The sequence below is a fragment of the Sus scrofa genome, chromosome 16, assembly GCF_000003025.6.
Source record: "Sus scrofa isolate TJ Tabasco breed Duroc chromosome 16, Sscrofa11.1, whole genome shotgun sequence".
Taxonomy (NCBI): Eukaryota; Metazoa; Chordata; class Mammalia; order Artiodactyla; family Suidae; genus Sus; species Sus scrofa.
In genome coordinates, this window is record NC_010458.4 from 37,383,489 (window position 1) to 37,893,814 (window position 510,326).

The following is a 510,326-nucleotide window of genomic DNA, read 5'->3' on the forward strand; positions in this document are numbered from 1 at the left end:
CCATGGCATATGGAAGTTCCCAGGCTAGAGGTCAAATCAGAGCCACAGCTGCCAACCTACACCACAGCCACAGCAACACGGGATCCTTAACCCACTGAGCAAAGCCAGGGATCACATCTGTGTCCTCATGGTTACTAATCAGATGCATTACCACTAAGCTGCAGTGGAAACTCCCAGACTTTCCAAATCTTAAAGGGGTCTTTCACATTAACTTGGTAAATTTCCTGTAACTGATTCCTTGCCCCTAGGTACAAAGGGCCATTGGCCTCTTGCTTTCTGAAATCTCCATTTCTATTCTAGAAGCCAGAGATTAAAATGAGCTGTTCTCTACCATATTCAGACATGATGATCTTTATAAGACATGACAATTTATATTTACACAACCCTTCATGCTGTGCATTGCCGGGAGCAGAATATGGCAGCACCCCACAACATGCCTCTTCGGCATAAAGATGGTTTGAGAAACTGCGCAGGCAGGAGGAGCTCTGAAACAGAGGAGAGAGGATCCTTTTGTAAGGGAAATCTATATTTGTCATGGAAATTTACATTAGAAAGGGGGTGTGTACCAGGAAGAGAGCTATTACCAGAGATAACTTTTTACCAGAGAGATTTAGCCATATGTCAGGGCAAATTTTGTTTATCAAATATTTTCTTCTCTCTCCTTCCCTGTGAATTGCCATCTCTCCCCAACTTCCCCCAATCCCCCTTTTGTTTTTACCTGAAGATAGTAAGGGGTGGATTGGGAAATTTCAGGGAGTTACTCATTTTTCCTGGATCTCTCTCATGAATCCATGAGGTATACATGATAATAAACTTCAGTTTGTTTTTCTCTTGTGAATCTGTCTTTTATTACAGGGCATCTCAGCCAAGAATTCAGAAGGGTAGAGGGAAAATTCTTTTTCCTCCTCCACAACAGTTAATAACTGCTGGGAAAAAACCTATAAACAAAATTTATAATGATTAACACTAGCTGCTGCTTTTGTGAAGTGGTAGATGCTGTTGCTGGGAAACTAACTGGAAAGGAACTGGAGAGAAACCAAAGCTTTTACATTTGCAGATTTAGCATATGTAGAGGGAAGATTTGTTTCCAGGGTTTGATTCTTTTTAGCTTTATTTAATTTAGTTGATTGCGAGATAAGATATCTGCAAACTCATTTTTAATCATCACAGCAACATTTAGTGATACTTTGTGATGATTTATATTTGAAACTGATAATCTGAGGAATTACTTAGAAATATAGCCTCAGGAAAAACACGTATGTTACACACACACACACACACACACACACACACACAATTTAAAATGTACAGCATTTGCCAGAAAGCAGGTTCTTCCGAAGTAAAATATGAGCTTCAAACACCAGCTATTTTGTATGAAAGGGCCTCATTACTAAAACTGTGATGCACTTATAAATCAGAAGGAGCCCTGAGGTAGACAAATAATTTATGTAAAAATTATGCTTTTGCCTACATAAGTGATTGCTCTAATTCACTGCTTCTTTAGTCTTGATAACCCAATTTTTTTATTATTTCATGAACGTCACCATGAATTTATCAGGTGATTAGCTAAAAATCACAGATGTCATGGATTAACTTAGATTTAACTTTTAGCTGTGCATGATTTCAAGAGCTTTTCTCCCAGCCCAATATATATCCTGTTTCCGATCTTCTTATCTGGAATACATTGACTATCTAGATTAACGTCACCTGGAAAATATGCACTTAAAAATGATTAAAATTGTAATTTGTGTTATATATATTTTAGTACACTAGTAAGTGTCATTTAAAAAAAAATCACTTGGAGAGCATTAAAACAAATACTAAAAGATGAGCAAAACCCCAGTCCCACCCCCAGCTCTGGGGGTTTAATTGTTCCTGTATGTAAGGCACCAGCATTTATTAAACCCTGTACAGATGATTCTGATTTGCCTCCAGGGTTACTAAGCTCGGATGCAGATGATGCCTTTCTCTGCCAGCCCCTTTCCCTGGGAGTTTATCCTGTATTGATGTCATATCAGTGCCCCAAATGCTGTTTTTTATCACATCACCCCCTTGTTCCAATTCTTCACCTGCTCCCCATTACTGGGCCATTTCCTACTGTTTAAATTGTAACTTCTTTAAATGGGAAAGACTTTACTGTGCATAGCAATCAACACTCAGTATTAATTTCAATACTGGGGAATTATTTTAAACCTTAAAAGTCTGGTGGAGAACATGATATATGAGTCTGGATTTGTAGGATCAGAACCAGGTAACTAGTTTGTAAAATATGTGGTTGCCCATTGGGATGAAAAAATTTCTTGCTTGGTGGATCATGTCTAGAAAACTGAAACTCTAGCAACAGGGCCTAATTTTTTTTTTTTTTTTTTTTTTTTTTTTGTGGTTAAAGGAGTGGATCATTTTCACATGCAAATATCTGTAAGAAGGAGGTCTAATGCGTGATTGCCTTTCCTTTCTAACTGGACCACTAACTCACAGGAAGATTAAATGCGGAATTGGTAGAGGCAACCTGAGCCTCCAGAACCTCCAAAAAAGGAGCCCAGTATGGGAAAGAGTGAGAATGCCAAAATCAACTCTCTTAACTTCACCACTTCCCTGTAACAGTTCTGCTGTTGGATGTGTATGTGTGCGTGCACTTGTGAAATATGAATAATAAAGTGGGGGAACATCACTTAAATCACAACATGTTTCTAAGGTTAGGCAGTGTCATTAAAATAGCAGCAAGCCTTTACTTCAATTTTTAAAAAATGAACAGCGAGGGACAACTTGCTCATTTAAATATTAAAAAGTAATGTTACAAAACCCAAACCATCATAAGATTAGCATTTAGTATACAAAAAAATGAATAGAGCAAACACTGGTAAACAGACACATCTATGTATATATGTATACATAGTTACGATAGAAATGGCATAAATTCATAAAGCCATTAAAACAATAAATAATGTACATTAAATAAAGTCATTTTGAAATGTATTTAATGGTATCGAAAGAAAGTATATGAGGCTCTTGTTTTATACATAGATAAGGTAGATTGATAATTCTGGAAAAAAACTCAATTAAAAACGAGTTTATCTCCAGGTGGTAGTACTTTGGGTAATTTTTATTTTCTCCTTAATCTAAATTTTTAAAAGTATAAGTTCTATTCATATAACTTGTATAAAAATGCTTTATCATTTAAAAAAGGCTAAAACTCAAGTTCCCGTTGTGGCCCAGTGGGTTAAGAACCCCACATTGTGTCCATGAGGATGAAAGTACCATCCCTGGCCTTGCTCAGTGAGTTAAGGATCCGGCATTGCTACAAGCCGCAGTGTAAGTGGCTGATGTGGTATAGTGGTATAGGCTGACAGCTGCAGTCTGATTTGACCCCTAGCCCAGGAACTTCCATATGCTATGGGTGCAGTCCTAAAAAGAAAAAAATAATAATAATAAATAAAATTTTAAAAGGCTAAAACTGAAAAGATTTTCTTTTTATATCAGAAGCTTATAACTCAGTGATAATTTATTCTGATACCATTTTATAATTACTCCGGGGTTTGCAGGAGCTTAGACTGCTTATAAAAATAGAAGCCTAAGGAACATAGAGCCATATCTGAAAAAAAAAAATCGGTCCCTAAAATCTCAGTGGAAGATCATATAAGTGAAGTAAAATACTAAGTTTATGGAATAATATGAACAAAGGAATTATCTTTCAGTAGAGCAGATGCAGTAGGTGAAAGTTGCAAACCTTTTACTGAGGCATGGGAATTATAAACCAGGTTGAAAGAACTCATTTTATCAATATTTCAAGCCTAAAGAAGTAAGAATAAAGGGAAAATAAAATTATTTTTCACCTATAGTTCTCTCTTTGCCCTTTTCTGGGGATAAGCCAGCAAAGAATGAAAATGTGCTCAGAATAACATCGAGGGTGGTGGTGAGAAAGCCACAGGAGTGACATGACCCGGGATCCCACACAAGGACTGAGGCAGCAATATTTCTCAGCAAGCCTGTGCTTCTATTGCTGAGGGAACTGTGTAAATCAGATAAATGCCAAATTTGTAATTCACCTAGACACAGCTTTTACACCAGCTAGGTCAATCCAATCATCTCGGAGCAGGGGCAATGGGAAGAGTGCACAAGGACGTACTAGGCAGCTCTGCACTGGTAAAGGAGGTAAGAGATACAGAAATGCCACTCCAGCCCCTCATAGGGTGCCTTTATAACTTACAGCTGAACAGAGCTTCAAATGCCTTTTCTTAGTCCAAGATCGTAGGTCCATTTTCCTCTTACAGCAAAAGTAAACTTTTCGTTAAATTTTTTACATAGTACATCTTTATTCAAAGCCCCTTTGAAGTCTTGAAATGGCTGCAGATAATAACAGCCCACAGTTATTAAGAGCCTATGTTATACCAGTCACAGTTCTCCATCATTTGTAATTTCTAACTTATTTAATGCTCATGACCTAAGACAGGTACACCTCCATTTCACATATTAAGAAGCACAGGCACAGAGAGATTAGGTAACTTGCTGAAGGTCACACAGCTAGTAAATGGCAGAGGATGGATACAAACAAAACCCTCTCCCTTTAAAAAAATCTTTTTATTGTAGCATAGTTGATGTACGATGTTACATTAAGTTATAGGTGTACAATATAGCTATTCAGTTTTTAAAGTCTATATTCCATTTATAGTTATTATAAAATAATGGCTATATCCCCCTTATTATGTAACATATCCTTATAGCTTGTTTATACAGAATAGTTTATACCTCTTAATTCCCTGCCCCTATGTTGTCCCACCACCCAACTTCCCTCTACCCAATGGTAATGACTAGTTTGTTCTCTGTATTTGTGAGTCTGCTTTTCTGTTTTATTTACTAGTTTTTCCTATTTTTTAGCTTCCAGATATAAGTGGTATCATGTAGTAATTTGTTTTTGTCTGACTTATTTCATATAGCATAATTCCCTCCAAATCCATCTATGTTGCTGCAAATGGCAAAATTTCATTCTTTTTTATGGCTGAGTAGTGTTCTTTTGTATATATACATACCACACCTTCTTTATCCATTTATATGTTGATGGACGCTTATGTTGCTTCCATATCTTGGCAAGTGTAAATAATGCTGCTATGAATATTGGGGTTCACATATCTTCTCAAGTTAGTCTTTTTGTTTTTTTCCAATATATACCCAAGAGTGAATTGCTGCATCATATAGCAGTTCCAGTTTTAGTTTTTTGAGAAACCTTTACACTATTTTCCACAATGTCTGCACCAATTTACATTCCCACCAACAGTGTTTGAGAGTTCCCTTTTCTCTACAGCCTCACCAATATTTTTGTGGGAAAGCCTTATCTTTTAACTGCCACACTGTGTTTTGAGAGAAACTATTGGCTTATTTTGAGTTTATTGCTCCTTACAAAGCTCGAACCATAAAATTGGATCAAATAAGTATCTTTGAGCCTGACCAATTAAAACAGTACTTCACCTCCTTGAGGGTGGAGATAGAGATGAACAGGAAGAGAAAACAAGAAAGAATTGAGGAAGAGTGTAGAAAGAGAAATCTTGAGTAATTAAAAGCAGGGCCCACAATGGGTTAAAAAAAAAAAAAAAAAAAACTGTTACACATCCATACTATAGAATCCTACTCAGCAAGAAAAGGAACAAATACTGACACTGACATATAGCAACATGGGTGAATCTCAAGACCATTATGCCAAGTGATGGAACCAGACCCAAAGAGTCTGGAATCTTTAATTTATATGACATTCTGTATGATTCCACTTATATCGCATTTTGGAAAAGGCAATAATTTGGGCATGAAAAGCAGATCACACTGGTTTCCAGGATTTGAGGTGGAGAAGTGTTGACCATAAAAGTGTATGGGCAAGTTTTTTGAGTAATGAGCTACTGTATGCATTTATCAGAGCTCTTACAAGTGTACACTAAAAAGGGTGAATTTTAATGTATCTAAATTACACCTTAATTAAAAAATGTATAGGATTGACAACACCCAGAACAACATAAAATTTTGTCTTTAAAAAATATATCTCAGCAGGGTAGTTTTGTTCTTTTTGACAAATCTGACTAAGCAGCTGCTGTGCACATACAGATGGTAGGGCTGAGGGCACCAAACAATGTATAGTCCTGACTGCAGGAAGCTCAAAGCTTGTTATATTTCATCATGTGAATCAATTCTCTGAAGAAATCTGAAGGGGCCATAAATATAGCACAAAGCATGCAATTATTTTTCCTTTCAAAGTTACCAAAAACCCCAATAGATTTTAATGTTTGAAATATAGATTACATAATAATGCTGATTTATTTAGTACAAAGTAGAATAGTTCAGATGTACCCCAGGGATATCCTTATTGAACAAAATCCTTCATGCATCCATTCATTTCACAAATGTTTACTTTTACCTTATACTGGAGTGTTGAGATGAGGGGGTTAGTTTTGTTTTTCAACCTACCTAGGTTGTTAGTCCACAGTTGTTGAAACACTAAGCTAGGTGCTGCTGTGAAGGTATTTTGTAGATGTAATTAAAGTCCATAATTATTTGACTTTAAGTCAGGGAGATAATCTTAGATAATCCGGGTGAACTGGGCCTGATTCAATCAGTTGAAAGACTTTATGAGCAGAGCTGAAGCCTCCCTGAAGAAGCAGTTCTGCCTGTGAACCACAGTTTCAGCTCATCACTAAGAATTCCAGCCTGTCCTTCCTGATGGTAAGCCCTACAGATTTCAGACGAGTCTAGCTGGCTCCCACAATCATATAGCCCAATTCCTTGGAAAACAAAAAACCAAAAATCTCTTGATATATCTCTTCTACTTGGGTCTGTGATTCTGGATGAATCCCAACATGTTCAAGGAGAGAAGGACATAAAAAAAAATGGACACATATCTAGTCCTTACCAATTGTATGATTCAGTGGAGATAATATGTAAGTAATCTGATGATGATTATAATATAATTTTTTAGTGGTAGAAGTATAGGGAATATACCTCTGATATACTGGATGATACCTCGCCTAGATTCAGAGTGGATTGGGTAAGGAATGTTTCATAGATTATGGAAGTTTAAGAGTTAAAAAATTGACTATGAATTAAAGTGCGTGTGTGTGTGTGTGTGTGTGTGTGTGTGTGTGTGTTTTATAGGGAGTATAGTGATAAAGACTTCCAAGAAGAAGACCTAGCCTGTGTTGAAGCCTAGAGGCAAGAGGGAGCATTGGCACAATGGAAGAATGAGAGAGACTCAATAAAGCTGATGGGTAGAGTATGGAGATGAGAGAGAAGCCTGCGAGAACAAGCAGAAGCTAGATCATGTAGACCTTGTGAGTCATGTTAAGTCGCTGGGCACAGGGAAGCCATTAGAAAATTTTAAGCATAAAGAACTCAAGATCAATTTTAGATTTCAGAAAGATTATTCAGAACAGGATGTGGACAATAGATTGGGAGAAAATGGAGGCTGGGGACTAGAATCAAAAATTCAAACACCTGGTGAAGGTGACCAAATTGGGAAGGAAGCTGAGGAAATGGAGATAAGGGTTTAATTGGCAAGATGTTTAAATAGTGGGAAGGATAATACTTGGTTATTGACTGGATTTGCAGCATGAGAAAGATTGAAAAGGCAATATCAAGCCAAGATTTCTGACCCAAGCAACAAGGTGGATGGTGGAACCATTTGCAAAGACTGGGCACACAGAGGAAGGTACAAGTGCAGGGCCAGGAAGGACTTTTTTGGACCTGCTATGGCTGAGGTACCCATGGACATACAGGTGGAAAGAGTACGCAACTGGTGGTACCAGTCTAAGGGGCAAGGACACATATGGGCTAAAAATAGGATATAGGGTCATCCTTAAATCAATGAAAATTGAAGCTGTGGTGTGGATGAGCTTGTCTAGGAAGATAGCAAATACAAGGCAGGAGAGAGACCAAGTGATAACCTAGAGTAACACTAACATATCTAATGGGGGAAGAGAAGAAGAGCCTTCAACATAGCAGACACAAGTTTTTGTTGTTATTTTCTTAATTTATTTTTTATTGAAGTATAGTTGACTTACTATGTTGTGTTAATTTCTGCTGTACATCAAAGTAACTCACTTATTCATGTGTATAAACATTTTAAAAATGTTCTTTTCCATTATATTTTATCCCAGGATACTGACTATAGTTCCCTGTGTTATACAGTAGGACCTTGCTGTTTATCTGAAATAGTTTACATCTACTAACTCCAAACTCCCAGTCCCTCCTTCCCCTCCTCCCCACTCCCCTCCTTGGTAACCACAAGTTCTCTATGTCTATGACTCTGTTTCTCTTTCATAGATAAGTTCAATTGTGCCATATTTAGATTCCACATATGAGTAATATCATATGGTATTTGTATCTCTCTTTCTGACTTCACTTAGTATGAGAAGCTCTAGTTGTACCCATATTGCTACAAATGGCAATATTTCATTATTTATTATGGCTGAGTAGTATTCCATTGTATATATATGTACCACATCATCTTATTCCTTTTGGACATTTGGGTTTTTTCCATGTCTTGGCTATTGTGAATAGTGCTGCAATGAACATAAGGGTGAATATATCTTTTTGAATTACAGTTTTGTCTGGATACATGCCCAGGAGTGGGATTGCTGGATCATACGGTAGTTCTATACTGAGTTTTCTGAGGAACCTCCATACTGTTTTCCATAGTAGCTGCACCAATTTATATTCCCACCAACAGTGTAGGAAGTTTCTCTTTTCTCCATACCCTCTTCAGTATTCGTTATTTCAGACATTAAATTTTAAATCATATTAAAAACATGATGTATCACAACCTTCCATGGGATTTTTTTTTTTAAGCACAGTTCTTACGTAGTTTTGAAAAACACTTGGTATCCAAAGATATCATAGTGTTTTTCAGTTGTAGATGTGCTTCTTTTCTATACCAATGTGCTCTGGCTAGCACATGTTTTGTAGTTTGAAAAAGAATTTTCACAGGTATACATCCTGTCATTTGATCCTGAAAAAAAAAATGTCCTTCAAATCTCATACTCATTACTCATTTTACAGGCAAGGACATTCAGTAACACGAGGCGTAATGCAATAACATGTCCAAGCTTACTCAAGTCCGTCCTAGTGCCTCTGACCATCAATTCCATCAGCATAGCTCTTTACAGTGTATATAACATTCAAAAACAGCCCTGTAGCTGTGGCGGACCTTATTTTACAGATAGAAAAATAAAGGTTCACAGAAGTCAAGAGGCTAATCAATGTTTCTTACTCTGAAAATGGAGTAGCTGAACTTGTACTCAGCTATTTTGATAATGTAAAACCAGCTTTCAATGCCGGTTGACTCAGTAAGTAGCGAGCGACTTTGCGAAAATCTTTAATGTCCATAACTTCAGTGAAGTTTTTCTTTTTTTTCTTTTTTTTTTTTTTTTTGTCTTTTTGCTATTTCTTTGGGCCGCTCCCGCGGCATATGGAGGTTCCAAGGCTAGGGGTCCAATCAGAGCTGTAGCCACTGACCTACGCCAGAGCCACAGCAACACGGGATCCAAGCCGCGTCTGCAACCTACACCACAGCTCACGGCAATGCCGGATCGTTAGCCCACTGAGCAAGGGCAGGGACCGAACCCGCAACCTCATGGTTCCTAGTCGGATTCGTTAACCACTGCGCCACGACGGGAACTCCTTTCTTTCTTTATATTGGTTTGTTTGAGTATGAAATTGGGCTTCTGATTATCCACAGCAAGTATCATGATTTTTCTAGAAACTCACTACATTTTTGCTAGAAGGTATATAGTTCTTTCTGAAAACAAAGTAATAAATAAATGGAAACCCTAGAGGTTACTTTTCTGTTTTCGTTTCAGACTCTATTGGTGCCATAAATTAAAGTGAAAATATGGGGCTTTTTTTTGGTAATCTATAAATACTATATTTTGTCATCAGGATTATAACCATTAGTTACAAGGGAATTAATGATAAACAGCAATATAAGTCAGAGGCCAATACAACAAAATGCAACAGAAATTGCAAAAAGACACTTGCAATTTCTTCTACATAAATTTACAAACTATTACAGGAAGAATCCATCTATAAATGTTTCCTTCGTCTACCCTCAACCATAAAAATATATAACACAATTAAAAACAGCATATCTTCCACCTAAATGATTGTCTTGATAATCAGTGATTTAGTTAATATTAATATAATTTGTAAATGGCAGATACCCCTGTGAAAAGGGGGGTATTCATCTTATTATTTTATTAATGATAGCCATCAGAGTTCTATTTCAGTTGGGTAGGGTCATCCTGCCCCAAAGCAAATCACCCTGCTTAAAAGTCCTTTTATGAAAACTATTTTCTTTTTTCAGCCACATGAATTTAAACATTCCAGAAGAATCTAGCATCAAGAAAACTATATGCAGATTTAGGATTAGATATAGAAGGCTGTTGTTAGGGAAAGAGCCTCTGAGCCTTGGTGAATGCTCTTGGTTATGCCAGTGACTCCTTTTAAAAGGTACATTTATTTATTCAGGGTTCTAACTGCTTGGTTCCCATAGCAACTCAAGAGCTGGAGTGATGACCCAGCGAATGACCTTGTACTTCCTAGGATAGCTGTTGGGCCCAGGGTAAATCATTTCTCCTTTTGCAAAACTACCTTCCACTCTAGGGTCTTCCATTTGCTTGACATGTACTCTAGGTAATTCATTTTACTTTGTGGTTTTGTTTCCTCATCTATAAAGTGAGAATCGTAATAATAATGCTTATATCAGTTGATAAAAGATATAAGAAATTGTTACTTTATTAATTTACTCTTTCTTCAAAAATTTTATGATAACATACCTTTCATTTTTGAAAGGACTTGCTGTTACAGAATTATAAAAGGGAAAGTATTTTCTTTTGATGTAAGAAACATAATGTAAAAAAACCCACAATATAAAAAACAATGTAAAAATATATGTGCATAATTTCCCCCTATAAAATTCATATCCAATATTACATTTCTATTATCATTATCTGCTTCATTGATAATTTTCTTAACTCAAGCTTTGTGCTATGGAAGTTAGGATGAAGATTCTTGGACAGGAAAATTCTGCAAGACTTGTTTTCTGAATATGCAGCTAAAAGAATAGTTGGCAATTTGTGTCCTAGTTTGGGAGTACCTTTTTTTAAAATGAAGGAACTCAAATTTTGTAGTTACATAAACAAAAGTCAAAGCTACTTCTCTGATGTTATAGGAATTACTCAAAATTTTCAAAAATTATTCTGCAGACCATGTCTTTTTGTAGAAGGTGGAGCTACTTGTTCACTTCTGGGAGGAACTTGGGTAGAGTGGATAAGCCTGCTGCTCCAGGGCCATACCACCTGAACTGGAATACTTACATTTTTGCTTAAAAAAAAGTTTATAAACTTCCCACGCCTCAATTGATTCTATCTTCTGTAAACAAGGATCATCCCAATATCTAGTTTGTGGGATTTATATGAAGAGAAAATTATAAAATATCATGTTTAAAAAGCTTAGTAAACTCTCTTAAAAAGCCAGCTATTAAATGTACCAGCAGAGAAGAATGGCTTAGGGTTGCCTTTGTCTGATTTGTGCCGGTGATCCATCGGAATGGCAACAAATAGGCCAGTAACTGAAGCCACAATTATTAACAAGCATATAGTACATAAAGGTCTTGGGGGACAAAATTTTCTTGTGTATTCATATCACTGTTGTTCCAGAAAAATCACTTGAGCTGCATTAGTTAAACTTATAATCTAATCATTTTGTGGATTCCAAGCTGATGAAAGAGCTGATGAGCTGCCCCTCTCCTGGCTTCAAGTGTAGATTGGAGAGTACATCCAACACAACAGTATCCACCTCATTTCCCAAATAAGAAAATCAATTCCTCACAATTTTGTATAATTTTTATTCTTGTTCTATCACCCACCAATCCTTTTTCTCTATAGGTGGAAACAAGGAACCCACTGAAGAAATCATGCGGTGAATTGATCTGAAATTCCATTCAGTGGGGTTTAATTCGTATAGAGCCAAAGTGCTTCGGTGTGAATGCCATGCTCCGATCTGGTGTCTCCTCTGAGGGATGAAAGTAATTTCTCTTCAAGTAGCTTCTGAGAGTTAGAAACAACAAACCAACAATCACAAAATCACTTTCTACAAACCCATCTGTAATGAAATATCTAGAGGGAAAGCTCCCTAGTTAGAAGTTCTTATAGCTTGGTTTTATCTAACTGGGAACATGGAGAGAAGCAATTACTGTGGTTGTTAAAAGCAACATAATGGAAGAGCCTATGAATTCTCAGTCTCGACTGGCTACTCTTCACAGGGTGCGAGCTTTTCTACTGAGACATAATGTTCCATTAGTCAAGAGATGAAAAAGCAAGATCAGAAATTACGTTTTTCAGCACTAACATAACCTTAGCTAGGGTTTATAGGCATAGCATAGAGAATAAAAGAAGCTTATGATGATTTGTTTCTCATTTCTGAGTAGGGTGGGATGAACTCACCTCAGTTTTCTGGGATTTGGGGGGATTTAACCCTGAAAATCCAGTATCCCAACAAGGCCCTCAGTCCTAGGCAAACTGAAATGGTTGGTTGCCCTATATCCCAAACCAAGTTAGTCCTACACCTAGCCACATCTACAGTGTAGTTTTCAGGGTTCCAAAAACACCTTTACCAAAAAATTATCTTCATCAGCTTGAAATGCAGCATTTAAGAAAAGATAAGTAGAATCATATTCATAAAATAGTTAAAAATCCTACCTATGGCTTATTGGTAACACACGGTCCTTTATACATTGTATGGCAACAGGAGGATAGTCCTAATCCTCCTGCCTCTTACTGCGGGGAAAGAGACCATAACATAAGCCATCTCAGTGCACCTCAAGATGTGCTATGATGGCCAAAGCTCTGAGCACTGTAGGAGCACCAGACAAGTATATCTGGAAGAATTAAGAAAATCTTCCCAGATCATTTTAGCTGAAACTATTTTTAAATTAAAATAATTTTTAATAGAATGTTTAAAGGTTACTTTCCATTTACAATTATTATAAAATATTGACTATATTCCCCATATTGTATAATATATCCTTGAGCCTAGTTTATACACAATGGTTTGAGCCTTCTACTCCCCAACCTCTATACTGACCCCCCACCCCCCCAGCACTAGGGACTATGAGTTTGTTCTCTGTATCTGTGAGTCAGCTTCATTTTTGTTTTATTCCTTAGTCTGGTGAATTTTTTTTTTTTGTCTTTTTGTCTTTTTGCTATTTCTTTGGGCCGCTCCCTCGGCATATGGAGGTTCCCAGGCTAGGGGTCGAATCAGTGCTGTAGCCACCAGCCTACACCAGAGCCACAGCAACGCGGGATCCGAGCCGCGTCTGCAACCTACACCACAGCTCACGGCAACGCCGGATCGTTAACCCACTGAGCAAGGGCAGGGACCGAACCCGCAACCTCATGGTTCCTAGTCGGATTCGCTAACCACTGCGCCACGACGGGAACTCCTAGTCTGGTGAATTTTTTAGACCCACACATATGTGATATCATACAGTGTTTGTTTTTCCCTGTCTGACTTATTTCACATAACATAATGCCCTCCAAGTCCATCTATGTTGCTGCAAATGGCAAAATTTTATATTTTTTTTGGCTGAACAGTATTCCATTATACCACATCTTTTTCATTCACCTGTTGATGGATGCTTAGGTTGCTTCCATATCTTGGAAAGTATAAATAATGCTGTTGTGAATGTTGGGGTGCATTTGTCTTTTTGAGTTAGTGGGATTTTGTGTGGTTTTTTTTTTTTTTAAGTATAGTTGCTTTACAATGTTGTGCCAATTTCTGCTATAGAGAAAAGTAACACATTGCTTTTCTTATATTATCTTCTGCCATGTTCTATCCCAGCAGATTGGATATAGTTCCCATTGCTTATCCATTCTGATTTTTTTTTTCAGATATATACCCAGGAGTAGAATTGATTGATCATATGGTAGTTCTATTTTTAGAAGAGTGGCTGCATCAGTTTACATTCCCACTAACAGTGTATGAGGGTTCCTTTTTCTCCACATCCTCAACAACATCTGTTATTTGTGTTCTTTTTGATGATAGTCATTCTGAGAGATGTGAGGTGGTATCTTATCGTGATTTTCATTAGCATTTCCCTGATGATTAGGGGTGCTGAACATCTTTTCATGTGTCTATTGGCCGTTTATATTTACCCTTTGGAAAAAATGTCTATACAGTTCTTCTCCCATTTTTCAATTGGGTTGTTTGGTTTTTTATGTTGATTTGTATGAGCTGTTTGTATATGTTAGATATTAATCCCTTATTGATCATATCATTTGCAAGTATTTTTTCTCATTCAGTAGGTTGTCCTTTCATTTTGCCAGTGGTTTCCTTTCCTGTACAAAGCTTTTAACTTTAATTAGGGCACATTTATTTATTTTTTTATTTTATTTCCTTTACTTTAGGAGACATTTAGATCTTTAATTCATTTTGAACCTGTTTTTGTATGTAGTGTTAGAGAATTTTCTAGTTTCATCCTTTTCCATGTAGCTCTCCAGTTTTCCCAGCACCACTTAATGAAGAGATTGTCTTTTTTCCATTGTATGATCTTGCCTCCTTTGTCATAGATAGATTCATTGACCATAAATGCATAAGTGCATGAGTTTATATCTAGGCTCTCTATTCTTTTCCACTGATCTATGTGTCTGTTTTTGTGCCATAAGCCAAGATCTTAAGCAAATTTTCAATTTAGCACTAGAAGTCACTATACAGAGCCTTATGCTAAGAAGTGAATCTAGATAAGCAGGTTTTCCTGACAATTATGCAACTTAAAACATCTGACATTTCTGGGGAAAGGAGATGCTCTAGGATGGGAGAAGGTGAACAGGGAGAAGAAAGATCTGCAAAAGCACCAGAAGGGGAAGAGTGGGTTCCTCCAGAGCAAACTTCTTCCTTTTATCAAGTTTGCCTTCATTTCCTATAGAAGAATCTAGCCCTGGACCATTTCCCCTCCCAAGTACCCAAAGTCCCCCCTAAGGTATTCAAATGTTTTCCCCATTTGTATCTATTTAAACTCGTTCATCTTTTCAGGTTCTTCTGAACATCTCCACTTTCAACAGTCTTCCTTGTTCTTCATCCTCCCTGGTCCTCCCTGATCTTCATCCTCCGCAGCCTCCTAACCCTTTACTACGTGTGCCACACATTTATGAGCTTCATTCTATTTGATTTCAATATTTTACATATTATGCATCAATACCTCAGAGTTTGTTGAGCACCTACTATGTGCCAGACACTCAGGTACTGATTGAAAGTAGTGAACAAGTTAAACAAGACACTTGGTCTCCTGGCAGATATAGTGCTTTTTGTAAAAAAGTAAGATAATAAGCACTGAAAGGTACAGACTGTGTCAAATATGTCAGTTATATCCACTACAGGGTCAAAAACAACTATGGTGCCTATTGGGCGATTTCTAAATATTTGTTGACTTGGATAATTAAAAAATTCATGGAGTTCCCATTGCGGCCCAGCAGAAACGAATCCAAGTAGGAACCATGAGGTTGAAGGTTTGATCCCTGGCCTTGTTCAGTGGGTCAAGGATTTGGCATTGCCCTGAGCTGTGGTGTAGGTTGCAGACATGGCTCAGATCCTGTGTTGCTGTGGCTATGGTGTAGGCTGTTAGCTACAGCTCCAATTCGACCCCTAGCCTGGGAACCTACATGTGCCATGGGTGTGGCCCTAAAAAGCACACACACACACAAAATCCATTAGTGAAATTGTTCATTTTAGGAAACAACAATCAAAGCTGATGAAAGAGAGATGGTATATAGAGATTACTCAAGGGTCCAGTTAAAATGTTACCATGTAAGTACACACCTGACTGTGTGGTCCTAGAGATGTTAAGGCTCTGACAGTTAAATGAAGAAAATGGAGTTGTAATTTTAGGAAAACTCCCTATGATGAAATTACTAGTTGTTTTTCTTTTAACAAAGCTCAATAAGATAGCACATAAATGAATGCAAAGAAAAAAAGAAAAATCTGAGTTTAAATTTTGTTTTGCCTCTGTGACCTACAAAAGTTCTTATTTCCTTTGACTCTTATTCTGCTCATCTTTATTTATTTATTTATTTATTTTGTCTTTTTGCCATTTCTTGGGCCGCTCCCGCGGCATATGGAAGTTCCCAGGCTAGGGGTCTAATCGGAGCTGTAGCTGCCAGCCTACGCCAGAGCCACAGCAACACGGGATCTGAGCCGCATCTGCGACCTACACCACAGCTCACGGCAATTCCGGGTCCTTAACCCACTGAGCAAGGGCAGAGATTGAACCCTCAACCTCATGTTCCTAGTGGGATTCGTTAACCACTGCACCACGACGGGAACTCCTGCTCATCTTTAAAATGACACAATGTGAGTTCTCATTGTGGCTCAGCCATAACAAACCCGACTAGTATCCATGAGGATGCAGGTTCTATCTCTGCCCCACCCAGTGCCTTAAGGATCTGGCATTGCCATGAACTGTGGTATAGGTCACAGATGCAGCTCGGATCTGGTGTTGCTGTGGCTGTGGTGTAGGCTAGCAGCTGTAGCTCCAGTTCAACCCCTCGCCTGGGAACTTCTATATGCCACACCTGTGGCCCTCAAAAAAAAAAAAAAAAAACCCACAAAAACAAAAACAAAAAACAAACCAAAAAAACCCAAAAGCAAAAAAAAAAAAAAAAAAAAACCCAATAAAATAAAATGGGACAATGTGCTGATACCTCCTATTTGCCCTCTGTCTCTACCCTACCTTTCTTCTGTGTCTTAGGAGGCTGAATACAGGAACTGTATCAACAGACTCCATGGCTCAGGATTCTGATTAGGTTCAGTCAATGGGGAGCTGGCCAGAGACAGAGGATGGGAGGTTGGTTTTTTTCTTCCACTGCAGTAGTTTTTTTCCACCTTCCTCAGCAGTTTTTCCTCTCTTCAAATGCTCCATTCCTGGAACTTGGCCATCTGGCTGTAACTTCTCCCTGGTTCTCTGTTGCTTCTAGTCCCAGAGTACGCTCCTCTCCCTTGTTGGTTTCCATTAACACTGCCCACGGCTCTGTAAATACCTCCTTTATTAAATCTACCAATTACCCAGTTTGACTGTTGCCATCTTTTCCTGTTTTGCAGACAAAAATCATATTTGCCTCTTGCTAATGTAAATATTTAAGCTGAACTATGTGAAGTGTCTAGCATAGTCCCTAATTCTTCCTAAATATGACTCTCTCACTCTCCTTCTCATTCCTATAGAACACTATGGCCTTCTTAAAGACAAGGTATTAATCTATGCTAGTATGGAATCTGTGCTTAATCTGATTTTTAACAGTTTAATAAGATTTTCCTTGAAGAGGTCTTTGTTACTATAAAGAAAAACTTGGAATTCCCTTGTGGTGCAGTAGGTTAAGGATGCAGCATTGTCACTGAAGTGGTTTGAGTCATTGATGTGGCACAGTTTCGATCCCTGGCCTAGGAACTTTCATATATTGTGGGAGCAGTCAAAAAAAAAAAAAAAAAAAAGAAAGAAAGAGAGAGAGACAGAGAAGAAAAATTCTTATTTATATCAGTATCATTAGGAAATAAAATGCGTCTTTCAATGAGTCATGGCAATCTAAAGAAAAGTGTACTTCAATTGTAATTGTTTCAACCAGAGTCAAATGTGTGCTTTATAATGAGATAATATTCCTCCTTTCAGGAACACATCATACTCAGACTGTAAAAGAGCTCAAGGATAGAAGAAAATGATTTATTTCTCATAGACAACATCTTTGTGGACAAAATATTGCTTAAAAAATTTGTGTTAGAAATGATTGATAATATTTCTAGCTCAAGTTTCCTATAGATTTTGTGGCAGGAATAGTAACTGATGTGACAGAATGTGACAGAGTACCTGTTGGGAAATGACCAAGTCTCCCTTTTCTCCACAGGATGGTCATGGACAAATGAAAAGTGTTCTTTCCTTTTGGTAGGGGTGACGAGGCTTGTGAGTTCTTTTATCCAGCAATCCTTACCTACCTTACATCCTGCAAATAGTTACTACTCAGAAGAAGTAATCAGCTGTTGCATGTGTGCTGGAAGGAATTTTCTGAACACATCTTTGTTATGAAAGGCTTAGGTCCATGTAAATAATTAAATTGAATTACTCAAAGAGAAAATTAATCAGCAGAAGTACGCTGATTGAGGATTGAAGAAGGTGCTCTATGGGGTTGATTGATCCCCTGCCAGGATGGTGGTAGGGTTCTGGTGTCAAGAGTAGCAGGATCAGGCACTCATGAGAATGCAGAACCTTTAAGGGGTGTCGCCGTAATGCAATGCTGGGCTGTGTGTGGGAGGTTGTCACAGTGGCCACATTCCCTAAACCTTTCGATATCTGAGTCCTTTTGAAATATACATATATAGCTCCTCTCATCAGGAAGTTAAGTTTTTGATGGCCATTCTTGCTGGTATAAGGTGGTATCTCATAGTAGTTTTGATTTGCCTTTCTCTAATAATTAGTGATGTTGAGCATCTTTTCATGTGTTTTTTGGCCAACTTTATGTCTTCTTTGGAGAAATATCTATTTATATCTTCTGCCCATTTTTTACTGGGTGGTTGTTGTTATTTTTTGATACTGAGCTACAAAAGGTAGAGGTTTTGTCTATCCCATCACCCAAGGAGTGTTCTGTCATGCTTAGACACAGAGAGACTCCAGAGTGGGATTGATCTCCAGGTCAGGACCAGGGTCCAGACAGTCTGGAGGGAACATGAGAATGGCCTGGGGTGATGAGTGGACCAAGAGTGAGTGGGTGTGCTGCACAAAGCTGCGGCTCTGGCTGGGCATGCTCTTACCGCCTCCGGGGTTAGTGAACCACAGGTTCTGTTGGCCCTGGCACCCAAGGCTGGGGCTGGTGAAGGCATGTCACGAGGAGATGCCCCCAAGCCCGAGGGGCTCAGAAGGCCCATCCTGCCAGGCGGAAAGGCCCGGGGAAAAATTGGGAACTGTCGCTTGGTCCACCGGGCCACCCCCGTCCCCACAGAGCCAGCTATGGGGAGTGAGTTGGTGCTGAATGCCCAGCCTTTTTGCTGCTGGTAGTTCTGCATCTCTAGTGCAACTTTGTGTGGGAAGGTCCAGAGGAGCTTTAGCACTTGCTGTTTCCAGGACAGCAGCCGTTTCTTGTGTCTCCGTGAAAGCCTCATGAGTCAGGCACTTTTCCATGAACTGGAGGTAACTGGTGATGTTCTTGTCTGGTTGGGACACCAGCAGCTGGGTGCACACTTTGCCCATCAGCCGTGTAAACTGGCTGGGGATGTCTCCGTCAGTGATGGGAGCTGGGGCTAATTCACTGCAATCAGTGGAAACTGGAGCTGGTGGAGGAGGAAAGCTCTCTGCAGTTGGAAGGTCCTTGGCCTCACTGCCCTTGTCTGTGCTGGGGTGAACCAGGGGAGACTCAGCACCTGGCAGCGGTGATTCCCCCCAGCACCCATCCTTGGCAGGAGGGCACCAGCACCCACAGTGGCCTGGAGGACACTGTAGGCCTTGATTGGGGTGATGATGATCTCCTGCAGCTCCTGTGGAGCATTCCACAGACTTCCACCTTCCAGCACATCCTTTTCCAGGGATTTGAGGATGCTCTGCCTCTCATGCAGTTTCTGGATGCTCAGGGCTATCTTGTGGTGGGCAGCTTTGGTGACATTCTGAGATTCCAAGTGCTGCTCAGTCAGTGTCATCATCTCCTCATAGCTCATCTGTGAGAAGAGGGCCATGTACTTGTGCAAGCGGAAGCTCTTGAGCCACAAGGGCACGTCTTTCATGCCACTGCCATCCTCCTGGAAAGTGTTCCAGCTGGAGCCCTGCTCCTCCATCTGCTCACTGTCAGAGGAGGCCATGCTGCTTTGGGGTGAGAGGGGTGCATGGTCCACCGTGGTAAAAGTAGCCTGGGCCACAAGCTCCTCTGGACTCTGCCACTCACCAGGGGCCTGGGGGCTCGTGGGGATGAGCGACATGGAGTGCTTCAGTGGGCTTGGGTGGATTTGGCAGGGGAGACCTGCATTTGCGTTACTCTCAATACTGTTGATGGCTGGTGGCACTGAGCTGGGTGGGTGGAAGGGCACGTGTCCATTTTCCTGGGGTGGTTTGTTCTGCCAGCCTGGTCCTGCCTCCCCAGAGCCCTGGCATGAGTGGTAGCTGGGCTTAGGCTGGGTGTGGAAGCCGCTAGCTAGCTGCTCTTCCAAGTGGCTTAGCCAGAGCCAGATCATTGCAGTCCTCCAGTGTGGTGACCGGGTGGATAGGGCATAGGAGAGCAGCTGGCGGCTCTCTTTGATGAAGACATTGCTCTCAATCAAGTAGGCCAGCACCTTCTGCAGCAGCCTCATATACTCTGACTTGGCCTCTGTATTGCCCGACTGGAGCAGGGGCAGATGGGATGGCAGGAGGGACAACACCTTTTCTTTGGATTCCTGCTGCCACTGGCTGATGATGGCAGCACTGTTGGCCTCCAACTCCAGCAGGTGAATGTCATCACAGTCTGCCAGTGAGTGCTCCAGCCAGAGCTGCAGAAAGTGGGCCTGGGTGCAGGTGACTCGCTTCACAAGTGACAGCAGTGCCACTGTCTGTTCACACTCATTCCAGCCCTTGAACCAGCCAACAAGGATGCCCACCTGGTCTCAGAACATCATGGTGCCAGGCCTTGGGCCAGGGTGGGGGGATGGCAGTAGTGAGGGCCAGCACCTGTCACATGGTCTCTGCTCTGGGCTCTGGTTACCTCTCCCCTGAGGGCCAGGGCTTGAGGATGTTCCCTGGCGTGGTGGCAATGGGTGATGGGGGGAGGAGGACACCTGCTCACACTGGGGGAGGTCTTGGTCCAACCACACCTCTGCAGGCTCCACCTTGGCCTCTGCCGCCACCACCACCACTGTCCAGGCCTTCTCAGACTGCCACCACTGCCATCTCCCCCTCTCCGGCCCACGAGCTCACCTCCCTCCTCCCACACTGACCACCACCACCACCACCACCTTGTGTGTGGTTTTAGAGAATGTTCTAATTTCATTCTTTTGCATGTAGCTGTGCTGTTTTCCCAGCACCATTTATTGAAGAGACTATCTCCTTTGTATATTCTTGCCTCCTTTGTCATAGATTAATTGACCATAGGTGCTTAGGTTTATTTCTGGGTTTTCTATTCTTTTCCATTGATCTATATTTCTGTTTTTGTGCCAGTACTCTATTGTCTTGATGACTGTAGCTTTGTAGCATAGTCTTAAGTCAGAGAGCCTAATTCTTCCAGCTCCATTTTTCTGTCTCAGAATTAAAGGCTGGAGAATGTATGGAGAAAAAGGAAGGCTTTTACACTGTTGGTGAGAATGCACATTGTTGCAACCACTATGGAGGCTCCTCAGAAGGCTAAATATAGAACTACCATATGATCCAGCAATCCATTTCCTGGGTATCTATCCAGAGAAAACCATAATTCAAAAAATACACACATCCCAATTGTCACTGCAGACTATTTACAATAGCCAAAACATGGAAGTAACCTAAATATCCATCATCAGGGAAATGGATAAAGAAGATATGGTACATATATAAAATGGAATAATACTCAGCCATAAAAAAGAATTAAATAATGCCATTTGCAACAACATGGGTGGACCTAGAAACTATCATACTAAATGAAGTTAGTCAGACAGTGAAAGACAAACATCATATGATATCACCTATATGTGAAATATTTTTAAAAAGGATACAAATGAACATTTTTGCATAACAGAAAAAGACTCACAGGCTTTGAAAAACTTATTGTTACCAAAGGGGACAGGTGGGAGGTGATGAACTGGAGGTTTGGGATTGGCATATGCACACTGAGGTATATGGAATAATTAGCCAATGGGGAACTGCTATGTAGCAAAGAGAATTCTACCCAGTATTCTATGATAATCTATGTGGGAAAATATTCTGAGAGAATGGATACATGTATATATATGACTAAGTCACTTTGTTGTACAGCAGAAGTTATCACAACCTTATAAATTAACCATGCTTCGACAAAACTTTTAAAAAGTGGAGTTTAGAGGAGAGGAGATCAAGATGGTGGAGGAGTAAGATGTCATGCTCACCTTTTCCCACAAATACATCTAAAAAAGTGCAGTTTATTTCTTTATCCCTTCAGTCAGAGCTGAATTGTGGGATCTTCTGCAGTGGAAGGGATGCTATGCCAGTTCCAAATGTAGACCTCAGGAGGCCTTGTGTGTTTCTGCTCTTGCTCTTAGAACTTGGAAAAGCTGCCATGTGTACAGAAATAAGATAGCCTACTATGTCAGAGACACATGGCCTGGTCCCTCTCCAATCCCCATACAATAGCTAAACAACCCCAAGAGACCACTTTGCTGACTTGTAGCTCCCCGCAATAATGTGAAGTCAAATGAGACAAAGAGAATTACTCAGCAAAAGTTCAATCCCAATTGTCAACCCACAGAAACATGAGCTAAGAACATTTAAATCACATTCAAATTTTGAGGTTTTTTATTACATAGCAAAGTTAACTGATACACTATGCATCTATAACCTTGAGATTTTGTTCAGGATCTCTGTGATCTAGCTTGACATGGGGAGAATAGTGCTACCTGCTTACAAATGAGCCATATTGACCTGTAAAAAAGAAGCATCATTGACCATTGAAGATGTCCAACATCTGCCATTTTTCCATCCTGCCTATCCTTCAGGATTCTTTTGTAATCCAAGGAGAAAGGCAGGAGAAAGCCTTGCCCCCAATTTCATCAGATCAATTGATTCTGAACTTTATAAATGTTCTAATATGTGGGGACATGAATCAAACTTAATTTTAATGAGAAAAATAATAAAACTTGGTACTGTAACTTATATCAAATTTTTAAAAGTAAAATTTAAAATATTTAACAAGCCTTTATTTGAAAAGGCAAGTATTATACTTCAACTCTCCTTAGTTCTTATATACTGTTTCTCGACCAGCATAGGAGAAATAACCATCAGATATTATATCTTTCTGGAAGAGGTTTTTGAGTTCTGATTTAATGTGTGGTAATTTCATGATTTTTTGAGCAAATGTTTGGTCAAGTTATGAGATAGTTAATAAGTGTTCAAGCCCAAAGTAGTGATTGTTGAAATGTTATATATTTACAAAGAAGTTGTGGTCTTAACATCACATGAATTGAGTATTAGTACTGGCTTTGCTATTAATTAATATGATGCTGGTGAGTCATTACTCATATTTGAGGCTTTATCTGCAAACTCAGAAAAAAAAATAATTCTTAAGTTCCTTTGAAGGCCTGCTAGTCTTTGTCTCTCCTACATTTACAGTTGGGTGACTTATACAGAGGCATAATTATGACTTATCAAGAGGCAAAATTATGACCTTATCCAGAGACATAATTTACTCTCCATAGAATATCCTTGAACTGATTGCTGCTTACCCTAAATATTTTTCCTGTAAAACAGTTACTAATGACAAGAGTAGCAGGCCCCTAATTAAGCCTTGCTTTGTGTTGTCTCTGCCACTGATATCTTGCTATCTGTTATCCGTTTATCTGGTCTCTTGAACTAGTTTGGAACCTTGTTGAGGGTGGTGTCTTATCCTTTTTTTCACTCCATTTTAAATTATAATATGGAAACCTAAAAATAACTCAATGAAAATTATCGATTCACATAAACTTGATTGTTAATAAATTGTGACATGCTTTCAAAATGGCCTTTTTTTCTAATATTTGTTAGATCCCTTCAAAAGCATTGGCTGACCTATGGGGTTTTAGGCAGGCATTTCATTTGTTTAGGATATAACTTCTAATGCATAATGTGGGAGGACTGAGCTAGGTTATCTGCGAGATCCCGTCTTCATGTACTAATCTGTCATATTTTAAATGCTATGAAAGTTCAGGACATAGATGTTTGTCATGAGCCTCATTCTTCTCAGCTAGATAGACTTGGCTCTTAGATGTAAGCCTAGCTTTGAGCTATGGATGGTTAACTCTAGGCACCCAGCTATTGAAGGCTGGCAGGTAACTCTAGGCACCCAGCTTCAGGCTGAATGTCACAGATACTTTGGCTGGGTGCCGACAGAATGCTCTCCTATCTCATCCCTACCCTACCACCCTCATCCCCGAAACACAAACACATATACTCCACATGGTTGCAAGTCTTCTAGGAGGTGCTGCTTAGGACCACCCTCTGTTCTGAGACTCTATATGTTAGATTGACTATTTTTTTTAACCAATCAGAAGCTTAGAAGTAGAAAACTTGATATCTAAATTCCACAAAGTTGAGTCTTTTTTTTTTAGGGCAGCACCCACAGCATATGGAGGTTCCCAGGCTAGGGGTCTAATCGGAACTACAGCTGCCAGCCTATGCCACAGCCACAGCAATGCCAGATCTGAGCCACATATGCAACATACACCACAGCTCGTGGTAATGTCGGATCCTTAGCCCACTGAATGAGGCCAGGGATCAAACCCACAACATCATGGTTTCCAGTCAGATTCCTTTCTGCAGTGCCATGACAGGAACTGAAACCAAGTTGAGTCTTGATTATAAAATTATTTTCAAAAATTTTAAAAGCTTTACAAAGTAATTATTTTTAAAAGATGATATCTATCTCTTTAGAAGTAAGCCGCAGCTTTGTAAAGATGTAGGTCACAAAACCGTCACCCAAGTTTATCAATCTGAAACCTGTAGCTCAATAAGTACTTTGCATGAAATGTGGGAACTGTTGTTTAGAATTCCTGTTTTTCTCCTAATTTGCGTGATTATAATCTGTCTTCTATATATATATATAAATAAAAGATTAAAAAAAACCTGCCTTCTATTTGTTGGAAATATACCACATACACTTCACCACAAGATCTGAAATTGATACTAACTCCTTAATAATACTTCTAGTTCATTAAGTGAATCAGTATCTGAAAATCTTGACATTATTCAAATTAAAAAAAATGTATGAAAATATATAAGTAACCCAGTGATTCCATGAGAGGACTATATGTAGTATCCTTATTCCCAAGCAACGCCACCAACAACAAAGTCCAGTAAAACTTCTTTGAAAGATATTTTATTTTGAAGCAATATTACCTTTTGTGAGAAAAACTATGGGCAAGAGTCTGGGCTTTGGAATCAGATACCTCTGAGCTTTAAATCCTTGCCCAATATCCTGCTAGATAGGTGTCCATGAGTAAAATACTTAAACTTTCTATTATTTTTCTTTTTTGTAAAATAAGATTAATAATACTATTTGGAAATATTATTGAGGATTAGAGAGAATGATAAGGGCAAATGCCTAACACAGAGGAGATACTGAAGAAAAGGGATCTATCATTAGATATTATTCTGTTATAGAAAAAAGCATCATTTTCTTTTCATTCAGTTGGGGCGAATTTACTTATTTTTACAAAGCACCTTGTATTGATTATGTATGGCTTGGAGACATCATGAGCAAGAATGAGTTAAAGTGATTTTTCCTTTTAATTAAAAAGAAATCAATATCATGGGGATATTTAATTTCTTCCAAAGGGCACATGAGATAATCAATAACATTTCTTATTACAGATGCCGCATAAATTTGAAATCAAAACCAGCCCTCTATCACAGAAAGACAGATTAAGGTAACAGGGCTCAGTCCAGAAAAGCTTCCTGCTTGTTTGGAAATGGTCCCAGAAATACCTAGGATTAAACATTCAGCCTACCCTTACACTGCAGATTTGAGCAACACTTTCAGGAGGGAGGAAGTGGATCCCCAGGGTCATACTTATCTCTTACAACAGGCCTCAGTTGTTTTATTTTTCAGCATAAATCCTAAGTGTAAGATGGTAACAATGGTGGAAACAAAATATCTATTGCTAATTTTTTAACCCACAATCATCATTGCTAATTAATAATTAATTATCCTTGTTCTTGGCAATGTTTTAATTAAATAAATTATCCCCATTTTACTCTACTTGACAGAATTTTACTGTCTAATAGAGCTGATACAGTCAAGGACTGAGAGCAACAAAGTGAATAATAGATAAACTAGATAAATACCAAAAAAAAAAAAAAACCCAAAGTGAATGCTAGTAAATATCAGATAAATATGGGATAGCTAAAAGCCAATCAATAATGAATAATGATGTTGGACAGTGAAAAGAAAACAGAACCCCAAAACAAATATTTAAGAGTTCTTATCTCATTTATTCCTCTAACGATCTATGTGATGCTAGGTAAGTCATCCTCTGTGGACCTCAGGACCTTTGAGCCTGCTCTACTAATATGGGGAAGTTCTCATGTTACACACTTGGTGACATTCGCTGGTGGCCCCTTCGCCTTCTATTGAGTCTATTTTGCCTTTTAATATATTTTTGATATCCATTAACCCCAGATTTCTATGTAAGTGTAAAAGGCTTCCCTCTTTCCCTATTTCCTCAATAAGAGCAAGATTATTCTAACTTTAGGGTAATTTCTTGATTTCAAGGCTTTGGTTGATCTTAAATTATAGAGATCCCTGGGAATGGGTACATTTTAAAATTATTAGGTATTTACATTTTAGTAAAATTGCAAAGGGAAAAAAGCAGCAAGCTTTATCTTATAGTCTCCCTTATTCCCTGTAGTAAAAACAACCAGATGTTACCCTTGTGCTTCGTTTTCCTTCCCTTTGTAACAGAAGTCCTAGTTTTCAGCTGGACACCCAATTCACACAAATAGAGACTACATTTCCCAGTCTCCCGTGCAAGTAGTTATGCCGATAAGATTAAGTCCTAGGTACTGTAATGTAAGAGCACTAGTGTACTTAAAGAGATGCTGGGGTGCCCTTCTTCATTATTTCTTCCTTCTTGCTGCCTAAAATGTGTATGTAAGAGCTGGAGCTCCAGCAGTCATCTGGTGTCCTTGGAAATGAAACTCACAAACGTGGCCAGATTTAAAGCAAATGTAAAGTGCTCTTCTGACTTTAGGGAGATAATCAGCCCCAGTCCACTTTTGTTCATTTAGTTGATTCCTGGCTTTTTTTTTTTTTTTTTTTTATTCCCTCAACTCACCTAAATATCCAGCTAAGGTAGGAGAAACAGGACAGAATTAAGTTCCTCTAAACCTTTCACAACTCTAGTTTTTTTTTTTTTTTTTTTCATAACTCAGTTTTCATGGGTTCTTCCACAAATAAGAGGCGTACTAGACCACTGAGGAGATAAATCCCTGTAGTAAAATTTTAAGAAAGGATAAACATCTCAAGTAATTGTAAGTATGGTGTTAAATATTTGTAGTATTTCAACATGTCCTATGGTATCAGACTCTGAATTCTGAGCATTTCGGAAGATAATGATGATAGTACAAAACAGGAAATTCTTCTGAAGAAAGACAAACTCTAAGTAGCTGTGCAAATTTTTATTAAATGCCAATAATTATATACATTTAAAAATCAGTATTTTTTTTTGGTACTTCTTGCGGAAAAAAAAATTATATAAAGAAGTGCACCTTTACATAGATCTAAAAAAGTTGCAGCACTCTTACTTCTAATAAGCTATCATGAAACATATTGATACCGGATTCCTTTTTACCTTTTGTTTTTAGCTAATTTAGATGAAATTTTTCTAACCGTCACATAACCTCAACTATGAGGGGAGCATTTAAAAAATGTTTTCTGAGTAGTTTTAAAAACTGTATTATATTGCATTGATTGCAAGATTAGAAGACATCTCAGATTTCTAAAAACAAAAACACAATCTAAAATTAACAGGACATTTTGAATATGGTAAGATCGCAATTCTTTTTTGTTGCAATATTGAGTCAATCTGAAATTTTTTAGGTTTGTATCTTTGATAAATTCTTATGTATAAAATATTTTCAGGCAGCGTTTCTCCAATTATGGCAAAGGACTACTTGTATCAGAATTGCTCGAGCATATGTTTAAAATGCTAATTCCCAGACACCTGCTCATGTCAAGCGAATGAGGGTCTCTTTGCATGCCTTGAGAATATGAATTTTAACACCCTCAAGAGGTTTTCAAGCACATTTAAGTTTAAGAATCACTGTGCTACTGCTTTGTCTAGTGCAATGAAGTTTGAAGCTGATTTAACTTATTACTTCCATGTCTCTGTCAGTATCGAGTTCATCCCTTTTCCAATCTTCCTCCAATAATCATTTTGACCACATGTGAAAACCCGGATAATTACTAGATGATAATGTTAACTCTTAAGAGGGGAAGGGAGTTTTTAGATCAGTACAGAGAATATGGATAGCCACACATATTTTTCAACTGAAGGAAAAAGATAAGGGTAATAAAAGTACAGTTCTGAGATTTCAAAACCGTTTTTGAACTAGTCTGGGAGGAGTAGGATTGGAATGTAAGGAATGACTGTTAAAGATGGGACAGAATTATTTAATAGAGGTCTCCGATCTTATTCTGTGACGGTGCTTCTGGGCTCTGGTGATGAATGTGTTCATTTTATGTGACCTGCTTTGGGTAAATAGCCCAGTGCCCTATCAGCTCTCCAGCCCTCAGCCAGCAACGGCTGTGTGTGCGCACTAATGACGGTGGTAGGTGCTTGGGGGAGGGCTTCGGGAGGGGCTGCCCAGAGCAACCGTGCCCCTGGCACTTCCTAAGAGACCACAGCTCATTCTCTGCAGCTGCTACTTGAAGACTCCACGCTTTCCCTCCAGAGGAAAGAAACCATCTATCTAAATCAGCTGCGCTCCCCTCGTGCCTCGTTTCTCCCTCCGCCAGCCTCCACCCCCACCCTTTCTATTGTATTGTGCGTTTAGCTCGGCTTCCTGCGTTAGACCTTCACTTCGTTTGAGCAGGAGGGAATACCTAGAATTTAGAAACATCGAGTTACAATGGAGCTGTATGGAAAGGTAAGCAGAAGGAGATCCTCAGCATGCTTTGCGCGAAATCTAGCTTTGAAGGACTTTGGTGTGTGTGTGTGTGTCTGTGTGTGTGCGCGCGCACGCTCGCGCGTGGGCGCCTTCTCAATGCCATTGTGCGAGTAAACCACTTTATGTGTGGCCATTCATCATCGTTTTTCCCCGCGTTTGTTGAATGAGATTGTAAAACCGCCCTTACTCTGCCTATGGAAATGCATAAACTTTCCCGATTCCGGAAGGGAAGGTGTTGGGCGAGGAGTCCCAGCACACAGCGCAGGTTTCGTTTGTGTTGGGAATTAGCACAAGGTAGTGCGTTTCCTAACCACAAAAATCAGTCTAGCTTCGGAAGGCGATAGACAGCAAAGAAAAAAATCTCCAGCTGAGATGAACTGGCGTCACTTTCGCCTGGACCTTACGAGGAAATAATCTGGGAGGAAGAAAGCTGCAACAACCAGGAGCGATTCCAAAAGAGGAGAAGGGAGGTTCCGCGGCGGAGTGCGACTGGAGGAGCAGCCAGTTTAAAAGTTGGCTTGCTGGGAAATGTAGTTAACGGCTCTCTGGTTTTCGGGAAAGCTCAGCTGGACTAGACTACAACTCCCAGAAGCTCCAGGGGCTCCCGGGCAGTACGCGTGTGCGGCGCCAGGAAGGGACAGCTCCGGTGCTGATGTTGGAGCCGGTGAGCGAACCCCAAGAGTGCACTGTGGAGCGTGAAGCGAGAGGTCTGTGAACGCTTGACCGGGCTCCTGGGCCATCAGTGTCTTAACCAGAGAGAAAGGACACTTTGAGAACAATGAGACACGAAGCTCCCATGCAGGTGGGTCTATACAAAAAGTGTGGCCTCGGGAATATTTGAGAGAGATGCTTTCTCCTTCCCTCCAAGCACAAACTGCACCCTACCTAAGGGAAGGTCTAGGTAGCCACGCGCGGGGATGCAGCTCTTATTTGGTCCTATGGACAGAGCTAGGTTCCTCTGCGCGGCTATGGTTGAGGCTATTTTGACGAGAGATAGTATACATTATCTTCCCAGTCTTCGCAAGGAGAATGAGGGTGTCTAAAATTTAAACCCGAGCAAACAAAAGTCGGAGGAACGTGCATCTCGTATTGGCATTGATTGTCCCTGCTAGCTAGCCTGGTTTGTGATCGCGGCACTAACACAGACTTAAGGTCAGGTTCCCAATTGTGAGCTCTCTACTGGAGTTAGGGTAGAACGATTTCCTTATCTCTGAGATCAGGTTAAGAAAGGAGTAGCCAATGTTAAGCATCCTCAAAGTCACCTTTCTTCTATTAGAGTTCTAGTAGTATCATCGGAAAATAGCAAACACGTTGGGACTTCAAACATCTCTGAGGTATGCAAGCCCTTTATTGCTGTCCATACAGTTGGTTTACTCCTGCGTTTCAGCGATTCTCCTCTGAGCTTTTCTGGTGATGTGCCCATTTGTTGTACGTTCCGATTCTCTATTTCAGTCACACTCTTACTTTTGCTTCCTTTGATTCTGGTGCACAGGTGCCTCTGCCTAAGCATCTTGCTTAAGTTTTGTTTCTAAGTAGGATGAGTGATGCTTTCTCGTTTTTATGTACAACCAGTTAACGCTCGACATCAGCTTGGGTTCATTACCAAGCAGAGCGATCCTATTGCGCTACAGAAAGGCACTTTATGAATGGGATTGAGAGGGGAATGGAACACACCATTTGGAAAGTGTTCTCTCTTTTGAGAATCCACCTCTGCTGCCAAATCCAAGGATATAAGTGTCTGACTTTAATTCGTGCTTAGACATTTTCCAACTCTTTTCCTAAAGGGCTTCAATTTACTTTTCATTTATGGTCTGGGTTATGTATCTTAAGATATATATGTGTGTGTGTGTACATACATATATACACATGACTGGACTGTTCAATTAAAAAATCTGTAGGATTTGTTTGCTGAAGGATTATATGATGGAAGTCCTCAAGTTACCTTATGAGTTATTGAAAATTTGATTTGTTCCAGAGAACAGTGGCCCCATTGTGTATCTATCTTCTAATACCTCTGTTTGTGACTTAGTTTTTCATTCTAGACCTGATGTGGAAAGAATCTGGACAATAAAGGTACAGGCTGTTGCAATCAAGATAGATTGGTTTATGATAATTCTCCTTACCTGAGGTACTGCCAGGAGCCAACTGGCTAAATTAATCATATTTGATTATAATTAAACATTGACAATAGACTTTACAAATAGATTGTTAGTATTTAACTTCCACCCATACATGTATATAAGTATTTATGTCAAAATAAATGACTAATGAATTAATCATACTGCATCTTAATTTTTATTTTCTTACAGTAATTGCTTAGAGAGTTTAGAAAGATCATTAAAAACAGTAATTGCTTAGAGAGTTTAGAAAGATCATTACAGAATTGTATGAAATTAGTGCCTTAAGAAATGTTTTAAATTATTTCTTACCAACTTTATTTCATACCAACTTTGTAGTAGGTACTGTAATTCCACATTTTAGTCAGAAGTTTAATGAATAATTAACATAAAAACAGGTAACAAAATTAATTTGCTTCTGGTTGCAATTATTTTCATATGATGTATTTTATTCACTAGACTCAACTTTTCAAATTAAAAAATTTAAATGCCCAAATGCTATCATGAATAACATGTATATTTTTTAAAAAATCAAAGACTTTTCTGTAGTATATTCAGTTAAAGCACATTTATTGATTCAGTTTACCAAGTAAATTGTTCTTGTGGTAGCCATCTCTTTATTACTATTTGCTTTTCAAACATGTAATAATTGGAAGAACAAAAACTATAACATGCTTCATATATATGTGTATATATACACACACATATATATGTATATATATTTTAAATGGCAAGTAATGTGTCAGCACCTGTACTTCTGAATCATAATTACATTCCAGGTGACTCTGATATATGAGAATGCAACCAGATAAATAGTTGATTTTTTTTTCCATTTAAAGACTGAACCACGTCATCATTTTAAGTATATAATCCTAAGCTTTTACTTAGGTTTCTAGAAAATGAGTCTCAAGCAAAACCACACTCCGTAGCTTCATTGTCCTAAGATATTCTTTTCCCTATTTGAAAATATTTAGTTGATTTGTTTGGTGAAACAAAATGAGCTCTTTAATTGTTGATTTCTTAATTTATTATATTTTCTTAAATCATAGAATCCTTTGAAATTAGTTAATATCTTTTAAAAAGCATTTAATGTGCCTATGTAAATAGCTTGTTGTTTTGTTCAAGGTAGTTATCTTTGACATATACAAATTTTCTGAGGAATATTTCCCTCCGAGTTGAAGCAAAATGAGGGGAAACTGTTGTTTTATAGTGACTATTGAAATAATAAACAGTAATAGCCTCTGCTGTCTGTATTTCCTTTGCAACTAAATAATCAGGGATAGCATTTTGTAAGTGTTCAAAAGGATGAGTTAGAATTTAAAGCAGGAAATGGTCATTTTGTGTTTTCTCATTTAGTGCATCCATAAATCTTGAGGCCAAATGAAAGGGAGGATAGTAGTGCTCCTAACTTGAGGGCAAGACTCTCATGAAAAAAATTGTCATTTCATTCATGAACCAGATAACAAATTCCAGTTTATATGGTGCTTTGTCTGTGCCAAGCACTGTGCCTTGAATTCAGATCTCAGTATTGTGTGTGTGTGTAAAATATAAAACAGTCTTAGAGGTCATCATTACCTTAACTGTAGGCAGATAACAGGAGCTTATTAAGATTAATCAGTTTTCCAAACACAGTAAATTCACAATTCTCCTAGATATCTAGAAGGTCCATGCTCTTTCTTCTATTATTTTGGGTTCCTCAAGAAGACATGAGAGAATGTGTAAAGAATAAGGGCAGTATTGATACAGTGTGATTTATTCATTTGGCTCATAGGAAACAAAAATTGTCTCTTCTGCTTGTAAAGTTATATAAACTAAACCAAATATTTGAGAAGAGCCGATATTTTAAAAATGCCCTGCTTTCTGTCTGCTGGATTGACTTTCTTGCTGCTTGCAGGACTAAAGTGGAATTCATTGTCTCTGTTTAAATGCTTCATCTTCAATTTTGTCATCCACGCTTTCTGGGTCATCTCATAAATGCTGAGCCCTCTAACTATTTAGGAAATGTGAAAGAAAAATAACTACCCAAAGCATGGAGTTGAGTGCCCAAAAACAAAAAAGAAAAAGATTAAAAATGAGGAGGATTGAAGGAAGAATATACGTGTAGGTTGAAAATGAAGTAAATGTTAAATATATCAAGGACAAAAATAGCTTACAAAGGATCAAAGTCTAAATATTTACTGTTTCATTTGGCTATGGAAGGTAATTGCATTTTTGCATTTTATTGTTGTTGAATTTCTAACTACATCCAGCCTCAATGATGATCTTTTTTTTTTATAAGAAATGGAAGTTCAGTCTTCATACATAACGGAAATAGAAAAAAACCCTAGCTGACGCTGGAAAAATGAGAATTTCTTTCATACTCCACTTGTGCAAATTCCTGAAGTATCCACCTTTCTCCTGTAGAGGAGAATGGAGGATAGAGAAATTATACAAAAAATAAATTTCTATGGTGTAAGAATGATTTTCCATTTTTACTTTTTCAGTCCAAGAAGTTGTGGATTTATTACATGTCATAACCACAATTTTCCCCTGCCATTCTAAACTTGTATTGGAACTGCAGATTTCTTTCCTGACCATTATATTCCAAGAAGGAAATATATTTTTATGCTAAGGGTTGAGTTTTCCTGGGACTATTCTTACACCAAGGACACTCACCTTACTAAGTATAAATAGTTGTGCCACCTGAAAAAAGGTTGTAAAGGTTGTTGTCCACCATTTTCCACACTTTTAATTCATTAGGTCCATAGATTCCAAAGGAACTCTCTTAATAGATCATAATTTATTACTATGTGTACTATGAGCTGTGAAGTTTGTCTTTTAGATTTATTTGGAATTATATAAACTTTTGGCATTTTCATTTGTTTATAGGTTTTTCAGATATTTCTATACATTGAAATGCACAAATCTTAAGTGAACAATTTGATGAAATTTGATAAGTTGACACCTGTGTAATATATACCGCCATAAAGATATAGGACATTTCCAAATAACCCTCAAAATTCCTTCATTCATGTTCTTTTTCCAGTTAATCTACCAAAACGTTAAATTTTTGCTTTTTTTCTTTATAGGTTAGTCATATTTATTCTAGAACTCCATATCGTTCTGTAAAACATACAAAATGAGCGTATTATGGAACATATAGTGCATACTCTGGAGTCTGGCTTATTTTGTTCAGTGTAATATGCATGGGATTCATTCATGTTGTTGTATATATCAATAATTCATTTTGTTTTGTAGATATATATTATACTGGTAAACCTGCCATGCTTTTAAAATCCTTTCCTCTGTTGATGGATTTTGAGATAATTTCATTTGGGGCTAATATAATGTTTAAGAGTATAAACATTATCATATTGGTCTTTTTATAATAATATGCTTTCATTTCTCTTGGTTAATACCTAGAAGTAAAATTGCTGAGGTAAAGGGTAAGTGTATGTTTAACTCTATAAGAAACAGTCAAATCTTTAAGCCTAAATGGTAGAGATTTTACATTCTCATCCACAGTGCAGGAATATTCTAGTGGCTTCACATCTTCAACTATGTATGGTATCAGTGGCCTTTTCTGGCCACTTTAATTAGTGTTTATGGTATCACATTGTGATTTGAATGTGCATTTTTCCAATTACGGTTATTTTTATGTGTTTATTAGCCATTCGTATATCTTGTTTTGTGTACTGTTTGCTTAGCCTTTTGTCCATTATCAGGATTGTCTCTTTATTGTTTAGTTGCAGAAGATCTTTCTTTTGAAACTAGTTCTTTAAATATATTAAAATATTTTTTGCCAGTCTGTACCTTGAATACTCATATCTTACTAGTATCTTTTAATAAGAATTTTTATTTTGATGTAATACAGGTTTATATCTGAACTCTATGTTTCCTTTGATCAGTTTGTCTTAACTGTATCCTAAGACCTTACTACATTTTATTTGTTATTTCTAGTAGTTTTTTTTAAGATTACTGAAGAATTTCTACATGAATAATTAGATCATTTGCAAATAGAGGCAATTCTTCCTTCCCAGTGCCAGTGACCTCCTCCCCCCACCCGCCCCCCATCCCCATATCTTATTCCACAAGGTAGGACAGCTAGTACAATGTTGAGTAGAAGTCAGGAGCAGACATTCTTATCTTTTTCCCAATCTTAGGGGGAAGGGCACCTTTCACCATTCAATATGAAGGTAGTTGTAATTGTTTTGTTGTTATTGTTTGTAGAGATAGCCTTATCATACAGAAGAAATTTTTTTTTTAATTTATTTTCCACTATACAGAATGGGGACCAAATTACACATACATGTATACATATTTTTCATCCCATTGTTGTGTTGTGATGTAAGTATCTAGACATAGTTCTCAATTTTACACAGCAGGATCTCATTGTAAATCCATTAACCCCAAGCTCCCGATCCCTCCCACTCCCTCCCTCTCTCCCTGGGCAGCCACAAGTCTATTCTCCAAGTCTATGATTTTCTTTTCTGTGGAAACGTTCATGTGTGCTGTATATTAGATTCCAGTTATAAGTGGTATCATATGGTATTTGTCTTTTTCTTTCTGATTTCACTCAGAATGAGTCTCTAGTTCCATTCATGTTGCTGCAAATGGCATTATGTCATTCTTTTTTATGGCTGAGTAGTATTCCACACCTTCCTAATCCAATAGTCTGTCAGTGGACATTTGGGTTGTTTCCATGTCTTGGCTATTGTGAATAGTGCTGCAATGAATATGCTGGTGCATATGTCTTTTTGCCATTTCTTGGGCCACTCCTGCAGCGTATGGGAGGTTCCCAGGCTAGGGGTCTAATTGGAGCTGTAGCTGCCAGCCTACGCCAGAGCCACAGTAACACGGGATCCGAGCCGCGTCTGCGACCTCACGGCAATGCCGGATCGTCAACCCACTGAGTGAGGGCAGGGATCGAACCCGCAACCTCATGGTTCCCAGTCAGATTCGTTAACCACTGCACCACGATGGGAACTCCCTGGTGCATGTGTCTTTTTCAAGGAAAGTTTTATCTGGATATATGCCCAAGCGTGGGATTTCTTGGTCATATGGTAGTTCTATGTATAGATTTCTAAGTTACCTCCATACTGGTCTTCATAGTGGTCGTACCAGCTTATATTCCCACCAACAGGGTGGGAGGGTTCCCTTTTCTCCACACCTCTTCCAGCATTTGTTATTTGTGGACTTATTAATGATGGCCATTCTGACTGGTGTGAGGTGGTATCTCATGGTAGTTTTGATTGGCATTTCTCTAATAATCAGGGATGTTGAGCATTTTTTTCATGTGCTTGTTGGCCATCTGTATACAGAAGAAATTTCTTTTGATTCCTAGTTTGCCAAGAGTACTTGTTTTTAATATAAAGGAGTGCTGAATTTTGTCAAATACTTTTTCTGCATTGGGGATGATCACATAGTTTATCTCCTTTATTCTGTTGGATTATACTGATTGATTTTTTAGTTAATCTGACGTTCATTAGATAAACCCCAGTTAGTCATGATATATTGTCTGGATTCAGTTTGATTATATTTTGTTGAAGATTTTTGCATTTAAGTTCATGATGGATATTGGTATGTGATTTTTCTTTTATAGTGTTTATGAAGTTATAACATTGGAGTTATGCAAACCTTATAAAACATGTGAAAAGTGTTCTTTTCCCCTTAGTTTTCTGAATGATTTTGGTGTGCAAATGGATATATTTTACTCCTTAAAGTGTTTGAGTTTATCAGTGAAGCTATTGGAGTCTAGAGTTTTCTTTGTGGAAATCTTTTTTGAATAACTTGATCTTTTTTGATATACAAATATTTCTATCGTCCAACTATCTGTCCTATCTTTCTTTTTATCTATCCATCTATCCATCTTCCATATTCTGCCTTGTGGTAGGCAGATTAGCTTCCCTGCTACTCTCCTCCAGAGGTGTCTATGGTCTAATGCCTGGAACTCATAAATAAATTGCATTACATAACAAAGGGGCCTTTGCAGATATAATCAATGTTATGGCCTTTAAAATAAGATTAACCTATGTCCTCAGGTGGGTCCAATCTAATCATATGAGCCATTAAAAGCAGAGATGTGGCAGAAGGGGAAATCAGAGATTTGAATTGTGAGGATTGTTGGTTTAAGGATGAAGACTATATGTCAAGATAGGGACCTCTTTCCTATAACCACAAGCAACTGAATTCTGCCAACAATCTAAAAGAGCCTGGAAGTGGTATCTTCCCCAGAACCTCCAGGTAGGAACCCTGCCCAGGTGACACACTGATTTTGGCCTTTAGCACTATGAGCAGATCACCGAGTTGAGTTACACTCTGTCCAGACTTCTGACTCAGTAAATAAAAATTGGGTATTGTTTTAAACATACATTATGGCAGCAGTAGAAAAATAATTATGCTTATATAAAATTTTCTGTTTCATCTTGGGTCAGTTTTGGTAAATTGTTTTTCACCTAATTTTTCAAATGTATTGACATAAAATTATTCAAAATATTTTTTATTTTAAAAACTATTTAAATAAAAATATAGTTTACTCATACTGTTTAAACAAATCAAGTAAGTTAAACAGTAAAATTAAAGTTTCAGTGTCCCCCTGCAATTCTGAACCCAACATCCCAGATATAACTGTTGTTAAAGTTTCCTTTTGTAGTTTATTTTTTTTAAGGATTTTTATTTTTTCCATTATACAAAATATTTTTATTCTTTTAATGTTTCTAAGACCTGTAATGCTATCCCTTTTTGATAATATGAATCCTCTCTCTCTTTCTCTTTCCCTCTTTCTCACCAATCTTACTACATATTTGTCAATATTATTAATGTCTTCAAATAACCAAATTTCCTGTTGTTTATTTTGTGTTTTATTAACCTGAGCTTTAAAAAAACCCTGTGTTCCTTAAACTTTAGAGGAACCTCTTTGTTTAGCAAGCTTCTTAGAGTAGAAATTTAGATCACTGAATTTAAAGATTTCTGTTTTAAAAATAAACATAGCGTTTACAATGATAAACTTCTAAGTATTAATTTAGTTGACTCCCAGAAATTTCTATTTGCTTCTTCCCTTGCTATGTTTTCCTTAATGAGTGGGTTTAGAGGTGTGCTGTTTAATTTCCAAATACATGTGCATTTTTCAGATATTTTATTGTTATTGGTGTCTAATTAAATTATCTTGCTACCAGAGAACATATTCTTTTATATTTCATTCTTTTGAAATTTTTTATTTTTTTATTTTTGTATTTTTTAATTTTTATTTATTTATTTATTTTTGGCCCTTTCTAGGGCCGCTCCTGCAGCACATTGAGGTTCCCAGGCTAGGGGTCGAATCGGAGCTGTAGCCGCCGGCCTACACCACAGCCACACCAACGCGGGATGCAAGCTGAGTCTGCAACCCACAACACAGCTCACGGCAACGACGGATCCTTAACCCACTGAGCAAGGCCAGGGATCAAACCCGCAACCTCATGGTTCCTAGTCAGGTTCATTAACCACTGAGCCATGACGGGAACTCCTTGAAATTTTTTAGGCTTGTTTTTAGGCCAGTGTGTTGTCTAACTTCATGAGCATTCCAAGTGTACTGTGAATGCTGCCTGTAGGAATTCTGAGCTCCGGTGGCCTATAAATATCAATTAGATCATGGTGTTGTATGGTGTTGCCAAGATCATGAATAGCCTTATTCACTTCTGATAGTTATTCTATCATTTACTGAGAAAAAGATTATAAAATCTCCAACTATGATCATCAGTCTTTCTTTTAGTTCTTTCAGTTTTTTACTTTATATATTTTGAACTTCTACTGTTTGGTACACTTAGAGTTGTAATTGTTGTGGCTTGCTGAAAAATTTTCCATTTTATTATTATGAAATGTTCCCTTTTATTTCTGTCAATGCTTCTTAAAGTCTACTTAGTCTATATTAATACAGATACACTTGCTTTCTTAATAGTGTTCTCATACTTATATGTGTGTCTGTATTTATGTATATATTCATGTTTTTAATTTCAGCTTATATGTGTCTTTATATTTCTGGTATGAGTCTTGTGGTCAGAATATAGTTGGGCCTTGCATTTTATCTGGTCTGGAAAATCTCTACCTTTTAACTGGAATTTTTATCCATTTTCATATGTGGCACTTATCAGTATGGTCGGCTTTCAAGCTAGCTTTTTGCTATTTGTTTTGTAGTCATCTTGGATATTTTGTTCCTGTTGCTTTTTTCCTCCCTTATTGTGCTTAAATACTTTTATTTATTTATTTATTTTTATTTTTATTTTTTATCTTTTCTAGGGCCACACCTGTGGCATATGGAGATTCCCCAGGCTAGGGGTCTAATTGGAGTTGTAGCTGCTGGCCTATGTCAGAGCCACAGCAACGCGGGATCCGAGCTGCATCTGTGACTTACACCACAGCTCATGGCAACGCCAGATCCTTAACCCACTGCGTGAAGCCAGGGATTGAACCTGCAACCTCATGGTTCCTAGTCAAATATGTTAACCACTGAGCCACGATGGGAACTCCCATTGTACTTAAATACTTTAAAGTATTTCATTTTAATGATTTTGTTAGCTTTTAACTATACATTTTTGCATTTTAATTGTTTATTCTAAAGATTAAAACACACCTCTTCAACTTGTTATTATATAAGTAATACTATATTACTTTTCAATAATGTAATTTCATTTACCTTAACCTTTGTGAATTGGTGTCACATATATTATATCTGCATTATAATCCCCCAAAACAGATTTATAATTTTAGCTTTAAACAATTATATGTCTGTTTTAATAAAATAAAAGAAAAACATATATATGTGTATGTATATGGTTTTTAATCTATATATCTATTATATAAACTGTATAGTTTATATCTGGTATCATTTTCCTTCAGCCTGAAAAACTTCGTTTGGCATTTTGTGTAGTACAGATCTGCTGGCAACAAATTCAGTCTGTTTATCTGATATATATATATTTTTTTACTTTGCCTTCATTTTTGAATGATGGTTTCGTTGCATATAAAATGTTTTGATTTTTTTCTTTTAGTGCTTTACGTTGTTTCAGTGTCTACTGACCTCCATTATAATGTGAAGTCATCTATTCATTGTCGTACCCTACATGTTCTATGTCATTTTTTGTGTTTTCAAGATTTTCTATTTAACTTTGCATTTGAATATTTAGACTATAATGTGCCCAGAGTTAGTTTTCAATGTATTTAGTCAGTTTAGCAGTTTGAATTAACTTCTGAGATATGTACATTTGTGCTTTTCACCAAATTTGAAAAATATTTAGCTGGTATGTCTTCAAATATTTTTCCATCCCATTATTCCTTTCTTTTTTTCTTCTGAGACTCCAATTACATGTATGTTAGACTTCAGACATTGTTCCATAAATCACGGAGGCTCTGCCAGTTTTTCTTTCTTTTTTAAAATTTCTCTTTGTCAGTTGTACAGTTTCTGTTGCCTTATCTTCACGTTCATTGACCTTTTCTTCTATTTGCAGCTGTTTGTTAAACCCATTGAGGAATTGTTCATTTCAGTTATCGCACTTTTCCTTTTAGGTTCAGTGCTAGCTTCTTTTACACTAGAAGCATGTTATGTTGCCAAGTGGCAATAGATAACATTCTCTTGGGATGATATATTTGAATACTGGAAGAGTCTATAATAGGATTCATTTGCAGTATTGTGCAGAACTAGGAAAGAGCAGTTAGCTTCTTGGAGAAGGGCAATGGAGAAATGAAAATGATGTTAGTGCTTTGATTATAGATTTCTGGGGAAAATATTTATGTTCACATTTTAATATATCATCTCATATTTATATGATCATTGTCTTTGTGATTCTGCATTTTTTGTGTTTTTCAAATAAATTGGGGGCTTCATGACACCTTCAAAAATGTGAACAAGGTGCAAAATTGTAAAAATAAAACCATTTAAACAATTGGTTTCCTTTGCCAACTAATGTAGTCCTTAACAGCTTTAACCCTGCAGAAACAAATGGCTTTTCCATCACCAACATGTTCAGATTGGTTTGAGGTGTTATATCAGTTTTGTTGGGGTCATGAAATATTCTTCTGCTTGCTAAACATTGAAACCATAAGAGTGAAAGTTCTAGGTCCATTCGCTTAGTGACTGGTATAAAGACAGGGTCAACTGTTCCCTGATGAACTCTTCAGTAAACTGATTAGATTGGGTCTAGCATTAGAAAGGTTGCTCTAAGGAGCCTAAAAGAGTCTCATTTTGTGCCTACTTGGCCACCTAACTGAGAAAACCTGGAACCATAATCACTTTGCTCCTACACTTTCAGCTCTTCATGGTCTGGGAACCTAAATCCTAATGTAACTTTAAGAGGTGAGGCACTAAGCCTCCTCATTACTAGTCTACCAACTTTTAGTTTAATGTCTTGTTAGTTATCCTGAGTGGCTCAGATGCATGTCTAAGTCTCATCAACTAGAGACTCTTGCTAGCCAACACAGAGGAATAATTCCTGCTGAAATAGTCGTAGCTTGAGGAGCCTTAAAGAGCTTGAGGAAGGAACGTGTTAAGTATTGATTAGCAAGATATGACTCCTCCTGTGATACTTAGCTGTGGTGTTCACAAAAGACAATTTTTCTTTTGAATGTTTGATTCACTGAACACCTGTCTGAGTAGTAGAACTAATGTAAAGGGATTATGGAAACACAAAACACCTGTGCATGTGAACGTTCTTTTGTTAGTGCGCTTGGGCGGGTTTGCTTTTTGTAGTAAATAATAGTAGCAGTAGCTTTTGAATGAAAAGCAAGGATGATTACAACTGGAAAACTGGCTCTGTAAGTCTTTCCAGTTGCACAAGCTGGAAACACAAAATGTAGACTGCTAACCCACCAAGTTCCTCAAGAATGGTCCATATAGTCCCTTTGTGGCACAAATATGTGCATTGAAGGACATTTGCCCCATACATGACCTCTACCTAGATGAATGGAATAAGGAAAGAAATACCAAGATTTCAAAGGAATCTATAGCAAATCTCTGGAGGCATTTTTCAAGGGCTTAAATATTTAAAACTAATATGAAATACTCTAAAAATGTTTAATAATGAAATTTGGGGGAAAACACACATTAATATTAAATTTATGTCCCTACCCCCTTTGGGATTTTTAGAGTATTTTACTAGATGTTTTTAAGAGAGTTTTTTCCTCAAACTACATGGTACTGGGTATGTCTACTGTTTAATTTTTCTTTTCTTCTCAGGAAGAAATATTCTCCATTTTGTGGTTTCAGTTTAAGCAGTGGCCTTCTGAAGCTGTCAGGTGCTTTCTTATGAGGTGGAGGAAAGTAAAATCTATTGTGTGTTGTTGTTAAAAATAACTGATGAGGAAAGTCAAGTTCCAAAGAGCTGAGCAGAGCAGAGTTTCATGTGCTCTGAGAACAGGATTGCTACCTCTTAGTGCGTCATGCTTCCTTGGTGAGTCTGACAGGGAGCTCACAATGAGTTGTATCGCTGGCCCTAAGAAGGTTCTGGCTCTTACCCGGGCAGAAGTAAATAACACATTTCTCAAAGCTCAGCTTATTTGGGCAGGCTGAGCATTCCAGGGTAAGACCCTCTCTACAAAGTTAATATTATACTTGAGATCAGCTGTCACTCTTGGCAGAAGGGGTGACAGCAGTTGGAAAACACTAGGATCCCATTTCCAAATCCCCACAGTTCTGGTCCTTAATGTCAGGTTACTCAGTCTCCTCTTCCATACACCCCAAGGCTTGACAGCAGTCACCTGCCCTGGCTTCCATGTGGACATTTGTTAGTCCTATAAATTCCAAACCTGACTGATCAATAGAATCACACGGGGAGCTTTAAAAATGTAGATACCTGGTCCCACTTTGAATAGTCTAATTTTGCAAAATTCAGGTAGAATTTACCAGGTTTGGAAATCTTGGATTTAGCAGAGATTTAGTTTTGTGTTCCCGAACAAAAATATATCCAACTCCAGAGAGCAGGCATTTAAGAACACAAAGTCTGGTATTTCTTGCTACTAAGAAATGATGAAGGTTTATTTATATTTTATCCATGTCCATGAGAAAAGTTTAAAAGGATTCTTTACATTTTGCTGCTAAGGGAGAGGCCCTTTCATTTTTGTAAATTGACATTTGCATATAGGAAGTGTGAATGTTAATGCTGTTTGATGACTTTTTTATATTTTAAACTTAATTTTGTTTTAGTTTAAATTGTTTTGTTCTGCAGGATCAGGGAGGGATGTGGAGCTTGGATTTTCAACCAGCCTTCCTGTTTGCATTCTCTAGACACACCTAGCTTGACCAGCCGTCTCAGCTTTCTGGTTTTAATGCCAGAAGCTCTGCTGTGTACCACAAAGTCCCTCAGTCCTCAGAAAACCAGAAAACTTGGTCACTGTAGCCATACCCCATGATCAAGACACTTGGTGTCTCCAAACCTGAGACACTTTCAGGCTCTGCAGAGCCTGGCTCTTGTGGCCTTCTCTAGCAGGCCTAGTTCCCCTTTGTCCAGTCACAGGCTTCCAAACCCTAAACGTCTTTTGACCTTTCTTTTCTACTTCTCTTTGTCTACTTTTGAAATCATACTTTTGTGAATAACCTTTGCCGTTATTTTAGAAAGGTTTTGGCTAATGATGGAAATTGCCATCATGTATGCAAGATAACATTTATTTATTTATTGTGGACTTAAAAAAGATTTTATTTCTATTGAGATAGAATTGACATGCAACACTGTGTAAGTTTAAGATGTACAACATTTTGATACATTTACATATTAGAATACAATCACCACTTGTGTTAGTTAACACCTATGTCATATCACATAATTGTCAACTATTTTATTTTTATTTTAAAAAATTTATTTTATATTGGAGTAGAGTTGATTTAAAATGTTGCGTTATGTTAGTTTCAGATTTACAGCAAAGTGATTCAGCTCTACATAAACATATATCCATTCTTCATAAGGTTCTTTCCCTATATCAGTTATCACAGAATATCGAGTAGTGTTCCCTGTGCTATGTAGTTTGTCCTTGTTGATCATCTATTTCATTTATGGTAGTGTGTATATGTTATTCCCAAACTCCTACTTTATCCCCCCCCCACCTTTCCCCTTTGGTAAGTTTGTTTTTGAAGTCTATGAATCAGTTTTTGTTTTTTAAATAAGTTAATTTGTATTCTATGAACATATAAGTGACATCATATATGTCTTTTAGATTCCACTTATAAGCGACATCATATAATATGTGTCTTTCTCTTATTACTTTACTTATGATAATTTCTAAGGCTATCCGTGTTGCTGCAAATGGCATTTTTTCATTCTTTTTATGACTAATATTCCATTGTATATGTATACCGCATCTTTTTTTTTTTTTTTTTTTTTTTTTTTGTCTTTTCTAGAGCCGCACCCATGGCATATGGAAGTTCCTAGGCTGTAGCCGCCAGCCTACTCCACAGCCACAGCAATGCAGGATCTGAGCTGCATCTGCAACCTACACCACAGCTCATGGCAACGCCGGATCCTTAACTCACTGAGCAAGGCCAGGGATCGAACCTGCAACCTCATGATTCCTAGTCGGATTCATTAACCACTGAGCCACAACGGGAACTCCCCTGTATCACATCTTCTTTATCCATTCCTCTGTCTGTGGACATTTAGGTTGCTTCCATGTCTTGGCTATTGTTAAACAGTGCTGCGGTGAATATTGGGGTGAATTTATCTTTTCAAATTATGGTATTCTCTGGATATATGCTCAGGAGTGGGATTGCTGGATCATATGGTAGTTCTGTTTTTAGTTATTAGGGAACTTCCATACTGTTCTCATAGCAGTTGTACCAATTTACTTTCCCACCAACAGTGCAGAAAGGTTCCTTTTTCTCCATAACCTCTCCAGCATTTATTGTTTGTAGACTTTTTGATGATGGCCATTCTTACCAGTTTGAAATGATACCTCATTGTAATTTTGAGTATTTGTCTAATAATTAGTGATTTTGAGCATGTGTCATGTGCCTTTTTGCCATCTGTATGTCTTCTTTGGAGAAATACCTATTTAGGTCTTCTGCCTATTTTTGATTAGATTGTTTATTTTGTTGATATTGAGCTGCATAAGCTGTTTGTATATTTTGGAGAGTAATCCCTTGTTGGTTTCATCATATGCAAATATTTTCTCCTGTTCTGTAGGTTTTCTCTTCATTTTGTTTGTGATTTTCTTTGCTGTGCACAAGTTTTTAAGTTTAATTAGGTCCTATTTGTTTATTTTTATTTTTATTTTCATTACTGTGGGAGGTGGATCTGAAAAAATACAGCTGAGAGTTATGTCTTAGACTATTCTGCCTATGTTTTCCTCTAAGAGTTGTATAGTATCCAGTCTTATATTTAGGGCTTTAATCCATTTTGATTATATTTTTGTATATGGTGTTAGAGAGTGTTCTAATTTGATTCTTTTACATATAACTGCCCATTTTCTGAACACCACTTATTGAAGAGACTGTCTTTTTTTCTGTTGTGTATTCTCACCTCTCTTGTTTTAGATTGACCGTATATATGTGAGTTTGTTTCTGGGCTTTCTATCCTGTTGCATTGATCTATTAGTCTGTCCTTCTGCCATTACCACAGTGTTTAGATGACTATAGCTTTGTAGTATAGTATGAAGTCAGGGAGCCTGATTCCTCCAGCTCTGTTTTTCTTTCTCAATATTACTTTGGCTATTCATGGTATTTTGTGTTTCCATGCAAATGTTAAGATTTTTTTTGTTCTAGATCTGTACAAGATGCCATTGGTAATTTTGTAAAGATTTCACTGATTCTGTGGATTGCCTTGGGAAATATAGTCATTTCAACAATGCTGATTCTTCCAATCCAAGAACATTGTATAACTTTTCATTTGTTTCTTTGCCCATATTAAGGAAGTTTCAGCAGTTATCTCCTCAGTATTTTCTTAGGCCCTTTTGCTCTCTTGTCTTCTTCTGGGACCCCTGTAATGTGACTGTTCATATATTTAATGTTGTCCCAAAGGTCTCTTAAACTGTCATCATTTCTTTTCATCCTTTTTTCTTTATTTTGTTCTGTAGCAGTAATTGCTGCTATTCTATCTTCCAGTTCACTTATCAGTTATTCTGCCTCATTTATTTTGCTATTGATTACATCTTATGTATTTTTCATTTCAGTTACTGTATTCTTCAACTCTGTTTTTTCTTTAAATCTGCTAGCCCTTTGATAAGCATTTCTTGTAGCTACTCAGTCCATGCCTCCATTCTTTTTCTGTTATCTTGGATCATCTTTACTATCATTACTCTGAATTATTTTTTTGGATAGTCTGCCTATCTCCATTTCACTTAATCATTCTTCTGGGGTTTCACCTTATTCATTTGAATGGAACGTATTCCTCTTCCATCTCATTTTGTCTGACTTTCTGTGTTTGAGATCTTCATTCTCCAAGCTGCAGGACTGTAGTTTTTCTTGCTTCTGATGTCTGCCCCCTGGTGGGTGAGACTGGTCTAGAAGCTTGTCCAGGCTTCCCGCTGGGAGAGATTGTTGCCTGTCTCTGGTGGGCGGAGCTGGGTCTTGTCCTTCTAGTGGGCAGAACCATGTGAAGGTGTGTGTTTAGAGGTGGCTGTGGGCTCAGGAAGACTTTAGGCAACTTGTTTGCTTATGGCTGGGCTGTGTTTCCTCCGTTTGTTGTTTGACCTGAGGGATCCCAGCACTGGAGCCAAAGGCTGTTGGGTGGTCTTGGTGTCAAAATGAGAGCCTCCAGGGGAGCTCGTGCCAATGGGTACTTACCAGTACTTCCACCACCAGTGTCCTTGTCCCCATGTGAACCACAGCTGTCTTCTGCCTTCCCAGGAGACCCTCCAAGATTATCAGATAAGTCTGGCTTAGGTTTCTATGAAACCACTGCTTTTACCCTGGGACCTGGTGCATATGGGACCTTGTGTTCATGCTCCAAGATGGAGTTTCTGTTTCCCCCAGTCCTGTGGAGTTTCAGCAATCAAGCCCAGCTCACCTTCAGAGCCAAATGCCCTGGGAGCTTCTCTTCTCAATGCCAGACCCCCAGGCTGGTGAGCCTGATGTGGGGCACAGAATACTCCTGTGGGAGAACCTCTGCAATATAATTATTTTCCAGTTGTGGGTTGCCCACCCAATGGGTATGGGATTTGTCTGTATTGCACATGTACTCCTTCTACCATCTCATTGTGGCCTCTTGTCTTTGGATGTAGAATATATTTTCTGGAAAGTTCTGTTCTTTTTTGTTGATTTTAACAGTTAGTTGTGATTTTGGTGTTTTCATGAGCTCAAGTCCTTCTACTCCACTATCATATTTCTAGCATTGGCCCTATTTTTCATCATTTCTTTTATATGATGGGAACTATTAATATCTGGTCTCTTAGAGACTCTGAAGTTTATAATACAGTATTGTTATCTATAAGGATATTTTGACTTTGATGATTTACCAAATTTCGTATCCAAAATTAGGTTAAACTTTACCTAAAACCAACTCCAAGGTCTGTAAGAGGACGGTTTCCCCATAATTATTGTGAATTGGTCCCTGGAACTCTCTTATTTTTTAAAACTATGTATTACTTGGATTTTATCCCTTTATTAGCCTTCTCTAATTTCTACAAAAGTTCACCCAAACCCAAGGAGTTCATGAATTTAGTAATTCACAAAAAGTAATTTAGTAATTCACTGCCTGGATGGCAGGCAGTGTCATAGGACAAGTCACATCACAGGGTATATTGCCATTGGCCATATTCCCCTCCTCACAGCCTCTTCAGACGACCGAACACTTCTATTTTCACACAGGTATTCAAAGTTTTAGCTTCTATCCTGAGAGGTATTTCGATAAATGCTCCTTTTTTTTTCATGCTATGATTTTTGATATGAGAGAGTAAATGTAAGGTGTTTATTTTGGTAATTATGAAACTCTAGTGGAAATGTTGGATATCAAAACATCTTGCCCCCTAAATGTAGGAAATGAAAGGGAGCATATCCTACATAATCACCACTTGCATTTCTGAAAGTAGCATCTGTGGGAGTTGGGGAAGAAAGTGGATGGCTTATGTATCATTTCAGTTTAGCAGGGGGAGTAACAAAGGTAATGATGGACACTTTATTCAAGGAATTTACACATACCAACAATTTTACTTTGATGATCTCACTATTACTCTTATTTTCTAGATGAGGAGATGGAAGCTTACAATTGTTAAAACAAAACAAAAACCTTGCCCACGTTTGCACAAGTAGCAGACCTAGATTCTCCTCAGGCATCATGACCACAGACCCTGTGCTTTACTTATATGCCCATCACACCAAGAATGTGGAATGCTCTTTTGCACAGATATGCCTATTGCGTGTAATTTCAGAGCTGATAGAAAAGAAGTAGAATGGTGTTTCTCTACCTCTCATCGCACTGTAATTATAAAGCCTGTGTTACCAGCGGCTAGGTGCTCACTACTACCCCAGGACTGCAGTAATGACCCTCTGGCTTTAGCATCCATGAGGATGTGCAGGGAGCTGCTGGTCAGAGCTCTGTTTCATTGCTGCTGTCAGGTTTACATCACTGGTGTCTGGAGAGCTCTCTCAGCCATGTGGTTCCCTTCCCAGAAGACCTGGCTCATACTCTTCTCTCTGTGGTCTGGGCAACCCCTTTACCTACAGCTGCACAGCCCCTCAGGCTCTCTTCCTGCTGGGAACCCTCTGTAACCACACTAGGGGTCCGGAGTGAACTATAGTGTAGTCAGAGCACACTGCTCTTTGATATTAATATTAAGGTAAACCATTTTTACATGGTTTGATAAAATTTCCTTTTTCTTGATACTGTAGTAACAAGCATCTATCGATTTCAAAGGAGATGCAAAAATTAATAATAATGAATTTTGAAATATGTTTAGCTCATGCCTCTCTTTAATGAAGGAATGGGCTTTTTTTTTTTTCCCCCAGAAGCAAAGAGAAGGAGCTTTACATCTTCCAAAATTCTCTGAGTGAGGGCTGAGACTTATAAGGGAAGAGTGAACTACCTAAGCTTGCATGTCTCTAATTCTTAAATAACCCACTTGTTCCATGTTACAAGGGCACAGTCAGTACACAGACTGAGAGAAGTCAAGATAACCTATTGAAAAACAAGGACCCCTCTACTTTAGCTCTCCTCAGATACCCTCAATCTCATGTTTAAAATGGGGATAATGGGAGTTCCCGTCGTGGCGCAGTGGTTAACGAATCCGACTAGTAACCATGACGTTGCGGGTTCGGTCCCTGCCCTTGCTCAGTGGGTTAACGATCCAGCGTTGCCCTGAGCTGTGGTGTAGGTTGCAGACACGGCTCGGATCCCGCGTTGCTGTGGCTCTGGCATAGGCCAGTGGCTACAGCTCCGATTCGACCCCTAGCCTGGGAACCTCCATATGCCGCGGGAGCGGCCCAAAGAAATAGCAAAAAGACAAATAAAATAAAATGGGGATAATGATGTCGTTTCCTGTGCGATATGGAGGGAGCTTGGAAGTGGTCACCCCCAACCTCACACAAGATAAAGCTGAACAAAGTGAAAATTAACAGCTTTTCTTAGATTCATCAGAGATTCGAAGTCACGGGGAAGACAGCTGCCCCCCTCAACCCAAATTAGAGCGACAAACAGGTGGATACAGAAAAATCACAATTTAATGGAATAGAAAACTTCATGGGAATCAGTACTTGGTTAGGAAAATCTAAATGAAATTGGTGACGAAAACATGACTGTAATTGGTTTATTGTTGGAGGCTCAGTGTGGACAAGTCGAAGAGATAAAAACTCCAGGGGGCCTCATTTTTGTGAATTTTACCTTCAGGAGCCCTGTGAGGTTCTCCGAGTGAAGGTTGGAGAAAAAGCCTCTTATGCTTCTGCTGGGGGGAGGGGAAGGTGGCCATTCTGAAATACACTCAGAGCCTTCTGTTCCTTAAGCCGGGGTTGCTAATAGTTAGATACAGATATCTGGGGACAGTGAAAGGATGAGGAGTGATAATATCTGTAAAAGCACACAGTACAGTGTCTGGAAGAGCTGTTGTTGCAGTTACTTTACCATTTTCCTGTGCATCAGCTGAGCAGTATCCACATGCACTAAGGCAGCGATGCATGAAACAGAGGACCAGAGGCAGATGGCAAGGAATTCTGTGAGACTGACTCGAGGAAACATCAAGCGGCTTTCATTTTGGAAACATTACTGTAATTTGGCATTCCATCAGTCATATTCTCCAGTAAGTCCCATGACATAGTAATCCATTCCCTGCTAACATTAAAAAAACCAAAAACAAAAAACAAAAGACAAAGACAATTTCTAAATGCTGCCCTACTTTCCCAAGCCCTTTACTTTAGAGACCAAGGTTAGAGTTTAAGTCTTCTAGTGCCTTGGCACCTTCCAGTTCCCTAGGCAGCATCCTTTCAGCTCGATAGTTATGTGTCCGCAGTGACACAAGTAGTGTGTATTGCTTCTCAACTGGCTCTTGCAAGAGCAAACAGTAGCAGACACAGGGATAAATTGCTGGTGGAGATGGTAAAGAGCGTCCTGATTCCACTCTACTCTGAGAGATAAACAGGGAGGCAGGTAAACCGGGCACTGATGAGACTAGCAGGAGAAACCACTGGGGGCCAGAGGACAGTGTTTGAAATCCATTTAATGTTTTCCTTCTAGGTTTTACAATTTAGTTTTTACACTGGAGTTCTCAGAACTAAATCTTCTTACTATTTTTTTTTCTTCCCCATCCCCCACCCAGGTAACCATGATTGAGATTTGAAAGCACAAAAACATGACTGTAATTGGTTTATTGTTGGAGGCTCAGTGTGGACAAGTCTAAGAGATAAAAACTCTAGGGGGCCTTGTTTTAACGTAGAAGATGTGTAAGATTTTTTTGGACATGTCCTGTGTACTAAAGCATATAAGATCGTCCAGATAGGAGGAGAGAAAGCTTATGGAGCTGTGATTGGTTCCTTCAGACACCTGGGAGAGGAATCAACTTTGTTGATTCAAAATGCAGAATCTACACACTTGGGCAGAAGCCACAGGGAAATCGAAGGAAGAAGTTCTATGACAGTTGCAGTTGTTCAGCAATGAAGTAGATTGCTTCACAGCCTAGGGAACTTTCTGTCACTGAGTTTGATGGGCTGGGCTAGAATACAAATGTGACATGCGTTGTGGTGAATTGGAAGTTGGACCACCTTGAAGATTCTTTCCAACTCTGATTCTTTTTTTTTTTTTAAATTAGTTCAAGATTAATGCAATTTAAAGAGTTGTCTTTTACATATTTTTTATCAAGTCTGATTTGCTCTCCAGGAGGTTCCTGCATGCCCACTCATGTTTTCATATCTTCCCCTGAAAACTTTGGAAATGTTCACGTGACTTAGTATTTAGATGTGTTAGTAAATTTACATAATGATGGTCTATATTCCTTGTGACATTCATATGCTGTCAAATTGCTTCACTTCTGTTCTCACCAAGATGAGGGAAGTGTAATTCTTCATCCCCTGAGCCAGGATTTGTTTCATTATTCTGAGTTTAATGAAACACAAGTATATTCTGAATGCACATCTTTAGGCCTCTCTGTGAATATTATTGGGGGTGTAAATCATGAAATAATTTAGAAATACCACACATCTTCAAGAATAGCAAGTGAGCACCCTCTTTTAATCAGTTCTTTGTAGGATCTGGATACACACATCCACCTGACTGGTCCTCCGTCATCCCTTTTACACTTTGGGCTCCCACCACCTTCTTTGCTGCTGGTGCAGCCAGTATAATATGTTAAAATTTAGCATCTTCTATCTATTTCTCATGGTGGAGAAAACCACTTTTCTCTATCTAAATCTCTGCAATTATGTTTTAAAAGACATACAATGATAATGTCTATATTTGTGCAGGTTTAACAATCGGTCTAATTTTGGAACAGGACTTGGAAGTGGTCGCAGCTGTCTTCATCACATTTTATTTCAAGGTAGAGCTTAGAAATCCAGAGGACTCAGTTGGAATCCCACCTCAAGTGAATGGTAGGCTCTCAGGCTGAGAAAAGGAGTAGTTGTTGGAAACTTTTAGAGTCTTATTTTCTGACTGTGGCTTAACTGAATATTCTTAATCCAGAACCTAGTATCTGGGCTGGTTCATATAAAATACAGTAAAAAGATCTTCACAAAGGCCATTTACCAGCCTGGCAGAACTTGGCATCTTCATGGGAGTGGGGTGGTGTTTATTGGTGAGAGACTTGTCTGAAGGAATAGGAGTGCCAAACAAAGCAGTTACTTGGCTTTCTGGGGCATCAGAATTCATGAGAGCAACACGTCATTGTTCAAACTGAGGGTCAGGAATTATAATCCTCTTTTTGTCCTTGGTGGGCTACTTGTGTGGAGGGTCATATACATTAGCTTGTAGACTCCTGGGTTGGAAAGAAAAATGATGATAGCTGCTTGTTTTACTGGCCCAGTTTTTTTCTGTTGGCGAAAAATCATTACAAGTTGTATTTTCTGAAGACCACAATGTGGTTACATAGACTTAAAAAGAGAAATACCTAAGCCTATATTTAATAAGAAAGTATGAAATACAATGGTAATTTTTATTGCCCTTAACTTTTATAATACATACAGTTTTTCTTTTTGCCTTTATTCTTGTTTGTATAATTGAGTTCCCCTACTGGCAATTAGGTATTTATAGAAAAGGCATATGTTATTGTACCATCTCCCTTTTTTCTTTGCCCCCTGACTTCAGCAACCAGTGTTGTCTTAGATGAGAATGAGCACTATATACTTTTTTCTAGCATTCTGGTATCTTCTGGGGCTTTTTTTCTTTGCCATACCCCCAAGAGAAAGATATAATTATTAATCAGTTTTTATGGGCAGTGGAAAAAAGCAGTCCTGGCTAGCCCTGTGCAATAGAACTCTTTGCATTTATGACAGTGCTGGGACATGCACCATCCAGTGTCATTGCCACTGGCCCCATGTGGTTCTTGTGCACTTGAAATGTGGCTAGTGTGACTGAGGAACTAAATTTTTAGTTTTATTTTGTTTAAATTTATACAGGCATATGTGGCTACTGGCTACTAAATTGGACAGCAGGCAATTGCCACAGAATTCATAGCATTCAATAAGATGATGGGGTAAATGCACTAATCAGTGGGATTCACCATTCCAATGCCTCTTTTCTATATGGAACCAAATGGTACTTAGAGTGATGCAGTGTCATTTTTGATAGATGTTAAAATGATTATCAAAAAAGATGAGAAAAATCCACCTAGAGCATGTATAATTAATAATAGAGACTATTACTTATGCCAGTTGCTTTATCTGCTATACAGATACATCATCCATTATTTTCACAGGTGTCCCAAGTTAGATAATATTTTTTTTCATGTCATGGAAGAGAGGAAACTAAGGTACACCAATTTAAAATAACAGTCTCAAGGTTATACAGCCAGTAAGTGGTGCAGCCAAAGTTTGAACCCTGGTAGGGCTCTTCATTACTGTGTCTCACAATGAATATTTCCTCCATCATCTTTAGAGCATGTGTACATAGTTCTCCAGTCTCGGGTGTAGGGAATGGGGCAGGTGGTGCTAAGAACAGGAGCCTTGGTACCACACTGCCTAATTTGCATCCTGCCTCTACTGCTTATCAATTGTGTAAATTACTTAGCAAATTACTTAGTATTTCTGATCCTCAGCTTAATCCTTTTAATATGGAAATAATAAAGGTACCTACCTCTTAGGGTTGTGGTGAGGGTTAAGTAAGTTAACAGTTCCTGGCACACTGTTTGAATTATACGTATTTGCCATTATCATGATTTTTAATTTGAAAGAGATTTTCATGTATGTTAGGATGTTGATTTTATTTGATATTAATAGATGAAATAGCGATAGGCTTTGGGTGTGCTTCCCCCTCAAAAAAAGTGAGACTCTAATAATTCAGATAATTTAGGAAGAAACATCCTGCTGTTCAGCCACTTTCGTGTTTCCATCACTAGAATTACAAAGTTTCTGTGTCCTCTGGTCCTGCCAGCTCCTCACATTTTTGCTTTTCATGTTATGCCTCCTTTGGTGTCTTTGATTTGTTCTGAATGCTGAGCAGTGACAAATACCAACACAGCTGGAAAGAGCCATAAGATTTGCTTTTCTGTCTTCCAGTGGGGAATTATTGCCATGGATACCAGCATCACAGGGAGACTCGAGCACTCTCTCAGCTTGCCTCCTGAGTCGTCTGACAGCTGTTTCTGGCAAGGCCAATAATGAGCATGCTGCTAGCTTCATATCAAATGAGAGGCTGAGCCACATCTCTTTTTTTTTTTTTTAAACCACAGATGGCCTCTGCCCAAGACACCAGGTATGGCCAGAAAGACTCCTCTGATCAGAACTTTGACTACATGTTCAAACTGCTCATCATTGGCAACAGCAGTGTGGGGAAAACATCTTTTCTGTTCCGTTACGCGGATGACTCCTTCACCTCTGCCTTCGTCAGCACCGTTGGGATCGATTTCAAAGTCAAAACTGTTTTCAAAAATGAAAAGAGAATCAAGCTTCAGATTTGGGTAAGTGGCTTTGAACTGACAGAATTCTTCAGTCTAGGGCATTGAACACGTAAATGTGTGAGGGAAACACTTTCTGCCTTGTTCTGTCCCCATGGGGTCCATAAACCTCCATTTCCAAGTTCTTTGCCACAGAGCATTCTGTTTCAAAGGCAAGGTAGTGACACCTCTATAAAATATGGGGACTGAATTAGACCCTGTTGTCATGTGCTGCTCCTCAAGAGTCTTCAGAAGAAAGAAGATTCAAGTATCTGTTTGTTGTGGTGAGGAACATGCAACCAAAAGTCTGGCTCTGGAGCAGGTCTCTGAATCTCTCCCTACTGCTTTTTAAATCTACAAAATAGGCAGAGTGAATCTAGCCTTTTCAGGTCACAAGAAGCAGCCTGCGCTGGGCATTTTAAAGAAGGTAAATAACCAAATATAGAGAAAGCTTAGGTTTAGTCCCTTCATGAAGCCCCAGATAAAATTTGCAAAGAGTGTGTTTAATCTTCACAGACTTTGTGTTTTCAGTTCTAGGAGTTATGTTTACCCAAACACGTCTAACAGAACAAAACAAATTAAGTAAAATATTTATTTTAAACAGTTTTCCCCTAAGCTTAAGCTTCTCCAGTAAGTTTTGAGACCATGTGTGTAGCAGTCTGCCTTCCCTCAACCACTGCAGAAAATCAGAGATTCCTTAACTAGATAGTTGGGTAAATTTAGGAGAATAGCAAGTGAGAAACAGAAGAAAAAAATGTATGCGGGTAGCAGATTCAAGGTAACATAAGAGATGAAGTAACCAAAAAAAACCTGGTTTTACCAAGAGAGAATTATGCAAACATTTTTATGTACATCACATAATATATAGGTACAAAGGTAGAACATTCTTACAATTAACCTTGGCCCTCTTTTCCTGTTCTGCTGTACCTCTGCCGCTCAAACTGATTTGAGCTCCCAAGAGGTGAGGGTTCTACTTTCTTCTGAGACAATTTCAAGATCTACTCCTTTGGTACTGGTGCCAGGGTCTATCTGTAGAACTGACGATAAGTCTGCCTCCTCAAATATGGGAAGTTTAAAGAAAGACAAATTGCAGGGTAAAGCATTTAAACTTTTTTTTTTTTTTAATAAGAGTCCTCTATTAAGATATTTGTACAAGGAGTTCCCGTCATGGCGCAGTGGTTAACGAATCCGACTAGGAACCATGAGGTTGCGGGTTCGATCCCTGCCCTTGCTCAGTGGGTTAATGATCCAGTGTTGCCATGAGCTGTGGTGTAGGTTGCAGATGCGGCTCGGATCCTGCGTTTCTGTGGCTCTGGTGTAGGCTGGCAGCTACAGCTCCGATTCGACCCCTAGCCTGGGAACCTCCATATGCCGCGGGAGCGGCCCGAGAAATGGCAAAAAGACAAAAAAAAAAAAAAAAAAAAAAAAAGATATTCGTACAAATATATTGGATGTCCTTTAAATACTTAAAGCCCTTAGGAGTAATACTTAAAGATATGCAGATACATGTTCTACTAGGCAGCTTACAATAGATTGTTACTATTTTACTTATTTTAATTCTGGAGTCTTCCAAGTTTTATCAGAACTCAGGCAATAACATAGAAAAGTAGGCCTGGCCCCCTTTGCTATTTTTCTGGTCTCTAAAGCCATTTGTGTTGTGAAGGGTTTCCTCTTTTGATAATTTAGAAATACACAGCCCTGTTTGTGGAGACAGAGAAAGCTATGTTGATTGCTTCACTTTCTCTTCCTTTTTAGTTTTAAGCAACCAGTTGTCATATGGAGATAACTTTCACGTTCAGCCTTAAGAAAGGTCCCTTAACTCTCAAGGGGCTTTGATAAATTAAAAATTTAATTAAGTTGGCAGTCTCATATTGCTCAAATCTATGACCATGTTCGTTCTGCTGTTATCACAGAAGTGCCATTGCTCTGGCTGACAGCTTCTGGTTTCCCTCTCTGCTCTATACCTTAGGGTTATTTAAAGATGGCTGTTGTGATCATTTAGGTAAAACAACAACATGGTGTATAAATTCAGTCCTGTAATCTCTAGCAATTTCTCAATGTAGGTTTTGGCCAGAAGTGTTGTTTAGGGGTACACAATCATCTGTCCTTAATGTAAAAGTGATATACTTCAAATAATATACTTTCTTTGAGACTTATATTCTCATACTTACAAAAATATTTTTTTTAAACCCTTGATGCTTCTACCCAGCCAGAGCTGCTTCCTTTCCCCTTCTTGGACACTTAAGTTTAGTTTTCTGTCCAGGTCTTACTTCGGCAGGAAAGATGCTCTTCTCTCAGCCACACAAAGCCCACCTTAGATCTATGAGCTGCTTCTACTCTGACACCACCCATGCTTCCTCAGGTCCCATAACTTCACTTGGAGGCCTCTGGCATAGAGATCTGTTCAGATTTGTCGCTCATCTTCCATAGCCCACCATTTTCCCAAACTGCCAACTCATGAAACCGCAGTCCAGTCTGGGACCTCATTCCAGGGATGCTTTCTCTCACTCTTTGGACACCCACACTCCATTCAGGGGTCAGCCCCTCGGGAGCCCTTCCCCTAGTGTTCTCCTTGGTCACAGCAGTAGTCTGAGGGCCACTGCTTCCTTTGCAATCAAACAGTCTTATTTCTTCCTCTTAGGAACATTGAGGACTCTTAACTCACCTGTGATTCCTGAGGTGTTAAATGGATTGTATCCTACCATATACCAACTGGTCTACTAGGTTTGAATCTTTCAAAAGAAGTATTTTACAAAGATTTTGTGCTCATTGAATTTATAGTCTTGTGGAAAAACGAAATGAATACTCCTGGGGTAACTACATAGACTTCTGTAAGCAAACACCAAGTTGTGTAAATATGATGCATAGCTAGCATTTACTGAACATATACCTGTGCCAGGCATTATCTATGCTCTACCTCTAATCCCTATAACAACCTAACTTTGTACTTAATATTATTCCTATTTTATCCAAGAAACCTGAAGATGGGGCAACTTAAATAGCTTGTCCAAGATCATACATGATGAGAGGCTGGTTCCAGGCCCGGTCTATTAGATTTTAATGCTTTGGCTTGTTCCTCTTGTTCTTCTTCTCCATTCTGCCCTAATTAAGAAGTCTTCTTGAATGCAGTGGTGTTTTGTGAAGATGGTAATCTTAGATAATGTATCCTGGGCTGTTGAAGAAGATGTTTTTGAAAGTTTGACCATCTCAGTGAATTGCATCATGCAGAGGAAGAGATGATAAGGAGTGACTGGGTGGTAAGCCTACATCTAGGCATTCCTACAATAATTCTAGGGATTCCTTCTTTGTGCTATAATGGAACACTAGAAAATATTTAGTTGAATATAGCTCTTGTTTTTGATGACGTAAACAAATTATTTATTTGGGACTCTATCCTGCACTGATGGTTTGCCATCTTGTATTTTTAACAACCAAGCAATGAACTTTTTTTTTTCCCAGCATATAGTATTTTAGGCACCTATGTGAATGTGTAAGTCATTCATTAAGGTGACACAATTATCTTAGCCTATAGTATGATCTGTTTCTACATACAGCATTTCTGACACCAAATTTGTGGGTTTTCTAGTCCAAGTAGTTCTTCATTTCTATGTAGACACCAACAGGTGTCCTGTAATTAAATACAGTGCTTATACTAACACTTCCTAGGGTTAACACAGGTCCCCCAGGTAAAGGTGTCAGCTCCACAAACCCACCCCTCTCTCTCAGCACCCCCCACACACCCAGTCCCACTTCAGACACTAGACATCTGGGCCACCTGTGCTTCTAACCTTGATGTATTCACCTTGATATATTTGTCAACTGGAAATTCTCCAAATCTCATCCTTCAGGATTTTATGGAGCTCCCATTATGCAGGCATGATTAATTAAATCCTTGTGCATTGATGATTAACTCAGCCTTCAGCCAGTCTCCCCTCCCAGAGGTCAGGGGGATGGGGCTGAATGTTCCAACCTTTTGATCTTGGTTTGTTCTGTGACAATCAGCCTCCATTCTGAAGCTGTCTAGGGGCGCACCAAGAGTTACCTCATTAATGTAAACTCTGGTATCACTGAAAGAGGATTTCGCCTCTGTCACTCAGGAAATTCTAAGAAGCTCTGCTCAAGGATGGAGGGAAAGACCAAATATGTATTTCTTGTTCTATCACAATATCACATTCTATTATATATTTCAAAGGAAGAGAAGCAAAATTGTTAAGTAGTAATGAAAATCATCATGGATTCTGATCTCTCTATTTTAAACTGCACATTAATAGAACTGTTTCAAGGTCAGAAAATGATGATATAGAGAGATTAAGTAAATTGACCTCACTTTACAGTTAGTGCCAAAGCAGAGTCTAGAATCCAAGGCTCCCGCTAGCTACACCAGTCTGATGTCTACTACTCAAGTTCACACTCAAGGTAAGTGCTGTGCTATGATGGTTGTGATAAATATCACACCTGGTTTCCAGTGTTTTCATCAGGCATATGGACATCAAATTTGAAGACAGGTTTCCAGTAGTATTTCTAAAATGTCAGGAAGAAAGAATGTGTGTGTGGGGGAGGGGGAGACTCCCCTGCTTTCCTGCTTGATGAGTTGCTTTTTTGCATGAACTGTACTGGATTACTGGATATTTAACGGTCCACATTCCAAGAAAGCACTTTAACAGCTACTAGAAGCATCAATATTTCTTTCTGGAGATGTTAACACCTTCTCTCTATGGAAGTTCATTATTGCCCTGGAATAAATTTGTTTAGAGAAATATAATCGTTCATTTAGTTAAAAATCATATATTTCTTTTGTATTGTCAATGACACATTGATCCATTGATTTGAGAAAGAATTGGGAGGTTTTATCTGAGCCAAAATTGAGGGTTATAACCCAGGAAAAGCACCTCAGAAAGCTCTGAGAACTGTTCTACTGGTTAGAAATCAAGGTGCATTATATAAGCTTTTTGAGGCAGAGGGCTGTACATCAAATGTCCTATTATTGACAGTTTATGTAATCCAGGACTAAGTCATGCTGATAGGCCCTGTGACCCTTAGAAGATCAAGAAGGAATGTTGTATTTTAAGGAGTTGTCTTGTTGATGCTGGGAGAATAGTTCTCTTTATGGTTAAGCAGGTATTTCTGCCACTGGGGGAGGTTTGGTGGATGCATAATAGAGATGTACTGTGCATGGTGGGGAGGGTGAGAGGGGAGGCCAAAAGGCATAGAAGAATTTTTATGGTAAAATTTTTTGTTGTCTTGCCATAAAATATGAATTTTATGTCACAGTACATTTCTAAATCCCTCTATCCTTCACTGTATTAAAACTTCTTACTGCAATTTTATTTCGTGATCATTTTTATGATTCTCAAGTCAAAACTTTTCAAAATTTTAAAGATTTCAAGTATTAGAGCTGGTTCTTTTGTATGTCTTATTTAATGCTATTAAGAATATATTGGAGAAAAATTTGGTGTAGTTTTTCACTTTAATTACAGAAAAGTATTTCACCACTGGGGTCTATAATATTTTGCATCTAATTTAAAAAGTAGTTGGCCTTGGGAAAGGCTATGTAGAGTGGATTTCTTCTCAGTGAGAAGATTCAAAAAATAATACAGCATCCATGACTAAGAATATTTCTGTTTATTTTCAGTGTCTAGATTACTACCCTAAGAACTTTGGGTTTATAGAAATCAGCAACGTAAAGAGTGCTGGTTATTACTGAAAATAGACTGTGTGGGAGCCAGGTTTGACTGTGTGGTACCCTTGAATAAATGGCAACTTTCTTTGCTTAAAGAAAGCTTATGGATCTCTCTTTTTCTGTTGAGTCTACATCCTTCAAGTCCAAAAAGTAAGGTTGACTTAACTAATGAAAGACTTAGCTTGAAAAAATTCCAGCTTAATTAGAGAATATAGATTTAAAACAGGCAGGGGGACAAGCAGACAGAGGGGATTACTGTTTCCTTAAGAATTAGAATTAGCATTTTAGCATTTTTACATTCTCTTTTCCCTACCTCCATCCTTCACCACCCCTTGTAGTGTCTCTCCTTCCTTCTTTCCAACCCCCCTCTTCCTTCTTCATTTCTGAGTTCCAGCTTGGCTGAGTTAATAGGAAACACATCCTCATTGTGTTCAGAGGTCGGGGCTGTCATGCACAGACGCACATGTCGTGTACTGGACAAGGGCACCAGCCAGAAGTTAAGTGGGGCCACTCTCCAGCCAGAGTGCCACTTGCTGAGCTGCACTTGGCTCCAGGAAGGGGGATACCTTTTCCTTTTCACAAAGGTGCCGTCTATGAGTCAAGCATGTGCTGCTGGTCCACTCACAAACAAAGGAGGTTCTGATTCCTATACAAAAACCATATATGCAGGCAGTAGCTATTGCACCTTCTAATGCAGGAGATGAATGAGTAAACTAAGAGGATACAAGCTCTGCTTCCCCAGCCAAGTCCTGGAGGGAGACAGTATTTTTAAATAGAGGTTTTATTGTTATTTAAGTGTGATGAGGAGACAACTGCCATTGAAATAACTGTTTGTTATGCTTACAGGTTCCAAGAGCAGGACACGTGGGCTGGGAATAAGGGTGCCCTGGGAATGAGGAGACTCACCTGGGTGGGTCAGGAAACAGAAGGAGGGGAGAGGGACCAGAGCCTCTATTGTGGTTTCTGAGTAAGGAATGGGCCAGGCAAGGTAAGCAGGTTTAGGATTGGCTAGTTTGAATAACTTCAGCAGGTCTTGAGGCACAGAGGCTTCCCTAAGTTCAGGTGCCAGGCCCTGAGGTGGCTAGAGCAGAGGGATAGTGGCCCAAGAAGAGGGGTGGCTGTGAGCTCTGTATTGGTTGGTTTGCATTTGAAAAGAGAGTGCCAGTGAGTTATTTACTGTCTCTAAGAATTGACTAACTCTAAAGTACCTCTATACTGTTCTCCGTAGTGGTTGTGCCAGCTTACATTCCCACCAACATTGCAGGAGGGTTCCCTTTTCTCCACAACCCCTCCAGCACTTGTTATTTGTGCACTTATTAATGATGGCCATTCTGACTGGTGTGAGGTGGTATCTCATGGTAGTTTGATTGGCATTTCTCTAATAATCAGGGATGTTGAACATTTTTTTCATGTGGTTGCTGGCCATCTGTATATCTTCCTTGGAGAACGGTGTAGAACTGTGTGGAGGTACCTTAAAAATCTATTCATAGAACCACCATATGACCCAGCAGTCCCACTCTTGGGCATATATCTAGACAAAACTTTCCTTAAAAAAGACACATGCACCTTCATGTTCACTGCAGTACTATGCACAATAGCCAAGACATGGAAACAACCCAAATGTCCATCAACAGACTATTGGATTAGTAAGATGTGGTATATATACACAATGGAATACTACTCAGCCATAAAAAAGAATGACATAATGCCATTTGCAGCAACATGGATGGAACTAGAGACTCTCATTCTGAGTGAAGTAAGTCAGAAAGAGAAAGACAAATGCCATATGATATCACTTATAACTGGAATCTAATATCCAGCACAAATGAACATCTCCTCAGAAAAGAAAATCATAGACTTGGAGAATAGATTTGTGGTTGCTCAGGGGAAGAAGGAGGGAGTGGGAGGGATCAGGAGCTGGGGTTAGCGGATGCAAACTATTGCTCTTGGAATGAATTTACAGTGAGATCCTGCTGTGTATCATTGAGAGCTATGTCTAGATACTTACATCACAACACAACAATGGGAGGAAAAAGTATGTATACATGTATGTGTAACTTTGTCATGCTGTACAGCGGAAAAAAATTAAAAATTAAAAAAGAAAAGAATTGACTAACTCTGATGAAGCAGTCCCTCCAAGGATCTGCAAGGCCCCAGTTGTCAAACTGTCTGAATACAGAAAGTAAAAGGTCTGATTAATACCGAAGGCAGGTTCTTAGAGCCCCAGGGGCGGCTTCTGTCATTGACTCCACTCTGACAAATGCTTGTGATTTCAACCACTCTCATCCCAAGCTCAGTGCATTTCTGGGTCTCACTATTTGGAGACCAGAACATTGAGTCAGGAAAAGATCTTTCAGATTTTCTGACCCAGGTCCACATTTTATGATACAACTGATGAGAATAGCATCAGTTATTGAACCCAGTATTGACCCTCAAGTTAGCACTTTATATTTATATGCATTTTAGCATTTATTTTTTGACACAATATGAAAGAAGGTTGTATTATTATTCCCATTTTATAGATGAGGAGACTGAATCAGAAAGATGAAAGGGTTTCCCTAAGGTCATAGCTAATATATGTCAGAAGCAGGATTCCAACAAGGGCATTGACTCCAAAGCACATGCACTTGACCATGCATATAAATGAGGTCTAGGGAGGCCAAGTGATCTGTGGGAGACCATAATGGGATCTGATCTGTAATCTACGTATCTTAATCCCTTACAGGTACCTTTTCCATGCTAAGTCATTGCTCGATATCTTTCCATATCCCCTTCTCACCTGTTTCAAGAAATTACTTATAGTTACAGAAAGGAATCAGTTGTTTTGCTTACAACTCACTATCTGACAGCATGAGCAGGTTGTAAAGTATATGTTTTGTGTTTAAAACACGTACACCTGCACAGTAGGAGGAATTGGGGCATATTCCACTCACTACCTGCATGTTTCTGGAATGTCTTTTTCCTCCACTGGGGAGCTTGCATAGAAAGAAGAGTGTGTGGAAGGAAGCATCTGAGTCAGTGGAATGAATACTTGCTGAGAAATAGCTCTGTCTGTAATCTTTGCATTCAGTGCTCACTTAGCCTAGTCACCCTGCCCACTGACTTCAGGATGGTGTTCAAACCTTCAAGCCTGTGGCTAAGAAACCAACATGTTCTGCCCAGGCAGGTTCCTGAAACAGCCATGGAAGCTGGTGACAGCTGCCAAGACCATTCCCGGTGCTGTCATTTGCATGCTCTTTTCCTTCCACTGCATTTCTTTTAACTTAGCATCTGCTTTTCCTGGGGGATTGAGAAAGGCAAGATTTAGTTTCAGTCCCGAGGAAGCTGATACTCTGCGTGAAATGTCAAGATGCATGAAAACTTTCTCTCTGTTAGGCAGCCCGAAGCAGCATCCCCACTGTGTTTAAACCATTCTTCTCAGCATTGACGAAATACAAAGGATGGTTCAGACCTTGTTCCTGGCCTAAGAGAGCTTACCAGGAAAATAAACATGGAAGAAAGGATCATCCCATGGATTAATAAGTGTGTGCCAGCAAGAGGTAGAGTGGCCCCAGCAGTGCAGGCAGGGACTTGGGTCTGACCATCAGGGTTCAAAAACTGACCTGGATCTCCCTAGCTACTTGGCCTCAAGCCCTGGCTTCCCTGAGCTTTGATTTACCTATTTATGAAACAAAAGAAAACAACACCTACCCTTTAGCTGCTAAGTATTTGCTATAATAAGTACTTATACCCAATTCAATACTAGGTACAAAACTTAGAATAAATGTAAGTTTTCTTCTTTTCTAAATAGTATACCAACCTTCAGACCTTTCTACCCAATCAGTAATCTAATCAAGCCACATATTTGTTGGGTGCCTCCTATGTGCCTGGCACTGTCCTAGGTACTGGGAATACAATAGTGAAGGGTGCACAAGGTTGGCCATTGGGAGCCAACCATCTGGATGCGGGCCAGCTGAGGAAGGGAGAATACACCTGTGGTGATAAATTCCCAAGAGGCAAGAGCACAGGACACACAAGAAGGAGGCCTAACTCAGTCTTGAGGACTCTGGGAAAGCCTTCTGAGATCATCTGTGTCTAAACCAAGAACTGAAAAATGAGAAGGAATTATTCATTCATTCATTCACTCACTTAATCAGCATTTATTGAGTTTTTACCATGTGCCAGACACAGTGAAGGAATTTGTGATTCAAAGTGAATGACCCAAAAACATAGAATTGTGATAGTGCTATGGAGAAATAATCAGAACAGTCTGATAAATGCAAAACAGTATCAGAAGAGAGAAAGAATATTTTTGTGTAGTGATCAAGGCAGGTTTATGTGAGATAACTGAGCTGAAACACAGAGGACAGTTAGCCAGCTATTGAGGAATGGGATGAACTTTCTCTCTCTCAAAAAAGTGAAAGTTTTTTAAAAATGAGTTTTTGTTTTCTGATTTTTTTCCCCCACCATAGCTTTATATAGAGCATTATTGTCAACTGTTTGTTTTTCAAATCCTGACCCTCCTCCCATTTGGCCTCCATTTGAGCAAGCGTGGATCTAGATTATTAAAGCCTGAAGCTTTCACAGTTTGGCAACTGCCTTTATGGAATGAGATATTAAAATACCTTACTTTTGCAAAAGTAGCCTGAAGCAGCTGAATACATTTCTGGACCCCCCTTGAAGGAACCTAAAGTTTATTCCTCAATCAGCTTCATGGCAATTCACCTCTGCATTTGCAGAAAATTTACCTGCCTGTCTGAAGAGCCTGAAGGACACGTGGCTATGAAGAGGCAGTTACAAATGAGTTCAGAAGAGAAATGCAGAGTGTGAGTGTGCAGGCAAAGGCGTGTTGAGACTGTGGGAGAGATAGGAGCAGGCACTGGGGCAGGAGACTGGATTCCTGGGGCAAATGTCTTAATCTCTGTAGGCATCAGTTATCTGATCTTGAAAAGGAAGGGGATGGTCTCAACAAAACAAAAATAAAACTGACATTGAGTGATTGCTAATGTGCCAGTTGTTAACGAAAATTATTAAGTCTTCTAATCCTCATCAAAAACCTATGAGGTAGATACACTTCTTATCTTCAGTTCGCAGATAAGGAAACTGAGGCACAGCACTTGTGAATAACTTGCCCAGGGTCACATAGCTAACGCATAGGTAGCCGATCTGAGTGGGAGCCCTTTAGTCTTGGAGCCTTTTCTCTTAACTTCCTTTCTCTAGAAGTGCTACTTTGAGGAATTGCCACCCAAAGACCAGCCACTATGCACATTTTGTGTTCAATACTCACTGCAACCTTGAAATGATGTAATACCATTATTTATATAGCCTCTTTAAAGGTATCAGGAAACCAAGACTCAGGTTAAATAACTTCCTCCTAGCCACAGAACTCTTTCTACGGCTTTTAGAGTAACTTTGAACTTTCTCTCTGCTTAAAACAAATAATTCAGGAAGTAACCAACAATCAATGGAGGAAATTTTTTTCCAGAAATATAGCATGACAGTATATTCCATCCAAATTATAGCTTTCACGATTCTCCCGTCATCCTAGTTCCTACAGGGACTTCTAACAGTGGGAATACCACCGTTGGTAGCAGAGCGTGGCAATTCTGCATACGTGCGGTTCCAGATCATTGAATGTTTACATTGCCCAAATCTTAAACAAATGACATGTTTTAATGCAAATCTTTCTAACGTGTGTGGCAAATTTGCTTACCTTAGGAAGACACAATACTAAGAACATGAAAGTGAGCTTGTCTTGAACTTAATTTTCAGGATTACCTGTGTCAGTCCCTTGGGGATGACCGCTCCACTCTGTAGTCACCAGAAGGTATTTTCTGTAGTCCTATATCTATTTATAGATTTCTTTTCTTTCTTTAACATCACCCTGTCCCCCTTCATGTTTCTAGCTGCTTTCCTCTCTCATTCTAAGTTTTTACTTGTGTTATATTGTTTTGTGCAGTAAGTTCTCTGTGCTTAGCTAAAGTGCCAGCAAAGTGGCTCAGAGTGAGAATAAGATAATCTTTGTATTAAAATATACAAGCTTTGACGTAAAGGTGCTAGAAAGTCTAATTTGCCCTCACAGAAACTTCCTTTTCCTAGTGTACTGTTCTCTTTGCTAAGTTATCAACTAAAGTATTAAATCTGCCTGAACACATTGGTGTTAGTTTGATCTTAGGCCTATTCTAGACTAACTTGGATTTAAATTCCCCGATGACAGCAGTATTACATAGTGAGTTTTGTGGTTAAAAATGGAATCTAAAGCAAGGATGTTTGGGTTTAAATCTTGGTTCTAGGACTTATAGGTATGTAACCTTGGGCAAATTTATTAATGTCTGTGGCTTAGTTTTTCCATCTGTAAATGGAGGATACTAATAATACTTTGCTTCTAATTTCTTTGCAAGATTAAATAAAAATATGTTTAGAAAGTTCCTAGCATAGTGCCTGACACATAGTACATGCTCAGTAAATAAGTCATTTTTCTTTCTCAGTCTTGTTCATTTTACCAACATTGACCTTATCTACCTAACTTCGTGGTTTCTGGAACTGCTTATATACTTTTTGGGTCATAAATCACCAGTTCTAGTGTAGGCAGATATTTATATGAAGAACTTCATTTTGATGTCCTGACTTGGTAATGAAATATACGGACATATTGACAAGATGAAACATCTTCTAGACACCTGGGTTCCACAGCTACTGATCAACGTTAATCTGCCCGGGTGCAGTCAGTGGTGTTGTTGAGGTGTTTCTTGGTGTTTTGGAGCCATCTGTACGTTTAGATAAAGCCATGAACTGCACAGGGAAAGCAAGCCTATAAGCCTGTTTATTAAGTGCTCATAAAATTTATGTCCTGCCCTGTAACAAAACAGTTATAAATCATTAGATCCATGGAGAACTGCTGTTAAAATCCTGGGATATAATTTCCTCAGGATATTGCTAAGGGATGGTGGCAGCATCTGATCTAAGACATGGCCTGTGTCTGTGTCGCCAAGTCATTCACTGTTATTTCTCTATTGATTTGTTTAAAGTGACACTGAACTGACCAGTTTTTCTGGCATTATATAAACACAGCTTAAATCTGGGTACAAATGAGACATTTAATTATTTGTGTTCATTTTTCAAGTCAGACTTAAGGAAAAAGCACAGCATTTCTCAAGCTAGATAGTACTTATTTTCAGTGTCATGAATTTTCTTTTCCCCCTCCTGCTTTTGCTCTCAAAACACCAGTTTTGCTAAAGCAAGGCTATTTGGGTTTAAATCTTATACATTGCTACTGTGACAGTTCAACCCACAGGATAAAAGAAATAGCAATTAGTATCAGTTGACAGAAATCACTTTACCCAACCCAGTGAGGGATATGAAGAAATGAAAAGCAAGGTTTCCACCTCCAAGATGTTTACAACCTCTGAAAACAACTTAATCCTAGAATAAAAGCATCATGTACAAAATCATGGGGTATGACGTAAAAGTACAAGGGAGAGAGAAAATTAATAATTGAAGTGAGGTCCTGCTTTATAGCACAGGGAACTATATCCATTCACTTGTGATCGACCATGATGGAAGATAATACGAGAAAAAGAATGTATGTATATATTTTTTCTCATATCTACTCATGTATCTATCTACAGAGATGTCTATATCTATGACTATAGGTGGCTATATATAATCTCTACATATAGATGTATATTATACATCTATATATATATCTATATCTCCCTGTATATCTATGACTGGGGCACTTTGCTGTACAGCAGAAATTGACAGATCATTTAAAGTCAACTATCTTTTTAAAAAATTAAAAGAAAAACTAATTGAAGTGGATGAAAGTATCAACAGGGGTTGGGGGAGAAATACACTGGGGGATTTAGGGAAGTCGAATAATTTTTCAGAGGTATGTGCAGGGTTTGGGGAAGCAGTAAGGGATGCCGCAGACCTCACAGCTATTGCCAGCCCTTCTTGGGCTGAAGGGAGTGGGGACCAGGAGAGAACTGTAGCCATAGCTCTGGGAGAGGGCCTGTGTTTTTCTGAAAGACCAGGGCTTCTGCCAGTCAGTGGTCTGACAGGAAAGGGGCCAAGGGAAGAAATGCCCAGATGTCCATTCCTCCTTCCCCCTGACCTTTTGCCTGTGCCCCTCACTGGCTAAGTCTACCTCTCCTGGATCATTATAACAGGAGCTCTGTTTAAGCAATTCTCAGAAGCTAGCCTCCTGGAGCACAGAGCCAGATGGAATTAGATAAAGAGAGGATCTGGAAAGGCAAAGGCATGTATCCAGCACAATGAAGAAGGTCGTGCTGGATTATATGTAAAACCTTTCAATGATCAAATAAGCCATTCAGGCCAAATATGCATTTTAGAGAATTTGAATCATAGGTATTATATGGCATGCTCTTCATATATTCATGCGCCTGATAATTTGAATAATATGGTACATTTCATAGCTATTGTTTATTTTGCTTTGGCTGACCACATGGTCCTCCCTGTTTCACTGGGCATTAGTTGGATAATTCTATCAAACACTCAAGATATTGCTAATGAGTTGGCACTTTGAACACAAATATGGCCATTAATGTCTGCTTAATAAGGCAATAAGTTAATTTTCACCAAAATCTGGGTGAATGGCTACAAAGAAGATAAAACTACCATTGAAGGCAGGTGTTTAATCTAATCCTCTCTGGGGTACTCCAGTGCCTCTGGAAAGGGAAAACAAATAGTCTGAAAACTTTGGCAACAAAAGCCACTAAGGTGAGTGGTTTGGTCACAGAGAACCCAGGAAAGCCTGCGTGCTGCACAAGTATGGGAATTCAGTCAGCTTTCTGCTCCACAAGGCTGAGCACATGCTGTGCGGCAAGAGCTAGATTCCCAAACGCTGACCCCTGACCTGCCCTGGGCTCCCATAGGTGTGCCATGAAAGAAAAGCAAGGCGACGCATTTTCTCAGGACTAATTGTTTTAAAAAGCATTTCACATTAAAATAATATTGTTTATTTTAATCGATCCCTTCCTGGTATTTTGGTAATCTGGTAGATGGTAGATTTTTTTTTTCACTTTTCTTGGGAAAAATATAGCAGTTCTCTGTCAGTTACTCATTTGTATTTATATATTATGTTGGCCTAAATAAAGAGGTGAACTGAGGCAAAATCAACATTGTTCAGCAGGTGAGTTTATTTGGGAGTAGCAGAGGAATTGAACTTCAGAACGTGTAAACTCACATTGCAAGTCAAAGCCTCCTTGGAGGGTCTGGGGAAGGCTGTATTTGTAGGCAGGGAGCATCACAAGGGGAGGGTTCAGTTAGAGTCTGTTGAAATAAAAAACCAATGAAGACTAGCTTTGAAAATTCCTTGAGCAGACAAAGTCAGTCCAATCATATAGCCAAAGCTCCAATCAGCCTATTTTGTGAGACTAGACCTCCCTGGGTCATTTCTTGTTCATGCCTCTGGAAACCATAAGCAAAATTTCCCAGGGGTTGATATTAGGTAACCTTTGACCAGTTCTTTATCATTTAAGAAAATTACAGTATTACCATTTTTCTGTGAACCAGGCATTTACCATAAATCTGTCTCTCAGTCCTTAAGTTTTGTTTTCCAGAGGACACATGCGTAAAACTTTTTGTATTATGCCTTTCAGTTCCATTGTAGGTTGAAATTTTTCATAATTAATAATATTATCTAGATCTCAGAAGCCCAAATGTCTGGGAGTCAGTGATGCTGGGGTTTGTGTGGTATAACCTTGCTGATCTAGCAGTGTGGAGAGAACAGCCAGATAACCAGGCAGTCGCCCGGATTTAGTTAAACAAACCCCAGCATGGTTTTGTCTTAAAAGACCAAATGTTTATGAGTAATTGTTCCATGCTGTACGAAGTGCTGGACTCTGGAGGTTGGGGGAAGCCAAGGGTTTTTAAGCTCCCTGTCTTCCGGGCGACTTACAGAATAATGGCACAGAAACAAATGAGAAAAGCAGAGGCTATTTATGCTGATACAGCAGGGGAGACAGTCGCCATCACTTGTATTTGGCAGAGACTGAAAGGCAGGCAGAGGCACAGGAACAGTTTCTAGTGTAGAAAAGGGAAGACTTCAGGTAAGATCCTGAGTGACTGAAGGCTGTTGGCAGGGGAAGTTGTAGATGAGGTCATTAGAAGCTGGGCATCCTTTCTGAGTGGTTAGGGGTGCATAGCTTACTTTCTCTGGTTGGTCTTAAGTTGACAGTGGGGGACAAAAATTTGAAGAAGCTGTCAGTTATTAGTGCAGTCCTGACCCTTTGGGACCAGTTGTTTAGAGAAATTATTATTTAGCTTCCTGGATTGTCCCTAGAGATAGCAATTTGGCTTCCTGCAAATCTGACTTACAGCAAGCTGACGGCCTGGGTTTTTTATTGGAGAAAAGGGTGATTTCCTGAGCAGGTTGCTGCAGGCTGTGGGTGAGAGCTTTATTTTTATATATGGTCTGTCCATTGTCCATTTGTATATTCAGTCTTACATGTAAGTCCAACAAGAGGCCAGCTTAAATTTTTCTTTTTGGTTGTACCTGCAGTATATGGAAATTCCTAGGCCAGGGATCAAACCCATGCCACAGCAGTGACCCACTGCACTGGCATTGTAAGATCCTTAACTTGCTCTACCACATGAAAACTCCTTTTTAATTTTTTCTTTTTTTTGTAGGCCAGCTTTAATAAGAGCAGCAAGAGAGATAGCATGAGGAGAAATAATGAGTTTTGGTGTCTGATGGTTTGATTTTGGACAAATTATGTAACTCTGTTAAGTCTTAGTTTATTTTCTATAAACTAAGGATAAGAAAATTTGCCGTATAAGGTTGTTTTGAAGAATAACATAACATGTGTAATGTGCCTCATCTGGTGTTCTCATAACTGGGGGGCCTATTTATACCCTTAAAAATTACCGAGGGCCCCAAAGAGCTTGTGAGTTACATCTATTGATATTTACTGTATTAGAAATTAAAACTGAAAAAAATACTAATATATTTAAAATAATAATAAATACATTGCATATAAATAAATTGCATACTTTTAATGAGAACAACTACATTTTTAAAACAAAAAAGTAGTGAGAAGAATGATACTACTTTATGTTTTTGCAAATCTCTTTAATGTCTGGCTTTATAGGGGACAGCTGGGTTCTCATATCTGCTTTCTCATTTAATCTATTGCTGTATAATGTCATGTAACCTGTAACCCTAGATAGTCCTGATACACACTTGGGAGAGAATGAGAATGAAAAAGGAAAATAATAACTTAGTATTATTTTAAAGTAATTTTGGGAGTTCATTGTGTCTCAACAGTAACAAAACCAACTAGTATCCATGAGGATACAGGTTTGATCTTTGGCCTTTCTCAGTGGGTTAAGGATCCAGCATGGCTGCAAGCTGTGGTATAGGTCACAGATGTGGTTTGGATCCCATATTGCTATGGCTGTGGCTTAGGCTGGCAACTTCAGCTCCTATTCGACACATATCTGAAAGGGCACATCTTTATAGAGAGATACTGCTTTCTATTCCCATATGCTGGCAGGCAAAAAGAGATCTTCTGACAGCAGATGGCTTTCTTGGAAGCTAGGTTTGAGGCTCGTAGCAAAGAGTGCAAGACTTTGCAAATAGAGGCTGAACCAGAGGAAAGTTATTGTCTTTCAGTAGTACCTAAATAAAAGAATCAGTAAATGAAAGTGCAAACGCGTGCCTTTTATACCTAGGTATTATGGCAATAGCAAACATGCAGGACTGGAAAGTAGGTCCTGCTCAAATCAGGCTCCCTAGAGGATCAATTTCCTTGTTTTCTGGGGTGGGAGGCAGTGACAAGTATGGCAGATCCTCTCCCAGTCCTTATGTAGTTTACAAACTGGGTGACTGAGTAGAGAGGCCGTTTGATTTCCTGGCAGAATTCTCAGAGGGAACATTTCTGGTGAAAGCAACTTTCTCTTGGATTCTGGAATCCTAATCTTTTGAAATTCATTAGAGGCCAAATGTTAATTCAGACTAAGTTATGCATGATTGATAGACTAACATCTCAAATATCCTAAGGGAAGTAGCTTGTTAAAGAAATGAAGGAGCTTGCAGCAATGGGTGTCATGGTGGGGCTGCCTTCCCCGGATTCTTCAGCTCATTCCACCTGAGTAAAAGGCTGACCTCGACTCTTAAGGACATCGTTGACCCTCTAGGATAATTAAAGGGAATGATATGCTGATATAAATAACTTCATTTTATTTTAATCAATCTGTCCTCTTCTTTTAAGAAAAAGTACAGACATTTTTTCACTTTAAATATTGCAAAGCAGTTAACCTCTGGGTCAAGACAAGGTTAGATATCATCTCTACTGTTTAATTCTTCACAAATTTTATAATAATTTGGAAATGCGATAGTGAGAATTGAAGGTGTTTTTCTACTTTGCACTGTGGCTTGCTTCTACAAATGCTGTAACAAAGTTTGTAGGTCAGGATTTGAGAGTAAAATTCTACATTGAGTTCGTAGTAACATAGCTACCAAAGACTAAAAGCAGAGAGGGAAGGACAGAGGTGACTGGTGAAAAGCAAGATCATAGGAGATCTTTTTGTCCAGCCTGGTTGACGATGCCTCAGGCAACATAAACAACATTAAGGCTATCCTAAACTTGGGAGGATCTCAGGTTTGCATTTGGGCTAATCTCAGAATATGAGAGAAAAACATGTATGAACATAAGCACAAAAGGCCTTATGAAGCAGGAGCCTTGCATTTATCAGCACGGTTGCTTCCAAGAGGAGCCATGGCCCCTGCAAATGGCAGCTCTTATTGAAAGAGCCGAGGGGCTCTTAAAACTGGGGGATGAGAAGGAAAATGGAGAGGAGAGGAGAGGCTCAGGACATCTCACCCACATGGGGACCTGCCAGGACCCTACTCCTTTAATTTATGTATTTGTGTGGTGAAGATTCAGTTGTGCCAGGAAAAAACATTTGATAGACACTCTTTCCACATAGAGAGGGGGGAGCAAATCAAGATGAGAGCAAAAGACTTGCCATATCTGATTAAAAGTCATATTATTAACTACTGTTTACATGAACGATGTGTCATTGAGTTTTTTACTTTCTTCCACTAAATTATGAGCTGCTATGTGAAGCTCATAATGGTCATAGACCATGCATTATTCAACTCAGGAGTCTTGGCGCCCATGCTGGCTGGCCCACGGGAGACAACAGGGTATGCTGAGTACATGAATGATGTTTACATAGCAGAGAACTGATCATGCTCATTTACTCTATAGAAATTTGGTTGCACTCCTAAATTTTAATCCATCTAATTCTAATCCTCATAATCATCACCATTCTTCCTTTCCATTTTTTCTGTCATCCAAGTTGAAGGGTATTTATTTTCACCTTTTAAAAGCTGGAGGAAATACTATACAGAGATAGCAGATCACCTGAAAGAGCCTCTGCTTCTCAGGAGGCAGGGAAGCCACTTGGTTAGGGACACAGGCCCTGAGGGCAAACTGCCTGAGTTCAAATCTTGAATCGTGGCTTCCTTACCTCTCTTGGCCTTTTATTTCATCTGTAAAATGGGCACAAATAGAATATCTACCTCATAATATGCTTATGAATAATAATAAATGTGTACATCACTTAACATAGCACCTTGCAGGTAGTAAGACTCAATAAAAACTTAGTTCTCTTTACTATTTGTGGCTTAGACTCAGTAAAAAGCTCAACATCCAATCTCAGAAAGTTGTGTTTAGTCATTTTGAGATTTTTCTCCTGTTGATATAAGATACCCAAGTCAGAATGCCCTACCAATCACCACTGAGGAACACTGGACATTCTGTAAGGTGCTAGGGGACCCGCAAATACATGAACCCCAGACCGCACAAAACCTGGATTCATCCATGTTTAGACTTCTTCTCCAGGGCAGTGGTAAGAAATTTGAACTTGGTGACAAATATTGGAGATTGCAGATCCTTACTGCAGAAGGAAAAGTCATTTAAGATCAAGACTTACAATAAAATTACAATATCATGGATAGAGATAGGAAAGGACAGCATTTATGCAAAAGAGCAACACTTTTTAGTAAAAGTGCATTGTTGAATTGAATTCAAGTTGAGTTAGGTACCCACAGGAAGGGGATGTTTGATGTAAGAAGAGTGGAAGAGGTGACAAGGAAGTTTCTTGTCTCTGTGTTCAGTTTGAATTGAATGGATGAGATATCTGGAGACACAATGTTCAAATACTGATGTGTGTGTACCAGTGATCCAGTCCTCTCTAGTTTCCTGAGGACAAAGGAGGAAGAGTGGTACTAAAATGGCCGAGTGACAAGTTTATGGTCAAGTATGTAAGGAAGAATATCTTGTTTTGTCAAACATGAGATCTGTTACATGGGCCTTTGCAGTCCATCCTTAACAGAAGCTTTCCAAACGAATACATCTTCATCTGGGTGCAGTAGTTTAAAGAAAGCTGAGTAATGAATTTATGGCATATAAAGCTGTTCCTGTCTCTAGGAGAAGATTTTTTAAGTCGTGTCAGTTGGCATGAGGAGTAGATCTCTGCCATTACAGGAATGGTTTCACAGACTTGGATGGGTTTTATCCAGACACAGAATTGTCGTCCTAGGAATTAAAATCAGACTGTTTGCCTCTGGACCTGAAAACCTCGCATGTCCTGGCTGGTACAAGCACCTGTCAGACCAGGATTTGCGCATCCTCAGATCCTCTCTGACTTCCTCCCCCATGCCCTGAGGCTGCACTCAAGAGCATACTGTATCTCTTGACTGATTTTCCCCTAGCTTTTGCTTCCTTTCCGACATAGAATGGAAAATGAAATAACCCTTCTGTTACGATTCAGAAGGCACTCGGTGGTTACAGCACAGCTAAAGGGAACTCAGGAGCATGCAGTTCACTAGCTGGTGGATTTCATGGGATTTCATAAAGTGAATAGCAGGAAATAGCAGGAAGGGACCTGTGTTACATGTATGTCATCATGTTATTTAAATCTGATTATCTAATTTATAGTTGCATTTGGGGAATGGGTTAAAAGAAGACATTGGAAGTTTCTGAATAGATAAAAAGAAAATGTCAGAAAAAGAAGTTAGAGAGAGGACCACAGAGAATATAGCATTATGTTAATTATCTATCACACTTATTGCTCCCATAGCTTTCAAACCTGCAGGCTTGGGACAGCCAAAGTAATTATCTATCATTTTGGCTCCACCCATACTTTGAGACCAATACTTCATGGATGAAAGCAATACATAAAATCCAAGCATACTAATTCACCTGCTCAGTTCCAAATAGATCGTTTCCTTCATCTTCCTGGGATTTTGATTTCCTAGAAACTGGAAATTTCTGCACTCCTTTATCCTCCACTCCAGTTCTCTTGTAGGTGGGTTCTTGCCTACATCTCTTTTCCTAATATCACAATCCTTTTAGAACCTGCACTTCTGCCCCTGAGGTGTCTGTATATAGTTGGGATTCTGGGCAAGCAGACTTTGGGTCCCATCTTTGGACATTTGTCCTTGTGTGCGTTTGTCTTGATTAGCCATCACTTTGCTTTCATACTCTTGATCCTTTCTTTCCTCTTGCCTCATCTTATTCATCTGCCTATACTCAGGCTCTCGAGTTTTACGATTTGACTCCTCATCTCCCATCTGTTATTTGGACTCCACACTCAGCAAATGCTTCCTCCAGCCTATAGCCTGTTAGGATTGTTTTGTCAGCTGTCTCTAGTGAGGCAAGATCAAACAAAGAGGGGAAAAGATATGCCAGACCAGGATGACAAATGCTACATCCATAAATGGTGACTCAAAATCCTTGGAGTTATCTCCTTGCAATTCCCAGGGAGCACTGCTGCCATAAGAAGGCAGTGACAGGAGTTCCCATCATGGCACAGCAGAAATGAATCCAACTCAGAACCATGAGGTTGCGGGTTTGATCCCTGGCCTCGCTCAGTGGGTTAAGGATCCAGTGTTGCCGGGAGCTGTGGTGTAGGTCGCAGACGTGGGTGGGTCTGGCGTAGCTGTGGCTGTGGTGTAGGCCAGCAGATGTAGCTCCGATTGGACCCCTAGCCTGGAAACCTGCATATGCCACTGGAGCAGCCTTAAAAAGGATAAAAGACAAAAAAAAAAAAAAAAAAAAAAGAAGAAGGCAGTGACAGATCACCCCAAAAAAGGGCATGTGAGAATTTCAACCTTCTTATTTTTGTCAAAATGTTGCAAGTGCTGTTTTATGTATTTAAAAAAATTTTTTATTCAGTTTTTTTGCTTTTAAGGGCCACACCCATTGCATGTGGAAGTTCCCAGGCTAGAGGTCAAATCAAAGCTGTAGCTGCTCACCTACACCACAGCCACAGCAATGCCAGATCTGAGCTGCATCTGTGACCTACACCACAGCTCATGGCAATGCCAGATCCTTAACCCACTGAGCAAGGCCAGGGATGAAACCTGCATCCTCAAGGATACTAGTCAGATTCGTTACTACTGAGCCACAATGGGTGCTCCAATACATGCTGTTTTAAATTTTATGCCTTTGTAGAGCTTTCGTATATTGAATATACCACCTTAAAGTGTTGGAAAATATGACAAAGGGCCTATGGAAATCAGAAATATGATTAGGAAAGAAACTTTTGGTGATACATCAGGTTACTTTTCTTGTCAAATTTACAGTTATTAGAGAGCGCCCATAGAAGGACCTTGGGCATGTGGAGAAGGCATTATCACTTAATTTCTTTTATGCAAATAATAATTTTTCCATTTTTCCATTCTAGTTGGAGTGGATTTTAAATTTTTTCTTCAGTGCCCCACCTTGATGTTTTCTTATACACAGAGGTGTCATATTTGGCAAACCAAAACATTTAATAATCTTTTAATAGTCTTTCCAATTTTTATGACTCAAGAAGGAAAACCAAACCAAACCAATGCTGAACCTCCAAGCTACATTCTGTAATTCTGTACCTGCTTTTCTGTCTCCTCATTTGTACTCCTCTCTTCTTCTTCTTCTTCTCTCTCTCCTGTTGTCATTCTCCCTAAATAACTAGGTAATTCATTATCCTTGTATATCCTGATGCTAGATATGCAAAATCTGGGGTCCCTCTCCTTGATGCCTCCAAATTCTTTTTAGAATTTTCTTGTAAAAAGACTTAACAGAAGAAAAATACATGTAGAGTTAGAGTAGCTTTCAATTTTGAATATACTATTAATATATTCCTTTAGAAGATAAATTTCTAATAGAAAAGGAGGGAAGACAGGAAAAAGTAGTTGGAGCCACCCTCTCAAGGCTTAGTCATAAATAATTTTAATGCTGAAGTAGATTTTTGAAAAATAATTAGTTTTTATTAGTATTTTAAAAGTACAAATGGGCACTGTAGAAAATATGCAAATATAGAAAACTAGGAGGAAATCTCAGGAAATGTTACTACCCAAAGATTGCTATTAATAGTTTGGTGTATAACTTTCCATTTTTTTCTCTATGTCTGTTCCACATTTAAAAAACAAAATCATGCTATATTGCCAACTGTGTTTTCACTTCTATGTTATGAACCTTTGCTAAAATACTTAAATATACTCTGAAAGCTTAATTTTAAGTGGCAGCATAGGGAAAAATTTAACTTCTCCTTTATCCCTAGTTTTCTTTTTTTTTCCCCTTGATTTTTCTTTTTGCCATTGTAAATAATGATAATTTGCATTGATAGCCCTTTACCAAATGTACCTCTTTATGTGGGTGGATAAATCCTAGGAAATAGAATTGTTTGGTTTTAGGTGTATGTCACCAAGTTGATGTAACAGAGATGCCCCAGTTCCACACTCTCAGCAACTGGGCACGAGATGCCCATTTAACGGAACCTGCAGTAGAGAGCATGATCATTCTTTTGACTGCCAATTTTACATTTATTGTATTTTCACTTTCGTAGCTTGAAGTGCCTTTTTTCAAATGTTTATTTGCCACTTGCATTTTTTTCTAACATAAGTTACTAACTTTTCAGTTATATATCTTTGTTGTTACCGATTTGTGACACTTTTTTTTTTCCTGAAAATAAGCTTGTTTTTCTTATTATACGTTTTTTCCCCTCTAATTGTTTGCCTTGAATTTTGTTTATGGCATATTTTGGGCCAACTTTTTTTCCTTTTATTTTTATGGGGCCATGTTTATCACTCATTTCCTTTAAAATGAGTGTTTTAAAATACAAGCCATACTAATGTCAAAACCATTATGAAATAGTAAATATGTCCTTCTTTTGAAATTATCCATTTTACAACCCAAGCAGATGTGTAAGGCTTTAAGTATAATGGAAACTTCAGCAAAGACTAAAGACCTACAGGACAACAGTATTAGAATCCACTTGAAGTTCAGAATGGAAAATAGCAGGTAACAGATAACGCATGTTACCTGCGGCATCAGATGTGTGTATACCTTTAAAAGAAGGAGTAGGAAACACTATTAGGTTTCCTTGCAGTTGACATCATCATTCTCAAATGATTTTTCCTTATTCAGAAGATGTAACCATCAGATGTTCCTAGGCCCCCACGCATCTCCTTGGCCTGCTTGTGCTTTTCAGGTGTAGGGGGCAGATCTGTGCATGCTCGGTGGTCCACCTCAAATGTATCATGCTTGCCTTTAGCTTTCTCTCCTGGGGTCCCTCTTACGGCACTACTTTCTAGGTCCATGCTTACAAGCACAACCAGGAAGTGCAGGGCTATAAATCACCTTCCAGCCTCAATAACCCTTAGTTAATAGAGACCAGAGCCAGGGGATGAATCCCTCCAGCCTGTTGTCTTTTAGATGGACAATTCTGGTAAACGTTCTCTATGCTTTTCAGAAGATTATAGCAGTATGGAAAGCCCCATACTCATCCCAATGACCCCGATAAATATATCTTTACATCATTTTTTTCTCCTTTCCTGTATCGTTCTCCCTAGTACTTCACTTTTGTTTCCCAAGATCACTTCCCAAATAAACCACCTGCTCCAAGTTCTCTCAGGCTCTGCTTTTGGAGGATTCAGCAGTGTCTTTTTAAACACATATATATTAATTTCATTTGGGTGGAATAAAATCCCATTTTCTCAAAGATCTACTTTGTAATTGTAAAGGTGTTTCCTCTTCCTCCCCCTTCAGTGTTTGAACATCAAGGATTCCTGACCTTTCCAATCTCTGTGTCCCCAGATTCTGGCAATTAATCAATGAATTTGAAAGGTAATAGAGAAGTTCAAGGCATAAATGGAATCTGCTATCTGCATAGGTACAGTGTAAAAAATCCCTTCATGCTGTGAATTCTTTTTGCAAAGATACATTCGGTTCCTATAGTCTTTGAACAGTGGAGCTGATTTCTCCTAACCCCCTTTCTGGCTAACAATGAATCCAGAGGAGGGCAAAGAGAGAAGCTTGTTCCGATTCCTTTGTTGGAGTCAAGCTCTTTCCTGACTCTTAGAAAGAAATCAGCTTCCAGCTCCTGTCTGCCCAGGAGCTGTTTTGCACCAGCCTACATCTCTGCCAGGAAGGTGAATATCGGTAGTCAGTGTGCAGACCTCAGAACTTCCAAAGTAGGATAACCATCACCTCCCTCCACTCCAACGCTACGCATTTAAAATAACCTCTAGGGAGAGTGAGGAAGGAAGGATTCAGGCTGACTATGAAATTGCCCAACCGCATTATTTCTGTTTGGATAAACATTTATCCCACAAATGCCAGGAAGGTTGACAATCACCATTGCGGAAAGAGCGCCATTAAAATTTATGAGCCAACCTACAGTGAGGAAGTAATTATAAATAATAATTACTATGATGCTTAGTGCTTTATTATTTAAAGCTGCCCTGTTTCAGGTGGTATATAAGATGCAGCTGAAATATATGACTCTAAAAATACTCTCATTAGCATGATATAAGAATTCCTGAAATGGAAGAACAATAAAATATCAGATGTATTTCAGGAATGGTGTTGTCAGAGACAGTGCCCTCTTCTATCGGATGCTAGCTGTACTTACCATTAGCAAATGAGAACAGTAGTTATTTTGCTGTGAACTAGGAATCAGGTGTAACGTTGTAATTTTTACTAACTTTCTAATCGGTAACAGGGCAGCGTCCCAAAAATAAAAATAATTTTAATTGAGTTACATTGTTCATATTTTTGCACTGAGATTTTAGGAACCAGGAAATAAATCTTTTTGTTAGATCTTTCCTAGGATTGTGGTTTATCCTATCAGACCAAGCATCCCGGAGTCATGTGAGTAAATTGCTTTTGTTGCTTTTGATCTCCCCTGAAGTCTAGCTGTTAATACCTGTAATCAACTTCATATAAGAGAATCAAGTGTGCTTTGTCAGATTTTTATCAGAGCAAGGTTAATTGTGTGAGCAGGACATGAGTTGACCCTTGAGTGAATAGAGCCAGGGGTGGGTGAGGGTTCAGGGATGGGCCGCTGGAGCAGCTGTGCTTGGTGGGCAGTGGTACAACGGGATGGAGAGCTGGAGGGCTGCTTCTACGCTGTCCTATCTATCAAACTTTCCCATGTCCTCACTTTTATCTGAGAAAATATAAGAATGAGCCCTGCCAATTATAGTGCAAGTATGCCTCAGAAAAAAATGTCACTAAGGGGAAGCGGAACCTATCTGGATATAACAAGAGATGATGGGATTGTGTACTGATTAACTTTCACCTCAGTGTCAGCATCTAGTATTCTCAGAACCCCAGGCAGATGAAAAGCACTGATATCCTCATCGTACTGTATTCCAGCAATTTCTGAACAAGCCCCACACATTTATTTTACATGCAGTCTTGATCTTAAAAATGTGCAAACTTTGAGATGTTAATTTTTGCATCACCATTTGGAATTTAGGATGCATGTTCCTATTTTAAAATGTTTCAGAAGTGGTTAGTTTCCTGATCGAGCTATAAAGAGTGTATTATTCCTAAGGTGGCAAAAAAAAAAAATCATAATAAAGCATTCCTGAGAAGTGTGTCGAAGAAAGAACCTTGGGCTTGACTGGATTCAAAACGTTTAGAAGCCTATTTGGTTTTCGAGGAAGTGATACTGCCATAGGCATGAGGACCCTGGCAAAAATAGGCTTGTAACTTTTTTTTTTTAAACAGCCTTTGATACTTCTAGAATGTGGGTTTCCCCAGGAGGGCATCCTGCCCAGTGCCAACATCAGATGAGACTGTAGAGGTGTAAGGACAAAGGCTCCCTGGGTGTGGAGCCAGGGCCCTGCAGGGAACAGTGAGGATGGATCTGCCTCCAGAGACTTGGCAGAAGACACACCTGCTTACTAAAAGTACTGGCTTCAAATCAGTATATATTTTCTTTTTTTTTTCTTCCCTCCCTCCCTCTCTCTCTCTTTGTCCATCTTTCTTTATTTCTCGCTCTCTCTTTCTCTTTTATCTGTTTAGGGCCATACCCGCTGTACATGGAGGTTCCCAGGCCAGGGGGTGAATCAAAGCTGTAGCTGCTGGCCTACACCACGGCCATAGCAATGCAGGAACCTAGCCGCGTCTGCAGCATACGCCACAGTTCACAGCAACACTGGATCCTTAACTCACTGAGAGAGGCCAGGGATCAAACCTGCATCCTCATGGATGTTAGTCAGATTCGTTTCCACTGAGCCATGACAGGAACTCCCAAATCAGTATATACTTTCAACCTACATTCTTTTGACAGGAATTAGCTAAATGGCCAAATGTAACTCTGAGAGGTAGGAAACAGAGACTAGCTGTGTACTGGATACAAAGCAGATTTTAGCGGATGGTTCATGAATGGCCATTCCGTGCTTCACCCTCTCCACTCCTTTCCCTCCCCAGTTGACTGCCCTTGCTTCCTTCTCCCCCTCCCCCTGCTTCATGAAAGCACCCACTGTTCCGTCTTCCTGGGTTGCAGTAACTCTTGACGTCCATTCAGTTTGGCTTCCATCCCTGCAGGCCAGTACAGATGTTTACACTTAAGCCGGAAATTATATCCTAAGTCTCAAGTAGAACAACCTCTTCCCAGGACTCATCGATACTCACCACCATTTCCTTGGATCTTCCTTGGGGTCCATGCTATCAGCATCTCCCAGTTCTCTGTTCAGCTCTCTGACCATTAATTCTAGTTCTCTTTATTAGTTCCTCTCTGCTAATCCCATAAATATTGGCACTTCCTGGATGTTTTCATTGTTTTTTTTTTTTCTTTGTCACCTCTACTCAGACTTCCTAGATGAACCATTTGACCTGGTTATTTCTCTAAAATACAAATATCTGCTCTTGACTGCTAAACCATGCATAAGACCCACTAGACAGTCTCATTCCTCAGGCACTCAAGGTTAATAATCTAAAGCAGAGCTAAGTTTCTTTAAAAACTGTTATATTCCTGCTCCTTGGGGTCCTCAGATGTCATAATGGTGACTAATGTTTAGGGAATATTTTCTACCTATTGTGCCAGCCCTATGTGAAGCATCTGACATGCATTATACCATGAAATCTTCACCACCCACTGTAAGGTCAATATCACTTTCCTATAAGGGACAACTGAAGCTCAGAGAGGTTACGTAATTCCCTTGTAGTCACCCAGCTAGATTGGGGCAGAGCTAAGATTTGAATCCAGTTCATTGAATTCACACTCTTATCGATAATGCTACTGTCTGACTCAATTTCTTATAAAATGATTAACAAGATCTTTTTTTTGTCCTGTTTTTCTAAAAATACTACTTCATAAGGGTCAATAATTTGTGGAAAAGAAAAACAGTATATTGTTTTTTCAATTTAAACACACTTTGATAGAGATGAAAATTGAGGCTCATTGTCTGAATTTCCTAATCTGCATCCAGTTAACTCTATGATTTTGGTAACATTGTGGCCAACTTAACCTGGATTCCAGTTTCTATAAATAATTAAATGGAAGACCAATTCTTGAAGATAGATAGAGAAAAAATTATTCTTTACTTGGGTTATAAAAAGAGCCACAAGTGTCACCAATGGCAGAATAGTTCACCATGCCTAAAAATAATCTGGCTAACTATTATTGATCCACTGTATCACTTATTCTAAATTCACTGAAAAGAATGGTTCTATAAGAACTGATATTGAGCATCTTAAGGGACAATTGTCTTTTAGCTGTTATGACTTTAATTGTATGCTAATGTACTTGACTACCTGTCCTATACTTGAGAAATCTAAGGTTACCCCATGACAGGTATCAGATTTTCAGTGCTATGTAATTGGTAATGAGCTCTTCAGACAGATTTTTGGCAAATGTGCCACATTTTCATTTTGGAAATTTAAGCAAATTGCCCTCTGTTGAAAACATACATTAAAATGTCCGATTTGTCATCTAAGTTGATACATGATTGAAAGTAATCATTTTCTACCTTTCAAGCCATCATATGTGACCTTCTTAATTCCCTATTGTAAATTGCCTGTTTCTGAAATCATGCCTTTGTGTTGCCACATCCAATTAATTGCAACACCACTCCTGAAAAGGTTTCCTGCCTTGATCTCCATAAAATAGTTCATTAGCTTTGCAGGGATTTTACTTCAAGAGTATATTTAGTTCGCACTCCCTGGGATATTGCACACAGAAGAGTGAGTTCCCTAGGGGGGCAAGCAGCGGCTTAGAAGAACAATCAAGAAATAAATATCTGGCTTTAAAAATGGTCTGAGTTGTAAAAAACAGAGCAATACAAGGATGCTAGTAAATCAACAGCACTGCTTTTCTAATGGGCTTTTCTCTTACATGAATTATGGCAGGCAAGGCAGACATCAGATTTCTCTAACAGGAAAGATATACTGAGAGGCTCAGGGAGCAGTATCTGTTACTGTTGTTGTTACGCTCAAAGTTTTATTGAGGTCTGGTATTGTACCCTGGTAGGTTGGTGACCAGACTCAATAACTTCATTAAATGGGCAAGTAGGGAGAGTGATGTGATGTGATAAGTGCCGTTAATAGAAATCATAATTGTGAGAGAAGCAGCTAAGGTAGAGGGAAAATCAGTGGGCCAGGTGTCCAGACAGAGGGGATGTCCAGCCTTGGACCTGCCATATGCAACCTTGGGTGAAGTAGTTCAGTTCTCTGTGCCTCTTCGATTGAACTAGTACCTAAAACTAAGATTTCTCAGGTCCATTTTGCTTCTAATATACTATGATTTAGTAATGGCTTGAGCTGAACAGTTCACCAGGTTTAGAATCAACATTAGGTTGACAGCCAAGGCATCCCATCCAGCAAATGCCATGGCTTAATGATAACAGAAACAGCTCATGGAAGCATGTGTTAGGCTCTCGCAGGCACAGTGTGCTCACAGTAACCCTGTGAGTAGGTGTGATTATTGTCCCCATTTTGTAAAGGGGAACTGAGGGGGTGCCGAGGAGTTATGGGCACAAGGACATACAGTTCACAGCTGATAAATGGCAGAGCCAGGAGGTGAACAGAGGAAGCCTGTGTTCTTAATTACCACACTTTTGCAAACTGACGATTATACAACATAAATAACACAGCAATAATTCTCTTTCCTGTCTGGGTTTGGCAGAAAATGAGAGGGAAAAAAAAAAAGACAAAATAGTTAACAGATGGAGGTAATTTTAAAAATCACCTTTATTAATTATAAGGCAGATACTGGAGATAAGGGTTAGGTTTGAAAGCCCCAGATGTAGACAGACTCATCCCCAGTCACAGAAGGTCATGGTCCACCTGGGCCTCTCTCTGAGGAACAGAGCAGAGAGTGAAGAAGGTTTTTCATTTGTTTGCTTTTGTTTTCCCTAAACCCACTATTCTGGTAAGTCACTCTGAGCAGACGTGAGTGGAGGTAGGGAGGGAGGCTTCAGTGTTCCACTCACTGATCTGCTGAAGGACCCGCTGAAAGGCATCATGAGGGAGGCAGAAGAAATGCTTCCATCCCAGGCATTTCTCCAGATTCCTCATGTATAATTTAGTTCCTCATTTTCCTGCTATTTCTGGTGTTAAAATTGTTTAAAATCTTTGACCAGTATGAAAAGAAATTGTGCTAATCAGCACTAACCGAGCCTTCTATTCTCTGTCTTGTCACATTTGAAATGGGATGCAGGAAGATTGGGAGAGCTAAACAGGAGCTCACAGGGATGGAAGCCTGTTCCTTAAGCATGTCATCCTCTGAGCACAAATGAAGGGCTGATGTGGCTCTTTGCTGGTTAATAACCAAGCTGAGTATTTCGAGAATCAAGTAATAGTAACAAGAAAGTGATTTATGATCAAAAGCAGTTGTCCTTTGGGGAACATTATTTCCAAGATGGTGTCAAAGGCAGTGGAGATATTAGGAAAGGAAAAGGGACCTGATTCAAAGGAAGCTTCTTGCACGTGGCTACAAGACTGTCAGTAGACGTATTAGAATCACTTGGGTGCAAGTGAGATCGAGCAGGTCTCTCTCTGCAAAGTTTATTAGGTTGCAGCACATCAGCAAGTGCTACAGACTGATTGTAATGGCCCAGAATACAAATTGAGAGATCACTGGATTCTAATTTTCTCTTGTCACTCTCCTAAATGAATGTGCAGAGCATATATTTCCATGACCAATCATGTGTCTCGCTTCTAATGGGAAAAATATGCTTCAGATTTACACAGATGTGTGAAATAGAGCTAGCTGGAAAAATGGAAGAAACATAGCACCCATCACCCTTTGAGTGGGATAATGGGGGGAGATGGAGGGGTCCTTAAAAGGTAACAAAAAATTAAGGGCACAGAGTCTTCCATTCACCTCCACCCCCCATCTATCTAGTCTGCAAGCGTGTCATGAGCACACACTATCTGCCAGATGCTGTGTACAAAGAGGAAGACATAGGTCTGTTTTCTTCAAGTGGATAGGAGTAAAACTATACAACAGGGTCCTTGGTATGATTCATATCATAAACTAAAAGTAATCAAGCCGTGGGTATCATGAGAGTGGAGAAAATGAAGATCTCAGTTTATGAGAGGAGTGCAGGAATGTTTCCTGGAATAAGAAGTGGTAACTTCTCTGACCCCTAAAATCAAGGAGAGAGAGCTGGGGAGGTAAAGGGTCATGGAGAAGGACCCTCCAGGCAGAGGGAACAGAGTGAGGCCCAGGTGGGCCTGGGGCTCCAAGTAGCAGATAACTATGGACACTGCTACTGCAGGGCCTGCAGTGGGGAGCTGAGTCTTCTCTACTCCAGGAGAGGAGAGTGATTCCAGAAAGGGACTTCATGTGCCTTTACTTTGCCTGTGGTGATTTGGGTCAGGAACTGATCTCTGGAGCCTAAGGAATGTTCTACCAGCACAGAATCTCATGAGAGCACTTTTAGTATAGGTTTTATAAGGAAAGTGAGCCTAATGATTTTTCCCTTGGTTACTTTTGGGCTGGTTTTTTTTTTGTTGTTGTTTGTTTGTTTTTTTTATAAAGTTATGGGTAGCCTCTGTAGCACCACCCACACCCATTTCCAAGGTGGGATTGGGACTCCCTCTGTTCTCCTTGCACTTTCTCTCACTGCACTTGGCGTGTCATGCTGTCACTCTCTCCATTTCTTGAAAGGCAGTAGACAGTGTATTTATTCAATACTTTTGCATCTTTAACCCCTGTCAGCTTTCCATAAAGATTCTTTCAAAATATGAATCTCTGAATATATGAGTTGGCTCTTCTGATGAGGTGGGTTTTTTGATTTATTTGTTTGTTTGTCTCTTTAGGCTGCACCCACAGCATATGGAAGTTCCCAGGCCAGGGGTTGAATTGGAGCCATAGCTGCCAGCCTACACCAGTCACAGCAATGCCAGATCAGAGTCTTGTCTGTGACCCACACCACAGTTCACAGCAATGCCAGATCAGCTCCTTAACCCACTGAGTGGGGCCAGGGATCAAACCCCCATCCTCATGGATAATAATTGGGCTCGTTACCACTGAGCCACAATGAGAACTCCTTTTCTGATGAGTTTTAAGGAAACCTGTCACACATGAGGTCTGCTAGGAAAAACCCTATCAGTGGGGCAAGCATCACACCAGAAACCCATCCAACGAAGCAGAGATGACATTCTTTTGTGGGTGACTGGAGGGCTTCCAGTCCTGCTCTGTGCAGATAGGGAGAGGAAAGAGCTAACCTTTTACTTGGGGTGGACCCCAAGCTTGTGCAGCTGGTTGGGGAGCTCTGTAAATGGAGAGCAGAGTATACAGAAGAAACAGAAGACAGCAAAATCAGTTTGGCCTGCTTCTCAGTTTTGCCTCCAGGCTTCAGAGGGTTTCCCTTCACCACTGCTGGGGGCACAGAAAGCTGGCCCCATGCATCACTAGCCTGGTTTTAGTCTGTTTATTAAATGGTGAGTGCAGTGATCACTCATGGCTGACATATCCAATTAGGAGCCACACAAATAACTTTCCTCGAGCTGCCCCTTGGCACCTTCTGTATCATTTCTAAGTTGCACCAAGTCAGCTATGGGGAACAGTGGTCACACTGCATTGTTCATCTCATACCTCATTGCAGGTATCTAGTGGCCTCTAGATCCACCCAGAAATATCCAGATAGAAAGGAGGAGCATGCTGTTCCTTTTTTTTTTTTTTTTTTTTTTGTCTTTTTTAGAGCCACACCCGAGGCATTTGGAGGTTCCCTAGGCTAGGGGTCTAATCAGAGCTATTGCTGGCCTAGACCACAGCCACAGCAACGCCAGATCTGAGCCACGTCTGTGACCTATACCACAGCTCACGGCAACACCGGATCCTTAACCCACTGAGCAAGGCCAGGAATTGAACCTGCATCCTCTTGGATACTAGTCAGGTTCAACACCCCTTAGCCATAACGAGAACTCCAAGCATGCTGTTCTCGATGCAGTGCTTCTCTTCAGAAGCTGGATCTCAAGTCAAATCCATATCCTCTATTTTGAAGAGCTAGTGGGGACGGTACTAAAGCCAATTAAAACACCAATTAAATTATCATTTTAGCCAATAAAATATTTCAGCTATTTTCCAATGAACAGAATAATAGCTTCCTCATTCCAGAACTTTGAGTTACTGCTTTAGCTGACAGTTTGTACCTCATAAGAGTATCTGAAAACAAATGGTATTGTACTGAGTCCAGGAATAAGAAATAAATAAGATTTTTCTAATGACACACTGAAGTTAAAGAATCCCAACCCTCAGGTTTAATGATGCACACAGCCCCATGTGTACCTGAGCTGACTAGTTAAGTCTAGAGACTGAGGGTTGCCACAAAGTATCTCACTTTGATACTAAGTGCAGTACAGCATTGCCCCATGTTCCCTTTTCAGAAATTCTGTGAGGTTAAATGAGTGTCATCTAAGTTTTGAGGATGTAAAACAAAAGAGAATCAGAGATAATCAGCGCCATGGTGAGGGAAAGTACTACTTCTCTTGGATCATGAAAGTCTGAGTTTTCATCTAACTTTTATATAAAATGGTTCTTGGATGTGAGCTGATCACACCTTCTAAGGGCCACACATTTCTCCCCCTGGAAAATGAGAAGCCAACACTGAAAAGTCACCAGAGTCTTTCAGAGAAATGAGGGCTGGTGGCTCATGGAGAATTCCACATCATAAAATTAGTTAGCAGAAGACCCCGGGTTGGTCTCCTTAATTGCCTCCTAATTTACTGTTGCTGAGCACATTGCCTTTTTAGTAACCATTCATTCATTCATTCATTCATTCATTCAAAAAGCACTCATTGGGTGAGCTCTCCAGGACCTGCTGTGGGTACCGAGATGAGCTAGCAGTTCCCTGTAGAGAGATCAATTTACTGCGTGCTAGTGTGGGTTATAGGTTTATGAAATGGGATTATCAGTGTCAAACAGAAACCCCTCATAATTTTCTGTAACAGAAGGAGAAATCATGCTCCAAAATGTAAGAAAAACAGAAAACCAACAAGCCATAAAACCTCTCCCATTTCTTGGAAAGATGTTACCACAAGATCCAAAAACATATCTGTTAAAATCGTTACTTAGAAGTCTTAATAGAATGTTCTACAGCCTCTCAGGGAAGATAAGTATACTCAGAAATTTTGCTCAGATTTATCAGTGTGAAATGGATGCATTCAAATGCTAAAGTATTTTTATGCTGTCTTTTGTTCCAAGTTGGCTCATTGCTGTAAATATTCTAAAACATAAGTAGGTTTATACAGTAAAACTTAATTTCTCAGTCATGTGGAGTCCCATTCGGGTTCTCCTGTTGGGCAGTTCTCCTGAGAAAGCCTTCTTCAAGCAGTAACTCAAGGATCCAGGGGGCTTCCCTCTTTGGTTCCATCATCCGGCACCCCATCTTCATTGGGAAAAGGGTAAGACTCCTAGTGCTTAATTGCCTTGGCTGTGAACCACACATCGCTTTCCTTTGTATTCCTCTGGCAAGAACCAGTCATATGGTCCCTGCTTGCTGAAAAAGGAGCCCAGAAATGTGCTGGCTAGGAAGCCACTTTCTAGCATACATCTTACTTGTTCCGCTGTATTTCTCCAGCAAATATATAGCTTCTGTCTCAATTTCCCCAATTTCTCTAACACTAGCTGGTCCACTGGGAGCCCTTGAACAATTCAGCAACTAAAGAGTTGATATTAAAAGAAGGTGGGCTCCAGGATATTATTCTACTACTCTTCGTGGCATCTCTTCTGATTGGTGGTACCCATTTGGTACTAGCTGTTAAAAATTTTGCAGATCACACTTACAATCTTAGTATCTTTCCAAGCTCCATTTTCCAACCTCCCTGGCTCTGACTTGCTGTAATCATCAACCTCCAATTTCAGACTTCATTCTCCCTTTGGGAGCCACTTTGGACTTGATGCCTGGTGCCTTCCTGGAATTCTCTATCTTCCCTTCCACCCTGACTCAACAGCTGTCATCCATCCCCAGCTTATTCCATGGCATTCCCTTCCTGAGTGTAATAACCATCCAAGTGGGAGTCTGACATTCCAAGGCACAGTCTTCACAATCCCCCTGGCCTTTCTGGGTTATCACCATCTTTCTGGATCACCGCCCCAGCACAGGCTCCTGGCACCTCCTTCCTTCCTCTCTCTCAGCCTCCCAGCAGCAAAGAACTATTTCTATCCCTTCCTCATCCATATCTGCCTGGCCAGTGTTAATTTTCCTGGGAATTCTAAATTCTAGTAGCCGAAGTAATAAACATATCCCTGCTAAAATGTCCTCATGTTCTGCCTGTCCCAGACAGTGCATCTGCCTGGCACCTGGATACAACCGGAGATAAAACAGTATCTCACAAAGCAGCATGCTCTAGTTCATTCAGGCACTGCAATAGCATCACAGTACACTCTTCCTCCCCTGTCTATGACAAGCCCTGATTTATTCTTTCCTCCCTGCATTCCCAACTCCCTGCCTTATATAATTTGCAATTTATATGCAAAGAATTGTCAGTATCTGACCATTACAAACTGAAAAAAAAATGTGCAATTTTGTTCTTGGAACCTTAATTACCTGCATTTAAAACCTCAATTCATGTAGCTGGGGACATTTGAAATGAACAAATATAAAATACTGGCTTTGCCCCAGTTCACATTATCTTAAATGTGACATGAGGATTTCTAACTCTGGTCTCCATTCAAATTTAAGATACAAGCATGATCTTGTGCTAGTAATTAAAACAAAAGGATGATTCTTGCCAAATTCTTAGTGATATTGGGTGAGAGGGCAGAGATGAGAGTCTAGAAAGAAAGAGGAAATGAACGGAGGGAAATATAGTGGGAGAACAAGAGAGCAGGAGTGGGAGTGAAGGCGGGTCCAGCTAGATAGCAGAAGTGCAGTCAGTAAAAGTGAAGAGAACCAAATGTAAAGCTCTGAGTTTTGAATGAAGAATGGGAAGTAATGAAGGATGGATTTAACAGGTAATTGAGTGACTCTTGTCAAGTCAGGAGAAACACTGGGAGTGCCTGATACAGGTGATAATGGGCATATGTGTGCTAAATATTATCCACTCTGCATTCACATATAGTGAAGTCTTTCATACCTCAGTTTATCAGCTTTCATAATTATGGTCATAAATTAAAACTAAGGATGCAGGAGTTCTCTGGTAGCCTAGTGTTAGGACTTGGCACTTTCACCACCACTACTGTGGTCCAGGTTCAGTCTCGGGCCTGGGAACTGAGATCCCACATCAAGCCTTAGCCAACTCTCCTCAAACAAACAGACAAACAAAGCCACCACCACCACCACCACACACACACACACACACACACACAATCCAAAAACCAAAAACTAGGGATGCTACCTCTGTAAAAAGAAATATAGTCACATTTATTATCATCTCTGAATTTTTGAAGCTGTGTTTCTGCAGATGGTTTGAGCACAGGTTTTAATGGCCACGATTCCCCTATGAATGAGAATGGCTAGGAAATCCCTGAGATCCATTTTGAAAATAACTTCCATAGCATTCTTGTACCTTCCAGTTTGGAAAAGACTTATCTCTAAGACAAAGAAAAAGGGGAAAGTCAGAACTGAAATACAGAACAGCTTTGAATGCTTGGATTAAGCAGGGTTATTCAAGATGCAGAGGGATCACTTTTTTCTGAGCCTGAATTAAATTGGGCATTGAGTTCCACAGGAGCTGGGTAATGTCTTTGATTTGTAGCTTGCATCAAAATTCAGTCTATAATATGTCACTGACATGGGGGTGTTAAACTTAGACAGATCAGACCCTACCTAAAACAAGACTGTTTGCTGTCACCATGTAATCTGTAGGATCAGCCATGGTAGCAGTGACCCCAATGCCCTGACAGCATAAACCATGTCACATCCTGGAGGGTTTTTTTTTTTTTAATTTTATTGAAGTATAGTTGACTTACAAAGTCGTGTTAGTCTTAGGTGTACAGCAAAGTGAATCAGTTATACATATACATATATTCATTCTTTCTCATATTTTCCCACATAGGTTATTACACAGTATTGAGTAGATTTCCTTGTGTTATGCAATAGGTCCTTATTACATATCTATTTTATATGTAGTGGTGTGTACATGTCAGTCCCAACCTCCTAATTTATCCCTCCTCCTCCCACGTTTCCCCTTTGGTAGTCATAAATTTGGTTTCAAAATCTTTGATTCTGTTTTATAAATTCTTTTGTATCATTTTTTATTAGATTCCACATATTAGTTAACTCCCATGATATTTGTCTTTATCTGTCTGATTTATTAAGTATGAGAATCTCTAGTTGTGTCCATGTTGCTGCAAATGGCATTGTTTCATTATTTTTTACGGCTGAGTAGTGTTCCCTCACACTGAGACGTGTATCACATCTTTTTAATCCATTCATTTGTTGATAGACATTTAGGCTTTTTCCATGTCTTGGCTACTGTGAATAGTGCTGCTATGAACATAGGAATGTATACATCTTTCTGAATTATGATTTTCTGCAGATACATGTCCAGGAGTGGAATTGCTGGAGCCCATCATGGAGTTTTGAGACTCAGATGTTGGTCTCTGCTAGCACTGGTCTCAGTACCATTGACTACTTACTTAATTATAACTGACACTGCCTGTATTTCTCTAGAGTCCTGATAATTTTGTGAGTTTTTTGTCACCATTAAATGAGTCGATATATGATATTGTCAGTAATTCATTACACCCACTGTCTTCAGAGTGACAGGAGTGATAGGAGATGGTAGAGGTGTTATTCACGCCAGTAGGTTAACAAGATAAAACACTAGCAGTAAATATTAGAAAGTCTATTTATGCCTTTAAAATATGATTTATTGGAGTTCCCGTTGTGGCGCAGTGGTTAACGAATCCGAGTAGGAACCATGAGGTTGCGGGTTTGATCCCTGGCCTTGCTCAGTGGGTTAAGGACCTGGCGTTGCCGTGAGCTGTGGTGAAGGTTGCAGACGCGGCTCGGATCCTGCATTGCTTTGGCTCTGGCGTAGGCCGGTGGCTACGGCTCTGATTGAACTCCTAGCCTGGGAACCTCCATATCCGCAGAAGCGGCCCTAGAAAAGGCAAAAAGACAAAATAATAATAATAATAATAATAAAATATAATTTATCTATGTGTTTTAATATACGTAATACATTGGTATAATAGTATATTACTATATGTATTTGTATATATGCATATAGTATATATACTATAAACTATGCATTATGAAGAATATATACATAGTTTATAGTATGTATACTATAAACTATGCATTATGAAGAGTTCAGATTTGAATCTCCAGTGTACTTATTTAATTACTCATGCATTCTACAATTTTTAGCATATGTTTTGTGCCCAGCACTCTGCTAGGCACTAAGGATACAATTGTAGATGAAATAAACCCAATCCCTCCATTCAAAGTGTACAGTTTACTTGGAATAGTAATTCTCACGGTGATGAATGCTTTGTAAGCTTATAAAAGAGAGACTTGGCTTATTCTAGGGCTGGAAGCGAACAAGAAAGTCTTCTGGGAATTGCCACTGTGACTCAGTGTGTTAATGATCTGGCCAGTCTCTGTGACGTTGCCAGTTTGATCCTGGCCCAGCACAGTGGGTTAAGGATCCAGCATTGCAATGACTGTAGGGCAGGTCACAGCTGCAGCTTGAATTCTATCTGGCCCAGGAACTTCCATATGTTGCAGATGTGACCAAAAACAGAGAAAAAAAAAGAAAAAGCCTTCTGAGTTCTTCTTTTATACTTTTCCTTTGAAATTGTAATATATTTTATGTATTCTCTAATGAATTGTTCCATAAAGTATCGCTTCCACAATCAGTTTATATCTCCTAAAAAAGGGAACGTGATTTTTTTTCATAAAACTTAATTTTATGTTTTCTTTTCCCTGTTGTCTACTATAGAGGCGAAATCATAGGAGCTACTGAGTTGTAAGTAGCATCATATCTAAGGTTTGCGCAAGGCCCACAGGTGCTGTCTTTCTACTAAGAAATAACAGAGAGACGCAGTTAATAATACACTGTGACTTACATTTCCAAACCTCTGGTACTGGGACTCATACAGTATATACATGTATACATTCATGCCCTCACATACAGCTCTGTATTGAATAGTTAAGTTTTTTTTTTTCTCGATAAAGAAGAAAAAGAGAAAAGGTTGGATAAGTTTGCTAAAATTTATATGAACTTTTGGATATTAAACATCTATAAAATGATTAAAATTTCAAATAAAAACAACTTTTAATAAAATACATGTCCCTCAAAAATCAGGTGATATTTAATCAACTATACTGCAATAAAACTTTAAAAAATGAAAAAAAAACAAAATCAGGTGATATTTTAGTTTAAAATTGCTATAATAAAATGGTTATTGATCATTATTCTGTTCCTAAAATTGGTTACTTATAGTTCTTTATGTCAATCATAAATAGACACATTAAATCATAAATATCTTAAATGATTATTTTATTTGCACGATGAACCAGAAGATGAATTGAGAATGACATTTAATAAATGATGAATAAATAATGAACTTTTTTCTGAACACGAGTTCACATAGTTTATTTATGTATATATAAATTACTCTTTTTTTTAAAAATATGTAATAGTAGCTTTTGTTTGTTTTTCTTTTGCAGGACTCTCTTTCCTGCTTCCTGTATATTATTATTCCACACAAATTTTATTTCACTTAAAATAACTTTTTTATAATTATTATAAATGTTTACTATAAACAGTTGAAACAGTGCAAATATAGTCAAAGACTTTTTTTAAATATCAAAAATCTTACCCCATGCCTATTATTATTATTATTTTGTAGCATATTCTTCTAGACCTCTGGCTATACGTTTATAGATTTGTAGAAATAAGTAAACAGTCTTATAAAAATAGCATCATCTTATGCATTACTCTTTAATCTGCTATTGTACTCATTAATATTTCATGTGTGAAACCTATTTCATATATAAAAGGGTTTTAATTTTTTGTCATATGTATTTCAATTTTTTGCCAATCTCTCCTTTATCATTTAATTTTCTACAAATAGTTAATATGTTTAGAAAGTACTAAACTTCTCTGTTTCCTTTTGGTGATTTTATTTGTACATTTAAATCTTTAATTCATATGAAAACTATTCTGGAAACGGATGTAGGGATCCAGGTTTCTTTTTTGTCAAAGATACCAGCTTGTCCAGGTCCATTGATTGAATAATCATCTCTCCCCTATTGTTTTGGAATGCTCTCTTTGCCTTTGCATTACATATTTGGTTAGATTTCTACACACTGCTTCCAATGATCTGTTTATTCCTGTGCCAGTACATTGGTTTTAATTACTCTGGCTTTATAATATGTATTAATATATGGGAGGATACTTTCTTGCTCTGTACTATTTATTGTTAGAAGTTTTCCTCTATTACTCTTCCAGATAAACTTTAGAAAAATTCTGATAACTTGTAAAATAAAATACTCTTGGAGCTTTATTTTGGTCACATTGAATTTATGAACTGATTTATGGAAACTTGGTAGTTTCACAATATTGAATTCTTATAGCAAGGAATAAATGCCACCGAGTCTTCATTTATTCTGTTTTTGCATTTCACTCTTCAGTAGTTACATACTGTTCCCTATAATATTTTCACATTTCTTTTTTATCATTTATTTATATATATATATACATTTGTTATACTATACAGCATGGTGACCCAGTTCACATACATGTATACATTCTTTTTTCTCACATTACATGTTCCATCATAAGTGAGTAGACAGAGTTCCCAGTGCTACACAGCAGGATCCCATTGCTGATCCATCCCAAAGGCAACATTCTGCATCTATTTAACCCCAAGCTCCCAGTCCCTCCCACTCCCTCCCTATCCCCCTTGGCAACCAGAAGTCTATTCTCCAAGTCCATGATTTTCTTTTCTGTGGAAAGGTTCCTTTGTGCTGTATATTATATTCCAGATATAAGTGATATCATATGGTATCTGTCTTTCTCTTTCTGACTTACTTCACTCAGAATGAGAGTCTCTAGTTCCATCCATGTTGCTGCAAATGGCATTATTTTGTTCTTTTTTATGGCCGAGTAGTATTCCATAGTGTATATGTATTTTCACTTTCTTATCATGCTTATTCCTAAATATTTTAGGACTTCTAGTGTTTGAGTTGGGACTTCATTTTTCATTTCTAAATTTCTATTTCTTTAGAAAAGGTGTTGATATTTGTTGGCTTTTCTAAGGGTTTTTGGTTGTTGTTTTTTTTTTTCAAAACAGACAACTTTTTATTGAAGTATAGTTGATTTACAATGTTGTGTTTCAGGTGTTAGTTTTGCTGTTGTTATTTAAAACTGATACAGGAGTTCCCGTCATGGTGCAATGAATCCGACTAGGAACGATGAAGTTGCGGGTTGGATCCCTGGCCTTGCTCAGTGGGTTAATAAGGATCCGGCGTTGCCACAAGCTGTGGTGTAGGTTGCAGATGCGGCTTGGATCCCGTGTTGCTGGACCTCTAGCCTGGGAACCTCCATATGCCGCGGGTGCAGCCCTAGAAAAAGCAAAAAGACAAAAAACAAAAACAAAAAAACTGATACAGATGAACTTTTATGGTAAATATATGTTTAATTTTATTCAAATATGGATGATTTATAATGTGTTAGTTTCAGGTATACAGCAAAGTGATTAGGCTTTATATATTATATATATATTTATATTTATTTATTCCTTTTTATATTCTCTTCCAGTATAGGTTATTACAACATATTGAGTATAGTTCCCTGTGCTATACAGCAGGTCCTGGTTGATTATCTATTTTATATGTTGTGGTGTGTATCTGTTAATCCAAAATTCCTAATTTATCCCTCCTTACCCACCTTTCCCCTTTGGTAACCTAAGTTTGTTTTCTATGTTTGTGAATCAATTTCTGTTTTGTAAATAAGTTCATTTGTATCATTTGTTTTAGACTCCACATATAAGTGATATCATATATTTGTCTTTCTCTGACTTACTTCGCTTACTATAATAATCTCTTCTAAATGTCTTCTTTTTTTGCTGTTTTTATTTAAAACTGATGTAGATGAGCTTTTATGATAGATCTAGAGAGACAATTGCAGGTGGTTACTTATGTTTTTTAATATTTTCATAAAATAAGTATACTTGACTAACAAATGTATGGAACTAAAAAAAGTTTCTCTAAAAAATAAATTAAGTTTTAACTACATATAAAATTATAAAAACACAAAAATTAAAGAGTAATATGACGTATATGTCCAGTTTTAATGATGCAAGGAGGAATATTGAGTTTGGAAATAGTTCTCGTTAGAAAATGAACATCCTTCCAAGAATCATCATCTTCAGTAACCTGAAGGGATGAAGGAAAAATGAAGAGATGTGATTTGGGGAGAAGGCCTGAAAGTAGATGTGAGAAATAGTCAGAAGTTTGGATTTGAAGGTAGAAACAACAGTTCCAGAGTGAGTGATTAAAGAGAGAATGAGGGGTGATAAAGGAAAATGGTAAGCCTTTTGCTTGGGGAGCCTGGTGGGCGGTGATGTCACAGGAAGATATAGGTAATGCAGGAAATAACCAAGTTCTGTTTGGGTCACATTAATGTGGTGGTCGGGGACGAGGTGGTGATAAACATTTATTTGGTGAGGACCATTGGAACACTTGATAGAGATGGAAACTGGTCACAGAGATTTGGATATCATTTGCCTTTATATGGTAGTTAAAGTCATGGAAAGAAAAATTTTATCCTAATTGAAAGAAAAATTAGCAATAACATTTTGTGCATATATTAAGTCCCAGAATCTTCCATTTACATATAATCTGTTCAGAGGGCCTATTATTTATACCATGCCAGCACCGTGAAGAGTAGACAAAGCATTTTAGATGAAATGACCTGGAAATGAAACTTCAAACTATAAAAATTCTTATTTTCTGACTTTCTCACTAATTAACATGTTCTGCATTTGCTTCTTTCTCTTTTTCTGACCTGATTCCTTCTGCTTGCTCTTTTTGTTAGGTGAGCTGGCTTAGTCTAAGCATTTAATTTTAAAGCTTAGGGCAATTTAAGGTTTCTAAAGCATTCTTAGATCCACTACTGGACCATAGTATATGTCATGTAGGTAATGAAGTATTGCTTGGAGAGTGCAATTTACCCGAAGGGAATCATTTTTAATAGGAGATAATAAAAGGGCTTTTCATGGTCAAGGATTTATGGGTTCTTTCCAGGGAGCTCAGCAAGTTGGAATATATGTTAAACTGAGAAATAAGAAGAGTTTCCAGAAGAGTTTAATTTTACCCTGTAAGATTCAAATCCAAGTTTTCAAACAGGTTTTATGACTGTGTGTGTGTGTGTGTGTGTGTGTGTGTGTGTGTGTGTGTGTATAGATGTTTAATTGTGCTGTTCACAGTTATAATTTAACTGTTTTAAGTTCTAGGAACAGTTTCTACTACAGAGAATACTTACATAATTAATTGCAGTTAATATTCCAAATTTCAAGTGAAAATCTTCAAACTTAGAATGTTTTAGGAAATTCTCATTGTGATGAAAAACCATTAACAGGCAAACTGCATAAAGCAAAGCAATAGTGAAATCACTTCATGTCATGTTACTTCTCCCCCTCTCTGATTTCTCACAATTGTGTTTGAAAAAATCTTCGTCTTTCCAAGAATGCGTACATTTGTTTCATAATAATGATTCGGAAGCATTCGTTCATTTATCCTTTAATTCCACAAATGCTTACTGAGTGCCTGCTCTGTCCTATGTGCTGTCCCAGGTATTGGGGATCTGAAACAAAAAGACCTCAGAGGGCTTATATTCTAGAGGGTGAGACAATTGATAGTCAGTGATCAAATATGTCAGTATATAAACATAAACATTTGATTTCAGGTAGTGATAATGAAATTACATGTTTATGCACACAGAATATATATAATAGTATAGTATAGTCCAATTACACACTCATGCATATATATTATATATAATTTTTTAAAGATTGGTGTTATATGTGTAATAGACCCAGTTTATCAAAAGACCCATGGGGGGGATTTTTAAGCAAGAGAGAGGCCACCAAAATGAAAGTTAGTTAACTCTACCTCAGAGTGACCGCTCCAGAGATAATTAGTGACAGACGGGGACACTGGGTATCACTGTACACTTAGGAAGAAAAAGGAAGTTTCAGTAGAATAAGATCTGCTTTATGTGTGTCTGTTTTGTTCCAAGTATAGTAATGGACAGTTTACCTATTTCAGCTTATTTAATCCTTCCAACAATACCCTATGAAATAGCATGATCTCCATCTTAATGTAGGACAAACTAAAACCCGAGAGGCCAAGTGACTTCCCCAAGGTCTACCTTCCTAGTGAATTTGAGATTTAAATTCCATCCTGCACTTGAATTCCCCAAGGTTACACCAGAATAAAGGAGGACTGTGGTTTAGGAATGAGAGTATTACTTTTAAAAATAAGGGAATGTTATGTAGCAGCCTACTAAAAAGTCTTCCATGGTTGATGCAGAGATTAAAACCTCCCTTACTGGTTGTATCGCATATACCTTGCTGCTTAACAAACCATGCTAAAGCTTAGTGGCTGAAAACAACAATTTATTTTACCTACTCTTTTGTGGGTCAACAATTTGACTGAGCTGGGTGGCTCTTCTGAGCTTTGAGTCTTGATCAGATTTTCTCAGGCATCTGTGGTTAGCAGCAGAGTGGCTCTGCTTCTGAGGGTTGACTGGCTCTTTGCTGGACAGTGGAATGATGGTGCTGTTGGGCCACGTGTGCCTCATCATCTAGCAGGCTAGCCTGGGTTTGTTTACCTCTTACCTTGCCAGTTTCAAGAGAGAGAGGAGGCATGCAAGACCTCTTGAGACCTAGACCCCAAGCTGGTATATCATTACTTCAGTCATGTTGATTTGCCAAAGACAGTCAGAAGGCCAGCTCAAATTTGAAAAAGGAAAATAACTGCCATATTTTGATGGGAGAAGCTGCCCAGTTACATCATACAAGGGGCATGCAGTCATGTAGGTTTGAAGAGTTATGGCTGGTTTTACAATCTACCAATTAGGCAAAAAACCTTTTCCTCTAGAGTTAGTTAATTGCATAGGAAAATGATTCTCAATATTGCTTTATTTTTTTATTTATTTTTATTTTTTTAATTACTCAAATGAATGTATCACATCTGTAGTTGTATCCTGTGAAATTGGATTGTGATGGATCAATATTGCTTTTTGCAGTACCCACACAAGTATGCATTTATTTACATTATGCAAGTTATAGTTCTTGATGATGTTTTTTTATTTTAGATGAATAAGTATACTGAATTGAAATTACGTCTCTTCTTTTGGAAAGGGTAGTGTCTTCACTACATATAGTTTCTTTAGTCCCTTCTGAGAATTTATGCCTGTCTCATGGTAAACTCTCAATAAATATTGGGCGAATAATCCTTTGCAGGCTTTATGGAATCTTTTTCTTCCTTTAGTCCCAGAGAGTAAGAAGCAGTCATCTGTTCTTATACCACTCATGCTAGCCCGTGAGGGCGATGGCAGGACTTGTGCCCTAGATGTTAGATAGTTTACCCCTCCAGACCCCATGGTGGGCAGGGCCATTCAGTTACACCATTAGTCCTCACAGTGGAAAACAGTTAGTCTACTCTTTACTCTGGCAGAACCAAGCCACATTTCCCCAGATGGCTTTTTTATAGTATATATATTAAAAAAAGGCTTTAAAACTTACTAATATTAGACTTTTAAAGAAATAATAAAATTAATTCTCCAGCAGCTGACAATTGGTTCTAAATCACTGGCTACTCTTCCTTAAGTTCTTAATATGGTGATTACCTTGGGATGCAAAAAAATGAAAAGGAAACAAACAAAAAATATAATATTCTGTCCCTTGCATAGGTAGATAATTGTGAAACATATTATGAGGTTCCCTTAAAGCCATAAGGTTTTCGTGCTCCATTATGGAAATTCTAATTGTTATGCCTTGCCTGGGATATGAAATGTCAGAGATGATACAGTCTCCGAGACTCTATTACTAAGAGAATATTTATCCCTCTTCCCTCCTGCCCCCATCCTGTACAGAAACAACAGTCAAATAAGAATGGAAATGGGTCAACAAAGATATCTGCCTGTGTTTTCCTGGAACTGGATCTGTGAATACCAGCCCCATTTTATCACAAAAATCAGATGTGGGAAGGCAACTACATTAGCTGAAGTAATTAAAATCACTGTAGACCAACTCTAATATCTTAGTGACAGTGTAATACAGCTTTCTTCTTTTGTTTTTTTCTTTCTTATGTCACAGTCTGGTGCAGGTTGGGCAACTCTTGTGTATGGCTCTCCTTGAAGCACAAAGGCTAGGCTTCCTCTGTCTTTTAGGTATGCCATTTTGGATTCCTTTATGTTTAACCACAAGGAAAGGAGAGCATGCGTGGAAAAGGCACACACACTGGAAAAGGCACACACACTCTCACGACCCACGACAGGGCTCACTTCCCTCACATTGCACTGGTAAGGCTGAATCAGAGGACCCGTCTTGAATGGATGCTTGGGTTGGGAGAGTGTAGAGGAACACCAACAACCTCTGAAGCGGAGAGGCAGTCAGAGATATTTGATAACAAGGACTGTTAAAATTAAAATGTAGGAGTTCCCGTCATGGCACAGTGGTTAACGAATCCGACTAGGAACCATGAGGTTGCGGGTTTGATCCCTGCCCTTGCTCAGTGGGTTAACGATCTGGCGTTGCCGTGAGCTGTGGTGTAGGTTGCAGACGCGGCTCAGATCCCGAGTTGCTGTGGCTCTGGCGTAGGCTGGCAGCTACAGCTCCAATTGGACCCCTAGCCTGGGAACCTCCATATGCCGCAGGAGCAGCCCAAGAAATGGCAAAAAGACAAAATAAATAAATAAATAAATAAATAAATAAATAAATAAATAAATTAAAAAAATGTAGTAATGTCCATGGCCTCTAAAAGTCATTGCTTATTTCTAAGTCCCACTAAAGTCTTAATTGTATTTCATTTCTCTCATGAAGTAAACAATAGGATATTTGTTAGCATGTGGGAGAATAAGAGCTAAAGCATAACTGAAAGGATAGTCATGTCTCGGGTTTTTCATTAGAATTTTGCAGCCAATATCATTATACTCAGATAAATAAATAGTAAGTTTAATAACTGTAAATGAGTGCATCTGAATACCATTTGGAATCATGTGTCCATCTTACTTTTTTCCCCTGCCATGTTATTTCTAATACACATATGTATGCTAATTATATATGTACTTTCCATCTATAACAAAGCAGTTTTATCAGCTCCAAGGAATCATTCTTTTCTTGGGGCCGAACATCAGATGCTTAAAACCATTTTTGTGCATAAATTTTTTTGTATTCACCATTGTAAACTTGACTAAGTCACTCTAATAATTAAAGTGTTAAAGGCCTATCTGAGCAAGTAGGGGTAGGGCTGCAGCTGACTGATTGGAGAAACTCTAGATGAGACAGATCTAACCTTGTTGTTTTTAAACAGATCTAAGCAGTTTTATTTGGATATATTCAGTGTAATTTTTTTCTTTGTTCTATGTCTTTTTCTTTTTTTTATATATAATGATTTTTATTTTTTTCCATTATGGCTGGTTTATGGTGTTCTGTGAGTTTTCCACTGTACAGCAAGGTGACCCAGTTATATATACATGTATACATTCTTTTTTCTCACATTATCATGCTCTATCATAAGTGACCAGACATAGTTCTGGAAACAAGGTTTAAAATGGCAATAAATACATATCTATCAATAATTCCTTTAAATGTCAATGGCCTGAATGCTCCAATCAAAAGACACAGAGTGATAGGTTGGATAAAAAAGCAAAAACCTTCAATCTGCTGTCTACTAGAAACTCACCTTAGGGCAAAGACACATATAGATTGAAAGTGAGGGGATGGGAAAAGATAGTTCATGCCAATGGACAAGACAGGAAAGTAGGAGTTGCAATACTCATATCAGACAAAATAGACTTTAAAACGAAGGCCATAAAGACAGGCAAAGAAGGGCACTATTTAATGGTTAAAGGATCCATTCAAGAGAAGGATATTACAGTCGTCAATATATATGTCCCTAATATAGGAGCACCCAGATACCTACAACAAATACTAATAGACATAAAATACTAATAGACATTCCCATAGAAACTGATGGGAATACAATCATAGTAGGAGACTTTAACACCCCACTCACACCAATGGACAGATCCTCCAGACAGAAAATCAGTAAGGCAACAGAGATCCTAAATGGCAAAATAGAAAAGTTAGTCTTAGTCAACATTTTCAGGACAGTACATCCAAAAAATCAGAATATGCATTTTTCTCAAGTGCACATGGAACATTCTCAAGAATTGATCACATCCTGGGGCATAAAGCTAACCTCAACAAATTTAAGAGTATAGAAATTATTCCAGGTATCTTCTCTGACCACAATGGCATGAAACTAGAAATCAACCACAGGAAAAGAAATGAGAAAAAACTTACTACATGCAGTATAAGTTTTTAATTGAAGTATAGTTGATCTACAATGTGTTGGTTTCAAGTGTACAGCAAAGTGATTCAGTTACGTGTGTGTATGTGTATATATAGAGAGAAGAAAGAGATGTAAGTTCTTTTTCATGTTCTTTGCCATTACAGATTAGTACAAGTTATTGAATATAATTCCCTGTACTATACAGCAGGTCCTTGTTTTTCTAGTTTATATATATAGTAGTATGTAGACACAAATCTAACTTTGTTCAAGCCCACGAAAGCTCTCTTTTGGTTGGTGACCTGACTACCCAATGGGTGGCAAGGCTTGAGCAGCCAGGGGCAGTATCAAAGAGTGATCTTTTAGAAGGTTAGAGGAATGCTGGTTAAATGCATTAACCCTATTCTTGAAAGTTGTAATTGCCAGAACTGTACACCCCATATCCTATCTCCTGTCCACTCCATCTCCTCTGAATGAGTGTTCATATTATAGTATCATGGATGCATCACAGAAGAAGAGATGGAGAAAAGAGTAAGAGAGCAAAACAGGCTGGACAGCAGTAAAAGCAAATGACTCTCAGTCATTCTCTAGTGTGAGCAGAAAGAGATTTGATAGAAGTGAAGGAGCAGGGGGGAGATAATGAATTTATGGCTGCTCTCCCACCTCCCAGATTCCAGGTCCTCATTTGATGGAATCAGGTCAGAAACAATGGAATCTTTGTTAGGAGACAGGAAGGCCTCTCTGTTTAGTCTTTTACACTGACCCTATCTGAGAGGGCCCTGGAGGCCTTTGGTCCCATGCTCTCGTTCTCTTTTTCTGGGTGGTGAGGGAAAAGGACATTGTGCCCTTTTTTTGGATGTCATTTAACTCTGGAAGGGGCAGAATGGAACCTAGGACAGAGAAGGCAGAGCTCTCTACTGCCAGTTTGCTCAAGGCCAAAGGATACAGGGACAAAGAAGGCAGAAATTCAGGAGCATGTCTTTGTTCAGTAATACAATTTATGATTACAGAGTTTTCTTTGTGCTGATTCCTTTCATAGACATGTGGAAGTTAGAAATTCCTGTTGTGGCTCAGTGGGTTAAGGACTTGATGTTGTCTTTGAGGATGTGTTTTGATCCCTGGCTTCTCTCAGTGTGTTAAGGATCTCACATTGCCTCAAGCTGCGGTGTAGGTTGCAGATATGGCTCTGTGGCCTAGGCCACAGCTGTAGCTCTGATTCAGCCCCTGGACTGGGAACTTCCATATGCCACAGGTGGCTGTAAAACGATAATATGTATATATCCTTTTATCTATTTATATATCTTTATCTATCTATCTGTCTATCCAGAACATGTTGAAGTTGAGTTAAGCTTGCGGCAGGTTCAAAATTATCCTCTTTTTCCTTTTGTAGGAAGGGGTGAAAGAGAAATATATAATGCTATATATTATATTTATATCCATACTGATAAAATTATTGAGCATCAAGCCAGATACCTTGATATTAATTCTCAAAACAACCCATCAGAAAGGTGCAAATAAGATTATTTCTCAGCTGAGAAAACAGAAATTAAGTGATTGGTCCAGTTGTCATACAGCTCATAAAAAGAGCTGGGATTCAAATCCAATAAACTAGATGACTCTCAAAGACGTTATACAGAACAAACAAAGTCAGGTGCCAAAGGGAACATGCAAAGTGGATCTCTTGGTATGAAATCCTAGAATAGACAAAAGCTAAGCTATAGTGGTAGGAGTCAGATGAGGGGTTTCCTGGTTGAGGGGTAAGAGTGGTGTGACTTCAAAGGGGTATGAGGGAACTATTTGGAATGATAGAGATGCTCTATTTCTTTATTGTGGCTGAGGTTAAAGGAGGGGTATGTTTGTCAAGACTCATTGAACTCTAATGCAAAAATTGGTGTATTTTAGTGTATGCAAATTTTAACCCAATATAGTTGATTTGTTTAAAAAGGGCAGTGAGCCTACCAATATAGCACACTCTTTCCTCAAGGAGACTTTGACACAAAGGAAGAATCTGTATTGTCTACAGAAGGGAAGACAGGACAGAGAATATAAGCACAGAATCACTGGCTCTTAAAGAAAGAGCCATTTAGTTTCCTTCATCTAAATCATCCAAGCAGTACTTTTGCATTTTTCTATATAACAGCTGCATGTTTCACTCTATTTAATTAATGGACACTTACTAAAATTATGTCTAAACATGAAGACTATGCAGAGTGTAGCACCTAAACATTCTTTTGCTTAATTATTTTTCTTGTTCACATTGAAAGGAAAGCACATTTGGGGGAATGAAAATATTCAAATGATTGCTTTAATTTGTACTTATAACTGTAGACGTTGTTATGTAAAGATAAGATATTTTTGACTAATGCCTAGCTTGACCTCAGTAGGAAATGTGGGATATAAAATTAATATTAATGCAGATCAAAGGGATAGTACCAGTAGAAGTACCCTTGGTACAGATATTCTGCCTTATAAAAACGTTTTACTAAGAGGCTTGAATTAAATTTCATTCTTTTTTTGTTTGTTTTTTCAGGGCCACACCTGTGGCATACGGAGATTCCCAGGCTAGGGGGGGAATCTGAGCTAAGTTTCTGGCCTACACCCCAGCCACAGCAATGCCAGATCGGAGCCTCTTTGACGACCTACACCACAGCTCATGGCAACACCTGATCCTTAACCTATTGAGCGAGGCCAAGGCTCAAACCTGAGACCTCATGGATACTAGTCAGATTCGTTTCCATGGAACCACAATGGGAACTCAGAAATTTCATTCTTATTTGTTGGAAGATTAATTTTTCAAAGAAACTAGCCATCTTTCTCCTAAGAACTTCAAGTTTAAAATATTAAAATGTAACTCAGTTTTCTTCGGTGAAACAGAAAGGGAAAGATTAACCCATATGTAACGAGAGCTAAAAGTAAGGTTACTTAGGAGTTCCCTTTGTGGCGCAGTGGTTAACGAATCCAACTAGCAACGATGAGGTTGCGGGTTCCATCCCTGGCCTTGCTCAGTGGGTTAATGATCCCGCGTTGCCATGAGCTGTGGTGTAGGTTGCAGACGCGGCTCGGATCCCACATTGCTGTGGCTCTGGCGTAGGCCAATGGCTACAGCTCTGATTCAGCCCCTAGCCTGGGAAACTCTATATGCCGTGGGAGCGGCCCAAGAAATGGCAAAAAAAAAAAAAAAAAAAAAGTGAGGTTACTTATTTTGGTATTGAGCGGTAGGAGGTGTTTATAACTTTTGGAGATCAATCCCTTGTCATTTGATTCATTTGCAAAGATTTTCTCCCATTCTGTGGGTTGTCTTTTCATTTTGTTTAGGGTTTGCTTTGCTGTGCAGAAACTTTTAAATTTGATGAGGTCCCATTTGTTTATTTTTGTTTTTACTGTTATTACACTAAGAGGTGGATCTGAGATGTTGCTGTTGTTTATGTCGGAGAGTGTTTCACCTATGTTTTTCTCTAAGAGGTTTATAATGCCTGGCCTTATATCTAGGTCTTTAATCCATTTTGAGTTTATTTTTGTGTATGGTGTTAGGGAGTGTTCTAATTTCATTCTTTCACATGTGGCTATCCAGGTTTCCCAGCACCACTTGTTGAACAGGCTGTCTTTTCTCCATTGTGTATTCTTGCCTCCTTTGTCATAGATGAGTTGGCTCTAGGTGCGTGGGTTGAATTCTGGGCTTTCTATCCTGTTCCACTGATCTCTATTTCTGTCTTTGTGCCAGTACCATATGGTTTTGATGACTGTTGCTTTGTAGTATAGTCTGAAGTCTGGGAGCCTGATTCCTCCAGCTCCATTTTTCTTGTTCAGGATGTCTTTGGCTATTCTGGGTCTTTTGTGCTTCCAAACAAACTTTAAAATATATTGTTCAAATTCTGTGAAAAATGTCCTTGTCTCTTTAGGTAGGTTTACTCCTAGATATTTTATTCTTTTAGATGTGATGCTAAACAGGACTGCTTCCCTAATTTCTCTTTCTGATCTTTCATTGTTAGTATATAGAAATGCCATAGATTTCTGTGTATTAATTTTGTATCCTGTGACTTTGCCAAATTCATTGATGAGCTCTAACAGCAACCCCATCAAAAAATGGGCAGAAGATCTAAACAGACAGTTCTCCAAAGAAGACATATGGATGGCCAAAAAACACATGAAAAGATGTTCAACATCATTCATTATTAGAGAAATGCAAATCAAAACTACTGTGAGGTACCAGCTTACACCAGCCAGAATGGCCATCATCAAAAAGTCTACAAATAATAAATGCTAGAGAGGGTGTGGAGAAAAAGGAACCCTATTACACTGTTGGTGGTGTTGTAAATTGGTGCAACCACTGTGGGAAACAGTATGGAGATTCCTCAGAAAACTAAAAATAAAACTACCATTTGATCCAGCAATCCCACTGCTGGACATCTATCCAGAGAAAACCATGGCTCAAAAAAGACACATGTACTCCAATGTTCATTGCAGCACTATTTGCAATAGCCAAGACATGGAAACAATCTAAATGTCCATCGACAGAGGAGTGGACCAAGAGGATGTGGTACCTATACACAATGGAATATTCTCCAGCCATTAAAATGAACGAAATACCAGCATTTTTAAAGAATTTTTAAGAATTTTCTTGTTAAAAATGGCTAAATTATTTTGTCCCCAGATAACAAAGATCCCTTTTTATAATCAAAATGTTCTGTTAACTCTGATTTATGGCATGTTCTTAAATCATTTAAATCAAAAGCTTCTAATAATAATGGTTATTTATTATTGATTAAAATATTTATGTAAAAAAGTAAAAAATAAAAGTAAGGTTACTTGGGTCAAGACACCTCTTTAGAGAAGATGGTCAAATGGCCAAAAAGAATGTAAAAATATGCTTAACATCATTAGTCATTAGGGCAATCCAAATTAACCAAAATAGAATACCACTGCACACCTATTAGAATGCTGATGTAAAAAATGAAAATTAAAAAAATAAAAACAGCAGCAAAAATCTGACAATGCCAAGTACCAACAAACTTACTGAGAAACTGAACCTCTCAGACTGTGTTGGTGGGATGGGTAGTGGTACAGTCTCTCCAGGAAACAGTTTGAAAGTTTCTTAATAAAACTAAATATATGACCAAGAAATAGCATTCCTGAGGTTTATCCCAAAGGAATAAAAACTTATGTTCACCTAGAAAACATGAATGTTCGTAGCAGCATTATTTTTAATAGCCCCAAACAGAAAACAGCCCAGATGTCTTTCAGTGGGTAATGGCTAAACAAACTGTAGTTCATCCATACCAAGGGGCACTAATAATAAAAAGGAATGAACTATTGATACACACACCAGCCTGGATGAACCTCCAGGCTTTTATGCTGAGTGAAAAAGTCAGTCCCAGAGTTCCCGTCGTGGCTCAGTGGCTAACGAATCCGACTAGGAACCATGAGGTTGAGAGTTCAATCCCTGGTCTTGCTCAGTGGGTTAAGGATCCGATGTTGCCGTGAGCTGTGGTGTAGGTCACAAACGCGGCTCGGATCCCATGTTGCTGTGGCTCTGGCATAGGCCTGTGTCTACAGCTCTGATTAGACCCCTAGCCTGGGAACCTGCACATGCCGCGGAAGTGGCCCTAGAAAAGGCAAAAAAACAAAAAGACAAAAAAAAAAAAAAAAAAAGGCAAAAAAAAAGTCAGTCCCCAAAGGTCATATACTGGATGATTCCACTTTTTTTTTTTTTCCTTTTTATGGCCACATCTGTGGCATGTGGAAGTCCCTGGGGTAGGGGTCAAATCAGAGCTTCAGCTGCCAGCGCACGCCACAGCCACAGCCACAGCAATGCAAGATCCGAGCTGAATCTGTGATTTATGCCACAGCTCATGGCAATGCTGGATCCTTAACTGACTGAGCGAGGCCAGGGATCGAACCCATATCCTCATGGAGACTATGTTGGGTTCTTAACCTGCTGAGCCACAGCAGGAACTCCTGATTCCACTTTTATAACATTCTTGGATTGACAGAATTATAGAAATGGAGAAAAGATGGTTGGTTGCTAAGAGTTAGGGACAGAGAATGGAGTGGGAAGTGGACGTGGCTGTAAAAGGGCACCATAAGGCATCCTTGTGCTGGAAATATTCTGGACTTGACTGTATCAATGTCAGTATCCTGGTTGTGATGGTGTGCTGCAGTTTTTGTAAGATGTTACCCTTGGAGGACACTGAATAAAAAGTATAGTGTCTCTTTATATTGTTTCTTATAATTGCATGTGAAGTGATAAGATAAAAAGTTTGATTTTTAAAAAGTACACCAAATCATATTACTCTTCTCTTCAAAACCATTCATTAGCTTCCCATAACACTCGAAATCCAAAAATGCCTCAAAATCACCTCACAGGATTGCAGGATCTGGCCTCGGACATCCCTTCTCAGTTCATTTCTTACCTTTATTCCTCTAGCTGATTTTGCACCTCAGCACACTTGACCCCTTTCCACTTCTCAGATGCTCCAAGGCCCTTTGCACCTCAGGGCCTCTGCACACCAGCCCTGGAGTGTTCTTCTCACATATTTGAGCATGGCTTCCTTCCTCCCTTGATACAGTCACTCATAAATCATATTCTTAAGCTCACTCACTCACTTAATGCTATTTGGTAAAATATCACCTCCCGAAAGAGGACTTCTTTCACCACTGTATCAAAAATAACACACATCCTTGTCCCATATCAGTCCCTATTCTCTGATGCTGCTTAATTTCTTTTTGGGTATTTTCTTACCTGACACTACAGTATCATTTTTTTTTTCCTTTTTTTTTGGGGGGGCGGTAAAGTATACACAACATAAAATTACCATTGAAGTATCTTTTTATTTATTTATTTTCCGTAATAGGTAGTAAGTAAGTTCCATTAGGATTTTCGATGTGGGCCACATTCTCCCTACTCACTGCTAAATCCCCTAGACCTAGAACAGATATTTGTTATGTAAATAGTTATTAAATTATATACAGCACAAAAGAACCTTTCCATAAAAAAGAAACTCATGGACCTGGAGAGCAGGCTTGTGGTTGCCAAGGGGGAGGGGGAGTGGGATGGACTGGGAATCTGGGGTTAATAGATGCAAACTATTGCATTTGGAGTGGATAAGCAATGAGATCCTGCTGTATAGCACTGGGAACTATATCTAGGCACTTGTGATGGAGCATGATGGAGGATAATATGAGAAAAAGAATGTATATGTGTGACTGCATCACTTTGCTGTACAGTAGAAAATTGATAGAACACTATAAACCAACTGTAATGGAAAAAATAAAAATAATTTAAAATAGTTATTAAATTAATGAATGTGTGAGTGAACAAAAGCAAGTTGAAAAAGTATGCACATATCTGTGAGAGATTTTTGTGGATAAAATTTTAACCCAAAATCATACATGATTCAATCCTGCCAGACTGGTATGGATATTTCTGCTATAGGATTGTGCTGCATCATGGGTGAGCAAAGTGCTAAATAATTCCTGATGGCATCCCTGTTTTGCAGAAGATATGGGAATATGATCTAAGGAAAAATTTTGTGTACAAACTTGGTAACAATGCCGTTCAGTTGCAGTAATTTTTCTAGTTATTTCTTTTAAGCCGTCCTCTTGAGGCATTAGCCACTATGGGCCTCTTTTTATTTGAATACACCAAAGCAGAAGTTCCCATCCTGGATCAGCGGAAATGAATCTGACCAGTATCCATGAGGACGCAGGTTCGATCCTTGGCCTCACTCAGTGGGTTGAGGATTGGTGTTACCATGAGCTGTGATGTAGGTCACAGATGCGGCTCTGATCCTGCATAGCTGTGGCTGTGGTGTAGGCCAGCAGCTACAGCTCTGATTTGACCCCATGCCTGGGAACCTCCACATGCGGTGGGTGCAGTCCTAAAAACACAAAGGAAAAAAAAAAAAAGAAAGAAAAAGAAAAAAAAAAAAAAAGAAGAAGAATACACCAAAGCTTGGGTCCTACTAGGAAACATCATGCTGTTTATGATTGCCAAAGAATAGTACCAGTGGTTTTAAGTTGAAGCAGTGTAATAATTGGTCAGTTAAATACTCTTTAATTTGTGGGTGCTCATTCCGTTGTTGTTATTTGATTAATTCCTTAATGGACCCTTCTACTGGAAAAGTCACCTTCTCAGTGCAAGCTCTGGGACTGATTCTCCTTGAAGTTATTCAAACTCTGTTTGACTTATTTTATATCTTCCTGTGTATTGTCAGAGTGCTTTGCATGCTAGAGGCTTTCTAGAAATGTATTTTAGAATAGAGAGATGAATAAACAAAGGACATTTGATTCTATTTCACATGTTAAGGAAGAGGAAACTTTCTTTGTCTTTTTCATCTTTTTAAAGCTGCATCCATGGCACATGGAAATTCTTGGGCTAGGGGTTGAATCGGAGCTGTAGCTGCTCTCCTACACCTTAGCCACAGCAAAGCGGGATCTAAGCCGCATCTGCAACCTACACCACACTTCATGGTAATGCTGGATCCTTAACCCACTGAGCGAGGCCAGGGGTCGAACCTGCATCCTCGTGAATACTAAGAGGGTTCATTACCACTGAGCCACAGTGGGAACTCCAGGAAGAGGAACTTTTAATAAGCTTATTTTCTTCTGAAAGTCCATGAAGTCATGGAATGCTATCCTTATAGAAATTCTTAAGTGAAGGAGTTAATAAGAAACGTGCATGTCCGATGAGGAGCACAGAGGCCAACACCTCTCACTAAATTCTTGAAAGACACAAAAACCCTTTTTATTGCCTGCATTACAAACTCTTCTGGGTTTGCTGCAATAGATTTTTATGAAGAGATGATGGGCTATACTCTATTTTAATTCATTGCTTCTGTCAGGTTCCAGCATACAGGTATGAGAGGGTGAATCACTAAGTAGGCAGCTATGTTTATTTGGCTAGGGGCTGCATAGGGACATTCACAGTCCCTCAGGAAATCAGCACAGCCCAATATAACTGACAGCATTTTATTATGTTTGGAATGTTCATGTTTCCCCAAGCCAGCCATGCTCTGTCTGACTATAATTAAACCAAAAATATTCAAAGAATTTTCTGCTTATAAATCATAGTTGACAGAGAAGGCAAATAAGCTACTACTCTCTCTGAGTGGGTAGCCTGAAGTGTGAGTGCCTGCTTCTGCTAAGTGTTTACATTAGAGTTATGCTGAAACCCACCAGGAGGACCAGGACAGTGTTTCTCAAACTTGAGCATGAGTAAGAATCATTGAGAATTAAGCACAAGGTTACTGAACCAATTATACCTCAATAAAGCTAAAATAAATAAATAAATAAATTCCCATGCCTTAGGCCCAGAGGTTTTGATGCCAGAGACTCAAGGAGGGCATAATGAATTGCATTTCTGCAGAGTTCCCATCATGGCCCAGCAGAAATGAGTCCGACTAGGAACCATGAGATTGCGGGTTCTATCCCGGGCCTCGCTCAGTGGGTTAAGGATCCGGCGTTGCTGTGAGCTGTGGTGTAGGTCACAGACGTGGCTCAGATCTGGTGTTGCTGTGGCTGTGGTCTAGGCCGGCAGCTACAGCTCTGATTAGATCCCTAGCCTGGGAACCTCCATATGCTGCAGGTGCCTTCCTAAAAAGACAGGAAAAAAAAAATGGAATTGCATTTCTAACAAGCTCCCAGGGAATGCTGGTCTGTACATCACACACTTTGGAGCACCCACTGAGCCAACCAGAGGTAGCCATGTAACTAGAACTAGAGATGGAAAATGCTGCTAATCTGCGTGGCTGTGGGTTAGGTCCAAATCAGCTGGAGGCCTCAGCTGAGGTAGGCACAGCAGGAAAACTGCAATCTCTGAAGACAGATGATGAATGTGAAGCACATTATGTGGGAACTGACTCACAGGATAATGGAGATGATTCACGGAAAGTGGTGCTGCAAAACTGAGCGGAGACTTGGAAACAACAGTGACATGGTGATGTGAGGGGGATCAAAGCCAAAGATTTCCTTTGTTGCTTCTGAACCTTTGGGGAATTTGGTCTTTCCAACCCACTACTATAGGCTTGGAAAACAAAGTTAAATGATGCCTTTAGATAGACTGTATGGTGTGTCATTGCATCATGGCAGTAGCTCTGTCATACCCTCATGGTTGTTTTCCAAATATCTCTTTACCCCTACTCTCTCCCGATAGCACCACAGTATAATATTAACTGGAGACAAATGGGTTTGGTTTAATACGCTATTGATGGCCCTCCCAATGGGGACAGATTTTATTGAGTGTAGCATTATGTCCAATTATGAAATTCGACTTCTTAGCCTCTTTCACAGCCATGGATGCACATGGCTGAGTTCTAGCATGAGGGATGTGAGCCGAAGTCTTCTAGACAAGCTTCCAGAAATCTTGTTGTTCTCTTGATTTAAGACATAAAAGGACAGCTCTGGCTGCAGCAACTTCTCTTTGCCATTTCTTCTTTCTCTCCTAGAACGTAGTTGTGAGGCTTGGAGGTGTAGGAGCCATGTTTTCAAGCATTAGGACAAAAGCCCAATGGAAAGATAGAGGATCTGTGACCTCGATGGCATCCTGAAGCTTCCACATGAGCACGGGCTGCCTACCCTAGGTGTCTGTTACATAGAAAGTATTTGGCAGAGCAGCTGCTTTTGTGTACCTGTTATATGGAGCAAAACAACATTCCTAATAGATGAAATGGGTATCATTTATTAATAATTTACTATATGTATATGCAAGTTACTTTTTAAAGAATTGTATATGTATTATAGCATTTAATCTTCATGGAAGCTATACAAGATGTATTATTCCATTTTAGCAAAATCTTCTAAGGAGAACCAATAGCATTAAGAAAAATACATGTTTAATAATACCAGTGTAAATTTATGTATATTTGAGTTTTTTTATTCATTTAAATTAATTATTTAATTCATTTATTTTGGCTGTGCCTGTGGCATTCAGAAGTTCCCAGGCCAGAGATCAAACCTGTGCCACAGTAATGATCCAAGCCATAGCAGTGGCAATGCCAGATCCTTATCCTGCTAGGCCACTAAGGAACTCCTAAATTTGAGTTTTATTTATTTTAACCTGTTTTAACTCCTAAGATAGTCTCTCAACACTTACTTTATTGTGGTATTGTCCTATGCATATTACACTGACTTGTAATTATCAATCTTTACCTCCCACTGTGTTCTAATCAGGTGAAACTTAAGTGAAACAGTTTTGTTTCTTGTAATATGGACATAGACTATGGGGAAATACTGGCTTGAGCAGAAATGGCTCCATTGTAGACACTGCCAGTATACGACATAAATCTCCCTGGCACATTCTGAAATTATAGTATATCTCAGTGGCACAGACATTTCATTAATTGTTTTATTACAATTACCTACCTTAAAAGCCTATTGTGCTAAGTTGTATTCCTTCCTTTCCTCTTTAGGGAAAAGTAATTAGAACACTAGGTAGAGAAAATTGACCTGATCCTCAGAGATAAAAGGAGAAATTAGCTTACAAAGAAATGGTTTGCAGTATCCAGAATTTATTTGCTGCTTGGATATAGGGGTAGGAAGTTGGGAAACTGAGAGACAAATTGAGAATCTAGTTTTAAATTATATTTTAATATCACTCTGGAATTCTAGTTTACCTCAAAATGACTGAAATTTCTTTGGTGCTTAAGCATTCCTCAGAATCATTATTAAAACTCAATTAACAGTTTTAATGAAGCCAACAGCCTAGTCGCCTATGAGGAGAGGATCGTACGAGTTTGCAAAACCATGTCTTTTGAATCCACATGAAGTGTATAGTTATGACATGTGATCAGGGTCAAATCATAGAATTATCAAATTTTAAAGTCCTCAGGGTATCTAGTTAAACTAATTCATAAATTAAAACACTATTAGCTGAGTGGTGGGGGGTCATTCCTGCTAGTATCTAAACCAGGACTAGAATTAGGTGCTTCTCATTCTTAGTTGAAGATTCTAGTCTCCCATGGTCTCCTCTGAAAGATCCCCCTAGAATATTTTCATATTCTAACTCCCAGTAGATGTATATACTTTTTCAGCTATAGGCTTAAGCAGCAGATGAATTACACATGTGTTCTTTGTTGCTGAAATCAAATCCCTATCCCAAACATGGTCACAACAGGGTATTGTTTCCCCTTGACAGAAAGAGAAAACCCTTTTGATTAAAAAAAAAAATGTTCCAAGAGCCTGCTCCCGTGTCACAGCAGCCCACCCTTAGAGCTCCTAGGACATAGAGGGGGGTCAGCACAGGAGGGTGGGCTCAGCTCACATCCAGCCTACTTCCTAAGAAGCTCCCTCAGCCACAGCAGCCAGGGTATGACAACAGTGATGGTCTAAATCCAGGTTCGCTGGTCAGCCTGGGCCTCTCTGGAGGCAGGAGGACTCTATCTTAGATGGACTGGCTCAGGAGTCAGAATGCCTGGGGTCACATGCCAGCTGCATTGAAAACTGGTCCTTACATTGATCTTGAGCCACTTGCTGCGCATCCTCCCTGTGCTTTGGTTTTCTCATCTACAGTATTAATGCCACGGTGTTAGAAAGATCGAGTGAATGAATTATGTAAGGGGGATCTCTGCTTGATCCTGGCCAGAGAGTCTGTCACAATTCTAAATACTGCCCCTGCAGGCAAGACCAAGGTGTGAGTTAACCAAAAACTCATCTTCGGTTCTCATAAAGATGTACTCTTCACATTTCTTTTCATTAACCAATATTTTCTATGAGATAAATTAGAGATTTATAAATAATATATTCTTTTCTTTGCTCTTTTTAAAAAAATGATTTTATTGAAATGTAGTTGGTTTATAATGTTGTGTTAATTTCTACTGTACAGCAAAGTAATTCATTTTTATATATGAGCATATATTTATATATATATGAGTATATGTGCATTCTTTTTCATATTCTTTTCCACTATGGTTTGTCACAAGATATTAAATACAGTCCACAATGCTTTACAGTAGGACCTTATTGTTTTACCATTCTCCATATAATAGTTTTCATCTGCTGACCCAAAACTCCCGCTCCATCCCTCTCCCAACCCTCCCCCCTTTGCAGCCATAAGTCTGTTCTCTATGTCTGTTAGTCATTTCTGTTTCACAAATAAGTTCATTTGTGTCATATTTTTGATACTACATATGTGATATCATGATATTTGTCTTTGTATGATTTACTTAGTATGATAATCTCTAGGTCCAGGCATGTTGCTGCAAATGGCATTATTTCATGATTTTATACAGCTGAGTAATATTCCATTGTACATATATAGCTCATCTTCTCTATCCATTCCTCTCTTGATGGATATTTATGTTGTTTCCATGTCTTGGCTATTGTAAATAGTAATACAGTGAGCCTGTGATGCATTATCTTTTTGAATTATGGTTTTATACTGGTAGATGCCCAGGAGTGGGCTTGCTGGATCGTATGGTAGTTCCATATTTAGTTTTCTGAGGAACCTCCATACGGTTTTCCATAGTGGCTGCACCAATTTATATTCCCACCAACAGAGTAGGAAGGTTCCCTTTTCTCCACACCCTCTCCAGCATTTATTGTACGTAGACTTTTTTTAATGATGGCTGTTCTGGACAGTGTGTCCTCACCCTCTTTTGCTTTGAGAATTTGGAGAAGCAGTGGCATGCAGCCATTTATACCATCTCTATAGATATTCTTCACTAATGCACATATCAAGTCATTGTTTTACCTCTCTCAGTATTCTCAGGACTGGTTTATTTTTTGACAGGGTGGGGTGAGGGCAGAATCCTAAAACTTTTTGAGAATTTGATGGCAGCTATTACCATCTCCTCTCCTACCAGCACCACCGTCACATGCACATCCAAGCGATTAACATACGGTTTCAGAGGTCAGGATACCCCCTGGTGCCTATTTGTGTCCCTTTGGGAGGACTGATACTAAACCCTCTATTCTAAGCCTTTGTGCACTCTTTTAAATAAAAAATGTTTCCGAAGGATGGGGTAAATCATTTTTTAAATCTTGGCTCAGTTATCATTTGAGCAAAAAAATTGATAAACAGCAGAAGTGATTTGTTCTCAGCATCTATGGAAAAAACACATTTCTTTTTCACTCTCTTTCCCTTTTTGGTGATTTTGGACTTCCTGGGCTCTGCTGAATGTGATAATGTTCTAAGTTAGCCAAATTTCTCCTAAAGATGTGCCAATTTCAAAGCAAAGTTACATAATTATGCATTTCTTAACATAAAAATATTAACGTGCACATAAAACGTGCCTAAAATGTGGTTGGTGATGTTATTGAAGACAAATTATGTATTTATCACCTTACAATCTATATACTATAAAGTTACAGTTCTTATTTGTTTAAAATATGTGTCTGGTGCATAATATGTGAAAGTCAGTTAAGCAGAGAGATTTGCCTGCTTTGTGTGATAGCTGGGGCAATTTTATTTTATTGGCTACATGTAGAACCTGGCCAACTTCATGGTCAAAGTCAGATCCTAGTCTTACTTTCACTCCTGACTCGGTCCAGCCTTGCCCTGATAAGTCACAAAGTGTATTCCATGTGCCATAGCTCGTCAACATGCAGTGACATCTATGAAATCAAACTCATGCTAAACCTCTGGCCACCATTTGTTTTTCAGGCAGACTACTGAGCAGAGGGGTGCCATACTTTCATTTCTGCTTCAGCAAGGCACAACCTCTCTGGGATCCCCTTTCTTCTTCGACCAAGTGACTTACCTCTAAGATCTTATTCAGTGCCCCTTCTTCCCTTCCTTATGATTGATCAGCAGTGGGCTGCTGATTGATTGTGTGCTGTTCCATTTCCTGAAGATAACAATAATAATAGTTACCAAAAACCTGACATTTATTCATGCCAGGCACTGTTCTTAATGCTTAGTAAAAATTTTAATTTTCACAATAACCTGATGTTGTAGGTGTACTCTTATTATCCCCCATTGAAAAATGAATAAACTGCATATCAGGGAAGTTAAATAACTGGGTCAAGTTCACACAGCAAGAAGCAGAGTGGAGGCTGTCTGGTTCCATAGCCGGCATGCAATTGTAATTTTGGGGAAAAGCAGTAGAGTATTTCTAGTTAGAATTCCTAGAGCAAGTTGCTTATTTTCCAGCATATTTTCCTGGATTTTAGATATTTAACCAACATTTACATACTTTGAAATTGGAACTATTAAAAAAATTGTACCCCTAAAACAGTTTATGTAATTTATTCTCCTCTCAAGCACTTTTCCTTTTACTTAAGTCCTTCACATTTCTTCACATCAGCTCTCTGGCTATGAACACAGGAGATCACCAGCTGGGTAGAATTTCAAAATAAAATGCAATTTACACTGAAGAGTTTTGGTTATAGTCTTTGTGACTCAAATTTAATTGAGGTTTCACTTTTCATCTGCCTTTGTGTGTGCTCATACCCAAAATTTTTGCAAGTTCATTTACATAAGAAATAGGCTGCTAGTGAACTACAACTGTTATTCAGAAATACTGAAAATCTACCACTTCTACCAGGACAAAAGCTGAGAAATTAAGTGAAATTAAAATACATTAAAAGATGATGTGATACAAATCTGAAAGGTTCTAGAAATAACTTTTATATTAACTAGGAATTATTTACATACTCACCAGTGTTCATTACTCATCTTTTCTGCTTGGTGGATGATAAACTAGAGGTCCTAATGCCAGAACTTCACAGTAAAGACACTTTCAATACATGTTACTATAGAGCTTTCGAGTGGGACTGCAGACCAAAACAAAATGTATTAGAAGTACAGTGTTCCAGTGTTTTCAGGATAATGAGTTAGAGTAAAAACAGCATTTGGATGAGGAGTCAGAAGTTGTAAGTTCTATAAGTTGCACCTTTAATTTGCCAATTTACCTCTTGAGTCTCCATTTCCTTACCTGTAAAACAGGAGATTGGACTGGATGGTTCTTGAAGGTCATGTCCATCTCCAGAATTCTATGCTCTTGAGACTGAAAATGTGTAAGGACTCAAACTTTGGGAAATTTGATCCTGCCTAATATCATTCTTGCTTTTTCTTGGAGAACTTCTGTTTTGGCCTATCGTTCTCTTGTAAGTGGGTGGATACTATAAGAAAACTCAGCCCGCTTAGTTTCTGGTAGAGCCCTGTAGTTTTCTGATCCCTCACCTGGCCACATTTACATGCCAGTAAAAATTAAACTTATAGAGAATGATTGTTATTTGTTGGATTCCATCCCCATCTGCTTATCTAATTGTTCCGGCCTTTGCTATTCTAAGTAACATCTCTAGGGATTTTCCAAGAATGTTTTATATGTTAGCATTTAATTTTAGTAAACATAATTAGGTTCTTGGAATTGGGATTTGGGGGAGTGAGGAGAACTTGAGGGTGGGTAAGATTACTATATATTAAAATAGAAAACTTATTAAGAGTGTTTTCTCGTATTCTAGGCATTAGGCAAGGTGCTTTGCATTGAGAAATTTATTCAGTGAATAGACTGGACTTGTCAGAACCCACAGGCCCCTTAAAGCATGGTCTGTTGATGAGCAGTGATGTTTCGTTAACTCCCACCAATTCTTTGATTCGTTTTAGGTATGAGAATAATATCACTAACAGGTATTAGAAAGTCCAACTTGATTCAAAATAAAATGTTCATCTGAGATCCAGTTCAGAGCTTCTCCACCCCCTGCCCCCCCCACCCCCCACCGGCCTGATCCAATTTGGAAGCTGGTATTGGGGAAGTGAGTTTGGTTCATCTCTTCCCAACAAACTGCTTACATCTGTCTCATTTTTAATCCTCTTGACAATCCCATAAAGTAGGCCCATCTCAACTTTACAAAGACTAAAAGTCAAAAAACATATTTTTCATAGGATTTGACCCAGGGATGTCTGATTTTAAAGCAGATTCTTTCTTTGCCCTCTATTACCCCTCAGAATTTCAGTTACCCACCTGGTTGGGGGTGTGTTGGGAGGGAAGAGGCTTGGATTTGGATTTGATTCTCTTACATTATGTTTCCAGATCAATAAATCAGATACTTTTTGTTACATTCAAATACTTTTTATCTTCACCTTTTTTGTAAGACCCAAGGGTGCCACAAACTGGCATGTCAGTAATGACTCGGAGGCATTCAGATTTAATGCAAAGAGGGGTCCTGACTCCTGCCACAAAATCTAGATACTTTCTCCAGCCCGGGCAAACACACACAAGAAATATATAATCAAAGAATAAATACTGTATATAGAAATTATTGAATAGATGTAAAAAGACATATATCAATGCATATTAAAGTAGACTTAGTGGACTAGAGAACAGTCCATGACAGTACAGGTAAATTGCAGAATAGATCATAGATTAGTAATTTTAAGAAGATGCAGAGTGTTAGCATTTTTTCAGAATAAAATCTCACTCTTAAGAAGAGTAAATGAATCCAGACAGAGAATTTAGAAATGCTCTCTTAGGATCAGAACTGATATTATTCCATGTGATACAATATCTATTATTATTAAGAACAATGAGTACATCTATTCTATGTGAATCACCCTTGTATATATTAGATTTAGACCCCAGGACATATTTCTCTCATTCCCCGGAAAACAACTTCAGAACTTGTGTTGTTGCTTTGTCTCTTTAAAACATATATTAATGTGTTTTTCAGTAAATCTGGTGGGTCCTAGGTTAAGCAGTGTGGTTTAGTAGAGACCAAGCAGTGTCTGATGGATGCTACTTCGAAAGTTTTTTCTTTCTCCTACACAAGAGGAAACAGTGGGGAGTGGTGCCTAATGCCAAGAAATCATGTTTTCTGCTCAATCCATGTGAAAAATATATGGATGACAGTCAAAAAGATCTGCCAAACTACAAATGGAGATGACACAGGAGCTTGTGTGGTCAATGCAATACAGTAATGTAATATTTAACACTGCAATTCAGTTTCTAATAGCATGAAGCTCAATGTGCATGTTATGGTGTTTTACATTGAATAATGCAGTGTGTTTTATATGCATACAGATCTTTTCTATAGGTTACAGTGTGTTACAAGATATGAAAGTGCATTGAAAACCTAAGACACCAAAGAAGGTAGAGTTGTAAAGTGTAAGGTCTCTTTTTGTTGATATTTAGAAATTTGAGTTCTCTTTGAAGTTAGGGCAAGTACCGAGATGAAACATCTGCAAAAAAATATAAACCTTTCCAAATCTGAAGTCTAGGTCACTCCTGAATCATATGATAAACAAAGCACTAGAAACTCATGAACCTCTCTTTATTTTCCCAGGGCTCAGAGGATTCCTCTGAGTGTGTTCCTCAGACTTCATGGTGACTCCAACACTTTTGGGATCATACTGAGGTTTTTGAGTTGAGCCCCCAAAATCTACCAACCATTTCTCATGCCTGTCTATTGTTTGGAGTAGTTTTCTTATGTTCACCCCAGCCAAGACTTCAACCACAAACCTGTCTCAGGTGCAATGTGTGCCTTTCTACAGACTTCTCCATGAAAATATCTTTGTGTCTATTCCATTCCCCATTAATTTAGGCTAAGACTAAATTTTAGATTATATTAAATATCTCTTAAAAGGAGAAACTTCTTTTTTTCTCCAAGTCTGCTTTTTTTTTTTTTCTTCCATCTCTATCAATACCTTCTTGGCTATATCCTTACTAAACTCCTATCTCTGTAATAACAGTTTCCATTAAATGCTTTTAAGATTGCTTTGTAAAGATACATTTTAAACTTTCTGTACATTGTAATTTGAGTTTTCAGTTTCTTTCTCCCATCTGCTATTTAAATTTTCTTCTCAGCAGAAAGCCTTGCCATCGCTGCATTTCCACACATGGCAGGCATTCAAGCATAGCAAATTGGAGTCACAGTTACACTGAACTGGGAAGGAAATGTGATTCCCAACACCCTGTCAGCATCTCCCACCAGAGGCCATTTGTCGTAGCTGCCTTTTTTGTGTTTTTTTGTGTGTGTGTGTGTGTGTGTGTGTGTGTGTGTGTGTGTTTGTTTTTTGTTTGTTTTTGTTTGTTTGTTTTTTGGTTTTTTTTTTGCCTTTTAAGCAAATGACTACTGAAAGAAAATCTCAAAATTCAAATCAGTAGCACCCACAACCAGTGTTACACAAAGCACTGTATTTGATCATATAAAGCTTAGGCCTGTTACCTTAGAGCAATCTGAGATGACTATAGCTTCTGAGCTCTCACTGATCCTCACCCAGCCTTCTTGTATCCTTCTTTTGTGACTCCTCCACTGGCATCAGCCTTCTCTGCATCGTTCTCCTGGGCTGGGTTTCTCTCCATTTAGCTCAGACCCTGCTTTTTTAGCAGGTGCCCATCTGGTCCACAGGATTGCCGATGTCCTCACCCTATGGCACTGTGAAAGGACACCCTTTGACATAGTTTGGCTCTCGGCTCTGCCAGGCAGCTTCCTCCCACCAGCCATTTGCCTGTAGGATCATTTTAAAGAGGATGTCCCAGTGTCCCCCAAGCCCTGGGAGACACAGGTTGCCATTTCTCAGGTGTTCTCTGAAGCTCCTCTCATTCCAGCTCTGTCAAGGACCAAGGAAATTCCATAGCTCTCTGACAACCTTCTTTCTAACCTCTAAAGAACCCCTTGTCACCCCAAATTCTCTCTCGGCCCTTGTTTATATATACCACGGGTGAGGGGTGGGCTAGTCTTTGCAGCACCTTTGATTACCCCCTTTCCAGGCCCTGCATTGCTAACTGAGAACCTGTTCAGTAGGTAAGGACACTTGATACCTCTTTTCCTCTACTTTGGGACCTCAGTTGAAATTCAAAAAAAGGAACATTTTTGTTTTATATTCTGCTTTGTTTTGTTTTCCTTTGCCATACAGATTTTTTTAAAAATTATCTGCTTAGGAATGTTTGTCGTGGCTCAGTGGGTTAAGAACCTGATGTGGTCTCTACTCCATGAGGATGCAGGTTCGATCCCTGGCCTCTCTCCATGGGTTAAGGATCTGGCTTTGCCAAAAGCTGCAGTGTAGGTTGTAGATGTGGCTCAGATCCTGTGTGGCATAGGCTGACAGCTGCAGCTACAGTTCAGCCCCTAGCCCAGAACTTCCGCATGCCGCAAGTGCAACCATAAATAGAAAAAAAAAAAAAGTAGCTACTTAACATTATCAATGATTTTTATGGCTTCTAGTTTTATATTTGCTTAGAATGGCTTTTCTGTATTAGTTTACTACAGGTGCCACAACAAATGTCTACAAACTGGGTGGCTTGAACAATAGGAATATAACGTCTCACAGTTCTGGAGGCCAGAAGTCTGAAATCAAGGTGTCATCAGGCCTGTGCTGCCTCTGAGGGTGCTAGGGAAGCTTCTCTTGAAGGCCTCTTTCCTCACTTCTGGTGGTTCCTTCGACCTTGGCAGCACACTCCAGTCTTTACGTGGTGTTTTCTCTGTGTACTTTTTATTTCCCAAGTTCCCCTTCATAAGGGTACCAGTCGCACTGGATTAGGGGCAACCCTACTCTAGTATGACCTCTTCCTAGAGTAACTAATTGCATCTGTGATGACCTTATTCCAAATAAGGTTAATTCTGTGGTATGGGGGGTTAGGACATCAGCATAAGAATTTGGGGGGCGGCACATTTCAACCCATAACTTGCTCCAATATTTATTAAAACTACTACCCTAACTTTTCTATAGAGCTTTCAGATGGCCAGCAAGCCAGATTGATCATCTTTGTTAGTTTTGTTGGGTTTTTGTTTTGGTTTGGTTTTTTTTTCGCCATCTGTGGTTCACTTCAAATTTAGTTGGTATAAAGGGTAATACAGAGGTAAAGTGTGCCTCGATATTTTACTTAAGAATTAGTGCTAAGTAAAGTGCCTTATCCATTACATTATTGTTGCTAGATCCCAGCAAAATATCTGAATCATAGCCAGGTACTCAATAAATGTCTTTTAAATTAAATCACATCAGGGACAGAGAACTGAATTATTAACTTTCTAACTAGATGACACATTATGTAACTGTTTGATTTCATATTGTGAAGAAATCCTGCAGAAATGATAAGGCTCCTAGCAGTGATTCAGAGAATATTGGATTAAAGAAAGACTGACATTTTCTACATATTTAAGGAAATAATATTTCTGTGACATTATCTTTTTCAATAACCTAGAGGACATGGTAATGAGCTAGAATTGAAGACTGACTTGTAAAACAGACATCGTCTGCTTTTACTGATTTACTGGGAGGCAGCTAGATTATTAGGTGATGTGTGATTATGCGTGTGTGTGTGTCTATATGTGCATATTCAGTGTAACATATTGGGGTGGAGCAGTAAGGAAAGAGGCCAAGAAGCAGCCATGTAGGCTCTTGAAAATATTTATAAGCAATATTTAGAGCAATGATTATAATTATGGGTTGTTTTGGCCATGCCCATGACGTGCGGAAGTTCCTGGGCCAGAGAGCGAATCCTCACCACAGTGACCTGAGTCACAGCAGTGACAGTGTTGGATCCTTAAGTGCTAGGCTACCAGGGAACTCCCTAAAATTTGTGTTAATCCATTCCAAAATTTAAAGCTTAGAATTCTAATTTACAGTGCTAAATTCTTCAGTATTTATTTATCTTATAAGATATAAAATTTATAGGAACTATTGAAAACTAAGGTTTTTTTATTTTTGCTTTTTCATTCTTGTCCGCCCCCTGGCATGTGGAGCTCCCAGGCCAGGGATCAGATCTGAACTGCAGCTGAACTGCTGTAGGAACACTGGATCTTTAACCCACTGTGCTGGGCCAGGGATTGAACTCATGTACCAGTGCTGCCAAGGCACTGCTGATCCCACTGTGCCATTGTGGGAACTCCAAAAACTAAGTTTTGATGGCTAGCAATGAAACTTATGTGGATCGTATTTGATATCTGGTAACAAAAATACTTGGAACCTGACACTGCAAATAGCTGAAATTCATACAGTGTACTGTGTATTCATGTTCAAAGTGATTACAGTTACTAATTTGTAATTTGAAGGGAGCACATAGAATCAACCAGACTATTGATTAGCTTCTTTAAATAAAGATGCTTCATGGTGTAAGATGACAAGATAAGTCACTGACTTTGAGAAAATTATTAGGAAGCAGAATACATTGCCAAGAGGTAGTCTCTCAACAAAACAGTATTTTTTTTTTTTTTTGGTTTTTGGTTTTTGGTCCTCCCTTCATGTCTCAGAAAAGAGCACTAATGTGTTAACTTTTAGAAAAAATTACTTCTTATTTTACTAGCAATTTTTCCCTTACTCTGCCCAAGAGATTTGTTTTAAACTGAGTAAAAATCTAAATGCAGCCATTCTCTATTTTAACAATAATCAAACTGCAAGTCACTCCAATTTCAATATAATCATGATTTTTTAAAAAAGCTTAGAATAATATGAATAATTTATCATTGACTCAAGAGGATTATTCTGATAAAAAAATCTCCTTTTGCTGTCTTTGCTGGAAGTGGGTATAAATAGAAAAACCCTGTCTAACCAGGGAAAGGCTATTTTGAGGCTATTATGTATTCACAGAAGACTTTTTTTTTTTCTGCTTAGGGAACATTATCATTTTAGATTCTGGCTAATATGTACTTCCTGACCTGATGGACTCCAAGCTGGTTGTGTGTGGCCCCTGTCATACTCTTCCACCCCAACTGTCCAGGCCACCCACAACAGGGAAACATAATGTCAGGTGCTGTGAGCAAGGAACGATGGGTGGTGTGGAGTGGAGGAGAGGACACAGTGTGGAGTGGGTGGTACAACTATGGGAAAGCAATGAGGGATGCTCTGAATGCTATGGTCTAGGGCTTGAGTGGCTTGCTTTCTGTATGGCTTTCATTGGGATCATTGATCACTTTGAATTTCACCTCAACTGTTTGAACCAGATGTTCTTTATAGCCCCCTTCCTTTCTCAGGTGCTAGGTTTCTCTTATCCTTAACAGGGTCTCCCTTGAAAGTGGAATCTTTATCCTGACTGGGGACATAGTATTTGGAACATTTACATCTCAATTTTCTGTGGGCAGAAAACTTTTACACATTGAACCTGTGTTCTTATCTAGAACACATAGCCTGTTAAAGACCTTTGCCTGATTGTTTTTCCACATGGAAGGACACATTCTGTTCCTAATCGTCTCATAGCCTTCTTTTTCTCTGACCAAAGGCAGCTTTTCCAGTTCAGTCTTTTCAGTAGCTATCTTCCTGTAAAGAATGCATTCGGGTGGTCTTTGTCATATTTGAATGCTTTTAACCTCAAATTAAGCTATTCACTGCTGCTTCTTGTCTCAAAAACCAGAATTAGAACCAATGAATCCAAATGTGAATTACTCAGCAAATTCATGCAGCCTTTTCTTTGCACAGTGAAATAAGCAGAGGCAGTGTTTTCTTCTGAGTCCGTTGATGGCAAACGTATCCTTTAGGAAACGCAGTGTTTGATTTTCAGCAGGAAATGTGTGCTGAGCTCAGGCTTTTAGAAGTTCAGTTTGTCAGCAGATTTCTGTGTCATTCAAATTTTGGCTTATTTCTTTTGAAAGGTAAAATTCCTCCATGTGAGTATTTTAAATGACTAGTGACCATAATCATATACACTGAAATAAACAAGGATATTACCTTTGTTTACCAGTGATAGGGAAATGTGGCACTAATTTATAGCAAGTAAAGCAATCAAAAAAAGAGAAGGAGTTATATCAGTTATGAATGGGGGGGGGTTCAGGAATTGCCCACTTAGAGAAAATGGAATACCTCAAAACAATACCAGCAATTTAGCTCCATGTTAAGTGAGCTACCGAAACTTCCCTCAAAGTCCTAGAACCTAAAACAATAGGTAATTTTTCCAGGCTATCTAACCAAAGAAAAACAACTTATAACGCCAGAAATCAGATCAAGAATGGGTCAGAAAGGTCACACTTTTTGTATACAGCATTATTGAAGTGAGCTGTGAAAATAAAAATTACCTGGATGCTTATATGTTGTGTACACACGCACACACACAGACAATGCCAAACAACTACCTAGGGGGAAAAATCACTATTCCTTGCATTAGTTTCCTGTTGCTGTTGTAAAAAAAAAATTCCATAGATATATGCTTCTCTTTGCCTGGGGAGATGGTTTATCTAACTTATTAGCCTCTCATTTCCTTGACTTCTGTATTACCAGTGACCTTCACCTTTCACTCCAGGTCTTTTGACTGCTTTTAGGGTCACATCCTGTGCCTGTCTTCGGAATTCTTAAAGTCTGACCTCCCCTCTCTGGTTAAAACCTTTTATTCACTCAGTTTGCTCACACAGGACCTCCACTGCACATATAATGAAGAAGTTGAGGTTGTAAGATAATTTGTTAAACAGTAGAGAATGCAGAAAAGTACAGGAAAGGAGATTTTGGGTTAATCAGAGGCCTGAACACAGATATTTCTCTCTGTCCTCCAAAACCTCCAATAAAATGACAGATATAAAGAGAGCAAGAGAGGAGGGCATCAATATTGCCCACAGTTTTGGAACAGGGAAAGCCACTGGAAAGGGTAACCAGGTGGGAGAAGCCACATTTCAGGTGCCAAAAAAGGGTGAATCAATCCTGCTGAACCTTGTGAAATCTCAGAACCTGAAAATACCAGGCACCCCCAAGGGGTGGAAATGAAGGAGATAGATTATCTGATGTGTTTGACCAAATCATAATAGTATTAAGAGCTATTGGAAATAATTAATCATGAGTCCACAGACTAGGAAGCAAATGAAGCATGAGGTCATTATTAACTTAAAGAAAATCTAAGAGATGAACTAGAAGAGACACTACTTCTCTCAACAGTGAAAAATAGCCACATTGTTATAAAACAGACCATTTTCTGAATTGAAACCTGTGCTTCTTTGCCATAATTTCATTGAGACTTTGGTGGGAAAGGGATTCCAAATAAGGGTACCACTGAATTCAAACCTCCTCTATTATAATAGGAAGCCAATAGATAATGTCTAAAGCTGACCAAATACAAACAGCAAGGCAAACATTGAGAAATATGGGCATCAAGGTTGAGGTTCCAGAGTTCCCGTGGTAGCTCAGTGGTAACGAACCCCACTAGTATCCATGAGAACATGGGTTCGAACCCTGGCCTTGCTCAGTGAGTTAAGGATCTGGTGTTGCCATGAGTTATGGTGTAGGTTGAAGCTGCAGCTCGGATCTCATGTTGCTGTGGCTGTGGCATGGGCCAGCAGCTACAGCTCTGATTCAACCCCTAAGCTGGGGACTTCCATATGCCACATGTGTGGCCCTAAAAAGCAAGAAAAAAAAAAAAAAGAAAAATTGTGGTCCCATGGAGTGTATGGCCTTGAACAGCCATTTTTCATAATGTGCTTTTTAAATTAGGTATGCATAGGTATGCATATAACTATTATTAAAATAAACAGTGGGAGTTCCCTTTGTGGCTCAGCAGTTAATGAACCCAACTAGGATCCATAAGGATGCAGGTTTGATCCCTGGCCTCACTCAGTGGGTTAAGGATCTCTAAGGATCTGGCATTGCTGTGAGCTGTGGTGTAGCTTGCAGACATGGCTAAGATCCGGTGTTGCTGTGGCTGGGGTGTAGGCCAGCAGCTGCTCTGATTTGACCCCTAGCCTGGGAACTTCCATTTGCTGCAGCTGCAGCCCTAAAAGAAAAAAAAAAGAGCATTACTAAGAGTAAAAACAAGAAAATGTTTGAGAGGGTCAGGGGAGAGAAGCACAGCACACACACAAAAAAGATGTCTATAGGGGCTTACATTTTATTTGCTAATGTACATGAAAGGGAAGACTCACCATTAAGATCTCTTGAAGCAGTTATTAACACTACCATCCCAAGCTGCCTTTCAGTAATAGCAAGTTGAAGAAATTCATTTTGCTTATTTGTTGTCCTTCCCATTAGGCATAATGAATGAACAGTTACATAATTGGCCAACCTAATACCAGGGAGACATTGAGTCCACATCCCTGGGAATAGAACATTTTCTAGGACCTCCCCACCCCAGCCCATCACAGGGAGAGACCAGAGAGTGCAGGCAAAGAGGGATCTGCAGGGAACTGGGACCTCATAAAACTTTCTGGTTGTGCTGAGACACCACAAGTAGATTTTCCAGTTTTCAGTTTTCACTCCATGTGTCACAGTGCCTCTCTGGGCTAAGAGAATCATCACATTAGCAAAGTGGAGGGAGGGAGAGTTGCTAGGGAGTGGCAAGTTACGGAAAGAAATGTCAAGAAGAAAAGAGCCCTAAGGAATTATGTAAACATGGAGCAAGAAGGGGAGTGAATGAAAAGAGAGGTGGGAAATGGCTTGATCAGCATCTTTGTTCATTTTTATTCGTATACTCAATAAAATAAAAATTTTCATCCAGGGACTTTTTTCCATTATAGCTCTCCCTGTAGCCCCTCATCTGTGAATTCTTTCAAGGCAGGATGTATATTATGCATCTCTCTATCCTCTGGAGTTAATGAAGTGCTTGGCAAGTTGTAGGTTATCAATGAATGCTGCTTGACTGGAACAGAATTAAATGTCATTTCTTCTCTCAAATTTTCTTTTCCCACTCACAAGTTATTTCTGCTTAAGGAATTAATCCTAATCACTTTTTCACTAAGATTTTTATCTAAATATAAAAGGTATAAGGGAAACTGAGGCAATTATTTATATAATTGAACAGAAGAAAATTGTGGTCCATAAATCCTCCAATTTATCTATCTATGCAAATTATACATATAGTTTTGTATACAGTGACAAAGACAGACACTTAAACAACAATATAGTAATTGTTGTTACTATATTGTAATTGTTGCAAGTAACTGTTGTTACCTTCAGTTGCCCTTAGATATCTTCCTTTTTAGGTTCAATTAAGAAAAAGATCAACAATTACCCTATTATGACTTGAGAGTTCTATCACAATCTGTGTCTATCTTTTCTTTGTTCTGCATCTCTCTGATTCTCATTGTGTCTTTCTCTCTTTCTCTCTCTCTCACACACACACAGACACACACACACACACACACACACACACACACATACATGCACACAAATACAAATTTAATTCTTAGGACTAACACTTCTATTCAAATAAAGAGGTAAGACAGGAAAGACTCTTATCCATGCTTTTTATCTGGAAATAAATTTATAAAAACATGACCAACTCTTGACCCATCCAGTTGTCCAGTCGAAAGACCACTAAAACAGCAATTGGAGAGAGTACAAGCTTTAACTGATTTAAGAAGACCTCCGCAACAACACCACCAATTTAACTTAAAGCGCAATAACTCTAAAAATAAACCCTTTGGTTTTATTTTTTAATATAATGATTTTTTTCCATTATAGCTGGTTTACAGTATTCTGTCAATTTTCTACTGTACAGCATGGTGACCCAGTTACACATACCTATATACATTCTTTTTTCTCACATTATCATACTCCATCATAAGTGACCAGACATCGTTCCTAGTGCTACACAGCAGGATCTCATTGCTAATCCATTCCAAAGGCAATAATTTGCATCTGTTAACCCCGAGCTCCCAATCCATCCCACTCCCTCCTCCTCTTCCTCCTCCCCCTCCCCCTTGGCAACCACAATTCTATTCTCCAAGTCCATGATTTTCTTTTCTGTGAAAAGGTTCATTTGTGCCATATATTAGATTCCAGATATAAGTGATATCATATGGTATTTGTCTTTCTCTTTCTGACTTACTTCACTCAGGATGAGAGTCTCTTATCTCCATCCATGTTGCTGCAAATGGCTTTATTTAGTTCTTTTTCATGGCTGAGTGGTATTCCATTGTGTATATATACCACATCTTCCTAACCCAATCGTCTGTTGATGGACATTTGGGTTGTTTCCATGTCTTAGCTATTGTGAATAGTGCTGCAGTGAAGATGCAGGTGCATGTGTCTTTTTCAAGGAAAGTTTTGTCTGGGTATATTCCCAAGAGTGGGACTGCTAGGTCATATGGTAGTTCTATGTATAGGTTTCTAAGGTACCTCCATACTGTTCTCCAAGTGGTTGTACCAGCTTACATTCCCACCAACAGTGCAGGAGGGTTCCCTTTTTTCCACACCCCCTCCAGCATTTGTTATTTGTGGACTTATTAATGATGGCTATTCTGACTGGAGTGAGGTGGTATCTCGTGGAAGTTTTGATTTGCATTTCTCTAATAATCAGGATGTTAAACATTTTTTAATGTGTTTATTGGCCATCTGTATATCTTCCTTGGAGAAATGTCTATTTAGATCTTTTGACCATTTTTCAATTGGATTGTTGGCTTGAAAAAAACCCTTTAGCTTTAAATCTCCAAGTGATTTCCACCATCAGGCTAGACTTCTACAACTTTTTTTCCCTTGTTAACAGCCCCAACCTCCCTGATGAATAATAATGACAACATAGCCATCTTTGTTTTCTTTTGTGGTTAATTGGGAACAGGATTATTCTGTCAACCTTCATGAGTTGAAGCCCCTCTTGAAATGATCACGGTTCATTTTGTCCACCCACTAGAAACCGAAATAATCCGCTGCCTTCACAAAATGTGCAGCCACTCCCCAAATCATATTTTATGCCAAGTTTTAGAAGAGAAGGAACCATGCCAGAATTCAAATCAAGTTCTATTTTCTATTTCTAGTGCTGGTGCATGGTAGACAGCTGGAGGGTGGTTTCATTTAAGTTGATTTCTTTCTTGACACTCTTTCTTTTCAGATATGAATTAGCTAGAATCATGCTAATGAATTCTAAAAATGAAATTACCTAATTCTATACTAAAACAACAACAAAAGTAATTGCAAATAAATAAAACCCAGTAAACATTTCAATAATAATATGCTTGGTGCAGCAAGTAACATTTTTTTTCCTACATTTGGGGAATATTGATTGCATGAAAGTTAGGGAACTTGACCTAATAAATCTTGGTCCATATGAATGTGCTATAAATTGAGACATAGGGCAAAAAATAGGAAGATACCATGCAGCTAGAAACAGAAAGGCACACATTACATTTAGTATAACGAGCCTAATCCAAATGTCAGTGCAGCTGATCCTGTACATAGGATGAATTCAAAATGCATTTAAGAAATAACACTGGATGAGCATTTAGATGTACTGCTATCCTTTGTTGTCACTAATATATTGTTTTGCATTCTTTAGTTTATGAAGTCAGACTTTTACCATTGAAAACAGTTTTGATCTTAGTCCCTGAATAGAATTGCTCAAGTCTTAATTGGCTGATAATTTATTCACCTTTCCTCACTTATCAACCATCTGTGACACTTTGATTGAAGATGTTATTCCCAACATATCAACTATTTTAATTAATTCTCACAAATGTTTTGCAAAGGTCAGAATGTTTGTTTCTATAGAAATGCCCAGAATCATTCTTTCTTGGAGCTATGGATTTTTAATAATCTGTTTGCTATCTGGTAAAAACCAGAATTTTCCAACTGTGACTCTGGAGGTGAACATTCTCATGGTCTCTTCAGGGCTCCTGTAAGGAAGGAATCCTATAAAAAACATTATTAGTTTTGTTGACTTTTCCCTCATTTACTTCTCCCTCTTTTAAATGTAAGATGCTCCTCACAGCTCTGAGCCTGGCTGGCTGAAGGTTTTTTACCTAGCAGCATATTCTTTATGGCAGCTGTGCATACCGTGGAACAACCCTGCCTCTCCTGTATTTCTCTTTAAGGTGTTTGGAAGGATTTCTGAGACCCAGAGTAAGTCAGGACAGCTCTAAATTGCAGGCTTCAATATTTGATGATGTGGACTTCTATCAGATGTACAGACATGGTCTCATTTGATTGTATTCAGAATGTAGTCTGTTCCATCTTTATAGGCAACCCTTTTCTGCTGTTAATTATAAAGCCCTTAACTAATGCATCCTTATGCACAAAATGTTTAGCTCTTCAACTCTCATAAGAACATGTCAATGCTACTCTCTTCTCAGGCCATAGGTTCAATAGAGAGATCAGGAAACCTTTATGTTCTTTGTCATTTTGCAATCCATTTTAGTTTCTTGGGATGTTTTATTGACATTTCTTTGATCTTTGCTTCTGGGAACAGGAATTGAATATAGATGAAGCCCTCTGAACATATGCATCTTTGGTTATTAATGATGACAACTTAATACTATTTAGAAAATCAGAGTGATCTCTTGATGGATCCAATAATGATTTCAGCGAAGTCAAACATGTATTTGATTTGGTTTCACCCCCAATGTAATTTTTACATTAATAATTTGTTAGTACTCCTTGTGGAATTGGATGTATATCCCCTACAGTGGGGAACTGAAACAGCTGACATTTATTGACCTTTTCTGTGTGCCAGGCATTACGCTAACTGTTCTATGTAGTTTATTTTTATTTAATCCCAACGGAATCTCTGTGATATTGATGCTATTTTTATTCTCATTTTATAAATGAGAAAACTGAATCTGAGAAAAATTGAAGTAATGTGTCTTAGGTAACATGGTTAATATGAGGTTAGAACAGAATTCAAATTAGAAAGTCTGGCTCCAGAGCCTGAATTCCCAACCGTTATTGTATACTACTACCTCTCATGTGAAGATAATATTTTCTTAACACAAATTTGATATGGATAGCTTATCTTGCTCCCTAGTGCCAAAGTAATGTTTCACAACAGACATCTAAAACTAAACGTGATTTTGGCAATCGACTTTTATAATTTAACCAGTTTTGGGTTGAGATTCTATAGCAATTTAAATCCTTCAGTTCCATAGGTGTCCATTTTATAATCATTTAATTTAGAGGGCATTCCATGAAGTAAGGCTGTTCAAGATAAGATATTTTAAGAGCTGTTTTATTAAATAAAAAAATCTATGGCCCAGGTGAATTTCTGGTTATGGGTTCCTAGCTGCTCTACAGTTTGTTATGTGAGCAGTTAATATCAGTGTAGCCATGTAGCCTCCTAATATAGATAAGGCTTTGACCACCTATTTATCTGTGATGTAGCAGATGCAAAATTATTTCTTAAGGAAAACCCTGCGCTTGTCTCCTTGCATTCCCCTTGGCACACCTTTAGTGGGCTGGAAACAGCCTCTATTCAGACTGCTAGGCTAAGTAGCCCCTCTACTTTCATAAGAGGATACTTACTTTTCCTCTCTTCAGATGGCTATCGTAGTATATTACCCAGTGCTTAGATGATATCATAGACCAGTCTCACTGGTCTCCAGATACATCTTTTTAAGGTTTTTATTTTTTCCATTATACTTGATTTTCAGTGTTCTGTCAATTTCTGCTGTATAGCAGAGTGACTCAGTCATATATATATATATGTGTAGCTGGCTGAAGATTTTTTGCCCAACAGCATGTTCTTTATGGCAGCTGTGTGTGCCATGGAACAACCCTGCTTCTGATGCCTTTATCTTTAAGCTATATGGAAGGATTTCTGAGACCCAGAATAAGTAAAGGACAGCTCTAAATTGCAGGCTTCATTTCTCTAATAATTAGTGATAAGCATTTTTTTCATGTGCGTGTTGGCCATCTGTATATCTTCTTTGGAAAAATGTCTATTCAGGTTTTTGCCCATTTTTCAATTGGGTTGTTGGTTCTTTTGCTACTGAGTTGTATAAGTTTTTGGTATGTTTTAGAGATTAAGTCCTTGTCCATTGCATCATTTGAAGTTATTTTCTACCATTCCGTAGATTATCTTTTTGGTATTTTTATGGTTTCCTTTGTTGTGCAAAAGCTTGTCAATTTGATTAGGTGCCATTAATTTACTTTTGTTTTTATTTTTGTTGCCTTGGGAGACTGATCTAAGAAAACCCTTGTATGGTTGATGTCAGAGAATGTTTTCCTGATGTTTTCTTCTAGTTTTATGGTGTCTTGTCTTAGGTTTACGTCTTTGGCCATTTTGAGTTTATTTTTGTGCATGGTATGAGGTTGTGTTCTAGTTTCATTGATTTACATGGAGCTGTCCAGTTTTCCCAGCACCACTTGCTGAAGAGACCGTCTTTTTCCCATTTTATTTTCTTGCTCCTTTGTTGAAGATTAATAGGCCAAAGGTCTCTGGGTTTATTTCTGAGTTCTCTATTCTGTTCCATTGGTCTATATGTTTTGGTACCAGTACCACACTCTCTTGATTACTGTGGCTTTGTAGTATTGCCTGGAGTCTGGGAGAGTGATGCCTCCTGCTTGGTTTTTGTTCCTCAGGATTCCTTTAGAAATTCTGGGTCTTTTGTGGTTACGTATAAATTTTTGGATTGTTTGTTCTAGTTCTGTGAAAAGTGTTATGGGTAATTTGATAGGGATTGCATTGCATCTGTAGATTGCTTTGGGTAGTATGGCCGTTTTTACAATATTAGTTTTTCCAATCCAGGAGCATGGAATATCTTTCCATTTCTTTGACTCCTCTTTAATTTCCTTGATTAATGTTTTATAGTTCTCAGCACATAAGTCTCACTTCCTTGGTCAGGTTTATTCCCAGGTATTTAATTTTTGGGGGTGCGATTTAAAAAGGTATTGTATTTTTGTATTCCTTTTATAATATTTCATTGTTAGCATACAGAAACGCAGCCATATCCTGCCACTTTGTGAATTGGTTGATCAGTTGGAGTAATTTTTGCGCAGAGTCCTTACGGTTTTCTATATATAGTATCATGTGATCTGCATAGAGTGACAGTTTTACCTCTTCTCTTCCAGTTTGGATACGTTTTATTTCTTTTGTTTCTCCGATTGCTGTGACTGGGATTTCCAATACTATGTTGAATAAAAGTGGTAGGAGTGGGCATCCTTGTTTTGTTTCAGCTTTTAGCGGGAGGGCTTTCAGCTTTTCTCCATTATATTTGATGTGAGTTTGTCATAAATGGCTTTAATTATGTTAAGGTATGTTCCTTCCACACCCACTTTTGTAAGAGTTTTTATCATGAGTGGATGTTGGACTTTGTCAAATGCGTTTTCTGCATCTATTGAGATGATCATGTGGTTTTTGACTTTTCTTTTGTTAATGTGGTATATGACGTTGATTCATTTATGTATGTTGAACCATTCTTGTGAACCTGGGATGAATCCCACTTTGTTGTGGTGTATAATTTTTTTTAATATGTTGTTGGATTTAGTTGGCTAAAATTTTGTTGAGAATTTTTGCATCTATATTCATCAAAGTTTTTGGTCTATAATTTTCTTTTTTGTTGGCATCTTTGTCTGATTTTGGTATTAGGGTGATGGTGGCTTCATAGAATGTCTTTGGAAGTGTTCCTTCTTCTTCAACCTTTTGGAAAAGTTCGAGAAGAATGGGTATAAGTTCTTCTTTGTATGTTTGGTAGAATTTACCTGTGAAGCCATCTGCTCCTGGACTTTATTTGTAGGGAGTGTTTTTATTACATATTCAATTTCATTTCTAGTGATTGGTCTGCTCAATTAATCTATTTCTTCTTGGTTCAGTTTTGTTGGCCTGTAGATCTCTAGAAAGTTGTCCATTTCTTCTAGTTTGTCAAATTTGTTGACAAGTAATTGTTCATAGTGTTCTCCTATGTTTTTTTGTATTTCTGAATTATCTGTTGAGATTTATCCTTTTTCATTTCTTATTTTGTTTATTTGAGTTCTTTCTCTTCTCTTCTTGGTGAGTGTGGCCAGAGGTTTGTTCATTTTGTTTTACCCTTTAAAAGAACCGGCTCTTGGTTTTATTAATTTTTTTCTATTTTTTTTTGAATCTTTATTTTATTGATTTCCTCTCTGATCTTTATGATTTCCTTCCTTCTTCTGACTTTAGGTTTTGTTTGTTCTTCTTTATCTAATTCCTTTAGGTGGTAGGTTAAGTTGTTGATTTAAGATTTTCCTTCTTTTTTTCAGGAAGGCCTGTCTTGCTATGAATTTCCCTCTAAGTACTAATTTTGCAGCATCCCATAGATTTTAAATGGTTGTGTCTTCATTATCATTTGTCTTGAGGTACTCTTTAATTTCCCTTTTGACCCACTGATTTTTGAATAGCATGTTGTTTAGTTTCCATGTAGTTAGTTTTTTTCTCATCTCTTTTCCTGTGATTGATTTCTAGTTTCATGCCATTGTGGTCAGAGAAGATACTCGAAATAATTTCTGTACTCTTAAATTTGTTGAGGTTAGTTTTGTGCCCCAGTATGTGGTCAGTCCTTGAGAATGTTACATGTGCACTAGAAAAGAATGTATATTCTGTTTTTTTAGATGTGATGTCCTGAAAATGCCAATGAAGTCTAATTTTTCTATTGTGTCATTTAGGATCTCTGTTGCCTTACTGATTTTCTGTCTAGAGGATTTTTCCATTGATATGAGTTTGGTGTTAAAGTCTCCTAATATTATTGTATTCCCATAATTTTCTCCTTTTATGTCAGTTAGTATTTGTTGTATATCACTCCAGACTCTTATCTAATTCTCTTTCACTCAGTATTCATCAAAGATTCAGTTGACTCTAAGTCCCAGTAACGGGAATTCACCACCTTGTTCTTTTATCTTTCTATATTTCCACAGCAGTTTGTCCATCATATCAACAAAGTGAGTTGGTAGGTTTATTATCACTGAATGAATAGATTCAGAATATTTCTTCCAAAATGTCCTTAGAAATGGCGAATTGGTCACTTATAGCTCTCTCTTGAGGTACAGATCTATTAACTATTGACCTTTTATAATCAATTAGTTTTTTTCATACAAATGACATATATGTTGATAATCTGTTATGTACTAACACCAGACTTTTAGATTTGAAAGACCCAGTCTTTGCTCTAAGCAACTCACAGTAATGTTTAATACAAGCATGAGACTATAAATGAAGCCTTTTCATAAATGGCATGTATTTGCCTTCTACATAAACTAAATTATAGTCTATTTTTCCGTTTCATATAGTAGATGTAGTATATTTTGATTCATAAATCCTTCAATAGATAAATATTCTTTATTTTCTTATAAATAAATATATATATAATGATAGTATTTTAAATTTATGAAAATGGCACTAAAGGTAAAGGATTAAAGATGAGTTGAATTTATATATCTTTTCTGGTACTTTTAATATTGTTTTGGTCCTTTTCCTGGACTATCTTTATTCTATCTTTATTCTATAATTATAGGTTATCATCAGACTTGGATGGTCCCCTTAGTAATGGCAGTGGAAAGAAATAAAGTGGTCAACACGTGGATTTTATGTACTGAATGGACAGAGAAGCAGAAATATATACAGTAAGGGAATTCCTGTCATGGCTCAGTGTTTAACGAACCTCATTAGTATCCATGAGAATGAGGGTTCGATCCCTGCCCTTGCTTAGTGGGTTAAGGATCTGGCATTGCTGTGAGCTTTAGTGTAGGTCACAGTCACGGCTTGTATCCCATGTTGCTATGGCTGTGGTATAGGCCAGCAGCTATAGCTCTGATTCTACCCCTAGCCAGGGAACCTCCATGTGTGCAGATGCAGCCATAAGAAGAAAAAAAAAAGGTAAAAATATGTACAATCAATCTGTGCAGTGAGATACCTCTTGTGGTTTCTGGATTGACCCATCTATGCACTGAAGTAGCACCTGTGTAGAGCAGTTATATCCCTATATCTTAGCCCTCTCATGAAGGATTCTAGAACAACAACACAGATATGTTATATGTTTCAGTAGAAATTTTTGTTTAATGAGTTCCACAAGCAAATCAAAATGGATTCACAGAGGGTAATCTGTTTGGTTTGATGGTACTGGCTGCAAAGGTTAAATGTTATACTCACCTGTGCTATTTAGTTGGAAGATGTTAAGGAAGGATGTGAACACGGGAAGATGGCCTCAGTGGATTCAGAGTTCTTCCCCTGTTGTGCTGACTGCAAGGGGATAGGGCTGCCTTCCTCATTTTAGCCAGTGTGTTATCCCTGCCATCTGCCAGCCCAGGGCCTACCTTACCACACTGACCTGTGGCTACCACAGCTGATAGGTTTGTGCTGAGTAGACCCAGCATTATCAAATTAATTGGTAAACAGTTTGGGACACAAATTACCTTGGCAATGTAATGATAGATTTTCATTTTTTAGTTTATAAAGCAATTAAAAATTGTATACTATTCAAAGCCAGTGGAACTGTGAGGTAAGATTTAATATTTACATTCCTTATTTCTTTTACTTTTCACAGATTTATCACATTTCATTTCTTACAGTGAATTTATCATCCCCCAACTCTACCCCCAGGAAACTAGGTGGTCACATGATCCTCCATCCCCTCTTCTCTTCCCCAGCCTACCCCCTCTTCCTATGCTATTGAATCTGAGTGGGGTTTTATATAGTTACTGTAGCTCCAGCAGGAGTTTCCATTTAATTTATTCAACCATTTACAAGTATTTCCTGAGCACCTTCTATGTGCCAGGCACTCTTCTGTTATGAGCTGGGGGAGCAGCAGTTCATAGGGCATAAAACACCTATCCTCATTAAATTTGCCTTCTGGTAGAGAGACAGATAATTCCTAGTAAGTAAGTAAATATGCAAATTCAGATAGTACTGTATGAATCACTTACTATGATAATGTGGCATTAGGGAATGGAAGTTCACTTTAGATGGATTATCTTTGAGGAAGGGTAGAAGGTGAAATCTCACCTATGAGAAGGAAACCAACGTGCAAGGTTCTGGAAGAAGAATGCATCAGACATGCAAAACAGTAAGAGGTGTTCTTGCGCTCTCTTTAAGGCAGGGCTCTGATGGGCTGTTCAAGGAGAGAAGAGATGGTTGATGTGGCAGGAATGAAGGAGAGAAGGGAAGGAGAGAAGATGGAAGGGGTAGCTATAGGTTCTTATAGATTATCTAAAGAGTTTGGATTTTATTTCAAGTTCAGTGGGAAGGCACTGAAGGGCTTTATATTTGAGAAGATTGTTGTGGGTGAATATGCAGTAAGATAGATTCTATATTTTTTCATAAGTGGACTGAGACTTCTTCCTCCAAGTAGAGAAGAGCTTTACGACCCTAGAGAATTGGAAACATATAGATGGAGCATCTGCTTGGTGAGTATTGGTAAAGTCCACAGCAGATGTAAAGCCAAGGAAAGAAGCAAAGGGAAGACATGTTTGCTTGGGTCTGCCATCTCCAGAAACTCAGCATTGACATAGATGTCAGCAGGAAATTAGCCAAAACACTTGCAAATTCTTTAAAAGCACTGATTAAAAGGCCTAGCTGGAAGGAAAAAATATGGATAATTACCAGACATAGTGGACTATCTGAGAGACTTTGGCATTCAGGAGGAGCCGTCTTGGTACAAGATGTCTTTTCAGGGAACTGAAAACTTCTGATATGCAGAGATGCTTATTCTTCCTTCATTAGGCATTGTGCCTAGAACACAGATGCTCAGTGAAAACTAAGTAGATGTTTAATCTCTCTCTATATATATATACACATATATATGTGTGTATGTGTACACACACATGTATTTTTTCATAATGTAGTTTTGAACGAGATTTTATATATTTTCTGCTCACCTATGATGTCACTGAAAAAATACATCAGATAAATCCCCTTTATGCCATAATTTGATTAGCGTCTGGAACTGGCCTTTTTGTTCTTTAATCATAAATGAATCATTCCACTCTTCACAAAATGTAATTGTGCTCTGAAGATTGATGGATCCAAGCACATTTTGGACTGGGGGAAATCACAGTCTAGACTTCAGCTAAAGCAATAAAGTGATCCTTTTCTTTAGTCTGAACACTCAAGGATGAGTAAGCCTGCTGCACTGTTACTGTTTATTTAGACTCTTCTATTACAGCTGGCATGAAAATAGTTCCAAATGGTTGGATACTAGAAACTCAAAGTATGTATAATATAGAAATGAGAGAATACAATTGTATATGTAATTTAAATGCATCCTAAAATATAGACATTTATCTTTTTATTGCAGTGTTTTATAAACTTAAATTTTAACTAGTAGAATATTCAATGTGTTTAAATGTTTTAGATAACGCATTTACCAAAAATGAATCAATTTACCATTTACCAGAAATACAAATATGTACTTGCTCATTAGAAAGTAATAGGCAGAGATAAAGACTTGGCTAATCTCATATTTATAAATGAATATAAGCTCAGGTGATACTATCTTTTACTAGTAGTTGAGATTTGACTTTAATGTCAAACATAGTTTAGCCAACTACCATCCCAGCTATCATACACATACATGGAATTGAAGTGGTGAAACATTATTACAATTAGAACATGTTGTCTTTGTTCTTGAGTTTTGACCTGTATCTTTCATTTTAATTGTAGTAAACAGGTGACAGTGTCATTCCATTCAAAGAGAAGTAAGCATAAACAAACCCCATAAATTATCCCCCTTTTGTCACCATGTGTTTGATGAGATATTCCTTAAGCCAAGTTTTCTGCTTTTCTACAACTCTCTCCTCTTTCAGCTACTCTTCCCCCAAATAAAGTATTTAGATGATGGTTGTGATTCCATAAAACTCCTATAATTTTATAGCCCCTTTAAACTCAAAATATAATTCCTAAAACCATGCAGTCTACCTGGATCGGGAGCTTAAATTTTAATATCAACTGGGAATGAACATTTTTTATTTCAAACTGTGGGAGATAGGGGAGACTGTACCTTAATACAAACCATCAAGTTTTTGTCCTTTTTAACTCAAATTTCTCAAAAGCCCATGATATTGTGTTTGCTGTTTTTGATGAAAATAAATGTTATTTCAACTAAGCCGCATGGTTAAGAAATTGAGGTGAATCCTAGATACTACTGCCCAGCAAAAGTTGGTCTCCAGGGTCTACCAATAAGTGCTCCAGGCCTTTCTCTGTCCTAAGCCCTGGGGTGTGGGTCTTATCATATAAGTCCCCGTAACCTCAGTGTCCAGTGACCCATCATGGATGGCTCAATAAACGTTTGCCTGGTGACATGGCAGCTCTAGGTGATACACAGGGCAGAGCCCCGTGCTGAGAAGCCAAGGTCACAAAGTCATCTGGAGGCTTTCCTGTATGTAATCGACACTCTGTCTCCCCAAATATACCATAATCTTCTTGAGAAAAGGGCCTCATCTATTTTTTTTTATCCTAGAGTCTGCACAGTACATGTAAGTGGTTTATCAATATGTATTTTAAATTAATGGAAATACTTTGGAAGACAGCAGCAGTGACTTTTCATGTATTTCCTGTAATTTGGTTTTCTTTTTAAAAAGTTTTTATTATAGTCAATTTATGATGTTCTGTAAATTTCAGCTGTACAGTAGAGTGACCTGGTTTCATATGTGTGTGTGTGTGTATATATACTCTTTTGCTCACATTATCCTCTATCATGTTCCATCGTAAGTGATTGAATGCAGCTCCCTGTGCTATACAGCAGGATCTCATTGCTTATCTACTCCAAATGCAATAGTTTGCATCTACTAACCCCAAACTCCCAGTCTATCCCACTCCCTTCGCCACCCTCTTAGCAACCACAAGTCTGTTCTCCAAGTCCACGAGTTTGTTTCTGTTCTGTAGATAGATTCATTTTGTGCCATATGTTAGATTCCAGATATAAGGTATATCATATGGTATTTGTCTTTCTCTTTCTGACTCACTTCACTTAGTATGAGTCTCTAGTTCTATCCATGTTGCTGCAAATGGCATTTTTATTTCTTTCTCTGGCTGAATAGTATTCCTTTGGTTTTCTGAAACTTTGAATATTAAAATACAAAATATCCTGATTCTCTGCATTTTTATCTTCTGTGAGGTGGAGGATGGAAGGAAGCAAAATAATGTAATTTGTGTTTGTGTGTGACATTAATTCTATGAATGAAATGTAGCCTCTTCAGAAGCCTTTTGAAACACAGAATTAATAAGAGGTCCATTGGGTGACCTTGAGAATGCCCCCTCAACTCTCTGAGCCCCAACTTGACTATCTGCAAAATAAGGTTGATATTCATTGTGTATTCCCTCACAAAGTTAGTCTAAGGTCAATTAAGATAATACATGTAATTATACTTAATGAACCACAGAGTGCTTCATACTTTTCCAGGCTTACCAAAGTTCCCTCAACCTTTCCTTGGTGGTTTTATTTCAAAATGTTTCACTGTATCTAGTTGATTTCCTAGCCAACTGGAACAGATAACAATGTCTATATATATATTTATTTATTATATAATGTATACTCATATAATATGTTATGTTATATTTAACTGTGTGTAACATACATATAAATTAATCATATTAAATACTTTACCAGAGAATAATGATGACATGATGAAAAGCACAAAGTGACCACTGTCAGTGTCCTGCATGGAGGATTTGTGACTTCCTAGGCCTCAGCAGCTTCAAAACTTTACTGACTACAATGCACAATAAAAAAAAAGTATGTTATATCAAGATCTAGTTTACATACACACCCACAAAACACGTCAAAATCTTCACTAAATGACACTTACTGTGTACATATGTACTGACATTTTCTATTATATTCTATTAATTTTTAAAATGCTATCCGTGACCCACTCCACTGATTTTATGGCCACTAGTGGGTTGCAAGCCACAATTAAAATGTTACTTCCATGTAGACTGTGTTCTCTGTTCATGCAAACTATTTGTATATCCCAAACAGCCCATTTTCTCCCATGATCCTATGCACTTGAAGCCATCCCTCTTCCTGCAAAGCTTACATGTCATTATCTATTATCAGATATAGTTCCAAGCATCAACTCCTTTAGGAAGCCTTCCTTGATTTCCTCCAAGCAGTTAGGTGACTACACCTATTATAGCTATACAGCTACTTACTCCAGAATTTATCCTGTCTCTCTTACTGTACTTGCACTTGTCTCTCTCTCTCCTTCCCTCCCTCTCTCTCTCTTGCCTGGCCTGTGTACACACATACCATCTCTTCTCTATTTCCTCCTTCTGTTTCCTTCCTTCTGTCCCTCCTTCTCCTTTTTCTCCTTTCTTTTTTTCTTTCTAAAGGGAAGATTACAACAGATTTTATAGCCTTTGTAGAAAAAATTGAAAATACAGAAGAATAAACAGAAAATAGATAAGTGCTAATATTTATACATTTTCAATTAATCTTTATTTGATGTCTAGATCTATATACTTTATTAAACAAAACTAGGATTATACTATAGAATTTTGTACCCTGCTAAAGATAAGTTTCACTTTGAACTGAATAGTAAGTGTGGGTTAGAACCATAGATTTTTGGCAGAAGAATCCAAGGCAATCTATATTTGGGGTTAGCTACTACTCAGGGTATATGGTAATTAAAGGTGACTTGTGTGAGAAGGAGAAATATAAAGAACATTTAATAAAAGAAGAAAGGGATGATTCAGAAATAGCATGTGGCAGCCAAATCTGAACCCTCCTGTTGAATACCATCAAATTTATTCTTTTATAATCCTATTTCTGAGGGCAAAAGGTTTTATTTGGAATGATTGTGTCTTTGTACACTGTTGGAGCAGTTTTTCTAGGCATTAAGCCAGGATTTGAAGAAATCATTTTCTTTCTTTCAAGCCACTAGTTTCATCTCCAAGTGAGGACCATAGTACCCTACACCCAAACTTCCTGGAGGGCTATTCGGCCTGTCCTTCTCAATCAGTCTTTAATGATGGGGCCCGGGAATTTCCACTTTAACAAGTGTTGACATATAACACAGTTTGAGAATCACTTTGTGCTGAGGTTCATAAAACTCTTAAAAATCAGTGTGCTAAGCACCTTTTCAGGGCCCTAGAGTGTGTGTTATATACATTCTCCCAAGAAATAAATTCCTTTAAAAACATTTAACCTTTGGCGTCCTTGTGTGGCTCAGCAGGTTGAGAATCTGATATCATCAGTGCTGCAGCTCAGGTTATTGCTGTAGCACAGGTTCAATCCCTGGCCTGGGAACTTCTGCATGCCATGAGCATGGCCAAAGAACAACCACAACAAAAGCAAAAACCAATAAAACCTAACCTTAGAAGTCTTTAGAATTGAAAGAGACCTAAACATTTTGTAATTCAATCACATCCCTTTGCAAATAAGGAAACTCAAAAGATGAAGTAACCTTTCCGAAGTCTCAGAGCCAGATTGTGGAACGGAAGAACTGAGCTTGTTACCCAGAAAGAACCTCTGACTCCAAGTTGGAAGCCCTTTGCTTCTGAAGACTGAAATGTGCTTTACTATAGCTACTAGATTACTTCCTTCGAGCCACTATTTCATCACAGCAAATGCCATTTTAATCCTTGCTTATTTATTTTCTAATGACAAATCCTGAAACCAATTTCTTTATAAAAACACAGTTTGGTGTTTAAAAAGAAACATGCCTGGCTTTAATGTAATTATGAAAACTGCAGAGCCATGAAATCTCCTTTGGTAACTGCATACTGCTTGAGTTTGCATGCAATTTGTGGTCCATCATTTTTAAGTTTGCCTGCTGGTGTACTCAGATAAGAGGAAGCAGTGAAAGCTCTAAATTAAATGATTCTGATAGAATAAACTGCATGGATATCTCTATTTCCAGAACAGGAAAAAAGATTCTCCTTGTTTAGTAAGGTGAAAAGTAATCTAAATAAGATGAATATAATCTCAGACACAGAATTCTTGAAAGTATTGAATCTTATAAGTAAAGATATACAAAAATAATGCTGTATAGATGCTCTAGGGTATTACTTATATGTGCAATGTAAAAAAAGCTGAATTTGTAAAAAAAAAAAACAGGAAATAAAATGGTTGTTGCCATGGATGAGGAGGTGAGGAAGTAGGAGAGATGTTGTTTAAGGAGGCAAACTTACCACTAGTAGATAAATAAGTCCTGGAGATCTAATGCACAGGGTCATGATTATAGACAACAGTATTTGTTACAATCATTAAACTTGCTAAGAGACTAGATTGAAAACAAAAACAGAACAAAAAATGTTGTGCAAATGAACTGTGCTAACTATTTTGGGTGCTGAAGTTTTGTTCATCCCAGAACTACAGTAAAAACAAAAGGGATGTGATGAACAGATAAAGTGACTTTTATTTGTCTGAATTATTTTGGCTGTCATATGTTCAGAAGTTTAAAGGAGAGTGAGCTCTTCCTCTATTTACTGCTGTAACCTTTAGTCACTCTCTAACTGGGCATTTAGCTCCAATTGGAATTAGCGGTGGTGATCCCCTTGCCCAAATGACCCAAAAGGCTGATTGGTTGGACAGTGTTCTACTCACCCTTAAATAGCCTCCTAAGAAACCCATGTTACCAAATCAGAGAGAATTTCAAGCATGTAGCTAACTGTATGCATTTCCTTTTGCTTTGTCTCATGGATGGTAGGTTCAGAGCAAGCAACATTGCAATATTAAATTCAGAACCACTTTCATCAAAGCAGAGGTGAATGCAATTTATTATTTTTGACAACCACTACTCTCCTTTGCTTTTTTCCTCACCTTTCAGTAATGATTTTCTAACCATCTGGTTACTTATGCTATATGTTGAAAAGATAACATATAGTAGGAAATCTCTGCTCTCAAAGTACTTTTAGATAAACTACTAACTAATGAAATAACTAACTGTACATCACATAGGGTATTTTTTAAGTTCTCATTTTGTAAGCGGGCAAAGCCACCTTGCCCTTCAGAAGAAAGTAGTTTCTCACAAGTGAATTTTATTTCAGCTGTTGGAGATAAGTGTCTGGTCCAAATGTGAACTAGATTATTCTGTCTTATGGTTAGGAGTTTTGCAGTATCAGTGTTAGATGAAATTATGGGAAACTGACAAAGAATTAGCTTTCTTTCATAAACTCAAAAGAGTTTGATGATGAGTTTGACATTGTGACACTTGGATTTTTTATTTATTAGGAAAGGAGGTAAGAAGTACTTGAATTCAGAATCCAAGATAAAACAGATTTATGTTTAGATAAACACAAATAAATAATCTTTATAAGATTAAAGAGAAGTCTTCTTTTGGAGAGAGTATAAGTCTCTTGGAACTGAGTTTGTGGAGTATAACTAGATGGCACCCAAACTTACTTTTGAAAAGACTCCTTGAATAAAATTTTGTTCCCAAGCACTTCTGTCTCCCTCATCCCACTTACACACTCTCTCTCCATCCTCCCTCTCTCACTCTCTCTTTGGAAAGAGGCCCTCTGGTTCCTAACCTAATTTAACTTGTTTCTGGAAATGGAGCAAATTAAATTTTACATATTAATATGCTTATGTCTGAAGTATCCATCTTCCTATGATGGGGAGATTAGGTTGCATTTGATTTTATGTTGACCAATCCACTCTTCTTGTTTTCATCTTGCTCACAGTAACATTATACTTCATTTAATCATGGGAGATACTGGATATTACATTGTTTTTGCCTCCAATATAAAATTTTGATTTTATGACTCTTATAATGTTTCTCTGAAGATTTGGAAGATAGTTCTGTCAATTTTCTAAAAATACAAATTAATCTAGTGCCAGCAACCATTGCTAATAAATATAAAGGAAATACCAAGACTAGAAACATATTTTTGCTTAAGGGGTAGCTTACTGTGGCCATGTTGAATGGTAAGCTTTATTGCCTCACTAATTAAGGAGAGAGATCTGTCAGTTCCAGCTACAAGTTGTGGGAAAACGGTCATGGAAAGAGAGAGTTTGAGCTCCTTTTGAATTAACATTTTCACCTTTTGCTTTGGGCACCCATCCCAAATTTATGTCTTTATTTACAGATAAATGGATAATTTCCTGTAATTAATCATTGAAACATATATGATAGAAAAAGCAGAAAACCAGTAATCAAAAAGAGTTCTTAGAAGAAAAAGTAGATTTCTGATATTATGAGCACATACCTATTTATAGACTGTTTTGGACGTCTCTGCTTGGTTTCCACCAAGGACTGAAATAAAATATATTCAAAATCTGAGCTCCTTGTCCTTCCACAGATGATTAGTAACTTCTCTACTCTTCGTAGTTATCAAAAATGTGAACCTTCAAGGGAGTTCCCATTGTGGCTCAGCAGAAACAAACACAACTAGTATCCATTAGTTCGCAGGTTAGATCCTTGGCCTTGCTCAGTGGGTTAAGTATCCAGCGTTGCCATGAGTTATGGTGTATGTCATAGATGTGGCTTGGATCTGGCATGGCTGTGGATGTGGCTTAGGCTGGCAGCTACAGCTCTGATTTTACTCTAGCCATGGGTGTGGCCCTGAAAAATAAATGTGAAACTTTCAATACTCAGTTTTCATAACTTTGACGTGAACTATAATATTCCTTTTGGAATCTTGTGGTTGTAATCTAGCACAGCTCTCTTGTGCAGCATTCATAATATTGCTCACCCAGTCTATGTTCAGACATGTCCGCATGTCCAGTGATGAAGTACTCACTAATCATGAGGCAACACATTTCTTTTGTTTTCTAATTATATGATTTTTAATGTAAGTTAGCTGGCTCAGTAAAAATGCACATTATGCTTCTATAAGCAAAGCAACTTTAAGTACATTATCTCATTTAATCTCTTCAATAATCCTATTTTTTTCATGTTGCTTTTTCAAAAATTTTATTGGAGTATAGTTGACTCACAAAGTTGTGTTAATTTCACCTATACAGCAAAGTAAATCTGTTATACATTTACATATATCCATTCCTTTTCAGATTTGTTTCCTATATAGGTTATTACATGGTATTGAGTACATTGTCCTGTGCTATACAGTAGGTCCTTGTTACTTATCTATTTTATATGTAATCTCAACCCCTAATTTATCCTCCCTCTGCCACATTTCCCCTTTGTTAAACATAAGTTTTGTTTCAAAATCTTTGAGTCTATTTCTGTTTTGTATGTCCTATTGTATCATTTTTATTAGATCCCAGATTTTAGCGATCTCATGATATTTGTCTTTGTCTGACATACTAAATGAAGTAAGTCATTCTTTATTGGTTAAGTTTCTCTATTTTGATCAAAATCTATGCATGTCCAATCATTTTTACCTTTTCGAGAACTAGCTTGGATGGAGTCTTAAGTGATATTTTCAATCATTGTATGTTTGCTTTTCTTTCCATGGCAATTTTAGATTTTTATTTGCTTGTCTCTTTGTTGTTTAATTGCCTTGGATACTTCACATTGAAGTAGGTCTTCTGGCAGAAAGAAGTTTTAAAGCTCAGAGATTTTTGCTTGTCCACGTCAAATATTTGAAAGACCATAGTAGTAATCTCGTTTCCATTTGAGAAAAAAAGATCACACTTTAGCAAAGAATGATAATGTGTAAGACATCTTTACTCCTCAGTTAGCATTTCATTTAAATAAGAAGGATTAAGCGAGGTTTTTAGTCACATCTTTGAAAAAAATGATAGCCAAAATTAGACCTATCATATCAATAATATATGTAATATATATTTAATATTATACCTGCACAGTATATGACATAAGTTATTTATATATTCTATAGTGACTATAAACATGAAACATAGTAATATATAAAGCAGTGCATATAAGAAAAAAATTTTTTAAAATAAAAGAACATCTGGGAGTTGTAATAACTAACATGTATTGTTACTTCACTTCCTAGTCTGAGCTCCTATGATAAAAAAAATTGCCTTTTTTTAACTCATTTAATCTTCATAACAGCCTTGAGAGGTAATCTATCATGATCCTATTTTACAGTTGAGGAAACTGAGGTATAGAAATTAACTGATCATACAACTAGTAAGTGATGGAGCCAGAATGTGAGCCCAGATCACCTAAACCCAGAGTCTCTACCCCTCACAGTTATCCAGTATTAGTCAAACCACCAGCACCAGAATAGCCAAGTCAGCTTGGGGTGAGTGCACTTTCCCGGACTCTACCACCAAATGGATTAGAGAATTTCAGAGAGTGAGGCACTATGTTAAATGACCAAATGTGGGTTTTTTATTTTTTATTTTTTTTTGCTTTTTAGGGCTGTACATGCAACATGTGGAAGTTTCCAGGTTAGAGGTTGAATCAGAGCTGCAGCTGCTGGCCTACACCACAGCCACAGCAATGTAGGATCCGAGCTGGGTCTGCGACCTACACCACAGCTCACAGCAATGCTGGATCCTTAACCCACTGAGCTGAGACCAGGGATCTAACCCTTATTTGCATGGATACCGGTTGGGTTCATTACCACTGAGCCACAGTGGGAATACCAACCAAGTGTAATTTTAAAATGAGAGAATGAGAAGGCAGGTCTCCCAAAACATCCCCGAAAGTGAGAGGTAGCTAACACTTCATCGAATTTGTCTTTCCAAGTCAGCTCTGAGCTACCTCAGAATTCATTGCTATTTGCTCCAGAAGGGGAAAAACTCTGACCCACGTGGCTGAGTTCTTCAGCTGCAGCTTAGGCTGTCTTTGGGTATAAAGAATCATTCATCTATCCTTTTACAAAGGATGATGGACCTGTGCAAATCCAGCCTTACAGCTTTGCCCATCCGCCTGCCTCTTACATTTGTGAAATAACCCGCCAGGTTGAGCATGCAGTCGGGCAGAATGAAGAACACACAGGGATCAGACCCTGACCTTATTAGCTCAGCATGATCGGCAGAGCTGGCATCCTCCAGCTGGGTGGTGCCCAGCTGGAGAAGTTTCTGTCTTTCCTGTAGGAGAAGGGCCCATAGATGCCAATGCATCTGCTCTCTGACTCTCCTCTCAAGCCATTCAAGCAGTAGTCTGTTGACATGGTAAGAAAAAAACACGTTTGCCTGGCACACACGCCATAAAGGAACTTTTTGCATTGAAAGTAGAGATTTGAAATATAGTTGGCATACAAATGCCCTTTCAGGCTTCCCATGCCAGCACCCATGTTAGCGAAATTTAAACGTGGGGAAAAACGCTTTTATGGCCTGCCAGATTGTTTGGCAAATGATTTGGGTCTATCTCGTCTGTTTGTAATGCAGTGATTTTGGTAACTTTTTACTGTGGAAAAAACTAAATGTTGCTTTTTGCATGGGTTTTGTTCCACATCAATTATGATTTTCTTCACCCTAGCTAATCTTGCTTCTGAAATGTAAAATGTTAACATGCAGGGTGTGTTTTATATAATATATAGTGTAAATCTGCCTATCTGCTTACTCTTTTACATAGTTCAATACAGGTTCTTTTTTATTTTGACCTGGAAATAATGTGGTTGATTTATTTGCAATGAATCATAGGACTTTGCTTTTTCTGACTTGAGAGAGAAGAGTAACCCCTAAATCGGATTCAGGTTGAATGGATTTTATAGATGTTGTTCTAGATTTAGCTTGTACTGTGTTTTAATACAAATTTGACCTCTCTTTTAGATTTTTACTTTTGGTTCTATGGTCAGGTTTTATCCCTTTAAAAAATGGCATCCACAGTAACAATGTTAAAGGGGCCCTGAGTGCCCACGGGGCTCTCTCCCCTCCCAGCTCTGGCCCCTCTCCCTCCCCAGACAAGACTCCGCAACTCACCGCCCTGCCCTTAGAACATCCTGTATGCCTTTCCAGCTTCCACAAACCTGGCAGCCAATGTCCAGTTCAACTCAGTTTTAGATATTGATTTCATTTTGGAAATTGAGAGACTAATGCTGAGAGGTTAGGTGATATTTATTTTTTTATTTTTATAATTTTTAATTACTTTTATTTTTCCATTATAGTTGGTTTACAGTATTCTGTCAGTTTTCTACTGCACAGCAAAATGACCCAGTGACACACACACACACACACACACACACACACACACACACACACATATGCATTCATTTGTAAAGCCACTCATTGTGTGGGTTTCAGAGCCAGAGTAGGAACACAGGTGTTCTAACACCCAGTCGTTTTTCCCTTCACATGTTGCTGCTTCTGGGGGGAAAAGTCCCCATTTATTTAGCACCTAGTATATACAAGAAGACTTTCTATATGTTCATTTATTTAATCATTATAACAACCTTGAGAAGGTAGATAATATTATCCTTATTTTAGCTAGAAAGTGAAAATTCAGAGTGATTTAATTACTTGACTCACCTGCTACTGGGTCATAGATTACATTTTCTCTCTTCCATTGCAGATTATGCCTCCTTGCTCTAGAAGAAATAGAGCAGTACTATTTCTATCCCCCCATGTCCCGCCAGCTACTGTAGTTTAAAAGGGATTAGGGAATCATATTGTCCACTTATAGTGCCTGGTGAATTTTCAGATGCCAAACAAAAGCCTTCAGCAATACCTAAAGTTAAAAATTATTTTCGTCCCTGCAGGGGGATCGAAGTAGATAAATACAAAGGATAAACATCAGTGCCAGTCTCTTCACTCCGACTCACTTCCAGGGTCTTTGCTTGATCCCAACTGTAACTGTGGTTGTGTCTACTAACCACCTCCCCTCTGCCCTTCACAACCCACCCATCTCTGGGGACCTGCGTTACCTTTTCCTGAAACCTTTTCCAGCTCACTTCAGTCAGCCCCTTCCTTGATTCCTCTAGGACTTTCTGCACATATCATACAGTAAACACTGCAGATACAGTGTTGACTGAAAGAAAAATGACAACCTAATGGCTGAGAGTTATGTTTTATTTGGTAGACAAAGCTGAGGACTTAAGCCCTGTACACAACATCTCAGATAACTCTGAGCCAGGATATAGATGTTTTTGCAACACAGACCAGGTATTGGGAACATCAAAAAGTTACTGTTAATCAAGGAAAACCAGATATCTCAAGTTAAGGAATTTGGTGCTTTTCTATGTATGGGAAGATGCAAGAGTCTGGGCTCGCTAAAACCATTCCTTTGATATATACCTCAGCTCTCTGGGGCCAGTAACCTGTGCTTTCTCATCCTGCATTCTCTCAGGGCTCACATTTGGGAGTGGCTATAGTGGCTGTTGGCTGAAACATCCTTTGTTTACCAATATGGCAAGTGGCATTTTAATTCACAATAGCCAGGATCTTACATGCTTTACTTTGTCAGTTTGTGGGAAATGTAAATTCTTTGATTTAGAGATTGCATCTCATGGATGCTTACTTTTGTATTTTTTCCAGCACAATATTAGGAATATAGATCAGTGTTTGATTCATTTTTAATAAGAGGTTAACACAGACAAAAATATTGATTTGCTAAGACAACTTGATCTTTCCTTATATAAATTTCCAAATGTAAATTTCACCTAGGAACTAAACTGCCTAAGCTAAGTGAAGAACTAGTTTTATTCTTGATTTGCTTGGGCTAAGTTAAGAACCACTTTATTCTGTGGTTAGGACAGTCCAGAAGAATAAACATAGCTATTTGATAAGGAATTGTTTTGAAGATATACTTGGATTCTACTGAGGATGAAAACACAGGACCAAGAGGACAGGTGTGAGGAGGCATGCACACATATGAAGACGACAGAGAAATTAAAAAAAAAAAAAAAAAAACGTAGGGAGGGGTTAAGAAACATGGTCAAATTCTGACACAAAGAGATCAAAAAGAAGAATAAACACACAATAAATATAGATGTAAAGATAAAATTGGAAAGGGATGTTGGTGCCAAATGGAAAATAGCCTAAGGAATCTGAGCTTTATCAGGCTACTAGGAAGACCTAGGATGGTTTTGAACAGAAGATAGATAGAAGTCCTTAAGGTGGTGGGTGTTGATCTCAAATAGCAGTACCTTAGGGGACAAGCAATAGCAGAAAGGAGAGAAAGTCAGATGGAGAGTGAATAAGAGGCAACAGCTACCCACCTTCAGCCCTCTGTGGTCTGATAGCCATACAGATGCTACTTGTTACTGTCTTTTTAAATTTTTCAAAAGAAATTTGAAATCTGGCATAGTGACCCTTACAAACACACACACACACATGTGTATTCTTTTTGTCATACCATCTTCCATCATGTTCTATCCCAAGAGATTGGATATAGTTCCCTGTGCTGCATAGTAGGACTTCATTGCTTATCCATTCTAAAAGTAATAATTTACATCTACCAACCCCCCAGCTCCCTGTCCACATTCATAAATGTTGGCTTAAAAATGTTGAATCATAAGAGAAATGCAAATCAAAACAACCATGAGATACCACCTCACACCAGTCAGAATGGCCATCGTTAATAAGTCCACAAATAACAAGTGCTGGAGGGGGTGTGGAGAAAAGGGAACCCTCCTGCACTGTTGGTGGGAATGTAAACTGGTACAGCCACTATGGAGGACAGTTTGGAGATACCTTAGAAATCTATACATAGAACTTCCACAATCCCACTCTTGGGCATATATCTGGACAAAACTCTACTTAAAAGAGACACATGCACCCGCATGTTCATTGCAGCACTATTCACAATAGCCAGGACATGGAAACAACCCAAATGTCCATCGACAGATGATTGGATCAGAAAGATGTGGTATATATACACAATGGAATACTACTCAGCCATAAAAAAGAATGACATAATGCCAATTGCAGCAACATGGATGGAAGTAGAGAATCTCATATTGAGTGAAATGGGCCAGAAAGACAAAGACAAATACCATATGATATCACTTATAACTGGAATCTAATATCCAGCACAAATGAACATCTCCACAGGAAAGAAAATCATGGACTTGGAGAAGAGACTTGTGGCTGCCTGATGGGAGAGGGAGGGAGTGGAAGGGGTTGGGAGTTTGGGGTTATCAGACACAACTTAGAATAGATTTACAAGGAGATCCTGCTGAGTAGCATTGAGAACTATGTCTAGATACTCATGTTGCAACAGAACAAAGGGTGGGGAAAAAATGTAATGTATATAACTTGATCCCCTTGCTATACAGTGGGAAAATAAAATAAAATAAAATAAATCAAACCTCAAAAAAAACGTTGAATGACTATGTTAATCAAATGAAACACTTCTGTGAGTCAGACGCTAGCCTGTGATCTCGATGTGCAGTGAGTGATACAGTCACTTTTCAACATGGGTAAGGAAAGAAAGCTGATCAGAGGAAAAAAATGAGCTGAACAGCTAACCTGATGCTTTAACAGGGCAGAGACCTCACAAGGCACAGAAACACTCCTCTTCTAGCAAAGTCATGCCATGGCCATGTATATTTTTTTATACCCAGTTGTACTTTCATTTTAAAACTGACAGATTTTACAGTGTGTGACTCAGCTGACCTTTAAAACTTTTTCAAACCTTTTTTTCACACTTTTTAGAACTGACAGAAACCATGTCAGAAAGTATGAACTTGTTTTATAAATGCAGACCTGGTTTAAAATATGAATTAAATTGAAAAAGTTCCAGAAAACTTTTGAGTCAATAAATTCATTAATTGAGTGTTCATTGGTCTACCACAGAGTATAACTCTGGGCAGCCCAGGCTATGTGGTCCCCCTACTTACCTGATATCTAATTGTAATTCCAAAATCAAGGGCCATGAAAGAATGAGAGAGAAATAATTTGAATAGATAGCGACTAGATTTTTTTTTTTCTAGAATTTTGAAAGACAAGAATCCTCAAAACAGAGAATCACAATGAACCCCAGGCAGTATAAATAAAGCAATTGTAAGTGTAACCACATCATGGCAAAACTGAAGACAAAGACAAAGGGAAACTCTTAACAGTAGATTAAGAGAAAAGAGTTGACCTAAAATAGAACAATGGAGTGATAGCATATTTTTTAATGCTCAGCTGACATCTATAAACAGTAGCATAATGCTATTGATAGAATTATGACTATAACTAGAACTTACACCCAGATGAATATTATTCAGGAATAATGGTTAAATAAATATATATCCAGACGTACAGGAAGAGAATGTTTACTACCAAAGAACTTCATCAGTGAGATTTCTGAAGAATATACTGCACAAATGTGGAAGAGTTAGTAAGATGTAAGAAACTGTGAGCAGGGAAACTAGAAAATATAAGGACAAATATAAATGAAGAATGTGTAAAATATAATAATGTCTAATGTAGGAGTACAAAGTCAAGATAATATTAAAATATGGAATGTTTTACAATATGAGTATGTTAAATGGGAAGGGGTGAATGACAGATTATCCTAAGTATTAGAATTTGAGGGAATAAAGATATAATTAAATTTTTATTTTAAACATAAATTTTGAAATTCTCATAATCACTGTGTATGTAACAGGTATAATTTCCAAACTAAGGGAAGAATAAAATTAGGAAACAAATGAAAAACATTCAACCAAAGGAAAGCAGGAAATGAATAGAAATAATTATAAGAAAATCAAGCCATTTATCATAAAGTAAGATAGGAAACATATATACAAAGATAGTAGTGATTAGGATAAATGTTAGTGGACTAATTTCACCAATAAATGACTGATATTCTAAACCAAAAATCCTGTAAAAGGGGACACTGTATTTAAAGTGATTCTATGAATTGAGAGCTGAAATAGATTTGGAAAATTTAGTTTCTTGTTTACAAATGAGAAAATCAAAGCCAGAGAGGCAAGTGAGATAACCAAGTTCACGTAGCTAAAAACTATTACATATTCGGCTAGAACCTGACTCCCAATATGATACTCTGTTAAATTCTACTTTCTTCTTCTTTTCAAACCAAATATATTTCATCTTTACGAGTAAGTTCTGTAGGGAAAACCTGAGTTTGATGTTGTGACTAAAAATTTACAGTGCTGGTGACACAAGTTTAGAGAATTGCACTTGACTTATTTGTGTAAGATACATTTGAGATGTCTGTGTGTTACCATGATGGCAGTGTGGTTCCAGAACACAAGAGCATGGTCAGGGTTTCCCAGGAAGGTGGAGCTATTTGTAGATTACCTTAGAAATTATGAAGATAGTGTAGTGCAGGAAGATGAGAGAAGATGAAGATCAAAAGCCTGTGCAAAACCTTTAAGAGGCAGGCAGGAAAAAAGGAGCTTGCAAAAGTAAACTGAAGAAAAGTCACGGACTAAAGAATCAGCAGAGAACCATGCCCTGGATGAGTAGACTTAAAGAAGTCAGGGTTTGTCATCTATACCAGATACCCCAGAAAAGACAACTAGGATGAGAATCAGAAATTAAACCACAGGCTGTGGCAGTCAGGATGACACTGCTGACTTTAGCATGAACAATTTCAACAGAGTGTCGGGACAAAACCCAGCACAATTGCTTGAGCAATGAATGGAGTTTGAAAAAAATTAAGTTGATAAAGATTGAAAGCACAGACATGGGACAGATGTTAAAGAGCCAGATGATAACATTAAACATAGACCTAGAGTAAAAAAATATATCCTAATTTCTTCAGTCTTCAGACTACCATTCAGAAAGGGCCTGGAAAATTTTGTGCAAGGAAAGCTGTGCTTTGGTATGGTTTCTGTCATTGTCCGCTTTGCTTTGACTTAGAACTGGTGCCTAACCCCTTTATTTCTCAGTTTCATCAATCTATAAAATGCTCTCTTCCAAAAGAATAATTCAATGGAAAGATGTATGTGAATGCGCTTTGAAATGTGTAAAACCTTCCTTAAGTCTAAATTCTGCATGTTGTTATATTTCATTAGTGGGTGGTTTGGTGAAAAGTCTAAACCCATTGGTGTTAAATACCATGCATTGGTATTATTTTTATCTAAACCCTGTTTTTAGTCATTCTCTACCCAATGTCCTATGCCTGTCCCTAAACCACAACTTGAACAGGTCCCATTTTCATTTTCCTTTTATTTAAAATTGTTTTTCAGGTATAACACAGAAGATTTTAGGCACCAAAACTATTCTGCATGCTATTATAATGCATGTCTTTGTAGAATTGTCCAAACAGATAGAATATACAATGCCAAGAGTGAACCCTAATGTCAACTATGGACTGTGAGGGGTAATGACACATGTCAGTGTAGGTTCATCAACTGTAACAAACGTGACACTCTGGTAGGGGACGCTGATAATGGAGGAGGCTATGCACGAGTGGGGCAGAGGGTCTATGTGCCTCCTGTTCAGTTCTGCTGTGACCCTAATACTATTCTGAAAAATATATGAAGTCTATTAAAAAAAAAAGCTCAGCATTCTTGAGCCTAATATATAGTGTCCTTGTCCTATCCAATTTAACACTCATATTCTTCTCTCAGTCTGGCTGCAGAGTCTGGTAGTGTATTAGGAAGAGGGATTTGAGCCACTCTTTCACCTTTTCTGTTTCTTCCCTTTTCTAGTTCTCATTCTTTAGAGACAAAAGAAGAGCTGGGAGACAAGAGTTAGGCAGATGACTCTGCCTAAACTGGTTATGAATTATCATTCTCTCTTGCCTTCTCCAATCAAGCCTGTCTAACCTCTGTGGCAGGTATCTGAAGGCTGGTCCTTTTATGTGGAATATTCAGGGAACCATCAGGGCTCTCTCACTGCTAAGCACTGTGACAAGGAGGATTCCTTCAGGTTCCTTGCCTTTTAACATTCCTCCAGACCTCTCCTGCCCTCATTAGTATTCCTCATTGTCTCCAGCCCCTCATCCTGGAGACAGCCTTCTCAGAGGTGGGTTAATGGCAAGATGTCTGGAGAGCAGCTACCTGCTGTGGTGTTTATTGATCTGCAGGGAACCCACATAAAGTCATCATGCTAACCTGTGGGAAATCGGGCTTCTCTACTGTCTCTCCCTCCTCAACCCTGCCATCTCTCTCCAGGTCTCAAATGTCCCTACATAAGCTCAGATCAGCCATTCCATTACCTAAGCAGACACGCATCCAGCCAAGCAAGTGGCACGAAGCTGTGTGAGTGAAAGCTCCATCCCTTTGTAAGGAGTCTGGTTTGAGTCTTAGTTGCCAAGTTCAGGGCAACAATAAGAGTCCCACCCAAAAGCCTATTATCTTTTAAAACATAGAACATTTGATCTGATGCAAGCATTTCGAGTTGCATTCTGTGAAGAAAAATAATCACCAATTTTGACCAAAAGCTCTGAGTTGCCTGCATTTAAATATTTCTGCCCTAAGTTTAGACAAAGTTGAACATAATCAAAATCCACTGGGAGGAAGAATGTCAAAAAGATTCATTCGGAAGAAAGCAAAAACAGCTTTTTTTCTACCTTTTGTTAATCATTCTTAGATAACAAACTCTAAATTAGTAAAGATACATTTATATGGTTTTGATTGTAATTTTATTAAAATCTTGAAGAGAGTTCATCTGAGCATTGAAATAGTGTTTACTGAAAAGTGCCTTCAACTTTTATGAGCAGAAACACGCCATTGGTAGATGCGTGAGTGTCCCACTGACAATGGAGTCTAAGGCCCCCTGTAAAAAGAACTGTATAGACTGTTCCTCTCTTCCAGGGAAGATGAATTGCTGGTAAAACACTGCCAGGAAATAATAGGTCAAGTTTTATCCCTCTCCCTCAGGTTTTACTTGGAAGTAGATGCCATTGTAAAATGAAGGTTTGGGTATTTCAAAGCGAAACATCATGCCAAGAAAATTTGATCAGTAAAATCTGCTGGTGTGAGGAGCATGGATGAAGGACAATAGGTAGGAAGAACATCTAAATTGATCGAAGAACTATATATAGGCCAGTTTATTAGAACTGTCTTCTAAAATGTGGACTTGATTTACGTATGCTTGTATAACTACGTCTGTGTAAATGAATTCAAACTGGCTTTTTGCACAAGATCAATAGGGAGACGTGGGTTGTAAATTTCATTTTAATGGAAGATTAACTGCCATAAGGAAAAAAGTTCTTATTTCATTCCCAAAATAAATATGCAACAACAAAGCATGAGATATTTAAGCTTCCTGTTTTGCTTGCTATTTTTATATGACTGTGTTCCTTGCTGCTTTATGCCTGCCTGTTTATGGAAATGAAAAACTAAATACAACTTGGGGGAAAAAAATATCACACAAAGGAAGTGATGTATGAGAATCAGCATTTTGTTATTTTGTAGGGTCGTGACTTGGTATACATTGCGACTTTAGATTTTTCTGTTACAGCATCTCAGTCATTTGGGGATGAAATTCCAGCGTGAGGCAATATATAACTTGCATAACTCGAAATGGTGTCCTGTCCTTCAATACCATATATGTATGCATGTATTTTAAAAAGTAGATTTATATATATATGTGTGTGTGTGTGTATATATATACAGTAAGATATATCAACTCACATTTTTTTGAATAGAATTAATCTTACGTAAATGAAATACAGTTATGCATTTTAGCCCAGCATCTCCATGAGTCTGTGTTAGGCGTCTCTATAAGACTACTGTTAATCTTCTATATTTTCTCTTCTGTAAAACAGTAAAGAGGTATGTGGATAGCTGTGAAATTTGTATTGCTTTTGCCCTGATCATGAAGATTATAAACTGGGGTCACTGACTGCATTAGTTTCCTAGGGCTGCTGTAATGAAGTACCACAAACTGGGTGGTTTCAAACAAAAGAAATTTATTGTCTCACAGTTCTGGAGGCTAGAAGTCCTAAATTAAGTTGTCACAGGGCCAGGCTCTCTCTCAGGTTCTATGGGGAGAATTCATTTCATGTATCTCTCCTAGCTTCTAGTGGTTGCTACCAATCCTTGACATTTCTTGGTTTGTTGATGCATCAGTCCAGGCTCTGCTTCTGCCTTTGTGTGGCTCTCTCTGTGTCTCTGTTTTCTCCTCTTAAACGGACACTAGCCATAGGATGAGAACCTGCTGTAATCCAGGGTGAGTTCATCTTAACTTGATTACATCTCCCTAGATACCATTTCCAAACAAGGTCACATTCGCAGGTTCAAGGGGTTAGGACCTCATGTATCCTCTGGGGGGAGGGGGGAACACAATACAACCCATAACTATGACTGTTGGTTGGTGAACCTCACCGCTGAGCAGATGGTCTCAGTTACAACTTTGTTTATTTTTTTTTAATTTTTATTATAGGTAATTTACGATGTTCTGTCAATTTCTGCTGTACAGCGAAGTGACCAAGTTATACATATACATACATCCTTTTTCTCACATTTCAATTACGATTTTAAATTGCTGTGCTGTCTAGTTCTTGAGAAATGATATTACATGTCTAATATTTTGTAGACATGTAAGGAATATGATAGTCTAACTAATGAAATGCTTAAAATATATAGAACTTTTAAATATACAAAAATATGTTTCGAATAGATAAAACAAATTTAATAAATACATATCACCATCCCTAATTTGTAATAAGTGTTCATTCATAATGAATGAGTGAATCAGTAATTCAGTCAGTCAGCATTAATACGAAATTATATTGAGCCTAATTTAACTCCCCTGTGATGATTCAAAAGAATTCCTTCAGGTGAAACCTAGCAAGGTAGAAGTTGAGATCACTACTTGCTTGAATGCTAAATGACTATTTCTTACAGTTCACATCTTTTTGTCTATTTGGAAATTCACTAGATAAAGTATGTTTTATGTCTTTTGTTACAGTGTTCTTATCTTTCATTCCTGTTGATTTCCTCATTATATGTTATTTCCTTTAAGTTAATTAAATTACCTTTGTTGATTGGTTCACACCAGTGTATCCTGGTTGGTTTCTCCATCTATAAAATTATCTACTTTATCATATATCGGGATTGTCTGTCCTTCAATCTGTTTTTCTCTGTCTAGACATTCAATAAAGGTATTTTGATGGTAATGGTATTATTTGCGTTATGTTTCTTTACTAACAGTTATTTCCATTTTCCCTTTAACCCAGTAGAGAGAGAAGTAACCATCAAAACAAAAAAACAAATTACAATATAACCCAGGTTTTACAAATAAAAGCTATTTCCTCAACCTTAAAACTGCACATTATCTCTGTGTGACCTCAGAAGGGTTTTAAGAATGCACTACATGCAGTTAAATAATAAAATGTTTCACAGAGAAAGAAAATGTAAGGCAGCAACAGATAAAAATGCCAAAATTCAAACTGAAAATGTTCTTAGCTACTACTTATCAAACTGCTAATGTTTTCCATTTTATAGCTCTTTTCTTGACAGACATTCAAGTATTTGCTAATCAAACCTATCCTTAAAGCCAAAAATTCCTCCTAAAAACATGATTGAGAAATCAAAACATTTAAACCAGCTATAGTGATTTTATTTTTTCTTAAAAGAGAAAAATGAAATCTAACTATCATGGAAGAAAGTTTTCATTTTTTAATCATATTTTTATCCCTCATTTTTTCTGAGAAAGGCTTCTAGTTGTGTCTTTCAGTCACCAGAAGTCTACATTTATGGAAAATCAGCAGGTATCTCTAGTTATTAGAATCAACTGGGCAGAGGAACATGGCAAAATCAGGATTAGAGGCATTTTCCTGAGCAAATCGAGAAGAGGTACCATTTCAGTAGGTTACCTTTTGAGATTCTCACATTTAATTACATCAGTGGCACTTGACATTATAAATGTTCTTTTCTTTCTAATATAACCTTCTATCATCATTAGTAAATGTCAACAGTAATGAAGTGGTTTTTTCTGACTTCTCTTTCTTCTTAATATAATGGGAGAGAAAATGCTAATGAGTTTGTTATCCTAAAATTGTTTTCAATACTCAAAACCAATGCTGAGCCAGTTGTCTGTTTATTAGCTTAGTTTTACTCTTTTTATTTTCTTTGCATTTGGGAAGGAAATTTTCTCTTTGTATTTCTTACTACACTTCTACTTGGTGCAATTTCTTATTCTCCCTGCAAGCCCTTAGTTGACAACTACCTGCAATTAGATGGTGCTTCTGGGCTGAAGTCAGAATAGTGTGGAAGGTCCTGCCCCTTGCTGTGACTTAAGTGCTGTCTGAAAGCTATTTTTTTTCCCCCTTGAAAGCTCTTTTTGTCCCCTTCTCTCTATTTTTAAATTTTGATGCATAATGGCTACCCGACCCTGTGGTCTCCTGTAACATCTCAATCAAAATATAACAGAGCCTTGACTTCTTGCCCTCAAAGATTAAATACACCCACTGTGTGAAATTGATGTGTTTTATAACACTAGACCTAGTTTCTTTACTGTCAAAATAAAATTAACATCTTATGAAAAGAGAAGCCATCACTGGAAGAGGTCAGGAAGAAAGAGATAATGTCATAGTTTTCCAACACAACATTATTCAGTGTCTGTGCTGAAGACTTGCTTGACAGAGAGGGTCTGGGTCACCTTTTAGCTGTGGCTGTTTTCTCCTACTGAGAAATGAGGGAAAAGCTGTCTATTATATAGGGATGGCAGCAGGACTGGGGTCCCCAACCTGTGAAAAAGCTACTCAATCAGTGCCAGAAAGATTAAAGGGAGCTGTTTAATGTTCCTCTACAATAGGCAAAAAAGGAAATTGTAAGGATAATATATTCTGAAAAATGTGAACCCAAGACAAAAGTGCCTAGAGTTTTAAAATAAAATGACTACTTATAAGGGGTTCTATTCCCCAGAAATATATTATACAATCTCTGATTATACCTTGCTTTTTAAACATGGTCTTTGGGAGTTTGGTTCTCTAACTTCTTTATTTCACAGTTGGATATACTGTTAATTGAGTTAGATCCAGTGAATATCCAAGAATATCCAAATAAGCTCAAGATTGGCTTCTGACTACTACGTTTGCATATTTGTCCCCATTACAGGAAGTTTTTGATTCCATATTTATCTCTAACACCTGCATTTTCATATTTCTAAAGTACTAAGCAGAATACAATATAATATTCAAATATCACTTGATTATATATCATTTCAAGTTTATAGTATTTCTTCTATACTCAAGGAATTGTGAAATTTTCTTGTGGTGAAATCTAGACATCTCTTTTTGTTTTCTGCCAGTTAGTAGTGTGTTCTGAGAGAACTTCCCCACTTATTTTGCTTCAGGTAACAATCTATTTTCATCTTACCTTTGGAAACATATTTCAATAATACTAACAAACACATCTAATCAGGTGAGCCTGGTTCAAGAGTAGAATATAATTGTTGTTGGCTTCATGAATAGTCATGCATTTTTGCTAATTTTCAAGATTTCTTTCATGCCTCTGAATTCTCCTGGAATTGTTTGCTGATTCCCTCATCCTTCTCTGAACTTTCAGGGGCCCAATAAACCACACAATTTAGGATAAAATTGTGAGTGGTCTTGAGTTTCCTACTGTCAACCGTGGAGTATAAGCATCTGAGCAGGAAGATACCTATGGGTGAGGAATAGCATGTCCAACATGAGCGTGGTCTAATAGAACAAGAGATGTTGGCTTCATTTTGATGCTAAAGGAACCAAACACAGTAGCTTTCCCTTTAGGAGATACTAACTTTAAGTATGGGGAGAGGCTGGAATGTGCTGTGTCCAAAGGAGGCATCTCTAGCAGAAGGGGAGAAAAAGAACTCAGACTAAAGAAAGAAGCAACATTTCTACTCAGAATGCTAAGCGCCTAAGTACTAGGACAGAGAAATCAGAGCCCAATCTCCACAGAAAATGGCAAAAGGGAAAACCAAGGACCATTGTTTAAAAGTGATACTCCCAGGAGTTCCCATTGTGGCTCAGTGGTAAACGAATCCAACTAGGAACCATGGGGCTGAGGGTTCAATCCCTGCCCTTGCTCAGTGGGTTAAGGATCCGGCGTTGCCATGGGTCGCACACGTGGTTCGGATCCCGCATTGCTGTGGCTGTGGCATAGGCTGGCAGCTACAGCTCTGACTGGACCCCTAGCCTGGGAACCTCCATATGCCGCGGGAGTGGCCCCGGAGAAGGCAAAAAGACAAAAAAAAAAAGTGATACTCCCAACCCCCCCAAAAAAGGGACAAGAACTAGTTGAATTGAGGAATCATTTCTTTAGCTACACCATGCAGTAGCTGAGACCTATACAGTTCATTTCAGTGATGGAGTTGCCTCTGATTCTCACATTTCACTGCCACATGCAACTCTTTTGCAGGCCCTGAAGCCTGCATTTGCAATCTCCCATGGTGGGTTAGCTTTGCCTCCTGAAATTTCAGGAGGAATAGCCAGTGCCATTTATTGGCCACTGTTTGTGTGCCAGGCTCTAGGAAGCACTTTCCATACATTATTTCATGTCACCCTAACAAGCATGTTAGACTTTAGGGGGTTAAGTTTATAGAGGTTCAGCAGCTTGTGCACATTCCCCCAGCTCTCTAATGGGAGAGTGGGAATTCCAGATCTCTCCAACTCAAACATCCACACAAAGCAGGTATTTTTATTCTCATTTTATAGTTAGATAAAGTGAAACTACACTCCATATTCCTGCTTTTAAAAGTAGGGACCTTTTCATAAACTTCTTTTTTCCCCCACAGAGGCTTGTACTTCACAGACAGACAGTAAATATATAAAGATGGAGCTGAAGTACTCTTCTGGTTTCTGACTTTATATAAAAAGCCACAAATTTTGATATGTATTTTTCATTTTCTTTTCTAAAGTTAGATGCTGCTTAATGGGAATGAATATATGTATAAGGTACATTGAGCTAGCTCTTTACAAAAAAATATAATTTTTAGGAATATTGCATTAGGAAAAACAAGACTAAAAACACAGCTATATATTGCAAGTATAATTTAGACTCTCTGTTATGATTGGTTTTGGAAAAATAAATCGCTTCCCAAAAGATGTATTGACTCATTTTTTGAGGGATTATTATTGTTGTTTTTTAGGACACAGCAGGCCAGGAAAGATACAGGACCATCACCACAGCCTATTACCGTGGGGCCATGGGCTTTATTTTAATGTATGACATCACAAATGAAGAATCCTTCAATGCAGTGCAGGATTGGTAAGTAGGAGCGAATGTTCCCATTACTAAGAGTGTTGATTTTTTTCATTCAGCTCTTTCCCCCTCCTCAAAGCAGTGACCACACCCCAACATAATATGCCTGCTTTTTATATACTGTGATCTCACTTCTGTTTCAGAAAGCAAATAAATGCTAGCGTTGCTCAGACTCATTATTCAGGGATGGATAAGAAATAGTTTTGGTGATTTTTCTATATTTTGTTCACTCTAGTGCTTTGTATCCTATAATTTCTTGTTCTGTAGAGACTAGTGTGTTGCTTTTGATTTTTGGAAGTATAAATAATGAACTGTTTGGTAGTGTACTGGTCTGAAAGAGGTATCTGGAAACCATAAACCAGAGGCCACGACTGGCCCACCACCTATTTTGTAAATAACGTTTTATTAGAACACAGCCAGGCTCATTTACACTTTCACACTGCAGCAGAGCTAATTGCTGCAACAGAGACCATATAGCCCTCAAGCCTAAAACATTTTCTGTCAGTTCACAGTAAAATTTGCTAACCTTTTATCTGGATTTGTTAGGTAGTTTTCACTGTTTCCTCAAATTGAAGTTCCAAAGGACTAGGATGAAGAACAGTATAAAATGGAAAACTTTCTTGACTCACAGCTATAGCCAACCATATAGAAACACTCTGTCCATGAGGAGTGTGATTTGCAGGGGGCAGGGGACTGCCCTGACTGCAGCTTCTTCAACCTATTCCACTGGCACCTAAGGAAAAGATACTGAAAAACCACTGGTGGTCACTGTCATGAATTAAAACAGCAGGGCCGAACAAGGCTGCTTTTCTGTGGAAAGGCCAGAGTGTAGTTGGGCTTTATGTGCTATTAGGAGGATAACAGAGCTCACTGGAGGGATCAGGACTAAACAGTCACATTTTAACTTCAGATACTGTTATAGGAATTTGTGTCATGGTTCAGAGGTAATGAACCCGACTAGTATCCATAAGGACACAGGTTCAATCCCTGGCCTCACTCAGTGGGTCAAAAATCAGGCATTGCCATGACCTGTGGTGTAGGTTGTAGACACACCTTGGATCTGGCGTTGCTGTGGCTGTGGTGTAGGCTGGCAGCTGTAGCTCTGATTTGACCCCTAGCCTGGGAACTTCCATATGTTGTGGGTGTGGCCCTAGAAAGACCAAAAAAAAAAAAAAATATATATATATATATATATATATATATAGTTATAGCTTGTCTTATGAAAGAAAAGTCAGCAATACACAGGCAAGATAAACACTTATTTTTTCCAGTTTTACATAATAGTATTATCCAAAATGATTTTTTTTTTACAAGTGTATCAGCTCAGGGAAGGTCAGAATAGACTTGTGGTTGCCAAGAGAAAGGGGGAGGAAGTGGAATGGACTGGGAGCCTAGGGTTAATAGATGCAAACTATGGCATTTGGAGTGGATAAGCACTGAGATCCAAGGAACTATATCTAGTCACTTATGATAGAACATAATGGAGAATAATGTGAGAAAAGGAAAAATAAATATATATACATATGACTGGGTCACTTTGCTGTACAGCATTAATTGACAGAATACTAAACCAACAATAGTAGAAAAATATAAATTGTTTAAAAAATTTAAAAACAGGTGTTATTAAAAAGTTCAATTTGCTTTAGATTTTTTCTTTTAAATGTGTAACTGGGTCACCATGCTGTACAGTAGAAAACTGACAGAACACTGTAAGCCAGCTATATTGGAAAAAAATAAAAATTATTATATAAAAAAATTAAATAAATTTTAATTGGGGAGTTCACACTGTGGCGCAGCAGAAATGAATCTGACTAGTAGCTAGCCATGAGGTTGCTGGTTCAATCCCTGGCCTCGATTAGTGGGTTAAGGATCCGGCATTGCTGTGGCTGTGGCATAGGCTGGCAGCTGTAGCTCCGATTTGACCCCTAGCCTGGGAACCTCCATGTGCCACAGGTGCATAAAAATAATAAAATAATAATTGTTTATCTGAGAAAGTGCTTCCATCTTTCTTATTTACACACACACTTAAAATAAAAAAAAAACCCACTAACAATAGCAACTCCAAAGAGAAATATATACCTATAAACTGAAAAAGACAAGCTTAGAGCCTACATGAAAAGTAATTACCTTCAACTGAGAGGCATAGAAGGAGGCTTAAGTACCCCCCTTTTAAGTAGACTGATATTGTAAAAAAAAAAAAAAGCCAATTCTTTGCACATAAATTCATTAACTCAAGGCAATCCTAATGAAATACCAGGAGGTTTGGTACAAAATGGAATGAAATTGAGTGTCTCAATATAGACCCAAATCTATATGGGAATTTAGTTTATGATAAAAGTAGTATTTCATATTAGTAACACAAAGGTTGGCTCAATAAGTATTGTGGTGATATCTAGTTAATTACCACTCATAGCTCTGGCACATACATTGCCATACAAAATAGTCATTTTAACTTAGACTATTCCCTCTTGGGAAATTGTGTGTGTGTGTTTTTGCCATTTCTTGGGCCGCTCCCGTGGCATATGGAGGTTCCCAGGCTAGGGGTCGAATCGGAGCTGTAGCCGCCGGCCTATGCCAGAGCCACAGCAACACGGTGTCTGATTTGCATCTGCAACCTACACCACAGCTTATGGCAATGCCGGATCCTTAACCCACTGAGCAAGGCCAGGGATCGAACCCGCAACCTCATGGTTCCTGGTCGGATTAGTTAACCACTGAGCTACAGTGAAACTCCGCTCTTAGGAAATTTTGAGACCCAGGGCTCCCAGACAGGAAGTGTTCATGAATCAGGTTCCAGATTTCAGGGTTCCCAGATTTGTTTGTGTCCACAGTTCTTACACCTTGTCCCAAAGCACATTATATGACTACTGAGAAGACGCAGAAGAATCCATCACTGAGTTCTTTAAAACCAAATGGTAACCAAGTGCCAGGAGCCTTCCTAGTGGTAACCCTGACTCTTGCATCAGAAAAGCTATGGGAAAGTCCAAACAACCTCCATACCTTCTATCTGCAATGCCAGTAAACTGCTTCAGCACCCTCAGGCTTTCTCTCCTGTCAATAGACCGTCAGCTCTATCTCAGTCTTCCTCCTCCTCCAGTTCTCTGAAAATTTGACTTTACCCACTCTTTCCTTTGGAGCTCTGTTTCCTGTCTTCTTAGAGGCACATTTCAAAGATTCTTCTTCTCTTTCTCTGACCGCTTTTCTTTCTACTTCCTAGCTTTCACTTCCTTCCTTACCTGAGGGTAAGTATCCCCTCAAGGCTTTTTTCTTGGGCTTGTTGTTTCCTTAGCCATCTTAATCTATTCGAACACATCATTTATCACTTGTATTGAATGGCTCTCAACTTTAAATGTCAGGCCCCAGTCTATCTTCTGCAGTGTTGCATTTCCAGGTACCCCAAATATTTCTCCACCTGGGCATCCTGTTGGTGTCTCAGGATCAATTTTCTGCACCTGAAACTTCTGACATCTGTTTTGCTATTCATTGAGACCATAATGCTTTGTCACTCAGGGTGCACTCTGAATCTAACTCTAACTTCCATCCATCCCAATCTTGGGCCTGATCTTGCATATTAATTTTTCTAAATATCCTTTGAATTTGATCCTACCTGAAAAACCATGTGATCATTATGGCTCAGCTGCTGCTTCTTATATTTTGCTTCTTCCTTCATAACAGCCCTCTAACTGATCTTAGATTTCTTCCCATCTTAATCCAACCTATCCCACTTCTACTATAAGTTTCTTCCAAGAGAACATGATTCCAAAAATCATGGAAGACCCCTGCCCAAAAGCCATGACTCACCATTGCCTCCTTAATTGATTAAAAATTCTTTAGCCTGATTTTCAGACTTAAGACATCATGGAGCTACCATATTTTTACAGGCTCATCTTTCACTATTCTAAAGCCAAATTGAACCATTGACTCACTGTTTTTGGAACAAAGCCTAAACTTTCCAACCTTTGTGTTTTTTGTATTGATGGTACCCTCTGTTTTGCATATCTTTTTTACAACCTCCCACTCCACCCCCCTCAGATATTTAGATCTGTCAAAACCCAACAAAGTTTATCCATAAACTAACCCTTACTTTTTTCAAGTTTTCATCCACAGTCATTGGTTTATTCATTCATTCAGCATTTATTGAGCACCTAGTCTTTGACAGTTGCTCTGCAAACATTGTAGTTAGTACCTGTGCTAGCATTTACTATCCCAGTTAATGGATCCACCTGCACCTAGTTATCTGATGTTGGAGGCTGAGCTGTAATTTTGATTTCTCTCTCTTTACCCATTACATCTCACTGATCACCAAGTCCAATAATTTTGACTTCTGAATGCCTCTCAAATCCATTCCTCCCTTTTGTCCCTACTGCCACTGTCTAAATCTAGACTGTCCTTAGCTCTTTAGGAACTTTACCCTTAGCACTTTAGGAACTTTTTACTTATTTGCTATTGGCATCAGAGCCAAGTAACATGTCTCTAATCTTAAAATACTTTAAAAATGTCTTATTACTTAAAATGGAGATTCTGGAGCCCATCTGAATCACCATGGAGCTTTGATAGTATGAAGAAGCCCAGCTTTCACTCTGTACATCCTAAACCAAGTCTGTAGTGATAAATATGGCATATTTGTATTTGATAGCTCCACAAGTAATCCTGATGCCCAATTCGGGTTAAGACCATTGATTTAGAATGAAATCCATACTCTCTACAGTGGTGGACAGTGTAGCCTCCTCCTCATGTTTATTTCATTATCATATCTTACCACTCTCCTCCTTGGGTCCTAGGTTTCAGACAGAGCTTTACTCAGTTGATAAACATTCCATCTGTTCAATAGCTTCCTTCAGTTCTCTTCCTCTGGGCCTTTGCATATGCTCTCCTTTCTACAAGAAACCACATCCCTCCCACCCGCACACAGATCAAGCTAATTTCCTCTCATCCCTCAGATCTCATCATTTTTTCTAACAAGTTTTTTCTAATGTCAGATTTGTTTACTGACTCCTATGGTAGGCTCTTGAAGCACTACCACTGGTATATTTTAAAATATAGTGTAAATTCCTATTTACTTTTCTGATTTCCTGCTAGATTCCAAGTTCCTTGAAGCCAAGAGCTATGCTTGTTTTCGTCACCTTTACATCCCAAGGCCTCTCTCAGTGCCTGGCACTGAGTGGCTCCTCAAGAAATATTTATTGAAAGAGTGAATGAAACCTGCCTGGAAAGTGAGCATCTAGTGAAGTTACCTGAGTTGATGGGCATGTTTTTTTTGAGGGATACAGGGAAGTCAGGTGGCTATAACAATCACATTAGATGTGCAATCACTTTGGAAGGCTTACAGTGTTCTTCAGCTATATCCATGTGGTGAAACTGTGTAACTAGTCTAATTTGCCAGAACCCCATTGCTTCAACCTGCAATTTGTTAAGAGGACAACTGTGTGGAGTTTAAAATCAAGAGCAACAAATTAGTAGCTCCATAATTTTGAGAAAATGGAAGTTACCTGTTTTTTGAAAACAGAGTGTTCTCTGCTTTGAATCCTCCTATAGGCTTTGATTTAAGAAATAAATAAGTTCCTGTCATGGCTCAGTGGAAACAAATCTGACTAGCATACATGAAGATGCAGTTTCGATCCCTGGCCTCTCTCACTGGGTTAAGGATCTGGTATTGCTGTGAGCTGTGGTGTAGGTCACAGATGAGGCTTGGATCCTGTGTTGCTATCGTTGTGGTATAGGCCAGCGGATATAGTTTGAATTTAACCCCTAGCCTGGAAACCTCCATATGCCTCGGGTGTGGCCCTAAAAAGACAAAAGAAGAATGAAAGAGGTGAATGATTTATTAGACAAGTCCCAGGTAGATTTAAAAGTTCTAGAAACACAAGATCATCACTGAAAATTTCACTGCTTTTGAAACATTTCTCAGAGGAATTGTGGCCAAGAGAGCTTCATGGATCTCAGTTGGAGGTTGACCCCAGGAAGAATTGCTGTCCATGTTCTTCCTAAACATCTAGCACAAATACTCAAATGTCTGTATCTACTGCAGTATAAAATTGTCCCCACTCCTGACTCTAAATGCCTTTCTGTTCTAAGTATGGCATGGCCACAGGCCGCTATATTTCCTGTAGGAGCTTGTCATTGGCTTTTCTCCTCCCACCTTATTTATTTACATTCTGCTTTTTATGACACAATGAGAAACTATAAATATAAGCTTTTTTTTAAGGCAGGAAATCTGGTGAGCAGATTGATATTTTTTAAAAACCACCAGACTGAGGATAAAAGTCTGACACCATCATCCCACCAGTTTTAATTAATTCAGCTCCATGACATTCAGGGGACCATTGCAGATGTGCTAGGACTGGAATGAAATTTCACCATCAAATATTCTCTTCCTCTGCAATGTTCTTTCTTTTCTTTCCTCCAAAAATATGTAATAGTCTTAAATTAAGGTGACCTCATATTAAATCTGAAAGAATTTTAGCTTGGTAATAACAACAAAGATAATGATGAGCAATTGCTGAGTCTTTGTTCAGAGCTTTCTAATCTTGTTCAAGGGTCCTCTCAAGTATAAGGTCGGTTGTCACAGCACGGAGGGGGCAGGGGTGGGCTTAGAGCACAAAGTCTGACCCCTGAGTTTCACCACCATCCCACACTGCACACCCAAGAGTTTCTCCTCTCCCTAGATTTTAATGTCCACACTTCTTATTGCTGTTCTGACTCAGCCATAACACAGTTTTCTTAGTCACATCACCCAAGTTAAGCTCAAGTTTCTATTTAGAAGATAGATGGCTCTTAATCGACATCTCCTTCCAAACAAACAAACAAACAAAACCCCACCAAAAACTAAAACAAGAACAAAAAATATCCTGTTCCTTCCATTGTCTTTTTTGTCTCCATTTTTCCATTTAATCAGTCAAAAAATGTTGGGATTAATCTTAACTTCTCACTTTCTCAGACCTCATATCCAGTCCTTTAAGCAAAGTTATATCTTAGCTCTAATTTCAAAATACAGACTCTTCTTTTATTCGAGATAGTTAGGCTTTATGAAGTCATCAAGAATGTTAAATTAGTACAGAATCATTGCCCCATAGAGGAGGTATGGGGTTAGATTCCCGAGGGCTTCTGATCATAACATTTTTGCCATCCAATCAATACATACCTTATGTTAAGGTGCACTTCTGCTTTAAGACACTTTACTCAGCATATTTTATAGATTCCTAACATTGAACTTATGGCTAACAGCAGTTTAACTTATGTCCGCATGAAGCTTATCCAACACAAGTATTTCCTCCATAAGGCACATCACAGCCTTCTTGCACTTTGGAACACGAGGCAGCACTTCAGCTTTGTGAAGAGTACGGCTCTAAACATATTGTGAAAGGGCACTTATTTACAGGGTAACAGCTGAAACAAGAAGGCAGAGTATAGCCCTGTTCAACTCAGCTTGGGAGTAGGCTTTTCAGGCCAGATTTTTCACCACTTTGCTCAAGTCTGCAAAAGTGACAGTGGTATTTATTTTGAGATTACAGATAACTTGAGCAAATTCACAAATATGGAATCCATGAATAATGAGAACCAATTGCATATTCAAAATCCCACCACTATTTCCACTGTGTATTAATTTGCTAGGACTGCTGCAACAAAGTACCACAGACTGGATGCTTAAATAACAGAAATTTGTTGTCTCACAGTTCTGGGGCCAGTCTCAGATCAAAGTGTCAGTGGGGTTGGCCACTTCTGGGGGATGTGAAAGAGAATTTGTGCCACGTCTCTCTCCTTTCTGTAGCCCCAGGCATGCCTTAAGCCCGTAGACAGCATTATCCGTGTTTCTCTCCCTTTTGTATGTGTTTTTCTTGGTGTTGGTGTCCACATTTCTCCTTCTTATAAGGACACTGTCCTGTTGGATCAGGGCCCACCCTAATGACCTCATTTTAATCTGATCACCTGCAAAACCTTATTTTCAAAGAGACGCATTCACAGGTGCTAAGGAGTAGAACTTTGACATTTTTGAGGAGGGGTTGCAACTCAAGCCATTACATGCTGCTACCACCCTAGTCATGTCACCATCATCTCTTATGTGGTTTACTACAATAGCCCAACTGGTCTCCTTGCTTCAAGCACTGTGACAGCCCTCAGAATCTTCCCAACACAGCAGATGGAGTGAGCTTTTCAAACTGTAAATCAGATCATGTCACTCCTCTGTTCCAAATATTCATAGCATCCCACCTCTCCTGGATTAAAGCCAAAACCCTTACAAGAGCCTGCAAGACTGCTCATCTTACCCGCTGTCTCTCTAGCCTCACCTTCTACTCTTCCTCTCTGGTTGCCTGGTCTAGTCACACCAGTCTCTGCCATTCCTAGAGCATACCAGACATGCTTCTACCTCAGGGCATTTTCTCCTGCTATTCATGCATTCTGAAAGTCTCTTCCCAGATATCCTTATTGTTCTTCCTTCACCTCCTTCCCTTCACTGTAATGTTACCTTCTCAGCAAAACCTGCTCCCTGAACTTGTGTTATATTGCAGTCCTCTTCAGCACTCCCTAGCTCCTTTCTTGACTTTGTGTTGCTTCCATAGTATTTAGCACCCTCTAATATATTTTCTAATTTACTTATTTATCATGTCTGTCTCCTGAAAGAATGTAAGCTTCATGGAATAGCAAATCTCTGTCCCATTTATGCAGTATTGTATCTGTGTGCCTAGAATAGTCCTTGGTATGTAGTAGATATTCAATAGATATTTGTTGAATAAATGAATGTAGGGTTGAACAGGTCTAGACCTTGTTCATTTTGTGTCCTCACAGTCTAGCACAGTCCTAGGCACATACCAATTATTGTGTTCTACAAAAAATTGGTGACTAGGGGCCATTATGATGAAAAGAAAAATCAGTTTTCTCAATCCAAATATCATAAATATGTACTGCCTATTTTATAGAATTTTGTCAATATAATAAGATTTTCCAACTTTTCAGTAAGATGGAAATTATATGTAAATGGAGGTGGTAAAGAGAAATCAAAACGTGTTTCATCTTCCATGTTGGGAAAAGTGACTGAGTTACCTGGTTAGTTCCTGTAACACGTTCCAGCCCTAAAATGGTCTTTTAAAATTCTATTTTAGGAGTTCCCATCGTGACTCAATGGCAATGAACCCAACTAGTATACATGACAACACATGTTCAGTCTCTGGCCCTATTCAATCAGTTAAGGGTCTGGTGTTGCCATGAGCTGAGGTATAGGTCACAGACATTGCTCGGATCCCACATTGCTGTGGCTGTGGTGTAGGCTGGCAGCTACCACTCTGATTCGACCCCTAGCCTGGAAACTTCCATATGCAGTAAGTGCAGCCTTAAAAAGACAAAAAAAGAAAGATTCTATTTTATTTTATTTTGGTCTTTTTAATTGAAGTCTAGTTGATTTACAATGTCAAGTTAGTTTCAGGTGTACAGCAAAGTGATTCATTTATATATACATATAAACCTATATAAATATATAAATTACTTTTCAGATTCTTTCCTCCTTTATGGGTTATTACAAAATATTGAATATAGTTCCCTGTTCTATACAATACATCCTTGTTGTTTATTTTATATATAGTAGTATGCATATTTAATCTAAACCTTCTAACCCCCACCCGCCCTTTCCCTTTGGTACCCATAAGTTTGTTTTCCATGTCATCTTTTTATTTAATTTTTGAAGGGAAGAATATATTTGAAGAATGGGTTCATATAATAAATGTATAGCATATATTTGGGGGTACCTAAAAAGAGCCAGAAATGTCAGCTAACCCCGTGAGAAACATTCGCTCATTTCTGTGGCCTCAAAGTTCAATCAGCCAACTTTCTGCCTTTGGATTTTTTTCTTTTTATTTATTTATTTTTTTTTTTAATTTTTATTTTTTGTCTTTTTGCCATTTCTTGGGCCGCTCCCACAGCATATGGAGGTTCCCAGGCTAGGGGTCGAATTGGAGCTGTAGCTGCCAGCCTACGCCAGAGCCACAGCAACGCAGGATCCGAGCCGCGTCTGCAACCTACACCACAGCTCACGGCAATGCCAGATCTTTAACCTACTGAGCAAGGGCAGGGATCGAACCAGCAACATCATGATTCCTAGTCGGGTTTGTTAACCACTGCTCCACGATGGGAATTCCTTTCTTTTTAATTTCTTTGTTTTTTCCACTTAGTCTTTCATTTTCTGGACTTGGTTCTGGCCTTAAATAAGCTGTGTGGAGAATGTAGACACATTAAAAAATGTGAATCCTTGAATTAAAGATGTCCTAAACATTTAAGTTTATTCTCAACATCTGCCCAGACCAAAGAGGACAAATCTGGGCTTATAGTCTGGTGACAGAGAATCTCTCTGTTGTTGTTTTTGTTGTTGTTTGTTTGTGATCCTGGAAATAACAAAAGGCTTGAAGACTGAAGCATGGAGCATATATTAGCAGTTAGTGATCTAATTATGTACAGAGAAGGAGCTAAGAGAATGTCTGTCCTGTCTTTGTGTTTTGTCTCCTAATTTCACCTGTACCTGGAGTGGTAAAGATTATTCCATAAATATTGACATTAAATTGAAGGCTAGAAGCTAAATTCTGCAGCCTTACCTCGGGCAGGATACACAGGGAATATAAAGATTAAATAAAAGGTTTGGTCTCTTGGATAAAAGATATTACATAAATATGATTGCTATTTGTTCTGCTTCACTTGCACTCTGAAAATAGACTCCTTGGCAGCTCATGTGAAGTTTTTGTGTCACAATATTTATTGCAAATGCCATTATTTTCTAACAGGATTTCCTTGGTTTCTATCTATTTTATCATACCTTCTTTCCTTTGGAATTAATTGCCTGTCTTTGAGGGGTAGATTTGTCTTAAAGGACACTAATTGTACCTGTCTCACAACTCCTCAGAGAGGAGATGGTGATAAGAGTTCATTTTCTAGTTCTAGATGTTCATCTTAGTTTCTGGGTAATATTGTTAATTGAAAAAGAAAATCTGTGGGCTTGTTGATGATCCTATTTAGAAAACCATTTTAGTTTTAAAAATGAATAGTTATTCTCGTGGCTTACTTAAGCTTTACCAGTATTTTCAGGTCTGTGATGAATGTGCTCTCCATCAAGTCTGCTTTCCAACCTCAGTGAATATGTTTAGTACTTTATGATACATACTGTTGGTGTTCATTTTCTAATTTTCCAATCAGCCAATAGTGTGCACTCAGCCACTGCACTGTGAAATGAGTAGTAAGGCCAGATCTTCTGAGTGGATACAACCCCAGTTTAATCTTACCTGTTTCTAAATGTATGACATTCTTTGCCCAATGTGTGGGGCTCCTTACCCTAGCTGAAGGGTTATGGAGCCCCATTTATTCATAAACGGTGGAGGTGTGGGCTGGTCATTGATGCCTGCAATTCAGTTCATTGAGATAATTATCCTCATTATCAGTTGTAAATGAACCCCCTTATGCACCCAATCCTTAAAAACTAATAGACATTAAAAGAAACTATTCTAAAGAGAAAATTAGAGCACATTCATCATCAGAGGATTATGTTTTGTCACCAGAGAAGATAGATCATGGTCTGATTCCCTTCAATTTAGACGGAGCCCGTATTAAGCATGGTCATGTACCTTTCCCTTTCTGTACCAACAATTTCCAAAGCAAGAGCAAGAATCACTGTGTAAGAAAAAGAACTTAGAAGCAGCCCAACCATGTCACAGTCCCCATGCCCTCAATCTCATGTTCTTTACTTACAGAATAACCTTTAGAAAAGTTCTCATTTAAAATCTATTGTATCCTGTGACCCAAGTAATGTGTATATATCAAATGAAATTTTTTTTTAAAGTTTTCCTTCCCATAGCATACTGAAAGCAACAGCTAGTAGATGGCAGATGAGGGAAAAGATGTCACAAGGCCTGAGTGGTTTCCTAAGTGGTTTCCAAATTTGTTTGTTGTCTTTTTAGGGCCATGTCCATGGGATATGGAGGTTCCCAGGATTGGGGTCAAATCGGAGCTATAGCCACAGCAATGCCAGATCCAAGCCACATCTGTGACCTGCACCACAGCTCACAACAACGCAGGATCCTTAACCCACTGAGCGAGGCCAGGTATCGAACCTGCGTCCTCATGTATGCTAGTCAGATTTGTTTTCACTGAGCCATGACGGGAACTCCTCCAAAATTTTTTTGAACCAAATTACTCATATCCATTAAAACTTCTTGACTAGTAATCCCAATATATGTCTATCCAGAGTTAGCCAAGTTTAAGGGCACAATTTTCCACTAAATTATCATTTTGGCATCTTCAGGGCTACTCTTACTTCTGACCATCTGGCTAGAAATTTGGGGTCTCCTATGACTACTTTTGATGTGATAAGTCACTAGAATGACTTACAAAAATCAGGAAAGTGTTACACTTACAATAAAAGGGTACAAATCAGAACTAGCTAAAGAGAGAGATGCATAGAGCTAGAGCTGAGAGGGTTCCAAATGCAAACTTCTGTTGTCCTTAGAGACACATCACCCTCCAGGCACATTGATATGAGGTTATATGCAGGGCATTGCCAACCACAGAAATTCACCCAGGCTCTAGTATGCAGAGCTTTTATTGGAGTTTCATTATATTGGCATGATTGGTTGAATCATTGCCCATACAGTTGAACTCAATTTCCATCCACTTCTTTTCCTCAGAGGATGACCTGATATTATGTGACTTAAAGTGCCAACCATCTAATCACAGAGTTGGCCTTTTTAGCAAGGCCACTCCCTCATCCTGAGTCATCTCACTAGCATTAACCATGAGGTTTGCTCTAAGGGGCCCAACATACATAACAAAGATACTCCAGTAACTTGGGAAATACAAGGGCTTAGAGTTTGCCTTCCAGGAACTGGGGACAGAAGCTAGCCAAATTCTTTTATTGCACAATACCTATTTATGTGTTCATAAATAATAAGAACATACCATTGTGCCAGTCTATAATGCACATTACAAAACAGACAACAAACTGGATGCTAAAAAAGATTGGATTAAGTATAGAGCTTCTAACATTGTCTTCTAACACCCTTGTGAAAGACTACTTTATAGAAAACTATCCTAAACAAGCCCATCAAGGAGCCCTGTAAGGCTGACAAATGGAGTGCACACCAACCTCAGCAACACCATTTGGACTTCTCTGGCCCTCCCACTATTCGTATTTGTATTTCATGTTCCCCTTATCATACCTTCCTACTCTCACCCTCATTGACTCCCCAAGTTTTGTTATTCATATCAGTTTCCTCGCCACTGAAGTGAAACATGGTGATAAAGCCAGTATGACAGGGTCATTTTGATAGTCTTCATCAAAATGCCCATGTCAAAGTGTCAAAACATTCTTCTTTTTTTATGAGCAAATAGTAGAACAACAAATATTTTTGCCTCCTCTACTATCCTTAACCCCACTTTTAATCAAATCCCTTCCTCCAAATTCATGCATTCTCTGACTCCTAATGGACTTGATCTTAAACATGATATTTTCATTAGATTTGCTACCTGGTATTCAAAGAATTAAGTATAGTAACAACTGCCTGTAACCCCACTGACCCAGCACTTCCTAATTTCATATCAAATATTTAAGCAATTTTGAAAAATTGGATGCTCTGCTACAACTGAAATTATTCCCTTATCATTCTTTTTTGATAAACTCTGAGCTTTAAATATTAATATGGTAATTTATGTAAATCTAATCCTTCATAGTTTATATTCTGGAGATGAGTATTTTCTGAGTTGCTAGAATTTTTATATCCTATGACCTTATGATACAAAATGAAAAGTAGCACAGATGACTTAATTTGTATAGCTGGATAAAACAGCTTCTTTTAGGAGAAATTTCCTTAAGCTGTGAGAGGAAAAGTTGCCTTAAAAAAAAAAAATCCATCAATTTAAAACCAACAGAGATAAGAATCTGGGCAGGAATGAGAAAGGCAGAAAGAAGGGAACGGAATTATTGGTTAAAGCTACATTTTGAAAAGGGCAAGAGGCAACAAGCTGAGAATTCTGAGGCTGGTGAGGGGAGCTATGAAGCCTTTACAGACCATTAATTGAAGTCCTTTGCCTCAAAGTTAGACAAATCCAACGAACCAAAGACTGTAGAACCTTGGAAACTTGACAGTATTTGACCTTTCTCACCTTTCCTTGACTATCTTTAAATGAGAAAGAATTCACCATTTACAAGGTGATTGTGTGTATTAGAGGAGAAAATCTAATTCACCTGGCACGTTGTAGACACTAAAAGACTTTATCTCACCCTTAGATCTGTATCAGACAGTAAGTCTCAATCCAGATTCCACATTAGAATCCATTTGAACACAATTTGAAGTCCTACAGTTGTCCCTCAGTATCCAAGGGCAATTGGTGCCAGAACCTCCTTGGATACCAAAACTCATGGGTGCTCAAGTCCTTTATGTAAAATGGTATTATATTTGCATATGACCTATGCACATCCTTCCGTGTGCATTTTTTTAAATTTCTTTATCACTTATATTTTTATTACTATTATTTTTTAATAGTTATTTCCCCAATAAATTTTTTTTCTACTGTACAGCATGGTGACTCAGTTACACATACATGTACACATTCTATTTTTCGCACATTATCATGCTCCATCATAAGTGACTAGACATAGTTCCCAGTGCTACACAGCAAGATCTCATTGCTAATCCATTCCAAAGGCAATAGTTTGCATCCATTAATCCCAAATTCCAAATCCATCCCACTCCCTCCCCCTCCCGCTTGGCAACCACAAGGCTATTCTCCAAGTCTGTGATTTTCTTTTCTGTGGAAAGGTTCCTTTGTGCCATATATTAGATTCCAGATATAAGTGATATCATATGGTATTTGTCTTTCTCTTTCTGACTTACTTCACTCAGGATGAGAGTCTCTAGTTCCATCCATGTTGCTGCAAATGGCATTATGTCATTCTTTTTTATGGCTGAGTAGTAGTCCATTGTGTATATATTACTACATCTTCCTAACCCAATCGTCTGTTGATGGACATTTGGGTTGTTTCCATGTCTTGGCTGTTGTGAATAAGTCTGCAGTGAACATGCAGGTGCATGTGTCTTTTTTAAGGAAAATTTTGTCCAGATATATGCCCAAGAGTGGGACTGCTGGGTCATATGGTAGTTCTATGTATAGATTTCTAAGGTATCTCCATACTGATCTCCATAGTGGTTGTACCAGCTTACATTCCCACCAACAGTGCAGGAGGGTTCCCTTTTTTCCACACCCCCTCTAGCATTTGTTATTTGTGGACTTATTAATGATGGCCATTCTGACTGGCATGAGGTGGTATCTCATAGTACTTTTGATTTGCATTTCTCTAATAATCAGGGATGTTGAGCATTTTTTTCATGTGCTTGTTGTCCATCTGTATATTTTCCTTGGAGAAATGTCTATTCAGGTCTTTGGCCCATTTTTTTTCAATTGAGTTGTTGGCTTTTTTACTGTTGAGTTATATAAGTTGCTTGTATATTCTAAAGATTAAGCCCTTGTCAGTTGCATCATTTGAAACTATTTTCTCCCATTCTCTAAGTTGTCTTTTTGCTTTCTTTTGGGTTTCCTTTGCTGTTCAAAAGCTTTTCAGTTTGACTAGGTCCAATTGGTTTATTTTTGCTCTTATATCTGTTGCTTTAGGAGACTGACCTGAGAAAATATTCATAAGGTTGATATCAGAGAATGTTTTGCCAATGTTCTCTTCCAGGACTTTGATGGTGTCTTGTCTTATATTTAAGTCTGCAAGCCATTTTGTGTTTATTTTCATGCATGGTGTGAGGGTGTGTTCTAGTTTCATTGATTTGCATGTAGCTGTCCAGACTTCCCAGCAATGCTTGCTGAATAGACTTTCTTTTTCCCATTTTATGTTCTTGCCTCCTTTGTCAAAGATTAATTGACCACAGGTGTCTGAGTTCATTTCTGGGTTCTCTATTCTGTTCCATTGGTCTAAATGTCTGTTTTGGTACCAGTACCACACTGTCTTGATGACTGTGGCTTTTTAATATTGCCAGAAGTCTGAGAGAGTTATGCCTTCTGCTTGGTTTTTGTTCTTCAGAATTACTTTGGCAATTCTGAGTCTTTTGTGGTTCCACATAAATTTTTGGATTCTTTGTTCTAGTTCTGCAAAAAATGTCATGGGTAATTTGATAGGGATTGCATTGAATCTGTAGATTGCTTTGGGTAGTATGGCCATTTTTAGGATATTAATTTTTCCAACCCAGGAGCATGGAATATCTTTCCATTTCTTTACATCTTCTTTAATTTCCTTGATTAATGTTTTATAGTTCTTGGCATATAAGTCCTTTACCTCCTTGTTCAGGTATATTCCTAGGTATCTGATCTTTTGAGGGGCAATTTCAAAAAGTATTGTATTTCTGTATTCCTTTTCTAATATTTCATTGTTAGTAAACAGAAGTGCGACTGATTTCTGAATGTTAATCTTATATTCTGCTACTTTGCTGAATTTGTTGATCAGTTCAGATAGTTTTTAGGTTGAGTCCTTAGGGTTTTCTATATATAGTATCATGTCATCTGCACACAGTAACAGTTTTACCTTTTCTCTTCCTATTTGGATGCCTTTAATTTCTTTTATTTGTCTGATTGCTGTGGCTAGGACTTCCAATACTAAGTTGAATAACAGTGGCGAGGGTGGGCATCCTGTTCTGTTCCAGATTTTAGTGGGAAGGCTTTCAACTTTTCTCCATTGAGTATTATATTTGCTGTGGGTTTGTCATAAATGGCTTTAATTATGTTAAGGAATGTTCCCTCTATACCCACTATTGTAAGAGTTTTTATTATGAAGTGATGTTGGACTTTGTCAAATACTTTTTCTGGATCTATTGAGATGATCATGTGGTTTTTGACTTTTCTTTTGTTAATGTGGTGTTGACTGATTTGTGTATGTTGAACCATCCTTATGCACCTGGGATGACTCCCATCTGGTCGTAGTGTATGATCTTTTTCATATGTTGTTGGATTCAGATGGATAAAATTTTGTTGAGAATTTTTGCATCTATATTCATCAAAGATATTGGCCTATAGTTTTCTTTTTTGGTGGCATCTTTGGTTTTGGAATGAGGGTGATGGTGGCGTCATAGAATGTCTTTAGGAGTGTTCCTTCTTCAACCTTTTGAAAAAGTTTAAGGAGGATGGGTATAAGTTCCTCTTTGTATGTTTGGTAGAATTCACCTGTGAAGCCATCTGGTCCTGGACTTTTATTTGTAGGGAGTGTTTTTGTTACATATTCAATTTCATTTCTAGTGATTGGTCTGTTCAGTTGATCTATTTCTTCTTGATTCAGTTTTGGCAGGCTGTAAGTCTCTAGAAAGTTGTCCATTTCTTCTAGGTTATCAAATGTGTTGGCATACAGTTGTTCATAGTATTCTCTCACTTTTTTTTTTTTTTTTTGTAGTTCTGTAGTATCTATTTTGACTTCTCTCTTTTCATTTCTTATTTTATTTGGGTTTTTTCTCTCCTCTTCCTGGTAAGTCTAGCCAGAGGTTTGTCAATTTTGTTTACCTTTTCAAAGAACCAGCTCTTGGTTTTATTGATTTCTTCTATTGTTTTTGGAATCTCTATTTAATTGACTTCCTCTCTGATCTTTATGATTTCTTTCCTTCTGCTGACTTTAGGTTTTGTTTGTTCTTTTTCTAATTCATTTAGGTGTTGGGTTAAGTTTTCAATTTGAGATTTTTCTTCTTTTTTGAAGAAGGCCTGTATTGCTATGAATTTTCTTCTGAGCACTGCTTTTGTGCCATCCCATAGATTTTGAGTGGATATGTCTTCGTTATCATTTGTCTTGAGGTATTTTTTAATTTCCTTCTTGATTTCCTTATTGACCATTGGTTTCTTAGTAGCATGTTGTTTAGTCTCCATGTAGTCAGTTTTTTCTCATTTCTTTTCCTGTGGTTGATTTCTAGTTTCATGCCATTGTGGTCAGAGAAGATGCTTGAAATAATTTCTATATTCTTAAATTTGTTGAGGTTAGCTTGTGCCCTAGTATGTGATCAATTCTTGAGAATGTTCCATGTGCACTTGAGAAGAATGTATATTCCGATTTTTTTGGAGGTAATGTCCTGAAAATGTTGATTAAGTCTAACTTTTCTATTGTGACATTTAGGATCTCTGTTGCCTTATCAATTTTCTGGCTAGAGGATCTGTCCATTGTTGTGAGTGGGGTGTTAAAGTCTCCTACTGTGATTGTATTACCATTGATTTCTCCTTTTATGTCTGTTAGTACTTGCTGTAGGTATCTTTAAATCACCTCTAGATTACTTACAATAACAATACAATGTAAATGCTGTGGAAATACTATTTACCATGTGGAAAATACAATTTTTGTTTTTTGAAACTTTCTGGAAATTCTTCTTTTCAATATTCTCAATCTGTGGTTGGCTAAACATGAGGATATGGAACTGATTATATGGAGGGCCCACTGTGTTGTCCTCTGTATTAATCAGTCAGAATCTCTTCAATTGTGACCCCAGCATCAAAATATTTTTAAAGTTTCCCCAATATAAAGTGAAGCTATATGGAAAAAAGAGCGGTTTTCCCCAAGGAAATTTTAAATTACATGTTATTAGAACTGGACTCATGTATTAATAATAATATTCTGGATAAATACATAAATATATCATATATACAAGCTTATTAACTTACTGTATATTTGGATTTTGCAGTAATTTTTTTTAATGTGCCTACTGCTACAACTAATCTATTAAAACTGACAACTCTATCTTACGTATTTCTACTTAGAACTAAATTTTTTTTAATTGAAATTAGTTGCTTTACAATACTATGTTAATATCTGCTGTATAGCCAAGTGATTCAGTTATACATATATTTACACTTGTTAATATATTCTTTTCTATTATGGTTAATCATAGGACATTGAATATAGTTCTCTGTGCTGTACAGTAGGACCTTGTTGTATATCCCCTCCATGTGTAAAAGCTTACATCTGGTAACCCCAACCTCACACTCCATCCCTTCCCCAGCCCCCTCACTCTTGGCAACCACAAATCTGTTCTTCTTGTCTGTGAGTCTATTTCTGTTTCATATATAGGTTCAATTGTGTAATATTTTGGATTCTACATATAAATGATATCATATATTTGTCTTTTTCTGACTTACTTTACTTAGTATGATAATCTCTAATTCTATCTATGTTGCTACAAATGGCATCATTATACTCTTTTATGGCTAAGTTGTATTTCATTGTGCATATATCAACCATGTCTTCTTTATTGAATCATCTATCATTGGACATTTAGGTTGTTTTCACATAGTGGCTATTGTGGATATTGCTGCTATGAATACAGGCATGCATGTATATTTTTGAAATACGGTTTTGTCTGTATATATGCCCAGGGGTGGAATTGCTAGATCATATGGTAACTCTATCCTCAGTTTTCTGAGGATCGTCCATACTGTTCTCTATGATAGCTGCACCAATTTACATTCCCACCAACAGTGTAGGAGGATTCCCTTTTCTCCACACCCTCTCCAACGTTTGTTATTTGTAGATTTTTTAATGATGGCCGTTCTGATTGGTATAAGACATTACCTCATTTAGTTTTGTTTGTTTGTTTGTTTGTTTGCTTTTTAGGTCCACCCCTATAGCATATGGAGGTTCCCGGGCTTGGAGTCTAATTGGAGCTACAGCTGCCAGCCTACACCACAGCCACAGCAACTGCAGGATCCGAGCCATGTCTGTGACTCACACCACAGCACACAGCAACACCAGATCCTTAATGCACTGAGCAAGGCCAGCTATCGAACCCGCAACCTCATGGTTCCTGGTCGGAATCATTTCCACTGCGCCATGACGGGAACTCCAACCTCATTGTAGTTTTGATTTGCATTTTTCTGATAATTAGCCTTGTTGAGCATTTTTTCATGTGTCTATTTGCTATTTGTATTTCCTCTTTGGAGAAATGTCTAGTTAGGTCTTTTGCCCATTTTTCTATTGGGTTGTTTGGTTTTTTTGTTGTTGCATTGTATGAGCTATTTGTATATTTTGGAAATTACTCCCTTATTGGTTGCATCATTTGCAAATTTCGTCTCCCATTCTGTAGGTTGTCTTTTTCTTTTGTTTATGTTTCCTTTGCTGTGCATGGAACTGAGGTGTTTTTTTTTGTTTTTTTTTGTTTTTTTTGTCTTTTGTCTTTTGTCTTTCTCAGGGCTGCACCCATGGCATATGAAGGTTCCCAGTAGGGGTCCAATCGGAGCTACAGCTGCCAGCCTACGCCAGAGCCACAGCATTGCCAGATCTGAGCCACGTCTGTGACCTGCACCACAGCTCATGGCAGTGGCAGGTCCCCAACCCACTGAGCAAGGCCAGGGATTGAACCCAAAATCTCATGGTTCCTAGTTGGATTCATTTCCATTGTGCCACGACGGGAACTCCAAAACTGAATCTTAATGCTACATTGTTTACCAGTTTTTTCAGAAATTTCACATAGAGACAACATGGAATCTAGGCACAGATCAGGAATTCAAACCAAAATGTTTGGACCAGCAGGATTCAGATCACAAATCCTGAGTCAGTCAGCAAGGATAAAAACTGCAGCCAGGCCAGCTGCTTTCTGATTCACGTGCTCCTTTTAGATGTCTTTCCAGTGTGTGAAACATTAGCTTGAATCCCTGGGTGGAATCAAGTGGTTTCCCCTGGAAGTGGAGAGATTCAGTGACGAGAAGTAAGAGGTTCCTATCAAAGATTTATCATCGGTGCTGCCTCTGCCAAGTTATGATGAGTACACAATAGGAGGGTCTTTTTGTTCCTTGCTAAAGCTAGGAAAACGTGAATAACAAACAAAAAAGCAACCTCTCATTCTAGGCACTTGCCATCCTCCTTGTAACTAGTTTTTTGGGGAATCAGCACAAGGAGCCAGCTTCCTTCTGTTTCATTCTCAGGCAGCTCACTGCCTGCCCCTTCTCAGCACCCATGCAAAAACTCCAAGATCTATGAGACTTAAGGGAAACAAAGACATCACAAAGGGGAGAGAAGATGGGTCATATGATGAATATTTAAACTGGGCACTAGGAAGCAGCTAACTTTCTGAGAGGCAGTCACTGCACAGATATGCACACACACGTAGCCATCTTTGTGAGATTTCCAGAGAATGGCACGTTGTAGCTTGAGCTTTACATTAAGGACTTTGATTTATGACTTCTCATTAGCAGCCCCTACACACCAGTGTGATTCAGTACTATCTTGCATAATAATGAACTCATACATAAAGTACATGTTTGACAGCTAGAATGAAAAGCAATATTCCTTTCCTGCTACTTCTGTAGCTGAGGAAGGGATGCACACAATTTCCCCAAAATCAAAAATCTCATGTAGATCTCCCTGACATAAAAAAGGTATTTCACAAAGTTAGTTTGCAAACCAGATGTGTTTTCCAGATTCTGAGAAGATTCTAAAACTCTAAGACTCTGCAAATATAAGGATATTTATTATTTTAATAATTATTGTTGATATGTATTTCATTGATTCCTATGTCTAGATAAGAAAATGGCTTGCTTAGTTAAGCTTGATACTTAATTTGTCCACCAGGACACACATACAAAAGCTAGCAAGAGGACAATGGAAGCTAAAACTGAAGAATGGACTTTAACATTCTTAGTTTTTCTGAAAGAAGCTTCAAGTCCTCTCATTTTCCTCAGAAATTAATACTATGTATGAAAAGATACAGCTCTTGTTGATCCAGCACCACCAATGAAAGCCTCTACATATTTTTCTAACATTATTTATGACCAAATCTGTTTTTAATGAGATTTTTAGGTAATAATATACTTGTATTATGATGGCATTTGAAGGATCCTTACTAGAACTTTTCATAGGGTTGTTAGAGGTAGCAATCAATGTATAAACTGTCTAGTTAAATTTAAATTCCAGATAAATAATGCAGAATTTTTAATACAAGCATTCCCATGCTATATTTGAGAGATACTTGCACTAAGAAATTTTTTTATCATTTATCCAAAATTTACACCTAACTGGACATCCTCCATTTTTACCCAGTAACTCTGTTCTTAAGGACTTATAGACAACTTGAGTATGGTAGAAAAAAATTTAAGATACTCACATTCTAACATTTCTGTCTTAAACTTCCTTTTCACTGCTTCTTGCCATCTGCCTCTCCCATTTTTCTGGAGGTCACAGCTGGTAACCAAAAGGATGTTATTATTTAGTCAAAATATTTATCATGTCTGAGCTTCCAAAGGCTGAGGTGAGAAATGTTCACAAAGAAAACAGCACAATGTGTATTCATTGCTAACCATTCCACAGCACCCAACCAACCCTATTTCCATGTTATTTTGTGTATATACATATTTGTGTCATCTTGTCGTTTAAATATTCTTTTTGTTCATCAATAGAATTATAAAATTCTTTGGCTTGGTAACAGCATAAAGTAAAATTATAAATCTAACACTATTCAGCACCAAGTCATTTATCTTATAAATACTCAGCAAATATATATCTTGGGTCACAGCAAGTATTACAATGAAGACCTTAAAAAAAAGTTCTGGGGCTTGTATGGCTCCAAATGAGATTTGTTATTGCCTATGTCCAATACTCCTCCTTATTAAATAAACCCTTTCATTCTTTCAGACATTTAAATAATACACTTATAATCATCTTTGAACAACAATAAAAAAGAGCTTTTACTGTTACTACATGGCTGTAGCAATAACTGCCTTATGAATGACAGGAAGAATAGCAATAACAGAACATAAATTAAGAAGGTGGAGAACTTTCCCCCTACCTTTCCTATCCCAACCCCCATTCTTATTAATATAGTGGAGATTAGCAAGTTAAATTTAACAGGCACATAAGCTATTCCACAATATTCAGAAAGAATTTCATGGGGAAATGATCTGTCCATCCAGATAGAATTCTGGGAAGACATTAAGAACAAGAAAGATAATTGACCCTTTTAAGCATTAAAATCTACACAAATTTTGTCATTGTTTATCCTTGGCATTATAATTACCTGCTTTTACGTCTTTCTTTCCCTTAGGCTGATTACTCCCGTGAGCTGATAAGAACCTTGCCTCAATTTTATATTGAAATTATCTACCATAGTGCCTGGTTCAGAGTGTGTACAGTACTTATTTCAAAAAGTCTGCGAACCATTGCTCTAAAGTAGGATGTAATTGCAGTGAGAGTTAAAAAACAAAACAAAACAAAATTCAACATTCTGACTTGGGAAAGAATGATACTTCTGTATGTTGGCTTGGTTGTAGCACAACCTTGCATTTCTCAAAGATCTAAAAGTCATGCGTGTGTGTTTCAGAGATTAAATATACATAGATAAAGAAATATATGTGTACATAGTGTATGTGTAAATGTAGATATCCATTTATAAAGAATTTAAAAGAAGGTGTAGGAAATCTTTATGAGGTAGAGAGGGCTAACTTTTAATCAAATTTATGCACCTTCTTCTAGAGCCCTACTTACTGGGAAGAAGTTATAGTCAGGGACTACATTTCCCAGCTTCTTTTCTACCCAGGTGAGCCATTCGACTAGTTCTTGCCAACAGAATGCCAGGCAAAGTAATGGATGCTGCTACCAGACCATGGTGTTGAAGATGTGAATTTGCTTTCTTCATCCATATTATCCTCTTTTAATGGGTTCATTGTAGAATCTCGGAGACCATAGTAAGAAGATAGCAGAGCCAGAATATGGAAGGAGCCTGGGTTTTTAGAAATCACTCCTAGAAAGCGAGCTTCCCTTAACCCCATCAATCAGGAACATTTATTTTATGCATTATATACACAAAGAATGAACCTCTATCATGTTTGTTCTATAGGCATATTTGCTCCAGAAAATAGCCTCACTACTAACTAATATAATTTATTAGTAGGATTTTACTTAACACCTATTCAGGTGCTTTTTCTTCTATTCTGTCCTCTTCAGAAGCAGTTGCTGAGACTGTTATAATTTTAATAGTCTGCCCTTTCCCATCTTTCCTTTATGGTGTACAGAAAGTCCCTGTATTGAGGAATTAGGATTCTTAAAGAATTCTAAGTAATTTGTTCTGTGTGAAATTTCTTTTCACTTTATATTTACCTAGCACTCATTATGTGTGACATGAATCCTGTCAAATCTTGGGAATAAAAAGATAATTAGCTGATGAATTATCTAAAGAAAAAATATATAAATTGCACTGAGCAATTATTTGTAATAGATCTGGAAACTCAGAAATATGTATTAGAAAACGTTGAAAATATTAGGTTATAAAGGCTTTGAAAAAACAAGAAGAAAAGAAATCAGGTCTCTGACTCTCAAAAGCAATTAACTGGTTATCAGATTTCACTTTGGGTTCTTTTAGTATATATGGAAATTATTTTCACAGTCAACAGAGTCTTCATAAGCAGACTGCAAAACTTTCACTTTTTGCCTTATGTAGCTCATTATAAAACCAAGATTAAAAACTAGGATATATTTGAAAAGGATGCTTTGCTTATAAAAATAAAAACTGGTGCCATTGTAGATAGATCCTGATCATTAACCTGTTTGCAGGTCTACTAAAAGGTCAGGATCATAGTTGAGACCGGAAGCCAAAGGTATAATTGAGGTGTTTCTATTTTGTTTACCACCATTTCTCCAGATACCAGAGCAGTGCTTGCAGACACAAGGTAGGCACTCAGTAAACAATTTTTAAATGATTAAAGCGGTGTCAAACATGAGTCACAGGCGGCATAACTGCTCACCAAAAGAGTAATTATAGATCTAAGTCATGGAGGCCAAGAGCAGGCTAAGAAGCAAAATACAAATAGATTAAGGCAAGACATTTAGACAAAAGCCATGACTGGATGAATGTGAGGGGAAGAGGGAGAGAGGCCCTCTGACATTAGGTATAGTATGTGAATGAAAAACTTATTTGACTGGTCTGCTCTTGATTTTGTGAAATATTTTATTATTCCTCAGAATGCTAAATTAAACCTGCTGTTTCCATATTTTTAAATAGAACTATGAGTTAATGATTTCAGTGTAGGTCGAAGGTATAAATATTGATTTTCTTTCATTTGAAGCCTCTATGTTTTCAGCCATACCTCAAAACAAAAGAGCGTAGTTAAGCACAATAAGGCATGAAAGTAAATAATGGAAATGTGCTTTCAGACTCAGTATGATTACTTTGATTTCTGACTTAGGGAAATGTTCAATGTATTTAGAACTCTAGACTTTTCTTAAATTGGTAATAAAATTAATTCAGAGATTGAAAGCACCCCACTTTTCTTTAACTCAACCTATATGGCTTGTAAGCAAAATCCAAGACAACTACATACTGAAGTCACTTACTGAGCTGACTTAATAACTTTAAATTTCCCGAACTCTGTAAATATTCAGCAACAAATCTGTCAACTAAGGAATATCCCTACCAGAAGAAATAACAGCCCAGATCACAAAATACTACTGCTGCAACTTAACTGTAGAACTGTAGTTCAGCTCTGAGAAGAGACCAAAATACCAGCCCTAAATGAGCTCTAAGCAGTTTAAGAACTCAGCTAACAGTGAAAACTCCCAACAAGACTGTGTCTCAAAGGAATAGCCTTAAAAAGAAGGTCTAGAATTGGCTTTGGGTAGTATAGGACAAGAATCATCACACAGAAAACTTATTGAATCAACTGCAGAAAAAGATTTTGGCAAAGGAAAAGGCGTATATCCTGTGTTGAACATCTGCATATATTCATCTTCAATTCTTCATCTTTAAGGTTTTCTGAGGTACCGGCAGTGATTCCAATCAATGAGAATTCTCACTAGTTGTCTTTGTCACTTAATTTCAAATGGGAACTGATCTCTGATGTACTTTCTCCAGCTATTCAATGAAGTATTACATCGATAATAAGAAAGAGATATTATAGCTTTGGGGGAAAGTATAGAACACTGAAATTCCTTGACTCTACTTTGCTCAATTTTATTACTTTTCAACCACCTACAATGTAGATTTATTCATCAGTTTAAAATATAGTATGCTATTTGAATAATGTAATCATATACCAGCTTCCCAAAAGATTACATTATGGAAATTCACTTCCAGTCTGAAAATAGTTGTTGATGACTTAACTACATGTAAGGAATTAGACTCAATGCTTTATGTCAGTTGAGATGAGAAAGCTGTCATTTTAGGATCCCAGGCAGGGTCAGTTTTAACTTGGAATATAAAGAGTAATAATGTATCATTTTTATTAAGATGGCATTTCTATTAGAAAAGTGGTTAATAGGATATTTTGAGCCCATTTAAACTTCCTCCAAGATTCATAAATATTCATTGAATCAATTAGGTATTTGAAGCCTGATGTTTTGCTGCTGCATGAAAATAATTATCTGCTAAGGTGGGTGTCCTGTCTGGAGCCTGCATTTATTTTAAAATGTGTGAAGGAGACGAGTGGGGATTATCAGTTTGATCTTCACTGTGCAGAGGCATCTTTTAACTGAACTATGGAATTAACTTTCTCTGATCTGAAACAAGAATTATTTTTTTAAAAAGGGCAGAGATCTTACATGCTTTTCTGATTCCCAGATCATGAATTTTAAGAAGCAGTAATTTCTTTTAAAAAAAATGTTATCATCCATTTATAAACAGAGTAAACCCTCAACTACTCATTTTCCAGTTTTCTAAAACCTCCAGTTCCCCTGCAGTTGTCCAGAGCCAGAAATAATCCTGCACACTAAACTATCCCCCACCTCCAATAGGCTTTTAAGGTTGGAAGGAACCCTTGAGTATCTGAAAAGGGCATCATTCAGGAGAAGTAAGGCTGACCAGAGGGATGCCATGAGGTTGGTTCAGCATCAGGTGTATCAGGGAAGAGAAGCAGAAGGCTGGGTGGGAAAGGAGCATCCTCCCTGACTGATGCTGTCCAGGGAAGGCCAGGGTGAGAAGCAGGGGAGAAGTGATAAAAAACAAGAATTGAAGAAACAGAAGGAAGAAGAGCAGTGGTGTTGGTAGTGACAAGGCTGCAATGGCCATCGTGGGGCTGATGGATGGCTGGTTGTCTAGAAAGAGAAGACAGACCCATCTGCTCACTGGTGGGACCCTCAGTTTCCCACCTCCCCAGACAGGAGCCCTTTATATATTTCAGCCTTGAAAGATTTCATTTTCTTTTTTAAAGAAAGGGGAAGAACAATTGCTTGCCAATAGCGGTGGACCAAAATTTGTAGGATGAGGGATTCCAGGCTGCAGGGGAGGGAAGGTTGAGGGCTAGAGGTTCGGAATGGGGGTAAGTGGAGCAGGGACATGTAAATTCTTCAATTTGAGAGAGGAGAGAGTGTATAAGACATTTGGGGAAGCTTTCCACCACAAAAGAGTAAAATCTGGCACTTACAGGGTTAACCCTCATCTCTGTGTTATTCAGAGTGAACTGTCCGATATACTCTATTTCTCCCTGGTTGGGACTTGCTTTTTACAATGCAGTTATTATACTGTCCATGTTATTAACAAAAGTCCTGTAGAAACACACTAAATAATTTATGTAACCAAAGCAATTTAACAATTGTAATCTAGATAACATTGTCAGGGAAGCAAGCTTTTTATTATAGGGCTGAATCTTACGTCTTATCGTGATTTCTAGTTCAGCTTTTCCCAGCTTAGAAACCTTCCACATGTCAGATGTTACAAAGATGCTTGCCAAAGTGAAAAGAGGTCAGGGTCAATGTCACACTCAGCGGGAGTAGGTGTACTGCCCAGAGCCAGTTTAGTAAGGAAGATGCAAAGCAGAGGAATCTTTGTCTTTGGTTGAGCAGAGTGGGGGATGGGGCAACATACAGCCCCCCCACCCCTGCCCAGCACATTCAGTGGTAATTACCCCAGGTCAAGGATAAACAGGATAGATATTCACACAACTATACCAGCCACAAAGAGGACCCAGAAATAAATGTTTATATGATGTCCAATGGGTTAGCACTGTGTTCCTTCTTGAAAGACAAGAAAAAGAGACACAAAATCCAGAATAATAAATTGTACACATACAGCAGTGCTATCTAGTATTTGTTACCCTGAGCACTGCTTGTGACCACCTCCATCTTGATCGCCTAGCATCAACCAGAATGCTAAATCTAAATCTCCTTGCGTGTTTTCTTGGCCTCTCTCTCTTTCACTCCTCTCTCTCTCTGTCTCCTGTGCAAATCAATAAAACCTCTTCTGTCAGCCCAAGTTAAATTCCAAGCAACATAGGCAAGGAACCAAAAGGGGTGAGGGGGAGTGAGGAAAAAAATCAGATTGGTTTTAACATGCTGATATAAGACATATAATTGGAGCTGACAACTGACATGTTATTGACTGGAAATCATTCTCTGATCACTTTCACAACATCCCCAAAAGAATGGCAGCCACACCAGGCTGTGACAAAGACAGCTATATTCCTGAGGAAAACAGAAGGACACAGGCAGAAATTTTCCAGAGAAATTGAGTGACAGTGCTGGTTTCTGACTTACTATTCTAGGCCCATGCCTTTTGATGTCCTGATTTAATGTGGTTGTTAAGCCTGAACTAATCTGACATAATAAAAGCTTAATTGGCTACTTCCAATTAACATTTCCCTTTAATCTGGCTATTTGTTTTCATCTGACATAGACTGCTGTTCCTCAGGGCAGGATGCACTTTGTGTGCCGTGCATTGTGAAATGAAGTTCGTGTTTGGGGTACAATTATAAACTGTAAGTAAGTCATTCCTAGTAGTAGCATGTCTGAGTAGTGAAGTGACTGTATGTCTGTGGCTTGCTGCCAGGCTGGACTTCAGGATTAGGAGCAGGCAGGACAGGTGGGAAGTGCTGGGAGCATCTGGATAATTGCGGTATTTGGGGAGAAGGATGGCTACTGCCATGGCTCATATTTCTCTTTGGTTATGATCTTCAAGCAGGGCCAGCTAGGAGGCACTCACGTTGAAAATTCTCAGTGGGCAGCATTTCAGAGCCCAAAGAACTTCTAAATATGGGGATTGCTGTGTACTATGCATTAGTATGCAAACTTTCACATTGTCACTGAGTTTATTATAGTTTCCCTTTTGAATTTAAATCATTTTTGGCATGCAAAATAAGACATAAGATGGTTTGAAAATTTATCATTCAAAACAATGTGGCATTCATAAACTAGTGAAATGGTAAAATCCACACCAATATTTAATGAATGATTTTTATTTATTGTAATTATTGATACAATTTTGACACATTTATACCTTCTTTTACTTAATTTTTTTGCTTTTTATCTGAAAATAATTTCAATCTTACAGAAAAGCTGTAAATATAAAAATAGTACAAAGAATACCCATATGCCCATATTCGCTTTATCCAGAATCGCTTATTATTAACATTTTCGAGTTGGCTTTGTGATTTGTGTGCACTCTTTCCCTCTCTGGCTCCTTCTTCTTCATATATCTTATTACGCATCATTATACATATACTTTTTTTCTGAAGGAATTGGGGCTAAGTCAAATAATTCATGGTCCTTTACCCCAAACCTCAGTGCATATTTCCTAAAAATGTGGATATTCTCATACCTTATAGAGTAGGCAACTTCAGTACATTTAACATTGATAGAATTTTTCTATCTAATCTACCTTTTATATTTCATTTTTATCAATTGATCCAGTTTCCCCTCTAGTGTAAGATTCAGTCTAAGGGCAGGTACCACATTAGTTGCTATGTCTCTTTAATCTCTTTCATTATGGAGTATTTCCACAGCCTTTCTTTGTCTTTTCTAACATTGACATTTTGGAGGTTTGTGTATGGCCAGCTCTCCCCCTTTTGAAGTAGAACATCCCTCATTTGGGGTTTGTGTGCTAGCCCCTCATGATTACACTCAGGCCATGCCTTCTCACTTAGAATACCGCACAGGTGACGTCGCGTCCTCCTCAGGGTCTCATATCTGGAGGGACCCAGTGTCCATCTGCCCCTCTGTGATGATGTTAACTTTAATCACCCAGTCAAATGTTTCCTGATTTCCCCACTAGGTAATTATTGTTTAATTTTCTCTCCTATAACTAATAAGCAGTCCATCGGGAAACACTTTAAAGCCATGCTAATAGCTAGTTCCTCATCAAGATTTCCCTCTAGGTTTAGCATCCATTGATGACTCTTTGCCTGATCCAATCTTTAATAAAATGGTTACAAGATTAAAATTTTCCAATTTCAGCACTCCCTCCACATCTGCCACCAGCTCTCCGCCTTCTACTTTAGGCAAAATTCTCCCATTTATTTATTTACTTATCTGTTTACCATCAGCAGTGTGGACCTACAAATTCTGATTTTTTCCCAATGGTTTATTACTTGAAATAAAGTTTTATTTGAATGGCTTATTTACTCATTTATTCACTGACTATTTATTGAGTACCTAAAATATGCCAGACACTCTGGTTCATCATGGGGACACAACTGTGAGCAAAACAGATAGATGAAACCCACCCATTCCCATTTTTACAGACATATTGCTTCTATAACTACATACAGAACCTTGAGGACAGCCATAGTCTAGAAGAACTTTTTTTAAATTTTTTATTGTTATTTCCCCAATACAGTTTTTTTCTACTGTACAGCATGGTGCCAGTTACATGTACATATATATATTCTTTTTTCTTACATTATCATGCTTCATCATAAGTGACCAGACATAGTTCCCAGTGCTACACAGCAAGATCTCATTGCTAATCCATTCCAAAGGATTAATAGTTTGCATCCATTAATCCCAAGTTCCAAATCCATCCCACTCCCTCCCCCTCCCCCTTGGCAACCACAAGTATGCTCTCCAAGTCCATGATTTTCTTTTCTGTGGAAAGGTTCCTTTGTGCCATATATTAGATTCCAGATATTAGTGATATCATATGGTATTTGTCTTTCTCTTTCTGACTTACTTCACTCAGGATGAGAGTCTCTAGTTCCATCCATGTTGCTGCAAATGGCATTATGTCATTCTTTTTTATGGCTGAGTAGTAGTCCATTGTGTATATATATCACATCTTCCTAGCCCAATCATCTGTCAATGGATATTTGGGTTGTTTCCATGTCTTGGCTATTGTGAATAAGTCTGCAATGAACATGTGGGTGCATGTGTCTTTTTTAAGGAAAGTTTTGTCTGGATATATGCCCAAGAGTGGGGTTACTGGGTTATATGGTAGTTCTATGTATAGTTTTCTAAGGTACCTCCATACTGTTCTCCATAGTGGTTGTACCAGCTTACATTCCCACCAACAGCGTGGGAGGGTTCCCTTTTTTCCACACCCCCTCTAGCATTTGTTATTTGTGGACTTATTAATGATGGCCATTCTGACTGGCATGAGGTGGTATCTCATAGTAGTTTTGATTTGCATTTCTCTAATAATCAGGGATGTTGAGCATTTTTGCATGTGTAGAAGAACTCTTTTATCAAACATCTCTGCATTGAGAACTGTCCCAGGAGATAAGCGTACTGATCAGGTCCCCACCTTCAGGGATTTTACAGTCCAAGGGGGAAGGAGTCAACAAAGAAGTACATAATAAATAAGATGTCAAGAGAGTTACTTGTTTTGAAAAGTGCTGTGAGAGAAAAAAGAAAACAGGGAAACAGGAGCTGGGATAAAAGATACTTACCAAGGAACCATAGTGGCCAGCCACGATTAAACAGAAAATCTGATATAGGTTGGCAAACCATGGTAATAGGGCAAATCTGGCCTGATACTTGTTTTAATAAATAAAGTTTGATTGGAACAAGCCATAAAAAGAGAGAGAAAGAAATGGGGCAGGATAGCATCACCTTGATCTTTCATGAATGTTTGGTGCTTTCCTGGCAGATTTTCAGTGTATTTTCTTCCTCTTTTTGTATTTTTCCAAGGTCATCTTCCAGCTTATTTGCAGCAGCCTCCCCAGCAGAACCAGGGCCCACCCCTGCTGTGGCAGCCTTCATGGGTCCAGCCTTTAGAAATTTCCAAACTGGAGACTTCATGTCAGTAACTTTTATACCACAGCTCTCAAATGACCAAATAGCCAAACCAAGACAATTTATACAAAAATACCACCTACCTCAAATGTTCAACAGATATTTAATAAGAGTGTACTCTGTGCCAGGCCAGGGAAAACAATGGTGGACAAGCAAATACCTCTTCTCAGTGGAATGGAGATTGCAGTGAAGAATAAGGATGAGTAAGTAGGCAAGGTGCTGCGACAAGTATAACCACGGTGCTAAGTATAGGGCCCTGGGGAAGGTTATATAAGGGAAATTCAACCCAGTCATGGTGGGGATGGGCCAAGGAAACATAAAAGACTTTTTAGAGGAAAAAGAATGGTACAAGTTAGCCAGATACTACAAGGTACTCCCTGCATCCAAGTGGCAGGAGCAGCATTCGCAAAGTCACATAAGTGAGCACATACACACTGATCCCCCAGTTCCCCACTACACCCACTCCCATGCCTGGAACATAGTAGATACTCAGTATTTTGCAAAGAGTGCATGGGTACATGAATAAAAGGTATTTGATCCTCAGAAGTAAAGATAACCTTGATAAAATTCCGCATAAACTTCTTTATAACATTTAACATAACGGGAGACTCTACTTTCTAATACTTTCAAGTTTATTTCCATACTGTAGTTTTAACTACATGTTGAAGAGGGGGATAGAACAGCTTCAGAGTCTACTGATATTGATATATTTGTGCTGATGCCTTTAACTAGATGGGTTGTAAAGCACATTATTTATACATAGAAGACCTGGCTTCTCTAATCCATTTAATTTTTCCAGTTAACTGAAAGCCAGGTTGACTTGGCTTTGGTTCACTCTTTGTGGTCAAAATTTTAGCATCATGGTGCTGATTAATTAGTGATGAGCCATTTAGCTTATAAGAGCATAAAGTACACGATGGCAAATTTAGAGGATAGAAATTAGGCCACAGAGTAGCAATGAATTCAAGTGCTCCTCTTTATTATTAAAAATGTCACTGCCAGAGTGGAACTAATAGAAGAAACAAGAGGAGTCCAAGGCAAGCGTTCCTTCCTCCCTCTTCTGTGTCTCTGACCCAGAAAAGAGACCTTATCCAACCCTCACTCACGGCCCCCTCACCCTTTACTTGGGACCCTCCCGCTCAGCCTCCCTGCCATTCACTCTGTTGTGATGCATGTGACCCAGCAATGGCATCATAGTAAGATGCCCATGCCACGGGTTTATGTGCAATAAGATTTTGGTGTTTATTTATATGAATAATTTAGCCAGTTGCTTGTTGTCCACCATGACTATATGGAAAAGTCCTGAATGTTTTGGAATATAAGCTTTCTGGTATAACTTAGGGGTTGAGTGTGTGAGCTCTGAAGTTAGAAGCTTGGGTCCAGTTCCCAATGCCACTTCTTAATACTTTGCATCAGATTCCTCATTATAAAATTGGAGTTTTAAAATCACCTATGCTGTGGGGTTGTTGTAAGGATTAAGTGGATTATGATATGTAAAGCACTTTAGTGTGGTGTTCATTGATTCCCTCTAAGGCTCCTTTTAGCATTATGAGTCTCAAGAATGGGGTCACCAAAAGCCTAGAATATCACCCCTGCTGGGATGTGAGTACTTACTATTTACCAAGCAGTTCACCTGTTCTCCCTTGTCTTGTGTTCAGGATCTTATATAATCAGTTAATATCTACAAGAAACATCTATTACTGAGAAAGTTGATTTGAGAGCCTACTGTGGGTATAGCTCCATGCTGGATGCCTTGGTGCTTTTAAGTACAACTTGATTTCTGCCCTCAGGGAACTTTCAGTTTGGTTAATGGAGACATGACATGGACGCATGTCTAATGGCATCAGTGGAACAAGTCTAATACTTAGTACTGCAGGGAGTAGAGGCTGTCAGTGGAAAGACTCCTAGATAAATATTCATATTAATGCATATTATTTATACATGCTAATTTTCCAGAGACATTGTTTATGCTTTTAAAAGGCAGTTTATATAACAACATGAGTTATATGATGCCATTCTCTCTTTCACACACACACACACACACACACACACACACACACACACACACACACACACACAGAACATGAACACATTTAGAAGGACATATACCAATCTGCTAATTGAACATCTCTGACAAAAGGATTGGGTCTGAGAGTGGGGTCTGCATTCTACTTTTTAAAAAAAATTCCTTATGTATTGATTGAATTTTTTACAATAAGCATTTTTTATTTTTAATCAGAAAAACTAGTCTAATATTTTATTTTAGTAAAAAATATCAAAGATAAGTCCCTGAAAAAGTTTATCACATTAACGACTTTTCATATAGCTTGTTCTTTCATTCCAAATGATAACTAGGAAATTAATGTATGCATTTGAAATACCCACAAACACTTTCTAATTTCATTTTGGAATAATAAACATCTTAAATCTATATGCTACTTGTTCTAAAAATATAGATCAATTTCAGGATCTTGTTTGACATAAGATTTAAATCGTTTCATAGGTAACCAATCCTATCTCTAGAAAGTTTAGCCAAACTTGTACCTCCTTATTAATTTTGAATGCTCAGCTCTTTTCCTTTCCTTGTGGAAACCTCAAACTTTCACACAAACACACACACTTGGGACTTTACTTGCTTTGCATCAAGGACAAAAGGTACAACAAACTAAATATATACTTATTGATCTTTAAACTCCTTACTGCAGGCAGCAGTTTCATGTTACTTTCTTTGTATACTTAAATGATGACAGCCAAATGTTATATGATTTTTCATAGAGGAAATATATTAATTACGTATGAATTCCCAGGTAACTGCTCCTCAATTTATGACCTTTCTTCTTGTTTTATTTTTTTCCAGCACTGAAACCCAATAATATGCAAATAATGTCTAGTAAAATAATATGAAAGTTGTAGTTTAATTCTCTATACCAGAATTATCCAGTAGCCATAAATGCAGTTTTTAATTCCCTACTAGGCACATTTAAATAGCAAAAAGATATGGGTAAAATTAATTTTAAAGTATTTTATTTAACCCAAGTTATCTAAAATATTACCATTTCAATATATAATCAATGTAAAGATTATTCATAAGATATTTTATATTCCTTTTTTTTTTCTTTTTTGGCCAGCATATGTAATTCCCAGGCCAGGGATCAAATCCAAGCCAGAATTGCCACCTATGCCACAGCTGTGGCATCACTGAATCCTTAATCCACTGGGCCAGGCTAAGGATCAAACCTGCATCCCTGGCGCTGCAGACACCACCAATCCCACTGCACCACAGCAAGAACTCCTTTGTTTTTTTATTTTTTTGCATTAAATCTTCAAATTCTGGTGTGTACATTTTACATAGACAGCACATCTCAATGTGAACAAGTCAGGTTGCAAAATTTGAGAATCCATGTGTGCTGAAGGCTGCCATATCAAACAGCAGAGATTGAGAGAGTCAGTAGTTGTTACTTTCTTAAAACTCCTGTTATCAGTTTATCACTGGGATATTTAAAGATATAAGCTATTTTGATGGATTTTCTTTCCTTCCTGAAATTAAGTTCATAAACAACATGCCAAATTGCCTTTCTTCATGGATGATATTTTATTTTCAGTTTTCATCACTATTTATTTATCTTTTTGGTGGATGTTTCCTACCAATACTTAGCCTTGTGAGGAAACTATGATTTTCTTTTTTTTTTTTTTTTCTTTTTATGGCTGCACCTGTGTCATATGGAAGTTCCCAGGCTAGGGTCTAATTGGAGCTGCAGCTGCCAGTCTACATCACAGCTACAGCAAGGCCAGATTCTTTTTTTTTTTTTTTTTTTAAGTTTTTTTTTAATTGCTATTTCCTGAACTGTACAGCATGGTGACCCAGTTACACATACATGTGTACATTCCTTTTTCTCACATCATCGTGCTTCATCATAAGTGACTAGACATAGTTCCTGGTGCTAAATAGCAGGATCTCATTGCTAATCCATTCCAAAGGCAATAGTTTGCATCTAATAACCCCAAGTTCCAATCCTCCCCACTCCCTCCCCCTCCCCCTTGGCAACCACAAGTCTATTCTCCAAGTCCATGATTTTTTTTTCTGTGGAAGGGTTCATGCCAAATTCTCAACCCACTGAGTGAGGCCAGGGATCAAACCCACATCCTCATAGATACTAGTCAGTTTCATAACCTGCTGAGCCACAACGGGAACTCCAGTATTTTTTATTCAGTATCTGTTAAAAGATAGTTTTCAGAAAAAGGTAAGGTCAGGACTTTCAGATAGCTATAAAATGAACATGTGTTGAAAAATTTATTTTACTCATATGATATGCGGGAACCAGGCAGGTATTATAACTGTTTCAAAGAAAAAGTCAAAAGAGTATGAATTTATTTGGAGATAAGCAAGGTGAGATGATTTGCAAATGGCAACATTCCTTTTTGCCACAAGAGGAAATAAGTCAATTAAATCACTACCAGGTAGGACATAGCTATTAGTTACCTATGACTTATGAAGAGTTGCAAATTAGCTCAAAGACATTGAGTAGGCCTGATAATGCAAAAGGACATACTGTAGACAATGCAGAGTTGTCCATTGAAACACAAAATGTTTTTTATATCATTTTTTCATCAACATAAGAAAACTTGATGTTACTTTTGTTGTCTGTCTTGTCAAAATATGGATAAAACATATTGTGAATGTGCAGAATATATATCTAATGACTAGAACCTATCTGCATGTATTACATTTTATGCCTATTCACATTAAATTACATTTATTAAGGTGTTCTCATTTGAACTTCTAAACACATTAAAAGTTTGTATGTCTGCATCTGATTTTCCATAATAATGAGAAACTGGGATAATTTTTTTATTATAGTTGATTTACATTTTTTTGTCAATTTCTGCTGTACAGCAAAGTGACCCATTCATACATATGTATTCATTCTCTTTTGTGTATTATCTTCCATCATGGTCTATCCCAAGAGACTGGATTTAGTTCCCTGTGCTATACAGTAGGAACTCATTGCTTGGGATAATTATTTTTAATATTATTGGAGTATAGTTGATTTACAATGTTGTGTTAGTTTCAGATGTACAGCAAATTGATTCATTTATACATATACTTATATCAATTCTCTTTCAGAATCTTCTTTTATATAGGTTTTTACAGAATGATGGGTAGAGTTCCCAGTGATATATAGTAGGTCCTTAATTTATTTCATGTATACTAATGTGTATGTGTTAATCCAAACCTCCTAACTTATCCCTTCCCCCCACTTTCCCCTTCGGTAACCCTAAATTTGATTCTGAGATCTGTGAGTGTTTCTATTTTGTAAATAAGTTCATTCATATCATTTTTATTAGATTCCACATATGAGTGATATCATATGATATTTGTCTTTGTCTGACTTCACTCAGTATGATAATGTCTAGGTCCATCCATGTTGCTAAAAATGGCATTATTTCATTATTTTTATGACAAACATTCCATTGTATATATGTACCACATCCTCTTTATCCATTCTTCTGTCAGTAGACATTTAGGTATCTTCCATATGTTGGCTGTTGTAAATAGTGCTACTGTGAACAGTGGAATGCATGTATGTTTTTGAATTTTGGTTTTCTTTAGATATATGCCCAGGAGTGGGATTGCTAGATCGTATGATAGTTCTATTTTCAGCTTTTAAAGAAACCTCCATACTGGTTGTACCAATTTATATTCCCACCAACAGTGTAGGAGAGTTCCCATTTCTCCACACCCTCTCCAGCATTTATTATTTGTAGGCTTTTTGATGATGGCCATTCTGATCTCTGTGAGGTGATTCTTCATTGTAGTTTTGTTTTGCATTACTCTAACAATTAGCAATGTTGAATATCTTTTCATTTGTTTTTTGGCCATCTGTCTGTCTTCTTTGGAGAAATGTCTGTTTAGATCTCTGCCCATTTTTTGATTGGGTTGTTTGCTTTTGGATATTGAGCTCCCATTAATTTTGGAGATTAATCCCCTATTGGTCACATCATTTGCAAATATTTTCTCCCATTCTGTGTGTTGTCTTTTCATTTTGTTTTTTGTTTCCTTTGCTGTGCAAATGCTTTTAAGTTTAATTAGGTCCCATCGTTTATTTTTGTTTCTGTTTTCATTACTCTAGAATATGGATCAAAAAAGATATTGCTATGATTTATGTCAAAGAGTATTCTGCCTATGTTTTCCTCTAAGAGTTTTATAGTATCCAGCCTTATAGTTAAGTCTTTAATGGAACTGAGATAATTTAAAAAATTAGATTTTCTAATTACCTGTTTTTTCTATAGGTTTACCATTTACTTCTATAAAGCTTTTCATAATAAGAGTTTGATATCTTAACTAAGCTGAGGTTGGCTTCCTCCATCTTTGGAACATCTTGAGTTAAACTAAGAATTGAGGATGGAAAATAACAAGGGGAAAACAGTTAAAGTGGTAGACCCAGAAAACCCACATTATAAAATATTATAACTAAAAGTACCTATATCTGTGCCTTTGAATCTGATAGTTCATTTAAAGCCACTTAAGCATCAAGTCCCAGCTCTGCTCCCAAATTGTAGAGTAACCTTAGGCAAGTCTGAAAGATTATGCTGCATTTTTCTCATTGATAATCAAGGAGTGATAGTAGATGTTTGTTAACCCTCCTTCCAGCAATATGATTCTTTGAAAGGAAGATCTCCATTTCACCCAAACACCTCCCCCCATAGGTATTAAAACTACAGGAATCAAAAGCAGGCCCCATCCTGAAACCCACTTCCAGCACTAGGTAAGTACCTTTGGTTCTTTCCACGTAATCTCCCTACCCTTCTGGGGATGTCATCCAACCCAAATTAGAAGAATTTGCAGGCTATCACAAAGGGAAGATGACCAAGCTTTTCATTTATCTGGGGGACTTATCACTCTGTTTCTGATTCCACTGAAGAAGAAGTTCCCACCTTTCTGGTTTTGCAAGATAGACATTTAATAATAATTTGCCTTCCTATAACTTAGGAAAGAAGAGCAAAGTGGTATAGAGAAGAAAGCCATTTGCTTTTGCTTAGCAAGCAGAAAGAGCAACAAAGCAAAATGAATACACCAATGCAGAGAGAGATGGCTGATGGCATCCTAATAAGATGCATGGAGTGTTGGGAAATTCCTTATGGGACAGGGTGATACCATGGAAGAGTAGTGGATTGGCAGTCAAAGAGCCTCAGGGTATGCACCCAGCTCTGCTAATTCTTAGTCAGCCTTGGGAAGCCTTGCTCAGCTTACCCTAAGTGTGGTCATGTCACTCTGATTGGATAAGGTTTATTTTTGATTATTTCCTTTAAGAGTAAGACAAATAACATTGGATTGCATTATAATAAGCATTGTTTGAGGGGTGGGCATACATCAAACTTTGAGATCCCTTTGTAGAATCCAACTCATGTATCTGTGCTGTAAAGATTTAGAAATAGCATCAAACTTCAGAGAGGCGGATAGTTCTCTTTAGTTACTCCTTTAGCCTGAGGACTAGGAATCCCCCCCTGTGTAAATTTACAAAGGACTAGCTTCCTGAGGATGTTCCTGAATCTAACCTCCATTCTATGTGGCCGTGGTCAAGGCCTGGAGGTCAGAATGCAGGATGGTGTGTGCAGCTGGGCTATGGCATTTAGAAAGCAGCTGCTCTGTACCTGCATCAGGCCTATCCTTTTGGAGGCTTTCGGGGCACATATTTCCATGGAATGGTTTTCTCTTTTCATCACTTCCTATTATCTATTGTGACCTTTGTCCTAACAGAAGGAAGTGTTAGGGAGAATATTGGCCTTAAGAGTTACTTTTTTTTTTTTTTTTTTTTTTTTTTTTGCCGTGCATATCAGTTATTATTTTCAACTTTTTGAAAAATGTATTTTTGAAATATTGTATTTTGAAATTCAATTGACTTTCTTCAAAACTGTCAAGAAAACAAACTAAAAAAGAGGGAAAATTCTCACAAAAAAAAAAAGAGACTGAAAAACTAAGGATCAGGCACTGTTTTGGACAAAGTAAAGTTAATGGTAAACAAACCTCTAACTTTCTAGATGCAATAAGCAGCATTCATGGCCAGAACCTTCTGTTCTCCTTCTGTTCCTAAGTTGGAGTCAAGCCCAGAGGTAACAGCATGCCTTTGGAGGCCTGGACTGTTAAGCTATCACTGACACAGATTTTCCATTTCTGCCTCCCTCAGCTAACATTGTCTTTTGACTTGTTTAATGCAGATCAGAGAAGAAATGGCCATATAATGTGCCCCTACCCTATAGCTTATCTTTCCTCATTTTAATTGTGCTTTCTATTTACAAAAATAGCACTTACTCATTTTAGAAAATGTAAACAATACATCAACATGGATAAGGAAGAGAGCACAGATGCTTGTAATCTTACCACCATCGGTTTTTCTTGAAAAAAATTCTTTGCTTTTCTTTATAGAAAGATATATAAGTGAATGTCAATAGAATGACATTGAACACATTATTTTGCAACCCCATATTGTGATTCACAAATAGATTTTGGAGATCTTTCCATGTTAGTCTAGTCATGCACCATCCTTTTAATGGCCATAAAATATTTCACTCTGTGGGTACGTCATCCAGTATGTGTCTAATCAGCCACAGGTTGATGAACATGATATCAGGAGATAAAACTGTAGGTCCAAGGCAAGGGTCCAAAAACAAAACTGCCTTGTAGCACCAGACGGAAATATGAGAAGGTTACTGCCAAGAACAAGGCAGCCAACGACCAACTGAGGAGATAGAATATCCAGAGGTTCTGGCATTTTTAGAAGAGGGGGTGTATTATTATCATGAACATGATGCCAAAGCTGGTTAAGAGTCAGAGATAATTGATGGGTTCCAGAGTCTCAGAGGAAGACATAGCTCAGCTAAAGTTATAGTCAGAACCTTCAGACTATATAAAGATGCAAAGGTATGAAGGCAATCAGACATACCTGTTAAGATGCACACACTAGTACAGCTAGGATGTACAAGATGGTGTATAGCCAGAAGACACAGGCAAAAGCTGATTGCAAACATCCAGGTGATGGGCCTAGGGTACCACAGGTCTGAGGAAGAGGAAGAGAATAGACTTCAGGGGGTTGAGGATAGCATCTCTGACTCTGAAGCACAAGCAAAGGACCACAAAACCCAGGAGGGGATCCAGGACTGGGACCTTCCTAATTTTGCCCTGAAAATCAGATAAGCAAGCGTCCATACATGTGCTCTGGCTCTCAGGCAAAGTTAAAATCTCCTGGTGCTGCTAATTTAAGAGAAAGCCAAGTTATCTAGGATGTCTTCACAGATTTCACAATAGGCCAACACTTTATAAAGAGGGGTTAGCAGTTTTTTGGTGAATTGAAGGGATGCAGGCAGCGAAATCTCAGAATCAGGCCAAAATAATTCACATGATAATTCTCAGCTCTGAAAGGTAGGCTGAGACATTGCCAAACAGTCTAGCTTTATCCCGTTCTACAGTTCTGGTGGGCACCCAGCCAGCAGGTCCTTAGCTTGATGCTAGACACTTCTTTCATTCATTCATTTTTTGAATAAATATTTATTGAACACCTGCTGTGTGTCAGACACTCTGTGCTGGCAACAGATAAATAAAACACAGTCTTCGCTAATTTCAAAGAAGAAGAGAAATTTTACTGTGCCACGACTGCAAGAGAGTCTAGAGAAGTTCAGGTTAAAAGAGGAACATTTTTTATGCAAAAAACATTAACATCATTTTACAAATCAATAGGAGAGTTGGGGCAGGGTAGGGGGAGGAATTCTGCTAATATTTCAAATAGCACTTCTTATATACTCAGTGTATAGTAAAGGCACCAAGCTAGACAGGATCATATTCTTATTCACCAAATATTTACTCATAACCTATTAGAGGCCATTGTTCCAGGCCTTGGGATACAGTGGGAGCAAGAGGGACCCTGGAATGTAATGCCTGATGGAAGGGGAAAAAAATAAACAAGAACAATACCAATGATGTGGACTGTGCAGGAATTAAATTATAATAATGGGTAAGGCCCCTTTAGACTCAGTGGTCATGGATGGTTCTTTGAGTAATTGACATTGAAGCTGAACTCTGAATGGCAAGGAGCCGGCCTCTAGGACAGAGGATTCCAGCACAGAGTGCCAGACTTCCAAGCCTGCAGGAACATCAAGAAGAATCTGTAGAGGGGGGCAAGGGGCAGGATAGTGACAGGGAGAAGTCATTGTGGAGGCAGGGGCCGGTTGTGCACATAACTTTGAAGCCTGTAGGACATCTAGGGCTGAGCTACTGACCAAACAGGCAGCAGCTCCAGTCATCGAGATGCTCAAAACACAAGCAGGAAAACTCATGATCCTCTAACAATCATAATGACGGCACCACTGAGAAAAGTTTAAATTCCACTTTGTGGGAACTGGATTTCCTAAATCCATTTGCTGTATTTCCATATAGTAGAGTAGATCTGTTAGTCATTCATTTGACACAAAATTCTTGGGTGCCTACTATGTGCCAGCTACAGACACATCTGGGTTGGGAGATAGATGACAAATAAATAAGGATACAAATAACAAAAGAATAATGCGGTATTGGGTGATGATATATGTTATGGATACAATAAAGCTGAGTAAAGAGACTTTTAGATCAGGTGTCCTGAGAAGCAGCAGTGGAGCAGAGATGGGAATGACAAGAAGCCAACCATGTGAAGACTGTGGGGGGTGTGGGGAGCATTCCAGGCAGAAGAGAGAACAGCAGGTGTGAGAATGACAGCCAGAGCTTGCTGAGTCCAAGGGGCTAGAAGGCTTGTTTGGTTGGGGTCTGGGGTGACAGTGTCAGACATAACCAGATCCGGATTGGAGGGCCCCTCAGGCAGTGGCTCATCTGTGTATGATGGGAAGCCAAGGTAGTGTCCTAATGTTTACATTTTGAAAAGATCACTTCCGCTGCTGTGTGAGAATCCAAGAAAGGAGACCCAGAGACCCATGAATAGGCTGTGATCACTGTCCACGTGAGATAAGATGTCTTTGAGGACTAAGGTAGTCTTGGAGGAAGGGAGAGTGAGAGATTCAGAATAGACATTGAAAGGAAGCCAGGCAGGGTGTAATGGTGGCGGGAGAGAGCAGGGGAACCATGGGTAGCTCCTGAGTTTGCATCCTGATCTCCTGGGTAGATGATGGTGGCAGTAACTGGTGGGAAAGAGTAAGAGGTCAGCTTTAGGCAGCCAAGGGTATAGGGGAGGGTTGAGGGGGCCGTGTGTGGGGTATATCTTGGATTTGCCATTACTACCAGATGTCTGAACAGAAACATTGAGTTGGCAGTTTGATATTTGAGTGGGATTCAAGGTTAGAGATGTATGCAAGGGGTCACCAGCATTAAAACATTAAAGTAGATTTATGTCCTTCCTAGCACAGACTAGGGTAGAGACTGCTAAACACATGGGGCTCTTTTCCTCATGCTTTTTCTTCTCATGGAAGTAAGTCGTACTGGGAAACTATATCTGCCTAAAAAAGTAGAGGATCCAGAGACCACATCTTAAAAGAAGAAAAGAAGCATTGTTAGAGATCAATTTGATTTGAGGAAGCTTCTAAAATACTGATTTAACCTTCCAGTGCCTAATTTTCTTAGATTCAGACCTTTGATTTCTTTCTTTTTTTATGAACTTCCTCTTCAGCTGCATCCTTATATATAACTTCTGCCAAGAGGTGAAATAGTTTATGCATATTTCTTTGAGAGAAATTTAATCATCTGCAAGATTCTCCAAGATATGAATTTACATTTAATATTCTCCACTGAGGAATACTAGTAACATAAAGTATTTCAATCAGATTATTTCTGATAAAATATGAAGCTCTAAAGAATGTTAATGAGAAACAGTAGCTAAATCACATATAAAATGTTCCTATACCTTAAAATCACATTCCGTGAAAATAAATCTAGGCACATCTAATTTAGAAAAGTATAATATATGGATAGCAATGCTGCCATTCATTCTGTAATGATAATTATAATTATTTTTGCTAGACTGTTTCTATGTAATTTAATTATTCCCTTCAACACAGAATAATATTATTAAAGAAAAAAGATGGTAATTATTAATATGTTCTGCCCTGGGGTGAGAGCAGGATGTTTAATTAATGTACCAGCCTCTGTCTTACCTTATGGAGGATTCATTGAGAAGATGTGTGCAGTATAGCAGGCCGTTAGGTGTTCTCTCCTGCTAATGGATTATTCAAAGCATTTTCTCTACCAGAATGGGAAAGAAGGCACTGTCTGTAACCCAGAAATGATACTGGCAAAGAAACGGAATAATCAGCGGAACAGCTTGAAATAGTGTTCGTTCTGGACAACTGACAAAATACAAAGAGGAGATCTTCTTCAGGGCTTGATGCAAGACTGAATCCTGTTCAGGCTCTCTTGGAAATGGCCTACTTCTTTTCCTTAGATGTTTCTTATTTTTGAAGGTTTCTAGGTTCCTTGAACTTATTATAAAGAGGAGGTCCTTAATGAAAGGTATTTTATTATGTTTTCCCTTCTTTAAAGACCATGGATCTTTTTGAAACTTCAGCAGGAAGAAGTAAAATTTGAAAAAGCTACCATAGATTTTATCCTACTCCCTAATCTAACCCAAATATGGGTCATAATTAATATTCATTATGATGAATCATAATAATTTTTTAACCTTAAATATGTCATTTTATATAAAATTCATAGGAAGTAGTTCAGGACAAAACCAAATATTTTGGAAAGAGACTGGATCCTCAAAGACACACACTCATGTGTGCCCACACACACAGAAGCATATCACAAGATAACTAATACATCCACATTTTTTAATTAAAGAGGAATGATCCAAAATATGTAATGAATACTCCAAGTGTTTTATAAAAGACTAAAAATATTTTACTACATATGTAATCTGGCCCATAGAGCAATGAAACTGTTCCCCTAGTATACAGTCTGACCACATAGGGACCAAACTCCCAACTTTGGTATCAACAGCTCCTGCTCTGACAAGATCAGTTAGACGACATGCATATGCCTTCAGAAGGACCAATATCGTGAGGAAGCTACTAAAAAAATCACTCATCAGTTGCTTTTGGAAAAAAGATAATGCTAGATACTGGATAAGTAATTATGATGAAGTTTTAATATATACTTAAGAATTTGTATAAACATAGATATGTATGTATAATTGGTCCTGCTTAAAAGAGATTCCAATTTATCAAGGGAGAAATAAATATTTAAGCAAATACTAGTGATTTAAATGAGACAAAAATCTCTCAAAATTCTTGGTTTTATTAAATAATCTGTCGGAAGCTTAGGCTTATTATATTTTAATGACTGTAAAGAGAAGTGAAAAATTCAAAAAGCTCCTTTTCTTGGTTGCTTAGAAAATTTGCAAGTATGTATACCTTTAAAAAATATTGTCTAGCAACATGGGAAACAATTAGTCATTCAAAGTTTCAGAAGTTAAAGGTTAGAATTCTCAGGACATAGCAAGCATCTCTGGAATCCAGTTGTCCTGGGTAACTCTTTCTATAAATAACCCTTTCAAGGACAGGTTTTAAAGTAGCAGAAATCAGAAAAAATTGTAGTTACATAAGTCTCCACAGTGGACCAGAGATTAAGGTTGCCACTCTTGTGAATGTTCTCAAGGTCAGCATTCTTTTTTATTGAAGCAAAATAATGTCTGAATATCTGTGTCTGTAAGGGAGGTGGAAACATCTTTTTTTTTTTTTTTTTCCTGAGATTCTTTTTACTGGAAAATGTTAGTGGAAGAATTGGTATCTCAAGGCTAAGTGCTGTAATCTTATTTGTTAGCACCAAGAGAAAAGAAGAGTTTAAGAAACTCAAACTCAGGAGTTCCCGTCGTGGCGCAGTGGTTAACGAATCCGACTAGGAACCATGACGTTGCGGGTTCGGTCCCTGCCCTTGCTCAGTGGGTTAACGATCCGGCGTTGCCGTGAGCTGTGGTGTAGGTTGCAGATGTGGCTCGGATCCTGTGTTGCTGTGGCTCTGGTGTAGGCCAGTGGCTACAGCTCCAATTAGACCCCTAGCCTGGGAGCCTCCATATGCCGCGGAAGCGGCCCAAAGAAATAGCAAAAAAAACACAAAAAAAAAAGAAACTCAAACTCAAAATATGGAACTGGAAAAGAGAAATCATGGAATACTACTTGAGTAGAACAGAAGGCATGTGATAGACTGTTGCATTGGTAGCGCCTGATAAACAGCACCTCCTGGTACTTACACCCTTATAGGGTCCCCTCACACTGACTCTAGGTTTGGCCACATTGACCATGTTGGGTAATGGAATATTTACAAACACGATGCAAGCAAAGGCTTGATAAGTGCAGCCTTGAATGGCAGGATCAGGAGAATTTACTGTCTTTGGTTAACAATAGGGAATTAGTAAAAGTTTTTAAATAAAGGACTGACGGGTTTAAAGTAGGGCTTCAAGAATATGAATTTTATTGTCGTGTGTAAAACAGTCATATGGAAAAGCTTGGTTGGTGATCAGGGTAGGGAGAACCATTCAAAAGGTTATTGTCATTTAAGTTGCCCTCTGCATTAGAATAGAAGAGCATGGAAAGTGTTGGAGCATACCTTCAAGGACAGCAAGAAAGGGACAAAAGCACTACCATAATGCAGTAGCTCTCTGTCCATGAGAGCAGGGGTGAGCTACTCTAGCAAAGTCCCTGCAGAATGTTCTCCAGCCATCATCCTTCATTGTCATGAGAACAAAGAAGACAAGAGGTCAGCTCTTGGTGTTTTATCTTTTGGTTTTATCTCCTTCCCTGGCACCCGTTGAAGGCACGCTCCAACTCATTCCCAAGGATTCCAGATACTTTGAACTATTCGGGATTGCTCACTTCCAACATAATGACCTAAATTTGCATTCTCCTGATTTCCACAATTCACAGATCAAAAATCCTAAATTGCTCAAATTTTACAAACAGGGTAAGGAAATCAGAGCTCTATTGTATAAAAAAAACATAAAAAGACAGAGTAGAGAAGTAAAATACCTTTTAAGTGGCAAAGTAAAATTATGAGGCATTCACAAGACAATGAAGCCAAGGGCGAGAGTGTCAATTTCCAGGTAGGATGGAGAGGCAGCCAGCAGAAAAAGACGTTTAATGCTTTGCACACATCATTTGACCAGTCTGCAAGTTACATAAGGAGCGTCTCCCAAGAGAACAGCAGGTTCACACTAAGTACCTGGGGAGGTGAGCCCTCATAAAAATTTCAGATAAAGTCCTAAGAGGGAAAGGCCAACAGTGGGATGAGCCAGCCTCCCAGGGTTAACGGAATTTGTAAACCAGTCAAAGTGGAAAGGTAAAGAAGGCAAGGTACGCCTAGGATCAAGGGAATAACCAGCTCTAGATCTGGCCCCAAATAGTGCATACTAGTCCTAAGTAGTATACAAAAATTAATGCAAATGGAGTCTTGTATTGAGGAAGATGTTTGGGAAAGTCACCTCTATTAGTGGAAATATCCTTGGGAGCTCACATAAGGAACTCTATAAGTGGAGTTGGAACTGGATTAGAATATTCCCTCAAAGGACTCAGCTGCCTGTTTCAAAAGCTACATATTAAGGACTCAACACAGAGTGGTCCACAAGTGTTTTTCAGGTACTGAGGATCAGCTTTCAAACCATCATGGTGTGAAAGTCAAAGGGGTCCCCCTTTTGGATAATTCTTGGGGAGTGAGGAGAAAGGAGCCCCCAGGAATGTATTAGCCATTTCTGTTATTCGAAGTTTGTGGAGCAGTTCCTACCTGGTACACTTGATTGAGGCCAGTGCTGATTCCTGGGGGAAGAGGGCACAGCTGTCAGTCAGTGTCATTCTTCCAAATCAAGTGGGCAGCCCCAGGGTGACTGAAGAGGCAGTGGGCACCTAGGGTTACAGGTTGATGGATTGCTTCCTCCCACCCCCCACTTTCCATTCCCCCCCCCAGCACCCTCTCCTAACAATCCATCACCAGGACCAATTTATTCCAGCCATCTGCTTTTCTCGGCTTCTGCTCAAGGCTGCAAATGATGCTGGAGAAATCAGATACCTGTGCCAGTTGGCACCAGGACAGCCTCAGCTGGGCCCTCCATGCTACTCAGCAGTCCTTTCCAGTGCCCTAACCACTTTCTATTTACAGTGCCTGAAGCAGCTGTTCCCAACCCTTTCTTTCTCCTCATATTTCCTAGAGCTCTCTCCTCTACTCATTCTCAGCTGCTGACCCTGCTCCTACTTCACAGAGAAATGAGAGAGCATCGCCTCTGCACCCCTGGTCCCTAACATAATACCCCAGATATTGAAGGGGTACAATAAATGAATAAATTCATTAGCCAATGGTAAATGGTACATGTCAGTTTCTCTCCTTCCTAAGCTGGTATCAGGACCTATCCTTGCTTCCTTCATGCCTACCTGAGAGAGAGAATTCTCTTTCTACCTTTTCATGGCCAGTCCTTCCACCGAGACTCCCAGCTCTGTCTGCCCCCATCTCTTCCAGGATTATGCCCTATTACTAATGTCCTCCGCCTTCTGTATCTCTTTCCATCCTCTACACTTCAGCCCACACACTTACTTAGGTCTCTGGATCAGTCTCATCTGACTACCATGTGCCGAGCACCTATTACATGCCCCAGACTGCCCTCAGCCCTAGAGGGATACTAGTGAGAAAGAAAACAAACAAACAAAAATCTCCTGGACTCTGATGGAGGAAAGACAGATCATATGCTAATGAAGGAAACAAATTCAAAATAGATGTGTATAAATACCTTGGGGGAAATGTGCAGGCATGGGGCAGAGAGTACTAGAGAAGGAGCAGGGATGCTCCTTTAAATAGAGCTATCAGGAAGGATTACACTGAGCCAAGATCTGGAGGCAGTAAAGGGGGAAGCCATGTGGAAAATCTGCATTCGAAGCAGAGGGCACTCCAGGTGAATGTCCTGTGTCCTCAGTATAAATCGGGGAGCAACACGGAAGACCGTGGCTGAGCCAAATAGGGAGGAGATGGAAGCAGGGTCTGGGGCCAGGGGACCAGGTGGTGAGAGGCTTGCAGGCCATTGCAGGTCAGGACATTGACTTTCACTCTGGGTGAATTGGGAAGCTCAAGGGAGCGTTGGGGATAGAGGGATGACATGAATTGGCATATTTAAAGGATCCGTGTGGCTGCTGGGTTGTGAATTGAGGGGGCAGAAGTAGAAACAGGAAGGCTGGTCAGCTTCACCCAGGACCACCATACCCTCCATCTTCATTGACTCCTGTCTGCTTTATGCCCCCACTATTCTTCTGAAAATATCCTTGACTAAGGTCACAGTGACCAAAGTACCAAATGCCAGGCCCTGGAGCTTCTGCTAAGTGTCTGTGCTCCTTTATGAAACCTCAGGGCCAAAGCAAGCCTGAATGTGCCTTCCCTATTACAAGTATCCCCGAGTAAGAAGACCCTTCCCGGCCAGTGTCATGGAATCATGATAGCCATTGAGGCTTGGCTTTCCCTCTCCCATCTCCTTAGAGCAGTGTTTGCAGACTGAAATCCTTCGAAGGCTGACAGGTAGTAGAAATCTGTGAAGAGGGCTGGGATCAGAATGACCCCTCCAACGTGGCAGACTTCTTACCCCCACCCCCACAACAGATTTCATGTAGACAGGTGATTCAGAGCTTCCAGACCTTCCAAGTTTTCCAAAGAATCCTGAAATCTGAGGTTTGATGGTTCGATGTCAGTTGTCTCAATATTTATTTACTTATGTATTTATGTATTTATTTATTTATTTTCTATGGCCATACCCATGGCATATTGATGTTCCCAGGCTAAGGGTCCAGTCAGAGCTGTAGCTGTTGGCCTACACCACAGCCACAGCAATGCAGGATCTGAGCTCTGTCTGCAACCTGTACCACAGCTCATGGCAATGCTGGATTCTTAACCCCTGAGCCAGGCCTGGGATCACACCCTCATCTTCATGGATACTACTTGGGTTTGTCACCTGCTGAGCCTCAACAGGAACTTCCTGTCTCAATTTTTGAATGCTGGTAATGAACTTAAATTTTTGAAAACATTTTGCTTACCAAACAAAATGTATCTGTCAGTTATACGCAACCAGCAGGGCACCAGTTTGCAAATCTTAGAAAAATTTCTGAGTGTAGTGCAGGAGCTCCCAGGCCTGGTGCTCTGTAAATGCTGAGTAAAGTGCCGACTGTAATGTCATTCGTTGTTTCCCCACTTCCCAGCCTTAAATGCCTGCATGTAACCCTAGGCTTTTCCATTTCCATTATTCAAATTTTGTTTTCTGTTTAAGTTCCTGGAACCCCATCCCTGCTCTTCAACCTTGCATCTTACATCACACACTAACCTAGTTTCCACTCATTGCTCCCTGGCTGTGACTGCACCTCACTTCTGTTCTGCTCCGCCTGCCTACTATGAGACACATCAGAATCTTTCCTGGTCCTCTTTGCATCAGCTCGCACCCTCAGCCGTAGTTTAAGTTTGTTATGCTTTTCTGGAGCAGATTGGTCTAGATTCAAATCCCTGCCCTCTAGCTTATGAACTATAGAAATATAAGGATGCCAGGAAACCTCTGTATGCCTCCATTTTCTAATTTTCAAGTTGAGAGGTGTTCATCTTACTAGATTTTTGAAGAATGTACCTGGTAAATGATATATCTTAAAAAGTATAATATGCTATATTACGGGAAGTAACTAAAAACAAACAAACAAAGGAAAAGTCTCTCTCTCTCCCCACCCCACCACTTTTTTTCCTAAACTCTTGATGAATCCTCTTCCCCTTTCCATACCTTAAATACTGGTCTTGCCCCCAGACTTTTACTTCCCTATCTCAACCTATGTGCATGAAGACTGGTTCATAATGCTTCTCTGACTTCAAAGAATATCTATATGTTAGTGACTTCCAAATATAGCAAGGCTAGCCGGAGCCTCTTTTCTAAGCTATAAACCCATTTTTCTCCTGATCTCTTGGGAGCCCCTGCACTTCTTAAATTCAACATAAGTGAAACTAAGCCTGTTGCTTTCCTCTCAGCCCTCTACTGCATTCACACCACTCCCCCTTTTCTCCTCAGTATGACTCAAGATAGTAGCACTAGCTGCTGAAAGATATAAACCACAACATTTTAATGCCTTTCCACAGTTAAACTCAATTTCTTGCTCCCAGCCCATTGGATATCACACTTCATTGCAGTTCTGCCGAGGTGGGGGGTGGGGATGTTCTGCTCCAAGCACTTTTCAGAGCCAACCTCCTTTCATCCTATGATGTGGTATCTTCAACACCTTGGCTGGAAGGTGGCTGCAGAAGGAGAGAATGCACAGGTCTACAAGTAATGCATGTATCTCTTCTGCCCATGATCCACTGTGCAAAACACGGATGCATCACCCTCTCTAACTGCAAAAGGTCTGGGAAGTTAATTCAGCTGTGTGCCCAGGAAGAGGAGAAATAAATAGATTGGGCATTGCTAGGATTTTCAGCCATGCTCTCTAGGCTTCCAAGATAGAAACTCTAGAATCACCCCCTATCTCATGCATTGAGTTCATAGTAGTTCTACCTCAGAAAAGTCCCACATCTTCTGTTCTTTGAAATCTTCAGCCTCATCACTTTCCACTGGGCTTTGGACACAGCCCCCATTCCTCATTGCCTTACTACCTCCCACATCGGGATAAAAACTGGTCTTGTTCATGCTGGCTCTAACCTACCTTTTTTTTTTTTATTCATTTTTAAATGATTATTATTTTTTTCCATTATGGTTGGTTTACAGTGTTCTGTCAATTTTCTACTGTATAGCAAAGTGACCCAGTCACACATACATTTGTACATTCTTTTTTTCACATTATCCTCCAACATGCTCTATCACAAGTGACTAAATTAGTTCCCAGTGCTATACAGCAGGATCTCATTTGCTTATACACTCACTGCAAAGGCAATAGTTTGTATTTATCAACCCCAGATTCCCAGTCCATCCCACTCCCTCCTCCTCCCCCTTGGCAACCACAAGTCTGTTCTCCAAGTCCATGAGTTTCTTTTCTGTGGAAAGGTTTATTTGTGCCATATATTAGATTCCAGATATAAGTGATATCATATGGTATTTGTCTTTCTCTTTCTGACTTGCTTCACTCAGTATGAGAGCATTTGCAGCAACATGGATGGAACTAGAGACTTTCATAATAATAAATGGCACAAATGAACATAACCTACCTTTTCAATTCTCTCCTTTACTCTTCTTGCAACTCACTCTAGGCCCTGCTTCCAAATGTCCTTACTTCTTTCATCAGTTAGCTGACAAGTCTCTGTGTTTGCCAGGGGTGTTCCTTTGTTCTAGAATGCCCTGCCCCACATTCACTATCTCAAAAATTTTTGTGTATCAAAACCCATCTTCACTATCACTTTTTCTTAAAAGCATTCCCAAATCCCCCAGTCAGAAATAATTTGTCTGTGTGTGCAAAACAATTCATATTGTACATAGCATTTTAACACTTTTATTTATAATGGCTTTTACGTGTCAATGTCTCCCATAATACTGAGGATTTTTTGAGGAGGAGGATCGTGTTTTATGTATAATTCCTTCAGCCAGATTTTGAATCCCTAACTCTTATTCAAAGCTGGCATATTGTGGATTTTTAGCTGATGCTTGATAATAAACAAATCTTTTTGTAATTATAATGTAAATTCAAAATCTGTATTTTTACTTTACACTAATATAGTCCAGTATTTCTCTTCACTTCAGAGTTTTATTATTTATGCTCCAGGAGCTATTAGCCACTGAAGTATCATAGGATTTAGGGTGCAGATTTGGTAAAAGCAACACCCTTCACCAGTCAAGTGAGCAGACTTTTCTCTGAATATTGTATAGTAAGTGCTTGGCTATATCTCAATAAGAGGGAAGGCTTTCCAGGATTTTACCCTCTTCATCTAACTAGTTTTACAAATTGCAAATCCTGGACTTGTTAAAGAGTAGGTAAAGGAGGGGAGGCATTTGGATGGTTTTTTGGGAGTTGGTTAATTCTTCCACTTCTACTTACTTAGAGTCATTTCTAATATAAAAGGGAATGCAGGAGGGGCAAAGGTGTGAATCTCAATTAATCAAGTTCTGCCTGACTTTAAAGCCTGAGTGAAGGCTAGAATAGAATGGTCTTTGCTGGTGCCTAGTTAATTTCAGACTGCCTTGCTTTTCTTGTCCTTCTTGGCATGAAGTAGGAGTGAGCCTCATCATTAAATGAGACATGCCAAGACACTAACTTGCTTGCCCATATCTCTGCTCCTTATACCCAACCTGAATGTCAAGGTAGTGAATTAAAATTATTCATGCCCGTGGCCTCCTGTATCATGTCTGTGTGGATGACATGTACCTCGTATAGCTTCAGTTTGGGCTTTTCTTCCAAATTCCCTACATCTGGCTGACTCTGGGCATTTCCACTCAGATGACCTTGGAGATGGTCTAATTCAGCATGCCACAAACAGAATTAATCACCCTCACTCCCAAGACTATTGCAGCTCCTGTCTTTTCTTGCTCAATTAATAATATCGTCATTCTCCCAGTCAGTCAGGATTGAGAACACAAGATCATCTTTGAGAGCTCATGCATCCCATCAACAATCATTTCTTACCTTCATTGTCTCTGCTCAACCTAAATTATAATAAGATCTCATTCTGTTCTATTTTCAAATACAGGCAACCCAGAGCTGAATACTCACAATGTCAGTCTCAAAAAGAACAGGACCAGCCAGTGCTAACAGAGCCGAGTCACAAAGGCAAACTGACCACATCCAGGTTCTCAGTTTGACTCTTAACCCCTGACTATCTTGACCATCAGGTCCAAGTATGTATGTAACAAAACCTAGAAGGTGCTCTTTAACTCAGGATTAGTGAGGTCAACAACCACATAAAATGAACTTGATTTGTCAAGAATAAACCTGGAATTCCCATTGTGCTCAGCAGGTTAAGGACCCAACATTGTCTCTGTGAAGATAAGGGTTCAATCCTGGGCCTTGCTCAGTGAGTTAAGAATCCTGCATTGCTGCAAGTTGCAGTGTAGGTCACAGATGGGGCTTGGATCCAGTGTTGCCATGGCTGTGGTGTGTGTATGCTGGTGGCTGCAGCTCCAATTTAACTCCTAGCCTGGGAACTTTCATATATTATTACAATACGTTTGGGAGAGTTTAAGGACATAGAATATTTAGGAAACACAAAGTCAATGCTTATCCACATTTCTTAGTGCACGATACCAGTAGGCGATGAGGAAAATATCTTGAACCCAGCCCTCAGCTGAGATCTCTTGATAAATCAACAAGTATTTCAAGCAAGAGATACGTCTGGCAGCACTTTGAACAGAGGAAGGGAGATGCTATGGGGAAAAGGACAACTCTAGGGACTCAAAAGTTCTGGTGCAGGAACCTCCTCTCAGATAAGTGGTCATGAACCTTGGAAAGATGTTTCCTACTGGCCAAAGGCTGAAGAGCACTGAGGAGCAGAGAAATAGAGGAGTTCAGCCCTGTCATGGGCATATTATTGGGAGCAAATTGGGGCAGATAGTGGAGCAGCAACATTGGTCAGATAGCAAAATGATGGCAAGGAGTGTGGACTCCAAAGAGATGAGACTGTAGATCTGGAGGTAGCAGTTCTGACTAAATGAGACAACCCACTTTTCCTAGAGGGAGACTGAATAGTTTCCAGGGAGCTTCTGAATTTGGTTTCCTGAGAATCAAAGCATAATATTTGGAAGAGTTCTAAAAGGTAATACATTTATACTCATTAATATGAGAGACCTGGGTCTTAATAGTTTAGGTATTGAAGTATAACAAATTATGAAGAAAGCTCCTTGGGTACTAATATCTCTCCAAGCCCCTTTTTCTGGGAAAATAATGTTGGTCTGGTCTGGATCCTTCCTTGTAATGTACACATAGTCTCTGTCTCCAAATCATCTTAGATACCTTCTTTCTTCCGCCAGGGTCTTTGGTAACTAGTTTTTGCTCTTTGCTTATGCACCTGCTCAGAGTATTACCTTTGTGAACTGCGTGCTTATCAATTGATTTTCAATGAAATCTTTGCTTCCTTGCAATACAGTCAGCAAAATGCAGACAGTGGCTGTGTGATGCTACAGCTCTCTGCTTAGCCAGAATAAGCCTGTGTCTGTTCCAGGTCTCTTTGGTGGACAGGTTGGGGATGGTTTAATCCATGTTCTGGATTCTTCTGAGGTCTTAGGTAGAGCTTTCATAACACCCCTTTGAACAGTAGAGTTTGTTGTTTAATGACTGGGCTGAAATAGGTACTGCTATCCAAGGATATGTGACTAAAATATATCTAATATTTTATTATTAATCATCTTTCTCTAGTTTCCAACTATATACTGGCTGTAATTTTTTAGAACTATTATTTAATTGTGCAGTTGCATTATTTAATTATAATCATAAATTCTTTGATGGACAGGAAATCAGAATCAGATGTAAGAAGACTTCAGGATTCCAAGAATGATGTCAAATGACCCCCTTCCTGGTGGATTATGCATTTATTTACTATGAGATATGTTTCTTCTCCAGAGATTCCTTCTTTGTGTATCAACTGTAGATTTTTGGTTTGTAGTTATTCTGAAGTTTTGATATAAAAGTCTATATGTTTATGAGATTGTTTTAAGTTGTTGTTCTCCTAATTGCAAGTTCATCTCCAGTGTCCTGCATTTGTACCCACCTCTTCTCATGATTTCTGATTTTGGTGGTATAATTGTGCATGGATGATTTTGTATCTTTATGGTATATATACCTTTACTGGTGAGCCTTGTCATTTGTGGAATTTTTGTTTCCTGTTGCTGTCTTTCCTTTTATGCCTAGAGAAGTTCCTTTAGTATTTGCTGTAAGGCTGGTTTAGTGTTGCTGAATTCTCTCAACTTTTGCTTATCTGTGAAGCTTTTGATTTCTCCTTCAAATCTGAATGAGAGCCTTGCTGGGTAAAGTAATCTTGGTTGGAGGTTTTCTCCTTTCATCTCTTTACGTACATCATGCCACTCCCTTCTGGCCTGCAGAGTTCTGCTGAAAAATCTGCTGATAACCTTATTGGGGTTCCCTTGTATGCTACTTGTTTCTTTTCCCTAGCTGCTTTCAAGATTTTCTCTTTGTCTTTAATTTTGGTTAGTTTGATTAACATGTGTCTCAGGAGTTCCCGTCGTGGCGCAGTAGTTAACGAATCCGACTAGGAACCATGAGGTTGCGGGTTCGATCCCTGCCCTATGCTCAGTGGGTTAAGGATCTGGCGTTGCCGTGAGCTGTGGTGTAGGTTGCAGACGCGGCTCGGATCCCGCGTTGCTGTGGCTCTGGCATAGGCCGGTGGCTACAGCTCCGATTCAACCCCTAGCCTGGGAACCTCCATATGCCGAGGGAGCGGCCCAAGAAATAGCAACAACAACAACAACAAAGACAAAAGACAAAAAAAAAAAAAAAAAAAAAAATGTGTCTCATTGTATTCCTCCTTGGGTTTATTTTATATGGTACTCATTGTGCTTCCTGGATTTGAGTGAGTGGTTCCTTTCCCATGTTAGGGAAGTTTTCGGCTATTATCTCTTGGAATATTTTTTCTGTCCCCTTCTCTCTCTCTTCTCCTTCTGGCACCCCTATAATACAGATGTTGGTGCATTTCACATTGTCCCAGAGTTCTCTGAGACTCTCTTCATTTGTTTTCAATCTTTCTCTTTTCTGTTCTGCATCCATATTTTCCACTAATCTGTCCTCCACCTCACTTATTCATTCTTCTGCCTCTTGTATTCTTCTGTTAGCTGCCTCTAGTGAATTTTTTATTTCAGTTATTGTATTTTGCATCTCTTCTTGTTTAAGTTTTATATTTTGTATCTCTTCACTCAGTGTTTCCTGTAAGTTATCCATCTTTGCCTCCAGTTTATTTCCAATGTCTTGCATCATCTTCAGCACCAACAATCTAAAGTCTTTTTCCTGGAGGCTGAGAATCTCCTCATGGCTTAACTTATTTTCTGGGGTTTTTCCTTTCTCCCTCATCTGAGTTACAGTTCTCTGACTTTTCATTTTTATAGGTTTTTGGTGTGGTAACATGTTTATAGATAATAGAGTTGTAGCCTCTCTTACTTCTGGTCTGCCCTGCTTGTGGCTGAAGTCAGTATGGGGGGCTTGCTGTAGGCTTCCTGATGGGAGGGGCTGATGCCTGCCCACTGGTATGTGGAGCTGATTCTAATCCCTCTGGTGGGTGGGGCTTAGTCTCTGGATGGGATTAGAGGCAGCTATGTGCCTGAGGGGTCTTTAGGTAGCCTATTTACTGAGGGGTGGGGCTGTGATCCCACCTGTATTGTTGTTTGCCCTGGGGCTTCTCAGTGCTGATTGACAGGTGGGGCCAGATTTTCCCAAAATGGCCACCTCCAGAGAAAGGCAGGCTGCTGAATATTCTCAAGAGCTTTGCTTTCAATGTCCCTCCCTTACAACAAGCCATATTCACCTCTGTTTTTCAAGGATGTCCTCCAAGAACTGCAGTCAGGTTTGACCCAGATTCCTATGGAGACCTCGCTCTGCCCTGGGACCCAGTACATGTGAAAGTCTGTGTGCACCTCTTAGGAATGGGGTCTCTATTTCCCCCAGTCCTGTGGAGCTCCTGCACACAAGCCCCACTGGCCTTCAATGCCAGATGCTCCAGGGGCTCTTTCTTCCAGGGCCAGATCCCTGCATGTGAGGGTTTGATGTGGGGCTCAGAACTCTCACTCCTGTAGGTGAGTCTCTGTGAACCAGTTAGTTTTCAGTCTGTGGAGCTTCCCACCCAGGAGGTATGGGGTTGTTTATATCACGAAATCACCTAACTCTTGATGTGGCCTCCTCTTTTTCTTCTAGAGTATATACTGGCTGTAATTTAATTCAGATCTTCATTTCTCTCTAGAATTCCAAATGGGTTTTTTTTTTTTTTTTCTGAATTACCTTTTAGTCCTATCTTTGAACAGTAACTAAAACTATCTTTTCCTATCTTTTCTCTGGACAAGGAAAAACCTCTCTAAAAATCATTCTGTCAATCAAAAACATTATTTTTTGTCTTTGTGGGCCATACCCATGGCATATGGAAGTTCCCAGGCTAGGGGTTGAATAGGAGCTATAGCCACCAGCCTACACCACAGCCACAGCAACACCATATCCGAGCCACGACTGCAACCTACACCATAGCTCACAGCAACACCAGATCCTTAACCCACTGAGTGAGGCCAGGGATCAAACCCGTATCCTCATGGATCTTAGTAGCATTCCTTAATTGCTGAGCCATGATGGGAACTCCTCCCTCCAAAAATTTTTTTTTAAACCTCTAGCCAAAAGTACTCATAGCTTCTCATCAAATTCACACTCAACTCCACACAAGTGTGAGTACTGACTGTTAACACGTATCCTTTTGGCCAGGAGAATGGTCCTTTACTGAGTAAATATGTTTTAATTAATATCAATAATTACATATTTCTCCATTGTTATCCTCTTAGTTTATTTCATTCACTTGCACTTGTAAGAGTTGCCTACTCTTGGTCTCTGTATTTCCAGTCACTTCCTGTCTTAACTAGGGTTCTTAATCTCAATGTGATTTGAAGAACTATTTTCTCGGTTTTCCCAAGCACAGTCCTTAACTAGTACCTTTCTAGATACATAGGAAAGAGGTTCTTTTATTACATGCTAGAAACATTTTTAAGGCATCAGGGCTCAATTCTCAGTTGCCAAGATGAAAATGAAAACTTTCAGTAGGTTAATCTTAAAAAAAACTCTTCTGTTCATATCATCACCCCTCTCAGAATCTTTCAGTGACTCCCTAGAACTGAAAGAACTCTCATTTTAATGAGGTTTAAATCCTTTAGCATATAAGGCCTTCTATAATCTAGACCCAACCTACAGCCAAGCTTTAGCCTGGCCGCTGACATCTCTCCAGTTCCCCTGACTACCCTGGGCCCCTCCAGAAAGTACTCTTCCAACTTTCCCCTCCATTCCACCACCTCAGTCTCTGACTCCCATCTCTATACATCTCTATTCATTCACTTTTCAAGGCCAAGCTCAGATGTTATCTTCTACCTAAAACCTTTCCTGACTTTCACTTATGGCTGATCTCTACTGGATTTTGCTTTTATTTTGTGGCACTACTGTCCACCTTTTATTTGAGTGCTTCTCCTATCAACTCCTTTGGCCTGAAAGCTTCCTGAGGGAGGATCACTGCATCCTTGTTCACCCCTTATCCTCATGACTAAAAGATAAAATGTCAATAAAGCTTTGGTAAAAGCATGAATGATGGATGGGCATTGGAGCACTATGCCTCCTGTCTGTTGATGCATCACAGGGTTAATTTCAGCTGGTGAAGCGAGCTAGGCTTGGAAGAGGAAAGCATCCCAAGGGTATGTGAGCCTCCCATGTCTACACACTTGCGTGTTCCATGCCATGGCATGATGCCTTAAACTCTCATCAAAAGTCTACATGTCCCCTGCTTTCTCTAATAGCCCCAGCCCAAAGCTTCTATCTCAGGTTGTCCCCAGAATTTCTCTATGAACAAAGAATGCAGTAGTTAAGTTACAACTCCAAATGTGAATAGTCATTGTGTCCACTGTTGTTCTGTGTTGCTAGTTGTTGACTGTGACCTTCAAAGCAAATGCCTACTCTAGTACTTAAACATAATATATTCCTTTTTAGTGACTGCTACTTTCTCTTTTATCTGAAGTCAGCCAAAACATGAAAACTAACTTTTTTTCCTGCTCAGAAATTATCTCAACAATAATAACAATTTTTAAGACTTTCATTTCTGAAAGATGTTATATTTGAGAATTCTAAAGTACTATCGGAATGCAAGTCACACAAAGGTATGGTTGAGCCAGAGCTTTATTAGGAATAACAGTGTTACACCTAGAAAGTGTTCATAGCCATCAGCACTTGAATAGAACATAGAAGGATAAGAATTATTTCTCAAGTGCCCAGTTCTAGAACCATATTTGCCTTTCAAGTTTAAAGTATAAGGCTTTTTTTTTTTTTTCACCCTTCAATTGTGTTATGTCCTATAATATTATTTATTTTAATTGTTTCACTTCTTCCCTAGTAGGAGACTGCCACATAATTCCTCTTGATTTGTGAAACATTACCGATTCATAGCTATTCCTTTTGGCTTCAGGAAGTTATTTTTGTCATCAGTGTAGTGCTGGCATTGTCAGAATATATGTTCTTAGACTTATTCCATCCTCTCTTTTTTAGAAACTAATTTAGAAAGGAGCCCAACACACAGGTATATATGTCTACAAAGTTTAAATATCCCCTCCAATTGTACCTGTAACAAAGATAATTTTTTTTTTTTTGTCTTTTTAGCTATTTCTTGGGCCGCTCCTGCAGCATATGGAGGTTCCCAGGCTAGGGGTCGAATCAGAGCTGTAGTCACTGGCCTACGCCAGAACCACAGCAACGCGGGATCCGAGCCGCGTCTGCAACCTACACCACAGCTCACGGCAACGCCAGATCCTTAACCCACTAAGCAAGGGCAGGGACCGAACCCGCAACCTCTTGGTTCCTAGTCGGATTCGTTAACCACTGCGCCACGACGGGAACTCCCCAAAGATAATATTTTTAAGAAATTGCTATATGACATGCTCATCAAGAGAACTTTTTTCAGATTAAACGTTAAAAAATATCTTCACGTCCAGCTTGGCAGTGTAAAAAGTATATTAGTTTGAGAGTTCCCACTGTGGTGCAATGGGTTAAGAATCCTACTGCAGTGAATCAGGTTGCTGCTGAGGTGCAGGTTTGATCCCTGGCCCAGCATGGTGGGTTAAGGATCTGATGTTGACGCAGCTATGGCATAGGTCTTAACTGTGGCTCAGATTCAATCCCTGGCCTGGAAATGTTCCATATGCCACAGGTGTGACCATAAAAATAAATTAAAAAATATATATTAGTTTTTATGGTGAAAAAAATCAAATTGACACTTCAGTCTTTCCAAATAATGAATATCTGAAGTACAGGAATAAAGACAATATGTGCGAATCATTTAGAACAAAAAGATTTTCTCCAATGCAGGTTACACCAAAATAACCAAAGAAGCTCAATCTTTATATTAGGATATTTCAGAGAGGTAATTTTTTGCTTTTACTGAAGCTCATGGGAGAACCCAGAAAACCATTATTTGTGTTTTAAGTGCAGTTCTCCCAAAATAATGAGAAAGCAAAGAGGCCAGGTGTTTCCCACATGGCACTTGCTTTAGAGGAAATACTTTTAAAGTCAATCCCTTAGTAAGTCTGCTATGATCCCATGAGGATGCTTATCCTGTGGACCTGTTCGAGCACGTGGCCAGGCACACCCTGGAAGCAAACAGGGGCATTAAACATTGCAAAATTTGCCTTTCTTCTCCTCTCCCTCTTAATCTTCTAGCAACTCTTTCCTTCAGGTTGGTTTGGTTCCAAAATAAACCAGGAACCTGGAGAAATTTGTGTGTTGGGCTTAAATTTTGGCTGAAATCGATCCTTTCCTAGCAAACAGAGTATTTTTGTATCACTTGGAAGACTAGAAATGGGAACTCGATTCTATTGCGAGTGAGGAGTCTCTGGGTGGACATGAGGAAGCGTTTTAGGAGCAACCCTGGGACATGCCTGGGTCTCATCTCAAGTTGAGGGATGTGCAGTGTCCAGGATGACAGGCAGGCCTGTGTGCAGCCATCCTTGATGGGGTTGAGGGTCTACCTTTCCCTCTCTTGTTTGAGAAACTATCTTAAAAATTAGCTGGTGGATTTCCTGCTGTGGCTCAGCAGGATCAGTGGCATCTCTGAAGTCCTGGGACACAGGTCTGAACCCCGGGCCTAGCACAGTGGGTTAAGGATCCAGCGTTGCCAAAGCTGCAGTGTAGGTTTGGATCTGATCCCTGATCCGGGAACTGCATATGCTGCCAAACAGCCAAAAAAAAGAAAAAAAAAAAAGCTTAATGGAAGAGACAGCCTCTTCCAACTCGAATGTGAGGAATACAATATATAATTGTCCATATTTTCATTTTAGAGAGACTGGCTTTACATGTACAGCGGCTTTTCATTAAAGGGAAAAAAACCTGTATTTCAAGCCAACTAATAAAGGACCTTACTCTTATTACTAGATATTCTAAATATGGTCCTTAAGTAGAGAATGCTGGAAGGGAGTCAAAAAGACCAAGAGTGAGTGTAAGGAAGAGAAGATGGTCTACCTTTGCCTTTCTTCCTGGTTCCCTCAATGCCAGGCTAGAGAAGAGTCAGTGGGCCTTTAAGAACCCATTTACAAGCTTTCATAGGCCTCTTGAGATGCAGATGAACATATTTAAGATTGAATCTCAGTTCTAAAGAGAGTGATTATTGGAGTTCTAGTCATGGCTCAGTGGTAACAAACCCCACTAGTAACCATGAGGACTAGGGTTTGATCCCTGGTCTCACTAAGTAGTTTAAGGATCCAGTTGCTGTGAGCTGTGGTGCAGGTCACAGACGTGGCTCGGCTGTGTTATAGGCTGGCAGCTGCAGCTCCAATTCGAACCTTAGCCTGGGAACCTCCATATGCCGTGAGTTCAGCCCTAAAAAAACAAAAAATAAAGAGCGATTATCCATCTCACCCACACATTCTACGAATGCCTCCCAGTGGCTAACTCACTTTGTATCCCACAGGAAACCAGGGGGAAAAGTAAGGGTGAAGCACTAGACCCAAATCTATCTACAGCAGCTTGAGGTGGTCTGGACTTTGTAAACAAGGATGACCACTGTCCCCAGGACCTAGGGGAGTCCTTGGGACCTTCACTTTGAAAACTAAAATAGTCCTGGTCCAATGGGGCAATGGTTATCATAAAAAACCACAACTTAGCCTCTCTTCATCATTGAAAGTCTTCTAAATCCCAAACGTTCAAAGCAGGCTACATACTGGAAACATCTGGGGAATTTTAAAAGCCACTGGTGTTGGTGTTCTGCCCCTAGTGAATCTGATTTCTTTGGCCTGGGATGCAGCCTGGCCTTTGGGATTTCCTAAACCTCCAGTGATTCTAATGCAGCAGGGTGGTTTGGAAACCCCTGCAGAAAATGATTTTGTCAAGTTATTTAACCTCTCCAAGCTTCAGTTTTTCTTTGATAAAAACTTGGCCTGCCTTTTTGCATGATTATTTCTACAGTAATAGTCAAGCTTCCACAATTTGGAATGTTCTGCCTCACAGCATAGCAATCACCTGGTGATCTTGATAAGGTGAAGATTCTGGTTCAGTAGGTCTGGCATGAGGCTAGAGAGTTTGCATTTCTAACAAGCTTCCAGGTGATGTTGGATGCTGCTCGTCCATGGATCATGCTTTGCACAGCAGGATGTAGAACATCGAAATGTGAGAAGAATTACTCAAAATAACTTTCTTTCCTTTGAAGAGTATTGCACGTCCTCAAGGTGTTTGCTATTAAGGGAAACAGGAACGAATAGAAGGAAAAGTGATTGCAGTGGGTAGAAACTCAGGTGTATTCATGAAAAGATGCTAAACATCACTAATTATTAGAGAAATGCAAATCAAAACCACTATGAGGCACTAGCTTACAACAGCCAGAATGGCCGTCATCAAAAAAGGAGTTCCCATTGTGGCTCAATGGGTTATGAACCCAACTAATATTCAAGAGCATGCAGGTTCAATCTCTGGCCTTGCTCAGTGGGTTAAGGATCTGGCATTGCCACGAGTTGTGGTGTAGGCCTTCAGCTGCAACTCTGATTCAACCCCAGCCTGGTAACTTCCATACGCTGCAAATGTAGCCCTAAAAAAAAAAATTAAAAAAAAATCTACGAACAATAAATGCTGGAGGTGTAGAGAAGAGGAAGCCCTCTTACACTGTTGGTGGGAATGTAAATTGGTAAAACCACTATGGAAAACAGCATGGATGTTCCTAAAGAAAACTAGAAATAGAACTACCATAGAATCCAGCAATCCCACTCCTGGGTTTTTCTCCTATCCAGATAAAACCATGATTTGAAAAAATACTTGCACCCCAATGTTCATTGCAACACTATGTACAACAACCAAGACATGGAAGCAACCTAAATGTCCATCAACAGAGGAATGGATAAAAAAGATTTGGTACACATATACAATGGGACATTACTTAACCATAAAAAAGAATGAAATAATGCCATTTGTAGCAACCTAAATACACCAAGAGAGTATCATACTTAAGTTAGTCAGACAGTGAAAAAACAAGCATCATACTATATCAGTTATATGTGGAATCCAAAAAGAAAAAAAAAGGTTAAAAATGAACTTATTTTCAGAACAGAAATAGACTCACAGACTTTGAAAACAAACTTATGGTTACCAAAGGGGACAGGAGTTGGGGGAGGGATGGACTAAGAGTTTGGAATTGGCCTATGCACACTGAGATATATGGAATGATTGACCAACGGGAACAGCCTGTGAGAGAACTCTATCCAATATTCTGTGGTTATATGGGAAAAAAATCTGAAAAAGCATGGATGTGTGTACATGGACAACTGAATCACTTTGTTGAATAGCAGCGATGATCACAACAATGTAAATCAACTATACTTCAATAAAAAAGGAAAAAAAAAAAACTCAGGTATATCCCTTTGTGTATGTGGAAGGTAGAATAATGCCCCACTTTCAAGATGTCCATATGCTAATCCCTGGGACCTGTATGTTATTTAATATGGCAAAGGTTGCAGGCAAATTAAGATTACTAATCAGCTTAGTTCAAAATAGGGAAAGTACCTTTGATAGCCAGGTGTACCCAATATAATCACAAGGATCCTTAAAAGTAGGAGAAGGATGTTGAAGTGTCAGTGTTGAGGAGCTGCAATAGAAGAAGGACCTGAGAGGCCGTTGATGGCTTTGAAGATAGAAGGAGGCCATAAGCCGAGGAATGGATGTGGCCTTCAGATGCTGGATAAAGGGCAGAGAAACAGACTCTTTCTGAGATCCTGCAGAAAAGAACTCACTTCCATGGATGACACATTGATATTTTGCCCAGCAAGACTTGCATCTGACTTTGGACCTACAGAACTGTAAGATACTGAGCTTTCATTCTTTTAAGTCTTGGCTGTAGTTTGTTAGGGCAGTAGTAGGAAGCTAATATAAGTATGATACTAACCCATAACTTGGGTGGGTAATAAATGGTTCCATTTTTCTTTAAATTAGTTTCTCACTCTAAGCCCCTTTTCTCCCAGACATGAACCTCAGCCCCCTGGGGTTTTTGAGTCCTTACCTCTACCCTTGGGTTTGGTAGGCGTTCTGGAGTCAAGTTTGGGGATGTGTTGGGAGAAGCAGGCTCGCTGATCCTTCTTTTCTGCAGTGGCCCCTTGGCAGGATCACCTATTGTGAGCATTCTACAAGCAGCACTTGACCACATGTCCCTGTGGGTCCTGGCTCTTCCAGACATGATGAGGAGGGTTAAGGTCCTCTTCACCCCTCCCTCCAGCACAGGAGAATCTTGGCTCCTCTCTCTCTAAGCTTCTTCAAAGTATTCTGTGTATATCTCTTTGAAGTCCCTAAATTCTCCCTGAGGTTTGAGCTTTGGAAAACAGAGTTCAGACAAAAAAAAAAAAAACAAAAAAAAACAGGTTATTTTGATTTTCTTTGAGACCACGTGGCTCCTCTGCAGCTCTGACCTCAGCTGGCACCACAGCACAGGGGAATAAACAGGGGAATAAAAAGGAGCCCATCCAGGAGGAAAAGAACATGAGTCCATTTGTCAAGATACTAGCCATCTACTTGTGTGTGAGAGGAAAAGGGAATGAGCATTATTTTATGGCTCCCCTTCTCACTCCCCAACAAAGACGAAAGAGCCTCGCCGCTGTAAATGTGCCATACCTGCCTGGTACTTATAGAGGTGGAAGAGTATGGGGCTATTTGAGGGTGTTAGGGGTGGGCTGAAAGGAAGTAAAGAAACCCAGTGGGCAGGAGGCCAGCTTAGAGATGAAGCAGTAAGTGCCAGAAAGTTCAGTGCATCATTTCAAGATGTGAAGTTTGGGAAACAAGACTCTGAGCCTTCGGGAGTGAAGTGAGTGGCCAGCCCCCTCACCCTCAGCACACAACCATGATGGACCTGAGCTCTGCATGCCCTTGGGTGCCCAACACCTGCCCCATGGGAAAGCCCTGGGCCCTCAGAGTGAAAATCTTTCCCTGTAGCATTGCAGCCAGGCTGGCATCAGTGTCTTTTCTGAACCTTAAAATTTGGAGTTGTAAGAACAGTTTCCACAACAAAGAAATAGTCTCTATGTAAGTCATCTGTATTTTATGTATAGATTTAAGTTACTACAGTGTCTTTGAGAGGGCCAACCTAATAAATGATATAATAAACTCCAGTCTTAACAGAAAAAGACTGGGACTCAGGCACTGCCTAAAAGATCCCTTGAGAAGGATAGACAAAAAATGCTAATGGTGATACATTTTCTTCTCTGTTTATCTGTGTTTCCTAGAAGAATATTTAGTGTGTATAACTTTTAAACGATGCTTTTAAAAAAAAAATTAAAAAGCCTTGTGGAGAAGTGAAGCTCCTTGGTTGGCCAAGGGGACAGTGTTGAAGAGCAAGGCAGAGACTCCCGTCCTCAGGTGCATGGGCTCACCTGCGGGGCCAGGACTGCCGTGCTGGCACTTGAAGAGTAAGGCCTTGTTTCATCCCACTGTCTATGAACCTCCTGAGGAATAAGACAGTAGGATCTTCAGATACTGTTGTGGCCTTGACCTTCCCTGTGTCTAGAAGTCACCAGCTTCCTGCTGATAAAACAAATAGAAACCTGAATGCCAAGTTGAATGTGTGTGGATCAGTTTGATATATGCCCTTTTGTACCAAAATTGTGGGGGGGGGAGCTTCCTCTTCCTTTGAGCTTGGGATTTGAACTTGACTAAGCAAGGGAAAGGTTAGGGTTGCTCTGGAGAGTAGAGGCCCTTGGGAGAGGGAGCTTCCATGATGGGGAAGCACAGCTCATGGGAGGAGGGGTGGACAGGACTTTGGGTCCTGCTCCTGCCTCGAGCTCCTCCCCGCCACTTACTTGGGCCCCCAAAGGAGTTGGGAGGAGGATGTCTGAGAGAGAAAGTGGCCCTTTGGTGACTTCACCCTACAAAGGACTGTGCGTTGCTGAAAACCTTGAGAGTGGTTTCCAGAGGCCTTTCCCCCCACCATATCCTCAAAGAGCCTCGGCCCACAGGCCCTGCTGCATCTCCCCTGGCCTTCCAAGAGGCAACGCCCAGCTTTGCTGCCTGCCCTTAGGGAAAAGTGGAAATAAAGCCTATATCACAAAACAAGTGTGACCTGGGCAGGCTGGGGTGGGTTTTGCCACCACTATAACATTGAATGAGCTGGCACCATTCATTAATTCTTGAATACCCAGGGCAGATCTCCCCTCCTAAGAGAGAGAGTACAGTGGACTGTAGGGGTGACAGTGAGGGAAAAACTCTTCCCCAGAATGTAGAACTCTGAGGGGGACATGTGCCAACCTCACAGGGTTGGGGTTAGCATTGCCCTCGGATTTTGTGAATAATGATCATAACAACAGTAAGTCTAATGATCCTGGACAGTCCATGTGCATGACCACATTTGCATCTAAGACTGTCAAGAGTTGTGTGGCCGGGGAGTAGGGGCGTACTCCCTAGTTCCCTGGGTGATGAGGACAGTCAGAGTCTGTGCTAAGACGTGCTCATTGTCCAAACCCTCTGCCTGAGTACTGGACACCCCCCTCTGCTGTGGTTGGTCAGGGACTCTAGGCCAAAGAAAGAGCAAGCCTTTTCTTTTCTGCACAAGAATAGGCGTGCAGACAACTTCCCAAGTAAAGAGAAAAAGGCAAGGAAAATGGAGGAGAAAGCCAGAGGGTGAGAGCCGCTTGCCTGCCTCCTGCCAGGCCCCACGCCACTCAGGTCACTGTTGATTTTCTTCGCCAAGCCTGCTATTAGCAGTCAGCTGGAAAGCTTTGAACTTAACCGATGTACATAAAGCAAGCTGTTCATTTAATCTGCACGTTTAATTCAGCCGCTCCGTGTGCTGCTCCAGCCTGGCTCCTTTCCATATAAGGCGTTCACGGGAGCTTTCTGCGGCACCCCTGCCTCTGTCTTGAAAAGCAGCCAAAGATGGCTTTGTGTTTGATGCATGTGCTATAGGCCGAAAACCTTGCTCCACGGCCACACCTTGCCAGCCAGGTAGGTCCTGTGTGGTTGGTCCACTTCTGTTTCTCCTGCAAATGAGAACATGCTAGATTGTAGTGTTTCGGGTTTTTGAAAGTGCATGAATGGAAAGAAAATTGGTTTTAATTTTGCTTGTTGATCAGGCTCTATCAGGAACAAATGCATGCGCATATATATGTGTGTATGTGTGTGTGTGTATATATATATATATATCTCCTGGTTGTGACAGTGTTTCTGGACTAGGCTTTAGTGTCTTAAGTCAGATCTGACAAAAGCTTGATGCATACTTCCAGTGAAATGTGCATTCCGAATGCCTTAACAAGGTTGCTAGGGATGAAGAGTGTGTGGCAGGCAAAGGAGGGACATTTTCTCCTGTATAATGTTCTCTTCTAAAATACTATGAAAATCTGTGTATAATTAGCATTGTATTGAAGTGTGCCGAGAGATAAAATAGATAGTTGCATTTTAGTATTCTCCCAAATAAGCAATATTTGCTATGGAAATCTCACATTTGGGGTAATGGCATGTAAATGTGCCCTATCGCCATTTCCCTAAGTGGTTTCCATGGTTTACTGACTGTCAAATTTGTGAAATATCTGCAAAACCAGATGATGCCAGTGGCATGAGGGGGAGAGTTTGGAGACGAGAAAATAGAGGCTAGCTTTAGGAATCTTTGCAGGCATGGAGGGGTGAGGTGGACGGGTATGATAGTATAGCCCAGGGAAAACAACTAGTAAGAAAAAGGCTTGGGAGAAAAAAAAAATGCATTATAATTACAATACTAGGATGGAGGAAAAATGAAATTGAGGTGATAAGCCAGGCCTTGGTGGAAGAGGGAAAAAAACGAGAAATCACTATCTCACTTGGTCATGGCTTATCACCACTGCTGTGCTCTGAGCACCAGCTGCCTCATTTGGGATCTGTTCTCCTCACAACATTAACCAAGGTGAACATATTACAAAACCCTGAAAGTGAATGACAAGAGCTTGCAGTACAGTGTGTAATCGAAAGTATGGCTTCGGACCTCAGACCAGATGCACTTAGACTGACTTGCAGAACAACAGAAATTTGCTCCTGTTTTGCAAGTGAACAATGGACCTTCTTTCAGCTCTTATAATATGACAAACAGCTACAGAGTAGCTGGCGCTTTGTTGGTGTCATTTTTTTTTTTTTTCCTCTCATGTATTACCTACAGTCTTGTGAAAATTAATCCTATCCCCGTTTTTTTACAAATAAAAAATTAAGGCTCAAGGAAGTGGTGTCTCAGCCAGGGTCACCAGGCTAGTAAGTGGAGGAGGTAGAAGTTGGACCCGATGCACTCACCTGGGAAAAGTTCATGTTCATTCCTCTTTAATGCAGCCTCTAGATTTAATTTCCAGTTGTTACAGGAAAAAAAAAAAAATAAAAAGGGGGCATATAAATAAATCCATTTCCTTGGGAAGACGAGAACTACACCTTAAGTCAATAAACCTACAAGTGTTTTTATTGGTCACCTGAATTTTCCAGTTTTTCAAATATATTGAAAATATTAGCCAGACACATTGGGAAACAATGCCCCTATGTTATATATTGTGCTAACCTAGAGAGCTTTACAATTACTGATTCCTGTTTTCGACTTTTGATTTAATTGTTCTGAGATGCAGCCTGGACATCATGGGTTTTAAAAGCTCTCCAGTGATGCTGATACATAGCCTAATAGCTATTTCCCCTTTAGAGTTGTTCTAAAGTCTAGAGCCATTAATACAACTGATTTTCAGCTATATTTGCTTTAGTATCCCACAGGCATCTCCATCTCGCCATGTCAAGTAGAACTTTGTGTCTTTTTTTCACTAAAACCTGACCATCCTCTTCCCATATCTTTTTTTTTTTTTTTTTAACACTGGTTATAGTATTTAGTAGAACAGACTTCGCATTCTCAGTGACTCATATCTTTAGGTAAACACAATGCTCAAATGAAAATAGGCATGCCAGACCACTGGGTGGCTGCTCTATAAATTCATGTGCTTCCATGGAATTTGAAAGTCTAGCAAATTCAAGCAGTGACTGCTACTGAAAACATTGTGATAGTCCTCCTGAATGTCTGAGAATAATGCTTAAATGTTTTACATCAGAAGGTTAATTGAAACAAACCTGTGGATCTTATTGTCCATAAGAGTCAGGTGTCAAATTTTAAGTGGGCAAGGGAATTTGGTTGACTAGGCTTGTACCAGGGCCTCACCCTGGAATCATGGTCCACTCAAACCACATGAGACTCACAGTGGATGGGGGTTGAATCCACAGGGGAAAAAAAGTCCTGTTAAAAGAAAAGGTGTCAGAAGTTGGGCTGGACATAGAAGCCCCAAGTGCGGTCTCTACAGGTGTAAAGAGAAAGACATCTCTTGCATCTGGACAGATAGAAGGAAGTTCAAAGAGAAGGTACAATTTAGGATGAGTCTGAGGAGATGGGCAGAGTAGGAGGAGATATAAGAAATTTCAAGTATTGCAATTGATTATAGTTGGGTTGAAATTATCCACGTTCCCCAATATCCCCTCTACTGTTATGAATCTCAAAAGCCACTTAATCATGTGCTTAAATCAAAAGTTCAGGTCTCTTAAATAAAGATTCTATTTGTAAGGAAAGAGATTATATCATTCAGGTACTCAGAAGCAGGTCTGTATCATCAGGTATTCAGTCTTTTAAAGTGCGGGGCCTCCTAAATTTGAGTTCTTTTTTCTTTAAGTGAGATAAATATTTTCATGAAACTATAAAGAGTGAGAACTTACTAGGCTTAAACTCTTTATATAATATTAATGAGCTACTCCTTCTAGGCAATACTTCTTCAGCACATAGACCATCCCTGTCTTGTGAATCCTTTTGTATCTTTCTCTAGCTACAAAATCAGAATGAAAATGAATATCCCTACTTTGTGCTTACGAAAGCACTAGACCTGTCTTTGTATAATGAGAAGATTGGCTGTGATGCTTAGAAGCAGTATCGTATCAGGGGAATTTTTTTCTTCCTGACACTGGCCTTCCATGTTACTTTAGGCAAGCCATTCAGATAACTTATTTCAAAACTAGAGATGATATTGGCCGATAGTAACAACGATCATAATTTTGGTGTAAATAGCAGAAGGAATAATGTAAATGAAATAGCCGTGTAAATAGCACGTACCGTACACATGTAACACAGCACTGTTATGCGTTTTTGGGTTTGGTGAGAGGAAATAGAGAAGGAAGCAGCAACATACAGAGTATGTTTGACACCAGAGCAGACCCATTAGCAGACCAACAGTCAATCCCATTACCTTGAGCCCTACTGGTACAACACCAAAAGAGATTTCTTTCAAAATTCAGTTATAGGAAAGTTTTCTCATGTGTTCCGTACTATAAATATTTCTCTTATGAGAGTTAACAACTTCCTGTTGGCCATTTTTGGCTTGGCAGACAGAATTCAGAATAACCATACTTGCATTCCCCATCCTCTTACTGCCCCTACCCCCTGCCCTCCCTCCAGCCTCTCCCCTTCTCCCTAATACACTCTCCCCTCTTTTTCTGTCACATGTACACACACAGGCAACATTACAATGTACATTAGTTATTCCCAAATGTAAGGAGCTCTTAAAAATGCAATTTCTGGGCCTAGAGAGGAAGAATCAGTATATCTGGGACGAGGCCTCCAGATAGACAGATTTTAAAAGTATCCCATGTGGTATTATTGATGGTCACTCAAGTGAGGGACTTACTGGATTTGTGTTTTTCTAATCCTGTGCTCATAATATTTTACAATTCACCGTGGTCCTGATTTTATATTCCTATTTTGCTACTTTGTTGTCAATGATCTTATTTCCTCTTGAAGATCACTTCAATGTAGAATTGGAATTTAATTCTTAAAAGTGGAAGAAACATCTGCTTTTCTCCTCTCCCAAAACCATGACTTCTCCAGTTTTGCATGCAGAATGAAAAGTTGTAGGTTTGGGAGTTCTCACTGTGGCGCAGTGGAAACAAATCTGACTAGTATCTGTGAGAACACAGGTTCAATCCCTGGCTTTGCTCAGTGGGGTAAAGGATCCAGTGTTGCTGTGAGCTATGGTTTTGGTCGCAGACATATCTCGGATCCTTTGTGGCTGTGGCTGTGGCTGGCACGTGTGGCTTGAATTCGACCCTAGCCTGGGAACCTCCATGTGCTGTGGGTGCGAGCTTTAAAAGCAAAAAAAAAAAAAAAAAAAGTTGCAGGTTTGAAAGGTCATGAATCAGGTGCAGATTCCTCAGCAGGATATATATGAAAATGTATGACCTTCTGTTCTGAGAGCACATCACTGAGGAACTTTTCCATACCATCAAATGCAGTGAAAAGACAGTGCTATTCATACCCTCACATGTAACATAGTATTCCAGTCTCCCTCAGAAATGTATAAAACTATTTCCTCTACTTAGTCCTTTTTTGGTCCCTCAAACAAAATTCACAATTGCAAAATAAAGAGAAACAGGCAAAATAAAAAGAAATGGGCAAAATACAATAAAACATAGAAGCTTCTAGGTAGCATGGCAACTTATTACTTTCTGGTCTTTCTACCTGTAAGATTGTATGCAACAGATAGAAAAACAAGCAATATTAGGAATTCCCGTCATGGCTTAGTGGAAACGAATCTGACTAGCATCCATGAGGACACAGGTTCCATCCCTGACCTTGCTCAGTGGGTTAAGGATCCTGTGTTGCCATGAGCTGTGGTGTAGGTTGTAGATGCAGCTCAGATCCCAAGTTTCTGTGGCTATGGTATAGGCTGGTAGCTGTACTACGATTCGACCCCTAGCCTGGGAATCTCCATATACCTCGGGTATGGGCCCAAAAAGACCAAAAAAAAAAAAAAAAAAGCAGTATTAGAAGCAATAACTTCTAATGGTTTCTCAACTGATCAGCATGAACCAACCTATTGTAGTCCTAGTTTTCTCATTTGTTATGCTTTTCAAAAGTATTCTTTTGTCATCTGTGTCATCACTAAATGTTGAAAGCTGGTCGATGTGAATATTAACTGATCAATTCAGTTTTTTCGTAGACTAATCATGAGTTTCAGTTAATAAAAACAACCATTTGAAAGTTAGAAACTGTTCCAGACAAAACTAAGTAATGCTTTAATTTTTACAATACCCCTATGAAAGAGAGATTCTCCCCAGGTGAGGGAAGTGAGGCTCAGAATTTAGTAATTTTCATAGATAACTCAGCTGGTAAATTATAGAGCTGAAATTAAAACCCAGATCTACAAACTCAAAAGCCTGGCTTTGTAGCTTTAGTGTTGGTAGTCCTTGTACTTTGTTTGGTACATATTATTCTCCCCTGCGAACTCGTTTGAAATACCACCAGTTTCTTCCCAGAGATTCCTTTCTAATAGGCCTGAGAGAGCCCCAAAATCTGCATTTGAACAAGCATTGATACTGGCTATGATCCGAGCATGCTCAAGAAAGGCTTGAGCTTGGGCTGCCCTGCCCTGGAAGACCTCTCTAAGTTAGGGAGGCAAAGGAATTCCCCAACCCTATAAATCTTCTCATCACCTGGGTTTTGTCCCTTCAGAACTCAGGCTATAGGAACCCCCACCCCACCTATACATCCTGGTCTGCTAGGTATTTCTCAACCAGACTTATTTTTTTTTTTTTTTTTTAACTATCATATCTTAAAAAGGAGTCCCGAAAACGTGTGTTCATCATTATTTAAGGTAAAAAGCCAAAAGAGCCTCGTGAAAATGATTGAGGAAGTGAGAGTTAAGGTAAGAGATTAGGAAAGAGGATGGGTACAGCTTTTTCTAGCTCATAAGACCTCCTCCCCTGCCCTTGGGGGCTGCCATTGAAGACAGCACACACACCACTAACGGATGAGGTAGCCTTGGGACCAAAAGGAAAACTCCATAGCAGTGGCAGAAAGAAGGTGTAATAAAAATGTGGGCATAAGATGTAAAGGAAGAAAGGAAGAGAAGAAAGGAGGATGGAAAAGGGAGATCTTAGAACCAGAGCAAATCATGGTCAGGTTCATCGGTTCACTCTGCCAGTGTCAGCTGCCTTCTCTACAGTTCCTAGGAAGGCAGCAAGTGAGTAGCTCCAGTTAAATTCCTCCCTCAGATCTTCTTCTCCACCGGTCAGTTTCACTTATACAATGGCTTTGCCCAGAAGATGGCCTTTCCTATGAATCTGAGGTAAAATGGTTGGAAGGGAGAAATCAAAATCCAACAAGGTCCAGGAACTCACATGCCTTTCATAGAAGTTCTTGGTGTTTGCTCCCAGTGGCACCTTTGGGCAACTCCACACTTACATAGTTAAAAACTTTACGGGAGTTGCCATCATGGCTCAGCAGTTAATGAACCCATCTAGTATCCATGAGGACATGGGTTCAATCCCTGGCCTTGCTCTGTGGGTTAAGTATCCGGCATTGCCGTGAGCTGTGGTATAGGTCACAGATGCAGCTCGGATCCGGACTTGCTGTGACTGTGGTATAGGCTGGTGGCTACAGCTCCTATTCGACCCCTAGCCTGGGAACCTCCATAATGCCACAGGTATGGCCCTAAAAAGACCAAAAAAAAAAAAAAATTCTGAACCATCTCTGAAGAAGGTGCTTGGCAGTTTAGAGAAACACTGTATGTAGTCTTAGAAAAATGGTAACTCAAGCTTCAAGCTTGTCTCTGGTAGCTGGTAGTCGTATGACACTCCGCATGTCAGGTAATTTCTCTGAGCATCCATGTACACATCTAAAACATGGTGGTTATAATTAGGCTCTGCAGGATGGTTGAGAGGGGTAAGTGAACATTCCTTTAGTATTGGACCTGGCAGATAACAGTTGTATCAGAGTCCTGTGAGGAAAAAGAATCTATCCACAGTGGTTCAAGATAACTTCTCTGAAGAAATGATTGACAGGAATGTTTGGCAGAGATGAAGAAAATGGAATGTTCTAGCACCTAGAGACTAGCCTTCAAGCTGAAAGCACAGGAGGTGGAGTGTTAACTATTCTGCAGGGAGCAGGAGATCTGAAGGAGGAGTCTGTACGAACTACAGTGCAGAGAGACCAGCCACTGCCAGAGAAGCAGGAGACAAGTGGTTTTTCCTCCTGCCATCTGAACTCCTGCTGGAGCCCCCTCTTGCCAGAACCAACTGGAAGCCACACAGCAAGGTTACTCAGATGACATCATGCATGGGAGTCAGCCTCCTTGGTCACAGAGCAAGGCACAGATAGGCAGAGAATCCATGGGGAAGGAGAAGGTGCAAAGGAGGTTTGTTTTTTGTTGTTTTTGTTTTTGTCTTTTTAGGGCTGGACACAAGGCATGTGGAGGTTCCCAGGCTTGGGGTCGAATCAGAGCTACAGCTGCCAGCCTACACTACAGCCACAGGTACGCCAGATCTGAGCTGCGTCTTCGACCTACACCACAGCTAATGGCAATGCTGGATCCTTAACCCACTGAACAAGACCAGGGATCGAACCTGCTGGTCAGATTCATTTCCACTGAGCCATGATGGGAACTCCAGGAGTTTTCAATAAAGTCATTTCGGTGTCTCTACCTTAATCCACTACCTACGCATACATACCTACCCCCTGGTATTTCCAAACAAAACAGCATGTATAAGGTTGAGTCCCGTTCATGATGATTTGCTAAGTCCAGCAATGAATTCAAGCTAAACACTGTTGATCCTAGTCTCCAAACCTCAGGACCAAGTGGTTATGTACTTGGAAAGACATTTACTCCTGGACCCAAATCCTGTCTCTAAGATGTATAGATTTCCTCTCTCCCTGAAAAAGTTGCTGTGCTTCCCTACATAACTTAGTTACTCTTCATGAGTATTGGCATCAATACTATCAGACTTCCTGGAAGACCGAATTTAAAAACCCAGAATTCCTGCTGCAGCACAATGGGACTGGGGCCATCTTGCACCAGGACACAGGTTGGAACAGTGGGAGTCCTAAGATCCTTTAGGATCTGGAATTGCTGCAGCTGCATCTTAGGGCTTGGATCTGATCCCTGGCCTGGGAATTCTATATTCTGTGGGCAGACCAAAGAAAAAGAAAAAACAAGCAACGCTTAGGCTGCTGCTGCCTCCACTTCCCCCTTATGATTCTTCCCCAAGACTGATTCTTCAGATAATGGCAAAATGTCTCCCACTTGAAAACATGTCTCACCTCTCCCTCCATAGAGGTAGAGGGTAATGAGGCGGGTGGTGATTGCTGGGGGTGTTGGCCTACAGCAGGGACCAGAGAAAGAGGTATCCATGCAAGACTTAAGTTGCAAGCAGAGATGGGACTAGACCAGGAGTGGCTGTGAATCACTTGGCCCATTGTTAGGTACCATTTAGATCTATAAGAAAGAGAAAAGTCTTTTAACCACAGGCCTAGAGGACTTCTGGAAATTCCTTGGTCAGGTAGCCCTATCATCATTTCTTTCATTGACAAGATAAAATTTGGTGACTCATTTGTACTTTAGTGTAATATTAAATTGGCACTTTAGCTTCTACATATAGAATAAAATTATCATTGCAAAAGCTTCCACTGTGACATGCCTGCTATCATTCAGAAATGTACCAAGAGTTTGATACTTAAAAGAGTTGTGATGATTAGAACAAAAGTATTACTAGATTTTAATAGCTTACATTTAAAATAATAATCCCTGGAGCTCCCATTGTGGCACAGTGGAAATGAATCCGACTAGTATCCATAAGGATGAGGGTTTGATACCTGGCCTCGCTCAGTGGGTCAGGGATCTGGTGTTGCCATGAGCTGTGGTGTAGGTCGCAGATGTGGCTTGGATCCTGCGTGGCTGTGGTATAGGCTGGCAGCTGCAGCTCCAATTTGACCCCTAGCTTGGGAACTTCCCTATGCTATGAGTGCAGCCCTGAAAAGCAAAAAAAGTAATGATAATAATCCCTGATACTACTCAAAAGAGAGGAGGAGCTCTATATAGAAGGCTGTCAGTTAATATAAGGAAAAAGAAAAACAGAATTGGAAAATCACATTTTTTTCAACCATAAATGTAGTAACTGATTTATGCAAAAATCATCAATGGATTCTGAAAGGTTAAGTGGATAAAGTATGCACAGTCTCAAACCATTATTCCCAGGTTAGCTATTAATTACAAAGTGATAAAAGATATCTTTATAATAGAAAACATTGGCTGGCAGTACGCTAATCACATAAGCAAAGGTAACATCACCAGTAATAGAACAAACTGAGCTTATGAGCCTTATATAGGTTTGTAATGGGAAGTGCTCAGCTTCAAACAGGTGCTGTTATCACTGAAATGTTTAACCTGAATCTAGTCATAAGGAAACAGACAAATTCAGATTTACGGACATTCTACAACTGGCCACAAATGGCCTGAACTCTTCAAAAATGTCAATGGCATGAAAAGCAAAGTTAGGAATAGTAATCTAAACTACAACAGACTACGGGGATGATAGCTAAATGTAATGTGTGATCTTTTGGGATCCTGATGGGGAAAAAAATCAAGTACAAAGTTATTACTGAATAATTGGTAAATTTGAATATGGGCTACATATTAGATAATAGTAATAGTACTGGGTTAGATTTCATGGTTGACTTGATGGACCTGTGGTTATGGAGGAAACTCTCTTGGTCTTAGACATCTGTGAAGTATTTAAGTATCATCAAGTTTGCAATTTACTTTTAAATAGTTTAGCCTCAACTAAAATGTTATTTGGAAAGAAAGCAAATGTGGCAAAATGTCAACAAAAACTCATGAAACTTTTGTGAAAACTAAATGTAAGATAGCTCTTAATCATTTGTAGGCTTGAACTTTTTAAAAATGGAATTTCAAGAAATCAGTTATTGATCCCCCTTTTTCAAAAATGGAAACCAAGTTTGAGGTTACCCAGCTAGTACACGCTAGAGCTAGTAGTCAAATCTAGGTTCTTTTTTTTTCCATTTAAATAACACATTTACTTTAATAAATGACTCTGGGACCTAAATCAAGTCACTTAACCCTATGAAGACTTGATTTCCACCTCTGTAAAAATTTGATGACGTTTCTAGGCCACTGATTGTTAAGCAATGAAGAAAATTTTTTGTTACATAGGTAGTGTTCTAATGATAATTTGTCAGCTTGAAAAAATAGAGTATAATTTAGATTTATTATATTGTTTGTAGCATTTTTATTTTGTATTATTTATATGTTTTATTGAAGTATAGTTAATTCACAAGGGTGTAAAATTTTCTGCTGTACAACAAAGTGACCCATTCCTTCATATGCACATATAATCCATTCTCTCTCGGATTCCTTTCCCACATAAATTATTGCAAAATATCAGATAAAGTTTTCTGTGCTATACAGCAGGCCCTATTGGCCAGTCATTCCATAGACCTCTACAAATTCCGTTAATACGTTTTGGCCCTGGGATAGTCAGTGTGACCACAATCTGTGTGAGACGGCCTTGAAGAAGAATGCCATTTATCTGCCTAAGTTTCCCATGACCAGAGCACATAGGGGTCTCTGCCTGAAAGGTGAGGGCCTGGGTCTGGTTTGGGAGTATGCTGTTCTTCTCCCCCAAACCCCTATTCAAGAGGCAGGTGTTTCCTTCTACGATGATTTTAAAAAGCGGTTTTGAATTCATTCAACGTCAGTTATTAAGGCCCAGTGCAAACCCTTGCAGAAAGTTTGGATCTAAAAATTAACTCTGACTTTTCATCGTCTCAGAAAACAAAACCTAGCAGATGCAGAAGACAACTTTGAAGATAGCTCTAAGAGAAGTCAACATAATATACAGCTCTTGTGGATTCATTCTATACTGATAACCTCTGAACAAAAGAAGGGCACAGAAAAGCTTCAAATCCATTAGCCCCCTTTCTTCAAGGAATTCATCAGCTGTATGAAAACCATGCTCTGTCTGGTGTGTATGAGATGATTAATCATATAATGACATATTCAATTGAATTTGAAAATATCTACCTCAGGTATTGGTCACTTCATGTTCATGAATTTTGATAAATTGACTCAGACTTCCTAGTGAATGGTGTTTAGAAGTTTAAATTTTCTTTTAATTCCTTATGTTGCTACATAATAAAATATTCTTATGGCATGTGAGTAATCCTCACTAAATGTCTTCAGTTAATGTAACTAGGCAGAAAGGAAGCTCCCTCTTTGACGATTCCTAGGCAGCAGCCCCGCTTCTCCCTGACCTGGGTGCCCTCTGTTTTTACCCTACATTTAATTTTCAGACTTTGTGAATTGCTGACAGGAGCCATATCTTTTTTTAGACAGTGTTTTGTGCAGACAGGAGGGAAAAGCTCACAGTAGGTTAGTGGCATCATTAGCAATTTTGTTCTTTAAGAGCAAGGAAATATAATCCAAGAGTTTTAAGCTATTAATTCCATACAGGCTGGTATTTCCCTCCCACTAGGAAATGCTTATTTTCTCCATCCCTAAAAATGGGTGTTTTTTAATGTTTAAGTAAATCCCTGCAGTGTCTTTGTATAATCAAAGAGCTGTGTTTCAGTATCTCCTGTGGAGAATACAGCAGGGTATAGCTTGTCTGTGTGTGTGTGCGCACACTATTTTTCAGCTGTCACATGTGGAGGAGGGCAGGAACAATCATCTTATGGGGGACATTCTACATTTTTTGAATGGAATTCTTTAGTAAGTTTGAGGAAAAGGCAAAAATAGGATGCAGGAAGCTGGATCCCTGAGAACTAACTTAGCTCAGAGAGGTCTCCGATAAATCCTTTCATCCTCTTTTGTAACCAAATGAACCAAAACATTTTTTCAGGCCCTATCTGGTTATTCCTAGTGAAAATTGGCTTTACCACATAAGTTCAGAATCCTTTCCTTCCCACCTGGAATGACTGGTGTTTTTTTACAGTCATTGTGTTTAGCAGCATAAATACATTTGCTCTGAGTACATTCTTGAAGGTCCAGATAGACAAGAGATTATCAACAAGGCTGCAAAAGCCACTGACAGAGGCTTGAGACTATAGCGCCCCCAGGAGGAGTATGGCCGTGTGTCTGTTCACCACAGTATCCACTCCTCTCACACTGGGATGCTTTCTTTCTCTCTTGGACTCTAAAGGACTCTATATTTCTAACAAAGAAATATACAAGCCTTGAAATAAGAAGCAGTGAGACTAGGACCAAACATTTCAATTTGAGTTCCAAGAATTAGTGCTATAGACCTGGGCAAGGCCAAGATTGCATGGTATCGTGAAGAGTGGGATAAAGAATTTGTAGATGCAAACTGTCATATTTAGAATGAGTAAGCAACGAGGTCCTTCTGTATAGCACAGGGAACCATATCCAATCACTTGTGGTAGAAAATACTGGAAGATAATATGAGGAAAATAATTTATATATATACATATATGTATTTATGACTGGGTCACTTTGCTGTGCAGCAGAAATTGACAGAACATTGTAAATCAACTACAATAAAAATTTCAAAAAAAAAAGAATTAGAGCAATATGCAGAAATCTAGCATATTGTTTCTAGGAAACTGGTAGTGGTGCCTGAGAGAGTAGCCTATGAGCTACCAGTCTGACATAAGAACCCATGGGAACCAGGAACATGGGAGTGGCTGGGGAACTTGAGAGGCTAGGTAAAAATTCAGATCCAGCCAATCACTAAAATTGGGTTCCTGTAAGGATTTTGGAATTCTAAACTCCAGATGTTCTTTCTCACTGGGCTACAGCATGACATCTTCTCATACGTGTATGAGAGATAATTATGAAAATTAGAAACTTTGAAATTAATATCTCAATCCCAGAAAGGGGATCTTCTCCTTTCTGGCCAGAGATTAACCCTCTAGAGATGTATGTGATCGTGGAACTTCCCTTGCTTTGCCCAAAGCTGACTCTTTATCAGTTTCTGCTATACAGCAAAGTGACCTAGTTTTTTTAATTTATAATATATATATATATATATATATATATATAGAAAGAGAAATACATAGACATACATAGACATATATATTATATATATATATACACACACATATGTGTATATATATACACATATATTCACTTAGTATGAGAGTCTCTAATTCATCCATGTTGTTGCACATGGCATTATTTTGTTCTTTTTATACACACACATATGTGTATATATACACACATATATTCACTTAGTATGAGAGTCTCTAATTCATCCATGTTGTTGCACATGGCATTATTTTGTTCTTTTTATGACCAAGTAGGATTCCATTGTGTGTATGTACCACATCTTCTTAATCCATTCATCTGTCGAAGGACATTTAGGTCATTTCCATGTCTTGACTATTTTAAATAGTGCTACAATGAACATAGAGGTGCATGTATCTTTTGCAAAAGAAATTTTGTCTGAATATATGCCCAGAAGTTCCATATTTAGTTTTCTGAGTTGCTTCCATAATGTTTTCCATAGTGGTTGTACCAATTTACATTCCCACCAGCAGTATCAGAGGGTTCCTTTTTCTCCACACCCTCTCCAGCATTTGTTGCTTGTTGACTTGTTAATGATGGTCATTCTGACTGGTGTGAGGTGGTATCTCACTGTAATTTTGATTCACATTTCTCTGATAATAAGTGATATCCAGCAGTTTTTCATGTGCATATTGGCCGTCTGTATGTCTTCTTTGGAGAAATGTCTATTCAGGTCTTCCCAGTTTTCAGTGTTTTTTGGTGGGTTTTTGTTTTCTGGTTTTTTGGTTTTGTTTTTTGTTTGTTTGTTTGTTTGTTTGTTTGCTGTTGAGTTGTATAAGTTGTTTATATATTTTGGGGATTAAGCCCTTGTCTTTTGCATTATTTGAAACTATTTTCTCCCATCCTGTAGGCTGTCTTTTGGCTTTTTTTTATTGGTTTTTCTGTGCAAAAAAACTTAAAAGTTTGATTAGGTCCCATTGGTTTATTTCTGTTTTTATTTCTGTTGCTTTGGAAAGCTGACCTAAGAAAACATTTGTATGGTTGATGTCACAGAATGTTATGACTATATTCTCTTTCAGTTTTATGGTGTCTTGCCTTATGTTTAAGTCTTTAAGCCATTGTAGGTTTATTTTTGTGCATGGTGTGAGAATATGTTCTAGTTTCATTGATTTACATGCAGCTGTCCAGTTGTCCCAGCACCACTTGCTGAAAAGACTGTATTTTCCCCAATTTTATATTCTTACCTGCTCTGTCAAAGATTAATTGACCATAGTGTTTGGGTTTATTTCTGGGTTCTCTATTCTGTTCCATTGGTCTGTATATCTGTTTTTGTAGCAGTACCATACTGTCTTGATTACTGTAGCTTTGTAATATTGTCTGAAGTCTGGGAGAGTTATGCCTCCTGCTTGGTTTTTGTTCCTCAGGATTGCTTTGGCAATTCTGGGTCTGTTATGGTTCCATATAAATTTTTGGACTGTTTGTTCTAGTTCTGTGAAAAATGTCATGGGTAATTTGATGGAGATTGCATTAAACCTGTAGATTGCTTTTATTAGTAGGGCCATTTTCCAATCCAGAAGCATGGAATATCTTTCCATTTCTTTGAATCCCTTTTAATTTCCTTGATTAATGTTTTATAGTTCTTAGCATGTACGTCTTTCACCTCCTTGGTCAGGTTTATTGCTATGTATTTAATTTTGGAGGGTACTATTTTGTTTTATTTTATTTCATTTTATTTTATTTTTGTCTTTTTAGGGCTGCACACATGGCATATGGAAGTTCCCAGGCTAGGGGTTGAATCAGAGCTATAGCTGCTGGCCTACACCACAGCCATATCAATGCTGGGGTGCTATTTTAAAAGATGATATATTTTTATATTTCTTTCCTAATATTTTGTTGTTAGTATATAGAAAAGCAACTGATTTCTGAATGTTAATCTTGTATCCTGCTGCTTTGCTGAATTCATTAATCAGTTTGAGTAGTTTTTGTATGGAGTCCTTAGGGTTTTCTATGTATGGTATCACGTCATCTACATAGAATGACAATTTTATCCTTCTCTTCCAATTTAGATACCTTTTATTTCTTTTGTTTATATGATTGCTATGTCTAGGACTTCCAATTCTATGTTGAATAAAAGTGGTGAGGGTGGGCATCCTCGTTTCAGATTTTAGAGGGAAGGCTTTCAGCTTTTCTCTGTTGAGTACTATATTGGCTGTGGTTTATCATAAATGGCTTTTAATATGTTAAGGTATGTTCCCTCTATATGCACTTTGGTCAGAGTCTTTATGATGAACGGATGTTGGATTTTTTCAAATGCTTTTTCTGCATCTATTGAGATGATCGTGTGATTTTTGACTTTTGTTAATGTGGTGTATGACATTGATTTGTGTATGTTGAATCATCCTTGTGAACTTGGGACAAATCCCATTGTGGTGTATGATCTTTTTTATATGTTGCTGGCATCGGTTGGCTAAAATGTAGTTGAGTATTTTTGCATCTATATTCATCAAAGATATGGGCCTATAATTTTTTTTCTTTGGTGGTATCTTTGTCTGATTTTGTTATTAGGGTGATGTTGGCTCCATAAAACATCGTTGGGATTATTCCTTCTTCTTCAACATTTTGGAAAAGTTTAAGAAGAATGGATATAAATTCTCCTTTGTATGTTTGGTAGAGTTTGCCTGTGAAGCCATCTGGTCCTGGACTTTTGTTTGTAGTGAATGTTTTATTACATATTCAATTTCATTTCTAGTGATGGGTCTGTTCAACTGATCTGTTTCTTCTTGATTCAGTTTTGGTTGGCTGTATGTTTCTAGAAAGTTGTCCACTTCTTATAGCAAAGCTGACTCTTTAAATGATGCAATATGACAACTTGTAATACCAGGACCACCTTGTGGGACTTCCCCCAAGACTGGCTGGGGGTATAGATAATCTCCTTATATAAATCTGGAAAGTTTAATGGCCTTTGAGCTCTTAGTTAATCAACCCCTTAGTGACTGTTTCAGGGATCTTGCCACAACAAGGACAAAACAGAGCTGCATTCTTTTTTATTCTTTATAAAATCATTGGAGTTCCCGTCGTGGCACAGTGGTTAACGAGTCCGACTAGGAACCATGAGGTTGCGGGTTCGGTCCCTGCCCTTGCTCACTGGGTTAACGATCCGTCGTTGCCGTGAGCTGTGGTGTAGGTTGCAGACGCAGCTCGGATCCCGCGTTGCTGTGGCTCTGGCGTAGGCCGGTGGCTGCAGCTCCGATTGGACCCCTGGCCTGGGAGCCTCCATATGCCGTGGGAGCGGCCCAAGAAATAGCAACAACAACAACAACAACAAAAAGACAAAAGACAAAAAAAAAAAAAAAATCATTCATTGGCATGTGTGGAAATGTACTTTTTCAGTGAAGCACTAGACAAATATTTCTCTCTATGAATCATTAGAAGTATATAGCTAAGAAATTGGAAGATTTTAAAAATCCAAGATATGAAAAAAAAACCTGTTTTTGAAAGTAAAATTGCATTTAATTACAGTACATCAAGCTGATTTTATCCACTCTCAAAAATTCCTTTCACTCATAATATAACCCAGTTTTTTTAAAGTAGGCAAAAGATGTGGATTCTTCTCAAAAGAAAACAAATAGCCAATAGGTATATGAAATGATGCTCAGATTCACTAATTAGACGAAAAATGCAAATCAAAACAATGCTATACCTCCTTAAACCTGTTAGAAAGTCAGTTACAAGAAAGGCGAAATAAATGTTGGCAAGGATTTGGTGAAAAGGGAGCCCTCACACACTGTTGATGGGAATGTAAGTTGAAAAACAATATGGAGTCGCTTCAGAAAATTAAAAATAAAACTATGATTTGGTTATCTCTCTCCTGGCCATATATGCAAAGGAAATGAAAACTCTATCTCACAGTGACATCTGCACTCCCATGTTCACTATAGCATTATTTGCAATAGCCAAGATAAGGAGAGAATTTAAAAGCCCATTTATGGCTAAATGGATAAAGAAAATGAGAGGAGTTCCCATCGTGGCTCAGTGGAAACGAATCTGACTAGCATCCATGAGGACACAGGTTCAATCCCTGGCCTTGCTCAGTGGGTTAAGGATCCCGTGCTGCCCCAAGCTGTGGTGTAGGCTGCAGATGAGGCTCAGATCCCACATTGCTATGGCTGGGGCATAGGCCAGTGGCTACAGCTCTGATTTGACCCCTAGCCTGGGAACCTCCATATGCCACGGGTGTTTCTCTAAAAAGACAGAAAAGGAAAAGAAAAGAAAAATGGTAACTATATGAGGTGATGGATATGGGATATGTTAATTAGCTTGATGGTAATGAATATTTCACAGTGTATACATACATCAAATTGCCAAGTTATATGCCTTAAATATATACAATTTTTCATTGTCACCTTATGTCATGTGAAGCTGGAAAAAAATATTCAGGATTAAAGAGCTGCTTTCTCATTTGTAATTGAACCTGTGTTCCTTACTAATGGACTAACACTTGTTAATTTCAGATTCAAAGGGATGACAAATAGGCCCTCTGCCAAGTTTCTTTAGTGTTTGTACTTATGAGAAAAATGCATTTTATAATGCAGTGGCTGTGTGTGCACACTCCCAAAAGACAGGGAAATCATACAGAAACCTCACATGGAGAGCTTATAGGAAGAAATGTCAGCTCATATCTAATGGCCATGGCTGCTGACTTTGGAAAGATTAAACTAGACTAGCCCATTTTAGAAACTGCAGCTTTTCTCATAACTTATTAATGAGTGACAAAGTTCTATCAGCTGCCAAAAAATAGGTCCTGAAAAGCATTCCAGCTTTCTCTGATAGGTAAGAATCTATACAAAGATATAGATTGCTCCAGATGTAAAGGATACAGCAGTAGGTGGGTGCACATAAGGATATGTGCTGAATTTATATAAGTTTAGGCAAAGAATTGGGTATTAGAATTAGGTATTACAAAGGTTAAGCTGCTGTCACAAAGAGCCCCTAAAATACAAGGCTAAGTGATATAAGGCCCTGCTTTTCGATTCATTTAAGTAGCATGACTAGACTAAGCTTGAAGGACATCCCTGTTCCACAAGGTCATTCAGGGACTCAGGGTTCTTCCAGCTTGCTGCCACCATCTTCACTGGGGCCTTAACCTCATCTGCAGGGTAGAAGATAGATTAGAGCCTCAGCCATATTCCTACAAATGGGACAAATGGGATGGTCCAGGGGAAGTGTTTGTCTTTTGAAGGAGCAAGGCAGAAGTTCCACCCATCCATTCTGCCCTCATTTCATTGACCAGAACTAGGGCATTGTGTTAGAGTTCTCCAGAGAAACAGAACGCATTAGATATGTATATTTAGATAGATAGATAGATAGAGCCATTATAAGTAATCAGCTCATACATTTATGGAGACTAAGACGCCCCATGATATGTCCTCTGCAAGCTGGAGCCCACCAATTCAATGCTGCTCTCTTCTGGAAACACCCAGAAATAATGTCTAACCATCTATCTGGACATCCTTTGGCCCAGTCAGGTTACCACATAAAATTAACCATCATGGTTGTCTAGCCATATTTAGCAATGAAGAGCCTGGGGGCCCTGTCCCAAGAAGGAAGCTGTCTTAGAAGTGACAAATAGCACTTTACTGCCTGACTTGCACTTCTCCCAGTTAAGGTTTTTATTCTCCCAGACCTGCTTCTAAGAGGATGGTGTTAATACATAATTGAGCTAAGAAAAATTCAAATAGATTTTTGTCAATTTAATAAAGTGCTGTGAGAAAGTCTTATTACCATGTTGAAGTGTCTCCTCTTTAATATACAGTTTTCTGGTATTAACCGCCTACTCAGAGCAGACCAGTTACTGAGTGGCACCTTTGTCCTCTCCCACTTCTTACTATTATTTCCAGTTGGGCTTCTGATACTAGAAGCATTAGGCAGGCAAGCTGTATTTCTGGGAAGAGCTATAAATGAAGAAAGACAAGTTCACTGAATTAGGCTGAGGGCTTAGAACTGTGCTTTCTCTGATGAGATCATGCATGACTTTTCATTTTTATTTCAGAGACCATCATAAGTCAAAGGTGGCTTTTGGTACTTAGAATCAGTATATTGCTACTGAGGTGCACAAGATTTGCCAGATAACCCTCTGCTGCTATCAGAAGCAAATGGATTTTCTTACAAAAACAGCTCTGTGTATATAAAAATAAGGCCAGATTTTGATCATCTATGTCAGCCCATTTTCTCATGACCAGCTGGCCTTCTGCAAATGATCCAGAACTTGTGAGTGTCATGTCTGCTGCAGTCTCAGCTGAGTGATTTACTGTGCAGATTGAAAGGCATAAATTCTTCATAGAAGATAGCTAGCAGACCAGGAAGATAATGGCATTCAGAACAATAAGCTTTAAAGGAATTCAGCCTGTTCTCTGGGCTTTGTAAAAACAGGAAGTTCTTATAAACTGGCAGGATCCTTAGTTAATTGTTCTTTCTCTAAATCTCGTTTTCTGACAGTGAATTTCTTCAACAGAAATTTTTGGTGACATGTCTTAATACAACCAACTTTTTTTTCCTTTCTAGGACAGCTGGTAAAAAGCAGTTGACCAGCCATTTTTTCTTGTTTTCCTTTGAATTCAAGTGTCAAGATCCCTATGGGTTTTAATGGGGGTTTTCAATCAGAATTTTCCTTTATTGTGTGCTTTTACACTCCTGTTATCTTCCCCAGGCTTCTGATCTCAGAGCCCTCAGGAATTGCTCCTGTTCCATCCAGATTTCTTTCTCCCCAGGCAAACTGCTAACCAGGGGAGGGCTATGAGCAAGGGACTCGGGGCTGCACATGAATCATGTGGCTTCACAGTTGCTTTCTTCCTCCTAGAGAAGCATCTGTCTTATTTAGCACCATTGCTAGCACATCTTTAGCACTTTATTTGCAATAAAGACAAATTTAGGAAAGAATATTACTCTAAAGCTGGTTTGTTCTGAATGTCACACAGGAGGGAAAATAAAATCACTGTACACTGTGTGTGTTTGTGTTTGCTGCATCCACAAGTAAAGTGACAGCATTATTTCTTCAGAAGAGTGTTCACATATGAGCACTCAAGAACATCCCCTTCTTGCGGAAGGTATTTGTAGAAAGAACACCTACAATATATAAGCTATGACTTCTCTACCAAAAGATTGTCAGCTATGACAACAAAAGATTTTTCAATTACAATATATTTTTCACATCCTGGTGCTAATAAAGCCCTAAAGATAATGGTTTTGTCATTTCCCTATTTTCATAATATCCCTTGACCCTGTATTAGATGGTTTCTAAGATTTTTATATATTTCAGACTGCAATAATAAAAGAGTTGAGGGATAAAATTATGTTTTAATTTATTTAGGTTTTAATTTGTCCACATATTTAGATTCTGTTTCAGAACTATAACGGTCCATTTTCACCAAACTGCAGACATTTAATTAGTCATTTACTAAATGAGTAAATATTGGGCACTGTTAAGTTCTTTGAAGAATACACTGTTAAGACAGTCTAAGGTTCTGTTTTCAAGAATCCATCTCCACAAGTCAGATGAAAAATGAGTACACGCCTGTATAATGCTTTTTTTTAACAACATAAAATAATGTATGGAATCAAGAGCCAGCTGAGCTGTATAAATAGCAAACATTACAAGAACCAAGAAAACAGAAACGTGGCTTAAAGGTAGACCTTGTTCTGAGGGTTGAAAGATGAACAGTCTTTGAGTATATAGAAAGGAAAGAGATGGTATTTAAAGAGCATAGAAATATGTGCCCAGATGATGAGTTGGACTTGTTTTAGGAAGTGTGAGTAACTTGGAGAGCAGAGGGGTAGCAAGAAATATTCCTAGAAAGATGCTGTGGGTGTTTAGCCTGAGTGGGCAAATAGAGATCACTGTAAAGCCCATCCCCCCAAAAAATGACTCTACCACGAGAGAGTGTGGAAAGGGCTATGGCATGGGTGGGGTGGTATCTAAATATTAAATCCTTATATGACCAGGAGCCAAATTTTTTCCATTTAATTCCAAAAACGTAAGTGTTTATATCTCTGTTAAGTGGGTTATCTGGCTCCTTTGTGGTTATTTTTTCCTGTTACTTTAAGGAGCCTGATGGTAGATGGATTCATATCCAACAGAAATATTATAAGGGGAGGAAGGAAAATAAATGTATCAGGAGAGAAGGAGGGAATATAATCTCCTAAACTAAGCATAAGCCTAGAGGTGCAATAAGCGTAAGCATAGGGTGTCAGCTCTGGAACTTAACCCCCTAGATTTGTTTCCTTTCCCCTCCTTTTTCAATCTGTCCAATTCTAGCCATGATGCTTCACCTCCCTCTGCCTCATTTTACTCACCTATAGAATGGGAATACTATTAGGCCCATTTCTTGGGGTCGTTTTGAGTATAAAATAAGACCAAACATGTAAAATCCTTTTAAAAGCGCCTAGCCCATTGGAAGTGCTCAATAAATGCTAATTATTATGGTCATTTTAAGGAGATTAGAACACAGGCAAGCATTTCCTCAGTTTTAGGGCAGAAAGAGGATAAGAGATTGGGCATCTAATTGCGTTGGATATGTCTGGTGATAAAAGAATATTATTGAAAATGCTGGTCTACCACCAAGATTGAAAATTTAACTGATTCTAACTAGTCACAGATCTTGTGGTCCTAGGAAAATGGAAGACTAGCATGTTATTGTTAAATCTAAAAAATATCACCCCCTCAAAAAAGAATCATTCTGCTTAAAAAGTCTATTTTCCATGGCATTTTGAATATACATCTTTTTTACTTTTCCAATAAAGCAAGGGCTATTAGCATTCAGGTGTTGCTTCTTGCTTGTTTGTGCACCTTCAAAGCAACCTAAGTAGCTAGCTTGAATTCTTTGAGCTCATCAGACTTGACCACTCAGACTTCATACTAAGGTAAAACACAAGCTCCCTAGATAAGTGATTATGGAAGAAAATAAATCCCTTGGTCTATTGAAACAGGATTTCTCCCCTATGACACTATTGACACTTTGGGCCAGGTAACTCTCTGCTGGGGAAGAGGGGGGCAGATGTCCTGTGCATTGAAGAGTCTTTAGCAATGTCCCTGTCCCCTATTCACTGGATGTCAGTAGCAGCCCCTTCCTCCAGTTACAACAGTCAAAAAACATGCTAGATATAGCTGAACATCACTGAAGGGACAAAAATCAGCCCTAGTCAAGAACCACTATTTGAACAATTGGATGGAAACCTATTTGTTTATGTTCTTCAGAGTGTGGCCACAATGGATATTGGTCCCTTTGGCTCATGTCCACTTAGATGAACCAAAGCTTTAATCTCAGTGGACTCATCAGGCAGTGCCAGTATCAATGGCATGTGGGTGGTGGGGTGAAGAGGTACCAAGCAAGAGGAAGAATTGGAGATACACAGATGACTTAGCAAGACCTGAATAGTAGCAACTTCCAACCAACCTAGTGGACTAGTAATGACGTCATCACCTCTCTTCTTCTACAGAATAAGAAAATAAAGTGCTCAGCCATTAGAATAGCCATTTTTCTTTTAGAAAGGATTACTTTGATTTGTATCTTAAATTTTCCTGGGTAATAGGACCGTGAATCTACGAGATACTTTTTCTACTTCTTCCTTTCTCTGGTATGATAAGCTTTTAAAGGCAGAATGTCAAGCTACAAGGGTGTCATCTGGATGGTCACTGCAGTTGGGAAGCAAAACCTTTCTGAATGATGGTGACCTGTTTCTTATAAAGCTCACAGCCACAAACTGACACTCATTTTCAAGTTTCAGTTCAGTTTGGGGCAAATGTGAATTTGTGGAGTTTTCTGTCGTGTCTAGAATTCTTACATCATCGACCCCTATCATTCACTTTGAAAAATGCTAAGATTCAAGGGTCATATATTTCTAATTTTTAAATGTGTGTTTCTACTATTTTTTTTTCCTGACAAAAAGAGCTTCCAATTTAGAAGTTTCTCTTTTATCAAAGTTCAGCCTCCAAGGACACTTCAGGCACAAATTCTTCAGTGATATTTTGAAGTCAAAAGAACCTTTTTCAGGGAAAGTCATAGTTCTCAAGGGATATCCTTCTCTTATCTGAGAAGAAACAATTTGGGGTTAAAATTAAATATTTCAAACCCAAAAGAAATCCTTCCACCCCATGGAATTTGATATTCCCTTCCATTCATACACAGCATCCCAGTGACACTGAGTTATTAACATTCCCTAGGCTCATCACACACTTTGGTTTTACTGGATTTTTGAGCTTACTATTCTTTATGCCAAGATGCCTTTTGCTAGAGAATCTGACAAAATTACCTTCTTGTAAAAAAAGCAAGTGCATGGAGGTTAGAGGAAAGCCATGACCACCACATATGGTATGTGGAATTGTTGATATTTGTTCTGGCAGATAGAATTTTTATGAACCTGATTGCTGAAATGCTGAATCCAAAAAGCAGGAGAATTAGTAATGTTGCTAATACTAAAGGAAACTCTAGGAGTTCCCTGGCAGCACAGTGGATTAAAGATCTGTTATTGTCACTGCTATGGCTTAGGTCACTCTTGTGGTGTGGGTTCAATCCCTGACCCAGGAATTCATGCATGGGCAAAAAAAAAAAAGAAACTCTAGCACCCTCTGTGGTTAAGGTCATATGGCTATCATATTTGAAAATCTTAATAGTCCAAATAAAAGCAGACCACAGTGGACAAGCAGAAAGAGAGTCCATCATGTAGCAGAAAATAATTCGGTGAGAAAAGTGCTTTTCTAAAGGGTTAGATTTAAATCCGAAGCATACAAATTAAATATGAGTAGAAATCCCTCGAAGTAATTCTAGTATTCATTTCATGATGAATTATTTAACTACATTACAAGTCAAATTAAAAATTGAAAAGAACTTTGGGGCCACTTACTTTGCTACTTATCAGCACAAGATTTGCCTTACGGGTTTACCACTTTAACCTATAATAAGAGGAGGAGAGAAAAATACCTCAGTCATCTATTTGAAATTGGCAGTTTCATTTCCTGAGACAAAGATCAGTTTTCTTGTCATTGATTTCGCCTTTGAGCTCTGGGTGTTCTCCTTTGCAGTCAGGCGAGAATGCAGTTTTCTGCAGCTTTTCTTTGTGCACTGGGATGTCCATTTCTCAAGAAATGCTACATAATGTTTTGTTATTTTAAAATTCATTTGTTTTGCCAGAATCCAGTTATAGTTATTTCAAATAGTTCAATAAACACTATTTAGGTGTTTAGAATTTTGACTAAATGGCTTTTGCTTATTATAGCCTGTATTTTTCTACATTTACTATTATTTCTCCTTATAGATAATTTTATTTTTTTCTTTTTTTTTTCCATTTATTTTCTTGGATAGTGTCCAGTGCATTGTTAACTAACTAAAACTTAGTAAGTAGTTTTCAGTGTTCTCATAGCTGAGAGCATATATCTGTTGAGCCCAATTTGATTTTTCTGGAGTTGGTAATTACAATGGGAGACTCTCTAGTTATGTTAACTTTTTACTATTCTTCATTCCAACATGTGTATGGAAGAGGAAGCATCCACCATAGAGAAATAAAGCAGTCTAGACTTTGAGCTACAAAGCAGTATCCTGTTTTGCTTCCTGCATGAAAAACTATTCAAATATTAACATAGTCAGTGAGGATCCAGCCCAGGAAATAGACCTTGGCCAGGTCCCTCAATAGAGAGAAGCTAATCCCCGATGGCTAGGGGCAATGGGACAATCCAGAGATTATCAACCAATGGGGTTTGAGATTGTGTTTCTAGAGCCTACAACTGGGGCCACCACTGACCAAGTGCTGGAACAGTCCATGTCTGTAAAGCTGCCACCTCTTTTAGTGAGGTGGGGAAACCCTGAATTTCTGTCCTCCTCCCTCTCCAGTCTCCTGACTGCATCTCCTATTAGAAACCAGCTGGCAAGATAGCCTGGGAAACACTCGTGCAAAGGTCAGTCTCCTGCCGTACAGAAAACAGCAAGAGACAAGCTGCAAACTTACGGGAGAACAAATAGGCAAATGAAAGATACATCTAGAAAGTACTACTCAAGAAACAAAAGTGCTTCTTTTGGTATGGAAGTCCTCTTTGCATCTTTGTCTGTGCTTTCTGTGTATGTGTATGTGTGTTAGAGTTCATTTGTTGTTTTGTATCAGTTTGAGATGTGATTATTACTACCTAATCTTCTCCAGAAGCATGGTGATATTGGGCAGTTTCTAAAGCAGGAATAGAAAGGTAGATGCATTTTTCAAGAACATCTGCTCATATGCACCAGATGCATCTTCTTTAAGTTGATATATTTCTCTTACATGTCAATTGGAGTTTGCCCTCCCCTCTTGTTTAAACGGTAGACTTCTAGAATTTTCCCCCACCATAATGGTGTCACCAAGGCCTTGTCTGCCTCCATGGGCTACAGTGTAACTGTGGATCATTCTGACCCTGCAGAGGCACAGAGGCCAGGATTCCATCTGAGCTGAGCACGGAGTCCATGAACCACTTCTCTACTGCATGATCAAATGTTTCTACAGAAGGGCTTGGTTTGTATGTACAGCCTGCAGCTGGACCCCTTAGCCCATGCCTTGTTTGACATGGCAGCTGAAAGAAGACTGAATAGCAATTACCCTCTTCAGCCTCGGGCAGATGGTGACTGTGGGGCTTGGCTTTTTCATATATTCTGGTTTCCTGAGGCCAGAGTTCTCTCTAATGGCAAAACCTCTTTGCTCTGGTTCATCTGAAAAATGCTGTCATTTCAAAGGTAAGAGAGAGGTGATTTCACAGTGATTTTTACAGCAAACCTTTGATTAATGCTTCAGAAATGTTAGATGGGAGGGGTTCAAAGGTAGCTAGATTGGGAGAGAGACAACAGTGCCTGGCTTTTCCAAATATGTTTAACCAGAACCCAAGGCTGAGGGAAGGGACAACAGCCCCCAGCTAAGTCCATTACTTGGCTCCAAAGCTAATAATTCTTTGATTCCATTTTATCATTTTCTTTTCCTCCTCACTGCCCTTCTCTCTCCCTAAGACATGAAGCTATCTGGGATGACCCCTGACCTACCGTACCCACTTCTGTCTCTCACTTTACCAGAGGGCAATCTGAGTTCATGTAAGTGAACCACTGATGTCAGGTCCAAGGGCCAGTCCCCAGACCACCCCCCTTCACTGCCCCACACATCTCCACCACCACTGCCAGCATGGGGCCCCCTCTGAAAGTCTCTTCCAGCTCTTCACCCTGGAGACCCCAACCCCATTCTAGCACTGTGATCCTCTGCTGCAGTCTGTGCATTTCTCTGCCTTGGAGATTAAATCTTAACACTTGGCAATACTTAGAGTCATGGTCACCCTTATGAAGACCCAGTGTACAAACCCATATCCTGCATCTGCACACCCTCTCTACTTCCCAGAGTTACAGCCCCTGCTCCTCACCACCTTCTTGTTCCATCATCCCCCATGCTTCTGCAGCAATCACCACAGCCTTCCCACTGGAAGGGCCCCCACCTACCCTGCCCATCTGACCACAAACTCTTTGAACCAGACATTTTTTCTTTCTAGTGAATGTAGCAGCCTGAGGACAGGAGCCAAATCCTACTTCTTTGTCTCCTCCACTACAGTGCTGCTCCAAGTGTGGTGGAAATCCAGCAGCATCAGCACCGCTTAAGCACTTGTTAGAAATGCAGAATCTCAGGCCCTGCCTCAGCCCTCCTAAGTCAGAAAATCTGGAGGTGGAACTCAGAAGGTGGCGGCAACCCTTGCAAGTGATTCTGTTGCCCTCTAAGGTTCAAAAGGCAGCTTCCTATGTTGTAGACACTGGTGTCTTGTGTTCAGTAGTTGAATATACACCTGCTGACTAGAGTATATTTGCAATACCACAGTGTGGGGCCAGCCTGCAGTGCCCTGAGAGCAGAGCCCATATATTTCTTCACTGCTTAGTATCCCCAGCTTCTCAAGCAAGGCCTGGCAACGCATTTGTTAAACTAAAATTTAATCGTTTAATATTTTGGCTTTATTTTTCTCCCACTTTAACCTTTTCTAATTAGCAGTTACAGAACAGCTAAGGAAATTACAATGAGGATTATTTAGAGAATGATTTGGAGATAACATACCAATGTCATGTGAATAATTAATACTGCTTTGCTGCTAATAATAATCCTTTTCATTCATATAGCACTCTGAGGTTTTCAAAACTCTTTCATGGGCATTTTCTCATTGGTCTCCTTGGAAATCTGATGAAAATATTGTAGGCTTTGTTCTCCCCACTTGGCAGAGATGCAAGAAAGCTGAGAGAATAGTTTTAAGTTCTCAGAATTGGGTACAAAAACTAGAACACAGGACTTTGAGCTCTTACTCCAGTGGAAAGGTTTGTGTTCCAATTGCATTATATTAGCTAAGGGTTTCTGGTAACTTACCCTCAATAGGTGTTCATTTTACAATGTCGTCTTCTGCAAAATGGGGGAAACAATAGTGTCTACCTTACAGTTTTATAGGAATTGAGATAAATATAAAGCACTTAGTACATTGCCTGATATAGAGAGTTAAATAAGTGAAGTTATTGTTTTATTATTATGACTTTATCTTATCTTTATATATTATATGTATTATTATCATTATTATACCGCCACAGTGACAAGTACTTCACATGTGGGACAGCCAGGGCTAGGTTCTTCTGTATCTCAGAGGATGGTCCTTGCTAACTTTAGGAAACATTTAAAGCATTTAGTCTGACTCAGCATGACTGGGAATGTTCTCACCACTGCCTCTCTTGGGTCTCTACTGATGCTGAATCCTGTGGTCATTAAACCTAATAACCCATCAGAATGGTCGAGTATCTACTGCAGGCACAGTGGTGATTCCTTTCCTAGGCACAGGTTGCCCATCATTCCCAAGACGTGCCTGCCTTCCATCAGTTATTTGGTTAATTTCTCTTTAAAATAAGGTAAAATCACAACTTTCATCCAAATATAAAATAACATGTCAAGGATCTTATTTAATCCAGCACTTAATGATGAAACCAGTAAGTGTTACCAGAGCTCAAGGGAGTATTCAGTGAAAATGCATAGTGGCAATAGGGCATACAGGAATGCATTTACCAGTAGTTGTAAAATAGGTAAATATTTATGGGGCAATGATCAGTTCCATTCCACCATACACAAATCATTTGCATTTCTATTTTGTATTGGCAAGAACTCATCTATAATATTTTCTACTTTCTTCCATTTATAGAATTGGAAAATAGCTCAAAGTCAGTGTAAAATAAGAGATGGCCTGGAAAGGCGTGTTGGGCAAGACTTCTAGGCATCTCTTTTGCCCTCTTCCAAGTCTTCCACAATTTTTTCCTGACAATGAGATCTCAGAAGAGTTGCCTAGCACATGAGGAATAAAGGATATAACTATATCCAGTTCTATCTTCCTGTCTAGAACTGAGGCTTCACTAACCTGCAAGCTGGGCTTCAGATGGGCTTGGTGGTCATTTCTCCTCTCCTCATCTTTATCTCTGAATCCCCAGCTTGCCTTTCCCCAGCTCCCCTCGCCATAGACCCGTGGTCTCATCCCACTCCTGGAAACCCCGCCTCCCCCCCAGGAGGAGAAGTGCCCTTCTCAGTCCTCTCAATGTCTTTCATGCCTCATTGCTCAGGCTTTGGTCCACTATGTGTAAAGCTTCTCATCTGCTGAGCCCCCCAGGCCGCAAAAGGGAAGGACAAGGCTTTAGTATCTGAGTGAGGGTAGAGCCAATGCTACTTTCTAAGTTTAGCTTTCCCTTCAGCTAAGAAGCAAGAATCTTAGCAAAAACCATTAATTCCCACAGGATCAGTGCAGTCTTGTCCAATTTAAGAAAAGGATATTTGGAAGTTCCCATTATGGCTCAGCTGAAACAAACCCGGCTAGTATCTGGGATGTGGGTTGGATCCCTGGCCACATTCAGTGGGTTAAGGATCTGCCATTGCCCTGAGCTGTGGTGTAGGTCACATATGCAGCTCAGATCTGGCGTGGCTGTGGCATAGGCTGGCAGCTGTAGCTCCGATTCGACCCCTAGCCTGGGAACCTCCATGTGCCATGGGTACAACCCTAAAAAATAGATAGATGGATGGATGGATAGATAGATAGGGATATTTGTTACAATGGTTTTGGCCTTTCCAATTGTGGCAGAAAAACCTAGGTATTCTAGAGCCTAGGAACGGCTGCCCCTTTCCTGTGTCAAATTCCATTCTGCTCATTGAAGCGGCCTCTCTTTATTTTCTAGAGGGTGATGCTTCCTCTACCCAGCTGTTGTTTTTCTATCTTGCATTAAAAAATGTCCAATTGTTCCTACCACACATATGGATTAAAAAAATAGAATTTGACTTGTGGAAAAATAAAAATGAGATTAGAAGTTATAACAGAGGCACGATGGAAATGGGTCTTAGATGAACAATGCAGAATCTGACGTGGTCCAAGGTGTTTCCCAAACCCACTGCTTCTTGAGTTCTTGAAATAAATGGTCACTCTTGGCTCTCATCAGCAGACTTCCTGAAGAGAGTCGGATCAAAGAGATCCTTCAGACACACCCAGTTTTGCTCATGACACTCATGTGTATGGAGATTTGAGGCATTTGGGTTTCCCCAGGAGACATACTATTTATTTATTTATTTTTGGTCTTTTGGGGACTGTACCCGTGGCATATGGAAGTTCCCAGGCTAGGGGTCAAATTAAGAGCTGTAGCTACTGGCCTACACCACAGTCATAGTAAGCCAAATCTGAGCCGCATCTATGACATACACCACAGGTCACATAACTCAGGATCCTTAACCCACTGAGCGGGGATATTAGTTGGGTTCATTATCCCTGACCCACACTATTTACTTTTAAAGGATAGTCAACTATTTAGCACATGAATTACTTACCAACTTCCCTATTCAGTACAATGCAGTCACTCCTCTTCCCCGTGGAGGCAGACAGCATGTTGTAGAAGAATAGACACAGGGACTCGGGATGTTGACCTACATCAGTCACTAAGCAAGTTCATCATCTTTATTAATATACCACTCTACATCTTGAATCTTAGTTTTGTCACCTGCAGAACGAGGGAATTAGACTAGGGCCTTCCAAAGCTTCTCTTCCATGAGGTCGAGGTGCTAAATTACTCCTTGAATATCCTCATCCTGACCACTGGTGCTGAAGCAGAAAGGAAAAAGTGAGTCCTGCAGGCTGGGATGAATAGCTCCACACACAGAGGGCCTTGGCAGGCCATGGAGGGGCCAACATTTGCTTTTCTCTACCAAGGACATGGTCAGGGTGTCAAAGGCCATGGAAGCACTCCACCAGCAACACTTCCTGAAAGGGAAGCGGGGAGGCACTAGCACTGCACACAGTGATGACCCTCCTCCTATGCTGTTTTTATTTTATAATTCTTTTCTGAACTAACTGAACTTCTTAGGCATTTTTTGCCATGTTCAGTCTATCATTTACTCATCCATTTGATCACTCATTGCACAGTTACTATCTGAAAGACTCCTACATGTCAGGTACTTTCCTGAATGCAGAGACACAATGGTGAACAGAGAGTCTGGGATCCCTGTCCTCCCAGGATCTGTGGTCTAGGAGGGATATGTTGCCAAAACTCAGCCTCTGTCCACCAGTGCCAAATAAAAACAGACAGAGATTTGGGCAAAGAATAAAAAAATAGCTTTATTGCTTTGCCAGTCAAAGGAGGCCACACCAGGCTAATGCCCTAAAGACTGTGCTCTCTTTGGGGAGAGAATAGGAAGTGGTTTTTTAGTTCGAGAGTAGATAATAGGGCCACAAATAAGGATCAGGGTAGATGCAAGCTTTCATTCTTCTTTCAAGTTGGTGTTTAGTGGACCTAGGACTGATTCTGGTGGTCCTGGTAAGAATATTAACATCTTTCATTTGTTGGGTATTTCAATTCTGCAGAAGAGCTCAAGATTGTTGTTACCTTTATTCCTTGAAGAGAAACCAGGATCCTGCCCCGAGGCTGTACTATTGTTTCTTGACTGTTCCTCCCTTATCTCTGCACCCTCCCTTCCCTGATTAGGATCCATTTCAACCTGTCCTTTGGAACTCAGAGAAGGTCATGGAGGCAGAAGCTTATTCCTTAAAAACAAGAAATGGCGGACAGAGAAAGGCTTGTGTGCCCAGGAGTCCCTCAGGGTCCCATTCGGTTTCAGATACAGACAAGTAAGAAGGGCCTAGTGAGTGAGGTACAGGGCGTGGGGCGGGCGGCATGAGGGGCACCTAATCCAGAGGAGGATGTGCACTGAGACCAGATGGAGGAGAACAAGAGAGCCTGACGTAGAGGCGATGAATGTGTTTTAGACGGTGGCACATGTGATGGCAACAGGTGGCTTCCTTGCCAAACAAATGAAGCTTAAATTCTATGATGTACTAGTCATCAGACTCTTAAAGACAAAAGCAAAAGAGAAAAATCTGATTTGTAGCATTTGCTAATCTCCATGGTATAAATACACCCTTCATGGTCAATGTCAAGACAGTTTAACAACCAACCCCAGAAGTCCTTAATATGTAACAATCAGCACTTTCAAGTCAGTACTGCCAGCTCCAGAACTGTTCTAGGAAGCCTTAGGCCCTTTACCTGGACAAGTTCCTTCCATGTGTCTTAGTGTGGTTCTTCCTGAAGCGAACTCATAGAGAGGAACTTGTATACAAGTAGCTTTTTTCAGAAAGTATGAGAAACAGCCATGGGGGTAGGGAAATGAGCTGGGAAGGAAAGGCATCCAATAAAGAGTATTTGTATCATCATGAGTAACTGGCTGAGGTCCTCTCCTGGGCTATGCTATTGCATTATTACATTTGATCTTTCTTGATGGGCATAATGGCCTTCCATTGCTTTAGAGAAGACTTTAAAGCAAAATGCTGCAGATACTGGTCCTTGGAAGTTAGCCAACCAGCACAGAAGTGCCAAGACCTGGGGGATATGGGCAGAATACAAACAGCATCTGCTACAGATTGCTCTGGACCTAATTCTGTATTTCTAATTTTCATTTTTCCCCTTAAATTGGGCCCTTATGGTTTTTTGGTTTTAGGCCTCTCAAAACCGAGTCGCCCAAATGATAGTTGTGACTTGTTGAAGAATGTAGCATGTTTGAGAAATTAAAAGAAATTAATAAGGGTATACTAATATTAATAATATAATGGGTCATATTAATATTAATGTTCCTCCTGAATTGGGAGGAGAGAGGGCAGCAAGAGATGACGTTAGAAAGGAGTGCCAAACTATAGGAAGGGTGTTATATTAAACTGGGCTCTTACAGGTTTGGCTGAGATTTGCTGACCCTGTGGCACTCATCTGGGCTCCTCCTGTCTTCTCATTCCTGGGACAGGCCAGCAGGGAGGCTCCTTTCTGGGATGTGCTCTTTCCCTGATGATGAGCAAGAATGGAAGAGGGCTGATGAAACACACAGTGCCTCTGCTGCCTCTTGCTCACCAGAGGCTTACATCAAATCACCTTGTATTCCATTGGTCAAAGCAATTCCCTTGGCTCAGTCCCAAGCCAGGAGGGCAGGGACATATAATCCACCTACAGGAAGGTGATGACTCAGTGAGGTCAGTAGTACAGTATACTCTAGATAGGTTCACCAAGATGTTAGTGGCAGTTTTTGGGGGTTACTGAGAATTCTGATAATTTTTATTCTTTGCTTTAGCTTTTTCTCTAATTAGAATTTTTAATGAGACTGTAGCAATTTTACCGAAAACTATTAACCGATCTCTTTAAGTAATAAAAGATATTAAGGATTGAAGAACATTTATTTGAGGATACATTTTTTAACATTCCCTTTTTTTTTTTTGGAGTTCCCATTGTGGTGCAGCAGAAATGAATCTGACTAGGAACCATGAGGTTGCAGGTTTGATCCCTGGCCTCGCTCAGTGGGTTAAAGATCTGGCGTTGGCGTGAGCTGTGGTGTAGATCGCAGACGCGGCTCAGATCCTGCATTGCTGTGGCTCTGGCGTAGGCCAGCAGCTGTAGCTCCAATTAGACCCCTAGCCTGGGAACCTCCATATGCCATGGGTATGGCCCTAAAAAGCAAAAAAAAAAAAAAAAAAAAAAAAAAAAAAAAAAAAAGAAAAGAAAAAGAAAAAAATTTTCTTTTTTTAGCTCCCTTATTAAATGAATTAATGCAAATATGCAAAGCCTAGCTTCTCAACTTCCTAAACTACCTGTTAGGAAGTACTTTAGGAACTCCTAAAGTACTTTTAGTAGTTACGGTTGCGTTTTATTATGTTCCTACTTTTGTTTCCATACTACCCATTCATTTTAAAAATTATTTCGTATATATCTTTTATTTTGTATGTAATCTCTGAACCACCTGCAAGCACTTTGGATGTTAGATGGGAAGTAAAGAAACAGATTATTTAAAAATTAAAAAAGCTGCAGGGAGACTCATACACATAAATCACCTGGAGATATTATTTTTGGCACCTATGATGATGTACCTAGAGGTTCTGATTTAATTGTTTTAAGTGGAAATGCTTTTTAAATGCTCTCTAAGGGTTGAGGAAAAAAATTGGATAAATACATGATTAAGTTAATGGAAAAGTATCAGAAGAGCCAATCCTTTGAGATGAGCAGTAGCAGGTTGAGAAACTTCCTTAATTCCAAGTCTGCTGAGATGCTAAAAGCCAAGGCTCCTGAATGGTGAGGAGAATAGGAGAAATTTGAGCTTCCAGAAGGAGGAAAAGAAGTGATATTAAGCTGTGTCTGAGATTCCCTGAGTAGGGAAAACTCTCTGACGTCTCATTTTTCCTGTGGATAGCCCAGATCAGACCCTAAGAAAAAACTGCTTTTTGAGGTTACTTAGGTTGATTTTGTGGACTGTTTTTCAGAACATTATGACTAAAAAGATCCTCTTCTCTATGAAACAGGTTGAATTCATAGGAAATTATTTCTACACCCAGAACAAGGGAAGACGAATAAAGTTATTGTAGGAATTTTGTTTGTTTACAGCTCTTCAAACTAAAATTATTTTATTCTGTGCAGAGTTCAGTCATTTATGGGTAAAATATGAAAAACTCTTCATCTCCCTCTTCATAATATAAAAAACAAAACAAAAACAAAATCCCCCTCTCTTCATAAATATTAATAGAGAAAAAAATATAAATACATAGAAAATACATAAATATAGAGGTGGTTGTTTTATTTTTGTTTTTAACTATAAAACAAATAACAGATTTTTTTTTTTTTTTTTTTTTTTTTTTTTGGTAACCATGATCTGGTAGTGGTAAGATCTGAGTTAATTGTCATTCCTACAGTAACCATGGTGACCGGTGTATTGCTTCTGAGTCCATTAATCTTGTTGAGATTAACAGTAAGTCCCAAAGGATCTTTTGCAGTGATTCAGAAATAAATCATCTTTTCACATGTATATTATTTGGTGACAGCTACCTTCTTTAAATATGTCTCTCTAACAGACAAAGAAATAAGACAGTCCCTAACAATGTGATAAAAATTCATTCACAAATAAGAAACTTTACAAAGTATAGCAAATAACTGCAAAAGCATGTAGATAGAAATGTCTTAGTAAAGGAGAATTTATTTAATAAACGTATGCCATACTCCTAATAGACATAGCAAAGGAAAGCCATTTACTTCCAGTTAGAAATTTATCTGTGTAGGACCTTAGCCTAGAAATATGAACCAGAGATAAATTTTGATATTCTTCAGTTAAAAATTAAATTTTTTTTAGATTCTAGGAGTTAAAGGATGAGTGGAGCTGGATTTGGAAGAGGAACAGCTGGTTGCCCAAGCTGAGGCTAATAATGTGTAGCATTTGTAAAAAGATGTTCGCAACTTAGAAAGTAGAGCATGACACTACCTAAAACCACATCTGTCCTACACAAGCCCTAGAGATTAAATATAGAATGTGGTGACCTCACTTTACAGATGGGGATGCTGAGGCTGAAGAATGCAGAAGGACTTTCCAATATTCACTCAGTGTTTGTTCACACTTTTTTTTTTTTAAAACAAGCTGAACAAATTCTGAGTTGGAAGGAATAGAAATTGTATGTCATCCCAACATTCTTGACTTTAATTCATAGTACACTCTAGATGAAATATATACAACTCTGGATTGGTCTCAATTTGTAGGGTTTATATTTCTCATGTCCATGTTTTCCTGAGCTAAGGGGAAAACCTGAGCACTGACTTCAACCTAGATCTTCATCCACGAAAGAAATATCAAGAAAACAATAGCATTTTACAGAATCTAAGTTGCACAACTGTTCATATTTTAACATCTCTAAAATTGAGATGTCTTACATTCAATGGCTTATTATAATCACTGTGCAGCTGTACAAAAAATGGATTCCACCACCTGTTCTTGATCATAGCTGCAAATATTGTCATTACCTCAACTAAGTGGTAGAATTGTTAGGACGTGGGTAGAAAGATACTATATATGCAGAAAAGGATCGCAGTTTGATATTAGCATCATTTCATATATTACTATAAAACAACAGGAAGTCCTGCTCTATAGGATTTAAGGGAAGATACCCACAAGCTCAGAAGTGTATGTTGACTTTTATTATTGAAAGAGTTATGGAATGATTATCTGTCCTGTACAAAGCATCATGTATAAAGGAGCTGAAAGCAGAAAAGAAATGCTAAATCACTCAGAATACATGAAAAAAAGTTTCAAACTAACAAGAAGCTGATGTGACTGACAAGTGTATCTAGCAAGACTATCATTAAAGTGTCGCATCATAGTTTCATTGGCCACTTTTTGTTCTTGTCCATTCATAAAAGAATTTTCATCTTATAACCGGTGGCATTTTAGAGCCTATGATGTGTGGTAACTCATCAGTCAGTCAGCCTGTTTCTGATCCCCAGGAGCTGGTGATTGGGCTTTGCCTAAAGCTACTCTGTGAATGGTGGACATCATCAGAAAGTTCAGAGTAGTCAGTAACAAATCTTATTTGATTAACCAACTCTAACGGCAAATTAATCTTTCTTTTTCTTTCTTTTTTTTTTTTTTTTTTGCTTCAATTTAAATGCCCCAGACCACAATTCTTATTTGATTAAAAAGAGAAATGGTCTCTAATGGCCCTTTAAGCTTTTAAGATAATGATTCTTTATAGTTCCCTGGTAACTGTAGAAAATATTCATTTTATATTATTTCCTTGGCATTTAGAACACTGAGGAGGTTATAGAAAAATATTTCTTACATATGAACAAAAGGAGATTTTCCCACTGTGGTGCAGTGGGTTAAGTATCTGGATTAAGGAGCTATCTCTGAAGTAGTTCAGGTTGCTGATGAGGCACAAGTTTAGGGTTCAGACCTCAGCTCAGTGCAGTGGGTTAAGGATATGACATTGCTGCAGTTGTAGGATAGGTCACAGTTGCAGCTTGGATTCAATCCCTGGCCCAGGAACCTGGGAACTTCCATATGCCATGGGCGCAGCCAAAAAAAAAAGAAATGGAAAGGAAGATAGTTCTGATGTAATCATGTCCCCCTAAATTTTATATCTATGTATTATATATAATCTTATATGTTATTTATATATAATGTATAATATATAACATAAATAGGGAATGTTGTGCATGCATAGATATACTGCCTATCACTTTGGCCTCCCATAATAACGCCATGGGTTATTATGTTAGCAGAACTGAGCAACTCAGGCCATGTCTAATGGCAGAAGCAAGCATTCCATCAGCTTGGTTAGTACACATCAGTTATCTGAGTTGTTTCTTCTTTACCGTTGCAAAGGTGCACCCCACCCCAGGTTAACTTTATACAATCAGAGGTGCAGCAGGATGAGTTTGCCTAGGACAGAAGTTTTTCAGGCAAGCCTTGTCTGTTGTAAATTCAGTAAGCTATGCCATTTACTTACTAGCACCAACCCCTCCTTACACAGGATGGCATTCTCCTGTGACTCCTGTCTCTCCAACCTCATTCTGAGTATTTGATTTCTAGCGATGTGCCAGGACAAGAACTTTCTCCATTAACCAAGGGGCTCTCAACCCAGGGCCTCTCCAGACATAGGCCAAGCCTTGGCTGACAAGACCTGTAGGAGAAAAGGGATAATTTTTTTAAATTAGCTAAGGAAATTTGATTAGATTTGAGTTCCTTTGAAAGATCTTCTGGAATTTCTTTTGTAAAACTAATGTTAGCACTTGAGATTTAAGGTGTCTCAGGTATAGAATATTTTTACACTTTAATTCACTCTGAATTCATCATCTTTCATTTACCCTACACATAAGATGAAGTACGTGAAAAGTGTAGACACTGAATGCCTGCCTTTATTTTCCCAGTTTGTGAATACATGTTGAATCTCATTGTTACCAGAGGGAATATATTAACTTAAGTGTCTGAGGCAGAAAGGTCATGACTCCAGATTTTTCTGATAAAATAGGCTACACCTTGCGATGCTCACATGGAACCAAAGGTATATTTCACCAGATATTATAATCTCAGTTGGAAACTTGCTCTTGGTTCAGGGAAACACTTTGAAATAAGACCCTATCTGCCTCTTTGCTCTCTCCTTTCTTCTAAGGAGGGAGAAAGAGTGATTCCATCTCATTGAAAGCTCTCTCCTGCTGCTGTTTAAAGCTGTTTGCTTTCATTCTCTCTCTTCTAGTGGAGAACAGCTTGTCACTCTTTTCTATTTAAAAATCCTTTAAGATTTGATACTTGCTAGTAAGAACAGGCCAAGTGTCTCTTGTTGACACTTTACAAATCCCTTCCTCTAAACTTCCATCACTTGTTTAGCTTTTCCATCTCTCTCCCTTAACGGCCCACTGGGCAATGTCTTTTCTGCTTATACTGGATTATTGTCCTCAAATAAGAACAAGGCCGATATAAAGGGAGGTTTAAAGAAATGGCTTCCTTCCTCTCCCAAAACGACAACAAACACACCAGAAGATCACTTCTCAAACTTTGAATGAGTAGTACGGACATGTGTGTTTAAGAGCACAGCCTTGAGAGCTCTACTGCCTGGGTTTGATTTCCAGATCGAGCACTTTACTAGCTGAGTCATTTGGGGCAAATTGTGTAACCGCTTTATGCCTCATTTCCTTCAACCATAAAATGGGGATGATAATGATAATCCCTCCTAGTTAAACTGAGTAAGTTAACATATGCATTTAGAATAACCCTTACAAATATTAACTATTATAATTAGCATATGGTTTCTAAATCAAAACTTGGTTTTATGTGCATCATGGCCCATACAGGAAGCTTTTTCTGAAATCTAGATGTCCTGTGTATTGTAAATTGACAAGTTGAAACACCAACTTGTCATATCGCAGTTTATATATATAGTAGTTTATATATATAGTAGTTTATATATATAGTAGTTTATATATATAGTAGTTTATATATATAGTATATATAATGTGTGCGTGTGTGTGTGTGTGTGTGTTTTGCTTTTTAGGGCTGCACCTGTGGCATATGGAAATTCCCAGGGTAGGGGTTGAATTGGACTACAGCTGCCAGCCTACATGACAGCCACAGCAATGCTAGATCCTTAACCCACCGAACAAGGCCAGGGATTGAACCCATATCCTCATGGATGCTAGTCGGATTCATTTCTGCTGCACCACCATGAGAACTGCACCACAACGGGAACTCCAGGTTTTTATATTAACCTGGCATTTTTCTCTTAATAATGCAAAACATAAGTATATTCTTATAATTCATTTCTTTAAAATATCATTACCCCCAGATTTCCTAAGCTAATTGTCTTAGCTCTTTAAGTTATGGCTGTAATATGGTAAAATGATGTTTTTGTGTGAAGGGCTACTTATAGTGACCAAGTAACTCAGAACCGAGGAGTTTCCTGGGACATGGAACTTGTACTGCTAGAACTGGGACTGTCTTGGACAAGCTAGGATGGTTAGACACTCCAGCTATGAAGGTGGGGTGGAAGGGGAGAGGGAGAAGCAATCTCATCAAATACAAGATAATTCTTAATACAACATCACTGTTCCCCTGATTTTTGACTCATGCAATTCCTGATGAGTGTCTGAAGGGTAGAATTATGCTAAACTAATTAATTCTAAATGTCAGACATTTGGGCTTCATTTTTTGCTATTATCGTCATCTGTGGGATGTATTTCTTCTCTTTCACTTCATGCTGTTGCACTTTCCTCTGATCATTTTTTTTTTTTTTTTTTGCCTCTTCTTTTTCTTTTAGGTCAACTCAAATCAAAACATACTCATGGGATAATGCCCAAGTCATCCTGGTGGGGAACAAATGTGACATGGAAGATGAGCGGGTCATTTCAACCGAGCGAGGCCAACATTTAGGAGAACAGCTTGGTGAGAAACAAACAAATTAATGGCAGGGGGAGGGATGGAGAAAGAGAGAGCAAGCGAGCTTGGTAATTACTTGTAAGACTGTATGGAGTCCCAGCTAATTGCTAGAATGGATTTAATGAAAAGACTGTCAATGTGATAGTGGAAACCAACTCATCCTCTGAAAGTATTAAGTGGATTTCCTCCCACTTCCTGTGGCATCCTTAGAATTCAAGCACAATTACAAAAGCAAAATAGACAGCCAGCATTTGGATCTAGTACAAGGTGTTCAAATTCTCATTCCATAAGAAATATACCATATGCCTTGCTTGCTGTTTCTTTGGGTTTTTTCTCTATACACAACATTTTGCCCTAAGTGAGCACTGTGTTATATTGTGTGACTGTTGTTTTCAAGTTTCCATTGGAGGAGGGTAGATGATAGGCACAGAATAAGTCATATTATAGATTCTAGTTCTAGAGATACCACTGGCAATGCCCATTACTTTTACATACCTCTTTGAGACATAATCTCCTCATCTCTTAAGAATGAGTACCATAACCGGTGCCTACTTTACCAAGTCCTTATGGATAAGATCAAATGAGATAAGAGATAGATACGAAAGAGCTTTGGAAATGGCAAAGCCATTCTGAACACAAAACATTGCATCTTGAGAGAAAAATGCTGGAGTGAGTGGGGTAGAGAGTCGGTATCGAGGGAGGGAGTCATAATTAATTTATTAATTCAAGACCTTTTTACTGAGCACCTGTTAGATATTCTGCACAGTGCCAGACATCAAAGGGATGCAAAAAAATTGTGATCCACAGTCCCTGGGCTCAAGTAGCTTTCAATCAAGTGGGGAGACCAAAAATATACACAAGAAAGCAGAAATAACAGGATGACAACAAAAATGAGATAGTGAGATGATAAGCTAGGAGGCAGATGCCAAGAGGAAAGCAACAGAGGGAGGAAGGCCGACAAAAGGAGAGAGGTGTCAGAAGGCAGTGTGTGAGTGGAGTGGGACAGCAGGCAGATGAAGGCAATGCAGAGGGGCACCTGGAGAGAAAATGTATGGGAATGTGCAAAATGGCTAGAAAGAGGTGAATGATGAGAGGAACGAGCGATCTTATGGGTTAAATGGCAAGGTAAGTCTTGAATGGTCCCTAAAGGAGAGTAGAGTACACAAGCCATGAAGAGAATAAGTAGCATCATGAATAAAGGGGCACAGTAGAGCAAGAACATCGAGAGGAACATTGAGAGGAGAGTGAGTAGAAAAGTTGGAACCTAGCATAGTGTTGGGGAAGTAGAGTGGAGTTGGGAAACAATTCCATCCTGAGAGCAAAGGAGCTGGAATTATTTTATCTTTCTCTTTCTCTCCCTTCCTTCCATCTTTCCTTCCTTCCTTTCTCTTCTTTCTTTTCTTCCTTTCTTTCCTATACAGAACATCAAAAGACTCTTAGCAGGGGTGAGTCTGCCTTTGTAACCTTTTTGGCCAGGACCTACAGTAAGAAATGCATTCATTCTAGCAACCCAGCGCATTCAGACATTGAGAGAAAGAGAATGAAACAAAAATTTCACAAAATACATTTACCCTTATTAGACAAGATTTGTTCTGATCCTACTCTCTTTTCTATCCTGTTCTCTTCCATTTTTCTTTTAATAGTGGTTTCACTCACTAAATGAATCTGAAGATCCAATAATGTGCCTCAGCCCACTACAATTTGCTCTGAAGGGGATCCTTTGGGATTGATCTGCTGGAGTGTGCAGCACAGATTAGGGAAGCAGAGAGCCTGTCCATGGGTCACTCTGTCACTTGGTCATCTCATAAATGAACTATGCACAAGTTGGACCATTTCCCTATGAGATTAGTGAGCTCATTAGACCAATGGCTATCACCCAGTGACCACAAGACCCCTTCCATAGTTCTTGCAGCCACCCATGAGAAGGTCATACAGCTGATGTCTGGTCTCTCTGAAGCTGCTTTTGAGCTGTTATCATCTTGTTCATAGGGCCTCTCCCCATTCTATCAGCTTAACAGTCTTTTCTCCCCAAAAATTCTAAAAAACTTGGCAATCTTTCCTTGGTCCTTTTAGCTCCTTGGGAAGTTAGGAATGGAGAATTGTTTTCCAAGACAAGAGAGAAAAGAAATCTGGGAGAGGGTTACAGGGGGGCTTCCTGAGACTGTCTCTTCCCTCCCTGTATTTTCTTTAGTCAGGCACATGCCACGTTGGAATGGGGGGAAGAAACTGCTACACAGATAGAACTGACTTCTATATATAAGCTTAAAAATTGTTTGGTTCAAAGAAAAATCGATGGGAGCCAAGAATTTAGTGACAGTGGTACAAAAGATCCAGGTAACTGGCTACATTTTTTACCACTGTAATAAATTACGTGGGTGTTGAAAAGGTCAAGTTATGGAAGGGGATGTTACAATGCAGGGATCAAGAGGGTGACTTTCCTTAGAACTCCACTGACTGGCATAAACACAAACCTTTTTCATGTGGTACATAGATGTAGGAAAATTCCTGAGATTGTGAGGCAGAGATGTTTTATGTTCCCATACAAGTTCTTCTGGTGATTTCGAATTGATTTTTGTCCTCTATTCAATAACCCCCAGCAGTTGTCATAGCAACCAATACTTGGGCGTTCTTAGAGAGTCATTTACCTCCTTTAATATAGTTTGTTTTTCTCATGACTACATATGCTTCTATGAGTGATCATGAGAGATCCTTTGTATAGAAAAAAAAAATCCTCACAATCTAAACTTGAAGATTTTAAAGGTCTTAGCTTTGTTTTTAAGTTACTGGTGAAATGCCATTGTCTAGAACATCATCATATACACACAAAGGTTGGACGCTGATTTTTAAACATCATTGCCACATCTTTGCAAATGACTCAAAGTAATAGTCTTGTTGATCTAGTTACGATTAATTCTCCATTGTGGACGGTTATATCCATATAACATTTGCTCATCTTAATGAGGGTACGTGATGGAACTGAGCTGTAGCTGGTCTTTAAAATACTTGTATGGCAGCTGCCCTTGATAATCCAGTTTAGTTCACCAAACTTTGACGATACATCAGGTGCCTGGAAATACAATGATAATATTACCTTTCAGAAACAACCATGGTGGTGCCTGAGATAGATTGTTACAGACAATGCATATTTTTCTGACTTTCCCTTTCCTGGTTATTTTGTTTCATTTGGCCTGTTGGGCATGGCCTCCTTCTTGAACTCTGCCATCTTTGCTTCTATACCCTGGTGCTCTCTCTCCACAGAGCTGAAGCAGTATCCTATAGCTGGTATCATTCTTCTCTTGTGTGTTTTTCACGTTTACTAGGTTCATGTGCCTATAAAATATATAGGAATGTCTGGGCTTTTGTTTTTATCTAAAATGCCAAATATAGCAAAATATGGCAATGATCTATAGATATGTACTATATATAATATATAACTATGTATTAAATATTAAATTAGAAAAATAGCAATAGTTAAAGATACAAATTTTCCTGAAATAGAAATAATGTAACTGGAAATAAGAACAAGGAAGTTGATGAAGGAGAAGGGATTTGCATTGCCCTGAAATTGTAGAAGAAAGAACACTTGAACAATTTTTACAAGCTCTGAATGAGGAGAAAAGGCAGAAACTCTGAGGTTTTCTAAAAACATAGTCAGAAAAACAAAAATTGCACTTAAACTAAATTTGCTTCTGGAGGGAAGTGATTATTTTTAATAATTTGTAAGGATATAATTTTGTTTTTAATTTGCATTCATATTTCTTCGACAAGTAACAGATACATATACCCTGTTACTCTCCATGCAAATAATTGTCATGTTATCATGACCACCCATGCTACTGATTTCTGCTGAAACTGAATGACTTCATGGATGCTTAATCTGGGAACCAGATTCTAGGATTCTTTAATTTGTCTCAAATTGTTCCTAATTTGAGTCTTTTAATGTAAACACTCTGGTCTTTCATGGTCAACAAGGCAGTCATTTCACTGAACTTTGGAGCCATGTAGTCTTACCCTGAGCAGCCAGATGCTCTTTGTTAATTTGTCCATTGAAGAGAATTACAGTAGCAGGATCACACCCTCCTGACTGCTTAGCTCCTCTTCAGTTCTTGTATTGCTGGCACATCCATGAGGTACAGATTAAGTCTTAACTGAATTTAGTTATTATTTTACAATCCAGGAGGAAATTAGGGTCTCTATAACTGGGAAGCCTATTCAAACTCTGTTCATGGACCTCACAGCCTTCCAGTAATCCTCAGTGAGCCAGTGAGATACCAGAAAATAACTAGATCATTGCTAAGGATAAATTCTCTCAAATGCACTCTTGCCCAAGTACATAATATCTCTTTTCAAAAAGTGCCCAGCTTTATGGAATCTCCTCCGATCAGTAAATTAGAAAACTCAACTACTCATTCTGTGCTTTGTAAGAAACTTGGAAATTCTTTTTTTTTTAATTCTGTCCTTTTTAAAATATATAATGATTTTCCCCGTTATAACTTGTTTACAGTGTTCTGTCAATTTTCTACTGTATAGCAACGTGACCCAGTCACACATACACATATACATTCCTTTTTCTCACATTATCATGCTCCATCATAATTGATTAGACATAGTTCCCAGTGCTACACAGCAGGATCTCATTGCTAATCCATTCCAGAGGCAATAGTCTGCATCTGTTAACCCCGAGCTCCCAATCCATCCCACTTCCTCCTCCTCCTCCTCCCCTCCCTCCCCCTTGGTAACCCAAGTCTAGTCTCCAAGTCCATGAGTTTCTTTTCTGTGGAAATGTTCATTTGTGCTGTATATTAGACTCCAGTTATAAGTGATATCATATGGTATTTGTCTTTCTGAGTGACTTCACTCAGGATGAGAGTCTAGTTCCATCCAAGTTGCTGCAAATGGCATTATTTTGTTCTTTCTTATGGCTGAGTAGTATTCCATTGTGTGTATATACCATATCTTCCTAATCCAATCTGTCCTTTTTAAAATTTTTAAAATTACAGTATAGTTAATTTACAATGGTGTGTTAATTTCTGCTGTAGAGCAAAGTGACCCAGTCATACATATACATATATTCCTTTTCTTATATTATTTTCCATCATAGTATAGCCCAAGAAACTGGATATAGTTCCCTGTACTATACAGTAGGACCTGGATCCATTCTAAATGTAATAGTTTGTATCTTCTACATTTAGAATTCCTTGATGCTTCACTCTATTGGCCTTAAAAATTACACTAAGACTATTACCACTGAATCACACAGCACTTTCTTGGTACCTTTGGAGCATCATTTTATGGAATATGTAAGGAGGACTCCTTAAGGTAGTTCCCTCTTAAATAATGAAAAATTAAGGTATTGTGGAATGAGCTGTTGTCTCTTTGTTGTTGTTGTTGCACTAAGAGCCATGTGAGACTGTGCCAAAACTAAGAATAACACAGGTGAACTCACTCAGAAGTCACAGGTAGCCCTCAAAACATTAAGGAGATCTCACTTCTTTCTCAGAAAATTCAAATCAGGCAGGACCAAGACAGAGAGAGAAGAAAAAAATCCTAGAAGGAAGATTGGATCTAGAGAAGGGCTTCTCAAAAATGCCAGTGCTCAAGCTGCGCATCAGGCCAATTAAACGGGAATCCCTCTGGTGGGAGCCAGCCAACAGTATTTTAAAAATTTATTGAAGTATAATTTACATATAACATGTTTCAGGTATATATCATAATGATTCAGTATTTGTATGTATTGCAAAATAATCACCACAGTACATCTAACATCCATCAGCATACATAATTACGACATTTGCTTTTCTTGTGTGAGAACTTAAGATTTATTCTCTTAGCAACTTCTGAATTTGCAGTATAGTATTACTAACTATTGTACTGTACATCTCAATGATTTATTTATTTTATAACTGGATATTAGTACCTTTGACTCTTTTTATCCATTTTGCCCAGCTTTCCCACCTCCCCCTCGCCCCCGCCTCTGACCAACCCCCTGTTTTCCGTATCTACAAGCTAAAGTGGATTTTAGTTTTTATCTTTTTGTTTGCTTCCTTTTTTGGAGAGTCTACATAAAAGTGACCATACATTATTTATCTTTCTCTGTCTGATTTCCCTCAAGGTTCATCCATATTGTCATAAATGGCAAGATTTCCTTCTTTTATGGCTGAAAAATATTCCACTATGTGTGCATGTGTTTATCCATTCATCCTATGATGGACATTTAGATTGTTTCCATATCTTGGCTATTGTAAATAATGATACAGTGACCATAAGGGTGCCTCTATCTTTTTGAGTTTTTTTGTTTTTATTGGATAAATGCCCAAACATGGAATTACTAGATCATGCGGTAGCTCTGTTTTTAATTATTTGAGGAACATCTGTAATATTTTCTGCATGGCTATCCCAATTTACATTCCCAGAAATAGTGCGCAAGGATTCCCTTTTCTTCATATCTTCAGCAACACTGTTAATCCTTGTCTTTTTTGTTGTTGTTGTTGTTGTTGTTGTTGCTATTTCTTGGGCCGCTCCCACGGCATATGGAGGTTCCCAGGCTAGGGGTTGAATCGGAGCAGTAGCCACCGGCCTATGCCAGAGCCACAGCAACACAGTATCCGAGCCGCGTCTGCAACCTACACCACAGCTCACAGCAACGCCGGATCCCTAACCCACTGAGCAAGGGCAGGGATCGAACCCACAACCTCATGGTTCCTAGCTGGATTCGTTAACCACTGCACCACAACGGGAACTCCCTAATCCTTGTCTTTTTTATAATAGCCCTTCTAACGAGTGCGAGGTGACATCTCATTGTGGTTGCAGTTATTTACATTTCACTGATGATTAGTGATGTTAAGCATCTTTTTCATCTACCTGTTGGCCATCTGTATGTCTTTGGAAAAATGTATACTCAGATCCTCTGTCCAATTTTTAATCAGCTTGTATACTCAGATCCTCTGTCCAACTTTTAATCAGCTTTTTTGTTTATTGATTTTTAGTTATAAAATATCTTTATGTATTTTGAATATTAATCCCTTCTCCTGATAAATGGTTTGCAAAATTTTTCTCCCATTTTGTATTTTGTCTTTGCATTTTGTTAGTTATTTCTTTGCTGTGCAAAAGCTTTTAAGTTTGATATAATCCTATTTGTTGATTTTTGTTTTTGTTGTTGATGATTTTGGTGTCATAGCTAAAAAAAAAAAAAAAAAAAAATCATTGCCGAGACCAGTGTTGAGGAGGTTCTTCCCAATGTTTCCCTCTAGGAGTTTTATAGTAGGAGGTATTATTTTATGTCTTTGATTCATTTAGATTTGACTTTTGTGAGCAGGGTGAGATAGGGGTTTAATTTCATTTTTCTGTATGGATTCATCTAGTTCTCCCAACACTGTTTGTTGGGAACTGTATTTCTTTATTGGATGCTCTTGGCTCCTTTGTTGAATACAAGTTGATCTTATGAGCAGGGATTTAATGTTGTGCTCTCTAATTCTGTTCCATTGATCTATGAATCTATACTATTTCCATTTGTAGCATAGTTTGAAGAGTGCTACTTCTAACTTTTTTCTTTTTCCTCAGTATTGCTTTGACTACTTGGGGGTCTTTCATGGTTCCATACAAATTTTAGAATTATTTTTTCTATTTCTGTGAAGAATGTCCTTGGTATTTTGATAGGGATTGCATTAAATCTCTGAATGAATTTGGATGTTAAAGAGATTTTAATAAATTAATTCTTCTAATTCATGGCCATGTGATGTCTTGCCATTTGTTTATGTCTTCTTCAATCTGTGTCAACAAAGTGTTTTATTTTTCTTGCAGCCTTATACAGATCTTTCACTTCCTGGGTTAAATTTATTCCTAAGTATTTTATTGGTTTTTTATTAAAATATAGTTAATTTACAGTGTTGTGCCAGTTTTTTCTGTATAGCAAAGTGATGTAGTCATACATATATGTACATTTTTTTCTCATATTATCTTCCATCCTGTTCTATCCCAAGAGATTGGATATAGTTCCCTGTGCTATAGAGTAGGACCTCATTGCTTATGTATTCTAAATAGAAGAGTTTGCATCTACCAACTCCAAACAGCCAGGCCATCCCACTCCCCGTTCCCCCTGCCCCCCTGGCAACCAGAAGTGTGTTCTTTACATCTGTCAGTCTGTTTCTGTTTTGTGGTTAGGTTCATTTGTGCCTTATTTTAGATTCTCTGTGTAAGTAATATCATATGGTATTTGTCTTTCTTTCTGACTTCACTATGATAACCTCTAGTTCTATCCATGTTGCTGAAAATGGCATTATTGTGTTTTTATGGCTGAGTAGTATTCCATTATGTATATGTACCACTTCTTCCTAATCCACTCGTCTGTTGAGGGATATTTAGGTTATTTCCATGTCTTAACTATTGTGAATAGTGCTGCAGTGAACATAAGGGTGCATGTACTCTTTTTGAATTAGAGTTTTGTCCAGCTCTATGCCCAGGAGTGGGCTTGCTGGATCATATATGGTAGTTCTATATTTAGTTTTTTGAGGAACCTCTATATTGTTTTCTAATCTACATTCCCACTGACAGTGTAGGAGGGTTCCTTTTTCTCTCCACCCTCTCCAGCATTTATTTGTAGACTTACTAATGATGACCATTCTGACCAATGTGAGGCAGAACCTCATGGTAGTTATGATTTCCATTAGTGAAGTTGAACATCTTTTCATGTGCCTATTGGCCATCTGTATGTCTTCTTTGAAGAAATGTCTATTTAGGTCTTCTCGTTTTTTGATTGGGTTGTTTTGTTGTTATGTTTTCTAAATTGTTTGTATATTTTGGAGATTAAGCCCTTGTTGGTTGCCTCATTTGCAAAGATTTTCTCCCACTTTGTGGGTTGACTTTGTGATTTTTTTATGGATTCCTTTGCTTGTAAAAGCTTTTAAGTTTAATTAGATCCCATTGGTTTATTATTTATTTCACTGTCATTTTTCTAAGAGGTGGATCAAACAAGATGTTGCTGTAATTTATGTCAAAGAGCATTATGCCTGTTTTCTTCTAGGAGTTTTATATTATCTGGCTTTACATTTAGGTCTTTAATCCATTTGACTTTATTTTTGTGTATAGGGTTATAGAATGTTCTGATTTCATTCTTTTACAAGTAGCTGTCCAGTTTTCTCAACACAACTTATCGAAGAGATTTTCCGTCCTCTGCTGTATGTTCTTGCCTCCTTTGTCATAGATTAGTTGGACATAGGTGCTTGGGTATATTTCTGAGCTTTCAATCCCATCTTCCACTGATCTATATCTCTGCTTTGTGATAGTACCATACCTTTTTGATTACCATGGCTCTGCAGTATAGTCTGAATCAGGAAGCCTGAATCCTCCAGTTTCATTTCTCTTTTTCAGTTTGCTTTGGCTATTTGGGTCTTCAGTATTTCCATACAAATTTTAAAATATTTGTTTTAGTTCTGTCAAGACTGCCATTGGTAATTTGATAGGGATTGCATTGAATCTGTAGATTGCCTTGGGTAGGACAGTCATTTCAACAGTGTTGATTCTTCCAATCCAAAAGCATGGTGTATCTTTCTAGCTGTTTATGTCATCTTTGATTTCTTTCATCAGCATCTTATAGTTTTAAGAGTACAGGTCTTTGGTCTCTTTAGGTAGGTTTTCCTAGGTATTTTATTCTTTTTGATGCAATGGTAAATGGGATTGTTTCCCAACTTCACTTTTTGATCTTTCATTAGTTAGTATATAGAAATGCAATTGATTTTTGTGTATTAATTTTGTATCTTGCAAATTTACCAAATTCATTGATTAAAGACACATTTCTGGTAGTGTCGTTAGAATTTTCCAGGTATAGTATCATGTCCTCTGCAAACAATGATAGTTTTACTTCTTTTCCAATTTGGATTCCTTTTATTTATTTTTCTTCTCTGATTGCCATTGCTAGGACTTCCAAAGCTACACTGAGTAACAGCAAAAGTGGACATCATTGTCTCCTTTCTAATCTTAGCAGAAATGCTTTCAGTTTTTCACCATTGAGAATGATATTAGTTGTGGGTTTGTCATATATGGTCTTTATTATTTTGAGATAGGTTCCCTCTGTACCCACGTTCTGGAGAGTTTTTATCAGAAATGAGCATTGAATTTTGTCAAAAGTTTTTTCTGCATCTATTGAAATTATCCTGTTTTTATTCTAAAGTTTGTTGATTTGTGGGTATTGAAGAATCCTTGTATCTCTGGGATAAATAGCATTTGATCATGGTTCATAATATTTTTAATAATTAGTTGGATTTGGTGGTTTGCTAATATTTTGAGGACTTTTGCATCTATGTTCATTAGTGATATTGGCTTTTAATTTTTTTTGTGTGTACTACCTTTGGTTTGGGTTTCAGGGTGATGCTGGCCTCATAGAATGAGCTTGAGAGTGTTCCTTCCTTTGCAATTTTCTGAAATAGTTTCAGCAGAATAGGTGTTAATTTTTATTCTCTGAATGTTTGATACTATTCTCCTGTGAAATCACCAGGTCCAGGACCTTTTTTTTGGAAGTTTTAAATCACATTTTCAATGTCAGTACTTATGATCAGTCTATTCATATTTTTCTATTTCTTCTTGGTTCAGTTTTGGAAGGTTGTACCTTTGTAAGAATCTGTCCATTTCTTCTAGGTTGTCCATTTTATTGGCATGTAGTTGCTGATAATAGTCTCTTGTGATCCCTTGTATTTCTGTGATGTCAGTTGTAAGGTCTCCTTTTTCATTTCTAATTTTATTGATTTGAGCCCTCTCCTTTTTTTCATAATGAGTCTGGCTAAAGATTTATCAATTTTGTTGATGTTTTTAAAGAACTAACTTTTGGTTTTATTGATCTTCTCTATTTTCTTTGTTTCTATTTCATTTATTTCTGCTCTGATCTTTACAATTTCTTTCCTTCTAATTTTGGCCTCAGTCTGTTCTTCCTTCTCTAGATGCTTTGTGTAAGTTTAGGTTATTTGAGATTTTTCTTGTTTCCTGAGATAAACTTGTATATTGCTATAAACTTCCATCTCAGAACTTCTTTTGCCGTGTCCCATAGGTTTTGGATTGTCATGTCTTCATTGTCCTTTCTCCCTAAGTATCTTTGGATTTCCTCATTGATTTCTTCAGTGATCCATTGGTTGGTTATTTATTTTTTATTTTTTATTTATTTTCTTTTTCTAGGGCTGCACCAGCAGCATGTGGAGGTTCCCAGGCTAGGGGTCTAACTGGAGCTGCAGCTGCCGGCCTACACCATAGCCTCAGCAACGTGGGATCCTAGCCGTGTCTGAGACCTACACCACAGCTCACAGTAATGCCGGATCCTTAACCCACTGAGCAAGGCCAGGGATCTAACCCGCAACCTCATGGTTCCTAGTCAGATTCATTAACCACTGAGCCACAACAGGAACTCCCATTGGTTGTTTAGTAGTATATTATTTAGCTTCCAGGAGTTGGTGTTTTTGCCAATTTTCTTTTCTTACAGTTGATTTCTGGTCTCATAGCATTGTGGTCAAAAAATGCTTAAAATAATTTCAGTGTTTAAAAAATTTACCAAAGCTTGATCTGTGGCCCAAAGTGTGAGCTATTCTGGAGAATATTCCATGTGCACTTGAGAAGAATATATATTCTGCTACCTTGGGATACACTGTTCTATAAATTTCTGTTAAGTCTGTCTGGCCTAGTGTGTCATTTAAAGCCCATGTCTCCTTGTTGATTTTCTGTCTGGATGATCTGTCCACTGATGTAAGTGGGGTGTTAATTATTGTATTACTGTCCATTTTTCTTTTTATGGCTGTTAGCAGTTTCCTTATATATTGTGATATTCCTATGTTGGCTGGATATATATTTACAATTGTTATGTCTTCTTTTTGGATTTATCATTATATAGTGTTCTTTTTTGTCTTTCATGACCTTCTTTATTTTAAAGTCTATTTTGTCTGGTAGGATATTGTTACTCCAGCTTTCCTTTGATTTCCATTTGCATGTAATACCTTCTTCCAACCCCTCACTTTCAGTGTGTATGTTCCTTAGCTCTGAAGCTAGTTTCTTGTAAACAGCATACAGCATATTTTTTTATTTTTATTTTTCTATCCATTTACCCAGTCTGTGTCTTTTGGTTGGAGTATTTAATCCATTTACATTCAATGTAATTAGGTATAAGTATGTACGTATTACCATTTTCTTAATTGTTTTGGATTGCTATTTTGGGTCTTTTTTCTATCCTTCCTCTTTGGTTGTCTTCTCTTGACTATCTTTAGTGCTGTGTTTGGATTGCTTTTTCTTTTTTTATGTGTGTGTCCATTAGAGTTTTTTGGTTTGTAGTTCCCATTAGATTTTGATATAACCATCTATGTGTGTACAGCATTGTTTCTGGTTGCTGGTCTCTTCATTTCAAATGTATTTTCAATGTTCTACATTTGTCATCTCCTCTTCTCATGCTTGCTAGTTTTGATATCATATTTGTCAATGGGTGATTTTCTATTTTTATTCTATGGTTGCCTTTACCAGTGAACCTTCTCATTTGTCATTTTCTTGTTTCTAATTATGGTCTTTTCTTTCCTGCCTAGAGAATTTCCTTTAGTAGTTGTTATAAAGCTGTTTTGGAGGTGCTGAATTCTCTTAGCTTTTGCCTCTCTGAAAAGTCTTCTTTTTTTTTTTTAAACTATCTAGAAGGATTACTTCTCACTATACTGTTTTATTTTTTAAAATAGTAATTTTTATAAAAATACATGTAATGGGTTATTAATATAATTGAATCAGTTTTTTTTACCGTTTCCATTTCTAACATGGTCAGTGTTGACAGATACAACCACATAAATGAAATTCTCTTTGAGGTCCCAAATTGTAAACATGTATAGAAATTCTGAAACCAAAAGTTTTTAAATTGTTGACTTAGCCCTTGGGCCAGGACTCAGGCAGACAGCATAATAGAGAGCTCCAGGCAGGAGGAGAGGAGGGGTCAGGGCACAGCCCCAGGTCCCTGAACTCTGCTCTCAGGGTCTTAGGAGGCTTGTGTCTGGGCAAGGGTGGCATGCCTTGGAGGAGTCCCCATCTCTCCCGGGTTTCACTTTCTCTTTCATAACCTATGTGGGGCCCTCCTGACTGGATACTCAGGATGCAGCCCCACTTCTAACTCCCATTGTGTGTCCAGTTTCTAAAGAAGCCAATGAGCATCACAGTGGTCCTGGTTTTAGGGTCTCTGTGGACCTGCCCAGATTCAGATTCTCTCCTCAGACTCTAGGAACGAACCACTCCTACTGCCCATGGGGTCCCAGCCCCTGACCAAGTCCCCTTCTGCAGGGTACAGGAGCAGGGGACTTCCCCCAGCAGCACAGGACCCCCCAGAAAACGCACATTTGTTTTCAGCGCCCAGAACCCACACCTAGCTTGCCTCAGAGCAGGTTTGGTTTGGTTTTGTTCTCAATTTAGATGGAAATGCCTCTGACCTATCATAGCAGGTGGATTTCAAGGAGACGGGGGCGGGGGGGGGCGGTTTAGAGCACAGGGGCAGGGCTAACACACGGTGGGCCCAGGTCTCAAGCACTCTGGTGAGCACGGGCCTGACAGGCACCTCCTCAGCGGGTAATAATAGTTCTAAGACTGCACCTACCTGCCCAGAAGGAGGACCTATGCTCTGGACCTCAGTGGACATGGTGGCTCAGATCTGACTACAGCTCTCCATAGAGAGAGCTCTCCAATCCTGATGTAACAAAGCAACAATGAGCTTCATTTTGAGCCTAAGCCCTGGAAAGTGGGTGGCATCAGGCTATTTTATATTTGTGAGCAGGGCCTTAACTGCAAGACAGCAGGTTTTCCTCCTACCAGCAGGAAATGTGATTGGTTTTAAGGAAAACTGCTTTTCTTCATCTTACGAGGACCAGACTCAAAGAAGTATAGAAGCACAGCAATGGCTGCAGCTGGGGGAAGCAGCCTCACCCGACCAGGAAAGGTGTCAGTAACAAGGTCCCCATCTTTTTCCTCCTGTCACTCTCCCACCTGTGCTCCTGCTAACAGCTAAGGGTTCAGCATTGCCATAAGCTGCAGCCAATGTAGCAGATGAGCTAGGAGCCACTGTTGCTGTGGCTGTGACCTAGGCCTATTCCACCCTTATCCTGGGAACCTCCAAATGCCACAGGAGAAGCCCTAAAAAAAAAACAAAACAACTTTTGAAATATTGTGAGAATCACTAAATTCTGACACAGAGACGTGAAATGAGCAAATGCTGCTGGATAAAGGGGCACTGACGACTTGTTTAGCCCAGAGCTGGCACACACTGTAAAAGTGCAGTATCTTCGAAATGCAGTAAAATGCAGTGTACCTGCACAGGTCAACACCAATTAGTTACCTGAACCTTTGTCTAAAACTCAAGGCGGGGGGTGGGGAGCAGAATCAAACAGTGTCTGTTTCAGCTCCTTAGGGGAACATTTTCAGATTACAGTGGGCAAAAGTACTGTTTCTCTTCTCCCTTCTGGAGTGTTCCCATCTCTCCCAGGCTGACCATCCCATGTTGCAGGAGGCAGAGGACCACAGGCAAAACCCAGGCTTGTTCTCCCAGACTCCCTTCCTTTTTTCCTTACCACGAAATATTGTGATCACCACCTTCCATGTGTGAGGATCTCCCACACCACCCAGTAACTCAATTCTAACTCTGTCTACTTCCCACAGGTTCAGTGCTCAGTCCTAAAAGTCTTCCCACCTCCTTAAGATGCCAATGGCAAGTCCAGCTTGTCACCTGTGTTTCTGACCAACTGGCTATCGATTGGATGATCTAATGATGCCTCACTTGGGCATGATGAATCTGCTAGAGCAGCTCTAAGAACTCGGAGAAACACTTTACTTACTAGACTAGATGATGTAACTCAGGAACTTCCAGATGGAGGAGAGTCCTGGGGTTAGGTGTTTGGGAGGGACATGGAGCTTTCATGTCCCCTCAGACTGCCTCACTCTCCCCACATCTCCATGTACTTACCAACATAGAAACTTTCTGAACCCCATCATTTTGGGTTATTAAGGAGGCTACATTACATAGGCATGATTGATTAAATCACTGGCCATTGCAATTGATGAAAACTCCAACCCTTCAAGCCTCCCAGGACATGGGGGATGGTGTGGGGCCCAAAGTTCCAACCCTCTATTGACATGATTGGTTCTCCCAGTAACCAGCCCCCATCCTAGGTTTTCATTCAAAAGTCAATCTTTAACATAACAAAACAGACCATAGTGGGTCTCATCACTTAGGAAATTCAAAGGTTTTTAAGAGTTCTCTGCCGGAAATATAAAATTAGGAAAATGAATAATTTTAAATTCCATTTATTTTAGCATAAGAATAAACTAGGTACCAAAGGAAAGAAAGCGTCCCAGATTTGTACAATGAAATTTAAATAGCTTTTTTAGAGTTTCAATTTCTTTGGTAAAGTATTCTTTCCATTCATTCATATGATTCCTGGGCTCATTAAACCACCTTTCTGAGTTTTCATGCAGTTTGTGGAGTTTCTTTATGAGAGGTATTTTGAATTCTCTATCAGGAAGATTACAATATCTGTGACTTTAAGTTTGGTTTCTGGAGAACTGTTTACTTTTTGGGGCAAAGTGTTAACTGTTTCTTCATCATGCTTGCTGTGTTCTTCTTCTGCCAAAGCTTTTTTTTTATATAATTTTTATTTTCTCCATTATAGTTGATTTATAGTGTCCCATCAATTTCTACTGTACAGCAAAGTGACCGTTAGCTTTTGATCTCTCCACTAAATCTGAATGAGAGCCTTGCTGGGTAGTTTTCTTGGTTCCAGGTTCCCTCCCTTCATCACCTTAAATATATCTTGCCACTCATTTCCAGCTTGTAGAGTTTCTGCTGAAAAATCAGCAGTTACCCTTATGGGGGTTCCTTTGTATGTTATTTGTTGTTTTTTCCTTGTGGCTTTTAATATTTTATTCTTTGCATTTAATTTTTGACAGTTTGGTTAGTATGCGCCTCACTGTGTTTCTCCTTGGGTTTATCCTGTATGGGATCTCTGTGATTGCTCAACTTGAGTGTTTCCTTTCTCATACTAGGGAAGTTTTTGCCTATAATCTCTTTAAGTATTTTCTCTGGCCCTTTTTCTCTCTCTTCTCCTTCTAGAACACCTATTAAGTGAATATTGGCACATTTAATGTTGTCTCAGAGGTCTCCTAGGCTCTCCTCAATTCCTTTCATTCTTTTTTCTTTATTCTTTTCTGTGGCAGTGATTTCTACCACTGTTTCTTCCACCTCACTTATTCATTCTTTTGCCTCTGTTATCCTGCTATCAGTTCCTTTTAGTGCATTTTTCATTTCAGATATTGTGCTATTCCATCTTGATTTTCCTGTTCTTTAAATCCTCCAGCTCTTTGTTAAACATTTCTTATGACTTCTTGGTCTGTGCTTCCCTTCTTTTTCCAATATCTTGGATCAAATTGCTGTCATCACTTTGAATTATTTTTCAGGTAGATTGCCTATCTCTTCATTCATTTGTTTTTCTGTGTTTTTATCTTGTTCCCTTGTCTGAAGGTTATTTCTCTGTGAGCTCATGTTGTCTAACTTTCTATGTTGTCACCTTGACAGCAGGTGTGTAGATGCAGCTGCTGGTGCCCAGTCCTGTAGTTCTCAGGGGTGGTGGCAGTTCATGTAAACCCAGAGCACACAAGGGGAGCAGTGATACCATGCTAACTCTCCTGGAGCTGGGTGGCTGCTAAGGATGGGGTCCATGAAGGAGTTGGCAGTGGTTCATAGTTCATGGGACTGCTCTCGTAGAAGGAGGGAAGCAGGAGCTCCCATTACCAGGTCACTCTCAGGACCATTTCCTGTAGCTGGCAGAATCAGCAGCTACTCCTGAAGTTCCCCCCTTGGCCAGGGAGGCTCTTAGGCATGCTCTCTGTAGCTATGGGGACTGAAGCTCTTCTCTCAGTCCCTCCCTTTGCTAAGAAGCTTGTAGGAGAGCTTTCTAGCCATTGGGGAGGTCACCATTCCTTCAGTCACTCCCTTTGTTTAGACACTGGAGGGGATGTTCTCTGTAGCCCTAGGGACAAGGGCTGCTCTCTGGCTGTTGCTAGGCAGTGCTCTCTGTAGTTGCAAGGGCATGCACTGTTCCTGCCATTCCTGTTTTTGCTGGACTGATTGCAAGAGTGCTCTCTGTAGCCCTCAAAGCAGGGGGCTGCTCCCTAGATGTTGCTAGGTAGCAGCTGCTTCCACTGTGACCCCAGGAACTTGAGCAGGTGGTATCCTGCAGCTTGAGAGCATGTGCAGGGAACAAGGCTGTAGTGGTGGATCCCACCCACCCCAGCACCCCCAAAAATGGTGCCAGGCCTCTAAGGCAGCAGAGGCTTCCTGCAGGTACATCCTCAGACGCAGTTACTCTAGACTCCAGCCCCTGCAGCCTGTTTCTGCTCAGCCAACTCCAGTCCTTTACACATGTCTGATCTCCAGATCCCTAGCTTCACCCCCTAGCCCCTGCCCACACTGGTAGATGAGTCCCAGGCTGGGGAATGTAGGGCTGTGACCATCTGGGCAGGTTTGTCTCCATTCTGGCTGTTGCCAACCAGTTGCTGCACTCTCCACCACAGCATTGAAGCTCCCCTTCTGTCCCAGATGATCTCCCCACTGGTGAGGAACTTCCCACAGAGCAGAAACTTTTCCTGGGACACATGTCCCATCCCAATTCCTTTCTAACTTTTTTTTTTCTTTTGTCCTGTTTGATCACATGAAGATTCTGTTGCTCTTTCAGAAGCCTGAGGTCTTCTGCCAATGTTCAGTAGAGTTTCTATGAGAATTGTTCCACATGTAGATGTATTTTTTGTATATTTGTGAGAGGAGATGAACTTCTTGACCTACTCTTCCACCATCTTGATCATCTTTCCAAGGTTTGATATATTTCCATTTTCATTTGGTTCAAGGTAATTTTTTATTTCCATCTTGATTTTTTGGCTCTTTGGTTTTCAGAATTGTGCTATGTAGTTACTACATGTTTGTAGATTTTCCAACTTTCCTCACTTTGTTGATTTCTAATTCATGACACTATGATCAGAAAAGATAGTTTGTATCATTATAATTTTAAATTTACCGATTTTTGTGTATGTGTCATCATATGATCTAGCTTAGAAAATGTTTCAAATGCACTTGATAAAAGTGTAAATTCTGCGGTTGGATGTACTGTTGTGTATATGTTGGTTAAGTCCATTTTTTCTAGAGTATGGCTCAGTTCCAACATTTTCGTGTTTTCTGTCTGGATGACCTATCCGTTACTGAAAGTGGGGTACTGAAGTCCCCTACTCTTATTATATTATTGTCTATTTATCTTTTTTAGATCAGTTATTTGCTTAATATATTCCAGTGCTCAGATATTGGGTACATATACATTTACAGTTGTTACATGTTGTTGGTGTATTGATCCTTTCATCCCTAAACAATGACCTTCTTTGTCTCTTGTATTGTTTTTGGCCTGAAGTCTATTTTGGTTGAGGTATGTGGCTACACCATAGCTGGGTGTTCACTTGCATGGAAAATCCTCTTTCATTTCTTTACTTTGAGGCAGGGGTCAAACACATGTCACAGCTATTATTTCTCTAAATAATTATCTGTTCCCTTCTCCCCCTCTTCTCCTTTGGATACACAAGTTATTCTTGTATTTATTTTTCCAATCCATCTGATAGTTCTCATAGGGTTTCTTCACTTTTTCAAAGTCTTTGTTCTCCTTTTCTTTTGAATCACTTCGAAATTCCTATCCTCCATGTAACTTATTCTTTCTTCCATCCAATATGCACCATTACCTAAGCTATCTAATGTATTCTTCACCTCATTCATTGAATTCTTCAACTCCAGAATTTGTTGGTTCTCACTAAAAATTTCAATATTTTATGTAAAGAATTCCTGTTCATTAATTTTATTTCTGAATCCACTGAACTACCTTTTTTAGTTGTCTTGTAGCTTGTTGAATCTCTTGATAGCAGCTGTTTTGAATTCTTTATCAGTTAGATTGCAATATTCCATGCCTCTAAGCGTGGCTTATGGAGAATTAGCATTTTCTTTTTGTGATACCATATACCATGATTTTTCACAGTGTTTAATGAAATGCGCCTCTGCCATCACATTTGAAGTAGCAAATACCTTGCTTACCTTGACTCTTAGAGGTTAACATCTGGCAATTAGAAACCTTTCTTTTATTTTCCAGAAAGCGTCACTATAGGACAAATTTTTGGTTTCTTTTTACCAGAGCTGATTCTTACAGCTTTGCTTGGGATTACATTACATAAAAAGAACTTTGGTAGGATAGGGGGAGGTGTGGTATTAGCACCTGGGGCTTTGTGACTGCCTGTGGCCTAGTGGAGGGATCCTCAAGTGAGGAGACTCCCAGTGGTCCATGGCCAGACCCCTTGTCTGAAATCCCAAAGCAGACCACAGGAATGTATTCCTTCATTGCCTTCTCGTCTGCTTCTTTCCTTTCTTCACCCTCCCCCAAGTCATAGGAGTCTCTCCTCAGAAATCCAAGTGCTGCTGGAGAAAAAAAATTCTTCTAGCTGCAGTCCACACAGCCAGGAAGTCAGTCACACACTGCTGACTATTTTCACCTCCTCTGTGAGGGATGTGTCTGTTGTTGCTCGCTGACGTGTTGCCCAGGGGAAGGAGACTGACTCCTCAAATTCTTTCTCCTCCTCTGCCTCCAAACTTATCTCTACCCTACTCTGATAACATACCTGGTTCTCCTGTCAGGATTTCTGGAAGTCAACAAATTCTTTGTTTCCTGTGAATGTCTGTCCTGTTTTTCACTCTCTAATTTTGCTTTCCATACCTTATAGTTGCAAATGGGAGTGGGACAGGTTCATTGACTCCCTTGGATCCTCAGCCCACTCAGAGATCCTGTCTACCTACTTTCTAATACTACGTGCATAAAAATCCCCTGGGTTCCCTGGTATAATATGCAGAGGTAGTTTGTTTGTTTGTTTGTTTTGTTGGTTTTTTTTTTTTTGGTTTTAAGTGTCCAACTAGTTGTAAATAAAAAAGCAGAAAAAAAAGGAATGACACACTGCCATGATGCTGATGCCACTTCATTAAAATCTTTTCTTGTTTGTAAAGTTCTTAGAGTTAAAATCAAAGATGTCTGGAGATCACTGATTAAATGATGTATTATATGGAAAGAACAGGAACCTCATGTGTGCGCACACACACACACACACGTATGTCACATAAATCAAATCTCTACAGCTAGGGTACAAACACTGATATCTTTAGCTCCTCAGATTTTTCTAATGTAGAGCCAGGGTTGAGAATCCCTAATTTACGTTCCCCTCATGTGCCACCTAATTGTGTTGAAGTTAAGAACCACAGGTATCAACTGAGCAGTGGCAGTAGGGATACAAATGAGAAGAGAAAATTTTAAATGTTTAGGTAGTAGAACAACAGTTGGTGAATATCTGGATCCTGGAGGCTAAGAGGTAAAAGATGACCCCAGGGATCTGGCTTGAGTAACTAATTGAAGTCATTATGGAGGGAAAATTTAGAAGTAAAATCAGCATGTAACATGCAGAATGGAGCAACTCAGGAAGGAGGCAGAGGGTGGAGAGTCAGGAGAACAGAGTTGCTTGATGGAGAGCCATAGGCTGAATGGAATAAGAACTAGTGCACAAGCAAAAAGAATCAGCATTAAACCTAGGCACTGGAAACTGGAAATCCATCATTTTAAAGATGACAGTAAATTGTTGTTCAAATGCAAGTAGCCACCCCTTTCTTTTCTATGAAATTGGGTTTTTAGGAGTTGGGTTCATTAAATGCATTTTTGTGTAACCCAAGAGATTGGGAGGAAAAAGTAAAGCAAATCATAAGAACTGGTCATTGTGGCTATGTCCACATTATTAATCTCTTTAGCAACAGACCATTTCAGGTTTAATGTTTGGTGGGGTGCATATTTTTACAGCTAGTCTCAATTCATTTGCTTCAGCCTGTCATTGCAGTGTCAATTCAGCTTGCCAAGGGCTACTTAGTTCACTGGGGTACACAAGCCAGAGAAGCACAAGAGGTTCAGGTGGTAAACACATTCCCACCTTGGTTATTTTAAAGCTTTCTTTTCAAGCTCAGACTTCCAATGTTGCTTCTAGCCACCCCTCTTCAATAAAGGATGATTCTTTTCCTTTAGTTTTTCAATCTTTTCCCTTCTCCCTACAAAACCTATTTTGTAATAGACAGGTCAAGAAGCCAGAAACTAATGAGAAAAGCATGACTCCGAAGGCTATTTTTATTTTTATTTATTTGTTTATTTATTTTTGTCTTTTTTGCTGTTTCTAGGGCTGCTCTGGCAGCATATGGAGGTTCCCAGGCCGGGGGTCCAATGGAGCTGTTGCCGCTGGCCTACGCCAGAGCCACAGCAATGCCAGATCCAAGCCGTGTCTGCGACCTACACCACAGCTCACAGCAACGCCGGATCCTCAACCCACTGAGCAAGGCCAGGGATTGATCCTTCAACCTCATGTTTGCTAGTCAGATTCATTAACCACTGAGCCATGACGGAAACTCCTGAAGGCTATTTTTAAAATTGAAACTATATGCCTTAAATAAGCATTGACTCTGTTCTTCAGAAGCTTTTAAGGATTTATTTAAATCTAAGTTTCAGTGTTTATGAAAGAACAAGAATTTCTATCTTCTGGATTCAGTGGGGAGCTCTGCAATGCTGTTTAAGTGCTCTAAGTCTAAGTTCCTGTCTGCACACAGTTCTCTACATAGAAGTAGTACCACCCAACCATTATTTCTACTGGCTCCCTTTCTCTCTGACCATGCATTTCCAGGAGGTATAAAGCAAACCTGTAGGGTCCTTCTTAATGTGTTTGGGTTTATTTAGGTGTGGTCCTACTTATAGGCTAAGAAGGGAAGGGATCCCTACTTCCTCTTGATCCTTGTCTCTTTTGAGCTCCCCAATTCCTATTAACTTCATCTCCATTATCTCATAACCTTCTAAGTTTCTACTCTCTTTATTGGAGCTAAAACTCACTCCACAGCAAGTGCCAATTTATGTTCATTTCTCAGTATGAGATTTAACAGCAACCCCTTTCTGTCTCAAAAATGACTTGTTTAAATGACCATTCTATGGTCATCCAGCCTATTAAACCTCACCCATGCAGCAGTTTTGAGTGGTAAACTGAATTTCCTCACTTACTTGGAATTAAGTAAGGAATGGTGCTTATTTCTTCTAAACCTCTACTCACCCAATGTTCTCACCTTCTCCAATGAATGAAAGCTCTTGTTGCATCCTTCTTTTACTCAAATTTTTCTTTAGACAACCCCCTAACCTAGATGGTCTTTCCTGTATTTCTTCTTACTGATCTAGATCTTTTTCAGTGTTTGAGCTGTGGTGATATCCCCATCCCATGAGTCCAGATGCTCCAAGGGCTGCTCACATTCTAAATATGCTCTTGCTAAAGAGCCGCCAAACCCCCACTGTCCTACTGCCATTTGTAAATCAAAATATACCCTCTCAGAAACCTTAAATTTACATGTCACCTGCCCCATCTTAGAATATTATCCATCCCTCACTTTTCATACCTGGATTTGGCGCTAGAATATTATCCATCCCTCATTTTTCATTCCTGGATTTGGCGCAGATATCTGCCTCTGCTCCATCTCCTGGAATGTTCTTCCAATCTATGACCTCTTCCATTTTGTGAAATGTTAAAAATTGTACCCAATTCCATGTAGCAGAAATCTATATAAATTGGTAGCTTTTTTTTAACAAAAAAAAAGTTAATATCAATGTTGTTTTACAGTAAAATTAAAGTCATATATAAGAAATACAAACTGCAGCATCAGGATGGAGTTTAATCTGCCAAGTGTTGAGTGTTGAAACAGCTCAAATCAATGAGAGCTGTCTGAGCACCATGAATTATGAAATATATTCTTGGTGCAGTTTGCAGAGGTCTGGGTCTGTTCACCAGCTTTGCACACTTATCAGTGTTACTTCTTTTTACCTCAAGGTGAAATTATCACACAGGGGAAAGTAGTAGGACACATCACACTTGCCAAGCTCACAAGGGACTGATTTATAAAATTAAAAGTGGCTTTTATTATTGAGAAATGTAAATGTCACTTCATTTATAACTCTCCTGTCAGATAATCAGTTCATCCTATTGTCAATAGAAAAAGTACTCTTAGAAAAGGCATTCAATTTGATAAGGTTTCTTAGTGGCCCTTGAGCAAAGAAAAGGAAACTCAACGACATTCACTCATTTATTCCTCATTCTACTGAGTTCTTACTATGTGCCAGGCCTGTGACATTAAGGGAATACCAGTGAGCAAGGACAGTGTTCCCTTTTCTAATGGAAATGGGCAAGCAGGCAAACCTGAATACCCACACAGCTTGGTCAGGCACCCTTTCCTTTTCCCTTGACCGTGCTGGATAGTAAATACTCTCAATCCTTGACTCTCCTTTTTCTTGACTCTTTGCAAACCAACTCCATTCTCTCTTGATGGTCATTAGGCCATGACTAAGAGAGAGAGCCTGCCCTCTATGTTAGCAATTTGGGAATTATCATGCATGTTTTCAGCAGAGAGTAATCTATTAATCTATCTTACAGTGAGTTATGTCTGCAGATGGCTAATCTCATGTATCTTGTAGCACTAATTTATCACCTTTATTCTCAGTGGGTGACTTTTGTTGTTTCAATTCCAAATTCCAAGTGTAAATTCCATTTGGTAACTATAGGCACCTCTTCCTTATCTGCATACATGATATCTAAACCATGATGTTTCACTCATGAATGTCATCAGAATAGAATTTTCCCCACTAAATCTGAAGACTACACCCTTATTCTCTTTTGCATTTAATAATTTCTGTTGAGGTATAATTGACATATAACATTACTGTCTTTTTTTTTCTTTTTCTTAAAATTTATTTCCCCAATATATTTTTTTCTAGTATACAGCATGGTGACCCAGTTACACATACATGCATACATTCTTTTTTCTCACATTATCATGCTCCATCATAAGTGATTAGACATAGTTCCCAGTGTTACACAGCAGGATCTCATTGCTAATCAATTCCAAAGGTAATAGTCTGCATCTATTAACCCCAAGCTCCCAATCCATCCCACTCCCTCCTCCTCCCCCTTCCCCTTGGCAACCACAAGTCTGTTCTCCAACTCCATGATTTTCTTTTCTGTGGAAAGGTTCATTTGTGCTGTGTATGAGATTCCAGATATTTGATATCATATGGTATTTGTCTTTGTCTTTCTGACTTACTTCACTCAGGATGAGAATCTCTGGTTCCATCCATGCTGCTGAAAATGGAATTATTTTGTTCTTTTTTTTTTTTTTTTTTGGCTGAGTAGTATTCTATTGTGTGTATATACCACATCTTCCTAAACCAATCATCTGTCGATGGATATTTGGGTTGTTTCCATGTCTTGGCTATTGTGACTAGTGCTGCGATGAAGATGTAGATACATGTGTCTTTTGTCAGGAAAGTTTTGTCCAGATATATACCCAAGAGTGGGACTGCAAAGTAGCAGGATATAAGATTAACATTCAGAAGTCAGTCGCATTTCTGTTTACTAACAATGAAGTATTAGAAAAGGAATAGAAAAATGCAGTACATTTTAAAATTGCACCCCCAAAAAATCAGATATTTGGGAATACACCTGACCAAGGAGGTGAAAGACTTATATGCCAAGAACTATAAAGCATTAATCAAGGAAATTACAGAAGATGTAAAGAAATGGAAAGATATACCATGCTCCTGGGTTGGAAAAATTAATATCCTACAAATGGCCATACTACCCAAAGCAATCTACAGATTCAATGCAATCCCTATCAACTTACCCATAGCATTTTTCACAGAACAAAAACAAACAATCTAAAAATTTATATGGAACCACAAAAGACCCAGAATTGCCAAAGCAATTCTGAGGAATAAAAACCAAGCAGGAGGCATAACTCTCCCAGACTTCAGGCAATATTACAAAGCCACAGTAGTCAAGACAGTGTGATACTGGTACCAAAACCAATATACAGACCAATGGAACAGAATAGAGAACCCAGAAATAAACCCAGACACCTGTGGTCAATCTTTGACAAAGGAGGCAAGAGCATAAAATGGGAAAAAGACAGTCTTTTCAGCAAATATTGCTGGGAAGTCTGGACAGCTGCATGCAAATCAATGAAACTAGAACACACCCTCATACCATGCATGAAAATAAACTCAAAATGACTTAAAGACTTAAATATAAGACAAGACACCATCAAAGTCCTGGAAGAGAACATAGGCAAAACATTATCTGATATCAACCTTACAAATATTTTCTCAGGTCAATATCCCAAAGCAACAGAAATAAATGCAACATTACTTTCAAGTGTACAACGTAATGATTCAACATTTGTATATATTGTGCAATGATTACCATAAGTCTAGTTAATGTTTGTCCCCATTTTAAGTTATTTTTTCCTTGTGATAAGGACTTTTAAGAGGACTTTTTAGAGGACTTCCCATGGTAGCTCAGCAGTAATGAACCTGACTAGTATCCATGAGGACATGGGTTTGGTCCTGGACCTCACTCAGTGGGTTAAGGATCCAACATTGCTGTGAGTTATGGTGTAGGTCACAGACACGGCTCATATCCCATGTTACTATGGCTGTGGTGTAGGCCAGCAGCTATAGCTCTGTTTTGACCCCTAGCCTGGGAACTTACATTTGCAGCAGGCACGGCCCTAAAAATCAATAAACAAAACAAAACCGTTAGAAACTTTCAAATATGCAACAAGGTATTATTAACTGTTTTAACCATGCTGTATGTTACATCCCATGACTTATTACCTTTTGGCCTCCTTCACCCATTTCATTCATGTCCTACTCCCTCCTGTGGAAACTACCAATATATTCTCTGTATTGATGAGCTTGTTTTTGTTTGTTTGTTTTAGATTCCACATATAAATGAGATAATATGGTATTTGTCTTTCTTTATCTGATTTATTTCACTTAGCTTAATACCTTCAAAGTCCACCCATGTTGTTGCAAATGGCAATATTTTATTCTTTGTTATGGTTGAATAGTATTCCATTTTAGTGTATATACCACATCTTCTTTATCCATTCATCCATTGATGGGCATTTAAGCCATTTCCATATACTGGCTATTGCAAATAATGCTGCTGTGAACACAGAGGTTGATTTATCTTTTCAAATTAGTGTTTTTATTTTCTTCACATAAATACCCAGAAGTGGAGTTTCTGGATCATGAGGTAGTTCTATTTTTAATTTTTTGAGGAACCACCATACTCTTTTCCATAGTGGCTGTAAAATTTGCATTCCTACCAACAGTGCACAGGGGTTTCCTTTTCTCTGCATCCTTGCCAACAGTTGTTATTTCACGTCTTTTTGATAATAGCAATTCTAACAGATGTGAGGTAATGCCTCATTGTGGTTTTGATTTGCATTTCCTTGATGACTTGTGATCTTTTCATGTGCCTGTTGGCCATCTGTATGTTTTCTTTGGAAAAATGTTTATTATTTAGCTCCTCTGCCAAACTGTTAATAAGATTTATTTTTGTGGGGCTTTTTGTTTGTTTTTTGCTGTTGAGTTGTATGAGTTCTTTATGTATTTTGGATATCAACCCCTTTTCAGATATATGATTTGCAAATATTTTCTTTCATTTAGTAGGTTGCCTGTTCATTTTGTTAACAGTTTCATTTGTTGTACAGAAGTTTTTAGTTTGATATAGTCTCACTTGCTTAATTTTGCTTTTATTGCCTTTGCTTTTGGAGTCAGATCCAAAGAAATCATCACCAAGACCAGTGTCAAAGAGCTTACTACCTATTTTCTTCTAAAAGTTTTATAGTTTCAGGTCTTATATTCATGTCTTCAATCCACAGTGAGTTATATATAGTAGAATATAGGGGTCAAGTCTTATTCTTTTGCATGTGGCTATCCAGTTTTCCCAGTACCACTTATTGAAAAGACTATCCTTTCCCCATCATATACTCTTGGCTCCTTTGTTGTAAATTAATTGACCACATATGCATAGGTTTATTGCTGGGAAATCTATTGTGTTTCATTGAGCTATGTGTCTATGCCAATATCATACTGTTTTGATTACTATGGTTTGTAATATAGTTTTACATCAGGGAGCATAATGCCTCCAACTTGTTCTTGCTCAAGATTTCTTTGGCTATTCCAAGTCTTCTATAGTTCCGTACAATATTTAGGATTGTTCATTCTATTTCAGTGAAAAGTGCCATTGAAATTTTGATAGGAGTTGCATTGAATATGTAGATTGCTTTGAGTAGTACGGACATTTAACAACATTAATCCTTCCAATCTTTTAGGAATAGCTTTCCATTTATTCATATCTTTAATTACTTCCATCAATGTCTTTTAGTTTTTATTGTATAGTTCCTTTCACTCATTGGTTAAATTTATTCCTAGGTATTTTATTCTTTTTGACGCAATTGTAAATGAGACTGTTTTCTTCATTTCTCTGCCTGGTAGTTTGTTATTAGTGTATAGAAATGCAAGACTTTTGCATAATGATTTTGTATCAATTTTACTGACTTTATTCTAAAAGGTTTTTGTGGCTTCTGCATGGGTCTTTTATATATAATATTATGTCATTTGCAAATATTCACAGTTTTATTTCTTCATTTTTGATTTGGATGCCTTCTTTTTCCTTTTCTTGCCTGATTTCTCTAAGGCTTATAATACTACATTGAATAAAAGTAGTGAGAGTAGGCATCCTTGTCTTGTTTCTGCTCTTAGGGAAAGACCTGAAAGTTATTCCTTATGAAAGTCATTAGAAGTTTTATCCCTTAAATCTAGTTTTACACCCTTATTATATCTCTCATTTGCCTTTACATTAATTGACATTTGCCTGGATTGGCTTTAATTGGCAAATAAATTGCCTTCCTAAAGAAAAGTTTTAAAGACTTTAGAATTCATAGCCAACTTAAGAAGTTTATTCAACCTTATTTTTTACTTTAAAGAAGAAGTTTATTCAAAATACATGATGAACTCATACAACTCAATAGCAAAAAGCACATAACCCGTTAAAAAAATGGATAAAGGATCCAGAGACATTTCTCTAAATAAAAGTGAGAAGCCAAAAGTTACATGAAAAAATGTTCACCATCACTAGAGGTTAAAGAAATGCAAATTAAAACCAAAATGAGATTTAACTTCGTGCATGTTAGAACGGCTATTGCAAATGCTGGAGTGAATGTGGAGAAAAGGGTACACTTGGGTACTGTTGGTGGGAATATAAATTGGTGCAGCCGATGGAAAACAGTATAGAGGATTTTCAAAAAATTAAAAATAGAACTACCATATGATCTAGAAATTCCACCCCTGGGAATATATCCAAAGTTAACAAAAACATAAATTTGAAAAGATATCTATACTCCCATGTTCATAGCAGCATTATTTATAATAGCCAAGATATGAAAATAACCTAAGTTTTCATTGATGGGTGAATGGATAAAGTTGTGAGGTATGTATAGACACACACACACACACACACACAGAGAAATATTATTAAGCCATAAAACAACCAGGAAATTCTACCATTTATAACAACATAGGTGGACCTTGAAGACATTATGCTAAGTGCAATAAGTCGGGGCAAGACAAATTCTGTATGATCTCACTTGTATAATCTTTAAAAAAAAAAAAAAACACAAATTCATAGAAAAATATTTGTCGTTAACCAAAGGCTGGGGATGGGGGCTTGGATGGAGGTGGCCAAAAAGAACAAATGTCCATTTATAAGATAAATAAGTACTAGGGTCATCGTGTACAACATGATGACTCAAGCTAAAACTGCTATGTGGTATATAGGAGTATTTAGAGAGGAAATCCTAAAAGTTCTCATTAGAAGGAAAAATTTCTTTTCCTATTATTCTGCCTTCTTTTATTTTATTATATCTATATGAGAAGATGGATGTTAGCTAAACTTAATGTGATAATCATTTCACAATATATATATATATATATAAACCAAACTGTTATTCTCCATCCCTTAAGCCTATACAGTGATGTGTATCAATTATTTCTTAATAAAACTGGGGAGGAAAAAACTGGGATAATCATCTCCTCCTCTGCCCTGACAGCAAGAGAAGAGATGGCTTAATTACAACTTTCAGAATCTATCACTACATGTAGGAAAATCATTTGCATGAAGCTTCACATGCTTTCTCTTGTCTGCTCTGGATAGGACGATTGGGCTATGTTACCATAGAAAGGAACTAGATTTAGGCTCTGAGAAGAATTTCCTGACTTTAAGAAGGCTAAACATTAAAATATGTTAGGGTGGATAAGAATCCCCAAGAAAATTTTTATGAAGCTAACAGTTAACATCCTGTAATGTTTGAGTGGGACACTGCCAGAGTATGAGAAGATGGCTGTTAAGGAGTGTGTAAAGGTTAAGAGTGCAGGAATTAGTCATACTTCATTTCTTGTCCTGGTATACCAAACACAGGACTTAATCACTTTTCTCAACTATAAAATGGGCAGTGTGAAAGTACTTCATGGAGCTCGTCTCAAGATTAGGAAATAAATACAAAATGCCTGCACAGTACCTTCACATAGTATGTGCTCAGTAAATGTTAGTTATATTTAAGATTCCACATCCTTGGATGTCACAGTGAAATCTCATTAGTTTGGTCCTGCTATTTGAAAATTTATTACACTATTTGCTCTATTTTATAGCATCCCTCACAGCAAAAATAAGCCGCTAATTGATAATGCATGTAAATGTAATTATAAACGGAAATCCTACACAAATAAAGTTTATTGATCTTTTTGCTGACACTTCATGAATAGGCTGTCTGGAAATTTCTCCTTTATCACTGAAAACCTATTAAAATGTTAAGAAGGTACAAAGGGAATATTTAACAGACTTAAGACAATAAATGCCTTTCAAACACTTAGCAGCTATTTGCATATACACAGTTACTATGCCAATCATAAATGATCCTTATTTCTTTACTAAAACCAATCTGACAGACTCTTCACTTCAATACCTGAATTAACAACTAGTGAAGTGTTGAAATGTAACAACTCTGCATTTCTTCAATAATTTCAGAAATGTCTTTCCTCACAGTTGAATAGAGCTAATTTAATTTGTTTTATATCATAAAATTTTCCACAGGGCAAAAAGAAATTATTACTACATGGAATTCTATGCTTGGAAAACCCTATCTAGAAATAATCTGGCTGCCAAAATTGCTCACAGGTCTACTCACTTTATAAATAAAAGAATAACTGATTCCTTTCACTTTTCCATTCCTTCTCTGCCCCTTCTCCCCGCCATCAATCTTTAATTAGCCAAAATCTACTGGATACCTGAGGGGTGCCAGGCACTGTGTTAAATACTGTGTGAGATACAGAGAAGCCCTTATGGGATGCACAGTCTAACAGGGGAGCAAAATGCACCTAGCGTATGGGGGGAGGCTGTTAATGGGAAGTAACTACTTAATGGATCAGACATTTGGAGGTGTGATGAAGATGGTCTGGAATTAGATAGTGGTGGTTGTTGCCCCACATTGTAAGTGAACTAAAAGCTACTGGATTGTACCCTATAAAATGGCTAAAATGGAAGTTCCCCTTGTGGCTCAACAACAACAAACCTGACTAGTAACCATGAGGATGCGGATTCAACCCCTGGCCTTGCTCAGTGGGTGAAGAATCCAGCATTGCCATGAGCTGTGGTGTAGGTCGAAGACACGCCTTAGATCTGATGTTGCTGTGACTGTGGTGTAGGCTAGCAGTTGCAGCTCCAATCAGACCCCTAGCCTGGGAACCTCCAGAGTCATGAAGCAAGACCTTAGAGTTCAGTGAGGACTAGGTCTTAAAAGTTTCAAAGTCAGATACCTACAGGGATAGGCAGGTAATAGAAACAATTCAAGGGGTAAAGCTTCCCAGTGAAAGATTCAAACACAATTTGTTTTACAAAAGTAAAGAAATGAGCTCTTTTATTGGGGACAAGAGGGTCTTCTCTGCGTAGCTTCCCTTTTCTCACTGTGAATAGAGGTGTGGGTGTCAAGAAGGGCTAGTGCAAAAGGAGCTAACAATTGGAACATGAATTTCAAGCCAAAGAGACAGGGTGGCATATATTGTGTGAACTGAAGAGAGACTGCCCATCTGTAGTAGACCAGCCCCAGTTTCCAGGGTATGCCTCCACAGATCCACTGAGTGTTGCAAAATTTAAAGATAAACCGAAAATCCAATTCTTTTCCAGTTTTATTAAGATATAATTGAGTATAGTTACATGTAAGTTTAAGGTATACAACATGTTGCTTTGGCTTACATGTATCATGAAATGATTACCACAATAAGTTAACATCTATCACCTCATAAATACCAAAAAAAAAAAAATCATTTGTGATGAGAACTCATAGGATTTGGAAATATAACTCAACAACTTTTATATACATCATAAAACAGTGTTGACTATAGTATTCATGTTGTACATTACATTTCTAGTACTTATTTATCTTAAAATCCTGCAAATATAAGTTTGTGCCTTTTGACCACCTTCATCCAGTTCCCTCCCACCCCCATGTCACCTCCAGTAACCATAAATCTGAGTATCTTTTTCTCTGATTTTGGAGGGCCTTTTTTTTTTTTTTTTCAAATTCTACATGTAAGTTGATCATATGGTATTTGTTTTGCTCTGTCTGACTTATTTCAATTATCATAATGCCCTCAAGGTCCATTGGTCTTGTTGCAAATGGCAGGAATTCCTTTACTTTTACTTCTGAATCATATTCCATTGTGTGTGTATATATACATATTATACCACTTATTTGTTCATTTGTTGATGGACATTTAAATTGTTTCTATGCCCCATCTACTGTAAATAATGCTGCTATGAACATGGAGAGGCAGCCATCTCTGACAGTGTTTTTGTTTCCTTTATGATATTTCCAGAAGTGGAATTGCTAGATCATATAGTAGTTCTAGTTTTAATTTTCTGAGGACCCTCCATTCTTTTTCATAATGACTGTACCAATTTATAGTCTCATCAACAGTGCACGTGTGTTCCCTTTTCTCCACATCCTTGCCAGCCTTTATTATATCTTGTCTTTCTGATGATAGCCACTCAAACAGGCATGAGTTCATATTTCATCATGGTTTTGATTTGCATTTCTTTAATGATTAGTGATTTTGAGCGTCTTTTTATGTGCCTGTTGGCCATCCATATGTATTCTTTGGACAAATGTCTGTTCATATCCTTTACTCATGTTTTAATTGGATTATTTGGGGGCTGTTTTTTCCTACTATTGAGTTGTATGAGTTTCTGTATATTTGGGATATTAACCCATTAGATAAATTGTTAAAAAAAATTTCCCATTCCCTATGTTATTGTTTTGTTGATTGTTTCTTTTGCTGTTCAAAAGCTTTTTTGTTTGATGTGGTCACACTTTTTTTATTTTTCATTTTGTTGCCTGTGCTTTAGGTATCGTATCCGAAAAAAGTCATTGCCAAGACTGATGTCAAGGAGCTTTTTTTCCTATTTTCTTCTCAGAGTTTTGTAGTATTAGATCTTACATTTAAGTCTTTGAGTTAAATTTTAAGGGTGTGTAAGATAGAGATCTATCTAGTTCTTTACATATGGATATTCAACTTTCCCAGAAGCATTTATTGAATCAACTGTCTTTTTTCACTGAGTGTTATTCTTGGCTCCCTTGTCACATTATTCTGGTTTTATTTCTGTGATAATCAATTCTGTTTCATTGGTTTATGTGTCTATTTTTGTTCTGAGCCACATGGGAAGTCTTATGTGTCTATCTTTATGCCAATACCACACCGTTTTACTTACTATAGATTTACAGTATAGCTTGAAACTAAGAAGTATGAGACCGCCAGCTTTTTTGTTCTTTTTCAGGATTGCTTTGGCTATTCAGGGTCTTTTATGGTTTCAAGTAAATTTTAGGTTTTTCAGGGTTTTTTTTGTTTGTTTGTTTGTTTGTTTTACTTCTATAAAAGATTGCTGTTGGAATGATTTTGGTAGGATTTAAACAATATTATTTCTTCCAATTCATGAATATGGGATGCTTTTTCATTTATTTGTGCCTTCTCTGATTTTCTTGTTCAATGTCTTATTTTCAGAGTAGAGATTTGTTACTTTCTTGCTTAAATTTATTCCTAAGTACTTTATTGTTTTTGATGCTTTTGTAAATGTATGAAAATTTCTTTTTCAGACAATTGATTATTATGGTATAAAAACACCACTGATTTTTGTATGTAAATTTTGTATCCCACAGCTTTACTGAATTTGTTAGATCCAACAGCTTTTTGTTGAAATCTTTAGGATTTTCTATATCTAAAAAATTATAATATAATATATGCAAATGGAGACAATTTTATTTCTTCTTATTCAAATCTCGTGCCTTTTGAAATTTTTCCTTACCTGATTGCTCTGGCTAGGATTTTCAGTTGTGTAGGAGGGCTTAGAGTAGGCATCCCTTGTCTTGTTCCTGGTCTTAGAAGAAAAGCTTTCCACCTTTTACGATAAAACATCATGTTAGCTGTGGGCCTGTCATATATGGCCTTTTTTTCTAAGTTTAAGTACATTCCTTCCATACCTAATGTAAGAATTTTTATTATAAACAGCTATTCAATATTTTCAGTGTTTTTTTTCTGTTGAGATTAATATAATTTTTTCTATCATTCATTATATCAATGTGATGTATCATTTTCATTGATTTGGCTATGTTGAACCATCTGTACATCACAGGAATAAATCCTTCTCAATGATGAGTGATCCTTTTAATGTGCTGCTAAACTGTTTGTATTTTATTGAGAATTTTTACATCTACATTCATCAGTAATACAGATTGACTTTTAGTTCTTTACTTAGACAGGGCTCTTTTCTGGCTTTTGTAGCAGGGTAATGCTGTCTTCAGAAAATGATTTTGGAAATGTTCCCTCCAATTCTTTGGAAGAGTTTGAGAAGTACTGACATTAATTCTTTAAAGTTTTGATAAAATTGAGCAGTGAAGCCATCTGGTCTTAGACTTTTCTTTGTTAAGAGATTTTTGATTACTGATTCAGTCTCCTTACTAGTAATTTGTCCAGATTTTCTATTTTGTCCTGATTCATTCTTGGTAGGTTGTATGTTTCTAAGAATTTTTTCCATTTCTTCTAGGTTGTTCAGTTTGTTGGCATATGGTTGTACATAGTAGCCATTTATGATCCTTTGTATTTCTCTGATACCAGTTGTAATGTCTCCTTTTACATTTATAATTTTGTCGGAGTTCCCCTTTTTCCTTGGATAGTCTAGGTAAATATTGGTCAATTTTATTTATCTTTTCAAGGAATCAGTGCTTGGTTTTATTACTTTTTTCTATTTTCTTGCTCTCTATTTTATTTCTTTCTGCTCTGTTACTTCTTTCCTTCTACTAACCTTGGACTTGATTTGGTCTTCTTTCATAAGGCAAAGGAACTATGCCTTAGTTGTTTGAGAACTTTTTTGTTTCTTAAAGTAAATATTTCTATGAAATTCCCTCTTAGAAATGTTTTGCTGCATTGCATAAATTTTGGTGAGTAGTGTTTCCATTTACATTTGTCTCAAGATACTTTATTTCCCCTTTAATTTACTCTCTGATCCATTGGTTGTTGAAAAAGTATTTGATTTCCATGCTTTTGTGATATTCCAACTTTTCATCTTGTTATTGATTTCTAGTTTCATGATGTTGCAGTCTGAGGAGATACTTGGTATGATTTCAGCCTTCTTGAATTCTTAAGAATTGTTATGTGGAACATCATATGTTCTATCCTATAAATTATTCATGTACATTTGAGAATAATGTGTATAGTTGACCTTGAACATGGATTTGAACTGCACAGTTCCACTTATATGGGATTTTTTTCAATATATTTAAAAAATTTTGGAGATTTTCAACAATTTGAAAAAACTCAGATGAATCACATAGCCTAGAAATACTGAGAAATATTTTGAAAAGTATGTCATGAATGCATAAAATATATCTAAATACTGGTCTCTCCATATATAGGCCTAGGGTGACTGATATTTAACATGAGATTAATAATATCTTAGCTTCAAGTTTATCACTTGCTTTGGAAGAAGTACATTACATAGAGTATGTCCCTCACTTTCATAAACTGTGTATCAGCCTAGCATCCCAGGTGGGTGGGTTTTTAAAAAGTGTAAAAATGTTCCTAAAACTACATTACGAATATGACTTTAGTTTTGCATGTCATAAAAATTTTATAATTTTATAATTTTATAATCTTATTATACATGCTAGGCTACCATGAAGCAATCATGTTGCTGCTGCTTCATTATCAATGCATAATTTATTCATACTATCTTTTCATTTTTATTGATACTGTTAGTCATAAATATAATACCTACAGTGTTTCATACCATTTAACACAATATTAATGTGCAGACCCTGACAGATAAATCATCTTATAAACTAATGGCAAACTTACGGGACTGAGTAGTTAAGTACTGTAAATGTCTGCTCTTTTTGTTACTTTTTTATTATAGTTGATTTACAATGTGCTGTCAATATCTGATGTACATCAAAGTAACCCAGTTTTACACACACACACAGTCTTTACCTCACATTATCCTTCATCATGTGCCATCACAAGTGACTATAGTTCCCTATGATATACAACAGGATCTCACTGCTTATCCACTCCAAATGCAATAGTTTGCATGTATTAACCCCAAACTCCCAGTCCATCCTATTCCCTCCCCCTCCCACTCAGGAACCACAAATCTGCTGTCCATGCCTGTGAGTATGTTTCTGTTCTGCAGATAGGTTCATCTGTACCATATTTTAGATTCCATTTATGTGACAGCATACAGTATCTTTCTGACTGACTTCACTCAGTATAAGAGTCTCTAGTTCCATCCACGTTGCTGCAAGTGGCATTATTTTGTTCCTTTTTATCACTGAGTTATATTCTATTGTGAATAGCTACCACATCTTAATCCATTCATCTTTCAATGGACATTTAGGTTGTTTCCATGTCTTGGCTATTGTGAATAAGTGCTACAATGAACATAGGGATGCATGTATCTTTTTGAATGAAAGTTTTGTCTGGATATATGCCCAGGACTGACATTGCTAGATCATATGGTAGTCCTATATTTAGTTTTCTGAGGTACTTCCATACTGTTTTCCATCGTGGTTGTACCAGTTTACATTCCCATCAACATTGTAGGAGGGTTCCCTTTCCTTCACACCTTCTCCAGCATTTATTTGTGGACTTGCCAATGATGGCCATTCTGTCTGATGTGAAATGGTACCTTATAGTTTTGATGTACATTTCTCTAATAATCAGTGATGCTGAGCATTTGTTCATGTGCCTGTTGACCACCTGTCTGTCTTCTTTGGAGAAATGTATATAGGTGTTCTGCCCATTTTTCAGTTGGGTTGTTTGTATACTTTGGAGATTAAGCCCTTGTTGGTTGCATCGTTTGAAACTATTCCATAGGTTGTTTTTTTGTATGCTTTCTTTTGCTGTGCAAAAGCTTGTAAGTTTTATTAGGCCCCACTGGTCTATTTTTGTTTTTATTTCTATTGCTTTGGAAGACTGACCTAGAAAATATTTGTATAGTTGATGTCAAAGAATGTTTTGCCTATGTTCTCTTCTAGGAGTTTCATGGTGTCTTTTCTTATGTTTAAGGGTTTAAGCCATTTTGAGTTTAGTTTTGTGCATGGTGTGAGGGTGTATTCTAGTTTCATTGATTTGCATGCAGCTGTCCAGTTTTCCCAGCACCACTTGCTGAAGAGAATTTTTCCCAATTTATATTCTTCCCCCCTTTGTCAAAGAGTAATTGACTGTAGGTGTCTGAGTTTATTTCTGGGCTCTCTATTCTGTTCCATTGGTCTGTGTGTCTGTTTTTGTACCAGCACGACACTGTCTTCAGTACTTCATTAATGCTCTGTAATATTGTCTGAAGTCTGGGAGAGTTATGCCTCCTGCTTGGTTTTTGTTCCTCAGGATTGCTTTGGCAATTCTGGGTCTTTTATGGTTCCATATAAACTTGTGGATTGTTCTAGTTCTGTGAAAAATATCATGGGTAATTTTATAGGGATTGCATTGTATCTGTAGATTGCTTTGAGTAGAATGTCCATTTTTATAATATTAATTCTTATAATCCAGGAGCATGGAATATCTTTCCATTTCTTTGAATCCACTTTAATTTCCTTGATTAATGTTCTATAATCTCAACGTATAAGTATTGCATTTCCTAGTTCAGTTTTATTCCTACATATTTAATTATGCAAGTGTGATTTTAAGAGACATTGTGCTTTTATATTCCTTTTCTAGTATTTTGTTAGTATACAGAAATGCAAGTGATTTCTGAATATTAATCTTGTATCCAGCTACTCTGCTGAATTCATTGATCAATTTGAGTAGTTTCTGTGTGGAGTCCTTAGGGTTTTCTATATAGAGTATCATATCATCTACATACAGTGACAGTTTTACCCCTTCTCTTCCAATTTGGATACATTTTATTTCTTTCATTTGTCTGATTGCTGTGGATAGGACTTCTAACACTATGTTGAATAAAAGTGTTGAGAGTGGGCATTCTTGCCTTGTTCCAGATTTTAGTGGGCAGCTTTAAGCTTTTCTCTCTTGAGTATTATGTTGGCTGTGGCTTTGTTATAAATGGCTTTTGTTATGTTTGGGTATATTTTCTCTGTACACACTTGGTAAGAGTTTTTATCATGAATGGATGTTGGATTTTGTTAAATGTTTTCTCTGAATCTATTGTTTTGTTTTACTTTTTAGGGCCACACCCATGACATATGGAAGTTCCCAGGCTAGGGGTTGAATCGGAGCTACAACTGCTGGCCTACATCATAACCACAGCAACATAGGATCCAAGCTGCATCTATGACCTACACCACAGATCACAGCAATGCTGAATCCTTAACCCACAGAGCAAGGCCAGGGATCGAACCCACATCCTCATAGATACTACTTGGGTTTGTTACTTCTGAGCTACAGTGAGAAATCTTTTTTCTGGATTAGTTGAGATGATCATGGGGTTTTTAACTTCTCTTTTGTTAATGTGGTATATGGTGTTGATTCATTTGCGTATGTTGAACCATCCTTGTGCACCTGAGATGAATCCCACTTGCTTGTGCTGTATAATCTTTTTTACATGTTGTTAGATTCAGTTGGCTAAAATTTTGTTGAGAATTTTTGCATCTACATTCATCAAAGATATTGGCCTATAATTTTTTTTCATAGTATCTTTGGTTTTGATAATTGCATGTCGGTGGCTGCATAGAGTATTTTGTGATTATTCCTTCTTCAAACTTGGAAAAGTTCAAGAATGATGGGTATAAGTTCTTCTTTTTATGTTTGGTAGAATTTGCCTGTGAATCCACATGGTTCTAGACTTTTGTTTGCAGGGAGTGCTTTTACTACATATTCAATTTCAATTCTAGTAATAGGTCTGTTCAATTGAGCTATTTCTTCTTGATTCAGTTTTGGTGGCCTATATGTCTCTAAAAGTTATCCATTTTTTCTAGGTTGTCAAATTTGTTGGCATGTAATTGTTCATAGCATTCTCTTATGATTTTTTGTATTTCTGCAGTATCTATTAAGGTTTCTCCTTTTTCATTTCTTAGTTTGTTTGAGTTATTTCTCTCCTCTTGGAGATTCTGGCTGGAGGTTGGTCAATTTTGTTTACCCTTTCAAAGAACCAACTATTTTATTGTTTTTTGAATCTCTATACTATTGATTTTCTCGCTGATCTTTATGATTTACTTCCTCCTGCTGACTTAGGTATTGTTTGTTCTTTTTTAATTCTTTTAGGTGATAACTTAAGTTGTTGATTTGAGGTTTTTCTTCTTTTCTTCAGGAAGGCATGTATCACTATGAATTTCCCTCTAAGAAGTGCTTTTGTGGCATCCCATAGATTTTGAATAGTTGTGTTTTCATTATCATTTGTCTTGAGGTATTTTTTAATTTCCTTTTTGATTTCTTCATTGACCCATTGGTTTTTTAGTAGCATGTTGTTTATTCTCCATGTAGTCAGTTTTTTCTCATTTCTTTTCCTATGGTTGATTTCTAGTTTCAGAAAAGATACTTGAAATAATTTTTATACTCAAATTTCTTAACATTAGTTTTGTGCTCCAGTATGTGGTCAATCCTTGAGAATGTCCCATGTGCACTTGAAAAGAATGTTTATTCTGATTTTTTGGATGAAATGCCCTGAAAATGTCAATTAAGTCTGAATTTTCTATTGTGTCATTCAGGATCTCTGCTGCCTTACTGATTTTCTGTCCAGAGGATTTGTCCACTGATATGAGTGGTGTGTTAAAGTCTCCTACTATTATTGTATTCCTGTCAATTTTTCCTTTTATGTCTGTTAGTATTTATTTTATGGGTTTGGCCATTCCTATATTAGGGGCATATATATTGATGAGTGTAATATCCTCTTCTTGAATGGATCCTTTTATAATTAGTACAGTCCTTCTTTGCTTTCTTTATGGCCTTCATTTTAAAGTCTGTTTTGTCTGATACGAGTATAACAACTCTTGCTTTCCTGTCTTTTCCATTGGCATCCTCTCACTTTCCATTTATATGTGTCCTTTGCCTTAAGGTGAGTCTCTCATAGGCAGCATATTTTAGGCTCTTGTTTTTTTCATCCAGTCTGCCATTCTATGTCGTTTGATTGAAGCATTTAGTCCACTGACATTTAAGGTACTTATTGATAAATATGTACTTATTGACATTTTAAACCTTGTTTTCCAGTTGATTCTGTTTCTTTGTTCCTTTCTTTTTTTGGTTGGATGATTTCCTTTTATTTTATGCTTGTGTCTTCTTGTTTTTGTGAATGCATTGTTTGATTTTGATTTGTGGTTACCCCGGTTTTCAAGTATATTAACTGTTTCCTATATCTGCTTGCTTTAGCCTGAGAGTTATATAGGTTCAAACACATTCTTAAAAAAAATAGTCTAGATTTTCATACTTTCCTTCCCCACATTTTATGATTTTGAAGTCCTTTTTCAACATCTTCATGTTTGTCCCTTTGCTGTTCCTTGTGTTTTCCACTCTTCCAATAGATTTTTTTCCTTTCCTCTTAAATCTGTATACTGGTTTGTTTAAGTGATTATTTTCCAATTGTGATTTCTTCCATCCTATTTCTTAATTATTTTTTACTTAGAGGAACCCCTTCAGTATTTCTTTTAGAATGTGCTTAGTATTGCTGTACTCTTTTAGCTTTTGTTTGTTGGAGAAATTCTTTTTTCTCTCTCTATTATAAATGATCTTCTTCTGGGCAGAGTATTATAGGCTGCAAATTTTTACCTTTTAGATCTTTGAATATATCTTGCCACTCTCTTCTGACCTGTAGTGTTTCTGTAGAGAAATCAGTTGATAGCCTTTTGGGGGTTCCCTTATAGTTAATTCTTTATTTTTGTCTTGGTGCATTTAGAACCCTCTCTTATCTTTAACTTTTGCCATTTTTATTTTAGTATGTCTTGGTGTGGGTCTGTTTGGGTTCAACTTGTTTGGGGCCCTCTGTGCTTCCTGTATCTTGATATATGTTTCCTTTAGATTTGGAAACTTTTCTGCCATAATTTCTTAAAATATATAATCAATCCCCCTTTTCCTCTCCTGCCGAAATCCCTACTATGGATAGATTGCCCCGCTTTATATTATCACATAGATCTCTTATATTCCTTTCGGGTTTTTTATCTGGTTTTCTGTCTGCTGTCCTGATTGGGTGATCTCCATCATTCTGTCTTCCAAGTCATTAATTTGTCCCTCTGTATTATTATTCATTCTGGCTCTTCAGTGCATTTAACTCCACTTGCATCTCTGCAAATGAGGTTTCTAATTTTTCTTGGCTCCTTATATTTTCTAGTTCCTCTTTAAATTAATATGCATTAGTGGTCTAGATACTCATGTTGCAACAGAACAAAGGGTGGGGAAAAAATGTAAATGTAATGTATACATGTAAGGATAACTTGATCCCCTTGCTGCACAGTGGGAAAATAAAAAATACATATATATATAAAAAAGTTACTTCCTGGAAAAAAAATACATTAGTGTTCATATCTGCTCTTAATTCCTTAATATTCACTCTTTATCCCTTTAGTATTTTCACTGTCTCCTTTTTGAACTTAGTGTCTGTTAGAATGTATAGGTCTGTTCCATTATTTGCTTCTTTGGGTGAATTTTCCTGTTATTTTACTGGGAATAGTTCCTGAGCTTTTTCATTGTGTTTATATTTTTCTTATTCTGTGAGTTTGGGGAAAACAACTGCTGTAGTCTTGGAGAGTTATTTATATGTGAGAGGGCCCATGGATTTTTTTTTTAAGGCTTACTCTTTATTTTTTCCATGAGGGCTGCTTTTTGTTTGGATGCTTGCTGTCTCTTTCCTCAGTGTATGTGGGCTGTTATCCTTTCGTTTATGTGCTGCACATGCTTACACGCAGATGGAGGCAATGGGCAGGGATAGTAACCAGTGCCTGGTTTCTGGGCACTTGACAGTGGCAAAGACCAGTGGGAAGGTGGTACAGGCTGCTCCCTGTTGCAGGGCCCTGGGAAAGTGGCAGTGACCCTCAGACAGGTACAGGTTGTGCCCAGAGCATTTTGCAGTGGCAGGGCATGTATGTTCCTAGGTGAGTGAAAGTAATAGCTAGTGGTGCTTGGTTCCACTGCCCTCCTCTGTGCCAATCTCTGAGGTGACAGGAGCTACACACCATCCTCTGGAATATGAGATGACTGGTGGTTTGCACCTGCTGCCTGTCAACCACACAAGAGGTGCTTCATCATGCTTAGCCTGCACAGGAGGTGCCTTGCCACCCATAGCCTACTCCAGAGTTGGGAAGCCTCTGGCCCTGGATCACCTGAGAGTCTATACATACACAGAGAAAAATATTCCTATGGTGCTCCACCCCTCCTCCTCTTGCCTTCCCCAGCAATAGCACCTTGCTTCTCCTGCAGGGAAGACTTCCTCCCAGGTTCCCTTGGCTCTGGTGCTCTATTCCTTAGCCCTTGACACACTGCTCCCTAGTCTTCTTCCCAGAACCTGAGTCTCAGCACCCAGCCCCCACCCTACCATCAGGGTGTGGTGTCCAAGGGCAGTTGTACCAATGGTCATTGTGGTTCTCCCTCTGCTTTACCTTTCTCAGTCCAGCTGCTGTGCTGTTCTCTGATGCTGATTTCACCATCAGCTAGGTGGCTCTCCAGGGTGTGGGTTCTTTACCTCTTTCAGAGCTTCCTCTCAGGAGTGCTAAGTCTGGTCCTAATTGCATGTTTTTAATCTCCCTCTCTCTCTTTTTTTCCTTTAGTTCTACCCAGTTATGTGGAGTGTTTCTTGCTCTTTTTGGAGGGTTAACGTCTTCTGCTAGTGTTCAGTAGATGTTCTATGTGAATTTTTCTACATGTAGATGATTTCTTTATGTGTTTGTGGGAGGAGGTGAGCACCGTATCTTACTCCTCTGCCATCCTGATCCTGCCTCTAAATGTCTTCTATTTTAAATTTGCTTAGAAACATTTATTCTCTAACTTACATTATTACAAGTATACACAGTATATACATATAGCATACAAAATATGTACTAATCAACTTCATTATCAATAGTTTCCAGTCAACAGTAGGCTATTAGTAGTTAAATTTTTATGGAGTAAAAGTTGTACATGTAATTTTTACTTCATGCAGAAGTTGATACCCCAAATCCCCACATTGTTCAAGGGGTCACTTGTATTCTGTTGTCAGAAAGAAGCTTCTGCATATGTCTATTAGGTCTGTGGTGTTGTTCAATTTCTGTTTTGTTATTCTGTCTGGATTATTTATCCATTGGCATATGGAGGTTCCCAGGCTAACAGTCTAATTGGGGCTGCTGCTGTTGACCTACACCAGTGCCACAGCAACACCGGATCCAAGCTGCATCCATGACCTATACCACAGTTCACGGCAATGCCAGATCTCCAACCCACTAAGTGAGGTCAGGGATCCCACTCACAACCTCATGGTTCCTAGTCAGATTGTTTCTGCTGCACTGCAATAGGGACTTCAATTTATTCATTGTTGAGAGTAGGGTATTAATGTTCCCAACTATTATTGTATTATTGCTGTTTACTTTTCCTTTTAGCTCTGTTTAAGTTTTTGGTTTATATATTTAGGTGCTCCAATGTTGGGTGCATAAATATTTACAATTTTTATATATCATGATAGAGCAATAGCTTTATAATCATATAATGACCTCCTTTGTTTCTTTGTACTATTTTTAGTTTAAAGTCTATTTTGTCTTTTGTCTAAGTATAGCTACACCTACTTTTTTGGTTATTAGTTGCTTAAAATCTTTTTTCCACTCCTCACTCTCAGCCTGTGTATTTTGAAGCTAAAATGAGTCTCTTGGATGCAGCATATCTTATATTTTTTCATCCAAGCCATTCTATGTCCTTGGTTTTGAAAATGAAATCCACTTACATTTAAAGTAATTACTGACAGATAAGGAATTGCTAGTGCCATTTTGTGAATTGTTTTCTGGCTATTTTGTAGATTTTTCCTTGTTTTTTTAATGTTGTGGTGTCTTTTGTTGTCAATATGCTCTTACTTTTTTTCCTCATGTTTTTCTGAGTAATTACTACAGGTTTTTGTCTCATGGCTTCCCTGAGGCTTCCAAAAAGTATTTTAAAATTATAAAACATCATTTTAAGCTTTCACAACTAAACTTCAATTGCATTTCTAAACTTTATACGTGTATCTTTACATATTTTGGGTTTCTGGGTGGGTCTGCTGGCACCATCCTTGGGGTGGTTGCAGGGGTAGGTGTGTGTTCTTGGCTGGGAATAGTTGGATAGGACTGTTGGCTTGGTTCCTTGCCCAAGCCAGGCTACAAGATGGGCTCTGTATTTACCTAGGTTCTCTGGCCATGCTTATTACATAGTTAGAAGTGGTCACTGTACTCAGGAGTAGATGGTGTTATGCATTAGTTTCCCTGCCATGTCAGGGCAGCTGGGCATACTATAAGGAAGTAAAGCTTATTGTTTGGAAACATGAATTTGTCAGGACTGTACACTGAATTCCCTGGCCACATGGGCCACTAGTTTTGCTCTCTGAAGACAGGGAGAACCCTGGGCTGTGCTCTCTATTTCAGTGTTACTGTAGGCAGGGCTGTTGGGATAACACACCTCCCCATATGCTCTGGCTAGGTATCCTGGTTAGATGGGCTGAAGGCTATATTCAGCAATGAGTGCAGGATGAATTAGTTTCCCCTCCCAAGGTAGAAAAGAAGAACCAGATCCTAGTCTGGTCCTGTCTCAAACCAACCCACACCCCAAGTTCCAAGCTATATAGGGCCACCGGTTTTGCTCCAGAGAAAATAAACTGCCTGCTTTACTCTCTGCTCAAGTGTTGTTGGGCTATACAGCTTCCAGGTGTTCTGGCAAGCCTTTTTGATTAGGCGGTGCTGAAATGAGCCAGGCTGCGACTCAGCTCCTGTTCCTGAGTGGTAGAAGGCCAGACTGCTGGGCAGGAAAGCTCTCTGAGGACCTGTATCAGGCAGGCCCATACCCTGGTGTGTTCCCTGGTCAGACTGCCTCCAACTTGGCTTCAAGAATGAGCAAAGCCACTGGCTGGGACTCCTAGTTGGTGCTGCCAGTAGGAACTTACTCTGTCAAGATCCAAGTGTGGGTTGTTCTAACCCTCTCCTTGCTTTTCCATTATAATCACTTTCCCACTTGTCAAGCTGTACAGATTCCCTCACCCTCCCTTGTAGGATGGAGGCTCCCAAGAAGCAACCCACATGCTGGGAGACTGGATGTCCTCCCTGGACTCCCCTTTCCCCTTAGAAGTCCGAGCTCTTGGTGTGGTACTGAACCACCCTGCTGAAGGAGCAACACAATCAGCATGTAGCTGCTTTTCTTACCCTGCTAATGGAGTCCCATTCCGGCTCTCCAGGGTGCAGAGGGGTGCTGCAGTTTCTCCCACATATTCCAGGATTTTCTCAGTATTGTCTTGTGACATAAATAGTTGTCCTCCTTGTTAAGGAATGGACTCAGGAATGACCTCTGTCATCTTGGCGATGCTACTCAGGAATCTGGATTTCTAAAGGTTGGCTCATAATAAAATGTTAAAGGCCTGGGAACCAGATGTAACATACAGTAGTTACTGTCTTGAAGAGTAGGTTGGACTGGGAAGGGGGAAAGAATGAGAAATAATGCTTCAAGAGATAACTCACATGGGCAAAGCTACCAGGGGCTTGTGTTGAATCTCAACAGATGGGGAGTAGACAGGCTTGGCTGAGTGCGAGGTTCTGGGGGTTTTTTGACTGAGAATGGTGAACTATAGCATAGGCAGCTGCTACAACAGCAACTCAGAGAGCTTCCTTTCCTGAGTATTGGTGATCTGAGCTTTTCCCATGTATGGAGAATGTTAAGCTAAAGTCTAGAGAGGGAGAGACCAGGAGGAAACCTCTATATTGAGCAGGATTTGTCAAAGTAGAATGATCTTTGCATAGTTTCAGGATACTGGCAAAGCAGGAGAAAGCTCCATCCAGTCAGACCTGGCTAAGAGCAAGGACTAGAATACTTGACCTTCTATTTTAGCGACATAAACTTTTGGCTGAGCTCACATTCCTGCTCTGCTCCAGCTTTGGTCTGCTGTCTGCAGTCCTTCTTCAGGGAAGTGGGTCAAAATCCTTATTCAATTCCTCCTTCTGAAGTCTGTCTCCAGGCTGGGACCCAGCAGGGAAAAAGCTAATATGATACCTTATCCTGCTGCTTAGCTATCCCACATTCTGGCCTAAATATCACCCACCTGGCAACAGAATGACCTTTCCTTTTTGCTCTAGTTCTTCCAATTCCACGGGAAAGGGAAGATAAGACATTGGAACTGCAACTAGAATCTAGAAATAGAAAGTGTTCTCATTTAGGAATTTGGTGAAAGAAACCCAGGGAGAGATAATAGATTTTTAATAATTAGAGATGAAAATGATTTACTGCTCTGTGATTTAAAGAAAAGGTGAAATTTTTTTCTCTCAAAATGCTGTTGAAAAGTCATAGTGCCCCCAAATGTTGTTCGGTATTTTCCCAGGATGGAGAAACAATTTTCCAGGACATATTATGAAAAACAAATGGTATTTCACATTGTCGATGTGTGGGAATAAATTTCTTGCCTATGAGAGTGTTTTAAATGCATTGAAGAAAAGTGTGAAAAGGTGGTAATTAAATGCTCAATATTTGAGCTGTGATTATTACCACTAATGCAGTGCAACTGCAAGAGGATCAGAGTCTGTTGTGGCGTACTGTGACATTTCAGTACTCTTCAAGTGCCAAAGGGGTACCTGCTTGGAACCTACCACCTCAATGAGTAGCAAGCTTTCGGCATAAAGCTACCCCTGGGTGGGTATTGGTCTGAAAAAGTGCCAGACTTCTCTGGGACTCTGAACTCACCCAGCCTTTAGGGAGCAAAGTTGAGAGAGTAGTGCAAGCACACTGCATGCAGTTCATGTTTCTCATGCTCACTAGAATGTTTTCAAATGTCCTCCCAAATAAGCAGCTGCTCTGTCCTCTCCACTGAGTCTACAGGAAAAAAAGCAAAGAACTTAAATGCCTGTTTGAAAGTTTCATGTTGGATATGAGATAATATTTTTACACTGACACAATCCTCTATCAATGGAATGGTTTCCCCAGTAGGGCATGGGGATTCCTTCTGGAGAGATCTCATATGGATAACATACTTCACACATATGAAACAGTGATTCTATGTGTGTGTGTATATGCACCTTATTGAGATATAATTCATATACCATGCTATTCACCCATTTAAAGTATCCAACTTGATGGTCCTTAGTATATACACAGAGCTATGAAAACTTCATTATAATCAATTTTTATCACCCCAAAAAGAAATTCCATGCTTATTATTATTCACTCCCTACTTTTCCAGACTGTATAGATTTGGCAGTTTCAGACATTTCATGTAAGTAGAATCATTTAATAGGTAGTCCTTTATGTGTATCTTATTTCACAGCATGTCTTCAAGGTTTATCTACATTATAGCCTGTATTAGTACATTTCATGACTGAAAGGTATTTCATTATGTACATATGCCACAATTTATCCATTCATCAACTGGATAAATTTCCACTTTTTGTTATAGTTGTGGCTATTATAAACATTTCTGTGCAAGGTTTCTGTGGACTTACATTTTCATTTCTCTCAGTAATGTACCTAGAAGTGGAATTTCTGTGTCATGCAGTAACTATGTTTAACCATTTGAGGAACTGCCAGAATGTTTTTCAAAGAGGATGCAACACTTTCTCCCTTGGGATTTGGCAGGAAAGCTTGCAACCCACTGCTTCCAATAGCCTTCCTGTGACAAAGGTCTATCAATTTAACTTCATTTATTTTGATGCTCTATCATTAAGAATAAGCACACTTGAGGACAGGAGAGACAAGATAGCAGAGTAGAAGACCTTGAGTTACACTCCTCCCAGGAGGACATCAAAATCACAACTCAGTGCTGAACAACTGTAAGTAAAAAAGACAGAAATCTACCAAAAAAAGATACTCTGTATCCAAAGACAAGAAGAAATCACAATCAGATGGTTGAAGTGGCACACTCAGGATAAAATCCAATCTCATACTACCCAGGGGGCAACCTACAAACTGGAAAATAATTATATCACAGTTCACAAGAATGAGAGTTCTGAGCCCTCAGTCAAGCTCCTTAGATGGGGATCTGGCATTAGAAAGAGGAGTTCCCAGAGCATTTGGCTTTGAAGGCCAGCAGGGCTTGATCACAGGAGCTTCATGGGACTGAGGGAAATAGAGACTCCACTCTTGGGAGAGCACACACAATTCCTACATGCAGCAGGTCCCAGTGCTAAAGCAGTGACTACCTAGGAGCCTGGGTAAGACCTACCTGCTGGTCTTGGAGGGTCTCCTGGGGATGTCTGGGTGGGGGAGCAGCTGTGGCTGATAAACATAAAAGCTGATAGTGAACATATCCAAGAGTACTCATCTAAAGGCTGTCCTCTTACTTAGGACATTAGCACCAAGACCTGGCCACCCAAAATCCTCTAGGCTCCAGTGCTGGGACACTTCTGGCCAAAGAAGCAGCATGGGAACACAATCCCACCCACAGGGGATGCCTAAAGACTTTCTGAGCCTACAGACACCTCTAGGCACATGCTTTGACATTAGAGGTCAAGACCCAGCCTCTCCACCAGGAAGCCTGAATAAGTTTTTAGACCAGCCTCACCCAAAAGTAAACTATGATCCTGCAGTCTGCAAAGCTGAGTCTGTAAACATGAGTCAGAACCTACCCTAGGACCAGCTGATCCCTGACCCCTTATGTGATCAAAGGGGCATGTATTGCTGGAACACACAGGACAACCCCTACAGCAGGCCACTTCTCCAGGTTGAGAAACATAAATACAAATAGAAATTTAAGCAAAATGAGATGGCAAAGGAATATATTCCAGATGAAGAAACAAGACAAAACCCCAAAGAAAACAACTAAGTGGAGATGGGCAATCTACCTGAGATAGACTTCCAGGTAATGATCAGAGAGGTGATCCAAGAACATGGGAAAAGAATGGAGGCACAGAGCAAGAAGAGAGGTTTTTGACGAGGAATTAGAAAAAATAAAGAACTACTGAGCAGCTGAAGAATACAGTAACTGAAATGAAAAATAGAAGGAATCAATACCAAAAAAAATGAGGCAAAGAATGGATAAGATGGAAGACAGAATAGTGGAAATCACTACCTTGGAACACAATTTAAAAAAAAAAAGGGGAGTTCCCTTCATGGTGTAGTAGAAATGAATCTGACTAGGAATCATGAAGTGGTGGGTTTGATCCTTGGCTTCAGTCAGTAGGTTAAGGATCTGGCATTGCTGTGAGCTGTGGTGTAAGTCACAGATGCGGCTCAGATCTGGCATTGCTATTGCTGTGGCATAGGCTGGCAGCTGCAGCTCCGATTGGACCCCTAGCCTGGGAACCTCCATATGCCACAGGTGTGGCCCACAAAAGACAAAAAAAAAAAGAATGAAAGAAACAAGGACAGTTTAAGAAACCTCTAGGATAGCATCAAATGCACCAACATTCTTGTTATAGGAGTCCCAAAAAGAGGAAAAAAAGAAAGGGTCTGAGAAGTTATTTGAAAAAAGAATAGCTGAAAATTTCTCTAACATGGGAAATTTAGCAATCACTCAAGTTTAGGAAGTACATAGAGCACAATACAGGATCTACTCAAGGAGGTACATGCTTAGACACATAGTAATTGATAAAAATTAAAGATAGAAAACGTTAAAATAAATGAAGGGACAAATAATATACAAAGGAACCCACATAAGATTACCAGCTTATTTTTCAGGCCCAAAAGGGAGTGGCATAATATATTTAAAATGATGGAAGGGTGGAAATTATAAACAAGAATAATCTACCCAGCAAGGCTGTCATTTAGATTTGATAGAGAAATCAGAAGCTTTACAGACAAGTAAAGCTAAGAGAATTCAGCACTGCCAAATGAGTTCTGGATGCCAAACGAGCTTCCCAAATGCTAAAGGAACTTATCTGGGCAGAAATTAAAAGGCCACAACTAGAAAAAAATCACAAAATGAGAAAGCACACCAGTAAAAGCAAACATACAGTAAAGCAGGAAACTAGCCACACACAGGTATGATATCTAAACCAGTAATTGTGAAAGGAGGAGAGTACCAATGCAGGATATTTGAAATGCATTTGAAATTTAGAGATCAGCAACTTAAAATAATCATGTATACATATATACTGCTATATCAAAACATGGTAACTGCAAACAAAAAAATCTGTAATATACACAAATAAGAGAGGAATTTAAAAACCACACAAAAGAAAGTCATCAAAATCACAAGAAAACAAAAAGAGGAAGGAGAAAAGAGCCTACAAAAACAAATCCAAAACAATTAACAAAATGGCAATAAAAATATTCATATCAAAAATTACCTAAATGTAAATGGGTTAAATGCCTCAACCAAAGGACATACTGGCTGAATGCATAGAAAAACAAGACCTGTATATATACTATCTACAAGAGACCCACTTCAGATCTAGAGACACATACAGACTGAAAGTGAGGGGATGGAAGAATGTATTCCATGCCAATGGAAATCAAGAAAAGCTCAAGTAAAGATGTGCATATCAGATGAAAAAGACTTTAAAATAAAGACAGTTACAAGGGACAAAGAAGGACATTACATAATGATCAAGGAGTCAATCCAAGAAGAAGATATAACAATGATAAACATATATGCACCCAAAATAGAAGCACCACAATATATAAGGCAACTGCTAACAGCCATAAAAGGAGAAATCAACAGCATCACAATAATACTTTGGACTTTAACACCCCACTTACAACAGTGGACCAATCATCCAGACAGAAAATCAGTAAGGAAACACAAGCCTTAAATAACACATTAGACCAGATGGACTTAATTGCTATTTATAGAACATGCCAGGCTGCAAAGAAAGACTCAGTAAATTTAAGAAAATTAAAATCTATTAAGCACCTTTCTGACCACACTGCTATGAGATTAGAAACAAACTGCACGAAAAAAAAAGTAAAAAATACCAACATTTGGAGGCTTAAAAAAAAAAATTAACAAACACCCAATGCATCACTGAAGAAATCAGAGAGGAAATAAAATACCTAGAGAAAAAATGACAATAAAAACAGTTATCCAAAACCATGGGACACAGCAGATGGGATTAAGATGGCAAGATAGAAGGACTGGAGCTGACCTTCTCTCATGGAAGCAACAAAATTACAACCTTCAACAAATAGATTGCTAACTTAAAAAAAAAACCTACTCCATGGGAGTTCCTATCATGGCTCAGTGGTTAACAAATCCAACTAGGAACCATGAGGTATGGGTTTGATCCCTGGCCTCACTCAGTGGGTTAAGGATCCAGCATTGCCATGAGCTGTGGTTTAGGTTGCAGATCAGCTTGGCTCCCACATTGCTGTGGCTCTGGCATAGGCCAATGGCTGCAGCTCCGATTAGACCCCTAGCCTGGGAACCTCCATATGCCATGGGTATGGCCCTAGAAAAGCAAAAAAAAAAAAAAAAAAAATCCTACTCCAGAAGACAAAGAGAAGGCCACATCAAAACAATAGGAGGAGTGATTACATAATATAAGCAACCCCATACCCACCAGGTATGTGGTCTACAGACTGGAAAGTAACTATATCACAGGGGCTTACCCATGACAGGGAGAGTTCTGAGCCCCATGTCATATTCCCAAGCCTGGGGATCTGGCATTGGAAGGAGGAGCCCCCAGAGCATTTGGCATTTAGCCCAATGGGGCTTGTGCACAGGATCTCTATGGGACTGGGGGAAATGGAAACTCCACTCTTGAAAGGTGCACACAGGCTTTCATGTGCACTGGGTCCCAGGACAAAGCAGAAACTCCATAGGAATCTGGGTTAGACCTGCAGTTCTTGGAGGATCTCCTGTGTAAATGGGGCGGGGGGAGGGGGGACTGTGGCTTGTTGTGGGAGAAGGATTTTGGAAGCAAAGATATCTGGGCAGACACATCAGTGTGAACTCCTCTAGGTGTGGCCATTTTGGAAAAATCTGGCCCCACCCATCAGGGCTGAGAAGCCCCAGGCCAAACAACAAACTGGGTGGGAACACAGCCCCACCCATCAGCAAATAGGTTACCTAAAGAACCCCCATGCATACAGCCACTTCTAATCACACCCAGAGACAGCCCCCAGAGAGAACCAGTGGGCATGCATCAGTCCCTCCCATCAAGAAGTATAGAGCAGGCCCCCATGCCAACTTTACCCACAAGGGAGTAGACATTAGAAGCAAAAGAGTCTACAACCCTGTTGTCTGCAAAAAGGAGACTATACCAAAAATCTATTAAAAAAAATGAAAAGGCAGAAAATTATGACACAGATATGCAAACAAGAAAAAAAAACAGAAAAACAGCTAAGTGATCTGAAGATTAATGGACCTTCATACAAAATATTTTAGATTACTAATAGTAAAGATAATTCAAGATCTTGGAAATAAACTGGAGGCAAAGATTGATAAATTAGAAACATTGAGCAAAAAAAAAATAGTAGATTTAAGGATTAAGCAGGAAGAAATGCAAAATACAATAACTGAAATAAAAAATTCACTAGAAGCAACCCACGGCAGAATAAAGGAGCCAGAAAAATGAATGAGAGAGATGGAAGTCACACTAGTGAAATGACTGATAAGGAACAAAGAGAAAAAAAATGATTGAAAAGAAATGAAGACAGTCTAAAGAAGAACTCTGGGACAATGTTAAATGCAACAACATCTGTATCATAGGGGTGCCAGAAGGAAAACAGAGAGAGAGAGAAAGGGCCAGAGAAAATATGTGAAGAGAAAATAGCCAAAAAACTTCCCTAACATGTGAAATAAATCAGTCATTCAAATCCAGTAAGCTTAATGAGTACCAAATCAAAAAAAAAAAAAAAAAAAAAAAAAACCCAAAGAGAAACACACCAAGACACATGTTAGTCAAATTGACCAAAATTAAAGACAATGAGAAAATACTGAAAGCAGCTAGGGAAAAGAAAGAAATTACATCCAAGGGAAACTCAATAAGGTTATTAGAGATTTTTTCAGCAGAAACTCTGCAAGCCAGAAGAGAGTGGCATGATATACTTTATGTGATGGGAGGAAAAAACCTCCAACCAAATTACTCTAGCCAGCAAGGCTGTCATTCAGAAGGAGAAATCAAAAGCTTTACAGACAAGCAAAAGCTAAGAGAATTCAGCACCATTAAGTCAGCTTCACAACAAATACTAAAGGAACTTCTCTGGGTGCAAAAGAAGAGTCCACAACTAGAAACAAAACTGTCACCAGTAAAGGCATACATATAACAAAGGTAGGAAATCATCCACAAATAAATATGCTACCAAACCCAGTATTTATGAGCAGAGGAGGGTACAAATCCAGGAAATTGGAGATGCACTTGAAATTAAGAGACTAACAACTTAAAGAGTTGTTATATATATGCACACACACTCCTATATCAAAACTTCATGTTAACTGCAAACCAAAAATCTAAAATAGATGCACACACAGATAAGAAAAAGCAATCCAAACACACTAAAGATAGTCATCACACAAGAGAAGGGAACAAAAAAGACCAACAAAAACAAATCCAAAACAGTTATTAAAATGGCAGTTAGAACCTACCTATCAATAATTACCTTAAATGTAAATAGATTAAATGTCCCAAGCAAAAGACATAGGCTGGATGAATGAATACAAAAACAAAACCCATACATATACTGTCTTCAAGAGACCCACTTCAGTTCTAGGGACACATACAAATTGAAAGTGAGAGGATGGAAGAAAATAGTTGATGCAAATATAAATCAAAAGAAAGCTCAAGTAGCAATACTTCTATCAGGCAAAATAAACCTTAAAGAATATTATAAGAGAAAACAAAGGACATTACATAAGGATTAAAGGATCAATCCAAAAAGATGATATAACTGTAAATATATATGCACCTAACATAGGATCACCTCAATATATAAGGCAACTGCTAACAACCTTAAAAGAAGAAACTGACAATAACACAATAATAGCAGTGGACTTTAACACCCCACCTACATCAATGGACAGATCATCCAGACAGAAAATCAACAAGAAAACACAGGACTTGATGATGCATTAGACGAGATGGACTTAACAGATTAGTTATAGAAGTTTCCATCCAAAAGCAACAGAATACACATTTTTCTTAAGGGCACATGGAACATCCTCTAGGATAGATCACATTCTGGGCCACAAATCAAGCTTTGGTAAATTTTAGAAAATTGAAATCATATCAAGCATATTTTCTGACGACAATGCCATACATGACTGGAAATCAACAACCAAAAAAAAAAAATCCTGCAAAAAAACACACACATGGAGACTAAACAACATGCTACTAAACAACCAATGGATCACTGAAGAAATCAAAGAGGAAATTTAAAAATACCTAAACACAAACTAAAAAATACCTAGATGCAAATGACAACAAAGACACAACAATCCAAAATCTATGGGATGCAGCAGAAGCAGTTCTCAGAGGGAAATTTATAGCAATACAAGCCCACCTCAGGAAACAAGAAAAATCTCAAATAAACAACCTAACTTTACACCTAAAGCAACTAGAGAGAGAACAGACAAACCCCAAAGCTAGCAGAAGGGAAAAAAAATATGAAGACCAGAGCAGAAATAAATTAAATAGAAATGAAGAAAATCATAGAAAAGATGAATGAAACCAAAAGTTGGTTCTTTGAAGAGATAGCCAGTTTCATCAAGAAAATGAGAGAGAAATCAATAAAATTAGAAACAAAAAGAAAGATGCTACAAGGTCATCACAGAAATACAAAGGATCATAGGAGACTCCTACAAGCAATGATATGCCAATAAAATGGACAACCTAAAAAAAATGGACAAATTCTTGGAAAAGTAAAATATTCCAAGACTAAATCAAGATGAAATAGAAAAAATGATCATACCAATCACAAGTACAGAAATTGAAAGTGTGATTTAAAAACTTACAAAAGTCCAGGATGAGATGGATTAACAGACAAATTCTATCCAACAGTTAGAGAGACGAGCTAACACACATCCTGAAACTATTCCAAAAAATTACACAGGAGGAACACTCCCAAACTCATTCTATGAGACCACCATCACCCTGATACAAAAACCAGACAAAAATACCACAAAAAAATGCCAAAATCACTGATGAACATACATGCAAAAATCCTCAACAAAATACTGGCAAACCAAATCCAACAATACATTAAAAGGATTGTACACCATGATCAAATGGGATTTATCCCATGGATGCAAAGATGTTTTACTATCTGCAAATCAATTGCTGTGATACACCATATTAACAAACTAAAGAACAAAAACCATATGGTCCTCTCAATAGATGCAGAAAAAGCTTTTTGATAAAATCCAACACCCATTTCCAATTTAAAAAAAAAAAAAACCTCCAGAAAGTGGGCATAGAAAGAACCTACCTCAACATCATAAAGGCTATATATGACGAAACCACAGCTAACATCATTCTCAATGATGAAAAGCTGAAAGAAGTTCTACTAAGATCAGGAACAAGACAAGGATGTTCACTCTTGCCACTACTATTCAACATAGTTTTGGAAGTCCTAACCACAGCAATCAGAGAAGAAAAATAAATAAATAAAAGGAATTCAAATTGGAAAGGAAGATGTAAAACCATCACTGTTTGAAGATGACATGATACTATACCTAGTAAATCCTAAAGACAGTAACAGAAAACTGTTAGAGCTCATCAATGAATTTGGTAAGGTTGCAAGATACAAAATTAATACACAGAAATCAACTGTATTTCTGTATACTAACGATAAGAGATCAGAAAGAGAAATTAGGGAAAAAATCCCATTTACCACTGCAAAAAAAAAAAAGAATAAAATACATAGGAATAAATCTATTTAAAGAGACAAAAGACTTATACTTTGAAAACTATAAGATGCTGACCAAAGAAATCAAAGATGACACAGACAAATGGAAAGACACATCATGTTCTTGGATTGGAATAATTAATATTGTCAAAATGGCTATGCTACCAAAGGCAATCTACAAATTCAGTGCATTCCCTATCAAATTACCAAGGACATTTTTCACAGAACTCGAACAAAATATTTTAAAATTTGTTTGGAAGCACAAAAAACCCAGAATAGCCAAAGACATCCTGAAAAAGAAAAATGGAGCTGGAGGAATCAAGCTCCCTGACTTCAGACTATGCTGCAAGGTACAGTCATTGAAATGGTATGGTCCTGGCACAAAAACAGAAATATAGACCAGTGGACCAGGATAGAAAGCCCAGAATTAAACCCACACACCTGTGGTCAACTAAGCTAGGACAAAGGAGGCAATAATATACAATGGAGAAAAGACCGTCCCTCCAGTAAGTTGTGCTGGGAAAGCTGGACATCTATATCTAAAAGAATGAAATTACAACACACCTTAACACCATACACAAAAATAAACGCAAAATGGATTAAAGACCTAGATATAAGACCAGACACTATTAAACTCTTAGAGGAAAACATAGGCCAAATATTCTCTGACCACAGCAATATCCTCTCAGATCCACCTCCTATAGTAATGATAATAAAACCAAAAATAAATGGGACCTAATTAAACTTTTTTCACAGCAAAGAAAACCCTAAACAAAATGAAAAGACAACCCACAGAATGGGAGAAAATATTTGTAAATGAATCAACTGACAAGGGATTCATCTCCAATTATATAAATACCTCTTGTAGCTCAATACTAAAAAAAACAAACAACCCATCAAAAAATGGCCAGAAATTCTAAATAGACAATACTGCAAAGAAGATATACATATGGCCAAAAAACACATGAAAAGATATGCAGCCTAATTATTAGAGAAATGCAGATCAAAACTACAATGAAGTACCACCTTACAACAGCCAGAATGGCCATCATCAAAAAGTCTACCAACAATAAATGCTGGAGAGGGTGTGGAGAATAAGGAACCCTCTTACATTGTGGTGGGGATGCAAATTGGTGCAATCACTATGGAACACAGTATGGAGATTCCACAAAAAAAAAACTAAAGATAGAATTACTATTTGATCCAGTGATCCTACTTCAGGGCATCTATCCAGAGAAAACCAGCACTTGAAAAATACATGTACCCCAGTGTTCACTGCAGTGCTGTATACAATAGCCAAGACATGGAAGCAACCTAAATGTCCACTGACAAAAGAGTTGATAGAAGATGTGGTACATATATACAATGGAATACTACTCAGCCATAAAAAATAATATCATTTGCAGCAACATGGATGGACCTAGATATTATCATGCTAATTGATGTTAGACAGTGAGACATAAACATCATATGCTATCACCTGTATGTGGAATCTAAAAAAAGGATTCAATGAACTTTGCCAAATAGAAACTGACTCACAGGCTTTGAAAAACTTATGGTTACCAAAGGATACAGGTGGGTGGGTCAGGGGGATTGGTCTGGGGGTTTGAAATGTAAATGTTGTAGAATTGGGTTGTAATGATGGCTGTACAACTATAAATATAATAAAATTCATTGAGTTAAAAAATAAAAGAATATACAGGAGAGTAAGAGCAATATTAAAAAAAAAAAAAACCTACACAACACAGCAAAAGCAGTTGTGGGAGGGAATTTTATCTCAATACAAACCCATCTCAGGAAACAAGAAAAATATCAAACAACCTAACCTTACACCTAAATCAACTAGAGAAAGTACAAGCAAAACCCACAATTATAAGAAAAGAAATCACAAAGATCATAGCAGAAATAAATGAAATAGAATTAAGAAAACAATTGAAATGACTGATGAAACTAAAAACTGGAAGAGGTTAACATACTTAAAAAACAGGGCAACCACAAATCAAAACCAAACATTACATTCACAAAAACTAAGAAAAGTACACAAGCATAAAATAAATGGAAATCAACCAATCAAAAAAATAAAGGAACAAAAGAGAAAAACTTTCCTTGAAAAAGACACATGCACATATATGTTCATTGCAGCACTATTCACAACACCCAAGACATGTAAACAACCTAAGTGTCCATCAACAGATGAATGGATTTAGAAGATATGGTATACATACACAATGGAATACTACTCAGCCTTTAAAAAGAACAAAATAATGCCATTTGCAGCAACAAGAGACTCTCATACTGAGTGAAGTCAGTCAGAAAGAGAAAGAAAAATACCATATGATATGACTTATAGCTGGAATCTAATATAAGGCACAAATGAACCTTTCCACAGAAAAGAAATTCATGGACTTGGAGAACAGACTTGTGGTTGCCAAGAGGAAGAGGGAGTGGGATGGGCTAGCAATCTGGGTTAATAGATGCAAACTACTGCATTTGGAATGGCTAAGCAATGAGATCCTGCTGTATAGCACTGGGAACTATATCTAGTCATTTGTGATGGATCATGATGGAGAATAATGTGAGAAAAATAGTGTATATATACGTTTGTGTGTGTGACTGGGTCACTTTGCTGTACAGTAGAAAATTGACAACACTGTAAACCAACTATAATGGAAAAAATAAAAATCATTTAAAAGTTAAAAAAATAAAAACTGGTTCTTTGAAAAGATACATAAAATTGATAAACCTTTAGCCAGACCCATCATGAAAAAAAGGGAGAGGGATCAAATCAATAAAATTAGAAATGTAAAGAGAGAAATTACAAATACCATCACAGAAATCAAAAGGATCATAAGAGCCTGTTATAAGCATCTATATGCCAATAAAATGGACAGCCTAGGAGAAGTGGAAAAATTCTTAGATAAAACATTCCAAGACTAAACCAGGAAGAAATACAAAATACAACTACTAACAACTAATTACAACTACAACCAATTACAACTACTAACATTGAAAGTGTGGTTAAAAACTCCCAAAAAACAAAAGTCCAGGGCTGGGTGGTCTCACAGGTAAATTCTATCAGAAATTTTAAAAAGAGTTAACACCTATCCTTCTGAAACTATTCCAAATAATTGCAGAGGGAGGAATACTCCCAAACTTATTCTATGAGTCCAACATCCCCCAATACCAAAACCAGGCAAAGATACCATTAAAAAGAAAGAAAGAAAATTACTGGCCAATATCACAGATTAACACAGACATACAATCCTCAAGAAAATACTAGCAAACCAAATCCAACAATGCATTTAAAGGATCATACACCATGATCAAGTGGGATTTATTCCAGGGATGCAGGGAATCTTCAGTATCAGCCAATCAATCAGTATGATACACCACATTAACAAACCGAAGACTAAAAACCATATGATCATATCAGTAGATGTAGTAAAAGCTTTTGACAAGTGTTGCCCATTTATGATAAAAATCTCTAGGAAGTGGGCATAAAAGGTACCTACCTCAATGTAGTAAAGGTCATATATGATAATCCCACAGTTTAACATCAATATAAACTGTGAAAATCTGAAAGAAGTCCCTGCTATGATTAGCAACAAGACTCTTGCTACTTTTATTCAACGTATTTTGGAAGTCCTAACTACAGCAATCAGAAAATAAATGAATAAAAATTGGAAATGAAGAAGTAAAATTGTCACTCTTTGTCGATTACATAATGCTCTACATAGAAAATCCTAAAAATACTACCAGAGAATTCCTAGAGCTCATCAATGGATTCACTTAAGCTGCAGGATACAAAGTTGACACACAGAAATCTTTTGCATTTCTATACACTAACAAGGCAAGGGCAGAAAGAGAAATTAAGAAAAAAATCCCATGTAACATCCCATCAAAAAGAATAAAATACCTAGGAATAAACCTACCTAAGGAGGCAAAAGACATGTACTCTGAAAACTATGACACTGGTGAAATAAATCGAAGGTGACACAAACAGATGGAATAACATGTTCTTGATTGGAAGAATCAATATTGCCAATATGATCATACTTCCCAAGGCAGTCTACAGGTTCAGTGAAATCACCATTACATTACCAAGGGCATCTTGCACAGAACTAAAACAAAACAAAAATAAAATTTGTATGGAAACACAGAAGACACTGAAGAGCCAGACAATCTTGAGAAAGAAAAACAAAGCTGGTGCAGTCAGACTCCTTGACTTCAGACTATACTACAAAGCTACAGTCATCAAAACAGTATAGCACTAGCACAAAAACAGAAATATAGATCAATGGAACAGGATAGATAGCCCAGAAATAAACCCATGCACTTATGGTCAGTTAATCTATGACAAAGGAGGCAAGAATATACAATGGAGAAAAGACAGTCTCTTCAAAAAATGGTGCTAGGGAAACTGGATGGCTACATGCAAAAAAATGAAGTTAGAACATTCTCTAATACCATACACAAAAATAAACTGGAAATGGATTAAAGACATAAATCTAAGACCTGATACTGTAACATGCTTAGAGGATAAATAGGCAGAGCACTCTTTGACCTAAATTGTAGCAATATCGTTCTGGATCCACCTCTTGGAGTAATGACAATAAAAACAAAAACAAATGGGACCTAATTAAACTTTAAAGCTTTTGCACAGCAAAGGAAACCATAAACAAAACAAAAAGACAACCCAACCCACAGGATAGGAGAAAATATGTGCAAATGATATGACTTGACAAGGGATTAATTTCCAAAATATATACAAACAACTGATGTAGCTCAATATAAAAAAAAAATCAAAAAATAGAAGTTCTAAATGGACATTTCTCCAAGGAAGACATATATATGTCCAAAAATCACATGAAAAGATGCTCAACTTTGCTACTTATTAGAGAAATGCACATCAAAACTGCACTGTAGCATCATTTTACAGCAGTCACAATGGCCATCATCAAAAATACATAAACAATGAATGCTGAATAGGGTGCGGGGAAAAGGGGGTTTTCCTACACTGTTGGTAGGAATGTAAACTGGTATATCCACTATGGAAAACAGTATGGAGGTTCCCTGAAAAACAAATTACCACATAATCCAGTAATCCTATATCCAGAGAGTACCATAATTCAAAAAGATACATGCACTCCAAAGTTCACAGCAGCACTGTTTACAATAGCCAAAACATGGAAGCAACCTAAATGTCCATCAACAGAGGAATGGATAAAGAAAACATGGTATATATATATATATATATATATATATATATATATATATATGTGTGTGTATATATACACAATGAAATATTAGCCATAAAAATGAATGAAATAATGTCCACACGGATGGACCTAGAGACTGTTGTGCTGAGTGAAGTAATTCAGACATACAAAGTATCATATGATATCACTCATATGTGGAATCTAAAAATATATACAAATGAACTTAGAAAACAGAAACAGATTGGTAACTCTAAGTTTGTTTTCAAACTCAGTCAAAGAGAAAATGTGGGGCAGGGGGCAGAGGGGAATGTATAAATTAGGAGCTTTGGATTAACAGTTACACGTCACTATATATAAAGTAAATAATCAACAAGGACCAACTGTATAGAAAAGGAAACTCTACCCAATATTCTGTAATAACTTATATAGGAAAAGAATCTAAAAATAATAGATATTTGTATATGTATAACTGGATCGCTTTGCTATATACCTGAAACTAGCACAACATTGTAAATCAACTATAATATAAAGTTTTTTTGTTTTTTTTTTACAAATTGATAACCTACTGTATAAGCACAGGCAACTATGCTCAATAACTTGTAATAAGTTATAATGGGAAAGAATGTAAAAAAGAATATATACATATATATATGTATAACTGAATCATTCTACTGAACACTTGAAACAACACTGTAAATCAATTAAATTTTAATTAAAATTTTAAAGATAGAGGTTGCATCATTTTATACACCCATCTATATAAGTATAGTGAATCTTTTTATAAATAAAAGTTTATGCCCTTTGACCTCCTTCACCCATTTTTCCTGTCCTACAGTGTTCATTGCAGCACTATTCACAATAGCCAAGACATTGCAACAGCCTAAATGTCCATCAACAGATGAATGGACACACAATGCAATAGTATTCAGCCATAAAAAGAACAAAATCATGCCATTTTCAACAACATGGATGGAATTAGAGACTCTCATACTAAGTGAAGTAAGTCAGAAAGAGAAAGACAAATATCGTAAGATATCACTTATCTCTGGAATCCAATATATGACACAAATGAACCTGTCTATAGAAAAGAAACTCATGGACTTGGAGAACAGACTTATGGTTGCCAAGGTGGATGGGGAGAGAGTGGGATGGATTGGGAGGTTGGGGTTAGTAGATGCATACTAGTGAATTTGGAGGGAATAAGCAATGAGATCCTGCTGTATAGCACAGGGAACTATATCTAGCCACTTGTGTTGGAACATGATGGAGAATGATGTAAGAAAAACAATGTGTGTGTGTGTGTGTGTATATATATATATATATGTTTAACTGGATCACTTTGTTGTACAGCAGAAATTTTCAGAACATTGTAAATCAACTATAATAGAAAAAATAAAAATCTTACAAAAAAGAATATATGTACATTATAACTGAATCACTTTACTGTACAGCAGAAACTATCACAACATTTTACATCAACTATACTTGAGTAAATTTTTAAAAGAAAAAAAAAGATGTGTTAAATATATACTAGAATACTATTCAGCCATAAAGAGAATGAAGTAATGCTATTAGCAGCAACATGAATGGACCCAGAGATTATCACTCTAAGTTAAGTCAGAGAAAGACAAATACCATATGATATCACTTATATGTGGAATCTAAAATATGACACAAATGAATTTATCTATGAAACCGACACAAACTCATAGAGTTGTGGTTGCCAGGATGGAGAAGGTTAGGAAGGGATATACTGGGAGTTTGGGTTATCATATGCAAACTATTACATGTAGAATTGATAAGCAACAAGGTCCTATTACATAGCATAGGGAAGTATATTCAATATCCTGAGATAAATCATAATGGAAAATAATATAAAAATAATATATATGTAAAACTGAAACACTATGTTGTACAGAAATTAACAGAACATTGTAAATCAACTATACTTCAATAAAAAAAATTTAAAAAAGACAAGATATTTTATTTGCTTCACTGGGAATGATAAATCAAGTTAATTACTCTGTATTTAAATTGATGAATAGAACTTCCACTTCAACAAGAACCAAATGTAGCTTTTGCAGAGTATCTGAAGGAGTAGGAGAGTATTCAGGTTAACAGTTCAAATGACAGCTTTGCTATCACTGGCTGATGAAGTAAATGTTTGAGCAATGGCCTCCATTTCCTTATAATACTGGCACCTACCTATGGATAAAATGTACAAAGTTTTTAATAGTATCTGTTCTAGGGTAACCACCCAAATGTTAGTTTGTTATTATTGTTATCATGGCATTTTCTTGTTTGCTTGGCACTTTTGCATACATTTTCTCATTTGAACCCTGTAAGCTAAGTAAGGCAAATGTCATAAATAAGGAACATGAGAATAAAAGCACATGTCCATGGTGACAAAAGCAGTAAGTATTGCTAGCGTGGCTAGATCTCCCATCTTACCGATGACCTATTCTCACAGTATTATGACACCTCCTTCTTCAGCTCTGAGGGATAAATGGAAGGCTATTATACTGTGGTGTTCTCTTCCTGGGGTTCTGGAGTAAGGTCAAGATGCTGAGAGCATTCTGGCTCATGGGATCAAGGATCATTGTACTGACCTCAAGTTGTACACCAGCAGCACTGTGTGTCTCAAAACCCAGATTTTAAAAATCACATTTCATAAGGTTCATATGAATTACTCTTGTTGTTTCATTGTGGGGTTTTAGGGGGTTTTTTGGTTTGTTTTTCGGGAGGGGTTTTGGGGGGGTATTGTTGTTTGATTTTTGCAATGCCTAAATCCTTTATGATACTGTTTAACTTCAGTGCCTTCTCCCAAATCACGCTAATAATAAAAGACATGTCAACAGACAGGTGAGAGAAAATGAAACCTTTGTGCCAAGTTATGGGCTTTGCTTTTCTCCAAAGTCACACCTCTGGATCTTGACTTGGGTGGGGTTTTGGTATCTTGTGACTTAAAGCATCCTCCTGTTAACACTGAAAGAATCCCCACAGGATGCAAATAGTTCTGACATCTTGGCAAGTATGGATCTAAGCAATTGCTCTTTCCAAAATCTGGATCAAATTGTTGAAAGGTGAATGATCTAGCCCTACAGACTGCAAACATTAGAAAAGAGGGTTCTGTTAATACCACATAGAAAGAAATACAGAATTTAAGAAAGCCGTATCAAAAACTGTCCAAAGAAACAAAGAAAGATATATACAAGCCAAAGGGGGCTTGAAATATCCACTGCTGTTTTCTAGAATCTGGCTCAACTCATGCTTGCTCCTTCAGTTCAAATCCTGCAGTTATTCACTTTGATTTTAACAAGATAATAAACAGTAGCTAGTGAAATTCAAGCTCAGATATAGTCATTTATCTTAACTAAATTAGAAATTCTAACTCACAAATACTGCTTTTTGTTGTTTATCATTCAATACTGCTTAAGAAAATAAGTATTTCTGGGGTATGACAGTGCTTTTGACATGGATGCAAAATATAATCCATTTTTTCTCCTTTGGCCCCAGGAGCTAGGCTGAAATCACATGATTTAATCATTCTGAATCCATGTGGCTCCTTAGAGATAGGGCCAGATGTAACCAGAAGGATTTATAGGGTGTAAAATTCAGAATGGATTAGGAAAGCATTTCTATGTTCAGCCCAATACATCCTAAATCAACATCCCCTGAATAGACCAGAGCAATCTCTGGTTGTCCTAGTGGGGAGGTTGTCATGGCAACTGACTGGCAAGCTCAGCCAGTGGAATGTGAATGCAAACAATAGAGTGATAAAGATTGTGTACAGAGCAGGGTACCAAGGCTGCTTCTGGCCAGGTACCGTGATGACACATCAATAGCCCCGTGAAACCATCACTGAATTTTTCGGTAACTTCTTGCACTTTGGCAGTTCATTTGAAATTTGTGTCCCTTCCCTGATGTTGATAAAAACATTGCTACTGAAAGATCACAGAAGCTATGCTAGATCCAATGGTATACAGAGCCCTGGGGGGCTGTTTGGCTACCACTCAAAAATTTCCTAAGGAAGGTTGAAGCACTCTTAAGGTAAATCCAGTGGTTCTTTAGTGCCACCTTGTGTCCAGTTAAGTACTAGAAATTTACCAATGGCTTTAAAGGTTTCACTTAGCAGCAATAGGACAGACATGCAAAGAGAATTGCATTATATTGGAGTTTGCAAGTCCCTTTCACAGAATATGAATATGAAGTCTTCTAAGCCTTAAAGAAAATTACTAATTTTGGTAGAATCTGAAATGAGGAAAGAAAAAAAAATGCCAAATAACACTAGTCCTGGAAAAGACTGAAGGAGGCTATATGGTGAGCCTGGGGTTGGGGAGAGAGATGGCAGGATCCTTAATATTGCCATAACCAACTCTTGCCAAGGCTTTTTTTTTTTTTTTCTTTTTGGCGGGGGAGGTGTCTAGCGAAAAATAAGATGTGAACATCACTAATTCCATTTGATAACTCTTATTCATGGTTAATGGATAGCATGATAGTAGCACTCGTTCACATGGCACCTCATGCCCGCCTCTCATCTCTCACCTGAACCAAACCCACCAGCCGCTGCCCTCGCAACATCGCCTCGTCCCGTTTAATTTCAACAGAAGTACCCAATAACCAAGCTTTGTTTCTGTGCATTTCTTCCAGGTTTCGAGTTTTTTGAAACAAGTGCCAAGGATAACATTAATGTCAAGCAGACATTTGAGCGTCTTGTGGACATCATCTGTGACAAGATGTCCGAGAGTCTGGAGACGGACCCGGCCATCACCGCCGCAAAGCAGAATACAAGACTCAAGGAAACCCCTCCTCCACCGCAGCCCAGCTGTGGCTGTTAGTGTCTCCACCCACAAGCCGCACCTGGGGGGGTGGTTGCTAAAAACAGCATTTATAAGTGATCGATTAGCCTTCATTTATACTGCCTAATAATTACCTGAGGGAAATCTTTGATGTCAGTGGCTCGAACATGCATTAAATTCTGGGGAGGTTTCTTCCTGTGTTAACATATGGCAAATACATGATCTTAACTTTGTAAGAACTGTCGATCTATAAACATCTGGTATTTGCATGTGATTTGTTGTCTTCTAGGCTCTTTTTGTTTCAGATTTCTTAGATTAGGCTATTGCTGGGACCTCTGATTATAAGTGCAGTACAACTGACTTTTGTGCCATGGGTTCAAATGATGCAATTCACTTGTAGGGGTGATAACCAAGGAATTGGGTGTGTGTGTATAGTATGGGCAGGGAAAGATCCCAGGAGACCTTATTTGCTTTACTCTCGATTGAAAATCAAGTGGAAATATTGCTCATGATTATAGAGGCTGTCACAGGTCAGTTTACTCTTTAGGAAAGTTGTCTATTTTTTAGTGTTATTAATAAGCAAGAAAACCATTGACTATAAAGAAATTAAACTATTAAAGCCCTTGCAAATTTTCTAAGAGATTAATATTTACCTGGCTGGAAGTAGATTTTAACAGTAATCTTCATTTAGATGTTTAAGGAAGGAATACCTGACCCAGGACTGCTCCACCCAACCTCCCAAATATCTGAGGACACTGACAGACCGAAGTATCTGCTGAATGTGTTATGTAACAGGTATCTTAACCAAGAAGTCTAGGAGTAGCTGTATGATTCCAAGGCCTGAGCTCCCTCCATATTATTTACCATCCTGACTTTCCGGACCCTTCTCCAACCATTGCCTTCTGCTTAAACTTTCCTAACTTCCTTTACCTAGTTATAAATCACTTAAATAGTATTTCCACGGCTCTTAGGTTGAGGAAAAGACAATTTTCACCTCTTATCATTTTCAATCCAGGTATTTATATTTTTAAGGCATATCACCATTCTGCAAGCTTTTACTTATTTTTTGGAGCTGAGAGTTACAGAAATACTTTAGGATGCCATAAGCAGAGTCCCCATCGTGGCACAGTGTAAACGAATCTGACAAGGAACCATGAGGTTGAGGGTTTGATCCCTGGCCTTGCTCAGTTGGTTAAGGATCCAGTGTTGCTGTGATCTGTGGTGTAGTTCTCAGACACAGCTTGGATCTGGCATTGCTGAGGCTGTGGCATAAGCCAGCAGATGTAGCTCCAATTAGACCCCTATCCTGGGAACCTCCATATGCCGAGGGTGTGGCCCTAAAAAGACCAAAAAAAAAAAATGGGGAGGGTGTCATTAGCAATTTGAGAGGAGAAAGGAAACCACTTGAACCCTCGCATTTTTTCTCCCAGATTTCCTAAAGACCATGTATGAATGACAAGCATACCAATCCCACCAGCGATTCTAACTGAGCACTAAAGAGAAACATGGCCTCTGTCTCACTACCCAGCAGTATTTACAGCTAGGACACAGATTGGCAACTTGGAAAAGCAATTCCATTGGATAGATTTTCCCTTTGTTGGTGGTCTTATTAAAGGGATTTTTCTCTTTTTTTCAATACTAGAGATACTTCCCATCAAGTACTAAGTGCACGTTTACTGAGCAGGGATATTGATAGGGAAAGATGCTAAAGAGGTATCTGGAGAATAAATGCCTACAAGTCAGGGAACTAGGTCACATACATTATAAGTAAGCCAGAAGATGAAAATCACAAGAGAAAGCATTTGGGATATCTTAGGCATATCCACATTTATTATTTCTCATCATATTAGCTTAAGATCCACTAATTGGAAATAAATTTTCACTTTGACATTCTACAGTGCAGGCCTTAGCTAAGTGAAGAGAAGAAAACATTAATGCTTTATTAGATTTTAATGGGACAACCAGCTTCACAAATAACAGAAATAAAAGTGACGGGAAAGAGTAAAGGCAGGGGCCATTAAAGCAGGTATGTTTGCAACAGAAGCCTATTTGCATGATATCGTAATATTTCTGTAATGTGCACTAGAAAGTGGCCATATTAAATGATGCAGCTGTTAAGCTGACTTTTACAATATAGTACGAAGCAATAGAGCCAGAAAGACCTTCCCATCTTCTCTCAGCCCTGATCACATACATATAGCTATATGATATTTCAGATGACTTTTTAAGGAGGACTTTGATGCATGTATTACTGTAAAATGGAAAGCAAAATCAGAGAGGAGGTAGAAAATTGGAAAGAGATGAGTTTTGCCCTCTTGTAAACTTCTCCGAAGAACTCATTGCTGTTGAAATTGGCCCTAGAACCACAGGACCTGAAATAAGTACCCACTTACACAATGTCAAACACACTGAAGTTGAACTACTCCATCATAGGAGTGTGATACAGCAACAGCACAGGTGTTCATTGTCAAGTAACATCTGATAATTCTATTTTCCAAACTTCAATGGAAATGGAGACTTCCTAATTGATTCTCAGTTCTGAAGCTCCCACCCTAGTTGGAATTTCACTGATAAGCTTTCAGAAAGGCCTGTCACAGAGCTCAATGTATTCAATACTTATACTCCTGGTGTAAAAGCCCATTGGAAGAAAGAAAACCCTGTATTCCTAATCTCATCAAGAAATCCTGATTTTAAAATCAAATTTTGCAAAGGAGGAACCAGCCCAGGGTTAGCTAAGTAAACTTCTGTTGGCATCAAGCCATATTTCTTGTAAATTTTAGCACTGTAGTTACAAGGATGTTCAGCCTTTTGGCTGACATGCCCACAAATGTGTACACATACGTTCACACAATACCTCCCACATTCTCTCCATCTGCTAACAGCTTAAATAAACACGGATCATTTAATGGCCTAACTAAATTTGTATTCAAAAAAACAAAAGTATACACTTGCCTTAGTTTGTAAATTGTAGACATCCATCTTTTGTCTTTGATGCAACTCAGTGTTTCAAGTATAAATTTCTCTTCCTTTGCCACTCATCTCCTCACCACCCCTACCCGTCCAATTACTTCTAGAACAAAACTTTGATTGCTTTAAGCAGATACTTCCACGAGCTTTGGTTTGGGGACATTCCTTTCTGTTCTTGATGTAAATGAAAAATTGGACTGGAAATTATTTTCTCTAAATGGCAACTCATGGAGTGGGTGTGCATTTCAGCTTTTGGGCATGTTAGTTGATGTAGAAGGTGCGTGAAGTCTCTTAAGTTTTTAGACAGCAGTTTATAAGTTAGCATGATATCTACAGGCTCATAAGAAAAACTGCTTTAAGACAATGATTTAATTTATTGCCACTTTCCCACCAACAGCTTCCAATCCCTTGAGGAACGTCTCCTCCTTAGGTCCACTTAAAGTCAATATCCCTTTGATGCCTAGTAAGTAAGTGCTAAGATTTTTATTTGGAAAGGGAACTATGATGATGCCTTTGGTTGTAGCAAAAAGCTGCAGCATTGTTATGTTACATGTGAACTATCAATTCTATAAAAACTACAACCCCAATTATACACAACATCGATATACTCAGTAAGCAAATATATATTTCACCTACCTCTTATCCAGATTAGGTAGAGTTCTTTTGTTCAGCACATTGGTTATTTTTCAGGAACCAATTTAAACTTCCAATTTCAACTACATCTGTGCTGAGGATAGACTTTCAGGGATGCAATGTTCTTTTTTAAAAAAGTAAAACATGGTCTACTAATAACTAAACTTCCATGAAGCAACATTCATTTTGGAGTGTGATAGTCATCAGTGGCTTATTGTGATGTGCTTTATCCACTATGTATCTTCATGCTTGGTGAAGATATACCCTGCCATTCTTCAGTCAACTGTGTGGCATTTGTGGGGCTGTATTATAAACGTATCTGGACTCTAACAAGGCTGGTAGCAGCTGCATGTGAAAAACTAAGATAAATCTTACCTAAGTCATGACTAAAACCCTTCTAGGCCAAAATGTATTTAATAATTTTCATATGCTATTGGAATGCTCCATCAGGAATTTTTGGTGTGGCCTACTTGGGAGGTAGCCTGTCTTTCTGTCTGAAGAATCCTCTCTCTCAATTATAGTTGCATGACTGGTAACTGGAACACTTTGTTCCTTTGTGTGTGTACTCAGTGTGTTATGTCAGGGTGCTGTATGAGCAGCTGGTCCCACGTGGCCTTTCTAATCACCCCCTGGTAGCACACCCTCCACAGCTCTGCTTGGCTTTGCCCATTTGTGTATACCTCCTGTGCTTTAGCAGTCTGTCATTAACATGGTGAAGTCTTTCTAATGAGCTGAAACACTCAGATCAGCATTTTTGAGTCCTATTTTAGGTAAGTTTTTGATCAAAGCGAGTTAAAAACCTAAACCTGTTTTATATTCTGAAGTCAATTGGGACAAATTGAGTAAAAGATGAAATTTATAACCAGGAAAAAAAAAAAAGCACCTTGATTATATCTACAGTGTACCTAAAGGGCTCCAGGTTCTAAAATACAATATCCTCTAAGGGAGCAAAACAAGTCTGGAGAATTTAAAGTATAACCACCCGCTGTTATTTCATAACAAATGCTTTTTTTTTCTTAAAAACCTTTACAGAAATGCTCAACACTCTAGTCAACTACTTCCCTTAAGCAGATTAAAATATTTACACTTGGGCTACATTGATAGTGTTACCTCTCCGAGCACATACACACTCACAGATACCTTTTCCAGGAAGCAAAACGTCAGTACATAGTACTTTCTCAGTGCTAGTGAAAAGAGAGCTTTTACTAATGCTCCAGCGGAAACTCACATTTTCTTTCAAAGGGTCTATGAAACAGTTTCCTCACACCAATTTTATTTGTGTGTCTGTGCATAGAATTCCTGCTAAAAGGAGAGGACAGAGAGAATATATTTTGCAAATGTTCTAGAGAAAAGAAATTACTTCCAAGCCTCTGCAGGAGCTTGAGTAATAAGATCAGACCATCCAGCTAGTGGACAAATTGAGCTTTCTATTTGCAGTTGTCTTCTCTACTTCTTGACTTTTTTTAATCATTTAACTTTTTTAAAGCACTATACTCACAGAATGACAGGAGCAAGAACAGGAAATGAGACTCAAGTTTCACCATTTACCTCCCACCAGCACAGTTATTGGTAGAGTTTCAACCAGTTGTTACTTGCAGAAATGAGGTTGTTGGGGGGGAGGGGGAGAAGGTACCTGCATACTTCATTCACCCATGTTCATACTTTCCTTCATTGTGGACAACTGAGAGTTGGCTCTGGCTTTATTTATTAATGGAAATGTTTCCATGTTCATGGTTTTTGGGCCTTAGAGGTTGCTTAGGTTCATGAATGCTGTTCTTAAAGATGCAGATGCATGAGCCACAGACACCTGGCCTTTCAGGGACATGATTGTAACTTACATGTGTCTAGTGGTTACATATTCCTCTTAAAAGTGAAGTCTGGAGATTGTTTGCTGTTATCAATATGATGGCTTTCCATGCAACATCTCATCATCCCTAGGATATGTGCTGAATGAAAACTTCCTGTAATTCCTGTTAATATATTGTTAATGTCAGACGTGCTGTGATACCGTTGAACTGTCCAAATGTACAACTATTTAATGGTGTTTGTGGAACTGAAATGTCTTAAATGTTGCATGAAATATGTTATAAAAATAGATTTGTTTTCTATTTTTCAACACCTCAGAATTGAGGGTTCATGGGCCAATAAGTGCAATATTTAATGACTTACTCAGTGTATATAAACTAGTGTGAAAGAGTGAATTATAATGAATGTGTGAGATGCTTTGATGGCTGTTTGACTTACTCAAATTATTTCCTGTAGCTGTATTTGTCTAGTGGTGCAATTTATACAGTAAATACCTTATTGGTGTCATGTGAAACTCCTCTGTGCCTACTTTAAATTATGCTTTCTTCCTATAAAACCAAACATTTAGGATCTGCGATTATATTTCAATTTTGCCTTTTAGAATTGTGGATTTTATTTTGAAGACAGAAAGGCTGTTATTTTACGTAGGCATTTTCTTCTTAATTGCGAATTCTCCGTAAGTCCTTTATGAGAGGCTAATTTAGAAACCTTAGAAAAAATACGCACATAAGGAAAAGTCATTTTTATTGTTCTCTGAAATATTGATCACATGTTCTATCTACTAAGAATTTACACTATGTTTATGTGTATATTTTACTGTTACTCAACCCTGTATTCTGCTTGCAAATTTAACATTGTCAATCCTGGGAATCCTAAAATATTGATGTCTTTTTAGGTTGTTGCTAATGTTATCTTCACTTTCAATTCTCAATTGTCCACACTGATAATATAGAAGAAACAAGTCAGAATCCTTAAATCACTTTTGTATGTTCTCATTAACTCATATGTTCATCCTCAAACCCCCTTGATTAATCTCGTAACTGGTGGCCTAGAACTTCACTGAGATGCAAAAGTCAAGCAAATGGTCCTGGTTGCTGGATTACCAAAAACTGTAAGTGTTTATATGTATGAAGATTCAAGTAGGCCAACTACCTTAAACTCCTATTTTCTATTTCCATTTCTAGGGCAAAGTGCTCATTTTAATATTGTGCTTTGCTTTTTCACTTAGAGTAAATCATAATACCCTTAGGAAGGAAAGTTGAGTTTTCCACTAAAAATATGAAGAGAAGTTGGATTTAGATGACCTTGGCCATCTGTACATCATATGAAACCTTCAGTTCTCTCTATGGAAACTGCCTGAAATTGACATGTGAGGATGTGCCAATCATATTACATAGTTTTGGGCTACCACCAGAGATGTGTGGCCGTATTTTACATATGATAGCCTGAAATTTTATACTCAGCTCTCAGACCCACTGAGAAATCAAGTGAAGGTGGGTGAAATGGGGAGATTAGTGATGACTTGTGCCAAATCTAAAAAAAAAAAAAAGAAAAATATAAGCAGGTAGCCAATATTAGAATGATGATTTAAGGGTATATTTAAATGTTTAGTTAGTTGTCAACAGTTATGAAATACCATGTGCCCAGTACTGTGGGAAGAGGTATGGCTCTGGCCCCTAATAAGCTTACTGACTGAAGAACAAGGAACAAAATGCTGGGATATAATCTAAATGCCATGTTGTGTTGGGATATAGGAGCACAGAGAATGGGAAACCTAGAAAAACAGGAAGAGTCAAGAAGGGCTCTGCTGAAGAGGTCAGACGTGATCCCAGGAAGCATTAGAGGAGACTGTGCCAGGCAAGTAAGTGGGAAAGGTCAAAGTTCGTTCCCTTGAATTGAAGGGTGACAGAGCTGACAGCTAGAGATCATTGTTTTTCTCCAGAGAACCAGACTGGCTGTTGGAAACCCAAAAAGTACCCCAGTTTGACTCTGTTTTTGTCCCCATGAGGAAGACAGGTTGCAGCATAATCACATTTCTCGTGCTGTGCCCTAGACTCAGCCCCCAAACACAAGTTGATTTGAAGCTCATTAGAACAGTTGATTTAGACACTTTGCCCATGCACCAAACCATAAAACATTGTTGAATCCAATGTCAACCAGGCGGATGTGTGCCCAGAGATTTTCCTGTGGTTCCATGTTTCCCATAAGGGCAAGGAGAAGTGCATAAATGAAGACCTTCCTTTGTGACCAGGCACTTTCAGCTCCTTCTCAGTGACTACACTGTTGAGCTCTTCTTGGGGAAAAAATTGAGTTAACAGCTTAATGCTTTCATATAGTGATCGTGATGTTTATTTGAATACTACTGCTACACAGTAAATATTGTGACTCTTCATGTGTCCACAGGAGCTCTTGTCTGGGTTTGAAGCTATAAAGTGTATTCACATTGTGAAGTTTTAATTCGCTTTATTGAAATTGTGTAAGAACTGTTATGTGCTCTATTTATTAGGTATTAAGTTTGTATGTGAATTCTGTATACACAGTGGTTTTTGTTCTTTGGGTTTATCTTGTTTTATTTTTTGGAGATTACAATAAATATCTAAGAGACTATATTCATGAATTTCTCAGTGTTGGTCTGAGAAGTTTTTTTTTCCCATTTCCCTCCAATTTGCATTATTATTGGTCATAGGATGCCTATTTCTATTTTTATTTCCTTCATTTTTTACAATCCTAAGCACAGTGATGAGCTTGAGCTAGAGACAGAGTGAATATATTTTTATTTACGGCTATGGCTTTTCAACACATGATCTTGGACTTAGGAAAAGGAGTTAACTCAAATATTTGTAATCTTTTAAGGAAGGTAATTCTTTATATTTGACTGACTGCATTCCAGAGTCAAAGCTCTTAGTTGTTAAATCAAGAAAGGCTGCTAACACATTAAAAAGCCACCTCTGCTACCTGAAGATCAGGTGTTCTTTATCTGAACTCTAGGATCCAATAATCATTTTAGTACCCTACATATACAGCCTGGGAAAAGACCATTCAAATGGGCAATATAAGGATGGGATGTGTGAGTGGTATGAGCCTTTTTTTAATATATGGTGTGTGTACAGGTGATGCTGAAGCCAGATGCTTCAGCTGGCTTGCCATGGTCTGGGACATCAGGAAGTGGTGAAGCACCCAGGTATCAATGTATTGCATCACAGCAGATCCACTACTAGTTTTAAGATCACTTAGTGTCCCAACTGTGCCACCAGTTTTTGTCCCATGTGTTTTCTTCCAAAATGCTTTGAAGCCCATTTCCTAAACTCTTTGCTAAAAATAAACCAAGAAAGAAGGTCTCAGGAATATCCACATGGGTTAACGAGGGTCAGAATAGCTTCCTGAACAGAATTAAGTCATGGGAGGGTCACTTGCCTGTTTAGATAGAGCAGGTAACATACAAAGAATCAAAATTAAGGGAAAATAATGAAGGACTTCCAGTTATATTAATCAACAAACATTTATAGACTCTCTTCTATGTGCTAATTTACTAGTATATATATAAAGAAATAGTAGAATACTGACCTCAATGAACTCATAAAATCATGATAGAGGAAAATGTATGTGTTAATATTACTAAATTACCACAGTTTATCAATTTAATATTTCTTAATATTTGTCTAATAATTGAAATGAAACATGAGAAATTTGTTTCATTCTCAAAGAACTCACAAATGTCCTCTGAACTACTATGAAATATATATTTTAATAGTCCTCTACTAGATTAACTGATAAAGATATTTCCAGTAGCAAGACCTCAGAAGAACTACATATACTTGTGGTCATTTTGAGGTTCCTGTGGCTAAACCAGTTACAACAAGTTTTAGCAGGAATACCCCTCTATGCTCACTCCTCAGAAATAACCACTCTGGTTTCAACTGAAAAATGTTATCTTCAGTTTCTTTCATCAGTATCTCTATGATCCAGCAATCCCACTCCTGGGCTTATCTCCAGAGAAAACCATAATTCAAAAAGATACATACACATCAATGTTCTTTGAAGGACTATTTACAGTAGCCAGGACATGAAAGCAACCTAAATGCCCATCAACAGAGGGATGGATAATGGTGATGTGGTACGTATATACAATGGAATATTCCTCAGCCATAAAGGAGATAACGCCACTTGCAGCAACATGGATGAACACAGAGACTATCATACTAAAGGAAGTCAGTCAGAGAAACACAGCTATCACATCACCTATATGTAGAATCTTAAAAAAAATGATACAAATTATCTTATTTACAAAACAGAATCAAACTCACTGACTTCAAAAACAAATGTAGGGTTACCAAAGGAGAAAGATGATGAGGGAGGTATGTATTAGGAGTTTGGAATTAACATATACACATGGCTATATATAAAATAGATAATCAACAAGGACCTATTACATAGCACAGGGAACTCTACTCAAAATTCTGTTATATATGGGGAAAGAATCTGAAAAAGAATGGATGTATGTAAGCTGATAACTGAATGACTTCACTGTACACCTGAAACTAACATTATAAATTATACTTCAATAAAACATTTTTTACTTAAAAAATAAAAATGAAGTCACTAAGCAGTTATTTCTTTCTCAGTGAAAAGGTAGATCTGGAAAAAAAATTATCTGAGACTCAGGAGATGCTAATCATTTTTCCTAAGCTCCCTATTGGACATGAAAAAGACTTCTCAAATTCAATAAAAGGTCACAGTGCAGGCTCTGATCATGGACACTTCTCAGAAACACTCAAGCCTCTTGGCTTTCTTATTTCTCCTCTAAATTTCTTCTCACTTCCCCCAATACCTACCAAGTCCAAAGAATCTTTAGTCTGGAGGAAATGTAATCTGGCTGCTCAACTTTTCTTTCTTCTATTGTTTATCCCAAGTCCTTTAGCCCTAGAATTTGTTCATTAGTTCTAAATTTCATATTATCTTTTTAAATCTATTGTTTCTCCCTTAAAACAATTCTACTGACTGAATGGTAGAAAGGCAAAGACAATATATTGCATAGACAATATAAGGAAGGCAGGTATTGGGGTAAAGGTCTGGATTAATATTTCAAAGCAATATCCTACAAAGCAGACAATTACAATACAATTTGTTTGTTGCCATTTAGAGGTTCTACACAAACTATTGTGAAAGCACAGAAGAGGAGAAATTACCCCAGATTGGAGACAAAGTTTGGCATGTTCTAAGAAGGCCTACTAGAAGAAATGAAGCCTGACTAAAACATACGAGATGCAGGCATTATGCAGGGGCAGAAGTGGAATAAGTTGGTTCTCAACAGTGGGAGCAGCAAAGGCAAACCACAGAGGTAGAGCAGAGCACAGTATATTTCTAGAACTCCAAATCCATTCCCATAGATGATCACAGGGCAGAGGAGAAAAATTAAGATATCATCACACTTGTCCGAAATGCTTTTCAAGTCTGGATTTCATCTTCCAACTTTGAAAAATTCTTGAAGGAGTTTAAGCAAGAAGATGGCTTGATCAGTTTTGAATTTTGAGCAATATAGGAAATGGGCTAATAAGAGGCAATGGTGGAGCAGAACACGCATTAGAAAGCTGTTAGGTTATCTATAGGCTTAAAATAAAGGTGGCTCAGCAGTGGTGTAGAGTAGGGAATACATGATAGTTCGATTTAGAAGGGAGGTAATGGTGACCAATAAGATTTCAAGAGTGAGAACTAGAAATGCAATGACCCTGGCATTTCCAAGGCAGTTTATTAAGTACATATTAATGCCATTAACTAAAAGAGAAAGGACAAGTTCAGGTTCAAGATGGTGACATAGGCAGATCCTGAAAACACCTCATCCCACAAACACATTGGATCTGTAGCTACATATGGAACAACCTCCTCTAAAGATAAATGGAACAGATCCAAAATCTGGAAAGTACCTGAATAACTCCTATACATATGACAATTTTTTTTAATAATCAAAGCAGGTAAGAGAGAAACTGAGACAAAATCTCTCTGTAAATTCACCCTATGTGTGGTGACACACAATGAGGAGGCAACTCAAAACTCAGCACTTCTCCCTGTGGTGCAAAGGGTTTTAGCCTCACATGCACCCCAACTCTTAGAGACTGCATCTGAGAGATAAACTGCAAAACATCTAGCTTTTAAAATCAATTGGGCTCACATCCACAAAACCCACAAGCAATAGCAAACTCAGAAATAGTCCATAAAGGTTCGGTAGGCTCAGAATCTCTGGCCCCAGAGTTCAACACAGAGGCAGCCAGCTGAGAGGAACTCAGACTTTAAGTTAGGTCAATAAGACTCTTGCACAAAGTGTCAGCCTGAGGGGTAGGCATCTAATTTAACACACATCTAGAGACCTGCTAGGGTAGTCTCTGGGGATGGAAGCTGGCAGACACCATCTTTCTGCTCTCTCTCTTCCATGTTCCTGCTCACCAGCATCTCCTAGCAAGGAGCCCTTTTTTCATTCTCTGGCACCTTGCATTGTGCCTCTGCTGACCAGCTAACACCTCTAAATCACATGGCTCTGGTGAACAGTGGAACTCAAGCTTAAAGGTCCTAAAAAAAATTAACCAATGGAGAAAGAATTCTAACATTGCTACTACCCACAGAACCCAGCAGAAGGCAGAGGACTGGGGCACCCAGTCTTTCTGTGAAAAAGGCCTATTACCTTATCTTCAGAGCTACAGCCTGAGGAGTAGGTTTCTAACTAAACAAATATCTAAGAGCTCACTGTAATCCTTTCCTTAAACCTGAGAGGACAAACAGGATCTTTGGGCTCTCCCTCTACCATGCCCCAAGCAGAGGGCTCTTACACATGTCTGGTGCCTTGGTTTTTGTGGCTGCCACTCAGAGAACCTTCCTTGACTGCTTAGTTCTAATGGCCAGCAGGGCTTGCTTCCCCAAGTTCCATGCCATAGTAATAAACAGAGAGATGGTTCTTGTCAGAACACCATCCAAGGTCACTGTGCAGACAGCAGGCTGAAATGCCCCCCTAGTTTTTAATGTAATAGAGGTATATTTGCTTCTCCTTTAGAGCTTCAACCTGGGGAACAGGCTTCTACTTTATCCCATGTCTAGGGCCCAACAGATGTGTACTCCAGGGACAGAAACCACTGGACTCCCTGTGCCTTTCTCTAGGACATTGGTATCTTTTCTAAAGGAGTTTTTGTATCCATCTATCAACCCACTTTTTCCAACTCCCACCCACAATATGCCTCTATAATACATGGCTCCTTTGGCCAGTGGAAGTTATGCTTACAGTCACAGAAGTCTGTATATACCTGTGTAGTTAAAAGATACTGCCTGGGGGTCTGGTATTCAATCAGCTTGAATCTATGTACTGAGATATTCCCCATTAGGATACTGATAACCTAAACTACCGGGAGTCACTAAGAATAAAATAGTCTGCTTGAGCAATCACAAAGGTTTGAGAGACAACAAAGAGCTAGGGCAGAATTAAACAATAAGGTGCAACCTTTACACAAGACCACTTCATAAAGACTGGGAGAGGTGGGTGTTTTATCTAATGCATAGAAACCAACACAGAGAGTCAAAGAAAAAGAACAAACAGAAAACTATATTCTGAAATGCATTAACACACCTAAGAACAAGCTCCTAATGAAACAGAGATAACTGATTTGCTGATTAAAAAATTGAAAATAATGTTTATAAAGATAGTCAACAAACTCAGGAGAATTAACACAGTGGAAACTTCAACAAAGAGATAGAAAATATAAGAAAGTACCAAATAGTCTTCATAAAACCAAAGAATCCAATAAATTAACTGAAAAATACACTAAAGAGATTCAACATCAGACTAGATGAAACAAACAAAAAAAAAGGCTGGTGAACTCAAAGATAGGGTAGTCGAACTCAACTAATCAGAGGAACAAAAGGAAATGATCTTTTTAAAAAGAATAGCTTAAGCAACTTAAAGAACTACATCTAGCACACCAATATTCATATATAGGAGCCCCAGAACAGAAAAGCATAAGAAAATGTATTTGAAAAAATAATGGCTCCAAACTTCCCTAAAATGGGGAAGGAAAAAAACATCCAGATTCAGGGACCCAGAAAATTCCAAGTAACCCCAAACAGACCCACATCATAACATATAATTAAAATGTCAAAAGTAAAAATAAAGGGAGAATCTCAAAAGAAGCAAGAGAAAAAAATCAACTTGTTACATATAAGTGAACCTCCATAAGACTATTAGATTTTTCAACAGAAACTTTGTAGGCTATATTCAAAGTACTGAAAGAAAAACTCCAACAAATAATATTATATTCAGCAAAGTTATCATTTAGAATTGAAGGTGAAATAGACATCTTCAGAGAAGCAAAAGCTAAAAAAGTTCATCATAACTAAATTGTCCTTGTAAAAAATGTTAAAGGGACTTCTTTAAACTGAAAAGAAAGAGCACCAATTATTAACAGGAAAACATTTGAAGTATAAACTCTCACTGGTAAGGGTAAATATATAGTAAAAGTTAAAATAATCTAATGTTGTAAGGATGGAGAATTAATCACTTGTAAAGTTAGTATGAAGATTAGAATAGAAAATTAATAAAGTGTAATGACAATAATTGGGAAAGGGATATACACAATTAAAACATGACATCAATAACACAAAATAATGCAGGGGGAGATTGAGATGTAGACTTTTAGATGCATTTGAACTTAAGTTGTTAGGAACTTAAATTAGAATGTTATAAATATAAATTGTTTCTTTAAAGCCTCATGGTAACCACAATGCACAAACCTATAGTAGAGAGATGAAAGAGAATGAAACCTAACCACTACAGAAAGTCACATCACAAGGGAAGAAGGCAAGAGAAGAAAAACAGAATATAAACAGCCAGAAAACAACAAAATGGCAATAAATACAAATATATCAATAATTAAATAACTCTACTAAATTCTCCAGTCAAAAGACTGTGTCTGAAGGGATAAAATAAAAATTTTAAAAGAACCATCTATATATTGTTTACTAAAAACATAGGGCATACATAGACTGAAGGTGAAGGAATGGGAAAATGTATTCCATGCACATGGAAACTAAAAGAAAGCTAGGGCAACTATATCAGACAAAATATATTTTAAAACAAAGACTGAAACAAGAGACAAAGAAGGGCATCACATAATGAAAAGGGTTGAATTCAATAAGACAATATGACCCTTGTAAATATCCATGCACCCAACAAGGGAACACCTAAACATGTAAAGTAAGTATTTATAGACCTAAATGAAGAAATAAAGAGTAATACAATAGTAGTATGGGCAATTAATACCCCACTTTCATCTCAAACTGCCAAAAACAACACATTAGGGCAGATGGATTTATATACAAAAAATTCAACCCAAGAGATTAGATTATTTTCAAGTGCACATGGAACATTCTCTAGGATGTATCATATGTTGGGCAAAAAAAAATAAGCCTTAATGAATTTAAGAAGATTGAAATCATATCAAACATCACGTTGACCACAATGATACAAAACTAAAAAAATCAATTACAGAAGAAAAACCGGAAAATTCACAAATAAGTTGAGATTCAATAGCATCTACTGAATAATCAATGGGTCAAAAAAAGTCAAAATAGAAATCAAAAAATACCTTGAACAAATGAAAATGGAAATTCAGTAAACAAAAACATATGGGATACAGCAAAAGAAGTTCTAAGAGGGAAGTTCACAGCCATAAAGGCCTGCATCAAGAATCATGTATTACCATATGATATCACTTATATCTGGAATCTAATATATGGCAAAAATGAACCTATCTAAGGAAAAGAAAAAAAAAACTCATGGACATGGAGAACAGACTTGTGGTTGCCAAGGGGGAGAGGGAGGGAGTGGGATGGACTGGGAGTTTGGGGTTGCATTTGGAGTGGATAAGCAACGAGATTCTGCTGTATGGCACAAAGAACTATATCTAGTCACTTATGATGGAACATGATGGAGGATACTGTGAGAAAAAGACTATATATATATATAAATAATATATATATTATTATAATATATATGTAATGTATATATACAAATAATATATAATATATAAACATATTATGATTAGGTCATTTTTCTATACAGAAGAAATTGACAGAACATTGTAAATCAACTATAATAGAAAGAATAAAAATTTTAATTAAAAAAGAATTATATCTTCCTCAAATTCTTTCAAAATATTAAGGAGGGAATGTTTCCAATCTCATTCTACAAAGCCAGTATTACCCTGATACCAAATCAGATGGTGATACCAGAAGAAAGGAAATTACACAGCCCCTAACTACACAGATCCTGACTTATGTTTTGACTTAACAATGGCATGAAAATAATATACATTCCATAGAAACTGTACTTTGAATTTCGACTTCTTTCCAGGCTCGAAATATGTAGTAAGATAACCTCATGATTCTGGGCACTGGCAGTAAACCACATCTCCCAGTCACCACAAAATTTTGAGGGTAAACAACTTGTACAAGCATTCTGTATTCATACAGCCATTCTGTTTTTTATATTTAATATATAATTCAACAATTTCATGCAATATTCAACACTTTGTTACAAAATAGGTCTTGTGTAAATGACCTAAATGCAGACTAATGTTATTGTTCTGTGTACATATAAGGTAGGTTAGGCTAAGTTATGATGTTCAATAAGTTAGGTGTATTGAACCCATTTCAAACTCATTATCTTTTCAATTTACAATAGGTTTGTCAGGATATAACTTTGTTGTAAATTGAGGAAGCTCTCTATAGACCAATATCCCTGATGAATATAGATGTACATATTCAACAGAATGTCAGTAAACTGAATTCAAGAATGCATTAAAACAATTATACAACCATGACCAAGAGGGATTTATCCCTGAGATGAAAGGATGGTTTAACATGAAATTCAATAAATACAGTCATATCAATAAAGTGAAAGTCACATAATCATCTTAATAAATGCAGAAAAGCATCTGACAAAATATATTATCTATTTAGACTGGGTATCAACATAATAAAGGCCATGTACAACAAATCCACAGTTAACATTATACTCAATGGAGAAAAAATGAAATTTTTCCTCTAATATCAGGAAAAAGACAAGGCCCATTTTAACCACTCGTATTTAATATAGAACTGGAAGTCCTTGCTACAGCAAAAATGAAGACAAAGAAATAAAAATCAACCAAAGTGGAAAGGAAGAAGTAAAACTGAGGCTATTTGCTAATGATATGATTTCATATTCAGAAAATGCTAGAGTCAGCCAAAACGTTCATAATTAATCAATGATTTAAGTAAAGTTGTAGGATATAAAAATTAACCAATAGAAATAAGTTGCATTTCTTTTTGTTTGTTTGTTTGTTTTTGCCTTTTTGCTATTTCTTTGGGCCGCTCCCATGGCATGTGGAGGTTCCCAGGCTAGGGATCGAATCGGAGCTGTAGCCGCCGGCCTATGCCAGAGCCACAGCAACGGGGGATCTGAGCCGCATCTGCAACTTACACCACAGCTCACGGCAATGCCAGATCGTTAACCCACTGAGCAAGGGCAGGGACCGGACCTGCAACTTCATGGTTCCTAGTCGGATTCATTAACCACTGGGCCACGACGGGAACTCCAGAAATAAGTTGCATTTCTTTACACTAATGATGAAAGATTTGAAAAAGAAAACTATCACATTCACAATAGTATCAGAAGAAATAAAATACTTAAGAATAAATATAGTCAAGTATGTGAAAGATATGTACAATGAAAACTGTAAGACTTCACTGAAAGAAATCAAAGAATACACAAAGATATTCTATGTTTATGAGATGGAAAAATACTGTTAAAATATCCATACTACTCAAAGTCATTTATAGATTCAACATAGTTCCCATCAAAATAACAAAAATACTGGAGTACCCATCATGGCTCAGCAGAAACAAATCTGACTAGCATCCATGAGGATGCAGGTTCAAGCCTTGGCCTCACTCAGTGGGTTAAGGATCCAGCATTGCCATGATCTATGGTGTAGGTCAAAGACATGGCTTGGATCTTATGTTGCTATGAGTGTGGTGTAGGCCAGCAGCTGTAGCTCCAATTCAACTCCTAGCCTGGGAACTCCATATGCCATGGGTGTTGTCCTAAAAAGACAAAAAAAAAAAAAAAGAAAGACAGAAATAGAAGAAACAATCCTAGAATTTGTGTGGAACCACAAAATACCTCAAATAGCCAAGGAAATCCTGAGAAAAAAGAAAGGCAGAGGTACCATGCTTTCTGATTTCAAGCTATACTACAAAGTTATAGTAATAAAAACAGTATGACACAATCACAAAAAAGAGACACATAAACCAAAAGAACAGCATAGAAAGCACAGAATTAAATTCTGGCATATATGTTCAACTAATATTTGACAAGGGATCCAAGAAAACCAAATGAAGAAAAAATAATCTATTCAATGAATGGTGCTGGGGAAAAAAGGAGAAACATGCAGAACAATTAAATTGGACCCCTATCTCATACAACTCACAAAAATTAACCTTGAAATGGGTTGAAGACTTAGAAATAAGGCCTAATACCATAAAATTTCTAGAATCAAATATACAGGAAAATCTCCTTAATAATCAGTCTTGGCAATGATTGTTTGGACATGATACCAAAAATCACAAAACAAAACAAAACAAAAAGCAAAATGAATAAATAAATAAACAATAAAATGAAAAGACAACCTATAGAATGGGAGAACAATTTTGCAAACCATGTTTGCATGTATTGGTTAAGAGGTTAATATTCAAAATACATAAACAGAGAAAGGGATCAAAACAGCAGAGGAGTAGGATGTGGAGCTAACCTCCTCCCACAAATACATCAAAAGCACATCTACATGTGGAACAGTTCTTACAAAACATCTGCTGAATACTGGCAGAAGACTTCAGTCTGCTGAAAGAGTAAGGAAACCTCCATGTAACTAGGTAGTATGAAAGAAAAAAGGAAAAACAAAGAAAAAGGAATTGTACTGATTTGTGCCCTTGAGAGGAAGGAAGGTTCTAGCACCCTGGAAAGGCCTCTCACTGGCGGGGAGATGAGCCTGGACTGAGGGGGTGCTTTGGAGCCTCAGAGGAGTGCAGCAGCCAGTTTGTGGAAGGCAAAACAAAGAGTGACCTGCACAGATGGTCAGTACCACTGCCCGGCACTCCCCAGCCTGCAACACTTATCCACTGGTGCAGGTGGGGCTGAGTTCTAAAGCTCAGGCTTCAGAAGTCAGACTGGGGGAAAGGGCTGGGTTTGGCTGTGCAGAGACCACCAAAGGGACTGAAGTGTGGGAACTGAGGGTATACTCAGAAGAAGCCTGGGCCTGCTAAAGAGGCAAGGTGCCACCGTTGGGAGGTTTGTGAGGAGAGGAGTAGACTGCCATATAGGAGCTTCTTCCCCTGCATGTCATCTCAGGCAATAGGACACTGCCTATATGAGCTCCAGGGGCAGGAACAAGCCACTGGCACCACTGCAGTCTCCAGAGGTGGGCATGGGCCACCACCACAACCAAGAGACTTTTAAGCAGGTGTCAATCACTGGCCCCACCTAATGCAAGCCCCAGGAGTGGGCACAGGCTGCCATACCTGGACGCCCCTATCAAGGGGATAACAGTCAGCACATAATGAGGAGAGAGGCAGCAAGCATTCAAAAGAAAAGCAGCCCTCACACCAAAAATATTAAACCCACACAAGCTCTGCAGGGATGCTCCTGCATATAAATAGCCCTCCAAGACTGCAGTAGTACTTGTTTCTCCTAAACACACAGAATATGAGAAATATAAGTAAAATGAAGAAGCAGAGGAATCACTCCAAGTTAAAAAAAATCAAGAGAATTACCCTGAAGGAACAAACAATGAAAAAGACCTCTTCAGACTAACAGATACCAATTTCAAAAAGAAGGTAATGAAGGAGTTCCCATTGTGGGTCAGAGGGCTATGAACCCAACTAGTAACCATGAAATGCAGGTTTGATTCCTGGCCTCACTCAGTGGGTTGGGGATCTGGCATTGCCGTGAGCTGTGGTGTAGGTTGCAGGATGTGACTCAGATCCCATGTTGCTGTGGCTGGGGTGTAGGCCAGCAGCTGCAGCTCCAATGTGACCCCTAGCCCAAGAATTTCCATATTGCCATAGGTGAGGCCCTTTTAAAAAAAAAGGTAATGAAAATACTGAAGGAATTAAGCAAGTCTATCAATAGATATACAGATTACTGTAAATAAAAAAGGAACTAGAAGCTATAAAGAGGCTCTAAGAAAAATTAGAAAATTTATTCACTGAGAATAAAGCTGAGCTAATGGCACTGAATACCAGAATGAATAATGTAGAAGAATGACTAAGTGATCTAGAAGGTAGAATAACAGAAATCACCCAATCAGAACAATAGACAGAAAGCTAAATAAAAAAATATTACTATCATAGACCTGTGGGATAATAGAAAGCATGCTAATCTATGCATAACAGGGATTCCAGAAGGAGAACAAAGAAGGAAATGAAAATGTATTTGAAGAAATTATGACTGAAAATTCCCAAACCTAAAGAAGCCAACAGCCATATACAGGAAGCACAGAAGTTCCAAAAAAAGATTAACTGGTTCTTTGAAAGGGTAAATAAAATTAACAAACCTCTAGCCAGGCTCACCAAGAAGAAAAGGGAGAAAATCCAAGTAACAAAATAAGAAATGGAAAAGGGTAACTATCAACCAATACTGCAGAAATAACAAAAACCATAAGAAAATTTCACTAGAAGTGAAATAAAATCTGCAATTTAAAAAACTTCCTATAAACAAAAATTCAGGACTAGATAGCTTCTCAGGCAAATTCTACCAAACCTACAAAGAATTTTTATCAAGTCTTCTCAAACTCTTCCAAAAGACTGATGAGGAGGGAACACTCCAAAAAGATTCTATAAAACCATCATCACCTTGATAGCAGCAAAACCAAAGACATTACCCAAAAAATTACAGACTAATATCCTTGATAAATATAGATGAAAAATTCTCAAAAAAAAATTTAGCAAACTGAATCCAACAACATATAACAAAAGATCATACACCACAAACAAGTGGGATTCACCCCAAGTTCATAACAAGGATGGTTCAGCATTTGCATATCAATGTGATACACCACATTAACAAAAGAAAAGACAAACACCACAGGATCATCTCAATAGATGCAGAAAAAATATTTGACAACATTAAATATCTATTCACGATAAAAACTCGTACAAAAGTGGGTATAGAGGGAACATATCTCAACATAATAAAAGCCATTTATGACAAAAGCACAGCCAATATAATACTCAATAGTGAAAAGCTAAAAGCCTTCCAACTAAAATCTGGAACAAGACAAGGATGCCCACTCTCTACTCTCATCACTTCTCCTCAACATAATATTGGAAGTCCTAGCCACAGTAATTAGACAAACAAAAGAAATAAAATGTATCCAAATTGAAAAGGAAGAGGTGGAGTGCCCATCATGGCAGAGCAGAAATGAATCCGACTAGGAACCATGAGGCTGTGGGTTCGATCTCTGGCCTTGCTCAGTGGGTTAAGGATCTGGTGTTGCCGTGAGCTGTGGTGTAGATCACAGATGCAGCTCGGATCTGGCATTGCTGCGGCTCTGGCGTAGGCCAACGGCTACAGCTCCAATTAGACCCCTAGCCTGGGAACCTCCATACGCCATGGGTGTGGCCCTAAAAAGACAAGAAAAAAAAAAAAAAGGAAGAGGTAAAATTGTTAATACATGCAGATGACATGATATTATATATAGAAAAACCTAAAGACTCCACAGAAAAACTACTGGAACTGATCAGTGAATTCAGCAAGGTAGCAGGATACAAAAGTAACATACAGAAATAAGTTGCATTTCTTTACACTAACAATGAAACAGCAGAAAGGGACTATAAAATAAAAACAATTATGTTTTAAAATCACACCAAAAATACTAAAATTAACTCAGGAATAAACCTAAGGAGATCAAAGACCTATATGCTGATAACTATAAAACAATAATAAAGGAAATTAAAGATGACTCAAAGAATTGGAAAGATATCTCTATGTTCTTGGATTAGAAGAATTAATATTATTAAATGGCCATACTACCCAAAGCAATCTACAGATTTAATGCACTCCCTATTATATTACTCATGACATTTTTCACAGCACTAGAATAATCCAAAATGTCTATGAAGCCATAAAAGACCCAGAATTGCCAAAGTAATCCTGAGGGGGGAAAAATAAGCTCAAGGCATAACCACCCTCCCCCCATATTCAGACTATACCACCCAGATACAGTAATCAAGACAGTGTGATATTGGTACAAAAACAGACATATGGATCAATGGAACAGAACAGAGAACCCAGAAATAAACCCATATACCTACGGTCAATTAATCTTCGACAAAGGAGGCAAGAATATAAAAGGGAAAAAGTCTCTTTAGCAAGTGGTGCTGGGAAAGTTGGACAGCTGCATGTAAATCAATGAAGTTAAGACACACCCTCACACCATGTACAAAAATAAATCCAAAATGGCTTAAAGACTTAAACCTAAGATACGACACCGACACCGTAAAATTCCTAGAGGAGATCATGGGCAAAACATTTTCTGACATAAATACTAATGTTCTCTTAGGTCACTCTCCCAAGGCAATAGAAATAAAAACAAAACAAAACACAAACAAATGGGACCTAATCAAACCTTAAAATCTTTTGCATAGTAAAGGAAACTATAAAAAAAAAAACTGAGAAGATAACCTACATAATGGGAGAAAATATTTGCAAACACTGCTACTGAAAAGGGATTAACCTCTAAAATATATGAACAGTTCATACACTCAACAACAAAACCAAACAACCCAACTGAAAAACATGGGCAGAAGACCTAACCAGCCATTTCTACAAAGAAGACATACAGATGGCCAACAGGCACATAAAAAGATGCTTGACATTCCTAATTACTATGGAAATGTAAATCAAAACTACAATAAGGTACCACCACACATCGGTCAGAATGGCCATCATCAAAAAGTCTACAAGTATCAAGTTCCCTTATGGTGCCACAGATTAAGGATTTGGCATTGCCACAGCTCTAAAGCAGGATGCAATTGGGATGGGGGTTCAGTCCCTGGCCTGGAAACTTCCACATGCCACAGATGCAGCAAAAAAGGGGGTGGGGGGGTCTATAAATAACAATTGCTGAAGTATGTAAAAAACGGAACCCTCTTACACAGGTGGGTATGTAAAAAAGGGAACCCTCTTACACAGGTGGGAATATAAGCTGGTGCGGCCACTGTGGAAAACTGCACATAGGTTCCTACAAAAACTAAAAATAGAACTACTATATCATCCAGCAATCCCATTCCTGGACATATATTCAGAGGAAAATATAATTTAAGAAGATACCTGAACCAATAGCCTAGACACAACCAAAATTTCCATTAACAGATGAATGGATAAAGAAGATATGGTATTTATATATACCATATATATAATACATATTACATACAATACATATAACATATATATTGCCATTTGCAGCAATATAGATACAACTAGAGATTATCATACTAAGTAAAGTCAGAAAAAAAAGGCAAATACAAATGATACCACTTATATGTGCAATCTAAAATATGGTACAAAAGAATGTATCTTTGAAACAGAAGGAGACAAACAGGCTTGTGCTGGCCAAGGGGGAGGGACTTAAGGGAGAGATGGATTGGGAGTTTGAGGCTAGTAACTGCAAACTATTACATATAGAAGGTATAAAAAACAGGTCCTACTGTGTAGCACAGGGAACAATATACAGTATTCTGGAGAAAACCATAATGGAAAGGAATATAGAAAAGAATATATATATATATAATATATATGTATATGTATAACTGAGTCACTATGTTGTACAGCAGAAATTAATACATTTTAAATTAACTATACAATTGAGAAATAAATTATTTTAATTTATTTCATTTTATTTTGATTTTAGGGCTGCACTCGGGGCATATGGAAGTTCCCAGGCTAGGGGTCGAATCAGGGCTACAGCTGCCAGCCTACACCACCGCCACAGCAATGCTGGATCCAAGCCATGTCTGGAACCTACGCTATAGCTCGCTGCAATGCCAGATCCTTAACCTGAGTGAGGCCAGAGATCAATCCCACATCCTCATGGATACTAGTGGATTTGTTTCTGCTGTGCTACAATGGGAACTCCAAAAAGAATTTTTTTTAATATATAAATAACTCATACAATAATAAAAGGCAAATAATCCAATTTTTTTAAATGGACAGAAGAATTAAAGAGATGTTTTTCCAACAAGGACACTGAAATGGCCAAAAGGTATATGAACAGATGCTCATCGTCCCAAATCATTAGAAGGGAAATCAAGAGACAATATGTAGTATGTAAGTACACTGGAGTATTACTCATCCATAAAAAAGAATGAAAAGATGTCATTTGCAGCAACATGGAGAGACCTAGATGTTATCATATTAAGTGAAGTTAGTCAGACAGTGAAAGACAAACATCATATGATATTGTTTATGTGTGGAATCTTAAAAAAAGGATACAGGAGTTTCCGTCGTGGCGCAGTGGTTACCAAATCTGACTAGGAACCATGAGGTTGCAGGTTCGACCCCTGCTCTTGCTCAGTGGGTTAATGATCTGGTGTTGCCGTGAGCTGTGGTGTAGGTTGCAGACGTGGCTGAGATCCCGTGCTGCTGTGGCTCTGGCATAGGCTGGCAGCTACAGCTCCAATTAGACCCCTAGCCTGGGAAGCTCCATGTGCAGCGGGAGCGGCCCAAGAAATGGCAAAAAGACCAAAAAAAAAAAAAAAAAGATACAAAAAAAAAGATACAAATGAACTTATTTGCAGAACAGAAACAGACTCACAGAATTTGAAAAACTTATGGCTACCAAAAGGGACAAGTTGCAGGGGTGGGAGGGATGGACTGGGGGTTTGGGACTGGCATATGCACACTGAGGTATATGGAATGCTTGGCCAGTGGGGACATGGTGTATAGCGCAGAGAATTCTACCTAATATTCTGTGATAATCCATGTAGGAAAACAATTTAAAAGAGAATAGGTATGCGTATATGTATGACTGAATCAATTTATTGTACTACAGAAATTATAACAACCTTTTAAATGAACTATACTTCATTAAAACTAAAAAAAAAAAAAGAAATCAAGAGACAAGAGATGCTGGTAAATATATGGTGAAAAGAAAACCATTGCTGAGGAGAGGACAAGATGGCGGAGGAGTAGGAGGACACGCTCGCCCTCTCCCACAAACACAACAAAAAAAGCACATCTACAGAATAAATGACTCGCACAGAACAGCAACCAATCGCTGGCAGAGGAACCTAAACTCCAATAACAGCAAGAAGTTCGTGACATTACTGGGCAGAACGGGAGAAAAGAGGAGAGTGAGAGAAGGTGAATCCGAGCGGGACGGGCGCTCCCGAAAGGGAACTGTGGAGGAGAAAGGGATCCCGCACCCTGGAAAGTCACCTACATGGGGGAAAGATCAAACGAACCAAAGGAATCTCCAGATGCAGAGAAGAGTGTAGCAGTAAGTTGGAGCACGGAAAAGCCGATCAAGAACCGAACGGACCATCTGAACTACGGGCACAGTCACCAAAAATTGAGATGCCTGGGGGCTGGGCACCGAGGCCTCGGCTCCAGAGGTTAGTCCCTGAGAACGGGCTGGGGGGGCAGGGCGGAGCAGAAACTGCTTGGGAGGTCTAGAAACCATTTGACGGGGCAGAGACTGCCTGGGAGACTACAAAACAAAGCTGTCGCAGAGGAAGGGAACAATACTCTAGGAGCGGGGAAGTGGAAAGCCACATCAGAGGGAACCTGGGAGAAGAGCCTGGTCTGCGCCCGTGCTGCGGAGGGGAGAGAAGAAGGGGTGGGTCCCCATAGAATACCCCCCACGCCACAGCAAGCTTACAGGCCCGCTAGCTAGCAGAAAGCTGTACTTCCCAGTGCATCCCCTCCCCCCACCCCCGCCACGCCCTACGCTCTCACTGAACCTGGGGCTGCCTGCCATCCAGGAGGGCTGGCCTCAACAATTGCCTGAAGCCTACCACCGCAGGGGCTGTCCCTGCACAGGCCTGCTTGCCCTTTGGAGGGGCTACACTTCCGCAGAGCAGCACCAAACACCACCAGCCCCCGAGAAAAGGCTTGCAGCCCAGAAAAGCTAGAACAAGCCTAGCCAGGCCATGAATAGATCTGCCTAATTCTTGGGCGGTTTTTCTGGGTCGGGCTGCCCCGAGGAGGAGACTCTTGAATTTCCAGCGGCCCTGCTACCCGCCCAAGCCCCCAGGGGATGCCCCACTCCCGCGGAATAGCTGCTCAGCACCACCAGCCCCCTGGAAGAGCCCCTGAAGCCCAGAAAAGCTGCAACAAGCTTGGCCAGACTGTGAAAAGATCCGCCTACATTCTCAGGCCGTCCTTCTGAGTTGGGCTGCCCTAGGGAAGAGCCTCTCAGGTTCTCAGTGACCCAGATAGCTGCTCCAGCCCCCAGGGGGTGATGCACCCCTGAAGAGCAGCTGCCCAACACCGCCAACCCCCTGCAAGAACCCCACAGCCTAAAAACACCAGAGCAAGCTCTGCATGACCAAGTGAAATCTGCTACCATCGTGGTGCGGACCTCCCAGTCCTGTCTGCCCTCAGGAAGCCCTCCTTTGCTTCAAAGAAACACTGTTAGCCCCATCAACACTCCAGAAAAGCCACACTGCCTCAAAAAAGATTGACCAACAACGCCAGCCCTCAGGAAATATTCCACGGCAGTGACAAGGCAAACACTGCCCGATAACAGAGAGTACAACTCCCTCAGGAGAAAGAAAACAACAAGCAAGATGAAGAAGCTGAGAAACCACCCCCAGTCAAACCAACAGGAGAACTCACCCAAAACAGTCAACAATGAAACAGATCTCTGCAGTCAGACAGGCCTGGAGTTCAAAAGAGAAATAGTGAAAATACTGAAGGAATTAAGAGAAGATATGAACAGTAATGCAGATACCCTCAGAAAGGAACTAGAAAATATAAGGAGGAGCCAAGAAAAACTACAACATTCATTTGCAGAGATACAAACTGAACTAGGGGCAGTAAAAACCAGAAAGAATAATGCAGAAGAACGAATCAGTGATATGGAAGATAGAATAATGGAAATCACTCAATCCGGTCAACAGCCAGAAAACCGAATCAAAAAACTGGAAAGCAATATAAGAGACCTATGGGATAATATAAAGCAGGCCAATCTACACATAACAGGAATTCCAGAAGGAGTAGAAAAAGATAAGGGAATGGAAAACATATTTGAAGAAATTATCGATGGAAACTTCCCAAGTCTAAAGGATACTGGGTTCAAGATACAAGAAGCACAGAGGGCCCCAAACAAACTGAACCCAAACAGACCCACACCAAGACACATCATAATAAAAATGGCAAAAGTTAGTGATAAAGAGAGGATCCTAAAGGCAGCAAGAGAAAAACAGAATGTTACCTACAAGGGAACCCCCATAAGAATATCAGCTGATTTCTCTACAGAAACACTACAGGCCAGGAGGGAATGGCAAGAGATATTTAAAGTGCTAAAAGGAAAAAATATGCAACCTAGAATACTCTATCCAGAAAGAATATCATTTAAAATAGAAGGGGAAATAAAAATTTTTCCCAACAAACAAAAACTTAAAGAATACAGCAACACAAAACCCAGGTTAAAGGAAATACTGAAAGGGCTTCTCTAAACCAAAAAGAAAGGAAGGAAAGGGAAGAAAAAAGAAAAGAAAAAAAAAAGAAGAAGAGGAGGAAGAACTAGGACTGAGGAAACGGCAATCAGAGAGCAGTCACTCGAATAAGCCAGCAAAACGATTTAATCATGAATATGCTTCAAACAAAATGAAATTAAAAAGAAAAAAATAAAAAAGAGTCATCAAAACCATAAAATGTGGGCAAGGGATGTTAGGAAGTAAATAACCCTTTTTGTTTGTTTGTTTGTTTGTTTCTCTTCTTAATTTTAATATAGTAATGAAGTGTTTGAACTTACAAGACCATCAGGCTAAAACACACAATTGTGGGAAGGGGTTAGCATACTTAAAAAACAGGGCAACCACAAGCCAAAAGCAAATATTGCATTTGCAGAAAATGAAAAAAAAATACATTCAAGCAGATAATAACAGGAGACCATCCAACCAAAAAAAAAAAGAAAAAAAGAAAGGAAGAATGGAGAACCATAGAATCAACTGGAACACGAGGTTCAAATGGCAATAAATGATCATTTATCAATTATCACCTTAAATGTCAATGGACTGAATGCCCCAATCAAAAGACACAGAGTGGCTGAGTGGATAAAAAGGCAAAAACCTTCAATATGCTGCCTACAAGAAACTCACCTTAGGACAAAGGATACATACAGATTTAAAGTGAAAGGGTGGGGAAAAATATTTCACGCCAATAGACATGACAGAAAAGCAGGAGTCGCAACACTCATATCAGACAAAATAAATTTAGGAGCATAGAAATTATCTCAAGTATCTTCTCTGACCACAATGCCATGAAATTAGAAATCAACCATGGGAAAAGGAAAGAGAAAAAACCTACTACATGGAGACTAAACAACATGCTACTAAAAAACCAATGGGTCAATGAGGAAATCAAGAAGGAAATTAAAAACTACCTTGAAACAAATGATAATGAAGACACAACCTCTCAAAATCTATGGGATGCTGCGAAAGCAGTGCTCAGAGGGAAATTTATAGCAATACAGGCCTTTCTCAAAAAAGAAGAAAGATCCCAAATTGACAACTTAACCTTCCACCTAAATGAATTGGAAAAAGAACAAAAAAGTCCTAAAGTCAGCAGAAGGAAGGAAATTATAAAGATCAAAGAAGAAATCAATAAAATAGAGACTCAAAAAACAATAGAGAAAATTAATAAAACCAAGAGCTGGTTCTTTGAAAAGGTGAACAAAATTGACAAACCCCTGGCCAGACTCACTAAAAAGAGGAGAGAAAGAACCCAAATAACCAAAATTATAAATGAAAAAGGAGAAATCACAACGGATACAGCAGAAATACAAAAAACCATAAGAGAATACTATGAACAACTGTATGGCAACAAGTTTCACAATCTGGAAGAAATGGACTTCTAGAATCTTACAGCCTGCCAAAACTGAATCAAGCAGAAACAGACCAACTGAACAGACCGATCACTAGAAATGAAATTGAAGAGGTCATAAAATCACTCCCTACAAATAAAAGTCCAGGACCAGATGGCTTCACAGGTGAATTTTATCAAACATATAAAGAGGAATTGGTGCCCATCCTCCTTAAACTCTTTCAAAAGGTTGAAGAAGAAGGAATACTCCCAAAGACATTCTATGATGCCACCATCACCCTCATTCCAAAACCAGACAGAGACACCACCAAAAAAGAAAACTATCGGCCAATATCATTGATGAATATAGATGCAAAAATTCTCAACAAAATCTTAGCCAACCGAATCCAACAACATACCAAAAAAATTATACACCATGACCAGGTTGGGTTCATCCCAGGTTCACAAGGATGGTTCAACATACGCAAATCAATCAGCATCATACAACACATTAACAAAAAAAAAGTCAAAAATCATGTGATCATCTCAAGAGACGCAGAAAAAGCATTTGACAAAGTTCAACATCCATTCATGATCAAGACCCTCGCCAAAGTGGGTACAGAGGGAACATTCCTGAATATAATCAAAGCCATTTATGATAAACCCACAGCAAATATAATCCTCAATGGGGAAAAACTGAAAGCCTTCTCACTCAAATCTGGAATAAGACAGGGATGCCCACTCTCACCACTGCTCTTCAACATAGTTTTGGAAGTCCTAGCCACAGCAATTAGACAAACAAAAGAAATAAAAGACATCCATATAGGAAGAGAAGAGATAAAACTGTCACTGTATGCAGATGACATGATACTATACATAGAAAACCCTAAGGACTCAACCCCAAAACTCCTTGAACTGATAAATAAATTCAGCAAAGTAGCAGGATATAAGATTAACATTCAGAAGTCAGTTGCTTTTCTGTATACCAGCAATGAAACATTAGAAAAGGAATACAAAAATACGATACCTTTTAAAATTGTACCTCACAAAATCAAATACCTCGGAATACACCTGACCAAGGAGGTAAAAGGACCTATATGCCGGAACTATAAAACTTTAATCAAAGAAATCAAAGAAGATGTAAAGAAATGGAAAGATAGTCCATGTTCCTGGATTGGGAAAATCAATATTGTAAAAATGGCCATACTACCCAAAGCAATCTACAGATTCAATGCAATCCCTATAAAATTACCCATGATATTTTTCACAGAACTAGAACAAACAATCCAAACATTTGTATGGAACCACAAAAGACCCAGAATCGCCAAAGCAATCCTGAGAAACAAAAACCAAGCAGGAGGCATCACTCTCCCAGACTTCAAGAAATACTACAAAGCCACAGTCATCAAAACAGTGTGGTACTGGTATCAAAACAGACAGACAGACCAATGGAACAGAATAGAGAATCCGGAAATTAACCCTGACACCTATGGTCAGTTAATCTTTGACAAGGGAGGCAAGAACATAAAATGGGAAAAGGAAAGTCTATTCAGCAAGCATTGCTGGGAAACCTGGACAGCTGCATGCAAAGCAATGAGACTAGAACACACCCTCACACCATGCACAAAAATAAACTCCAAATGGCTGAAAGACTTAAATATACGACAGGACACCATCAAACTCCTAGAAGAAAACATAGGCAAAACACTCTCTGACATCAACATTATGAATATTTTCTCAGGTCAGTCTCCCAAAGCAATAGAAATTAGAGCAAAAATAAACCCATGGGACCTCATCAAACTGAAAAGCTTTTGCACAGCAAAGGAAACCAAAAAGAAAACAAAAAGACAACTTACAGAATGGGAGAAAACAGTTTCAAATGATGCAACCGACAAGGGCTTAATCTCTAGAATATATAAACAACTTATACAACCCAACAGCAAAAAAAACCAATCAATCAATGGAAAAATCGGCAAAAGACCTGAATAGACATTTCTCCAAAGAAGATATACAGATGGCCAACAAACACATGAAAAAATGCTCAACATCGCTGATTATAAGAGAAATGCAAATCAAAACTACCATGAGATACCACCTCACACCAGTCAGAATGGCCATCATTAATAAATCCACAAATAACAAGTGCTGGAGGGGCTGTGGAGAAAAGGGAACCCTCCTGCACTGCTGGTGGGAATGTAAACTGGTACAGCCACCATGGAGAACAGTTTGGAGATACCTTAGAAATCTATACATAGAACTTCCATATGACCCCGCAATCCCACTCTTGGGCATCTATCCAGACAAAACTCTACTTAAAAGAGACACGTGCACCCGCATGTTCATTGCAGCACTATTCACAATAGCCAGGACATGGAAACAACCCAAATGTCCACCGACAGATGATTGGATTCGGAAGATGTGGTATATATACACAATGGAATACTACTCAGCCATAAAAAAGAATGACATAATGCCATTTGCAGCAACATGGATGGAGCTAGGGTAGAGAATCTCATCCTGAGTGAAATGAGCCAGAAAGACAAAGACAAATACCATATGATATCACTTATAACTGGAATCTAATATCCAGCACAAATGAACATCTCCTCAGAAAAGAAAATCATGGACTTGGAGAAGAGACTTGTGGCTGCCTGATGGGAGGGGGAGGGAGTGGGAGGGATCGGGAGCCTGGGCTTATCAGACACAACTTAGAATAGATTTACAAGGAGATCCTGCTGAGTAGCATTGAGAACTATGTCTAGATACTCATGTTGCAACAGAACAAAGGGTGGGGGAAAAATGTAATTGTAATGTATACATGTAAGGATAACCTGACCCCCTTGCTGTTCAGTGGGAAAATAAAAATTATTAAAAAAAAAAAAAAGAAAGAAAACCATTGCTCACTGTTGGTTGGGAATGTGAACTGGTCCAACCACTACGGAGGATAATATGGAAGTTCCTCAAAAAGTTAAAAATAGAAATACTACAAGATCTAGCAATTCTAATTCTGTGTATACACCTTGTTAAATAATAGAAAAAAATATATATATTGTCTCTGCTTCTGGTTCCTGGCACAAGGCTTCTTGCCTTTTTAAAAATTTTTTTATTGACATATAGTTGATTATATTAGTGTCCGGTATACAGCATAGTGATTCAGTCCTTTTTACAGATTATACTCCAGTAAAAGTTATTACAAAATAAGGGCTATAACTCCCTATGTAATACAACACATCCTTCTTGCTTATCTATTTTTTACATAGGAGTTTGTTTCTCTTCAATTCATACCCCTAATTTGACCTTCCCATGTTCCCTCTCCCCATTGGTAATGAGTAGTTTGTTCTCTATATCTTTGAGTATGTTTCTTTTTTGTTATATTAACCAGTTTTATTTTTTAGATTCCACATGTAAATGACATCATATAGTATTTGTCTTTCTCTTATTTCACTTAGCATAATACCCTCTAAGTCCATGACTGTTGTTTCAAATGGCAATTTCATTCTCTTTTATGGCTAAGTAGTAGTCCACTGTGTGTGTGTATAAACCCTTCCTACTAGCTTTGTGTGTGAATGTTTTCCTACCTTTATATTTGTCTTTATAAGTGAGCTTTTCTTTTTTTTCTTTTAGGGTCACACCCGCAGCATATGGAGGTTCCCAGGCTCAGGATCTAATTGGAGCTGTAGCTGCCAGCCTACACCAGATCCACAGCAACTCAGGATCTGAGCCACGTCTGCGACCTACATCACAGCTCACAACAACGCCAGATCCTTAACCCACTGAGCAAAGCCAGGGATCGAACCTGCATCCTCATGGATGCTAATCGGGTTCGTTAACTGCTGAGCCACAACAGGAACTCCAAGCATTTCTATTTTTTTTTCCAGGTTTCTCATTGTTTCCCTTTTTTTTTTTTTTCACTTTGAGAAGTTCCTTTAACATTTCTTGTACAGTTGGTTTGAGGGTGCTGAACTCTTTTAGCTTCTGCTTCTCTATGAAGCTTTTGATCTCTCCATCAAATCTGAATGAGAGATATAAGCACTCAATGTTCATTGCAGTACTAATTACAGTAGCCAAGACATGGAAGCAACAGAAGATTAGATAAAGAAGATGTGGTACATATATACAATGGAATATTACTTGGCGATAAAAAGAACAAAATAATTCCCTTTGCAGCAACATGGATGGACCTAGAGATCATCGTACTAAGTGAATTAAGTCAGAGAGAGAAAGAAAAACATGATATCACTAATATGTGGAATCTTTCAGGTACTTTGAATATTCAAGAGAGGGTTATTGAATGAGGGAAGTCTAAGGAGGCTTTTATTTTCCCCATCAAGAGGCTTATATATCATTCTATGTTAAACAGAATTAACAGAGTTTGAAAATACAACCAAAAAATGGTATCCTCTCCACCCAAGCCTTATTCTCCTATTTCTACTCCTGTTTCTATCTCCTCTACTCCCTCTCTATGTACCTTATTTTCTACACAACTATCTCAAGCTAGTTTCTTTTGTCTTTTCCTATTATTTTCACTCATCTGTAGGGCACAGAGCTTCCAACAACTACTTATGGTGAAATCAGCAGCTATCTTGTTAAGGTCCACACTGAAACAGACATTTAAAGCTATTTACTTATAATTTTCCAACTAACCAAGAAAAGCACCCCTCATCTTAACAGTGATGAATACATTTATTATGTAATAGCAGACAAAAGTCATTCGTTAAGTGGGTGACAAGCCCAACTGAAGTAAGGTTTTAAATGGCTATGCTTCCAGCAAATCACAAAACCATTTGTAAGAGAAGGGAAGGTGATCATATTTCTGAAAAGTTGGCAGCTGTTCCTATATACTTTTATTTTCATTGGGATGCACCAGGTCTGATGCATTCCCTGTCATTGACATCACTTCAGATCAAGTCTAAATTAGCATATCCCTCAGCATCTTTTGCCTTTCCCTCTATTCCTAGGACAGAAAAGGCAAAAGGCAGGAGTTAACTAATGGAGAGCAGTCAAAATTGAAAGGACATTTAAAAATAAAACTTTGGAGGGAGGAGTGGTATTAGTAATGGAAATCCTGAAAATTAACACATAACTATAGGCTTAGCAAAGGAAAAGACATTCATAAAAGACCATTTGTTGCTATTTGAGCTTCAGTGCAGTGAGATTTTGCAATGGAAGTGGGAGAAGAGGGGAGGGAGAATTTCTTACAGAGATTTGACAATATGAGTAAGAAATAAAGGACTGTTTTTTTTTTTTAAGGTCTTGGAAAATAGATTAGATTCTCAGGTTCCATGAATTCCAATTCTAGAGCTGTAAATAGGGTTTTGGTCAAAATACTTGAGATTTTTATCAAAAACTAAATGGAACCTTAAGATGGCATCCAGAAAATTCTCTCTTCTTCCTTTTCTGTAATTTAAAATACAGTTACTATTAATTCTACACAATCACTGATGCTTTCCTTATCTGCCTCCTAAGGTTACTATAACTCTCAATAAAAGACATTTCAGTATTTCTCTTACTACTTGCCTACCTTTGAATTAGGAAAGATCTAGATTTTCCTTGAATAGTCAGTAGAAAAGACAAAAAAATATTCAAAAGGCATTATGATGCCACAAAATATTAATATTTTTGGAATATTTTTTATCATTTCCATTTGATCCCTAGGCCACTCTCTTTGAATACAATGGTTTAATCTGAAAGAGTCCTTCAAGTTTAAATGTAAATAATTTCATATTATGACTATACCCTATACAAAAATAAAAAGACAACCCACAGAATGGGAGAAAATCTTTGCCAATAGACAAGGGCCTAATCTCCAAAATATACAAACAACTAATGCAAATCAACAACAAAAAAAAACGAACAACCTAATTGAAAAATGGGCAGAAGACCTAAACAGACATTTTCCCACAGAAGACATACAGATCACCAACAGGCCTATGAAAAATGCTCAACATCACTAATTATTAGAGAAATCCAAATTGAAACTATAATGAGGTTCCACCTCATACCAGTCAGAATGGCCATCATTAACACGTCGACAAATAACAAATGTTGGAGAGGATGTAGAGAAAAAGGTACCCTCCTCCACTGTTGGTGGGAATGTAAATTGATACAACCATTATCGAAAACATTATGCAGGCATCTCAGAAAACTAAATATAGACCTACTGTATGATCCAGCAATTCCACTGCTGGGCATATATCCAGATACAAGTTTCCTTGAAAAAGATACACGCACCCTTATGTTCATAGCAGCACTATTCACAATCGCCAAGACATGGAAACAACCTAAATGTCCATCGACAGATGAATGGATTAAGATGATGTGGTACATATATAAAATGGAATTATTACTCAGCCATAAAAAAGACAAACTAATGCCATTTGCAGCAACATGGATGGATCTAGAGATTCTCAGACTAAGTAAACCAGAAAGAAAAAGACAAATATTATACATCACTTATTTGTGGAATCTAAAATATGGAACAGATCATCCTACCTTAAAAAAAAAAGTAGAAACAGATCATGGTCAAGGAGAGCAAATTTGGGGCTCCCAAGGGGGGAAGGGGAGGGAGTGGATGGGGTTTTGGGTTGTTTTGGGTGCAAACTGTTATATTTGGAATGGATGGACAATGGGACCCTACTGTACAGCCCAGGGAAATATGTGCGATTGGGTCACTTTGCTGTACAACAGCACTTGATGAAACACTGTAAATCAACCATAGTTTAATAATATACAGATATATATACACATACATATATACATATGACTACCCTAAAGTAACTCCATGATATAATCATTAAAACCAAATACAGTTTTGTGGTATTTTCAATCTTCTGGAGGAGTGTGTATTATTTTAATAATTTACTCATTCAACAACTGTTGAGAACTTATATAGGTCAGCCTTTATGTGAAATTATAAGTTGAATTTCTTCTCATCCTGAGGTTCTTTGCCATGGGAACAGCAAGTTGGCCAGGGGTCAGCTGTATCGCTGTTATGACAAGAATGACCCAAACGGAACCAATTCCGGAAGAAAGAGCCCAGAGAGGGCTTTTCAACTTCATTCTCTGGCTCCACCTTGATAAATTTAATCAGATTTCCTGGTGCTGAGGTCCAGGATTAAGTATTTTTTAAAAGATTCTTAAGTGTTTTTCCTGTAGCCTAGTTTTGTAAAGCACAAAATACCCAACAGGAGATACTACAGTTTTTCATAGCTTCCCCAAAAAATAAATTAGAGCTTTCTTTGCCATCAAAAGTTATTCAGCTATTCAAGAGCTTTTACAGTTGCCCTTCCATCTGTTCCCTATTCTTTATCCAACCAGGTATTATTAAGTCTAGGAGAAGCAGCTGCCTTATTAACACTCGGGTCAACATCTGATATGCAAACTGAGCCCTCAGCAAGTGCTACTGAAGCCATGGCAACATCCTGACAAACAATCCGCCAAACAAGCCTACCAACAACGAAGGGCCCCAGAACAATTAATCTCCCACTTCATCTCCTTTTTCAAGTCGTTTCTAAATTTTAGCAGTGGCCACTAAAAATGAGTTTGCTCATTTCTCTTGTAACAGTGCATGAACATTACAATACCTTTGGTGGTACTGGCAGAGGGAGCTCTTTATTCCCAGGTAAACCCAAGCACTGCCCAATGGACTCTCTATCCCTCTACAAGAAACTCATTCCCTGCACAGGCTCAGTGTGGTAGTCAGCCCCCAGAAGATCCCATCTCCTAGTGGTATCATGTTGTTACATGGCCGTAAAAAATTACAACAAGCTTAGCAGCCTAAAACAATATCATCTCTCTCTTCTATAGGCAGAAATCCTACTGGTCTCACCAGCATAAAACTGGGTTGGAAGGGACACACTCCTTACCAGAGGCTCTGGAGATGAATCCGCTTCCATGTTCTTTCAGATTGCTGGCCGAATTCAGTTCCCTGTGGTTGTAGGACTGAGGTCATTGGTTCCTTGCTGATGGTCACCCAGGACCAGTCTTTGCTCCTAGAGCCTCTCTGTACCTTCCATGTTTTGGATAAACTCCTAGAAGCCTCCCTCCAGTCATTACACATGGCCTTTATATCTCAGTGCCTATACCTCAAACATCTTTCACCCTTGAAATCCCTCTGACTTGCCTGTCTGCCACACCCCTTCACGTTCCTCTTCCGCTTTTAAGGGCTCATGTGGTTATACTGGCTCCACCTGAATAACCCAAACTACTCTCCACCTGAAGGTCCATAACCTTAATCACATCTACAAACTCTCCTTTGCCAGGTAACATAACATTTCCCCAGGTTACAGGGATTAAGGATTGAATGTCTTTAGGAAGAGCCATTGTCGTGCCTACCACACACTTTCATATAATTCCCTCCTTTTAGGTGGGCAATGGGCTTAGCAAATAGACTGCAACAAAGACTACGAGACATCACTTCCACGATTAAGTTATAAAAAGACTACAGCTTCATCTTGGGTCTCTTTCACTCTTGATCACTCACTCTGGGGAAGCCAGTTGCCATGTTGCAAGGCAGATCTATAGTGGAGATGTCCACAAGACTCAGTTTAGAGGCAGATCTTCTTAGGTCTAGAAACAGCCAAATGAATAAGTTTGGAAGCGCACCTGCCCTGAGTGGAGCTTTGAGATCTGCAGGTCCATCTGTCTTCTTGATTTCATCCTTGAGAGAACCTGAGCCTGAAATACCCAGCTAAGCCACCCACTCCCAGGTTTCCTGACCTACAAAAACTGCAATAATGCCTGTTTTAAGTTGCTAAATTCTGGAATAATTTATTACACAGCAATAGAGAACTAACACTCCCAGTGACTCTCTTCTTGAACTTTTCTGAAACTGGGGATACTTTACTCCTTGCCATTTGTAGAAAGAGGTCTGCAACTAGAAGTCCCTAAGATCTTTTTTCATGGAAAAGGGGAAAAATCTTTGTTAACAATACAGAAACTGGATATATCTAGATGTGGACCAAAAAGGATCTGTATTTCAATCACATTATAGCCCTGGTTTAACCCTTATAGTTTGCTCGGAGCAATATATTTCCAAAGTACTTCCCATTGTGGCTCAGCAGGTTACAGATGCAAAAGAGTCTCCATGAGGATGGGGGTTTGATCCCTGGCCTCGCTCAGTGAGTCAGAAATCCGGTGATGCCATGAGGTGCACTGTAGGTCACAGACACGGCTTAGACCCTGGGTTACTGGGGCTGTGGAGCAGGCCAGCAGCTGTAGCCCCAATTCTACCCCTAGACTGGAAACTTCCATATGCTGCAGATGTGGCCCTAAAGAGAGAGAGAGAGAAACCTACATTTTTATGAACTTGGGACACATAAACCCTGGATTCAAGGAGACTGGTTCATATAAACAGTATATAAGTAGGTGGAGAAAGTTCTGAGGATGCAATATCATTGGGAACAATGAGGAAAAGAAGTGTGCCTTCTCTCTGGTAGTTGTAGCAGTGTACCTGAAACAGTGTTTCTCAAAGTGTGGGCCACAGACCACCTAAATTAGAATCATCCACAATGTTTCTTAGAGTGTGGTCCAGGGACCACTTATATTAGAATCACCCATGATGGTTGATTAACTTGCAGATCCTTGGGAATTCTGCATTAAAACCTCCACAGCGAACATCTGCCTTACTGACAAGCTTCTCAGGCAGTATTTGTTCCCACAAAGATTTGAGAAACACCGATATGGTGGTGAAGAACACAGACTTTGAAAAACCCATATTTAAATCTCAACTCTTTTGTGTTAGTCTGAAGACAGAGAATTTTAGGTGTTCTATTCTTTCAGAATCCCCAGCACCTAAACAGTGGCAGGCACATAGCTGATGCTCAAAAATATTTATTGAATGGAAGATGAACAAATGACTGAATGACTGACGATGGGCAACTGTTTCAATTTCACCAGTTTTCTTAACAATAAAAAAAAAACTGAGGATAGTATCATTCTCTTACAGGGCTATAGTAAGAATGAAATAAGCTAATGTGTGTGCAATGGACAGCACAGTGCCTGATGCACACATAAATTGTACACTACATGGAAGGTGGTGATGATGCTTGTGTCACTGTGGTCATCCCATAGATATGTGTGACAGTAGCAATGACAGAGAAAATCCTTTGCTCTCAGAAAAACTCAAGAGCTAGAAAACATGCTCTCTAGGTGCTTGTGGAAGAGATGTTGGGTGACCATACTAGATGTAAGAACACCTTTTCAGTGTTTATCAGAAAAACAACTTTCTTTAGAATCTCCAAATCATCTTTTCCGGTGAGGCCATGAAGGAATCAAAGGCCTGACATATGAAAATACAATTTATATGCATGTTCTTATATGTCCTCTGCTGCATCCTTTCTCCTTGCTTTGTCCCTCAAATAAGGAATTTTTATATTTCTGGCCAGAAATTGCTGGATGTTCACCAACGTCATGCATAAAAGATTTGCCAATGGCTCTAAGAACAATTTTGAAAACATTTTAAAAATAATTCATACTGAACATGCTCTGTGAATACAAGCTAACGGTGGTATATGGAAACATACTTTGTGCAATTTAGTAACTTCACAAAAGTTAAAATATAAAGAGCATGAACATTTAATTTTGTTTCGAATCTGATTAATATGGGATTTATTCATCACCTTGATTGTATTTTTAATTTCAAGGGTGTGCTGGTTTTAAAATATATTCACAGATTGTCTGATATTCCTCCCTTCAAGGAGCAAAGCCTAATCTTCCTTTCCAGAGTGTGGGCTGCACTTAGTGATTTGCTCCTTACAAACAGAATAAAGATGTAATGTTAGCCTTCAGAGGTAGGTCATAAAACCCTTCAGTTTCCTCTTGCTTGCTCTCTCTTGGATCACTTACTCCTGGGAAGTCAGCTGTGGTTGTGAGGACAGGTAAGTAATTTAAGGCATCCTGTCAACAGCAAGCAAAAACAAAAACAAAAACAAAACTGAGACCTCCTGCCAAGAGCCATGGAAATACCATCTGAGAAGAAAAGCCTCTCACCTCAGTTCAACCTTCAATTGTCTGCAGCCCTTCAACATCCTGGCTGGAGCCTCATGAGAGGTCCTGAGCCCCAGCCACCCAGCTAAGCCACTCCCAAATTCCTGATCCACAGAAACTGTGGGATAACAAATGCTTGTTGTTTTAAGCCACTAATTTGGGGAATCATTTGTTATACAATAGGTAACGAATACCACACATTGTGTACATGTGTGCATGTAAGTATCAAATTACATACTTTACGTATGTGCAGTTTATTACTTGTCAATAGTAACTCACTAAAGTTGAAAATGCAAAAGATACATAATAGAATTAAAATACTGTGATTTATTGTTGAACAGTTTGGCTCTTTTTAAAATGACTCATGGGAAGATTAAAGCTAGGTATAGAACTTTCTTCTTTAGCAAAACAGACCCCCCCCCCAAAAAAATTCAAGAAATAAACAGCCAACTAGAATTTCTGAATTATAATCTAAGTTAGAAATAAACAGCCAACTATAATTTCTGAATTAATACCTTTGTTGGCTGTCAATATCTTTTCCTTATGTAGCCCAAGAACCTATGACAGGTTAAATGAAACTGCGAATGTGCCAATTTCTTTCTAACAGTAGTGGGAATGCTTTGGTTAAGTACAATCCATTCTTAATTATAGGATCTATGAGAGGCAAAAAATAGCTCTAGAGTGTCACAGAAATTTCCGTTAGATTATGAAGAAGGAGAATGGTATAAGAAGGAAACAGTGTATTTATAATGTGATATATGTGTGTATAATTTGAAGATAGAGAGAGAGGGATGGATAGTTTACAGTATAGATAGTTCAGTATTTTGGTTTTCTTTTTCTACCTATTACTGTGCTGTGAATATTTTCTGAAGCTATCTTCCATACCAATATTTTTAATGGATATACTGTTCAATTTACTATAAATATAATAATTCATATAAGTAATACTCTATTGTTCACACTTTGATCACTTCTAACTTTTTGGTTATCAATAATGCTATGATGAGCATTTCTTTATCTAAAGCTTGGCTTGTTTCTCTTTTGGGCAAATTTCTGAAAGTAAACATGTTCATGAACATCTTTAAAGCCATTACTACAAATTCCTAATTACTGTCCACAACATGAAGCTAATTTACATAATCGCTGGCATAAAAATTCTTGTCTCACCACATGCTTGCAAGCATTATGGATTTTTTTCAATTATGCAATTTACTTTTCATGAGTTTCTGAGGGATTTAAAAAGATCTGTACTATTCTTACTACCACCCCATTCTATTCTTGTCTCCGTCACTGAAAACATTTTCATTTGATGGTGACCCCTTTTTCAAGCACAGTGAGGCCCTTTAGCCAAGCAAGATTTGGCGCCAGATGGAAATTAGCAACCTAATTGCAAAAAAAAAAAAAAATTAAATTCATAAACTCATATATATTTTCTTAAGAGCTAAATTCTTAAATGGCTGAGAATAGAATAATATACAAGAAAACCAAAGTCCAGGGACCATATTCTCATTTGAGCCTGAGTACCTGCCCCTTCCTAGGAAGACAAGGGCAGCTCTCTCATAAACTAGACCCACTGAGGGGAAAAAGTGAGTTCCCAAGACTAGTTCCATGAGATGTCAAGAGACTGAAAGTCCCTTTTTACCAGGAAAACTGCATTTGAAATTTATAGGAAAATCATATATAAGACAAGAAACAAAAGAAAGTGTATCCGACAAACTTGAGTTTGGGACATGCACAATATTTTTCTAACAAGATTATATTCATCAGACCAAACATGCATTTGTTCCTTACCTTGTGCGATTAGGGATTATTTCATTCAATTCTCACCAAAGACCTCTGAAATGTGGCCATCACTATCCTCATCAAAAGTTGTAGAAGAGAACACAGGTTGAAAGATGTTAAATAAAGAGGGAAGGAGACAGAAACAGGCAGGGATGGATCTTAAAGTCGGGTCTTTCTGACACCAAATCCTATGCTCCAACTTGCACATAGCTCTTAGAGGCCCAATGCAGAGTGTTCTTAGGCTATTTGCTTTTTTGAAGATATTGGGTGGGAGGCAGCCTGGCCTAAGAGCATAAGCTTTGGATATGGACATCCTTGTATTTGAATCTTGCCTCTGTATGCTAGTTTCTGACTTTTGTGATCATCCATTTTCTTATAATAGAATCCTCGATTGTTGTGAGACTTGATGCAATGCCTGTCACAGTGCTCAGTGTAATGCTTACTATGTGTCATGTATAATTATTTATCTGCTACAGAGTAGACAAGGCTAGAAAGGAAATGTGTACTCAATTGCCTCCACCAGAGGGCAGAGTAAGAATTACTGTGTCTTTTTCTAGGTCAGTCTGACAAGGGAAACTCTAATGTGATATGCATGCATAATTTAAATACCGCTTACTAATCCTCAAATCCTGGAGGAGGTTAAAATAGACTTAAAAAGAAACTAAAATATAAAAATGAAATACATGAAGAATAATAAACTGAATATTATTTTAAATTCCATAAATTCAATTTATGTTTCATATGTATTCAATTATATAAATAATATTGAAGCAGGAAATGTCGGTAGTGAAGGCAAATATAAAGAAATTAATGGGGATTTTTTTAAGTTGGAAAAGTAATCAGCAGTATCTTTATTCCAGAATATGATGTATGGATAAAGAGAAGAAAAGCAAATACGGAAAATTACTCAAATGATACAGCTTTGTCTGTTAAACAGTGCAAGTGGAAAATATCTCAACAAAAAATGTTAAAACTTTAAAAATTACAGAGGTAAGAATATGTTGAGGGATGGAGGAAGGCAAGATTAGGTGACAGACTGAAAACGATTCCTTAAATACAGCCCATTCCCGAGTTCTCCAAGACTGCCTCAGAAATATGCTTCCCAAAGAAAGTAAGATAAATCACTTCTGACTTTTTTTTCCTTTTTAGGGCTGCACTCAGGGCACATGGAAGTTCCCAAGCTAGGGGTCCAATCGGAGCTACAGCTACCAGGCTACACTAAAGCCATAGCATGTCGGGATCCAAGCTGCATCTGTGACCTACACCACAGCTCATGGCAACATAGGATCCTCAACCCACTGAGTGAGCCCAGGGATCTAACCTGCACCATGGATACTAGTCAGATTTTTTACCGCTCACCACAACAGGAACTCCCTACTTCTAATCTCTTGTCAATGTCTCACTCAGTGGCAACTCCCTGACATTAGTGCAAACATTTTCTCCAGAAAGTCACTCTGCACTATGGGTCAGCTGTATCCACAGCCAGCTTACCGCTGCAGGTCTCTTTTAGGAATATCAAATCCATCATGGGGTAAAAAGAATCAGAAGCCTATCATTAAAGGTTTGAGCAGCCTATTTTAAGGATGCTTGACATATAAATTGGTCCTCTGCAAAGTGTGTTTTGTTCTTTAACTATTTGATCTTTTAAATAAAAATTAAGTCCTGAGTAATTTTCCTACTATATTAGCCAAAAATGGCTTTCCCTAATTGATACTATAGACAAATTCTCACACCCACTAAACCCAAGACTGTGAAGAGTCTAATAGACTCCCTTGAAGACAGACCTTCCATTAGGCATCCCCCCTCCCTGCTCCCACTTCCTCTCCTAGGTGTGCAGATGTTCTGATATCCTCTGCAGACTCTGCAGGGGAAGCTCTTCCAAGTGCCTGTTATGGAGCAGAATTCCATGCCAGGGACTTTACTACCAAGGGTTCAGTTCCCCTAGGGATCTTCTTAGCAGATCTCAAATGTCCACCTTGAGTTCATCTGATGCATCAGAGGCAGGGGTATTACAGATCCAACTTCAGACCCACTGGTAAAATTTCCCAAACTGGATAAGTCGATATTTTTAACTCTTTTATTGGATAAATATCATCAGCACCAGATTTCAAAACTTCTCAGAAAGGTGAGAGCTTCCAAATTGGGTATAACAACAATAATACAAAAATCCTCTGCAGGGTTTATGCTGCACAAAATGACAACCTACATTTTGCCTCTTAGCCATCATCACAGCTGGTCTCATGATACAACTCTAACAATAGAAGCCTACCTGTGTTGCTTATTTATAGGCATTCTCTTGTATCGCCAGGTGGTAGTTTCTATTAGAGGCCTTATTCTAGACTCTGGACAAGGAACAAAAAACAAATATTGATGTCACTTATATGTGGACTCTATAACATGATACAAATGAACTTATTTACAAAACAGAAGCACACTCACAGACATAGAAAACAAATTTATAGTTACAAAGTGGGGGGAGGGATGAATTGGGAGTTTGGGATTAACATATACACACTACAATATATAAGACAGATAAACACAAGAACTGACTGTATAGCAAAGGGAATTACATACAATTTCTTGTAATAATCTATAATGGAAAATAATATGTATAACTGAATTACTTTGCTGTACACCTGAAACTAACACAACATTGTAAATCAACTATACTTCAATTTAAAAAGTTTTTTTAAAAAAAGTTGTCTGCTTTGAAAAAAAAAAAAAAACAGATTTGGGCAGTGAGTCAAGTTTAATTTCAAACTCTAACTCCCAGTCTTTCCACCACAAAACAGTGTCTTGCAAATTTATGAAGGGGACAGAACCAGGTGTTACCTTTCAGAGTTAGGAAACTTAAATCTAGAAGGTCTAAGACAACATCAGGATCCAGCTCATTTCTGAGCATTTTATGCTTAATTACCTTGACAACAATATTCTATAGAGGTAGATTTAATATATCTTCCATTGTTTTTAAAGATGTCCTTGAAGTGCCTACATTTGGAATTACACTAGAAACAGGTTTGGACTGATCCATCCATATTCTTCACACATTTTTATTAAAACAACTTTTCAGTTAAATGAGATATAGACAAATCGAGGGATTTCTCTATAGCCAAAAGACGAAATTTCAAATTTTCATTTCAAAAGAAGATAAAAATCCCATGACCATAATAAACTAACCGTAGCAGATTTTATTTTCTCAGAAAGCCACAAAAGTTTCCAGTCCCATTTGCTTTCCCAGGACCTTGCCATTCACTCAAGCAGTGGGTCTGTGTCCCCTCCCCTTGATCCTGGGCGGGCTTTTGACTGCTCTGCTCCATAGAATATGTCGGAAGTGATTTCCCAGGCTGGGTCATCAAAAAAGGATACAGTTTCTGCCTGGCTCTGTCTTTTAGGACACTTGTATGGACACAGTGAGGAAGCCCCAGTCAGCCCATGTGGGAAAGACTGATGCTCCCAGCCAACAGCCAGCTTTCACTCCCAGATCTGTAAATGAACAAGCCTTCCAGCCTTCAAGTGTGATAGTGAGCTTTCCAGCTAAGGCCGCAGACTTGCTGTACTCTGTCCAAATTCCTGACCCATAAAAATCCAAGATCATAAAAACTCGTTGTTTGATACCACTAAGTTTTGATATAATTTGCTACCCAATCATGGTAAGTGGAACTCTGACGATAGCCAGTTCCATTTTTAGGCTCAGCTAACATTCAGTGAATATTCTAGAGGGAAAAAAAAAAGTCATCCAAACTAAGGCAAAGTAATTTAACGGTACTTATAAACTACTTCACCCAAAGTTTCCCAGGCAGAATTAAATGAATAGATGCCCCATGAAACTGGATTTCTGCTATACCTTTTTCTTTTTTACTCTCAGGTTAAGTCTGTTCTTGAGGCCATATTTTCTCCTGGGGGACTATACAGGGGTCCTCCTCCCTCCACATAAGAAGCATAGATTTGAGATCACCCTCCCAGACCTATTCTCATTTTACTAACCAACAGAGCCGTAGGCAAAGCGAAGGAAGGAAGATCTAAATTCAGAGTGTCATGTTTATGATGGGAAGACATGGAAGGTCATGTGAATTGTTCATATTTCTGAAAAATCATGTGAAGGGGGCTGACGCTCACTTTGCTTCATGGTAAAGCACAGGTTCAACCAGGTCTGGTGGCTTATGATAAGGAGCAAAAGGAATTTGATCAGTTACCTAATTTCTCTTGATTGGCAAATTTGCATTTCTCAGACTGAAACCCTTCTAACACAGCAAGATCCCATAATAATTTGATAACCTGAACACCCTATTTTATACTTTTTGAGTTCGGTGAGAAACATTCTTGGTACCGCTGTGTGTACTGAGCACAAAGCATTATGGTACATGTGGAGGATATAAAAGAACTAGCTGTATATTACAAGTGTGGTGTGGTGTGACCTTTCTAATTGAGTTTTACTAAACAGCATCTTTGGGGTTTTCTAGACATAGCCATGTCATCACCTTGCTGTATGGCCTTAGAAAGGTCATATTAGCTCTTTAGTTCTTACCTATTCAGCAAAAATTGGCAGTCTGGAGTTCCCACTGTGGTTCAGCAGTAATGAACCTGACTAGTATCCATGAAGAGGATTGAATCCTTGGGCTCATTCAGTGGGTTAAGGATCCAGCCTTGCCATGAGCTGTGGTGTAGGTTGCAGATGCGGCTCGGAACCAGCATTTCTGTGGCTGTGGTGTAGGCCAGCAGCTTCAGCTCTGATTTGACCCCTAGCCTGGGAACTTCCATGTGCTGTGGGTACGGCCCTAAAAAGCAAAAGTAAAGCAGGGGGAGGGGGAGTCTGCATAATATGGCTAAGTCTGTCATACTATGATTCTAGGACCTAGATTTGGCCTTTACCAAAGTCATACAAAGACTGGGCTGACTCCAGGGAGGGTCATATCAGAAAACTCTCCTTTGTGTTTATGTCAGGAAAGAACTCTTTCACTCCATGTAGGATGTGTTTGCCTAGAGCTAACAAAATCTAAATCAATGTGGCTTTAAATATTGATTATGTAAAATCTCAGAAGTAGGATGGGTCCAGGGAAGGTTGATATAGTGGCTTTAACAATGTCATCAAGACCCAGGGTCCTCTGAGCTTTGATGTCTACTCCCTCCACAGGCAGGGAGCCAGATACCTTTAATGGAACAAAGCATCATATTCAGACAAAATGTCATAAGGAAAAAGTGAGAATATCTCCTTCTGGGACTTTCAGGTGAGAGAGACCTTTCCCAGTACACCCCTGACCCCCAACCGGCAGCAGCAGCAGCATTCTCATGTCTCATCCACCAGAACTGGGTCATGTACTTCACCTTGAAACCACCACCAGCCAGGAGAATGAGAGTCCCCTACTTGGCTTAGGCTAAGCATTTGAGTGAAACGGATATTGAGAGTCAACTGAATGTCCACTCTGTCCCCCCCCCCAACTCTGCTTTAATTTCTCTTAAAATAAGGACTGGCTGCCCTACCTTTCCTCTCCCAACAAATAGGAGTGGGTAGGAGATACCAACTTAGAGTTGTATGCAATGGCTCTCAACCCTGGGTGCCTCATAGAATCACCTGGGAAGTGCTTTTGAACATGTGGAGCTTAGACTTCAACCCAGATCAGTAATAATGGGATCTATGGGGTGGGAGCAGACGATCCTGGTTTGTCTAGGGCTGTAGCAGTTTAGGGGTGGAACCAGGTCTCCTAACTCCTGGTATAACATTTCTTCCACTCCTGGCTTCCCTTCTCCTTTATGCCATGCAACTCTATATAGCATATCAGTGATCTGACTGATAAATGACATTCTACAAATCTTCCTTTCTTATGAAAACAACAACAAGGGTTCAGCTTTATTTATTTATTTATTTTTTGCTTTTTAGGGCCACACTCACAGCATATGGAGGTTCCCAGGCTAGGGGTCTAATTGGAGCTACAGCTGCAGGCCTACACCACAGCCACAACAATGCCAGATCCAAGCCTTGTCTGCGACCCACACCACAGCTTATGGCAACGCCTGATCCTTAACCAACTGAGTAAGGCCAGGAATCCAACCCACAACTTCATGGTTCCTAGTCAGATTCATTTCCACTGCGTCATGATGAGAATTCCAACAAGGGTTCAGCTTTATATCAACACTTTCCTCCCCCAAACCTTTTTAGATATCTTCAGAAATACCTGAAGAAATAGGCTCTTACCTGATTCTGACTTGCATTTCATAACCTCCTTATGGAGTTTTGCAATAAATGTTTTTTACAACATATTTAGCAGAAAGTTTGTTTTATAATAATCTGATATGTTATACATAGATTCACCAACTGGCAGTCAAACATTTTAAAGGAATTTATTCCTTACTGTGTTTTAAAATGGGTCTCAGTAACACTCAACTTTGAAGTACTGTAGGGCAAAGAAAGCTACAGAGTCCCTTCCCCACTATCTCCTCATGGTGACAAAAGAAAAAAAAAAAAAGTACCTAAGATAGCAATTTCACTCTGACATCAAAAGTGTGCAAAGTCAAAAGTCAACAATGTTTTGCCTGCAACACACTACATTTTAAGTTATTTCAACTTCTATTTGTTATCTCACCTTGAAATAGTCATAGTTTGCATAAACTAAAAATGTTGACCAGAAATGGAGTGCTATTCCCTTTAAATGAAAGTGAAAAGTGCCAGGCCAAATTGGAAGTAATAATATACACGAGATGGAAATAAGTTGGGGCAAAGGGATGCTCTTTCATCCTTCTAGAAACCACACCAAGCAAAGAACTCCTTCCTTGAGCGGAAAAAGTTGTAAAAGGAAAGAACAAGCTACCTCTCAGCCAGGCTTGCCCAAAACCGAGGTGGGAGGAAATAGCATACTTAAGTAAAAAGTCTACTAAATATTTAATGAACCAAGTTTATAAAACCATTTCTATCTTTACAGTTTTGATTGCTTCCTGCCTTTTGGTCTTCCCTCTTCCTTGCCTCCCTAAAGAGAGAGCTCTGGCGGGCACACTCAGCTTTAACGCTCATACTCCAGAGTAGCTGGTCCCCACTTCTACAGCTGCCTGCTTGACCTTTCTTCAGTCCCTCACACACAACTTTCTTCCTAGCCAACTCCTCAATTCAGCTCTTCCTCCTGATTTTTAAAATTTCTTTCTGCAGTAACAATATCCTCTGGTCCCCCAGGCTTGAAGCCACTAATTCTCCTATACCCATTTCTTTCTTATCCCTAATTCCTGGATTTCCTTGCTTCTTCCGGTGGCTATAAGCCCAGGGCTGGAACAGACAGTTAATGTCTGCTAGAGGAAACCTGGCTGCATCCCCATCCAGTGCCCCCAGATCCCAGGCTTATGACCTTCAGATGTTTTTTAACCTTTATGTGGCTCAGTTTCCTCCTCTGCAAATGAAAGTTGGTAATACCACTTACCTCAATGGGTTGTTAAGAGGATGAAATCAGATAATACACAGAGCATTGGAAGAGTCAGCAAGAAGTATGTGCTGTCTTATCATTACAACCTGGATATCCGTACCATTCTTCTAGCTGAGTTGACTCCTTAAATTTTTCCCCAATGCAACTTCCACATGTCCCAAAGATTAGTCCTGCTCACCCCACTCTGCTGCTCCAAAGCTGTTGGTGATACTCAGTTGATAAAGCTCTTTGATTCACCTTCCATCAGCAGCATCCACAATAGGTCCAAAGTCTGCATTTCCAGCCATGTGTCCCTCAAGGAGCATGTGCCAACCCTGAGCTCAGTTCCACCTACCCAAGTCCAGTCCTTAGACCACGGCCACCTTCTCCCTGCTTTTCTCACACTCCTTCCTCCACATGGTATTTTTCTCCTCAACCCCTCAAATTTTTTACTTGACTCTGAATTATTTCAAAGAAATAAAAAAGAATAAAACAGAATAATAAACTTAACCTCTGCCCAAAGCTATCAATTGTATATATTGCGTCACACACTTGCTTCACATCTCTTTAAAGAGATCAAACATGACAGATGTATCAGAAGCCCCTGTGTACCCTCTCCTGACCCTATGGCCCTCACAACTCACAGCCTCCCCAGAGGTAACTAGTGTCTCATGTTTGTGATTTCCTTGCACTTTTAAAATGCTTTATTGGCTGCCGGAGTTCCCGTCGTGGCGCAGTGGTTAATGAATCTGACTAGGAACCATGAGGTTGCGGGTTCGGTCCCTGCTCTTGCTCAGTGGGTTGACGATCCCGCGTTGCTGTGAGCTGTGGTGTAGGTTGCAGACATGGCTCGGATCCCGCGTTGCTGTGGCTCTGGCGTAGGCCGGTGGCTACAGCTCTGATTCGACCCCTACCTAGCCTTGGAACCTCCATATGCCGCGGGAGCGGCCCAAGAAATAGCTAAAAAAACAAAAAAATAAAATAAAAAAATAAAATAAAATGCTTTATTGATCAAGAACAAGAGAAGTCTGAGATATTGTCATAACAAAGAAGACCCTAAGGAGACATGACTAAATGTAATGTGATATCCTAGCTGGATCCTGAAGCATAAAAAGGACCTTAAGGAATAACAAAGAAATCTCAAAAAAAAAAAACCTTTGGACTTCAGTTAATAATAATGCATCAATGGCTATTCATTATTTTGTGACAAATGTGCCATATTACTTAAGATGTTAATAATAATGGAAGCTGGGTATAGGTAAATGGGAACTATCTGTACTCTCCTCATAATTATTGTATATTTAAATTTATTCTACCATAAAAAGATTATCTTAGAAAATATTATTATTACCACCCATGTATAACCATTGACAGCATGGAGCATTGTTCTAAATGTTCCCTAAGTTTTCCAATTGGTATAAATGATTTCATACTATGCATGTCATTATATAACTAGGGTTTTCAAGTGGTTAGTTCCAAGGCCTCACCCAGTTCTGTTCTCTGTTCTCCTCTCTGACTATGTCCAAAAATGTGACCACCATGGATTGCAACCTCAGGCTTTCTTGCTCTCTGCTGCTGGTTGGATTTATCCATTGGAAAGCAACAAGAGGAGATGGGAGAGTGACAGAAGAGAAAACATGAAATTATGGTCAGAATAAGAACTTCCAAAGGTGCCCATGTACTATTATTCCACAGAACATGTGAATATGTTACTTTATACAGCAAAGGGGGCAGATGTGACTAGTTAAGGATCTTGAGATGGTAAGGTTATCTTGGATCCTCTGGGTGGGTGCAATGTAACTACAGGGGTCCTCATAGAGGAAGGTAAAGGAGTCAGAGCAAGAGAAAGAGAGATTGGAAGATGCTACACTTCAGGCTTTGAAGATAGAAGAAAGGACCACAAGTCAAGGAATGCAGGCAGCTTCTAGAAGCTGCAAAAAGACAAGAGTGTTCTCTAGAACTTCTAGAAAGAATGCAGTCCTGCTAATGCCTTGATTTTTAGTCTTTAAAACCCAGTTAGGATGTCCAAACTTCATAATCATTATCTCAATACATTTTAAGTTTTAAGCCATTAAGTTTCTGGTAATTTGTTATAGCAGCTCTAAGAATCTCACACATATAAGTATCTTTCCCCTCTGCTATCTCTTTGGCTGGCTGCATGCCTGGATCCATTTTTGACAATAACAACTTCCAGCAGGCTCTCTTCTATGGCTTCATCTCTAACCAGGGTCCACTAACCTCAACCCCTCCCTTTATTACTTCAAGCATAGAAGTGGTAAAACCTTCCCTTTGTTACTAGTTCCACAGTATTTTACCAATTCCATTTCTTTGTTACTAGTTCCACAGTATTTTACTAATTCCATTTCTCCATCCACACTTCTGGATATAGTCTCTTCATTGCATTATCCAATGAAGTTTAACTGAAGTTCAGTTAAACTTCATTGGATATCAGAGTACCACGATTTCTGATGGGAGTCTGGTAAATACACTCTTTTCTTTCATTATTAATATATTTATAATATACCCATGATGATACATGAAGTGCTGCTTCATTTAATTTAACAGGTATGTAGCATTCTATTGTATGAAACACCATGCTTTATCAATTTTCCTGTGGATGGACACGTAGAAAGATTTCAGTTTTCCTCACTACATTTTTTGTGTATGGATCCTTACATATAAAAGTCATATTTTCTCTAAAGTGTATAATTGTAGGTAGAATTGAAGGTTTTTGATTATATGCAATGTACAGTTTTACTACATATGACTCATTGGCTCTCCCATGTCATCTTTAAATATGTATCCATCAATGTCCTGCCTACTCTTCAAGGCCCGGATTGAATTCTATCTTGATGATGCAGCCTTCCTTGACTCTCCCAGCTATAAAGCATTCCATCTCCTCTAGACTCCCATAGAACCTTGGTGGATATCACTCAGATGGCATTTACCATCTCCAACTTTTTTGCCCAGTTATGTCTCCTAAAAGCAGGAACCATGCATCTTTCTGCAAAAGATTACATTTGTAACCTCAACAATAACTGTCAGCATATCCTTTTCCTAGCTAGTTTTTCTTCCTGACTTCTCTGTTTCTACTAATGACATCAAAATTCTCCTAGTCACAAAATGCTGAGGCCTCCAAAATCCAAATTTTTTTCTGACCCCTTCCCTGCTAAGTTATTATTTGCTAAGGACTGTAGCACATATGACTGATGGCCATAAATCCATAGCTCTTAAATCCATCCCTTCACCCCATTCTTATTACTGCTTCCTTGGTCTAGGCCCCATTTATTGTCATTAGGATATCTGGAATGACTCTGGATTAACACCCAGCTCCACCCAAGATGATGAATTCTCCTTTCAAAGCATTTTATGATAGCATCCCTTTCCAATCCTCAGGGCTCAGAACTGACTCTGGAGTTCTCTACCAGATATTCAAAGTCAACAGAACTGAAGGAATATAGACAAGAAAAGCAGTAATAATAGGAGACTTTAATACCCCACTTTCAACAATGGATAGACCACCCAGACAGAAAATCCATAAGGAAATAATGAACTTCAGCTACACTTTACACCAAATGAAACTAACAGACATATAAAGAGCATTCTACCCAATGGCACTATATATTCTTCTCAAATACCACACATAATGTTCTCCAAGATAGATAATATGTTAGTTCACAAAAATGCATCTTACAAATTTAAGATAATCAAAATAATATCAAGAATCTTTTCTAAAAACAATGGTATAAAACTATAAATCAATAACAGGAACAAAACTAGAAAATTTACCAAAATGTGGAAATTAAAAAACACACTCCTGGAAATTCACATTGTGGCTCAGTGAGTTATGAACCTGACTAGTATCCACGAGGATGTGGGTTCCATCCCTGGCCTCACTCAGTGTATTAAGGATCTGGTGTTCTCATGAGCTGTGGTGTAGTGCACAGACTCAGCTAGGGTCCTACGTTGCTATGGCTGTGGTGTAGGCTGGCATCTGCAGCTCTGATTTGACTCCTAGCCTGAGAACTTCCATATGCTACACGTGAAGCCCTAAAAGGCAAAAAACAAACAAAATGCAATAAAGCAAAAACACACTCCTAAACAATCAATGGATCAGAGAAGTAATCAAAAGGGAAATTTAAAAATATCTTGAGATAATCAAAAATGGAAATACAACTTACCAAACTTAGGGGATGTAGCAAAAGGAGTTCTAAGAAAAAAGTTTCTAGTGAGAAATGCTTATGTGAAGAAGTAAGATTGTAAATAAACAACTTAATTTTATGACTTAAGAAACTAGAAAGAAAAAGAACATACTAATCTTAAAGTTGGCAGAAGGAAAGAAATAACAGATTAAGCAGAAATAAATTAAATAGAGACTAGAAAGACAACTGAAAAGATAAATAAAGTTGAGTTAATTTTTTGAAAAAAACAAAATTGACAAAACTTTATCTATACTAAGAAAAAGAGAAAGAAAACTCAAATAAAATTATAAATAAAAGGAGACATTACAAATGATACCATAAAAATACATAAAATGATAAGAGATTACTATGAACAGTTATAAAAATTAAATAACTTAGAAGAAATGAATAATTTCCCTAAAACATATAACATACCAAAACTGAATCATGAAATAATAGAAAACCTGATCAGATCTAAAATGAGCAAGGAGATTGAATCAGTAATATTAAAGAAAATCTCCCAACAAATAAATTCTCAGGACCAGACATCTTCAATAGTGAATCCTATCAAACATTTAAAGAATTAATACTAAGATTGTCAAATTCTTCCAAAAACTGAAAAGGAAGAAATACTTCTAAACTCAATTTAATGAGGCCGGCACTTCTTCATACCAAAACCAGACCAAGGACATTACAAGAAAATTATAGGCAAGTATCCATTATGAACATAGACGTAGAAATCCTCAACAAAATACTAGCAAACTGAATTCAAGAGCCCATTAAAAGTCATGATCAGTGAGATTTATCCCTGGGATGGAAGGATGGTTCAATATATGCAAATCAATAAATGTGATACATTATATTAACAGAATGAAGGATAAAAATCAATGGTCATTTAAATTAATGCATTAAAAAGCACTTGACAAAATTCAGCATCTTTTCACAATTAAAAACTTTCAGCAAATTAAATATTGAAGGAAAGTACATCAACATAAATTTTAAATGTTAAAAGCCCACAGCTAATACTATACTCAGTGATTAAAAAGTAAAAAGCCCCTTCTCTAATATTAGTAACAAGACAAGGATGTCCATTCTCCCCACTTCTATTCAGCACAGTACTAGAAACCCTTGCCACAGGAATCAGGCAAGAAAAAGAATGAAAGTCATCCAAACTGGAAAGGAAAGAGTGAAATATTTGTTTGCTGACAGTTATTTGGGCCCCTTTCCCTTAACTTTGTAGGATTTTTTTTTTTTCAACAATGTTGGTGAGGCAATCCCCACCTTTGATTTCCCTTCCTAAGTGTTGGAGAGTTTCCATTTGACCCTACATGTCCAATCTCTACCTTGAAAGAACATCATCCAAGGACTGCATCATGGGTTCCCTGGACTGCTAGCTTCCAACTGTGTTCAGTCAATCGGAGACACCTGTAGGAGATTGAAAAGTGGAAGCAGAGAGGAAGGAGGGCATTTATTTCCCCAGCTCTCCTAATGCCAAGACATGAGTTGATGGTGGCTGCTTTCCTCTTTATGGGGCTACAATGCCTACAGCTACAGGTTTTACCACATTGCACTGACAGCTTCCAGTGCTAAAGCTCTGGAGATGTTAACAGCTTCTGACTGTTGCTGGCCCTGGAGAACTTGTTGGTTTTCCTTATTGCTGTCCACACCTTTATAATTAGAGTAGTTTTTCATGGAACTCTTGAATCATCCCAGCTGAGAGTGCCAAGAACCTGAATAATACATTTGGTTTGAAGGATCCCCTACCCCTTAAAAGAAAGAGACAGCTTTCTTTATAGAAGAACCAACCTCATTTCCCAGCTTCCCTTGCAATAGAGGTAGAGGCATGTGACCCAGGCTCCACCAATCAGGTGCGTCACACAACAGTTTGAATCTGAAACTGGGAAAACAAAAGGATGAGTTGTGTGGAAGCATTCCGGGGAAGGAGCCTGCAGGCATGGCCATTTCCTGGCTGTCTAAAAACCTCAGAGCCTAGGTTTTTAACCCTTGCAAGGATTCTGGGATTCCTCAGCTTAACCAAGCTAGGGTTGGATTCTCTTGTTGGCAACTGAAAACTCAGTGACGCTGCCCTCTCCTGGGCACCCGAACACTTAATGCCTCGCTAATTTTCTGGCATCTTCCAACCACAGGTTAAGTTTGACCTTGCTTCCTGTACCAGAAAATGCTTCCTTTGATTCCAGTCATTTAAATTGATCTGATATAACTTGACTTAAAAAATAATCCTTATAAAAGCTGACCACTTGCAAACCAAGCAAATAGGGTTGCTTACTACATGGTCTGCAAGAGCCTCCAATACAAATATTCTCTTCCTTCCTGCAACCCAGGCCTCACCCTGCTCTTTAGTGGTTTCAGGAGAAACTCTATTCCTGACTTCATGTACTTACACACACTCTATAAAGGTTAACCATGGACAGCCACATATTTCTGAGCCTGGGCTCTTCAGAGGAGGTTGACTGTGACTCAGATTAAGAAAAAGAAGAAAACTCCTTTGAAAGAGCATGGGTCACCTATATTATTATTCATACACTGTGGGTTTCCATGGTACACAGATAATAGAACAAAGTGTGTGGCCATGTGCATAACAGTACTTTAGTCTTAGACTGGAATATGTATCTCTATTTTTGTTCATATGAACCACTCAGATATTGGATACAGAGATTTCATTTTCACATTAAGATTCCTTATTGATGATCCCAAGCCAGCCAGCACATTTCACACAGAGATCTAGATAATAATGATCTTAACTTATCCAGACCTAGAAGGTACAGCATGTGGTGCCATAGGCTGTGGTACAGCCTATGAACCAAGTTATCAACATCTTTTATCATGGGGGTATATTTTTATATCTTTGCTCTCAAAACCCACCATCACCTAATATTCCAACTAGCAGGAGGCTTAAAATTCATCTGGTTAAATTCCTTCATTTAACCAGGAAACTGGAATCCAGAAATGTCGAGTGTCTACGCAGGTCAGACCACTGCTAAAAAGCAGAACCAGATGCAAGCCTGATTCTTTTTGGCTTCCAAGCCAGTGTACTTTTAAATCTCAGAAAACTAACTCTCCAAATAACAGGAGAAAAAGTAGCTTTAGGTTTTTATTTAATAGAATGTCTTTCAAAAACTGAAAGATCTGTTAAATTTGTCTATAGAACTTACAATCTGTGAGAGGGAAAAGTAAGAATAATGTGCTACTTACATTTTAGATATGAGGAATCTGAAGAATAGAAGCTAGTTTGAAATGCTTTTTGGTATAGTAGTAAAATCAAGCCCAGAACCTTGTCCAGGCAGCTTACCTTGTAAAGTGAACCAACTTTTAACAGTAAATACGGCTACAAGTTTGTCTAAAGTGATGATTCACAAAGAAATCCAATTGCTTGTTACAGAATCCATTCAGTGGCCCTCTGTTTAAGGCTGAATGACTGATGCAGTGACACTGGCAACAGATCCTGGACCCTACACGTGGCTTAGGAGGGGAGGAAAAGGCAGTTCTGGGGCCTGGGCTCTAGGACAAGGCTGTGTAGAGTCAGTCATTCTGCTCCATGACTATCTGTGCAATCCTGACACATTAGGTAACCTGTGTCTCCATTTCTTATTTGTAAATTTGGAGACAATTGTGAGAATTAATGCCTCTAGGATCTTGTAAGTATTAAGTGTTCAAAAAATTAGTAATCATCATTATTGACAGAAGAATTAAAAGAGATGTAACGCCTTAGTTGTCTTTGGAGTTACCTATTTCTAAATTTGGTGCGCTGGAAACTAAAAGAACCTGCTCTAGAGAGCCACTAGAGGGCGTGTTCTGGTAAGACTGGAATGCTGGCTCAGGCAGCTTTCTCACTTGGGACCAGCAAAAAGAGACCCAAAACCCTAAGGCTGAGGCCTATGGGACTCATAGATCAGATGTCTATCTTGAGTTGAGGTTGCTGTGGGAAGGTGGCTGGAATTTGTCATTGAATTATCGCCTTTTCAAGTTGTCTGAAACTGTAGTTCTTTACCATCCAGGACTCAATTCTGACTGATAATATACTAAGATAGTTTAATATGAAGAAGACTATGTATGCGTGTCTACTCTCAGAGAGAGAGAGAACAGTCACAGTTGCTACTTTATAACATCAACACAACTCTGAATTTCTAAGCAACAATGAGGAGGAGAGCATTTCTGGAAGCGGGCAAACTCATGGGAACTTCACTCTGCACATTTTGCAAGTTTATGACCCAGAGCTGGGATGAGGAGAGCAATGCTCATCTCCTAATAGCAGAGCACTTCAGAAAGTTCGAATGCATGGCCTGTGTAGGGTTCAGTTTGGGCAGAAGATGTGTATCCTCAAGGGTGAGGTGTGAGAGACACCCAGGGCCAGGTCTGAAGGAGGCTCCCCTCCCCCACCCTGGCCTGTGTCCTCGGCCTCACTCCACCACAGTCCACCCCCAGCCCATCTCAGGTGTGGCCTCTGGTGTGGTAACCCCTCCCCTCCCCTCCCCCAATCTCCAGAAGTTTGGGAAAGACTCAGTCTTTCACTTCCCAGCTGCTTGATTTTAGGACATCAATAGCTCTTGCAGAAGCATTTCTGTTTTAATTCAGCTTTAATTTTTGACTTAAAAGGCTTTCTTTAGCCTGTCTTCCTTCTACTCCCAACTTCCAGCATCTTAGTGTGATTCTAAGAGTCAAGCAAGCCCCGCAAGGGCCCTCCCCATCAGATGCAAGTTTCTCCCAGGAAAGGCCCTTGTTCATTGCTTCCCTGGTTTTCCAAGGGCAAAATGGGGAATTTCTTCACTGAAGACGATGGCCCCCACTCCCTGTTCTCCTGCACATGCTGTCACTGACCTCCTGTTCTCAGCTGGAGGTAGTGAGAAATTCTGCATCATGAGGTGGGGGTTGGGGGAGGTCGCAGCCCCAATCCCAGTCAGCCAGGTGTTTGGCAGCCTCTGACAGAGCGCCCTGTTGCCTTTTTTCTCTGGGAGGGTCCAGGGGTTGCCGCAGGGGTGAAGGTCACCATGCAGGTCTATTGGGAATTTCCATCCTCTTATCCCAAGGCAGACCTTCATTTTCTGGAGTGGCTGAGCCATTTCCTGCTAGCCTCATGTCCAAGCTCTGTGACTTCTGGGTGCAAACACCGTCTGGGCTGCTCTGGCTTCTTCAACTTGGTGCAGGTCCTCTGGGCTCTGCCTCATTTGGCTGGGGTTGTGCCTTCCTGTGTGTCTGCCGTCTCCTCTCCCTGTTGGCCCCCGTGCCCTGGTCTTTGATTCTGTGCGGCCCCCAGCTCCTCTTGCTGGACCCAGCCTCTCTTTGCCTCAGAAAAATCAGTTTTTAAAAAGCCCATTAACACCCAGGCAAAAATTCCTCCTGAGTCACAAGTGACCCCAATTAGGATGCCCACTCCCCAGTCACACAGCCCCCTCCTCACACCCCTCCACAGGGATCTGTAGCAGAAACTTGGAAATGGGCGGAGAAGAGATGTGTGGAGAGGGCAACCATCTCTTCCCCTCAAAAGTCCTCACGATCTGCCCTTAACATTAAAAAAAAAAAAAAAAAAAGTTCTTCTTTCTTTGGCTGCACCTGTGGTATAATATGGAAGTTCCTGGACCAGAGGTCGAAACAGAGCTGCAGCTATGGCCTACACCACAGCCACACCATATCCAAGCTACATCTGCCACCTATGCCACAGCTTACGGCAATGCCAGATCCTTAATCCACTGAGCGAGACTAGGATCAAACCAGCAGCATCCTCACAAAGACAACATCAGGTCCTTAATCTAATGAACCACAACGGGAACTCCACATTTTAAAAATATTAAAAGCTGCTTCCTAAGGTGGGGGCATTGTTGGCTATTTGTTTTTCAACCACACATCCCTTTCCCTCCCCCCCCTTTAAAAGCTAAAGCACTTAGGCCTTGCCAGCTTGGATATGTCCCTAGAGGTCCTGCCACCGCTGGATTTTGTTTCCTCTGTCTGAAAACCCCTCCATCACCCACCCCCAATTCTGCCCTCATTCCTGGCCCCTCTCGGATGTGCACGTGGAGACTAGCAGAAAGTGGTGGGATAGAAGAAGAACAGGCTTCCTTCTGGTTTAACTAGCTCTGAAGAAAAACAAAAACAAAAACAAAAACAAAACAGCAACATTAAGCAAAGTTGGACTTTATCATTTTTGCCTCAAGTAGCAGTTTATTGTCATAGACGTTAGGGCATTCAGACTATATAATTTTGTCTGCCTTTGAAGCACAGTTTAAGTGAGATAAAATTGAGCATATTTTAAAAAGTATGATAGATTCTCCTAGGCTGCCCTAACATTGGGCATTCCGTCTTTCCTTCTCAGAAAAGCTACAATGACTCACATTTATGCTCAAATAGATGCCATTTGTGCCTCCACTTGTGGGCACAATAGGGGGTGGGCTGGGAGCCTGGGGACTTGTAGGGAACCAGGAGGATGTCTGCCCCACATTTTGTGTAGATAGGGGTGTGTGAGGTAAGCCCAGCTGCAGGCAGTTCCTAACCTCAAGATACTGCATGGTGGGCTTCTTGAACTTCAGCACAGAAATGTCAGGGAATATATGGTCAAGCACCTCTGCCTTACAGACGAAATGACAAGGCTGGGATTACCCTGGAGCAGAGCAGGGAGTGGAAGCTTGGACTCTGGTGCCAGCTGCCTGGATTTGAATCTGGACTCTCTGGCTCCTGGCTGCTGTGTGCCCTTGGCCTGGTCCTTAATCTGTGTTCTGCTTCTTAAATGTAAAATGAAGATAATGACAACATTGCTTTCAGAGGGTTGTGGTACTGAGTTGATACATTTAAAGTGCCTGGTACTGGGTGCGCACTGGCTACAGGGCAGGGCTGATTCATGTGCAGTCCTAGCATGGGGCAGAGTGATGCGCATTTGGATGCTGCTCAATAAATATATCAGGAATGAATGAATGATTAAATAAGGACTCACAAAGCCGCTATGCAGATAAGATATAAGGCTAAAGATAGAAGGCATGGGGACAGGGTTAGGAACCTAAGGAGAGGTGAAGTGGTCCCCCAAACCAGGTCTTGGCTCCCTTCCCCCACACCACTGTCTCCCATGGATGATCCACAGTAAAGTTCAGCAAGCAGACGCTTGCAGTCACCTCAACCCTGTCCTGCCTCCACCAACACTCAGCAGAGCCAGTGACCCTCCCTCACACGGCACAGGGGGCTCTGAGGCCAACCCAGGTCCTCCAGCAGCTCCTACAAGGTGAGTCACTGAAGAATCTTCCCTGTGACACAGCAGGGAGGAACCCCCAGCATCTGCTTCGGAACAGCTCCTTCTTTTTTTTAGACCAGATCGCCTCTGCTCTCCTGCCAACACCCACAGAGCTGTCAAGGAAGGCTAAGATCCCACAATCTTTGTTCTCTCTTTGTTCTGAAGGTGACTGTTTCTGTGAGGACCTCCTCTCCCTCCCCACCCCTACTTGCTATTCTGATGAAATTCTCTGCCTCAGAGAGCAGGGAACTGCAACTGTGTGGTCCCTCCATTCCCTCCCACCCTCCCTCAGGCATCACCTCCCTTCCCCTGCCTGTATTCCTTTGCCTGTTCCTCTTGATTTATTTTTTTCCTCTCTGTGTATAAAGGGGAGGGGACACTTGCGGTGAGAAGCTATCGGCTCCCTGATCCCCAGTGCCTCCTAAGCAAAACTGGATAGTGCTGACACTTCATCCCAGGACGATTCAGATAGCATCTTTGCTGTTTCACTCCACAACAGGCAGATTAAGGACACACGCATTTATTGGGAAGCAAAATTGTGACTGTTCAGTTCCACTTTTCCCAGGAGCAACCTCCTCTGACGTTACAGCCAGCGACCTTGCGCTGCCCAAGAAAAATACCATGTCTGTCCTAACATTCTTGCGATCAGAACACCCCCAGAGGGGAAGCCGGTCAGGAAGAGGAGGCTCCAGGGCAGGAAACATCACGTCATTCATCTGACAGAGAAGAGGATTTCAAGATCTCTGTGGTTAAATACCACGTGTTTGTTTTTGAAGGATAATTTCTCAGGGGGATAAAGTTTAGCCTGATGATACCTGGCCCCAGGGAGGATGGAGTATTCAGGTGCCTTCCATCCTTGCCTTTTGGTTTTTGGTGATGAACATGGATGAGCAGAGCACAGGAGGTGTTTCTGTCAAAGTCACATTGTTGTCTTTTAGGTACAGACTTTTATTTTAGTCTCTCCCTGTACCCACCTGTCTTCCTCTTCTCTGTCCTCTCTCCTGTGCTTCTCTGCCTCCTCTGCCCTTGCATTTCCTTTGGGCTGGTCCTTTGGGTTTTACTCTCTCCTTCTTGGAACCGTCCTCTCTGCCTGCAGGGGAGACCTGCCCTACAGCTAACAGATGGCAGGGAACAACACTGCAGGTTGAAGGACTCACCACCAGATGGCACTCTACTAAGTGCTCTGTGATCTCTGGTTAAAAATCACTGGAAAGCATCGTTTGAGAGGTCACTTAGCCTTTTGACCTCCAAATACTTTTAAAAAATTTTTTCTCCTATATAATAGTAACTTTTGGTAGGGCAACCCATATGTGTACTACTATCAGTCTTTATTAGATACCAGTAAAATAACACAGATTACGTTTAAATAAAAGTTAAAGCTTCTATTCCAACATGTTCTTCCTGCACAACACTGGATCATTTTACACACCTCTCAGAGAGATCAATGTTCTAGTTCATATTGCCTTCCTCCAAAAGAACTACATTTCAATAAAAAGAAGTACCATTTGAGCATCTACTGTGTATTCAGCACTATGAAAGAACAAAAAATGATTCAAAAAAGGAATAAAACATGTTCTCTGTCTACAAGTTTCTTACCCCATAGCTGTGGAGGCAAGACTTAGCAATAGATAAAAAAGATCTAAAGACAATGTAAGACAGTATGCAAGTAGCAGCCAAAACACTTAGTTTGCAAACAATGTAACCCATGCTATTTTAGCCAAAGAGAGTCTATCCGGTGGCTTATAGACTCTGCTGCAGGACCAGTTAGGTAAGCCAGGATTGGAGGCCAAGAAGTACCCAGAGGAAATCATCAACCACCTAGATACTGTTCTGGTAGAAATCAGTGGTACGACTGTCCAACACTCAGCACCACTGACACAGGGACCAGAACACAAACTACCACAATGCCTGGGGACACAATGCCACTGCCGGGCTCTCAAGGAGAGCTGAGCTCCCTTCAAGTGACCACACCTCACATGAACCATGACCTCCCTTCCAGGAATGTGGGGCTGCATCTGCTCAGCAGAACTGAGGCTGCCACCTGAACCAATATTCAAGGACATCCTCACTCTTCTGATTCTAATGTGGAGAAAGGACAAGAGGTTGGAAGGAATGTTGACTGTGCCAGCCCACAGGATATACCGTGCCGCCAGAGTGTCTACTGGACAAGAAAGCCTCACGCCCACCTTGAGCTCTCATGTGAACAAGGCCAGGAGGCTAGTCAGGACCTGTGAACTGCTGCCCCAGGCTCTCCAGGGATCTCAGCCCCAGTCAGCTGTAAGTTCCTGCTACAGCAGGCAAGCTCCAAGAGACATCCATCTGAGGCAAGTTTGCCCAGCTTCCACAGATTCCTTGCATTTTGTGGTGTGTGTCTACTTTCCCTCTCCCAGGTGCACATACAGCTTTCACCCACAGCTGCATTCTTTGCCCTCTGGACTTACTTACCACCTAACTTTGGAGCTCATTTGGTATTGATGTCTGTATCATTCTCTTCCCTAGCTCCTTCCTAGAGCAAGTATGTGATTCACTGCTTCACTGATGTTTGACTTTTACCCCATCCCTTGTCTTGTCCTCAGCATCATCCCCAGACTTTGCCTGAATCCCAGTTCACTCCTCATCTCCTTAATAGAAGTGGGCTTGGCCTCAGCAAGACACATGCAGGTGGGGCTCTGGGAAGTGGGCATTATGGAGAACTGGAAGAAGGACATTCTCCATGGGGACAACTGAGACCAGGGTGCTCTTTGGTAACAGGAGCATGCAACGGCTTATGTAAGCAAGGGAAAAAAGATTTTTATTAAGAACTGGAGGTAACTGCTGCAATTTACCAAAACCTGACTGTCTCTTGATACTTTAGTTAGATTGAGGTCATGTTACAAAGAACCAAAACAAAAGTGGTTTAAATAGTTCAAATATTTTTTCTTTCCCATAAAAGTCCAAGCTGATAGTGAGGCTCTGCTCCACAGAGTTTTCCAGACTCTAGACTTCAAGGCATGGCTTCCACTCCCGGCTGCCACCATCCTGTCCAAGAAGAAGGAAGCGGGAAGGGAAGGTACGCTCTGTTCTTTGGAAGCATAACCTAGACATTTCATGTTTCACTTCCTCTCCTATCCAGTTGGCCAGAAAGTCATCACCTGGCCTCATCAATGTGGAGGAGAAGCTGGGAAATAGGGCCTTCATTGGCCTTGTGCCCAAAGAGCACCTCTGTTTCTCTGCAAGAAAAGAAGGAAGAATATTGGAGGGGAGCCAGTTCTCTCTGCCACATTTAGTGTCCCCCTCTGTCCAGGCTGCAGGGGAAGTTCTCTGGGGAAGATTACTACTGTCTCACTGGATGAGGTTGAGCGAGAGGTGGTCTTCCCTGAAATGTAGGCCAACAGAGAGCCAATGCCTTCTTAGAAAACATGGTTACTGGTGCACACGGTCCTGTTCTGTGGGACTAGGTCAGGGTAGTAGATGAAAGAATGCAAGGTAATCTTACACCACCACACCACACTCACCCAAGCTCTACCCAATCCATACTCTGGGGTGAGAGCCTAGTGGAGACCTTCAGAGCCCTGGGGATCCAGCACAGGTCTGGGTTCAAACAGGTCTCCCCTCAATCACCTGTGTGATCTAAGCAATTTGCTCTTCCTCCCTATGCTTCCATTTCCTCCTCTATAAAAATGGATGGTAACAGTACCTACCTGGCACAATTGTTCTGGGGATTAAATGAACTAATGCATTTTCATTGTATCTGATGTGTAGTAAAAAACTCAGTGATTCTTGCCCATTATATATAACAGACTATAAACACACAAACCTACCCACACCCCCACCTCATACGTGGACAAAGTTCTTCCGGACTCTGATCTAGCAAAGACAGCATAGATTTATGTCCAGTTCCTTTCCTCACCTTCCACACCCCAGGCTTCACTGTGGGAGAAAGAGCAGTGCCACCAAGAGGGACAATAGGAAGGTGCAAAGCTATCAAAGCAAGTGTCAGAATGGGCTTTGGAAAACAGTGAAAATCCCAAACCAGCTATGACAGAGAGTTCAAGTGGCAAGGCGACAGGAAATACATCTGGATAGTTCGATCCATGTTTCATCAATGATGAAAATGAGATGAAAGCATACAAAATGTGAAACTGTCTGATGATGAAACTCTCCAATTTCTGAAAATTCATCTGAGAAAGAAATCCTCAGTACCAGCAACGCAAGTAGGAATGCTTGGTTCAATGGGTGCATTTAACATCACGAGGAGTATTACCAACAAACTTAAACTCTCACATCCAAGCTTCTCAATATCATGGCTTATATTGCCATCTCCTGACACAAAGAACCCAGACAAAAATTGAAAAATTAGCACCCATGTTCCTTGTATCCCCCCCCAAATCCCACCAGCCTACCCTCCGCTGAGTATCTATCAAGGTAATTCTAGGTGGCAGAAAAGGAAGGTAGAGTTCCCCTTTAAAGAAAGTTTCAGAATCATCTGGGGAGCCTTCCAACTGCACACTACATAGATTCCCCTGGAAATGATAATACCTACTTACCCACTGACTAATGATGTGCTAGAGTCATCAGGCATCTGACCAGCTCACAGGAGCAGGCTGTGCACATCTCTTTCTAACTCTGTGTCCAACAGCATCTCAATGGTAGCTTGAAATCAGGTGTGGTGGGAATACTCATACCACAAAAATTAGTAACCACTATAAAGAAGGGCTCCCCTCATCTCTGCCCCTCGAGAAATTATTTTTAAATATTTACCAGTATACCACTGTTTCCACCTTTGAAAGTCACCATAGTTAAGGTTCATGTTAAAAGGTAACACATATCTGCCTCCTGACATGTGGGACTGGAAAAAGATAGAGAATTTGATGTCCTACAGTATACGGAGAACGATGCTGGGTGATGCAGGCTTCTCCTCTCCAGAAGGGTCAGATTCATAATGGCTCCAAGCACATGGATGAGCTCAGCTCTGTTTTCAGACATAGCGTCTGTGAAGACGCACATTCGATCCCTGGCCTCACTCAGTGGGTTGAGTGTCTGGTATTGCCTCAAGATGCAGTGTAGGTTGCAGATGTGGCCTGGATCCCATGTTGCTATGGCTGTGGTGTAGCCCAGCAGCTGCAGCTACGATTCAATCCCTAGCCTGGGAACTTCCATATGCCGTGGGTGCGGCCCTTAAAAAGAAAAAATTTGGTTCCCGGAGCCCAAAGTAATTGGAGCAGAATCTCTTGGACTGGATCCTCCAAATTTTACATTTTAAATAGGATCACTATATGATTGTGATACCCATAAGTACTAAGACCCAATGACCTGGAGATGGAGTCAGACAATTCAACAAGAAATCATAATAAAAATAACATTTGCTAAGTGTCATGTAAGGCCTAAGAACACACACTTAGCCTAGATGTGGTCAGGGAAGGCTTCCAAAAGAACTGCTCACACCTGCCTCAAAGGTAGGTGTTCTCTAGGTAACCAGGAAGTGAGAAGGCTTCCAGAATGAGAAAACAGACTTCGGTAATAGGGCCCGAGGAAGGAAGACTGCTAGGCCTTTGAAGAGGTGGAAGAATTCCACTATGGCCAGAAGGTAGGATGCTGGGACCCTGCCTCAGAGAAGAGGCAAAAATGCCAGGTGGTGGTGAGGCAGGCCCTCCCATCGAAGGCTGGGCTATTTTACACTGCATAAAGTTTCCACATCCACCCAGAAACGGCAGTTTTGTCACTCCACCGCTCACCTGCCTATGTTTATGTAATTTGCATAATGTCCCTTCTGTCTTTCCGTGGCCAGCAGTGGGCTCTCAGGGTCAGATCAGGAAGAGTTTTACTTACAAGTTCAGAAGTTTGGACAGTGAGTAGCTGTTGAGGGATTTGGGGGCGGGGGGGTGGGTGGGGAACATGGTCGGATTCAGGTGTCTGGCTGCGAAAGTCGCGGGTGTCTACCAGGCACACGGTCGATGAGCCTGGGGGTTGTGCAGAGGACTCTGGGGTGAGGAGGCTTCTGTGGCTGTCCCTTTGCTCCAACGGTGCATATGCAGGAACACAAGCTTCCTCTCACATCCTCTCAAGATGGTACCTTGTGCGCCCACCCCCCACAGTCCTGTGCACGTGCCCTCCTACTGAGGGTCAGAGAGGTTAAGTAAGGTGTGCAAGGCCTTACAACTGCTAAAGTAGAATTTAAAACTGAGATTTTTTTTGTTCCAAAAGCTCTTGCTCTTACAACTGCACTCACCTGCTTCCAAGGCAATGTAAACAGGGTAAAGCCAGACTTCCTAGGTTCCTACACAATAAAACCCACATGGGAAATTCAGAAGCCTTAACCTTCTATGCCAAAGATGGATGGCTAAAAATGAATCAAAGCTCCTTGTATCAGACAGGACCAGTTCAGCTCACAATGACAGAAGCACAACCCAAACTGGCTTTAGCTAAGAAGTTCGAGACCTCACGCAATGGAAAGCTCTGATTTTGAGCCTGGTGGGGGGTCCCAAGGCCTTAGTCACTTTCGTGCCATCTCAGCTTTGCTTCTCTCGTATGGTTTCACCCGAAGGTAAAATTGGCCCTGCTGACAAGGACAGAGAGTTGCAGCTCCAGCTTACATCTAACTTGCTTCACCACTGTAGCTGGAAAAACACTTTTCACCTTGGATTCTGACAAAGTCTTGGCCAGGGACTTCACCGTGCCAGTCTCTAGAGAGTGGCTGAGGTCAGCCCCACCCAATCACATGGTCTAAAGCTGGAGAGGAGCATACATACCCCACCCCACCCAAGAGGAAATGAGATGCTGGATAGTAGGCAGGGGCAAAATAGGTTTCTTGAGCCCACAGAACATTCTAATCCTTTCTATTTGACTCAGTAAGACCAGACGGGCTTCATTCTTTCCTACAAATTTCTAGGCCTCTCCAATGACTGTGATAACCTGAGTCCCTTCTTAAAGAGAACTGCCCGCAAAAAGTGTCTGAAGTCCTCTTTTCGGTTTCATGTACTTTAACATAAAAAACAAATGGCAGAAAGTCCAAAGGGCAGTGGAGTCATTGATGTCATGGGAAGTATTAAATACTCTACTTAAATAGTTGGAAAATAATAAGAATGTAATAAACATGAAAGATGAGATGATGGTTTTGTTTAATAAAGAACTGAGCCAAAGAAAATGAGCAAAGTTGGAGGATGGAAAGGAAAGGAAAATTATTTTGAAAATTGAGATGTCAGAAGAGATAGTCCATGATGGATGTTTCAAGAAAGCAGAAATCCATCAATTTAATCAAGATTTCTATGTTAAAACTGCTGAGCTATCACTATGCTATTTTTTTCCAACATGACAGGTGACAAAATAAGCCAAGAAAGGAAGAAAAAGATTTTGTTCCACTAACGGGTCCCTCCATCACCATGACAATATCACAAGTGGAAAATGGGGATGTTGATAACATCATAATCTAAATATTTTTCCCCTCTACCTTCAGTATTTGTCAGTGTTAAGGATGATAACAACACATTTTCTTTATGTACTTTATTCCACGTGGATCATTCTTAAAGTTGCTGGAAACTATAGATGTTATTCTGTGTAGGAGTTGATCTAAAGATAATAAATTACTCAGAAAATTTTTTAAATGGTATGAGAGAAAAATAAAGAGAGGAAAATACTGTTTTTCCATAATTGAGTCAATAGCACTTTGGTATGTAACTATCATTTGGGTGTAACTGTCTCTATCCAATGACAAATGAGAAGTGTCTTGTGTGGGTTCTGATTGTCTTCTGCTGTCTGCCAGAGAAAACAGGCATTGAACACTTCAGGTTAGATATCATCTTAAGGTCTGGTGGTTTAAACTTTTTCTTAGAACAAAGATAAATGGTCCTATTAACTGAATCACGATTCTCATCATTATCATTGGAATTATCAAAACAATCAGTGTTTATTAAGGATTGCTGTGTGCCAGGCACCATGATAAATGTCTTCTGTCCCATTTTATTATGTGAAAAATTAAGCCTCAGACTGCTCAGATTACCCGCTTATGGGGATAAATCTAGGCAGCTGAAGAACCTGGCTTTACCCATTGGCCTTGTCATCCTGGTGGGCACCTCACATTAAGGTAGGCAAATCATAGATTCAGTGCATCCTGGGGCCAATTAGCTTTACAATGTTCTAAGGCTTGTCCTTTGCCAGTGAAGCAATTACTCAGGGAACTGAGCAAAAGTGTGTTCTTCATACATGAAAAGTCCAGCTCATGATATGTACATAGAATAATCAGCATCACCTTCCTTAAAAGTGAAGCTTAGCATAGGCTTATTTTATATTCACTTAACTATATTGCCTGGGAATTTAATTTATAGACTGTCCACTATGTGTAAGAGACAGAGCCCATGACCTTAGGCAGGACCATTATGAGTTAAGATGTGGCCATGGTTTCAGAGAGCTAACAATATGGAGCTGGGCAGGAAAGGCAGGAGAAGTTCATATGAGCACTCCGAGTGTAAAACAAACTCTTCTTAGAAGAACACTGCAAAAGTACTATCGACCAAGTGTTACAGGAGTTCAAGGACAGAGGAATCCCATCCACTTGTAGAAAGACTTCACAAAGGATAAACCATTTGATATGATCCTTGTAGATTTGACAGGATTTCAGCAAGGGTGGAGGAGAGAAGAGGGAGCATGAGATAGAACAGCAAAAGAAAAGGCAAGTCATTCATGGGTGTGGTCAGGCACACAACTTCACATGATGAGTGGAGTATCCCAGTCTGATTGGAGATACCTGTGTGGAGAGGGGAGCAGTGAGAGGCAAGGCTAGAAACATAGGTTGCAGGTCCTGGTTCATTTGGCCAGGCCATGGGAAAGACTTGCTGACACTGAGCAGGGAGTGATTAGACTAGAATTTTTTTTTTTTTAAATTCATTTGGAATGGAAGCAACCAGGTTGTTATGACAACAACCAACAAAGCATTTAGGCCAGTGCTTCTCTAAAAGTGTCTAAGAATCACCTGGGGAACTTGCGAAAATGCAAATCTGGACTCAGCAGTTGTGAGCTGGAACCTGAGGTCCTGCATTGTAAGAAACTCCCCTGTAAGGCTGATGATGGTGACTTTTAAACCAAAACTTAAAAACATAAGTCTATATAAAATCATTCATAGGACATTCTCAGTCATTTTACCATCATTTGTTATTCCTGGTCAATTCTCTGCCCAAATACTTTTTCACTGTTTTAAATTTTCAACCACAATTCTGAAATTTCCACCTGCATATCCTCCTGTTCCATTTTTTTAACTCTTTAAATACAATCTTGAAAACAAGGAAGAAGCAAGCAGATTAAATGAGGTCATTTGCGCAATTTGTGGTTTCAGCTGCAGGTTTTTGTTATCTTAAAGGGAAGCAGAAAACATGTGGATGTATAAATAGAGGTGTAGAACACAAGTTCACAGAAATTTATTCTCTCTCTCACTGTATAAGGATGAGCTCACATTTAGAAGGCAGGGCTCCAAGCTGGTCGCCGTAGGGAGAGGTGGGCTATTGGTGACACCGAGGGCAACTTGAGCAATTTAGGTCTTTCTGGCACTTAATGTGGACCAGATGCTGGGGGCATTGGCCTCTGCAGCAAATTAACTGAAGGCACTTCATAGCAACCTAAATCTTAACAGCTGAAATAGGAAACACAGCAGAGGACTTGAAACTAGGTCAAGGAGGAAACTCTGGTAAACCTCCTGAAATGGCTGACTTTTCAAACATTTTAACTCCTCCTGTCATTCATTTTTGAAAGGAAATCATGTTTTCCCCAGTGGTATCCTTCCTGCCCCCAAACAAGACATGTAAGCCATCAGGCATGGAGAAATAGAAATGCTATACCCAGGCCACCCATGCACAACCAGCTCAGCACCACCCAACCTTCTGTCTTTGCCTCTCCCGTGTGGAGCTGCCTCCTGGCCACATAGTGCAAGGAAGGTGTGAGCCAATCAACCCAAGATGAGAAACACCTGTAAGGTGTTACAGCTTAATCCACAGTTTGAGATCATTGTAATTTAATATATTTTAGATGGATTGTTTGGCTGATCTGACAGAACAGAGGCTGGCAGTGTCCATACATAAACTCCAGTCTCTTGTGCAATGTCCATTCACATGCCAAGGAAGGGCTTAGCTAAATGTAACCGGCAATCGAAAGCAAGATTAGAGGAGGTTTCACTGACACTTTCTAAAATCCCATTGGCATTCTCTTACCTGTAATGGTATTCCATTGTGAGTAAAGAAAGATCTTGCCTTGCCTAGCCCACCTGACTGTTTCCTTCCAGGGAATATCATAAAGTAAATGAGCAATCATTCTTATGTCAGATTAAAATATGTGGGACAAGACATTGTTGAAGCCATGGGTATTTTCATTGAAAAGAGGGTTCATAGAGCTCCCATAGTGGCACAGAGGAAACGAATCCAATTAGGAACCATGAGACTGTGGGTTCGATTTTTGGCCTCACTCAGGGGGTTAAGGATCCAGCATTGCCTTGAGCTGTGGTGTAAGTCGTAGATGTGGCTCAGATCTGGTGTTGCTATGGTGTAGGCCAGCAGCTGTAGCTCCAATTAGACCCCTAGCCTGGGAATCTCCACATGCCATGCATGCGGCCCTAAAAAGAAAAAAAAAAAAAGAAAGAAAAGAGTGTTTGTGGCAGAGAGTCATTGTGTGAGACCTCCCAGTCCCATTGAGAAAAACTGCCCCACCAAGGAAAGGAGTCCCAGCAAGAATTCCAGGATTGGCTGAGTTCAGGTCACATGGCATGCTCTTGTACAGACACTATCAATTCCCAGGTGGGCCTGGGACCTGTGATGTCATCTTGCATAAAGGCACTGTGAAAGAGAGATGATGATGATAAATTGGGTGGACAACCAGATTTTTCCTCAGAATCCAAAGTGGAAAATGTGGAGAGCATCAGCAGTGAGGAAAAAAGCAAGAAGACACCAAGATAAGCAGAAGCTGAGAACAGCAGAACCACAAGAAAGGCAGAGCATCAGGTGAAAAGACAGCTCCCCCACCTCTGCGGAGCTTGGAGGTGTGCGAGTGGGGAAGGGAGGGGAGCATTCCAAACAGCCATCCTGACCCCTCCTGAGCTTTGTGAGGTCAGCCTTTCCAAGCCTCTTTCTCTCGCTATGGAGCCCAAGGAGTCATCCCTTCCTGAGTTTCCATAAGATCCAACTATCCGCTGAGATTCTGACTGGCAAAACATGAGCCTCTACTCCCCAACCCACATTAACCAAAGAGAGAAAATGCTTAACCAGCTAGGACACAGGAAGACTGGAGAGAAAGGAATGCAGACCCAGAAAGGAAAATTCAAGTTGTTTCAAGAACTCGTTCATGAGTAGAAGTTCTACCAACATCTCTGTCAGGCAAGACCTTTGCATTCCAGAGACCCATGGCTAAAAGATAGTCAGCACTTATTGAAAACAAAGAATAAAAAGGTTAGGGTAGATTATTATGAATTTTTAAAAATCATTACAAAATATATTTTAAATAAATCTCATCATTAATATCAAGGTATCTAAAATTATTCTTTGACCTTCTCAGTCCACTTTTTTTAACTCACAGATCAATTTTACTCTATTTCGCCATGTCTTGTCAACCAGAGAGAAGGAAAGATCTCTCAGATGAAAAACACTATCTCCATCTTCCCTTCCCCTCCCTCCCTGGTTAAAATTCTGAGAAACAGAAAAAGACACAGTCAATTAGTTTCATGCCTCAACCCTCTTTCCCACTCAATCCAGCCCCAAACAGGAAGCTCAGGGAAGATTTTTTTCAGGGTGTCAGAGGCATCCTGTCCTTAAGTGAAGACCGAAAGAAAGGTTAAAAAGTTCTCTCAAACCCTGAGGATATTCCTAGTTCAGAAAAAAAAAAAAAAATTCTTTACAGAATTACTCCCTCCCCCTTTTTGGTCACTCCATGATAACTTCCCCTGCATTCAAAGCCTTTTAATGCCATCATTTGAATGCAGCCTGCATCAGGAGTGAGCATTGTCACTGAAACCTCTCTAGTGGTTTATCACTAGGAGAGGATCTTCCAGGAGTCTCTAAACAATTGTCTTTCCTGCTGTGTGTAGAGATCACCATGGCAACGGTAGCAGAGTAAAGAAGAAGAGTGCTATTGTTGCCTCTTGGGGTAATGCTACAGAAAGCCTTGGGTTCTCAAACTCATCCTCTTCTACATCCTATCATATCTCTCACCACCTCTCACCACTGGAAGTCACCCTCTCCCTCCTAGTATTTAGATTGCATTCAACAAACTGGAAAATGCTACATGTAAAACAGTACAGTCACTCCTCAGTCTGCAGGGGATTGGTTCCAGTACCCCTTGCAGATACCAAAATCAACCAATGCTCAAATCCCTTATATAAATGGCACTGTATCTGCATATAACCTATGCACATCCTCCCATAAATCATCTCTAGATTACTTATAAACCTAATGCAATATAAATGCTGTGTAAATAGTTCAATCTGTTGTTGGTTGAACCTGTGGATGTGGAACTCATGGATATGGAGGAGCAACTGTCTCTCAGTGACTCACCAGCTACTCATCTGATCATTCCTAAAAACCCTACATAGGCCTAAATTGGAAACATAGAAGGGAAAAAAAAAGAGTCAAAGAACTTGAATTAAATCTCCCAAATGCCAATCTTATAATCTCTCAAATAAATACAAGGTAGCAGGACTTTAGATTTTGTGTGACGTAGCATCCTGTCCTTAAGACGTCTCAGTATTTTTCTTTAATCTCTATCAAAATTGTAAAGACTGCTGGAATTTCTCATTCCCAAATGCAGAAAGGACTGTGGTTAGGTGGAAAAGAAGAATGCCTATTTTTTGAGATGAAATCTGAAAAAAATCAACATGGTTTTCTTCCCTTATAGGAGTTATACTCTCCTCTTTGCCTCATGTAAATTAAAAAAAAAATTCCTCAATTGGCTAATTTAAGTAAACAGAGATATTTAGTTCTTCTTTTTCAAACGTCTACCCTGGTATGAGGCAGTATGGTTCTATGTTAACATCTAACTGTGTAACCATGGTCAAGATAATAACATAATACCTCAGGAGAACTGGGCAACCTTGGGCACAAGCAAGTTCATCATCACACCTCATTTTCCTCAAATGTAATATAAGGTAACACTCCTGATTACCATAAAGCCATGCTCCTCAGCATTTTGTTCCTCAGGGTCATAACTACAGATGACAGGTACATCCTGCCAGGTATATTTTCACAAGTCAGGATGGCTCATTAAAGGGCTAATCAAGCTAGACTTCAGGTTATGCTCACATCCTCTAAGTGCCACCAATGCCTTCTCTTGCTGAAACCAGATTTTTCCAGTGTGGTAGGCAGTCATCAAGGTGGTCTCCAGTGATGCCCAACCTCCCGGCAGTCACACCACTGCATTATTGCCACCCCTTAAGTGTGGGCTGAGCCTAGGGACTCTTTTCTAACAAAGAGAACACAGAAAATGTGATAGTATATCACTTCTGAGACCACACTACAAAAAGACTGTGGTAGAGTCTGGCTTGCTCCTTGTTCTCTCTTTTATTCACTATGATGAAGCCAGCTATCATGTTCCTAGTTACCTTGTGAAGAAGTCCATGTAGAAATGAACAGAAGAAGGCCTCCAGCCAACAGCCATCAAATAATCGAGACCATCTAAGTCCACAAAGAACTGAATCCTTCTAACAAGCATGTGAGTGCACTTAGAAATGAATCCCTCTGCTCCCCAATCAAGTCTTCAGATGAGACCATAGCTCTAGCCGACACTTTGATCACAGTCTTGTGAGAGAATCTTGAGGCAGATTCACCTAGCTAAACAATGCCTAGATTCCTAACCTTCAGAAGTTCTGATATTATAAATCAGTATTGTTTTAAATCAGTAAATTTGGGGGGGGGGTAATATGCCATGTTCAACACTAGACAACTAATAACCTATATGGCCAGAAATCATAATAGAGAATTTGCCCTGAAGTGGTAATTTTCAAATACCTGTGTCTCAATCCACTCTAGTGGTTATGCTTTAAGTTAGTGGGCTAGTGAGCCTCAACCAGCATTTGTTAATGAAATACAATGGAATGGAATAGAATAAAAATTTTAAAATCAGAAGTCTTTGTGTTAAAAATATTCTTATGAAATTTTCATTTCATGAGTACATCTCATATACTAGGTCATGATACATTCCTTAATATTAGTTCAGCCAAAAATGTTAGAAAGACATAATTTAAAGGGCAATTATAAAAATCAAATGAGGAAATAAATGGAATTCTTGCTATGGCCTGAACATTTGCGTCTCCCCAAAATTCACCTGTTGGAATCCTAATGCCTAACATGATGGTTAGAAGATTATGAGGATGGAGCCCTCATGAGTGGCATTATTGCTCTACTAAAGAGATGCCACAGGGCTCCTCAGCCCCTTTTATGGTGTGTGGATACAATAAAAAGTCTGCCATCTGAAAATAACCCTCACCCAACTATGCTGGTGTCATAATCTTGCCCTTCCAAGTTTGTAGAACTGGAAGAAATAAATTTTTACTTATGGGTTACCCAGTCTGTGGTATTTGTCATAGCAGCCCGAATGAATGAAGACAACACTTTTCCCCTCTGCCTGGCCAAATTCAACAAAATGTTAAGACTTGGCTCAAGTCTTACTCCTCCCTAAAGCCTCTCTTCACCACTCCAGCCCACTGACTTTCTCTACCCCTTCTTGGAATCTAAGGCTTACAAGAATCCAGTGTCAGTGGTAATAAGTTACATTAATTTGAGTATGCGGTATTTCTAGCAAGCCTGTGATTTCACGTCTCTGTATCCCCCCTAGCATATATTGTGCTGAGTGTAAAACATGTAAAGAAAAGGCCATCGCCTTTGATGATGGAGGAGTATTATGAAGTAGACAGGAATGCAGAGTAACACTGCAATGGTCTCCTTGTGTAGGGTGGAAAAATGGTCCCCCCCACCCCCAGATTCCACATTCTAATCAACCCTGGAAGCTGTGACTATTACCTTATATGGAAAAAAAGATCATTCCAAACAAGATGAAGTCAAGGATCTTGAGATGAGGAGACTAGCCTGGCCTGTCAGGGTGGGTCCTAAATGTCATCAGATGTACCCTTCTAAAAGAGAAGCAGAGGGAGCTAGGGCACAGATGGAAGAGGAGGCACTGAGTTCACACAGTCGGAGATAAGAGTAATGTAGCCACAGATTAAGAAATTCTGGCCAGCACGAGAAGCTGGGGGAAATAAGGAACAGATTCTCCTCTGAAGCCTCCAGAGGGAATGTAGTCCTACTGCTGATAGATACCTTGATTTCATCATAATGATACTAGTTTTGACACCTGGAGTCCAAAACTGTGAGAGAACACATTTATTTTATGCAATCAACTTCGTGGCAACTTGTTCCATAGCCACGGGGCATGTGTATACTCCTCAGGACCATTTTTACTTTTGTATCCCAGAATATCCAGCATTATGATTGCTGTATGCTTTACTGAATCTCAACAATGTTTCTTCCCATCTACCAGGAAAATAACCTGAAATGCAGCGGCCAACTTTCTCCCCAAGGAGAAGATGAGGCTGAGTTGGTTTCTTGCCACATAACATGGACTATCCCTAGAAGGAAGTGCTTCTGACAAATTATCTCAAAGGCAGCTAGACATTTCCATATCTGTACTATTTGTGGCAACTGTGCAGTCATGCCAGTCTCGATAAGGTTCCCTGGAAGCAGAGCCTGAGCCTGTTGATTCCTGGAAGCAGAGCCTGAGCCTGTTGATTCCTGTTCAAGTGATTGATTGGGGAATGCTGTCAGGATGAGGGAAGTGAGAGGAGCAGAACAGACAGGGAAAAACACTGAGCCTGAGACTAACTTCAGTCTGACCCTATGCAGTCTTAGCACCACAGTGTTTGTCACACCTTGAGGCAAGGGAGCCAGACTTTTATCTCACACTATCAGCCCACAATTGGGAGACAGGAAGATGGGAGAAGGGAGAGAAACTATGGCCTCCCAGGCAAAGAACAACTGGTTTTATGGGCTTGTTATAAAAAAAGATTAAGAAAAATCAAACATGCAAAGAATCAGATAAGCAACTAATGGGTATAACAATTATAAGGTATCATAATTTGTTAGGACGAATTTGGATTGATCCTAGAGTCCTGGCCACACGTTGGTCAATGAGTGTTGTTTCTTAGCTCTGAGTTTGGACTCTGGGCTCCTGTATTCTGTCACACAGTGTGGCAGCCTAGTAAATCTCAGTCAGGTTGCAAAGACCAACATGACCTTCAGTAGAGTAACAGTGGAATGATACTCAGCTCAGAGTATGCCTTTAACAGGCATGATCTCAGAGGCCCATGGAAGGGCCTTTCCATGGCAGGCAAAGTTTACAAACCAAGGACAGCAGTATCTGTGGGAATCTGTGACCACAGTGTCTTGTTTAAGCCCAGGGTGAAAGGCACGATCTAAACTCAGCCTAGATAGAATCAGGGCTATTTTATTTGTTCTCCAGGTAGACAGGGTGAAAGCGCAAAGTATGCAAAGAGGTGAGAATTCCATCCTTCATGTGGGAAAATATGTGATTGCAAAGCCTAAATTTTGATAATTTAAATCTTATACGTCTGAGTATTAAATCCTTGGAACTTAGAAAACATCTCCTGAATTTTCAAAACATTTTGGAGATGCTGCTGCCTTTGCTGAGGTCAGCTGAACACAAGGGCCTAGTTAGAGACTGGGGGCAGTGCAGAATGGAAGCCACAGCCAATGTGGGGCTAGCCAGGCATGTCCAGGTCATGACCCCCTGTACACACATGCTTGACTCTGATATTAACTGGTATTTACCAGACAGACTCTTTGGTTTCACTGACTGGTAACAATAGATGAGAGAGAGAAAAAGAGAGAGACAAAGAGACAGAAAAAGCACTGCAGACTCTTTTTGTGACATTTACAAACAATAACATATCAAAAAATTATCCGCCATAACCACTACTTCATAAATAAAAGCCATTCGATTACCAAAAAAAGGAGACACACACGATGTCATAATAAAGGGCAGTCATTTAAGTTGAATAGATCTAGTTTTAGAGAAAAGTCATTGCTTTATGCTTACCTTTCTCATTTCCCCTCAAGTTGGTACTCTTAAGTGTTCTGTCCTCTGCAGTTTGAGACTTGAGCCATTTTAAGCTTCTTCCTTCCCATATAAATTAAAAAGAGCTGGGCTCCGTCTGGTGCAACATAAATCAAGGGCTAATTAAATACCTGCCCTCAAATAAAGACGTCCAAAGGTTATGGAAACAAAATCAAACATTCCTAACTCTAGATTTTTTAAAATATCCTATGCAATTTCTCATTATCTCCATAGGATTGCCAGGAAGTTTCAACAACCTACAGCAAATTCAAGTTTAGCTGTTGTTTCAGGTGTTTGTATCATTTAGCCCTTTACAAAATAAAGGTGAAGTTCAACACTTATTGAGTCTCTGATTATATGTCAGATGCTGTGCCAAGAATAAGGATACACATGTGCATATCCCCCATTTTTAAAATTAAGATATTTACATGTGATAAAATTGACTCTTTTACCATGTAATTCTAGTATATTTGACAAATACATGAATGAAGATATAGAACAGTTTCGCCAGTCCCCAAATTCCCCCTCACTTCTTTGTAGTCAACCCCTATCCTTATCCCTAAAACCTAGAAACAACTCATCTGCTTTCCATCTGTATAATCTTGCCTTTTCCAGAATGTCTACCTAAAAATTCTTCAGATTTTCATATGAATGGTACCATACAATATGTTGCATTTTGAATCTGATTTCTTGCACTTAACACAGTGCATCTGACCTCCTTCTGTTTGGGGTGTATCAATAGTGCTTCTTTGTTACTGCCCACAACAACACAGGGTGTTTATCCATTCATTCTGTGAGGCACAGTGGGGTTGTTTCCATGTAGAAGGTAGAGACACTAAAATAAAGCAGCTATCAACATTCATATGCTGTTTTTATGTGAATATAAGTTTACATTTCTCTTGGGTAATTACCTAGGAGTGGAATATCTTAGTCTTAAGATAAGCGTATGGTCAATTTTTTTTAAAAAAAATTACCAAACATTTTCCAAAATGACTATCACTTTTTCATTCCCAGCAGCAACATACAAGAATTATATTTAGTCTGCTAGCACTTGGTATTGTCAGTTCTTATGCATATATATGTATATATTGATATATATGTTTATATACATGTGTGTATCTCTTTTTCTCTCTGTCTCTCCTCTGTCTCTGTCTTTCTCTCAGAGAGAGTAATGAGCAGTATTTCCTATGGTTTTAACTTTTAAAACTTGAGATAAAAACCTTATTAAAAAATTCACAGTTTTAATCTAGTTGTAATGTGTACAATTCAGTGGCTTTTAGTACATTCACAATGTGTGCAACCATCACCACTGTCTGATTCCAGAATATTAGCCAGTGACGATGATTAATTTTAGGTGCCCACTTGATTGGACATGGGGACCCAGGAAAGGCAAACACTGTTCAGAGTGCTTCTATGAGGGTGTTTCAGATCCAAATCTATGGTAATACATCTCCTTAAAGACTGAGGAAACTATTCAGTGGATCTGGATAGGTTTGAGAAGGCTAAAAAGAGTCCTATAAAATACTCAAAGCCAACTATTAATTCAAAGGTTACAGTCCTTGGAGCACTGCCTGCACTTCAAGGGAGAATGATCAAGAAATCTGTGGAATTAAGATTCTAAAAGAGGAGTTCCCATCATGGCTCAGTGGAAACGAACCTGACTAGTATCCATGAGGAGGCAGGTTGGATCCCTGGCCCTGCTAAAGATCCGAGATTGCATTGAGCTGTGGAGTAGGTTGCATTGAGCTGTGGAGTAGGTCGCAGATGCAGCTCAGATCTGGCATGGCTGTGGCTGTGATGTAGGATGGTGGCTACAGCTCTGATTCGACCCCTAGCCTGGGAACTTCCATATGCTGCAGGTGTGGCCCTAAAAAGACCAAAAAGGGGGGAAAAAGGGGGGTTCTAAAAGAAAGTATTGCAAAGATGAATGGAGAACCAAAGAGGTAAATATAGATGGAGACCAGCCAGGCCTGTTCTGATGGAAGACTATCTCCCATGAGGGATTGCCTCACTCAAGCAGGAGAAATTGGAAAAGATTTATTTAAAAACAAGGGATGTTTCTGACAGTTGCAGAATGTCCACGTAGTAATTCTCAAGATTTTCATACAAATGGAATCCTATAGTATATCACTTTTTGAGTCTGGTTTCTTGCACGTAGCCTGGTGCATCTGATAGTCTTCTGCTTGAGGTGTATCAGTAGTTCCTGCCTTGTTACCACCAAGTACAACACAGATAAATGACTGTTTATCCGTTCCTCATTTGATTTGATATTTTTCATTACAAACACTCCACAACACAAAATCCAAAGGAGTGTGATTGAGAACAAATGTCCGTGCCAGAAGGCAATGAAAATGTGAAAGGAAGGCAGACTTTTAATTCCAGCAAATGATTTGGAAAAGCAGAGAATCAGCTTGAGAAACAGGGTCAACTGTTAGAGGTCAGTTGGACTCTTCCCAAAGAAGAAGAGCAGCAGGGAAGGAGAAGGGGGAGATAAACACAAGGCAAAGCCGGCGCTGCAGCCAAAGAGGCTGCAGAAAAAATGATACTCAAGGTCTGGAATATCCAAAAGCAGAGAGGGAGTGCATCTGGAAGCAGAGGCATTGCTGGCCTCTAAGCCCCAGGGACACACACTTCAGAAATATCAATGGCAGATTTGTTAGGAATTCTGTTGAAAATCATTCTCCGAAAACAACAAATACGAGAAGTAAAAACCTCCTCCAGGAGGCAGGTTTTTAGACCTAAGCAATTTCACAGCAAGAGTGCTTGGGAAAAGGGACAATCTTCCCTCTGTTTCTGCAGGGGATTGGTTTCAGGAACCCCAAGGGATACCAAAATCCCCAGATATTCAAGTCCTTAACAGTGGGCCCCTGTATCCACAGGTTCCACCTGTGCTGATTCAGCCAACCACAGATGTGTCCTGTGGATGCTTGAATCCATGGCTGCAGAACTTCCCAATAGGGAGGACCAACTGTATTTAACCAAGAGTAGAAAATGCTTTTTCTATAACAGATAGTAAAGGCAAGGAAACTCAACAAAGTCCCACCCTCATTCAACACAGGGGGGAGCTGGAGAGTCAGAGAGGAAACAGTAACATGGCACTTGAAGAAATGAAAATTAAGAGATTCTGATTGTGCTGGATAGGAAAGTAGGGCAAGTCAAAGAAGAAGGGGTGGCAAGGGCTGCCTCCACTGCACGTTTCTAAACCCTGAACTCACTTTTCTGTTCTCTCGGGGCCCTCTGGAAATTGGATGAAGCCCACCCACACTGCGGACGGCTGTCTGTTTTACTCAGTTCACCAATTTAAATTCTAATCTCTTCCAGAAACAACCTCACAGTCACACCCAGAAGTAGTATTTTAGCAGGTACCTGGACATCACTCAGCCCAGTCAAGTTGACACATAAAATTAACCATCACAGGGGTATTCAGACATTCATAGCAAGCAGTTTACAACACAGGTTATGTTAACCTTATTCCTATTATGTCATTTATTTATTTACTGCCTTTCCACCTAAGATTAAAAATGGAAGAAAATAGTTGCATCTTTATTTTCTTCTCCTGCCTTCTAGATACATAAATGTAAAACAGAAAAGTGACACACACACAAAAGAGTAGAAAAGAAGTTTTTGCTGAAGGGAGCAGACCTTTTTGATCAGAAGAACTTGGCCCCAATGATGAGCACAATCACATGACTAAAGTCTTACTGATAAAATGAATTGCTGCACAGAAAAAGGATCAGATATTGTGTTCAAAATACTACCCATGTATCCATAATTAACAAAATAAGATTAAAAAGCAAAAGCAAAAAAAAAAAAAACAGCAATTTCTGATTTTGGACTCTGTATGACAGAGACGTTACCCCATTAGCAGGAACCCCATTTGGGAAACACCCCACTAGCTGGTGCCAGAGGTACAGTGGATTTTGCCAAGTGCTGCTTCAGTGTGGCCCCTGGGCTTTCACATGGACTTTCTCTTCATATGCCCCTTAACCTTGGAAATCATTGCTCTCATAAAGGAGAGAAGTCCTCTGCTGCTTTGTTCTCTTGCAACAAGAAAGAATTCCAATGAGGTGGGGTCACTGAAGCACTTTGATTAGATAATGTTCCTCTCGGCAGATTATAAACTTAAAACACTTGCCATTCTGTCTGCCAAACCAGAATTAGTAATTTCCATGGGTCATAGTAACAGATTTTAATATATGAGTTTGTCAGTGAAGATAAACAGAATGAGCTAATCTTACTCTCTCCCTTTTTTTTTTTTTTTTTTTTTTTTGTCTTTTTGCTATTTCTTTGGGCTGCTCCCGAGGCATATGGAGGTTCCCAGGCTAGGGAATCGAATCGGAGCTGTAGCCACCAGCCTACGCCAGAGCCACAGCAACATGGGATCCAAGCCGCGTCTGCAATCTACACCACAACTCATGGCAACGCCAGATCCTTAACCCACTGAGCAAGGGCAGGGATCGAACCCACAACCTCATGGTTCCTAGTCGGATCCGTTAACCACTGCACCACGACGGGAACTCCCTCTCCCTTTTTTATTTATCCACAGCTTGATTGCTTGGGGGCTAGCTCTTCTTTGTCCTGAATCCTTCCCAGGTACATCTATAGCTAAAGGAGACTCTCTGAAGCAAAACATTTCCTCTTCCTTTTATCTAAAGTTCTTCCTCTGTCAAAGTCAACTTTCTCCATGAAGACATGGTTGTTCACTTTGGATCCTCTGGTGAGGGTGACCATATAGTTTACTGTCAAACTGGGACATTGGACATGAAAGGAGGCAGGGACAATTTTGTAAACCAAGACTTCTAGGCACACTTGGTCACCATATGTATGACATTGCCTTGATGACATTGCTGTGTTACAGCTTGTTTTATGAGCATTATGCATTAACAATTATCCTTTCAAGTTTAAATTCTGAGTCAAATTTTTCTGGTTAAAAATAACTGAAACACCTTAAACTAGCTTAAGCCAAAAAAACAAAGGGGGAAGGAGATTTAAAAGCTGCACACAATCCCACAGAATCCAAGGGAGGAAAGTCCAGCAGGTATCATGAGACACTTAGGAACCAGAGATGGGGACAGTGCTGGAAACAAGACATATAACCAGTCTTTGGTCTGAATGTTCTCTCAGCTCCACCTTGCTCTGCTCGTCTACTTGGGTCTTTTCTTTCTCTGAGACCATAAATAAGATCATTTGTGGGAAACTATGGAGTACAAAAGTCCTGGGCTCAGAATAATGCCTTGTTAGAAGATGCCTCCATGCAGACTGGCCATATGCTATCCAAACTCTTCATACTCAGCTATGCAAGAGGCTTGAGTTTTTATTACTCACTTACTTTTTTGAATATAGTTTCTTAACTGCATTGCTCTTTCTTAAGGGGAATTTGGAAATGTGTATTAGGGGCAGGATATGATACCACTGAATGTGGGGGAGGGGGAAGACAGGTTACTCATGCCTCATTATAAGAGACAGCCCTATACAATGAACTTCCCAAGCTCAACCCCAGCTCTCCCCTCCCCCGGCTTCCCCCTCCTCCAGAATGCCAATAGCACTTCCACTGAAGATTCTGTGACATAGCCTACTGCCTGCAGGAGCCTGGATGGCTGGGAATGGACTGTGTGGGTCATTGGGTTGGGGTGAAGCACAGTGCTCCGGTGTTCAGATCCCCTCAGCAGGGTGTGAGGGAAGAGAGTTAGTTTCAGTGATATTATTATGTGCCTTCATATGCCAGCTAAATGTCATTATGAAACATTTGCGGCTCTGGCTTCGCTAAATGTGGGCCACAGTAACAAACCTCACATAAGAACAGTGCTGAAACAGACGTCACTCACACACTCTCAGGACACTCCGACCTTCTTTAGAAAGAAAACATTACTCTCCCCACCCCCATTAAGGTAAGTATCCTGCATATGCTGACAAGGCACCAGGTGTTAAAAAATAGCCTATTTTGGCCCTTGGGATAGTTAAATCAATCTTATCAAACATTTTTAAATTCCAGAGGCTTCTATCACCTGGTTTTCATCAGCTGCCCAATCTGCAGTTTCTCACGCTAACTTTAGGGAACACTGCTCTATAAATCACAAGGCTTTGAACCCCAGAATCTAGACTAGATCAACTAGTGTGGTGAGGGGTTCGCAATGACTTCCAAGATGGGATTTCTGGACGCTGGGAAACTACTCAGCTCTAGTCCTGAGGTTGGAATCTCAGCTCCCCGCACCTTCCCCTCCCCCTGCCCCCCAAGTACCCTGCCCCCTTCCTCTCTGTGCTGATACTCGGCCGCCACCTGGTTCTGGGTGGAAACTTGGGCCCCTGCCCTGAGCTGATCCCCTGAGACCTACTTCAAACTGCCCATATCTGTATCAGGAGACAGGGAGGAGGTTTGTGCTGACATCTTCCAGAGTTATCTAATAGATTTCCTGAATGACGGAGGAAAGAGAAATCCTGAGGTATAAAAATAGAACTCATCAGCATCATCCAGCTTTGCAGCAGAATAGCCTCTCTTTCCCTCTTCATTATTAATGAAGCCAAAAGAGACTGAAGTTTCGATCCAGGAAGAACAGGGTAAATGTGGGAAACCATTTTTGCCTGTCAGGCTCGGGTTGACACTTTCCATGCAGGCAGCTGAACGGCTGGCCTGGGAGCCAAGTGCGGGCTTGCCATGGGTTCAGGCAGAGGCCTGGGGCCAGGCCTGACATGGAAGGATGGCAGCTCCCTGGCACATTTTCCTAGGGAGATTTTGGTCAAAAATCACAGACATTTCCCTGATGATCAGTAACGCGCAGCATCTTTTCATAAGCTGATTGGCCATGTCTATGTTGTCTTTGGAAAAATGTCTATTCAGTTTTTCTGCCCATTTTTTTTTTTTTTCTTTTTCAGCCACCCCCTGAGGCATATGGAAGTTCCCTGGCCACGGATCTAATCTGAGCTCCAGCTGTGACCTGCAGAGACAACTCGGGATCATTAACACACTGTGCCACAGCAGAAACCCCTTCTGCCCCCCACCTTTTTTTTGGTTGGGTAGTTTTTTTAATGTGGAGTTGTATGAGCTGTTTATATATGTTGACTCTTAACCTTTTATCAGTCATATCATTTGCAAATGTCTTCTTCCATTCAGTTAGGTTATCTTTTAATTTTCTCAACAGTTTCTTTTATTGTGCAAAAGTTTAAGTTTAATTAGGTCCGATTGGTTTATTCCTACTTTTGCTTGCTTTAGAAGGAGCCAAAAAAATATTGCTGCAATTTATGTCAAAGAGTGTTTTGCCTATGTTTTCCTCTCAGGGTTTTATACTATCCAGTCTTACATTTAGGTCTTTAATCCATTTTGAGTTTACTTTTCTATATGGTGCTAGAAAACATTCTGATTTCATTCTTTTACAATAGGCTGTCCAGTTTTCCTAAGATCATTTTCCTCTATTGTATATTTTTGCCTACTTTATGATAAATTGATTGACCATAAGTGTATAGGTTTATTTCTGGCTCTCCATTCTATTCCACTGAACCAAGCATCTGGTTTTTGTGTTGTTGTTTTTTTTAAAGATTTTTATTTTTGCCATTGTAGTTGGTTTACAGAGTTCTGTCAGTTTTCTACTATACAGCAAAGTGACCCAGTCACATATACATATGTACATTCTTTTTCTCACATTATCTTCCATCATGCTCTATCATAAGTGACTAGATATAGTTCCCAGTGCTATACAGCAGAATCTCATTACTTATCCATTCCAAAGACAATAGTTTGCATCATTAACCCCAGATTCCCAGTCCATCCCACTCCCTCCCTCTCCCCCTTGGCAACCACAAGTCTGTCCTTCAAGTCAATGAGTTTCTTCTCTGTTGAAAGGTTCATTTGTGCCATATATTAGATTCCAGATATAAGTGATATCATATGGCATTTGTCATTCTCTTTCTGACTTAGTATGAGAGTCTCTAGTTCCATCCATGTTGCTGCAAATGGCATTATTTTGTTCTCTTTTACAGCTGTGTAGCATTCTACATACCACATCTTCTTAATCCATTCATCTGTCAATGGATGTTTAGGTTGTTTCCCTGTCTTGGCTATTGTGAATAGTGCTGCTTTGAACACTGCAGTGCATGTGTATTTTTCAAAGAAAGTTTTGTCCAGATATATCCCCAAGAGTGGGATTGCTGGGTAACATAGTAGTTCTATATTTAGTTTTCTGAGGCAACTCCATAATGTTTTCCATAGTGGTTGTATCAATTTATATTCCCACTAACAGTGTAAAAAGGTTCCCTTTTCTCCACACCCTCTCCAGAATTTGTTATTTGTAGACTTATTAATGATGGCCATTCTGACTGGTGTGAGGTGGTATCTCATGGTAGTTTTGATTGGCATTTCTGTAATAATCAGGAATGTTGAGCATTTTTTCAAGTGCGTGTTGGCTATTTGTGTATCTTCTTTGGAGAAATGTATTTTCAGGTCCTTTGCCCATTTTTCAATTAGGTTGTTGGTTTTTTTGCTGTTGAGTTGTATAAGTTGTTTGTATATTTTAGAGATTAAGCCCTTGTCAGTTGAATCATTGAAACTATTTTCTCCCACTCCATAAGTTGTCTTTTTGGGTTTTTTGTTGTTGTTGTTATTATGGTTTTCTTTGCTGTGCAAAAGCTTGTCAGTTTGATTAGGCCCTGTTGGTATATTTTTGCTTTTATTTCTGTTGCCATGGGAGACTGACCTGAGAAAACATTTGTAAGGTTGATGTCAGAGACTGTTTTCTCTATGTTCTCTTCTAGGTGTTTTATGGTGTCTTGTCTTACATTTAAGTCTTTAAGCTATTTTGAGTTTATTTTTGTGCATGGTGTGAGGGTGTGTTCCAGTTTCACTGGTTTACATGCCGCTGTCTAGTTTTCCCAGCACCACTTGCTGAAGAGACTGTCTTTTCCCCCATTTTATATTCTTGCCTCCTTTGTCAAAGATTAATTGACTATAAGGGTCTGAGTTTATTTCTCAGTTCCCTCTTCTGTTCTATTAGTCTTCATGTCTGTTTGGAACCAGTACCACACTGTCTTGATTACCGTAGCTTTGTAATATTGTCTGAAGTCTGGGAGAGTTATACTCCTGCTTGGTTTTTGTTCCTCAGGATTGCTTTGGCAATTCTGAGTCTTTTATGGTTCCATATAAATTTGTGGATTGTTGGTTCTAGTTCTGTGAAAAATCTCATGGGTAATTTGATAAGGATTGAATTGAATCTGTGGATTGCTCTGGACAGTATGGCCATTTTTATGATATTAATTTTTCCAACCTAGGAGCATGGAATATCTTTCCATTTCTTTACATCTTCTTTAATTTCCTTGATTAATATTTTATAGTTCTCAGCATATAAGTCTTTCACCTCCTTGGTAAGGTTTATTCCCAGGTGTTTAATTTTTGGGGGCGTGATCTTAAAAGGTATTGTATTTTGAATACAATACCTATTTTGATTGAATAAATCTTGTATCCTGCTACTCTGCAGAATTTGTTGGTCAGTTCGAGTATTTTTTTGTGTGGAGTCAGGGTTTTCTACATATAGTATCATGTCATCTGCATACAGTGACAATTTTACCTCTTCTCTTCCAATTTGGATACCTTTTATTTTTTTTGATTGCTGTGGCTAGCACTTCCAAAACTATATTGAATAAAAGAGGTGAGAGTGGGCATCCTTGTCTTATTCCAGATTTTAGCAGGAAGGATTTCAGCTTTTCTCCATTGAGTATTATATTGGCTGTGGGTTTGTCGTAAATGGCTTTTATTAAGGTATATATGTTCCCTCTATACCCACTTTGGTAGGAGTTTATCATGAATGGATGTTGGACTTTGTAAAATGCTTTTTTCTGCATCTTTTGAGATGATCATGTGGTTTTTGACTCTTCTCTTGTTAATGTGGTGTTTGATGTTGATTCATTTGCATATGTTGAACCACACTTGTGAACCTGGGATGAATCCCACTTGGTCGTGGTGTACGATCTTTTTTATGTGTTGTTGGATTTGGTTGGATAAAATGTTTTGAGAATTTTTGCATCTATATTCATCAAAGATATTGGCCTATAGTTTTCTTTTTTGGTAGTATCTTTGGTTTTGGTATTAGGGTGATGGTGGCTTCATAGAATGTCTTTGGAAGTGTTCCTTCTTCTTGAACCTTTTGTAAAAGTTTAAGAAGTATGGGTATAAGTTCTCCTTTGTATGTTTGGAAGAATTCACCTGTGATGCAATCTATTCCTGGACTTTTGTTTGTAGGGATTGTTTTTTATTACACATTCCATTTCATTTCTATTGCTTGGTCTGTTCAATTGATCTATTCTTGATTCAGCTTTGGCTGGCTATAAGTCTCTGGAAAGTTGTCCATTTCTTCTAGGTTGTCAAATTTTTGGCATATAATTGTTCATAGTATTCTCTTATGGTTTTTTGTATTTCTACAGTATCCATGGAGATTTCTCCTTTTTCATTTCTTAATTTGTTTATTTGGGTTTTTTTCTCTCCTCTTCTTGGTGAGTCTGGCCAGGGGGTTGTCAATTTTGTTTACCTTTTCAAAGAACTAACACTTGGTTTTATTGATTTTTCTATTGTCTTTTGAATCTCTATTTTATTGATTTCCTCTCTGATCCTTATGATTTCCTTCCTTCTGCTGACTTTAGGTTTTGTTTGTTCTTCTTTTTCTAATTCATTTAGGTGGTGGTTTAAGTTGTCAATTTGAGATGTTGCTTCTTTTTGAGGAAAGCCTGTATTGCTATGAATTTTCCTCTGAGCACTGCTTTTGTGCCATCCCATAGATTTTGAGTGGATGTGTCTTCATTATCATTTGTCTCGAGGTATTTTTTAATTTCCTTTTTGATTTCCTAGTTGACCCATCAATTTTTTAGTAGCATGTTTTTTAGTCTACATATAGTTAGTTTTTTTCTCATTTCTTTTCCTGTGGATGATTTCTATTCATGCCATTGTGATCAGAGAAGATCCTTGAAGTAACTTCTATACTCTTAAATTTATTGAGGTTAGTTTTGTACCCCAGTATGTGGTCAATCCTTGAGAATGTTACATGTGCACTTGAGAAGAATGTATTTTCTGATTTTTCTTTATGTAACATCCTGAAAACGTCAATTAAGTCTAACTCTTATACTGTGTTATTTAGGATTTCTGTTGCCTTATTGATTTTTTGTCTAGAGGACCTGTCTACTAATGGTGAGTGGGGTTTTAAAATCTACTATTATTTTATTCCCATCAATTTCTCCTTTTATGTCTGTTAATATTTGTTTATGTATCTGGGTGCTCCCCAAGTATCCTTTTTTTGTGCCAGTGCCATAGTATTTTGATGACTGTAGCTTTGTGGTATAGCCTTCAGTCAGGGAGCGTGATTCCTCCCTTTCTTTCTTCTTTCTCAAGATTATTTTGGCTATTTTTTTTGTACATCTTTTATTCAGGGTCTTTCATGTTTCTACATTGGTTTTAAAATTGTTTGTTCTAGTTCTCTGAAAAATGCCATAAGAATTTTGATAGGAATTGCATTGAATTTGTAGATTGCCTTGAGTAGTATGGTAATTTAAAAATATTGATTCTTCCAATCCAAGAACATAGCATATCTTTCCATCTGTTTGTCTTTTCTTCAACTTCTTTAATCAGCATCTTTGAGGTTGCTGAGTATAGGTCTTTTACCTCCTCAGGTAGGTTTATTCTTAAGTATTTTAATTTTTTGATGTGATGGTAAAAGGGATGGTTTCCTTAATTTCTCTTTCTGATAGATCATTGCTAATGTGCAAAAATACAACAGATTTCTGTATATTAATTTTGTACCCTGAAACTTTACCAAATTCATTGATGAACTGTAGTAGTTTTCTGGTGGTTATCTTTAGAATTTTCTGCATATAGTATGTTATCTTCAAAGAGTGACAGTTTTGTCTCTTCCTTTCCAATTTAGATTACTTTAATTTTTTTCTCTGATTGCTGTGGCTAGGATTTCCAAAATTATATTTAATAAAAGTGTCAAGGATGGGGAGTTCCCTGGTGGCCTAGAGGTTAAGGACTCAGAGTTGTCACTGCAGTGGCAGAGGTGACTGATGTGGCTAGGGTTCAGTCCCTGGCCTGGGAACTTCTGCATGCCATGGGCACAGACAAAAGAAAAAAGTGGTGAGTGTGGATATCCTTGTCTTGTTCTTAATCTTAGAGGAAATGCTTTCAGCTTCTCACTTTGAGTACGATGTTAGCTGTGGGTTTGTCATATATGGCCCTTACTATGTTGAGGTATATTCCCTCTATCCCCACTTTCTATAGTGTTTTTATTACAAATATATATTGAATTTTAGCAAAAGCTTTTTCAGCATCTATTGAGATAACCATATGGGTTTTATTCTTCAGTTTGTTAATGTGGTATATCACATGGATTGATTTGTAGATACAGAAAAATCCTTGCATCCCTAGGATAAATCTCATTTGATCATGCTGTATGGTCCTTGTAATGTTTTGTTGGACTTGGGTTTAATATTTTGTTGAGGATTTTTGTATCTATGTTCACTAGTGATATTAGCCTCTGATTCTCTCTCTCCCTCTTCCCACCCCCTCTCTTTGCTGAGACCATTGTTTGGTTTTGGTATCAGAGTGATGTTCACAGAATGAGTTTGGAAGTGTTTCTTCCTCTGCAATATTTGGGAATAGCTTGCAAAGGCTAAGAGCTAACTCTTCTCAATGTTTGGTAGAATTCACCTGTGAAGCTATCTGTTCCTGGACTTGTGTTTGTGGGGAGTTTTTAAATTACTGATTCAATTTCATTCCTGGTAATTGGTCTGTTCATATTTTTTTTTATTTCTTCTTGGTTTAGTCTTGGGGATTGTATTTCTAAGAATTTGTGCACCTCTCCTATGGTATGCATTTTATTGCCATATAGTTTTTGTAGTAGTCTATTATGATCCTTTGTATTTCTGTGGTGTCAGTTGTAACTTCATTTTCACCTCTGAGATATCACCTCACACTGGTCAGAAGGGCTATCATCAAAAAGACCACAAGTAATAGTTGTCAAGGATGTGGGGAAAAGTAAACCCTCCTACACTGTTGGTGGTAATGTAAATTTGTTAAGCCACTGTGGAAAACAAGATAAAGCTTTCTCAAAAAAAACTAAAAATAGAACTACCATACGACCCAGCAATTCCATTCCCAGGTATATATCCAAAAAACACCAAAACTCTAATTTGAAAAGATACATGCACCCCAATGCTCCTAGTACATTACTTACAATTGCCAAGGTATGGAAGCAACCCAAGTGTACATTAACAGATGAACAGATAAAGAAGATGTGGAACATATACATCTCCACACACACACACACACACACACAAATATTACTCAGCCATTAAAAAAGAATGAAATTCTGCTATTTGTAGCAACATGGATGGACAGAGAGAACATTATACTAAACGAAATAAGTCAGACTGAGAAAGACAAATACTGTATGATATCACATATGTGCAATCTAAAAAATACAACAAACTATGAATGTAACAAAAAAGAAGCAGACTCACAGATATAGAGAACAAACTAGTGGTTACCAGTGAGGAGAGGGAAGGGAGAGAGGTAATATGGGGGCAAGAATTATTATGGGATTATATGAAATCATCTGTGTGAAACTTTTGAAAATTGTGGGGCAGTCTAGAATTTAAAGACTCCTTCATTCAATAAGAAATAAATTTTTCAAAAACACAAACAGGGGTTCCTGACCATAGAATTTTCTAGAATATAATTGTTAGTGTCTTCCTCCTCTCAATCAGATGAGCACTTGAGTTCCAGTTCCTGGAACACTGAATTAAACTGTTTTTGTCTTTATTCTGTGAACTCATGTCATCTGGACAGCAAGTGCAGTCATTGGGATTACTCGGCTCATTGAACAATTGATAGCCTTTAGCCTCTTTCAAGACATGAGGATTTAGAATAAGGAGTATGGTGAGTATTCAAATTTATTTCAGTTGGAATCATGTCATATTTTAGCTTTCCATTGTTTTCCTCTAAGTCAGACCTCAGCAAAGTTTTTTAAAAATTTCTTTAATTTAAAATGCCTCACATTAAATGAATGGTGTGTGAAGCACCACGCCCATAAAAGGTAATCTGATGATGGCTGCTCAACTGGCGCATACTAGAATTGACTGGACGATGCATGTGGACATAAGCAGATATTTTATATGCCAAAATGCACTGCTCCAGACCTGCCACCCATATTCAGAAATGATTGCCCCAGTCTCTCCTCAGATGATCCTGCCTTCCCAGTCAGAAGGAAGTCTTGGCTGAACCTCCCACATCTTGCTGTTTGCACATTTTACAGACTAGTGAGTGAGAGGACTTGCTGATATTGGGGTACAGTCTAGTTATAGAATAGAATTTTTCTCTGATTGAAGCTGGGAAGTCTACAGGTGATTTTTGTTTACAAACCTGGCATCATTAGTCAGTGACCTAAATAATGCAGAGACTTAACTTGCTCCATATCTGACCATCTCATCCTCACTTTTAGAGCTGACTGTGCAAAGGCCATGCTTCAGCTTCTCTTCTTTGATAGTATTTGATTTGACCAGCTAGATTATTGACCAGCTAGTTTATTTTGATGTTCGTTTGTTTTTCAGCCTTGCTGGTGGCATGTGGAAGTTCCTAGGGCAGGTAATGGACCTGAGCTACAGCAGTAACCAGAGCCACAGCAATGACAATGCCAGATCTTTAATCCACTAGGCTACAAGGGAACTTCCAGCTAGATTATTTTGGACCAAGGCAGTACAATTTATGGGATCATAATCTAAAAGATGTTGTCTGTATTCCCTTAAATCTTTTTAGAAAAATAGTATTTGATATAGGCTGTCAAAAGGAGCCATTTGGGCAGTTTTACCAGTTATAAAAATTCAATATAAGAAGAGTGCAGTTGGAACAAAAGGTTTTTGTTTTCAATTGTACTCTTTTTGCTGTCTTCAAAGTTATCACTCTTTCAAGGGTGGGTTGGGTAGTACAGTCCCGGAGAGTTAGACCTGAACTATCGGCCTTAAGGATGGTAGCCTCATCATAGGATTCTTACCAAAGCCATGGTGTGGGTGGACACATTGCGTGGGCCACCTGAAGGCAGGCAGTAGAAGCAGGGTAGCTTTGGTTGTACCTGAAGGACTGCTCAGGAGGCTGTGCTGTGGTTCCAGCAACCTGGAAAGATCTGTAGCTAGAGCTAATTCTCAACTCCAGGAACTGTTTGGCCAGCCCTTCCCTTGTTTACTTGCCCATCTGGGTGTAAAAGGTCTTTTTAGCTAGTCACCAGCCAGCTCACCTCAATATCAACATCTTCTTGTACTAAAGCCTTTCTTAGACAAATGAGGGAGGCTATTTATGGATGCTAATGCAAATCAATCATTTCGGATAAGATCCTACTTAGCTCTTATCACTAAGAAACAATAAGCTTTACCAACTGAGTTAGGATGAAAGGACAATGGCACAAAACAGAAATATTTGCTACAAATAAGAAGAACACCAGCAAACTACACTCTTTGCCCCAGTTTATAACAGTTTTTCCCACCTTATCCTCTCACTGAAGGACTTAGCTTCCCTTTCCAAGCTTACTAGTCAAGTATAAACCCATAAGAACATCTCAGAGGAAGCCTGTGTCCTGGATATGAACTCTTTTTGTTTTGTGCTGAGACTTCACAGTGTCAAAGTGAGTTTGGTGACACAGCATGGCACGCTCATGACTACAGTCTTCTCTCCTGTCATCCCCACCCACTCAAGCCCCCATCTCTTGCCCTGACCCCCAGCCCACTTCACTCTCTCGAAGCAATGGATTAGAACCAGAGATACGGAGCCTTTTAAAATTTGAGGATCTACAAACGTATGGCAGGATGTGGAGGAGTAGGATGATCTTGAACTCTGAGGAAAATTTGGCTTCTAACTAAGTATGGAAGAAAACACTCACTTTAGGATATTTGCCTCCTTGGGGCTGTAACCATAACTTTTCAGTGATTTATTTGTATCACTTGGGGTTGAAATTAAATGCAGTTAAAACAGGATATTTTGGGGAGATGAGGATTCATAGTTACAGCCTTGCCTGGCGGCATTGTGCCTGCAGCTACAGCTATTGGGATCTCTCAAGACATTCAACCCTGCCTGCATCTGGGTGCTTGGAGTCAGCCTTGTGCCCAAGGTGTAGGATGGCAGCAAGTTAGGACTTTCAACAGAAATTCTCATAGAGGGTGGAGCCATCACCAGGCCCTACATTCTCTCCTAGGAGGAGATGGGTAATCCCTTCTCCATCAAATTCTCCACTTCGTCCCCTCCTGGCCCCAACAGCCCAGCCCTTCCCTCAACTTAGTACCTCAAATCCTAATATTAAAGATTCACTTGTTAGTGTATTAAGGAATAAAAGATTTTCAAGTTGGGGGGGGAGTGTAATATGGACCAAAATCATTATTGGTTCAGTATTTCCCCCCACCAGCTTCCTGTGGGAAGACCTTTCCCTCATGGTGCTCTGCTGCCTTTGTTTTGAGGACAAACATGCAAAGGGTCTGGAAGCAGAATTAAGAAAAGCAGAGCCAAGAAGATCACCTTACATGCGAAGAAACACTGGATTAGAAGGCTGGAAGGGGAGATGGAGAAGATCTAGCAGGGGGCAATCATGGGGGAGGGGTAGGGGGAGGACCTTTAAGGTCAGGTCTCAGGTATTTTGCTGTTTTATGACAAAATGTTTCCTGCTACCCATTTTGCCACTTTATTTAAGATTTCAGGAAAAGCAGTGTTTTTCACTGTCACTTTCCTGTTGGATTTTTCTCTTGAGATACACATTAAGGATGGAGCAAAAAGGCCCTGATGGACTTTGGGTCCGTCTGTATCTTAGCCAAAAGGGCAGGAGACAGCCAAGTAAGAGTGAGGGATTGCTGAGATGAGCAGAGGCATGAAAAAGGCTAAGCTATCAGAAGGGAGTGTGTGTGGCAAGGCGCCATTGAAACACTCTGCATCTCACAGTTCTGTTCTGGGCTAGCCCTGTGGAACCCCATGCTTTTGGCCTTCCATGTGCCTTTGCTGCATCAAAGGAGTAGTGAGGTGGCTGCCACCAGGGAGGAGCAGCAGCAGCTTGGGGTCTGGGCTGGAGTCCAACTGCTCAAGTGGCAGCCAACACCCTTGCCTGCCCACCCACCCTCTCAACCCACTAGCTCTTCATTAGGAAGCCAAGGGCATACCTGGGCCCTCCCCTTCCTCCCCAGCCCCATCAGTGTCCCAGGTATGACCTTGTGGTTGGTCCCCTGGCAGAAGCACATTTCCAGCTTCCCCCTTGAAGCCAGCCTTGGGACCAAATCTATGAGGGATGGACAGAGGAAACTTGGGCAGAGGGAGTTGGCAGTCAGTCTGGCTCCCTACAAAGAGATTTATAACCAGGAAACTCACTGCCTTTGCGCTGCTTTGAGAAAACAATTCCTGGCTTGACTGAGGAAGAGAAACTTCTGTAGAAAATGCCTGTTATTCGTGTTCCTGGCAGACCTTCGAGCATTTTCACATCACAGATGTAGCTCTGATTGCTTGCACTACAAATGCAGCCGGAACCTTCATCAGGATATTGGCTACAGTGTGAGTCAACTGACAGACAGACACAGAGGGACTCAGAAGGGAAAAGGGTTTCTTTGTCCTTCTGAGCCCTTGAGGGGTGAGGACCTGTGCTTTCTCCAAAATCCACCCCAAAAGTTTGTCCTCCACCTTAAGATAAGTGCTTTCTTGCAGGATCTAAAGGTATCTGGAAGGCATGAAGCCAAATTTATCCAAAATGTGGTAGGTTGAATTCTGCTTCCCACCCTCATCCCAAAGATACACTGAAGTCCTAAGCCCCTAGTTCTTTAGAATGTGACCTTTCATTTGGAAACGCGTCTTTGCAGATGTAATCAGTTAAGATAAAGTACTGGATTAGGATAGATCTTTAACATGACTGGTGTCCTTAGAGAGGAGACTACAATGGGCAAACACAAAAACATGCAGGGAGAAAGTGACGCAGGTTGGACAAAGGCAGAGCCTAGAATGATTTGCCTGCAAATCAAGGCATGCTGATGACTACTGAGAAGTGCTAGAAGCTAAGGAGAGGTGAGGAAGAGTTCTCCTTGGAAGGCTGAGAGAGAGCATGGCCCTGCTAACACCTTCATTTCATATTTCTAGACTCCAGAACTCTGAGCGTATACTCTGATATCGTTTGAAGACAGTCTTTGGAGTTTTGTCACAGCAGCCCTAGGAAATAAGCATACACCCAACAAAGTTGGTGTGATGATTGTCATACTGCAGAGGTAAACTAGTACAGACCCCAGGGAACTTCCCCTCCACAGTACTGGGTAAAGAGCAGGCCCTACAGAACATGTTTTGGCTGCTTCCTCAATGAAGATGCTTCCCCTTCAGGGGAGTTTATAATCCCTTTTTCATGTCAAACAAACCAGAAGTGTAGAAGGTTATCCCCTTGTCCAATAATAAGCATGCTAACTCTGAGAGCCTCTGCCATGTGATTCTGACTTATGGGAAAAGAAAATGGTCTTTGGGAGTAAAACCTCCATCCTTTCTATTTGATCTCAAGAGGAAAATGCCTGTCTTCCAGAAGCAAATAACCTAGTCATCTGGTTAGGCATAGGGTCTGGGAATTGGGTCTTATCATCCTCTGGCCTTAGATATTCACTGACAACTAAAACTGTGAGCTGAATGAACATAACCTTAGCTTTTAGCCACAGCAGTGAGTGACCGAGGAGACCTTGAGCTGTCTATAAAGAAGGCTGACTTGGCATTGCTTTGGGGATTAAATGGAGGGGAAAATTGGCTGGAGAGGGTGGAGACTGTGTAATCTAGGCATGATAAAGCCGCCACTTGAGCCAGGACAGGATGATGAAGGTTAAGGGGACAGAGTAGCTTGCAGAGAAAGAAGCAATTGAACCTAAGAAGAATAAGAGAGGTTCTGAAGACTGGCAGAATTCTGAATGTGGTCAGGGAATATTTAAGGGAATTTACCTCCCTCCGTTTGGGAAAGGAGGATATATTCAACTGATTTTAAAACATCTAGGTTTTGAGAAATATTCCAAGCATCTCATAAAATTAAACATTATGTAAAATAGGACAATTTAGGTTTAAAGAACTAAAAAAGAGATTCTATAAAAGAGATAAAGGAATAGATGTCACAAGGCACCTGCGTAAAAGGAATGGTTGTGATTAAAAGCCAAGGCAAAAAGAAAAACAATCTACTATAATTTTAAGTGCATACACATACAAACTCATCTAAAGATAAGCTTTTTCCTGGAAGTAAATAGAGAAGTCTTTATTCCATTAATCTATAAAGATTCTTTTTGAGAAAATGATGATTATATACTTCCTTCTTGGGGGGGGGTGTTTGAATAATTTATTCCAAACTTACTGGGCTGAAATGAGGTTCAGTTTAAAGTTTGCAAACGGATTCCCTGATTTCTATAATTATTACCCTGTCCTTAAGAAATACAAGGTATGTGATAGCAAACCAGATAAAAATATACCCATGATTTTCTACACAAATATATTCTCCTTTTCCTGCTGTCAGGTCTTAAAGCCAGAGACATAGCAGTGGGTGGTAATTGAAAGACAATCAGTTCCATGGACTTAAGCAGCAAGAAACAAAGATGATACCTTTAATCCTCCAGGGATGTAATTATCTTGTGAAAACCCCAGCTAGCAGAGGAGTCTCCTTGCTATTATTAGATTTCTTTCAGCTTAGGATGTAAGTATATGCTGAAAGTCATTCACTGAAAATTACTCATTTCTCCATCAGTGTGTGTGAAGCACAAGCTCCATCAAGATTAATTCAGTTCTTAAACCAGGTGACGCCTCATTCTGGCTCTCCCTCAGTGCAAAGCTGGATTCTGAGTGAACTGGCGCATAGCCCTTGATACTACCTTTGTGTGTGTTCCCAGAAAACAGCAGGACTGTTCTCTTGGATAGCTAAGATTTCTCTAAGTTCAAGACTTTGTTCCATTGACTATTTTTCCTTCCAACAGTTTCAGAAGTTCTTCATGTTATTTCCTTTCTAATGTTATAACCAAAGATGTGAATGTTGTTCAACTTCTGGTCAAAAGAAAGCTCTCTCATCATGTCACTTGATCCCACGTGTCCCCACCATGCCCTTTGTGAGATATGTGTCCTAGATCAACTGTCAACAAGGGACAAAATGACTGTACCTGTGGGTCCAAAAAGATAAACAACGTTTGAGATGATAATTTTATACGTGAATGAAATACATTGAGCACTGCTAATGCTCTTGCTTTCTTTCCAGAGCTACACTCATGCACTTATTAGCTGGAAATAGAGTGAACTTCTGCATTAACCAAACAACCAACTAAAAAAATCTGAGAAAAGATCTATTCTGATATTTAGTGGATATAGTTAATGTTTGTTGGATATCTCTGTAACAGGCATTGCAGGCACTTTATGTATGTTACCTACAGTATCCTAACTCACTCTGCAAGGTAACCACTGTTATATTCATTTTACCAAGGTGGAAAGGGAGGCTTTGAAAACTCAATAGACTCTGCAAGTCTGTATATCTACAGTACTAAAGCAAGAATATCAGCTTGCATCTGTATCATGTCTAAGCTATTCTTTTCCTATTCAACTCCAGATGCTGACAGCAGTTGGCAAAATACAGTAACTGACTTCTAGAATACATAGAAAATAGCTAGTCAGTCAAAGATATTCACTGTAGCTGCTTCAGAATTAACTATATCATAATTATTATTGAGATTTTTTTCTCCTTTGCACAAGCCAAATGAGACTTGCTAAACTCTGAACCCAAGTCAGTGATTTCCAGCAAAGTCTTTAGACTGGTAATCCTGCTTCATCTTCCACTTTCTTCCTGCCTTAGAGTGTGGCAGCTTGGGAGCCTAACCCCAGTACCTGCCCCCTATTTTCCCCAGGGTCTGCAAACCAGAATTTGGATAACTCACTAGCTCATAGCATACTCAGGAAACACCTGCCCTTGATCTTCCATGTAATTGACTCTGGAACTGGAATTGAGAAATCGGAATTTATGACTAGCTTAGTGACCAGGAGGGAAACCAGTATCCAAATTGACCTGTGGCATCAAAAACCAACTCTGCGGTTTTTTTTGTTGGTTTTTTTTTTTTTTTTTTTTTTTTGGTGTTTGCATGAGACGATTGGAAACATTACCCATTAGTCCTGGCACAACTCACACTCATCTAAATGTGCTATCATTCCCTACACTGCTGTCCTGAGACTCTCATGTGATTGTAACCTCCGCCACCTTTCTTTCCTTCTTTCTTCCTTATTTGTCCTCTCTCCCTTCCTTTTCTTCCTTCCTTCTATTTCTTCCTTCCCTCCTTCCTTCTTTTAGTGGAATTCAGGTACAGAGGATTGCCATAATCGTAGGTCTCAGTGTATGATACCACTTATGATACACTATCATCACAAATCTGCACAAGTATTCTTTCTTGTTTTGTATCAATGCATTCTTCCCCTCTCACTCTAATCCCCATGCCTTCCTTCTCAGGCTCCCACCATAATGTGCCTGATTTGTATTATTTGCACACATACATGTCTGCAGAAGGCACTGCTCCTCATCTTCATTACCCACTAACAGAATCTGTAGCTGACTTCGAAGCATGCCTACACCCTCTGATGTTAGCCAATAGGATATGAGCAAAATTGATGTGTCAACTTCTAGGTTGCCCTTGTAGGCAGAACTGTGTCCTTCCCTTTCCTTTCCCTTTTCCCACTGGGTAGATTCCGATCATGTGCTTGGAAGTCAAGCAACTACATAGAATCCTTAGATAAAAGTCAGGAAGTTCAATGTGGCAAAGCAAAATGACAGAAACAGTTGGGTCCCTGATGATGTTGAACCACAATACCCCTCTCTGGGTTGTCTACCTGAATTTTCATAGGAGGAAAAAAAAAATCTATCCATTTTAATCCATTATTATTGTGAGTGCAAAGTATGCAGGGCATTTAATATATCTGCATGTGTTTCCCATTTTACACGGTATTGTTCTGTTTCTTAGGTTTTTCACTCAGCACAGCTTTTAAAAACTCTATCATTACTGCCCAGAGCACATCTAGTTCTTACTTCTAGGTGTTGCTGAGCACACCACTGTGTCCGCTACTGTACTTTTCCTACACGCACCCCTAGCGATTGACACCTAGATCATTTCCAACTTCCCACCACCACAAACAACATAGCTCCTTGATGTTCCTAAGGAACTGATGAAAGAATTTCTCTTGGAAATATGCAGATAGGAACCATTGCTGGTCACAGACCATCCCCACGTTTAATTCCTTCAAGTGCTGCCATTTCACTTCTGAGAATGGTTCTAATGCTCCATTAGCAACACCCAAGGACTCTTATTCTTCTTCATCCTTGCTGATGCTTTGTTATTTAAACTTCCATTTTTTGCCAATCTCAGGTGCCTCATTTTTATTTGCAGTTCTATGATTATTAGTGTTTGTGTACTTGTTCAGCTCCTCATTAGACTTTTGGGTTTTCGCTTCTGTGAATTGCCTCTTCATATCTTTTTCTTACTTCCTGCATGTTCTGATTCACATTGGTTGTAGTCACTACAACCAACTTTTTGTCTTTTTTTTTGTCTTTCCTAGGGCCACACCAGCAGCGTATAGAGGTTCCCAGGCTAGGGGTCTAATTGGAGCTGTAACTGCTGGCAGTCACTTCTATTCATGATCTTTCAGGGCAGATTTCTCAGCATCTTATTCACTCAGACCTTGTTGCATTTTCTACCAGTTTATACATTGGATCTGTGGCCCATATTCAAGTCGAGTCCATATAATTATGCACCCACATCCCAAGCCCAGTCATGCCCTTGACAGTCCAAATATCTCTGAGCTGCCAAGTGTCCTCAGCTTCCAACCAGGCCCCTGGTGAACCAACTCACCCCTCCCTCCCCTTTTCTATTTTTTAAATATTTTACTTTTATTAAAGTATAGTTGATTTACAGCATTGTGTCAATTTATGCTATATAGCATAGTGACCCAGGGATTGAGAGATATATATATATATATATATTTATATATATTTATAGATATATATTTATAGATATTTATAGATATATATTTATATATATTTATAGATACATACACATACATATATATGTCTGTGTGTGTGTATATATATATATATACACACACACACACACACACACACACACACACAAACAGGTTATTCACTCAGCACAGTGAATATATATACATATATGTGTATACATGATAGGGAGGGAGTAACTACAGGTAGTTGTGGAAGTCCCTATAAGGGACCATAGATAAAGAGGGAAATTTAGGGGACTTTGGGAGATCACTGTAAGATAATTGCTCAAGAAAGCCCATTCAGAACTAGGCAAGCTTGCTTGACTAGTGGAGGTGTGAGAATTGCCTCTGGTCATTGGGTGGGGGATGGGATGAGGCCTGGATTCAGATTTAGACCTAGGGCAGGAGTTTGAGGACACCCTTTGGCTGATTTGAATACACACTTTACAGATACTTAGGAGGAGCTATTGCTTGAAGAAAGAGGAAGAGGTAGTCCTTTCTGACCCCCACACCCCTTGGATGATAAAACCCTAGCCCACCAGATCCCTAGGGCAGCACCTCCTTGCCTACCCACTTGCCTTTCACACAAGCATCCTATTCTAATAAATCTATTTCTTGACTATCACTTTGTCTCTTGTTAAATTCCTTTTGTGTGGAGGCATGAAGAACCTGAACCTCAGTGAGTCCAGACACTGGGTGAGTGGTTCCAATTTAAAACCATAAGTCCCAATCTGGATTTAGGCTGGGTTCGAGTCCCGGAAAGGGGGTTCAAGGCCCAATCTGTATTCTGTCTAGATTCAGGCCATTAGTGCTCTCAGTTTCATATACAGAAAGAATATATTCTTTTTCTCATACTATCTTCCCTCATGTTCTATCCGAGATTGACCATATTTCCCTGTTCTGTACAGCAGGACCATCATTGCTTATCCATTTCTCTCTATATTTTTGTCCCCAAATACGAATGTGGCCATCAGATGGTGACTCTTTTCCTTTCTTGTTGCCTCCTCTGCTTTCACAGAAGTTAAGGAAGAGGGGAACAGGATGGAATTTGGATTATGCAGCCAGAGGCTGACACTCAAAATTCCAATATTTGGAAATGGAAACTTGGATAGAAATTTAGATGAGAAACTTGTAAGGCCCTGCCTGATTCTTAAAAGTCTGACTCTAGTGGACATGTGGAATTTATAGACATTCTCTTTGCTTTGCTTTTCAACCAGGAGGTTTCCACTGGCTATACCTCTCATTTTCAGCTTGGTTTGTACTGACCTTCTCCTTTAAAAGCCACCCTCCCTCTGGATTTGGTAACAGTCAGCTTCACCATAGCAAAGCCCACATCGGGAGGCCAGGAAGCTGCACTTTTTCTCTTCAGAATCCTGGGAGAATGTCAGCCCATGTAAATCAGTGCAAGGAATTTTATACAGCTAAATAGAGGAAAGTCTTTTAAAAGAGCTTCACCAAATAACAAACCAGGGAATAAAGCAGGTTCCATTCTTGGAATAGAAAGAGGAAGGATGTACTATCACTCAGGGCCCCAGGGACTGACCAGGGCCTTTATACTAGTCACTTATCTGTCACTTTGGCCTTAATCGTTGTTCACTGCTAGGCTGTTCCATCTGGTAGATAATGTTCTCCATGTCTTGACCTTTTATTCTTCTGCTCCCCCCACTGAGGAGAACTCCAACCCTGGATGGATTTAGCCATCCTTGTCTGCTTCCTGTGGAGAAGTATCCCTGCTGAGTACTTCTGGCAAAGGCCATAAGGGCTCTGACTGAAGTTCTTGACAAATCTATGGTCTCCAACCTCAGCTGGGCTTTCAGCACTGGCTGGTCTGCAGACAGCACCCATCCACAACTGATTTTCCTCTCTGCCTCTCTCCATCCCTCTCTCTCTCTCGACCTCTCTCTCTTTCTCTCTGACATTTCTGTCTCCAAGTTCACTTCCTCCTTCACTCTGAACACATCTTAACCTCCTACTTGACAGAGGATAAAAGACAAGATAATTCCCTCAACTCCACACCCCCTTCCTTCAACTTATGTGCATCTCATCCACATTTACTATCATCTAGGGCAGTGTTTAATAGCTTCACCTGCTAAATGCTTCTATTTTTGCTGGTGATTCTCAGCTGAATCAGATCCAAAACCCTCTTTTTATTAAAAAAGAAATTTTAAAACTCACCTCCCCTTTAATATTGAGAAGTGAATATAACCTACCTAGATACATAATTGCATTTTAATTGATTTAATATCATAATTACAAAATAAAGGGAAAATTCAAGGAAAGTAATAGGCTTTTCAATATGTAAAAGCTTGGGTACTCTTAGACTGAATACATAATCAGGCAGACAAATCCTTGCACCTAGATGTAGAATTGCTGTGTGATAATTATGAATGTACAGACAGATACAGGTATGGGAACTCAAATACTAAGAGTAAAAATTCCATTCCAAAATGATAATCATTGCTTGATAAAACTCCCACTAAATTTCCCTTCATTTACACAGTGGTTGAATCTTAGGAAAATTTAATCTATATTAAAACTACGTAAAAATCATTTTGTCTCCATAGAAAAACAGATTCAGATAATTCTAACTAGGGTTTTCATCTCCCTGTTTGGTAGGTCATTTGAAAGCTGTTTGGAATGCTGAAACTTTCTTCATTACATTGCCCAGTGCAGGACCCACCACACCCCTGTACTCTGCCCATTCAATGCCCTAATACCTCCAAACCACTGTGATAACCCACACCCTCCCACACAATTCAAGCTTTCTCCCAGGAGAGCTAACGCCCTGGTGTTCTGGATCTCTCTTCGGTGAGTCTATTTGATCAGTGAGTGCTTCATTTTCAACCTTCAACCTCACCTTCTCTCTTTGCTATTTCCCCCCATTTTTGTGTCACAAATAAAGTCACACCCCCACACCCACCTAACACTAAGTCCTCCTCTGGCCAGTGCACTTGTCTCCATCCTCCATCTCTTCCTATTTCAACAGCACAGCAGCCCATGATAGCTGTTTCTTCCTTCTCACCTCCCAGACACTCCTGAACCCACCATTATCTCTCCCTGGCCCATACAAGGAAATTATACTTGACTAGACTACAGGTGACCTCCTACTTCCTGGTTTTTCTTATGTCTGGTTGGCTTTCTTGTTTGTTAATTTACTTGTTGCTGTTTTTTCACCTTCCTCCACAGTTCCTCTTCCTCTTTTACTACCCATCTCTTAGGTGAACACCTCCATCAGTATCGCCCGTCTCAGTGGAGTGCATGGGCACCCACTGGGTTGTCCAATCAGAAACCAGGGAGTCATTTCCACCCTCCCCCTCCAGCATTCAGCCAATCATCAAATTCTGCTGCTTCTCCTTCCTTAATGTCTCTCAACTCTTTTCTCTGTCTCTGCTAGGCCTCTCTCTCTCACCAAGATTGTTACAAAAACTTTCTCTTCACTGTCCACTCCATAATTGTGCATTGATGCCGCCACTGCTTTGAAAAAAACAAACAAACAAACAAAAACAAATAATTTTGATAGCAATTGGATAACTTCAGGACAAAAATCTAAACCTTTCAGCAGAGTAGAAACAAGCCTTTCAAAGTCTGGCATCAATCCCACTTGACTGCTTGCCCTGTACTCCTGCAGACTGAGCCAGCCACAGTGAACTATGGGCTGTCTTTCCACTGCCTCTGGCTAATTCTTACTGGCATTTGCACATGCTCTTTCTTCTTGAATTGCTATCCCACTGTTCATCTGCTTTTTCTATTCATACTTTAATATATAACTCAGATATCCCCTCTTTCAGAAAGACTTCCTTGACTATCCTGTTGTTCTCCTACCAGCTGATCAGAGCACTTAGCTCTATAATTGTTTACAGAGCATTTCTCCTCAACTAAAGAGTTTCTCCACTGTTTGTTTTCTTTTTAGGGCCGCACCTGCAGAAGTTCCCAGGCTAGGGGTTGAATCTGAGCTATAGCTGCTGGCCTATGCCACAGCCACAGCCACCTGAAATCCGAGCCATGTCTACGACCGACACCACAGCTCATGGCAACACCGGATCCTTAACCCATCGCATGAGGCCAGGGATCGAACCCACATCCTCATGGATACTAGTTTGGTTTTTAACCCACTGAGCCACAAAAGGAACTCCCCTTCCTCTTTTTTTATCTCTGCAATCCCAGCATCCAGCACAGTGGCTGGTACTCCATAAAAGTTTGTGCAGTTAATAAATGAAGCAAGAAGTGAAGGAACAAAGTAAGACATAGAGACATGGCTAAGGAACTTTCAGTAACCTAAAGATCAGTCCCGTACCTTGCTTGATTAAAAGAAAAAGCAATGGCCCTCAATTTGTCAGCATGGAGTCCTCCACAAACCTTTGTCAGTCCCCAAAGGATGCAGTGATTGATCCAATGTTCAGCAGGACAAATGTTCACACCAATCACATGTGTGCACCTTCCCTACTTCATAGGGGGCTGCATGCCATTCTGCAGGGGAAGCCTAGAAGAACATCATGTAAGGACAGGAAAGGGATCAGCTAACCCAGCCTAGAGAGTCCCAGGAAGTGGGCCTTTTATGACTGTAGCAACACATCGTGCCAGAGACAGAAGGTCAGGAAATATCTCAGGCAGGCACTACACTAACACTGGCAGGTTTTCACAAGAGTAGAGGCCTGCTGTTTCACCTCCATGTTTGCAGCAACTAGCATGATGTCTGTTATACTGTGAGCACTCAATAAATATTTCATGAATTATTAAATAAACCCTCTGGGAGTGGTATTATGAGTTGTTTTCTGCCCTTGTAGTTTTTTTTGGTTCTGGTAGTTTCTGGATAAGTTTTCAACATGCGCACATATTCCTTTTATAATTCCTTTCATAGTCAGAAGTGTTTCATCGAAACAAAAGGAAGAGATTATGTAAGCAGTCGCATGCCCGTGTGGGTGGTGGAGTGGTGACACTAGTATAGAATGAGGCCCCTGCCCACTCATTATTTCTGTGTGCCTCCTACGGAAGGAATATACCTTATACAGGATGGTTAGGGAGGAAAGGTCATCCTAGAGCCCTGAACCTCATCTGTGACCTTTTTCCCCCACCCTCCATTCCTCTCTCTATAGAGCAAAGAACTGTGTGGGCTGCAAATGAAGAGGGTTTCAGACAGGAAAATGATAGGGGTTTTCCATGCATTTGAAAAATTGTGTGGGAATTTGTTCTCTCAAACCAAATGAGAAGCTATTTAAAAGGTACATCCTACTGTGAATGGTGGGTTGGGGCAGATCTCTGGGGACGTTCGTAGCTTGCATGAACGAAGGACTCCTACGAGTGCCTGAGGATCCCCCAGTGCGGTGGCACCAAACTCTATTTAAAGGCCACTGAGTTGTGACCAAACACTTCCCTTACTCCCCCAGCTCCCCAGACAAATATACCACAAAACACTTCATACAATTGCCAGTGAGGAAATAATCACCAAGGATTACTAATACTAAGCAAAAGCCAATGAAGCTGCAAATTAAGGGGTAAGGGCAAGAAAAATAAATGCTTTCAGCTAGCATCTGAGGACTTGGAGCTGATGGACAAATGACTCAGAGAGGCAGTAGGCAAGGCTCCAAATCTAAGGGGAAATTGCCAGGTAACCAAGCTGTCTGCAAATGGGCGGACCACATTTGGGTACAAGTACAAAGTCATTCCAACTCAATAGGATTCTTTGGTTTTGCCGTCCAAAACGTCAACAAGAGTGCCATCATTTTCCAAGGTGAAGTCTCTCAGGAGAATGAAAAGGAAAATCCCTCCAGTGACACCTATCTGGTGATTTCCCCAAATGTAACCTTCTTGCCTAAGCATTCAAGAAACTCACCAGTTCATTGGTGACCCTGGGGTCACTTTTGTTGTCACTTCCTGCCATTAGCTTTTAAGTATGCCTGTTTTAACTATGTGTTTGTACATTTCCTAACAGCTTGTTGCAGGGGTTGTGGGGGGCAACTCTTCCATCTAATTCCATTTCAAAATCATTGAATTTACCCACATCTCCAACCATATCCAAATTCAAATCTCATTTCCCCCATGTTGTTCTCTTGATTTCTGCCCACGTGTCAGGCACAAAATACCACCTCATTATCCAGCCGATATGAGATCCCTGGGTATGATGCCCCCCTTATCCTTTCATCCTACTCTCTCTGGGTACTTCTTTAGGATCTTGACACAAAAGATACCCGGGAAATACTCCAGGTTGACTAACTGAAAATTTCCCTTTTGCTGATTGATTATTTTCTCATTAACTTTTGGCATCCTCCCCTTAATTCTTCACTATCTGTCAGTACAGAAACTCCTAGATATTACATAACTCTCAGTTTTAATTATCAACTCTTACAAATGTGAATGGCAAACTGATCTAACTTTGGACCTTGTGCCGCAAAACTTATGCAGCACCTGCTCTGAGTGTCCTTTCAGGAAGGTAAACTAATATGCAAAAGTGCTCTAGCCCTCATAAAGAACAACTTTCCTCCCCACAGTGTAGTAGCTCTCATCTCTAAAGGTGGATTTGAAAGACAGTGTACGGATATTAACAAAACCTTTAATTACACAGCCCGTTCATGTATCTGATGCTGTTACAATGATTAGGTGTGTAACTCCATCATCACTTAATGCACAGATGCCAGAAATAATGAAATGGATTTTCTGAAGGATGAAGCAGAACAGAAGATCATGGCCAAATTACTAAATAAAACAAAAGTCTGGTGCTTTCCTACTTAGAGAATATTCTCTACCAAAGGCATATACATGAATCCATGGTGCTTGGAAAAGAAAGAGTCTAACAACAGAAAGTTCCATCCTATGTTCAAAAGCCCTTCTCCCTCTGACTTTGGTTTTACTGAATCATGCCAGGCTCTGTCTTTTTCTTAAGATGTTTGTAATTCTTCATGCAAAAATTGCTTCTAGGTGTCATATGACCCTCAGTGTGTTTACGTCCCTGTGAGTCCTCTGCTACATCTATGTACACATAAATATTTTTCAATACCTGCTATATAACAGGTGCTATATATAAGTGGTTTTAAATATATATAGAATTTCTAATTTTTACGATACTTCTATGAGGAGCTTCCACTTAAACAAGTGGGATTGAATATGCATAGGTGTAATTTTTCCATAAAGATGACAGTAAAAGAATTTTCTTTAAAGGCATAAACCCACAAAGACAAGGAGAAAGGGGAAAAAAAGATGACAACCATACAGTAGAAGCTGGAAATAGATGGATAGGTGAGAATTGACTTGGGAGCAGAATTAGCACAAACCTAAGCGCAGTGCAAGGGAAGCCCATCAATAAACAATTTGCCCTGTGGAATCCCAGAAATGCTCAGAAACTGGAGAATCCAGGAACCTATGGAAATGGGGGCATAAGTGGGTTCTGGAAACAGGAGGATTGATTGGAAATGGAAGAAAGAGAAGATCTCAAAATCATCAAGAAAATAAAGAAAAACAACAACAAAGGAAAACCTAAGTGATATACGAAGGTAAAGATCAGAAAGTTAGTAGATTTCTCAAAGCCAATGAAGGAAACTAGCATGTCTGCAAAGATCTGAGAGAAAACTTCGTTCCAATCCAGAATTCTCAACTACCATGCAAATACCAGAGTAAATTAAAGGTATTCTCATATTCCAAGTCTTGTCAAATTTACCTCCTATGCACCCTTTCTTGGAAAGCTATTAGTGCATGAGCTTCATTAAAGTAAGCAAAAATAAGAGATAAGCCAAGACAGTTAACACACTAAGATCCAGGAAATAGAAGATTCAATATACTGTTCCATTCTACAAACAATAAGTGCTGGAGAGGGTGTGGAGAAAAGGGAACCCGCTTACACTGTTGGTGGGAATGTAAGCTGGTGCAACCACTATGGAGAACAGTATTGAGGTACCTTAAAAAAATTAAATATAGAACTACCATATAATCCAGCATCACACTCCTGGGCATATATCTGGAGAAAACCATAAGTCAAAAACATACATACACCCCAATATTCACTGCAACCACTATTTACAATAGCCAAAACATAGAATCAACCTAAATGTCTACCAACAGAGGATTAGATAAAGAAGATGTGGTACATATATACAATGGAATATTACTCAGCCATAAGAAGAATGAAATAATGCATCTGCAGCAACATGGATGGACCTAGAAATTATCATACTAAGTGAAGTCAGACAAAGAAAGACAAGTATCATATGAGATCACTTATATGTGGAATCTAATTAAAATGTTAAAAAAAACTTACAAAATGGAAACAGACTCATGAAATCAAAATTATGCTTAACAAAGGGGAAACGTGGGGGGAGGGGATAAATTAGGTGTTAGGATTGATATATACACATTAATATATATAAAATAGGTAACAAGGACCTACCATATAGCACAGGGAAATCTCAATATTGTGTATTAACCTATATGGGAAAAGAATATGAAAAAGAATGGATATGTATACATATATAGCTGATTTGCTTTACTGTACCCCTGAAACTAAGACAACTTTTTTAACTCAACTATATTCCAATAAAATAAAATTTTAAAAAAGATTCAATATAACAAGAGGAAAATGGGCTGTCCAGAAGGATGCTGAACACAGAGCCAAGGACAGTAGTCAAGACAAGACCTCAAAGCCAAGGCCATGACCATCCCAGATGAAGCAGGTAAGCCACTGAAAGCCAGGGCTCTCTGATGTGTCCATGGTAATGAAAGGCGATTCATGCTTCAGTGGAGAGCATGGGATGAGCTGTGATAAGGATGTTGAAGACTAAGGTAATAAAAATGGAAGTAATTATTATCTCCAGGAAAGACACTACAGAAAAATGCAAATGTAATAATAACAAACTATATGAATTAGCTATAAATATTTTTTACATAAAAATAACAATGCAAACTTTGACCAATAATCTAACCAAAAATATGATACAATTCTAGTCGAAGACTTTATTTATTTATTTTAAATTTTTTTTTTTTTTTTTTTGTCTTTTTGCCATTACTTGGGCCACTCCCACAGCATATGGAGGTTCCCAGGCTAGGGGTCGAATCGGAGCTGTAGCCCCCGCCCTACGCCAGAGCCACAGCAACTCAGGATCCGAGCCGCATCTGCAACCTACACCACAGTTTACAGCAACGCCGGATCGTTAACCCACTGAGCAAGGGCAGGGATCGAACCCGAAACCTCATGGTTCCTAGTCGGATTCATTAACCACTGCGCTATGATGGGAACTCCTAGTCGAAGACTTTAAGAAGCATGTGGGATAGGAAATGAGGGCATATCCTCATCTCTAGTAAAAGTCAGAGATTATAGCTAAAATCAGAAAAGTAGGAAGTAGCAGTACAAATAGGTCATTTATACATACAGCAGCAAATATACAAAGAAAAAGGCAAAGGCGGGCTGGGCTCTCAGGAAGTGGGAATCAAGATACAGGGGTAGGTGAGGGATTTCCTTTTGTGGGTTGTTACAGGATGAATTGTGTCCCCCTCAAATCTACATGTTGATGCCCTGACCCCCCAACACCTCAGAACGTCATGACCGTATTTGGAGACAAGGCATTTAAAGAGGTGATTACAGATAAATGAGGTCATGCAGGTGGCCTTAAGCCAACCTGACTGGTATCCTCACAAGAAGAGATTGACCAGAGAGACACGAGAATATGCACACAGAGGGAAGCCCATGTGAGGACAGGGGGAAAGGGGCCGTCTACTGCAGAGGAGAGAGGCCTCTGGAGAACTCAACCCTGTTGATGTGCTGATATTGGATTTTTAGCCTCCAGAACTATGAGAAACTACATTTCTGTTGTTTAAGCCACCCAGTCTGTGGTATTGTGTGATGGCAGCCCAAGCAGATAAATACATGGTAATGAGTTATGTAAAAACTGGACTTTTTTCCTCTTTTTAGGGCTGTACCTGCAGCACACAGGAACTCCCAAGCTAGGGTCGAATCAGAGCTGCAGCTGCCAACCTACACCACAGCCACAGCAACACCAGATCCGAGCCTCATCTGTGACCTACAGCACAGTTTGTGGTGGTGCCAGATCCTTTAACTCACTGAACAGGGACAGGGATCAAACATGCATCCTCATGAATACTAGTTCAGTTCTTAAGCTGCTGAGCCATAATGGGAACTCTAAAATTGGACTTTTAAAATAATGTATCTGTACCACTTCTGCAAAAATGTTTAAAATAGTTAATAAAAATAATAATCAGGTGAAATAGCTTCTATAAGAAAGAAAAGTGGAGCTCAGGTTAACTGAGGAATATGCCCAGGGTGATGCATCTGAAGCCAGCTGTGTCTCACTCTGAGCCCAGACATCTCTGTATTTCTCCCAGGGTCCAAGGTGCCCCACAAAGGGCTTCAATCCCCTCATGTTGGCAGCACTGGAGTCTGACTAGGGCAGTATCTTAAACTGTCCTCAAGGAAACCGTCTCTGCAGCCTTCTCCCTTAGGCTATTGCCACCATTCCCACAGCTACATCTCAGTTCCGAAGCTCGACTAGTCGAGGTTGGACAGTAAAGCATGTCAGCTCTTCATTTCTTCAAATCTCCTCATGAGCATACTTTTTGAACCCTACTGCTCAACTCAAAGACAGGCTTGGAAGTGATTCTGACAGAAAGACATGGCCCTTGTACTGGGAGACCTGACCCCAGAAGTTCTCTTGAGATCTGCATTGATGGAAAAAAACATTTATTTCTCTTATTAAAGACGATTTCACATAGGTCACAGTGCTATGATCCTGGGTAAAACCAGAGGGATGAAATGACCATATGATCCTGGGGAACTTCCTCTTTTCTCCCTAAGGCTATGCAGGGAGAGAGAAGTCCCAAAGTGTGGCCGAGTCGCTGAGGCCTCCCTGGCAAGATGAGTCTAGGTTTTGGAGCCAGTCACTTGTTAGCATATGTGTACATTAGAAAAAGATGGAGGTAGCTGGCAGGAGCCAAAAATTGTGGTCCTCTTCCTCTTTGTAAGTTCTAGGAACATGGTGGTGCGTCCTACTACACCACAATTCAACTATTTCTGAAAAACCCTCATCGTTGTTTGTGAGAGTCATTGCCTGACTTCTGGCCATCCTCATCTTCACCAAATTAAGAAAATGGATGCGACTGGCTGCTATAAAGAGGCATCTTGCAGAGCATTGAGAATGGCCTGGAATACAGAGGATGAATTGCTAGGACTTCCTGGGTTCACTCCTTTTAGGCTGGTCTCAAACGTGGGAATATAAATGTTTTAAACACACACACATGCACACATGGACATACATGTGTATATGTTAGAGGTTTAGTCAAAAATCAGCCAGCATAGGTTAGAAATCCTGCTCTGCCTTGTACTGAGGACACAGGTTGTGTGTTTTTAACTTTTCTGTATTTACTTGTCTTTCTAATGTTTAAAACAAGAAGAGAAAGGGAGGACCAGGGGAGAGGGAGGAGGAGGAAGAGGAGGAGGAGAAAAAGGAGGAGGAGGAGGAAGAGCAGGGAGAGGAGGAGGTGATGACCATGAACTTCTACAGAAAGATCTGGTGATAATGTATGGAAAGAATTTGTTCATTATAGAGCAAATACCCACATTCCCAACATGTTAGGTGCTCAAATGATAGCTATTAAAGATGGAAATTTGAGACTGAAAAAGAAATCCTCTACACAATACAATGGATACACACAGCTGACATGAAATAACCTAAGCAACAATCAGGTTAAATATTCTCCTCTCCCAGAGAAGCTGGTGACTTGAGAGACAAACAGGCTTATGACATTTGACAAATATCAGCTCTGACATTTTGAAGGAGTGACCTTATCCTTCTCAGCCTCCTTTGACTTTTCTGTAAAACGGAGGGAATGTTGGGTTTGTGTCAAGTTGAAATGAGAAACACAGGGTGTGACGGGGCCTCTCACTGTATTCCTCCCGATTCTGACCTTTCTCCCAGTCCATTTCCAACCAAACTGAAAGCTCCTCAAAAGCAAGAGTCAAGCACCAGTCCTTTAAGGCACCAAACACAGTGGTCCATAGGGGGCAGTGGTCACAGTTGATTTGAATTAATCATCCTCTCCGCATGGTTGAAGATCCTATCCCTCCTCCAGATAAGTGCAAATGATCTAAATATTAATTTTTTCCTAATCTTCTCTCCTTGCTTTTTAAAAGAAGAAAAACAATCCAGGGAAGAACCTACATTTTGAAAGCATTTGATTTTATTCTTCCCTTGGTGCAGGAGTAATTCCTGTTTTTCTTGCCTGGTACACACACACACTTGAGCCTCGTGGTGATTTGAGGTGATGGTGAGCAAGCCTCACCCCTACTCAGGGGTCTCCTGACCATGTCTAGGCAGTGAGGACTTGAAAAATTCATTCTCCTCTTTTCTCTAGCCCAGGTTCCTTTAGAAGGTTTGTTAGTAACAAGGGAGTATACAATTAAGCAGTATCCTGTGTTCACAAAACAGAGAAAAGCTGCCTGACCTGCAGAGAAGCCAACTTTCATGAGGTGTGGGGTATCTTATGGGCTCTGGGTTCATCCATTGTTCTCTCTCTCTTCCCAGGAGACTGCACAGCAGCAACACAACTCATCTTAAGACTATTCCAAGAGTCCAGTAGAGGATCAACATGAGGGAAAAGGAAATGTGTATTAGTTTAAAATGTTTGCAATGGATGATGCCACAAATATGAATAGCTTACATATCTGTCCAGCATTAGACCAGGCACAGTCAAGACTCAGGCAAGTCTAAGCTACATAGCTAACCCTGAAGGGATTTAGAGTCAGTAGCTAATTTTCAGCTGATACTTCCAGGTTGTACTCCCAAGTGTTGGCACTGCCTTTGTCCTCTCACAGAGAAGCTAGCATGCTATGGCTTCAGTCTTTTATAGCAAAGCTCTTGAAACCACAGTTCTCAAAAACCAGGGTGATAGGTAATTTTATGAATCAACTTGACTGGCAAAGGGATGCCCAGATTTCTGGATGTGTCTGTGAGGGTGCTTCTGACAGAGATTAGTCTTTGAATCAGCAGACTGAGTGAAGAGCACCCTCCCGAATCCAGGTGGGTATCATTCAGTCCTTTGAAGGCCTGCACAGAACACAAAGGTAGAGGAAGGGCAGGTGTGCTTGAGCCAGGACAGCCATCTTCACCTGCCCTCAGATGCTGGTGCCTCTGGTTCTGGGCCTTCACACTTGGCCCAGAACTCACATTAGCTCTCAAGCCCTTGGACTTGGATGGAATCATAATGCTGGCTTTACTGGTTTGACAGTTTGCAAACAACAGATCATGGTGTTTTTGGGGCCATGATAATTGTGTGAGTCAATCTTTATAATAAAGATCTGCTATCTATCTATCTATCTATCTATCTATCTATCATCTGTCTGTCTATCGTCTATCTATCATCTGTCTTCTATTTATCTACCCTCCTACCTACCAATCCTATCAGTTCTATTTCTCTGGAGAACTCTTAAACTAATACATCTAGAAATTACCTCTATATTTTCCTTTCCATGCAATCTGAAACATCACTGTTGGGTGCTTTTCCTAAGCACTGCTTCATCATACCATCCTAAAACCAGCAGTGGCTCCCTATTATGTTCTCATTCAGCTTTTTGATCATTTTTTTATTTCTCTTTAGAAATCATTCTGAGTTGTGGAAGGAAAGTAAATTGGCAGGGTGGTCGTTGGTGAGAAACACTTGTTCTTCTAGCCATCTCAGGTGTTGTGTTTGTTCTAAATTCGTGCTTCATAAACTTTTTGTGCATAATTAAAGCAAAAAAAAAAATAATACCTGGCAGCTATGCACACATACACATGCATGCATGTACAAACATACATGTGAATGAACATAACTTTGAAAGACTAAATTTACTATGTGTGGCACACAGCAATATTTTCTGTTCCACTTGAGTTCTTTTTTAATTTTTAGTGCTTATTGCAACCATCTTTTAACATCACAATCCATTAATGGCTCATAAATTGCAGCTGAAAAGTAGTCTCTAAAGTTTATAGTGAGATTAACATTTATTTACTTATTTATTTGCCACACCCATGGCATGCAGAAGTTCCTGGGTCAGGGTCGAACCCATGCCACAGCAATAACCAGAGCCACAGTAGTGGCAAAGCCTGATTCTTAACCCTCTGAGACACCAGGGAACTCTGAGATTGACATTTATTAATGTACTTGCTTTTATAATATTGTGAAGAACTAGCATAGATTCTAATATCATAATTCCCATATTTAAAATGAGAAAAAGTAGGATTCAGAAATTAGCAAGCCTATAGTCACTCAGCTAATTTGAGCCCAGGCCCCAAACTTTCCACTGTGCCAGGCACACCTACCCCTGCCCAGATCCCAGGCACATTTTGGAACAGAGAGTAGATGTGCTAGGATCGGAAGGTCCAACTGAAATGGTTTAAATTATAAGAACTGGTCCTTATCTTCTATACTTAGTTTCAAAGTAAAGTTAATTGTTTTTAGTATCTCAGAAACATCTTCGAACACTCAAAATAACAGTTGACCCATGGGCCCAGGAACAATTCCCAAAACCCAGCCCTTTCCTTTTCTCCCTTTGAAAAAGTGAGGAAGACTTTCCCAGAGTCTCCTGTGTCTTGTCTAGAACTTCAGGCCTGCAAGCCTGTCCTAAACTAGTTGCTGACAAGGACCAAAGGAATTCCATAAAAGGCTCAGAATCAGCCTGCCTGACCGAGGAGAGGCTAAATCTTCCCAGAAATCCCAAACTTCACAAGATCCACAGAAATTCTAACTTCCAGTCCTCAGGAAGCAAGTGGGGAAGGAGGGTGGTAATGACAGGGAGGCAGACAAGAGTGTCCTTTTACAGTAGGTATGGATAAAACTTCTCAGGTGAAGAGTGCCATGGAACATCGCTTACTCTTCCCATATCCTTTAGTCGTCATTAGAGGACTAATCCCTTCCACTTCGACTTTGGGTCCTTCCATATTTTCTAGCTGCCTGTGGCCCCTTAACTGTGTCAATTCCCATTTATCCAATCTCTTATCCATTCTGGACCATTGCACACTCTCTCCATCCTTCTTTATCATCAACCTCATTCATTCAGGCAATCACTCACCCACCTGTCATTCTTTTCCTGTTTAGTGAACTTCTGCTATATGATAGACACTGAGCTAAACTATAGGAAAACAAAGACGAACAAGCACAGTCTTTGCCCATGATATCCAAAGGCCTTACTTTAAACACAGTGCACACACTTATAATTTGGCATCGGCTGTTCTGAATGTAAAGGATGGCACGTAGCTCAGGGTTTCGGGAAAACGGAGCTGAAGGCAGAGATCAAAGTGATGGGAGTTTATCTAGAGGTGCAAACCTTAGGGCAGAGGGGTGAGGAAAAAAAGCATGAAGGCTAAAGGAATCAAGGAAGAAAAAGGAAAGGAAGAGAGCAGGAAAGGTGGGAAGCAGTGCATAGTGATGTTCCCCTGCTAACTACTGCCTCACAGGTGCTGCCAAAAGATCCTGCTGGTGGCTTGGGAGGGGCTTTCCCCAGGTAGGAATGCAGGGATTGTCCTGCTGGGCTTCAAGAAGAGGCACGCCTCAGAGTAGCCCACAGAGAGAGAAGAAATTACCCGGCCTGGCTCCCTGTTGATTCCCAATGGTCAGAATTAAGCCCCGAACTTGTGGATATGTCCTTTGGTCCCTTTGATGGTCCCTTGTAATGCCAGATTCCAAGCCCATGCTGTGTGGTTTCACCTGATACGAAAGCAGAGGCTCACACACTGTGTGACTGAGAGCAAGCCTGGGACCTGGAAACGGTTGGTGAAGACTCTAGTGGTCTCTGACTCTAGCAAAAGTGCTGGGAGAATATGGACAGGATCTTCTCTCCTTTAAATAACATTGTCGTCTTTACACCCTTAACCCATGCCCACTTGTGTTATTGATATTGTAACTTACAATAAGAATGTATCTTTGGTCTTCCTGGTTTCTGGTATTAAGCTCCTAGCACTTTGAGAATTTCCTGATTGTTAAGAGTGATAAAGTTGTCTTTTACTATGTTAATAGTGGCTTGGAAAACACCTAAGGATGGTTGTCAGGGGGACCAACCACATGATAAGAGGGTTGGAACTCCCACCCCTAATCTCCAGGGAGAGGAACTGGAGGTTGATTCAGTCTCCTACAGCCAGTAGTTTACTCAATCATGCCTGTGTGATGAAACTGCCTAAAAAACCAAGACAATGAAGTTTGAAGAGATTCCAGACTGGTGAACACTGTAGATTTGGGGAGAATGGTGTGCTTGGAGAGAGCATGGAAGATTCTGCCCTTTCTTCATGCCTTATCCTAGGTTCCTTTCCATCTAGCTGTTATTGGGTTATATCATTTTATAATAAACCAGTGATATATTAAGTGAAATGTTTCTCTGAGTCCATTAGCCACACTAGCAAATTAATGGAGCCCAAGATGAGGTGTCCTTGAAACCCACAATCTATAGCCAGTAGGTCAGAAGCACAGGTTAGAACCTGAGCTTACCCCTGGCATCTGAAGCGGAGGAGGCATGGATTGGAAGGTGAGCTGGGGGTCTTCTAGTACTGAGTCTTATAGGCCTAAACTTGTGGAATCTGATGCTATATCCAGGTGGATAGTGTCAGAATTAAGTTGAACTCTAGGACCACCCCTGCAGCTGGTGTCAGAAAATTGCTTACTGGTATGGAGAACCCACCCCTACCCTCCACGTTGAAATTGTTCCAGAACCTGTATGATGCTAATAAATATCATGGTGGTAACAGCCAACCCCAGGTTTCCTCTGGTCCTGAAGAGAACCAACATTTGGCTTCACTATTCCTTTCCTGCTTGATGGAAAGTGGTTCATTAAACATGGTTTCCAAAGTGCCTCTAACTGCCCTTAGCCCTTACCACATCACCTGTTGAAACCCCTGTAGTAACAAACATCCCTCTGAGTAAATGCAGTAAGTCAGAAAAGGATTGAGATGCAAAACGAAAAGAGAAAAAAAAAACAAAAACAAAAAAAACAATTCCAAGGGGTCTCAAACAGTGTTTCTCAGACTTTATGGCACATAAGAATAACTGGACAATTTGTTAAAAGACAGATCCTGGGACCCACCCCTAAAGAGTTTACTCCAGAGAGCTGAGCTGGGGCTTTTTTGCTTTTTTTTTTTTTTGCGGGGGGGGGGGGCTTTTTAGGGCTGTACCTGTGGCATATTGACGTTCCAAAGCTAGGGGTCGAATTGGAGCTACAGCTGCTGTCCTATACCACAGTCACGGTAACACGGGATCTGAACCACATCTGCAACCTATACCACAGCTCATGGCAACACCAGATCCTTGACCCACTGAGCGAGGCCAGTGATTGAACTCACACCCTCATGGATCCTAGTTGGGTTCATTAACGCTGAGCCATGAAGGGAACTCCTGAGCTGGGGCTTGATAATTTGCACTTCTAACAAGACTCTGGTTGATTCTGATGTCAGTTCAGGGACCACATTTTCAGGAGTGCCAGTCGTAGAGGATAAAGAAATAATATTAATATCTTCACTTAAATTTTCACTAGCCAGACCAAAAGGGGTACAGTACCTTCAAAACCTCACAACCTAGTGAAGAGTATATACATATCTCATCTCAGGATATGTTCAAAATACTGTTGAAATAAATTTCTAGGTCCAAAATGGAGAGACTCCTACCTGAGATACCACGTCAGCAAACTGAAACTTAAGTAACTTCCATGTTCTTGTAAATGCTCCTCTTGACTAGAAACGCAGTACATCCAGTCAGCCAATCCCCAGACACCAGGCGACCTCTGGCTTCTCACTGTTCTGAATGTAAAGGATGGCACGTAGCTCAAACAAGGGTGACTATGTGGCCCCAGCCAAGCAGATATTATCTATTTGTCTCTTCCTTGTTTTTCATCCTATAGACCTTTTTGCTTTTTGCCCCATTTGACAGTTCTCCAAAAGGGGACTGTCCACTTCATGAAGTCTTAAAGTTTGTTTGTATCACTCAGGTTGTCTTCTTTCATCATCTTTTGACAATTTTTGGCCACCAGGTACACCGTAAAATACCAAAAAAGCCCTAACCCATTGGCACATCCCCCTTAGGTATTAATTTGGCTTCAAGAGACCCAAGGCTTAGCTAAAAGAATGGGAGTCTCAAGTTTCCAACAACCAAGTGCACTACCTCCGAGCATACCTGCTTATTTTGTCACAGAATCATGGTCGTGGAAGCTGTAAATCTCTATATAAATGGCAAAGTCTAAGACAACTACTATTACAAAGGCCATCTTGGGGAACCTTCCAATTAGACAAGATCATTCATTTGGAAAGTGCACTTGAAAGCAAGGGTTCCCAAGTCAACAGACAGAATGAGCTATCTACTTAATTGGCATGCAGAAGTCTCCAAAAGCTTCAAGATGCCCCAAAAGCTTCATTGAAAGATTCACAGTGAAAGCTAATGAAAAATTAAAGACCAAAGAGGTGCCTGAAACAAAAGACTAAAAGAGTGACATGTCTCCTACTCCTCCCCTCATCCTCCATTACCTGAGTTCTCACTAGGCCTGCACTGAATTGCCTTTCCACTCTCAAGGGACCAGAAGACCATATATAAAACATTATTTAATTACCTTACAGCTGCAACAGCTCCAAGGCCAGAAATTTATAACACCTGGGTCTTCCCCATGCACTCTCCTGGGGTCCATTGTCAAAATACTGACCCAGAAAATCGTCTTATTTCCATCTCTGAGAAAGACAGATTTCTTGGCATTTATATGCCAAAATGCACTGCTCCAGACCTGCCACCCATATTCAGAAATGATTGCCCCAGTCTCTCCTCAGATGATCCTGCCTTCCCAGTCAGAAGGAAGTCTTGGCTGAACCTCCCACATCTTGCTGTTTGCACATTTACAGACTAGTGAGTGAGAGACTTGCTGATATTGGGTACAGTCTAGTATAGAATAGAATTTTCTCTGATTGAAGCTGGAAGTCTACAGTATTTTTGTTTACCAAACCTGGCATCATTATCAGTGACCTAATAATGCAGAGACTTAACTTGCTCCATATTGACCATCTCATCCTCACTTTAGAGCGACTGTGCAAAGCCATGCTTCGCTTCTCTTCTTATAGTATTGATTGACCAGCTAATTATTGACCAGCTAGTTTATTTGATGTTCGTTTGTTTTCAGCCTTGCTGGTGCATGTGAATTCCTAGGGCAGGTAATGACCTGAGCTACACAGAACCAGAGCCACAGCAATGACAATGCCAGACTTTAATCCACTAGGCTACAAGGGAACTTCCAGCTAGATTATTTTGGACCAAGCAGTACAATTTATGGGATCTAATCTAAAAGATGTTGTCTGATTCCCTTAAATCTTTTTAGAAAAATAGTATTTGATATAGGCTGTCAAAGGAGCCATTGGCAGTTTTACCAGTTATAAAATTCAATATAAGAAGAGTGCAGTTGACAAAAGGTTTTGTTTTCAATTGTACTCTTTTTGCTGTCTTCAAATTATCACTCTTCAAGGGTGGGTGGGTAGTACAGTCCGAGAGTTAGACCTGAACTATCGGCCTTAAGGATGGTAGCCTCATCATAGGATTCTTACCAAGCCATGGTGTGGGTGCACATTGCGTGGCCACCTGAAGGAGCAGTAGAAGCAGGGTAGCTTTGGTTGTACCTGAAGGACGCTCAGGAGGCTTGCTGTGTTCCAGCAACCTGGAAAGATCTGTAGCTAGAGCTAATTCTCAACTCCAGAACTGTTGGCCAGCCCTTCCCTTGTTTACTTGCCCATCTGGTGTAAAAGGTCTTTTAGCTAGTCACCAGCCAGCTCACCTCAATATCAACATCTTCTTGTACTAAAGCCTTTCTTAGACAAATGAGGGAGGCTATTTATGGATGCTAATGCAAATCAATCATTTCGGATAAGATCCTACTACTCTTATCACTAAAACAATAAGCTTTACCAACTGAGTTAGATGAAAGGACAATGGCACAAACAGAAATATTCTACAAATAAGAAGAACACCAGCAAACTACACTCTTTGCCCCAGTTTATAACAGTTTTCCCACCTTATCTCTCACTGAAGGACTTAGCTTCCCTTCCAAGCTTACTAGTCAAGTAAAACCCATAAGAACATCTCAGAGGAAGCCTGTGTCCTGATATGAACTCTTTTGTTTGTGCTGAGACTTCACAGTGTCAAAGGTTTGGTGACACAGCTGGCACGTCATACTACAGTCTTCTCTCCTGTCATCCCCACCCACTCAAGCCCCATCTCTTGCCCTGACCCCAGCCCACTTCACTCTCTCAAGCAATGGATTAGAACCAGAATACGAGCCTTTTAAAATTGAGGATCTACAAACGTATGGCAGGATGTGGAGGATAGGATGATCTTGAACTCTGAGGAAATTTGCTTCTAACTAAGTATGGAGAAAACACTCACTTTAGGATATTTGCTCCTTGGGCTGTAACCATAACTTTTCAGTGATTTATTTGTATCACTGGGTTGAAATTAAATGCAGTTAAACAGGTATTTTGGGGAGATGAGGATTCATGTACAGCCTTGCCTGGCGGCATTGTGCCTGCAGCTACAGCTATTGGGATTCTCAAGACATTCAACCCTGCCTGCATCTGGGTGCTTGAGTCAGCCTTGTGCCCAAGGTGTAGGATGGCGCAAGTTAGGACTTTCAACAGAAATTCTCATAGAGGGTGGAGCCATCACCAGGCCCTACATTCTCTCCTAGGAGGAGATGGGTAATCCCTTCTCCATCAAATTCTCCACTTCGTCCCCTCCTGGCCCAACAGCCCAGCCTTCCTCAACTTAGTACCTCAATCCTAATATAAAGATCACTGTTAGTGTATTAAGGAATAAAAGATTTCAAGTTGGGGGGGGGTTAATATGGACCAAATCATTATTGGTCAGTATTTCCCCCCACCAGCTTCCTGTGGGAAGACCTTTCCCTCATGGTGCTCTGCTGCCTTTGTTTGAGGACAACATGCAAAGGGTCTGGAACAGAATTAGAAAAGCAGAGCCAAGAAGATCACCTTACATGCGAAGAAACACTGGATTAGAAGGCTGGAAGGGAGATGGAGAAGATCTAGCAGGGCAATCATGGGGGAGGGGTAGGGGAGGACCTTTAAGGTCAGGTCTCAGGTATTTTGCTTTTATGACAAAATGTTCCTCTACCCATTTTGCCCACTTATTTAGATTTCAGAAAAGCAGTGTTTTCACTGTCATTCCTGTTGGATTTTTCTCTTGAGATACACATTAAGGATGGAGCAAAAAGGCCCTGATGACTTGGGTCCGTCTGTATCTTAGCCAAAAGGGCAGGAGACAGCCAGTAAGAGTGAGGGATGCTGAGATGACAGAGGCATGAAAAAGGCTAAGCTATCAGAAGGAGTGTGTGTGGCAGGCGCCATTGAAACACTCTGCATCTCACAGTTCTGTTCTGGGCTAGCCCTGTGGAACCCCATGCTTTTGGCCTTCCATGTGCCTTTGCTGCATCAAAGGAGTAGTGAGTGCTGCCACCAGGGAGGAGCAGCAGCAGCTTGGGTCTGCTGGAGTCCAATGCTCAAGTGCAGCCAACCCTTGCCTGCCCACCCACCCTCTCAACCCACTAGCTCTTCATTAGGAGCCAAGGGCATACCTGGCCCCCCTTCCTCCCCAGCCCCATCAGTGTCCCAGTATGACCTTGTGTTGGTCCCCTGGCAGAAGACATTTCCAGCTTCCCCCTTGAAGCCAGCCTTGGGACCAAATCTATGAGGATGGACAAGGAAACTTGGCAAGGGAGTTGCAGTCAGTCTGGTCCTACAAAGAGATTATAACCAGGAAACTCACTGCCTTTGCGCTGCTTGAAAACAATTCCTGGCTGACTGAGGAAGAGAAACTTCTGTAGAAAATGCCTGTTATTCGTTTCCTGCAGACCTTCGAGCATTTTCACATCACAGATGTAGCTCTGATTGCTTGCACTACAAATGCAGCCGGAACCTTCATCAGGATATTGGCTACAGTGTGAGTCAACTGACAGACAGACACAGAGGGACTCAGAAGGGAAAGGGTTTCTTTGTCCTTCTGAGCCCTTGAGGGGTGAGGACCTGTGCTTTCTCCAAAATCCACCCAAAAGTTTGTCCTCCACCTTAAGATAAGTGCTTCTTGCAGGATCTAAAGGTATCTGGAAGGCATGAAGCCAAATTTATCCAAAATGTGGTAGGTTGAATTCTGCTTCCCACCCTCATCCCAAAGATACACTGAAGTCCTAAGCCCTAGTTCTTTAGAATGTGACCTTTCATTTGGAAACGCGTCTTTGCAGATGTAATCAGTTAAGATAAAGTACTGGATTAGGATAGATCTTTAACATGACTGGTGTCCTTAGAGAGGAGACTACAATGGGCAAACACAAAAACATGCAGGAGAAAGTGACGCAGGTTGGACAAAGGCAGAGCCTAGAATGATTTGCCTGCAAATCAAGGCATGCTGATGACTACTGAGAAGTGCTAGAAGCTAAGGAGAGGTGAGGAAGAGTTCTCCTTGGAAGCTGAGAGAGAGCATGGCCCTGCTAACACCTTCATTTCATATTCTAGACTCCAGAACTCTGAGCGTATACTCTGATATCGTTTGAAGACAGTCTTTGGAGTTTTGTCACAGCAGCCCTAGGAAATAAGCATACACCCAACAAAGTTGGTGTGATGATGTCATACTGCAGAGGTAAACTAGTACAGACCCCAGGGAACTTCCCCTCCACAGTACTGGGTAAAGAGCAGGCCCTACAGAACATGTTTTGGCTGCTTCCTCAATGAAGATGCTTCCCCTTCAGGGGAGTTATAATCCCTTTTTCATGTCAAACAAACCAGAAGTGTAGAAGGTTATCCCCTTGTCCAATAATAAGCATGCTAACTCTGAGAGCCTCTGCCATGTGATTCTGACTTATGGGAAAAGAAATGGTCTTTGGGAGTAAAACCTCCATCCTTTCTATTTGATCTCAAGAGAAATGCCTGTCTTCCAGAAGCAAATAACCTAGTCATCTGGTTAGGCATAGGGTCTGGGAATTGGGTCTTATCATCCTCTGGCCTTAGATATTCACTGACAACTAAAACTGTGAGCTGAATGAACATAACCTTAGCTTTAGCCACAGCAGTGAGTGACCGAGGAGACCTTGAGCTGTCTATAAAGAAGGCTGACTTGGCATTGCTTGGGGATTAAATGGAGGGGAAAATTGGCTGGAGAGGGTGAACTGTGTAATCTAGCATGATAAAGCCGCCACTTGAGCAGGACAGGATGATGAAGGTTAAGGGACAGAGTAGCTTGCAGAGAAAGAAGCATTGAACCTAAGAAGAATAAGAGAGGTTCTGAAGACTGGCAGAATTCTGAATGTGTCAGGAATATTTAGGGATTTACCTCCCTCCGTTGGGAAAGGAGATATATTCAACTGATTTAAAACATCTAGGTTTTGAGAAATATTCCAAGCATCTCATAAAATTAACATTATGTAAATAGGACAATTTAGGTTAAAGAACTAAAAAAGAGATTCTATAAAAGAGATAAAGAATAGATGTCACAAGGCACCTGCGTAAAAGGAATGGTTGTGATTAAAAGCCAAGGCAAAAAGAAAACAATCTACTATAATTTTAAGTGCATACACATACAAACTCATCTAAAGATAAGCTTTTTCCTGGAAGTAAATAGAGAAGTCTTTATCCATTAATCTATAAGATCTTTTTGAGAAATGATGATTATATACTTCCTTCTTGGGGGGGGTGTTGAATAATTTATTCCAAACTTACTGGGCTGAAATGAGGTTCAGTTTAAAGTTTGCAAACGGATTCCCTGATTTCTATAATTATTACCCTGTCCTTAAGAAATACAAGGTATGTGATAGCAAACCAGATAAAAATATACCCATGATTTTCTACACAAATATATTCTCCTTTCCTGCTGTCAGGTCTTAAAGCCAGAGACATAGCAGTGGGTGGTAATTGAAAGACAATCAGTTCCATGGACTTAAGCAGCAGAAACAAAGATGATACCTTTAATCCTCCAGGATGTAATTATCTTGTGAAAACCCCAGCTAGCAGAGGAGTCTCCTTGCTATTATTAGATTTCTTTCAGCTTAGGATGTAAGTATATGCTGAAAGTCATTCACTGAAAATTACTCATTTCTCATCAGTGTGTGTGAGCACAAGCTCCATCAAGATTAATTCAGTTCTTAACCAGGTGACGCTCATTCTGGCTCTCCCTCAGTGCAAAGCTGATTCTGAGTGAACTGGCGCATAGCCCTTGATATACCTTTGTGTGTTTCCCAGAAAACAGCAGACTTTCTCTTGTAGCTAAGATTTCTCTAAGTTCAAGACTTGTTCCATTGACTATTTTTCCTTCCAACATTTCAGAAGTCTTTGTTATTTCCTTTCTAATGTTATAACCAAGATGTGAATGTTGTTCAACTTCTGGTCAAAAGAAGCTCTCTCATCATGTCACTTATCCCACGTTCCCACCATGCCTTTGTGAATATGTGTCCTAGATCAACTTCAACAAGGACAAAATGACTGTACCTGTGGGTCCAAAAAGATAAACAACGTTGAGATGATAATTTTATACGTGAATGAAATACATTGAGCACTGCTAATGCTCTTGCTTTCTTTCCAGAGCTACACTCATGCACTTATTAGCTGGAAATAGAGTGAACTTCTGCATTAACCAAACAACCAACTAAAAAATCTGAGAAAAGATCTATTCTGATATTTAGTGGATATAGTTAATGTTTGTTGGATATCTCTGTAACAGGCATGCAGGCACTTTATGTATGTTACCTACAGTATCCTAACTCACTCTGCAAGTAACCACTGTTATATTCATTTTACCAAGGTGGAAAGGGAGGCTTTGAAAACTCAATAGACTCTGCAAGTCTGTATATCTACATACTAAAGCAAGAATATCAGCTTGCATCTGTATCATGTCTAAGCTATTCTTTCCTATTCAATCCAGATGCTGACAGCAGTTGGCAAAATACAGTAACTGACTTCTAGAATACATAGAAAATAGCTAGTCAGTCAAAGATATTCACTGTAGCTGCTTCAGAATTAACTATATCATAATTATATTGAGATTTTTTCTCCTTTGCACAAGCCAAATGAGACTTGCTAAACTCTGAACCCAAGTCAGTGATTTCCAGCAAGTCTTTAGACTGTAATCCTGCTTCATCTTCCACTTTCTTCCTGCCTTAGAGTGTGGCAGCTTGGGAGCCTAACCCAGTACCTGCCCCTATTTTCCCCAGGGTCTGCAAACCAGAATTTGGATAACTCACTAGCTCATAGCATACTCAGGAACACCTGCCTTGATCTTCATGTAATTGACTCTGGAACTGGAATTGAGAAATCGGAATTTATGACTAGCTTAGTGACCAGGAGGGAAACCAGTATCCAAATTGACCTGTGGCATCAAAAACCAACTCTGCGGTTTTTTTGTTGGTTTTTTTTTTTTTTTTTTTTTGGTGTTTGCATGAGACGATTGGAAACATTACCCATTAGTCCTGGCACAACTCACACTCATCTAAATGTGCTATCATTCCCTACACTGCTGTCCTGAGACTCTCATGTGATTGTAACTCCGCCACCTTTCTTCCTTCTTTCTTCCTTATTTGTCCTCTCTCCTTCCTTTTCTTCCTTCCTTCTATTTCTTCCTTCCCTCCTTCCTTCTTTTAGTGGAATTCAGGTACAGAGGATTGCCATAATCGTAGGTCTCAGTGTATGATACCACTTATGATACACTATCATCACAAATCTGCACAAGTATTCTTTCTTGTTTGTATCAATGCATTCTTCCCTCTCACTCTAATCCCCATGCCTTCCTTCTCAGGCTCCCACCATAATGTGCCTGATTTGTATTATTTGCACACATACATGTCTGCAGAAGGCACTGCTCCTCATCTTCATTACCCACTAACAGAATCTGTAGCTGACTTCGAAGCATGCCTACACCCTCTGATGTTAGCCAATAGGATATGAGCAAAATTGATGTGTCAACTTCTAGGTTGCCCTTGTAGGCAGAACTGTGTCCTTCCCTTTCCTTTCCCTTTTCCCACTGGGTAGATTCCGATCATGTGCTTGGAAGTCAAGCAACTACATAGAATCCTTAGATAAAAGTCAGGAAGTTCAATGTGGCAAAGCAAAATGACAGAAACAGTTGGTCCCTGATGATGTTGAACCACATACCCTCTCTGGGTTGTCTACCTGAATTTCATAGAGGAAAAAAAAATCTATCCATTTTTAATCCATTATTATTGTGAGTGCAAAGTATGCAGGGCATTTAATATATCTGCATGTGTTTCCCATTTTACACGTATTGTTCTGTTTCTTAGGTTTTTCACTCAGCACAGCTTTTAAAAACTCTTCATTACTGCCCAGAGCACATCTAGTTCTTACTTCTAGTGTGCTGAGCACACCACTGTGTCCGCTACTGTACTTTTCCTACACGCACCCCTAGCGATTGACACCTAGATCATTTCCAACTTCCCACCACCACAAACAAATAGCTCCTTGATGTTCCTAAGGAACTGATGAAGAATTTCTCTTGAATATGCAGATAGAACCATTGCTGGTCACAGACCATCCCACGTTTAATTCCTTCAAGTGCTGCCATTTCACTTCTGAGAATGGTTCTAATGCTCCATTAGCAACACCCAAGGACTCTTATTCTTCTTCTCCTTGCTGATGCTTTGTATTTAAACTTCCATTTTTTGCCAATCTCAGTGCCTCATTTTTATTTGCAGTTCTATGATTATTAGTGTTTGTGTACTTGTTCAGCTCCTCATTAGACTTTTGGGTTTTCGCTTCTGTGAATTGCCTCTTCATATCTTTTCTTACTTCCTGCATGTTCTGATTCACATGGTTGTAGTCACTACAACCAACTTTTTGTCTTTTTTTTGTCTTTCCTAGGGCCACACCAGCAGCGTATAGAGGTTCCCAGGCTAGGGTCTAATTGGAGCTGTAACTGCTGGCAGTCACTTCTATTCATGATCTTTCAGGCAGATTCTCAGCATCTTATTCACTCAGACCTTGTTGCATTTTCTACCAGTTTATACATTGGATCTGTGGCCCATATTCAAGTCGAGTCCATATAATTATGCACCCACATCCCAAGCCCAGTCATGCCCTTGACAGTCCAATATCTCTGAGCTGCCAAGTGTCCTCAGCTTCCAACCAGCCCTGGTGAACCAACTCACCCCTCCCTCCCCTTTTCTATTTTTTAAATATTTACTTTTATTAAAGTATAGTTGATTACAGCATTGTGTCAATTTATGCTATATAGCATAGTGACCCAGGATTGAGAGATATATATATATATATATATTTATATATATTATAGATATATATTTATAGATATTTATAGATATATATTTATATATTTATAGATACATACACATACATATTATGTCTGTGTGTGTGTATATATATATATATACACACACACACACCACACAACAGGTTATTCACTCAGCACAGTGATATATATACATATATGTGTATACATGATAGGGAGGGAGTAACTACAGGTAGTTGTGGAAGTCCCTAAAGGACCATAATAAAGAGGGAAATTTAGGGACTGGGAGATCACTGTAAGATAATTGCTCAAGAAAGCCCATCAGAACTAGGCAAGCTTGCTTGACTAGTGGAGGTGTGAGAATTGCCTCTGGTCATTGGGTGGGGATGGGATGAGGCCTGGATTCAGATTTAGACCTAGGGCAGGAGTTTGAGGACACCTTTGGCTGATTTGAATACACACTTACAGATACTTAGGAGGAGCTATTGCTTGAAGAAAGAGGAAGAGGTAGTCCTTTCTGACCCCACACCCCTTGGATGATAAACCTAGCCCACCAGATCCCTAGGGCAGCACCTCCTTGCCTACCCACTTGCCTTTCACACAAGCATCCTATTCTAATAAATCTATTTCTGACTATCACTTTGTCTCTTGTTAAATTCCTTTTGTGTGGAGGCATGAAGAACCTGAACCTCAGTGAGTCCAGACACGGGTGAGTGGTTCCAATTTAAAACCATAAGTCCCATCTGGATTTAGGCTGGGTTCGAGTCCGGAAAGGGGGTTCAAGGCCCAATCTGTATTCTGTCTAGATTCAGGCCATTAGTGCTCTCAGTTTCATATACAGAAAGAATATATTCTTTTTCTCATACTATCTTCCTCATGTTCTATCCGAGATTGACCATATTTCCCTGTTCTGTACAGCAGGACCATCATTGCTTATCCATTTCTCTCTATATTTTTGTCCCCAAATACGAATGTGCATCAGATGGTGACTCTTTTCCTTTCTTGTTGCCTCCTCTGCTTTCACAGAAGTTAAGGAAGAGGGAACAGGATGGAATTTGGATTATGCAGCAGAGGCTGACACTCAAAATTCCAATATTTGGAATGGAAACTTGGATAGAAATTTAGATGAGAAACTTGTAAGGCCCTGCCTGATTCTTAAAGTCTGACTCTAGTGGACATGTGGATTTATGACATTCTTTGCTTTGCTTTTCAACCAGGAGGTTTCCACTGGCTATACTCTCATTTTCAGCTTGGTTTGTACTGACCTTTCCTTTAAAAGCACCCTCCCTCTGGATTGGTAACAGTCAGCTTCACCATAGCAAAGCCCACATCGGAGAGGCCAGGAAGCTGCACTTTTTCTCTTCAGAATCCTGGGAGAGATTGTCAGCCCATGTAAATCAGTGCAAGGGATTTTATACAGCTAAATAGAGGAAAGCTCTTTTAAAAGAGCTTCACCAATAACAAACCAGCGAATAAAGCAGGTTCCATTCTTGGAATAGAAAGAGGAAGATGTACTATCACTCGGCCCAGGGACTGACAGGCCTTTTATACAGTCACTTATCTGTCACTTTGGCCTTATCTTGTTCACTGCTGGCTGTTCCTTGGTAGATAATGTTCTCCATTTGCTTGACCTTTTATTCTTCTGCTCCCCCACTGAGGAGAACTCAACCCTGGATGGATTTAGCCATCTTGTCTGCTTCCTGTGGAGAAGTATCCCTGCTGAGTACTTCTGCAAAGGCATAAGGGCTCTGACTGAAGTTCTTGACAAATCTATGGTCTCCAAGCATCTCATCCACATTTACTGGACATCTAGGGCAGTGTTTAATACTTCACGTGCTAAAAAATCTTCTATTTTTGCTGGTATTCTCAGCTGAATCAGATCTCAAAACCCTCTTTTTTATTAAAAAAGAAATTTTAAAACTCACCTCCCCTTTAATATTGAGAAGTGAATATAACCTACCTAGATACATAATTGCATTTTAATTTGATTTAATATCATAATTACAAAATAAAGGGAAATTCAAGGAAAGTAATAGGCTTTTCAATATGTAAAGCGGTACTCTTAACGATACAAATCAGCAGACAAATCCTTGCATAGATGTAGAATGCTTTGATAATTATGAATGACAGACAATACAGTATGGGAACTCTACTAGAGTAAAAATTCCATTCCAAATGATAATCATTGCTTGATAAAACTCCCACTAAATTTCCCTTCATTTACACAGTGGTGAATCTTAGGAAAATTTAATCTATATTAAAACTACGTAAAAATCATTTTGTCTCCATAGAAAACAGATTCAGATAATTCTAACTAGGGTTTTCATCTCCCTGTTTGGTAGGTCATTTGAAAGCTGTTTGGAATGCTGAAACTTTCTTCATTACATTGCCCAGTGCAGGACCCACCACACCCCTGTACTCTGCCCATTCAATGCCCTAATACCTCCAAACCACTGTGATAACCCACACCCTCCCACACAATTCAAGCTTTCTCCCAGGAGAGCTAACGCCCTGGTGTTCTGGATCTCTCTTCGGTGAGTCTATTTGATCAGTGAGTGCTTCATTTTCAACCTTCAACCTCACCTTCTCTCTTTGCTATTTCCCCCATTTTTGTGTCACAATAAGTCACACCCCCACACCCACCTAACACTAAGTCCTCCTCTGGCCAGTGCACTTGTCTCCATCCTCCATCTCTTCCTATTTCAACAGCACAGCAGCCCATGATAGCTGTTTCTTCCTTCTCACCTCCCAGACACTCCTGAACCCACCATTATCTCTCCCTGGCCCATACAGGAATTATACTTGACTAGACTACAGGTGACCTCCTACTTCCTGGTTTTTCTTATGTCTGGTTGGCTTTCTTGTTTGTTAATTTACTTGTTGCTGTTTTTTCACCTTCCTCCACAGTTCCTCTTCCTCTTTTACTACCCATCTCTTAGGTGAACACCTCCATCAGTATCGCCGTCTCAGTGGAGTGCATGGGCACCCACTGGGTTGTCCAATCAGAAACCAGGGAGTCATTTCCACCCTCCCCTCCAGCATTCAGCCAATCATCAAATTCTGCTGCTTCTCCTTCCTTAATGTCTCTCAACTCTTTTCTCTGTCTCTGCTAGGCCTCTCTCTCTCACCAAGATTGTACAAAAACTTTCTCTTCACTGTCCACTCCATAATTGTGCATTGATGCCGCCACTGCTTTGAAAAAAACAAACAAACAAACAAAAACAAATAATTTGATAGCAATTGGATAACTTCAGGACAAAAATCTAAACCTTTCAGCAGAGTAGAAACAAGCCTTTCAAAGTCTGGCATCAATCCCACTTGACTGCTTGCCCTGTACTCCTGCAGACTGAGCCAGCACAGTGAACTATGGGCTGTCTTTCCACTGCCTCTGGCTAATTCTTACTGGCATTTGCACATGCTCTTTCTTCTTGAATTGCTATCCCACTGTTCATCTGCTTTTTCTATTCATACTTTAATATATAACTCAGATATCCCCTCTTTCAGAAAGACTTCCTTGACTATCCTGTTGTTCTCCTACCAGCTGATCAGAGCACTTAGCTCTATAATTGTTTACAGAGCATTTCTCCTCAACTAAAGAGTTTCTCCACTGTTTGTTTTCTTTTTAGGGCCGCACCTGCAGAAGTTCCCAGGCTAGGGGTTGAATCTGAGCTATAGCTGCTGGCCTATGCCACAGCCACAGCCACCTGAAATCCGAGCCATGTCTAACGACGACACCACAGCTCATGGCAACACGGATCCTTAACCCATCGCATGAGGCAGGGATCGAACCCACATCCTCATGGATTACTAGTTTGGTTTTTTAACCCACTGAGCCACAAAGGAACTCCCCTTCCTCTTTTTTTATCTCTGCAATCCCAGCATCCAGCACAGTGGCTGGTACTCCATAAAGTTTGTTGCAGTTAATAAATGAAGCAAGAAGTGAAGGAACAAAAGTTAAGACATAGAGACATGGCTAAGGAACTTTCAGTAACCTAAAGATCAGTCCCGTACCTTGCTTGATTAAAGAAAAAGCAATGGCCCTCAATTTGTCAGCATGGAGTCCTCCACAAACCTTTGTCAGTCCCCAAAGGATGCAGTGATTGATCAATGTTCAGCAGGACAAATGTTCACACCAATCACATGTGTGCACCTTCCCCTACTTCATGGGGGCTGCATGCCATTCTGCAGGGGAAGCTAGAAGAACATCATGTAAGGACAGGAAAGGGATCAGCTAACCCAGCCTAGAGAGTCCAGGAAGTGGGCCTTTTATGACTGTAGCAACACATCGTGCCAGAGACAGAAGGTCAGGAAATATCTCAGGCAGGCACTACACTAACACTGGCAGGTTTTCACAAGAGTAGAGGCCTGCTGTTTCACCTCCATGTTTGCAGCAACTAGCATGATGTCTGTTATACTGTGAGCACTCAATAAATATTTCATGAATTATTAAATAAACCCTCTGGGAGTGGTATTATGAGTTGTTTTCTGCCCTTGTAGTTTTTTTTGGTTCTGGTAGTTTCTGGATAAGTTTTCAACATGCGCACATATTCCTTTTATAATTCCTTTCATAGTCAGAAGTGTTTCATCGAAACAAAAGGAAGAGATTATGTAAGCAGTCGCATGCCCGTGTGGGTGGTGGAGTGGTGACACTAGTATAGAATGAGGCCCCTGCCCACTCATTATTTCTGTGTGCCTCCTACGGAAGGAATATACCTTATACAGGATGGTTAGGGAGGAAAGGTCATCCTAGAGCCCTGAACCTCATCTGTGACCTTTTTCCCCCACCCTCCATTCCTCTCTCTATAGAGCAAAGAACTGTGTGGGCTGCAAATGAAGAGGGTTTCAGACAGGAAAATGATAGGGGTTTTCCATGCATTTGAAAAATTGTGTGGGAATTTGTTCTCTCAAACCAAATGAGAAGCTATTTAAAAGGTACATCCTACTGTGAATGGTGGGTTGGGGCAGATCTCTGGGGACGTTCGTAGCTTGCATGAACGAAGGACTCCTACGAGTGCCTGAGGATCCCCCAGTGCGGTGGCACCAAACTCTATTTAAAGGCCACTGAGTTGTGACCAAACACTTCCCTTACTCCCCCAGCTCCCCAGACAAATATACCACAAAACACTTCATACAATTGCCAGTGAGGAAATAATCACCAAGGATTACTAATACTAAGCAAAAGCCAATGAAGCTGCAAATTAAGGGGTAAGGGCAAGAAAATAAATGCTTTCAGCTAGCATCTGAGGACTTGGAGCTGATGGACAAATGACTCAGAGAGGCAGTAGGCAAGGCTCCAAATCTAAGGGGAAATTGCCAGGTAACCAAGCTGTCTGCAAATGGGCGGACCACATTTGGGTACAAGTACAAAGTCATTCCAACTCAATAGGATTCTTTGGTTTTGCCGTCCAAAACGTCAACAAGAGTGCCATCATTTTCCAAGGTGAAGTCTCTCAGGAGAATGAAAAGGAAAATCCCTCCAGTGACACCTATCTGGTGATTTCCCCAAATGTAACCTTTTGCCTAAGCATTCAAGAAACTCACCAGTTCATTGGTGACCCTGGGGTCACTTTTGTTGTCACTTCCTGCCATTAGCTTTTAAGTATGCCTGTTTTAACTATGTGTTTGTACATTTCCTAACAGCTTGTTGCAGGGGTTGTGGGGGGCAACTCTTCCATCTAATTCCATTTCAAAATCATTGAATTTACCCACATCTCCAACCATATCCAAATTCAAATCTCATTTCCCCCATGTTGTTCTCTTGATTTCTGCCCACGTGTCAGGCACAAAATACCACCTCATTATCCAGCCGATATGAGATCCCTGGGTATGATGCCCCCTTATCCTTTCATCCTACTCTCTCTGGGTACTTCTTTAGGATCTTGACACAAAAGATACCCGGGAAATACTCCAGGTTGACTAACTGAAAATTTCCCTTTTGCTGATTGATTATTTTCTCATTAACTTTTGCATCCTCCCCTTAATTCTTCACTATCTGTCAGTACAGAAACTCCTAGATATTACATAACTCTCAGTTTTAATTATCAACTCTTACAAATGTGAATGGCAAACTGATCTAACTTTGGACCTTGTGCCGCAAAACTTATGCAGCACCTGCTCTGAGTGTCCTTTCAGGAAGGTAAACTAATATGCAAAAGTGCTCTAGCCCTCATAAAGAACAACTTTCCTCCCCACAGTGTAGTAGCTCTCATCTCTAAAGGTGGATTTTGAAAGACGTGTACGGATATTAACAAACCTTTAATTACACAGCCCGTTCATGTATCTGATGCTGTTACAATGATTAGGTGTGTAACTCCATCATCACTTAATGCACAGATGCCAGAAATAATGAAATGGATTTTCTGAAGGATGAAGCAGAACAGAAGATCATGGCCAAATTACTAAATAAAACAAAAGTCTGGTGCTTTCCTACTTAGAGAATATTCTCTACCAAAGGCATATACATGAATCCATGGTGCTTTGGAAAAGAAAGGAGTCTAACAACAGAAAGTTCCATCCTATGTTCAAAAGCCCTTCTCCTCTGACTTTGGTTTTTACTGAATCATGCCAGGCTCTGTCTTTTTCTTAAGATGTTTGTAATTCTTCATGCAAAAATTGCTTCTAGGTGGTCATATGACCCCTCCAGTGTGTTTACGTCCCTGTGAGTCCTCTGCTACATCTATGTAACACATAAATATTTTTTCAATACCTGCTATATAACAGGTGCTATATATAAGTGGTTTTTAAATATATATAGAATTTCTAATTTTTACGATACTTCTATGAGGAGCTTCCACTTAAACAAGTGGGATTGAATATGCATAGGTGTAATTTTTCCATAAAGATGACAGTAAAAGAATTTTCTTTAAAGGCATAAAACCACAAAGACAAGGAGAAAGGGGAAAAAAGATGACAAACCATACAGTAGAAGCTGGAAATAGATGGATAGGTGAGAATTGACTTGGGAGCAGAATTAGCACAAACCTAAGGCGCAGTGCAAGGGACCCATCAATAAACAATTTGCCCTGTGGAATCCCAGAAATGCTCAGAAACTGGAGAATCCAGGGAACCTATGGAAATGGGCGGCATAAGTGGGTTCTGGAAACAGGAGATTGATTGGAAATGGAGAAAGAGAAGATCTCAAAATCATCAAGAAAATAAAGAAAAACAACAACAAAGGAAACCTAAGTGATTATACGAAGGGTTAAAAGATCAGAAAGTTAGTAGATTTCTCAAAGCCAATGAAGGAAACTAGCATGTCTGCAAAGATCTGAGAGAAAACTTCGTTCCAATCCAGAATTCTCAACTACCATGCAAATACCAGAGTAAATTAAAGGTATTCTCATATTCCAAGTCTTGTCAAATTTACCTCCTATGCACCCCTTTCTTGGAAAGCTATTAGTGCATTGAGCTTCATTAAAGTAAGCAAAAATAAGAGATAAGCCAAGACAGTTAACACACTAAGATCCCAGGAAATAGAAGATTCAATTATACTGTTCCATTCTACAAACAATAAGTGCTGGAGAGGGTGTGGAGAAAAGGGAACCGCTTACACTGTTGGTGGGATGTAAGCTGGTGCAACCACTATGGAGAACAGTATTGAGTACCTTTAAAAAAATTAAATATAGACTTACCATATAATCCAGATCACACTCCTGGGCATATATCTGGAGAAAACCATAAGTCAAAAACATACATACACCCCAATATTCACTGCAACCACTATTTACAATTAGCCAAACATAGAATCAACCTAAATGTCTACCAACAGAGGATTAGATAAAGAAGATGTGGTAATATATACAATGGATATTACTCAGCCATAAGAAGAATGAAATAATGCCATCTGCGCAACATGGATGGACCTAGAAATTATCATACTAAGTGAAGTCAGACAAAGAAAGACAAGTATCATATGAGATCACTTATATGTGGAATCTAATTAAATGTTAAAAAAAACTTACAAAATGGAAACAGACTCATGAAATCAAAATTATGCTTAACAAAGGGGAAACGTGGGGGGGGGATAAATTAGGTGGTTAGGATTGATATATACACATTAATATATATAAATAGGTAAACAAGGACCTACCATATAGCACAGGGAAATCTCAATATTGTGTATTAACCTAAATATGGGAAAAGAATATGAAAAAGAATGGATATGTATACATATATAGCTGATTTGCTTTACTGTACCCCTGAAACTAAGACAACTTTTTTAACTCAACTATATTCCAATAAAATAAAATTTTAAAAAAGATTCAATATAGCAAGAGGAAAATGGGCTGTCCAGAAGGATGCTGAACACAGAGCCAAGGACAGTAGTCAAGACAAGACCTCAAAGCCAAGGCCATGACCATCCCAGATGAAGCAGGTAAGCCACTGAAAGCCAGGGCTCTCTGATGTGTCCATGGTAATGAAAGGCGATTCATGCTTCAGTGGAGAGCATGGGATGAGCTGTGATAAGGATGTTGAAGACTAAGGTAATAAAATGGAAGTAATTATTATCTCCAGGAAAGACACTACAGAAAAATGCAAATGTAATAATAACAAACTATATGAATAGCTATAAATATTTTTTACATAAAATAACAATGCAAACTTTTGACCAATAATCTAACCAAAAATATGATACAATTCTAGTCGAAGACTTTATTTATTTATTTTAAATTTTTTTTTTTTTTTTTTGTCTTTTTGCCATTACTTGGGCCACTCCCACAGCATATGGAGGTTCCCAGGCTAGGGGTCGAATCGGAGCTGTAGCCCCCGCCCTACGCCAGAGCCACAGCAACTCAGGATCCGAGCCGCATCTGCAACCTACACCACAGTTTACAGCAACGCCGGATCGTTAACCCACTGAGCAAGGGCAGGGATCGAACCCGAAACCTCATGGTTCCTAGTCGGATTCATTAACCACTGCGCTATGATGGGAACTCCTAGTCGAAGACTTTAAAGAAGCATGTGGGATAGGAAATGAGGGCATATCCTCATCTCTAGTAAAAGTCAGAGATTATAGCTAAAATCAGAAAAGTAGGAAGTAGCAGTACAAATAGGTCATTTATACATACAGCAGCAAATATACAAAGAAAAAGGCAAAGGCGGGCTGGGCTCTCAGGAAGTGGGAATCAAGATACAGGGGTAGGTGAGGGATTTCCTTTTGTGGGTTGTTACAGGGATGAATTGTGTCCCCCTCAAATCTACATGTTGATGCCCTGACCCCCCAACACCTCAGAACGTCATGACCGTATTTGGAGACAAGGCATTTAAAGAGGTGATTACAGATAAATGAGGTCATGCAGGTGGCCTTAAGCCAACCTGACTGGTATCCTCACAAGAAGAGATTGACCCAGAGAGACACGAGGAATATGCACACAGAGGGAAGCCCATGTGAGGACAGGGGAAAGGGGCCGTCTACTGCAGAGGAGAGAGGCCTCTGGAGAACTCAACCCTGTTGATGTGCTGATATTGGATTTTTAGCCTCCAGAACTATGAGAAACTACATTTCTGTTGTTTAAGCCACCCAGTCTGTGGTATTGTGTGATGGCAGCCCAAGCAGATAAATACATGGTAATGAGTTATGTAAAAACTGGACTTTTTTTTCCTCTTTTTAGGGCTGTACCTGCAGCACACAGGAACTCCCAAGCTAGGGGTCGAATCAGAGCTGCAGCTGCCAACCTACACCACAGCCACACAACACCAGATCGAGCCTCATCTGTGACCTACAGCACAGTTTGTGGTGGTGCCAGATCCTTTAACTCACTGAACAGGGACAGGGATCAAACATGCATCCTCATGAATACTAGTTCAGTTCTTAAGCTGCTGAGCCATAATGGGAACTCTAAAAATTGGACTTTTAAAATAATGTATCTGTACCACTTCTGCAAAAAATGTTTAATAGTTAATAAAAATAATAATCAGGTGAAATAGCTTCTATAAGAAAGAAAAGTGGAGCTCAGGTTAACTGAGGAATATGCCCAGGGTGATGCATCTGAAGCCAGCTGTGTCTCACTCTGAGCCCAGACATCTCTGTATTTCTCCCAGGGTCCAAGGTGCCCCACAAAGGGCTTCAATCCCCTCATGTTGGCAGCACTGGAGTCTGACTAGGGCAGTATCTTAAACTGTCCTCAAGGAAACCGTCTCTGCAGCCTTCTCCCTTAGGCTATTGCCACCATTCCCACAGCTACCATCTCAGTTCCGAAGCTCGACTAGTCGAGGTTGGACAGTAAAGCATGTCAGCTCTTCATTTCTTCAAATCTCCTCATGAGCATACTTTTTGAACCCTACTGCTCAACTCAAAGACAGGCTTGGAAGTGATTCTGACAGAAAGACATGGCCCTTGTACTGGGAGACCTGACCCCAGAAGTTCTCTTGAGATCTGCATTGATGGAAAAAAACATTTATTTCTCTTATTAAAGACGATTTCACATAGGTCACAGTGCTATGATCCTGGGTAAAACCAGAGGGATGAAATGACCATATGATCCTGGGGAACTTCCTCTTTCTCCCTAAGGCTATGCAGGGAGAGAGAAGTCCCAAAGTGTGGCCGAGTCGCTGAGGCCTCCCTGGCAAGATGAGTCTAGGTTTTGGAGCCCAGTCACTTGTTAGCATATGTGTACATTAGAAAAAGATGGAGGTAGCTGGCAGGAGCCAAAAATTGTGGTCCTCTTCCTCTTTGTAAGTTCTAGGAACATGGTGGTGCGTCCTACTACACCACAATTCAACTATTTCTGAAAAACCCTCATCGTTGTTTGTGAGAGTCATTGCCTGACTTCTGGCCATCCTCATCTTCACCAAATTTAAGAAAATGGATGCGACTGGCTGCTATAAAGAGGCATCTTGCAGAGCATTTGAGAATGGCCTGGAATACAGAGGATGAATTGCTAGGACTTCCTGGTTCACTCCTTTTAGGCTGGTCTCAAACGTGGGAATATAAATGTTTTAAACACACACACATGCACACATGGACATACATGTGTATATGTTAGAGGTTTAGTCAAAAATCAGCCAGCATAGGTTAGAAATCCTGCTCTGCCTTGTACTGAGGACACAGGTTGTGTGTTTTTAACTTTTCTGTATTTTACTTGTCTTTCTAATGTTTAAAACAAGAAGAGGAAAGGAGGACCAGGGGAGAGGAGGAGGAGGAAGAGGAGGAGGAGAAAAAGGAGGAGGAGGAGGAAGAGCAGGGAGAGGAGGAGGTGATGACCATGAACTTCTACAGAAAGATCTGGTGATAATGTATGGAAAGAATTTGTTCATTATAGAGCAAAATACCCACATTCCCAACATGTTAGGTGCTCAAATGATAGCTATTAAAGATGGAAATTTGAGACTGAAAAAGAAATCCTCTACACAATACAATGGATACACACAGCTGACATGAAATAACCTAAGCAACAATCAGGTTAAATATTCTCCTCTCCCAGAGAAGCTGGTGACTTGAGAGACAAACAGGCTTATGACATTTGACAAATATCAGCTCTGACATTTTGAAGGAGTGACCTTATCCTTCTCAGCCTCCTTTGACTTTTCTGTAAAACGGAGGGAATGTTGGGTTTGTGTCAAGTTGAAATGAGAAAGCACAGGGTGTGACGGGGCCTCTCACTGTATTCCTCCCCGATTCTGACCTTTCTCCCAGTCCATTTCCAACCAAACTGAAAGCTCCTCAAAAGCAAGAGTCAAGCACCAGTCCTTTAAGGCACCAAACACAGTGGTCCATAGGGGGGCAGTGGTCACAGTTGATTTTGAATTAATCATCCTCTCCGCATGGTTGAAGATCCTATCCTCCTCCAGATAAGTGCAAATGATCTAAATATTAATTTTTTTCCTAATCTTCTCTCCTTGCTTTTTAAAAGAAGAAAAACAATCCAGGGAAGAACCTACATTTTGAAAGCATTTGATTTTATTCTTCCCTTGGTGCAGGAGTAATTCCTGTTTTTCTTGCCTGGTACACACACACACTTGAGCCTCGTGGTGATTTGAGGTGATGGTGAGCAAGCCTCACCCCTACTCAGGGGTCTCCTGACCATGTCTAGGCAGTGAGGGACTTGAAAAATTCATTCTCCTCTTTTCTCTAGCCCAGGTTCCTTTAGAAGGTTTGTTAGTAACAAGGGAGTATACAATTAAGCAGTATCCTGTGTTCACAAAACAGAGAAAAGCTGCCTGACCTGCAGAGAAGCCAACTTTCATGAGGTGTGGGGTATCTTATGGGCTCTGGGTTCATCCCATTGTTCTCTCTCTCTTCCCAGGAGACTGCACAGCAGCAACACAACTCATCTTAAGACTATTCCAAGAGTCCAGTAGAGGATCAACATGAGGGAAAAGGAAATGTGTATTAGTTTAAAATGTTTGCAATGGATGATGCCACAAATATGAATAGCTTACATATCTGTCCAGCATTAGACCAGGCACAGTTCAAGACTCAGGCAAGTCTAAGCTACATAGCTAACCCTGAAGGGATTTAGAGTCCAGTAGCTAATTTTCAGCTGATACTTCCAGGTTGTACTCCCAAGTGTTGGCACTGCCTTTGTCCTCTCACAGAGAAGCTAGCATGCTATGGCTTCAGTCTTTTATAGCAAAGCTCTTGAAACCACAGGTTCTCAAAAACCAGGGTGATAGGTAATTTTATGAATCAACTTGACTGGGCAAAGGGATGCCCAGATTTCTGGATGTGTCTGTGAGGGTGCTTCTGACAGAGATTAGTCTTTGAATCAGCAGACTGAGTGAAGAGCACCCTCCCGAATCCAGGTGGGTATCATTCAGTCCTTTGAAGGCCTGCACAGAACACAAAGGTAGAGGAAGGGCAGGTGTGCTTGAGCCAGGACAGCCATCTTCACCTGCCCTCAGATGCTGGTGCCTCTGGTTCTTGGGCCTTCACACTTGGCCCAGAACTCACATTAGCTCTCAAGCCCTTGGACTTGGATGGAATCATAATGCTGGCTTTACTGGTTTGACAGTTTGCAAACAACAGATCATGGGTGTTTTTGGGGCCATGATAATTGTGTGAGTCAATCTTTATAATAAAGATCTGCTATCTATCTATCTATCTATCTATCTATCTATCATCTGTCTGTCTATCGTCTATCTATCATCTGTCTTCTATTTATCTACCCTCCTACCTACCAATCCTATCAGTTCTATTTCTCTGGAGAACTCTTAAACTAATACATCTAGAAATTACCTCTATATTTTCCTTTCCATGCAATCTGAAACATCACTGTTGGGTGCTTTTCCTAAGCACTGCTTCATCATACCATCCTAAAACCAGCAGTGGCTCCCTATTATGTTTCTCATTCAGCTTTTTGATCATTTTTTTATTTCTCTTTAGAAATCATTCTGGAGTTGTGGAAGGAAAGTAAATTGGCAGGGGTGGTCGTTGGTGAGAAACACTTGTTCTTCTAGCCATCTCAGGTGTTGTGTTTGTTCTAAATTCGTGCTTCATAAACTTTTTGTGCATAATTAAAGCAAAAAAAAAATAATACCTGGCAGCTATGCACACATACACATGCATGCATGTACAAACATACATGTGAATGAACATAACTTTGAAAGACTAAATTTACTATGTGTGGCACACAGCAATATTTTCTGTTCCACTTGAGTTCTTTTTTAATTTTTAGTGCTTATTGCAACCATCTTTTAACATCACAATCCATTAATGGCTCATAAATTGCAGCTGAAAAGTAGTCTCTAAGTTTATAGTGAGATTAACATTTATTTACTTATTTATTTGCCACACCCATGGCATGCAGAAGTTCCTGGGTCAGGGGTCGAACCCATGCCACAGCAATAACCAGAGCCACAGTAGTGGCAAAGCCTGATTCTTAACCCTCTGAGACACCAGGGAACTCTGAGATTGACATTTATTAATGTACTTGCTTTTATAATATTGTGAAGAACTAGCATAGATTCTAATATCATAATTCCCATATTTAAAATGAGAAAAAGTAGGATTCAGAAATTAGCAAGCCTATAGTCACTCAGCTAATTTGAGCCCAGGCCCCAAACTTTCCACTGTGCCAGGCACACCTACCCCTGCCCAGATTCCCAGGCACATTGTTGGAACAGAGAGTAGATGTGCTAGGATCGGAAGGTCCAACTGAAATGGTTTAAATTATAAGAACTGGTCCTTATCTTCTATACTTAGTTTCAAAGTAAAGTTAATTGTTTTAGTATCTCAGAAACATCTTCGAACACTCAAAATAACAGTTGACCCATGGGGCCCCAGGAACAATTCCCAAAACCCAGCCCTTTCCTTTTCTCCCTTTGAAAAAGTGAGGAAGACTTTCCCAGAGTCTCCTGTGTCTTGTCTAGAACTTCAGGCCTGCAAGCCTGTCCTAAACTAGTTGCTGACAAGGACAAAGGAATTCCATAAAAGGCTCAGAATCAGCCTGCCTGACCGAGGAGAGGCTAAATCTTCCAGAAATCCCAAACTTCACAAGATCCACAGAAATTCTAACTTCCAGTCCTCAGGAAGCAAGTGGGGAAGGAGGGGTGGTAATGACAGGGAGGCAGACAAGAGTGTCCTTTTACAGTAGGTATGGATAAAACTTCTCAGGTGAAGAGTGCCATGGAACATCGCTTACTCTTCCCATATCCTTTAGTCGTCATTAGAGGACTAATCCCTTCCACTTCGACTTTGGGTCCTTCCATATTTTCTAGCTGCCTGTGGCCCCTTAACTGTGTCAATTCCCATTTATCCAATCTCTTATCCATTCTGGACCATTGCACACTCTCTCCATCCTTTCTTTATCATCAACCTCATTCATTCAGGCAATCACTCACCCACCTGTCATTCTTTTCCTGTTTAGTGAACTTCTGCTATATGATAGACACTGAGCTAAACTATAGGAAAACAAAGACGAACAAGGCACAGTCTTTGCCCATGATATCCAAAGGCCTTACTTTAAACACAGTGCACACACTTATAATTTGGCATCGGCTGTTCTGAATGTAAAGGATGGCACGTAGCTCAGGGTTTCGGGAAAACGGAGCTGAAGGCAGAGATCAAAGTGATGGGAGTTTATCTGAGAGGTGCAAACCTTAGGGCAGAGGGGTGAGGAAAAAAAAGCATGAAGGCTAAAGGAATCAAGGAAGAAAAAGGAAAGGAAGAGAGCAGGAAAGGTGGGAAGCAGTGCATAGTGATGTTCCCCTGCTAACTACTGCCTCACAAGGTGCTGCCAAAAGATCCTGCTGGTGGCTTGGGAGGGGCTTTCCCCAGGTAGGAATGCAGGGATTGTCCTGCTGGGCTTCAAGAAGAGGCCACGCCTCAGAGTAGCCCACAGAGAGAGAAGAAATTACCCGGCCTGGCTCCCTGTTGATTCCCAATGGTCAGAATTAAGCCCCCGAACTTGTGGATATGTCCTTTGGTCCCTTTGATGGTCCCTTGTAATGCCAGATTCCAAGCCCATGCTGTGTGGTTTCACCTGATACGAAAGCAGAGGCTCACACACTGTGTGACTGAGAGCAAGCCTGGGGACCTGGAAACGGTTGGTGAAGACTCTAGTGGTCTCTGACTCTAGCAAAAGTGCTGGGAGAATATGGACAGGATCTTCTCTCCTTTAAATAACATTGTCGTCTTTACACCCTTAACCCATGCCCACTTGTGTTATTGATATTGTAACTTACAATAAGAATGTATCTTTGGTCTTCCTGGTTTCTGGTATTAAGCTCCTAGCACTTTGAGAATTTCCTGATTGTTAAGAGTGATAAAGTTGTCTTTTACTATGTTAATAGTGGCTTGGAAAACACCTAAGGATGGTTGTCAGGGGGACCAACCACATGATAAGAGGGTTGGAACTCCCACCCCTAATCTCCAGGGAGAGGAACTGGAGGTTGATTCAGTCTCCTACAGCCAGTAGTTTACTCAATCATGCCTGTGTGATGAAACTGCCTAAAAAACCAAGACAATGAAGTTTGAAGAGATTCCAGACTGGTGAACACTGTAGATTTGGGGAGAATGGTGTGCTTGGAGAGAGCATGGAAGATTCTGCCCTTTCTTCATGCCTTATCCTAGGTTCCTTTCCATCTAGCTGTTATTGGGTTATATCATTTTATAATAAACCAGTGATATATTAAGTGAAATGTTTCTCTGAGTCCCATTAGCCACACTAGCAAATTAATGGAGCCCAAGATGGAGGTGTCCTTGAAACCCACAATCTATAGCCAGTAGGTCAGAAGCACAGGTTAGAACCTGAGCTTACCCCTGGCATCTGAAGCGGAGGAGGCATGGATTGGAAGGTGAGCTGGGGGTCTTCTAGTACTGAGTCTTATAGGCCTAAACTTGTGGAATCTGATGCTATATCCAGGTGGATAGTGTCAGAATTAAGTTGAACTCTAGGACCACCCCTGCAGCTGGTGTCAGAAAATTGCTTACTGGTATGGAGAACCCACCCCTACCCTCCACGTTGAAATTGGTTCCAGAACCTGTATGATGCTAATAAATATCATGGTGGTAACAGCCAACCCCAGGTTTCCTCTGGTCCTGAAGAGAACCAACATTTGGCTTCACTATTCCTTTCCTGCTTGATGGAAAGTGGTTCATTAAACATGTGTTTCCAAAGTGCCTCTAACTGCCCTTAGCCCTTACCACATCACCTGTTGAAACCCCTGTAGTAACAAACATCCCTCTGAGTAAATTCAGTAAGTCAGAAAAAGGATTGAGATGCAAAACGAAAAGAGAAAAAAAAAACAAAAACAAAAAAAACAATTCCAAGGGGTCTCAAACAGTGTTTCTCAGACTTTATGGCACATAAGAATAACTGGACAATTTGTTAAAAGACAGATCCTGGGACCCACCCCTAAAGAGTTTTACTCCAGAGAGCTGAGCTGGGGCTTTTTTGCTTTTTTTTTTTTTTGCGGGGGGGGGGGGGCTTTTTAGGGCTGTACCTGTGGCATATTGACGTTCCAAAGCTAGGGGTCGAATTGGAGCTACAGCTGCTGTCCTATACCACAGTCACGGTAACACGGGATCTGAACCACATCTGCAACCTATACCACAGCTCATGGCAACACCAGATCCTTGACCCACTGAGCGAGGCCAGTGATTGAACTCACACCCTCATGGATCCTAGTTGGGTTCATTAACCGCTGAGCCATGAAGGGAACTCCTGAGCTGGGGCTTGATAATTTGCACTTCTAACAAGACTCTGGTTGATTCTGATGTCAGTTCAGGGACCACATTTTCAGGAGTGCCAGTCGTAGAGGATAAAGAAATAATATTAATATCTTCACTTAAATTTTCACTAGCCAGACCAAAAGGGGTACAGTACCTTCAAAACCTCACAACCTAGTGAAGAGTATATACATATCTCATCTCAGGATATGTTCAAAATACTGTTGAAATAAATTTCTAGGTCCAAAATGGAGAGACTCCTACCTGAGATACCACGTCAGCAAACTGAAACTTAAGTAACTTCCATGTTCTTGTAAATGCTCCTCTTGACTAGAAACGCAGTACATCCAGTCAGCCAATCCCCAGACACCAGGCGACCTCTGGCTTCTCACTGTTCTGAATGTAAAGGATGGCACGTAGCTCAAACAAGGGTGACTATGTGGCCCCAGCCAAGCAGATATTATCTATTTGTCTCTTCCTTGTTTTTCATCCTATAGACCTTTTTGCTTTTTGCCCCATTTGACAGTTCTCCAAAAGGGGACTGTCCACTTCATGAAGTCTTAAAGTTTGTTTGTATCACTCAGGTTGTCTTCTTTCATCATCTTTTGACAATTTTTGGCCACCAGGTACACCGTAAAATACCAAAAAAGCCCTAACCCATTGGCACATCCCCCTTAGGTATTAATTTGGCTTCAAGAGACCCAAGGCTTAGCTAAAAGAATGGGAGTCTCAAGTTTCCAACAACCAAGTGCACTACCTCCGAGCATACCTGCTTATTTTGTCACAGAATCATGGTCGTGGAAGCTGTAAATCTCTATATAAATGGCAAAGTCTAAGACAACTACTATTACAAAGGCCATCTTGGGGAACCTTCCAATTAGACAAGATCATTCATTTGGAAAGTGCACTTGAAAGCAAGGGTTCCCAAGTCAACAGACAGAATGAGCTATCTACTTAATTGGCATGCAGAAGTCTCCAAAAGCTTCAAGATGCCCCAAAAGCTTCATTGAAAGATTCACAGTGAAAGCTAATGAAAAATTAAAGACCAAAGAGGTGCCTGAAACAAAAGACTAAAAGAGTGACATGTCTCCTACTCCTCCCCTCATCCTCCATTACCTGAGTTCTCACTAGGCCTGCACTGAATTGCCTTTCCACTCTCAAGGGACCAGAAGACCATATATAAAACATTATTTAATTACCTTACAGCTGCAACAGCTCCAAGGCCAGAAATTTATAACACCTGGGTCTTCCCCATGCACTCTCCTGGGGTCCATTGTCAAAATACTGACCCAGAAATCGTCTTATTTCCATCTCTGAGAAAGACAGATTTCTTGGCATTTATATGCCAAAATGCACTGCTCCAGACCTGCCACCCATATTCAGAAATGATTGCCCCAGTCTCTCCTCAGATGATCCTGCCTTCCCAGTCAGAAGGAAGTCTTGGCTGAACCTCCCACATCTTGCTGTTTGCACATTTTACAGACTAGTGAGTGAGAGGACTTGCTGATATTGGGGTACAGTCTAGTTATAGAATAGAATTTTTCTCTGATTGAAGCTGGGAAGTCTACAGGTGATTTTTGTTTACAAACCTGGCATCATTAGTCAGTGACCTAAATAATGCAGAGACTTAACTTGCTCCATATCTGACCATCTCATCCTCACTTTTAGAGCTGACTGTGCAAAGGCCATGCTTCAGCTTCTCTTCTTTGATAGTATTTGATTTGACCAGCTAGATTATTGACCAGCTAGTTTATTTTGATGTTCGTTTGTTTTTCAGCCTTGCTGGTGGCATGTGGAAGTTCCTAGGGCAGGTAATGGACCTGAGCTACAGCAGTAACCAGAGCCACAGCAATGACAATGCCAGATCTTTAATCCACTAGGCTACAAGGGAACTTCCAGCTAGATTATTTTGGACCAAGGCAGTACAATTTATGGGATCATAATCTAAAAGATGTTGTCTGTATTCCCTTAAATCTTTTTAGAAAAATAGTATTTGATATAGGCTGTCAAAAGGAGCCATTTGGGCAGTTTTACCAGTTATAAAAATTCAATATAAGAAGAGTGCAGTTGGAACAAAAGGTTTTTGTTTTCAATTGTACTCTTTTTGCTGTCTTCAAAGTTATCACTCTTTCAAGGGTGGGTTGGGTAGTACAGTCCCGGAGAGTTAGACCTGAACTATCGGCCTTAAGGATGGTAGCCTCATCATAGGATTCTTACCAAAGCCATGGTGTGGGTGGACACATTGCGTGGGCCACCTGAAGGCAGGCAGTAGAAGCAGGGTAGCTTTGGTTGTACCTGAAGGACTGCTCAGGAGGCTGTGCTGTGGTTCCAGCAACCTGGAAAGATCTGTAGCTAGAGCTAATTCTCAACTCCAGGAACTGTTTGGCCAGCCCTTCCCTTGTTTACTTGCCCATCTGGGTGTAAAAGGTCTTTTTAGCTAGTCACCAGCCAGCTCACCTCAATATCAACATCTTCTTGTACTAAAGCCTTTCTTAGACAAATGAGGGAGGCTATTTATGGATGCTAATGCAAATCAATCATTTCGGATAAGATCCTACTTAGCTCTTATCACTAAGAAACAATAAGCTTTACCAACTGAGTTAGGATGAAAGGACAATGGCACAAAACAGAAATATTTGCTACAAATAAGAAGAACACCAGCAAACTACACTCTTTGCCCCAGTTTATAACAGTTTTTCCCACCTTATCCTCTCACTGAAGGACTTAGCTTCCCTTTCCAAGCTTACTAGTCAAGTATAAACCCATAAGAACATCTCAGAGGAAGCCTGTGTCCTGGATATGAACTCTTTTTGTTTTGTGCTGAGACTTCACAGTGTCAAAGTGAGTTTGGTGACACAGCATGGCACGCTCATGACTACAGTCTTCTCTCCTGTCATCCCCACCCACTCAAGCCCCCATCTCTTGCCCTGACCCCCAGCCCACTTCACTCTCTCGAAGCAATGGATTAGAACCAGAGATACGGAGCCTTTTAAAATTTGAGGATCTACAAACGTATGGCAGGATGTGGAGGAGTAGGATGATCTTGAACTCTGAGGAAAATTTGGCTTCTAACTAAGTATGGAAGAAAACACTCACTTTAGGATATTTGCCTCCTTGGGGCTGTAACCATAACTTTTCAGTGATTTATTTGTATCACTTGGGGTTGAAATTAAATGCAGTTAAAACAGGATATTTTGGGGAGATGAGGATTCATAGTTACAGCCTTGCCTGGCGGCATTGTGCCTGCAGCTACAGCTATTGGGATCTCTCAAGACATTCAACCCTGCCTGCATCTGGGTGCTTGGAGTCAGCCTTGTGCCCAAGGTGTAGGATGGCAGCAAGTTAGGACTTTCAACAGAAATTCTCATAGAGGGTGGAGCCATCACCAGGCCCTACATTCTCTCCTAGGAGGAGATGGGTAATCCCTTCTCCATCAAATTCTCCACTTCGTCCCCTCCTGGCCCCAACAGCCCAGCCCTTCCCTCAACTTAGTACCTCAAATCCTAATATTAAAGATTCACTTGTTAGTGTATTAAGGAATAAAAGATTTTCAAGTTGGGGGGGAGTGTAATATGGACCAAAATCATTATTGGTTCAGTATTTCCCCCACCAGCTTCCTGTGGGAAGACCTTTCCCTCATGGTGCTCTGCTGCCTTTGTTTTGAGGACAAACATGCAAAGGGTCTGGAAGCAGAATTAAGAAAAGCAGAGCCAAGAAGATCACCTTACATGCGAAGAAACACTGGATTAGAAGGCTGGAAGGGGAGATGGAGAAGATCTAGCAGGGGGCAATCATGGGGGAGGGGTAGGGGGAGGACCTTTAAGGTCAGGTCTCAGGTATTTTGCTGTTTTATGACAAAATGTTTCCTGCTACCCATTTTGCCACTTTATTTAAGATTTCAGGAAAAGCAGTGTTTTTCACTGTCACTTTCCTGTTGGATTTTTCTCTTGAGATACACATTAAGGATGGAGCAAAAAGGCCCTGATGGACTTTGGGTCCGTCTGTATCTTAGCCAAAAGGGCAGGAGACAGCCAAGTAAGAGTGAGGGATTGCTGAGATGAGCAGAGGCATGAAAAAGGCTAAGCTATCAGAAGGGAGTGTGTGTGGCAAGGCGCCATTGAAACACTCTGCATCTCACAGTTCTGTTCTGGGCTAGCCCTGTGGAACCCCATGCTTTTGGCCTTCCATGTGCCTTTGCTGCATCAAAGGAGTAGTGAGGTGGCTGCCACCAGGGAGGAGCAGCAGCAGCTTGGGGTCTGGGCTGGAGTCCAACTGCTCAAGTGGCAGCCAACACCCTTGCCTGCCCACCCACCCTCTCAACCCACTAGCTCTTCATTAGGAAGCCAAGGGCATACCTGGGCCCTCCCTTCCTCCCCAGCCCCATCAGTGTCCCAGGTATGACCTTGTGGTTGGTCCCCTGGCAGAAGCACATTTCCAGCTTCCCCCTTGAAGCCAGCCTTGGGACCAAATCTATGAGGGATGGACAGAGGAAACTTGGGCAGAGGGAGTTGGCAGTCAGTCTGGCTCCCTACAAAGAGATTTATAACCAGGAAACTCACTGCCTTTGCGCTGCTTTGAGAAAACAATTCCTGGCTTGACTGAGGAAGAGAAACTTCTGTAGAAAATGCCTGTTATTCGTGTTCCTGGCAGACCTTCGAGCATTTTCACATCACAGATGTAGCTCTGATTGCTTGCACTACAAATGCAGCCGGAACCTTCATCAGGATATTGGCTACAGTGTGAGTCAACTGACAGACAGACACAGAGGGACTCAGAAGGGAAAAGGGTTTCTTTGTCCTTCTGAGCCCTTGAGGGGTGAGGACCTGTGCTTTCTCCAAAATCCACCCCAAAAGTTTGTCCTCCACCTTAAGATAAGTGCTTTCTTGCAGGATCTAAAGGTATCTGGAAGGCATGAAGCCAAATTTATCCAAAATGTGGTAGGTTGAATTCTGCTTCCCACCCTCATCCCAAAGATACACTGAAGTCCTAAGCCCTAGTTCTTTAGAATGTGACCTTTCATTTGGAAACGCGTCTTTGCAGATGTAATCAGTTAAGATAAAGTACTGGATTAGGATAGATCTTTAACATGACTGGTGTCCTTAGAGAGGAGACTACAATGGGCAAACACAAAAACATGCAGGGAGAAAGTGACGCAGGTTGGACAAAGGCAGAGCCTAGAATGATTTGCCTGCAAATCAAGGCATGCTGATGACTACTGAGAAGTGCTAGAAGCTAAGGAGAGGTGAGGAAGAGTTCTCCTTGGAAGGCTGAGAGAGAGCATGGCCCTGCTAACACCTTCATTTCATATTTCTAGACTCCAGAACTCTGAGCGTATACTCTGATATCGTTTGAAGACAGTCTTTGGAGTTTTGTCACAGCAGCCCTAGGAAATAAGCATACACCCAACAAAGTTGGTGTGATGATTGTCATACTGCAGAGGTAAACTAGTACAGACCCCAGGGAACTTCCCCTCCACAGTACTGGGTAAAGAGCAGGCCCTACAGAACATGTTTTGGCTGCTTCCTCAATGAAGATGCTTCCCCTTCAGGGGAGTTTATAATCCCTTTTTCATGTCAAACAAACCAGAAGTGTAGAAGGTTATCCCCTTGTCCAATAATAAGCATGCTAACTCTGAGAGCCTCTGCCATGTGATTCTGACTTATGGGAAAAGAAAATGGTCTTTGGGAGTAAAACCTCCATCCTTTCTATTTGATCTCAAGAGGAAAATGCCTGTCTTCCAGAAGCAAATAACCTAGTCATCTGGTTAGGCATAGGGTCTGGGAATTGGGTCTTATCATCCTCTGGCCTTAGATATTCACTGACAACTAAAACTGTGAGCTGAATGAACATAACCTTAGCTTTTAGCCACAGCAGTGAGTGACCGAGGAGACCTTGAGCTGTCTATAAAGAAGGCTGACTTGGCATTGCTTTGGGGATTAAATGGAGGGGAAAATTGGCTGGAGAGGGTGGAGACTGTGTAATCTAGGCATGATAAAGCCGCCACTTGAGCCAGGACAGGATGATGAAGGTTAAGGGGACAGAGTAGCTTGCAGAGAAAGAAGCAATTGAACCTAAGAAGAATAAGAGAGGTTCTGAAGACTGGCAGAATTCTGAATGTGGTCAGGGAATATTTAAGGGAATTTACCTCCCTCCGTTTGGGAAAGGAGGATATATTCAACTGATTTTAAAACATCTAGGTTTTGAGAAATATTCCAAGCATCTCATAAAATTAAACATTATGTAAAATAGGACAATTTAGGTTTAAAGAACTAAAAAAGAGATTCTATAAAAGAGATAAAGGAATAGATGTCACAAGGCACCTGCGTAAAAGGAATGGTTGTGATTAAAAGCCAAGGCAAAAAGAAAAACAATCTACTATAATTTTAAGTGCATACACATACAAACTCATCTAAAGATAAGCTTTTTCCTGGAAGTAAATAGAGAAGTCTTTATCCCATTAATCTATAAAGATTCTTTTTGAGAAAATGATGATTATATACTTCCTTCTTGGGGGGGGTGTTTGAATAATTTATTCCAAACTTACTGGGCTGAAATGAGGTTCAGTTTAAAGTTTGCAAACGGATTCCCTGATTTCTATAATTATTACCCTGTCCTTAAGAAATACAAGGTATGTGATAGCAAACCAGATAAAAATATACCCATGATTTTCTACACAAATATATTCTCCTTTTCCTGCTGTCAGGTCTTAAAGCCAGAGACATAGCAGTGGGTGGTAATTGAAAGACAATCAGTTCCATGGACTTAAGCAGCAAGAAACAAAGATGATACCTTTAATCCTCCAGGGATGTAATTATCTTGTGAAAACCCCAGCTAGCAGAGGAGTCTCCTTGCTATTATTAGATTTCTTTCAGCTTAGGATGTAAGTATATGCTGAAAGTCATTCACTGAAAATTACTCATTTCTCCATCAGTGTGTGTGAAGCACAAGCTCCATCAAGATTAATTCAGTTCTTAAACCAGGTGACGCCTCATTCTGGCTCTCCCTCAGTGCAAAGCTGGATTCTGAGTGAACTGGCGCATAGCCCTTGATACTACCTTTGTGTGTGTTCCCAGAAAACAGCAGGACTGTTCTCTTGGATAGCTAAGATTTCTCTAAGTTCAAGACTTTGTTCCATTGACTATTTTTCCTTCCAACAGTTTCAGAAGTTCTTCATGTTATTTCCTTTCTAATGTTATAACCAAAGATGTGAATGTTGTTCAACTTCTGGTCAAAAGAAAGCTCTCTCATCATGTCACTTGATCCCACGTGTCCCCACCATGCCCTTTGTGAGATATGTGTCCTAGATCAACTGTCAACAAGGGACAAAATGACTGTACCTGTGGGTCCAAAAAGATAAACAACGTTTGAGATGATAATTTTATACGTGAATGAAATACATTGAGCACTGCTAATGCTCTTGCTTTCTTTCCAGAGCTACACTCATGCACTTATTAGCTGGAAATAGAGTGAACTTCTGCATTAACCAAACAACCAACTAAAAAAATCTGAGAAAAGATCTATTCTGATATTTAGTGGATATAGTTAATGTTTGTTGGATATCTCTGTAACAGGCATTGCAGGCACTTTATGTATGTTACCTACAGTATCCTAACTCACTCTGCAAGGTAACCACTGTTATATTCATTTTACCAAGGTGGAAAGGGAGGCTTTGAAAACTCAATAGACTCTGCAAGTCTGTATATCTACAGTACTAAAGCAAGAATATCAGCTTGCATCTGTATCATGTCTAAGCTATTCTTTTCCTATTCAACTCCAGATGCTGACAGCAGTTGGCAAAATACAGTAACTGACTTCTAGAATACATAGAAAATAGCTAGTCAGTCAAAGATATTCACTGTAGCTGCTTCAGAATTAACTATATCATAATTATTATTGAGATTTTTTTCTCCTTTGCACAAGCCAAATGAGACTTGCTAAACTCTGAACCCAAGTCAGTGATTTCCAGCAAAGTCTTTAGACTGGTAATCCTGCTTCATCTTCCACTTTCTTCCTGCCTTAGAGTGTGGCAGCTTGGGAGCCTAACCCCAGTACCTGCCCCCTATTTTCCCCAGGGTCTGCAAACCAGAATTTGGATAACTCACTAGCTCATAGCATACTCAGGAAACACCTGCCCTTGATCTTCCATGTAATTGACTCTGGAACTGGAATTGAGAAATCGGAATTTATGACTAGCTTAGTGACCAGGAGGGAAACCAGTATCCAAATTGACCTGTGGCATCAAAAACCAACTCTGCGGTTTTTTTTGTTGGTTTTTTTTTTTTTTTTTTTTTTTGGTGTTTGCATGAGACGATTGGAAACATTACCCATTAGTCCTGGCACAACTCACACTCATCTAAATGTGCTATCATTCCCTACACTGCTGTCCTGAGACTCTCATGTGATTGTAACCTCCGCCACCTTTCTTTCCTTCTTTCTTCCTTATTTGTCCTCTCTCCCTTCCTTTTCTTCCTTCCTTCTATTTCTTCCTTCCCTCCTTCCTTCTTTTAGTGGAATTCAGGTACAGAGGATTGCCATAATCGTAGGTCTCAGTGTATGATACCACTTATGATACACTATCATCACAAATCTGCACAAGTATTCTTTCTTGTTTTGTATCAATGCATTCTTCCCCTCTCACTCTAATCCCCATGCCTTCCTTCTCAGGCTCCCACCATAATGTGCCTGATTTGTATTATTTGCACACATACATGTCTGCAGAAGGCACTGCTCCTCATCTTCATTACCCACTAACAGAATCTGTAGCTGACTTCGAAGCATGCCTACACCCTCTGATGTTAGCCAATAGGATATGAGCAAAATTGATGTGTCAACTTCTAGGTTGCCCTTGTAGGCAGAACTGTGTCCTTCCCTTTCCTTTCCCTTTTCCCACTGGGTAGATTCCGATCATGTGCTTGGAAGTCAAGCAACTACATAGAATCCTTAGATAAAAGTCAGGAAGTTCAATGTGGCAAAGCAAAATGACAGAAACAGTTGGGTCCCTGATGATGTTGAACCACAATACCCCTCTCTGGGTTGTCTACCTGAATTTTCATAGGAGGAAAAAAAAAATCTATCCATTTTAATCCATTATTATTGTGAGTGCAAAGTATGCAGGGCATTTAATATATCTGCATGTGTTTCCCATTTTACACGGTATTGTTCTGTTTCTTAGGTTTTTCACTCAGCACAGCTTTTAAAAACTCTATCATTACTGCCCAGAGCACATCTAGTTCTTACTTCTAGGTGTTGCTGAGCACACCACTGTGTCCGCTACTGTACTTTTCCTACACGCACCCCTAGCGATTGACACCTAGATCATTTCCAACTTCCCACCACCACAAACAACATAGCTCCTTGATGTTCCTAAGGAACTGATGAAAGAATTTCTCTTGGAAATATGCAGATAGGAACCATTGCTGGTCACAGACCATCCCCACGTTTAATTCCTTCAAGTGCTGCCATTTCACTTCTGAGAATGGTTCTAATGCTCCATTAGCAACACCCAAGGACTCTTATTCTTCTTCATCCTTGCTGATGCTTTGTTATTTAAACTTCCATTTTTTGCCAATCTCAGGTGCCTCATTTTTATTTGCAGTTCTATGATTATTAGTGTTTGTGTACTTGTTCAGCTCCTCATTAGACTTTTGGGTTTTCGCTTCTGTGAATTGCCTCTTCATATCTTTTTCTTACTTCCTGCATGTTCTGATTCACATTGGTTGTAGTCACTACAACCAACTTTTTGTCTTTTTTTTGTCTTTCCTAGGGCCACACCAGCAGCGTATAGAGGTTCCCAGGCTAGGGGTCTAATTGGAGCTGTAACTGCTGGCAGTCACTTCTATTCATGATCTTTCAGGGCAGATTTCTCAGCATCTTATTCACTCAGACCTTGTTGCATTTTCTACCAGTTTATACATTGGATCTGTGGCCCATATTCAAGTCGAGTCCATATAATTATGCACCCACATCCCAAGCCCAGTCATGCCCTTGACAGTCCAAATATCTCTGAGCTGCCAAGTGTCCTCAGCTTCCAACCAGGCCCCTGGTGAACCAACTCACCCCTCCCTCCCCTTTTCTATTTTTTAAATATTTTACTTTTATTAAAGTATAGTTGATTTACAGCATTGTGTCAATTTATGCTATATAGCATAGTGACCCAGGGATTGAGAGATATATATATATATATATATTTATATATATTTATAGATATATATTTATAGATATTTATAGATATATATTTATATATATTTATAGATACATACACATACATATATATGTCTGTGTGTGTGTATATATATATATATACACACACACACACACACACAAACAGGTTATTCACTCAGCACAGTGAATATATATACATATATGTGTATACATGATAGGGAGGGAGTAACTACAGGTAGTTGTGGAAGTCCCTATAAGGGACCATAGATAAAGAGGGAAATTTAGGGGACTTTGGGAGATCACTGTAAGATAATTGCTCAAGAAAGCCCATTCAGAACTAGGCAAGCTTGCTTGACTAGTGGAGGTGTGAGAATTGCCTCTGGTCATTGGGTGGGGGATGGGATGAGGCCTGGATTCAGATTTAGACCTAGGGCAGGAGTTTGAGGACACCCTTTGGCTGATTTGAATACACACTTTACAGATACTTAGGAGGAGCTATTGCTTGAAGAAAGAGGAAGAGGTAGTCCTTTCTGACCCCCACACCCCTTGGATGATAAAACCCTAGCCCACCAGATCCCTAGGGCAGCACCTCCTTGCCTACCCACTTGCCTTTCACACAAGCATCCTATTCTAATAAATCTATTTCTTGACTATCACTTTGTCTCTTGTTAAATTCCTTTTGTGTGGAGGCATGAAGAACCTGAACCTCAGTGAGTCCAGACACTGGGTGAGTGGTTCCAATTTAAAACCATAAGTCCCAATCTGGATTTAGGCTGGGTTCGAGTCCCGGAAAGGGGGTTCAAGGCCCAATCTGTATTCTGTCTAGATTCAGGCCATTAGTGCTCTCAGTTTCATATACAGAAAGAATATATTCTTTTTCTCATACTATCTTCCCTCATGTTCTATCCGAGATTGACCATATTTCCCTGTTCTGTACAGCAGGACCATCATTGCTTATCCATTTCTCTCTATATTTTTGTCCCCAAATACGAATGTGGCCATCAGATGGTGACTCTTTTCCTTTCTTGTTGCCTCCTCTGCTTTCACAGAAGTTAAGGAAGAGGGGAACAGGATGGAATTTGGATTATGCAGCCAGAGGCTGACACTCAAAATTCCAATATTTGGAAATGGAAACTTGGATAGAAATTTAGATGAGAAACTTGTAAGGCCCTGCCTGATTCTTAAAAGTCTGACTCTAGTGGACATGTGGAATTTATAGACATTCTCTTTGCTTTGCTTTTCAACCAGGAGGTTTCCACTGGCTATACCTCTCATTTTCAGCTTGGTTTGTACTGACCTTCTCCTTTAAAAGCCACCCTCCCTCTGGATTTGGTAACAGTCAGCTTCACCATAGCAAAGCCCACATCGGGAGGCCAGGAAGCTGCACTTTTTCTCTTCAGAATCCTGGGAGAATGTCAGCCCATGTAAATCAGTGCAAGGAATTTTATACAGCTAAATAGAGGAAAGTCTTTTAAAAGAGCTTCACCAAATAACAAACCAGGGAATAAAGCAGGTTCCATTCTTGGAATAGAAAGAGGAAGGATGTACTATCACTCAGGGCCCCAGGGACTGACCAGGGCCTTTATACTAGTCACTTATCTGTCACTTTGGCCTTAATCGTTGTTCACTGCTAGGCTGTTCCATCTGGTAGATAATGTTCTCCATGTCTTGACCTTTTATTCTTCTGCTCCCCCCACTGAGGAGAACTCCAACCCTGGATGGATTTAGCCATCCTTGTCTGCTTCCTGTGGAGAAGTATCCCTGCTGAGTACTTCTGGCAAAGGCCATAAGGGCTCTGACTGAAGTTCTTGACAAATCTATGGTCTCCAACCTCAGCTGGGCTTTCAGCACTGGCTGGTCTGCAGACAGCACCCATCCACAACTGATTTTCCTCTCTGCCTCTCTCCATCCCTCTCTCTCTCTCGACCTCTCTCTCTTTCTCTCTGACATTTCTGTCTCCAAGTTCACTTCCTCCTTCACTCTGAACACATCTTAACCTCCTACTTGACAGAGGATAAAAGACAAGATAATTCCCTCAACTCCACACCCCCTTCCTTCAACTTATGTGCATCTCATCCACATTTACTATCATCTAGGGCAGTGTTTAATAGCTTCACCTGCTAAATGCTTCTATTTTTGCTGGTGATTCTCAGCTGAATCAGATCCAAAACCCTCTTTTTATTAAAAAAGAAATTTTAAAACTCACCTCCCCTTTAATATTGAGAAGTGAATATAACCTACCTAGATACATAATTGCATTTTAATTGATTTAATATCATAATTACAAAATAAAGGGAAAATTCAAGGAAAGTAATAGGCTTTTCAATATGTAAAAGCTTGGGTACTCTTAGACTGAATACATAATCAGGCAGACAAATCCTTGCACCTAGATGTAGAATTGCTGTGTGATAATTATGAATGTACAGACAGATACAGGTATGGGAACTCAAATACTAAGAGTAAAAATTCCATTCCAAAATGATAATCATTGCTTGATAAAACTCCCACTAAATTTCCCTTCATTTACACAGTGGTTGAATCTTAGGAAAATTTAATCTATATTAAAACTACGTAAAAATCATTTTGTCTCCATAGAAAAACAGATTCAGATAATTCTAACTAGGGTTTTCATCTCCCTGTTTGGTAGGTCATTTGAAAGCTGTTTGGAATGCTGAAACTTTCTTCATTACATTGCCCAGTGCAGGACCCACCACACCCCTGTACTCTGCCCATTCAATGCCCTAATACCTCCAAACCACTGTGATAACCCACACCCTCCCACACAATTCAAGCTTTCTCCCAGGAGAGCTAACGCCCTGGTGTTCTGGATCTCTCTTCGGTGAGTCTATTTGATCAGTGAGTGCTTCATTTTCAACCTTCAACCTCACCTTCTCTCTTTGCTATTTCCCCCCATTTTTGTGTCACAAATAAAGTCACACCCCCACACCCACCTAACACTAAGTCCTCCTCTGGCCAGTGCACTTGTCTCCATCCTCCATCTCTTCCTATTTCAACAGCACAGCAGCCCATGATAGCTGTTTCTTCCTTCTCACCTCCCAGACACTCCTGAACCCACCATTATCTCTCCCTGGCCCATACAAGGAAATTATACTTGACTAGACTACAGGTGACCTCCTACTTCCTGGTTTTTCTTATGTCTGGTTGGCTTTCTTGTTTGTTAATTTACTTGTTGCTGTTTTTTCACCTTCCTCCACAGTTCCTCTTCCTCTTTTACTACCCATCTCTTAGGTGAACACCTCCATCAGTATCGCCCGTCTCAGTGGAGTGCATGGGCACCCACTGGGTTGTCCAATCAGAAACCAGGGAGTCATTTCCACCCTCCCCCTCCAGCATTCAGCCAATCATCAAATTCTGCTGCTTCTCCTTCCTTAATGTCTCTCAACTCTTTTCTCTGTCTCTGCTAGGCCTCTCTCTCTCACCAAGATTGTTACAAAAACTTTCTCTTCACTGTCCACTCCATAATTGTGCATTGATGCCGCCACTGCTTTGAAAAAAACAAACAAACAAACAAAAACAAATAATTTTGATAGCAATTGGATAACTTCAGGACAAAAATCTAAACCTTTCAGCAGAGTAGAAACAAGCCTTTCAAAGTCTGGCATCAATCCCACTTGACTGCTTGCCCTGTACTCCTGCAGACTGAGCCAGCCACAGTGAACTATGGGCTGTCTTTCCACTGCCTCTGGCTAATTCTTACTGGCATTTGCACATGCTCTTTCTTCTTGAATTGCTATCCCACTGTTCATCTGCTTTTTCTATTCATACTTTAATATATAACTCAGATATCCCCTCTTTCAGAAAGACTTCCTTGACTATCCTGTTGTTCTCCTACCAGCTGATCAGAGCACTTAGCTCTATAATTGTTTACAGAGCATTTCTCCTCAACTAAAGAGTTTCTCCACTGTTTGTTTTCTTTTTAGGGCCGCACCTGCAGAAGTTCCCAGGCTAGGGGTTGAATCTGAGCTATAGCTGCTGGCCTATGCCACAGCCACAGCCACCTGAAATCCGAGCCATGTCTACGACCGACACCACAGCTCATGGCAACACCGGATCCTTAACCCATCGCATGAGGCCAGGGATCGAACCCACATCCTCATGGATACTAGTTTGGTTTTTAACCCACTGAGCCACAAAAGGAACTCCCCTTCCTCTTTTTTTATCTCTGCAATCCCAGCATCCAGCACAGTGGCTGGTACTCCATAAAAGTTTGTGCAGTTAATAAATGAAGCAAGAAGTGAAGGAACAAAGTAAGACATAGAGACATGGCTAAGGAACTTTCAGTAACCTAAAGATCAGTCCCGTACCTTGCTTGATTAAAAGAAAAAGCAATGGCCCTCAATTTGTCAGCATGGAGTCCTCCACAAACCTTTGTCAGTCCCCAAAGGATGCAGTGATTGATCCAATGTTCAGCAGGACAAATGTTCACACCAATCACATGTGTGCACCTTCCCTACTTCATAGGGGGCTGCATGCCATTCTGCAGGGGAAGCCTAGAAGAACATCATGTAAGGACAGGAAAGGGATCAGCTAACCCAGCCTAGAGAGTCCCAGGAAGTGGGCCTTTTATGACTGTAGCAACACATCGTGCCAGAGACAGAAGGTCAGGAAATATCTCAGGCAGGCACTACACTAACACTGGCAGGTTTTCACAAGAGTAGAGGCCTGCTGTTTCACCTCCATGTTTGCAGCAACTAGCATGATGTCTGTTATACTGTGAGCACTCAATAAATATTTCATGAATTATTAAATAAACCCTCTGGGAGTGGTATTATGAGTTGTTTTCTGCCCTTGTAGTTTTTTTTGGTTCTGGTAGTTTCTGGATAAGTTTTCAACATGCGCACATATTCCTTTTATAATTCCTTTCATAGTCAGAAGTGTTTCATCGAAACAAAAGGAAGAGATTATGTAAGCAGTCGCATGCCCGTGTGGGTGGTGGAGTGGTGACACTAGTATAGAATGAGGCCCCTGCCCACTCATTATTTCTGTGTGCCTCCTACGGAAGGAATATACCTTATACAGGATGGTTAGGGAGGAAAGGTCATCCTAGAGCCCTGAACCTCATCTGTGACCTTTTTCCCCCACCCTCCATTCCTCTCTCTATAGAGCAAAGAACTGTGTGGGCTGCAAATGAAGAGGGTTTCAGACAGGAAAATGATAGGGGTTTTCCATGCATTTGAAAAATTGTGTGGGAATTTGTTCTCTCAAACCAAATGAGAAGCTATTTAAAAGGTACATCCTACTGTGAATGGTGGGTTGGGGCAGATCTCTGGGGACGTTCGTAGCTTGCATGAACGAAGGACTCCTACGAGTGCCTGAGGATCCCCCAGTGCGGTGGCACCAAACTCTATTTAAAGGCCACTGAGTTGTGACCAAACACTTCCCTTACTCCCCCAGCTCCCCAGACAAATATACCACAAAACACTTCATACAATTGCCAGTGAGGAAATAATCACCAAGGATTACTAATACTAAGCAAAAGCCAATGAAGCTGCAAATTAAGGGGTAAGGGCAAGAAAAATAAATGCTTTCAGCTAGCATCTGAGGACTTGGAGCTGATGGACAAATGACTCAGAGAGGCAGTAGGCAAGGCTCCAAATCTAAGGGGAAATTGCCAGGTAACCAAGCTGTCTGCAAATGGGCGGACCACATTTGGGTACAAGTACAAAGTCATTCCAACTCAATAGGATTCTTTGGTTTTGCCGTCCAAAACGTCAACAAGAGTGCCATCATTTTCCAAGGTGAAGTCTCTCAGGAGAATGAAAAGGAAAATCCCTCCAGTGACACCTATCTGGTGATTTCCCCAAATGTAACCTTCTTGCCTAAGCATTCAAGAAACTCACCAGTTCATTGGTGACCCTGGGGTCACTTTTGTTGTCACTTCCTGCCATTAGCTTTTAAGTATGCCTGTTTTAACTATGTGTTTGTACATTTCCTAACAGCTTGTTGCAGGGGTTGTGGGGGGCAACTCTTCCATCTAATTCCATTTCAAAATCATTGAATTTACCCACATCTCCAACCATATCCAAATTCAAATCTCATTTCCCCCATGTTGTTCTCTTGATTTCTGCCCACGTGTCAGGCACAAAATACCACCTCATTATCCAGCCGATATGAGATCCCTGGGTATGATGCCCCCCTTATCCTTTCATCCTACTCTCTCTGGGTACTTCTTTAGGATCTTGACACAAAAGATACCCGGGAAATACTCCAGGTTGACTAACTGAAAATTTCCCTTTTGCTGATTGATTATTTTCTCATTAACTTTTGGCATCCTCCCCTTAATTCTTCACTATCTGTCAGTACAGAAACTCCTAGATATTACATAACTCTCAGTTTTAATTATCAACTCTTACAAATGTGAATGGCAAACTGATCTAACTTTGGACCTTGTGCCGCAAAACTTATGCAGCACCTGCTCTGAGTGTCCTTTCAGGAAGGTAAACTAATATGCAAAAGTGCTCTAGCCCTCATAAAGAACAACTTTCCTCCCCACAGTGTAGTAGCTCTCATCTCTAAAGGTGGATTTGAAAGACAGTGTACGGATATTAACAAAACCTTTAATTACACAGCCCGTTCATGTATCTGATGCTGTTACAATGATTAGGTGTGTAACTCCATCATCACTTAATGCACAGATGCCAGAAATAATGAAATGGATTTTCTGAAGGATGAAGCAGAACAGAAGATCATGGCCAAATTACTAAATAAAACAAAAGTCTGGTGCTTTCCTACTTAGAGAATATTCTCTACCAAAGGCATATACATGAATCCATGGTGCTTGGAAAAGAAAGAGTCTAACAACAGAAAGTTCCATCCTATGTTCAAAAGCCCTTCTCCCTCTGACTTTGGTTTTACTGAATCATGCCAGGCTCTGTCTTTTTCTTAAGATGTTTGTAATTCTTCATGCAAAAATTGCTTCTAGGTGGTCATATGACCCTCAGTGTGTTTACGTCCCTGTGAGTCCTCTGCTACATCTATGTACACATAAATATTTTTCAATACCTGCTATATAACAGGTGCTATATATAAGTGGTTTTAAATATATATAGAATTTCTAATTTTTACGATACTTCTATGAGGAGCTTCCACTTAAACAAGTGGGATTGAATATGCATAGGTGTAATTTTTCCATAAAGATGACAGTAAAAGAATTTTCTTTAAAGGCATAAACCCACAAAGACAAGGAGAAAGGGGAAAAAAAGATGACAACCATACAGTAGAAGCTGGAAATAGATGGATAGGTGAGAATTGACTTGGGAGCAGAATTAGCACAAACCTAAGCGCAGTGCAAGGGAAGCCCATCAATAAACAATTTGCCCTGTGGAATCCCAGAAATGCTCAGAAACTGGAGAATCCAGGAACCTATGGAAATGGGGGCATAAGTGGGTTCTGGAAACAGGAGGATTGATTGGAAATGGAAGAAAGAGAAGATCTCAAAATCATCAAGAAAATAAAGAAAAACAACAACAAAGGAAAACCTAAGTGATATACGAAGGTAAAGATCAGAAAGTTAGTAGATTTCTCAAAGCCAATGAAGGAAACTAGCATGTCTGCAAAGATCTGAGAGAAAACTTCGTTCCAATCCAGAATTCTCAACTACCATGCAAATACCAGAGTAAATTAAAGGTATTCTCATATTCCAAGTCTTGTCAAATTTACCTCCTATGCACCCTTTCTTGGAAAGCTATTAGTGCATGAGCTTCATTAAAGTAAGCAAAAATAAGAGATAAGCCAAGACAGTTAACACACTAAGATCCAGGAAATAGAAGATTCAATATACTGTTCCATTCTACAAACAATAAGTGCTGGAGAGGGTGTGGAGAAAAGGGAACCCGCTTACACTGTTGGTGGGAATGTAAGCTGGTGCAACCACTATGGAGAACAGTATTGAGGTACCTTAAAAAAATTAAATATAGAACTACCATATAATCCAGCATCACACTCCTGGGCATATATCTGGAGAAAACCATAAGTCAAAAACATACATACACCCCAATATTCACTGCAACCACTATTTACAATAGCCAAAACATAGAATCAACCTAAATGTCTACCAACAGAGGATTAGATAAAGAAGATGTGGTACATATATACAATGGAATATTACTCAGCCATAAGAAGAATGAAATAATGCCATCTGCAGCAACATGGATGGACCTAGAAATTATCATACTAAGTGAAGTCAGACAAAGAAAGACAAGTATCATATGAGATCACTTATATGTGGAATCTAATTAAAATGTTAAAAAAAACTTACAAAATGGAAACAGACTCATGAAATCAAAATTATGCTTAACAAAGGGGAAACGTGGGGGGAGGGGATAAATTAGGTGGTTAGGATTGATATATACACATTAATATATATAAAATAGGTAACAAGGACCTACCATATAGCACAGGGAAATCTCAATATTGTGTATTAACCTATATGGGAAAAGAATATGAAAAAGAATGGATATGTATACATATATAGCTGATTTGCTTTACTGTACCCCTGAAACTAAGACAACTTTTTTAACTCAACTATATTCCAATAAAATAAAATTTTAAAAAAGATTCAATATAGCAAGAGGAAAATGGGCTGTCCAGAAGGATGCTGAACACAGAGCCAAGGACAGTAGTCAAGACAAGACCTCAAAGCCAAGGCCATGACCATCCCAGATGAAGCAGGTAAGCCACTGAAAGCCAGGGCTCTCTGATGTGTCCATGGTAATGAAAGGCGATTCATGCTTCAGTGGAGAGCATGGGATGAGCTGTGATAAGGATGTTGAAGACTAAGGTAATAAAAATGGAAGTAATTATTATCTCCAGGAAAGACACTACAGAAAAATGCAAATGTAATAATAACAAACTATATGAATTAGCTATAAATATTTTTTACATAAAAATAACAATGCAAACTTTTGACCAATAATCTAACCAAAAATATGATACAATTCTAGTCGAAGACTTTATTTATTTATTTTAAATTTTTTTTTTTTTTTTTGTCTTTTTGCCATTACTTGGGCCACTCCCACAGCATATGGAGGTTCCCAGGCTAGGGGTCGAATCGGAGCTGTAGCCCCCGCCCTACGCCAGAGCCACAGCAACTCAGGATCCGAGCCGCATCTGCAACCTACACCACAGTTTACAGCAACGCCGGATCGTTAACCCACTGAGCAAGGGCAGGGATCGAACCCGAAACCTCATGGTTCCTAGTCGGATTCATTAACCACTGCGCTATGATGGGAACTCCTAGTCGAAGACTTTAAAGAAGCATGTGGGGATAGGAAATGAGGGCATATCCTCATCTCTAGTAAAAGTCAGAGATTATAGCTAAAATCAGAAAAGTAGGAAGTAGCAGTACAAATAGGTCATTTATACATACAGCAGCAAATATACAAAGAAAAAGGCAAAGGCGGGCTGGGCTCTCAGGAAGTGGGAATCAAGATACAGGGGTAGGTGAGGGATTTCCTTTTGTGGGTTGTTACAGGGATGAATTGTGTCCCCCTCAAATCTACATGTTGATGCCCTGACCCCCCAACACCTCAGAACGTCATGACCGTATTTGGAGACAAGGCATTTAAAGAGGTGATTACAGATAAATGAGGTCATGCAGGTGGCCTTAAGCCAACCTGACTGGTATCCTCACAAGAAGAGATTGACCCAGAGAGACACGAGGAATATGCACACAGAGGGAAGCCCATGTGAGGACAGGGGGAAAGGGGCCGTCTACTGCAGAGGAGAGAGGCCTCTGGAGAACTCAACCCTGTTGATGTGCTGATATTGGATTTTTAGCCTCCAGAACTATGAGAAACTACATTTCTGTTGTTTAAGCCACCCAGTCTGTGGTATTGTGTGATGGCAGCCCAAGCAGATAAATACATGGTAATGAGTTATGTAAAAACTGGACTTTTTTTCCTCTTTTTAGGGCTGTACCTGCAGCACACAGGAACTCCCAAGCTAGGGGTCGAATCAGAGCTGCAGCTGCCAACCTACACCACAGCCACAGCAACACCAGATCCGAGCCTCATCTGTGACCTACAGCACAGTTTGTGGTGGTGCCAGATCCTTTAACTCACTGAACAGGGACAGGGATCAAACATGCATCCTCATGAATACTAGTTCAGTTCTTAAGCTGCTGAGCCATAATGGGAACTCTAAAAATTGGACTTTTAAAATAATGTATCTGTACCACTTCTGCAAAAAATGTTTAAATAGTTAATAAAAATAATAATCAGGTGAAATAGCTTCTATAAGAAAGAAAAGTGGAGCTCAGGTTAACTGAGGAATATGCCCAGGGTGATGCATCTGAAGCCAGCTGTGTCTCACTCTGAGCCCAGACATCTCTGTATTTCTCCCAGGGTCCAAGGTGCCCCACAAAGGGCTTCAATCCCCTCATGTTGGCAGCACTGGAGTCTGACTAGGGCAGTATCTTAAACTGTCCTCAAGGAAACCGTCTCTGCAGCCTTCTCCCTTAGGCTATTGCCACCATTCCCACAGCTACCATCTCAGTTCCGAAGCTCGACTAGTCGAGGTTGGACAGTAAAGCATGTCAGCTCTTCATTTCTTCAAATCTCCTCATGAGCATACTTTTTGAACCCTACTGCTCAACTCAAAGACAGGCTTGGAAGTGATTCTGACAGAAAGACATGGCCCTTGTACTGGGAGACCTGACCCCAGAAGTTCTCTTGAGATCTGCATTGATGGAAAAAAACATTTATTTCTCTTATTAAAGACGATTTCACATAGGTCACAGTGCTATGATCCTGGGTAAAACCAGAGGGATGAAATGACCATATGATCCTGGGGAACTTCCTCTTTCTCCCTAAGGCTATGCAGGGAGAGAGAAGTCCCAAAGTGTGGCCGAGTCGCTGAGGCCTCCCTGGCAAGATGAGTCTAGGTTTTGGAGCCCAGTCACTTGTTAGCATATGTGTACATTAGAAAAAGATGGAGGTAGCTGGCAGGAGCCAAAAATTGTGGTCCTCTTCCTCTTTGTAAGTTCTAGGAACATGGTGGTGCGTCCTACTACACCACAATTCAACTATTTCTGAAAAACCCTCATCGTTGTTTGTGAGAGTCATTGCCTGACTTCTGGCCATCCTCATCTTCACCAAATTTAAGAAAATGGATGCGACTGGCTGCTATAAAGAGGCATCTTGCAGAGCATTTGAGAATGGCCTGGAATACAGAGGATGAATTGCTAGGACTTCCTGGGTTCACTCCTTTTAGGCTGGTCTCAAACGTGGGAATATAAATGTTTTAAACACACACACATGCACACATGGACATACATGTGTATATGTTAGAGGTTTAGTCAAAAATCAGCCAGCATAGGTTAGAAATCCTGCTCTGCCTTGTACTGAGGACACAGGTTGTGTGTTTTTAACTTTTCTGTATTTTACTTGTCTTTCTAATGTTTAAAACAAGAAGAGGAAAGGGAGGACCAGGGGAGAGGGAGGAGGAGGAAGAGGAGGAGGAGAAAAAGGAGGAGGAGGAGGAAGAGCAGGGAGAGGAGGAGGTGATGACCATGAACTTCTACAGAAAGATCTGGTGATAATGTATGGAAAGAATTTGTTCATTATAGAGCAAAATACCCACATTCCCAACATGTTAGGTGCTCAAATGATAGCTATTAAAGATGGAAATTTGAGACTGAAAAAAGAAATCCTCTACACAATACAATGGATACACACAGCTGACATGAAATAACCTAAGCAACAATCAGGTTAAATATTCTCCTCTCCCAGAGAAGCTGGTGACTTGAGAGACAAACAGGCTTATGACATTTGACAAATATCAGCTCTGACATTTTGAAGGAGTGACCTTATCCTTCTCAGCCTCCTTTGACTTTTCTGTAAAACGGAGGGAATGTTGGGTTTGTGTCAAGTTGAAATGAGAAAGCACAGGGTGTGACGGGGCCTCTCACTGTATTCCTCCCCGATTCTGACCTTTCTCCCAGTCCATTTCCAACCAAACTGAAAGCTCCTCAAAAGCAAGAGTCAAGCACCAGTCCTTTAAGGCACCAAACACAGTGGTCCATAGGGGGGCAGTGGTCACAGTTGATTTTGAATTAATCATCCTCTCCGCATGGTTGAAGATCCTATCCCTCCTCCAGATAAGTGCAAATGATCTAAATATTAATTTTTTTCCTAATCTTCTCTCCTTGCTTTTTAAAAGAAGAAAAACAATCCAGGGAAGAACCTACATTTTGAAAGCATTTGATTTTATTCTTCCCTTGGTGCAGGAGTAATTCCTGTTTTTCTTGCCTGGTACACACACACACTTGAGCCTCGTGGTGATTTGAGGTGATGGTGAGCAAGCCTCACCCCTACTCAGGGGTCTCCTGACCATGTCTAGGCAGTGAGGGACTTGAAAAATTCATTCTCCTCTTTTCTCTAGCCCAGGTTCCTTTAGAAGGTTTGTTAGTAACAAGGGAGTATACAATTAAGCAGTATCCTGTGTTCACAAAACAGAGAAAAGCTGCCTGACCTGCAGAGAAGCCAACTTTCATGAGGTGTGGGGTATCTTATGGGCTCTGGGTTCATCCCATTGTTCTCTCTCTCTTCCCAGGAGACTGCACAGCAGCAACACAACTCATCTTAAGACTATTCCAAGAGTCCAGTAGAGGATCAACATGAGGGAAAAGGAAATGTGTATTAGTTTAAAATGTTTGCAATGGATGATGCCACAAATATGAATAGCTTACATATCTGTCCAGCATTAGACCAGGCACAGTTCAAGACTCAGGCAAGTCTAAGCTACATAGCTAACCCTGAAGGGATTTAGAGTCCAGTAGCTAATTTTCAGCTGATACTTCCAGGTTGTACTCCCAAGTGTTGGCACTGCCTTTGTCCTCTCACAGAGAAGCTAGCATGCTATGGCTTCAGTCTTTTATAGCAAAGCTCTTGAAACCACAGGTTCTCAAAAACCAGGGTGATAGGTAATTTTATGAATCAACTTGACTGGGCAAAGGGATGCCCAGATTTCTGGATGTGTCTGTGAGGGTGCTTCTGACAGAGATTAGTCTTTGAATCAGCAGACTGAGTGAAGAGCACCCTCCCGAATCCAGGTGGGTATCATTCAGTCCTTTGAAGGCCTGCACAGAACACAAAGGTAGAGGAAGGGCAGGTGTGCTTGAGCCAGGACAGCCATCTTCACCTGCCCTCAGATGCTGGTGCCTCTGGTTCTTGGGCCTTCACACTTGGCCCAGAACTCACATTAGCTCTCAAGCCCTTGGACTTGGATGGAATCATAATGCTGGCTTTACTGGTTTGACAGTTTGCAAACAACAGATCATGGGTGTTTTTGGGGCCATGATAATTGTGTGAGTCAATCTTTATAATAAAGATCTGCTATCTATCTATCTATCTATCTATCTATCTATCATCTGTCTGTCTATCGTCTATCTATCATCTGTCTTCTATTTATCTACCCTCCTACCTACCAATCCTATCAGTTCTATTTCTCTGGAGAACTCTTAAACTAATACATCTAGAAATTACCTCTATATTTTCCTTTCCATGCAATCTGAAACATCACTGTTGGGTGCTTTTCCTAAGCACTGCTTCATCATACCATCCTAAAACCAGCAGTGGCTCCCTATTATGTTTCTCATTCAGCTTTTTGATCATTTTTTTATTTCTCTTTAGAAATCATTCTGGAGTTGTGGAAGGAAAGTAAATTGGCAGGGGTGGTCGTTGGTGAGAAACACTTGTTCTTCTAGCCATCTCAGGTGTTGTGTTTGTTCTAAATTCGTGCTTCATAAACTTTTTGTGCATAATTAAAGCAAAAAAAAAATAATACCTGGCAGCTATGCACACATACACATGCATGCATGTACAAACATACATGTGAATGAACATAACTTTGAAAGACTAAATTTACTATGTGTGGCACACAGCAATATTTTCTGTTCCACTTGAGTTCTTTTTTAATTTTTAGTGCTTATTGCAACCATCTTTTAACATCACAATCCATTAATGGCTCATAAATTGCAGCTGAAAAGTAGTCTCTAAAGTTTATAGTGAGATTAACATTTATTTACTTATTTATTTGCCACACCCATGGCATGCAGAAGTTCCTGGGTCAGGGGTCGAACCCATGCCACAGCAATAACCAGAGCCACAGTAGTGGCAAAGCCTGATTCTTAACCCTCTGAGACACCAGGGAACTCTGAGATTGACATTTATTAATGTACTTGCTTTTATAATATTGTGAAGAACTAGCATAGATTCTAATATCATAATTCCCATATTTAAAATGAGAAAAAGTAGGATTCAGAAATTAGCAAGCCTATAGTCACTCAGCTAATTTGAGCCCAGGCCCCAAACTTTCCACTGTGCCAGGCACACCTACCCCTGCCCAGATTCCCAGGCACATTGTTGGAACAGAGAGTAGATGTGCTAGGATCGGAAGGTCCAACTGAAATGGTTTAAATTATAAGAACTGGTCCTTATCTTCTATACTTAGTTTCAAAGTAAAGTTAATTGTTTTAGTATCTCAGAAACATCTTCGAACACTCAAAATAACAGTTGACCCATGGGGCCCCAGGAACAATTCCCAAAACCCAGCCCTTTCCTTTTCTCCCTTTGAAAAAGTGAGGAAGACTTTCCCAGAGTCTCCTGTGTCTTGTCTAGAACTTCAGGCCTGCAAGCCTGTCCTAAACTAGTTGCTGACAAGGACAAAGGAATTCCATAAAAGGCTCAGAATCAGCCTGCCTGACCGAGGAGAGGCTAAATCTTCCCAGAAATCCCAAACTTCACAAGATCCACAGAAATTCTAACTTCCAGTCCTCAGGAAGCAAGTGGGGAAGGAGGGGTGGTAATGACAGGGAGGCAGACAAGAGTGTCCTTTTACAGTAGGTATGGATAAAACTTCTCAGGTGAAGAGTGCCATGGAACATCGCTTACTCTTCCCATATCCTTTAGTCGTCATTAGAGGACTAATCCCTTCCACTTCGACTTTGGGTCCTTCCATATTTTCTAGCTGCCTGTGGCCCCTTAACTGTGTCAATTCCCATTTATCCAATCTCTTATCCATTCTGGACCATTGCACACTCTCTCCATCCTTTCTTTATCATCAACCTCATTCATTCAGGCAATCACTCACCCACCTGTCATTCTTTTCCTGTTTAGTGAACTTCTGCTATATGATAGACACTGAGCTAAACTATAGGAAAACAAAGACGAACAAGGCACAGTCTTTGCCCATGATATCCAAAGGCCTTACTTTAAACACAGTGCACACACTTATAATTTGGCATCGGCTGTTCTGAATGTAAAGGATGGCACGTAGCTCAGGGTTTCGGGAAAACGGAGCTGAAGGCAGAGATCAAAGTGATGGGAGTTTATCTGAGAGGTGCAAACCTTAGGGCAGAGGGGTGAGGAAAAAAAAGCATGAAGGCTAAAGGAATCAAGGAAGAAAAAGGAAAGGAAGAGAGCAGGAAAGGTGGGAAGCAGTGCATAGTGATGTTCCCCTGCTAACTACTGCCTCACAAGGTGCTGCCAAAAGATCCTGCTGGTGGCTTGGGAGGGGCTTTCCCCAGGTAGGAATGCAGGGATTGTCCTGCTGGGCTTCAAGAAGAGGCCACGCCTCAGAGTAGCCCACAGAGAGAGAAGAAATTACCCGGCCTGGCTCCCTGTTGATTCCCAATGGTCAGAATTAAGCCCCCGAACTTGTGGATATGTCCTTTGGTCCCTTTGATGGTCCCTTGTAATGCCAGATTCCAAGCCCATGCTGTGTGGTTTCACCTGATACGAAAGCAGAGGCTCACACACTGTGTGACTGAGAGCAAGCCTGGGGACCTGGAAACGGTTGGTGAAGACTCTAGTGGTCTCTGACTCTAGCAAAAGTGCTGGGAGAATATGGACAGGATCTTCTCTCCTTTAAATAACATTGTCGTCTTTACACCCTTAACCCATGCCCACTTGTGTTATTGATATTGTAACTTACAATAAGAATGTATCTTTGGTCTTCCTGGTTTCTGGTATTAAGCTCCTAGCACTTTGAGAATTTCCTGATTGTTAAGAGTGATAAAGTTGTCTTTTACTATGTTAATAGTGGCTTGGAAAACACCTAAGGATGGTTGTCAGGGGGACCAACCACATGATAAGAGGGTTGGAACTCCCACCCCTAATCTCCAGGGAGAGGAACTGGAGGTTGATTCAGTCTCCTACAGCCAGTAGTTTACTCAATCATGCCTGTGTGATGAAACTGCCTAAAAAACCAAGACAATGAAGTTTGAAGAGATTCCAGACTGGTGAACACTGTAGATTTGGGGAGAATGGTGTGCTTGGAGAGAGCATGGAAGATTCTGCCCTTTCTTCATGCCTTATCCTAGGTTCCTTTCCATCTAGCTGTTATTGGGTTATATCATTTTATAATAAACCAGTGATATATTAAGTGAAATGTTTCTCTGAGTCCCATTAGCCACACTAGCAAATTAATGGAGCCCAAGATGGAGGTGTCCTTGAAACCCACAATCTATAGCCAGTAGGTCAGAAGCACAGGTTAGAACCTGAGCTTACCCCTGGCATCTGAAGCGGAGGAGGCATGGATTGGAAGGTGAGCTGGGGGTCTTCTAGTACTGAGTCTTATAGGCCTAAACTTGTGGAATCTGATGCTATATCCAGGTGGATAGTGTCAGAATTAAGTTGAACTCTAGGACCACCCCTGCAGCTGGTGTCAGAAAATTGCTTACTGGTATGGAGAACCCACCCCTACCCTCCACGTTGAAATTGGTTCCAGAACCTGTATGATGCTAATAAATATCATGGTGGTAACAGCCAACCCCAGGTTTCCTCTGGTCCTGAAGAGAACCAACATTTGGCTTCACTATTCCTTTCCTGCTTGATGGAAAGTGGTTCATTAAACATGTGTTTCCAAAGTGCCTCTAACTGCCCTTAGCCCTTACCACATCACCTGTTGAAACCCCTGTAGTAACAAACATCCCTCTGAGTAAATGCAGTAAGTCAGAAAAAGGATTGAGATGCAAAACGAAAAGAGAAAAAAAAAACAAAAACAAAAAAAACAATTCCAAGGGGTCTCAAACAGTGTTTCTCAGACTTTATGGCACATAAGAATAACTGGACAATTTGTTAAAAGACAGATCCTGGGACCCACCCCTAAAGAGTTTTACTCCAGAGAGCTGAGCTGGGGCTTTTTTGCTTTTTTTTTTTTTTGCGGGGGGGGGGGGCTTTTTAGGGCTGTACCTGTGGCATATTGACGTTCCAAAGCTAGGGGTCGAATTGGAGCTACAGCTGCTGTCCTATACCACAGTCACGGTAACACGGGATCTGAACCACATCTGCAACCTATACCACAGCTCATGGCAACACCAGATCCTTGACCCACTGAGCGAGGCCAGTGATTGAACTCACACCCTCATGGATCCTAGTTGGGTTCATTAACCGCTGAGCCATGAAGGGAACTCCTGAGCTGGGGCTTGATAATTTGCACTTCTAACAAGACTCTGGTTGATTCTGATGTCAGTTCAGGGACCACATTTTCAGGAGTGCCAGTCGTAGAGGATAAAGAAATAATATTAATATCTTCACTTAAATTTTCACTAGCCAGACCAAAAGGGG

The 510,326-nt window shown here is 39.3% G+C and overlaps 1 protein-coding gene and 1 pseudogene across 2 annotated transcripts; one reads left to right on the forward strand and one right to left on the reverse strand.

The window, feature by feature from the left end:
• Positions 7,610-20,646, reverse strand: LOC100523148 (annotated as a pseudogene).
• On the forward strand, positions 28,443-346,095 carry RAB3C (RAB3C, member RAS oncogene family). 2 transcript variants are annotated; one of them, XM_003359779.5, is made up of 5 exons: positions 28,443-28,810; positions 54,187-54,414; positions 165,462-165,580; positions 272,538-272,662; positions 337,932-346,095. In XM_003359779.5, exons 1-5 carry the CDS (start codon positions 28,793-28,795, stop codon positions 338,117-338,119), a joined length of 678 nt encoding a protein of 225 aa, XP_003359827.2. In that variant the 5' UTR covers positions 28,443-28,792; the 3' UTR covers positions 338,120-346,095. The 2 variants fall into 2 exon arrangements, with proteins under 2 accessions (XP_003359827.2, XP_003483878.1); XM_003483830.4 differs by lacking the exon at positions 28,443-28,810 and adding an exon at positions 28,917-29,633.

Bases quoted from the DNA above. Each gene is read 5' to 3' on its own strand.
- RAB3C (XM_003483830.4), top strand. From the start codon at position 29,610: ATGAGACACGAAGCTCCCATGCAG. The intron at 54,415-165,461 runs GTAAGTGGCTTT...GTTGTTTTTTAG, and splicing joins GAATCAAGCTTCAGATTTGG to GACACAGCAGGCCAGGAAAG. The intron at 165,581-272,537 runs GTAAGTAGGAGC...TTTTTCTTTTAG, and splicing joins TTCAATGCAGTGCAGGATTG to GTCAACTCAAATCAAAACAT.